Source organism: Macrotis lagotis, chromosome 1, assembly GCF_037893015.1.
Source record: "Macrotis lagotis isolate mMagLag1 chromosome 1, bilby.v1.9.chrom.fasta, whole genome shotgun sequence".
Classification (NCBI taxonomy): Eukaryota; Metazoa; Chordata; class Mammalia; order Peramelemorphia; family Peramelidae; genus Macrotis; species Macrotis lagotis.
The window spans coordinates 437,753,327-438,226,342 of NC_133658.1; the positions used below are offsets into that span (position 1 = coordinate 437,753,327).

The 473,016-nt window shown below is 36.4% G+C and overlaps 2 protein-coding genes, 1 long non-coding RNA gene and 5 pseudogenes across 10 annotated transcripts; 4 read left to right on the plus strand and 4 right to left on the minus strand.

Annotated features, from left to right (window-relative positions):
• Window positions 1-49,220: 49,220 nt before the first annotated feature.
• On the minus strand, window positions 49,221-49,346 carry LOC141510664 (U2 spliceosomal RNA; annotated as a pseudogene).
• Window positions 49,347-100,522: 51,176 nt separating this feature from the next.
• LOC141504390 (folliculin-interacting protein 1-like) lies at window positions 100,523-382,293 on the plus strand (annotated as a pseudogene).
• LOC141504395 (palmitoyltransferase ZDHHC12 pseudogene) lies at window positions 132,377-139,390 on the minus strand (annotated as a pseudogene).
• Window positions 222,258-271,054, plus strand: LOC141506480 (folliculin-interacting protein 1-like). Of its 3 annotated transcripts, none has more exons than XM_074213302.1 (9): window positions 222,258-222,453; window positions 223,646-223,754; window positions 226,319-228,040; window positions 231,075-231,122; window positions 233,246-233,291; window positions 233,608-234,574; window positions 265,763-265,854; window positions 269,131-269,214; window positions 270,245-271,054. In XM_074213302.1, the coding sequence occupies exons 6-9, from the start codon at window positions 234,531-234,533 to the stop codon at window positions 270,298-270,300; spliced, it is 276 nt and encodes a 91-aa protein (XP_074069403.1). In that variant the 5' UTR covers window positions 222,258-222,453; window positions 223,646-223,754; window positions 226,319-228,040; window positions 231,075-231,122; window positions 233,246-233,291; window positions 233,608-234,530; the 3' UTR covers window positions 270,301-271,054. The 3 variants fall into 2 exon arrangements, 2 of the variants coding, with proteins under 2 accessions (XP_074069403.1, XP_074069404.1); XM_074213303.1 differs by lacking the exons at window positions 222,258-222,453; window positions 223,646-223,754; window positions 226,319-228,040; ... (1 more) ...; window positions 233,246-233,291; window positions 233,608-234,574 and adding an exon at window positions 263,268-263,568.
• LOC141506476 (transcription factor MafG pseudogene) lies at window positions 240,311-240,896 on the minus strand (annotated as a pseudogene).
• Window positions 291,897-336,616, plus strand: RAPGEF6 (Rap guanine nucleotide exchange factor 6). 5 transcript variants are annotated; one of them, XM_074213297.1, is made up of 9 exons: window positions 291,897-291,947; window positions 292,504-292,596; window positions 296,544-296,599; window positions 306,500-306,556; window positions 307,532-307,615; window positions 315,840-315,909; window positions 323,326-323,466; window positions 326,730-326,930; window positions 336,392-336,616. In XM_074213297.1, exons 2-9 carry the CDS (start codon window positions 292,537-292,539, stop codon window positions 336,404-336,406), a joined length of 684 nt encoding a protein of 227 aa, XP_074069398.1. In that variant the 5' UTR covers window positions 291,897-291,947; window positions 292,504-292,536; the 3' UTR covers window positions 336,407-336,616. The 5 variants fall into 5 exon arrangements, with proteins under 5 accessions (XP_074069398.1, XP_074069397.1, XP_074069402.1 ...); XM_074213296.1 differs by lacking the exon at window positions 336,392-336,616 and adding an exon at window positions 331,011-331,400; XM_074213301.1 differs by lacking the exon at window positions 326,730-326,930.
• A 48,600-nt stretch (window positions 382,294-430,893) lies between the features above and the next one.
• Window positions 430,894-431,567, minus strand: LOC141504399 (transcription factor MafG pseudogene; annotated as a pseudogene).
• Window positions 431,568-447,362: 15,795 nt separating this feature from the next.
• Window positions 447,363-465,070, plus strand: LOC141506483 (uncharacterized). Of its 2 annotated transcripts, XR_012473905.1 has the most exons (5): window positions 447,363-447,490; window positions 452,118-452,218; window positions 453,792-453,956; window positions 462,893-462,984; window positions 465,040-465,070. It is a non-coding gene; the product is annotated as an uncharacterized LOC141506483 (long non-coding RNA). The 2 variants fall into 2 exon arrangements; XR_012473904.1 differs by lacking the exon at window positions 453,792-453,956.
• Window positions 465,071-473,016: the final 7,946 nt, after the last annotated feature.

Genomic DNA, 473,016 nt, shown 5'->3' on the forward strand with positions numbered 1-473,016 from the left:
AATTATCTCACTAGCCTATTCATCCTGGAAGTTTTTCCAAGTCTTCCAAAAAAAAAACACATGGTTTCCCCTTCCCTCCCTCTCAGCTGAGAATCTTGCCTCATATTTTGCTGGAAATAATTGAGGTCATTCTCTATGAACTCCCCCTCTCTTCTCCTCTTGATCTCACATTACCCAGATGCCTTCTGCTATTATCTTCATGCCTCTCCTACAGGTGATCATGTTCACCCATCTATGTTAATAAGACATCTAATTCCATCCTGTCTTCTTCAATAACTTTCCCAATGAGATTGTCTCTTCTATCATCCCCACTGTCTCACTTATCTTCAGTATCTCTCTTTTTACAGATTATAACTTATGGAGGGTTTAATCATTCAGTACCAAGCCCAATTAGTTTAGGTTTGGTGTTAGAACAAAACCTGACAATCATAAAGCATTCTACAAAAAAGCAATTTATTTAATTTTTACATAGAAAGACTACTCAAGAATACAGCAGCTCTGGTAAGTATGTGATCCTCCTCACACCCACCCCAACACTGTGAGCACAAACACACACACATATACACACACAGACACACACATATACACACAGAGACACACACAGACACAGACACACACACACACACACACACACACCCTCATGGAAACACATGTGGTCAACCAGCCAGAGTATGGTGGTGACTCAGACAGCCTCAGGACAACCACCAAATCTGAGAGACAAAGACAAGATATGGATGGACTTGTTTATTAACTTAGTTGACTACCAGAAACAAGGAAGGAGGGATCTGAGCCTTAGTACCTAGGGGCTAATCAAGTCAATAGAACAGCTTTGTTCTCTTTTAGAAGTGTGGGGGGGACTAAACCCTAGCCTAAATCATTTTGCAAAGGGAGAAAGGAAACCATGTAAGTCATTGTTCCTACAATATAATGCATGGTGATAAGATCCTAAGGACCTTCTAGATGACCACCTACCAGTTAAATGGACAATTCTTCTAGCCTAAGCAGTATTGAGGAGTAAAAGAAAAACAGAGAGGAAAAAATCAACAGCCCTCCTGAAGGAATCACCACAGAGAAAAAAAAAGAAAATGTGGAGAATGAAGAACAAAAATCCTAAGCTTTTCTTCCCTGCTTCAGGAGTGAGTCTCAGATCTCAAGAATGTGGTTCGTGTGGCAGGTAATACAATTGATGACTTGGAGCAGCAGCATAAATATCAGGACCACGGCATTAATGATATGTTGTCTGTCACAGTCAGTTCTTTATCACGCATCCAGGTCAGCTAGGACAGTACCTAAGAGGTCATGAGCCTTTTGCCTGATCTGGGATCAAAGTTAGTACAAAAGCTCTCTCCATTCCTCCACCATTAGAACCTCTCTGTTCCTGGGAACCCTATCAGGCCTCTCACACCAAATCTTTGCCTCTTTAGAGACCTCTGTGCAATGCTACATTCTTTTTCTTTAAGGACTGTCCCTCACTTTTATGAAAAGACTCAAGTTGCTTTAAAGGCTAAAGTATTTCCCTTTTTCCATGTAAATTCACAAACTTCATGCAGAAACATGATCTCCACAGTTATGCAGAAACCTCCCCTATATCATTAGAAACACTTGTTCTAGCAGTTCCATCCCAGGGTATCAACCAAAGCCCTCAGTGAGTATCCAAATCATTATGGGGGGAAAGAGACTTGCCATTTAAAAGGAACCTTCAGCTGTTTTCCTGGTATGTATGGCATGCCCTGAGGAACTAAGGAAGACTCCTTCCTCATTCATAAAATGAGCTGGAGCAGGAAATGGGGATCCATTCCAATATTTCTGCCAAAAAAACCCTAAATAAGATCATGGAGAGTCAGACACAAATGAAAAATGACAACAAAACAAAGGTGGAATAAGAACCTTGAGTCCCAGATGACTCCATGCAAGGAATGGAATAAGGAAGGACCTAAGAGGAGCAAATGAAACTATTTCTAAAAGCAATTGAGCTGCAAAGTTCTCATCTTTTCTGGAAGAGAGTTGATTTACTCAGGACAGATACCCAACTATGATAGTCAAGGACTTTGGGATGAAGTTATTGTTTAAAAAGCCCATTCAAAGTTCAATAATAACATCAAAACCCAACTGATATGATAATGATAATGAAGTGGAAATGCTAATGAAAAGCAATCATGCAGGAGAGTTTGTAAGAAAGAAAACTAGGATCCAGAGAGATTTGAGGGTTCCTTCAGTAAATGGGAGACGACTAATGCAATAAGGGCAAACTTCTTGCCTGAGATTGTGGAAGGAGACAAAAATATGGCAGGGTCAATTTTTCTTAAGCAGACTTGACAGGGTGGGCCAGACCATAGGACACCTGAATCTATCTGACCCTCGAAACTTAATTTCCTTTAGAAATGGAATCCCTTCCATAGCAGTTATATCCTTATGGACAACAGGCAATAAATACACCTAAAGGTGAATGTAGGTGGTACAATAAATAAGAGTGTTTGGCCTAGAGTCAAGATCTGAATTCAAATCTGGCCTCAGATACTTACTTTGAGATCATGGAAAAAGTCTCTTAACATTGGTTATCTCTGTTTCCTTAACTATAATATGAGAATAAGAATAACACCTACTTCACAGAATTGTTGTGAGAATTAAATGAGACAATATATTCAGCATGTTGCTAAATATTCACACATAGAAGGTGCTTAAAAATGTTTATTTTCTTCCTTTATGAGGTTCTGTATGAATAGTTCTTTATCTCAAATATCTAAAGACAAACACTGGTCTTCATCTCTAATTTCTAAGATTTAACTGAGTGTACAAAGTCCTCAGAGAGCTCTCCAGGCCTATGTAATTCTGTTGTAGAAAGAGTATGTGTACTGGCTCTTTTAGCTCATCAGAACCATTGCTCCAGTCATTCACCAGGTTGCTATTTGACCTTCTCCTGTATACTTCCTAGTTCTTTGGTGGTAAAATCTACTCACCTGTGGATTTTCCTCCCCTACAGTGGAGGAAATCACACTCTAGTGTGTAAGAACAGAATAAACCTGGGGCTTTCATACCATCAGTTTGAGTTCTTAAGTCTCTCAATTCAATTTGGGCCCTGACTTAAGCAGGATACTTAAGCAGAGATTGTACTTCCAACTCAAGTCTGTTGGTTGTATTACCTCCATTAGTTGTCACTTGGACTTCATTGTGAGATCTCTGTCTCTAGTTACTGAATATGTTGGGCCTTGGTACTTTCAATGGATAGTTAACTTCAGTAGGATAGCCAATAATGAGGGAATACTGAACCTGGAGTTCTCACTTTCCTCCATTTTGTCACTAACTTGGAAGGAAAACTGAGTCAACATATGGTTGGCAACAGTGGAGCAGAAATGGAATCACCAGCTTTCAGAGATTTGGTGTACAGCACTGTATTTACTTATCTGGATCAGAACACTGACAAACATTAAAATGACTGAAAATGAGAGGAAAATTCAGAGGCTGCTAAAGGAAACCCTTAACAGGGTTTATAAGCAGGATAGTTCATCTATCTTTAAGAAAGAAGCATTTAACTCCATGAAAGGTAAAGTGTAAGCAAAGCTTAGAGAGATGCAGAAAGCTTGGTTCATCAAGAAGGCACATAAAATCCAATTTTATGCTCATAGTAACAATCCAAATGGCTTTAATGATTTTCCTGAAGGCTCCTTCTAGGCCCAAAACCTATGGTGCATCTCAATTAATCAGAGCCACATTGCTTGGTGATAAGGAAACGCTTCTGAAGAAATGGGCAGCACACTTCTATGGTGTTCTCTACAGACCATCATCAATGCTGAAATCACTGAACATTTACCTCAGGTTGAACTCAATTGCTTTCTAGCTAAATTTCCAATTGAAGATGAGTATTTGAATGCCATTAGTTTCCTCTCATGGAGCAAAGAGCCTAATGCTGAATCTGTTCCTGTTGAGATTTCCAAGGCTAAAGTATCTCCAAGGCATTCAAAAGCTGATGGAGATCTTCCAGATTATTTGACAAGTAGATTATTCCCCAGGAATTTAAGGAAGCCTCCATTATCCATCTATGTAAAGGTAAAGGAAATAGATTGCTTTGTAACAATCATGGTAGAGTGAGGGGAGGAGGAAGAGTCCTCTCTCTTAGCCATTGCTGGCAAGATTCTTGTCAGAGTCCTCCTTGATAGGCTCATCCTTCACCTGGAAAGAGGCTATCTACCTGAGTTTGACTTTATAAAGAACCAAGGAACGGTCATTATGGATTTTGCTACCTGAAAACTCCAGGAGAAATTCCAGGAGCAGACCAGATGTCTGAACACAATTTTCCTCAATTTGACCATGGTCTTTGATCATTTCAGTCATGAGGACTTGGGGAAGATCATGACAGAATTTGCTTTCCTGGAGAAATTCATCAGTATTATAAGCCAGTTTCCCAGGAGCATGCCTGCCTGGTTTCTGGATAATGGACAATGCTTGTGTGTGTTTTCCCAACTTTTAGTATGATGTTTTCAACAATGCTGTCAGATGCCTTCAATGAAGATGAAAATGGTTTCATGGTACATTAATTGACATAAAAAGTTTGTTAACAAAGACTAAAGTAGGAGAGTTAGTGCATAGTTTTTTTTGTTTGCAGATGACTGTGCACTTGATTCTCTGCTATTTGTGCTAATTTTGACCTAATAATTGGCATCAAGAAAACACAAGTTCTCTACCAGCCTGCAACGTATCATCCATGTGTGAACCCATCGGTTATAAGCAATGGAGAAATGTTATGTTCTATGAATATTTACTTACCTTGGCATTATACTTTCTAGGGATGTCCACATAGATGATGAGGTTGACATACACATTGCCAGAGCTATCTCAGGGTTTGGCAGGCTGCAAAGGAAAGTTTGGGAGATAAGATGCACCTACCAAACTAAAGGTCTACTTAGCATTTTTGCTGACCTCATTGTTATATACCTTTGTAATCTGGACTGTACCATACCAGGAATTTGCTTTGCTTCCATTTCAATTTTCTTAGGAAGATTCTGAAGATCACCTGAAAATACAAGTTACCAGACACTGGTAATTCAACCAAGATTCAAACTCTACCACAGAGAGCATAATTTTGGTAGGCTGGCCATGATGTTTTTCAAATGTCAAATGTATTTTTGCCTGAGACAATATTATGGAGAAGTCATGCAATGTAGACACTCACATAGTGGTCAGACAAAATGCTATAAAGACACTCTCTGAAGAACTTTGGACTCGATTATGAGACATGGGAGATATTGGTACAGGACTGCCCAGCATGGTGCTCCTGCATTAAAGGTGGCACTGTGCTTTCTGAGTGAAGGGGAGTTGCAGTAGCTCAGAAGTAATATGAAATGTGCAAATTTAGAGCCATCTCTGTTCTTAATGTTCATATCGACAATTTGTGCCTGACATATAGTAGAACCTTCCAAGCTCATATTAGTATGATTAGCCACGGTTGAACATATTATACCTTGATTATAACATAATGATGACATTTTGGTACTTTTCAAGAACAAGGGACAGCAATCAATCAACCCAATCCTCTCTCCTTTTTTTTTTAAACCAGTTCCATTTCTTTTCTCTTATCCTTTTTTCACTTCCTACTTCCTGTAGAGTAAGATAGATTTCTATATCGAATTGAGTATGGACATTATTCCCTCTTTGAATCAATTCTTAGGAGTGCTGCCCCCATCCCACCAATTGTCCATCTTCTTTTCACTGTAAAAGTTTTCTTGTGCCTCTTCTTTGTGAAATAATTTACCACATTCTCTATCTTCCTTCCACTTTTTCTCAGTGCATTCCTCTTTCTCACCCCTTGATTTTATTTCTTTAGGTATCATCCTTTCATATTTAACTTACACTCATGCCCTCTGTCTATGTATAGTCCTTCTAACTGCCTTAGTAATAACAAAATTCTGTGGAATTACAAATATCTCACATAGGAATCACACTTTAACCTTATTGAAGTCATTATGGTTTCTCTTTTTTGTTAACCCCTTTATGGTTCTCTTGAGTTGTGTTTTGAGAAGTCAGACTTTCTATTTAGCTGCAGTCTTTTCATCAGGAAAGTTTGAAAGTTTGCTATTTCATTAAATATTTTTCTTTCACTTAAAATTCTAATTTTGCTGGGTAGGTGATTCTTGATTGTAAGCCTAGCTTCTTTGCTTTCTGGAATATCATATTCTAAGTCCTCAAACTTTTAATATAGAAACTGTTAAATTTTGTGTTATGCTGTATATCACTCCATGATATTTAAATTGTTTCTTTCTGGCAACTTTTCTCCTTAACCTGGGAGTCCTGGAATTTGGGTTTAATATTTCTGGCAGTTCATTTTTGGATCTTTTTCAGGAGGTGATGAGTAATTTCTTTCCATTTCTATTTTACCTTCTAGCTGTAGAATATTAGGAAGTTTCCTTGAAAATTTCTTGAAATATGATTTGTAGATCTTTTTTCTTTGGTCATAGTTTTCAGGAAGTCCAATAATTCTTAAATTATATCTTCTTGATGTCTTTTCTAAGTCATTTGTTTTTTCATTGAGATATTTCACATTTTCATCTTTTTTCATTCTTTTGATTTTATTTTATTGTTTCTTGATGCCTTTTCCATTTGGCCAATTCTATTTTTTAAAGAGTTTTTCCCTTCAGTGGATTTTGTGTTTCTTTCACCTTTTGACTTATTGTTTTTAAGGTGTCATTTTCTTTAATATTTGTTGTACCTTGTTTATCAAGCTGTTGACTCTTTTTCATGATTTTCTTGTATGACTGTCATTTCTTCCCCAATTTTTTCTTTACCTCTCTTATTTGAATTTTTAAATTCTTTTTTGAACTCTTCTGGGAATTCCTTTTTAGTCTGAGACCAATTCACATTTTTCTTTTAAGGTTTTAATGTAACAGTTTAACTTTGTTTTCTTCTTTTGAGTTTGTATTCTGATCTACCCTGTCATGATAGCATATTTACATGATCATGTTCTTTTTTTTTTTGTTATTGTTTGCTAATATTTTCAGTCTATTTCTTGAATTTTACTTTGATGTTAAATTTGGATCTCCTTATAGGGTCAAGGAGCCACTCTCCCAAGCTTCAGGTTTTTGGGTTTTTTTAGGGCTTTTTTTTTGCAAGGCAAATAGGGTCAATTGGCTTGCCTAAGGCTACACAGGTAGGTAATTATTACATGTCTGAAGCCAGATTTGAATTCAGGTACTCCTGACTCTAGGCCAGTGCTGTATCCACTGAAGCCCCAGGCTTCAGGTTCTTTGTGCAGCTGTTTTCAAAACTAATTTTGGGGTCTATAAGTTTTCAGTTCTTCTAAGATGGTATGGTCTAAGGAGACCTGTGTTTACTACTCTTTTGACCTGTGCTATTGTCCCGCAAACACAAGTACTCTTTCTGACCGAGAACTGGGTCTGGAAGTTAGTCCTCTTGCCCTGGTACTACAACTGGATGTTCATATGGTGAATACCTCAGAGTCCTACACCCAGGGCCCTTTAATATCCTTCTGACCACTTGTTCAACCCCCTTCATTTCTCTGGTCTGAGAGCTCCATAAGTCTCTACTGCCAATTCATTTGCCTTCTAGGCTACCTGCTGGCTTCCTGTTCTGTACTGTGCTCCATTCTTGTCCTGGTTGTCAAGACTTTTCTTGATAATCTTGTCTTGGACTGGAACATTGTTTTAAATTTTGCTGCTCCAGAATTTGCTTTAAAGTGTTATTTTTAAGTTGTCTGGAGAGGAAAGCTGAGATAAGTCCATACCTTTTTCTGTCATCTTAGTTTCTACCTTTTGAATGTTCCCTGAGTTCCAACTATGTAGTTTTAGTTAATCAAAGATACTCATAAGCAGCATAAAGTTAGCAGACTGAAATGCGTGATCAGAATGGTGATCAGTTCCCATTACATTTGACATGTCCTTTTGGCTCTGCCAGCTCAAAGTTGGGGGAGGGGGTAAGCAGTTTCCTGTTACAAATGAATAAGTAATTTTTTCCTTTGTTTTAGAGAATCAATTAGTCAACTGAATTGGACCCAAGAAAAGGGCTTTCTCAGCTATACAGTTTCATTCTACAGAATTCTAAGTTTTAGCTCAATGAAAATAGTTTATATAGTCTTTGTATTTGTGAATGTTTTCTTCTAATCAATTCAATATATTAATTACCAACTAAGTGCAAGGCATTGTGTAAAATAAGATTGTCCTTGCTCTCATGCAACTCAGTCTACCTAAAGGTTTATAATATTTACCATGTATGGCTGTGCTGATGTATTAAGGAGGGTTTAGCTATCCCTATTTACCTCTTCAGTCTACTACTGGCTCACTCTCTAGATAGGTTTCCAAGTATGACACTTTTCCTTTACTCTGGGAATTATCTCAAAGGACTTATATACCACTCTCCCCCCAACACACACACTTCTTTCTCACTCCAAGACCCTATCCAGAGATTTTTCCTTCTTCTTTGGAAATGCTTCCCCCCTTAAATTACCTTGATATTTCCAATAATTACACCCAAATAGTAAAGATCTATGCTCAATATGGTTTATAAAAACAAAGTAAATGTGTAAAATAAATAGTTAAACAAACTTTCCCAAGTTCAGAAAGGTTTATGGGTTCCAGGAGAAAACTCAAGGGGAGAAAGGAAATATAGAATTATGATTTAGGAATCTCTTGTCTAGAAGGACTTTCAGTTATACAGCATCTGGTCTTAAACTTCTTATACCCTGTTGGCCCCAGACTCTCACTTCCAGGATCTTGATCTTGTTCATTCTGGCTTCTATTCTCTCAGCTCCTTATGACTTCTCAAAACTTTTTCATGTGCACCTTCCACATATCTAGGCAGTGGCCTTATGCCTCTTTGAATTTCTCTTCCTAGGCTCATTGCACTTATTTTTACTTCCCAGAGCCATGGCCTATAGCTTCCCATCTTATAGCATTGCCTACCTTTTAATTTGCTCAAGCGATTTATCCTAACTTCTAAAATAGATGACCTGGAATGCCAAATTTTTACACTTAAACATCTCATTATCAGGCTCCTTTTCTATAAATAGATCCTTTACTTGTGGCACTCACAGACCAGACTGCATGCCAGGAGAATAGTGACCACCTTTCTCCTTACCCCAAATCACGAAGTGATTTGAATAGGTGGAGGGGACAATAAGAAAGACATTCCAGAGGAGATGGTTTTGAGAGGATGATGATAGAGCCTCTTCCATGCATGTGAAGTTAACCTATACCAAGGCATGGACCTTGAGATGAAATCCTGAGTTTAGGGAAGTAGCAGGCCAGTTTGTCTGAAACACACTGAATAAAGAGCAGCAAAATATGAATCTGAAAAGGAAAGTTGGAGATATTTTATGGAGGGCTTTAAATGATTTACAATTTAATGATTTCCTTCATCAGTCTCCCTTTGAATATATGTACACACACAGACAAACACACACACATAGAAATAAATAGGTTTCCACACAAGAAATGTGTATAGTCTGGAATATGTTGGGTGACTGTTTGCAATTTTCATGGCAAGATTCCAGCTGTATACTGAAAGAACAAATTGAGAGAGGGGTGGATTTAAAAGTTGCCTCTCAACATCTTAGGTCCTTTTCCTTTTATATAAATATTATACAAATTAAAATTAATATTTTGGCCCATTTGAAAAGCTCTAATTATAGTTTTATTTGAAAAATGTTTTGAATTAAAATTTTATTTTTAATTAAAATTTTAATTTTTAGTTATTTTCATCAAATTTCTATTGCTTAGCACAATGTTTGACATATTTTGTTTTGTTTTTCAGTCATGTCTGACCCTTTGTGATGTCATTTGGGCTTTCCTGGCAGATACTAGAGTGATTTGCCATTTCCCTCTCTAGCTCATCTTACAGATGAGGAACTCAGGAAAACAGGATTAAGTGACTTGCCCAGGACCACACAATTAGTAACTATTTGAGGTTATATTTGAATTCATGAAGATGAGTCTTCTTTGTTTCAAGCACTATGCTTTATCCATTGTACCAACTAGATGCCGCTTGGGACATAGTGGGTATATTAATAAATGCTTATTGTTTGATTATGGCGTGATGAAGTGAGATAATATAAAGAACTTTGAAAGCTCTCAAGTTTTAGAAATGATAGCTCAGCTATTATTATTAATTCAATAGTAATGATTTATTGAGCATCTACAAGGTTGAAGGCATTGAATTTGTCTTGAACTTCAAAACCACTAAGATATGGTTATTTGTTTGCAATAAGCTTTCTGTCTTTCTGGTTGGGAAATAACACAGGTAAATCTATCCATTCAATCAGCAATTATTTATTCTCTGTTCACTGTAATAAGTCCTATATTTACAAATACAATGGATGAAATAATTCCTACTCTCAGGAAGCTTATATTCTGTCAAGGAGACAAGTATATACAGAAAAATATAAAGAGAAAAACCCAAAATATTTAAATACAAAATATTTTGGATTAGGGGACACTAATTATTAAGTGAATTAGGCATGTCTTCATGTAGACTGGAATGCCTATATGTGGATTCTATGAGGTAGAGATAAAAAAGAGTATATATTTGATATGTAGAATGATAGCTTGAAGGGATCGTAGAGTCTGGTGATGGGAGAAACTTGGGAAAGTTTGAACATTAGGGAAGGAAATAATAGGGAAGCCTGAAGGTGAGAGAGAGAACAAGAGAGAACAAGAGAGAATGAAAGAAAGAGTGAGAGGTAAAAAATAAAAGAGAATAATATTGAGGTTGCAATCTACTGGAGAAAGGTAGAAATAGGATCAAGGGAATGACCTTGCCAAGGAGAAAGGCTATTTGATAGTCAGTCAGCAACACTGATTATAAAATGTATATTTAGTGCCAGGCACTGGACTAGCATTGGGACTCCAAAGAAAGGCAAAACAACCCCTACTCTTTAGAGTTCACAATATAAAATGGAAGACAATATGCAAAGGACTTTGTACAAACAAGTTTTATACAGGTCAAATTAATAAGTCAACAGAGGGAAGACATTAGAATTAAGGAGGTCAAGACAGAGCCAAGATAGTGGGATAAATGCACTGACTCAACTGACTTCCCCCAAATCCCCCCCCCCAAAATAGGATGGCAAAACAACTTCTGGAGTGGCAAAACCAACCAAAGGACTGGGTGAAACAATATTCCAGCCCAGGACCAAGAAGATCAGACAGACAGGTTTGACTATAGTCAAACCACAGTCTGGTGTGTGTCATGCCCAGACAGCCAATTGAAAGGCCTCATGTCTTTGTGCAAGACAGAACAAGGCCCACCCTGTGCTCTGGTGCAAACAGGAGCATGCCCGCAAGACCCAGCACAAGGTAACAGTGAATCTTGGAGGCAACTAAATTTGAAGTAGTGACTTAGAGAGCTCTCAGCCCATAGACAGTAAGAGGCTGGATATCTGGTCAGAGAGAGATTATTTACTGGATGCTTATGTGCTGGATGCCAGTCGAAGTCCCTGGGTGAGAACGTACAATAGTATACTAGCAAGCCTGGCCTTAGGAAGTAGGGATTTGGTCAGAGTTCCAGGTCAGAAAAGAGTACTTGTGGCACTCACAGAGCAGACTGCAGGCCAGGAGAATAGTGACCACCTTTCTCCTTACCCCAGTTGAAATATGGTGTGAAATCATAGTCAGGATGATACAAAATTTAGCAGTAAAGTATATAAGGGCTTGAAATATGATATTCTGGGGGGCAAAAGAGCTTGGATTACATTCAAGAATCATCCACTCAAAACTGAGTATTATCCATCAGGGGAAAAATGGACATTCAATGAAATAGAGAACTTTCAAGCATTCCTGGTGAAAAGACCACATCTGAATAGAACATCAAACTCCTAAAATATAAGACTTAAGGGAAGCATAAGGACAGCTAGGTGGTACAGTGGATAGAGCACCAGCCCTGGAGTCGAGAGAACCTGAGTTCAAATCAGACCTCAGACACTTAATAATTACCTAGCTGTGTGACCTTGGGCAAGTCACTTAATCCCATTGCTTTGTGAAAATGAAAGAGAGAGAGAGAGAGAGAGAGAGAGAGAGAGAGAGAGAGAGATGAGAGAGAATGAGAGAGAATTAAAACAAGGTAAATAGGAAACAGAAAGCATAATGGATTCAATAAGATTGAACTGTTTCCCTTCCTACATGGGAAAATGATATTTTAAAGTCCTGAAAACATCTCATTATTAGGTCTAGAAGGGTTATGGGTGTGAGTTCAATATGAGGGGCATCTAAAAAAATAGAATTAAGAGTGAGAAAGAAGACACTGGGAGAAGGGGAAAGGAAGAAGGAGAATGGAGTAAATTATGTGATATAAAAGAGGTTCAAAAAAGCTATTACAATGGAAGAGAAGATGGAGAAGACAGGGAGGCAAAGACAAAGGTGAGGGGAGAATAGGATGAAGGAAAATGCATATTAATTATAACTGTGGATGTAAATGAGATAAACTTACCTTTAAAACAGAAGTAGTTAGCAGAATTAATTAGAAAACAGAATCCAAAAATATGTTGTTTACACGAAACACACCTGAAGCAGAGAGACACACAGAGTAAAAGATAGGGGCTGGAGTAGAACCTTTAGGTGACACGAAAATAAAGTTATGATCTCAGACAAAGCAAAAATAAAAACATCTAATTAAAAGATAAAAGCAAAGAAACTTGCTAAAAGTTACCAAAGATAGTGAAGTTATGCCAAACATATATTCACCAAATGATAGAATTTAAGAATATTAAGAAGGAAAGATTGAGTTACAAGAGGAAATCGACAATAAAACTATATTTGTGGGAGTCTTGAACTTTACTTGCACAGATAAACAACATAAAAACTAGATAAACAAGTTAAAAAATAAACAACTATATACATAATATAAACAAGAATGTCATTAAAGAGAAGATAATTTTTTTTTTGCAAGGCAAATGGGGTTAAGTGGCTTGCCCAAGGCCACACAGCTAGGTAATTATTAAGTTTCTGAGACCACATTTGAACCCAGGTACTCCTGACTCCAGGGCCGGTGCTTTATCCACTGCGCCACCTAGCCTCCCCGAGAAGATAATTTTTTTTTAAAAAATAGATAAGATAGCTCTCTGGAGAAAGCTGAATGGGAATTTTTCCCTCAGTGGTGCATGTACGTATACAAAAATTGACCATGTATTAGAGTATAAAAAGCTTACAACCAAAGGTAGAAAAGCAAAAGTATTAAACCCAAGCTTTCCAGAACAGAATGATATAGAAATAACATTTAATAAAGAGTCAAAGAAACATAGATACAAAATTATTTTGAAAATAATCTAATCTAGGGGTGGCTAGGTGGCGCAGTGGATAAAGCACCGGCCCTGGAGTCAGGAGTACCTGGGTTCAAATCTGGTCTCAGACACTTAATAATTACCTAGCTGTGTGGCCTTGGGCAAGCCACTTAACCCCATTTGCCTTGCAAAAAACTAAAAAAAAAATAATCCTAAAGAATGAGTGGAACGAAGACTAAGTCAGAGAAACAATAAATTCACTAAACACAACAAAATGCCAAAATTTATGGATGTACCCATTCAAAATATGGGGGGGGGATTTATATCTCTAAACACTTCTCATCAATAAAATGGAGAAAGAGCATGTAGTTTAAAAAAAAACTAGAAAACGTACAGCTTTAAAATACTTAATTAAACACCAAATTGGAAATCCTGAAAAAAATCAAGAGAGTTTACTAAAATTGAGTGTAAGAAAACCATTGAACTAACAAATACAACTAGAAGCTTCTTTTATGAAAAAAATAAAATAGATAAATTATTGGTTAATTTCTTAGAAAAAGAAATGGAAACAAATTACAAGTATCAAAAATGAAGAGGGTGAATATACCATCAATGAAGAGTAAATTAAATCAATTATTCGGAGCTATTTTTGCCCCCCCAAAATTGCCAATAAATCTAACAATCTAAGTGAAATGGATAAATTGCCCAGATTAATTTAAGAGTAAGTAGAATACTTAAATAATCCTATTTTAGAAAAAGGAATTGAAAAAACCCTTAGGGATACCCTTTACAACCACGATTATTTCATATTGAACTGGATGTAACTAGTTATTAGTGAGGAAAAATTAGAAAGCAAATTAGAGAGGAAAAAGAAATTGAGGGAATTAAAATAGACAATGAGGAAACAAAACTCTCTCTCTTCTCTCTCTCTCTCTCTCTCTCTCTCTCACTCTCTCTCTCTCTGCAGAAGATATGAGGGAACATTTGGAAAATCCCAGAGAATCAACTAAAAAACTAGTTGAAGTAATTAACAACTTCAGGAAGTCCCATGATATAAAATAAACCCACACAAATTAACAGCATTAAAATTCTATATATTACCAACAAAGTGCAGAAGCAAGAAATAGAGAAATTCCATTTAAAATAACTTCAGACAATACAAAATGCTTGGGAATCTCCCTCCCAACACAAATCCAGGAACCATATGAACACAATTACAAAACACTTTGCACAAATAAATTCAGATCTAAACATTAGAAATATATCAGTTGTTCAGGGGTTTTCCATTTTTTTCCCATTTCCATTTGTTTGACCTTCATTTATTTTTTTAGTTTTTGCAAGATAATAGGGTTAAGTGGCTTGCCCAAGGCCACACAACTTAAGTGTCTGAGACCAAATTTGAACTCAGGTAATCCTAACTCCAGGGAACGGTGCTCTATCTACTGCACCACCTAGCTGCCCCTTGTCCTTCATTTTCGAAGAAGACCAGGACATCAGGGAGGTGATAGAATAATAAATACATGAACTGGGTTTCAATAAGGTGAGTCTGTGTGGTAACCACTTTGTCCTCCAGAGTCGTCTGGGTCCAATGGCCAGATATGAATCAGGATGACTGGAGATGATCCTAGATGAGAGGCAGTCAGTGTTAAGTGACGTGCCCAAGGTCACACAACTAGTAAGGGTCAGGTGTCTGAGGATAGATTCGAACTCTTGTCCTCCTGACTCCAAGGCTAGTGCTCCAGCCACTCTACCACCTAGCTGCCCGCATTCAGAGGTAGGCCAAGCCAATATAATAAAAATTATAAGAAACAATATGAAGGAGAAAAAGGTAATTGACAAATCAAAGCTGCACAGAAAAGAGCAGTTTTAATCAAATGATGAGGTTAAAAACCAGACTGCAGAGAGTTAAGAAGAAAGGAAGTGGAGGTACCTAATGTAGACATGGGAAGGTTGTATCAGGGATTAATGGATCAATCAAGGGAGGGTTTTTGAGGATAGGTAAGGCATAATAACAGGTATTGACAGAGATTGACATTAAGCAAGGGTGGGGATGATAAAGATTCAGTTTGCTTGGGAATACAGAATGGAATGGGATCATCTGTGCTGTTAAGGATTTGCCTTGCAAGGAACTGGCAATAATTGTCTAAAGAAGTGATGTTGAAGAATGGCAGAAGCATCTGGGCGATGTAAGAAAAGGAGGAGGGGAGGAAAGGAAGTCCTAGAAAAATTATCTTGTTTTGAATAAAATATGAAGTGAAGGTTTCAGCTAAGAGGATGGGGCAGGGGAACCATGGGAGGTCTGAGAAAGAATGAAAATGTATAGCTAAGTGGAATAATGAGTTAATTTGAAAAGGTATTAAAGGATTGCTTCTCAGAGTTAAGGCTATGTAGCATAAATCTAGTTAGCATGATTCCATAATTTTCTCTATTTCATCCAGTAGCATGTGTGTAGGAACAAAGTCAGCAGATGACATGAGTGGTCCAAGGAGAACACTTGGCAGGGAAAAAACGAGATAGGTTAAGGTGCCGAGGGTCTCAAGAAGATAGTATAGAGTTAAACTAGTTCAACAAGCTGGCAAGATGTGGAAAGGAGTAGAGAGTATCTAGTGCAAAAATAGTAATTTAGGAGAGAATTGAGGGGTCAAACGATTAGAGGTCATTGTGAAGACAAAAAATCAGGGTTGGGGACAGATAAGATAATTTCAGACTTTAAGAGCTGAGAAGTAGTTCATGGCAAAGTAGTTTATGGCAAAATCACGGGATTGTTCAATTTTGCTTGAGGCTGAGTGAAAATGAATAATTTAAGGAACCATGAAGTTAGGGGTTTTTAAAGGAGTATGAATATATATGTGTTCATATGAACTAGAACAAAAACAGGATTTGGAGAGTAGAAAAAGACTATGCCAGGCACTGAAGTAAGATGAGGAAAGAAGGGAGGTATTTCAGAAGTTGGAACAATATCCATTATCAGTCTTCTAGGCTGGTTCTGACTCAGGCCTATTCCCTGAAAGTTTAGGTTTGATGTTGAAATGAAGTAAGACAGAGTAAACAAAAAGAGATTTACCTAGTCATTTGTATAGCTGGAAGATACGCAACAACCTCCAGTTGATTCAGCTGAGTGAAACTCACTTCTGAGTTGCACATTGTGATCCAAGTTCCACACATCAGAAATGGTGTCCTTGTTGCTCCTGATTGCTTTGTACTTAGGTGACCAGGAGGTGATGTCAATAGCCTGAGCCTTTACTCCCCTAAATGAGCCAAGCCTCAAGGATGATCCCATACCTTTTCAGCAAAAACTAGTCTAATTTGCACAAGGAAAGAAGTTAGTAACATACAGAAATTGGGAAAAAGAAAGGGAGTGGGGAGACAGATGACAAGGAATTTGTGAAATGAAGAAAAGGAAAGAAGAGAGAATTCATATTTAATGGTCTCATTTTGTTTTAGGGAAGTAAGAGGCAACATCCTCATCTGCGAGGAGGGAGTAGAAAGTGTTTGAGGCTTGAGGAAAGAAGAGATTTAGAAAAAGTTTGTGGAGAGTGAGATAGAATGTTATAATTTTTCTTTGTTTCAGTAGGAGCCTTGATATATTCTTCATAGTAGTCATTTTATCCATTCATATAATACAATTGAGCCAGTCATTTTCCAAATTCTTAGCATAGTTTGTTTCTAATTTTTGACCATTTCAAATAATGCTGCCATGCATATCTTTATACAAACAAGGTTTTTATTACTGTTAGTAATCTCTTAGGTTATAAACCTAATAGTATAATTCTTTGGTCAAAGGGTATGAACAAGTTTTGTTAAATTTCCTGCAAAATTCTAAATTATTTTCCTAAATGGCTGAAGCAATTCACAAATGCACCAACACTGAATTTAGTTCCACTTTTCCAGGTAGGTGACATAGGAGATAGAATATTAAGCCTAAAGTGAAGAGGACGTGAGTCATCTAATCTCAGACATTTACTAGCTAGGCAAGTCACTTTTACATTTGTTTGCCTTAATCAATAGGAGTAGAAAATGGCAAAGTACTCCAGTATCTTTGCCAAGAAATCCCTATGGACAGTATTGATGTGCTATAGTCCACAAAGTTATGAAGAGTTGGACATCACCGAATAACTGAACAACAATCATAGAAAAAGTACAGTTAGATTCCTAGATCATGCATTTTTGTGAATTTTTAATTTTTATTATTAGGAGATGATATCCTATATTTTCAACTGCTTTTAAAGAGGAAAAGGTTCTTTCCTCAAGCCCATAATGGCAACTGTACCCTTTCACCTGAGGATCTTGGATGTTTTATGCCAAATTTTTCACCAAAAACAATTGAGACTACTCACTAAGAGCTATGTTCTCCCTTTCTTTCCATTTGACATCACTCAGCAGTCATATTTCCTTACTCTTTCCTCCTTTACCCTTGTACAGGTGGCCCTTCTTGTTGCCAAGGCAAATCCCTCAGTATATACCCTTGATCTCATACCCTCCCATCTTTTCCAGCAGATTTACCACACTATCAATTCCCATTCTATCTCTAATCCTCAATCTCTTGATGTTGCCTACATAACAATATGTTCAGGTGTCCCCTCATCCCTTTGAAGGCTTAAATCCTTGAGGAAGCCAACTACAGCTAATGTCTCCACTTTCTATCCTCTTACTTTCTTCTAAAACCTCTTCAGTGTGACTGACATTATTCATAGGAAACTGCTCTCTCCAAAGGTACCAACAATTCCTTGATTATCAAGTCTATTTTCCTCCCTCAATTTTTATCCTTGACTTTCTGCAGCATCTCCTCCTGGTCACTCTGAACTAGATTTTTGTGACAATGCTTTCTACTACCTATATGTCCTATATGTCCTACCTACATGTCCACTTCCAGTTGCTGGATTCTCATCAAAGTCACTAGCTGTGGGTGTCCTTCATGACTCTGTCCAGGGTCATCTTTACTTCTTCCTCTGTAATGTTATTTCATCAGTTCTCAAAGATTCAATAATCTTTATGTAGATGATTCTTTAGATATGTAACAACTTATTATCTTTCCTCCCAAATCTTCTCCCTTCTGAATTAGTCTATTATTGTTAAGGATACAACAATCCTTCCAATCATCCAGGTTTCCCACCTCAGTGACATCCTTTGCTCTTTCACCCACCACAAGTATTCAGTCCCCTGCCAAATTTTGTCATTTATTTCACTTCAACATCCACTTTTATTAACTCCCTTCTTTTCATTCATAAAACCACAAACCAGGTGTACAACCCTGCATCATCTTACACATAGATTTCTGATTCACATCACTACTCTAATCTATCCTTTACTCAGCTGCCAGTGATCTTCTTGAAGAATGTCTATCCCTCTAATGAATTAATTATGATTCCCTTTTACCTCCAGGATAAAATATAAAATATTCTATTTAGTATTTAAAACCCTTCAAATCTGATTCATTCCTACCTTTTATTCCTCCTAATAGAACTAGAACTATTTATGTTATAACAACAATAGTGTAAAAACAAACAACTCTGAGAGACTTAAGAACTCTGAACAATGCTACGATCGACAATGATTCCAGAGTACTATGAAGAAACTTGCTAAGTGGTAGTTGTCCTTCATTCTTTTTTTCCCTTAGTTTTTGCAAGGCAAATGGTGTTAAATGGCTTGCCCAAGGCCACACAGCTAGGTAATTATTGATTGTCTGTGGTCAGATTTGAACTCAGGTACTCCTGACTCCAGGGCTGGTGCTCTATCCACTGGCCACCTATATGCCCCCTTGTCCTTCATTCTTGAAGAGGACCAAAATGATAAAACTATGTTGGATTTAAGGTGCCATGTATCTGACTGATTGATCAGACCCATATGAACTTGGAAGGCTCTACTATAGGGACACAAATAGTCCATATGAACATTTGAAGTAGAGATGTCTCTAAATTTGTAGATCTCATGTTTCTTTTGAGCAACTACAATTCCACTTTGCTAATAGAGCACAGTGCCTCCTTTGATTGTCACACCTTCTATGCCAGTGCCTACCATATCTCGCAATCTATTACACAGTTCTTCAGACAGACATTGAGAATGTCCTTGTATTACTTCCTCTGACCTCCTTATGACTGCTTGTCTTATATGAGTTCTCCATAAAATAATCTTTAAGGCAAACTTACATTTGGAACTTGAAGAGGAACATGGTCAGTCTACCAGAGTTGTGCTCTCTGCAGTAGAGTTTGAATGCTGGGCAGTTCAACTTGAGAAAGGACCTCAGTGTGCAGTACTTTCTCTTGCCAGATGATTTTCTGAATATTTCTAAGGCAATTCAAATAGAAAAACAGGTTACTGGCCTGGTGCTGGTCTGGTATAGTGGTCCAGGTTTCATAGGCATATAACAATGAGGTTAGAACAATGGATCTGTAGATCTCCAGTTTGGTAGGTAGTCTTACTTTCCTTTAGAGCCCTGGAACACTGAACTAGTTTTGGCAATCAGTGAATCAAACTTGTCATCTATATGGAAAGTATACTGCCAAGATAAGTGAACTTATCCATAGCATTCAAAATTTCTCCATTGACTGTAACCACTGGTTCCATATATGGGAGGTGTGGTGCTAGCTGGTGGAGAAACTACATTTTTTTGGTGTCAACTGTCAGGCCAAAACTAGCTGAACAATTGATCCATACTCTGTTGCATCTCAGACTCAGAAGCTGTACTGAGTGCAAAAACATCTGGAAGCATAAACTGTTGCCCTATCTCTCTACTTTAATCTTGGCTGATAACCTTTTCAAATTAAACAATTTATCAGCAGGGTGGTAGTTCACCATACCTTTTTTTCCATCCTTTTTGAAGACATGTGATAAAACTACTGAAAACATCATGCCAAAAAGCATGGGGCAAACATGCAGCCCTGCTTCATTCCATCGGTGACTGGGAAGGTGTGAGAACATTGTCCATCATCGAGAACCTATATAAGCACGCTTACATGAAATTGACTTATGATACTGATAATTTTCTCTGGGCAACCAAATTTTGCCATGATCTTCCACAAGCCCCCACAAATGATATTATCCATGATCTTGGTCAGACTGAAAAACATTGTGTGCAAAACTCTGTTCTGCTCCTGGAATTTCTCCTCAAGTTGTCAAGTAGCAAATATCACATTGACCCATTACTCTGCACTTTCTGAAGTCACACTGGCTCTTGAGTAAATGAATATGTTCCAGATGAAGGTTCACCCTATAAGGAGAATTCTGGCAAGAATCTTTCCAGCAGTATCTAAGAGAGGGACAACTCTACTCTGTGATGGTCATTGGACATTTATTCTATAGAGATAGACAGTGGAGGCATCCTTGACCTCTTGGGGGCTAATTCCATCTTGTCATATAATCTTGGAATTTTCCAGGTTTTTAGTATGAGCACTGAACCCCCTGCCCTGGAAATCTCAACTGCATTAAATTAGCATCAGGCTTTTTTCAATTGCTTTGGTTGGTTGAAGTTCTGATGAGAATTCAATGGAAGTGTTCAGCCATCTCTCTGGGAGCATATCCTTATCACTCATCAATATGCTTCTATCAGTACTGAATAGTTGAAATGTACCATAGAACTTTGGCCAATAAGTAGTCTTCAGGGAGTCATTAAAGTATTTTAGATTGTGACTGTGAGCATAAAACTGAATTTCATCTGCCTTCTTACTGAGCCATCTTACTGATGCATCTTTACTCTTCATACAGTTAAACATCGGTTTCTTAAAGACAGATGAAATATCCTATTGGTAAATCCTTGTTCTTGGTTTTCATTTAGCAGCTTCTGAATTTCCCCATTATTTTGGTAACAAAACCTGGACTTTTGACCCAGATGAGTAAATACAGTGTTGAATGCAGTGCAAATCCCTAAAAGCTGCCCACCCTTTCTCTGCTCTACTATTGCCAAGTGTTGGCTCAACTTTCCTCCCAGTTAGCAACAAAGTATTCATGCTGGGAGAAGCACTCTAATTTGTTGACATTGTCTTCTAACAGTTGTCTTACCTTGGATCATCTGCTTTTGTTGAATGCTAGTGTTTCATTAAAGAGTTTAAGTCTATTATTGGTCCAGCATTCTGTGCCACATATTGCCTTCCTCACTCTCATCCTGTCTGTCGTTTTTCCTTACAATGACATACTCTATAATTGCCAATGTTTGCTGCAATGATGTATCCACAGAGTTTTATTGTGTTTAGGGAAACAGAAGATAGTGTTGGTAATGAGGTCAAGAGACACCCAAGTCTTCCTTTGTAAATGACTGCTGCCATTGACTCTTGCTGCTTCTGATTCCATTCCTCCCAAAGACTCTCTGCCATGTATGGTTTTCTGAGCCTATTCTTGCATTAAAGTCCCCCTGAGTTACAGGCTTGTCCACTTGTGACACATCAATAATGAGGATCTCCAGGTCTTTCTAAAATTTCTCTTTGACCACAATAGGGTTCATTATAGTGGAAGTAAAGACACTTATTATGGTGTCCCGTTGCTTTCCTTCAAGTGACAATCAAATTGCCATGAGTCTGTCATTTACTCCTTTTGAGAGGCAGACAAACTTGTTGACTAGATTACCTTTGATTTCAAAACCTACACCAGCTTTCCAGCACTCCACTCCATAACACTGTGTACACTCCAGAAAAAATGTGTATCCAACTCCAATTTAGATGAACAAGCCTTCAATTTACAGCCTTTTCACTAAGGGCTACTATTTAGATGTGATACCTGCTGAGTTCTTTTATAATAAGAGCTAAATTTCCATATTGTTCATAAGTATGCATATTTCATGATTAATGGAATCATCTTCACAAAAATTTTTGTACATTTTTTTGAGTTTTAACTGCAGGAAGGAATCCCTACCTGTCCCAGAAAGCAGACCAGAATTTGTATTCTAAGTATATCTAATAAGTATATCTTATCTGAGATAGGAAGGGGAACCTTATAAGTATGTCTTATCTGAGATAGGAAGAGGACCTCCAAGGTCATCTAGAGGCAGGCTTGGTACCTATTAGCAAACCTGGATGAGCTCCAACTCACTGACTGGTTATCCTCAAACTGGATTAGCCCATCTGCCTAGATGATTTCACCAAGTTGGGGCTATATGCTACAGCTTCTTGGAGTCACTGATGAGAGTTGGGTGAATCAGGTGGACCCCAAAGGTGAGTCCTGAAAAGAACTCAAAGTCCTTACTCAACACTGCAACACACAAAGTACCTCTCTAACAGAGAAGTCAATAATTCAGAATGCAGATAGATATGTACACATTTTTAAAGAACAGTCAATGTAGGAAGATAAATAGTTTTGCTTGATTTTACTTATTTGTTTTAAGGGCCTTGTTTTTTCTTTTTCAGCTGTGTGTGAGGGAATGAGAAGAAGTGAATGTGAATTTAACTGAAAAAATAAAATTTAATTAAAAAATATTTAATATTCATCATTTCTTACAGGCAACTAGGTGGTTTAGTGGATAGAGAATTAGACTTTGAGTGAGGAAGACCTGAGTTCAAAATATAGTTTGTTGACTTTTTAGTCTAATTCCAAATTTTTTCAAAAATGGTTGGGCTACCAAGGCAATTATATGCCTTGTTTCTCATAAACCTTACAGTATTTTCCTTCAGATTGGTATGAGGTTAAGCCTTAGAGTTGTTTTAATATATATTTCTCTTAATAGTGATTTGGAGAAATCTTTCTTGGTATTGATAGCTGGCATTTCTTCTTCTGAAAATTGCATGTTCATGTCCTAGGTTTAGTTATTAGGGAATAATACATATCTCCTTCAAGATACTTAATATTCTACAAGATTATTGGTTACAGTGTAGGGATAATTTAGATTCTAAGTATATCTCATAAGTATGTCTTATCTGAGATAGTGAAGTATAATATGAATGTTTGTGAAATTCTTGTATAGAAAGGGGTCCCTGACATCCTTCTGGGCCCTGAGAAGTTCCTTAGAAATGTAACTTTGGCTAGGTGCCTTTGGGTCTGAAAATAGTCTGATAGGACCCAAGCTCTTGACCATGGGGGTCACGGATATACCATAAAATTTTCTAAAGATGTACAAAACACCCTTGTTAGCATAATTAACTTGCTGTATCTGTTAAATTCCAGGACTGCCTCCCCCTTCCCCAGATACAGCTGGAACCATAGTAAATTTCACTCCCTCAAACCTGTGGGAAGCCCGTGAATATGTGACTCCCTCTGTCTCAGGAAACAAGTTCAGACATAACACAAAGAACTTGACCCTTTTCCTACTCTGTTTAGCCCCAATCTATACTGAGCCATATGTTTACATATGTTTGTATTAGTATGACAAGACAATATATCTAACTGCTGTCTTTGCTTCTGTATCCTGCTTGCTCTCAGTACTCCCCCCCCTCAAAACACTATAAAAACCCTACTCCCCTGAATGCTCAGTACTGTTTGATTTGTGTACTTTTCATCCCCAGGCAGTTCCTGGGAAATAAAGATCTCCAAACCTATCAAATTCTGGTCTGGGTCTCACAACCTCCAAGGTATTCTTGAGTCAGTCTCACTATCTATTAGCAAACTTGGATGAGCTTCATTTAAAAATAATTCCTTTATTCAAGATCAATGGTTCTCAAATTTGGGGCCTCCCAATTCTTTTAGTCTTAAAAATTAATGAGAACATTCCAAAAATCTTTGGGGATATTAATATTTCCTGCATCAGAATTTAAAACATATTTTATTTCTTTGAAAATTGACCTCATTAACTGAAAGTGTCTTAGGGATCCCAAGGGAACTCTGGATCACACTTAGAGATCAAGATTAAAGCAATTAGTAAAGAAACAACTGGAGGAGGGTTAATTCTCTAACTGAATTTAGAGGTTTAGGTTCTCATCCCCAGCTAAATGGGTGGGAGTAAATCCCCAAAATAATTATGTTTCAAGGCAAAGGGAACATTGCAAAACCTCTGCCCCATATCTTGACCAAAGCTTGAGGAGACTTTACTTTTAATTCTCAGTCACTACTGGTAGGAGCTCTTTCTTTGCTCTCCTTCATTTAGTCTCATTAACCAGCAGGAAATAGAGCATAGCAGGACACCCTCTTTTGCTGGATGCTACTTGCTCCTTCCACCAAGGCTCCTTTTCTTTCAAGTCTCTAGAATTATTTCATGATGAATATAATCTGCTCTTCTTTCAACAGATCATGCATACCTATATCACATGTCCTCCATCAGGTTGCTCCCTTAAACTCTTCACACTCTGGAGCTCGAGCCCTCAGAAACCATGCCCAACCCCTTCACTCTGGGCCTGAGCTCTTTTTTCTTATTCTGTGATAAAAATCTCTTTGATCTAATTAAACTCTTAAAAAAGTTGCAATCCTGAGAATTCTAATTAGGCCTGTTTTTCAAATCTAGAATGTCATGGAAAATATTTGGCCAGATAGGTTCCCATACATGTAATAATTTGTTAAAATATCTGAGATAATTTCTAAATTTTAAAATAATATCCTCACTTTTGCTCTATAATTTTCTCACTTCCTCTTACCTCAAACATTTTCTTCCCTCCCTAGTCAGCATTTTTGTGAGGCGTCTCAGTATATTTCAAACCCCACAGTGGTTTGAACTCAAAAGAATAGGAAACAATGCAATAGGTTTGTGTCCTGAGAGGGTAAAGTTGAGACAGGGTGTGCAATTATACCGGCTGCCCAGTCCTGTTCATCCAGTCTAACCACCCTAGGTGTGAGCACCAAACCCATTCTATCTTTTGGCTCCCTCTTCTTTCCCTATTCTAACCACCCCACTCTAAGCCTTTCCATCCATTATCTAGCTCATTACTTTGAAACCCTGGTCTACTGATCACAAACTTCTCTATTTCCTCTACCTTTTAAACCAACCATCTCTCTCCTTTAAAAGAAACCCAGATCTCATAAAAGAATTCTATAACTTCTATCTCCCTTGGTGGCTTGCTGGGGACTTCAGGATTCCTAATGACAACTTCTACAACACTAATTCCTTAAACTCTTCAAACCCAGCTTATCCCTTAACTTAACCAGAATCTCTAATACTTTACCTCATGTTGAGACCTAATGATGATCTTTGGTCCCTTCTGTGGTTATTGCTTTTATTGTTGTTCAATCATTTCAGACATGTCTGACTCTTTGTGATCCCATTTGGGGTTTTCTTGGCAGAGATACTAGCGTGGTTTGCCATTTCCTTCTCCAGAACTTTTTTAGTTGAAGAAACTGAGGCAAACAGGGTAAAGTGACTTGCCTATGACCATACAGGTACCAGGTATCTGAGGCAGGATTTGAAATCAGGTCTTTCTGACTCAAGGTCGAGCACTCTATACACTGAACCAATTAGCTGCCTCCTTATGCCATCATTATTCTTCCAATTCATTTTCCTTACTCTAGATAAATCATGTCTAACAATGGTCTATCATTTTAATGTTTCACTAGACATTATTGTATGTTTATCCATTCTCATTTCCCCAGCTAATAATCTTCTACCATTCCATTAAAGGAATAAATCTTCGTTCCCCTCATAAACATTTATTCCAAACATTTATTCCAAAACAGGCTAAGTTAGTCTTTCTTTAAAAACTCTTGAAGCTGTCTTTGAGACTTCATTGGTCAAGGTGACTAAGATTTTAAACTGCTTATGTAATTGCCAGATGGCCTAAATACAAAAGTCAGTTCCCTAAGGGGTCAGGGGCTTCTTCCTCCTTCAGACTTCACCACAGTTTTTACTAGCTTACCAGCATGGCTAACACATATTTGGAGAAACTGTACTCAACTGAATCATGGCTGAATGTTATGCTAAATCAAGGCTGAATCATATGAATTTTATCCTTAATAAAATTATTTCTCTGATGGGGGCCTGGCACACATGCACAGAGTACCTCAGATAGTGTTTCTCCATTTGAAGGAAGATGGGATCCTGCTTCTGGGAGAGGCATGATGTGTAGAATGAAAGCATCTTGGAGAGACACTGCAGCATGAGGGAATATTCTGTAATTGGTTCTGATTGGTTAATCTTGTGATGGAGAGGAAACTGCTGTGGCAGTTTGGAAAAGAGACTTGTTTACCTCAGCCTTAATCCCAAAATTCATTGTTTCCTCTTGTTTAGTCACCCGTGAAGGGAGTTCAGACTTCTCCAACCTTGCCTACTATCCAGAAGGCATCTCAGCACCAAGCATACCCTAATTTGTTAGCAGTCATCATGCCTCCATACCCCTAGAACCTTCCAGGAGGGATCTTGAGGACCTGTGAGATAAAAACTCACAGGGAGGGACACTACTTTTGATGCTATGAAGAAACTGAGCTAAGTCTGAGTCTGCTGCTCTCCATCAGCCTTAAGGAATCTAGAATAGGGAATGCTTCTGACGTTTGGAGAAAATTTTATACTTTCTCCTTGCTCTGTCTTTGAAGTAAACATCCCTTTGTAAAAATTATGCAATCTTAAATGGTTAAATGAAACTGGGCTCAGTCATGGGTTCCAACAACAGGTGAAGAGGCAAGATATAGGAGCCATAGTTGGAAGTAGTAGGGAAGAAGCACATAAGGGTTACCCCTGGAATTCTAAAAGGCAGGTACATCCAGGCACCTTGACTCTAGGAGAGAAGGCAGAACCAATACATTATATTGCCTCTTAAGATGTGCTATATTTCATTTCATTTCATTTCCAAATCAGGCTTGGGTCACAATCTCATGCAACAATGCAGCCTCATTCACCTAAGATCTGGCAAAAAATAAAGACAGAAGAAGAACCCCAGTTTATCTGGCTTATCTACGAATGACATAGGCTTTAGCTCACATTTGCTCATGTCTGCATGGCAACTGCAGGAGAGTTCGAGGGAGAGGGAGAGCAAAATTTTCCATACTGTTCTCCTGGGAAGCTTCAGAGTTACGTGACTTTGCCAGAAGGCATTTCCCCAGCATGAGTGGTTCATGACACTATCTCTACTTGAGCCTGAGTATTGCTGCCAGTGTTCACACTCCCCCACCCCCAGTCAGGGATGGAGGGAAAACTCACCTAAAGCATTTCCCCCCTACCAGTGAGAGAGCAACCTTCACTTCCTAACCAAGTTAGGGCTATCTCACTATGCCAGGGCTACATTGCTCCTTACTGGTTTGCAAGCTGGTACTGGTCTTGGTTGGTCCACCACACTGATGAGGTCAGGATAGCAGAGAATATCTGGGACCTCAGTGAAGGCCCACTATCAAACCATTACTAGAAATCTCAGTGAAAAATGGGAATTACACTTTAGCAAAGGCAACATGTAATTATTCTCATTCTTTTAAATCAGTCTCAGGAATTCTATTGAGGTAAATTAATTCTATAAAGGTTTCTGGATTCCTGGGAAGGATTCACTACTCTCCTTTCACAAACCTCCTGCAATATCTTCCATCAGAGACCCAATGAAGTCAGTATGACAGAATTCCCAAATGCCATATAAAAAGTCTTCAACAGTTGCTTCAATATAGCTAAACGTAGCTATATTCAAGTCTTTAAGATAGATCTAGACCTGATCAATATGCTTTTAGATCACAATTAACTCCAAATACAAAAAGTTTGGAAATTCAACAAGTGACAGTTGGCAGCATTTATCATCTTCAGGACTTGGTTCTTAAAGACCTAAAGAATATTCCAATTGGTGTCTACCTTTTATCTCTCATCTTTGGGAGTCAATTATATCTGTCTCTAGTTTATGACAAGCATTTACAGAAGCATAGGTGCCGGGGTTTTATTTACAACGCCGGCTTCTTTATGCTAGTCCGTCCTCTTACTCACCAGTCCAACGCATGATGAGTCTTCGGGGTACCTCCGGCCCCCACTCTTTGATGGGGGAAGAACCAGACAGAGCGCCTGAGGTGGATAATGAGTCTTTATTCTTCTGTGATCACATCCTGCTTCCTCCCAACCTCTCAGCAGACACTTTTATCCCTTCTGTCCTCCCTCCCATGAACTCTTACCCAATGAGGGGCCGAGTTCTGTAACATTCCCTTATAAGGTGATTATGTTTCCCCCGCTAAGCGACCGCCAAGCCTCTTCCCCCCGCCCCCAACATCTCCCCCTTTCTGTTTTACAAGGTTATCACTTGGTGTGACCTTAAGCGGTGCTGAGATTAGCCTTAAGCGGTGTCATTTCTACTGGCCTCTGATAACCGGGGGCGAGGAACCCTGTCTTAGGTCATCTCCTTCAACCCAGGACCTTGCCCGTCCTAGGCGCCCGACACCCTCAGGGCCTGTCTTAGGTGGCTGGGTTAGGAGAGGTTGCCCGTCTTGGGGTTTACCTCGTCTTACCCCTAGGTGTCACATGTCATGCATGGCAGCTAGCCAGACTTGGGGATCCTCCCCCGTCTCCATGGCCATGAAGGCTTTCTGAGTAAGAAGCATATAGCCCCTCTGTCGCCTAGCTAGGCGGCAGAAACAGACAACAAGTAGGGTGATTCCCAGAATCAGCGTCCTTGTTCACCCTCAAGGGGGTACCCTCCCGCCATCTGGCAATCCCTCCATGGTATGGGATCCTCGATGTCTTCCCCTGTGGCTACACATGAGGGGCCCCACCGAGGAATCGTGAAGTCCCGTTGAGTTTGAATTCACCAGGGGTCGCCAACCCAGAAGGCCTCGGAGCTGGGTCCCCTTTTTTGTCCCTGCTGGGCTGACAGTCGTCTGCGGGAAAAGGCCGACGCAGGGGTCAGTCGGGGCAGTGCTATAGTTAAAATCGTTCTGCCCTGTGGAGTTAAAGTTCCAGGACCGATTTTCTTCCCCGATGTCGAAACATAGGGAGTTGTTCAGGTCCCAGCAGAGGGAGTTCTGGGCCGGTGCTTCAGCGGGGTCCATATATGCAGAAGGGAGCCCCATCGATGTATTGGTCACTAGCAGCCGAGGGTAGATCGGGGAGTTCCGTGCTACCGGAAGGGGAGAGGGAATAACTCGGAGTATTCCCCATGTCGGATTTCCTTCAGATGGAGCACCTCCAAGGATCCCTACGACGATCAGAAGGCCTGAAAAAGGAAGAAATTCCTCTCACCCCGTAGGGTTGGGCATTAATCAAGGTCTCTTATCTTGTAAACAGGGAGCCATCTTTCTGGCTCTTCTATCTTATCCTTGGGATGAAATGACAGGTGGCCCTGTCTTCTGTTCTTTACCGTTACAGGGCCATGCCAACCTCCCTCTTCATCTCTCCACATGACTTTAGAGCCTGGTAGGGCCTTGGTGGGAGAGGGCAGGAGCGTTGGTTCTTTCTTAGCATGTCCTTTTGGGGAGAAAAATCTCTGGGCGGCTGTAGTGCCGTCATCCCTGACTTGTAGGAAATTCATGGTAAATAGTACCTGAGACAGGTCTGAATGGGTCAGTGACCTGCCAACTCCCCCTTTCTGTTTAAAGAGCGTAGTTTTGAATGTGCGATTTGCTCTTTCTACCAAAGCTTGGCCAGTGGGATTGTAAGGGATCCTGGTGGAATGGGAAATGGAAAATTCTTTGCAAAAGGAAGCAAAGGCTCTCGAGGTGTAGGCGGGCCCATTATCGGTTTTGATAGCCGAGGGGACGCCTAAGACAGCCATCTGGGCATATAGATGTGAGAGAACATGTTTAACCGCTTCTCCTGGCTGTAGAGAGGCGAAGGTGAAGGAGGAGAAGGTGTCCACCGAGACATGGATGTACTTAAGACCCAGGTGAGTAATGTCCATCTGCCAAAGAGCATTGGGGCCGTCCCCACGTGGGTTAGACCCCTCCGCGGGGAGGGCTTGTCTAAAGGGAGCACAAGAAGTGCAGGAGCGCACAATTTGGCAAGCCTCCTTCCGGGGAATGCTGTATAGGCGCCGGAGCGACCTGGATGACAAGTGATACTTACCATGTGCCAGCTGGGCAGGTGTGGACAGGTTTAACAAGAGAGCCCTATCTGCCTCCGCTTTGCCCTGGAATATGGGGCCGGTGGAAGAAACGTGAGAGCGCACGTGAAGAACAAACAGGGGGTGGTTTCTATCACGGAGGGAGGATTGCAGCTGTATAAGGAGTGGGCTAATGGAAGAAGTCGAGGAAATGAAGGCATCTTCTAAACGAGGGATTAGCATGGCACAATACATACTGTCAGTAATAAGGTTAAAAGGGGTGTCTCTGTAGAGACGGAAAGCCTGAAGTATAGCATATAGTTCATTCTTCTGAGTGGAGTCAAAGGGGGTATCAAAAATCCAGGTGGCGGGTCTAGCAGGGTCATGGACCACAGCACGGCCCAACCTGGTAGCGTCAGTGAAGACATTAGGGCCGGTCACTGGTTCTGGGGACACTAGAGGGCGCGGGCGGGAAAGGTGCAGTTCAGCGAACACTCTAACCACGGGAGGTGGCGTGAGTCTGGTCTGAGAGAGGGTAGTCAGGACAGTGGCCCAAGCGATAGATCTATCAACTAGCGAGTGGGTCACCTCCTCTGGGAGGGTAAAGTTGAGGACAGGCAAGAGGCCAAAGAGACGCTGGCATCGCTCTGAGGCCTGAAGGCAAAATAAGGCCAGGGCCTCCCACCGGTCCTGGATGATTCTCTTAGTGGTCCGGGGGTATAGCCATTCAAGGCATCCATGTCTCTGGAATAAACATCCCCAGCCAAGGGAACTGTCCCCCAGTGTGTGGAAGAGGACAGGCGACTCCGGGTCGTATTGAACCAAGAAGGAAGAGGTTCTGCGGAAAATTTCCAAGAGCGCCTGTCTTGCCTGGGGGGTCCAACTTCTAGGGGATGACAGATGGGAGTCGCCTTTAAGGACATCATATAGAGGTTGCATTAAGGAGGATGGGAGGGGCATAGCGGGACGCAGCCACTGTATGGCGCCAACAAGCCTCTGAAAATCATTAAGAGTAGTGTATCCCTCGACGTTGATCGGAGGAAGTGCCCTACTAATCTTTCCCGGAAAAATCCTATGCCCCAAGTAATCATAGGGGAAATCCATCTGTACCTTTTCCGGGGCTATGTGAAGCCCCTTCTTGCGGAGGACATGGGTGGTGCGTTGCAAGCAAGCCCGAGCCCCCGTCACAGAAGGTGCTGCAATCAAGATATCATCCATGTAATGTATGAGCATGCAATTCGGGAATTCTTTTCTGATAGGATGTAGCAGAGTATCCATGTAAAGCTGGCACAGGGTGGGGCTATTGGCCATTCCCTGCGGTAGGACGGTGAACTGATAACGTTTACTGGGGGCTTGGAAATTGATCGCGGGGAGGGAAAAGGCAAATTTTTCTTTGTCCTCCGGGTGGAGGGGAATGCTATAGAAGCAGTCTTTAACATCAATCACTATAATAGTCCACCCTTGCGGGACTGCAGTGGGCATAGGGAGACCAGGTTGGGGGGTCCCCATGGGTACCATGTTGGCATTTACTGCCCGAAGATCAATCAACATTCTCCAACTCCCCCCTTTCTTTGTTATGACAAAGACGGGGGAGTTATACGGGCTAAGGGACGGTTCCACTTTGTTCTCGCGCAGGAGGGTCATTACTATGTCTGTGAGGGCGATGAGCTTTTCTTTTGTCAGGGGCCACTGCTCAACCCAAATAGGTTTCTTATTAATCCATGTTATTCTGGGGGAAAAGCTCATCTCTAGAGTGGCCCCAATTAATTTCCCCGCAGGCTATCAGGGGTGGCAAGTGTCAGGTTAAGCTGGCTCAAGATGTCTCTACCCCATAATGCATAAGGGAGGTCAGGTAGGCACAGTGGGGTGAAGAGTCCAGATTCTTCCAAAGCTGACCACCGTAAGGCGTGTGCTGCTTTCATGGCAGATCTATTGCCCCCCACCCCCGTCACTGCTTGAGGGCTCTGTAGGAGTGGCCACTCGGGCCTCCACTGTCCCCTATTTATGACAGAGCAATCGGCTCCAGTGTCAATTATCCCTTCGAGCTTCTGATTTTCCACCGTGATGGTTAAGAGTGGTCGCCCAGAGCTGACCGGGTGGACCCAGTTCACATGAGCGGGAGGGGTCCGCAAGGGCAGCGCCTTTCCCACCTCTTGGCCCTGTTTTACCAAGGTGGGAAAGGGGTGGGGGTTTGTGACCCTTACGGATGTGGGACTTCCGGGACCAAAAATGACCTGGGTATGGGTGACTAAGTCCACACATCTCTCAGCCCCTGTGATGAGCGCTGGGAAAGTAGTTAGCTCGATGGGAATCATCGAGGTTTCCCAAGGCCCGATCTCTCTCTGCTGTGTCCCTTCTCTATAGTCAACCCTCACGGGGATAGTCACAGTGATGGGGCCGCTGTCTTCGAGCACGGGGGGGGGGGGGGGGGGGGGGGGGGGGGCCGCGGCCGGGCCCCTCCCTTTCCCTTTTCCCGACTTCCCTTTGGATCGGCAGAACCTGGCTATGTGACCTGGCTTTCCACAGGAATAACAGGTCGGAACTGAAGTGGAGGGGGGCCGCTGCCTGCACTGTGCTTTGAGGTGCCCTGGCTTTCCGCACCCAAAACAGGTGGGTCTCACCTGCATACCGCGAAGGGTGGTCAGGAGGCTATCCTCCCGGTTCTCCATGGCAGTCACTAAGGCTTGAATTGAATCCTCGCTGGGCATGTCCAGCAATTTGTCAACAATTTCTTCTAATGAAGCGTCGGGGGGAAGGCTGCTAATGGCTGCGATCCCTTTGGGGCGAAGTCCCTCTTTAATCAATTGTCTCATAAGTAGATCAGATCCCGGGGTGTCTCCCATTATACGAGTCACTGTCTCTTTAACCTCATTCACAAATGAGAGGGGTGTCTGATCTGCTCTCTGCTTCAGCCCAACCAACTTCTGTGTGGCTCTCCCCCCTTTCATGGCTCCAATCTTATCCCAAGCTGCAACATGTGTTTCTTTAACAGTCTCTAGCTCAAACTGGCCATACCGGGCCTGAACAGCAGGGTCAGTATAGGCTCCAGTTCCACACAGGAGGTCAATGGCTAAATCCAGGGGAGTATAACCCCGGGATTTTGCCAGCTTAGAGGCCTCTCTGCGGGCCTGAGCCTTAAAAGCTAAATATGAGGAGGCATCCAGGCACGCGGCTGCAATTTCTTCAAAGTCAGCAGGGGTCCAAGGGTGCGTAGCGAAGAGGTTTTGCATCAGTCTTTTTACATAAGGGGAGCTTGGGCCGTATTTAGTCACGGCCTCCTTAAGTTCCTTAAGCATCTTAAAAGGGACAGGGCGGTAGTCTCGGGCTCCGGTAAGGGGGTCCGTAAATACCGGGTAGAGGCCCCAGTCATCCCAGTCCACCTCCTCCCCTTTCTCTATTGCTATGGAGGCACTCGCGGCAAGTAGGCCGGATGGGCGGAGCCCTTGAGGGGATCTCTGAAGGGCGGACAAGGAACACGGGGGATTTTTTGCCTCTGTTTCCTGGCTGGGCTGCCAAGTCTGGGGCGCGGCAGCTGTCCATTCAGCGCGGACTTCTCCCTCCTCGTCAGCAGCCTCCCGGTCCCACCTACTCACGCTCCTCTTCCTGCCACCCCTGAGGACTGTTTGCACCCCTCCCTTCCCGCGCTCGGAAACTTCCGGCCCTGAATCTCTAAGTGCGCCACATTCATCGCCCTCCCCCTTTTCATTCTGTCTCGGTAAGGAGGGGCATGCGGCATTTTCTTCTCCCTGGGGGCCCCTTGTTCCCCCATTGTTTCTTCTAAGTTCCTCCCACGGATACAGGGGAGGGGGTGGCCTTCCCTCTTCCTCTGAGCTCTCTGAATCCGATCCCACCAACGAGCTACCCACCTGAGTGCTGATTGGTCGTGCCAAAGTCACCTTCTGGGGATGCAGGGCTGCATCCACTATCTTATACACTGTAAAATCCTCAGGGGTCAGTTTTCCCGGGCAGGTGTCATCATAGGAGGCCATCTGCTGCCCTACCACCTTCCATTTACCTGGTTGGATCCCACTATGTTGCACCCAAGGGCAGATGTTCCAGATATTCTCAACAAAAGCACGGCATGTCTTGATAGGTAATTTACAGCCATGCTTAGCGCAGAGTTTATAAAGCTGCGCTGCAACGACCCCTTTCTCCTCCGGCTGAAAGGCGGGAATACTATTCCGGCCCCCCACGCTGTCTACTAGCCGAGGCTGCAATCCTAACAGGTGGCAGAACTGGAAAATTCCCGTTCGGCAAAAGAGAAGGAGGCAGCAGGGCACAATCAGACAGGCCAGCACGGCAAGGAGCGTGATTAGAGCGGAAGGAGAAAGGGAAGAGAAAGGAAGCATAGTCAACACAGTAGGGATATGTCCTTCAGGCAATATCTGAGAGTAAACGCCCTCTCCTTCCTCCCGGTCGGAAACGACCGAGGCTGTCTGGAGAATCCGACCAGCGGATTCAGACGTTCCCTAGCAAAATCAGGTCCCTGTTCCGGGCGCCACTTGCCGGGCTTTTATTTACAATGCCGGCTTCTTTATGCTAGTCCGTCCTCTTACTCACCAGTCCAATGCATGATGAGTCTTCGGGGTACCTCCGGCCCCCACTCTTTGATGGGGGAAGAACCAGACAGAGCGCCTGAGGTGGATAATGAGTCTTTATTCTTCTGTGATCACATCCTGCTTCCTCCCAACCTCTCAGCAGACACTTTTATCCCTTCTGTCCTCCCTCCCATGAACTCTTACTCAATGAGGGGCCGAGTTCTGTAACATTCCCTTATAAGGTGATTATGTTTCCCCCGCTAAGCGACCGCCAAGCCTCTTCCCCCCGCCCCCAACACATAGGGGCCACAGAGACTACAAGTTTCTGTTAGCAGTGTCTCCTTGGATTTTCTGGTTCATGTTCAGCCATTTATTGCCCAACCTTATTTCCTTCTGCCCCTTTCCTAGTGAGTTCCCAAAGAACTGGATGTGCCTGAATCTATTTCATAATTTCATAAATTAACTATCAATTTGTGTGACTTGGGAAAATTACTTCTCTTCTCAGAGTCTTGGTTGTCTCATCTGCAAAATGAGAGTTGGACATCTTTAAAGTTTAACCCAGTTTGAAGGCCATGATTTTATAATGCCCTGAGGCTCACTTTCCTTCACACTTGTCTTTTTTCCACCTGAGCTACCATTCCAATACAATCTTGATGGCATTAGATTTTGTGGGCTATGTTAGTTCAGATCTAGGTTTGGAATTAAATTAGACTCTTGTTGGCTAACTAACAATTAACAGAAAGAAATTCACTTCTCTGTAGCACTGAAAAACATTCAATAAGAGTAAAGTTGGATACACCTTCTCCACTCCTTTTGTGGTCATGCTGGGGAGCCAGTCAGATGTTTCTAGTCAGAAGTAGGAACTCTTTGTGGGTTGACATATTCTAAGGCCTTGCTTCTATTTTATTGGTGTTTTGGAATTGGGGTCATGATAAAGAGGGATAACTTGGGGGCATTTGGATTGTGCATTACAGGTGAACTTCTTGGATGATCAAGAGATAAACCAGAGTGAAAGCATCTGCCAAGAATGTTTTAATTAACCAAGAATGCAAGTTGGAGGTTCAAACATAATCAGATACCATCATAGTCTGACCATAAATAATCCCTACTAGCGATACAGCAGTGTTATTGGGTTGCTTCAAGGAAACTAAAGTCTCTGGATTTCAGGGGAATATATTTCATGGTCTGAAAGGAAAGTGATACTGATGATTTATCAATTGAGAGACAAATTTGGACTGACTGTGTTGTCATAGCCCAATGTTGCTATGACACATAGTGACCATATGTTGTTGTACTTTGCCTGGAGTTGCTAGAGCTCTAAGATGCCTCACTGATATAGGAGGATAAATCACAGGGATCAAGGACTCCTGTAACATGGATGGAGATCATCACCAGAAGTCCTATTTTCTATCAAGTAAGTCATAGGGTGAAATGGTCCTGGAAAAGGCAAGTGAAGAGGATATCTTTGCACAATATACTCCTCACCATAATAAAAATAATGTACAAATCATGCTATAATGAATATAATTGGCATAATCTTCAAATCAAAGGACAACTATTATTCTTAGACTAACAAGAAGTTAAAGCAGTAGTTTTAAGTCTTAAAACCCTGTTGGGGCAGCTAGATGGTGCAGTAGATAGCATACTGGCCCTGGAGTCAGGAGGACCCGAGTTCAAATTCAGCCTCAAACACTTAATAATTTTCTAGCTGGATGACCTTTGACAAGTCACTTAATCCTATTGCCTTACCAAAAAAAAAGTCTTAGACCCCTGTGCCAATTAAATCTCAAAGATGGCTTCAATTCCTTTTAAAGAAAAACTAGCCTAGCCTATTAGGCTTAGATGTTGTTACCTCTATGACATGTCCTGTATCTGATTTTTTTTTATTCCAGTTCAGAGGGGCTGAACATAGCTGGAGAGAATCACAAAATCAAACTAATTTCACATACTCTATATTTTTAGTACAGAACCTAAGCAAAAAGTCAGCATTCCGTAGTGGTAAGAGAAGCATGAAGTCAGGAATAGCTAAGGTCAAATTCTATCCCTGGAGTCAGGAGTACCTGAGTTCAAATTGGGTCTCAGACACTTAATAATTACCTAGCTGTGTGGCCTTGGGCAAGCCATTGCCTTGCAAAAACCTAAAAAACAAAACAAAGGAAAAAATAAAGTACTTGACACTGTGGGTTATCCATTGCCAAACCCAAGAGAGCAGGAAGGTCATTAGGAATTGACTGAGGTCCTCCCTTTCAAGGAAGAGTGGAGCAGGGTCCTTTTTTGCTACGTCTTGGGCAAGGCTTGGGGGGAGGGGTAGGAATCTGGGATTTGGGGACTGAGTTGCCCAATGTCCCAACCTACCTCATTTAAAAGAGTCACCTCTGGATCACTGCCATTAATAAGTGCCCTTCTGGGGTCTCAGAATTCATTAATGGTAGAGGCCAACATCTGGAGACATGTGATCTGGTATTAGCTTTCTCTTCATCCCAACTATTAAAGACCAAAAAGGACACATAAATCAAGTCTTCTATGGCTATCTGTGGACCAGCCTCCATCTTCCTCAGTTTTCTATGGATATCGGGACTGACTGAGAAATGAAGTGGATATTTAGGTAAATAATCCCTTCAGGAGATTCAGGATTAACATTAGTTTATTTGGTTGTAGCCTCAAGTCTGTTAAGAAATCGGTGTGAAACCTCCTTAATTTTATCAAAGTTGACAGCATTTCGAGTTGTGCCTTGCAGGCCAGTCATCAGGCAAACAATCATGCAATCTCTAGCATCTAAACCTTGGGAATGTTGGTAGTACTATTTAGGGTCTTTCCGTGGGACTATAGGTATCCCCATGGGGCTGTCTGCAGGATTCTGTCTAACACTTACTAGCTAATATAGTCCTGGCAAGTCACTTCATGGCTGTCTGACTCATTTTCCTGAGGTATAAAATGGGAATCATAATAGATTTACCTCCTAGGGTGGCTGTGAGTATCAAATGATATATTATCTGTAAAGTATTTAGCCCTGATAGATGCTTGATAATTGTTTCCTTCCTTCATTCCCTCAGCCCATTCTTCCATTTCCATGTATTCTAATCATTTCCCCCAAATATCTCACTTCAAATATATCTCCTCTTTCACTGAACTTTCTGCAATGCCTGCTCTATAAGTTACCAGAGTCACTTTCATCTTAAACTTTTTTCTTCTTCTTGCTGCCCTTCTGCTTGAGACTCTGATGTCACTTCATAGGACATTCAGTCCCTGACTAGGCTTTCCCATATTAGTTGACTTTCATTCTTACTTTCTCTCTCTACCCTTCCCCCAACACATTGACTTATGGTCAGAGAGTCTGTATATTAGTTCCTTATTGCAACTTCCAGACTCTCCCTCTACCATCTTTGCTCAACAATTTCTATTGTTGTCTAAAATCATTCAAGATTCTGGTAGTTATTTTAGCCCATCCCCAGGACCCTCTCTTTTCTTCCTTCCTTAATGATTTTAGGACCTAGTTCACAATTTTTCTTTCCGATGCAACACTGGTCCTCATACTACTGGAATTCAGAATATATATTGATACCCCCTCCCTCCAGCACCAGCTAAGATGGTGCAGTATATACAGTTTTGAGCTTGGACTCAGGCAGACTCATTTTCATGAGTTCAAATTTGGTGTCAGACACTTACTAGCTATGTGACCCTGAGCAAGTCACTTAACCCAGTTTTCCTCATCTGCAAAATGAATAGGAGAAGGAATGGTAAACTACTCCAGTATTTTTGCCAAGAAAACCCTAAATGGGATCATGAAGCATTAGCTCAAACTACTGAACAACAAAAAAAGCCCTAACTTTCAAATTCCTCAATCTACTGAATTTCCATGACCTATTCCTCCATTTCATCTTAGCTACACATGAAAGTGGTCATATCCTTGATCTTATCTCACATATAAATGTATCTCTTCTACATTCAAGGACTCTGAAATTTCCTTATCTTATCACAATTCTAACTCTTCCTCTGCCTTACAGCCTCAAATCCTGTTTTTCATTTTCACAGTGACCACAAGTTTCTGCCCTTACCTCTACCCAAATATTACTCAATTACACACACACACACACACACACACACACACACACACACACACACACACACACATATATATATATACATATGCAATGTATTTGCTAAATGTTGGAGATAAAAAGAAAAGCGAAAACAGTCCCTATTCTTAAGAGGCTCTCAGTTTAATGGGGGAGACAAGATGGCAAAAACTATGTCCAAACAACTTATATGCAGAAAAAAATTGAAAATAATCAAGAAGGAAGTACAGGTTTGGGGAACAAAGAAAATCTTACAGAGGGTGAGATTTTAATTGAGATGTGAAGGAAGAGTGGATTGTGGATATTTGGTGGAAATGCACAGAGTCAAGACCAATAGCAAGGAAACCAGTGACACTAGAACATAAAGCATACGGAGGAGAATACCATGGATAAGTGATGCAAAAGTAAAAAGATAGGGGTAAGACTGTGCATATCTTTAAAAGTGAAACAGAGGATTTTAATTTGATCCTAGAAGTAAGAGGGAGCCATTGAAGTTTATTGACTCGGGAAGGGGAGAGTAGCATGAGCTTTAGGGAGATCAATTTGCCAGCTGAGTGGAGAATGAACTGTTTTGGAGAGAAATTTGAGGTAGGGAATTGACCAACAAGCTATTATTGCAGTAGTTCAGGTGAGGTGCTGAGGGCCTGACTTGGGCAGTGGTAATGTTAGAGGAGAGAAGGGACCAACAAACAAAAGATGTTACAAGGAAAGAAATGCTAGGAATTGTGAACTATTTGGACATAACTCCCTATGTTCAAATAGTTCCCAAAGTGTTCTAGTTCTGTTCACTTCACATAACACAATGGTATTTCATCACATTCATACACCAAACCTTGTTCACCCATTCCCTAATTAAGGAGTATCAACTCATCTTCTAATTCTTATCTATCACAAAAAGTTGTCATATTTGTTTTTGTATATATAGATCTTTCTCCTCTTTCTTTAATTTCTTTGGGGTGGGGTATGGATCTAGTAGTGGTAGTGTGGTGTCAAAAAGTATGTACAATTTTGTTTTGTTTTTTTGAAGGATGGTTCCAAATTGTTTTCCACAATATTTGAAACAATTCACAACTCTAACCACAGTATATTAAAGTCTGTCTTCCTGCAACTACTTTAGCACTGGGCACTTTTCCTTTTTTTTTTTTTTGTCAACTTGGTTAATCTGATGAAGGTGAGGTAGTACTTTAGACTTGTCTTAGTTTGCATTCCTCTAATAGTGATTTAGAACATTTTTTTCATAGGTGTATTGATCTCTTGAATTTCTTGTGAAAACTACCTATTCATATTGTGATCATTTATCAATTGAAGAATATCTTATTCTTATAAAATTGATTCAGTATTTATATGTGCATATGTATATGTATGTATATATAGACATCATACATGCATAAATATATATATATATATATATGTTTATACCATAGAAAGAAGACCTTTATCAGAGAAATTCATGATTTCTTTAATATACCATATAAGTTCTTTTTTGGTTTATGACTGGCTTTCACAAAGTTTAATAAGTCAGATTTTTTTTCCTGAGTTATCTTATATTGCTTTCTTTTTTCTTTCTTATGACTTTGCTTTCATATTTCTTGTCTCATGGGATCATTAAGATATTTATTCACATATAATTTTTACTTAGTTTGTAACTGTGGTAATAAGCTGTTGTCTTTTTTATCGTACTATTTTTCTTTAACAGTTTTTTTCTAATTATAACTCTTCCTCATCTCAAATGCCCCCAGTCTCCCCATTTCTTTTTTTTAATTTTTATTAAAGATATTATTTGAGTTTTACAGTTTTCCCCCAATCTTGCTTCCCTTCCCCCAACCCCACCCCACAGATACCACTCCATCAGTCTTTACTTTGTTTTCATGTTGTACCTCGATCCAAATTGGGTGTGATGAGAGAGAAATCATATCCTTAAAGAGAACAGAATTCTCAGAGGTAATCAGATCAAATCATAAGACATCTGGGTTTTTTTTTTCCGAATTAAAGGGAATAGTCCTTGTACTTTGTTCAAACTCCACAGCTCCTTATCTGGATACAGATGGTACTCTCCTTTGCAGACAGCCAAAAATTGTTCCCAATTGTTGCGCTGATGGAATGAGCAAGTCCTTCAAGGTTGAACATCACTCCCATGTTGCTGTTAGGGTGTACAGTGTTTTTCTGGTTCTGCTCATCTCACTCAGCAACAGTTCATGCAAATCGCTCCAGGTTTCCCTGAAATCCCATCCCTCCTGGTTTCTAATAGAACAATAGTATTCCATGACATACATATACCACAGTTTGCTAAATCATTCCCCAACTGAAGGACATTTACTGGATTTCCAATTTTTTGCCACCACAAACAGAGCTGCTATAAATATTTTTGTACAAGTAATGTTTTACCCTTTTTCCTCATCTCTTCAGGGTATAGACCCAGTAGTGGTATTGTTGGGTCAAAGGGTATGCACATTTTTGTTGCCCTTTGGGCATAGTTCCAAATAGCTCTCCAGAAGGGTTGGATGAGTTCACAGCTCCACCAACAGTGTAATAGTGTCCCAGATTTCCCACAACCCTTCCAACAATGATCATTATCCTTCCTGGTCTTATTGGCCAATCTGAGAGGTGTGAGGCGGTACCTCAGAGAAGCTTAAATTTGCATTTCTCTAATAATTAATGATTTAGAGCTTTTTTTCAAATGGCTATGGATTGCTTTGATCTCCTCATCTGTAAATTGCCTTTGCATATCCTCTGACCATTTGTCAATTGGGGAATGGCTTTTTGTTTTAAAAATATGACTCAGTTCTTTGTATATTTTAGAAATAAGTCTTTTGTCAGAATCATTAGTTGTAAAGATTGTTTCCCAATTTACTACATTTCTTTTGATCTTGTTTACATTTGTTTTATTTGTGCAAAAGCTTTTTTAATTTAATGTAATCGAAATCATCTAATTGGTTTTTGGTGATGTTCTCCAACACTTCCTTAGTCATAGGTTGCTCCCCTTTCCATAGATCTGACAGGTAGACTAGTCCTTGATCTTCTAATTTGCTTATAGTATTGTTTTTTATGTCTATGTCCTGTAACCATTTGGATCTTATCTCGGTAAAGGGTGTGAGTTGTTGGTCTAATTTAAGTTTCTTCCATACTAACTTCCAATTATCCCAGCAATTTTTATCAAAGAGGGAGTTTTTAATCCCAATGGCTACAGTCTTTGGGTTTATCAAACAACAGGTTACTATAATCATCTCCTGCTTTACACCTAGTCTATACCACTGGTCCACCACTCTGTTTCTTAGCCAATACCAAACAATTTTGATGACTGATGCTTTATAATAAAATTTTAGATCAGGTACAGCTAAACCACCTTCTTTTGCACTTTTTTTTTCATTAAGCTCCTGGCAATTCTTGACTTTTTATTTCTCCATATGAATTTACTTACAATTTTTTCTAACTCATTAAAGTAATATTTTGGAATTTTGGTTGGTAGGGCATTAAACAGGTAGTTTATTTTTGGTAGAATTGTCATTTTTATTATATTAGCTCCACCTATCCATGAGTAGCCTATATTTGCCCTGTTCTTTAAATCTGATTTAATTTGTATGAGAAATGTTTTATAATTGTTTTCAAAAAGATTCTGAGTCTGTCTTGGCAAATAGACTCCCAAATATTTTATATTATCTGAGGTTACTTTGAATGGGATTTCTCTTTCTAGATCTTCCTGCTGTTTCTTGCTGGACATATATAGAAAAGTTGAGGATTTATGAGGGTTTATTTTATAACTTGCAACTTTGCTAAAATTTCTAATTGTTTCCAGTAGTTTTTTGGATGATTTCTTGGGATTCTCTAGGTTGACCATCATGTCATCTGCAAAAGAGAGTTTTGTCATCTGCAAAGAGTGATAGTTTTGTCTCTTCCTTCCCAATTCCAATTCCTTCAATTTATTTTTCTTCTCTACTTGCTGTTGCTAACATTTCTAATACAATATTGAATAGTAGTGGTGATAATGGGCACCCTTGTTTCACCCCTGATCTTATTTGCCTCTAGCCTCTCCCCATTGAATATAATGCTTGTTGATGGTTTCAAATAGATACTGCTAATTATTTTATGGAACAGTCCATTTATTCCTACACTCTCTAGTGTTTTTAATAGGAATGGATGCTGTATTTTGTCAAAACCTTTCCCAGCATCTATTGATATGATCATATGATTTCTAATAGGTTTGTTGTTGTTATAATTGAGTATACTAACAGTTTTCCTAATATTGAACCAACCCTGTATTCCTGGAATAAATCCTACTTAATCATAATGTATTATCCTAGTGATGACTTATTGTAATCGTTTTGCTAAGATTTTATTTAGGATTTTTGTATCTATATTCATCAGGGAAATAGGTCTATAATTTTCTTTCTCTGTTTTAACTCTTCCTGATTTAGGAGTAGCATATTGGTTTCATAGAAAGAGTTAGGCAGAGTTGCATCTTTCCCTATTTTTCCAAAGAGTTTATATAGGATTGGAACCAATTGTTCCTTAAATGTTTGGTAGAATTCACTTGTGAATCCATCAGGCCCTGGAGATTTTTTTTAGGTGCAATAATGGCTTGTTGAATTTCTTTATCTGAGATAGGGTTGTTTAGGTATTTTGTCTCTTCTTCTTTTAACCTGGGCAACTTATATTTTTGTAAATATTCATTCATTTCACTTAGATTATCAAATTTATTGGCATAGAGGTGGGCAAAATAATTTCGAATTATTTCTTTCATTTCCTCTTCATTGGTGGTGAGTTCACCTTTTACATTTATGATACTAGCAATTTGGTTTTCTTCTTTCTTTTTTTAATCAAATTGATGCGAGGTTTATCAATTTTATTGATTTTTTCATATTACCAACTTTTGGTTTTATTTATTAAATCAATAGTTATTTTCTTTCGATTTTATTAATTTCTCCTTCAATTTTTAGAATTTCTAATTTGGTCTTTAATTGGGGTTTTTTGATTTGTTATTTCTCTAGTTATTTTAGTTGCATGTTTAGTTCATTGATTTCCTCTTTCTCGAATTTATTCATGTAAGCATTTAGAGCTATAATATATCCCCTGAGAGTCGCTTTGAATGAATCCCATAGGTTTTGGTATGTTGTTTCATTATTAACATTATCTAGGTTAAAATGGTTAATTCTTTCTATAATTTGTTTTTTGGTCCACTTGTTTTTTAAAGTGAGGTTATTAGGTTTCCAATTTGTTCTGGGTCTATATCTCCTTGGCCCAGTATTACATATGACTTTTATTGCATTGTTATCTGAGAAAGATGTATTCACTATTTCTGCCTTTCTGCAGTTGATCATTAGGTTTTTATGTCCTAGTACATGGTCATTTTTTGTATAAGTTCCATGTACTGCAGGGAAGAGGTATATTCCTTTCGATCCCCATTCAGTTTCCTCTGTAAGTCTACCATATCTATTTTTTCTAACAATCCATTTACGTCCTTAACTTCTTTCTTGTTTATTTTATGATTCGATTTATCTAGATCTGATAGGGGGAGGCTGAGGTCTCCCACTATTAGAGTTTTCCTGTCTATGTCTTCCTGTAGTTCTTTCAGCTTCTCCTTTGAGAATTTGGATGCTGTCCCACTGGGTGCATATATATTCAATATTGAAATGACTTTATTGTCTATAGTACCTTTTAGGAGGATAAAGTTTCCTTCCTTATCTCTTTTAACACTATCTATATTTGCTGCTGCTTTTATCTGAGATAAGAATTGCTACACCTGCTTTTTTTACTTCAGCTGAAGCAAAATATATTTTGCTCCAACCTTTTACCTTTACTCTATATGTATCTCTCTGCTTCAAATGAATTTCTTATAAGCAGCATATTGTGGGATTCTGGTTTTTAATCCACTCTGCTATTTGCTTACGTTTTAAGGGAGAGTTCATCCCATTCACATTCAAGGTTATGATTACTAATTCTTTATTGCCCTCCATGCTATCTTCCCTCTGTTTGTATTTTCCCCCTTCCCCCTTTTATCCTTATTCCACAGTATTGTGTTTCTGAATACCACCCCCTTCAGTGTGTTTGCCCTCCTATATCACACCCTCCCCTTTCTTTCCCCTTTCCCTTTTCCCTTCCCTTCCTTTTGTTATTTCCCCCCTTTTCCCTTTGCCTTTTGTATCCAGAAGTTTCAAATCCAACCTTCTTTAAGAAGTCTTTCCCAATCAGTCTTATTGTCAGTACCTTGTTTCAGATCACCTTCATACATTCTGTGTAGATACATAGTCCCTTACATGTTGTTTCTTCAATAAGAATGTTTACCACTTGAAGGTAGGGACTAACTAACATTTTCCACAGTGCCTGGTACTGTGAAATATGAATTATTTTAAATAAAGTTGCATTGTAATCTCTCTCTACTTAATTTATCATCTTGCTCCTCTGTACCATGATGAACCAGCTCAACTGTTTTTCTGGATAAGCGAGAACGCTTAGAAAATATGCTTTACTCGGAAGTGATATTGGGGTAAAAATTGTCATCATTAAAATATTTTAAAAATTAGTATGCTCTCTTTTCATGGGAGAAGAGAAAATAGTCTAGAAAATAAATGTAAATGTCATATCTGGATCAACGTAAAATATTCCCATCCTGAAAAACTCTAGTTAGCATAAAAGGATTGAAACTGATGAATCTCCTAGGAGAACCGGAAGCTAGTATAGTTTGAGTAGAATCGAGAGGAAAGAAGCAAGATTCAGAGAAGAATCAGAGAATGGTAGCTGAAGAGACAGAATTAGGGAAGATTTGATAGCATTCATTTATGGAACTCCAAAGATCTTCTAAATCTTGGTCTATGAGAGTCCCAGAGGGATATTTATCTTTGGTAATATAAATTTCATGTCTTTTTATTTTTCTCTTTAAACACAGTCAATTAGTTTCCAAATCTTATCAATGTTAGAACAAAGAAGGGTAGAGTTGTTTAGTCTAATGTATGTAGCTGGAAAAAAAATGGCAGTCTTGAGAGAGAAAGGGATTTGCCTCAGAATTTGATAGCTATGAATTACTTTTAGTAAAGTTGGATTGTAATTTCTCTACTTACTTTACCACATTGCTCCTCTATACCATGTAGCTTCCTTAATGTCACTCCTGGTAAATGATAGACCAACTTAATTCCCCCTCCTATCATTCTCACTTTGCTCAGTGTTTCAAACTCTGGTATTACTTATTTGCTTCATGATCATTTTACTATTCACTAGATACTTTTCAAGGCAAAAAAGTTGAAGTGCTCATTTTGACAGGTTGTTTTTTTAATTTTGTTCATTTAAAATTTTTTTTATTTATTGAATGTAATGGAGTTGAGTGACTTGACCAAGGTCACAGAGCCAGGCAAGTATTAAGGGTCTGAGGCAGAATTTGAAATCAGATCCTCTTGGCTCCAGGACCAGTGCTCTATCCACTGCACCACCTAGCTGCTCTCGACAGGTTATTTTTTAAAAGTTTTGTTTAGCCATTATTAACTTTTGGCAAATGTGAGGAAAACTTTTAACTGAGACCAAAACAACTTAAATGATGGTAAAAATGTCAGTTTTTCTAAGCTGCATTTTTATATGATTGATTAGGAAAACTAGCAGCTTCTAGCATTGCAAAGGATTGGGAGAGATAGAATTTGAATTTGACAAAATTCAGCCATTTCTCACAGCTCTTAGAGTACATGTTAATGAACAGTTTAAATGTATCATGAAATTTAAAGCCAAAGATGAAAAAAATTAATAAAATTCCACTGCAGAGGAAATAAGAAAAGCCAAAGGTTTCTAATAATGAAGAACAAGTGTGAGAGTTAACTTCTACTTAATTATATTTGTTGATGAATTAATTCAAGGTAGATAGTTTTCAGATTTCAGATCCCATAAGATACAAATGTCATCATGAAAACAATAGGGTTTATTACATTATGTTATGCAAAGTTCCTAGGTGCTTAACTAATTATGTTGCCAATTGATTAATTCTTTTCTAGGACTATCTGATAAGATTCCTTTCATTACTTAGGTCTTCTTTTCTTTAGGATATTTCAACCTCAGTTGAATTTAATCTTATTTTAGAGAATAGGAAAACGGAATTATTTTTTAATTGAGGTGGATGGAGAAGGTGAACAATTATGAAAACTTTGCAGATTATTGTTTTTTGCACTGTGGTTTAGATGATTTAACTGTCTTTGGAGGAAGATAGTTATTTTACCTAATATGTTATAAACACTTGTGCGAATATATCAGTACTTAATCTTTTTTAAAAATCTTACTAAATATCAATCAGCATTGTATGTCATGTTTATAAGCTCAGTTGTTCCTTACTTTAGCTTCTACTATTACTTGCAAGGATAATTCCAATGCAAGACTAGTCATGTAGACACTAGGGGTAAACCCAAGGAGTTAGGATTATCTTCTAAGGGCCCCATTCTGATATATTCTTTCCTGTATCAATCACCCAGGTATGTCTTTGATCTCATCTAACCTTTAAATATCTTCTCAATAGCATCAAGGGCCCCAATGTCATTTTAACTGGTTAACATCAATTAACTTTTATAAAAGAAATATTTACTGAGAATATAGAACACATAAGGAAGTATGCATTCCCCCAGGAATTCCCTAAGGACAGTAGGCTTAAAGTGCTTGTTGCAAGGTGTTAACCTCACCAATAGACAAAATTGATCTTTTGCTGGATCAGGTCAGGCCAATTGATTTGATCCTTTCCTCCCACTGGGAAGGTCTTGGATTCAAATTCTTATGCTCACTTCACCTTTTGAAACTCAAAAGATCATGACCTACTCTGCTAATCTTTCCTTCATCTAAGGCATTAAAGTATAGGTAAAAACAGGAATCCTGCAACAGCAGGGCCTTGTCCTTATGGCTTCATGTCAACTCAGATTAGGTTATCATGCCACTGACATTCTTCTAAGCCAGATGTTCAGGACAGTTATTGCCCCTTCATTCAAATACATGCACATTATATTGCAAATTCAGATGCTTAGCTTGATATTCTAGACCATCTGACAATCTGATGTCACTCTACCTTTCTAGCCTTATTTCATAGTATTTCTTTTTTTCCCTTTTTTTAAGGTTTTTGCAAGCCAATGGGGTTAAGTGACTTACCCAAGGCCACACAGCTAGGTAATTATTAAGTGTCTGAGGCCAGATTTGAATGCAGGTACTCCTGACTCCAGGGCCAGTGCTCTATCTACTGTGTCACATAGCCACCCCCATATATTTCAGTAATGCTTTTGATATATTGATCTAGCCAAACTTGTCTTCTTTTTATTCTGGAAAGGTTCCAAGTTCTTTCTTGCTTTTTGCATTTTTACTATTCCTTTAATTTCAATCATTCAGTAAATTATCATGAATTAATTAAATGCTAGTCATAATGCTAGGTGCTTGGGATACAAATATAAAGAATGAAATTAAACAACTTGCATTTTAATATAGGACACAATGAATTCATTTAAAAGCACGTTCAGGAAAAAAAGACAATAAATAGAAATATACAAGGTATTTAGATGCAAATTACATAAAATTCAAATACTACCTTCTTGATGCCTGCCCATATTTGTAATGACTTTGAGTTTCTCATGAATAACATTTTGTTTTGAAGCTATTTACAGGACTTATTATCATAGTTCTTTATTATATTATCTCCCTTCTATTCCATAAATTGCAAGATAGTGAAGTACTTTCACTTAGCTAAGGTTTTTGTCTCATAACTGCCCTTCACCTAGTTGGTGCCTAATAAATGCTAAATTGACCAAAGCAACTTAGCTTATCTTTGTTAGTCTATGCGATTTCTTTATTAAAAATATTTTGCTAACCTGAAAGCATTTCATGCCTATTCTTAAATCTTAGGTGGGTAGAGTAATGTTTTAATTCTTTGGAAATAGACTTAATAGTGTTAGGAATTTTCCAAGGAGACATGAACTTTTTAACTTGTGTATTTTTTTATAGTGTAATAATACTTGTTCATTTTTGTGTTTTGATGCTTATAAATGTTTCGCATGTTTCATCTCATCTGGTCTTTACTATAAAAGGTCTTATTTTATTTTAGCAGTGACCTTATGAGGTAGGTGTCAGATAACCTATCACTTCGTTTGATAATTTTTCTAATAAATCATAAAATTGATGTTTAAAATTAAATTCATATCACTTCATTTAAGAATAAGTAGAAGAGATACAAAACTTTGTCAAGGTACAGTGCATGCTGTTCCCCTGGTTTTCTGGTTGATTGACTCGTTGTAGAGAATTTTCCTGGCGTCTTTGAAACTATGTTGACTACTTTATGATATGTTCTCATATTGTGAATTATTGTTATTTTTAATCATAATTCACTCACATGAGACTTTAACATAATTTATTTTTGAGTACTCTATAACAGAATATTTCTATTATATTTTTATTATATTAGTCTCAATTTCTAGATTATTGAAGGAACTCTCCCCTTTTATTCTGTAAAAGGTTTTGTCAAAATGAATGCTTTTTCTTTGAACTTCTGTATGGTTTTCTGAATCAGAACCTTACATGTTTGTTTTCCACATAAATTGCTATTACTTGTATCTGTCATACCATGGGATTTTAATTTTTATATGACTGTATTTAAAAAAATCTAATATCTAAAAATATCATAAAATCTTTTCAGGCTAGCAGAACATTTATTTCTTTAAATTCTTTTCAGACACAAAACTCAGTTTTATTAAACTGATAAGAACAGATACTACACTTGATCTTAGCCAAAAGGCCGAGAAGCGATAAAGCTCAGTTTTATTTAGAGGATTCAGCACTTGAGATTCCTTTTTAAAACATCAGCCTGGGAATTCCAGGTACTATGGATCTAGTATTAAGTAGGAGACTTTGTAACTGCAAACTAGGAGTTTGAGGCTTTAAAATCAACTCATACCTGAGTCATACATCTGCCTTTAATCTTCATCAAAATGGTCTCATTCTACAACAATTCCTATTTCAGAATCTGAACTATATATTCAAAGTACTAAATCTCTTCCAAACTATTTTTAAATAAGTTGCTCAAGTCAAAAGGTCTAGCAAATTGCCATGGTTGGGATATACTTTTGTTCTATTTCCATTCCAAAATCCCTACCAAAAATAAAAATTAGAAAAAGTACTCAAACATTCACACATGCAAATGAGGTGATGGCTTGTTCAGTCACCTCCTGTATTCCCCTATTCAATCTAGACCTCCACAGTCAGGCAGAAAGAAAGTGTGAAGATAATTTTTGGCATCTTAGTGGCGAAAATTTAATTTTAATAAAAATTCATATATACTAACAAAAGGTAATATAGAGTATCCCAAGACTTGAACACTAATGAACATTTATTATAATTGATAAGAACACTCATTATTTTTATTAGAGTTTGAAAAGTTACTTTCTTTTACTTTCTCATGTAACATCATCTTTATTTAGAAGGAAACAAGCAGTTAAAACACCAATGGATAAAATTTATTGAATTGGTATTTTGTTTTAGGTCACTTTTCATTGTAGTCTTCAGCTTGTGACAATTTTGAAAGAAACAAAAACATCCATTAAGTTCAAAAGGAAAGACAGATTAAGCCAATCTTTCAGTATAATTTCAAAATACTTGTAGAAACAGTGTAAAAAAAAGAAGAAAAAAGTAATGTACTGAGAGTTGGAAAATCTAGATTCTATTTGGATTTCTTGCTGTGTGACCTTGGGAAAAATCTTTTCACCACTCTATTTTCATATTATTCTCTATCTCATATAATTATTGTAAACATTTAAAGGAGGTAATGTTTGTAAAGTATCTTGTAAATTTAAAAGCTCTTTATGTTGGTTACTACTCGTTATTCTATTTCCCTTAATTTAATGTCAGCTGCAAAGAAATAGGAAGTACTGAAGCTTAGCTACTTTTCCTATCACTAATGGGGACCGACTTTAAAAAGGTGTTTATCAGATGGCATTCTGCTAATTGTAGTTTCTTTACTACTTTGTTTTTCTCACCATCCCACATTGGTCAAAAGAACTTGTTTTTTGTGTTTTCACAGATTTGGTAGACAGTTTTCAGGAAAAAAAAGGATGCAACTGTTTTGTATTAGAGCCTTCAGAAATAATTGTGGTAAGAATTTTAAAGTATATTGCATATGTTTCAATATACTTAAATAACTTCTCTTTTCCTAGGTGTCCTACCCCTATTTGGTGTCATTTTCAGGAGAAATATATCCTAAGGGTAAATGAATGAATAAATTTAAAAGCACCTACAAATACATTGTGCAAAGTGCTGTGTACCTAGATGTACCAATATTAGATGTCAGTAGAAATATTTAGCAAACCTCTTAAAACATTATACAGATATTCGATGGTAGAATATACTTGTTCCCATTTTATCCATATGATGCTTATACTGATTAAATTATTCCTGTGGTCAGAAGTTTAAATTTGAAGGCATTGAAATAGGAACTATGATTTTTCAATAGGTGGTTTTCTAATTACTGTGAAATATCATGAACATGTGTTAGTTTCAGGTCTCATAGTAAGACATCAGAGACATTATGAAAGAATTAGAACCCTGAAAGAGAAGAATTTGCAGCCTATTTAAAAACAGAACCCTGAACTTAGAAGACATTTGACCTGATTTACACACTTGCTATCATTATTTCTCAGAAGCTAGCTAAGTCTTTATATACTTTAGACAGTGTTATGATGATCAGTCTGAACTTGAATCTTGGAAGTCTATTCCCCTCTTCTACAATTCCCTCTCCTTTCCCATCTTTTTATCCAAAGACAAAATTCAACAAACATTTATTAAGCATCTAAGTAATTTAATTTCTTGAGTAATTGATTTCTTGAGCCCGCATAAAACACCCTTTACTCTGTAAACTTCCCTAAATAGCTTTACTTAAATGTCCATGCCACTCATTTGGGCACATAATCTTATATTTCTTTGTCAGTTGTAGTAGAAAGAATTCTTGTTTTGACGTCAGAAAACATACCTTCGGTCTTCAAATAAGTCACAAAAATTCTGATCCTAAATTTTCTCCTCTCAAAAATGGAAAAAACCCAACAATCGTACTATCTATATAATGACATGTATTAGGGTCAGTATAAGTATCAACTCAGATAATATAAGTCAGTACGTAAATGTAAGATAATATAATTATTGTTTAATAATTACTAAGTGTGTTTTGTATTTTATTACCTTACACAAATTATCTTCTAATTGGTTCGAGGACTGTGAATTGTCTTTTCTGTATCTCCTCCATCACCTAAAGTGCTGCTACACAATTAGTATACCTTCAAATATTACGATATGCAGTGCTCTCCCCAACCTACTTCACAGTCGTATAACAAATAATTTTTAAAAGTTGATGATAAAAATTATTATGGGAAGAAGTCTTATTTTTTTCTTGGCAGAGATCTCAGTGTGTCAGAGAGTATAGTAGATGATGGGAATAATCAAGGAGCTGACATTTTAAATGGAGGAAACAACATATTTGTATATGTATATATGTGTGTGAATATATATATGTATATATATATTTATATAATAAACTATATATAATTCACATACAAGCTAACTTTGGTTGGAAAAGTCTTAATATCTAGGGGGTGGATCAGGAAAGGCCCTATGCAGAAAGTATACTTGAGCTGAGACTTAGTGCATACTAGGAGGTTTAGGTGACAAAATTACAATGACGATGCATTACATTTTGTTCTTTGAACTTACTTTCTGTGCAAGAGCACAAAGATGAAAGGTGAATTATTGTGTGAGAACCAGGAAGTAGACTAGTAAAGCTAGTCTTTAAAGATATGGATGAAATTATACCTTCTTAAGTAAATAAGGAGGCAAAGGGTCAGTTTGTAAAAAAGCTTTATTTCCAAAAAAGAGTATATTTGATCCTACAAGTAATAGGAAAGAAGGTGACCTTAATAGATCTATTCTTTAGGAAGATCCCTTTTGTAACTTGTAGAAGATGAATTGGAGTAGGGAGAGAATTGAGACAAGGAGATTTATCCAGAGATTTTTGCACAAGAACAGATGAGAAGTCATGAGGATTTGTAAGGGATTAACTTTGCAAATGGAGAGAGGAGTTGTGGGGAGGGCATTTCTGAGAGATGCCCTGGAAATGGAAATGACAAGATTTCACTACCAATTATGTAAGACTGATAAGATTAAGTAAAAGTTAATTGTGAGGTTGTGAACTTGATTGACTAGAGGGATATTGGTAAGGATTTGAGATTCATCTCTATAGAGATTATAATTAAACCCCTGAGAGCTGATGAGAAAGAAAAGAGAAGAGGGCTCAGGATAGGACCTTTTGTTATATCTCCAGATAGTGGGGTGATGTGAATCATGAATCAATAAAAGAAATGAAAGAACTTTTAGACAAATAGGAAGAAAACTATGAAAGAGCAATGTGAGAAGAGAGAGGCAGAATAGTCAGCTATATAAAAGTCTGCAAATAGGTAAGGAATGGTGAAGATTGAGAAAAGACCTTGAGAGTGTTTTTATAAAAATGTTATTTATTTAAGTGTTATTTAAGAGGCCAGATTTGAACTCAAGTTCTCCTGACTCAGGGGCCAGTGCTCTATCCACTGCGCCATCTAGCCACCCCAAAAGAGATTGCTTATGACCTTTGAGAAAGTGTTTTCAACTGAATGATAAAGTTGGAGACCAGATTGCAGAAAGTGGGGCTAATGAAGATAGACAAGTTTCCTAAAGAATTGAGTTGGGAAAGGGAGGAGAGGTATAGGATAATAGCTAACTAGTGGGGGTGGTCGGATTAGATGAAAGTTTATTTTAAGGATAGAAGAAATGTACTTGTTTGGAACAAGGGAAGGAACTGGTAGAAAGGAAGAGATTTCAAATGAATATTGGGAATAATGAATGTATCCCATCACTATCATGTATCACATCTTGTTTAACTTTTCCCCAGTTTCAATTTCCAATTGTTTTCACGAAAAGAACTGTTATAAATATTTATATAATATAAATTCTTTTCTTTTTTCTTTGATCTCTTTTGGATACAGATTTATTGGTAGTATACATCTAGTTCAATGGATATGCTCAATTTTTGGTTTTTTGCCTCTTTTTTTTTTGCAAGGCAATAGAGTTAAGTGACTTGCCCAAGATCAAACAGCTAGGTAATTATTAAGTGTCTGAGGCCACATTTGAACTCAGGTTCCCTGGACTCCAGGGTCGGTGCTCTATCCACTGACCCCAGATATGCTCAGTTTTATTAGTCTTTGGGGCAAAATTCCAAATTGTTATCTAGAAGAGTCAGAACAGTTCACAACTCTACCAGCAGGGCAGTAGTATCCTCATTTTTCCATTCTGTCATGTTAACCAATTAGGTAGGTTTGAAGGGGTATCACAGGATTATTTATAATTTTCATTTCTCTAATTAGTAGTGATTTAGACCATTTTAAAAATGTGACTTTTTCTTCTGAGAATTTCTTGTTCATATCTTTTGATTTATTAGTGGCTCTTACTTTTTAAGATTAAACTCAGTTCTCCATGTACTTGAAAACATAAGACCTTTATAAGTGAAACTTAAATATTATTTCAATGTCTGATACCTTTTCTCTTGTTATCTCTTAATTAGTTCTATTTTTGTATTGGTAGAAAGAAAGAGATTGAAAATGAATATTGGGAATAATGAATGTCTAAGATCATGATTCCATTCCATATATTTTTTCTACTTCAGCTGATGTATAATAGATTCTGCTCCAGTCCCTTATTTAAATCTTTGTTTCATTGTATGTTTTATTTTTGGATTTTGGGTTTCTGATTTTTTCTGGTATCTGCTTCCATTTTATGATAAGTTCACCCATCCATACAAACACACACACACACACACACACACACACACACACACACAAAGACAAACACACTTATGACTGCTGTGTATTTCTGTCCAACCTATTTCTTCTGTTTAACATACTCTTGCTTTTTTTTGCTCTGCCTCTCCTCAAAAGTCTGTTTTGCTTCTGACCACTGCCTCCTTTAATCTCCCTTCTCTTTTATTAATTCCTCTATGTTCCTTCCCCTCCCCCAACCTAATCGTCTTCTCTTACTTCATTGATTTCTATACCCAGCTGGGTGTCTGTGTTTCCCTTTCTCTCTCTCTCTCTCTCTCTCTCTCTCTCTCTCTCTCTCTCTCTCTGTATGTGTGTGTGTGATTTTATATATATATATATATATATATATATTTGTTTATATATATTCTGATGAGAATGAAGTTCAAGCCAACCCCATTACTGCTTTTGTTCACTATAAAATCTCTTTCTTACATACCTCTTTTATGTGAGATAATTTTCCTTCTTTCTCCCAGTACATCCCTCTTTCTCACTCCCTATTTTTTTGGTGATCATCTCAACATAATCAACTCACACCCATGACCTCTGTCTATTGTAGACTCCTAACTGCTCAATTCATGATAAAGTCTTCAGAGTTAATATATCTTCCCACGAAAGGGTGTAAACACTTGAACCTTTATGGAATTCCTTATGATTCTCTGGAGACTTATGTTCAGCTCCAATCTTTTCAATTGGAGTGCTTGCAAGTTCTTTCATTAAACATTCACTTTTGCTCCTGAAATGTTATATTGTTTAGCTTGATAGATTTTTCCTGGTTGTAATTCTAGCTACTTTCCTTTGCAGGATAGCATGTTTTTAGCTCTCTGCTTCTTTAATGTGGAAGCTACTAAATCTTCTGTGATCCTGACAGACTCCATGATATATGATTGGCTTTGTTCTAGTGAAATATTTTCTCCTTGACCTGTGATTGCTGGAATTTGGCTATAAACTTTCAAGTTTTCATTTTGGGATCTCTTTGAGCAGATTCATGGATATTTTTGATCTATTTTCCCCTCTGGTCCTAAGTTATTGGTAGTTGTTTTGTAAATTTAAGACAGTGGGGTTCAGAGTGATTTGCCCAAGGTGACACAGCTAGGCAGTTATTATTAAATGTCTCAGGCTAGATTTGAACTGAGTTCAACCAGACTCTGGGGCTGGTGCTGTATCCACTGTGCAACCTGGCTCCCCCTTGGTCAGTTTTTTTTTTTGAAAATATCTTGAAATATGATATCTAAGTTATTTGTTTGATCATGGATGTTAAGTGGCTCAATAATTCTTAAATTATCTCTCGTACATCTGTTTACAAGTTCACATTATTTTTCCATTGAAATATTTCACATTTTCTTCTATTGTTTTTATCTTTTGACTTAATTTTTACTGTTTCTTGAGCTTTCTGGAGTCATTAAACTCCACTCCCCCAATTCTGATTTTCAAGGAATTATTTTCTTCATGGAAACATTTGAACTTCTTTTTTCCATTTGCTTAATCCTTTTTTTAAGTAGTTCTTTTCTTCACTGAATTTTTGTGTCTCTTACTATTTGGATAATTTTGAGTGTTTTGATGTTCATTTTTTTCTTCTTTTACCAAATTGTTAATTTTCTTTTCATAATTTTCATGCATCACTTTCATTTCTTTCCCCAGTTTTTTCTCTTCCACTTTTCTCTTTTAAACCATCTCGGGAATTCTTTTTAGGTTTAGGTCTAATTTATATTATTTTCTCTGAAGCTTTGCTTATAGCTGTTTTCACATTTTCCCTTGCCACTCTAGTAGCTTTTTATTCTCAGTCTTTTTCTTTTACTCATTCTCCAGCCTTTTCTTGACTTTGAACTTTAATATAAAGTTTACTTTGCTCAACTGGGTGAGGGGAGATATTTCCCCAAGCTTTAGACTTTTTTTTGTGTGTGTTGCTATTTTCAGACATAGTTCTGTGGGCTGGGGAGGGGAGATTTGTAAGTTTTCAGTGCTTCCATGGTGTTTTTTAACTGAGGAGAAGTCTGGTTACTTTTTTCCTGTCTCTGCTTGATTTCTCACTAGGGAAAGACCTCGTTTTCCCCATAGTTGCAATCATTAGCAAATCTCTCAGCCATAGAACTCTGACCAGTTTTCTGCTCCCTTGTAACCAATCATAAGCTCTCCGTTCTGTCTGGAACTACACATGAGAGTGGCATTTGGACAGTGATATTGCCCTGCAACTGTGTCCAGTGTCATTTGAGGTTCTATTGTAATGTTTTTTCTGATTTCCTGTCCAGGGTGCCGAGCTCCTGAGAGCCATCACCTGTGTTGCTGCTTTGTATTCTTCAGGCCAGCCTTTCCTCTGAGCTCACTAACCTCCTTAGACTGGAAAAATGTTATCCGGGCTGCTCCAGAATTCAGTCTGCTTCCTGTTGTATGGTTTTTTGGGAAAGAAATGTTGGAAGAGTTGGGCTGGAATGCTTACTCTGCTCTATCATGTTGACTCTGCTGACCTCAGTCGACCATTTAGTCAAATCAGTCAGCACTTAGTATGTTCCAGATATCTCCTTTTAACAATATCTAACATTTATACTTGGGTCTGAAAAGTTTTCAACTATTAAGTTAAATGAAAATTGTATGTTTGCTATTTTTTTTGACTTTCCCAATGTCTATTGCACATATATACCTTTTAATTATTTGGTCATTTAAACTTAAGATCTAAAATAAGCAGTAATAAAATGATCTTAATTTAATTCAAATATATTTTATTCAGTGCATTTTATCATTGAGGGAAGGTCATTCTAATCATTCTTGGATCATTTCAAAAGAGTAGAGGGTAAGTTAGTACCAGAAGCAGGATATAAAACTTGAGCATAAAAGAGGTCTAATATTAGGGGTGTCATGCCACTTGCTTTGTGACTAAGTTTAACACTTTCAGTAGGTTACAGTGAGCATTAATGACATAGAAGCAAGAGTTACTGGGAATGCCCCATTATATCCATAATCAATTTGACTTCATGCTTATTGGTAGATTGTGACTTGAATAAACAAAATTAAGTAAATTTTTGTTAAATATGAAGTGATCTAGATAAGGTGGAGGGAATTCCTACCATTTTATTTTCTAATGATTTACTTTAAACATAAATCTTTGATTATATTGGTTAAATAAAATAGATATCATTAGGTAGTATATTATTATATTCATTAATTGTCTAGAATGTGTACTTTAGTTAGAAAAAAGAGAATAAGGAAGTAAATTTCTCCTTGGAAGAAAACTGTGGTGACTTCCTCATAATGTCACTTAAGGATTGGTTGAACTAGTGAATGTGTAATTGCTTAACTTCTTTTCTTATAGTAACTTGTTGGGGCATAGCAAGTTATACATATGATATCCTTATGAGCTTTATAAGACTCAGTAGAATTTTAATGATATGGGAAAAATTGGAAGTTTAAGCAGGAGCTCAAACATGTATTTCAGATAAAGAATTCCAAAGATGGAGAAGATCTCTACCAAAGAGAAATTTTTGAAAAACAATCTTGAAAAAGGTTAACAAAAATTAACCACAGGGGAGAACATCAGACCATCACTGATAATGTGAATGTTAACAACTATCTTACTGTAAGTATGTTTTTAACCATCATATTATAATGATTTTAATTTTTATTGTATATTGGTATTTTTGTTGATGTCAGGATGATTTAAAGATTATATGCATAAATCTTACTCTAGTAGGGTCTTCCCTATCCCCCAAAAACCCCTCACTTGATTCTTCTTCCTTGCTTACTATTGTTCTATATTTCTTCTGCCTTTTGTAACTAACTTCCTTGAAAATCCCATCTGTAGTCAGTAGTGGTTTGTCATTTCCTTTTCCAACTCATTTTATTGATGAGAAACTGAGACAAATAGACTTAAGATCACATAGGCAATAAGTGTCTGACATCAGATTTGAAAACTCAGAAAGATGTCTTCCTTAATTTGACTTCCCTCACTAGAAACTCTGATATTCTTCTGTTTGATTATCACCTCCTATTATAACCTACCTTACCCTCCTATATCTATTTTCACCTTCATTGAGCCCTCCAATTCCTTTTCCCCTTAATACTATTTTAGATTATTGCCCCTATTTTGACTTTGATGCCATCTTCTGCTCTCAAAATCCTCTCTTTTAGTAGGAACAGAATAGAAATGGAAATGGAGGGAATAATTCAGGGCTGAGGTTTGGCAAGAGCTGATCCATTTAGTAGGGATTGTTTCAATCTTTGTTATTTGTACTCTCAACACAGTTCTTTCCATATTGTAGGTAGTTTATAAATGTTTGTTGATTATGGTGCTGCATGGCTGCAAATTATATAACACCACAGTCTCTATTTAAATTTCAGACATCCTGGTGATGGATGTAAGCATGATGGGTATAATCAAGCTATAGCATATTATAAATGACAAAGTAGAACACAGCATAAATGATATCCACCCCGCCCCATCCTTGGGTTCCCTTTTTCACTCTGAAAAAGCGTGGAAGACAGACAACAGCAAGCTGTTTCCTACTATTTAAGGATGGCACCTAGGGTATGCTTATCATTTACCACATGGTTACTTTTCCTGAACTACTTCATCTCTAGAATTTTATCATTCTGCAAAATGAAATCAATTGGAAAATTCACATATTTTTAGTATCTCACTCCCTTGGGGTCCTTTTCTCCCTTTGGTTGGAAAGGGTGGGGAAGTGAGCAGCTAGGAGCCCTTCCCTGGCTGTTCAGGTTATTCTTCTTATCACTTTCTACCCAACTGCAGAAACATCATTTTGCAAGATGGAATTCAATCAGAAACTCATTCCTCCCCATGTCTTTTTAATGAATGTACTGTATAGCATTTCCCTTGCTCTCCTTTTAATTCATCTTTATGCATTATCTCCCCCATTAAATTGTAAGCTTATTAAGGGCAGGAATTGTCTTCTATCTTCTATTTGGTGCTGAGCCTATAGCATAGGATGTACTTCATTAATTTGTATTGACAGGAAGCATATCAGCAGAAAGAAAGAGTACCAGTAATGCATTGAAAGTGAAGGAAAAAATGAACCATCTTTGTATTTTGTTATCAATAGTAAGTCAATGCCCCTGGAATGATAAGGAGACCTGCTCTAGAGAGTATGAAAATATAGAATATAACAGAATAAGAGGACATGTACTAGGATATAACTTGATATTGTCTTTAATAACTATCGAATCTAACACATACCGGGAAAAGAATCCTATAATATATCAGAAAAGAGATCATCTAGAATTTTTATTTGAAGACCATTAATGCCTACCTTTGACTTTGTTAAAGTCTACCATCTTGGGAATAATTAGGAATACTTAAGTTTCAGTCTGCACTGTTTGTATAAACTTATTGATGGGATCATAAATTGATTGAAGTTGTCTTCTTGATATATATATATATATATATATATATATATATATATATATATATATATATATATATATATATGTATATGTTTGTTCCACAGAACTTTCTGAATTGCTCTTCAAGACTATCTCATTAATTTGTTTAAAAATTAAGAGCCTATGATGTGTAAGGCAATAGGTACCAGGAATATAAAACTGTACCCCTTTAAGGAGGATTCTAATATTCATAGTTTTGAACATTCCACATGTTGGAAGATTTTAGTCTTTCAAAGGAGGATTTACATTTTTTGAAACTTCCAAAAGTAAAGTGAATACCTGTGGATAACTTATCAATGGATGGTTGAATCAAGAGTAAGAAATTATGTTTAATTAGGAGACACTGAAGAGCAGAGGTAGTTATAAAAAGCCTGAACCGTTTTTCTTATGAAATTTATAAATTCTCTCAGAGGGAAAATTTCCAAAAAATAATTTTGCAAAATGGTAGCATCTTTAAAATATGTAGCTTTCTAAGGTATTCCTGTTTGAATCATAACACTTAACCGAGATACATAATACTGGTGTATTGGATTCTCTTTGATTCGTGTTGTATCTTAAACACCGTATGATGATATGAAAGTTATCTGTCTGGAATATAACATTTATCTCATGACACAGGGATTACCTTATTATATACATGTTTTCAAATTGCTGGAAGCCATTCTAGTTCCAGGTTTTTTGCTTCTATACATAATACTGCTATAAATACTTCTGTTTTCCAGTCAGGAATGTTAACATAGAGTGCTAAACAGTCAGTTCATTGAGTCCTAGAGTATAACAATGTTGTAGGTTTCAAATAATTCCAAATAGCATTCCAGAAAAGTAATGTGTGCCTGTTTACTATTTTAATGACAATGTAAATGCTATGGCTTACTTGTTTTGTCACACGTGACCAGTTGGTTATAGTTTTTATCTTTAATTCTCATTTCTGTGATTATTAGAAATTTGAAACTTCTTTCAAATATGTAGTCATAATTTATGTTTCTTTTTTTTAGAAAATCAATTTATTTTTTGTGTGCATTTTATTTGGACTCCCTGCTCCCAGTCATAAGTTTCAATACTTCAAGAATAGTCAAGCAAAACTGCCTTCTCATATAACTGTGATTGATTGTACCTGTTACTTGCCACTTTGTTGTTTGCCAAGTATTTTCAAAGAACACAAGCATTTGTTTTATATCTAGTATTGTAATATAACATAAGCAAAGAAAGACAAAAAGTAAAAACTGATACTGGATGTAACATGTATGCATGCCTATGTAAATGAAAATTACATACAAAAGAAATATATAGTAATCAAAGAGTATTTATTTTATAGGGTATTCTCCTCTCTAAAGGTGAATATCCTGTAAAATAAATAATTTGATCATTTAATGGAAATTGGAGATTATAAAAAAAAGTTGAAAAAGACTTTGTACTGAAGGGGCACAGAGATGGAAGATGTAATGTCATGTATGAGGAATGAAATTTTGACTGGATTGTTTGAAAACTGGGAAGTATTATGGGACCAGATTGTGAAAGGCTTTCAATGCTAGAGTAGTCGTATTTTATCCTTGCAGTAAAAAGGAGTTTATTAGACAGAAGCGTGATATTGATATGATCAGACCTCGACATTAAGAAAAATACTTTGACATTGTATGGAGGATGGATTGAATTGGAGAGAAACTTGAGAAAGGGAAACCAGTTTGGGATCTGTTGCAATAGTTCAGGTGAGGAATAATGAAGACTTATACTAGAATCATGACTCTTTATGAGATGTGAGCTGCAAAATTCTAATCTGCAACAAAAAGCAGCTTAGGAAGAACTTGATGAGTATGCTCAATTTATTAGAGAGAGTGATGGTCCCTAAGAAGTTGGGTCTATGTCCTTCTCAGTAAAGTACCCTTCAGCTCATGGGCTGTGGTTTTTTTTATAGCACTTAGGAGGTCACTAAATAAAGACTGAGGTTCTGTGATTTGTCATTTTCAAAATTGGGAGAACTTTTCCCCAGCTGTTTCTTATCACAAATATTCCCTACTAATGCAAGGGAACTCCCACAAATGACTAAGGGACAGATCCATCACACTATCTGTGGTTTTTCAAGCAGAGTCCTCCCATAGCACGCATATGGCTAGTTAATATAAATCCTTATAACAGTTCTAAAACAGTATAAATCTACCCTATAAATCAATCAGAAGTAGCAGTATCATTAATATACATGGTATTTAATGGTAGGTTAATTGATTAGACCCTATATAGCTCTTGTTCTTCCAACAATGACTAAATTTCTTTTCACTTTATTCAACTTATTTTACTAATACAATCACTGATAGCCATTAAATCACACCAAGTTGAGTAAATACTGAATAAATTAAGTAGAGGTATCAAAATAATTTTGATGGGGAGGGGGAGATGAGATAGATATAAAAGTTATTATGGAAATGGAAAGAAAACTTGAAACTGCCTGGATATGTGAAGTGAGGATCAAGGATAATATCAAGACAAGAAGAATATATTTCTCTTGACAGAAATGTGGAACTTGGAAGAGAGGCATGAATTTTAGTGGGGAAATATTGAATTCTGTTTTGGACATGATGAATTTGATATGCTTATGAAACATCCATTTGGAAATATCTCAGAGGCTGATGTTGATTGCAGAACTGGAACTGGAGAGTGAGAGGTTGAGTATGGCTATGTGGATCTGGAAGTCATTTATATAGAGATAATAATTGAGCCCATAGAAGTTGATGAGGATACTTTAAGCAAAAAGAGTCCTAGGAAAGAGCCATGTATAGATAGGATGAGGACAGTTAGAGTGCATGCCAGGGAAAGATCCAACAAAGGAGAGCTAGAGAGAGAGAGAGAGAGCAGTATAATGACTACCCAAAGAAGAAGAGACTTATGCCAGGACTGGTAGGATTGTCTTTAGTTAGAATTAGAAGAGCATTGGAAAACCATGTTTCCATAAATGCCAAAGCATAGAAGGAGCGTGATTTTCATTTGGATGGTGATGGGAGTCTTGTCATTTTTTAAGGTGTTTTAATATTCTGTACCATGCATGTGCCATAATGTGTTTTAACATTTCTAGCCATTGTATCAGTAAACCAGCATTTCTTAAATATGTACAATATTCCAGGTACAGTTATTGTTTTTGCTAAAACAGGACGTTCCTATGAATATTTTTGTATGGGGCCTTTTCCTTTTTATGCATTTCTTTGGGTTATTAGAAACCTAGTCAGATTTTGAAGAGAAAGCATAGTTAAGTAATTTTTTTGGTGATAGCTCCAAATTGTTTTCTAGAATAGTTGGATCAGTTCACAATTCAGTGCATTAGGGAATTAGTAAAACCTCATTTCTTCTAAAAATTGCCATTTTCCCCTCTTTAGTTACCTTTGCCAACATGATAGATATTAGGTATAGCTTCAGAATTGGTTTAATTCTTAATTTCTCTTAATACCTTGGAGCATTTTTTCTCCCACATGGTTCCTGATAGCTTCCATTTTTTTTTATCAGGGATATGTGCTACATACAAAGTTGGTTGTTTCTCTTCTAAAAGATCATGACGTCAGGGAGGTGATGCCTTGACAGGCAAAAGAATAGGATTTGAGTGACAGGGTACTAAGCTAAGTCACCAGCATCACTTTCTCCTCCAGAGTAATCTGGGTCCAGTGACCAGACATGGATCTGGATGATTAGAGATGGCCCTGGATGCAATGCAGTTAGTTAAGTGACTTGCCTAGTTTCTCACAGTTATTAAATGTCTAATGTCTGAGACTGGATTTGGACTCCTGTCCTCCAGACTCCCAACACCAGTTCTCTATCCCCTGAACCATGTAGGTATCCAAATTGAACAACCAAATAGTTTAATTTTATTCTTTCCATTAATCAGGGGGTTAACATCTAATTGGAATCTTTTTTAAGTCCAGGGTTTGTATGATAAATGAGGGGGTAAATGATAAAATTTATAAGGTTCTTAATTTTTGGTGCAGGAAATAGAGCACTCACTGACCTTGGAATCAGGAGGACAGGAGTTCAAATCTAACCTCAGAAACTTGCCACTTACTAGTTGTGTGACTTTGGGCAAGTCACTTAACCTGGATTGCCTCCCATCCAGGGCCATCTTCAGTGGTGTTCATTCATGTCTGGCCACCGGACCTAGATGGCTCTGGAGGAGAAAGTGAGACTGGTGGCTTAGCACAGTACCTCCCTCACGCAAATCCAACTCATGTGTTTGTTGTGCCATCAGCTCCCTGATGTCATGGTCTTCTTTGAGAATGAATGACAAACGTCAGTAAAATTTCAAGTTTTATGTAATCAAAAATACCCATTTTCTCTTTCTTTTTTTTTTATATTTTTGGGAAGAAGTGGTCTTAAGTGACTTGTCCAAGGTCACAGCTGATAATTCCTCCTAACTTCAGGACTAGTACTCTATCCACTATACCACTCATCTGCCTTTCCCATTTTATGTTTTATGATCATCTCTATCTCTTGTTTTTTCTTTCTTTCTATAGATGAGAATATCTCTTTCTCTGCTCCTCAAATTTTTCTATGATTTAACCTTTTATATTTTGGTCATTTACCCATTTTTATTTAAATTAATTTATTTTTTCAACTACATGCAAAGGTAACTTCCAGAATTTTTTGGTAAGATTTTGAATTCTTCTTCCCTTCCCCCACTTGGATGGGGAGTCCTTTGGATATAGGTTATAATGTAAAACTATGTTAAACATTTCCATGTTAGTTACATTATGAAAGAAGAATCAGGAAAGGGAAAAAAAAACTTCATATATCCATGTAATTTTTCCATTTTTTCTGGAATACCACTGATACACTAAATATTCCTATGTATTTTAATTTGAAACAAAGGTGTCATCCTGACTTCTCACTTTTTTGTCAGCTCCCATATCCAATCTAATGCCAATTGCTTCTGCCATTGCAACATCTCTTTTTTAAATCCCCCCTTTCACACTTGATATTTACTATTATCCTTAGTGGGAGATTTTAGCACTCCATACCTGGTGGTTGGCATCCCTACCTCATGCAGCTCTCTGTTATAGTCCATCTGCCCATTGGGGGAGGGCCAATAAAAAGTGCAGTTAAGTCATGTCACTCCCTCTCCTCTCCTCACTTACTCCCTAATTCAGTAAACTCCACTGGTTCTGCATTACCCTCAGGATCAAACATGACATTTTTTTTTGATAACACAATTCCTCCTTCTATTCTAGTCTTTTTACACCTGACTCCCCTTAACATACTCTATAATCCAGTGATACTACCCTCTTCAAACAAGATACTCTGCCAGCCAGCTTCGCGTATTTTCACTGGCTATCTGGACTAAAGTCACTTCTCATTTCTAGCCTTCCTATGCCTTTCCAGAATCTCTTCAATTTTAGTACTTTTACTCTGAAATTATATCCAATTGTCTTCTCTATATGTGACATATGCACATATGTATATGTATGTATGTATTTATATGTTTGTGTTTTTCTTTTGTAGATTTACTTGTCTGTTCCATTAGACTTTTTGTTTGGCTTAAGGGAATTTCTTTTGCCTTTCTTTTTGTCTCTAATGCCTAGATCATAGTCTTGCTTAATGCTTATTGACTATGATTTGTTTTTTTTATCATATATTATATATTTATTTGGAATTTAATTTGAAACTTAGTATGATAAGTTAGTGTGTAACTAATATCTAGGGGTGCTTACTATTTTCCTAGTAATTTTTGTTAAATAAAGAGTCCTACCTTAGAAGACTATATTGTTACAAATGATTTCTTTTGGATTTTGTATACCAAATCTCTTGTATTATCAACTTTTCCAAGTGAATGTTCTTTCCATGCTGAGTGAAAATAAAAATAAAATTCTCCTTTTACTCAGAAACCTTGTACAACAAGTATTCTACTAATGTCCAGAAATATTTTTTTTGTATCCAGATTGGATAACCAAATAGTTTCATTTTATTTTTTCCCATTAATCAGGAAGATAATATAGAATTGGAATTTTTTTAGTCAAAATTTCTTCTTTCTATCTCCTATGGAGATAAGATCTTTGCTAAAAGAAGAGTTTGACTCCTTTTCTCTGTTAGTTCTATTTACTTCTTGTAAGAAAACTTTTCTGTGTCCCTAGAACTATCTAGAACTGTCTCTGTAATCATAGTAAAACCATATTTTGATCATACTACTTTATTTTCTCATTAAAATTTTTAGTTGCATCCAATATACCTAAAATGAAAATTTATTTCATGGAGGAGTATAGTCATCAAGAAAGCTTAAAAGGGTTTGAACTTGATTTTTTCTTTTCTTTTTCAGCTTCCGGCAGACCTTAACGAGTTGCACCTTATAGAAAACCCTCATGCACAGGTGGCCCATGTCCCTTCTAGTCAGTCTGGATGTAGTATAACCACTGACTCAGAGAGCAGCAGTTTATCATATATCTACTGGGTAATATTTTAAGAATAGTTTTCTTGTGTTTTGTTTCAATAATCGAAAGGATTGCCTTTATCACTTTTATAAACAATAACTGTATTTATTATTGAAAATTGGTATTAACTCATACCACTCAATGTGTTTGTGACCTTAAGTTATTAAGGTATTAATCTAGAGTATTAACACAGTCTAATTCAATAATGTTGCAGAAAATGGAATTTTTAACTGAGACTTGAAGAAAGCCAGGACTAGTACTGAGTCTGCCTTGGCAAATAGACTCCGAGGTATTTTATATTGTCTGAGGTCACTTTGAAGGGGATTTCTCTCTTCTAGTTCTTCCTGCTGTATCTTGCTAGTGATTCATTAAGTATTAACAATGATTAATAATTCATTAGCTAATGAATTATTAGATTAGTATCAATACTTTATTAAATTAAACCTTATTAAAATGCAAAACAGAATAACCCCAAACTGGGAAGCCATGTGCTTTTGCAGATCTTGTAGCTTTTGTAGAAGTATCTCAGTAAACAGTTTTTCTTAATTTGGGCTCAGCAAAAGGTAGACAGAGTTCACCATGAGCAAAGTTGTGGAGGCTGAATATTTGTCTTCCACCTGCAATTTCTCCCTTCTCTAATTTCTGCCCTCTTTCTGTATACTTTTTCTTGTTTTGGTCTCAAGGCACAGGAAAGCAGAGAAGAAGGATCAAATAAAAGGGGTTTTTTACACTTGTTAATTGACTGATAATTTATATATAAAATTCATTTTAGAAATATTGAGACAATATTGGGAAATAGTTTTAATCGAATGTGGCACTGACATTTTACCTTCACCTCAGCTTCACTGGTCACTAAATTCCTCTACAGATGCCTCATTATGGAGTGAGTGGTGACTTTGAGTTCTTGAAGCCTTTGCCAGTTAAGCATAAGCTCTGGAAGATTCTTTCAGTCGTTCATCAAGAATTTAATAACTGTTTCCTGTATGCCAGTTCCTGAGCTAAACACTGAGGATTCAGAGATAAGGAAGAACAGCCCTTGCCTCTAGATCAAAGAAGATAAATACAGAGTAGCTAGATGGTAGATGAAACCAAAAATAGAAGACATCAAGGTTTTGAATATTGTTGACTGGAAGACTGGTTATGATATGACAGTTGAGAAGTTCTGAAGGATAGATTTTGTAAGGAAGAATAATGCCTTCTATTGGAGACATGTTAAAATTTTGATGCCTACAGGATATCTTGTTTGAAATATCTACCAGATAGTTGGTGACACCATATTCAGGAGGAAGACATGGATAAATAAGTCTGGTATGGATATAATTATTGTACCATGGAAATTGAGGATAATGATGAGTTCAGAGAGAAAAGATAAAGGCCACCAAGAAAGAACCTCTGGTACAGAAATAATTATTGTACCATGAAAATAGAGGATAGTGTTTAGAGTTTAGACAGAAGAGACAAGGACCACCAAGAAAGAAGCCTTTGATGTTAGTGGAATTGACATCAGTGAAGATCTATTGGAAGAGTCAATGAGAAGTTCTTAATTTCTAAGGTGATGAATAATGTTAAACAGTATAAAGATGTCAAGAAGGATGCAAATCAAGAAGAGGTCACTGGATTTTTCATTTAGTAACTTTAGAAGGAGCAATTTCTGTTGAATGAAGAAGTTACAAATCAGGTTGAAGAAAGTTTAGAAAAAGATGAGAGATGAGGAAGATGCCTTCACTGATTGCTTTTTTAAGTATTTTAGATTGGAAGAGGAGAAAGAAATATCGATTGATTGCTGGCAGGTGTGAACCTATTGAGTGAGATTTTTACGAATTTGGATTTGGATTTGTTTGTAGGCATTAAAGAAAGAGCTAGTTGATAGGGAGAGATTAAAGATTAGGGACAGGGATGACAGTGAAGATAATCTTCTGAAGAATATGGGCATCAATGGGATCTAGGGGTAGATGTCTTGTCCATACAAAAGGGTCATTTCATGATCAGAGACAGGAGTGAAGAAGAGGACAGTAGAGGACAATGCCAGAGGCATGTGAGTTAATGAGAAGAACAAGAGGGAAATTCAGATAAAAGGGTCATTTTTTTGGAGAATAATGAAGAGATTTTCAGTAAAGGGAGTGGGTAAAGCACTTTTCTGACAACATGAAGAGAAAGAAGATTTTGGAGTAACTACTGTGCTAGATGAATTAGGGAGATAGTAGAATTATCTTGTTGTGGGGAGGACCCAGGTGAGATTAGAGACCCAGTCAGCATGGTTTTGTGTTTCTTTCTAATTCTATTCAGGTTTACATATATAATAGTGAAGAAGCTTAATCATTAATAAGATTTTGTAAAGCATAATGAGCAATAATATAAGTGAACAAGGAATTCAATAATAGAGGATAGTATAGTGTTAAACTGGTTAGACCAAGTGGAGCAAAGTTGAGAAAATGTCTGAGGAGGAGTGTAACTAGAAGTGATTTTGTAGTGATCTGAGGTTACAGAGTAGGTTTAGGAAGAGTGAAAGAATTAAAAAGATATTTTGGATGATTTGTAAAATAGGGAGATATTTTTAGGGTGATTGTGGAATGATATATGCTTGCTCTCTTTGAGAAAAATTTAGCCTTCTTCCTCCCTCTTTCCTAATATGCTTAAACTAATCACTTCTTTCTCTTCCCTCTGCTGAAAGACTCAGGTATAGTTAGTCCCAGACATCCTAGACTTAAAAGACCTTTTGTTATAAAGGTCTAATTTATAAGTACTGTTTCCTTTTCCTTCCCCAGCTCTTGTTTTCCTGAAATAACATAGCTTCTCCTTTCTCTCACAATGAGATTCCTTTAATGCAAATATTTAGGGCCTTTAGAGAATCTGTGAATTCAGAAGTATGGAAAGGGGAAAAACTGAAAAAAAAACCCGGCTTTTAAGAGTATGAAACATTATCTTGAGCTGTATTTATGAGTGGATGTTTCATTGTAGAACTTCTGATAGCTTGAGAGTATTATACCTAGATAGGAGAGGAATGTACATAATAAGAACATTATTTATGAGTCTTTCCTCTCATACCACTTGCTACTTCAAGCTTTGGGAAGTGATTAGTTTTCTTCTTATATATTTTATTTCATATTTAAAGTTTTAATACTATACCCCCAAGCTGCTACCACATCTTATCTGTTCACATGAAATAAATTCCTATGCTTCCTGTATTATTTTCAACTTCTGGTCTTTTCTAACAAAATATAACTGTTCCTTGAATCTATTTTTCTTTGTTAATATGGGTGTTAATTTGATATCATTTGCACAAATGATATAAGGTAGACAATTTGTGACTGTCACTTCTGATCATTTGAGAAGGAAATAGTAATGTGAAGCCATTGCTTAAGTCATTTTCTAGGAAATATTTATCTTTGTATTTTTAGGCAACACCTGAACAACTCATCATGTGTTTAATAGAAGAACATTCAGTTGTGGACCCAACTTACATTGAAGATTTTCTTTTGACATATAGGACTTTTCTTGCAACCCCTTGGAAGTCAGTTATAAACTATTGGAATGGTTCAAATTTGATGGCTTGAGAGACAAGGTTGGTTTTATGATAAGATGTTAGAGTAACTGTTTTTAATGTTTTTATGGGTTTTTTTTTAGGTTTTTGCAAGGTAAATGGGGTTAAGTGGCTTGCCCAAGGCCACACAGCTAGGTAATTATTAAGTGTCTGAGACTGCATTTGAGCCCAGGTACTCCTGACTCCAGGGCCGGTGCTTTATCCAGTACGCCACCTAGCCACCCCTACTATTTTTTAATGTTGAATCGATGTATTGGTATTGTGAAAGTAATGTTCAACAGTTAGTGGTCTAAACATGAAATGTGTTGTCATTTAGTTTTGAGTAGAATAAAAGTGTTATTTAATTTTTTTTTGTTTTAGTTTTTTCAAGGCAATGGGGTTAAATGGCTTCCCCAAGGCCACACAGCTAGGTAATTATTAAGTGTCTGAGGCCAGATTTGAACTCAGGTACCCCTGACTCCAGGGCCAGTGCTCTATCCACTGCACCACCTAGCTGCCCCTGTCATTTAGTTTTGAGTAGAAATAGTATGACTATTATGGAGACTGTCTTTAAAACTTGCAGACTCAATTAGGAACATGCAGAGTTGCATGATGACTGACTATGGTAGTAATTTCAACTTTTTTAAAGAAAGAACAAGCTGTTTTCTGAGGGTCCTAATATGATTTTTTTTTAAATGGCAGAGAAAAGAACACTTACACCAAAGGCTGAGTCAGTCAGTTTCCAAGAGAGAATAAAGGAATTTTTCTAAAATCTCAAAAAAAAGACAAAATTTCCTTCAAATAATTGCCCAAAGAAGACTTAATATTTCTGAAAATGAGTGTTCTATAACCACTTGAAAATTATTTCAGTAAAACCTCAAATGATCTTGGAGCACCATGTTTGAAATTGTCTCTTGAATTTTCTTCTCCAGATGAATACCAAAAATGAGAAATGCTGTGTTTAAGTTGGTTCATGGTCCTGTGTTGAATAATATGGTCGTATTAAACAAATAGTGCTCTTTTTACAAGATAGGGCATGCTTGTGCTTTCAGTGAAAAAAGAAATATCTTAGCAATCTGAGTGGGAAATGACTTATTTTAAGAAAAGAAAAATTTAAGTCATAATTACCTTGGTACACTTATGTTGGATTTTAATAAGTAAATCACTTATCCTTGAAGTAAAATTCTACAATATCACTTTTTATTTACTCAAATCTAGAGATGAGAGACAGTGCAGAATATGCCATTTCACTACAGCAAATTTTGTAAAGTAGTACTTTAACAGATGAGTGTTAATCAGATCCTAAAACTCGCAATTTTGAAATATGCAACTGTATATTTCTTAATTTATCTAATAAATTTTCATCTAATAATTTTCATCTAATAAATTTTCATCTAATAAATTTCATCTAATAAATTTTCATCTAATAAATTTTAACTTAATTTGAAGGAAAGCATAAAGATTTGTTTCTTTGAAGTCTTACCAATATTAATAAGAAACAAGGAGAATATAGTATAATTATTCATTTTACAGTACATAATTATCCCAAACTTACTTTCAGCAACATGGGAAATAAACTTCCTTTTCATTCCAAATACGCAACTGACATTTTTATAGAGTTTTAAAGTTTATAGCTCTTATGTCATTAAAAATAAATGTGATGTATGTTGTGTGATTATTATTATTATATCCATTTTACAGATAAAAAAACTAAAAAGTTTTTAAGTTGGTTCAGCTGCATGATTTCTTATTGATTATGTATAGTTATTATATGTTTGAGATTTGAATCCAGGTCTTTAGACTCTCAAGTCCCACTGTAATATGGTAATCTATGGGGATTTTGGAATGCTTAACAAATAGTCATGAAATTTTAAAAAATGTAATAGTAGTGTCTTTCTTAGTCCTAAACCAGCTCTTCTTACATACCCTTAAAACCCATCATGATCATTTGGTGGTGGTTAACATTAGACATAATTAAACCTGGGCTTATTTTCCTTCAAGTTGGAATTATGCTTAAAAAAAAGATTGTTTTATAAAAGATTTTCAAAATTTTCTCTTTGGGAGTAATAACCTAATTGCTCCATTGCTAGCATGTGTTATAACGGGGATTTAAAATGATTAGTGGCCAAGCTGCTAGAATTGCTTTAGTGAAAATTCATTGTGGAGAGTTCTTTATCATAATTCTATTCCTTGATTTGTTCCTTTTTCTTCAGGTCACATGAGTTGTGCTTTTATGGGTAAATAATCATTTCAGTGATTTTTGAAGGAGATCCTTCTATGACTGGCTTTCTAGAAGAATTTGAAAAAAATACAATAAGACTTGATAATTTTTATTTTCTAATTTCTTATTTTCTTTGGAAAAGGGTGATTGTTCAGTTAGTGTCATTCAGATAATACAGGCACAGAACTGTTGTGCTAAGTTCTGTTATTCATTTAATATTTGTGCAATATATGACAAGTTATTCCCACTTCAACAGTTTCTGTGAATCATACATGTATACCTCTAGGAGCAAAAAAAAAAAAGGTGAGAGAGTACAAAGATTGTGCTGCAGGTTGTTGATATTGATAATTGTTAGGTAAACAGGGAAAGTGGTAGTTTATCAACAAATTAGTTTATGGCAAATAATTGAAATGCCTGTGTGAATTCTCTGTGTGTCTTATTTATGAATCCTTTGCTTTTTTTCCCCTTCCTTCTCTTCTCCTGTGTTAGCAGTAAACAAGCATATGCTCTATGTTTACCTTTATATTAAGTATTAGAAAGAATGAGGGGAAACGTGATCATAGAATTTAGAACCAGAAAGGACCTTAGGTATCATTCAGTGTCACCTTTTCATTTTATATATATGGAACTTGAAGCATCACCCAAGTCATAAATAATAGATGCCTAGAATATAAGGCAGGTTCTCTGAAATATAGTGTTCTTTCCTTTCAATCAAATTTGAAAGACAGGCTTTTAATCTTAAAGAACGTGTTATATGATACAGATGATAAGAAGTATGTAAAGTCATCAGAAAATAAAGTTAAGGGCTAAGTTTTTAGGTCTTTTAGGGAGAGGAGGTTAGAGCAATCAGTAATTTATTCAATGTAAGACCAGAACTTGTCTCTAGCCCCAGAGATAAGGAGGAGGAAGATGTTTTTGTGAGCATCTTCTGTCTGAGGTAGAGGGTATCTACCTCATAGCATACAATAAGTATATATTTTTAATTTTTTTAAATACTATTAGTATAAATATATTGCTCCCTACAGAGTGTGTATCATATTAACTTTAAAAATCATCTCAAAGTGGTTTCTGGCTAATAATTATGTGACTGTAAGAGACTTCTAAATGATTTCCTTTCACAATTTTGTACATATTAATTGGCATTATTTCCATTTATTAATTGAAAATTCAAATTATTTTTATTCTGAACATTAAACACCAAGAAAAGCATTCATTTATTCTTTTTCTTAAGTTTATGTGGATATTTTCTGTTTTTTAAATCACATAATATTCAGGGCCCTCTTTCCTCAGAGGCATTTACATTTGGCAAATAGTATTTTTTGGAAGGGAAAAAAGGAAAAAATCAACACAACTGATTGATACATTGAAAAAAGTTTAGAAAATATAACATATAATACCTTCACAAAGGCATAGGTTGGTAGCGTTCTTTCATATCTCCTCATCTGAGTCCCAATTGATCTTTATAATTGTGTTCCGTTTACTTTTGATTTGTGTATGTTTGTGTCATTGTTCTTTCCAATTACAGTGTCATAGTCGCTGTGTATATTTTTTCTTTGTTTTCTGATTCAGTTTATAAAAATCATTCCTTTGATTCCATACCTTCATCATATGTCACTTCTCACATATGCCATTACTTTCAAGTAATATACTTTCTCTAGCTGTTCCCAATTGATGATTGTGTACTTGTTTCCAATTCTTAACTGTCTTGGTTGTAAATTTTTTGCAGTGTATGAGGACTATTTTCTTATCCATGTCTTTCCTTGGGATAAAAACTCAATGAGGTGCAACTGTACAGACATTTTAATCACTTTATTTGTATAATTCAAATAGTTTTCTTATAAAGAGATGATACCATTTCACATCTGATCCACTACTATAGTAGTGCCTAACTTTCTAACCATTTCAACATTGACTATTGCCATTGTAGTAATTTTTATGGTGTGAGGTGAAGCTTTAGGATTCTTTTCAATTGTAAATCTCTTTTTATTATTAATTTAGAGCATTTTGTTTTTAGGTTTTTGCAAGGCAATGGGGTTATGTGCCTTGCTCAAGGCCACACAGCTAGGTGACTATTAAGTATTTGAGGACAGATTTGAACTCGGTTCCTTCTGACTCAAGGACCTGTGCTCTATTCACCAGGCCACCTCCCTGCCCTGAGTTAGAACATTTTTTCTGTGATTGTGAATACTTTGCTGTTCTTTTGAGAAATATCATATCCTTTGATCATTTATCTATTATAAAAGATCCAGTTATTAGTTATAGGCATTTATTACTTGATCAATATATCTTAGGTATCAGAAATTTGATGCAAATTTGATAGAAATTTGAGAAATTTGAGAAATTTGACCACTTTTCTTTTTTCTCCTAGACACATTGATGTTTTCTGTGCAGAAGCCTTTCAGTTTGAAGTTTCCTCTTCTGCTGCAAACAGTCACTTACTCTAATTTTTTTTCACCATTAATTCTCTTCCTGTCATCCTTCATCTCCTCTTCTTGTTTGATATCCCCCCTTCTGCTCCCCTTCAGCTAGGCCTATTCATTTTTAATTGCTCATTTTTATATTCTTTTCCCAAAGTATTTTTCACATTCTTCATCATCCATTTTCTCCTTCTGTTTACTATAGACCTTCATTCTCTGACTCATGACCTCTATAATCATCCTTGAGATGTCACTCTTTCTTTCTCTTTCTCTCTCTCTCTCTGTCTCTCTTTCTTCCTCCCCCTACTTTATTCCTTCTCCCTGTCTATATTATTCACATTTTCATAGCTTCTAAGGTATTCATTCTAGGCTCTTCCCTGTAAGTACTTTCTGTCATTGCATTGTAGGATTGCCCCATGGATTCCCCCCTTTTTTTTGATTGTACAGCATTTCCAGAACAATGACAATTATTGATTGCAAGTGTCAAAGATGACCCTTTTCCATGATAGGATCCCTCCCCCACAAGGTTCCTGATTATGCAACCTACCCCCACTTGTGATCTATTCCATCTCTTATTGACTTTTTTTTAATATTTGCCTGGAAAACTATGTATCTATGCCCTTCCCCTCCTCAAGGTTGCCATCTCAGGGTAAATAAACTTTTCAAGCCCCAAATACTCACAGGACTGTTTAGTTCTTTTCTCTCTTCACTAAAGATCTTTCTTTACTCATAGGAACACTCACCTGTGGAACCCTCCTCTTATCTCCAAAATAAGACTTCTTGAACCCTTCCACCCTCCCTCTTTGCTAATGTTTGATTTGGTCTTGGAGTATCTCACTCCTGTCCAGCCACCTGTTTCCCTCCCCCACTTTTATGTACCCTCTCATGTTTTAATGTACTCCCCAAAATTAAGAGTTTATCTGTGGGCAGGATGTTGCTAGGTTCTGTCCTTAAATGATCCCTATTCACCTGCTAATTGATATCTTTCCCAGATTTCTTCCTTCATCCCTGTCTCCTTGTGTACATTTAGAAACAAAGTATCTTTTTGACCTCTCTGTTTTCACTCTGCTGCTATTATTTCTCTTGCTCCCTGCATTTAGTCATTCCTTTGCATTTCTTTGGGGTGTTCAAGATGCAAATAATCTCTTCTGTTCTGGTGTTCTTTCTTAAAACATTTCAAACTCTTCTTTATTATCAAATGTCCATCTTTTGTCTCATGGTTAAATTCAGATTTTCAGCATAGGTTACCTAAGCTATATTCTCAGCTCCAGTGCTTTTCATATACATATATTCCTTCCCCTCTTCCTTTTATCTAGTGATGCACAATATTTTTGCATTATTTTAATTCTTTCCTTTGTGTTTAAAAATTTTTCTCCTCATGACTTGCAGAATTTGTTTCTGAATTGAATTGCTAAATATCCACTATGTATCTTGGGGTTTACACCTTGGTTGTCTTTCTTTTTTCCTGGTGGCAATCTATGAATTCTTTCAACTGGAATTTCATTTTCTATGTTCAGAAGTTCTGACCAATTCTATTATTTTATGTATTGTGATATTAAGGGGGTTTTTGGGGCCATGTTCTTATAGGAAATGCAAGATCCTTAGACTGTCTCTATGCATTCTGTCTTTCAAACCTGTATGTTTGGTTTACATGATAAACTAATGTTTTTGTTCTTAGCTTCTCATCCTCTATGTTATCTTTCACTTCTGTGTATCTGCTTTCCCAGTCAGTCTTTTGTTTCTTTTAGGTTATTTTCTTTTGGAAGGCAATGGGGTTAATTGGCTTGCCCAAGATCATGCAAGAAGGTAATCATTCAGTGTTTGAGGCTGGCTTTGAACTCAGGTACTCCTGACTCCAGGGCCGGTGGTCTATCCACTGTGCCCCCAAGCCAACCCCTTTACTTCCTTTTAATCTTAAGTGCGTCAGTGCAGATTCAAGTTTTTCTGTTCTCATATCTTCTTTTGTTCTCATAATTCTCATTTCTCTTAAACCATTTAGGAATAGTATATTGTTATTCCGTGTTTTCCTCACATTTCACAGAGTCCTCTGTCTCAAGTGTTGGATTATTTTCCTTTATTTTGCAATATTTAATTCTAGATGTCTGAGCTTGTTGATTAGATCTGGAGATGATATTTCTTTCTGTTGTTATAGTTTTTCCTAGTGATTTTTCTGTTCATGTTCAAGGTCTCTGGGTTTTCTTCCTTCTGAATTCTTTGATAGTCTCAGTCTTTTTCAATCACTTCTCCACTTATTTTGTATCCACTTGGTACTAGATCTCAAATCATTTTAGCTTCTTTCCCCATTAGGCATATTTTGGTTCACCAGATTCAAATTTTTGTCCTAAATGACTTGAATGATCAGAACTGATTCCCTGAGGAATGTTGTTCTTTTCCGCAGGCTTAGTGCAGTGTTACTCAACTTCCCAGAAGTTCTCACCTATCTAGGTGATCTAACATTCTCCCAGTCTTCCTCATTTCTTTCATTATCAGTTCAGTGCCTGTTTTCCCCAGTAGGAGCAGTTCAGAACTTAACAATGGTAGTGCTTCTGGATTGGGCCTGTGGCAGGCTTTTATGGGCTATTTTTATGGACTATTGCCATACCAATCAATGAGGCCTGAGCAAATTTTCACACTGGAAATTGGATCTGGAATTGGATCTCTTAAAAAAAATAAAGGAGTGGGGGGACCCTGGATGCTGGAGTGATTTTTGGTGTAAGCCTGTGTCATGCTCTTAGGACTGCAAATGTATCTTAATAATGTGGGAGGTAGGAGAAGAGTGGTGAGTGACCATCTATTCCAGTAATTCTATTTTTGGGGAAGGGTTTCCTTTTTTCATATTTTGAGTGTTGTGGATCAAAATGGTATTTGAAGTTGTTCTGTCTTTGGTACATTATTTGTTCTGGGGAGCTTTGGGTATCAGAGTATCTTCACCCCATTGTATTGTTGCTCACATGATTCAGAGGTCCTCACCTCCACTTATTCTTAACCTTAATACACTTTTTCTTTTATAATGTCAGACAGTGAGTCAGCTACCATTTTTAATTCTTTATTGTGTGAAGAATTGCTCTTAATTGGGAGGTTTTTAACTCTGGAAGAATCTTAGTGGGAAGGCCCTAGTTGTCTTCATTGCATTCATCAGTTGTGTTCATTTTCTCAACCTACTTCTTTTTTCCCTTAGAAGATACTATTTGTTATAGGGGAAGATTTTCATAAAAGGGGAGGACTACTGAGGAAAATTATTATTATAAAAATGTAAAAGATATAATACAATTTATTTTAAAAAGATTTCATTGGTAACTTTGAAGAGAGCAGTTACAGTTGAATGATGAGGTTGAGAGCAAGATTGTCCAGATTTAAAAGAGAGTTGAGGGCATAGGAAGTGGAGAGAGACACTGATTATAGACAACCTTCTCAAGGAGTTCAGCCACAAAAGAAAAGAGAGCCTGTAGAATGAGAGGTAGCTGAGATGAATGGATCAAGACTTTCTCAGGCAGCAAAGAAGCAGTCAGTGGGATAGAAAGAAAATGAAGATGAAAGTGTAGGAATATTAAAGTGAGAAGTATTCTAAAGAAGATGGAAAGGGATAGAATAAAGCTACATGTGGAAAGGTTTTCCTTGGCAAGTAGGGGGACCACCTCTTCATCTGAATCAATTATATAGTGTGGTTATTAATGGATAATTATGTCTATAAGTACTTTAATGATAAAAATCTTTTCATATTTTAAGGGAAAAAATAGACAGTTTTCTATTTTTATTTACAGAAAATGAATGGGTACTCTCGTTTATTAAATATTGCCTGTGCTGCAAAAGCTAAATGGAGGCAAATTACTTTCCAGAAGACTTCCCGGGAGTCATGAGCCTCATTGGAGGAAGTGAGGTGTTTGGTATTTTTGTAGAAGGAGTAGAACTAGGCAGCAAAGCTGCTTTATGTGGACTCAAATGAGGAGACCAGGTAAAAAAATTGTAAATAATATTTCCATTTTCAAAAATCTTTTTAACATTTTTCTCTTAAACTTGATAAGCATAAATATTTTATAAAATTTTATCGCAAATATGATGGCAAAGGCACCATGATTAATAAACATAGGAGATCCCTAATATTGTTTGATCACTTCCTTCCTCACCTCTTGCCTTTCTTCATCCTTTATCTTGCCATTTCTTCACTCACCGTGCTCTCTCCCTCCCTTAAATCCTTAATCTTCCTATCCTTAAGGAAGTTCAGTCAGTCAGCAAAATTTTAGTAGTATTTCAAAACGATGATACTTTTGCATTTTAAAAAAGAATGTTCATCCAGCTTCTTTAGTAGTATGGCAGTACACAAACTCAGTTGTTTTCCTGTGATAACAGCATTGCCAGTTACCAAAGTGAGTGTGGCCTTATGAAATAGTAGAAGTCTGGTGGTTTCCATTCACTGATACAGGACTAGGGCTGCTGAAAATGATTTCCATTGCTGCTCCTTTGGAGTAAGCCAACTAAATTAAATATTTCTATTTAGATATAATAGTGTCTCAAAACATTTATGAAATCACTCTTAAGCTTTTCAGACCTCTTTAAGTACATTATCTCATTTGACCCTAATAATGGCAAGTATTTTTGTTTCCCCTTTCACTGATGGGAAAATGGAGACTGAGAAAGGTTAAGTATTCCCCAGGCTCATCAGTTATGAAAGGACTGAGACAGAATTCCAAGTTAGTTTAATATTACTGTTAAATCTGTTAAAATTCTTTCAAATATTGCACTATATTTCTTTGAAGATATATATTTAATAATACATTTAGAAATCTAACTCTTGTATATCATTATATATTATATAATACATATATATATATATATATATATATATATATATATATATAAACTCTTTATTTTCACAGAACCCTTGAAATGAAAGTGATGTTATTATCTTCATTTTATAGATAAGGAAACTAAGGTAGAGAAATTTAGTGATACAGCCAATATATTTCTGGGACTATATTCCAGTTTTCTAGCACTCTGTCCACTGTACCACACCTTGCTGTCTTATATGTTAACTAGAAATTACATTGACAAAATTTATGATGCTTAACTGCAAAAACCGTAGCATTGTTAGTATTTATTAATGTCAAAAGGAGATAGGCAGATATTTGGGTATGTTTGTAGACACCAGAGAAGGAATGATGAATAGATAGGGAAAACTTTTAAAATGACGAGAATGTTAGTAGAGATTTATTTTTCCATGATTTCCAGTCTCCCCCCAGCTCTAATAGTCTGTGAACCTATCAATAAATGTGGTGTGTTCTTGTGTTGGAGGTAACTTCACAAAGTCCAATACTGAATGACAGCTGAAAGGGATCTCAAGGTCGTACGATAAAACTCCCCTTCTCAATGATGAGAAAACACACCTAAAGAAGTGAAGTGCCTTAAACAAGGTCACCCCAGAAAATGTGTGATCAGACTCAGAATCCAAATGGGAAGGAATAGAATTGGACTTAATATACAGTTTCCCTGGGATTTTCAGAAGAGTTCTGGATTTTTTTTTCACTGTATCACACTCATATTAGGAAGTAGTGGAGAAAAGGGCTTAAAGTAAGTACAATAAATACCCAGGATACTTTCTCTCAGTTTTCCCATTGAAGAGCCTAACATAGAATAATTTACCTCTAGGTGCTTAATAAATAATACTATGCTACTGATTACAGAAAAAAGCAAAAAATGTTATTCCTGAATTGTAACATTAAACTGAGAAGGCACTAAAGTGAATTATCATACAGAAGAAATTTTCAAAAACTGGAATCCATAGAGATCTGTGAAGAGATTTCATGAACTTGGACTGAGAAAATTTATAATTCTCTAGATAATTGCTAGAAGAGAGCTCCATTTCACAAAAAAATTAAAAATTGCCAGTAAAAACAATTAAAATATATTTTCTTATTTTTATTTTCAGTGACTTTATGATTTTTTTTATATTATAATATTCACACTATCACTAGGCATGTTTATATACTTACTGTGTTTAGGAAGTCTTGGAAAGTGTATGTTTTGTGATCCTTATATCGTCCTCTTAAAAGAAATTAATTTAAATTGATATCATTTGATTTTCATACAACTAGAATTTCAATATTTCTCTAAGAAATGAGCATTTCTAGAGAAATATGAGAAATAATATTTTAAAAAACAAAAAGAAATGAGGGAAATGTCAGCAAAATTCATCATTACATCAAAAAAGCCTGATAAACATACAATATGCCAAATTGTAGTAAAATTAAATGGGGATCTCATTTCATATCTGTTTGGCATCATGGTTGTTCTTTGTAATTTTATATAATTTCTCTTTGATATTTTTGTGATTTTTCTTTCTATTTAACTAGTTGTAGTAAATGTGTATGTTGTTTTATTGTCTCTGTTTACTTCATTCTTCATATTGAATAGATCTTTCCATGTTCCTCTGTATTCATCATTTCTCTCAACATAGCAATATTCCATTTCATCACAACTTGTTTAGCCATTCCTCAATTAATGGTGTGTTGTTCCTGCTTTGTTTAAAAGAAGACTGATGATATCACAAGGGTGACGACTTGACTTATTTGTGAATTGGATTAGAGTGTCACTCCTCAGAAGCCAGTGGCAGCACAAAGGTCAAGAAGAGTGGTGATGGACCAAGGAGCAGTGGGAGACCTTGGTCTTACTAAAATAAGACCTTTTCTATATCTTTATATGTCTGAAGCCTTGCTCATTTACTGACTTAGGACTGGCTAAGAATTTAGACAAAAGATGGCCTAATTATTCATCACAAAGATATCAATCTGGGAGAGGAAGAATCTTGCCATTTTGACCCCCCCACACCCCCACGGCGCAGAAAACAATTGCTATTTGCACTCATTTAGGAATTTGGAATCTAACCACAAGTCATTGAGGGGTTGGACTAAGCCATTCAGCTAAAGCCAGAATGTTTGGGCTTTAAAGACTTGCCAAGTAGCTCCATTTAAAACACAGTAGCTTTTCTTTAAAGCCTGTTGTTAGACACCTGTATTTCAAAAAATTCAAACCGAAAACTTATCTGGGCACAAAGTAAATTGTTTCAGTTTTCTAAAACAAAGTGAAGGAGGAGGAAAGAAGAGCATTTCCCAACTTCCTTTTGATTTGAAGTCTGGGTCTCCAGAGTACAAATGCTACTACTTTCAGATAACATGGGAAAGACATAAAACTTATCTCCTGAGAACTTGGTCTACTCTCTTCTACGAATATACTAAGCTTAAACTTAGTCCATAATAGTAGTGAGGCATTAGATGTGCAAAATATGTGTAAATAATAAATGTGATAAGATTTAATGCATAACACTTGTTCTGAAAGTCCTTCTCTCTGTACAGACTTCATGCAGAACCCTTGTTCATCCTTCATTGGAAGAGGACCACTGATATCACAAGGGTGATGTCTTGATTTCCAGTGAATTGAATTTGAGTGAGGCAGAGCTGTGTGTAAAATCATCTCTCTTCAGTTAATGGGCATTTGCTTTAGTTTGCATATGGACTTTCTTTTTATCAATGGCTTATAGTTCTGCTTTGTGTATAGTAGATCAAAAAGTCTGTATGTTTTGGTGATTCTATTTGCATTACTCGAAGTCACTTTGCAAAATGAATATACTGATTCACAACCTTGATTAGTTCTTCTCCCCTCCCCTCCCTTGTGTATTCAGTGAACCTTCAAGTTTGCTTTGATTTATATTTATTTTAGTATTATTATTGTTGAAAAATCTTTCACATGGTTGTCATTAAATTGTAATTCTTTTTTTGAGAATTGTTTTTTGACGATTGATTCAGAAATTGTTTAGGGTTTTTGGTCAGAAAAATAACCTCCCTTTTAATTGAGATCTTAAAGTTATTGCTTACATGACAGTAATATTTTAACTAATACTAACTGTATTTCAGCCAGAAGATGAGTATTCATGTACGTAGTATCATGGTCCAATTCACATATTTTTTATCTTGTGAACATATAAAAATAATCCCTTTTCAAATAGCTCTTTGGTTTTGATTTCAAATATTGATTTAGCAGTTCATTCTAATAAACATTTTGAAGAAAGTGTTATAATGGATCAGATCAGTATTGATTGAGAAATAAGTTAAAATCATAAAATGAATTTTCTATATATATTTGCTATGATTAACTTCTCTCTCTCTCTCTCTCTCTCTCTCTCTCTCTCTCTCTCTCATTTCACTCTCTGTCTCTCATTTTCTCAAATCTAAACATACTATCTGAAAAGGAATATGGAAACTGAATCCTTGTGTTCAGATTGTGATGCCCAGGAACTACTTAGAGAAAGTCAAATAACTTTATTGCAACTTAGTACCACTGAGGTAGCAACCCAGCTATGAATGAGGGACATTGAATTATTTCGAAATATTGAAACTACTGAATACATCAATGATCTTTTTAAGTTGAATTCCAAAACAGGAAATTCTCATTTGAAAGAATTTGAGGACATTATAAACCAAGAAACATTTTGTATTGCAACTGAAATTTTGACTGAATTAATCAGTTAAAAAGGATGAAGATTATTAAGCATTTTATTAAAATTGTGCTTCATTGTCAACCATGCAAGAACTTCAATTCCATGTTTGCAGTAATAAGGTAATTTTTTAATATTACATGTAAATGATTAGGTACAACTCTTTATAATATTAATAATGAGGCTATAGTTCTGCTTTCAAGTTCTTATACTAGTTCAAGAGGAAACTGCCAGAGCATGTAGTAAAACTTTGGGATTGTTTAGATTTACATGTCTTATATTGGTGTTTTGGAAAATCTTTCACATAATTTTTATTAGTTTGTAATTTGTTAAGTATTATTTATTGAATATTGATTCTTGTTAAATATTATCCATTTTTTCATGTAATAGTCTTAGTTACTGCTATAACTTCTGAGCCATTTAAATTATTTCCAGAATCCTTTCTCTAGGACTGAATTTCAGACCCATGTTTCCAGTAGCCTGTACCATAGTCTGTCTGCACTTCAAACTCAATACGTCTAAAATTAAATTAATTAAATTTTGTTTTAAATGTGTACCTGTTTGACCTTCCTATTTTTGTAATGTCTTACCATTTATCTAGTCTCCAGGATTCATGGTTTTTACTCTTCCTTGTCCTCCCCATCTCTTATATTCAGTTAGTTACTAAATTTTGTCAGGTCCACCCTTCCCATGACCCTGCTTCCTTTAGGATTTGCCTTAGCAGATCATGAACCATTCATTTTTTAAAAATTTATTTAAGTCAGTGGGCTTAAGTGATTTGCCTAAGGCCACACAGCTAAGCAATTATTAAGTGTCAGAGGGCATATTTGAACTCAAGTCCTCCTGACTCTATCCACTGTTCCACCTAGCTGCCCCCACTAATTTTTTTTATTAGAGCCTACTTCAAATATACCTTGCCTCCTATGAAATTATTCAAATAATTTACTTCATCATTTCTTTAATGTAAAAACTCCCCCTAAAGGTGTATAATGCTATTCTTACACATACCACCGTGTATGATACTTGTCCCACTGTAAATACTAGACAGAGGATTTACTAGATAGAAGGTACTGAAAGTCTTTTTCCTTTAAGACTTAAAGGAATTATCAAACTGGCACTGAGGGTGTCTGTTAGTTGTTATGTCTCTGTCACATGACTAATGTACCTTCTTATATTACACATGATGTGGGTATATTTTCTTCACTTATCAAGCACAAGTATTAACAATAGCCTGCCACCTACTTGTACTGTGTACCTTTCCAGTGCCCTTTGGGTCATCATTTGCATTTTTAACTACTGCTAAAACATATAAGTGATATAGACTTTTATTTCAAGGTAAATATTAGCCTTATGTTAGCCTTTCACAATCCTATCATCATTTTGTTTCCTTCTAAGGAAGGAAAGATGCAATATTATACTATAAAATACTCTATTAAATTCTAATGATAAGTTATAGACAAATAACTGTTAGCTGCTAAATTTTGTCGAAATTTAGAACTGTCTTTTTCAAAAAATGCTAGTTATCATTAAAATGTTTACTTTTAATGATTGTTCATTAATCATTTACAATGGCCTGAACCTAGCACCTGTTGCAAGACTCAGAGGCACTTGGGAAAAACTGCCAAGCAAATATGAGAAACTCCTTCGAGATCTTCAGGATCTTTTTGATCCATCTAGAAACATGGCGAAGTATCGAAATATTCTTAGTAGTCAAAGCATGCAACCTCCAATTATTCCACTCTTTCCTGTTGTGAAAAAGGATATTACATTTCTTCATGAAGGTATTTCAACCATAAAACTAAACTCTTATCAAATAATATTTTGAAAAATTTGACTTCCAGAGTTCTTGAATATAGAGAGACCATCTCTCTCTCTCTCTCTCTCTCTCTCTCTCTCTCTCTCTCTCTCTCTCTCTCTCTCATTTTGTGTCTGTGCAATCTCAAAGTGGACTTAACGTGTTACTTTTTTTAGCTTTAAAAAAACCTATTAAAATACAAATTTGTTATCCCTTCTTATCCAAATTGTATAATAAAGTATGACCCTCAGGGTTTTCTCCCACTTCATTTTTCGTATAAAGTTCTCATTTTCCAAGTAAGGAAGTGGTATTCAGAATTATTTTCCTGACTGACTTCTGCAAAATAGCTCTAAATGATCCCAGGGATCTGATCAGTTGTCTGAAATGGAAGTTTTTCTAGTTTTCCGAAACTATAGTGTTTAGAAACCAACTAAACCTATGCTAAGAATTTATATAATTTACTAGATAGTAATCAGTAAATTGGACTGTCTGAGCTTGTTTAGGAGGAGCCAAGCCATGAGATCCTTGCATTCTCTGTATTCACCAGTTTCATTCTTTTCTACCTACATCTACCCCTTTTACTCCAGTATAGTTGGGTCTATATTTGTTAGTTTTCTTGATGAACTCCTTTTAATGCTGGTATTGATCTCAAATCTCCCATGTTTAATTATTTTCTTTTATTAAAAGATCATTCAAATCCTTGATCACAAATATAATCAGCTGCTAATTAGGACTGAACTGTATCACTTAGGAATGGCCTGATTTACAGCCTTAGCCTACAATATTAGTAGCTTGAAAGAGCTAATGCAGATGTCTAACCTACCACTCAGTATTAACTTAGGCACCAACAGAACTGATCTCTTAATGAGACAGAAAATACATATATCTCATGAAGCCTAGCACATGAAGTGATTATAAAATAAGTAAGCTAACCTCTCAACCCATGCAGGAATAAGTTTTTTACTTTAATCCCATACCTTCTCCTCCAATAAATTTATGGCTAGGAATAGACAAAGGTAATTTTAGAACTTTTTGCCTTTTTAAAGACTATCTGGCACATATTAAATAAGAATGGGATACACCTTCTAAATATTTAACTTTTGCCAAACCTGATAGAGTATATCTAGCTTTGTTTGCCTTCCTAAAACTGCTTTCTTTTTGCAGGATATAATTCCAGATGGCTTAGTAAACTTTGAAAAACTAAGAATGATTGCCAAAGAAATCCATCAAGTTGTCCAAATGACTTCTGCTAACATGGATCCCAGCTGTAATATTCCGACAAAGGTATAACATTGAATATAAGCATGATTTTGAGTGAATCAAGATTGAGACTCAGTTTTGTAAAATTTTTATTTAAAATAAAATTATCTTTAATTTTTAATTCTGAAGAACTGCCATAATTTTTAAAAAATCATCTTTTTTCTGAGGTTCTTAAAATTTGTACCTTGTTTGAAAAACCCAGTGGGCAAAGACTTGGAAAATATTTGTTCTTTTTTATGGTTCTACATTTAAAAATTTCAAAGTCTCATTTTTTACTTTTGTAAAATGTATGCAGTAAATTGTATTATTCAGTATTTGTTGTCACTTCTTTAGAATATTTGATGAAACTAGGGATACTTCATGAATAGCTGATTTCATATTCAGTAGTGAGCATTTTTGATTATATATTTTAACCAAGATTGTATATGCTTTCATTATTAGCATAATAAATAAAAGTTTCATAGAATTTAGAAATACTCATGGACTAATTTACATTGACTCCAAAAATCTTGCAGAAGGTTTTAAAATTATTTTTAAAAATGTTTAATTACATGTAATTTAAAATGTATGCACATGATGGTTAAAGGAGCCACTGAATTTTGTTACTAAGACTTAATACTATTTAGTAGGTCAGTTAGTGTACATTGGGCCTTAATTAAAGCTCAATTTTTTACTAAGACCCTGGACATAATTTCTTTCATTAAAAATTGGAACAAATACCAAAGCCAAAAAATTAAACTTGAGACACTTTTGTTTATCAATTTTTCTTTTTGCTTTATCTTCCTCTGCCCTGTTAAAACATAAATAACACTTTTGTATTCTTTCTTTTTCTTTCTTTTTTCTTTTTTTTTTTTTTTGCTTTTGCAAGGCAATGGGGTTAAATGTCCAGTGTTTTACACAGATAGGTAATTATTTAATATCTGAGGCTGGATTTGAGCTCAAGTTCTCCTGACTCCAGGCCTGGTGCTCTATCCACTGTGCCACCTAGCTGCTCCCCCAATTTTGTATTCTTAAAATTAATATACCTGTCATTCTGGCCTTTCTTCTTCTAAAACTTCTGTGTAGGGGAGATCCAAATTGAGGAGAGTCCTGTAACTTCTTCTTGGACTGTTGTCTAATGGCTTGGCTTTCTCTATGCTTGCCTGCCATAGAGTATTTTCAAGTAGGTGATGTGATTAAGCCCTAGTTGTTATGAAGCCGACTTCTGATTCTAAATAATGTTCCCAGTAGAGAACAGACTTGAGAAATCCAGAAATTACCATGTTCAAAACAGTAAAGATAAGACTTAGTTTAGGGGAGGTGGGGGAGACAATGAATTAAGAAGTCATGGGGAATGAGTGCACTATTAAATATTTAAAAAACAAAATAAGATAATTTGATGCATAATTATTTGTGATCTTTTTGGAATCACTTTATTTGGTAGCTCTACTTCCCCAGGCTATTTTTAAATGTTAACATGTACCATGTCCAGGTGATATCATTTGAGTGGACAAAACTTCATTTGAGCCCCTCTAAGCCCTTTTCTTTCATTTGTAAATTAAAAGCCCCCTAAATTGCAGTTTTAAAAAGCTTAAATACATTGTGTCTGTGGTTAGGTAGATCTGAGTTGAAATGCTGCACTGTAAAACTTAACTAACAATACCACCCTGTGCAAATTATTTAACCTCTGCCTCCATTTCCTCAAATGTAAAATAAGGATATAGTGTCTACTTCACAGAGTTGTTGAAAGGAGCACATGAGATAATATTCTTAAAAAGTACCAGGCTCAGTGCTATGCACATAAAAGACTCAAAATACCCCCAAAGTAACCCCCAAGTTTGAGGAATTTATTGGTTATGCTTTATTCCAAAATACTTTAAAGAGAGGATTTTTACCTTAAAAATGAAATTCTAAAGTCTCAGTCTTTGTAGTTTCTATTCCTGTAGCCCTCTTTTTTGTATCTGTTATAAATTGTGAATGACATACCTTAGGATAAGAAAATGTTGCTATTTAAAATCTGCCATATTTGAATACTTTTTCCTAAGTTTTTCAAAACACAAATCTGCACTTGAATTCTTTGCTAAGTATTGATCCCCAAATTGATATATGTTAAATACTGCATTTCATGTTCTCTATATGTTGTAAATTCCATTCCATCCCTCATTCTGGTGTTCCATTAAATCCATTTCATTATTAGGAAACAGTATTTTTTCCCTGTATAATGGTCTTTTCTGTTTTGTCTGAATCTTTTCTGTTCTGTCTCATCTATGATCTTTCTCCTCTGTTTTTCTATTCAAACATATGCTTGAATGTTTATGGGTCTTGCTTAGAGGAAGAAGAGGTAGAGGAGTTTGGGGTAAGTGTAGAGATGAATGCAAGTAAGATCAAAATTATGCAACCCTTAACATTGCATCCTTCTCATTAGTGCATGCTTATAAAACAGCATGCATTGTATTAACCTTGTAAATCTGCATTTTGTATAAAGACCCTTTACTTAAAGGACTCAAAAGTGGTAATGGAGCTTTCTGTTTTCCTTTTAAGTTTCTATGTCAGTCTCCTTCATCATAGAGAATACCTTTATGCAGGAGGGTCTTAAATGCTATTATTTCTATGATAGATTTAATGAAAGATCATGAACTTAAAAGAATTATATTAAAAGAGATAAAGAGTAATCATAATGAAATCCATTTGAAAGGTGCTTTAAAAAAAATCAGGCAACCAGTTATTTCAAGGGCATTTCAGAAATTCTAATATAGGCTTTTAAATGTTTAATTTTAAATTGAATATTTCTGCAGTCATAATAAATAGGGCAGAATCACTAATTAAACATATAGCTGTGGGTCACACTACTAAAGGTTGGGAGTCTGGCAGTGACATAGCCAAAACTCGAGTTCAGTAAGATTTATTCACTTAAGCCCTTGTGGTCAATTTTCTTGCGTAGTTGGTTTAATATGATTAAATCTCAGTTAACACAGTCAAAATAGTAAAACATTCAAACATTTTTAAAAGGCTTATTTCTATAAGTTCTCTTGTGATCTCTTATGAATAGTTGATTTTTGTGGGCAAAGGATCCTAGTGAAGGATTCCTTTTGTGTATTAGAACATTGGTTGAGGAAGCTACTAATCCAGGCCAGCAACTCACAGGATCACAGAGCTGGGGAATTGAAAGGGACTTCATCTGCCATCTTGACAACCTAAATGTGAAAGATCTCAGAAAAAAATGGCATTCTTTTGTTTCAAGCTCTTATTCGAAGGACCTCCAAAGGAAAGGGAATCTACCACTTCTCAAAATATCCCATTCCTCTTTCCAATAATTTTAATATATAAGAATTTTTTCTGAACATCTAGTCTAAATTTAAATGGCCCCTTTTCAGCTTCTTGAGCCTTTGACCTCTTCTTGGCCAAGCAGTGAAAATCTATTCCCTTGTCCACAGCAGCTCCTCAGATACTTGAGGGCAGTGAATGTCTTAAGTCATCTTCAGGTTATAACATGCCTAGTTCTCTCAACTGATCATCAAATAACCTGGGGGCAATTAGATGAAGCAGTGGACAGTGTACTGGCCTTGGAGTCCATCTTCCCTAATGTCATGGTCTTCTTGGAGAATTAAGGATGAATATCATCATCATCATATAACCTTCATATAACCATCATAAATCCTTCACTATCCTAGTGGTTTTCCTCTGCTCATTCTTTAGGTGATATCCTTAAACTGTTGTTCCTGTAACTGAACACAGTATTCTGGGTAAATCTGATGAAAGTAGAGCACAAGAATACTCATCTTCTTATTCCTATATGTCATGCTAATGTAAATGCAGCCCACAATCACCATGCTGATTCACTGAGTTTGCCATTCATCCAAATCCCTAGATGTTTTTCAGAACCACTGCTTAACTGTACCTACTCCATCTTTTACATAGGAAATTGGCTTTTTTGTATTCAAATTGGCTTTTTTTGTATTTGTATTTGTATTAGCTTTATTCCATTGTTCTCTCCATTGAAGACCTTTTTTGACTCTTCTCTGTTGACCAATGCATTGCTCATCCATTCCAGTTTTGTGTTATCCACAAATTTGGTGAATATTCCATGAATTCCATTCTTGTATCCAATTCACTAATTCAAATGTTTAACAGCAGAGGGCCAAGTATCCCTGAGATGTTTCATTAGAGATAAGTGTTTATTCAGTGTCTTATTGTTTGCCAGGCACTGGGGATTTAAGTACAAAGAAGGAAACTTTCCTAATTGTCACTGAATTATTAATAGCCATTGCTTGTGTTGAACCATCAGCCAGTTCTGAATAAATCTTGCTGTATTCTAAAGGAGTCCATAGTGTTCTGACTTCTCCAGAAGGATAATTAGAGATGTTATCATAAATATTGCTAAAAATGAAGTTAATATTGCCCTCATTTATTGGTTTGATCCTTTCTACAATTTCCTCAGGAATAAAAGTCAAACTCATTGACTTATACAGTCTGTAACTTCTTGCTCTTTTTGAAAATGGAGTCAATTGCTCCTTCTCCATTTTTCTGTATCTCCCATTTTCCATGGTTTTTCAGATATTCACTGGGCAATCATATCTGCTTTTTTTTCCCCAGTACCTGGGCCACTAGCCTCTCTCCCTCCTTATTTTTCCCCTCTTCTTTTTTTGTCTGTCTCTTTCACTATCTTCCTTCCATCCTTCCTTCTTCTTCCATTCCCTCTTCTCCCTCCCTTCTTTTCACTCCTCATTCCCTTCTTCCCTTTCCCCTCCCTCATTTGCTTTCTCCATATTCACCTCTAATACTTCTTGATCCCTTCTTTTATCCTCTGCTTCTTTATCCTTTTCTATCTCTCATTTCCCCTCCCCCTTTTCTTTTCCACCTGTAAGATAAAGTTGTTAGTCCAGATATTCTTTAATTCTCTCTGAACTATAAAAACTACTGATGAGGAAGAACAATAAATAAATGTTGTCACTTTATGAGACCCATATTTGTTTTCTATCTGAATAGACTTACTGTAGAAATAAATACATATATACTTTTATGCAAATCAGTGTATATTCAATTATGCTTATATGAGTATGTCAGTATGCCAAGCTGTATATACCCAAATCTCCATATAGAGATATATTTATGTCTATGGGGAAAGGGAGAAGAATCAGATCCATGGTGGCAAGGATATTTGGGTTAGTTTCAGTCTCTAGGGAATCATTTAGTACTACCATTTTTTCAGGATTGATTAACTTTGTGATGGCCTTTTATAGATGAGTAAGGATAATGAGAGAAGGTGATGTTAAAATAGCAATTGCTAAAAGAATAACATTTAAGATTCTGTGCTATATACCTTATAAGTGGATCTATTTGAAATTCCGTTCTTATTTTTTCTAAGCTGAGGCCATTGCTTAATCTGAAGAAAACTTTGTATCCTGTTTCTAGCATTTGCTTTTAGTTTGATAAGTTTTTCTTTTCTTCCTGTGGTCCTATCCCCAATGCCCCCCCCCCAAACTTGACCAATTATATGTTTTTCTACATCGTATGTTGTCATTTCTGATTTTTCTTTCCAAGATTAGAGTTGATTGTATTCTTTTCCTGTGCCAAGAACATTGTTGTGACAGTTTGTAATGTTTACCCACTGTGTTTGAATGGTCTATATTTTCATTCCATTTCCTTTTTCTTCCATTGAAAGGTTAAATTAAAAGTATATGTGTCGGGGGCGGCTAGGTGGCATAGTGGATAGAGCACCAGCCCTGGAGTCAGGTGTCCCTGGGTTCAAGTCTGTCTCAGACAATTAATAATTGCCTAGCTGTGTGGCCTTGGGCAAGCCACTTAACCCTGTTTGCCTTGCAAAAAACCTAAAAAAATGAAGTATATGTGTCAATATTAGTTATTATCTTTTTGCACATAATACTTTTCTAAAATATGTTCCTAAATATAAGGAGGTAAGAATTTTTGTTTTCATTTTATTCTAGAAGAGGTCTGGAATCTTTGTGTAATGTAATTATTGAAGAGTAAAGAAATCACTAAGAAGTTGGATGACTTTTCCACTGGTGTAAATATGCTAGTTGATGGCTGCTGGACTTTATTTGATGTGGCCACTATTCAGTTGTCTATGCAATTCAAATTCTTTTGAAATGAATGAGTCCTAAAGTTTGCCTTTTCCAATTGGGATTTCAATAGCAAGAACATGATTCATGGAGATGGAAATTTAGTACTCTTGTCAGATGGCTGGAGGAGGTAAGAATTACAAAGAGAGAATTAGAGTGAATAAGTCAGCTGTTGCATTTTTTTGCAACTGTTAACCCCTACCTGGGGAAACTCTACTGTGTACCGTTCTGGAAATTTAAGGAAAGATAGGCAGAGAGAAGGCTGGGACTAGGCTCAAAATGAGGAGAAGGGCAAGAGCATGATAGTTAGTGGGAGTTTTTGGTAGACTAGTATCTCATTGTCTCTGGGAGCCACTGCACTTTATGCTTACCCTTACTCACCATTAATGTTTCCATTATAAAGTGGACTTCAATACCATATGATTAGTTCCCAGTGAATCTGAAGAGAGAGTAAGGCCAAGTTATTGTATTAGCAACTGGAGCCACTAGTTTTATTATCTATCTATCAATCTATCTATCTATCTATCTATCTATCTATCTATTTATTTATTTGGCATGCCAAATCCTTCTCTGTCACTTCTATATATTGACAAGGACCTTTATATTGTGATGAGAAGATTTAGTTACAATGGACTTAGTGGTCATCACTTTACAGATGAGGTCACTGAAACTGAACGCAGGTCATGGACTTAGTCCCTCTCCCAGTTGCTCAGCTAGTATCTGGAGCACGGTTTGAACCCAGGCCTTTCTTGTTCCAACCTAGTCTTCTATTTTCTCTATCATATACATGCCTCTGTTGAGTTACTGGGCAGGAGGGGGATTCAGCCCAACCTCCAGAGGCTTAACTGTGCCTTCTAGATTTAGGCTAGAGTCAAGGGCTGAGAGGAAGGGATTGTCAGCTGAAATGAGCTTTCCTGCTTCCTTTTAGTTCCTGTGTCAAAGATTAAGGGTAGAAACAGTCAAAAATACACATTACCTCATTCATAACTAATTTTTTGAATTCTGCATTTTTATTTAACTTTTTTCCGGATTCAGAACAAAGTCACATCATCCATCCATTTTAAGAAATTTTTTGTGAAATTAATGCTATTCACCTTTAACTCATTAGCATCAATCAACATGTGATAGCATTAATTAAAGAGATTGAATTAGTCTATGCAAGCTTCTTTGTCTGATTTCTCACTCGGAAAGTTCAATGAAAGAAATATTTTTTATCTGGTCTCTTTCTGTAGGTCATTAAGTCAGGGCAGCACGAATTCAAACATGGTGGATGTTCAAGGACGTGCTCACAAAAAACAAACCCACAGAAGCTCCCTACTGAGTGCTAAGGAGCTGTATGAGGATGCACAGATGGTCAGGAAAGTGAAGCAGTATCAGGCCAATCTTAATGTGGAAACTGATGAGAAAAAGTTCCAGAAAATGTCCCTGCGGTGGGAACCTGCCTATAGTACTCTTAAGTAGCATTATCTACTTCATACCTTTCTATAACACCAGAACAAAAGAACTAACCTTTATTCTAACAATTTAAATACTAAGAATGTTATTATTCCATGTAAACTTCACCATTGTGAGGTATTTTTGAAATACTAATATGAAATCTTAAAAATGACCATAGATAAATTATTTTTCTCCAGTAAGTCTTTAATAGATTGGATGTTGGGGTTTTTTTTTTCTTTTATTCCATGAGATAATTTCATGATCTTTTTTGTGAACTGGCAGAAACTGGGAACAAGTCATTATCATTCAGTAATTGTGATTCCTGAAGCTATTGCTTTTCCAACGCCTAATTTTGTCCTAGAGCATTGAGAGGGGGAATAGTAGTTGGGGGGGGGGGTGTAGAATGTATGTGAGAATGAAAGTTTGTGAGGATTTAGATATAAATTTAGAACCAGAAGTGATTGTGGAAGATCACTGAGTTCAGTCTCCTTGTTTTATAGATGGCTGTTAATCAATAAACATTCATTTAGCTCTATAAATATAAATGCAGGTAAAAAGTGAAATGTCCCTTCCTTCCAGAAACTTGCATCTAAGGAGGAAGACAACTTATATAAGAAAACCGAAAAGTGTTGGGAAGTAAAGAGAAGGAAGAGTAAGCACCTAGCATGATGAAGTTCAGAGTAGTGCAAGATGGGTAGAGACCCTCCCGACAGAAGAAAGGGGCTTCCAGGGTAAGAGTGAATAATGCATTTTGAGTTTAGTGACTAAAGCTGTCTTCCAGAAAAAAAACGTAAAACCCCAAAATACATATAGAGTACTTACTAAACATCAAAATAATGAAAAAATGTACCATATAACATTTGAGCAAGCTGAATTACATTTGCCAGCAAAATCCAAAACTTAAAGTGAACAACCTGTGCATGATATGGTTGGGGAATTGACTCCTGGGCTTGAAGTCAGGAAAACCTGCACTTTTTTTGCAACTAACTGCTTGATTTTTCTCAACAATGAAGTCTCAGATGATGGAGATTTGAATAAATATGGGTATGATAATAAAGTATTGTGTTTATCATTATTAAGAAAGAGAACCCTAGCATTTAAACTATGAGTATTTAATTAGGGAATCAAAATTTCCCAAAATTAAGAATAGGAGGGACCACATTGAGTTCAGTGTCAATTCTTTAGGAAATTTCCCTGGCTAGAGGTTTCTAATTCCTGACATTAGTGGTGGTGACCATATCCTTTCTCTAAACACTGGCATTTAGGTGGCACACTGACCTTAGAATCAGGACAGAAGTTGAAAGCTCAGACCTGTGACAGTAGTTGTGTGACTGTGGGCAAATCACTTAACCCTGAATACCAGGCATGCAGGATCATGTTGATCCCTGTCTGGCCACTAGATGGCTCTGGAAGAGAAAGTGAGGCTGCTAACAGTATCTGCTCACTCAAATCCAATTCATGTGCGTGTCATAGCATCAATCTCCCTGATGTCATGATTTTCTAGGGGAACAAAGGACAAGTATCATCATCATCATCTCTAGATTTTTTTTTAGATTTATTTTTTGTAAGGCAAATGGGGTTAAGTGGCTTGCCCAAGGCCATACACCTAGGTAATTTTATTAAGTTTCTGAGGCCAGTTTTGAACCCAGGTACTCCTGACTCCAGGGCCAGTGCTCTATACACTGCGCCACCTAGCTGCCCCTTCAACATCATCTCTAAAAAGTTGAGTTTGCCTCCCAGCAAATACAGGAAAGCATTCCAGGATAAATTATTTGTTTTTTATAAAGGAATCATTGAGGGGAGTATGGTGTTGTGCGTTTTTCTGTTTGTTTGTTCTAGTTTAGTTTAAGGAGGTTTTTTTTTAATTTAATATTTATTCTTATTTTGTACAAATAATGTTTTTTATACATTAATAAAATATTCTTGTGTAAGAGTAAACAAAATACCACCTCCCCCCCAAAAATATAGACTCGCTTGAGCGATAAAGGGGAGAGAAAAAAATTAAAATTAGAATTAAAAAAATGATAGTAATAATTGTAGGTATGGCCAGGTGGCACAGTAGGTGGAGCACCAGCCCTGGAGGCAGGAGCACCCGAGCCCATATCTGGTCCTGTACACCCAACAATCACCCAGCTGTGACATGCAAGCTACCCCAAACCCACTGACCTGCAAAAACAAAAGAAAAAAAGAAAAAAAAAGACCCAAAATAAAATAAAATAAAATAATAATAATAGCAGTGGCGGCTGGGTGGTGGACAGAGCATTGGCCCTTGAGCCAGGAGCACCTGAGTCCAAATCCGGCCTCAAACAACCAATGATCACCCTGCCATGGTGCCCCAGGCAGGCCACCTGGCCCCATTTGCCCTGTGCACCCCCAAAATGATAATAATAAAAATAAAAAATGTGCTTCAGTATGTATTCCAACACCACCAACTCTGTCGCGGGTGTATCACATTTTTTTATGATAAGTCCATCACAAAAGTTACTTCCATGTTTTTCTACTGTTGCCATTGCTGATTGCAACACCCTCCTTTCGTATTTCTCTACTATCATGTACTATATTTTCTCTCTCCTTTTACTCTGACTCTGCTGTAGGGTACCTGAGTGGCACAGCAGACAGACCCATGGCCCTGGGGCCAAGAGGCCCCGAGCCCACATACCAAGCCTTAGACCCAGCATCCACCTGGCTCTATGGTCTTGCACAGGCCATCCAATCCCAGCCCCTTGGAAGAAGTAAAAATGAAAATGTATTATATCTGACCACTCTCCCCCCATGGTCCATCCTCTCCTCCTTTATTCACAGCCCCACCCCTTCCTCCTGTCCCCCCTCTCTCCTTACTCCAGAAGTCTATACCCCATTGAGTATATATACTGTTTCCTCTCCTAGTCACCCCTGATGAAAGCGAAGATTCCCTCATTCCCCCTTGCCTTCCCCACTTCCATATCATTGCAATAGCTCATTGTAATAAAGAAAAATCTTATTACACAAAATTTCTTAGCCTATTCCCCTTCTCCTTTTTCTTTCTCCCATTACATTTCCCTTTTTTCTATTGACTCAATTTTTACACCATATTTTATCTTCAAATTCAGCTTTCTCTTGTGCTTCATCTATAGAATCTCCTACCTGCTCTGTTAACTGAGAAGGTTCATATGAGTATTATTTTTCCCTGGAAGAGGACATTCAAATATTCAGCAGGGAGGGAGGTAAGATTGGGAGAAAAATTGTAAAACTCAGATAACATCTTTAAAAAAAAAGGAAATGCCTTTAGAAATGACAGTTTTTGAGTTATATAACAAATATGGGATTCTGGTCTTCTAGGAAGAGGAATGCCTACCATCTTCTGGGAGATGAAGAGAATTGCAAGTTTGAGCCACAGCCCTTGAAAAAAAGGTCAGCAGAGAAACCTTTCCAGTGAAGATTGTGATAGGATTCACCAACTAGGGACACATATGAGCTGAGGGGTACTAGGCGTTGGGGGGGAAGGGGAATGGCAGGAGGGCATGTGTATCACAGAAGAAGACAAGGAAGTAATGAATGAAGCAGCAACACAAAGAAATGACCTCCAGGTATCATCTATACTGTACTATATTATTAGTATCCAAGCCAAATAGAAACCTGACTGCATGCTGACTTAGTAAACCACAAATTAATATTATCTATATTAAATTATATTTTTTCTAAAAGCAAAAAACAAAACCAAAAGTTGGTTTTATAAAAAAAAACCCAAATTTGATAAACCTCTCATTAATTCGATTTAAAAATGACAGAAGAAAACTAAATTGCTGCTATCATAAATGAAAAAGGTGAACTCACCAATGAGGAGTAAATAAAAGTAATAATTTGAAATTATTTTGCCCAACTCTATGCCAATAAATTTGACAATCTAAGTGAAAGGGATGAATATTTACTCTTTTTTTAAAGTTTTTGAAAGGCAAATGGGGTTAAGTGGCTTGCCCAAGGCCACACAGCTAGGTATTTATTAAGTGTCTGAGACTGGATTTGAACTCAGGTACTCCTGACTCCTGGGCGGGTGCTTTATCCACTGCACCACCTAGCTGCCCCGAATATTTACTTTCATACAGTTTTGAGGCAAACAAAGAATAAGCTAAATTACATGTATGTAATATGATTGATTACAAAGTATGAAGTGTCATAGATGACAGAAAATATAAGATTGGATGGAAATCTGGGCTAGCAGGCTAGCAACAACTCCTCCTTCTGTCTTATTGTTAGGGAAGCTTATTGGTGGTATCTCCCTGCATAGCTAGTGTTAAATAAATAACAGACTTTCTAGAAGCCATCTTGGTAGTTTTTAGCAAGATAACAGATCTCCTTTAATTGTATATGGGCAGTAAGATGTGATACAACATTTCCTTGAATTAAGATGATAATTAGGACACCTAAAGTTTTAACCTTGGAAAGAGAAACTGAACATCCAAATTGAAGTCAATGACAAAAAATAGATGTGACAGGCAATTTAATAATACGTTTGTGGCGATACAGAACAGAATCACTTACAAAACAATCAGAATAAATCTGATTTTCTCACTCTTACTCCACTAATACCATATTATCTTCAGGAATGCCTCCTTCATCCTTTTTTTAAAAAAACATTAAACCAACAAAAGGTTTCTAAAAGAAATCTTTACTTTCTGAGTTAAGGCATGTATTAGTCATTAGTAACATAGATTCATTGAGATTGCATGCTTATATTTGTACTTTGAACATCAGTTTAACATAAGCATTTCAAGATAGTTTGTAGTATGAATTTGAATTAGCTGGGTTATAAAAGCCATTAATTAGAAAAAATAATCTTTTCTATTCTTGAAGTTACTCTCTTCTGCTAATAACCCCCCCCCCAAAGAAACTAATTAGTGCCAAATTTAATAAATTTGTTTGGAAACGTATTTGATTTATTCTAGCAGATGGTAAAGTTGAATTTAAACACTCCTGAGTCTTTAAAAATGAGGTCTATTATTTAATGCATTAAGATAGGAAGTGCTGGGCAGTTCGATGATTCAATGGATAAAGGTTTGAGCTTAAAGTCAGAAACACCCGAGTTCAAATCCAGTCTCAAACACGGAATATTTACCTAGCTTGTGTGACCTTGGACAAGTCACATAACCCCATTTCCTTACCAAAAAAATGTATTAAATACCTGCTATAGGGCAAAATGCTGTGCTAGGTCCTGGGTATCCAAGTACAAAAAGAGAAACGCAGCTCTTCCAAGGGGTTTACATGTGATGTAAGACGGAGGTGCGTATGTAAGAACATAGAGTGTATCTGTGTAAATAAAGCATGGAGTGGTTAAATACAGGGGACTCTAAAAACAGGCAAAGCAGGGGCGCTGGGTGGCCAGGGGACAGCGCACCGGCCCTGGAGGCAGGAGGACCTGAGTTCGAATCTGGCCTCAGACGCTTAATAATGACCTAGCAGTGTGGCCTTGGACAAGCCACTGTGGGGGCGGGAGGAGGGGAGAGCGGGCCGCGGGGAGCGAAGCGCTCGTCGGCGCCCCCTGCAGGCGGCCCAGCGCGCATGCTCAGAGCGGAGCGGAGCTGCCGGCAGAGCCTCGGGGCCTCGTCAGCCTGGTCCCCCGGTGCCAGGCCGTTGCCGCCGCGCTCGCCTTCCCGCCCTGGCATGGCTGCTTCGCCTCCCGGACGCTCTCTTCCCGCTCTCCTCCTCTGCGCACATGGAGAAGGCCAGAAGCCCGGATGCCATTTGGCAAAGAGCTTCCGGGTGAGGAAGACCCGCCCTCCACCCGGGCACGTGGGCCAGAGAGCAGCCCGGGGCGCCTGTGAGTGCTGCGGGGCCGGGCCGGGCATGTTCACGTGTGTGCATGTGTGTGTGTGTGTGTGTGCGTGTGTGTGTGTGTGCGCGTGTGTGTGTGTGTGCACGTGTGTGTGTGGAGATACATATATATATATATATATATATATATATATATATATATAGCTAGAGAGATGGAGATAGATATAGCTGCAGACTGTATAAGTCTTTATACTGATATATCTACAGAGATAGGCTACATGTCTATATACAGATATATCTGGATACATAGATAGGCTATATATATATACACATATATCTAGATAGATATAGATATATGTACGGATATATATAGATAAATAGATATAGATATATAGGCTATATGTCTACAAACAGATATATCTAGATAGATATAGATATAGATAGGCTATATGTCTATATATGGATATATCTAGATAGATAGATAGCCTATATGTCTATATACAAATATATCTAGATATATATAGATATATAGGCTATATATATATATATATATATGTATATAGTATATAGGCTATATGTCTATATGCAGATATATCTAGATAGATAGGCTATATTTCTATATACAGATATATCTAGATAAAAGTAGATATAGATAGACTATATATAGACATATAGCATATATATATATATATACATATATTTGAGTTGCTTCTATTTGGTTGGGGGGGAGTGGGGAGTTGTCTGTTTCTAAAATTTTTTAACTCTTGCATAGCAGACTTAAACTTTAGGAAGACTTCAGACACTTTCTAGTCATGCGATCCCTTGTGACTCACTTAACCTCTGTCGTTTTTCTCATCTGCAAAATGGGAATAATAGAGGTAATAGATATAAAATGCTTTGAAAGCTTTAAAGTGATATTTAGAAGCAATCCATTCGTTTTCACTCAAGAAACATTGCTTAAGCCAAAACCACTGTAAGCAGGTGGTGGAATTTGGCAGACAAGATTAAAGAATTCTTTCCCTCAAGGAAAAATTGTTTTTTTAGGTTTTTGCAAGACAGTGGGGTTGAGTGGCTTGCCCAAGGCCACACAGCTAGGTAATTATTGAGTGTCTGAGGCTGCATTTGATCTACGGTTCTCCTGACTCCACTGTGCCACGTAGCTGCTCTAAGGGAAATTATTTTTTGCTTGGACCTATCAACTCTTCCCAGCATATTTGGCATCTGAGCTGAACCAGAGATGAAGGAAGTGTGCTGGATCTGCAGCCAAAAGTTGTGGATTTAAACCTATCTCTGCCTTGTATCACTTGTGTGATGGTAGGCAAGGTCTCAGGGAGCTCTCTGGGACAGAACTTTCTTATTTGTATAATGAGGATCTTAGACGAGATTGCACCTGGGGACATTTTCACGAGTAAATATGATCATAGATGGGTGGCTAGGTGGTGCAGTGGATTGAACCAGCTCTGTGGTCAGGAGGACTGACTACATATCTGGCCTCAGACACTGGATAACAGCTGTATGACCTTGGACAAGTCACTCAACCCTGACTGCCTCCCATCCTGATTCATATTTGGAGGAGAAAAGTAAGGCTGGTAACTCAGCACAGCATCCCCTCACTCAAATCCATTTCACTTCCTTGTCATGGCATCACCTCCCTAATACAGTCTTCTTTGAGAAAAAATGACAAGCATCAGGGCCTCTTCCAAATCTCAATGTATGATGTCTGTGTTGAGAGTCACAGGAAATCTTCTCTAACCCAAAATTGTAGGCAGCTAGGTAGTACAGTGCATAAGTACTAGACCTGAAGTCAGGTCTGAGAACCAAATCTCAGACACGTTATAGTTATGTGATATTGCCCAAATCATTTAACTGATTTACCTCAGTTTCCTCACTTGTAAAATACAATAAAAATAGAACCTACCTTTCAGGTTTGTTGGAGGATAAAATTAGTCAACAATTGTAAAGTAACTTACAAACTTTAAAACACTGTGTCAATGCTACCACATATCTCACAAACCTATTCTGATGTCTTAAACAACACCAATATAGATTAATTTCATATAGGTAGCTTGGAACCTAAGTTGACCTCTTAACACTTATTAGCTGTGTGATTGTGGCAAGGCATTTAATTTCTTTCTCATTTTTGTCAACTGCAACTAGGGATACTAATTGGGTCTACTACATAGGTTTATTGTGAGGATCAAATAAGATAATATTTGTAATGCCTTGTACATTGTAAGCTTTTAATAAATGCTTATTTTCTTCCATCTTCTTTCTTGAAAGAAATGATATCAGATTAGAATTATATCTTTCTACCTTGGCCATCCCCCTCCCGCCATATTACTAAAGGAAGTAATTTTTAAGTTCAAATCACTTTCTTGACTACCAACTCTTAATGGGCAAATAGTGCTTCAAGATATATTCAAAGGTTTGATTCCTTGTCCCTAAAATCCTAGTCACACAAAGACCATCACAACTAGTGAATATCAAATTAACGTCTTTATCCAAACTGATAGCAAACAAGGTATCATAAAAGATTAAAGATAGAATATAATAAACAATATACCAAGTATATATTGTACACCAAGTGAACTCTCCTTTTTGTAATAACAGAGATTCCTCAGTCTCACCATAGACAACTTTCCTAAAATCTCTAATGCAGCAATCTGTAAATCAGGAATTGTTGAGACTTGTGCTTCTCTGCCTTTGCTTCTTCCCAGTTTTTCTTTCCCTGGGCATCTTTCCTTGAAGAGGAATTGGAGTCAAGCTTTTCATCATTTGAAGCTAGAAACCAAAAGTTATTTTTCCTCTTCTACAAGAATGTAAGTAGAAGGAAGTATGACCAGAGAAAAATCAAAAGTGTACTACAGAATTACAAAGAATAAGCATGGCCCCAAAGAAGAGTTAGAAGATATCTCCCTCCTCTTCTTTGAAGAGATTGTAGGTCCACATGTATGCATTATTGTACAGATTTTCAGAACTTTTTAATGCATTAATTAGTTTTTTTAATTCCTCTTTTGTTTTTTCCCTCCAAAAATATTTTATATGGGGGCGGCTAGGTGGCGCAGTGCATACAGCACCAGCCCTGGAGTCTGGAGTACCTGAGTTCACATTCGGCCTCTGACACTTAATAATTACCTAGCTGTGTGGTCTTGGGCAAGCCACTTAACCCTGTTTACCTTGCAAACAACCTTAAAAACAATATTTTATATGGAGTGGGTAAAGAGGAAGGATACTGGAAAAAAATTTAGTTGATATTAAAACAAAAGATACCATAAATTTTTTTTCAAAGAAAGAAATCTCTCCTGAGCTCTGCCAACTCCATCACTCACATAGACATGGAGTGCTGACTAATAGCTCTCTCCACCAAGGATGAAAGTCTAATTGAAATATACCAAGTATGACCCTGGTTACATATCCATTCTTATATGCCAGAACTGGGGCAGGTGATGAGTGAGAAATGGGGCCAATAGGATAGTTATCTAAGTTGAGTGAAGCCAAGCAAATAGTTAAGGTTAATAAAAAAAAAAAGAAAGTATAGGTAAGTAGGTAAAGAGGAAGAACATTCTAGGTGTATGGTTCAGCTCATCTTAAAGGCACAGAAATAGAAGATAGAAGGTCACATGTGAGGAGAAGAGAGAAGGCCATTTTGTTGGGTCAAAGAGTATAGTAGGAAGAATATTTATCCAGTGAGGCTAGAAAGAAAAATTGGGCCAGGATTTTAAGGATGTCACAGCTAAACAAAATAGTTTATGCTTTATCCAAAAATACTTTCTGTTTCAATATCTCTTGAAAATACTTGCAACATGGGGACACCTAGGTGTTACAATGGATAGCACACCAACCTTGGAATCAGGAGGACCTGATTTCAAATGTGACCTCAGACACTTAATAATTGCCTAGCTGTGTGACCTTTGGAAAATCACTTAACCCACAGCCTTAAAGAAATAAAAAAATACTTGAAACTTGAAAACATTTTAAGGTAATTTCTAAAAGGAATGTTATATTTGATGGGTCTCTTTTTTTTGACTGTTAGCTAATTCTGTATGATTTTTATTTAAAACTCTTCCTATTCCTTCCATTTTCATATAACCAGAGGATAGAGATTGATAGAATGATTTTGCTTTTCAGATTCTTACCAGCTCTCCTTATAGCAGTTCTGACCAAACACCTTGCGTGGGTCCCAACAGTCATGCCTAATGGACAACCTCCTATAAAAATATTTTTAGAAATCATTCCTCTCATAGTGTGCACATGCTGGCAAAGACTCATCCCTATAACCCACCGTGGGCCCAATTAGGTATATCCTCAGAGAATTTTAACATTATGCTATAATTATATGTATATCTTTTTTATTTCACAGCAAAAACATTTGGCTTAACATTTATATACCATAAAATTATGAACTCAAGAAATTTACTTGGTTAAACTTAGTGCTTACGTTCCTGTTGGCATATTATGAAATAAATGAATACTTCTTAATTGATTCTTCCATTGCAGGAGACTTATATGGAGCAATTGTCTCTCCAGTAAGATTAGCAAGGACAGTAGTGGTTGGCAAAATACAAGACATGGTCCAGAGGCTGCTTTATTTTCTTACCTATTTCATAAGATGCTCTGAACTTCAAGAGACCCATCTCTTAGAAAATGGAGAAGGTGAAGCCATAGTCATGCCAGGAATGATTATTACCACAACTTAGAAAAAGGGGAAGTTGAAGACTCTAAATATGTGCTCATCACAACACATAGGAACAAAAGCAGTTTGCTCTTTAGAGATTCAGAACAAACAGGGACTCCCCATTGTGACTGTCAATATTGCAAATGCCCATTTGTTGTACAAAAAATAGAGAACTTTTCAGAAGAGAGAACTGTTGAAGGCACCTCTCAACAGCTGCTGGAAACTTCTTCAGAGGAGTTCAGGAAAAGTTCTCCTTCTGGCTGCCAAGAAAATGCTGTTGACATTAAGCAGTGCAGAGAGAAATTGCAAACTTGCCTTGACACCAAGTAGAGATCATAGTTTGCACATGATGTGCTCCAGTCAACAAACGTCTATTGGCAGACTCAAGACTGGAGCCAACAATAGAAACCTGGAGAAGTGAAGAATCACTGCATTCAGGCAGTCAATCCAGCAAAGGAATGAGATCAACAGGTATGGCTGTGGAAAAGAAACCCTCAGATAAGCTCATGTCTACCTCATTTTCTTGTAATGCTTCACAGACAAAGGTTACCTTCCTAATTGGAGATTTCCATGTCACCTGATTGAGACAGATCATAAGGCATCACATCACACCCACAAAAGAAAAAAGGAAGACTCTTGCTGAACATTATGAAACTAAGCTTATGGTTGAGGACCAAATTGGGAATCCTGGAGTACATGAAATGTTTCCCAGAGGTACCAGTGCACTTCCAAACTGGAATCATTCAGATCTGGAACACATGAGTTGATTTGATGAATATTTTAATGATGACTCAATCGAAACCAGGACTAATGAAGATGTTCCAGTTAAAACAAGCAGAGATGTTTTAGAACTGCAGAGCAATATGTTAGATTTTTCTAAAAGACTGTACCAAGAATAATAAAAAAAAACCCAGTCAATTTTGTACATGTATGGAATCTGCGCCAGGATTCATGTAAAGCTTGCTTTCCCAAGCAGGATCAAAGAGATTCAAAGTCTATTGATATCCGCCCATGGGGACAAAGAGAACTCAGAGGGGAAAATTGCTATAAGAACTGAATGGGACATTCCAAGTAATGAAAGTTCAGATAGTGCCCTTGCTGACAGTGAGAGTGAAGATGCTGGTAATGATTTGACCAGACATGGCAGTAACTATTTTGAAGGAGACAGAAAAGACTTGGCAGAAGAGGATGAAATACCTTTTCCTGAGTAAGTAAGGATATTTTAATGTCAATTAAAAGCACAATGTCTTCTCTGGAAACAATGAGAATATATCTAAAAACTTGTTAGCCACAGGTCATTAATATCCAGAACATAATCTCCTTGCAAGTGTTATGTAGTGTCTCTTAGGAAGCAACTATATATATATATATATATATACATATATAATTGAAAATGATGGTGTTGGAAAACAAGATTTTGTTAAACCGTATAATATGTGTAATACTCCTAATTAGATATGCCTATTTTGGACCTTTCTTTCAGGTCAAAATTAATTGAAGTGACCTCTGTCAAGGCCAGCATTGCCAGTTTTGCAAGGCCGTTGTTAGGTAGCTACTGTTCTTCTTATGTACCTGATTTTGTTTTGGAAGGCATAGGAAATGATGAGAAACTTCATCAGCTTTTGGTTTCCGATCTGTCGCATGCTGTGCAAGTAAATTATAATATTCAAAGAATGACTATCCAAATAGAGCTGATGTTATTTTCCAGTCACATTATCCAATAGAAGAAAAATTACACAAAAGATTCTACTTCAGGTGAGACTTTTATAGAACATGGTTTAGATCTGTGGTAAAATTCTAGCAGAGAAAAACTAGCTGGCTAAGTTAATGGAAGAATGAGATTGAATGGGCTAGATCTTGCCAGTTTCTACCAGAAAACTGAACTTTCAATTACAGAATAAAGAGGATTACTAGTTGTAGTCTACTATGCTATACTGAAAGACTTCTATGGTGTTTTACTCAGGTCAACACTGAGAAGGGTAGTAGAAGTAATGTCTATTGTCTATTTGCAAATAAGGAATTAAGACTTTTTAATGTTAAAGGATTTAAAAAATGGACAAAGAGACAGCAAAAGCCCAATTTTTGCCTCCAAATCCAGAGCTATTTATAGGGCACAGTGAGATCTTTTTAAAACATAAAAAATACAAATCTATACCAGTATGTTTAAATGTAAATTCTGTTTTAATTCTTGAAGTAATTTAATCAGTCATGTCAGTCCCAAATTTATTTGAGGTCTTTCTCTGGGTAGGCACTTTATACAGTGAAAATTCCTTAGACAAGTGATGTTAGACTGGGTTGTGTCTTGATTTAGCAAACCACAAATTACCATTATCCATACTGTGTTATATTTTTGTTTATTTTCTTCAACATTTCTCAGTTACATTTTAATTTTGATCCTTTTCCAGCCCTGGACTGAGAGTTCCATACCTCCAGTCCCATTTTAATTGAACTTTTAGAATATCATCAGAAAAATGTAACTTATCCAAATTTCCTGCAGTGAGAAAGAAACCTCAATTTCTCTAGGTTTAATAGAATGTTAGTCTTTAGCACCATTTTTTGACAATGAAAGTGAATTTGTTTGTTAGAGAGCTCCATCTCCTGGTTTCCTAATACATTTAACATTCAAGTACTATTTTTCAAAGTAGTGCAGCCATCACTGTGTTCAGTAAACTAAATCAGATCTATTTTAATATGGATAAATGCAGTCATGTGTGAGTATATTCTAAAGTTATTAGGAAGTATTTTAAAAAAGATTGCGGGCAGCTCTGGGTGTGAGTAAAGAAATTGATTATCATCCTTTTAAAATTTTCTTGGAATTTTCACTTTATACAGGGATCCCTCCATGGCTCAGAGATTTGAATTAAACTTGATAATTTAGTCTTTCAGTATAAATTTGCTTTTATACATTTAATTTTCCATCTTGGTCTAAATTATTATTAATTAAGGTTCATTTTGTTTCTGCTTAGCAGAAATGTTTTTTATAGAATTTGACTTCAAGTGTTTTTGTTTGAAGTGTTAACCAAGCATTTTATGACCATTGAAATAAAATAATGTTTCACAAACACATCCCACATAAAACTATGATTGATATTTCTTGTTTTGGCTTGTCATGCAGCTTTTTCCTGAAGATGTTCTTCTGTCTGGTGACAATCTCTTATTTCATTGAAATATTTTAGCTACATTTATCCTTCTGATTCTGTTAAAAATGCAGAAATTCTGGTTTAAAATGCTGGAGAAGTTTGCATTAAGATGCATTTTCATTCATGATTTTTCTCTCACACATTGACAAGAATATTTTGTCCTCTATTAAATTGAAATAAAATAAACAAAAATGTAGTGCATTAAAACTCTGTTCTTAAAACAGTTCTGAGTGATCACATACTAAAAATTTGCATCTTTTAGAAAGTATCCAAAATCTCCATTGCTATGTAAAATATCTTTGTTATAAATGAGAAATGACTGAAAAATGTGCCAATACCTGTTATCAGCAGCCTTCCCAAGAGAGCTCTAGAGAAGATAGTAGATATACACTTCCTCTTGGTCTTATAAATACATGGCCCTCTCAGCAGAGTAATTGGAGTATTCAGCCCAAAGTATTTTGGTTACCTTTGTCGGTCATCTTTTATTTTGTAGTGGCATGACAGAGAGCCATTATTATTATCTGTTTAATAGTGAAAATTAAATTTGTAAAATATCCTATGTACTTTGATTCAAGACTGCAACTGTACTTTATCCCATGAAGACTTTTTACGTTACTTACAAGAAACCATTTATTCCAAAGCTTTTTTTTACATAATTATCCTTTAGTGGTAGCTGAATGAATAAAACTGATTTCTTTTTCTTTGGAGTTTCTCTTCCTTTCATTTAACTGTAATTGTTGGTAGCATGACTTATCTTTTCATACATTTTTTTTGTTTTTAGCATCCAGTATTGGATAAACCCATAGCTGAAGCTGTTTGTATTACTGCAGACATGGATGTGTAGACCGTACAAGTAGCCAGTAGCCAGAGAGGAATAACAGATAATAAGCTGGGAAAGGAAGTTTTAGTTTCTAGTCTTGTCTCCAATTTGCTAATTTGCTTCATTACACTCTACAGCTTTACAAGCATAATTTATCTCCAAATTCTGTAAGTATGAATTTCTTCTACTTAGTGTTAATAACTACATTTTTGAACTTGCTGCAGATAAGAATTTGTAAACTTTGTCATGTCTTATTTACTCTTTGCCATACTGCAGTGTGTCATGCACCTGTAAGACCAGCTGCAGGAACTCCTCTTCAAAAGTAAAAGGCTCTCTGAGTATCTGAAGGGACAGATGTGAGCCCATGTCACAGAGCTGGGCCTGGTGCTAGGGTATGTTCATAGAGTTCAACACTGATTTATGTAGATTTGCTTTCTGCTTTCACTTACTCTTTCTTTAGGCTAAGATAAGTCCTTTAAGAGGTTGGGGTATGGGAGGGAAGGTACAGTACTTGTCCAGTGGTCAGAGCCTATTATTTCTTTAGTGGAGGGAACTCCAAGGGAGGACATTTGCTTTGCCAAGTCTAGTCTGAAAATGTTCTACAGCTTAGAGGAACTGAATGGCCAAATGATTTGTCATACAGTATATATATCAGAGGCTGTACTAAAGCTGGTTTTCTAGACTCTCAAGCTTTCTCTCTATCCAGTCTCCCATTCTCACTTTAAGGAGAGGTGCTTAAAGTGGTGATAGGAATAGCAACTTAATCTTGGCTTTCATTGATATAGGAAGTCCCAGATGAGGAAACCCCTAACCATGGAGTAGATCAACACCTTTCATGTAAGATGGGGTCTTAGAAAGTTGCCCAGAGAGCACAGAGATTTTGAGCCACTTATCAGTATATGTCAGAGGCAAGACATGAATCCAGGCTTTCTTGCTTCCCAGGTCAGCTTTATACCATGAAAAGTCCTTTGACTTTTCCTTTTGGGCAGCCATGTCCTACCTTAGTTCCAAGGTCTTTGTGGCGCCTCACGGACACGACCCGTGTATTCACTAATGAGAGTTCAGCCAGGAGAGATGTGTAACAGGTTTTATTAACAGGACACTACATCTCTGCCTTGGCAAGCAGACAGTCCTTTTTTATACATGTAAGACCACTCTATCAGCCTCTTTTAGGTATGCAAAACAGTATAACTCAAGGATCACTCCCAGGCTTCCTCTTTCACAGTAGATATTCTCTTTTCTATCAGATTCAAAGGAGTAAGATAATAGTTAAGTAAAGAAGGACCAGAGCTCCTCCCTGAGTACAGACAGAGCACATTCAGATATTTGCTGTAATCAGAGCATTCTGACCTTGTTCAAACATTTGGTTCTCATGTTATCTGAAAAGGACTTCATGGCTAGCATTCTTAACTTTAACCCTTTACAAAGCAGCCTCTCCATGTGCTCAGTATATGGTTGAATTGAATTGAATTGAATCCTTGTTTGATTAGTAAGTCTTTCCATAACTTATTGCTCAGGACCCTACCACATTCTTTTTTCCATGAAGTTGTCTTTTATCATATTTGAAGATGATGCTTTGGTATCATTTGTCGTCAGCTCTCCTAAAAGTTATTGGCACTTATGTCTTCTTTATACATTCAAACCAAAATGGTTAATAAGGTTAGAGAATCATGAATTATTAAATAAAATCTTAGCTTTAAGAATAACAGTTACGTTCTGAGATCACACAAGAGGCCATTCCTTGCCACAAACACATACTTGTGTCCATGTCTTGCCTGAATTGTGCTAAAGTACTCAGTTCTCACAGAACTCAATCAAGGTCTCCTGGATCTTGCATTCAGTTTCTTAGACTTCATAATAAATAAATTGGAAGTCAGTGATCAATTATCACCAGATTGTTTTCTCTCTCTAATTCTGTGGTCCCTCTGAATTCATTTTTCTTCTTTGTTAATATACTTTCATGGCCTGAGATACTGATATCCCTTGCAGTGTACTATTTGTTTTCCTAATACATCAGGTCTCAGTTTAAAAGTACTGTGAATTATTTAGATAACTTCTGAGTCAGTTTATTGGGCACAATTTCTTCACCATGTGCACAGATCTCCTATATACAATAGACATACAGAATAACATATAATAATAATAATAATAAGGTATTAGTCTTGATTTTAAAGGTAAACGATATCTTTTCTTTGTTCTAGGATTGAATCCAGTGACCTCCCTCTTCTGGTAGCTGTAGCACTCACTCTCCTTATGTTGCCCAGATACTCCTTTGAAATGCCTGAAAACTTAGGTGTTAATTTGGATAAATTAAACAAAAGCAATGGAGGCAGGCACAAAAGGTATAATACTTGTGCTGACTTCATCCTAAGGCATTGTGATTGATTGATCCACTGATGGAGTTGACTAGGACTCCTGGATTACATATACTACATATTTCTTGTGACTTTTTTGACTAAGTTTTTTGTTTTAAAATTGAACATGAGGAGGCAGCTAGTTGGCGCAGTGGATAGAGCACTGGCCCTGGAGTCAGGAGTGCCTGAGTCCAAACCCTGCCTCAGACACTTAATAATTACCTAGCTTTGTGGCCTTGGGCAAACCAATTAACCCCATTGCTTTGCAAAAACCTAAAATAAAAAATTGAACATGAAACAATATAAAAATAGTGAAAAGAGGGAATTTGGAAGAAACTAATCAAGTTCTATATAAAAGTGATCACAATGTACATATTAAAAAGTACAGATATTTAAATGAACTCTGCAATATGCTCACAGCTTAAACAGATACAATATGAGGTTGAAGCAGCTGCCTTGTTATTCATTGCTATTATTCAATACAGAAGTCAAATTTCATTTTTAAGTCTAAACTCTTAAGGTACACCAGTTTCAAGCATCTTATATATATTCTTTAAGAGAATTGCTGACTTTGAACAGTTTCTCAAAATACTTGTATATGACATAGAATTCAGGAAAAATGTGTGAGTCTGTGTATATCATATGCATAAGTGTATATATATAAATATCTCTGGGTTTCCTAAAAGGGCTGGGAAAAGAAAACAGATAAGATTCTAAATGTGACCTTTATTTCTTGTGTTATTAACTGATATTAATTGTAAAGTTGATATCTTGCTTTACAATGATACTTTTGTTTTACACTTTAAAAAAAAAGAGAGGTAAAGCCAGCATTTATCTTTAAGGCTGAAAAATACGAGTTCCCATTATAACATGAGCATATAACTTGATATCTTTTTGTTTTGTTGGTAAGTACAGGGTCTTTCTGCTTCCGTATATCCACAGCTACTGTGAAACTGGTAGGAAAAGAGATCAAATGTACGAAAGCACTGGAAAAAGTAAAGCTGTAACCTATTAAAATGTAAGGTAAAAAAAGATTCTCTCTTTTTAATATCAACACAGTAAGTATGTTAACTTCTGTTATGTTAAAATGGTACTCATCCACAGATCTTAAATGTCATTCTGGATTTCCTAAGATTTCAGTTATTCAGCCTGTGATGTATCTGTATTATACTGTGGATGTGTTATGTATAAGAAAAGCTAATATGGAACCAAACTCTTGTATCTAATGTAAATAGAGTAGGTATGTGGATAAAATTTCCAACATGCTCTACTACCTCAGTTTAATTGAATACTATATTGTAGTCTTTTCTTTCCTTGTCTAATGTGAGCATCATCAAAGTTGTGGATGAGGTTGGTTCTGTTTTTTCTACCCCATTCACAGGAATTGCTTATCTAAATAATCTTGAGCCATCCTGGCTCACTGCTTTACTAAATACATCAGTTGTCTATTCAGTCCATTCATATTTCTCATAGTCTTCTTGCACCCTAGTTTGCAAAATGTGATGTTGTTGTGCTTGATAAAGTGATTTTACTTTACATTTATTTTGCACATTTTGCCTTGAATCTTTTATGTATGGTAGAGATATTAAATTAAACTGAGACAATAATCCATTTTGATGGCATTGGAGTGCTTAATTGATTACTGGGCTAGGTGCTTACCAAGCCATTGGGACTGAAAATCCTCTCCTCACCAACTTGAGAACCCTTGGATGTCATAGTTATAAAATGAAATTGGAGCAACGATTCTTTTTCCTTTTGGCTCCTTTTTCTTTTTAAATCTGTTAACTGAATTCTGTTCTCCACTGCAAGTTGGAAAACTCTGACTGGACTCCAATTGTTTCACTGAAATTCAGAATATGGAAAAGAAATGCAGTTGTGGACATATTTTCCCCTTTTGGTGACAATTTTTATTGTGGCACTAAGAGACACACCATGTAAATAGTGTTTTGGTTTTGAATTCTTAACAAAAATGAATCAATTCATAAACAACGAATTTCAGGAATTTGCCTGGGAAATATAGAAGTTAAGAAATGGATGGCCCACATTTTTTCTACCACTCCTTGAAAAAGGAAGTTTTGCTGGAGAAAAAAGACTTCCAGCTCGTCAGAAAATTTCTTGGTCCACTTAGACATCTAAATGCTTCTATAACTCCTTTTACCTAGTCTATCCTTATATAAGGCTGAAAAACAAGACTTTCTTCTCATTGGAGGATGAGAGATACTTCCCTTTGTACTTTCAACATGAACACTTTGATGACTGTGGGAAAGATTTTTAGACTGTCAGAAATTTTATGTTGTTGTAACAACAAATGAAAAAGGGATTTTTAAAATATAGCATTATTGACTTAATTTTTTTTCTTTTTTGCATATAAATTAACCTTTTTTGATTTTGAATATTCTCTCCTTTATGACAATGTCTTAATTTTAAGGATGAAAATGTTAAGTGCACTAAACATGTACCCAAACAGATTTATTTTTGTTCCAATCAACAAAAACACTGGGATACTCAACACAAAGTAAATAAAACCCATATATTACACATTGCATACTTTTCTCACTTCTGGTAAGTGTTTTATGACAATTTTCTTCTTTATCTAAATTATTTAGATAGTTGTTTGTGTAAAATACTGGATCAAATGTACATACTGGTTCTTTTCTTGTTTTGTATACATTTCTCTGTTGTATACTTGTATTATACTAACCATTCCCAAATTTAGGGGAAATTTGCGCAATAAATACATATGTCAGTTCATTCACTGATATTGTCTCTTTCATGTATGTGCTATGAAGTGACATACAGTGATGTTAAAATTCATTTTCTCTTGATGTTTTTTGCATGATTTTGGGTATTGTGATTTAGAAAGGAAATTGGCTAAGCTAATTTATGAATTCAGGTCTTAAAACAAAACAAAAGTTTTACAATAACAAAGAAAAGATACTCATTGTCTTTAGCTTAGTATTTATGGAATTTCAGGTCCTGTAGACATGTGCCCATTTCATGGACTCTTCAAGTAAAAATTGATGTGATATCACATAAGTTACAGACTCTTCATTGAATCATACATTTCACAATGACAGTGGAAAAATTCTGAGCTGAAGGACAAATGGATGAATTTTCGAGCAAAGTATTTTACATTTCAGTTATTTTTAATTCAAACATAATTTCCTTACTCACATTTTAGAAAGGAAATTATTGCTAGTTTTGAATTTTTTTTATGGAACTCATCACCAGAAACATAATTTAGCAAACAATGAATTAAAGGGACCCCAATTGCAGGTTTAAAACTTAAAAGAGTAATTATAGACACTTAATCAAGGACATTGTGCTGAGTACAAATTAACTCAAAAAGTATTTAAAATAAAATGGGATACTGCTAATCTAAATAAAACAGCTCTTCACACCAATAGAGAAAGGAAAAATGTCGTGGATATTCAGAAATTCACAAGAGAAAATCCAAGAGTGAAGCCAGCAATAAAACTTATAGTCTCAAATATCTATATAAAAATGCACCAAACATTGATAATGAAGTGAAGTAGAAATCCTAATGTAAGAAGAAAAATTTGAGCCACAGAACTTTAAGCCCTGTGGACATGTATCGATTTCATAGGTAGAACGGAATAGAGTAAATTAGAAGCAAGCTCAGGTGGAAAGCATTAGAAGTTATAAGGACCAGGAAAGAACCCTTGTAGACCTAAAGAAAACAAGGAGGCAGGAAGAAAAATGAAGGCTATTCTAGGTTTAGGGGACAGCGAATAAAAAGATAAGAGATGGGAGATATAATGTCATACATGCAGAAAAGCTAGGAGGTATCATTACATCATACAGTAATAAACATAGCAAGGTAAGGAGCAAGTTGTGAAGAATTTTAAAAGCCAAACGGAGGATTTTATACTTGACCCTACATATCATAGGGAGCTATTAGAGTTTATTGAAGGGGAAGGCATCCCTATACCCGGGATGGAAAGGAAACATTATAAAATCTGTGCTTTAGGAAGTTCACTGGCAGATGAGTGAAGGATAAACTGAACTGGATAGAGACTTGAGGAAAAACCAACCAGAAGGTTGTTGCCATAGTCCAGGGGTGAAGTGATGAGGGCCTGTACCAGAGGAATAGCGATGTCAGAGAAGAGAAGGGAATACTTTCAGCCAAGAGATTTTGTGAAGGCAGAATTGAGAGAAATTGGCAAGAGACTAGAAAGATGGGATGAGTGAGGATAAAGAGTCAAAAATGACCATAGGTTGTGAGCATGGGTGATTGGGGGAATGATAATGCCCTTGCTGGTTGTAGGGAGATTGAGAAGGTAGAGTTTAGGAGAAAAGATGAGTAATGTTTCAAAATTTTTATGTTCAAGATGTTCAGTGAGCATGTAAGAGGTTTTGAAATAAATCTGAGAATCATATATGCATAGAGATAAATCTATAGGAGCTTCTTGAGATAACCAAGAGTAATACTCTAGAGAGGAAAAAGAACACTCAACAGAGCCTTTGGACTCTTAAGGCTTAGAGGATATCCATGGTATGACTTTGATTGAAATCCAACAGGAGGATGAGAAGGTACAGTCAGACCAGTAAGAGAAGAACCAAGAGACATTTATGGCATAAAAACCTAAAGAGAGAGTATCAAGGAGATTACTATGACATCAAGAATGACACTTGAGAAGAGGCTATTAAATTTGGAATTAAGAGATTGCTAACTTTGAGAGAATAATTGTAGTTGAATAATGAAATTAGAAGCCAGAGTATAGAATTTTAGAAGAGAGTAAGAGGAAAAATTGGAGGCACTGATACTGTTGAGAGATAGCTTTCTCAATTTTAGCCACAAAAGGGAAGAAACATGACAACAGCTAGGGATGAGGGGAAGCTGTTCAATTGAGTTCACTTTTTTTTTTTTAAGGATGAGGGAGATACAGGTATGTCTATATAGGCAGTCATATAGAGAGGCTGAAAGAAGAAACAAATTATTTTGAAACATGCCACAGATCAGTGGAACAAAAGGAGAAAAATAGAAAAGGAACTGAGGATCACAAGCCTGATTCAGAGATATGTTACAGTATTAGAGATGCCAGTTGTTCAGGCATCTTCTGGAGTTCTGCCAAATCAGAGCAATTAATTCATTTTTTGACTCTCCTACATGCTAATACCACCCTTCGAACTTCTCTAGAAGTAATACAAGAATTGTTATTCAATAGTTGATTCTCAGCAACGTGAAGGACCTTGGTGCTGAAATAAAAAATGAAGGGAATTTTCAATCATTTCCTTCAACCAATATATGTTGAACATATTCTAAAAGTCCTACTCATTTGGGATTAAAAAGTGAGATAATTCCTGCCTTCAAAGAGCTCACATTCCACAATAACGGCACAAGTTCACATTTAGGAAATATAGAATGAAAATAGGCAAGTGTTCACAGTGATGGGGAGGGTGGGGATGGAGAACTAGAGGAAGTAGGCTAACAATTGGGAGAATAAGGAAAGGCCTCTAAAGAAAATGATCTTTAGGGCTAGCAACAATGGAACAAAAATAACTAAGGGAGTTGAAATAATGATTATAGAATCATAGCTAGAAGGAATTTTAAAGGTCATTCAAAACAAGGAGATGTATATGAACTAATTCAAAGTAAAGTAAACAGCCCTAGGGACAGTACATACACTCAGTGAGTAATAAAAGGAATCAAATAAGAGCAGGACATTGGATTAGAAGACCTCTCTGTTGCTGAAATTATACAATTTCGTTCTTTCTTCATTTTCTAGAGATTTCTGTTTCCTAACATAATCCAACAGCAATTGTCCTTTAGAAAAATGTATGACTGCTGTCAGGCTGAGGTTTCCTAAAATCTGGTTACTGCTATAGTCATGGCCATTTGGACACACTGTATCTTTGAGTATTTCTGCCTCCTTTAGTGACTGGCCTCTGGGCCAAACAAAGGATAGAGATCCATTGAAGCTGGGAAGTGTTACGTGTTCATCTACTGAGCCTCATTTTTGTGGTGAGGGAAAGAGTATTAATTTTCATATCATTATTTTAAATTATTAGGTTTAGGAGTTAGACTTTGCAAGTGTCAGATTTCCAAAGAATGTAGTTCCAAAGGAAGTTCCAAGGAAGTCAATGCTATATCATTCTATATTTTCACAACATAAATCTTTTCTAGGAACACTCACCCATCCTTTTGTGGAGGTGAGATGTCTTAACTTCACTAGTAATTACATATACATTCAATGTATTTGTTAGTTATTGTAATTTTCTCCCCTTCCTTTTTCTTGTCCTTAAAAAGTACTTGTTATATGTTCTGACTGTCTTAAGGGGTAAGGAATTATGAAAAGAAAAGACAATAAAAACCTATTTTAAGAAACAGAATGCAGTATTCTGGTGTGGAGTATGCAAGGTCATAGGGAGATGTAGTGAAAGGAAATAGTTACCAGTAGCAACAGTGGAAGGAATGGTAACAATAACTATAACAGCAAACTAGGATCTTGGAATATGAAACTCTAGACAAAATTTTCACTTCTAATGAGGATAATGTATGGATTAATTAAGGTGATAAAGAGATTTTTGTACTTTACACACACACACACACACATATGTATTTATGAATTTCAGGAAATAATTGCCACAAAACAATAACATTAATGTTTTCCCAAGTTCCTTAGCTTCCGCAAATGAATTAAAATTTTAGTCAGAAATCATCATTATTAAAGATTCTGCATAGTGGATTATATTTATCATGATAGAGGGTACCATCTGGTGGTGGGGCAAAGTATTGAAATGACTGGGCTGGAAAGACAGAGGTCATCATTTTAAACATTTTCGACAATCCCTAACATTTTCTATTGATCCAACATTAGCCCACTCAGTTTTTCTTTGAACTATGGTAAGAAAATTTGGATTTTTGTCTTGACTTTGGGCAAACGAAACCACTCTGGTCTCAGTTCCTTACTTTTCTGTAGAGTTGAGGGGAGTGTCCCAGTTGTTCTCTCAAGATACCTTGTATTTCTAAAATTCTTGAAACCCATATGGAGAGTGCTGTTGTCAGGCATAGAGATGGAGACCAAGTACAATCCCTCTCCCAACCCAACAGGGCTACAATTAGACGCAAAAAAAAATGTTTGTGCATATGTGTATGATCTTATACATATGTTATATGTTTATATGTAAAATTATTCTATACGTCTATGTATCCATACTTTCTCTGAATTCAGAGAACGTTCTTATGTCCTTTACAGTCAAAAAATAACTTTTTCATTCAAACTCATTCTTAAAACTATATTGCTGTCATCATATACAATGTTCTTTTGATTCTGCTCATTTTGTTCCATTATTTCATGCAATTATTTTCTAGCCTTCAAATTTCCTTGAGCTGATAGCCTTAGAGCACAATAACATTCCATTACAATCCCATACCTCAACTTGTTCAAGCAACTGATTCCCCAATTGATAGGCATTCCCTGCAATTTCCAGTTCTTTGCTACTGTAAAGATTGCTGCTATAAACATTTGAGAACATAGAGATTCTTTTCCTTTTTTCCTTAATCGGTTTCCTTTGGGAATACACCAAGTAATGATATTGCTGGGTCAAAGTGTGTAGTAGTTTATTGATTCTTCGTGTATAGTTCCATACTGCTCTCCAAAAATGGCTAAATCATTTTCCAGTTGCATCAACAATGAATTACTGTCCCAATTTTTCCACCTCCTCTCCAACATCTGTTTTAGCCAGTCTGGGAAAATGTTTATCTCACCTTGTTTTCATCTGCATTTCTCTAATCAGCAATTATTTAGAGTATTTTTATGGGACCAATAATTGTTTTGATTTCTACATTGGGAAACTGCCTGTGCTTATCCCTTGATCATTGGGAAAAGAATCATATAGATTTGATAAAATTCTTTGTATTTTTGATATGTGAAGTCTTTATATGATAAACCATCGCTTTCCTTCTAATCTTGGCTGTGATTCTTTTATATGTACAATACCTTTTTTAATTTATTGTATTCAAAATTATCTATTATGTCCATTATGTCTATTATATTTATTTATTTATTTATTCATCTATTTATTTATTTATTATCTATTAACTTTGCTTTCTATATGCATTCATAAGTTACTTATCAATGTAGGATAAATAGTATATTTGATATTCTTCTAATTTTCCTATAGAATCTCTAAATTGAAGTCATGTATCCATTTTGACCTTACTTTGGTAAATGGTATAAGATATCGATCCCTGTCCAGTTTCTGCCATGCTGTTTTCCAGTTTTCCCAATAATTTAGCCAAATAAGGACTTCTTATTTTAAATCTTTAAATTGTTCAAGTACAAGATTATTATATTTATTTGTTGCTGTAATGTCTACCCTATTCTTTTGATGTTCCTATTTCTTAGTCAGTATCAGATAGTTTTGATAAGTACTGCTTTATAACAGTTTAAGATCTGATATTGCTTAACTGTCTTCCTTTATTCTTTTTTCATTATTTCCTATGAAATTCCTTCACTTTTTTTTCCAAATGAGTTCTATAAAATAATTTTTTGAGGGTGGCTTGGTGGCGCAGTCCATAGAGCACTGGCTCTGGAGCCAGGAGTACCTGAGTTCAAGTCCAACCTCAGACACTTAATAATTACATAGCTGTGTGGCCTTGGGCAAGCCACTTAACCCCATTTGCCTTGCAAAAAAAAATAAATAATAATAATTTTTGGTAATTTAATTGGAATGGCATTGAATATATAAATGACTTTAGGTGTCTATCCATGAACTATTAATATCTCTCCCATTATTTAAATCTGATTTTCTTTGCATAAAAGGTTTTTATAATTTTGTTTATATAGTACCTGGGTTTGTTTTGACAGGTATACTCTCTAGTACTTTATACTGTTTATAATTATTTTAAATGGGATATTTTTAAGCACCTCTTCTTGCAGAGTTTTATTTGTTATATATGGGAATGCTAATTATTTATGTGGGTTTACTTTATATCTTGCTACTTTGCTAAAATTGTTTCATCTAAGTTTTTGTTTGTCTTTGGGATTTTCCAAGAATATCATCATATTGTCTGCAAAAAAGAGATCTTTTATTGTTTCATTCCCTATTCTGATCCTTTCAATTTCTTCTTTTATTGCTGTTGGTAGAATTTCTGATACAATAGTAAATAATATTTGACAATGGACACCGTTGTTTCACACTCAGTTTTACTGGGAAGGCCTCTATGCCCCATTACAAATAATGCTTTTTGTTTTATCAATTTAAGCAAAATTCATCTATACCAATACTTTTAGTGTTTTTAACAGAAATAAGTGTGGAACTTTATTGAAAGCTTTTTCTATATTTGTTGATATAATCTTAAGATTCTTTTCTTTTTAATCTTTTAGTTAGCATTTATTGGGATTTTTGCATACATATTCATTAATGAAATTAGTCTATTGTTCATTTTTTGTTTTTATCTTCCTGGCTTAGGTTACCAGTGATGGAGTCATTAATTGGGACCCCATCATCATACAAAGGGTTTGGTAGAATCCTTTTACCTGTTATTCCAAATAATTTATTCAATATTGGAATAAGTTGATCTTAAAATGTTTGGTAAAATTCACTTGTAATTGCAACTAGTCCTGATGTTCCTTTCTTAGAAAAGCTCATTTAAGGCCTGTTCAATTCCTTTTTCTAAGTAGATACAGATCTTAAGTCTAAGGACTGGATCTGTGATCCCTTAGTATAGGAAACTCCTTCTGTCAGTGTGGTCAATACTTTCTCTTCTTTGTTGTTTGTTGCTCATCCAAGGTTGATGTCTTGACTTGTTCATGATTTGAGTTTGAGTGTTATGGAGCTACATAAAATCATCAGCCTCATTCTTTCTTCCAGAATTATGGGAGTGCAGTGACAAAAATATAGGTCAACAACTGGTGATGGCCCAGGATTCTGTGTGTGTGTGTGTGTGTTTTTTAATTCTTTCTGGGGTCTCAGTTTGTCTGAGTCAATATCCATTCTGTGATTTAGGACTAGATGAGAATTGAGACTTAAGATTGCTTAGTTTGTCATTGCAGAAGAAGCAGTCTAGGAGGGGAAGACTTTCAGTTTCTAGCCAAAAAAACAAACAAAAAAAACTAGTTGCTATTCTTATTCACTTTAAGTCATTACAATCCAAACAATGAACTAAAGAGGTATGGCCTGGAACCTATCTTTGGCCATTCAAGGAAAGCCAAAGTGATTTCCTTTTAAAAGGCATTATCAAGTAGCTCCATTAAAATCACTTAGAATTTTTCAAAACCTCTTTTTTTCAGAGCAGCTACATTTCATGAAGTTATAAAGGAAAATTGTTTAAAGCAAAGTTAACACTCCCAACATAAAAAAAAAATAATAAAGGGGCAGCTAGATGCATAGTAGATAGAGCACCCACCCTGAAGTTAGATGGACCTGAGTTCAAATCCAGCCTTAGACACTTGATACAAGCTGTGTGACCTTGGGCAAGTCACTTAACCCCATTGCCTCACAGAAAGAAAAAAAAATCACTGGCACAAGGTAGAGGTTAGAAAAGGTGCCCTAAAATTGTCTGCTTGGCCTACAACCAAAACATACGTTTGAAAAAATATATACCAAAATTTTTCTGACAATGATTCCACTCCAAAGAAATGACAAACTTGTAATTTTGTATTTGAAACTCTATGTCCTCCCTTCCAAATCCTGTTACCCCTCCCAAATCCTCCCCACCCAAAATAAAAAAAATTTAATTGAGAAAGGAAAAAAAACCCAAAAACTGCATTAATTGACTTTAACTCCCAGATAGGCACAGGCTATCAGACTTGGCAGAGAGTTCTGGAAAGGACTGACCTCAGAAATAGCAACAACAAAAGCAATGATACCTGAAGATTTGTCTTTTGTGACCTTAGCACCAAAACTATTTTTTGTTTATCTAAATGCAGTAAAATTTTATGGATGCAACCTCACAGCAAACAATGGTATTTAATAGATTATGACATTGTAAGGAGAAGAGACAGGATGTAAGAAGAAGGCGATATATGGAACAGAACACTAAACCAATGATAGACATGCTCTCCAAACTAAACATTTACATTCAACAGAAGCAGAGGCCCAAGGTAAGAATAATACCAGAGGACTGCAAGTCAACAGATTAAAAGGTCTTTCCTAAAATGAACAGTTTGTTTTTATTTTGGAGGGAAAACTGAGCCAACACAGGCAACAATGGAGCAGAAAAACAATAATCAGCTTTCAGAGATTTTGTATATAGTACTGCCTTTACTCATCTGGACCAGATCACTCACAAATATCAGGAATGGTTTGAGAAAAATCGTGGGGAAATTTAGAGGCTGAGAACTCAGCAGGATAATAGTTCATCTCTCTCTCTCTAAGAAGGCAACATTTTATTCCATCCAAAGCAAAGTACAAGAAAAGCAGAATTCTTGGTTCTTTAATATTTGCAAATGAAATTCATTTTTATACTGATAGTAACAATCAAAATTCCTTTTAGTGATTTACTGAAGGCTATTCATTTGCCCAGTTCCTGTGGTGCATCTCAACTAATCAGTACTATTGGAGTCACCTTGAATAGTGACAAGGACATGCTCCTGTAGAGATGAGCTAAAGACTTAACTAAAGTTTTCATCAGACCATCGGCAACCATTGCTGAAACCAATGAATGTTTACCTCAGGTTGAAGTCAGTCCCCCTCTAGCCCAACTAACAGAAGAGGTTTTGAATGTCATTAGGTTCCTCTCATGTAGCGAAGAATCTGATGCTGATTCTTTTGAGATTTCCAAAGACAGAGAATCCAGTGCTCATAGAAAAACTGACTGAAATTTTCCAGATTAGATGACATAAGACCAAAGGATGCTTCCATTGTCTGTCACTATAAAGGAAAAGGAAATAGATTGAGCTTGCTATCATTCTTTTTCTTTTTAGCATGATACTTTCAACAATGTTGTAAGATGCCTTCCTTGGGGGAGGGGGATGACATCAAGGCCAGCTACCTCACTGACAGTCATTTGATTTAAAAGGCAAGGTTAAAGTAGATAAATGGTTGGAGAGAGACTTTTTGCTTACAGATGATTATGCACTCAATGCAGCTTTGAGACACAAGAAAACACCAGCCAACAACACACCATCAGTGGTGTGGAACCATTGGGTACAGCAAAAAAAGAAATTTTAAATGTGCTTAAGTTTCTTTTCTTTGGCAGTTTACCTTCCAGAGTTGTCCATATGATAGATTTACACACATTACCAGAATTATTTCAGTGGTTGGGAAACTGCAAAAGAGGGGATGTAGGGGAGTGAGGATGTATTAAGGTGTCTACCGAAGTGAAGGTCTACAAGAGCCATTGTTCTAATCTCAGTGTTGTATGCCTATACATACTGGACAGTTTACCGGTAACATGCCAGAAATCTGAATTACTTCCATTTGAAGTTTCTTAGGAAGATTCTGAAAGTCACCTGACAAGATAAAGTACCAGATGAAGAGGTCCATTCTCAAGCTAAATTTCCAAGCATTCAAATTTTACCACAGAGAGTATAACTCTGGTGGACTGTCACATTATTCACTGAATGCCAAAAGTTCATTTTGCTAAAAAGATTATTTCATGGAGAACTCAGACAAGGAAAGCACACACAAGGATGTCAGAAGACGTGATACAAGGACACTCAAGTTTGCTCTGAAGAGCTCTGGAATTGATTGAAATGTTGGGGCCACTGACACAGAATTGCCCCACATATTGTGACTCTTACTGAAGAAGACACCATGCTCTATTAGCAAAGCTGAATTGCAATATCTCACAAGAAACATGAGATGTATAAATTTAGACACATCTCTACTCCAAATGTTCACATGGACTATTTGTGCTCAACCTGTGATAGAGCATTCTGGATTCACACTGGTCTGATCACCCACAGTTGAATATAATGTTCTGTGATTTCAACATATTGATGTCATTTTGTTCCTATTTAAACACAAAGGAAAACAATCAAGTAAGCTATCTGCAGAACCTGATTGACCCCAGCTTCTGGTTCTCCAAAAGCTATAAAAAGACCCAAATACATGAAATCTGGGAGGATTTCTAAAGATTTTGTGAGTCACCTTCTGCTGCCTTGAAGACTAGATAAATTTCCATGTGGAAATTAGGGGAGGTGCAAGCTAAGACCCAATGTGTTTTTGTTATATATACTTGCCGTGTCAAGGTAAAATAAGCCTCCTTTTCTTTCATTTCAGACCAACATCAAACATATACTTAGAAAGTCCTGGCATTAGACGTATCTCCAGTTTCCCTAGTCTTAGAGTTTGTTCCGCTCTTAAAGCAGCCTAAGATCCTTATTAATTTTTTTGACTGCCCCATCATACTGCTCACTCATGATGAGGCTGCCATTCACTTAAGCCTCCAGATATTTTTCAGAACAACTATGTAATTATGCCTTTCCTATCTTATACATATGACACTGTTTTTTTGGTTATTTCTTTTTAGGTTTCTGCAAGGCAAAGGGGGTTAAGTGGCTTGCCCAAGGCCACACAGCTAGGTAATTATTAAGTGTCTGAGTCTGGATTTGAACCCAGGTACTCCTGCCTCCAGGGCCAGTGCTATATGCAATACAACACCTAGCTGCCCCTTTGGTTATTTTTTTAACCAAAGTGTAAACTTTGTCTTTATCCATAACAAATTTAATGTTGTTAGATTTAACCCAAAGCTCTGACCAGGGATCAGCGAACTATAGCCCAGGGACCAAATTTATCCCTCCTCCATTTAAAGAAGATCCATTTGAGCCTTAACTTGTCATCCAGTATTAGCCATCCTTCTGTGTCATCTGCAGATTTCATGGGCATATCACTTATGCCTTCAAGACACTGATAAAAATGTTAAACACTACTGGTTTCATGGTAACTCCACTACAGAGCTGCCATGCTGACCCTAAACCATCAAAATTGAGTCTTCCATCTAATCCTCAATCTGATTATTTTTGTCTAATCCAAATGGCTTCATCTTCTCCATGTGAATAATAATAATAATGTTATTGTTTAGTCATTTTTTTCAATTCTGTTTGGGGATTTTCTTGGCAAAGATACTAGATTGGGTTGCTGTTTTCTTCTTCAGCTCATTTTGCAGAGACGAAACAGAAATACAGGGAAGTGACTAGCTCAGGGTCACCCAGCTGGTCACCCATTTGAATTAGGATTTGAATTGAGGAAGAGGAATCTTCCTGACTTCAGTTCCAAGTACTTTATCCATTGCTAAAATCTAAATCAGGGATTTTTAACCTGAAATCTATAGATTCCCCCAAAAGAGGGTTCATGAATTCAAATGGAGACAAAATTACATCTTTATTTCAATATAATTGGTTTTCTCTATAATCTTATGTATTTTATTCAGTTGAAAACATTCTGAAAAAGAGATCTAGGCATCACCAGATTGGCAAAGGAATCTATGAGATAAACAAGGTTTAAAAACCCTAATCTAGGTAAACTATACCCACAGAATTCCCCTAATCTAATAATTAGAAAAATACTATCTAAAATATCATAATGTTGGTGTGACTTAACCTGTTCTTGATTATCACCATTTCCTGTTTTAAATATCTATCAACCATGTCTATAATCCTTTACTCTAGAATATCTTCAGGAATCAAAGTCAGGTTTACTGATCTATAATCTGGAGATTCAGTTCTCTTTCCTCTTTTTTTTAAAAATAAGGATCTTTGAACATTTAGTGCTTCTGTTTCCCATGATCACATGGAAATTATATCATAATATCTTCCATTGGTTAAGGATGTTAGCTTAGTCATATACACCAAGACTTTAAGGATTGAAAAAATATCCTTTTCTCCAGGCCAGGAGACCTGATTCATCAATAGCTGCTAGAACTGCTCTTTATCTTGGGGATCAGTTTTCTGACAGTCATTTCTTTCTCATCAGTCTCATGTAAAAAGAATTCTCCTCCTTGGAACAGCTAGCTCCAGTGTGTCTCCGATAATTGTCTCACAATACAGTGTCTGGTGGCAGGCCTCTGTGGAATGTTTGCCCAGTATTTTGAGTTTATTGCTGACATCTAATGGACACATGTGGAAATGCTACTATTTGGAAAGTAGGGAAGCATAGCTATTGTGTGGTCTGAATGGAAAATAAAAATTACTCCAAAATATAACTGGAAATTTTGAAGTTGTAACTTTATTATTCATATCTTCCTCTGATTATCAATTTGATTTATCAACAATCATTTATTGGGTGTCCATCATGTGCTGACAGACATGAACCTAGTCATAGAGTCAAGAAGACCTGAGTATAAGCCTTGATATGTAATGTCACACATTGTCTGTATTTCATTGGCCAATTCATTTCACTTCTCCATGTTCCTGGCAATACTCTAAGACCGTAAATTGCAAAGAATATGCCAGTTTGCTTTCCTATATGGAGTCTCTTCATCTGAGAGTTTCTTGTTCTAGGTACTACGTAGATACAGAAGTTGTAGGGCTTTATATAACGAAATCAACCTTGAAGCTATACAATGCCCCTTTTTTGAGTTTTGCTAATGGCATATGATGCTGAGTTACATGATAAAGATAGTAACCATCACTCAGGACCTGATTCCTATAAATTCAGATGTCTTTTCCAGAAAATCAAGAGGGCAAGTCCTGGGCTGTGTGTGTCTGAACACAAATCAGTATGGATTCTTCACCTTTTAGCTGGGTTGTTTGCTTTGCTATAGGCACAGACACTAATTATACTTTTAATAGTAAAGGTTTTAGATTCCTTTGAAGAGGATTTATTCATTAGCTAAGACAGTATCACATTAAAATTGCAGTCACAGGACTATTATAATCTTTAATAATAATAACATTAAAACTGCAGAATAGTGGGGTACCTAGGTTGCACAGTCAGCAGAGCACCGGCCCTGGAGTCAGGAGGGACCTGAGTTCAAATGTGACCTCAGACACTTCATAATTACCTAGCTGTGTGAACTTGGGCAAGTCATTTAACCCATTATCTTGCCAAGAAACCCCACAAAAATAAAATTTCCAGAATACTCATTCTTGTAGCAAGTTAAAAGTAGCTATTTTTGTTTTTTTAAGGTGGATTCTTCCCAATCTAAATTGCAAATATTATTTCCCTTATATCATTGACTGACTCTGTAATTAGTTTCTAATCAGTTAACTTCCATTAGCTTTTAAAAGGAAAGATTTCTTGACAGCAATAACCTTCCCTCCTGCAGTCAAGGATACAATCTCCTCTTATTACTCCCTCCATCCCTAGGGACAGCAGTTGCTACAAAGCATTTGTCTCACCAAGGTGACTTTCAATTGTGCCATAGATTCTCCACAAGTGGCTCCCTTGCTGGGAGCATCCTACTCTGGGTGGAGTAGATTGCTCCTCCGGGTCAGACAGCAGGTCCTGGCCACCCAGTGGCTCTGCTGACCTTTCATACTTCACAAGTAATGGCCTAGTCTATTCCATTTCCAATTCCATTCTTCATTGAAGCAACATCAGGGTCACGTGGAGGTATCAAGGTGAGGAGATAAACCTTTAACTCCCTGCCCAGATGATGACAGCACTTCATCTTCCTCATTTAAAGGGCAGCCATAGAAAGACATTCATTTAATGTGTTTTGTATGTACAGTAAGTTCTCCATGAGCAAACAATGAAACAACCTTTTCTTCACCAGAAAGGAATCAGACAAGAAACAGCTGGAGACTGCTCTGAAGTGCAGATCAGGAGTCCTTCCACATGGTCCTCAGGAGTAGCTCCACCCCCAGTCTCCACCTGGAAACCATATTAAGTAGAGCATTCTGCACATATTTTTCTAAAACTGACATTTTCTCAGTCTTTTATTGCTCTGCTCCCAAATCATGTTTTAAACTCCTCTGAAATCTATTACATGACTTTGTAAGTAGAGGTAAAATTTTCAGGTGTAGAGGCAGTTTCTCTTTGCCTTTTAAAGAATTCCAATTTGTTTTTTTAAAGAATTATTCCAGTTGTTTTACATTACTTTTCTAATTTGCTAAACAATTAAATTTTGCCAAATCATTCAGAAAAGCCCACTATGATTAGGTTAAACCAAACTCTATCGACAAATCATGACTATTTTCATCCAATTCTAATTATATACTATCACTAAATATTTCTGCTAAGGAGAGGTCCAAAGAGAGGCAGTTATCATTTGCCTTCAAAATTTTTTCACATCAGCCATTTCTGAAATATAGTTATAATTTAAAATGTTGGTTCACCTTGGAATATTTTCCTAGTCATTCAGCCCTTTAGTCCATCTCACTAAATATTTTTCTTTCCACCTGATCAAAGATGTGTTTAAAAAAGAAACTTCCATTAATTGAAATAATCAAAGAAGGATACTTCTTTTAACTGGATCAATCAGGGTTCATCAGTCCTAATCTAGTCACTACCCTTATGTTCAGGGAGAATAGAGTTCATCCCTAAATTTTTACCTACAATATCTTCAAATGATTAATTTGCTTTATTCAGATATTGAATAGTCAAGTGATAATTGCAGTCAATGATTTAAGCAATGCCAAATCATGATTTTAAGAAAAATGTTGTAGCAAATTTGAAGCTATTCCATCCTTTGTTCCCAGAACTTTATTTTAGTACCTTCAAAACAAAATACAATTAAGTTTGTTTTAACTGCTCATTATGAAACCACAATCATTTAAAGTACATAGTAAAGCATTAGAAGTATTTTCTCTTATGGTTGACACAAATTCTTTTAAAACAACAAATAGCAGTGCTTATTTAGGAACTGATTGAACTAAATATTGTTGCTGCACTTAACCAGCAGGCTCTCAAAGTTCCTGAAAAATTAACAATTGTTCAAGTCAATTAACGATTATGTCTGCTTAAGCATACCACTATTAAAGCTAACAATCTTCAATCCTATAGCAGTAACTAGACAATATTGAATATAATTTGTTGCTGTGTGGAAGAGAAAGAGTCCTATTTCCTCTAAGAACAGGATTTTTACAGTCTCATGACAATATCGGAACTGTTAATGCTGGGCTTCTATGACCCTGTCTTAGGGGTCCTTTGGCTGGATGAGTGGGAGGATGACTCACAAGTGAATTTGGAAAGGGCCTTCACTCCAATGCTGGCCTTGGGAGAACTATTCAATGCTTAGCCTTCAGTTTAGAGAAAGTGTTCAAAAAATTCAGTCACCATCATCTCTGCTGAATTATTTTTTTGCCAAGTAACACCCCATTAGCTTGTAAATCCACTGGTGTTCATATTAAAGTAATTCTTGCTGTTTAGGTGACTTAGTATTGAAATTTTCATTTATTATTGTTATTATTTCAATTATTATTGCCTGCAGACAATGTTTAAAACAAGAAAATATGTAGATGATTCAAGTTAAGCTGTATCTTGAGGCAAGGGACTAGTCAAGATGACCCTTTAAATGTCAGCTTGAAGATTATATTTAAAAAGCATGACTGTCATTTAAATGAAGGAAACTAATATGCTACTATTTTTAAAACTCTATGGCGAGGTGTCAAAAGTGGTTTGCTTGCTATTGTTGGCTATAATTTCAAAGACTCAGAAATGATGCCTTATGTGTGTATGAGCTCCTCCCAGTCGGTTTCATCAAAACAAAACAAAACAAAACAAAACAAAAGCCCTTAATAAATTCTTGAAGCATTTCCTTGAAGTATGGAATGAGAGATAGGATGTCTGTCTTGCAGATGGACAAAAGACCAAGGGCTAAAGAAGTTTTTAAAAAAGTCTCCCCCTTTGTAACTCCCTTACCAGCAGTCTTTCCTGATAGTGTTTTCCTAACCAATGTATCAAGACATTTAGATTTGTTACACAAATATTCTCAGTTGTATTCTTGTTCCCCTTTGACAACAGAGGGGAGTAGAGTGAAGGTGCAGTGGGTGGCTTAGAGTTAAGGAGTTCAAATACAACCTCAAGTACTTGCTTGTTGGATCATTTGGTCTACAAGTCACTTAACCTTGGTCTGCCTCATTTTCCTCAGCTATAAAATGGAGTAGCACTTACTGCCCAGAATTGTTGTGAAGAACAAATGAAATAATGTTTGTAAAGGACTATTTGTGAGTGACTGTCACATAACAAGCATTTTATTAATGCTATCTATTACTGTCATTATTAGCATTTGGAAATAAAAGTTAAATTGTGGAATGGTTAGGAATAGGCATAGGGATGGAAGAATGAGTCCTTTTTTCTTCTCCCTTGCCTGATTTGTCCTAACAAGTTTCAGGCATCACAGACTAAATGATTCTAAATGCCCTCGAAATCAAAACCATAGGATTAAAAAGAGAAGAGTACATATTGACTAGTTCATCAGTCTCATAGGTGAGGAAAATGAAGGGAAGTGACTTTCCTAAGGTTTCCACAGTTAAGTAGTAGAACGAATATCTGAATCCAGGTTTTCCCACTACAAATGATAGCATCAAGTTTAATTTTTTCTTTGTGTGAAACCATAAGGGAAATAAATAAATAAAACCCACTAAAAGATTTTTTTAAGTCATGGAAAATTCTTGGGATGTGTTGAAGTGTGAATAATAAATCATCACAATCTTAGTGATTTTCTTTTATGTGATATATATATATATATATACATATATATATATAGTACAACATTCAATCCATATTTGATGAATGAATAAATGAAAGTCATATGCCCAGAGCCTCCACTGAATTCATTTTGATTCAGTTTCTTGTAATTCAGATAAAAATCTTGGTCTATAAGCCTATGTAAACTTGCTCTTCTTATGAGCTGTCTCTGTTGAGTCCCTTTCTTGGACTCCCTCAATCTTCCCCAGGCAAGTATTGGAGTGTCAGGAGACAAGGAAGACAAGTTTCTCCCTATACACCAAGGTTTCTGTTTATTGAACCAAATACCAGTGCTTAAATACCTCTCCAGTCTCTAATCCACACCCACTCCTGTGGCACTTTGTAAGATAAGGCTCTGATGCTCAAGGACACCAGGTGAATATAATTTACAGTACTCACATACACAAGCAATCCCTACCATGTCTACAAAGTATATCCAGTGCCCTTGTCAGTTGACTAACAGAATAAAGCAGAAAGGCACGCAAAAAAAAATTCAAACAACTTCCCAATAATAACACTGTACATCAATTTATTGCCCCTAACAATGATATTAAATATAACCAATGATGCTTTCTAAATATCTGTCTACAAGGAAAGTTGCAGTATTGGGGTTTTCAATTCTCACATAATCCTACAGTAAAAAGTGATCTTCATATGGTCCAATCTGTGTCAAAATTGGGTTTGGGGGGGTTGTTTGTTTTTGCAAGGCAATGGGGTTAAGTGGGTTGCCCAACATCACACAAATAGATAAGTATTAAGTGTCTGAGGTCACATTCGAACTCAGGTCCTCCTGACTTCAGGGACAGTGCTCTATCCATTGCAACACCGAGCTCCCCTGTGTCACAACAGGAATAATTTCTGTAACATTCCAGATGAGTTGCCATGCAATATGTTTGAACAGCTCTTTCATGTAAAGACTTCATGGCGTAATAGATAGTGCCCCAGATGTGGTCAGGACCTGTTGCAAATCCTGTCTCAAACACTTCCTAGCTGTATGATTTAGTCACTTCTACTCTGGGCCTCAGTTTTCTCATCTGTCAAATGAGAACCTGATAACTTCTATGGTACCTTCTAACTCTAAATCTTTGATTCTTTGAACACTTTCCTTCTTTCCCCATCTTTTTTTAAAATTTTTTTTATTAAAGATATTATTTGAGTTTTACAATTTCCCCCCAGTCTTGCTTCCCTCCCCCCACCTCCACCCCACAGATAGCACTCCGTTAGTCTTTACTTTGTTTCCATCTTGTACCTTGATCCAAATTGGGTCTGATGAGAGAGAAATCATACCCTTAAAGAGAACAGAATTCTCAGAGGTAACCAGATCAGACAATAAGACATATGGATTTTTTTTTTCCGAATTAAAGGGAATAGTCCTTGCACTTTGTTCAAACTCCACAGCTCCTTATCTGGATACAGATGGTACTCTCCTTTGCAGACAGCCAAAAATTGTTCCCAATTGTTGCGCTGATGGAATGAGCAAGTCCTTCAAGGTTGAACATCACTTCCATGTTGCTGTTAGGGTGTACAGTGTTTTTCTGGTTCTGCTCGTCACACTCAGCATCAGTTCTTGCAAATTCCTCCAGGTTTCCCCTGAAATCCCATCCCTCCTGGTTTCTAATAGAACAATAGTGTTCCATGACATACATATACCACAGTTTGCTAATCCATTTCCCAACTGAAGGACATTTACTGGATTTCCAATTCTTTGCCACCACAAACAGGGCTGCTATAAATATCTTTGTACAAGTAATGTTTTTACCATGTTTCCTCATCTCTTCAGGGTATAGACCCAGTAGTGGTATTGCTGGGTCAAATGGTATGCAAATTTTTGTTGCCCTTTGGGCATAGTTCCAAATAGCTCTCCAGAAGGGTTGGGTGAGTTCACAGCTCCACCAACAGTGTAATAGTGTCCCAGATTTCCCACATCCCTTCCAACAATGATCATTATCCTTCCTGGTCATACTGGCCAATCTGAGAGGTGTAAGGTGGTACCTCAGAGAAGCTTTAATTTGCATTTCTCTAATAATTAATGATTTAGAGCATTTTTTCATATGGCTATGGATTGCTTTGATCTCCTCATCTGTAAATTGCCTTTGCATATCCTTTGACCATTTGTCAGTTGGGGAATGGCTTTTTGTTTTAAAAATATGACAGTTCTCTGTATATTTTAGAAATGAGTCCTTTGTCAGAATCATTAGTTGTAAAGATTGGTTCCCAATTTACTACTTTTCTTTTGATCTTGATTACATTGGTTTTTATCTGTGCAAAAACTTTTTAATTAATGTAATCAAAATCATCTAATTGGTTTTTAGTGATCTTCTCCAACTCTTCCTTAGTCATAAACTGTTCCCCTTTCCATAGATCTGACAGGTAGACTAGTCCTTGATCTTCTAATTTGCTTATAGTATTGTTTTTTATCTCTATGTCCTGTAACCTTTTGGATCTTATCTTGGTAAAGGGTGTGAGGTGTTGGTCTAATCTAAGTTTCTTCCATACTAACTTCCAATTATCCCAGCAGTTTTTATCAAAAGGGAGTTTTTATCACAGAGGCTGGAGTCTTTGTGTTTATCAAACAGCAGATTACTATAACCCTCTCCTGTTTTTACACCTAGTCTATTCCACTGGTCCACCACTCTATTTCTTAGCCAATACCAAACAGTTTTGATGACTGATGATTTATAATATAATTTTAGATTGGGTAGTGCTAAGCCACCTTTGTTTGCATTTTTTTCATTAAGCTCCTTGCAATTCTTGACTTTTTTTCTCCATATGAATTTACTTACAATTTTTTCTAACTCATTTAAGTAATTTTTTGGAATTTTGATTGGTAGGGCACTAAACAGATAGTTTAGTTTTGGTAGAATTGTCATTTTTATTATATTAGCTCTCCCTATCCATGAGCAGTTGATATTTGCCCAGTTATTTAAATCTGATTTAATTTGTGTGAGAAGTGTTTTATAATTGTTTTCAAAAAGATTGTGAGTCTGTCTTGGCAAATAGACTCCCAAATATTTTACACTGTTTGAGATTACTTTGAATGGGATTTCTCTTTCTAACTCTTCCTGCTGTTTCTTTTTTTTCTTTTTTTTTTTTGGAGCCAAGACTGGTCAGCAGCCAGGGTTTATTGAACATTTCTGTACAAAGCATACACCCTTGAAGGGTCACATTTGGAAGCAGGATGCACTGGTGTTATTATTTTTTTCCAAACAATCTACCTGCTTTTTGGATTATTAAATCTGTAAACTGCAGAACTCTAGGTAGGTACTGGTTTGAATTGGGAAGGCTGGGGATGCTGAAGGGAAGAGAAGAAAAAATAAGAAATTTCCCCTGAGGCTTCAGTGAGAATTAAAACTCAAAGACTTGGACAGTAAACAGGCTGCAATGTAAACAGACTAGATAAATATGGGGGTGCATATTCTTGAGCCTCAATTCCTTTTGCCTCTCTCCTTAGGCCTTGGGCCAGCTGAGGCCTCCTCTAGACAATCTCTGTGTCCAAAGTCCTATTGTCTGAGTCCCCAGTCCTGACTCAGTAAACCGCTGGGATGAACCTTCTGTCTCTTGGGGAGGGGGCAGCATTATGCAATCTGGTGGTTCCCCAGGCAGGGGTCCAGCAAACTGCCACAGGAATGGAGAATGGGAAACAATGCAAGGTTTAGGCACAGATGGATCAAGGGTAGCAGATGTAACCACCTTTTCCTATACCTTACCGGGACAGAAGTGACAAGATGGTGAAAAATTTAGGTGAAACCTTGATAGTCACATGTAAATGAGCTTGAATGTCAAGCCATCAGAAGTTGCGCCTACTGCCCACTCCTAGAGGCTCTACACAGCCTCACCCTCTTCCTCTTGGGCATAGAGTACGTCGCAGGGCACAGCCCCATACCCACAGAAGAATCGAGCCAGGGTTCGGGCAAGGCCACGATCAAAGGGACTAGCAGGCCGGTGGCGGAGGTAGGTGATTCGGTGTCTCCCATGTGGTCGTATCACCGGCCACCAGGTAGAGATGAGAGGCCAGAAGCAATGTCACCCCAGTTGAGAAGAGGCCCAGCAGCAAGAAGGTGGCAAACAGAGACCGTTGTGCTGGAACCAGCTCTGCCAGGGTTCGTGGAAATGGAGAGCGGACCAAGCCGGGCGCGAGCCCCACAGGAGCCCGGCCAGCTGAACTGCCAAGCAGGCCAAGGAGAGGGGGCGGTTGCGCGGGGCCACACAGTTCCCAGCCCAAGGGCAGTGGGGGTCGGGGCGGCGCCCGCAGCGTGTGCAGGAGCGCCAGTGCTTGGCGCGGAGGGGCTGCTGCAGCAGGCGGCGGCCGCAGCGCCGGGGCCGCAGCGCCTGCGCGGGCCCCATCGCCGCCCGCTGCTCCGGGGAGTCTTTCTGGGGCCGGGCGGGGCCTCCGCGTCGGGCCCCACGGAGGCGGGGTCCATGAGGGACACGGCCAGGTAGAGCAGCGGCGAGCAGGGCACCAGGAGGACGACGAGCAGCGGCCGCAGCAGCTCCCCGCGGGCCTCCGCACGCCTCAGGTCGGGCTCGTGCAGGAGGAGCACCAGCGTGACGCCCCGGTCAGCAGCGTGCGGCCTGTCCGCACCAGCGCGCCGTGGCCTCGGCCGCCCGGCGCCGCCCGGCCCCGCCGCAGGCCCGGAGGAGGCGGCGGCGGCGGTTCCTGCTGTTTCTTGCTAGACGTATATAGAAAAGGTGAGGATTGATGGGGGTTTATTTTATGACCGGCAAATTTTATAAAAGTGCTAATTGTTTCCCGTAGTTTTTTAGTTGATTTCTTGGGATTCTCTAGATCAACCATCATGTCATCTGCGAAGAGTGAGAGTTTTGTCTCTTCCTTCCCAATTCTAATTCCTTCAGTTTCCTTTTCTTCTCTAATTGCTGATGCTAACATTTCTAATAGAATATTGCATAGTAGTGGTGATAATGGGCACCCTTGTTTCACCCCTGATATTATTGGGAATGCCACTAGCCTCTCCCCATTGAATATAATGCTTGTTGACGGTTTCAGATAGATACTGCTAATTATTTTAAGGAACAGTCCAGTTATTCCTACACTCTCTAGTGTTTTTAATAAGAATGGATGCTGTATTTTGTCAAAAGCTTTTTCAGCATCTATTGATATGATCATATGCTTTCTGATAGGTTTGTTGTTGATATAATTGAGTATACTAACAGTTTTCCTAATATTGAACCAACCCTGCATTCCTGGACTAAATCCTACTTGATCATAATGTATTATCCTAGTGATAACTTGTTATAATCATTTTGTGAAGATTTTATCCTTGTATCACCTCTGAACTTATTGGGAATTCCTCTAGCCTCTCCCCATTGAATATAATCCTTGTTGATGGTTTCAGATAGATACTGCTAATTATTTTAAGGAACAGTCCATTTATTCCTACACTCTCGAGTGTTTTTAATAGGAATGATGCTGTATTTTGTCAAAAGTCTTTTCAGCATCTATTGATATGATCATATAATTTCTGATAGGTTTGTTATTGATATAATTGAGTATACTAACAGTTTTCCTACTATTGAACCATCCCTGCCTTCCTGGAATAAATTCTTCTTGATCATAATGTATTATTCTAGTGATGACTTGTTGTAGTCGTTTTGTTAAGATTTTATTTAGGATATTTGCATCTATATTCATCAGGGAAATAGGTCTGTAATTTTCTTTCTCTGTTTGAACATTCCTGCTTTATGTAACAGTGCCATATTGGTTTCATAGAAAGAGTTAGGCAGGGTTCCATCTTTCCCTATTTTCCAAAGACTTTATATAGGATTGGAACAAATTGATCCTTAAATATTTGGTAGAATTCACTTGTGAAACCATCAGGCCCTGGAGATTTTTTTTTTATGGGGTTCAATAATGGCTTGTTGAATTTCTTTTTCTGAGATTGGGTGGTTTAGGTAGTTAATCTCTTCTTCATTTAACCTGGGCAACTTATATTTTTGTAAATATTCATCCATTTCACTTAGATTATCAAATTTATTGGCATAAAGTTGGCAAAATAATTTCAAATTATTACTTTAATTTCCTCCTCATTGGTGGTGAGTTCACCATTTTCATTTATAATACTAGCAATTTGGTTTTCTTCTTTCTTTTTTTTCTTCTTTCTTTTTTTAATCAAATTGAGCAGAGGTTTATCAATTTTATTGTTTTTTTCATAATACCAAATTTTGATTTTATTTATTAATTCAATAATTTTTTTGCTTTTGATTTTATTAATTTCTCCTTTAATTTTTAAAATTTCTAATTTGGTATTTGATTGGATATTTTTGATTCTCTAATTTATTTAGTTGCATGTTTAGTTCATTGATTTCCTCTTTCTCCAATTTCTTCATAGAAGCATTTAGAGCTATAATATATCCCCTGAGAGTTGCTTTGAATGAATCCCATAGGTATTGGTATATTGTTTCATTATTATCATTATCTAGGATAAAATGGTTAATTCTTTCTATAATTTGTTTTTTTGTTTTGGTCCACTCATTTTTTAAACTGAGGTTATTCCATTCCCAATTTGCTCTGGGTCTATATCTCCTTGGCCCAGTATTGCCTATGACTTTTATTGCATTGTGATCTGAGAAAGATGTATTCACTATTTCTGCCTTTCTGAGGTTGATCATTAGGTTTTTATGTCCTAGTACATGGTCAATTTTTGTATAAGTTCCATGTACTGCAGAGAAAAAGGTATATTCCTTTCTGTCCCCATTCAGTTTCCACCATAAGTCTACCATATCTAATTTTTCTAACAATCTATTTACCTCCCTAATTTCTTTCTTGTTTGTTTTATGATTTGATTTATCTAGATCTGATAGTGGGAGGTTTAGGTCTCCTAGTAGTAGAGTTTTGCTGTCTATGTCTTCCTGTAATTCTTTCAGCTTCTCCTCTAAGAATTTGGATGCTGTCCCACTGGGTGCACATATATTCAATATTGAAATGACTTTATTGTATATGCTACCTTTTAGGAGGATAAAGTTTCTTTCCTTATGTCTTTTAATGCTATCTATTTTTGCTGCTGCTTTGTCTGAGGTAAGAACTGTTACCCCTGCTTTTTTTTTTACTTCAGCTGAAGCAAAATATATTTTGCTCCAACCTTTTACCTTTACTCTATATGTAGTTCTCTGCTTCAAATGAGTTTCTTGTAAGCAGCATATTGTAGGATTCTGGTTTTTAATCCACTCTGCTATTTGCTTACGTTTTCACAGAGAGTTCATCCCATTCACATTCAAGATTATGATTACTAATTCTTTATTGCCCTCCATGCTATCTTCTCTATGTTTGTATTTTCCCCCTTCCCCCCTTTTATCCATATTCCCCAGTATTTTGTTTTTGAATACCACCCCCTTCAGTGTGTTTGCCCTCCTATATCACACCCTCCCCTTTCTTTCCCCTTTCCCTTTTTCCCTTTTCCCTTCCGTCCCTTTTGTTACTTTTCCTTATTTTTCCCACTCCCCTTCCCTTTCTCCATCGCCCCTCTCCTTTTCCCCTTTTAATACTTGAAAGGTTAGATGTTTTATAAGTTAACTGAGTATGTATAGGTTGACTTTAAACCAAGTCTGACGAGAAGAAGATTCAGGTGTTTCTCCTCTGCTCCCTTCTTTCCCTCTATTACCATAGGTTTTTTGTACCTCTTGGTGTAACGAGATTTGTCCCATTCCATCCCCTCCCTCCTCCCGTCTCTTTCCTGTCCCCCTTTTTACGCAGGTAGTGTATTTTTTTTGGATCATTCTATCTAGGTCATAGAAAATTCTGAGTGTATGTCCGTTCTAGTTCAGTATATTCTATTGAATAGAGTCAAAATTCCTGAGAGTAATTAGAGTCTTTCTCCCAAATGGGGTTAAAGCCAGTTACATCCCATTAGATAGCAGTCTCATGGATAGGTCATGGATGTCCATCATTTCTGCCTAGGGATATTCTCTCTGTTAGAGTTACATTTCTCAGATTTTATGAGAGTCCCCCCCCCCCCCCGCCGGAATATGGCCTGTTTCAACTTACTGGATTGCATTTTTTTTCCTTTTACCACCCCCCCCCCTTTTTTTAACCTTTTCATGTGTCCCTTGAACCTCCTGTTTGAAGTCCAAATTTGTTTAGCTCTCGTCTTTTCATCAGAAATGGAATTCTTCCATTTCATTAAATGTCCATCCTTTTTGCAGGAAGAGAAGGCTCAGCTTTGCAGGAAAGTAGATTCTTGGCTGCATTCCAAGCTCCCGTGCTCTTTGAAATATCTCGTTCCAGGCCCTTCGATCCCTTAAAAGTTGACTCAGCCAGATCCTGTGTGATCCTTACTGTGGCTCCTTGATATTTAAATTGTTTCTTTCTGGCTGCTTGCAGGATTTTCTGTTTTATTTGATAGTTCTGGAGTTTGGCCACCACATTCCTTGGTGTTTTCATTTTAGGATCTTTTTCTGGTGGGGATCGATGTACTCTTTCAATAACTACTTTGCCCTCTGATTGCATGATGTCAAGGCAGTTTTCCATCACTAGATCCTATAATATTACGTCCAGGCTTTTTTTCTCTTCAATGTTTTCAGGAAGTCCTATAATTTTCAGTTTGCCCCTCCTCGATCTATTGTGGAGGTCAGTGGTTTTGTTGATGAGGTATTTTACATTTGCTTGTATTTTTTCTATTTTTTGATTTTGTTTAACTGACTCTTGCTGTCTCATGGAGTCATTAGCTTCTGTATACTCCATTTATTTGGGGTGGGGGGGAAGGAGTTTTCTTCATTAACATTTTGCAACTCCTTTTCCAATTGGTCAAATCTACTTTGGAAAGAGCTTTCCATTTGACCAATTGAGGTTTTGAGAGAATTAATTTCTTTTTGCATTTGCTCATTTGAGGATCTGAGAAATTTATTCTCCTTTTGTGTTTGTCCAATTGTACTTTCTAAGGTTTTGTTTTCTTTTTCAAGGTATTAATGGTCTCTCCCAAATATTTAAGCTCCTTCCTTATTTCTTCAAGGAAGTCTTTCTGTGCTGGAGACCAGATTGTATTCTCCTCAGAGGTTCCAGGTCTCTCTGATTTGGGGTCTTTCCCTTCCAGGAATTTTTCTATGGATCAACCTTTCAGCTGATCCTTCTTCATTATGCTAAGACCTTGATTTTTGGGGGGGGGGACTGGTCCACCTGGACTTGGGATTGCTAAAGGCTTTACTGAGTACAGTTTCTCTGGCTGGCCAGTAGGAGGTGCTTTCTCAGGATTGTCTGTGACCTTGGTTGAGAGGCCTTCTCCCTTTGCTTGAGGGAAGGACTTGGATCTATTGTATTCTTTTGCCTTCAATCAATGGTGGGCTTTACCCTGGCCTGAGGTCATTCCTCAGCTGGGCTGGTTCTTTTGCTCACACACCTGAGCCTAAGGCAGAAAGTAGTTTGCAATTGTTTGTTTTGGAGGGGGCCTCAGTGCAATGGAGGTGTGGACTCAGAGTTTCTCAGACCCGAGGATCCCAGGGATGGTGTCCACAGCTCTCCTGCACCAGACCTCTCCCCGCAGCCCCTTCCCCAAGCTCCAGGGGGACAGCACCAACACCAGCGCCTCTGCTTCCCCATGGACCCAAGCCCCCATCGCACAACCCTACCACTGAACCAGCGGGTCTGGCTCTCAGGCCCTCAGACTCCCAGTTCCAAATCAGCTGTTAATCTGGCTGATCCCGGACTGATGTTCCTTCGGAGCCCAGAGTGACCTGCCGGTACTCAGCCATGGCTGCTGTGGGAGACAAATCCTGAGGTAGATTTTCCTCTCCTGGCTTTTCTTTCTGGGTGTCCTGGGTAGGGTTTCTTTTAAGAGGTTTGTTTCATGTGATAGATGGGGAAGAGATCAGGAGAACTTTAGAACTTTTTTCACTTTTTATTTTATTGTTTCTTGATGCCTTTTTCATTTGACCAATTCTATTTTTTAAAGAGTTTTTCTCTTCAGTGGATTTTTGTGCTTCTTTTACCATTTGACTTATAATTTTTAAGGTGTTATTTTCTTTAATATTTGTTGTACCTCATTTATCAAGCTGTTGACTCTTTTTCAGGTTTTTCTTTTATGACTGTCATTTCTTCCCCAAATTTTCCTTTACCTCTCTTATTTGAATTTTTAAATCCTTTTTTGAACTTTTCTAGGAATCCCTTTTTAGACTGAGACCAATTCACATTTTTCTTTTAAGCTTTTAATGTAACAGTTTAACTTTGTTTTGTTCTTCTGAGTTTGTATTCTGATCTACCCTATCATGATAGCCTGTTTACATGATCTTGTTCTTTTTTTTTGTTATTGTTTGCTAATATTTTCAGTCTATTTCTTGTATCTAACTTGGTGTTAACATTGGATCTACTTATGGGGTCAAGAGGCCACTGTCCCAAGGTTCAGGTTTTTGTTTTTTTAGGGGTTTTTTTTGCAAGGCAAATAGGGTCAAGTGGCTTGCCCAAGGCCACACAGCTAGGTAATTATCATGCCTCTGAGGCTGGATTTGAACTCAGGTACTCCTGAGTCTAGGCCCGGTGCTCTATCCACTGTGCAACCCAGGTGCCCCAGGATTCAGGGTTTTGTGCAGCTGTTTTCAAAACTAATTTCAGGGTCTACAAGTTTTCAGTTCTTCTAAGATGGTATGGTCTAAGGAGACCTCTGTTTACTACTCTCTTGACGTGTGCTCTTGTCCCACAACCACAAGCACTCTTTCTGACCCAGAACTGTGATCAGGGTCCCTCTACCTCTGCCACTGCAAGCTCTCATGTGTTAATTCTCCTTTTCTGGGAGTTAGTCCTCTTTCCCTGGTACTGTGATCCAAAACTACAACTGGATCTGCATATGGCGAATACCTCAGGGTCCTACACCCAGAGCCCTTTAATCTCCTTCTGACCAGTTGTTCAACCCCTTTCATTTCTCTGGGCTGAGAGCTCCAGAAATCTCTACTGCCAATTCACTTGCCTCCTAGGCTAACTGCTGGCTTGCTGTTCTGTACTGTGCTCCATTCTTGTCCTGGTTGTCAAAACTTTTCTTGATAACCTTGTCTTGGACTGGAACTTTGTTTTATATTTTGCTGCTCCAGAATTTCTTTTAAGGTGTTATTTTTAAGTTGTCTGGAGAGGAAAGGTGACATAAGTCCATATCTTTTCTCTGTCATCTTAGCTTCTACCTTTTGAATGTTCTCTGAGTTCCAACTATGTAGTTTTAGTCAATCAAAAATGTTCATAATCAACACAAAGTTAGCAGACTGAAATCAGTTATAGAATGGTGATCAGTTCCCATTACATTTGCCATGTCCTTTTGGCTCTATGATGGCTCAAAGTTGGGGTAGGGGGGTAAGCAGTTCCCTGTTACAAGTTCATAAGTAATTTTTTCATTTGTTTTAGAGAAGCAATTTAATCATCAACTGAACTGGGCCCAAGAAAAGGACTTTCTCAGCTATACAGTTTCATTCTACAGAATTCTAAGTTTTAGCTCAATGAAAATAGCTTATATATTCTTTGAATCTGTGAATGTTTTCTTCTAATCAATTCACTATAGTAATTACCAACTAAGTGCAAGGCATTGTGTAAAATAAGATTATCCTTGCTCTCATGCAACTCAGTCTTCCTAAAGCTTTATAATATTTACCCTGTATAGCTGTGCTGATGTATTAAGGAGAGTTTAGCTATCCCTATTTACCTCTTCAGTCTGGCTCACTCTCTAGATAGGTTTCCAAGTATGACACTTTTCCTTTACTCTGGGAAGTTATCTCAAAGGACCTATATACCACCCCACCCAAACACACACACTTCTTTCTCAATCCAAGACCCTATCCAGATATTTTCCCTTCTTTGTTGGAAATGCTCTCCCCCCCTTAAATTACCTTGATATTTCCAATAATTACACCCAAATAGTAAAGCTCTATGCTCCATATGGTTTATAAAAACAAAGTAAATGTTTAAAATAAATACAGTTAAACAAACTTTCCCAAGTTCATAAAGGCTTATGGGTTCCAGGAGAAAACTCAAGGGGAGAGAGGAATGATAGAATTATGACTTAGGTATCTCTGGTCTAGGAGGACTTTCAGTTATACAGCATCTGGTCTTAAACTTCTTATACCCTGATGGCCCCAGACTCTCACTTCCAGGATTTTGATCTTGTTCATTCTGGCTTCTATTCTCTCAGCTCTTTATGGCTTGTCAAAACTTTTTCATGCGTACCTTCCACATATCTAGGCAGTGACCTTGTTCTTCTTTGAATTTCTCTTCCTGGGCTCATGGCACTGATTTTTACTTCCCAGAGGCATGGTCTATAAATTCCCATTGTATAGCATTGCCTACCTTTGAATTTGCTCAAAAGATTTAAATTAACTTGAAAAATGGATAACCTGCAATACCAAATTTTTACAGTTAAACATCTCATTATCAGACTCCTTTTCTATAAATAGATCCTTTACTTGTGGCACTCACAGACCAGACTGCAGGCCAGGAAAATAGTGACCACCTTTCTTCTTGCCCCAAATCACAAGGTGATTTCAATAGGGGGAGGGGACAATAAGAAAGACTTTCCAGAGGAGATGGTGAGGATAGAGTCTCTTCCATGCATGGGAGGTTAACCTATGCCAAGGTATGGACCTCGAGATGAAATCCTGAGTTTAGGGAAGTAGCAGGCCATTTTGGTTGAAACACACTAAATAAAAAGAGCAGCAAAACATGAATCTGACAAGGAAAGTTGGAGATATTTTATGGAGGGCTTTAAATGATTTACAATTTAATGATTTCCTTCATCAATCTCCCTTTGAATATATGTGCACACACAGACAAACACACACACACATCGAAATAATTAGGTTCCCACTCAAAAAATGTGTGTAGTCTGGAATGTGTTGGGTGACTGTAATTTTCATGGCAAGATTCCAGCCGTATACTGAAAGAACAAATTGAGAGAGGGGTAGATTTTAAGAGTTGCCTCTCAACATCTTAGGTCCTTTTCCTTTTATATAAATATTATACAAATTAAAATTAATATTTTGGTCCATGTGAAAAGCACTAATTATGGTTTTATTTGAAAAAGGTTTTGAATTAAAATTTTATTTTGAATTGAAATTTTAATTTTTTGTTATTTTCATCAAATTTCTATTGCTTAAAGCAGCACAATGGTTGACATATTTTATTTTGTTTTTCAGTCATGTCTGACCCTTTGAGATGTCATTTGGGCTTTCCTGGCAGACACTAGAGTGATTTGCCATTTCCCTCTCTAGCTCATCTTACAGATGAGGAACTCAGGAAAACAGAATTAAGTGACTTGCCCAGGACCACGAAATTAGTAAGTGTTTGAGGTTATATTTGAATTCATGAAGATGAGTCTTCTTTGTTTCAAGCACTATACTTTATCCATTGTACCAACTAGATGCCACTTGGAACATAGTGGATATATCAATAAATGCTTATTGTTTGATTATAGCTTGATCAAGTGAGATAATATAAAGAACTTTGACAGCTCTCAAGTTTTAGAAATGATAGCTCAGCTATTATTATTAATTCAATAGCAACTGTTTATTGAGCATCTACAAGGTTGAAGGCATTAAATTTGTTTTGAACTTCAAAACCACTAAGATATGGTTATTTTTTTGTAATAAGCTTTCTGTCTTTCTGGTTGGGAAATTACACAGGTAAATCTATCCATTCAATCAGCAAGTATTCTCTATTCACTGTAATAAGTCCTATATTTACAAATACAATGGATGAAATAACACCTACCCTCAGGAAGCTTATATTCTGTCAGGGAGACAAGTATATACAGAAAAATATAAAGAGAAAAACACAAAATATTTAAATACAAAATATTTTGGATTAGGGGACACTAGTTATTAAGTGAATTAGGCATGTCTTCATGTAGACTGGAATGCCTATATGTGGATTCTATGAGGTAGAGATAAAAAAGAGTATATATTTGATATGTAGAATGATAGCTTGAAGGGATGGTAGAGTCTGGTGATGGGAGAGACTTGGGAAAGTTTGAACATTAGGGAAGGAAATAATAGGGAAGCCTGAAGGTGAGAGAGAGAACAAGACTGAACAAGAGAGAATGAAAGAAAGAGTGAGAGAGAAAAAAAATAAGAGAGAGAATAATATTGAGGTTGCAATCTACTGGAGAAAGGTAGAAATAGGAACAAGGGAATGACCTTGCCAAGGAGGAAGGCTATTTGATAGTCAGTCAGCAACATAGATTATAAAATGTATATTTAGTGCCAGGCACTGGACTAGCATTTGTACTCCAAAGAAAGGCAAAACAACCCTACGCTTTAGAGTTCACAATATAAAAGGGAAGACAATATGCAAACGACTTTGTACAAACAAGTTTTATACAGGTCAAATTAATAAGTCAATAGAGGGAAGACATTAGAATTAAGGGGGTCAAGGCAGAGCCAAGATGGTGGTATAAATGCACTGACTTAACTGACTTCCCCCAAATCCCCCCCCCAAAATAGGATGGCAAAAAAAATTTTGGAGTGGCAAAACCAACCAAATGACTGGGTGAAACAATATTCTAGCCCAGGACCAAGAAGATAAGACAGACAGGTTTGACTGTAGTCAAACTACACCCTGGTGTGTGTCATGCCCAGACAGCCAATTGAAAGGCCTGGACATAACTGAATGGGAAATTTTCCCTCAGTAGTGCATGTACCTATACAAAAATTGACCATGTATTGGAGTATAAAAAGCTTACAACCAAAGGTAGAAAAGCAAAAATATTAAATCCAAACTTTCCAGGAAAGAATGTTATAGAAATAACATTTAATAAAGGGTCTTAGAAACATAGATTGAAAATTATTTTTAAAACAATTTAATTCTAAAGAATGAATGGATCAAAGACTAAGTCAGAGAAACAACAAATTCACTAAACTTATAACAAAATGCCAAAATTTACAGATGTATCCAGTGCAACATATGGGGGGGGGAATTTATATCTCTAAACCCTTTTCATCAATAAAATGGAGAAAGAGCATGGAGTTTTAAAAAAAAAACTAGAAAAAGCACAGCTTTAATATAGTCCATTAAATACCAAATTGGAAATCCTGAAAAAAATCAAGAGAGTTTAATAAAATAGAGTATAAGAAAACCATTGAAATAATAAACACAACTAGAAGCTTCTTTTATGAAAAAAACAATAAAATAGATAAATTATTGGTTAATTTTATTCTTTAAAAAAAGAAATAGAAGCAAATTACAAGTATCAAAAATGAAAAAAGGTGAATATACAACCAATGAAGACTAAATTCAATCAATTATTCAGAGCTATTTTGCCCCAAAAAAGTGCCAATAAATCTAACAATCTAAGTGAAATGGATAAATTGCCCAGGTTAATTTAAGAGTAAGTAGAATACTTAAATAATCCTATTTTAGAAAAAGGAATGTAAAAAACCCTCAGGAAATACCCATTACCATCACGAGTATTTCATATGAACTGGACGTAACTAGTTATTAGAAAGGAAAAATTAGAAAGCAAATTAGAGAGGAAAAAGAAATTGAAGGAATTAAAATAGACAATGAGGAAACAAAACTATCTCTCTCTCTCTCTCTCTCTCTCTCTCTCTCTCTCGCTCTCGCTCTCGCTCTCACTCTCGCTCTCGCTTTCTCTGCAGAAGATATGAGGGCACATTTGGAAAATCCCAGAGAATCAACTAAAAAATTAGTTAAAGTAATTAACAATTTCAGCAAGTCCCATGATATAAAATAAACCCAAATAAATCATCAGCATTAAAATTCTATATATTACCAACAAAGTGCAAAAGCAAGAAGTAGAGAAATTCCATTTAAAATAACTTCAGACAATCTCCCTCCCAAGACAAATCCAGGAACCATATGAACACAATTACAAAACACTTTGCACAAATAAATTCAGATCTAAACATTAGAAATATATCAATTGTTCAGGGGTTTTCCACTTTTTTTTCCATTTCCATTTGTTTGTCCTTCATTTTTTTTTTAGTTTTTGCAAGGTAATGAGGTTAAGTGGCTTGCCCAAGGCCACACAACTAAAGTGTCTGAGGCTAAATTTGAACTCAGTTAATCCTGACTCCAGGGCTGGTGCTCTATCCACTGCACCACCTAGCTGCCCCTTGTCCTTCATTTTCGAAGAAGACCAGGACATCAGGGAGGTGATAGCATAACAAATACATGAACTGGGTTTGAGTGAGGTGAGTGTGTGTGGAGTCACCACTTTGTCCTCCAAAGTCATCTGGGTCCAATGGCCAGATATGAATCAGGATGAGTGGAGATGAACCTAGATGAGAGGCGGTCAGGGTTAAGTGACTTGCCCAAGGTCACACAACTAGTAAGGGTCAAGTGTGTGAGGCTAGATTTGGACTCTTGTCCTCCTGACTCCAAGGCGAGTGCTCCAGCCACTCTGCCACCTAGCTCCCCATATTCAGAGATAGGCCAAGACAGTTAATTAAAATGACAAGGAAGAATATCAAGGAGAATAAGGTAATTGACAAATCAAAGCTGCACAGAAGAGAGCAGTTTTAATCAAATGGTGAGGTTATAAACCTGACTAATAACAGCTATTGACAGAGATTGACATTAAGTAAGAGTGGGGATGATAAAGATAAAGATAAAGTTTGCTGGGGAATACAGAATGGAATGGGATCACCTGCGGTGGTATGGATTTGCCTTGCCAAGGAACTGGCAATAATTGTGCTAGGCAGAAGTGATGGAGAAGAATGGCAGAAGCATCTTGGCCATGTGAGAAAAGGAGGAGAGGAGGAAAGGAAGTCGATGGGGCAGGGGAACCATGGGAGGTTTGAGAAAGAATGAAAATGTATAGCTAAGTGGAATAATGAGTTAATTGAAAAGGTATTAAAAGATTGCTTCTCAGAGTTAAGGCTGTGTAGCATAAATCTAGTCAGCATGGTTCCATCATTTTTCTATTTCATCCAGTAGCATGTGTGTAGGAACGAAGGCAGCAGATGGCAGGAGTGTTCCAAGGAGAACATGTGGCAGGGAAAACCGAGACAGATTACGGGGCTGAGGGTCTCAAGAAGATAGTATAGAGTTAAACTAGTTCAACAGGGTGGCAAGATGTGGAAAGGAGTAGAGAGTATCTAGTGCAAAAGTAATAATTTAGGAGAAAATTGAGGGGTCAAAGGATTAGAGGTCATTGTGAAGACAAAAAACAGGGTTGGAGGACAGATAAGATAATTTCAGACTTTAAGAGCTGAGAAGTAGTTCATCTGTGGGTTATGACAAAATCACAGGATTGTTCAATTTTGTCTGAGGTTGAGTGAAAATGAGTAATTTAAGGAACCATGAAGTTAGGGGTTTCAAAGGAGTATGAATATATATGTGTTCATATGAACTAGAACAAAAACAGGATTGGAGAGAAGAAAAAGACTGTATGCCAGGCATTGAAGTAAGGTGAGGAAAGAAAGGAGGTGTTTCAGAAGTTGGAACAATATCCATTATCAGTCTTCTAGGCTGGTTATGACTCAGGCCTATTCCCTGAAAGTTCAGGTTTGACGTTGAAATGAAATAAGACAGAGTAAACAAAGAGAGATTTACCTGGTCATTTGTATACCTGGAAGATATGCAACAACCTCCAGTTGATTCAGCTGAGTGAAACTCACTCCTGAGTTGCACATTTTGATCCAAGTTCCACACATCAGAAATGGTGTCCTTGTTGCTCCTGATTGCTTTGTACTTAGGTGACCAGGAGGTGATATCAACAGCCTGAGCCTTTACTCCCCTGAAGGAGCCAAGTCTCAGGGATGATTCCATACCTTTTCAGGAAAAACTAGTCTCATTTGCACAAGGAAAGAAGTTAGTATTTTGATCCTAACACACAGAAATTGAGAAAAAGAAAGGGAGTGGGGGGTACAGATAGCAAGGAATTTGTGAGATGAAGAAATGGAAAGAAGAAAGAATTCATATTTAATGGTCTCATTTGTTTTTAGGGAAGCAAGATGCAACGTCCTCATCTGTGAGGAGGGAGTGGAAAGTGTTTGAGGCTTGAGGAGGGAAGAAGAGATTTAGAAAAAGTTTGTGGAGAGTGAGATAGAATATTATAATTTTTTTTTTGTTTCAGTAGGAGCCTTGATATATACTTCATAGTAGTCATTTTATCCATTCATATAATACAAATGAGCCAGTCATTTTCCAAATTCTTAGCATAGTTTGTTTCTAATTTTTCACCATTGCAAATAATGCTGCCATGCATATCTTTATACAAATAAGGTTTTTATTGTTGTTAGTAATCTCTTAGGGTATAAACCTAATAGTAATTCTTTGGTCAAAGGGTATGAAGAAGTTTTGTTAAATTTCTTGCAAAATTCTAACTTATTTTCCTAAATGGCTGAAGCAATTCACAAATGCACCAACACTGAATTTAGTTCCACTTTTCCAGGTAGGTGACAAAGGAGATAGAGTATTAAGCCTAAAGTCAAGAGGACATGAGTCATCTAATCTCAGATATTTACTAGACATGCAGTTCACTTTTACATTTGTTTGCCTTAATCAATAGGAGTAGAAAATGGCAAAGTACTCCAGTATCTTTGCCAAGAAATCCCTATGGACAGTATTGATGTGCTATAGTCCACAAAGTTATGAAGTTTTATACTTTCTTCTTGCTCTATCTTTGAAGTAAATATCCCTTGGTAAAAATTATCCATTCTTAAATGGTTAATAAAACTGGGCTCAGTCATGGGTTCCAACAACAGGTGAAGGGGCAAGATATGGGAGCCATAGTTGGAAGTAGTAGAGAAGAAACACATCAGGGTTACCCCTGGAAATCTAAAGGGCAGGTACAGACAGCTACCTTGACTCTAGGTGAGAAAGTCAGAACCAATACACTATATTTCCTTTGAAGATGTGCTACATTTCATTTCATTTCATTTCCAAATCAGGCTTGGGTCACAAACTCATGCAACAATGCAGGCTCATTCACCTAAGATCTGGAAAAATTAAAGACAGAAGAAGAACCCCAGTCCTGGATCTGGCTTATCTATGAATGAAATAGACTTTAGCTCACATTTGCTCATTTCTTCATGGTAACTGCAGGAGAGTTGGAGGGAGAGGGAGAGCCAACTTTTCAGTACTGTTCTCCTGGGAAGCTTGAGAGTTACATGACATTGCCAGAAGCCATTTCCCCAGCATGAGTGGTTCATGACACCATCTCTAATGGAGCCTGAGTATTGGTGCCAGTGTTCACACTTCCCCCCTGAGCCAGGGATGGAGGGAACACTCACCTAAAACATTTCCCCCTACCAGTGAGAGAGCATCCTTCATGTCCTAACCAAGCTCGGGCTATCTCACTATGCCAGGGCTGCTTTACTCCTTACTGGTTTGCAAGCTGGTACTGGTCTGGGTTGGTCCACCACACTGATGTGGTCCGGATAGCAGACAATGTCTGGGAACTCAGTGAGGGCCCACTATCAAACCGTTACTGGAAATCTCAGTGAAAAATGGGAATTACACTTTAGCAAAGGGAGCATAAAATCATTCTCTTCTTTTAAATCAGCCTCAGGAATTCTATTGAGCTAAATTAATTCTATAAAGGTTTCTGGATTCCTGGGAAGGATTCACTACTGTCCTTTCACATACCTCCTGCAATATCTTCCATCAGAGACCCAATGAAGTCAGTATGACAGAATTCCCAAATGCCATATAAGAAGTCTTCAACAGTTGCTTCAATATACCTAATATAGCTATATTCAAGTCTTTAACAAAGATCTAGACCTGCTCAATGATCTTTGAGACCACAATCACCTCCAAATACAAAAAGTTTGGAAATTCAGCAAGTGACAGTTGGCAGCATTTATCATCTTCAGGACTTGGTTCTTAAAGTCCTAAAGAATATTCAAATTGGTGTCTACCTTTTATCTCTCATCTCTGGGAGTCAATTATATCTGTCTCTAGTTTATGACCAGCATTTACAGAAGCATAGGGCCCATAGAGACCACAAGCTTCTGTTAGCAGGGTCTCCTCAGATTTTGTGGTTCATGTTCAGCCACTTATTGCCCAACCTTTTTTCCTGCTGTCACTTTCCTAGTGAGTTCCCAAAGAACTGGATGTGCCCGAATCTATTTCCTAATTTCCTAATTTAACTACCAATTCGTGTGACTTGGGAAAATTACTTCTCTTCTCAGAGTCTTCGTTGTCTCATCTGCAAAAGGAGAGTTGGACATCTTTAAGGTTTAGCCCAATTTGAAGGCCATGATTTTATAATCCCCTGAGGCTCACTTTCCTTCACACTTGTCTTTTCCCCACCTCAGCTATCATTCCAATACAATCTTGATGGCACTAAATTTTTTGGGTCATGTTAGTTCAGATCTAGGTTTGGAATTATATTATATTCTTGTTGGGTACCTAACAATTAGCAGAAAGAAATTCACTTCTCTGTAGCACTGAAAAACATTCAATAAGAGTGAAGTTGGATATAGCTTCTCTGTTTCTGTATTGGTCATACTGCGGAGCCAGTAAGATGTTTCTAGTCAGAAGTAGGGACACTTTGTGGGTTGACATGTTCTAAGGCCTTGTTTCTATTTTATTGGTTTTTGGAATTGGGGTCATGATTAAGAGGGATGACTTGGGGGCATTTGGATTGTGCATTACAGGTGACCTTGGATGGTCAAGAGATACACCAGAGTGAAAGCATCTGCCAAGAATGATTTAATTAATCAAGAATGCAAGGTGGAGGTTCAAACATAATCAGATAACCATCATAGTCTGACCATAAAGAATGCCAACTAGTGATACAGCAGTGTTATTGGGCTGCTTCAAGGAAACGAAAGTCTCTGGATTTCAGGGGAATGTATTTGAAGGTCTGAGAGGAAAGGCAATAATGATGATTAATCAATTGAGAGACAAATTTGGATTGACTGTGTTGTCATAGCCCAATGTTGCTAGGACACATAATGACCATATGTTGTTGTTCTTTGCCTGGAGTTGCTAGAGCTCCAAGATGCTTCACTGATATAGAAGGATAAATACCAGGGACCAAAGACTCCCATAATATGGATGGAGATCATCACCAGAAGTCTTATTTTCTATCAAGTAACTCATAGGGTGAAATGGTTTTGGAAAAGGCAAGTGAAGAGGATGTCTTTGCACAGCATACTCCTCACCATAATAAACATAATGTACAAACCATGCCATCATGAATACAATTGGCATAATCTTCAAATCAAAGCACAACTATTAATCTTAGACTAACAAGAAGTTACAGCAGTAGTTTAAAGTCTTAAACCCCTGTTGCAGCAGCTAGATGTTACATAAGATAGTGTACTGGCCCTGGAGTCAGGAGTACCTGAGTTCAAATTCAGCACTGGACACTTAATAATTTTCTAGCTGGTTGACCTTGGACAAGTCACTTAATCCCATTGCCTTACCAAAAAAAAGTCTTAGACCCCCGTGCCAATGAAATCTCAAAGATGGTTTCAATTCCTTTCAAGCAAAAACTACCCTAACCTATTAGGATTAGATGTTGTTACCTCTGTGACATGTCCTGTATCTGAATTTTTTATTCCAGTTCAGAGAGGATTGAACATAGCTGGAGGGAATCACAAAATTAAACTGATTTCACCTACTCTATATTTTTGATACAGAACCTAAGCAGAAAGTCAGCATTCCATAGTGGTAATATAGAAGCATGAAGTCATTAATGGCTAAGGTCAAATTCTATCTCTGGCACATAAGGGCCATGAGAGCTTTGGCAACTCACTTAACCTCTCAATACACCAGGAAACACCCTCAGAATACAAAATGTAGAGCTGGTGCAAATCTGCTTTGAAAGAACACATTGGAGGCAGCTAGGTGGCACAATGGATAAAGCACTGCCCTGGAGTCAGGAGTACCTGAGTTCAAATAGGGCCTCTGACACTTAATAATTACCTAGCTGTGTGGCCTTGGGCAAGCCACTTAACCCCATTGCAGTGCAAAAAAAACCCCGAAAAAAAGGAAGAAGACATTGAATCACTTGAAGTTCTCTATCAATCAATCAATCAGTATTTATTAAATGTCTACTAAGTGACAGAGGATACAAAATGAGGCAAAAGATAGTCCCTGACCACAAGGTGCTTACAGTCTAATGCAGGAGACAACATACAAACATGTACAAATAAAATGTATTCAGCATAAATATTAAAGAAACAGCTGGAAGCCACTAGAATTAAAAGGGATTAGAACAGGACAGTCCAACCTTTTAAAAGGTTTTTTTGAAACAATAGACAATATATTTTGATTTACAATTTTAGTGAGAGCTCTGAAGTGGCTCACCTTCATTTAATAAAGTACTTAGTAAACCCACAGGAGGCTGCATAAAATTCCATGAACCATATTTTAGAAAAACAGTCCTGCTGTAGAAGGTAGTATTTTAGTTAGGATTTAAAGGAAACCAGGGAAATCAGTAGGGAAGGTTAAGGATATATCTATGCCAATAACATCAGAGATCTGGACCAAAATGAAGACAACTAAAACAAAACCACCCTGAATTGACAGTTCTCACTTCTCTTAGTTCTTCAACTATTTCTTTATTCACTCCTTTTCTAATTCCAAACTAGGAGTGTTCCTTTTTTTTTTTTTTTTTGCTTCCAAGCTAACCTTTACCCCTTGGACTACCTAGCCTCTTTCAATGAGTACATGAGATCATCCCATATAAACTTGCTCCTCAGGAAGGGCCTTGAACAATCTAATCAATTGCCTCCCTTAATGTTCTTCTCTCTCCAGTCTCTGAAGCTCTTCAGGGACTTATTCTGTCATGGTTAGTCCACTTCCATCCCTCTCATACTATCCCATCCCACTGATTTAGAACCCATCCCATCAATAATAAAAAAGAGAATCAGATAGGTAGAACCAGGAAGATGCGTTCAAATTCAACCTCAGACATTTACTGAAAGATCAGAGGATGAACTCCCCAGGAAAAAGGAAGACAGCACAATAATTGGAAATAAATGCAAAGCTGTTTATTGAAGGAAGGAAAAGTGGGCTGGGACCAAGCAAACTCCAGCAGTGTCTAGGTGAAAAGATGTTGCCTTACCTGCCACTTGGAGAGCCACCCAAGGTTCCACTTGTGTGATGGGTTCAAGGGACAAGGTAGATGCTGTGCACTGTCAATTATCCATGGCCAAACCCAAGAGAGCAGGACGGTAGTTAGGCCCTCCCTTTCAAGGAAGAGGGAAGCAGTCTGATTTCCAGGGTCCTTTTTTGCTACATCTTGGGCAAGACTTGGGAGTAGGGGTGGGAATCTGGGATTTGGGCACTGAGTTGCCCAATGTCTCGACCTACCACATTTAAAAGAGACATCCCTGGATCACTGACATTAATAAGTGCCCTTCCGGGGTGTCAGAATCCATTAATGTTAGGGGCCAACTTCTGAAGAGATGTGGTCTGGTCTTAGCTTTCTCTTCATCCCGATTATTAAAGAGCAAAAAGGCCACATTGATCAAGTCTTCTATAGCTGACTGCGGACCAGCCTCCACTTTCCTCAGTTTTCTATGAATATTGGGACTGACTGAGAAATGAAATTGATATTTAGGTAAATAACCCCTTCAGGAAATTCAGCATTAACATTGGTATATTTGTTTGTAGCCTCAAGGCTGTTAAGAAATCGGTGGGGTTTTCATTGGGGCCCTGTGAAACCTCCTTAACTTTATCAAAGTTGACAGCATTTTGAGTTGTAGTTTGCAGGCCAGTCATCAGGCAAGGAATCATGCAATTTCCAGCATCTAAACCTTGGGAATTTTGGTAGTACTATTTAGGGTCTTCTCAAGGGACTTATAGGTATCCCCATGGGGCTGTCTGCAGGATTCTATTTAACACTTACTAGCTAATATAGTCCTTGTCAAGTTACTTCATGGCTGTCTGCCTCATTTTTCTTGGGTGGAAAATGAGGATCATAATAGATTTACCTCCTATGGTGGCTGTGAATATCAAATGATGTATTATCTGTAAAGCATTTAGCCGTGATAGATGCTAGATAATTGTTTGCTTCCTTCATTCCCTCAGCCCATTCCTCCATTTCCATATATTCTAATCATTCTCCCCAAATATCTCACTTCAAATATCTCTTCTCTTTCACTGAACTTTCTGTAATGCCTGCTCTATAAGTTACCAGAGTCACTTTCATCTTAAACTTTTTTCTTCCTCATGTTGCAGTTCTCCTTGAGACTCTGATATCACTTCATAGGACATTCAATCCCTGACCAAGCTTTCCCATATTATCTGACTTTCATTCTTACTTTCACTCTCTCCCCTTCCCCCAATACATTGACTTATGGTCAGAGAGTCTATATATATGTATATATATATATATATATATATATATATATATATATATATATATATATATATATGTTCCTTATTGCAGCTTCCAGACTCTCCTTCCACCACTATCTGTGTTCAACAATTTCCATTTCTTTATGGTTCATTAAAATTTCTGGTAGTTATTTTAGACCATCCCCAGGATGCTCTCCTTCCTTCCTTCCTTAATGATTTTAGGACCTAGTTCACAATTTTTCTCTCCAATGCAACACTGATCCTCATACTACTGAAATTCAAAATATATATTGATACTCCCTCCCTCCAGCACCAGCTAAGATGGTGCAGTATATACACTTTTGAGCTTGGACTCAGGCAGACTCATTTTCATGAGTTCAAATTTGGCGTCAGACACTTACTAGCTATATCACCCTTGGCAAATCAGTTAACCCAGTTTTCCCCATCTGCATAATGAACAGGAGAAGGAATCTTAAACTACTCCAGTATTTTTGCCAAGAAAACCCTAAATGGGATCTTGAAGCATTAGCTCAAACTACTGAACAACAACAGCAAACGAAAAGGCCCTTACTTTTTAATTCCTCAATCTACTGAATTTCCGTGACCTATTCCTCCATTTCATCTTAGTTATACACAAACGTGGTCATATCATTAATCTTATCCCACATACAAATGTATCTCTTCTACATTCAAGGACTCTGAAATTTCCTTATCTTATCACAATTCTAACTCTCCCACTGCCTTACAACCTTAAGAGGCTCTCAGTTTAATGGGGTAGACAAGATGGCAAAAACTATGTACAAACAACATATACAGAAAAAATTGAAAATAATCAAGAGAGAATTACAGGGTTGGGGGACGAAGAAAATCTTAGAGAAGGTGAGATTTTAATTGAGATGTGAAGGAAGAGTGGATTTGGACAGTTGGTGGAAATGCACAGAGTCAAGACCAATAGCAAGGAAACCAGTGACACTAGAAAATAAAGCATATGGAGGAGAATACCATGGATAAATGATATGGGTCAGACTATGCAGATCTTTAAAAGTGAAACAGAGGATTTTAATTTGATCCTAGAAGTAAGAGGGAGCCATTGAAGTGTATTGACTAGGGAAGGGGAGAGTAGCATGAGCTTTAGGGAGATTAATTTCCAAGCTGATTGGAGAATGAACTATAATGGAGAGAAATTTGAGGTGGGGAAACAATCAACAAGCCATTATTGCAGTAGTTCAGGTGAGGTGTTGAGGGCCTGACTTGGGTAGTGGTAATGTTAGAGGAGAGAAGGAACCACCAAACAAAAGATTTTACAAGGAAAGAAATGCTAGGACTTGTGAACTAATTGAACATAACTCCCTATGTTCAAATAGTTTCCAAACTGTTCTGGTTCTGTTCACTTCACATAACACAATGTTATTTCATCACATTCATACACCAAAACTTCTTCATCCATTCCCTAATTAATGAGTATCAACTCATCTTCTAATTCTTTTCTATCACAAAAAATTGCCATAATTGTTTTTGTATATGTAGATCTTTCTCCTCTTTCTTTAATTTCTTTGGGGGCGGGGTATGGATCTAGTAGCGGTATTGTGGATTTCAAAAGGTATGTACAATTTTGTTTATTTTTTTTGGAAGGATGGTTCCAAGTTGTTTTCCACAATATTTGAAACAGTTCACAGCTCTACCCACAGTATATTAACGTCTGTCTTCCCACAGCTACTTTAGCATTTGGCACTTTACTTTTTTGTTTCTCAACTTGGTTAATTTAATGAATGTGAGGTAGTACTTTAGACTTGTCTTAATTTGCATTCCTCTACTTAATAGTGATTTAGAACATTTTTTTCATAGGTGAATTGATCTCTTGAATTTCTTCTGAAAAACTACCTATTCATATTGTGATCTTTATCAATTGAAGAATATCTTATTCTTATAAAATTGATTCAGTATTTATATGTGTATATGTATATGTATTTATATAGATATCATACATGCATAAATATATTTATACTATAGAAATAAGACCTTTATCAGAGAAATTCATGATTTCTTCAATATACCATATAGGTTCTTTTTTGGTTTATGACTGGCTTTCACAAAGTTTAATAAGTCAGATTTTTTTCCTGAGGTATCTTATATTGTGTTCTTTTTTCCTATCTTATGACTTTGCTTTCATATTTCTTGTCTCATGGGATCATTAACATATTTATTTCCATATAATTTTTATTGAGTTTGTAACTTTGGTAATAAGCTGTTGTCTTTTTTCTAGTACTATTTTTCTTTAACAGTTTTTTCCTAGTTACAACTCTTCCTCATCTGAAATGCCCCAAGTCCCCCCATTTCTAAAGAGAAAGTGGCCCTTCTAGTCAAGGCTAATTTTTCTACAGGAACAAGTGATCTCAATCCATACTGTATTACCCAGCAGATTGGCTGCTCTTTCACAACCACTCTTTCACTTCATTTTCTCCCTGTCTATTGGCTGCTTCCCTATTGCCTAAAAACATGCCTGTGTCCCCCATTCTCATAAAATTCTCATTTGATCCATCCCTCATGACTTTTGCCGATATTTCTCTTCCCTTTTTTACGTAAAACTCTTCTTCCTTTTCTCTTAATCTGTACTTTTTAACCATCTAGCTTTCAACTTCATCTTTCAATTGAAAGTGCTCCCTCCAAAGTTACCACTGAACTATCAATTCTAATGAACTTTTCCCAAGACACATCCTTTTTAAACTTTTGATAAAATTAATCATCCTTTTCTCCGATATTCTCTTCTCTCCAGGTTTTTAGGAAACTACCTTCTCTTTCTTTTTTGACTTTGAAGATCCTTTACTGGATCTTCATCCAGGTCACATCCACTAACTGTGGGTGTTTTCAAGACTCTGACTTCAACATTCCTCTTCTCCCTCTATACTATTTCACTTGGTAGTCTAATCAGTTCTTGTGGCTCCAATTATCATCTCCTCTGCAGATGACTCAGATCTGCTTGCCCAGCTAGAACCTCTCTGACCTCAGTTTTGTATTTCCAGCTGTATTTCCAGATATTATATATCTAGGAATGCATGTTCTATAGCTGTCTTAAATCCAATATGTCCAAAACTGGACTCATTATCTTTTCCCCAAAATTCTTCCTCCTCCTAACTTCTCTATCATTCTTAAAGATACCATCCTGTTCCCAGTCATTCAGACTTGCAAACTAGTTGCATCTTCAACTTTTTACTCATCCCAAGCTAATCTGTTGCTATCTCCCATTGATTTTACCTTCATGACATCTCTCATATATATTCCCTTTTCTCTTCTGATATTGCTGCCAATCTGATTCAGGTCCTTTCTTCTCACTTGGACTACTACAATAGCCTCAAATCACTTGTCACTCCCCACTCCAGTCCATGCTCTACTCTTTGATAAAGTGATTTTCTTAAAGCATTAGTGTTGACTAGAGTTTATCTTCCTCTCACTTTTGCCTCTCAATAAACTACAATAGTTCTCCATTGCCTCTGGCATCAAATATAAAATCTTTAGAATTTTCAAGTCTTTTTTTTTAACCCTCTCCCCCTTCCCCTACAGGATTTTTACACCATACACACCTTCCTTCTTACCATGGATTTTACGATACAGTGATTTAGGCCAGTGCCTCTTTGCTGTTCTTTTAATAAGATACTGCACCTCCATACTCAAGAATTTTCACTGATTGTCCCTCATGCCTGGAATGTTTTCTCTTTGCCTTCTGGTTTCCCTGACTTCCTCCAAGTCCGGGTAATAATTCCAATTTCTATTAGAAATCTCTCCTAATCTTCCTTAATTCTAGTACTTTCCTCTATTGATTATTTCCAGTTTAGCCTCTACTTGCCTGTATAGTTGCTTGTGTATTGTCTCTCCATTAGGCTCTTAGTTCTTTGAAAGTAGCTGGCTTTGGCCTTTCTTTGTATCCCCAACACATGGCATAGAGCCTGGCTTCATAGACATTTTTTGATTTATTACTGATATTACAATTTGATTTTAAAATTCTTATTACCTTCTTCTCTGAATTCTAGTAGACCTTGAGTCCAAGCCATGTTTTTCTTTACACTTTGGGAGTAGGTGTTATAAAATCACTCTGTTCTTGGTTTTTTTTTTGGGTGTTCTAGTTCAACAATATTAAACAGAGCTTTTTTGTTTGTTAGCTTACTCATTATTTTATCCTTAATGCCTGAAGTGTGATGTTGGGTAAGAGATAGGTGTTCTGCACACTTCTGTAGGAAAAACCTGAATAGTTTCTGGTCCTGTTTTATATTCTTTGTGGTAATCAAGTGCTTTAAGGATATCACAGGTAGTTGAGGTCAGGGAGATATAAGTTTTCTGTGTGCCCCTAAGTGACATAATCTAGGGTGACATCTGATTGCTGCCCTTCTGATCTGAACTTTGGGAATGGGCAACACAATGAAAGGCTTGCCATTGTTTGGAACCCCAGGGGTCTAGAGCCATAGTGCTAGCTGCCAGCTCCTTTCTCTTTCTGTTCCTTGTCTTGTAGATGACCTCAGGCTCCCTTCCCTTCTAGATTCACTGCTGTTCTTGGTCCAGGTGGAAAGCTGTAGGAGGCTCTGGTACAGTCTCCATATTGGAAGTATTTGAGCAAAACCTTTTGGCTTTGGGAAAGACTTGCATGAACTGATGCTGAGTGAACCAGGAGAACAATGTCCACATTATCGATAACATTTTGAGAATGTCCACTGTGATGGAAACAGCTCTACTCCACAATTAGTAATCAAAGAAAAACCTGAGAAATCTGTTATATAGAAGATGCCATATACATCTAGAGGAAAACCAAGGAAGTCTGAGCAAAACATGCTATGTTCAATTTTTAAAACATCTTTTATGAAACAAGCCATTCTCCAAATGACAAATGGTCAAAGTATATGCAAAGGCAATATACAGCTGAGAAAATCAAAGCAATCCATAGTCATAAGAAAAATTGCTCCAAATCATTACTTATTAGAGAATTGCAAAATCTCTGAAATACCAAGTCACACCTCTCAGATTGGCCAATATGACCAGAAAGGACAATTATCAATGTTGGAAGGGATGTTGGAAATGTGGGACATTAATACATTTTTGGTGGAGATGTGAACTCATCCAACCTTTCTGGAGAGCAATTTGGGATTATGCCCAAAGTGCAACAAATATGTCCATACCCTTTGATCCAGCAATACCACTACTGGGTCTATACTCTGAAGAGATAATGAAAAAGGGTAAAAATATCACTTGTACAAAAATATTCAGAGCAGCCCTGTTTGTGGGGGCAAAGAATCGGAAATCAAGTAAATGTCCTTCAGTTGGGGAATGGCTTAACAAACTGTGGTATATGTATCCCATGGAACACCATTGTTCTATTAGAAAGCAGGAGGGATGGGAATTCAGGGAAGCCTGGAAAGATTTACATGAATTGATAATGAGTGAGATGAACAGAACCAGAAAAACATTGTACACCCTAACAGCAACTTGGGGGTGATGATCAACCCTGATGGACTTGCTCATCCCTTCAGTGCAACAACCAGGAACAATTCTGAGCTATCTGCAATGGAGGATACTATCTGTATCCAGAGAAAGAATTATGAACTTTAAATAAAAAGAGCAAAGACTATTACTGTCAAATTAGAAAAAAGCATCATTTTCTTATATAATTTTACTATCTCAAACTTTATTATTCTTCCTTAAGAATATGATGATTTCTCTATCATCACATTCAACCAAGATCAATGGAACCAATGTAAACACTAACAGAATGCCTTCTGAAGGGGGGATGGGGGAGGGAAGGAAGAATGGGGAAAAAATTATACAATGCAATAAACTCTTTATAAAAAAATAAGACTTTTTTATGTTATTTCTTGCTCTCTCATGGATTTTTCCCCTTTAGTTCTAATTCTTTTTCACAACATGACAAATTTGGAAATATGAACATGAACATGTACAACCTATACCAGGTTTTTCACTGCCATGGGGAAAAAGCTTGGAAGAGATCGAATACTAAAAACTATATATGCATGTAATTATAAAAATAAAATAAAGCTTCGTTGAAAAAAAACCCTGAAACTTTTGACTTTTACTCTCTTCCTGTTCCTGTCAGCCTTAGGCTGTTTCACAATGATGATCTGGTAAAAAAAAGGGTTCTACTGTTATTTCTCCTTAGATTTCTCAAACCTCGCTACTTTCTCAATATTTGTTGAATTAGTGGTAAGAGGAATCTGGTGGAAATGCATCTTTTTCCTTCTACCTTCATTTATGGTCTTCGAAGTCTATAATTTAAGTATTACTCCTGTCAAAGGACAAAAATGAGAATATTTCGGATGTGTATGTTGAAATATCACTAAGTCAAATTAAATTTAAAATTGTCAAATGACAAAAACTGAAAATAGATACTAAATCATGAGTAGATCATCAGTAATTCTTAAAAATGTAAAAAGATCCTGAACTATATTTTGAGAACCAATAGATTAGATTATAGAAATGTACAGTATTATCATAAAAAATGGTTGTATTTGATTGTTACAGTTAAACATGTTATTCTGTAAGACCTCTCATTCAAAGTTAAGTATTACTCCTACCCAAGGAAAAAAATAAGAATATTTAAGATGTTTAAGTTGAATACTAAGTCCAATTAAATTTAAAATTGAAAAATGACAAAACTGAAAATAGATACTAAACACATTTTTAAGTTCATTTACAAATGTCCCCTGACATATAATGTATCCAGGGAGATAAACTTGTTTGTAATACTCAATATTTAAATTTAAATTCTTTAGTTGTCCAATGGGGAAAATGCTGACATTTCCTTCCTTGACTGGTCAGAAACAGTTACTGTGAATTTACTAAGCTCAGGGGACTAGAGATGTCCTGATGCCATGAGAATCTGATGGGTCTCTTTCTATATTTTCCATGTCAACAAATTGGAAAAGTACAAAACTTTGAAAGATGTTGATTAAATTTTCTAGTATAAAGGACTTAACTAGAAAAAAACCCTTTTGGTCGTAAATATTTGTAAAATATTTTCTTATTTTGTTAAGTAGATTATAGGTATTGGCCTTTAGATGTAGAATACATATATATATATATATATATATATATATGTATCTATATGTATATATTAGGGTATGGATAGAATGTTTTTCAGAATCTTTTCCCATTCTTTTGACTTTTTTAAAATTTATTTGTTGTTATTTACATTTTTTTTCATTTCATGGAATCAGTAGTTTACACTTATCCAACTCTAATTTTCTTTTTAAGAAATTTTTTTTTTCCATGAGGTTTTGTACCTCTTTTCCATTTCGTCAATTCTACATTTCTGGGGGGTGTTTTGTTTTGTTTCTGCAGTACCTGGTTTTAAGTGAAGCCACATTTGGACTCTGGTCTTCCTCACTCTGGGGCTAGTACTCTATCCACTATACCACCTAGTTGCTAGTATTTTTTTTAAAGGAATCTCTACCTTTCTAGAGGCTGATGCTCTTTCCTGGAGTCTACCCTCTCCTTCCCCCCTTAGAGTAACTCCTTAGAATTCTAGTTGAATTCAAATCCCAATAGTTCTATAGACTTCTCAGTAAACTACTGATCCCCAGTAGTTGAGGAGGTGCTTCCTTTGAAGCTTATCAGTTCTGTAGGCTCTGCTAAGACTACTGATTCCCAGTAGTCAGTGTTTCTTGAAGCTCAACAGTTCTGTAGACTGCGAAGACTTTGATTCTCAGTAGTGAATGCCTTCTTTGGATATTTGTTAGGAAGCTATTTAATAGGTATTTGACTGAATCCAGTTGTTGGTATTGACTCGAGCAGTTCTCAAAATATTTTTTTTCCTCTGTTTCCCAGGGATTTTTGAGATTATTTTGAAGATCTAGTAATCGAAAACTTTTTTTCATAATTACTAAGACATTTTAATAAAGATCCACATAAAGACTCTTATGTAGCTTATCAGTAATTCTTAAAAATGTAAAAAGACACTGAAGTATATTTTGAGAACCAATAGATTAGATTATAGAAATGTACAGTATTATCATAAAAATGGTTGTATTTGATTGTTACAGTTAAACTTGTTATTCTGTAACACCTCACATTCAAAGTTAAGTATTACTCCTACCCAAGGAAAATCAACAATATTTAAGATGTTTAAGTAGAACACTAAGTCCAATTAAATTGAAAATTGAAAAATGACAAAACTGAAAATAGATACTAAACACATTTTTAAGTTCATTTACAAATGTCCCCTGACATATAATGTATCCAAGGAGATAAAATTGTTCGTAATACTCAATATTTAAATTTAAATTCTTTACTTGTCCAATTGGGAAAGTGCTGACATTTCCTTCCTTGACTTGTCAGAAAAAATTACTGTGAATTTACTAAGCTCAGGGGACTAGAGATGTCCTGAAGCCATGAGAAGCTCATGGGTCTCCTTCTATATTTTCCATGTCAACAAATTGGAAAAGTACAAAATTTGGAGAGATGTTGATTAAATTTTCTAGTATAAAGGACTTAACTTGAAAAAACCCGTTTGGTTGAAAATATTTGTAAAATATTTTCTTTTTTTGTGAAGTAGATTATAGGTATTGTTCTTTAGATGTAGAATGCATATATATATATATATATATATATATATATATATATATATATATATTTTAGGGTATGTGTAGAATGTTTTTGAGAATCTTTTCCCATTCTTTTGATTTTTTTCGAATTTTAGTTTTTGTTATTTAATTTTTTTTTCATTTCTTGGAATCAGTAGTTTACACTTATCTAACTCTAATTTTCTTTTTAAGTAATTTTTTTTTTCATGAGGTTTTTTTACCTCTTTTTCCATTTTGTCAATTGTACATTATTGTGGGGTGTTTTATTTTGTTTCTGCAGTACCGTGGTTTTAAGTAAAGACACATTTGAACTCTGGCCTTCCTCACTCTACGTCTAGTACTCTATGCACTATCCTACCTAGGTGCTAGGATTTTTTTTTAAAGTAATCTCTCCCTTTCTAGAGGCTGATCCTCTTTCCTGGAGTGTACCCTCCCCTTCCCCCTGAGCTTAACTCCTTAGAATTCTAGTTGAATTCAAATCCCAATAGTTCTATACACTTCTCGGCAAACTACTGATCTCCAGTAGTTGAGGAGGTGCTTCCTTCGAATCAAATCAGTTCTGTAGGGCCCCCGCTAAGACTACTGATCCCCAGTAGTCAATGGTAAGTGAAGCTCAACAGTTCTGTAGAGTGTGAAGACTATTGATGGTCAGTAGTGAATGCCTTCTTTGGATATTTGTTTGGAAGCTATTTAATAGGTATTTGATTGAATCCAGTTGTTGGTATTGACTCGAGTAGTTCTCAAAATATTTTTTTCCTCTGTTTCCCAGGGATTTTTGAGATTATTTTGAAGATCTAGTAATCGAAAACTTTTTTTCATAATTACTAAGAGATTTTAAAAAAGATCCACATAAAGAATCTTATGTAGATTATCAGTAATTCTTAAAAATGTAAAAAAATCCTGAACTATATTTTGAGTACCAATAGATTAGATTATAGAAATATACAGTATTATCTGAAAAAATGGTTGTATTTGATTGTTACAGGTAAACATGTTATTCTGTAACACCTCACATTCAAAGTTAAGTATTACTCCTACCCAAGGAAAAAATAACAATATTTAAGATGATTAAGTTGAACACTACGTCCAATTAAATTTAAAATTGAAAAATGACAAAACTGAAAATAGATACTAAATACATTTTTAAGTTCATTTACAAATGTCCCCTGGCATATAATGTATCCAAGGAGATAAAATTGTTAGTAATGCTCAATATTTAAATTTAAATTCTTTATTTGTCCAATTGGGAAAATGCTGACATTTCCTTCCTTGACTGGTCAGAAACAATTACTGTGAATTTACTAAGCTCAGGGGACTAGAGATGTCCTGAAGCCATGAGTAGATCATGGGTCTCCTTCTATATTTTCCATGTCATCAAATTGGAAAAGTACAAAACTTGGAAAGATGTTGATTAAATTTTCTAGTATAAAGGACTTAACTAGAAAAAACCCTTTTGGTTGAAAATATTTGTAAAATATTTTCTTATTTTGTTAAGTAGATTATAGGTATTGGCCTTTAGATGTAGAATGCATATATATATATATATATATATGTATATATTTATCTATATGTATATATTAGGGTATGGGTAGAATGTTTTGAGAATCTTTTCCCATTCTTTTGACTTTTTTTAAATTTATTTTTTGCTATTTAAAATTTTTTTTTCATTTCATGGTATCAGTAATTTACACTTATCCAACTTTAATTTTCTTCTTAAGAAATTTTTTTTTCCATGAGGTTTTGTACTTTTTTTCCATTTCGTCAATTTTACATATTTGGGGGTGTTTTGTTTTGTTTCTGCAGTACCGTGGTTTTAAGTGAAGCCACATTTGAACTCTGCTTTTCCTCACACTAGGGCTAGTACTCTATCCACTATACCACCTAGGTGCTAGTATTTTTTAAAAGGAATATCTTCCTTTCTAGAGGCTGATCCTCTTTCCTGGAGTGTACCCTCTCCTTTCCCCCTTAGCGTAACTCCTTAGAATTCCAGTTGAATTGAAATCCCAATAGTTCTATAGACTTCTCAGCAAACTACTGATCCCCAGTAGTTGAGGAGGTGCTTCCTTCGAAGCTCATCAGTTCTGTAGGCTCTGCTAAGACTACTGATTAGCAGTAGTCAGTGCTTCGTGAAGCTCAACAGTTCTGTAGACTTCGAAGACTATTGATTCTCAGTAGTGAATGCCTTCTTTGGATATTTGTTTGGAAGCTATTTAATAGGTATTTGATTGAATCCAGTTGTTGGTATTGACTCAAGCAGTTCTCATTTTTTTTCCTCTGTTTCCCAGGGATTTTTGAGATTATTTTGAAGATCTAGTAATCGAAAACTTTTTGTCATTATGAGTAAGACATTTTAAAAAAGATCCACATAAAGAATTTTATGTAGATTATCAGTAATTCTTAAAAATGTAAAAAGATCCTGAACTGTATTTTGAGAACCAATAGATTAGATTATAGAAATATACAGCATTATCATAAAAATTGGTTGTATTTGATTGTTACAGGTAAACATGTTATTCTGTAACACCTCACATTCAAAGTTAAGTATTACTCCTACCCAAGGAAAAAATCACAATATTTAAGATGATTAAGTTGAACACTAAGTCCAATTAAATTTAAAATTGAAAAATGACAAAACTGAAAATAGATACTAAACACATTTTTAAGTTCATTTACAAATGTCCCCTGACATATAATGTATCCAAGGAGATAAAGTTGTTCGTAATACTCAATATTTAAATTTAAATTCTTTATTTGTCCAATGGGAAAAATGCTGACATTTCCTTCCTTGACTTGTCAGAAACAATTACTGTGAATTTACTAAGCTCAGGGGACTAGAGATGCCCTGAAGCCATGAGAATCTGATGGGTCTCTTTCTATATTGTCCATGTCAACAAATTGGAAAAGTACAAAACTTGGAAAGATGTTGATTAAATTTTCTAGTATAAAGGACTTAACTCGAAAAAAACCTTTTTTGTTTGTAAATATTTGTAAAATATTTTCTTATTTTTTAAAGTAGTTTATAGGTATTGTTCTCTAGATGTAGGATATATATTAGGGTATTTGGTCGAATGTTTTTGACAGTTTTGTCCCATTCTTCTGACTTTTTAAAATTTTCTGTTATTTTTTCTTTTATTCTATGGAATCCATAGTTTACACTTTACCAATTCTAATTTTTTTTAACAAATTATTTTTTTCCATCGATTTTGTACTTCCTTTTCCATTTCGTCATTTCTACAATTTTTTTGGTTGCTATATTTTGTGTTTGCAAGACCATGGGGTTAAGTTAGGCCCCATTTGAACTCTGGTCCTCCTGACTCTGGGGCTAGTGCTCTATCCACGATGCCACCTAGATATTTTAGGTTTTTTTTTAAAAGGAATATCTTCCTTTCTAGAGGCTGATCCTCTTTCCTGGAATGTACCCTCCCCCTCCCCCCTTACTATTACTCCTTAGAATTCTAGTTGAATTCAAATTCCAATTGTTCTATAGACTTCTCAGTAGACTACTGATCCCCAGTAGTTGAGGAGGTGCTTCCTTTGAAGCTCAGCATTTGTATAGACACTGCTAAGACTATTGATCCCCTGTGCTTAGTGCTTCTTTGAAGTGCAACACTTCTCTAGATTCTGAGAAGACTACTGATTCTCAGTAGTGAATGCTTGCCTTGGATATTTGTTAGGTAGGTATTTAATAATTATTTGCTTGAATCCAGTTGTTGCGATTGAGTTGAGCAGTTCTCAGAATATGGTTTCCTCTGTTTCCCAGGGATTTTTGAGTTCCTTTTGTAGATCTAGTAATCCAAAACTTTTTTCATAATTACTAAGGCATTTTAATACGGATCCATATAAATAAAAACATTTTGTGGATCATAAATAATTTTTAAGAATGTAAAAAATTCTGAACTATATTTTGAGAATCATTAGATTGGATTATGGAAATGTAGAGTAGTATGAACATGGTTGTATTTTATTTTTAGAGATAAAAATTTTATTTTGTAAAGCCTCTCTTTCAAAGTGAAGTATTCCTCATATCAAAGGACATAAATATGAATATTTCAGATGTTTAAGTTGAACATCAACTAAGTCCAATTAAATTTAAAATTGACAAATGACATAACTGATAATAGATACTTAACACATTTTTAAGTTCATTTACAAATGTCCCCCGACATATAATTTATGGATGGAGATAAACTTGATGGTAATACTCAATATTTAAATTTAAATTTTTCTTTGGCCAGTGGGGACAATTTTGACATTTCCTTCCTTGATTGGTCACAAACAATTACTGTGAATTTACTAAGCTCAAAGGACTAAGGATGCCCTGATGCCAGGAGCATCTGAGGGATCTCTTTCTATATTTTCCATGTCAACAAAACTTGGAAAGATGTTGATTCAATTTTCTAGTATAAAGGACTTAACTAGGAAAAACCATTTTGGTCGAAAATATTTGTAATATGTTTTCTTATTTTGTTAAGTAGATTATAGATATTGTCCTTTAGATGTTATATATATATATATATACATATATATATATATATGTATATATATATACATATATATTAGGGTATTGGGTACAATGTTTTTTACAATTTTTTTCCATTCTTTTGACTTTTTTATTTTATTTTTTGTTATTTTAATTTTTTCAATTTCATGGAATCAGTACTTTAAACATCCAATTCTAATTTTTTTTTTAAGAATTTTTTTTTCATGAGGTTTTGTACCTCCTTTTTCATTTGGTCACTTTTCCATTATGTTATGGTTGGTTTTTTTTTTTGTTTTTGTTTTTGAAAGACCATGGGCTTCATTTGAACTCTGGTCCTCCTGACTCTAGGGCTAGTACATAATCCACTATGCCACCTAGCTCCTTTAGGGTTTTTTTTAAAAAAGAAACCTTTTTCAGACTTGTTTCTTAATTTTAAAAATGGGAATTAAGAATCTCCTTTTATTGGATTGATTCTTATTAAGTATTCCTTACAGTATTTTTTATGTACAGTCATTGAATTGAGAATTTAGAAATTAACACTAATGAATTCTGTGTGACTTTTGTTTGAGGTAGTCAAAACAGACTGAGACTGTGTGTACAGAAGGATGTCTTCGTTTGCCACAATACGAGCCGGTTGTAGGTCTGTGGTGGATCAACTCTTAAGGGTAAGCACAAAATTTACCTTAGCTCTTGGCTTTTTGTTTAATTTTTGCTTATTGATTTCTTAGTTCGATATCACAGCTTGCTCTTCAGGATTGACTGCATTGAACTAGTTGATCTTTGAATTTATAGTATGCTGCATTATTCTTTTCTGCTAGTTTACCAGATAATTTTCTTTTCTCTGCTTAATTCCAAGTTGATGTCAGAAACTGAGTTGCTGCTGCCTAAGAGAGCTGCTCTTTTGCACTACAAAAGAAATTAAAAACTTGCTCCCTGTCCCCAAGGAGGGTCATAGAGATACAAAAATTCATTTTACTTTCAAGCTTATAAATTCTTTCATTTGAATTGCCATTTCTGAACTTTAACCTTACAGGCCAGCTAGGTGGTACAGAAGTTATCTCAGACTTAGTAGCTGTCCTATGGGAATCCAGGCAAGTCATAAACCTTTGTCCCAGTTTCTTCATTTGGAAAAGTAATTGGTGAACCACTCCATTATCTTTGTCTTAAAGTATATTCCACGAGGTCACTAAGATATTTATTCTTATTTACAAATCCTAATTTCTAGTTATTACTGTCAAAAAGAATGAATATATCTATCTATCTATCTATCTATCTATCTATCTATCTATCTATCTATCTATATTTTGCTCTTTTTCTTTTAGAGGTTTAGGCTTAGTAGTGAGTTTTTGGGCATTCTTCCATTACAGAACCAAGTGTTTCTGTTTTCAGCAGCTCTTTCATTGTGTTTTGGGAGTATGAGTTAGAACCCCAGACTTATAGTGATTTTTGGACATTTTTCCCCATGGTTTTTAATAGCTTAGATTTCTTCTTTTGAATGCTATTTGACCATTTTAGCTACTGAGGAATATTTCTACAAATATAAATCAGTTATGATTTCCCTTTGGCTTCTTTTCCTGACCTCCACCTGAAACAATTCTGATGGATTATTGGCATTAATTATACCTGAATTCAAACCTCAACATTAAATCAATTATTAATTATTAAATCAATTTGGGGCTTCATCCCAAATGGTAAATGGCACCAAGAACAGATTAGGATTAGATTTTCCTCTCATGGAAAAGCAAAAATATTGCAGTTCAAACATAGAGTTCACAAAATCTTTCTCCCTTCATCCTGATGTAAAGTCTAAATCATTAAACAATTACTAGTTTTAGGTTTGAACATTTTGAAAATAACTTTTAAATAACACTTTCATAGCAAAAAGGAAGTTTGAATTTTTGACTTCATGTTGATTTCTTTAAAAAGATTCTGAGTCTCCTCATACAGACTTTTCCTGAATCTAAAGTTTCCTCACTTGCATAATTTCCCAATGATTTTTAAACTACAAAATACTCAAGAGATGGATGAAGTTTCAAAATTTTAAATTTTATGTAAGGGAAGAACACCAGAAGATTTTCCTTTCAGAGAACTCCAGTTCCTCAATTATAGTAATTATAAAACTTTTAGGAGATGTGCTGATTCTGTGTGTGTGTGTGTGTGTGTGTGTGTGTGTGTGTGTGTGTGTGTGTGTTTGTGTGTGTGTATTTATGTGTCTGTGTGTATCTCTATTGATATTGATAACGATATATAGATATAAAAGTAGGTAACTTTCTGGCCACCCAGAGAAAATAACAGAATTGCAAAATGCCTGATTGCTTAATTAGTGCAGTTTGCACAAATTAATATGAGTAATAAATTAATTCACTCACATCCCTTTTTGGGAAAGTGGGACACAAGGTCAGACAGATGCCTGAGAAGCTAGAGTCTTCTCAGTGTGCTGGGGTGTGGTGGGTGAAGCCATTCTCAAACCAGTGGAATGGTCCAAGAGAGAAGATGTGAGCTGTGAGTCTTAGCTAATTCATACACTCATCGCTCTCAGGATCCCATAATATAAAGCAATGTCTCCCTAATTCCCTAGGTCAGGGAAGGAGAGTACATAATAAAAATGCAGAGGGGCAGTCAAACTGACCAACATGTCACAGACAGTTTGAGAAGGCTTATACTTTCAGTTCAGAAAGGTAGTCCCAAGAGTGTGATTTCAGCAAGATACAGACCATAAGCCAACACATGTGGAGACCTCATGTAAAATATAGGGCAGACTTAGTCTAACAGTATCCCAGAGAGAGGGGAAGTGCTGCCTTGTAGAGAAGAGCTAACATTTAGCTTACTAGCTAGCATTTAGCACTTCCTTCCAAGTAAGCCTTTAAGAAACCAACTTATATGATCACTCATAGGTTTTCAAATCTATCTTCTGTGGCATCCCACAGAGATGCAGATAGGCACTCTCTTGGGGTACATTGACCAAGAGTCCTATGCCAATAATCTCTGGGAAGTGTGAGGAAAAATACACAACAGGTAACTAGGCCGAGGTTGAGCTTACAAAAAATGTAAGTCAGAGGGTCAAGGAGGCCCACCCAGGGATCCCAAAATGTTGCCAAAGAGCCTTAATGAACACCCACAGAGCCAGTCCCTTCACACAAAGACAACAAAATGTGCTTGGAGGATGGGGAGTTTAAGGATCAGGAGGGGAAAAAAAGACATAGATTTTAATTCAAAAGTTCACAACTTACACAAAGCTGACTGGTTAGGTTCTTTAGCAAGGTAAAGAGTTCTTAAGACAACAAATTTAAGGACAGAAGAACTTTAGTCTGGGGAGAACAGCACAATTAAGAAAGTGGGGATAAATGGAAAGGGACCAGCCAGGAGACAGTGATTGGGTTTAGATAAACATGGATCCAGCTGCATGATGAAGGTGGTGGTTCAGTTTGGGGATGATGCTCTCCAAGAGCAGGTTGCCCTAAAAAGGAGGAGGAGAAAGCTGGGATACATAGTAACGAAGTACATAGAGGGACTTCCGGCCACGATGGCGGAGAGAAGACAGGCACAGTTCTAAAGTCTCATTATCTCTTCCCTATCTATCACATGAAACAAACCTCTTAAAAGAAATCTGACCCACAAAACCCAGAAAGAACAGCCAGGAGAAAGAAAATCTACCTCAGGATTTGTCTTCCGCAGCAGCTTTGGCCGAATTCGGGCAGGTGAGTGTGGGCTCATAGGGAGGATCATCCCTGGATCAGCCAGATTAACTGCTGAATTGGAACCAGGAGGCTGGGGGACCAAGAGCCAGATCTGCTGGACCAGCGGTGAGGCTGGATGACAAGGGCTTGGGTCCGCAGAGAAGCAGAGGCGCTGTTGTTGGTGCTGTCCCCCTGTAGCTTGGGGACCAGGCTGGGGGGAGAGTTCTGGTGCAGGAGAGCTGAGGACACCATCCCTGGGCTTCTCTGGTATGAGAAACTCTGAGTCCACCCCTCCATTGCACTGAGGCCTCTTCCCAAACAAAAAAATGCAAACTATTTTTGCTTCAGGCCCAGGTGTGTGAACAGAAGAACCAGGCCAGCTGAGGAATGACCTCAGGCCAGGGTAAAGCCCACCATTGATTGAAGGCAAAAGAATTCAATAGCTCCAACTCCTCCCTTCAAGCAAAGGGAGAAGGCCTCTCAACCAAGGTCACAGACACTCCAGAGAAAGCAACCAGCACCTCCTACTGGCCAGCAAGAGAAACTGCCCTCAGTGAGTAAAGCCTTTAGTGATCCCAAGCCCAGGTGAACCAGGCCCCCCCAACTCAAGTTCTTAGCATAATGAAGAAGGGTCAGCTGAAAGGTGGATCCACAGAAAAATTCCTGGAAGGGAAAAACCCCAACTCAGAGAGACCTGGAACCTCTAAGGAAAATACAATCTGGTCTCCAGCACAGAAAGACTTCCTTGGAGAAATAAGGAAGGAGCTTAAATATTTGGGAGAGACAATTAATACATTGCAACAAGAAAAGAAAACCTTAGAAAGTACAACTGGACAAACACAAAATGAGAATAAATCTCTCTGATCATCAACTGGACAATAACAAAATGAGAATAAATCTCTCAGATCATCAAATGGACCAATACAAAAGGAGAATAATTCTCTCAGATCCTCAAATGAGCAAATGCAAAAAGAAATTAATTCTCTCAAAACCTCAATTTGTTAAATGGAAACCTCTTTCAAAAGTAGAATTGACCAATTGGAAAAGGAGTTGCGAAAGGTTAATGAAGAAACTCCTCCCCCCAAAAAAGAATGGAGTCTACAGAAACTAATGACTCCATGAGACAGCAAGAGCCAGTTAAACAAAATCAAAAAATAGAAAAAATAGAAGTAAATGTAATGTACCTCATCAACAAAACCACTGAGCTCAAGAATAGCTTGAGGAGGGGCAACCTGTAAATTATAGGACTTCCTGAAAAAATTGGAGTGAAAAAAAAAGCCTGGACTTAACATTTCAAGATCTAGTGATGGAAAACTGCCCTGATATCATGGAATCTGAGGGCAAAGTAGTTATTGAAAGAGTAAATTGATCTCCACCAGAAAAAGATCCTAAAATGGAAACACCAAGGAATGTTGTGGCCAAACTCCAGAACTATTAGGTAAAAGAGAAAATCCTGCAAGCATCCAGAAAGAAACAATTGAATTAGCAAGGACCCCTAGTAAGGATCACGCAGGACTTGGTAGCATCAACTTTAAGGGACTGAAGGGCCTGGAATGAGATATTTTGAAGTGCATGGGACCTTGGAATGCAGCCAAGAATCTAGTTTCCTGCAAAGCCGAGCCTTCTCTTCCAGGGAAAAAATGGACATGTAACAAATAGGAAGAATTGCAAAAAAATTCTGATGAAAAGAGCAGAGGAAACCAGAAAATTTGGACATCAAACAGGAGGTTCGAGGGACACATGAAAAGGTAAAAAAAAGGGGGGGGCAGTAAAAGGAAAAAAATGCAATCCAGTACTTTGAAACTGGCTATATCCCAGCATGGGGGCAAAAAAAGATTCTCATAAATCTTGAGAAATGTAACTCTAACAGAGAGAATATACCTAGCCAGAAATGATGGACATTCATGACCTATCCATGAGACTACTATCTAATGGGATGTAACTGGCTTTAACCCCACTTGGGAGAAAGACTCTAATAACTCTCAGGAGTTTTGACTCTATTCGATAGAATATACTGAACTAGAAGGGACAGACACTCAGAATTTTCTATGATTTAGAGGGAATGATCTTAAAAAAACACTACCTCCCTAAAGAAGGGGACAGGAAAGAGATGGGAGGAGGGAGGGGATTGAATGGGGTAAATCTCATTACACTAAGAGGTACAAAAAAACCTATGCTAATAGAGGGGAAGAAGGGAGCAGACGAGTAACACCTGAATCTTCTTCTCATCAGACTTGGCTTAAAGTCAACCTACACATATTCAGTTAACTTATAAAACATCTAACCTTTCAAGTATTAAAATGGGAAAAGGGGGGGGATGGAGAAAGCGAAGGGAAGTGAGGGGAAAAAGGGGGAAATAACAAAAGGAAGGGAAGTGAAAAGGGAAAAAGGGAAAGGGGAAAGAAAGTGGAGGGTGTAATATAGGAGGGCAAACACACTGAAGGGGTGGTATTCAGAAACAAAATACTGGGGAATGTGGATAAAAGGGGGGAAAGGGGGAAAATACAAAAAGAGGGAAGATAGCATGGAAGGCAATAAAGAAATGGTTATCATAACCTTGAATGTGAATGGGATGAACTCTCCCTTAAAACTTAAGCAAATAGCAGAGTACATGAAAAACCAGAATCCTATAATATGCTGCTTACAAGAAACTCATATGAAGCAGAGAGATACATATAGAGTAAAGGTAAAAGGTGGGAACAAAATATATTTTGCTTCAGCTGAAGTAAAAAAAGCAGGGGTAGCAATCCTTATATCAGACAAAGCAGCAGCAAAAATAGATAGCATTAAAAGATATAAGGAAGGAAAAACTATTGAATTAATAAAGTGAAAAGTTGGCATTATGAAATACCCAATAAAATATTGATAAAATATTGATAAACCTCTGGTCAATTTGATCAAAAAAAAGAAAGAAGACAACCAAACTGCTAGTATCATAAATGCAAAAGGTGAACTCACCACCCAGGAGGAGGAAATTAAAGTAATAATTCAAAATTATTTTGCCCAACTCTATGCCAATAAATTTGATAATCTAAGTGAAATGGATGAATATTTAGAAAAATAAAAGTTGCCCACGTTAAATGAAGAAGAGATTAAATACCTAAACAACCCTATTTCAGAAAAAGAAATTCAACAAGCCATTACTGAACTCCCTAAAAAAAATCTCCAGGGCCTGATGGATTCACAGGTGAATTCTACCAAAATTTTAGGAACAATTGGTTTCAATTTTATATAAACTCTTTGAAAAATAGGGAAAGATGGAACTCTGCCTAACTCTTTCTATGAAACCAATATGGTACTGTTATCTATACAAGGAAGAGTTAAAACAGAATGATTAGCAGTATCTATCTGAAACCATCAACAAGCATCCTATTCAATGGAGAGAGGCTAGAGGCATTCCCAATAAGATCAGGGGTGAAACAAGTGTGCCCATTATCACCCCTACTATTCAATATTATATTAGAAATGTTAGCATCAGCAATTAGAGAAGAAAAAGAAAGGAATTACAATTGGGAAGGAAGAGACAAAACTCCCACTCTTTGCAGATGACATGATGGTGTACCTAGAGTATCCCAAAAATCATCTATAAAACTACTGGAAACAATTAACAATTTTAGCAAAGTTGCAGGTTATAAAATAAACCCTCATGAATCCTCAACTTTTCTCTATATGTCTAGCAAGAAACAGCAGGAAGAGCTAGAAAGAGAAATCCCATTCAAAGTAACCTCAGACAATATAAAATATTAGGGGGAGGGAAGCAAGATTGGGGGAAAATTGTAAAACTCAATATCTTTAATAAAAATACATTAAAAAAAAGAAGTACATAGGGGAGTGAGAGGTTATTTTGGGAATTATGCTCCCTCAGGTCAGGCTGATCTTCTGAAGGAAATCAGGAAACTCAACTGAGTGAGCAAGCTTTTAAGACAGGCGTAGCTCAGAGAGCAGAGATGAGGTGATAAGGTTATCTGTGCAATATATTCCTTATAAGTCACCTAACTAACTGGTCCAGTACAGTAGTCCTCAAACATTCTTCCTAGTTCCAACTTTTTCTATTCTGCTCTGTATTTCATATTGTTGCCAGATGCATTTTGTATTGGGAGAAGACTGATGAAGTAGGAAGTGCCTTGAATTTGTAATCAGGAGATCTGAGTTTGAGTTTCAATCCTGTCACTTAATACTTCTAAGTTTTTGAACCTCAGGTTTCTGTAATTGGGGATAGTAGCACTTGAACCTGACCTTTTAATTAATAAAAACATTGAATTATATTGAGTGTGTTAATGCTTTATATTTTTAATTCTCTTAATTGCTAATCCATATATAATATTGTTCTCTTTATTCAGCATATTCTGGTTTTCTTATTATTTTGGATGATGGATAATTTACATGAAAAACCCAAACTCAGAATCTGAGTTGTAGTGCATTTCTGTCAACCTATGTATAGTTCCTTGTCTATTATGGTCTATGAGCTCCTAAATATTTCATATATTTGGTGGTACCGGACACTGTATTGTGTATTGAAGATACAAATAAGGAAGCTTCCCTCAATGTAATTGTTGAAGACAGTACATAAAAGGAACCTGAAAAGGGGAGAGAACACAAGGGGTTGGGTACTCCTTAAGGGGAGCTGCAGATAGATTCAAGAACAGAAGAGAATCACTTCTATTTGGAAAAAGCACCTCCTTTGGTATCTGAGGATTCAAATGTAAGTTTGATGCTTACCACTTTAAACAAGTTGCTTTACTCCTTGCAGCCTCAATTCTTATAACCTTAAAGAGAGGAGCTGGATCAGCTGGCTTTTTGAGGTCTCTTCTGTAAGGTGAGCCAGTGAACTGTGTCTTGAAGTGAGAGAAGGATTTCAACAGACTGAAATATCTGGTGGATTCAGAAAAGCAGTTAAGACACTGTTCATACAAATGATATAAAGTAAGAGAGAGCTAGCACTGAAGTAAGAGAGAACCACGAAGGATTTTAAATATTAAAGAGTTTGGACACAAGTGTTAAGAAAATTAATTTGGATGCTCTGATAAGCATGGGTTTGAGAGAGAGAGAGAAGAAACTGGAATTAAGGAGATTAGTTAGAGAAGTAGTGAAGGCCTGAACCAGGTTTCTTTTAAAGTAAATGATGAGGGGAGAGTATAATAGACATTGTTATTGAGGAAGAAATGACAGGACATGGTAATTGACTGGTAAATGAGAGGGAAAGAGTAACAAGCCAAATATTTCTTCTTTTTTTCTCCATTATCAGATCTTTACCTATTAAAATACTATACAGCTTTCACGGTTCATTGCAGGTGATGCTTCCTTCATTGAAGCCATTGCCATTCCTTGGCCTGAATTGCTTTTCTCCTCAGTGAATTTTTCTTAGTATCACCTTCACATTCTTCATGAAGATTGCTTTAGTTTGGTACTCATCATTACTCTTGGTATTTATGCCCCTCTTAATGAGAAGGCTAGAGGTAGAGCAACAAAACTCATTCTGAGGCTTCCCTTTTTAGGGGGCCCCAAATTATAGCCATTTGCCTTTGGCTATTCTGGTTGTTTTGTATGCCTCCCTTGTTGTATAGTAAAATTCATGAGTTTTGTAACAGCTATTTTTAACTTCAAAAGGAGGAAATAAACATTTTTATCATCCTTATGATAATATTTCAGGTACTGGGCTAATCCTTCTTTTTTCTTGCTGCAGGGCAGTGGGGTTAAGTGACCTGCCCAAGGTCCCACAGCTAGGTAATTATTCAATGTCTGAGGTCAAATTTGAACTCCTGACTCCAGGGCTGGTACTCTGTCCACTGTGTCACCTAGATGCCCCTGGGCTAATGATTTTGTAAAAATATTATTTCATCTTTACAGGAACTCTGGAAGGTCAGGGCTGTTATTCTCCCCAGTTTACAGTTGACCAAACTGAAGTAGACAGGTAAAAATTTGCTCAGGGTCACAACTGGTAAGTATTTGAATCTGTATATGTATTCTTGATTCCAAAGTTAAGCCTCTTCAAATATCTGTTTCACTTAACTGCAGGTTTCACAACAGGTGGACAAAGGAGGGGAATGCTCTTATTGTACTTAGAAAGTATTTATTTGAATGAAAACCTAAAAGCTCTCTTGTTTTCCTTTCTACAGGAATTAAATGGTATTTGCTCTTGTTTTTCTGGAATGGAGGATTTCTCCAGTCTCAGGGAAGAACAGTTAAGGTAAGCCAACAACTACCTCAGAATAAGGAGAAAAATGATTCACTAGTAGGAAAAGAAAATTGTTTTCTCTTAGTGATTTTCATCAGAGACAGCAGGGCTTATCTTAACGCAGATTAAATCTTATTATCTAAAAATTCCATAATAAGTGAAAATATATCCCTATCTTAGTTTATCTTGGTATAGTTATGAAATTCACTACTATGAATAAGTTAGTTTAAAAGATGTTTTTAAAACATGATCTTTAACTTGTAATAGTCATTTGGTATTTTTTTAAAAGTATAATTTACTTAATGATAAATTGTAGACGTAAAGAAGATTAGGGACCTGCTCAGTTATAGTAGAAGCCTCATCTTAGACTGTAACTAATGGAGGTGATGACAATATATTTCTATATTGCTCTATACTTTTAAAGTGATGTGTCTGCCAATTTATTTATCTGGACAAAGGTTTGGGCTGTTGGTCAGGAGAACTATCATTATTCCCATTCCCTTGCTTTTCTGAATCTGAGTAGTTAAGTGTGCCAGTGAATAGAGTTCTGGACCTGGAGTCAGGAAAACCTGAGTTCTGAGGTTCTCTTAATACAATCACAATCACAAGAATGCTAAGATATTTCATCCTGCTTTATTTAAATCCTGGGATGCCTAGATGCTTTGGAAAAGTCTGCCACTTTATTTTGGTACCTCCAGACTGTTCTTTCTAGGCCAATGTGAGCAGGTGACCATCTTATGAACACTGAATTAATGAAGATGCATCATGCTTCACCCAATCCAAGACTGTCTCTTGCTACTAATATGTCATTTTTGGTCTCCAAGAATAAGATCTACCACCCAATGAGATTCTGTATTTTATCATGTTTTGTTTTCATATTTGTATGTCAAACGGGAGAAAAAACAAAAACCTAGAAGAGGGAGGGAATCTCAGTGAATGTGGAAGATCTGAGGTCCACTCCTTTAGATAGGACCACAGACCTTCAGTAAAGTGTCATTAACTTAGAGGTTGCTGCCTTAGTCTCTTTTATTGTAGGATGGACAGTTTTAATCCCTGCAGTCCTACCAATCAGGATTCATAATCTACTACAGACTGCCTGATCTATATCCTCCTACTCCCAAAACTAGGAGGGCATTATTAGACCCCTTTACTCTGGAAAAATTGAGAAAGAATTTAAGGCAGGGATGCTTCATCCTTCCATTTTCAAACTTCTTTGCATACGACATTCTGTTTTTTTAGTGACAATTCGGTTTATTTTGTATAATTACAATAATCTTGTTGTGAAAGTAAACATACCTGCACCCACAAAAGATAAAATTCAAGAATAGTGACAGAGAGAGGAAAAAAATGTGTACTTTATTCAGTGATCAGATTCCAATGGCTCTCTCTCTGGGATGAGTTGCCTTTTTTTTATCATAAGTCCACCAGAGGAGTTGCTTCAATATTTTTCCCATAGTTGCTATTACTAGCTGTATATCCCTCCACTCTTTTCCTTCCCACTCACATTTGTTCTTTTCTCTCTCGCTCGCTCTCTCCTTTCACTCTGTCCCTGTTCAGAAGCATATTGTATCTGAGTGCCCTCTCCCATGATCTTCCCTCTCTTCTATCACCTACTCCTGCCTCCCCTCCCCCATCCCCCTTTCTCTGGGCAAATTAATTTTCTTCCATGGAGCTTCGTTTCTTTATATGTAAATAAAAGTATTAGACTACTGAGTGGAAAAGTCCTCATTCAAACAAGTTTCCTGGTAGTGTATTTCTCATATTGAAATGAAAAACTGACAGTTTCACACAAGGCTTACATAGCCATAGATTAGAAGGAATACTCATCTAGGATACAGGATGTGATCTTCCCTCACAGCTCTGTGCGGAAAACATTCTGGTCAGCCAGACAGGCTGTGATTCTTGCCAAGACTGAAGGGCCTATAATTTAAATAGGTAGGCCTTTTTATGCATTGAGTGAATGGGAAGCCACGTCAATACAACCTGAAGTTATTAGAAGCTATGTTAGCAGCTAGCTGCCAATCAAATCTTAGCTTCTTTGACTTTTAGGAAACCCATATGGGGGAGTAAGGAAAGGAAGATCCTGGTTTATCAGAGACAATGTCATCTTTATAGTCCCTTACAGATCTAAATAAATAATTCTGTGAATTGTCAGAGGCTGAATTTGAACCCAGCACTTCCTCACTCTAAAATCTGAAATGCTAGATTTTATCTTTTATGTATACTATGCTGTGCTATTCTCTAAGCCTCCTCTTGTTGATCAGTAAACATTTATTAAACACTAACAGGCATTGTATTTGGCCCTAGGATATAAAGAAAAATTACAGTAATCTCCTCCACATTGCAACTTTCACTGTAGCAGTATTGCTATATTTTTGGCTTAACAAATTAAATTAGAATTTTTTAGGAGTTTTGCAGACACTGCAGAAAATATGCAAAGGCCAATAGACAAATCACAGCCAAAGACCAAATAATTAACCCAAATTTTACAATAAAGTACTGTAAACCCTCCATAAAATAAAAAAAAAATCGTATTTCTTCTCTGGTACAGAGGGAGGTCCAAAACATTTTACATGAATTTTTCAGTACATGGGAGTGTCATATCCTTAATACAACTTTTTGGAAGGGATAGTTATAATCATTCTTGTCCTCTTGAAACATATTCTTTTGGGGAGACAGTATATATATATATATATACATATATATATGTATATATATATACATTTAAAGAATAAATATGTATAGAAAAATATAAAACAAAAACAAAGTAAATAGAAGGTAATTGAAGCAGGAGGATTATGGTAAGTTTTCTTGGAGAATACAGAATGAAATGAGAATTTTCTGAGACAGTGGTAAGGTGGAAGTCATGTGTTTGCTGTACATGCTGGAACTGGAAGATGGCTAGTTCATAAGTATGCAGTTTGTTGTGTGAACAAGAGTTAAGGCTAGAGTGAATAAGGGAAATAATGTATGAGGAGGCTGGAAAGATAGATTGGGGCCAATAGTGAAAGGCTTTAAGAATCAAAAAGAGAAGTTTGTGTGTTATCCTGGAGAGAAATGAGAGTACAGTGAGCAGGAAAATAGCATGGTCAGAACTAGGCTTAAGGAAAGTGACCTGGGCTATTATATGGAGCATGGATTGGTTTGAAGAGAAATTTAAGACTGGCAAATGAATTAGGAGACTGTTGAAACAGTCCAGCTAAGGGGTTTGATAAGACTGGAGATGAGGGCCTGAACTTAAACTAATGGTGGTGTGAATTAGAGAAAAATTGGATGTTAGGAGATTGTTTTGGAGTTGAAACTACATGATTTGGTATTTGGATGTGGGTAGTGTTAGAGAGTGGTACTATTAGCATTTATCTCATGAAATTGTTTTGAAGAGGGGGGTGTGTAAAGGGCTTTGTACATCTCAATATGTGATATTAATGCCCATGTTATTGCTAATAATATTGATAAAGAAGAAGAGCTTTGTAATACTTTGTACAAAATACTGTAGACCCCACATTCAGGGCAGATTTGAGTTCTAAATTTAAAGATATGAATTGATCTGTACAAGATTTCCATAGCTATTCTATACAAGCAGCTATTGTGTGAGGGAGAATGCAGTGGAGTAAATGCTCAAAAAATAACTTGCGCTTTTTGGAGTTGATTAGAACTTTTTTATTTAGCTCAATGTTAAAATTAGTATGAATTCCCTGACTGTGTATGAGCTTATTGTAAGTTTTCTTAGTCTTAGGGTGCTCTTGATGATTCAGAAAACTCGTCTGAAATGGCACATTATCTGCAAAAGCACTTAATTTATCCTAGAATTTAGAATGAGAGGAAGACCTATGTGGGAATTATGACTGTCCAACTTGATGACTTTAGGCAAACCTTTTAATTTGTCCTAAGCCTCAGTTGTTTTCATTAAAAAAAAATCCATGACATATGGTCCCATATGACTTTTTTCTATGATTTTATGATCCTTTGATTTTATTACATTTTATTATCTTTGCTCTTTGGAATTGAGTATTATGTAAATGGTGACTCAGTATTCTAGATGTGAACCCAGATTGCATCCTGCTTTTGTCTCTTTTATTGTGAATGTATTACTACTGTGCTGGTATACCATCCTCCTTTCTATGTTTCTTGTCTACTTGTAAATGATTGACCTGTTTTTTCTTTTCCTGACTAGCTGATTCTGATTTCCAGAGGTGACCTTCTTTATTTCTCAGTAATCCTGATAATTTATTTTTATAATTTAATTTTAATTTTATTTTCACCCTATTTACATACAAAAACAAATTTCAATATTCACTTCCAAAACTTTGAGTCTTTCTGCCTTCGTCCCACTCCAAATCCCCTCATTGAGAAAGCAAGTTACTTGGTATAGGTTAAAAAAATTGCTAATTGTTTCCAGTAGTTTTTTTGAATGATTTCTTGGGATTCTCTAGATAAACCATCATGTCATCTGCAAAGAGTGAGCGTTTTGTTTCTTCCTTCCCAATTCTAATACCTTCAATTTCTTTTTCTTCTCTAATTGCTTATGCTAACATTTCTAATAGAATATTGCATAGTAGTGGTGATAATGGGCATCCTTGTATCACCTCTGAACTTATTGGGAATTCCTCTAGCCTCTCCCCATTGAATATAATCCTTGTTGATGGTTTCAGATAGATACTGCTAATTATTTTAAGGAACAGTCCATTTATTCCTACACTCTCTAGTGTTTTTAATAGGAATGGATGCTTTATTTTGTCAAAAGCTTTGTCAGCATCTATTGATATGATCATATGATTTCTGATATGTTTGTTGTTGATATAATTGAGTATACTAAAAGTTTTCCTAATATTGAAACAACCCTGCATTCCTGGACTAAATCCTACTTGATCATAATGTATTATCCTAGTGATAACTTGTTATAATCATTTTGTGAAGATTTTATTTAGGATTTTTGCATCTATATTCATCCGGGACATAGGTCTATAATTTTCTTTCTCTGTTGTAACTCTTCCTGGTTTAGCTAGCAGTACTATATTGGTTTCATAGTAAGATTTAGGTAGAGTTCCATCTTTCCCTATTTTTCCTAAGAGTTTATATAGGATTGGAACAAATTGTTCCTTAAATGTTTGGTAGAATTCACTTGTGAAGGCATCAGGCCCTGGAAATTTTTTTTTAGGTAGTTCAATAATGATTTGTTGAATTTCTTTTTCTGAGATAGGGTTGTTTAGGTATTTAATCTCTTCTTCATTTAACCTGGGCAACTTAATTTTCTTGTAAATATTCATCCATTTCACTTAGATTATCAAATTTATTGGCATAGAGTTGGGCAAAATAATTTTGAATTATTACTTTAATTTCCTCCTCATTGGTGGTGAGTTCACCTTTTTCATTTATGACAGTAGCAATTTGGTTTTCTGATTTCCTTTTTTTATCAAATTGACCAGAGGTTTATCAATTTAATTGGTTTTTTCATAATACCAACTTTTGGTTTTATTTATTAATTCAATAGGTTTTTTTTGCTTTTGATTTTATTAATTTGTCCTTTAATGTTTAGAATTTATAATTTGGTATTTAATTGGGGGTTTTTGATTTGTTCTTTCTCTAATTTTTTGAGTTGCATGTTTACTTCATTGATTTCCTTTCTCCAATTTATTCATGTAAGCATTTACAGCTATAATATATCCCCTTAGAGTTACTTTGAATGAATCCCATAGGTTTTGGTATGTTGTTTCATTATTATCATTATCTAGGATAAAATGGTTAATTCTTTCTATAATTTGTTTTTTGGTACACTCACTTTTAAAATGAGGTTATTCAGTTTCAAATTTGTTGTGGGTCTATATCTCCTTGGTCCAATATTGCATATGACTTTTATTGCATTGTGATCTGAGAAAGATGTATTCACAACTTCTGCCTTTCTGCAGTTGACCATTAGGATTTTATGTCCACTATAGTACATGGTCAATTTTTGTATATGTTCCATGTACTGCAGAGAAAAAGGCATATTCCTTTCTATCCCCGTTCAGTTTCCTCCATAAGTCTACCATATCTAATTTTTCTAACAATTTATTTACCTCCTTAACTTCTTTCATGTTTGTTTTATGATTCGATTTATCTAGATCTGAGATTGGGAGGTTGAGGTCTCCCACTAGTAGAGTTTTGCTGTCTATGAATTCCTGTAGTTTTTTCAGCTTCTCCTCTAAGAATTTGGGTGCTGTCCCACTGGGTACATATATATTCAATATTGAAATGACTTTATTGTCCATGGTACCTTTTAGGAGGATAAAGTTTCTTCTTTATCTCTTTTAACGCTATCTATTTTTGCTGCTGCTTTGTCTGAGATAAGGATTGCTACCCTGCTTTTTTTTACTTCAGTGAAGCAAAATTTATTTTGCTCCAACCTTTTACCTTTATTCTATATGTATCTCTCTGCTTCAAATGAGTTTCTTGTAAGCAGTATATTGTAGGATTCTGGTTTTTAATCCACTCTGCTATTTGCTTATGTTTTAAGGGAGATTTCATCCCATTCACATTCAAGGTTATGATTACTAATTCTCTATTGCCCTCCATGCTATCTTCCCTCTGTTTCTATTGTTCCCCCCCCCATCTATATATTCCCCAGTATTGGGCTTCTGAATACCACCCCCTTCAGTGTGTTTGCCCTCCTATATCACACCCTCCCCTTCCTTTCCCCTTTTCCCCTTCTCTTCCTTTTATTTCCCCCTTTTTCCCTCACTTCCCTTCCCTTTTTCCATCCCCTCTCACCTTTTCCCCTTTTAATACTTGAAAGTTTAGATGTTTTATAAGTTAACTGAGTATGTGTAAGTTGACTTTAAGCCAAGTCTGATGAGAAGAAGATTCAGGTGTTTCTTGTCTGCTCCCTTCTTTCCCTCTATTACCGCAGGATTTTTGTACTTCTTAGTGTAATGAGCTTTATTTACCCCATTCAAAGCCCTGACTCCTCCAGTGTCTTTCCTGTCCCACTTTTTAAGGAGTTAGTGTTTCTTAGATCATTCTATCTAAGTCATAGAAAATTCTGAGTGTCTGTCCCTTCCCTTCTAATTCAGTATATTCTATCGAATAGAGTCAAAATTCCTGAAAGTTATTAGCGTCTTTCTCCCAAGTGCGGTTAAAGTCATTTACATCCCATTAGCTTGCAGTCTCATGGATAGGTCATGAATGTCTGGCATTTCTAGCTAGGTGTATTCTCTCTGTTAGTGTTACAATTCTCAAGATTTATGAGAGTCGTTTTTCCCCTCATGCTGGGATATAGCCAGTTTCAACTTACTGGATTGCCTTTTTTTCCTTTTACCACCCGCCCCCCCCTTTTTTTTTTACCTTTTCATGTATCTGTTGAACCTCCTGTTTGATGTCCAAATTTTCTGTTTAGCTTTGTTCTTTTCATCAGAAATTTTTGGAATTCTTCCATTTTGTTAAATGTCCATCTTTTTCCCTGGAAGAGAAGACGAAGCTTTGTAGGCAAGTAGACTCTTGGTTGCATTCCAAGCTCCCTTGCTCTTTGAAATATCTTGTTCCAGGCCCTTCCATCCCTTAGTGTTGATGCAGCCAAGTCCTGCGTGATCCTTACTGTGGCTCCTTGATATTTAAATTGTTTCTTTCTGGGTGCTTGCAGTATTTTCTCTTTTATCTGATAGTTCTGGACTTTGGCCACAACATTCCTTGGTGTTTTCATTTTAGCATCTTTTCCTGGGGGGGATCGATGTACTCTTTCAATAACTACTTTGCCTTCGGATTCCATGATATCAGGGCAGTTTTCCATTAACAGATCCTGTAATATTAAGTCCAGGCTTTTTTTTTTTTCTCTTTAGTGTTTTCAGGAAGTCCTATAATTTTCTGGTTTCCCCTCCTTAGTCTATTCTCAAGGTCAGTTGTTTTGTTGATGAGGTATTTTACATTTGCTTCTATATTTTCTATTTTTTGATTTTGTTTAACTGACTCTTGCTGTCTCATGGAGTCATTAGTTTCTGTAGACTCCATTCTTTTTTGGGGGGGGAGGAGTTTTCTTCATTAACCTTTTGCAACTCCTTTTATAATTGGTCAATTCTACTTTTGAAAGAGCTTTCCATTTGACCAATTGAGGTTTTCGGAGAATTAGTTTTTTTTTTTTTTTTTTTTTTTGCATTTGCTCATGTGAGGATCTGAGAGAATTATTCTCATTTTGCATTGGTTCAATTGATGATCTCAGAGGTTTATTCTCCTTTTGTATTTGTCCAGTTGTGCTTTCTAAGATTTTATTTTCTTATTGCAAGGTATTAATCGTCTCTCCCAAATTTTTAAGCTCCTTTCTTATTTCTTCAAGCAAGTCTTTCTGTACTGGGGACCAGATTGTTTTCTCCTCAGAGGTTGCAGGTCTCTCTGAGTTGAGGTCTTTCCCTTCCAGGAATTTTTCATGCATCCACCTTTCAGCTGACCCTTCTTCATTATGCTAAGACCTTGATTTGGGTTGGGGGCTGGTTCACCTGGGCTTGGAACCACTAAAGGCCTTACTCACTGAGGGCAGTTTCTCTGGCTGGCCAGTAGGAGGTGCTGGTTGCTTTCTCTGGAGTGTCTGTGACCTTGGTTGAGAGGCCTTCTCCCTTTGCTTGAAGGGAGGAGTTGGAGCTATTGAATTCTTTTGCCTTCAATCAATGGTGGGCTTTACCCTGGCCTGAGGTCATTCCTCAACTGGGCTGGTTCTTCTGCTCACAAACCTGGGCCTGAGCAAAAGTAGCTTGCATTTGTTAGTTTGGGAAGAGTCCTCAGTGCAATGGAGGGGTGGACTCAGAGTTTCTCATACCAGAGAAGCCCAGAGATGGTGTCCTCAGCTCTCCTGCACCAGATCTCTCCCATCCAGCCTGGTCCCCAAGCTCCAGGGGGACAGCACCAACACCAGTGCCTCCGCTTCCCCGTGGACCCAAGCCAAGGTCGGCCAGCCCCACAGCTGATCCAGCAGGTCTGGCTCTAGGGCCCTCAGACTCCCGGTTCCAATTCAGCTGTTAATCTGGCTGATCCAGGGCTGAACCTCCCTATGAGCCCAGACTCACCTGCCCAAATTTAGCCCAAACTGCTGCAGGAGACAAATCCTCTGTTAGATGTTCTTTCTTCTGGCTTTTCTTTCTGGGTTTTGTGGGTCCGATTTCTTTTAAGAGGTTTGTTTCATGTGATAGATGGGGAAGAGAACAGGAGACTTTAGAAATGTGTCTGTCTTCTCTCCACCATCTTGGCTGGAAGTCTACATTTATCATTTCAATATAGATGCTTACCATGTTTATATTTCTGTTCACTTCTATATAGCAAATATTGTTTTTCTGCTGAGCTAAATCACATAGCTCCCATTGCCTTTTTCATGTTTAAAACAGAATTCATTTTCTTTTATCTCAAACCTTCTCCCTTCTGAACTTCTGGTCAAGGATACCACCATCCTTCCAGGAACTCAGGATAAATGTCATCCTATCTTTAATGTTATTCATTACTTTTTTATTTTTACGTATACCATATTTCCAGTACAGTGCAAAATTTTGCCATTTCTATCTTCATAGTATCCTCCCATATTTACCCCCATCTCGTTCTTCATAAAGCCTGAACTGTTTCAGACCACCTCTTCCCTGGACTACTACAATAGTCTTCTTGTTGCAGGAGGGGTCTGTCTGACCCTCCAGCCACCGCCCTCTACTTACCTTAACCCAAGGTCTTCAGACGTCTCTGGCTCCCCACCCGGGGTGGGGGAGGGGAGAACAAACCAGGCAGAGCACCCGAGGAGAGGTTCACTTCTTTATTGATGTTACGAAGAATCCCCCCCAGCCTTTCTGTACTATCCCTTTTATCCCCAGACCTAACTCCTCCTAGTAGGTGGTCTTGCTCCTCCTGAGTTCCCCCTGAGGGTGGAGCCAGCCCATACCGAGGCCATCCCAGGATCCGAAGGCAGGTTCTAACCTCTGGGCGTCTCACGTTCCTCTCAGGGGGCCCCAGTCCAGAGCCGCCCCTAATATCTTCTAATGGATTTTCCTATCTCAAGTTTTTTTGCCTTCTTCACTGGGATTTTTTTTTGAAGTATTGGTCTGATCATGTCAAATCTATGATTTCCAGTGGCACTATTATCAATTAAATCAAATATAAAGTATTCTATTATTTAAAACACTTTATAACTTGGTCTCCTTCCTATATTTCCAGTCTTCTTATACCTTACACTTGGTTCTTATTTTCTATCACTTTGCCTTTTGTATCCACAAGTTTCAAATCCCACCTTCTTTAAGAAGTCTTTCCCAATCAGTCTTATTGACAGTACCTTCCTTCAGATCACCTTCATAATTCTTTGTAGATATATAGTCCCTTATAGTCGTTTCTTCAATGAAAATGTTTACCACTTGAAGGTAGGGACTAAGTAACAGTTTCCACAGTGCCTGGTACTGTGAATTATGAATTATTTTTAATAAAGTTGGATTGTAATCTCTCTCTACTTAAATTAGCACCTTGCTCCTCTGTACCATGATGAACCGGCTCAACTGTTTTTCTGGATAAGTGAGAACCCTTAGAAGATATGCTTTACTGGGAAGAGATATTGGGGTAAATAAAGTCATCAGTAAAATATTTTAAAAATTACTATGCTCTCTATTCATGGGAGAAGAGAAAACAGTCTAGAAAAGAAATGTAAATGTCATATCTGGATCAACGTAAAATATTCCCATCCCTAAAAACCTTAGTTAGCATAAAAGGACTGAAATTGATGAATCTCCTAGGAGAACCGGAAGCTAGTATACTTTGACTAGAATTAAGAGGAAAGAAGCAAGATTCAGAAAAGAATCAGAGAATGGTAGCTGAAGAGACAGAATTAGGGAAGATTTGGTAGCATTAATTTATGGAACTCCAAAGATCTTCTAAATCTTGTCTATGAGAGTCCCAGAGGCATATTTATCTTTGGTAACATAAATTTCATGTCTTTTTATTTTTCTCTTTAAACACAGTCAAGTACTTTCCAAATCTTATCAGTGTTAGAACAAGGAAGGTTAGAGTTGTTTAGTCTGATGTTTGTAGCTGGAAAAAAATGGCAGTCTGGAGAGAGAAAGGGATTTGCCTCAGAAGATGATAGCTATGAATTACTTTTAGTAAAGTTGGATTGTAATCTCTCTACTTAATTTACCACATTGCTCCTCTATACCATGTAGCTTCTTTAATGTCACTCCTGGTAAATGATAGACAAACTTAATTCCCACTCCTATCATTCTTACTTTGCGCAGTGTTTCAAACTCTGATATTACTTATTTGCTTCATGATCATTTCACTACTCACTAGATACTTTTCAAAGCAAAAAAGTTGAAGTGTTCATTTTGACAGGTTATTTTTTTATTTTGTTCATTTAAATTTTTTTTATTTATTGAATGCAATAGACTTAATTGACTTGACCAAGGTCACACAGCCAGGCAATTATTAATTGTCTGAGGAGGGATTTGAAATCTGGTCCTCCTGACTCCAGGACCAGTGCTCTATCCATTGCACCACCTAGTTGTTCACGACAGGGTACCCATTACAAGTTTTGCTTAGCCAATTATTGACTTTTGGCAAATGTCAGGAAAACTTTTAACTGAGACCAAAGCAAATTAAATGTTGGTAAAAATGTCAGTTTTTCTAAGCTGCATTTGTATATGATTACTTAGGATAACTAGTAGCTTCTAGCATTGCAAAGGATTGGGAGAGATAGAGTTTGAATTTGATAAAATTCAGCCATTTCTCACAGCTGTTAGAGTACATGTTAATAAACAGTTTAAATGTATCATGAAATTTAAAGCCAAAGATTAACAAATTAATAAAATTCCACTGCAGAGGAAATTAGAAAAGACAAATGTTACTAATAATGAAAAACAAGTGGGAGAGTTAACTTGTACTTGATTATATTTGCTGATGAATTCAAGGTAGATAGTTTTCATATTTCAGATCAAGGTAACATGCAAATGTCGTCATGAAAACAATAGGGTTTGTTACATTATGGTATGCAAAGATCCTAGGTGCTTAACTAATTATCTTGTTGATTAATTCTTTTCTAGGAATATCTGACAAGATTCCTTTCATTACTTAGGTCTTCTTTTCTCTAGGATATTTCAACCTCAGTTGAATTTAATCTTATTTTAGAGAACAGGAAAACGGAATTATTTTTTAGTTGAGGTGGATGGAGAGAAGGTGAACAATTATGAAAACTTTGCAGATTATTGTTTTTTTGCATTGTAGTTTAGATGATTTAATTGTTTTTGGAGGAATATAGTTATTTTGCCTAATATTTTATAAACAAAAATACTTGTGAGAATGTATCAGTACTTAATCTTTTTTTAAATCTTTTTGATTTTTTTTTTGTTGTTGAGGCAATGGGGTTAAGTGACTTGCCCAAGGCCACACAGATTGGTAATTATCAAGTGTCTCAGGCCGGATTTGAACTCATGTCCTCCTGACTCCAGGGCTAGTGCTCTTTCCTCTGCCACCCAACTGCCCCCAGTACTTATTCTTTATCAAATGTAATTTCTGTGAACAGTGTGATTTCTAATTTAGTTACCGGTATGTAACCTGTATCTTCAAAGTTTTAAATAAAGAATTGTGATGTAGCCTATTAGTCAATCCTGTATTTTATAGAGCAAATCTCATATTTTCTTCAAGTTGTGGAAAGACATGGCCATTGTCTTCATGGAGCATCCTATTTATATATATACAAAATATCAATCAACATTGTATGTCATGATTATAAGTTCAGTTGTTTGTTACTTTAACTTGTTCTCTTACTGCAAGGAAAATTCCAATGCAACACTAGTCCTGCAGACACTAGGGGTATACCAAAGGAGTTAGGATCATCTTCTAATGGCCCCATTCTGATATATTCTTTCCTTTATCAATCATCCAGCTATGACTTTGATCTCATTTAACCTTTAAATATCTTCTCAATAGCATCAAGGGCCCCAATGTCACTTTAACTGATTAAAATCAATTAACTTTTATAAAAGAAATATTTACTGAGAATATAGAACACATAAGGAAGCATACATTCCCCAAACAATTCCCTAAGGACAGTAGGCTTGAAGTGCTTTTTCAAGGTGTTAACCTCACCAATAGACGAAATTGATCTTTTGCTGGATCAGGTCAGGCCAATTGATTTGATCCTTTCCTTCCACTGGGAAGGTCTTGCATTCAAATTCTTATGCTCACTTCACCTCTTGAAACTCAAAAGATCATAACCTACTCTGCTAATATTTCCTTCATCTAAGGCATTAAAGTATAGTTAAAAACAGGAATCCTGCAACAGCAGGGTCTTGTCCTTACAGCTTCATGTCAAGTCATATTAGGGTATTAGGGTATTAGGCCACTGACATTCTTCTAACCCAGATGTTTAGGACAGTTATTGCCCCTTCACTCAAATACAGGCATATTATATTGCAAATTCAGATGCTTAGCTTGATATTCTCAACCATCTAACAATCTAATATCACTCTACCTTTCTAGTCTTATTTCATAGTATTTCTTTCCATATATTTCTTCGGTTTTTCCTTTTTTTTTAAGGTTTTTGCAAGCCAATGGGGTTAAGTGACTTGTCCAAGGTCACACAGCTAGGTAATTATTAAGTGTCTAAGGCCAGATTTGAGTGCAGGTACTCCTGTCTCCAGGGCCAGTGCTCTAGCCACTGCACCACCTAGCCTACCCCATATATTTCAATAATACTTTTTGATTTATTGATCTAGCCAAACTTGTCTTCTTTTTATTTTGGAAAAGTTCAAAGTTCTTTCTTGCCCTTTGCATTTTTACTATTCCTTTAATTTCAATCATTCAGCAAATTATCATGAATTAATTAAATGCTAGTCATAATGCTAGGTGCTTGTGATACAAATATAAAGAATGAAATTAAACAACTTTCATTTTAATATAGGACACAATGAATTCATTTAAAAGCATGTTCAGAAAAAAAAGACAATAAAAAGAAATATACAATGTATTTAAATGCAAATTACATACAATTCAAATACTTCCTTCTTGATGCCTGCCTATATTTGTAATGACTTTGAGTTTCTCATAAATAACATTTTGTTTTGAAGCTATTTACAGGACTTATTATCAAAGTTCTTTATTGTCTTATCTCCCTTCTTTTCCATAAATTTCAAGAGTTTATAAAGTACTTTTACTTAGCTAAGGTTTTTGTCTCATAACTGCCCTTCACCCAGCTGGTGCCTAATAAACGCTAAGTTGACCAAAGCAATTTAGCTTATCTTTGGTGGTCTATGGGATTTCTTTATGAAAAAATATTTTGCTAACCTGAAAGGGTTTCATGCCTATTCTTAAATCTTAGGTGGGTTAGACTAATGTTTTAATTCTTTGCATATAGACTTAATAGTGTTAGGAATTTTTCCAAGAAGAAAATAACTTTTTAACTTGTGTATTTTTTAATAGCATAGTAATACTTGTTCATTTTTGTGTTTTGATGTTTATAGAAAGGTTTGCATGTTTTCTCTTATCTGGTCTTTATTGTACAAGATCTTATTTTATTTTAGCAATGACCTTATGAGGTAGGTGTCACATAACCTTTCACTTTGATATTTTTTCAAATAAATCATAAAATTAATGTTTAAAATTAAATTTGTAGTACTTCATTTAAAAATAAGTAGAAGAGATACAAAACTTTGTCAAGGTACAGTGTATGTTGTTCTCCTGGTTTGCTGGTTCAGTGACTGTTTGTAGAGAATTTTCCTGCCTTCTTTGAAACTTTGTTGACCACCTTATGCTATATTTTCATATTGCGAATTATTGTTACTTTTAATCATAATTCAATCACATGAGACTTTAACATTATTGATTTTTGAGTACTCAGGAAAAGAGTATTTCTGTTATATTTTTATTATATTAGCCTCAATTTCTAGGTTATTGAAGGAACTCTCCCTTTTTATTCTGTAAAAGGTTTTGTCAAAATGCATGCTTTTTTTAAACTTCTGGGTGGTTTTCTGAAGCAGAACCTTACATGGTTGTTTTCCACATAAATTGTTATTACTTGTATCTGTCATACCATGCGATTTCTCTCTTTAATTTTATATGACGGTATTTTAAAAAAATCTAATATCTAAAAATATCATAAAACCTTTTCAGCTTAGCAGAACTTTTATTTTTTTTAATTTTTTTCAGACATAAAACTCAGTTTTATTTAGAGGATACAACATTTGAGTTTCTTTTTTTAAAGCATCAGCCTGGGAATTCCAGGTAATATGGATATAGTACTAAGTAGGAGACTTGTAACTGCAAACTAGGAGTTTGAGGCTTTAAAATCAACTCATACCCGAGTCATACTTCTGCCTTTAACCTTCATCAAAATGGTTTCATTCTACAACAATTCCTATTTCAGAATCTGAACTATATATTCAAATTTTAAATCTCTTCCAAACTATTTATTTTTAGGTTTTTGCAAGGCAAATGGGGTTAAGTGTCTTGCCACACACCTAGGTAATTATTGCTTGAGACTGGATTTGATCCCAGGTACTCCTGACTCCAAGGCCAGTGCTTTATCCACTATGACACCTACCCGCCGCACCAAACTATTTTTAAAGGACTTGCTCAAGGCAAAAAGTCTAGCAAATTGTCATGGTTTGGGTATAATTTTGTTCTATTTCCATTCCAAAACCCCTACCAAAAATAAAAATTAGAAAAAGAACTCAAGCATTCACACATACAAATGAGGTGTGATGGCTTGTTCAGTCACCTCCTGTATTCCCCTATTCAATCTAGACCACCACAGTCAGGCAGAAAGAAAGTGTGAAGATAATTTTTGGCATCTTAGTGGCGAAAATTTAATTTTAATAAAAAATCACATATACTATCAAAAGGTAACAATAGAGTATCCCAAGACTTAAACACTTACTATTATTGTTGATAAGAACAATTATTATTTTTATTAGAGTTTGAAAAGTTACTTTCTTTTGCTTTCTCATGTAACACCATCTTTATTTAGAAGGAAACAAGCAGTTTAAAGACCAATGAATAAAATTTATTGAATTGCTATTTTATTTTAGATCACTTTTCATTGTAGTCTTCAGCTTGTGACAATTCTGAAAATAACAAAAACATCCATTCATTTCAAAAGGAAAGACAGATTAAGCCAATATTTCAGTATAATTTCAAAATATTTGGACAAACAGTGTAAAAAAAAGAAGAAAAATTAATGTACTGGAAGTTGGAAAATCTGGATTCTATTTGGATTTCTTGCTGTGTGACCTTGGGAAAAATCATTTCACCACTGTATTTTCAGATTATTCTCTATCACATATAATTATTGTAAACATTGAAAGGAGATAATGTTTGTAAAGTACCTTGTAAATTTAAAAGCTCTTTACGTTGTTTACTACTAATTATTGTATTTCCCTTAATTTAATGTCAGCTACAAAGAAATAGGAAGTACTGAAGCTTAGCTACTTTTCCTATCACTAATGGGGATCAACTTTAAAAAGGTTTTCATCAGATGGTATTCTGATGATTGTAGTTTCTTTACTACTTTGTTTTTCTCACCATCCCACATTGGTTAAAAGAACTTGTTTTTTGTGTTTTCACAGATTTGGTAGAGAGTTTGCAGGAAAAAAAGGTTGCAACTGTTTTGTATTAGAGCCGTCAGAAATAATTATGGTAAGAACTTTAAAGTATATTGCATATGTTTCAATGTACTTAAATAACTTCTCTTCTCCTAGGTGTCCTACCCCTATTTGGTGGACATTTTCAGGAGAAATATATCCTAGGGGTAAAGGAATGAATAAATTAAAAAGTACTTATATACACAGTGTGCAAAGCACTATGTACCTAGATGTACCAATGTTAGATGTCAGTAGAAATATTTAGCAAGCCTCTTCAAACATGATACAGATATTTGATGGTAGAATATACTTGTTTCCATTTTATCCATATGATGCTTATACTGATTAAATTATTCCTGTGGTCAGAAGATTAAATTTGAAGGCATGGAAATAGGGACTATGATTTTTCAATAGGTGGTTCTCTAATTATTGTGAAAAATTATGGACATGTATTAGTTTCAGGTCTCATACCATGACATCAGAGACATTATGAAAGATTTAGAACCCTGAAAGAGAAGAATTTGCAGTCTATTTTAAAACAGAACTCTGAATTTAGAAGACATTTGACCTGACTTACACACTTGCTATAATCATATCTCAGAAGCTAGCTAAGTCTTTATATACTTCAGACAGTGTTATGATGATCAGTCTGAACTTCTTCTACAATTCCCTCTCCTTTCCCGCCTTTTTATTCAAAGACAAAATTCAACAAACATTCATTAAGCATTTAAGTAATTTCATTTCTTGAGTAATTGATTTCTTGATTCCACATAAAACACCCTTTACTCTGTAACTTCCCCCAAATAGTATTACATAAATGTCCATTCCACTCATTGGGGCACATAATCTTATATTTCTTTGTAAGTTGTAGTAGAAAGAATTCTTGTTTTGACATCAGAAAACTATCAGCTTTCTGTCTTCAAATATGTCACAAAAATTCTGATCCTAAATTTTTCCCTCCCAAAAATGGAAAAAACAACAATTGTACTATCTGTATAATGACATGTATAGGGTCAGTATAAGTATCAGGTCAGATAATATAAGTCAGTACATAAATGTAAGATAATATAATTATGGTTTAATAATTATTAAGTGTGTTTTGTGTTTTATAACCTCATACAAATTATCTTCTAAATGGTTCGAGGACTGTGAATTGTTTTTTCTGTATCTCCTCTATCACCTAAAGCTGTGCTAAACAATTAGTATACCTTCAAATATATTGATATGCAGTGTTCTCCCCAACCTACTTCACAGTCATATAACAAATAATTTTCAAAAGTTGATGATAAAAATTATTGTGGGAAGAAGTCTTATTTTTTTTCTTGGCAGAGAGCTCAGGGTGTCACAGAGTATAGTAGATGATGGGAATAATCAAGGAGCTAACATTTTAAATGGAGGAAACAACATATTTGTGTTTGTATATATATATATATATATATATACATATATGAACTATATATAATTCACATACATGCTAACTTTGGTTGGAAAAGTCTTAATATCTAGGGGGTGGATCAGGAAAGGCCCTATGCAGAAGGTGGACTTGAGCTGAGACTTAGTGCATACTAGGGGGTTTGGGTGACAGAATTACGATGGCGGTGCATTACATTTTGTTCTTTGAACTTACTTTCTGTGCAAGAGCACAAAGATGAAAGGGGAATTGTTGTGTGAGAACCAGCAAGTAGACTAGTAAAGCTAGTCTTTAAAGATATGGATGAAATAATACCTTCCTATGTAAATAATAAAGGAAAGGGTCAGTTTGTAAAAAAGCTTTACTTCCAAAAAGAGTATATTTGATCCTACAAGTAATAGTCAGCAAAGAAGGTGACCTTAATAGACCTATTCTTTAGGAAGATCACCTTTGTGACTTGTAGAAGATGAATTGGAATAGGGAGAGAATTGAGACAAGGAGATTTATCCAGAAATTGTTGCACAAGAAGAAGATGAGAAGTCATGAGGATTTGGAAGGGATTTGCTTTGTGAAGGGACAGAGGAGTTGTGGGGAGGGCATTTCTGAGAGATGTTGTGGAAATGGAAATGACAAGATTTCACTACCAATTATGTAAGACTAATAAGATTAAGTAAAAGTTGATTGTGAGGTTGGGAACTTGATTGGCTAGAAGGATATTGGTAAGGACTTCAGATTCATCTCTGTAGAGATTATAATTAAACCTCTCAGAGCTGATGAGAAAGAAAAGAGAAGAGGGCTCAGGACAGGACCTATGGTTATATCTCCAGATAGTGGGGTGATGTGAATCACGAATCAATAAAATAAATGAATTAATTTTTAGACAAAAAGGAAGAAAACTATGAAAGAGCAATTTGAGAAGAGAGAGACAGAATGGTCAGCTATATAACAGTCTGTAACTAGGTCAGGAATGGTGAAGATTGAGAAAAGACCCTGAGAGATTGTTTTTATAAAAATGTTATTTATTTAAGTGTTATTTAAGAGGCCAGATTTGAACTCAAGTTCTCCTGACTCCAGGGCCAGTGCTCTATCCACTGCACCATTTACCCACCCCAAAGAGATTGTTTATAACCTTTGTGAAAGCATTTTCAACTGAATGATAAAGTTGGAGACCAGATTGCAGAAAGTGGGGCTACTGAAGATAAACAAGTTTCCTACAGAATTGGATTGGGTTTTTTTTTTTTTGGTGGAGCCAAGATGGCGACAAGAAGGGATCCAGTCTTAGGCGCTCTCTGATAAAACTGGAAACTAAGGACTCTAACAAAACTTTCAAGAGACAGAACCCACAAAGGGACCCAGTGAGGCAGTTCTCCTACTCAAGGTAATCTGGAAAAGAGCAGAAAGGCTCTGCTCCCTGGACCAGAGGGGTGGCCCGCCAAAGCGAAAGAACTTCAGCCTCCCGGAGGCAGCCCCAGGGAGCTGGGAGCCGAGGCTCACAGCTGCAGGGGAGTCTCCTGAGTTGCAACCCAGAGAGCACCAGACACAAAGTGGGGGAACAGCGGGGGACCTCTGCCAGAGCGAGCACATGGAGCCCAGCCCTCAGGGTACACAGCAAGCAGAGTGGTCTTTCCTCAGCCCAGATCTGGAAACAGAAGCAGTTGCTGCCCATAAGCAGGAGCCCCCAGGGCATGATTCCATTGAGCTGAGGTAGGGGAGTGAAGAGAGAGACATGGCCAAGCTCTGTCCTCTGCCCCTGGAACAGGACTCTGGGGTTCAGAACATTCAGATCCTGATCCCCCAAGATTTTTCTTTATTACAATGAGCTATTGCATTGATATGGAAGGGGGGAAGGCAAGGGGGAATGAGGGAAAACTTCGCTCTCATCAGAGGTGGTTAGGAGAGGAAACAGCATATTTACTCAATGGGGTATAGGCATCTGAAGTAAGGAGGAGAGAGGGGGGACAGGGGGAGGGGGGGAATGTGAGTGATGGAGGAGAGGAGGCAACATGGGGGGAGTGTGGTCAGATATAACACGTTTTCTTTTGTACTTCTTGCAAGGGGCTGGGATTGGAAGGCCTGCCCAGGACCATAGGGCCAGGTGGATTCTGGGCCTAAGGGGTGGTATGGGGGCTCAGGGCTTCTTGGCCCCAGGCCCAGGGATCTGTCTGCTGCACAACTCAGCTACCCTACAGCAGAGTCAGAGTGAAAGGAGAGAGAAAATATAGTACATGGTAGTGGAGAAATAAGAAAGGAGGGAGTTGCAATCAGCAATGGCAACAGTGGAAAAATATGGAAGTAACTTTTGCCATGGACTTATCATAAAGAATGTGATCTACCCGCGACAGAGGTGTTGATGTTGGAACAAAGAGTCAAGCATATTTTTTTATTATTTTTATTTGGGGGCGGGCAAATGGGGCTGGGTGGCCTGCCTGGAGCCACATAGCAGGGAGGTCTTTGGGTGTCTGAGGCCAGATTTGGACCCGGATGCTCCTGGCTCAAGGGCCAGTGCTCTGTCTGCCACGCAGCCACCCCTACTATGATTATTATTTTATTTTATTTGGGGTCTTTTTTTTTCTTCTTTTTGGTTTTAGCAAGGCAGTGGGGATCTGGTGGCTTGCATATCACACCGCTCAATGATTGTTTGGTCTACGGGGCTGGATGTGGGCTTGGGCACTCATGGCCCCAGGGCTGGTGCTTGGTCTATTGTGCCACCTGGACATACCTACAATTATTATTATTATTTTTTTATTTTAATTTTTTTCTCTCCCCCCTTTACTTTATCACCCAAGCCACTCTATATTCATGGGGGGGGAGGTGTATTTTGTTTACTCTTAAACAAGAATATTTTATTAAACTAAAAAAAAACCATTTGTACAAAATGAGAATTAAAAAATAATAAAAAAAGAATTGGGTTGGGAAAGGGAGGAGAGGTATAGGATAATAAGTAACTAATAGCGGTGGTCGGATTAGATGAGAGTTTATTTTAAGGATAGAAGAAATGTACTTGTTTGGGAAAAAGGGAAGGAGCTTTTAGAAAGGAAGAGATTGCAAATGAATCTTGGGAATAATGAATGCATCCCATCACTATCATGTATCACAACTTGTTTAACTTTTCCCCAGTTTCAATTTCCAATTCTTTTCACAAGAAGAACTGCTATAAATATTTATATTAATATAAATTCTTTTCTTTTTCCTTTGATCCCTTTGGGATTCAGATTTAGTGGTAGTATACATTTAGTTCCATGGATATGCTCAGTTTTTGTTTTTTTGCCTCTTTTTTTTGCAAGGCCATGTAGTTAAGTGACTTGCCCAAGATCAAACAGCTAGGTAATTATTAAGTGTCTGAGGCCACATTTGAACTCAGGTTATCTGGACTCCAGGGTCAGTGCTCTATCCACTGACAGCAGATATGCTCAGTTTTATTAATCTTTGGAGAAAAATTCCAAATTTTTATCTAGAAGAGTCAGAACAGTTCACAACTCTACCAGCAGGACAATAGTATCCTCATTTTTCCATTGTGTCATGTTAACCAATTAGATAGGTTTGAAGTGGTACCACAGGATTGTTTTTAATTTTCATTTCTCTAATTAGTAGTGATTTACAACATTTTTAAAATATGGCTATTACTTCTGAGAATTTCTTGTTCATATCTTTTGATTTATCAGTGACTCTTAACTTTTTAAGATTAAACTCAATTCTCCATGAACTAGAAAACATAAGACCTTTATAAGTGAAACATAAATATTATTTCAATGTTTGATATCTTTTCTCTTGTTATCTCTTAATTAGTTCTATTTTTTGTATTGATAGAAAGAAAGAGATTGCAAATGAATATTGGTAATAATGAATGTCTAAGATCACGATTCCAACCCCTGTATTTTTTCCACTTCAACTGATGTATAATAGATTCTGCTCCAGTCCCTTATTTAAATATGTGTTTCATTGTATGGTATATTTTTGGATTTTGGGTTTCTAATTTTTTCTGCTATCTGCTTCCATTTTATGGTGAGTTCACCCATACACACACACACACACACACACACACACACACACACACAATTACACACACATACACACACAAAGACAAACACACTTATGATTGCTGTGTATTTCTGTCCAACCTATTACTTATGTTTAACATACTCTTGCTTTTTTTTTGCTCTGCCTCTCCTCAAAAGTCTGTTTTGCTTCTGACCACTGCCTCCTTTAATCTCCATTCTCTTTTATTAATACCTCTATGTTCCTTCCCCCCCACCTAATCATCTTCTTCTCTTACTTCCTTGATAGGCAAAATAGATTTCTATACCCAGCGGAGTGTGTGGTTCTCTCTCTCTCTCTCTCTCTCTCTCTCTCTCTCTCTCTCTCTGTGTGTATGTGAGTGTGATTTTAGATATGTCTATATCTGTATCTATATATAATCTGATGAAAATGAAGTTCAAGCGAACCCCATTACTGCTTTTGTTCACTATAAAATCTTTCTTATAAACCTCTTTTATGTGAGATAATTTTCCTTCTTTCTCCCAGTACTTCCCTCTTTCTCACTCCCTATTTTTTTGGTGATCATCTCAACATAATCAACTCACACCCATGACCTCTGTCTATTGTAGACTCCTAACTGCTCAATTCATGATAAAGTCTTAAGAGTTAATATATCATCTTCCCACGCAAGGATGTAAACACTTGAACCTTATGGAAATCCTTATGATTCTCTGGAGACTTATGTTCAGCTCCCATATTTTCATCAGGAGAGCTTGCAAGTTCTCTCATTTAAACATTCACTTTTGCTCCTGAAATGTTATATTGTTTTGCTTGAGAGGTTTTACCGGGTTGTAATTCTAGCTACTTTCCTTTGCAGGACAGCATGTTCTTAGCTCGCTGCTTCTTTAATGTGGAAGCTACTAAATCTTCTTTGATTCTGACTGACTACATGATATGTGACTGGCTTTGTTCTAGTGAAATATTTTCTCCTTGACCTGTGATTGCTGGAATTTGGCTATAAAGTTTCAAGTTTTCATTTTGGGATCTCTTTGAGCAGATTCATGGATATTTTTGATCTATTTTCCCCTCTGGTCCTAAGTTCTTGGGCAGTATTTTTTTTGTAAATTTAAGACAATGGGGTTCAGAGTGATTTGCCCAAGGTGACAAACCTAGGCAATTATTATTAAGGGTCTCAGTCTAGATTTGAACTGAGTTGCACCTGATTCTGGGGCTGGTGCTATATCCACTGTGCCACCTGGCTGCCCCTTGGTCAGTTTTTTTTGAAAATTTCTTGAAATATGATATCTAAGTTATTTGTTTGATCATGGCTTTTAAGTGGCCCAATAATTCTTAAATTTTCTCTCCTTCATCAGTTTTCAAGTTCACATTATTTTTCCATTGAGATATTTCACATTTTCTTATACTTTTTTCATCTTTTGACTTAATTTTTATTGTTTCTTTAGCTTTCTGGAGTCATTAATCTCCACTCGCCCAATTCTGATTTTCAAGGAATTATTTTCTTCATTGAAACCTTTGAACTTCTTTTTCCCATTTGCTTAAACCTTTTTTTTATAAGTACTTCTTTTCTTCCATGAATTTTTGTGTCTCTTACTATTTGGATAATTTTGAGTGTTTTGATGTTCATTTTTTTCCTCTTTTTCTAAATTGTTAATTTTCTTTTCATAATTTTCATGCATCACTTTCATTTCTTTCCCCAGTTTTTTCTCTTCCACTTTTCTCTTTTAAACCATCTCAGGAATTCTTTTTAGGTTTAGGTCTAATTTATATTATTTTCTCTGAAGCTTTGCTTATAGCTGTTTTCACATTTTTCCTTGCCACTCTTGTAGCTTTTTGTTCTCAGTTTTTTTTCTTTTGCTCATTCTCCAGCCTTTTTCTTGACTTTGAACTTTAATATAAAGTTTACTTTGCTCAGCTGGGTGAGGGGAAATACTTCCCTAAGCTTTAGACTGTTTTGTGTGTGTGTTGCTATTTTCAGACGTGAGAAGTAGTTCTGTGGGCTGGGGAGGTGAGATCTGTGAGTTTTCAGTGCTTCCAAGATTTGTTTTAACTGGGGACAAGTCTGGTTACTTTTGTCCTGTCTCTGCTTGATTCTTCACTAAGGAAAGGCCTCGTTTTCCCCATAGTTGCAATCATTAGCAAATCTCTCAGCCATAGAACTCTGACCAGTTTTCTGCTCCCTTGTGACCAATCATAAGCTATCCATTCTGTCTGGAACTACACATGAGAGTGGCATTTGGACAGTGGAGTTGATCTCCAACTGTGTCCAGTGTCAGTTGAGGTTCTGCTGTAACCTTTTTTATGATATGCTGTCCAGGGCGCCGAGCTCCTGCTGCTTTGTATTCTTCAGGCGGCCTCTGAGCTTACTAACCTCCTTAGACTGGAAAAATGTTATCCGGGTTGCTCCAGAATTCAGTCTGCTTCCTGTTGTATGGATTTTTGGGAAAGAAATGTTGGAAGAGTTGTACTGGAATGCTTACTCTGCTCTATCAATATGACTTTGCTGACCTCAGTTGACAATTTGGTCAAATCAGTCAGCACTTAGTATGTTCCAGATATCTCCTTTTCACAACATCTAACATTTATACATTGGTCTAAAAAGCTTTCAGCTATTAATTTAAATGAAAATTGTATGTTTGCTGTTCTTTTTTGACTTGCTCAATGTCTATTGCACATATATAACTTTCATTTAATTGGTCATTTTAACTTAAGATCTAAAATAAGCAGTAATGAAATGATCTTAATTTAATTCAAACATATTTTATTCAGCACGTTTTACCATTGAGGGAAGGTCATTCTAATCATTTTTGGATTATTTCAAAAGAGTAGAGGGTAAGGTAGTACCAGGAGTAGGATACAAACCTTGAGCATTAAAGAAGTCTAATATTAGGGCTATCATGCCACTTGCTTTGTGACTAAGTTTAACACTTTCAGTAGGTTACAATGAGCATTAATGACATAGCAGCAAGAGTTACTGGAATGCCTCATTATATGCATAATCAATTTGACTTCATGCTTATTGGCAGATTGTGACTTGAATAAACACAAATTAAGTAAATCTTTGTTAAATATGAAGTGATATAATGTGGAGGGAATTCTGAATATATTTTTTTCATACCATTTTATTTTCTAATGATTTACTTTAAACAGAAGTCTTTGATTTTATTGCTTAAATAAAATAGATATCATTAGCCAGTGTATTATTCTATTCACTAATTGTAATTCTAGAATGTGTACTTTAGTTAGAAAAAGAGGATAAGGAAGTCAGTTTCTCCTTGGAAGAAAACTGTGGTGACTTCCTCTCAGACTTGGTTGAACTAGTGAGTGTGTAATTACTTAACCTCCTTTCTTATGGTATCCTGTTGGGGCACAGCAATTTATACATATCATTTCTTTATGAATGTTATAAGACTCAGGAGAATTTTACTGATATTGGAGAAAACTGGAAGTTTAAGCAGGAGCTCAAACATATATTTCAGATAGAGAAATCCAAAGATGAAGGAGATCTCTCCCAAAGAGAAATTGCTGAAAAAAAATGTCCAAAAAGGTTAAGAAAAACTAACCATGGGGGAGAACGTCAGACCATCACTGATAATGTGAATGTTAACAATGATGTTACTGTAAGTATGTTTTTAACCATCATATTATTATGATTGTAATTTGTATTGTATATTGGTATTTTTGTTGATATCAGGATGATTTAAAGATTATATGCATAAATCTTACTGTATAGGGTCTTCCCTATCCCCCCAAAACCCCTCACTTGATTCTTCTTCCTTGCTCACTATTGTTCTATATTTCTTCTGCTTTTTATAACTAATTTCCTTGAAAATACCATCTGTAGTCAGTAGTGGTTTGACATTTCCTTTTCCAACTCATTTTATTGATGAGGACCTGAGACAAATAGACATAAGTTCACATAGGTAATAAATGTCTGACATCAGATTTGAAAACTCAGAAAGATAAGTCTTCCTTAATTTGACTTCCCTCACTAGAAACTCTGATGTTCTTCTGTTTGATTATCACCTCCTATTATAACCTATCTTTCCCTCCCATATCTATTTTTCACCTTCATTGAACCCTCCAATTCCTTTTCCCCTTAATGCTATTTTAGACCATTGCCCCTATTTTGACTTTTATACCATCTTCTGCTCTCAAAAGCTTCTCTTTTAGTAGGAACAGCATAGAAATGGAAATGTTGGGAATAATTTAGGGCTGAGGTTTGGCAAGAGATGATCCATTTAGTAGGGATTGTTTCAATCTTTGCTATTTGTACTCTCAACACAGTTCTTTCCATATTATAGGTACTTTATAAATGTTTGTGGATTATGGTGCTGCATGGCTGCAAATTATATAATACCACAGTCTCTATTTAAATTTCAGACATCCTGGTGATGGATGTAAGCATGATGGGTACAATCAAGCTATAGCATATTATAAATGACAAAGTAGAACACAGCATAAAAGATATCCACCCCGCCCCATCCTTGCGTTCCCTTTTTCTCTCTGATTGAAAAAGGGTGCAAGATAGACAACAGCACGCTTTTTCCTACTATTTAAGGATGGCACCTAGGGAATTCTTATCATTTACCACATGGCTACTTTTCCTGAACTACTTCTCTCTAGAATTTTATCATTCTGCAAAATGAAATCAATTGGAAAATTCACACATTTTTAGTATCTCATTCCCTTGGGGTCTCTTTTTCCCTTTGTTGGAAAGGGTGGGAAAGTGAACAGCTAGGAGCCCTTCCCTGGCTATTGAGGTTATTCTTCTGATCATTTTCTACCCAACTGCAGAAACATCATTTTGGAAGATGGAATTCAATCAGAAACTCATTCCTCCCCATGTCTTTATAATGTACTGTATAACCTTCCTCTTGCTCTCCTTTTTTTATTCATCTTTATGCATTATCTCCCCCAATAAATTGTAAATTCCTGATGTACTTCATTAATTTGACCAGAAAGACCATATGACCAGAAAGAAAGAGTACCAATAATGTGTTGAAAGTGAAGGAAAAAATGGACAATCTTTGTATTTTGTTATCAATAGGAAATCATTGCTCCTGGAATGATAAGGAGACCCACTCTAGAGAGTATGAAAATATAGAATATGACAGAATAAGAGGAGATGTACTAGGATATAATTTGATATTGTCTTCAATAACTATCGAATCAAAAAATCCTATAATATATCAGAAAAGAGATCATCTAGAATTTTTGTTTGAAGACCATTAATGCCTACCTTTTTTTAGGGTTTTGCAAGGCAAATGGGGTTAAGTGGCTTGCCAAAGGCCACACAGCTAGGTAATTATTAAGTGTCTGAGATGGATTTGAACCCAGGTACTCCTGACTTCAAGGCCGGTGCTTTGTCCACTATGCCACCTAGCCGCCCCCAATGCCTACCTTTGACTTTGTTAAAGTCTACCATCTTGGGAATAATTAGGCATGCTTAAGTTTCAGTCTGCACTGTTTATATAAACTTATTGATGGGATCATAAATTGATTGAAGTGATCTTTTATATATATATATATATATATATATATATATATATATTCCACAGAACTTTCTGAATTGCTTTTCCACACTATTTCATTAATTTGTTTAAACATTAAGAACCAAAAGTAAAAAAAAATTAGGAGCCTATGATGTGTAAGGCAATAGGTACCAGAAATATAAAAATATACCCCCTTTAAGGAGGATTCTAATATTCATAGTTTTGAACATTCCCCATGTTGGAAGATTTTAATTTTTCAAAGGAGGATTTACATTTTTTGAAACTTGCAAGCGTAAAGTGATTACTTGTGGATAACTTATCGATGGATGGTTGAATCAAGAGTAAGAAACTATGTTTAATTAGGAGACACTGAAAAGCAGAGGTAGTTATAAAAAGACTGAAAAAAGACTGAACTGTTTTCTTATGAAATTTATAAATTGTCTCAGAGGGAAAATTTCCAAAAAATAATTTTGCAAAATATGTAGCTTTCTAAGGTATTCCTGTTTGAATCATAACACTTATCTGAGACACAAAATACTGGTGTATTTGTTTCTCTTTGATTAGTTTTGTATCTTAAACACCTTATTATGATATGAAAGTTATCCGTCTGGAATGTAACATTTATCTCATAGCATGGGGATTACCTTATTATTATATACATGTTTTCAAATTGCTGGAAGCCCTTCTAGTTCCAGGTTTTTTGCTTCTATAAATAATACTGCTATAAATACTTCTGTATTCCAGTCAGGAATGTTAACATAGAGTGCTAAACAGTCAGTTCATTGAGTCCTAGAGTATAAACCATCTTGTAGGTTTCATATAATTCCAAATTGTATTCCAGAAAAGTAATGTCTGCCTGTTTACTATTTCAACAACAATGTAATTGCTATGGCTTATTTGTTTTGTCACACTTGTCCAGTTGGTTATATTTTTTATCTTTAACTCTCATTTCTGTAATTAGAAATTTGAAACTGCTTTCAATATGCAGTCATAATTTATGTTTCTTTTTTAGAAAATCAATTTATTTTTTGTGTACCTTTTATTCTGACTCCCTGCTCCTGGTCATAAGTTTCAATACTTTAAGAATAGTCAAGCAAAACTGCCTTCTTATATAACTGTGATTGATTGTACCTGTTACTTGCCACTTTGTTGTTTGCCAAGTATTTCCAAAGAACACAAGCATTTCTTTTATATCTAGTAATGTAATATAACATAAGCAAAGAAAGACAAAAAGTAAAAACTGATACACTATTTTGGATGAAACATGTAAGCATGCCTATGTAAATGAAAATTATGTACAAAAGACATATATAGTAATCAAAGAGTATTTATTTTATAGGGTATTCTCCTCTCTAAAGGAATGGAAATTGGAGATTCTAAAAAAGTTGAAAAAGACTTTCTACTGAAGGGGCACAGAAATGGAAGATGTAATGTCTTATATGAGGAATGACAGTTTGACTGGACTGTTCAAAAACTGGAAAGTATTATTGGACCAGATTGTGAAAGGCTTTCAATGCTAGAGTAGTCATATTTGAACCTTGCAGTGAAAAGGAGTTTATTAGACAGAAGCATGATATGATCAGGCCTGCACATTAAGAAAAATACTTTGACATTGTATGGAGGATGGATTGAAGAGGAGAGAGACTTGAGACAGGGAAACCAGTTTGGGATCTGTTGCAATACTTCAGGCAAGGAATAATGAAGTCTTATGCTAGAATCATGACTCTTATGAGGTGTGAGCTGCAAAATTCTAATCTGCAACAAAAGGCAGCTGAGGAAGAACTCGATGAGTATGATCAATTTATTAGAGAGAGTGATGGTCTCTAAGAAGTTGGGTCTACGTCCTTGTCAGTCAAGTACCCTTCAGCTCATGGGCTGTGGTTTTTTATAGCCCTTAGGAGGTCACTAAATAAAGACTGAGGTTGTGTGATTGGTCATTTTCAAAACTGAGAGAACTTTTTTTCCAGCTTTTTCTCATCACAAATATTCCCTACTAATGCAAGGGAACTCCCACAAATGACTAAGGGACAGATCCATCATGCTATCTGTGGTTTGTTAAGCAGAATCCTCCCATAGGACTCATAGGGCTAGTTAATATAAATCCTTATAAACAGTTCTAAAACAGTATAAATCTATCCTATAAATCAATCAGAAGTAGCAGTATCATTAATATACATGGTATTTAATGGTAGGTTAATTGATTAGACCCTATATAGCTCTTGTTGTTCCAACATTGACTAAATTTCATTTCACTTTATTCAGCTTATTTTACTAATACAATCACTGATAGCCATTAAATCAAATCAAAATAAAGCTGAGTAAATACTGAATAAATTAAGTAGAAGTATCAAAATTATTTTCATGGGGTGGTGGAGATGAGATAGATGTAATTGTTATTATAGAAATGGAAATAAAACTTGAAACTGCCTGGAAACATGAAGTGAGGATCAAGGGTAACATCAAGACTATAAGAATATATTTCTCTTAACAGAAATTTGGAACTTGGAAATGAGGCATGAAATTTAGTGGGGAAATATTGAATGCTGTTTTGGACATGTTGAATTTGATATGCTCAACAAACATCCATTTAGAAATATCTCAGAGGCTGATGTTGATTGCAGAACTGGAACTGGAGAGTGAGAGGTTGAGTATGGCTATGTGGATCTGGAAGTCATTTATATAGAGATAATATATAGAGGATATAGAGATAATTATATAGAGGATACTTTAAGCAAAAAGAGTCCTAGAAAAGAGTCATGTACTATAGATAGGATGAGGACAGTTAGAGTACATGTCTGGGAACAATCCAACAAAGGAGAGCTAGAGAGAGAGCAGAATAATGATTACCTAAAGAAGACAAGACTCATGCCAGGATTGGTAGATTGCCGTTAGTTAGAATTAGAAGAGCATTGGAAAACCATGTTTCCATAAATGCCAAAGCATAGAAGGAACGTGATTTTCATTTGGATGGTGATGTCCTTGAGAGGGGAGTCTTGTCATTTTTTAAGGTGTTTTAATATTCTGTTCCATTCATGTGCCATAATGTGTTTTAACATTTCTAGCCATTGTATCAGTAAACCAGCATTTATTAAATATTTACAATATTCCAGGTACAGTTATTATTTTTGCTAAAACTGGACCTTCCTATGAATATTTTTGTATGGGGCATTTTCCTTTTTTTTTCCATTTCTTTGGGTTATTAGAAGCCACGTCAGATTATGATGAGAAAGCATAGTTAAGTAATTGCTTTGGTGATAGCTCCAAATTGTTTTCTAGAATAGTTGGAGCAGTTCACAATTCAGTGCATTAGGGAATTAGTAAAACCTCATTTCTTCTAAAAATTGCCATTTTCCCCTCTTTAGTTACCTTTGCCAACCTGATAGATGTTAAGTATAGCCTCAGAATTGGCTTAATTCTTAATCTCTCTTAATAGCTTGGAGCATTTTTTCTCCCACATGGTTCCTGATAGCTTGCATTTTTTTTTTTATCCGGGACATGTGCTACATACAAAGTTAGTTTGTTTCTCTTCTAAAAGACCATGACAGCAGGGAGGTGATGACTTGACAAGCAAAAGAATAGGATTTGAGTGACAGGGTACTAAGCTAAGTCACCAGCATCACTTTCTCTTCCAGAGTCATCTGGGTCCAGTGACCAGACATGGATGTGGATGATTAGAGATGGCCTTGGATGCAATACAATGAGTTAAGTGACTTGCCTGGGGTCTCACAGTTATTAAGTGTCTAATGACTGAGACTGGATTTGGACTCCTATCCTCCAGACTCCCAACACCAGTTCTCTATCCCCTGAACCACGTAGGTATCCAAATTGAACAACCAAATAGGTTAATTTTATTCTTTCCATTAATCAGGGGGATAATATCTAATTGGAATCTTTTTTTAAATCCAGGGCTTGTATGATAAATGAGGGGGTAAATGATAAGATTCATAAGGTTCTTAATTTTTGGTGCAGGAAATAGAGCACTCACTGACCTTGGAATCAGGAGGACAGGAGTTCAAATCTAACCTCAGAAACTTGCCACTTATAGTTGTGTGACTTTGGGGAAGTCACTTAACCCTGATTACCTCGCATGCAGGGCCATCTTCAGTGGTCTTCATTCATGTCTGGCCACCGGACCTAGATGGCTCTGGAGGAGAAAGTGAGACTGGTGGCTTAGCACAGTACCTCCCTCACGCAAATCCAATTCATGTGTTTGTCATGGCATCACCTCCCTAATGTCAGGGTGTTCTTTGAGAAGGACAAACATCAGTAAACTTTCAAGTTTTATGTAATCAAAATTACCCATTTTCTCTTTCTTTTTTTTATATTTTTGGGAAATAGTGGTCTTAAGTGACTTGTCCAAGGTCACAGCTGGTAATTCCTCCTAACTTCAGGACTAGTACTCTATCCACTATACCACTCATCTGCCCTTCCCATTTTATTTTTTATGATCATCTCTATCTCTTGTTTTTTTTTTTTCTATCTATAAATGAGAATGTCTCTTTCTCTGCTCCTCAAATTTTTCTATGATTTAACCTTTTATATTTTGGTCATTTATCCAATTTTTTAACAAATTAATTCATTTTTTCAACTACATGCAAAGGTAACTTCCAGCATTTTTTGGTCAGATTTTGAATTCTTCCCTTCCGCCATCTGGACAGGGAGTCCTTTGGATATAGGTTATAAGTAAAACTATGTTAAATATTTCCATATTAATTATAATTATAAAAGAAGAATCAGGAAAGGAGAAAAAAAAACTTCATATATCCATGTAATTTTTCCATTTTCTGGGATACCACTGGGACAATAAATATTCCTGCATACTTAAATTTGAAACAAGGTGTCATCCTGACTTCTCATTTTTTTGTCAGCCCCCATATTCAATCTAATGCCAATTGTTTCTGCCATTGCAACATCTCTTTTTTTAATTACCCTTTTTCTCTCTCTTGATATTTGCTATTATCCTTAGTGGGAGATTTTAGCACTTCATACCTGGTGGTTGGCATCCCTGCCTCATGCAGCAAACTGTTATAGTCCATCTGCCCATTGAGGGGAGGGCCAATAAAAAGTGCAGTTAAGTCATGTCACTCCATCTCCTCTCATCACTTACTCCCTAATTCAGTAAACTCCACTGGTTCTGCATTACCTTCAGGATAAAACTTGAAATTCTTTTTTTTTTTGATAACACAATTCCTCCTTCCTTTCTAGTCTTTTTACACCTGACTCCCCTTATCATACTCTATAATCTAGTAATACTACCCTCTTCAAACAAGATAATCTGCCAGCCAGCTTCGAGCATTTTCACTGGGTATCTGGAAAGGCATAGGAAGGCTAGAAATGAGAAGGAACATTAGTCCAGATAGTACTTTCACTCTGAAATTATATCCAATTGTCATTTCTATATGCGACATACACACATATGTGTATGTATGTATGTATTTATATGTTTGTGTTTTTCATTCGTAGATTTACTTGTCTCTTTAATTAGAATTTTTGCTTGGTTTAAGGGATTTTCTTTTGCCTTTCTTTTTGTCCCTCAGGCCTAGAACATAGTCTTGTTTAATGCTTATTGACTATGATTTGTTTTTTTAAGTAATATATTATATATTTATTTGAAATTTAATTTGAAACATAGTATGATAAGTTAGTGTGTAACTAATTTCTACTTAGGTTCTTACTATTTTCCTAGTAATTTTTGTCAGATAAAAAGTCCTACCTTAGAAGACTATTTTTGGATTTTATATACGTAATCTCTTGTATTATCAATTTTTCCAAGTCAATGTTCTTTCCATGCTGAATGAAAATGAAAATAAAATTCTCCTTTTACTCAGAAGCCTTGTACAACAAGTATTCTACCAATGTCCAGAAATATTTTTTGTATACAGATTGGACAACCGAATAGTTTCATTTTATTTTTTCCCATTAATCAGGAAGATAATATAGAATTTGAATTTTTTTAGTCAAAGTTTCTTCCTTCTGTCTCCTATGGAGATAGGATCTTTGCTAAAAGAAGAGTTAGTTCTATTGGCTTCTTGTAAGAAAACTTTTCTGTGTCCCTAGAACTATCTAGAACTGTCTCTGTAATCATAAAACCATATTTTGATCATACTAATTTATTTTCTCATTAAAATTTTGAGTTGCATCCAATATACCTAAAATGAAAATTTATTTCATGGAGGAGTATAGTCATCAAGAAAGCTTAAAAGGGTTTGAACTTGATTTTTTCTTTTCTTTTTCAGCTTCTGGCAGAACTTAACAAGTTGCACCTTACAGAAAACCTTCATGTACAGGTGGCCCATGTCCCTTCTAGAGTCTGGATGTAGTATAGCCAGTGACTCAGAGAGCAGCAGTTTATCATATATCTACCGGGTAATATTTTAAGAACATTTTTCTTGTGTTTTTTTTTTCAATAATTGAAAGGATTGCCTTTATCACTTTTATAAATAATGAATAACTGTATTTATTATTGAAAATTGGTTTTACCTCATACCACTCAATGATTTTGTGACCTTAATCACTTGATTAAGGTATTAATCTAGAGTATTAACACACTCTAATTCAATAATGTTGCAGAAAGTAGAATTATTAACTGAGACTTGAAGAAAGCCCGGACTAGTACTGGGTTTGCCTTGGTAAATAGACTCACAGGTATTTTATATTGTCTGAGGTCACTTTGAAAGGGATTTCTCTCTTCTAGTTCTTCCTGCTGTATCTTGCTAGTGATTCATTAAGTATTAGCAATTATTAATTATTCATTAGCTAATGAATTTTTAGATTAGTATCAATACTTCATTAAATTAAACCTTACTAAAATGCAAAACAGAATAACCCCAAACTGGGAAGCCATGTGCTTTTGCAGATCTTTGAGCTTTTGTAGAAGTATCTCAGTAAACAGTTTTTAGTAATTTGGGCTCAGCAAAAGGTAGACAGAGTTCACGATGAGCAAAGTTGTGGAGGCTGTAAATTTTTCTTCTACCTACAATTTCTCCCTTCTCTAATTTCTGCCCTCTTTCTGTATCCTTTTTCTTGTTTTGGTCTAAAGTCACAGGAAGGCAGAAAAGAAGGATTAAATAAAAGGTTTTATTACACGTGTTAATTGATAATTTATATATATAATTCACTTTAGAAACATTGAGACAATATTGGGAAATAGTTTTAATTGAATGTGGCACTGACATTTTCCCTTCCCTTCAGCTTCGCTAGTCACTAAATTCCCCTGCAGATGCCTCATTATGGAGGGAATGTTGACTTTGAATTCTTCAAAGCTTTGCCAGTTAGGCATAAGCTTTGGAAGAATCTCTCAGTCATTCATCAAGAATTTAATAAGTGTTTCCTGTATGCCAGTTCCTGAGCTAATTGCTGAGGATTCAGAGACAAGGAAGAACAGCCTTTGCCTCTAGATCATAGAAGATAAATACAGAGTGCTAGATGGTAGATGAAACCAAGAATAGAAGAAATCAAGGTTTTGAATATCGTTGACTGGTAGACTGGTTATGATGGGGTAGTCGAGAAGTTCTAAAGGATAGATTTTGTAAGGAAGAATAATGCCTTCTATTGGAGACATGTTAAAATTTTGATGCCTACAGGATATCTTGTTTGAAATATCTACCAGATAGTTGGTGACACCATATTCAGGAGGAAGACATGGATAAATAAATCTGGTATGGATATAATTATTGTACCATGGAAATTGAGGATAATGATGAGTTCAGAGAGAAAAGATAAAGGCCACCAAGAAAGAACCTCTGCTACAGAAATAATTATTGTACCATGAAAATTGAGGATAATGATTAGAGTTTAGAGAGAAGAGACAAGGACCACCAAGAAAGAAGCCTTTGATGTTAGTGGAATTGACATCAGTGAAGATCTAGTGGAAGAGTCAATGAGAAGTTCTTAATTTCTAAGGTGATGAACAATGTTAAATAGTAGAAAGATGTCAAGAAGGATGCAAATCAAGAAGAGGTCATTGAAGTTTTCATTTAGTAACTTTAGAGGGAGCAATTTATGTTGAACGAACAAGTCACAAACCGTTATGAAGAAAGTATAGAAAAAGATGAGAGATGAGGAAGATGCCTTCACTGAATGCTTTTTTAAGTATTTTAGATTGGAAAAGGAGAAAGAAATATAGATTGATTGATGGCAGGCATGAATCTATTGAATGAGATTTTTACGTATTTAGATTTGGATTTCTTTGTAGCCATCAAGGAAAGAACTAGTTGATAGGAAGAGATTAAAGATTAGGGACAGGGATGACAGTGAGGATAATCTCCTGAAGAATATGGGCATCAATGGGATCTAGGGGTAGATGTCTTGTCCATACAAAAGTGTCATTTTGGGAACTGATTATTTTTCTTCTTGTATATTTTATTTCACATTTAAAGTTTTAATACTATACCCCTAAGCTGTTATCACATCTTATCTGTTGACATGAAATAAAATCCTATGCCTCCTGTATTATTTTCAATTTCTGGGCTTTTCTTATAAAAGGATTGAAGGAGAAGATTACAGTAGAGGACAATGCCAGAGGCATGTGAGTTAAGGAGAAGAACAAGAGGGAAATTCAGATAAAAGGGTCATTTTATTTTGCAGAATAATGAAGACATTTTCGGTAAATGGAGTGGGGAAAGCACTTCTGTGAGAACCTGAAGAGAAAGAAGATTTTGGAGTAACTACTGTGCTAGATGAGTTAGGGTGATAGTAGAATTATCTTGTTGTGTGGAGGACTCAGGTGAGATTAGTAGACCCAATCAGCATGGTTTTGTGTTTCCTTCTAATTCTATACAGGATTACATATATAATAGTAAAGAAGCTTAATCATCAATTAGGATTTTGGAAAGCATAATGAGCAATAAGGGAAGAAGGAATTCAATAACAGGAGATAGTATAATGTTAATCTGGTTTGAGAAAATGTCTGAGGAGGAGCGTAGCTAAAAGTGATTTTGTAGGGATCTGAGGTTACAGAGTAGGGTTAGGAAGAGTGAAAGAATTAAAAAGATATTTTGGAAGATTTGTAAATAGGTAGGGAGATATTTTTAGGGTGATGGTGAAATGATATATGCTTGCTCTTTTGGAGGAAATATTTAGCCTTCTTCCTCCCTCCTTCCTAATATCCTCAAACTACTTGCTTCTTTCTCTTCCCTCTGCTGAAAAACTCAGATATAGGTAGGCCTCGACATCCTAGACTTAAAATACCTTTCTTATAAAGGACTAATTTATAAGTACTGTTTCCTTTTTCTTCCCCAGCTCTTAAGTTTTCCTGAAATAACATAGCTTCTCCCTTCTCTCACAATGAGATTCCTTTAATGCAATTATTTAAGGCCTTTAAAGAATCTGTGAATTCAGAAGTATGGAAAGGGGAGAAACTGTAAAACCCCCTGGCTTTTTAGAGTATGAAACATTATCTTGAGCTGTATTTATGATTGGATGTTTCCTTGTAGATCTTCTAATAGCTCGAGAGTACTATACCTAGATAGGAGAGGAATGTACATTACAAGAACATTATTTATATGAGTCTTTTCTCCCATACCACTTGCTACTTCAAGTTTTGGGAACTGATTATTTTTCTTCTTGTATATTTTATTTCACATTTAAGGTTTTAATACTATACCCCCAAGCTGTTATCACATCTTATCTGTTGACATGAAATAAAATCCTATGCCTCCTGTATTATTTTCAACTTCTGGGCTTTTCTAATAAAATATAACTGTTCCTTGAATCTATTTTCTTTGTTAATAGGCGTGTTAATTTGATATCTTTTGCACAAATGATATAAGGTAGAGAATTTGTGACTGTCACTTCTGATCATTTGAGAAGGAAATAGTAATGCGAAGCTATTCCTTAAGTCATTTTCTAGAAAATATTTATCGTTGTATTTTTAGGCAACACCTGAACAACTCATCATGTGTTTAATAGAAGAACATACAGTGGTGGACCCAACTTACATTGAAGATTTTCTTTTGACATATAGGACTTTTCTTGAAACCCCCTTGGAAGTCAGTTATAAACTATTGGAATGGTTCAAATTTGATGGCTTAAGAGACAAGGTTGGTTTTATGATAAGATGTTAGAGTAACTATTTTTTAATGTTGAATTGATGTATTGGTATTGTGAATGTAATATGCAACAGTTAGTGGTCTAAACGTGAAATGTGTTGTCATTTAGTTTTGAGTAGAATAAGAGTGTTGTCATTTAGTTTTGAGTAGAAATATAATGACTCTTATGGAGACTGTCTTTAAAACTTGCAGGCTAAATTAGCAACATGCAGAGTTGCATGATGACTGAGGATGGTAGTAATCTCAACTTTTTTAAAGAAAGAACAAGCTGTTTTCTGAGGGTCTTAATATGATTTTTTTTAAATGACAGATTGAACTCTGGGAAAAGAACACTTACACTGAAGGCTGAGTCAGTCAGTTTCCAAGAGAGAATAAAGGAATTTTTCTAAAATCTCAAAAAAAGACAAAATTTCCTTTAAATTATTGCCCAAAGGAGACTTAATAATATTTCTGAATATGAGTGTTCTATAATCACTTGAAAATTATTTCAGTAAGACCTCATATGATCTTGGAGCACCATGTTTGAAATTATCTCTTGAATTTTCTTCTCCAGATGAATACCAAAAATTAGAAATGCTGTGTTTAAGTTGGTTCATGGTCCTGTGGTGAATAATATGGTTGTATTAAATGAATAGTTCTCTTTTTACAAGATAGGGTATGCTTGTGCTTTTAGTGAAAAAGAAATATCTTAGCAATCTAAGTGGGAAATAACTTATTTTAAGAAAAGAGAAATTTAGGTCATAATTACCTTGGTATCCTTATGTTGGATTTTAATAAGGAAATCACTTATCCTTGAAAGAAAATTGTACAATATCACTTTTTATTTACTCAAATCTAGAGTTGAGAGACAGTGCAGAATATGCGATTTTGCTACAGCAAATTTTGTAAAGTAGTATTTTAACAGATGAGTATTAATCAGATCATAAAACTAGCAATTTTGAAATGTGCAACTGTATATTTCTTAATCAATTAAAGATAACACACAGAATGAGGAGTGAATCTGACTGAAGTTACCTTTGATATTAGGCATATTATTCAGTTGTAAGTAACCCATAGTTTTCATCTAATAAGTTTTAACTTAATTTGAAGGAAGCTTAAAGATTTGTTTCTTTGATGTCTTACCAATATTAATAAGAAAAAAGGACAATATAATTGTTCATTTTACAGTACATAATTATCCCAAACTTACTTTCAGCAACATGGGAAAAAAATTCCTTTTCATTCCAAACACGCAAGTGATATTTTTATAGAATTTTAAAGTTTATAGCTCTTATGTCATTAAAAATAATTGTGATGTACATTGTGTGATTATTATTATTATTATATCCATTTTGCAGATAAAAAACTAAAAAAGTATTTAAGTTGGTTCAGCTGCATGATTTGTTATTGATTATGTATAGTTATTATAAGTTTGAGAGTTGAATCCAGGTCTTTAGACTCCCAAGTCCCACTGTAATATGGTAATCTATGGGAATTTTGGAATGCTTAACAAATAGTCATGAAATTTTAAAAAATGTAATAGTAGTGTCTTTCTTAGTCCTAAACCAGCTCTTCTTACATACCCTTAAAACCCATCATGATCATTTGGTGGTGGTTAACTTTAGACATAATTAAACCTGGGTTTATTTTCCTTCAAGTTGGAATTATGCTTAAAAAAAGATTGCTTTATAAAAGATTTTCAAAATTTTCTCTTTAGTAGTAATAACCTAATTGCTCCATTGTTAGCATGTGTTATAGTGGGGATTTAAAATGATTAGTGGCCAAGCTGCTAGAATTGCTTTAATGAAAATTCATTGTGAAGAGTTCTTTATCATAATTCTATTCCATGATTTGTTCCTTTTTCTTCAGGTCACACGAGTTGTGCTTTTATGGGTAAATAATCATTTCAGTGATTTTGAAGATCCTTCTATGACTGGATTTCTAGAAGAATTTGAAAAAAATCTAGAAAATACAGTAAGACTTGATAATTTTTATTTTCTAATTTCTTATTTTCTTTGGAAAAGGGTGATAGTTCAGTTAGTGTCATTCAGATAACACAGACACAGAACTGTTGTGGTAAGTTCTGTTAGTCATTTAATATTTGTGCAATATATGACAAGTTATTCCCATTTCAACAGTTTCTTTGAATCATCCATGTATACCTCTAGGAGCAAAAAAAGAGGTGAGAGAGTACAAAGATTGTGCTGCAGGTTGTTGATACTGAGAATTATTAGGTAAACAAGGAAAGTGGTAGCTTATGAAAAAAATAATTTATAGCAAATAATTGAATTGAGTGTGTGAATTCTCTGTGTGTCTTATTTATGATTCCTTTGCTTTCCCCCCCTTCCTTTTCCTTTCTTGTGTTAGAACTAAACAAGCATATGCTCTATGTTTACCCTTATACTAAGTATTAGAAAGAATGAGGGGAAACAGAATCATGGAATTTAGAACCAGAAAGGCCTTTAGGTATCATTCAGTGTCACCTTTTCATTATATAAATATGGAACTTGATGCATCGCCCAAGTCATAAAAAATAGATGACTAGAATATAAGGCCTGTTCTCTGAAATACAGTGTTCTTTCCTTTCCATCAAATTTGAAAGACGGGCTTTTAATCTTAAAGACCTTGTTATATGATACAGATGATTAGTATTAAGTATATAAAGTCATCAGAAAATAAAGTTAAGTGCTAAGTTGTTAGGTCTTTTGGGGAGAGGAGGTTAGAGCAATCAGTAATTAATTTATTCAATGCAAGACCAGAACTTGTCTCTAGCCCAAGACATAAGGAGGAGGAAGGTGCTTTTGTGAGTATCTTCTGTCTAAGGTAAATGGTATCTACCGCATAGCAGACAATTAGTATATATTTTTTTGATTTTGTTAAGACAATTAGTATAAATATATTGCTCCCTAGAAACAGAGTGTGTATCATATTAACTTTAAACATCATCTCAAACTGTTTTCTGACTAATTACTTTTTATTCTCAACATTAAACACCAAGTAAAGCATTCCATTTATTCTTTTTTTTAAGTTTATGTGGATATTTTCGGTTTTTTAAATCACATAATATTCAGGGTCAACTTTCCTCAAAGCTATTTACATTTAGTGAATAGTACTTTTTTGGAGGGGGGAAAAAATGAGCACAACTGATTGATACATTGAAAAAACTTTAGAAAATATAACATGTAATACCTTCACAAAGGCATAGGTTGGGATTGTTCTTTAATATCTCCTCATCTGAGTCCCACTTGATCTTTATAATTGTGTTCCTTTTACTTTTGATTTGTGTGTGTTTGTGTCATTGTTCTTTCCAATTCCAGTGTCATAGTCGCTGTGTATATATTTTTTCTTGGTTCTCTGATTCAGTTTATCAAAATCATTCCTTGATTCTATACATTCATCATACATCACTTCTCACATATGCCATTACTTTCAAGTAATACAGTTTCTCTAGTCATTCCCAATTGTTGACTGTGTACTTGTTTCCAATTCTTAATAGTCTTGGTTGTAAATTTTTTGGAGTGTATGAGGATTACCTTCTTATCCATATCTTTACTTGGGATAAAAACTCAATGAGGTGCAACTGTACAGAAATTTTAATCACTTTATTTGTATTATTCAAATAGTTTTTTATAAAGCGATGATGCCATTTCACATCTGATCCATTACTATATTAGTGCCTAACTTTCTAACACTTTCAACATTGACTCTTGCCATTTTATTAATTTTTATGTTGTGAGGTGAAGTTTTAGGGTTGTTCTCAATTACAAATCTCTTTTTATCATTAATTTAGAACATTTTGCTTTTAAGTTTTTGAAAGTCAATGGGGTTAATTGTTGTGCAAGGCCACACAGCTAGATGATTATTAAGTGTCTGAAGACAGATTTGAACTCGGGTCCTTCTGACTCCAGAGCCGGTACTCTATTCACCATGCCACCTAGCTGCCCTGATTTAGAGCATTTTTATGTGATTGTGAATACTTTGCTGTTCTTTTGAGAACTATCATATCCTTTGATTATTTAGCTATGATAGAATAGCCAGTTATTAGTTATATGTATTTGTTACTTTTTCAATATATCTTAGGTATCAGAGATTTGATGCAAATTTGATACTGAGACATTTGACCTCTTCTCTTTTTCTCCTAGACTCATTGATGTTTTCTGTGCAGAAGCCTTTCCGTTTGAAGTTTCCTCTTCTACTGCAGTCGCTTACTCTAATTTTTTTTCACCATTAATTCTCTTCCCGTCATTCTTCATCTCCTCTTCTTGTTTGATATTCCCCCTTCTTCTCCACTTTTGCTAGGCCTATTCATTTTTTAATTTCTCATTTTTATATTCTTTTCCAAAAGTATTTATCACATTCTTCATCATCCATTTTCTCCTTTTTACTCTAGATCTTCATTCTCTGACTCGTGACCTCTATAATCATCCATCTCTCTCTCTGTATCTCTCTCTCTCTCTCTCTCTCTCTCTCTCTCTCTCTCTGTCCCTCTTTCTTCCTCCCCCTACTTTAAACTTTCTTCTATCTGTCTATATTATTCAAATTTTCAAAGCTTCTAAGGTATTCATTCTAGGGTCTTACCTGTAAGTACTTTCTGTCATTGCATTGTAGGATTGCCCCATGGATCACCCTTTTTCGATTGTACAGCATTTCCAGAACACTGCCAATTATTTATTGCAAGTGTCAAAGATGACCCTTTTCCATGATAGGATCCCTCCCCAACAATGTTCATGATTATGCAACCTACCCCCACTTGTGATCTATTCCATCTCTTATTGACTTTTTTTAATTTACCTGGAAAACTATGTATCTATACACTTCTCCTCCTCAAGGTTGCCATCACAGGATAAATAAACTTTTCAAGCACCAAAAACACCCAGGACTGTTTAGTTCTTATCTCTCTTCACTAAAGATTTTTCTTTACTCATAGGAACATTCAGTTGTGGAACCCTCCTCTTATTTCCAAAATAAGACTTGTTGAACCCTTCCACCCTCCCTCTTTGCTAATGTTTGATTTGGTCTTGGAGTATCTCACTCCTGTCCAGCCACCTGTTTCCCTCCCCCACTCTTATGCACCCTCTCATGTTTTAATGTACTCCCTGAAATTAAGAGTTTATCTATGGGCAGGATGTTGATAGGTTCTGTCCTTATATGATCCCTATTCACCTCCTAATTGATATCCTTCCCAGATTTCTTCCTTCATCCCTGTCTCCTTGTGTACATTTAGAAACAAAGTATCTTCTTGACCTCTCTATTTTCACTCTGTTGCTATTATTTGTCTTGCTCCCTGCATTTAGTCATTCCTTTGCATTTCTTTGTTTGGGGTGTTCAAGATGCAAATAATCTCTTCTGTTCTGGTATTCTTTCTTAAAATACTTCAAACTCTTCTTTATTATCAAATGTCCATCCTTTGTCTCATGGTTAAATTCAGATTTTCAGCAGAGGTTACCTAAGCTACACTCTCAGCTCCAGTGCTTTTCATATACATGTTTTCCTTGCCCTGTTCCTTTTATTCTAGTGATGCAGAATATTTTTGCATTATTTTTATCTTTTCCTTTGTGTTTAAAGATTTTTCTCCTTATGACTTGCAGAATTTGTTTCTGAATTGAATTGCTAAAAATCCATTATGTATCTTGGAGTTTACACTTTGGTTGTCTTTCTTTTTCCTGGTGGCAAGCTATGAATTCTTTCAATTGGAGTTTCATTTTCTATGTTCAGAAGTTCTGACCAATTCTATTATTTTCTGTATTAATGATGTTAAGGCCTTTTTTGGGTCATGTTCTTATAGGAGACCCATGATCCTTAGACTGTCTCTATGTATCCTGTCTGAAATCTGTGTGTTTGGTTTACATTGTAAGGTAATGTTTTTGCTCTTAGCTTCTTATCTTCTAAGTTATCTTTCACTTCTGTGTATCTGCATTCCCAGTCTGTCTTTTTTTACTTAGTTTTTTTGTTTTTGTTTTTGTTTTTGCAAGGCAATGGGGCTAAATGGCTTCCCCAAGGTCACACAGCTAGGTAATTATTAAGTGAGGCCGGATTTGAACTCAGGTACTCCTGACTCCAGGGTCGGTGCTCCATCCACTAGGCCAACTAGCCACCCTTTGTACTCTTTTTTTGTAATATTGAGTTTCTCAGTGCAGATTCAAGTTTTTCTTTTATCATATCTTTTGTGTGGGACATAAATTTTTTTTATCATAATTCTCATTTCTCTTTGAACTTCTCAGGAATAGCATATTGTGATTCCATGTTTTCCTCACATTTCACAGAATCCCGTCTCAAGTGTTGGATTATTTTCCTTTATTTTGCAATATTTAATTATAGATATCTGAGCTTGTTGATTAGATCTGGAGATTATATTTCTTTCTCTTCTTAGAGTTTTTCCTAGTGATTTTTCTGTTCATGTTCAAAGTCTTTGGGTTTTCTTCCTTCTGAATTCTTTGATACTCTCAATCTTTATCAAACACTTCTCCACTTATTTTGTATCTACTGGGTACTGGATCTCAAATCCTTTTAGCTTTTTTCCACATTAGGGATAGTTTGGTTCACCAGATTTAAATTTTTGTCCCAAATGACTTGAATGATCAGAATTGATCCCAGATGAATGGTGTTGTCTTTTCCCCAGGCTTAGTGCAGTGTTACTCAACTTCCAAGAAGTTCTCACCTATCTAGGTTATCTAACATTCTCCCAGTCTTCCTCATTTCTTTCATTATCAGTTCAGTGCCTGTTTTCTCCAGTAGGAGCAGGTCAGAACTTAACAATGGTAGTGCTTCTGGATTGGGCCTGTGGCAGGTTTTAATGGGCTATTTTTACGGACTATTGTCATGCCAATCACTGAGGCCTGTGCAAATTTTCACACTGGAAATTAGGTCTGGAATTGAATCTCTAAAAAAATAAAGGTGTGGGGGGACCCTGGATGCTGGAGTGAGTTTTGGTGTAAGCCTGTGTCATGTTCTTAGGACTGAAAGTTTATCTTAATAATGTGGGAGGTAGGAGAAGAGTGGTGAGTGACCATCCATTCCAGGATTTCTATTTTGGGGAAGAGTTTCCTTTTTTTTCATATTCTGAGTGTTGTGGATCTAAAAGGTGTTTGAGGTTGTTCTGTCCTTGGTACATTATTTGTTCTGGGGAGCTTTTGCTATCAGAGAATCTTCACCCCATTGTATTGTTGCTCACAAGATTCAGAGGTCCTCACCTCCACTTATTCTTAACAACCTTAATACACTTTTTATTTTATAATGACAGACAGTGAGTCAGATACCATTTTTAATCCTTTATTGTGTGAAGAATTGCTCTTAATTGGGAGGTTTTTAACTCTGGAAGAGTCCTAGTGGGAAGGCCCTAGTTGTCTTCATTGCATTCATCAGTTGTGTTCATTTTCTCACCCTTTTCCTTTGTTTTCCCTAATAAGTACTTTTGTTATACGGGAAGATTTTCTTAAAAGGGGAGGACTACTGAGCAAAATTATTATTATAAAAACCTAAAACATGTAATAAAATTTACTTTAAAAAGACTTCATTTGTAACTTTGAAGAGAGCAGTTGCAGTTGAATGATGATCTTGAGAGCAAGATTATCCAGATTTAAGAAGAGAGTTGAGGGCATAGGAAGTGGAGAGAGACACTGATTGTAGACATCCTTCTCAAGGAGTTTAGCCACAACAGAGAAGAGAGCCTATAGGATGAGAGGTAGCTGAGATGAATGGATGAAAAGTTTCCGAGGCAGCAAAGAAGCAGTCAGTAGATAGAAAGAGTAGGAATGTTAAAGTGGGAAGTATTCTAAAGAAGATGGAAAGGGATAGAATATGGCTACATGTGGAGAGGTTTTCCTTGGCAAGTAGGAGGACCACCTCTTCATCTGAATCAATTATAATAGTGTGGTTATTAATAGATAATTTTGTCCATAAATACTTTAATGATAAAATCTTTTCATATTTTAAGGGAAAAATTGACAGTTTTCTATTTTTATTTACAGAAAAATGAAGGGGTACTTTTGTTTATTAAATATTGCCTGTGCTGCAAAGGCTAAATGGAGACAAATTACTTTTCAGAAGACTTCCCAAGAGTCACCACTTTTGTTCAGCCTCATTGGAGGAAGTGAGGGGTTTGGTATTTTTGTGGAAGGAATAGAACTAGGTAGCAAAGCTGCTGAATGTGGACTAAAACGAGGAGACCAGGTAAAAAAATGTAAAAAATATTTCTAGTTACAAAAATCTTTATAACATTTTTCTCTTAAACTTAATAAACATAAATATTTCATGAAATTTCATCGCAAATATGATGACAAAAGCACCATGTCGATTACTCTAAACATAGGAGATTCCTAACATTGTTAGATCACTTCCTTCCTCACCTCTTGCCTTTCCTCATCCTTTATCTTGCTGTTTCTTCACTCACCGTGCCCTCTCCCTCCCTCCCTTAAATCCTTAATCATCTTATCCTTAAAGAAATTCAGTCAGTCAGCAAAATTTTATTAGTATTTCAAAACTATGATACTTTTGTATTTTAAAAAAGAATATTCATCCAGTTTCTTTAGTATCATGGCAGTACACAAACTCAGCGGTTTTCCTGTGTGAACAGCATTGCCAGTAACCAAAGTGAGTGTGGCCTGATGAAATAGTAGAAGTCCACTAGTTTCCATTCACTGATGCAGAACTAGGGCTGATGAAAAAAAAATCCATTGCTGCTCCTTTGGAGTAAGCCAACTAAACTAAATATTTCTGTTTAGAAATAATAGTGACTCAGAACATTTATGAAATCACTCTTAAGCTTTTCAGACCACTATAAGTACATTATCTGATTTGACCCTAATAATGAACTTGTATGGTAGGTATTTTTGTTTCCCCTTTCACTGATGGGTCAATGGAGACTGATAAAGGCTAAGTATTCACCAGGCTCATCAGTTATGAAAGGTCTGAGAAAGAATTCCAAGTTAGTTTAATAATACTCTTAAATCTGTTAAAATTCTTTCAAATTTTGCACTGTTTATTTCTTTATAGATATGTATTTAATTATACATTTATATATCTAACTCTTTTATATCATAATATAGATCATATATATATTATATTATATATATTAACCCTTTTATCCTCACAATGCCCGTGAAATACAAGTGCTGTTATTATCTTCATTTTACACATAAGGAAACTGAGCTAGAGAAATTTAGTGATACAGCCAGTACATTTCTGGGGCTATATTTTAGTTTTCTTATATTCTGTTCACTGGTCCACTTTTCTGTCTTGCATATTAACTAGAAATTACATTCACAAAATCTATGATGCTTAACTGCAAAAACCTTATCATTGTTAGTATTTCTTAATGTAATTTTTTTTTCATTTGGTTACTAATACATTGTTTTTCCTTTAGATAATGGAAGTTAATGGACAAAATTTTGAGAATATTACATTGCAGAAGGCTCTTGAAATATTAGAGAATAATACTCATCTCTCTATTACTTTAAAGACCAACATTTTTGGTGAGTTTTGTTGCATAAGAAACTCCTCTGAAAACTTTTTCTCAATGGAAAGAGGTAAGTGTTTTGTTTAAAGCTACATTTGGGGGTGGGGAGAAGGAGAATTAAGGAACAAAACCTATGACCAAAATGGAACAGTAATATCAGATGGCAGAGAAAAGGCAGGGACTTCTGTTTCCTTTGTCGAGGAGAATGATCCTTAGACTACAGAAAAATAAAGCAAAAATTGTATTAATAGAAAAATTTAAATTTTGAAAGGAATCTTAAGAAAGCACCTAAGATACACCTTCCATGAAGTCAAGTCACCAGGCCTTACATACTCTACTTCTGGTGATCCTGAAAAGTAAGAAACATAGCAGGACAAATATCTTGATTTTCAGGAAAGGGAACAGATTAGAGTTTGCATAAAATTCCAAGATTGTATTTATTTAAGAGATGTGTTTTTGAATATCTGGACAAAAATGTGATGGTTGCTAAAGAAAGCCTATTTACTGATTTTTCTTTTTTTTTTAGAGTTAATAATAGACTGTTAGAGGAATATTGCTGTATTTTCCTAAGAGTTTAGCAAACTATTAGAGGTTTTCATGTTATCTGTATAAAAAAAGATGGAGACCTGAAGGTTAGATAATGAATGGTTATAGATCTAATTGAATGACTTAATCCACAAAGTGGTTTTTAATGGATACTGATAAGTCAATATGGAAGAGTGTTTCTCATGAGGCTCCCCAGGAATCTGTCCTTGCAAGGCCTTCATGGAATTATTTTAGTAAAATCATTATTTTCCTTTTTCCCCCCTTGCAAAATCTTCCTAATTCCAAGTTTACCACATTAAAGAAAAAAGAACTTAAAATGTTGGTTTCACTTTTAGTGGATTTATGTTGAGTATTTTATTCCTGATGACTGAGTCTAACATAAAAGAGGTTATGTAAATTAAATCAACTCACACTTGTGTCTTTGTGTACTATGCTGGTCTTTCTTTTTCACCAGAATGTAAACAAATGTATTTTTTTACACGCACATTTGTGTGTAATTGTATATGATTTAAAATGACTACAATCAGTTTTGGCCATAACCATTCATTTGTAGAAGAATGAACAAAAATAAGCTTTAATATATTTTTAATGTCTTTATTTCATTTCATACTTAAGTACTTGCACTTAAACAATAAAAGAGTGAGAATATAGAATTATATTTTTAGGATTTGGAGCAAAAATGTAAAATATTTAATAGTTAGAGAGTGGTATATATTCAGGTGATATTTTCTGATATGCAAAACCTATAGTACCTATATGTCAGAGTTGGAAAGAACATTGAGTTTATCCATTCAAACATTCTCATCATGCAGATGGGAAAAAAGGATAACTGACTTGCCCAGAGGCATTTTGACATGTTCACACATGATTAAATATTCCACATTACTCATTTCTCAGCTTAGTAATATGGCTTCTGGTCTCATCACTCAATTGAAGCTCCTATATCCAGTTATTCATAGTGCCTTAATTATCATATATGTTGACCTTTTCTCAGTCTCCACTCTTCTTGAATTTTCTGATGCATATGACATTAGTGACCACTCTTTTCTCTCTAGGCTTTTGGGATGATACTTTTTCCCTGATTCACCGACCGTTCATTCTCTTTGGCTGGTTAATTATCCAAATAACTCTCCATAACTGTGAGTGTATCTTAAGGCTCCAGCTTGAACGTTCTCTTTTCTCTACACACTCTTTTGGAGGCCTCATCAACATTTATGGGTTTAATTATCACCTCTTAGAGAATGACTCATACATCCATATATTCAACTCCTGTCTTTCTCACTTCATGAATTGCCTGTTGGACATTTCAAAGTCAATATCTTCGAGAAATCAACTCAACAAACATGTACAAAATAGAACTCATTTTCTTTCCCAAAGAGTTGTCTCTCCTACTGACCTTCATTCAATTTTGTTGCCAACTCTGCCAGTTCTTTTATCCTCTATTTCACAATCTCTGCATTACCCTCAGCAATTACTCCTCCCTCACCCCACATTTCTATCCACGTTCTCGATTTTGCTACTACTATCTCTTTGTCACTACCATCCAACCTCTTTCTACTCAGACAACTCTTTTAAGGAAAGAGCCATCTGCTTTCTACTTTCACTAGATGACTGATGATTACCACTAACACAGGGCCCTTCTGTAGAAAATGTTTGGCTATTTTGGAATCAGGAAGTCTTTAGTTCAAATTCTAACTCAGACACTTTCCAGCTATGTGACCTTTGACCAATCACTTTCTGACTTCACTTTACTTACTATAAATGGCAATAAATATTACCTTCATTAAAAGGGTACCTCTGAAGGTTCAATTCAATAATAAATGGAAAAGGGCTTTGTGTTTCATAAATGTCATTTATGAAGGTGATGATGTAAATGTCATTGATGATTATGATGATGATGATAAAGAGTAAAGAAAAATAGAAAGTTTCAATAGCTGGCTATCATTTCTCACATACTGATTGTATATGTTTTCAGTCATGGGAATAGATTTCTAGTAAGAAAAAATTGCAATTTTCATTTTTTTATTTCCACAGTGTTTAAAGAATTAATTAATAGGACACAGCAAGAGAAAAATGATGTTCCCCACATCCCCAAAATTGCTGAGAAGAAAAGTAATCACCATTCTATTCCTGATGTTGCTGGATATATGGAAGAGATATTTCCACAAGAGAAAGGAAATAACAAAATTAAAGCAAACCCTGTTTAGGGTGAAAGAAACAGGACAGAACATGATTCAGTATCTTTCCCCCTTAGTTATTCAGATAAATAATAATATTCCATAGGAATTTTCATGGTGATAATATTTTGAATTTTTGAAAAATCTACAACATTTTTGTTACCTGTAAATTCTCTTTGAATATTTCCTACTTTTTGTATTCTTTGCATGGGCTTATTTTTAGTCTTTGAATGTTATCACCTGTTAATTTTTATTTTTATCTCTCTTTCTCATTATTTTTTGAATACTCAGTCTTATTAGTCATGTTTCACAGAGCTGATTTTCCATTTCTAAAAGTGTGTACCACACCAAAACTCTGGAAATATATTTACAGAATTTGAAATATACATTGAAGTGAATAAAATATTGGAAGAATTGCCCAATAATATAACCATATAAATTTTATATTTTCCATTTTCTGATGATGTAATATGGCCATCCAATAGATCTTGGTTCTTTTTAGGTATTCCTTCATCTTATGCCATTTTTGTACATGCTGTTTCTTTGACCTTCTTCAAGGATCCAATAGGAAGTTTCTGTCTAATGTGCTGGTCACCTTCATCTAGGTTTTGTTGGGCTTTTTTAAAACATTCTTTTAGTTCAAAACACTAGAGTTTTTCATCCCTTATTCCTTACTGCATATCAACCTACCTCCTTTTTCTATTTCCTCATTAATAGCCTTTATATTACTTCTTAAATGTAGGTCATAGTAGAAACAAGCTCAAACCTACTTCAGTGCATCATGCATCTGTCCTATAGCTTTGATTCATTAGCATCTGTGATATTCCAAAATCAGTGTTGTTATCATTAGGTGAACATTTTTTTGAAAAAAAATTTTTTTGAAAAAAAAATGTGGTTTTTGTGCTGGAAAACAGGTTGAAGTCATTGAAAGCACAACACGGTTTGGGTGTGTCCAAATTCACTCTTCTGTGCCTTTCAAGGGGTCCCATAAACATTTAAAACTCAACATATCTAAGATAGAATGTACTATCTCCCTCCTTAAATCCATTTTCTCCATTTTTTTTTAATTTTGAAGGTACCTTTTAGTTATCCACATCTTCAGTTTTAATGCCATACTTTTTCACCTCGTTCTTGCTTCCCATACATATTGGATCAATGGCCACTGTATTTCTTTTTCTACTTTCACAGCAACTCTTTTGTGTTTTGCCTTCTTTACTCAGTTTAAATCATGTTTTATTTAGAATATTTACAACAGCCTTCTAATTTGTCTCCCTCCCTCAAGCCTGTTCCCATTTAAAACCATCCTGCCCAAAGCTGCTAAAGTGTATATCACCAATTCATTCTTCACAAAGCTTCCAAATTCTGACTGTGTCACTCCTCCCTTCCCCCAAACGCTTTAGAGGCTCCACATTATACTTCGAGTTTCATATCTAGACCTTTCTTTTTTTTCCCATAGTTTTGAGGATTTAGTATGCAGATGTGCTACACTTAGCCACAAGGAAAACAACCAGTGCGGAATGACAAGAGTCCTATAGCGCACAAACATGAGGCAGGGAGGCAGGATCTGCATTAAAAGATGGTATGTCCTTTTTTGTCCAGGGAGGTGTGTCAAATAGAGTCCTTTATCAGATGGTAAAGCTTGTAGAGTCTTTAGTAGTGTGGATGATGATGTCTATCTCCTGAAGGATTCTGCTGTCCCAAGAATGTCAACAACCAGCATTCCATCTCTGCTCCTGTGGCTGATAGCGGCTGGTTACTTGGACCTTTGCCTCATCTTTCTCCTTTTGCGTTTCAGCCTAAACATTCACTTCTTCCTCCACTTGGCTCTCATGGTGCAAAGGAAGTCGACAAAATGGCACTAAGAAGAAGAGCAATATCTAGACTTTTCTTTGCCATATAAAGTCCTTTTCATCTACCCACTACCTTCTCAAACTTTTTGTCTAACATGTACAACTCCCATCCTTGTGTTCCTTTTTGTTTCAGTCCAATGTTTTCCATGCTCATTTCACTTTAGAATTTGTCTTTTTTCAGCACTCATCTCAAATATCATCTTTCGTAGGAGGTCTTTAACTACCCTAGCTGCTAGAACCATCTTGCATATTACTTAGATGATGAGATGTATGTTGTCTACCTTGGAACTCTTTGAGGATAGAAGCAATTTCTGTCCATTACTTTAGCACAGTGCCTAGCATTTTAGTAACAGCTGCATTAATGCTTTCTGGTTTTTAGATTAATTGATGATGTTCAATATGATCAATGACCACTGTCACTAAATTAATTTAGTTCTAACTGAATGTTTTGGTAGACTGATTTCTTTTTAATCCTAATGCTTATCATTGAGACAACCCTGTAAGGTTCTAGGACTTAATGTTATCAACACTATAGCATCCATGGAGAAAGACATATGTGCGACCTCATCCGAGATGAAGCATTTCTTCCACTTGTACCGTGAATAGGACACAGTTTAGTAGATGTGTACTTTTATAATCTGTTTAATATTAATTATAACGAATACACAACTCTTGCATTTTCTGTGACTTTAAATCATATATCTAACTTTTTAAGATCTAAGAATTTGTAGCATGACATTTTTCAAAGTCTACCTAATCCCATTTAATATTTTCATCAAAATACCCATAACTTATATAGAGAGATATTAGATAGTAAGCTTTTCACACAAATCCTTCAATTAATACCCTATTGCTTGTCCTTTTGTTCTTGTTCATTGGTAAAGGGAGTTCCTGGCCTAGAAATTCTTTCTACTGATCAAAGTTGGTAACTCTGTGCTAACCTCAGAATCTTATTTAGAAACCGAAGGAGGGTAAATTATATATATGTACATATATCTATATCTATCTATCTATCTATATCTATATCTATATCTATATCTATATATCTCTATATCTCTATATCTCTATCTCTATCTCTATCTCTATCTCTATCTCTATATCTATATCTATATATATATCTATATCGATATATATATATATATCTATATATATATATATATATATATATATATATATGTATATTGTGAACACAACTGCTCTGTGCCAGAAGTTACACTTCAGCCCAATTCTTTCTAACAGCAAGGACAGTTCTCTATTCACTAGAACATTTTTCATCTTTTCCCTTCTCATTTTTCCACAGCTGTAGCATCTCGGTACATATTATAATTCTCCTCCTCTTTTGATCTCCTTCCCCCTCCCCTCACCCCTTTAAGTATATAAATTCCTTGGGAGAATGGATTGTTACAGTTTTGTATTTTTGGATCCAGGGCCCTGTTGTCTGTGTAACATGTCTCTCAGAGGGTTCCACTGAAAGTACTTAAGAATCATTAGGGCTTGAAATTATATATGAAAGGTTGGAAATAATATCAAGATACCAAGCATTTCTTGAACATGAATGAGTGTTCATGTTATGTAAATGTTACATAAATGATTATCATATATGCTGTTTTTAGAATGTAACCTTCTGTGAATTTCAATGATTATCAATGCTTTCTACTAAATGTAGCACATTCAGTAATTCTTCTAGACCTTTCTTGAGTCCTCAGAATACATCACATACATTACATATATTTCAATTCACATATAAAAGAAAATTTTAAGACTGATTTTTAAAAATTTTCCTCTTCTTTCTCTGTTTCATTTTCTATCACCATCCCCTAAGTTTACTGGATAGTATGTTAAAACCGAAAAATAAGTTGATTGTTCCATCGTAAAAACAGTAAGGGTTACACATTGATTATTGTTAATTTGTTTTCGGCATAAATTGAATTGTTTTAGTTTAGTCCTGACAAAAATATCCCTTAATACTGCTTTTATAATAAGATGGTCATTTTTCTTTTGCTTGTTATCCCCCTTAGTATCACAATTCCTTTAATTATTACTCCTTTAAAATGATTATTGTTCATCTTTAGTCTGGAATATAGAGTAAAAGTTATATTTACTCTTAAAATCTTTGAAATGTGGGTGATATCGATTCTGGATAAATAAGCATTGTATTTCACAATAAAATTATATTTGTTCTACAAATTTAATATTATATGGAATAAGTCGACTTTTAGTTGTCTGCCCCTATAAAGTGTTAGATTATTTTACAAAATCCCAAGTAACAGAAAGGTCAATAAATATATTGACAAATGTGTGGAAGTTCCTTAGCCTCGATCTATAAAGCATAAGTTTCAGTGCAGAGTTTCCCAGAGTTTCCTATTCAGTGTACTTCTTTCCATCTGTACTGCTAGAGGGAAGAGCAGAACTAGAATACTGCCACTGGAATCCACTTTTCTCTGTTAAGAAGGTTGTGGGGATTGCATTGTATGGGAAACTAGGGGTAGTTGTATGGGTTTGAGACATTGCTATTGTTCTCTTTTTTTTGTCCACTTGGGGTAAATATTCTGGACACTGATAACACAAACTGAATTGGATTTGGAAACTTAAAAATGACAATCTACATATACTGTTACCAAACATTTCAGTATCCTTTGTCATTGATAGATTTCAGTATTTTATAAGGGTCAATATGTATCAGGGCTTAAGTTAGTCCAATAAATATCAAAGGTACATAATGGAATATTTTATTCATGTGTCATTCTTTTGTTTTACTTTTAGGAGTATGTGTAGCGGCAGAAGATTCTGCAGGCTCTGCAGATATTACAGGTAAGAAACTCGATGAAGACACTTTAGCAATGGCATCTTGGCATGCTAGTTCTTATGCATCTCAAGTTTTCCCTCATAAATATAGTGCAAAATCTCATGAAATAATATTTTGTTAATGATTGTCTAATATATTTTCCCCTTGAATTGTTTCCAGAAGAGGAATTGACTTTCGCAGTTTTTGTGGGAGTAAAACACAACTTTTAATGTTATTATTAAAATTTTGAACTAAACATTAAATCTTATATTTATTTATATGCAGGCTAAAGGTTATCTAAAAAGTTCTAATTGTGAGCGTTCATTTCTCAATTGATATAAGAGAATAGCGGCCAAAAATCAGGATATTTTGATACATATTTTTTGTCTATGCTTTCATCATTTATATTATCACACTGAACTAGTGAATAAAGAGATTATTCAGGAGAAATAAGCATTGTATTTCACAATAAAATTATATTTGTTCTGCAAAGTTAATATTATATGGAATAAGTCGACTTTCAGTTGTCTGCCCCTATAATGTGTTAGATTATTTTACAAAATCCCAAGTAACAGAAAGGTCAATAAATATATTGACAAATGTGTGGAAGTTTAAAAACTGCTGAATTTGTACTCTTAACTCATTGGTTGACATTCTTTTGCATTACAAAATTTTTAAATAATTTATTCAGAGATTCTTCATTGTTCAAGTTCATAAATAAGAGTTGATGGTTCCTAATATAAGCTGCATTCAATGGATTGTAAATGGCATTATATCCGTATGTGAACACTTCTGTATCTCATTGTGACTCTTGTTTTAATTAACCTCCCTAGATATTTGTGTAGATCAATTGAAATTTAGCCAACCAACTTTGAATCAAGTTGAAAAATGTGTGCAAAGCACCTTTTATGTAAAATGTGGTACAAATTTCTATTGCACTCCTCCACATCTTGTGAAGCCCAATAATGGCCTGCATTCCTCACAACTCCCCCATTTTCATTTAATTAATTACTTGGTCTTAATACTTTACCAGCAATATCTTCCTCAAATTAATTCAAAAATTCTCATCTTCAGAATAAAAACTGACTTTTTTTTGCCTATCATTTATCTCTTCATTAATTGATCCGTACCCCAGGCCACAAATTTTTGATAGAATTTCGTGCTCTTTATTTATTAACTTCATCATATACTGCAGATATAGGTCTAATTGGATTATACCACTTTGTGCCAATAGTAAGAAAACCAGTAACTGCTTCCACCATGAACCATTGAGCCCATTCATCGAAAGAGGTACTAAAGGGCCTTGTCTGGGTTTGAACTGGCACATGTGCCAACTTTCTGATAGACCATTTAATCTTTCTAAACATTTTCATCTTCAAAATCCCTGTTTTCTCCTGTAATCCAAATTCTGGAGAGCAGACATCCAGTCCTCACCCCATGATATTTCCCATGCCACTAGAGGGAGCCTTCACTGCCTTCCCATGGAAATGGACTAAGGAAAAGTAATATAAGACCTCCACTCCATTATCTCCTTAGTATCCTCTGGGGATTAGGGAAAGAGAACGTGTCCTCAAACTTTTCACTCTCAAACAGCTAAATCCTCATTTTCTGTAAAGTTACTTATTGTTTTTGTTTTCCTTCATTCTGAATTTACTGCTCAGGTAAGAAGGGCTTCATTGTCAGTTCCTTAGCCTCGATCTATAAAGCATATGTTACAGTGCAGAGTTTCCCAGAGTTTCCTTTTCATTGTACTTCTATACATCTGTACTGCTAGAGGGAAGAGCAGAACTAGAATATTGCCATTGGAATCCATTTTTTCTCTGTTAAGACTGTTGTGGGTATTGCATTGTATGGGAAAGGAGGGGTAACTGTATAGGTTTGTGACAGTACTATTGTTCTTTGTTTTTTTTTTTTTATCCACTTGGGGTAAAAGTTCTGGACACTGGTTACACAAACTGAATTGGATTTGGAAACTTAATAATGACAATCTACATATACTGTTACCAAACATTTCAGTATCCTTTGTCATTGATACATTTCAGTATTTTATAAGGGTCAATATGTATACTGGCTTAAGTTAGTCAAATAAATGTGAAAGATAAAAACTGGAAAATTTTATTCGTGTGTCATTCTTTTATTTTCCTTTTAGGGGTATGTGCCGCAGCATAAGCATGTGGGCTTGGGACATATTACTGGTAAGAAACTCATTGAAGACACTTTAGCAATAGCATCTTGGCATGCTAGCCCTTCTGCATCTCCTCAAGGTTTCCCTCACAAATGTAGTGCAAAATCTCATCAAATAATATTTTGTTAATGACCCTCTAATATATTTTCCTCTGAATTCTTTCCAGAAGAGGAATTCACATTCGCAGTTTTTGCGGTTGCTAAACACAACTTTTAATGTTATTATTATTTTCAACTAAACATTAAATCTTGCATTGATTTATATGCAGGTTAAAAGATTATTTAAAAAGTTCTAACTGTGAGCGTTCATTTCTTAATTGATATAAGAGGGAGTCGCGGCTCGCAAGGGAGGGATCCAAGGCAGCATGTTCCGGATGGAGAACCTGGGGCCGAAGCTGGACCAGGAGAAGCTCAAGCACAAGATGCGGGAGGACTTGGTCTCTTTGGTCCACAACTTCCTCCTCTAGGTGGCCCTGCTGTGCGTCACACCCTATATTTTCAGAAGTTGGACAGCATATGAAGATCATGGTAGAGGAGAGATATTGGCATGTGGGAGCATGAACTCCAGAATATAATGATTTCTCTTTTTGTTTGCTAATAAACAGGCACAAAAAGACATCAGAAACTTCTGTTACTGAATACACATGAAAACTCCACTTAATAAGAATGAGATTGACCTTGGTGAAAATGCTAACAACTGAAAGAAATGAAGTGTTTTTTCTCTTTGATATTGTTTAAAAAATGTTAAACTTTTTTGGTCTCATATTGTTGTCAGTATCATTCAACCTTTATAAATTTTGGTTCAGTTGTAAATACTTTTATCAAACTATTATGTAGTGAGTACTCATTGTAAGGGAGTTACCTCTGATTATCTCATTATTTTTGTTGAACCTCCTCTTTGAGGAATATGAATTGTGAAAGATTTTTCTTGTGAATACTTTTGTTGAAGTTAATACATTATGGTAATTAGTACAATACTGTTAGTCTTTATTTTTAATAAATGTGCCATTTAAAAAATTGATATAAGAGACTATCGGCACTGGTAACACAAACTGAATTGGATTTGGAAACCTAAAAGTGAAAATCCCCATGTAATGTTACCAAACCTTTCAGTATCCTTTGTCATTGATACATTTCAGTATTTTATAGGAGTCTTTATGTATGCTGGCTTAAGTTAGTCAAATAAATATCAAAGATAAAAACTGCAATATTTTATTCATGTGTCATTCTTTTCTTTTCCTTTTTGGAGTATGTGCAGCAGCACGAGAGTCTGGATCCTTGGGACATGTTACAGGTAAGAAACTCAATGAAGACACTTTAAGAATGGCATCTTGGCATGCTAGCCCTTCTGCATCTCCTCAAGGTTTCCCTCATAAATGTAGGGCAAAATCTCATGAAATAATATTTTGGCAATGATCCTCTAATATATTTTCCCCTCGAATTACTTCTAGAAGAGAAATTGACATTCGCAGTTTTTGCGGATGCTAAACACAACTTTTACTTTTATTATTATTTTGAACTAAACATTAAATCTTACATTGTTTTTATATGTAAGCTAAAAGATTATCTAAGAAGTTCTAATAGTGAGCGTTCATTTCTCAATTGATATAAGAGAATATAGGCCAAATGTCAGGATATTTTGATACATATTTTTTCTGGATGCTTTCATCAGTTACATTATCACAATAAACTAGTGAACAAATAGTCCATTCTGGAGAAATAGGCATTGTATTTCTCAATAAAATTATATTTGTTGCTACAAAGTTAATATTATATGGAATAAGTTGACTTTTAGTTGTCTGCCCCTATAAAGTGTTAGATTATTTTACAAATTCCCAAATAACAGAAAGGTCAATAAATATATTGACAAATGCGTGCCATTTTAAAAACTGCTGAATGTGTACTCTTAAGTCGTTGGTTGACGTTCTTTTCCGTTACAAGATTCCGTTGTAAATTTCTATTGCACTGTTCCACACCCTGTGAAGCCCAATAATGCCCTGCATTCCTCACAACTCCCCCATTTTCTTTAATTTGCTCTTTAAAAGGCTTTTATTGATCATATACAAAATAAAGAAAACCTTATATATCACAAACATACAATATGTACAGTAATAAATACCCGGGGGGGCCCGGCCCCGTGCCGCCCCGCCTAGACATTAATTTAGCAATAAATACTGAGCTGGGCTGTGGAGGGAGGCACCCTGGGTCGACCCCGGCTGTCCCGGCCTCCCCACCCGTACCCAGGAATCAGTCTTGCTCGCTTCCAGTCTGTACAAAACCCCAAAGCACATCCCGGGTGGCCCGCCTCCCGCCTCGGCCGGCTACAGGCGCGGGGAAGGGGCCGCGGCGCCCAGGGAGCAGCCCTTGTCCCGCCGGGCGGAGCGCTCCGGAGGCTGCTCGGCCCCCACTCCCATTTGGCAAAGGCTTGAGAGGGGACGGGAAGGAGGCTCCCACCGTGGGAAAGGCTTCCCCGAGCACTCGGGACCCCTCGCTCCCTCTCCCACCGTTCCCGGCCGCCCCGACTCGGTCTCCCCGGGGCTGGGCTGGCCGCGGCTGCTGCACAGATGGAGGGGGGACTCAGGGACGGGCAAACACGGACGAGCAGGCCCCGGGCGCGGGCGCGCGAGGGAAGGGCAGGTGGAAGGCTTCTCGGGGGCACGAGCCGCCCCCTCCCCACTCGGGCTCTCCTCTGGGCCCCTCTGCGCCGGGTCTCGGCTGTGGCCTCCAGCCCCGGCTCCCAACCCGCTGGAAACTGCCAGGAAGGGAAGGAGAAGCCATAAACCATCATTCGGCGGCTTCTGGGGAGGAAAGTCCTTAATGTGTCAGTTCCCTCCTGCAAACCACAGTCTAAAAGTAACTGCACAAGTCCCGGGGCGGAAGCCGGGCTGGGCCGAGCCCCGGCCCGGCCGCCCCATGGAGCCCCCCGGCCCCCGGGCCGTCTGGGGCCAACACACTACACAGCGCAGCAATGGGGAAACTTAAGCAAACTACTGACAGACATCCCCGACTCGTGAGTGGGGAGAGTAATAAGAGCTAAACTGAAAAGTAAGGGTCATGACCATACATTTGGAGGTAAGGGAATGGGAAAATCCAAGACTCCAGGAAGCACCACACGTCACACCTACAGGTCACATTTCGACACAAATGACAACACATCCCCTGGAATAGCAGCAGCCCGAGGCCCTTGGAGTGTATCTGTTCTGGAGCCTGGGCCCTTCATTCACGAGGGAACCTATTCTTCATCTCACAGATTAATTCAGAGGCTTGCTTTGAATCCCCTAAAGTGGGCTGCGAAGGGTTTAGAGCAGGGTTAGGACTATTAGAGAAATATACATCATGGCATTAACTTTGCAAGTTTGAGTTTGGAAGAATTGGCCCCGGCAGCAGCCCTTGATTCCTTGTCAGGAAAATTCAAAGAAGAAAGAAAAGGAACACAACACTCTCACAGCAAGAAACTTGAACAAATGAAGACCAGGAAAACACAAAACACCCACACATGGACACAATATCTATTCTAGAGAAACCAAGGTAAAGGACAAGTCGCACCCATGAAAACAGGGTGGTGACCCCTCAGGCCTGGTTGGGATGGGAGTAGACAAACTCCCCTCAATCTGCGGAAAAGGTTTCCCCAAATGTGTCAAAACAAAGGAAGCATGGATATCTTGATATGTCACAACTTCAGAAACGGCAGCACTAGGCAGCAGACAAGGATTCTGGTTTGGGCTTGAGCATGCAGAAGAAACCTCTTCTTCCCTCAATGGGGATTAAAAATCCAGTCTAACAGAGCTCAGTTCCTGGTTCTGCACATATCTTTCTCCCTGCCCCATCAGATTCTTCCTCAGTGCCCAAGCTGAGAGGTCCAGAGAATATTCAGGTACAGACCTACAGCTGAGGATAAAACTGGCAATTGCAATAAAACGGGGGGTGGGGTGGGGAGTCAATCCCTGCCCTGACCCGGCATAATGTAGTGGAAGGAATGCTAGACTTAAAATCAGGAAGACTAGGGGTTAAATCCTGCCCCAGGCACTTACTAGCTGTGTGACCTTGGGCAAGTTATCTAACCTCTGTGGGACTCAAGTTTCCTCATTTGCAAAATGAGGGAGGTTGGATCTGATGACCTCTGAGGTCCTATCCACCTCTAAATCTGGGAGTCTATGCCATTTTCTACCCTTGTCCCTCTGAGTTAGGTCTACTCCTTGAGTCATTCTTTGACCCTGTTGACAGCCAATGTGAGCTGTTCAATAGTTTGGAAGAAAGCAGACCATCACAGGTACACTTAGAAGTTACATGGATCAAAGCTGGTGAATTTTTCCCTAACCCAGCTTATAATGTGCAAGTTTCTGAGTAAACTTAGCCAGGAGGGCTAATTCAACCCTTCCTTCCCTGCAAGGTGCCCTACCTCCATCTCAAAGAAGTCTAGCCACCCCTTTATATAGATATAAAATGTCCTCCCAAGAACCACCTTTCACCCTAAATCTAGTTTAAGTGGCCAACAAAGGCTGGAGGTTTTGCTTTGCACTTTATTCTACTGGTTCTTCCTTTACCTCATTCATTGAAGAGGAACCTAAGGATCTAGATTAATACTCAGTACTAAGTACCTAGTACTCAAACAACCCAATGGAATAAGATGCCAGTATTGCCAGAGTTAGAACTAACTGCCCTGAGCAATCCATAGTTACTGCTTAGACACCCTACCCATACTTGGCTATTTTGAGCATATCACTAACAAGAGCTTGCTGAGCCAAGATATTGGGACAGTTACTTCTGTTGGTGAGGCCAAGGTAGGGTATTTGGCTCAATTCCAAGAGGGAGAATTCTCTGAAAAGCTAAATGGCCAATTTCTGGAAGACACATAGATCAAAGAAGGGAAGGGGAAGGATTCAGGTCAAAAAACTGCCAAGATGTTTGAGCACAGTGGCACAGCTTGAGGCTAATGGATGGAAGGAGGAACTAGACAGAGCTTGAAAGATTGTTTGGCATCAGGTGAGACTTCTCACTGGGCCACCTAAAGAAGGCAGAGATCAGGAAAATATATTTTTCACACATCTCCATACCACAGAATTGGAGGAAATATATACAAATACCACTGATGGTATTTCACTATCACTGATCCTGTTCTGGTATAAATATGGGATAACTTCTTGCCCCAGATTCAAGTTCCGACAGATGTCTGGCCAGAGGGTTTCAGCCTAAAGCTTCATGTTTAGCCCCTTTATCTGAAGTCTAGGAATAAAGTAGTGGCCAGATTGGATACCAATTACAATTTTCATCATGTCAGAGAAATAATGAGGAAGACAACCAGGACAGACAGTTAACCTATACCCCAAACTTATACCTATGGCAACTCCTAGGTCCCTGAAAGTCTACTTCCCCCCCCTCCAAATACAGGGAGGCGAATGTGAAAGCTGAAAGAATGACTGTCTATGCAGACAGCCCCTGAAGTTACCTATTCTGCCATGGGCCTTCATAGGACCAAGGCATAAAGGAAAAAAGCCAAGGTGTCTATTCATGAGTGGTGAGAATGGTCCAGCCCTACATCTCATCAACATGATACATCTCATCCAAAGTCAAAGCCAAATACTTTCCAGCCCTAGAGAGTGTTTATTCTGGCCTTTGGTGTTTTTCCACAGGGGACTTAGGATGGATTGGGAAGGGCAGGAGGCAGAAAGAGGGAAGACTGGGTAAGCACAGGTCCTGCATCCTCCATATAAGTGCTGCATTAGAAGCTCTGGACAGCCTGTGCTAGGAATCCAGAAAAAAGCAAAAGCAGAAACAAATCCAAATACAAACATGGGAAGAACAGACACAAGAGTGACATCCACATGTCAAAGGTCACCAGAAGCACCAGCACGCTACTACCGCACAAGACCTCACCAGGCACGGACGACACCACGACCACCGGCAAAGAGACGGAAGCAGAAAGGGCAAAAGAGTAAGTCACTTTTGGTACAATTGCAAAAGAGATATCAAAGAACATTAGGACTCGCCTTCTGGTCGGTTTTGTGGTTAGGCTTTTTTTTTAAAGTAAGTTTTATAAATAATGTCTGATAACTCTGTGTTTATAAAAACTAAAATAAACTTCAACAGCCACAGAGAATTATTCAAAGAAAGGATTTACAACAAAAGATCCCCCCCCCCCCAAGTTCCTCTCTCTTTTTTAAATTAACAAAGTTTCTAGGTTACTTTTTTTTAACCTGTTCCATTTCTATGGTCAAATATGCCTCCTATTCTGTTTTTTAAAAAGACAGTTTTATAAATACTCTGCAGCTTTTTCTTCTTTAGTCTTTAGACTTATATAATTTAATAGCTTCTTCAAAGGAACTTTTCTTTTTTTTAAAAAAAGGATCATTTTACCACCCAAATAGGTTGTGTAAACAGTGACAGAGGACCCATTGTTAGGACACACTGTACACACCCTTCAAGTCCACTCACAACTAGTGATTTTGGTCATGTTCAGTGCAATGTGTCCGGCACAAAAGCCGTGGCTATTGGCTCCCAGCCACCACATGACACTTCGCCCTCCCCCCAGGACCTCCCATCACCTCCCCCACAACCAGGGAAGCACCACTTTCCTCTCCCAGTCTCACTAGGACATTCTGCACCTTCCCCTTCAGAACAAGGCCCCTCTGTCCCCACGATGCTGAGCTATTCAACTTGAGTTTGTGTATAACAAAGCACTGCAGAGGGAACAGTTCCCAAGGTGGGTCCTAGTTCCTGACACTAGGGGTAGTGAGGACAGCATTCTGAGGTCTGGGAGGCAACCTGGGGCTCAAGAAGGGACAGGTCCCATCCTCTCAAAGCGGAACCTCCCCTCCCCAGAGACAAAGGCATCCGAACACACTCTCTCTATGCCGACAGGAGCACAGAGGTACTCCATGTCCACATGGCCTTGATACCCAAAGGAAGGAAGGGGGCCACCCCATGTCACCGCCGCCCCGACCAATCCCAAGGCACAAGACACATGGCGATAATGATGAAATCAAAGGGGTCTCAGCCCGGGGGAGCACACACACACACACACACACACACACACACACACACACACACGTGTCACACCGACCGGGCGTCCGCTTTCGGCTTCACTATTGTGATGACACTGGTGGCAGCCACTTTGCCAGGGACGAGGGGCCCCATGCTGGCAGTGATGGGGCCTCGGCCTAGGGTCACGGGGCTTTGAGCCACGGTCCTCGCAAAGTTCTGCAGTGCCTCGTACTTGGAGCGAGGGCGTCCAGCTCCGGCTTCATGCTGGCATTCTCAGAGGCTAGCTTCTCCACCTCCTGCTGCAGCTCTGCCTTTTGCTTCTCCAGCTCTTCCTTCTGGGTTACCCTCTTCACTGGGCAGCTAGCAGCGTAAGCTCGGTTTTTAAGTGTGCGCCCACGCTGCTTCAGCTGAATGATCTCCTCCTTTGATAGGCCCCGAAGGTGCTGGTTCAGCTCTCCTACAGACATTGCCACCAGCTCCTCATCTGTCAGGCTGGTGCCATTCTCACCTGGCTCCCCCTTCACCTTCAAGGCCTTATTTCCTTTACTGGGGGTCTTCATAACCTGGGAGCCACAACAGTTGCTCTCACACAGGGGGGCCGAGGCCCAGACTGGGCGGGGGGCAGGGGGGGAGGGAGGGAGGGAGGGAGGACGGGCCCGGGCGGGCGGCCGGAGACTCGGGACCCAGGACAGGACAGTGGGCTGGGCGGAGGCCCGGCGGGGCGGGGCGAAACCTCTTGACCTTGATGGTTCCCAATATAAACTGCATTCATTGCATTGTACATGACACTATCTTTGTATGTGATCACTTCTGAATCTCATTGTGACTCTGGTATTATTTAGCTTCACTATATATTTATTTATTATATGTGAAGAGTTTCTGTGAGACTTGACTTGAGGGTCCTTGTCGAAGCATTTTCACTGAACTTTGAAGAGGAACTTCTCTTGGGACATAACATTCAATTCATTTTCTTCTGATTTCCTGAATTCTGGTTTTCTTAATTTATTTCTAAGTATTTACATAAGTTATACTTGCTTGTAACAGCAACAAAATATTTTAGTCACACTTTTTTCTTCATTTGTGCTGAGTTTTGATTATTTTAGTGAAATTGCACAAATAGTGGAGCATCTCTAGTATTTTGATAATAGTAGACTGCTAACTTTATTGATTCTAGTGTTAAGCTTTAATAAAAAATGACAGAACTTTATAGAAGTTAGACAAATTCAATTGAAAAAAATTACTTGATCAAGTGAGAGGTTTTGCATATTTCCTTCTAGTTGTCAAAATCAGATTTGACCATGGCAGGCAGCTGCACCTTTAATGGTCCTCCTCATTCCTTGCCAGTGAGACCAGCACTAATACCAGTGGCCCTCAAAACTGCAGAATAGGTGGGGTTCACTTGCAAAAGATAATCCATCAGATTTCTGGCAGTACACCCAAAAGACCAGACAGAATCCACAAGGCCACTGAGGAAACTAGAAACAAGTCAGATTATAAAAGCACAACCAGCAAGAGAATAACTTGCCCATTTAGAAGATTTAGGGAAAGCTCCCTAAGCAGGGTGAGACTAGCACTTAATAAGAAAGAGACTTCAGATTCCATTCAAGAGACAGAGAGCTCTGGAAAGGAAAAGGCTATTGGAGAATAAAATTTCATCAGGAATGAAAAAGAAAGAGACAACTTGGACATAGCTAGCCACTGCAGCAGGAACACTCAAAACTGCTTGTATCTACAGCTCCAGCTTAAAAGAAGGAAGACATTCTAAGATGGAATTTTAAAATATTTTATTTCATGTTAGCATTGAATTTGTTTTATTATTTATACAAATGTAAATTCTGAATAGTTTACATTCTTTGTTCATTTACAAAATCTCTTCAAAGAAACTAGTTAAAGTGCATTTGTAAATATTTTACTATTAGTCCGTGTTAGTGTGTAGGTTAGACTTTTTGTAGTAATGAAAAACATCAAATAAAATAAAAAGTTTAAAATGCTGTATACATATCCTTGTTATTAATATTGTGAGATAATATTTATTCTGTCATACATTTTATATTTAAACCTACTGACAGCACTGAATTGGAGTAGGATCAGGGGCGGAGAGTCTACATTACTTAATTTTCAGTGTATCGAGTTCCTTTCATATAGAATGTTTCCAGACTTCATCCATATTGTTGGCAAACATTTTCCACTTTGATTTTTTTAATGTCATATTTCCTTGGGACTAATCAGATGATGATTACTTATTTAAAATTAGCTCTTTTTGCAGCCTGTTAGAAAAAGCAGCTACTTTCCAGAAGTAGATGAACCAAGTCCTCACTCTTGTGCCTCTATTTGAGTATATTTGATATATTTATAGTTCAATAGATCAAAATTTCAGGAGATTGAGAAGGATATCAAAAGTAAGATAAGTCTTCAGGAATATACACTGAGAGGGAAAATGATACCATACCTTTCCCCTGGGGTTCTGTAGTCTCAGTCAGACACTAGATTTATCTGTAACTTCGAAGAAAATAATTTTTTTAGGCAAGTCCTAAAAAGGTCATTTAATTCTTTCCTGGCTATTATCTAACATAAGAGAAAGCAGATTAGTTAGCAGATCTGTATTCTAATTTTGGCTATGCCCCTTCGACCCTGGACAAGTTATTTTGGGAGGTTTGTGGTGGTTTTAAATTCCAAAATCTGAACATAATGATTTGTAAGTTCTTCCAGCTCTAATATTGTGGGATTGGAATTACTTTCTTTTGCTTGCCTGATTGCCTGGTGGATCACATTTTCAATAAGAATTTCTTTCCTCTATTCCAATTTTCTCCTCTCTTTAATAGATGCTTCTGCTTCACAGGTTTATTGTGAAAAACAAATATATATTTAATTTCAATGGCAACCCCTGTGGCAATAGATCTGTTGAAGTCATGATTGAACTTCCCTGGCAGAGCCAAGCTTAGAATTTAGGTCTCTCAGTTAGTTGGAAGTCTACTTCATTCAGTACTGTGTTGTGTATGAAACTTCTGAAGTCATCATTGGATGTGTGTATGTGTGTGCGTGCTGTGCCTGTGTAGAGAACTAAATCAATTTCACATGAAAATCTAGGAGTATTAGATACGTTTGGGGAGAAAGGAAGAATGATGCTGCATATCCTTATCCTAAGGGTAGCATTAAATCTCAATGGAAAGGAAAGTGATATTTTAAGAAAGAATTGTTAGGTGAAGGAGGTTCTCCCTTTGGAATATTTTGAGACACTTTTTTATTATATAAATATTTTGTTTTCCAATTACATTCAATGGTAGTTTCTACTGATCCTTTTTTGTTGCAAGATTTTGAGCATCTCCCTCCCTTTCCCTCCCCCTCTCCCCAACAGAAGGCAATCTGATATAGGCTTTACATTTGTATTCTTGATAGGCATAGATTGAAATGTAACTTGTGAGAGAGAAGGTATGAAAAGAAGAAAGAAAATATTAGAGATAGCAAAATTACATATTAATAAGATGAGTTTTATAAATTGAAGGTAAGAAGTTTGGGTCTTCTGCACATTTCCTCTGGATACAGATGGTATTCTCCATCACAAATTATCTAAAATTGTCCCTGATTACTGCACTGATGGAATGAATAAGTCCATCATGGTTGATGTGTCACCCCATGGTGGTGTTAGTCTATATAATAGTCTTAGTTTTTTGCAAGCCAATGGGATTACGTGGCTTGTCCAAGGCCCCACAGCTAGGTTATTAAGTTTCTGAGACTGTATTTGAATTCAGGTATTCCTGACTCCAGGGTTGGTGCACTATTTACTGCACCACCTAGCTGCCCCTGAATTATTTTTCTTAATAAAGGTTGTTTCAGTCATGTTCCACTATACATTTTGCCTCTTGATTATATTAATAGTATTAATTGATTAGTTGCATTTAGCTTTAAGGTTATGACAAGTAATAATAATGATTTATTTTATTATTATCATGCTTTACTCTTAAGGTCTGCAAAGTGAATATATATATATATATATATATATATATATATATATATAAATTTATCTTCACAGCTACTTCAGGAAATTGTTTTTATTCCCATTTTATAGATGACTTTCCTCAGGTCATACAATAATAGTAGTATAATAGCAGCAGCAGCAACTTGAGCAAAATTTGAATTCAGGTCTTTCTATTCCTTTAGCCAGTATGTTATCTACTAATTTACTATACCACTACTATACCAACTATACCACTATATATATATACAAGAGAACAAATGCTAAAAATGTATTTTTCTGGTAATTAGAAAGCAAAAAATTAAAAAAATTAAGGTTGCGTTAGCTATTTTTAATTGCATTATTTTTAAAATGTATTCTTCAGCTATTTGACTGAAAAGAATGAGACCTTTTTTATAATTGCCCCCCAAAATGGAACATTTGAGTTGTCTAATAAAGAGTTCATTTAGAAAATAATTGGAGTACTTGATAAAACATAAGATCTAATGAATTTTTATTTTTCTTTGAAGTTAGCCTTTGTCAGAGTTTGATCCAAGTCAGATATGATTGATAGTGTAACAAGAGTGTGAAAGAAGAGGGAGAAATGTCGTGTTCGACTCTAGTACTGAAAGAAAAACTGAAGACATATTTGTGATTATGAGCATGTTAATTATTTGATTATTAAATGTTGGATAAATGAGTACAGATCATTATTTTCATTATAAACTGAAGTGCTATGATATTTATACTCTGTTTTAAAAATTTAAAATTCTGCATGCCAGAACTTAAAATCAATGGTAAAGCACTTTGGAATATCAAATTAATGTCTATCATAGGTACATTAAAACTTTGATATAATGATAAAAACACTGCGGGATGTTAATTTGGAAAGCGGTAATTAAATCTTCTAAATTAATATCCTATTGCTTCCTTTATATTCCTTTTTTTCTTCCTTTCCTTTTTTTTTCATTTTGGGTGACAGTAAGGATTAAGTGCTTGCCCATGGTCACATAGCTGGTAAATGTTTGAGGCTGGATTTGAACTCAGATCCTCCTGCTAACAGGCTGGTACACTATTGATAAGACTGTGCAACCTAGCTGTCCTTTTCTTTTCTCTTTCAGAATTTTTCTCTTCTATAGTCAGCCAGTAAGTATTTATTAAATGTGTAGACACTGTGTTAAGTTCTAGAGTTATGAAAAAAAACAAAAGAGTATCCCCTGCTCATGAGGAGCTCACAATCTAATGTGAGAAAAACATATATACAAACATGTATGAACAAACTGTATATAAGATAAATAGAAAATAATCAACAGAGAAAAGTCCTTAGAATTAAGAGTGATTTGGGGATAAAGGCATCCTATAGAAGGTGAAATTTTAGCTGGGATTTGAAAGAAGCCATGGAGACCAAAAGTCAGAAATAAGGAGTGGAGAGCATTCCAGGCATCTGGGATAGCCTGAGAAAATGCCTGGAGGTAAGCCATGGATTGGCTTCAGGAACCCAGTGTCACTGGATGAAAGATTACAAGAAAAGGTCTAAAATGTAAGAAAGCTGTAGGTAGAGAAGAATATCTTTATTTTATCTTGTTATTTTTGAAAAGATTATATTGTTATTTCTTGTATTAAGTAACCTATCAGGCGGCTAGGTGGTGCACTGGATAGAGCGCCAAGCTTTGGAGTCAGGAGTACCTGAGTTCAAATCTGGCCTCAGACAATTAATAATTACCTAGCTGTGCAGCCTTGGGCAAGACACTAAACCCCATTGCCTTGCAAAAACCTAAAAACAAACAAAAAAACCCAAACAAACAAAGAAAGAAAACCTATCAAATATGTTTATCATTGGCTGAAGGTTTTCTAAGTATAATTTCCATAGTGCTTTAAGTTTCTAAATCTGTATATCTGTTTGTGTGATGTTTGTGTTTGTGTGTGTATTGTGCATGTATGTGTGTTTGTGTTTGTGTGTGTGTGTGTGTGTGTGTGTGTGTATGTGCGTGTATGTAAAAATCCTGTTAAGGAAGTGTGCTGTCTTTACTCACATTTTACAGATAAGGAAACTGAATTTGAGAAGACATGCCTTGAATCCCATAGGATAATTAAGTATCTAAGGTAGAATTCAAGCCCAGGTCTTTACAACTGCAAGGCTAGCACTCTGTTGTTCTCTACACCACCAGTGTTCTTTACTGAAATATTTCAGATATGAGTAGTTTTCCAGATAAAAATCTTAAGAAATTATACTTTTCCAGATTTGTACATCTGTTCTATGTTTGATTTAGAAGGGATGGTACTTGAATTCTACACTTTGAAGGTCATTCTTCTACCTTAATTTTGGAAAAGTAATGTCCTCAAAAATTAAATGGAAGGCCAATTATTAAATTTTTTTATTACATTACTTCAACTTTTTTGTACTAAAACAAAAAAATAAGACAATTTGACTCCTAAAAGAAGTAGTAATAGTAATCTTAGGAATTTTAAATGTCAATCTTGAATGTGACTCATAATCTTTTAATTGCATCTACCTCCCCTTTCACGTTTGAGTTATACTGATAATAAAATCATCGAGTAACAATATATTAGATTGTTAGTTCAACCTTGTAAAAACAAAAGTCTTATTTAGTTCCTTCTCTTCTCCTAGGCTGAGCATTGTTTTGTAGACATATAAGACACTTAAAAATACTTTCTGAATGAGTAAATGAAATAAGTTGAAAAGATAATTGTACTGAATGATGCAATATGTAAAAGATAACACTTTATTCTGAATCAATGCTACCAAGTAAGTGAACAGAATAAAATTTTGAGATGGCAGAGCCAAGTTCAGACTCTTTATCTCCTTAGCATTAGTAATTTTCCTTTCATACTGCTTTGTGTCTGTTAGAGACAGATTCTGGTTGCATTATAAATGAGAATTCATTAAAAGATCCAGAAATTAATGAAAAAAAAAGCAGTCACAGGCAATGTACAAAAGTATGGAAGATGCTTGTTAGGATACAAAAGAAACACCTTTTGTACTTAGTAAAAATAATGAAATTCTATTAAGGGTGAGATAACAATATTTTTGTATTGAAATATACCTAAGGCTTACTAGATTTATTTAAACCACAGGACAGCTTTTGAATTGTATAGCAGCAGCTCTTATGATTAAGCAGAAAACTTAAAGAAATGCTTTTGATATTTTAGCTGAAGGAAAGCTATTATAAAAATTCATTATGTTGATGAACTTGTGAAAGAATATTTGTATATTTTTTATTTTATTATGTGATAATTTTTACCTAGTTAGTTTACAAATTTACACATCATGAAAATTCAACTAATTTCCATAATTTAGGACAACTGGAGTCCACTTTTAAAAAAACTAAACATGTTAGGCAGGTTTAAAACTTGTAGGTTCTCATTCAGATATCTAGAATGTGAAATATGCCTCAGTAACTTAAGTATGAAAAGTACAATGCTGTTTCCTTTTTCAGAATTTGATAAAAAATGTTTGAGCTATCTGGATATTAGAAATTATTTATCAGTCATAGGTGTGATTGTTCAATAAGAAAATTAAAAAGCTCTTTCCTTTTATATAAGTTTATAGTTTTAAGGTCCTAGATAAAGGGACTCTAAGGAAAGGCTCACAGTATGGAGCCTATCACATGGTTTTCCAATCTAAAAGTTTTCTTCTTCTTGCCTCCATTTTTCTATTTGAATACTGGTCTTCTTGAAAGTTCAACTGTTATTGGAAAATCTATTTATTTTGGGGCAGGAAGTTAATAAACAATTTATATAAGCATTTATTATCTCCCCTCTCCAATTTTTGAAATATTATTTTAAAGTTCTTTCAAGGGAAATACAGGAGAGTTTAGGTGTATGTCCTTGCCTTTACTCTGCCATTTTGGCTCCCTCATACTCCCAGGAATAAGCATTTATTGAGAGGTTATCATGTGCCAAGCACTATCCTTAGGAATACTCTCTCATTTGATCTCACAACAACCCTGTGAGGTACAAGCTATTATTCTTCCAATTATGCAAATAAGAAAACTGAGGTCAACAGTGGTTAATCTGGGATCATGCAGATTTCTGTGAAAGGAAAGGGTAAAAGGAAAGAGAGACAAAGATAAATGTATGTATATATATAATATATATATTTATATTTTATATATAAATATATATATATATATGTATGTATGTATAAGTCCAAGTCTTTCTATATTTTATTAAATCATTAAGTCTACCAGCTCATCACTTCCTATACCATAGTGATATTCCAACCATATAGTTTAAATGATCAAAGGCAATATTAATATGACTGACACGTAGTAGAGTTTCCATTTTTTTCTTTTTTGATTAAATCTATTTTAGTTTTAACTTGGAGATAACGAGCATTATCTCTGATTTTTTTCATAATAAATTCTCCTCTTAACCTTTGTTTTATGGTTCTTTTAGTTTTATGATTTCTGTTTTATTTCTCACTTTAATTATATTTTCTGAAAGAATCATATTGTTGAATTCAAATTTTTATTCTGCTATCTGTTTTCATTTTATGGTTGAATTAATCCCATTCACATGTTAGGCTATAATTATTATTTATTTTCCTACTTCCTATTTTCCTCATCATCCTATTCCTCCTTATTGATCTGCTTTATTCTATCTACTACCTTGTCCCCCTCCTATTCCTTAACCTACCCACCCCAAGAATCTTCCGTTATCCTCTCCTCCTGACCCTTGTCCTCTTCTTTCTGTATTTAGAAGACCTTTATTCCCTTCCAAATGTGCGCGTGTTTTATTTCTTCTATTGTCCCATTCCAGTTAATCCACATACTTTTCTATATTCCCCTCATCATATTCCCTCACTATCATTTCTTCATTAATTTAGAACACTTTTATACCTATATATATATGTATATATATATATATATATATATGTTGTTCTCTCTTTAACCCAGATCTTATTTACATACATATATACATATATATATATATATATAAATTTCTTATATACCTTTTCCAGCATTTCATTTGTACTTACCTTTGGCTAAATCATTTTGCTTTTTTTAGAATCACATCATATTCTACTCTACCCCAATCTTTCTTTAGAACTATGAAATTTCTAATGAAAATCTTAGACATATATTTTACATTTTCATGTTTAAAAAGTAAACAATGTGTCCTTTGCATTTAGTCTTTGCTGTTTATCTTACATTTCGCTTAGATCTTGTTTGTCAAATTTTCTATTAAATTTTGGTCTTTTTGTACCTGAAAGTCTGTTAATTCATTGCATGTTCAATTTTTTTTTTCAGTTAGGATTATACTTAACTTTGCTGATTGATATTTTGGACCACAATCACATTTCTTCTGCCCTTCAATATATATACATATATATATATGTATATATATATATATATATATATATATATATATATATATATATATGTTATTACTTGTAGTGGTCTTTTAGTATAGCTTCTCTTGGCCTTGTATTTTCTAATTGTTGTTCTACCATATTTGAATTTGTTTTTTCTTGTTGCTTGCAATATTTTCTCCTTAACCTCAGAGTGTCAGAATTTGTTTTTCTTATAATTTTTCCTCATGGTTTGGTCTTCTATTCTTCTATTTCTACTTTTCCCTCTTGTTCTAATGCTTCAGGGAAATTTTCTTTAGTTATTTCTTATGTTAATATCAACATTCTTTTCAGCTTTCAGGTATTCTCAGTATTCTTATGCTTTCTATTCTTGATCTGTTCTACAGATCATTTGTTTTCCTTATGAGATGTTTTACATTCCTTTCTATTGTTTTTCATTCTTTACATATTATTGTGTTTCTTTTGGACTCATAATTTTGCTTGCTTCTCCTAGCCTAATTCAAATTTTTAAGGAGTAATTTTCTTTCTTTAGATTCCGGATCTCCTTTTTCAGTTGGTTAACATTCTTGTCATAATCATTTTGTTTTTCTTTGATAGTTCTTATTTTAAAGATTTCCTCAATCTCTCATTTGATTTTTTTTAGTCTTTTTGAGTTCTTCTGTGAATTCCTTTTAGGCAGGTGACCATTTCACATTACTCTTTGGGTTAGGAGAGGCTTTTTTCTTGCTTCAGTATCTTTCTCTGAAGGTCAACTCTGGTCTTTTCTAGTCCCAGAGTTACTGTCAATGATTGGGTTCGTTCTCCTTTTCCTGATTCATTTTATTTTTATTTTTCACACCTTGTTATTATAATTACTACTGGTCTTGCTATGTTTTTAGCCTTGTCCTAGCCCAACCTTTTCACTCTTTTTCTCTCTCCAAACCACAGCTAGAACCCCTCAGCACAGTAAACTGGAAATGATCTTATTCCGGGAGAACTCTATAAACTATAATCTTTAGAAATGTGAATTCTACCCTCTTGCCCGAAAGTGAAACTAAGAACTCTTTTCACCTGCGGCATCCCCACCCAACTGCTTCTGCACTCACTGGGTGCACTGGTTCCTTCTCACTTAGCACCATATCTCAGCAGCATAACTGAGCCTAGTGTCTCTTGTTGTTGGCAGAGGTTCCCTCAATATTATTCACATTGCCCAACTCTCTATATTGTTGAGGAGATGAAATTCCTGTGAATGAGACTGAGATTACCTACCAACTCAGCTGCCCCCAGAGCTCGCTGAGACTGTTTCAATACAGTTAAACTTCTCCAAGGTCAGATATCTATCATGGGATCTTTTTTCATATCTCCTGATGCCCCAGGAGGACCACTGCTCTGTCACAACTGTTGTTCACTTTCACCACATTATGTTCACCCTGAGGTGCCATTTTTTTCTTTTCTGTGGAGGAAATCTAAAGAGCTTGGAATTTTTTCACCTTTTGCTTCATCATCCCAGAATCCTCTCAGACAGACTTTTGAAAAAAAGCAAAATATGGCCAAAGGGTATAAAAGATGCAAAAAGTAATATAACATTCAGTTGAACTAGAAAAAGAACAAATTCCCCAATTAATTATCAGTTCTGAAAATCAAAGTAGAGATTAAAAAACAATTAAGCAAAGTTAAAAAATTGAACTAATAAAATTCAGGAACTGGTTTAATGGAGGAAAAACTAATAAAATAAGCCATTGGTTAATTTGATTTATAAAAAAGGAGATATGAGAACCAAATTGCCATTATCAAAAAATGGAAAGGATGAATTAACCACTGATGAAGAGGAAATAATTATTTAAAGCTATTTTATGCTTGTTTCTCTGTGACATTTGTATTTGCTATTAATATTCTTATCTGAAATCAATATTACTTTTTTCTTTTGCTTCAACTAATGTATGTTGAATTTTATTCCAGTCAATTATTTGGAATTTCTTTGTCTTAAATGTGTTCCTTATAAATTACAAATTGTTGGCTTTTGTTTTCTAGCCTGATTTGTACTTCTATTTCATTGGTAGATTGAAAATATGCAAGTTATAATTAGATTTTTCCTTCTATATGATCCTTTTTGTGCTTCCTTTTTTCCTTTTTATCAGCGCCATATTGCATATTGCATGTTTTGTTTCTAAACACCTCATCTTCCATATTGCAAGTACCATATAGCATGTTTTGTTTCTAAAAGCCTCATCTTCCTACATGCAACTACCCTCCCCCCACACACACTTCCCATAGCAATCATAGGTGAAACTTACTTTTCTTTGTAATTATCTTTTCTTGTTTGTTTTTTGCAAGGCACTGGGGTTAAGTGACTTGCCCAAGGTCACACAGCTAGGTAATTATTAAGTGCCTGATTTCAAATTTGAACTCTGGTCCTCTTGACTCCAGGGCCAGTGCTTTATTCACTGCACCAGCTAATTGTCCCCTTTGTAATAATCTAACATTAATCATATGCATATCAAAGGCATTTCGAATTTTCCTTTTATTGAAAAAAATATTTAGTTATTCTTGGTTACGCTTTTCTAGGCATAACAGATAAGAGTGTGTGTTTTAAGAATCACTTTACTCCAGAAAAACAATTAATAAACCCCCAAACAAGCTGCTTCTTCCCAAAAAGCCAAATAAACTGAGACTTCCATCTTTGATTAACCTTCACTTGTAGCAGTCAAGAGACACATAACTTCATTCCTCTCAACACTCTAGCTAATCTAGTTTAGTATACTCATTTTTCAAGGAATTCTTTTCTTACATTTCTTCTCCTTCAAAGCTATAATATACTCATCACTATTTGTAGGATGATAATATTCTATTATAATATTCTATTCTATTCCACATTGCTTTGTTTATATGTTTGATCAACTTACATGTTAAAAATCTTTCCCAGTTCTGAATGTCTCTGCAGGAATGAACTAAATTTTTTTCTTCTTCATTGCAGAACAATTTTTCCTATTATGAAGTACATTCACTTTTGCCAATTAATCCAGTTCTCCTTGTTTTTCAGCAAATGTTCTACCTGTTTTCATTTCTTGTCATTACTGAGTAGTGTGGTAACATTTGGGTTAGTGTTTGATGCTTTGTAAATTTTCTTCTAGATGATAAAATTTTGAAACTGACTGCATTTTTGAGTGAGCAATACATTGAGGGTTCCTTTATGTTAGCATTCTGTGACTGGTTAATTTTCAATTTTCACTGTGGTGAAACCTTTCCAACAAATTTTCTTAAGTGATTTATTGAAATGTGGTATTCATTTTTTGATATTTTTCTGCACAGCAGTTCTCAGATTAATTGAGATCTTTCATCTCGCTCTATTGTTTTGATATGCAAGCATTTGAGGGCTTTAAGGTTTTCTGTTTTTCAAATTGTATAGTGTTTTTGTTCTGTATTTTTTGTTTGTCCTAGATCAAAATACTCCTTAGAAAATCCATTGCATCCCTTAGATTTTTCATGTCTTTTCAAATTTGTCAGTTATTATTTTCTCGAGTTTTTATTTCAGTGACTTTATTTTCTGATGAGAAGCCTACATTTTTAATATAAAACATTATGATCTTAAACCATTCTTTAAGTTCTTTGGCATATCATTTTTTATCTCTACAGTTTTAGGAGTTTTAATTTTTGTTTACTTTTCACTTCATATAATATCTCCTAATTATATTGAAGGGTTTTTTCCTGGTTCATTTCTTTAGTTTTTCAGTTAGTCTTCTCTGGAATTTCTCCCCCTGTTTTATTTGATGCATTTGTTATTATTTTGAAGGACTAAACCTGGGAGTTAAGCTTAGAAACAATCAATTTCTCCTCCATTTTTGTCCAAAGTCATCTGAAAAATCTTTACTAAAAGAATATACTTAAGATCTCATTTTACAACAAGAATAACAATAAGAACTCAAAATACTGAGATCTTTGAAGAGCATCTTTTAGTCTTAAGGTATACCCTTTCTTGAGGGAAGAGTGAAGGCAACAAAAATATTAGTTTTTTTGAGTATAATACTTGCCAAAAAACAACCACTTTTAAAAATGGAAGCAGAATTCACATTACAGATTGACATAGTAAAGGTGTTCCAATTCTCCGTGAAAGAAGCCCAGGGATTATTTAATAAGGTATGCTAAAACAAGTTGAAATTTCATTTGACACATGTTAAATCATGTCTCCAGGGTCATTTGTTACTGTGATCAGTAGTCAACATAGGCTTATTATAGAGATGAGTTATGCTACTGTTCTGCTTGTTAAATTTCAATGTGAAATATGTGAATTCATAGTTGAATTTTCTGTGGAAGTTAAATGTACCATAACAGCATTCTTATTTTTAAAAAAAATTTATTTAAGGCAATTAAGTTAAGTGACTTTCCCACAAACACTCAGTTATGCAGTGTCTGAGGCCAGATTTGAAAGCAGGTCATCCTGTCTCCAGAACGAGTGCTCCATCCACTGTGCCAACTAGCTGCCCCCATAATAACATTCTGTCATTCATTTCTACTTTCAAAAACAGTGTAACTTTTAAAATTGAAATAACTTAAAATATGTTGTATGTTCACTTCAAATATTGAATCATTAACTTTAATTTTTATCTTTATTTTGTCTCTCATTTTAAAAATAATATTACGATGCATAAAATTATCACTTGCTTGAACAGATGATATAACAGTAAATAACATAAAGACAATATAGACAGCTTAAGGAACAGAAATAGGTTAAAAAGACAAAATTCAGAATATATAGTTTGTGATACTTAGTTTGTAAGTACAATTTACAATAATGTAAGATTGCTTTTTGCTTTGTATGAATGCTTGCAGATAGCATGATGTTGTATTATGTAAAGTTGCTTAGAGAATTACTAAGTATAAAAAGTTGTATTTAGTAAAATCTGTCCTAAGTTGTATTAAGTATAAAAAGCCTTCAGTAGGAAAAATAGATATGGTGCACTATTGAGAAGATCAAAACAGTCCTGAAATTAAAAAATATTTGCTCCTTGTAAAGAAAGCTATGAGAAATCTCGAAAGTTTGCTAAAAGCAGAAATATTTGTGGGTTAAATTTCTGAATATCATAGGCACTTTTTAAAAATTTTACAAACACATTTACCTGCGTATATTAACGTATTTAGAAGAGTATTTGAGCTAAAAAATAATTGAAACAATTCAAATATAGTAAAGCTACAGTTAAGAGTACACAGGACTTAGCAGCATCTACATTAAGGACTCTTAGGGCTTGAAATATGATATCCTAGAAGATAAAAAAAAAAACTTGGATTACAACAGAGAATCAACTATGCAGCAAAAGTGAACATCTTCTTTCAGGGGAAAAGATGGACATTCAATGAAACAGGGGACTTTCAAACTTTCCTGCTGAAACAACTAGAGCTGAACAGAAAGTTTGATCTCCAAGTGCAGGATGTGGGTGAAGCATAAAAGGCGCAAAAGACAAGGAGTAATTATAAAGGACTTAATGATGTTGAACTGTTTTTATTCCTGAATGGGAATAAGATATTGATAACTCATATGAATCAAGCCATTTATTAGAAGTTAGAAGGTATATTTATAGAGAAAGTACAGGTAGGATTATATTGTATTATAATGTATTATAAAAATGGAGTTAATAGGCAAGAAAGGAATGTACTGTGAAAAAGTGGAAAGAGAGTTGGAAAAGGGTCAAGAAAAAACCTTTGTAATGGAGTGGAAGGGGGGGCAAGTGAGGAGAATGAGTGAACCTTCATTCTCATTGGAAGTGACTCAGAGAGGAAATAATATACACAATCAGTTGGGTATAGAAATCTGTCTTAACCCTAGAGGAAAATAGGAAAGGAAATTAAATAGGAGATGAAATAGGAATGAAAAATAGGGAGCAATGGGATGGGGGAGATGAAAGTGGGTGTAGGTGATAGAATAGAGGGATCATCGTTAGGAAAAAGTAGTCAGATACAATACACTTTTGAGGAGTAACAGAATGAAGGGAGAGAGAGAAAGAGAGAGAGAGAGAGAGCTATTAAAATAAATCGGGGTGGGGAGGAATAGGACTTAGGGAAATACAGCTAGTAATAGCAACTGCGGAGAAAAAAGTATTGAGCCAATTTCTTTCACAGACATGATAAGGAATGCTATCCATCACAAAGACAGAACTGATGGTATCTGAATACAGACTGAAGCACACTTTTTTTTCTCTTACTTTATTTTTCTTCAGGCTTCCCTTTTGTGAGACTAGGTATTTTGTTTAACCTTTACAATAAGGCTATTGTAGTAATGTGAAAATTGGTTTAGTTTCTTTATCCTTCATTATTGAAGAAGACCAAAACAACATCACTATGTTTGAGACAAATTACGGTGTGTGACTGTGGCTGATCAGATCAATATAGCTCAAAATGATCTACTACAGGTCAAGTACAAATAGTCCTTGTGAAGACCTGTGGTGGGTACTCTAAGACATATTATATTTCCTTTGAGAAATTGTGAAAAATAAATGTGTATTAAGAGGACAGTAATAGCACTGATCTCACAGGGGTTTTGTGAGGATCAAATGAGATAACATAGAAAGTGCTTTGCAAACCTTAAAGTACTAAATGGTAGTTGTTGGTGCAGTGGTTAGAGCTTTGGTCTTGCAGTCAGGAGGACAGGAGTTCGAATCCTCCCTCAGATACTTGCCAATTACTAGCAGTGTGACCTTAGGTAAGTCACTTAGTCCTGATTGCTTTGCTTCCAGGGCCATCTTCAGGCATCTTGATTCATATCTGGTCACTGAACCCAGATGGTTCTGGAAGAGAAGGTGAGACTTAGCACAGCAAACCTCAAATCCAATTCATATTCTTGTCATATGCTTGATATCGCGGTCTTCTTCGAACCAAAGGACAGATATCATTGTTTTTAATATCTTCTTTGCTTAGACAATAATTATGAGTGGTAATACTGAAAACCATGCCATCTATAATATTATTTTATCATTGTTTTTTATATTATAAATTTATCTATGATTTTTACCAGTTAACAAATATTTACACTGGTTTTGGCTATTTTCTTATATATTTGAGATTTGTATGTTATTTAGAAGAATAAAAAAATTCTAAATTTTTCCTTGACTGCTTACAGAAATTAATTTTGTAAATTGTTTTATGAAAAGTATGGAGTAACTTTATAATTTTTTAAAGAAAAAAAAGAACTTATTTGTATCCCAGGTTTAAAAATAATTGAATTTGTAAATATTTTTAGGTTCCACAGGATAATTTTTATTTTCTGAGAAATATAATTTTAGGCAAAAACATGTATATTTTGTAAGTGTAAGTGGTGAAACTTCTTGCAATTTAGGTTTATTAGCTTCCAATATAATTAATGGAAACACTGTATTTCAGAAACTTTGCAGTGATGCTCAGGTAAAAGTCTTTGGAAAATGCTGCCACCTGAAACCTGGAGGAGACAGTTGTTATTATAGGGATAGTTCTATTAATTCTTCAGATGCAAAACAGCAGTGTCCCAAGAACCAGGTAAAAACACTCTGTTGGGAGACTAGAGGCTGATTGTGTAGTTCCTCTTGAATAACGATGAGACCCCAGAGATTTGATCAGGGATATGATAATGACCTTTGGCCTTGTGTTTCAAAACACAAGGACAGGGAAGTACAGAATGTTCTGTACGTAGGCATCTCTGGAGTGTACTTTTGATTATGGAAGTGAGCTCCCGTCTTACTCTTTGTGGTATAACAATGCTTGCCTTCTTCTGGCATGCAACAGGGCAGTGAAGAGCATTCTTCTAATTGGTGCACGCTTGAATCATGAGCTGCTTGTTGTTTTATGATTGGAAACTGTTGCTATTTCATGTGGCTTTTGCTGATAGCCAAGAGTATGATTGCATGGAGCAGGAGAGCAAAAGGGAGGGAGATCGGACATGTAATCATTGGACATGGAACAATAAAGCTCCCTGTTTGCTTCTCTTCTGGCCTGTGACTCTCTTTGTAGAACACACTGGTCATGTCCGGATGCGCACTGAAGACTTGGGAAAGGTAAGGCTTGGCTGTCCCCAGAGAAAAATCCGGACCACACTCTGCCCTTCCCTCATTTTAGTCTATTGTAATGTTGTCCAGGTGACCAGAATAATTCATTATTGCAGTGTGGTTTCAAAACTCTCCAGATTTTAAATGTGCTATCCTTTTATAATATGCTAGATCCATTCTGACTGTTTATAAATTTATCAATGAGCCTGTTAATATTCTGTATAATAATAGAGCTTTGACTTCAAGCAAAACAAAAGTCATCTAATATAAATATATCCCTTACCTTTCTGCTTAAAGGGACATCAAGTACTGTAATTTAGAAATAGTAAACTATAGGGCAGCAGCTCTGGAGTCAGGAGGACCTGAGCTCAAATCCAGCCTCAGACAAAATACTTACTTAGCTCTGTGACCATGGACAACTCACTTAATCCCATTGCTTAGCAAAAACAAAAAAATACTAAATTAAATAAATATATAAATATATAATAAAAATTTTAATATTGGGTTGGCCTTATATAGGTTTTTCTTGAGTCATAGCATCATAATAGATTCCCTAAAACTTATATGCTCTACCTTGGCAGATATGCACAAAATACATCTAATTCTTCCTTCTTTCCTTAATTAAAATGTTAGTTAAAATATTTTGAATGTGATTAAGAATGTTCAAAGAGGAGTTCCATGAGGTCCCAAAATGTTTTGGCTTTTGATCACCTTTCATTAGCCACATGAAAGTTTAATGAATACTTCTTAATGCTATTATAAGATGGGCATTTCACTGAGAGTTTTTCCCTTCTTAGCTATCTTGTTATACTACTTTTGTCTTTTTGATCTTCTAGTTTGCTCACATAGAACTCGGTTAGACAAAATTTTAAAAGTTGGAGTTAATTTCAAATACTCTGTATTTTAAAATTAAGACATTACCTTTGAACAACTTCTGTAATAGGCTAAATTATTTCCTCTCTTAATTGACTTAGATATCTTTAAAATCTTCTTTTGAAAGCCTGAAAGGGAACTTTAATGTGTGCCTGATAGTAGGATAAGGCTATAGTAATGGGCAGGAAAACCCCTATCTACCCCAAGGTAACTATCAGTGCTGTTGGGAATCTTCCTACAAACTGAATTCCTCTTTTTTATTAGCCATCTAATTACCAAATGTCTAGTGAGATGCCTCACTGGCTATCTTCAACTGTAGTTCTAGCTTCCAGTAGGTATTGAGATGACTACCCATTTTCACAAGCCTGGTGTTCTTTAACTCCTGTTCCTAGTTACCTCACATCACAGCTGCTGTGGCTACCCCTGCAGCTTGATTATCTATCTGGAGATGACCAGCACATCACCACTGGAGCTACAAAATCTGACGACTCTCAAAGTGATTGATCACTATCAAGTATCCAAAAGTCTAACTATTTCAGGACCAACCATGCACTCCCAGAGCTCTAACCTAAAATGTATATAGCTCTAGGCTCTAGCAACTATTGAAACAGCCAACCACTCTACCAGCTTTGACCACTGGGCTTGTTGATTTACGAAGTTTGTTGTTATTAACTGTGACTTCATCTTCTAATGCCGACTTAAGATGCCAGAACTGACTAATGACCCAGTAGACATAGTTCTCACCCAGAGTATGAAAGCTTCAGTTTTACCATTATAACTTAGAGTCCTTACAGAAGCCTATCGCCATGCTGTCCTGTCTCTAACTCACATCAAAGGTACCATTATTAGACATGCCCCTTCTAATTTCTAAATGTAGATAAGTAAATGAAAGAAAAATTGTTCCAGAATTAAACATGATTATGTGTGTATATGTGTATATATATATGTGTGTGTGTGTGTGTGTGTGTGTGCGTGTGTGTGTGTGTGTGTGTGTGTATACAAATATAAGAATATCTAAGCAATAAAATTTCTTTGCAAACCAACTCTTAAGTAAAACCTGTCAGTAACAGGATAGAAACCATACCAAAAATGAGAAACCAGAATACAAACAAGTAGTGAGAGGCTATGAAGTAGAGACTATGAATATGTTGATAGTTTTTTTCCCTGAAATATGTCAGAAAAAGGAAGAATAAATAAATTGTTGGCTTGAAGGGGTGGGAAGATTTATTGAGTTCTATTACTTACACACACACACACACACACACACACACACACACACACACACACACATATATATATACACATACATATATATGTATACATTTAGTGAGAGAGAGAGAGAGAGAGAGATAGAGAGAGAGACAGAAAGACAGACAGTCTACAGGGAAGAAACCAAAATATATCAAAAGAATGAAGATGAGGGAGTGGGGTATGATTAAAAGAGTAAGGTAAAATTGCTTTCTATAACAAAAATGGAATTAAATCTCAAGAAGTCATGGGTTAGTACTTTGAAAACATTTAATTTCATTAACTGCTTTTAATAGCAAAATTCCCAAAGATAGTTTTCCTCTTTAAAGTGGGAGGTTCGGAAAAGAAAGGCAGCTTTGGGAAATGAACAACTCAGAAGGATAGTGGCTAAGAACAGGATACATGATTTAATGAATAGGAATAAAGGACTCTTATGTATGAAATTGCCTATTAAAGAAACAATAAAACTGTTTTCCAGGAGTCTTGTTAATCTGATCAGAAAATCTTTAAATTGAAAAAAGTTATGAAGGAAGAATTAGATTGTAGTGTAGGCACTTCAGTTGTGCAAATATTTGATCTGCAAAAAAAGGTCATAAATTTTAAAGTTAAGTTAATGATCATTTCAGCCTTCAAACTGAAGAAATGGGAACACCCTGTTTTCACAGGGGAAAAAAAAACCTTTGCAAAGGGCTCACTTTTTAATATATTTCAAGGAAATTAGTTCACTATATGATAGAAAATAATGGATAGAGCACCAGCTGTTGAAGTCTGCTATCATATTGAGCAGAGTAAAGAATTCAACTCTCAATGGATCAAGGTTATTATGGAGATAGATAAATTTGAGAAAATTTAGAAAAGATTTAGAAATTTAGAAAATTGAGAAAAGATGTAGATTCCCCCAGTGAACTGAGTTCCAAGAAATAGTAGAGAGGGAGCAGAAATAGGGAAAACAAGGGAAAGCAACGAAGGGGGAATGGGTGAGCCATGAGAGGTTTGTGAAGGGTTTAGCGAAAGATGCCTTCTGCTCAAGTATGGTTTAGGGAAACATATCAGAATTAGTTAAGGGTAGTTTTATCATTACCAACATTCTTTGGGTGCCTCAGTGGGCCAGATGATTCTGGTCCACATATGGGGCATGAAAACAGGGGAAGTTTCCTGGATATAAAGTACATTGTATGGCGAAGATTTCTTCCCAGAAATAAATATATGAGATAAATCTCTGTCAGGCCAAGGATGGTACAGAGAGGCACAAAACAAAAATGCTAAACATTCTTAGGCTGGTGTAACAGGAGCCATGGTATATAGGAAGAGGCTGTCGTCACTGAGCAGAACAAGACATTGACTCAGTGGATCTCTACAAAAGATTATCCTATTCCTCATCACTCTCTTCTCTTCCTGATTGCAGCTCATGTAGACTAAACAAGCTTCTTTCTTGACAAGTTGGGGCGGGCCTGGCAACTGTCCACATATGACAGCCATTTGGCAGGAAGTGAAGAGTTCTCTCCCCTGCTTTTCTTCTCCAACTTCTCCCAAGGAAATAGTGAAAGGGAATCTAGGAAGAAATAGAGAATGACCTAGAATGAAACATACCCTTTAAATATTAACTGAATTCTTCCCACTCAGCACACAGTGAGGTGATTGCTTTGTCATCTCCAAAGTTCCAGAATTCTTTAGCATGGTGGCAAGCCCAATACAATAGGCCAACTTTGTTGTTGTAATTTTGTTCTTCGTTCGCAAAGAAGACCATGACATCAGGGAGGTGATACCATGGCAAGCAAGTGATTTGGATTTGAGTGAGTCTGTACTAAGTCACAAACCTCACTTTCTCCTTCAGAAACATCCCTGTACACTGACCAGATATGAATCAGGGCAACTGGAAATTGCCCTGGATGGAAGGAAAACAGGATTATGTGATGAGGGTCACACAGCTAATAAGTGTCAAAAATATCTGAACTGGATTTGAACTCATGTCCCCCTGAATCTAGGACTGGTGCTGTACCCAGATGAACAATGATCCCTGTTACACAGATGTGACTATTTTAATAGTCACAAAAATACAATTTTTTGCCATATAGGGTTCTCGGTGTTCTTCTGATGCCAATAGGCTTGAAGAGATGATGTTTGGCTCAGGTGCCATGAGTTATAAGTGGTCTACCCTAAAAATTCATCAAATTCAAGTAAGATCACATTGTTTTATTTTTCTTCAGATTAAGATAAATATATGATTAATAAGTGATAGACTGTTTCAGACCCTTTGGAAATGAATGCTCTTTAAATACTAGGTTGTTGCTAATCTTCAGAAACCCCTCTGACTTTCAAATCTTTCTGTAGCTTTATATAAAATCTATTCTTTTTTCAGTGGCATTCTCAGTGTGGCACAAGCTCTGGTCCTACCAATCTGGAAGGACTTCAAGTTAGCACCAACTTTACTGAGTTCAGAGTAGTTCGATAGCAGTAGATTGGCCACTAGATGATAAATTATTTGGCCAAGTGATTCATGTATATAATAAAAACATGAAAGGGCTCTCAGCCTATTGTAATCACTTTTACAGTGGCAGAATGAAGACACAGAGGATACCAAGGGTTGCACAGTTTTTAGGATTTCAATAAACAATACATTCTAGTGTGACTATTTTAAATGTGAATTTTGTTGTACAACATTTTGATTTAGTATTGGAAGAACTGGGCTGGATCATTATTTCACTGTCATCACTCATTGTTCTTGGTTTCCTAATCTCCCCTGCAATTTTATAAATAGCCAACTAAAATATCTCTCTGCCTCCCATCTTTCTGCCTACTATTCTTCATTCAGCTGCTAAAATAATCATTCTTGGGTGGAGGGGGGATATAGAGGGAAGAGGGAAAATGTCGAACTCATAAACTTGCAAATGGCTGAATATATAAAACTACTTTTGCATGTAATTGTAAGAAAAATAAAGTGTAAAAATAAATAAAGAAATGGAAAGGTCCCCCATCTCCCTTCTTCCTCAACCCCCTATGTCCAAAAAAATAATCATTTTTGCTGATAAACCTTCAGTAACTCCCTGTTAAATCCTAGTATAAGAGACAAGCTCCTTGGACTGCATTTTAAGATCAACCATAACCTAATTTCAGCCTGGCTTTCTAGATTTATTTCATCTTACCGCACCCCCTATTAGCTATGCTCCAAACTCTACATTCTTTTTCCAAACAACAAGTTCCTCATTTGTGGAACAGTTCCTTCTCCTATCTTCCGTTACGAATCTTTATTTTCCTTCAAAATTCAGCTCAATTTTCTTCACTGAAATCCTCTCTCCTTCCTATTCCTAAAGCGCTTCCACTGAATTTCTCTTGTGCTCCATTATTTCCTTCTCTATCTTACACTTACTTCTATATATCTTACAATTTCCCTTTAGTAGAAAGCAACATGATGTTTTTCTTTTGTATTCCCAACTCCCATCACAGTGTCTTGCAGATGGCTTATACTTACATATTTTTTTTATTATTGTAATGATAGTTGATATCACATGGGATATTAAAATAAACATTTTAGGGCTAAATTTTCCATTGATGTTTAATACAAAATTTTACATACATGGTTTCACTTGATCCCCATAACCCAGTGAGGAAAAGATTTTGCAAATTTATTCACTTTTATTGGTGGGACCATTAGAGAGTTTAGAGGATTTATCTAGTAAATGTTTGAATACAAAGTTTTGAATTTCGGTATTTCCTGATTTAAGATCTAGGCTTATTTCTGCTATTCTAAGCTTCTCCACAGTGACTTCCAATACTGTAAGGAATTTTCCTATGGAGGATTTTTTTGATGGATATGGACAAACATTTCAGAAAATGAGTGGATTCAGTAGTGATCTGTTCTGGTTGAGGGGAGTGATCTTCCAACATTGATATCATCACCCTTCATCAGAAATGGAGTAAGCATAACCTAATGTCTGAAAATCTTGCAGTTTACTTTTGCTACTTATTTTTCCTTTTTCCTCATAGTTCTCCTCCCCAACTTACACTTAGCAAAGCTTTTACTGCACGTACTGGAAGTGGCATCTATGGAAGTCTTATAATGTGTGTATCTATAGATTCAGTAACAAATCAAAATAAAGAGCTTAAGAAATAAATTGAAATACCTACAGAATCACATTATTCAGGATTGTTCTCTGCCTATATGTACTTTTAAGATAATTAAGACCAGATTTTCTTTGATTGAATCTTGTTGGCGTAAGAGATGTTAATTATAGCTTCCTGTCTTAGTGGAAGGCAAATCTGGAAGTATTTAAGACATTTACTGTTAAGGTAGAGATGTCTATATATATATATATACATATATATGTATATATATATGTGTATATATATATATACATATATATATATACATATATATGTATATATATATACACACATATATATATATATGTATGTATGTATAATTTACCATAACTACACAGTGTTGAGCCATTTAATCCCAATTTAAGAAGACTTATTTTCATGGTTTTGTGTTCCTTAGCCCAAGTTCAAGATAATTACATAACTATATCTTTTCTTTTAGTTGAGAGGGAAAAGACAAAAGAATCCTTTAATATTTATTTCTCTGAACTAAAAAGATTAAAAGTTTTTATTCCTTAAGGATTTTAAAATTGCAAAAAAGTGTTCAGTTCTTTCTGACTGTATTTAGTAATACAAAGTAGAAATGAGTAAGCTAAAGTTGAATGACCTAAGGCCTGACTGGACATTTCTTTTCCAAAAACTCCCTTAAAAAGCCTTAGAAGATGCTCTAAGGAACAGGAAGTTAGTTCAGATAAGAATATTATCCAATATGAAGTATTGTTTGGTAAATATCCCAATGATTAAATCCCTGAAATGATTACCTATAAATTTTGAGTTTTTTCAGATAGGTAGATTAGACAGAGTTTCAAAACTGGGATTTACAAAGCTTTTTGGTCATACAAAAAATTGCTCTAAATCATTACTAAATAGAAAAAAAGCAAATTAAAGCACCTCTGAGGTACGATCTCACACCATCACACAAATATGAACAGAAAGGACAATATTCACAGTTGGAAGGGATATGGAACTCTGGGACATGAATACATTGTTGGTGGAGCTGTGAACTCATTCAGGTTTTCTGAAAAGCAAACTGGAATTATGCCCAGAGGGCAATAAAAGTGTGCATACCCTTTGATCCAGCAATACCACTACTAGGTCTATACCTAGAAGAAATCATGAAAAAGGATAAAAACTTCACTTGTACAAAATATTCATAGCAGCCCTGTTGGTGGTAACAAAGAATTGGAAATCGATTGAATGTCCATCAATTGGGGAATGACTGAACAAATTGTGGTGTATATATATTATGGAACATGATTGTTCTATTAGAAATCAGGATAGATGGGAATTCAGAAACACTTGGAAGCATTTGCATCAACTGATGCTGAACGAGATGAGCCAAACCAGAAGAACATTGTACATCCTAACAGCAACATGGGGGTGATGGTCAACCTTAATGGACTTGTTCATACAATCAATGAAATAATCAGGGACAATTTTGTTTATCTGCGATGGAGAATGCCATCTGTATCCAGAGAAAGAACTATGGAATTTAAAAGAAGACCAAAGTCTATTACCTTCAGGTTTTTTAAGTGTCTCAAGTACTACATAATTTTGCTGTCCCTAATAATTTTATTTTCTCCTCAAGGGTACGTTTTCTATCCCAACACATTCAATTTCGATCAGTGTATAGCATGGAAACAATGTAAAGATTATCTGACTACCTTCTGTGCGGGGGGGGGAAGGGAGGGTGGAGGAAAAAGTGTAAAATTCAAAACTTGAGAAAAATGATAGATACAAACTATTACTGTATATAATTGGAAAACAAAGTATTAATAAAAACTGGGATTTTATAAATATTTATATATATATATATATATTTTACCTATTTTTTACATAATGTCTCAATGTTAGAAAGTGTCGCAGAATTATTTTTATTGTGCTTGTTACTTGTATTATAAGGATGTTGAATCTATTTTCCCCAAGTTGAAGTGTTGTATCTATAATGTAACTTGAAATTGTTCTGAAGAAAAGAAGAGTTAATTGATCAACTTATTTCCCTCTCCTCAGGCTACAAGACAGTCTTGAATTCATTAATCAGGACAATAATGCATTAAAGGCAGATAATAATACAATTATCCGTGGGCTTCTTGGAAACATAGGTAACTATCTTCTTTGTTCATTAACTTGTAGGTTCTTTAAATGTTCATTTTGACAAAAGTAGTTCTAAAATAATTCTGAATTAAAATAATTGAGTTCTAAGAATGCTTCCAAATGTTAAAAATAGAAAAGTCTTTTCAGTCTAACAGCCTTACTATCCTTTCTTACTATGTTGGAAAGGTAAATACATAATTGATCTTTTTTCTTGGGTGTTTAAATTGTATATGCCATGTACTGTTCAAAATGTACCTATAGGTTTATGGGTAAAATATCTTAAAGGTCTTTTAACTAACTCTGTCATGGTTTCTAAAAGATACCTGTCACTTACTTATTTTAGCTAAAAGGGACTCTCTCTCTCTCTCTCTCTCTCTCTCTCTCTCTCTCTCTCTCTGTCTATCTATCTATCTATCTATCTATCTATATATATATGTATATATATTTTGAAAGACACAAAAATAATTGCTCCATCTGCCAAGCTAACAACAAAAATAATAATAACATTTATATAACACTTTAAAGTTGCAAGGTGCTTTATTAATATCTCTTTATCCTCACAAAACCCCTTGGCAGTTGGGTGCAATTATGCTTATTTTATAGGAAAAAACTGAGGCTTAGAAGAAATTAAATCATTTGCCCAGGGGTCACATGTCTTTTCAATGTTTAAGGCTAAAGGATCCTGACTCCAAGTTTCTGTACCTTATCTACTAAATATTTTCATGATAACTGAAATATTTTGGCATACTATAAAAGTGAACGTTTGCATCCAAATGGGATTCTACTGGGTATTTAAAAAATCCATTTTCATGTTCCTGAAAAACATTTCTTAGTAATAACCAATGCACTTAGTTCTTTTGTTAATTCTTTTGTTGTAGTTGCTTAATGTTCACAGTAATAAGAGTTTAATTTCCTTCATGGGACATTTGGTTAAACTTGAAACTTCAATTCTGTTAAAGTTCATTGCAGTTAAAGTCCTTTTTAGAGTGCTGCTGCTTCAAGAAATATAAAACCACGAGTATATGAACAAATGCTTCTCTAATGATTTGAGAATATTTCATTTAAAAAATTAAATTATGCTAAAAGAATAGAATTGTATATTTTATCTAATTTTTCTTAGCATAACAGTGTTTTTCCCCTCAATTCCTGGCTTTTCATCATTTTATTTACTTAATATATATATATATATATCTTTATAAAAATTGGAATTGTGTCTTATAATTTAACTGTTATTTCAAAATGAATGCTTGTACTTCTGAGCTTAAAAATTTTTATTGAGTAAAATTAGTATTAATAATGATAATGATAATTTATATGTACATAGTCCAGTAAGAGTTTCCAAAATGCTTTGTATGTATTATCTCATTTAATCTTCATAATTGTGTGAGATAGGTAATATTAATATTCTATTCTATAGATGTGGAACGTGATTCTTAGAAGAGCTGATGTAATATGTCCAGAATCACACAGTTAGAATCTGAGGGTAGATTTGAAAGAATGTCTTCTGATTTCCAGAGAAGTTGATAACTTTGAAAACTGAAAGATTCATTAACATCTCTATACATTTTACCTTGTACAGAATTCTTATTGAAATAAGAATACTATTTACTCATTTTGCCATTATATTGAACAACAATGTTTTCCCAGTCAAGGAATGTATTCCTTCCTTTATTATAGTTTGCTACTTGTTGAAAGTATGTCATTAAACTACTTTGTTGGAAACAAAAAAAAACATTTCAGAAGAGGAGCAATTTTCTAACCATTGCAATAGTGACCTTGTGTAATAGACAGGGTAGGTGGCCATGAGGAGTTCATCCTGAGAGTCACTGAGACCTGGGAATGCCAATACCAGAGTGCTCTGAACTCAGGAAGGAGCTCTGGCCCTTCTATCTCTTTGTTCTCCTGCCTTTCATCATTTTCTTGTTGAATATTCTCTAGAAGGAGACTTTGTCCTTATCCCTCTGCCTTTCATCCTCATCCTAAGTGTCTCAGGAAGGAGTTTTGGTGCTTATCTCTCTGTCTTTTATCCCTATCTTGCTGAAGATTCCACATATTCCAGGATACACATATTTTGTGGCATGCCCTTGACACTTTCACAGTGCCTGGAGCTGAGGAATGCTGATACAGGGGGACTAGGCTTATACATACCATTACTCAACTATGTGAGTCAGAGATGTAGCATTTACCTGCAATAAACTCCTTGCTTGTCTCTCACTGGCTGGCTGACTTTCATTATTGAACATGCGGGTCATGTCCGGAAGCACCCCAAAGAGCTGTGTAATTTAGGCTGAATCCCCACTGCCCAGAGTGGAACACAACAATCTTGGACTTCTATAACAAAATGTTTATAATGTCCAATTGGAAACAAGGGAAATAGTTTTTCCATTTAGGGAAATCAAATTCTTTAATAAGTTTTAAAAAATCCTATTTACCACATAATGATTTTTAATGGAGAACTTGTGAAGATTCTCCCTTATTTGTTCCAATCTTCCTTGAGTACCCCCCAAATCTGAACTTATTAACTTGCTTCACAGTCATGCTGAAGAAAGTTTTATCAAACCTCAATTCTGACTTTGGAGTCATTTAAACACATTTATATACATATCTAAATTAGGCATAGCGAACTATTTGTCCAGAGATTCAGTAATTTGAAAGATGACTTTTACTCAATTCCTAGAGAAATTCTTTTTACCACAATTCAAAAACTTCCAGCTATCACTCCAACCAAGAAATCTTTACTCTCCTACAATTTTACTGTGATTGTGTTGTCTGTCCCCTTGGACAAATAGGAATCTAACTTCATGAGGTGCATTTGAAACCATGACCTTTTCCAACCCCGTCTCCTTGATCTGCATTTTATTTACATTTGCTTTTTTTCTTTATATTTATAACTTAGTAGTCACAGATGAACCCAATTCAACTTTCTTTTAAAGTTAATGTTTATTAATATTTCCTTTTTCTACTTATTTTATGATATATTCTGTTTTCTTGAGTATCTGTGTGATAGGTTCTTCTTTTTCTAAAGGTAGATTACCTCTACAAATTCTCCACTGACACTATGAAAGTTTTATTATTTAAATAAATCATAACCAACCTGAGGAAATCTGAATTTAACAAGGTACTTATTACAACTTGAACTTCAGTTCTTGTTAATGTAAAATTTGCTTTCCTCCCAATCTGTTGGACTGCTCTCATGCTGCTTTATCTTTCTTCTGGAAAGAGGTGCCACTCCGCTAATTTTCTAACTTCATTCTTTCATATGTATTTTACATTTTGCCATGTAGGTCTTTCACAGCTTCGCAGTCCTAGGTGGGCATTCTCTGAGCAAGGCCCACTCCGCCTAATCAGGAGCTCCTCTTTCTTTGCAGGTTTGCAATGTGTTGTGTGGGTAGACTAGTTGGTGTGACCAGGCTACTAGAATTTTGTAGTTTAGCTTTGGAAATAAGACACCAGTTGAAAGTTGATTATGAATATATAAGAAAAAATACCTTTTGGATAGATTCATTCCCTAATTATGGAATTTGTTTTTTACTATTCCTGGAAATCATATTTTCATTGGAATTGAGTATTTTGGAAATAACATTTTCATGAAATTATAGTTTGGTGATTATTTCCCAAAATTTGAAAGGTGCCAAAACCAATATCAGTTACCTCTTGTTGCTTAATAATAGAAAGAAAACAAATTCCTAAGTACCACCCAAGTTTCCTCTGAAGAGCTCTTTACCAATTCAAAAAAATAAAATAAAATTCACTCTTCATTTTTTTTTATAAAATGTCTATCCACACTTTGATATAAGAAATTTTATTTTGTAATGAAGACTCAGTTGAATAAGTAGCATTAAATCTTAAGATTGCATATGTATGTTTTTATATCACAGAGTGAGTGATAATTGAAAAAGTATAAAATCCAAGCTATGTTCTCCTTGCCCAGTTGTTGCTATTCTTTGTAATTTCCTAAATATATTTTTGTGTGTAGTGTAAGATTACATTTGCCATGCTGAAGTCTAAGTGGGATTTGAATTAATTTAATTGATTTGTTCAAAAAAATAATTAATTTGATCTTTGCTTCTTTCTTTATTAAATAACAGCACTTCATACACACACACACACATATATATTATATATATATATATATATTATATATATATATATATATATATATATGTATGTGTGTGTGTGTGTGTGTGTGTGTGTGTATATAATCAAATAACTACCTGGGCTTGTTCAGCTTAACATCCATTCATGGAGTTGGGGATATGCCATGCTGTCAGAAAATAAAAGACAACTGAATGCGATGAAATGAGCATGATTTAGTTTTGATAATTAAAAGCAGTGCCACCATTCTGAACAAAAGTTGATTTTGTATTTAACACGCTTGCCTTTCTTTACAATTCACAGCAACCCAATGGGCATGGCGGAAAGAGACAGGAATGAAGATCCAGAGAGTGGCATAGCACACTCTGGTAATACATTAGTTAAATAAATGGATGTTTGGTATTGTTTCATTTTGATGTGATCTAGTTTTCAAGCCCAGTTCTTTAGTGTTTAGTATCATTTGAGGAATGAATGGAGGTAGAAATTAATTAATAATATTGAACTCAGTAATTCATATTTGTTAAATAAATTTTCACATTTTTATGACAATACTCAGTAGAGAGTTGAGCCTGATTGAAGTAGGTTCAGCTAAAGCAAAGAGATGAATATTAATAAAAGACAATTTCTAAAGTTTACAGAGCCTGTGTTAAGAGAGGAGAGGTTTGCTAATCACTGCAGTTTTAATTTCCCAAATAGCAACAAATGGTTATTTTATACAGAGATTTCAACTTTTCTCTGCAGTGTAAATTCTTTCATGTGATTTTTAAAAATCATTTTTAATCAAAAAATGGTGTAGTCCAGTTTGTCCACAGTCTAAAACTGTCCTATTTTTTATATGCATTGAGCTAATGAAATTCAGTCACTAAATTCGAATTTCCTGCTGAAGAGTGTCTTTGAAGACAAAGGGTCTTTGTCAAGATAGTTATTTCCCTTTTCTAATCTGGTATTTGGTTTTCCTAGTCCAATAATCAGGGCCTTTAAGACATAGATGAAGACATTCCTCTTAAATTTTGTCCTTTTCTTTTCTATACTTAGATTTTTCTTCTTTTAGGATAAACTTTTCAGTTTTTATAGATTTTGTTTAACATTATTATTCATTTTAATCTGTTTGTATCTATCTACCTCCTATTTTTCCAGGACTGATTTTCTCAAGTTACTTTTTCTTTGTAGCAATGACTTTTAAAATTTGTGCCAATTAGTTTTATAATTACAGTTTTCTTTACAAAAAGTAGATTTGACATTTGAATATCTTATTAAAGAAGTGTTTTGTTAAACATGTAAACTGATTTACAGGTAAACATGTTTAACAAAATACTTCTTTAATACCTATACCATGTAGTTTTAAAATATCTATGTGGAGTGTAAGATGACAGATCTTTACTTTTAATTATCACGGTGATATATTATTAATGCATTTAACATTTTATTGTCTTGCTTGAAGTCCTGAAACTTAAAACCTGTCTTATGATTTTTTTCTCTCAGTATTTTTTTTAAAATCAAATAAGATTTTACATGTTCATGAAGAATTTGAGGTCAAAAGTTGACGATTCAGTAGAGTTCATATTTTGTGTTTGTCTTTTATTCTCCTCTAATCAGTTGAAATTTTTTATACTCATGAACTATTAAATTTTAATTCATGGATTAAAATGATTCTCTCTTTTTTATTGTTCTAACACCATATCTTAGCAGTTTGCTTATTACTCCATTTCCCTCTCCAAACTCCTCACTTACTAGAAGTTGTCCTAGCAGTTACCAATGATGCTGGTGATGCAGTCAGACAACTAGTTTGGAAAATGGGGTCTTTCTTAGGTGGTGAGTGAATTAACAAACTAATTAAAAATGTTTATAGTCAGTGTCTTTTTATCAATCTTATTTAAGTTAATTTAAGATAGATAAATTAATTAAGATAGGAATCACTTTGCCTTTATCTTTTAAACTATATTGTACTCAGGGTATATAGAGACCTAGTTTTACTGACTCTCTTTGAAGAGGTATTTCCATTTTTCTTGTATGTGTTATTTGTAATTTTTATTTGAAACATTTTATTCCATTAATAAACCATAATTTGTTCCAATATCCTCCAATATACATCATGTTTAAAAAGTAATTTATTATGTACTTCATTTCTTAACGGTAAAATCAAATGACCATGTATAAACAACTCATCATACTTAAAAATTAATTTCTATAAATTGTATTTCCAAAACATATTGATGGTGCCTACTGTAGATTCATTCTTTATTCATCTCTGTAGTATATTTGTTCTTCTTTGATTACAATTGTTAATATATGATCTATTTCTCTAGATCTATTTTCTGTGCTTCATAGACATTTTTCTAAATGTCTTAATCTTCATAATTGTAATAACTTCATTCTATTCTTCTCTTAAACTTATATAAAATAATCTATTCAACCATTTACAAATTGTTGGACATTTAATTTGTTTCCAGTAAGTAATTTTATGTTCTATTTCTCAAATGGAGAAATGAATTCCAAGGTCATAGGAAATGATTATTTTGTGAGTAATTTATTATTGCCTACCTTGCCAAAGAAATTTTATTAATTTGGCATTAGCAAAGCATGCATATATAGTTCTTTATAATTATAGTAGTTTCATACTTTTAATTATTTTTACCAATTTTGGTAGGATTAAAATAGAATCTTTAAGTTGTTTTAATTTGTGTTTATCTGATAATTAGTTTGAACTTTTGAAAAGTAATTTCAAGTAATTATTTACTCATTTGTGATTTCCTTTATCATATCTTTGAGCATTTGTTCAGTGGTGAACTGAGTATTTCCTTGGAGTATTTCTATCAGTTCCTTATAACATTTAGCTGTCAAATTTGTGTTCAGCAGTTTTCAACATGTTTTTTCCTAATTATTTTTGTAATGTAGGATTTTCTTCTTATTTTATGTATTCAGATCCTTTGATAAACAATCCAATTCTTATCCTCTATTATTCCTTATTTAATAATTAACTTTCTGTTCTCAGCTTTTGAAAAAAAAATAGATTGTTCCCTCTGCCTCCCATAGCAGGATTCTCATCTAACCTCTGCTTTCTACTCAAAGAGCTACTACTTTAATTCAGGCCCTTCATCTGTTGTTCATAAGTATATGCATATTTCATGATTAATCTTCACAAAAATTTTTGTACATTTTTTTGAGTTTTAACTGCAGGAAGGAATCCCTACCTGTCCCAGTAAGCAGACCAGAACTAGAGATAATTTGGATTCTAAGTATATCTAATAAGCATATCTTATCTGAGATAGGAAGGGGACCCTTATAAGTATGTCTTATCTGAGATAGGAAGAGGACCTCCAAGGGCATCTAGAGTCAGTCTCCGTACCTATTACCAAACTTGGATGAGCTCCAACTCAGTGACTGGTTATCCTCAACCTGGATTAGCCCATCTGCCTAGATGATTTCACCAAGTTGGGGCTATATGCTACAGCTTCTTGGAGTCACAGGTGAGAGTTGGGTGAATGAGGTGGACCTGAAAAGAACTCAAAGTCCTTACTCTACACTCCAACACACAAAGTACCTCTCTAAGAAAGAAGTCAATAATTCAGAATGCAGATTGATATGTACACATTTTTTAAGAACACAGTAAATGTAGAAATATAAATATTTTTGCTTGATTATACTTATTTGTTTTAAGGGCTTTGTTTTTTTCTTTTTTCAGTTGTGGGTGAGGGAATGAGAAAAAGTGAATGTGAATTTAATGGAAAAAATAAAATTTAATTTAAAATATTTAATATCCATCATTTCTTACAGGCAACTAGGTGGTTTAGTGGATAGAGCATTAGACTATGAGTGAGGAACACAAGTTTTCACAATATTGTTCATTGACTTTTTTTTTAGGATTCCTTAATTTTATTTTATACCAATTACATGCAAAAGTAGTTTTCTCCATTTATTTTTTGGTAAGCTTTCCAGTTCCATCGACATATTTCTTCCCCCCTTCATTCCCCCTCTCCCCATTGTAGCCAACAATTTAAGTTGTATATAAACAATTGTGTTTAACATATTTCTATATGCTATGTTGTGAAAGAGGAAACTGAGAATGAAAGAACAAACTTATATATTAAGAAGTGAGCTTTGCTCTGCAATCCTTGGATGTGGATGGCATTGCCACTAGTCGGACTCTCAGGATTGTCCTTGAAACCTGAACCATCATTATTCATCATCTCACCGCATTTCTATTAAGGCATATGATGTTCTCTCGGTTCTGCTCATTTCAGCCAGCATCAGGCATGAAAATCTTTCCAGATCCTCAGGATATTGTGTGCATTGGATTTAATTTTTTTTTAAAAATGATTTATTTTCACATTATTACAGTAGTCTTGAGCAAATAAACATAAAATCCCTTCCCTCCAAAAAGAAACTGCAAAAGAAAGGAAGTTAAAGAAAAAAAGAAGTATCCTTCAGTCTGTGTCCAGATACTGCTGGCTCTGTCTCTGGGATGGGTTGCCTTCTTTATCCTAAGTCCATAAGAGATGTTGCTTCAACATTTTTTTCGCACAGTAGCTATTATTATTTCCGCCAATTCTATTCCTCTCCCCTCCCATTCACTTTATTCTTTCATCCTGCCCCTTCTCAGAAGTGTGTTGTATCAGACCCCCCCTCTCCTGTGATGATATATCACCTACACCCACTTCCCCCATCCTCTTTCTCTCATTTTTCTCTAGGTAAGATAGATTTCTATATTCTATTAAGTGTGTCTGTTATTTCCTCTCTGAGCCATTTCTGATGAGAATGAAGGTTCACTCATTCCCCCTCACCTTCCCCATTCCAGTCCATTGAAAAACCTTTTTTCTTGACTCTTTTATATGAAATATCTTAGCCCCTTCTTCCTCTCCGTTCTCTCTCTTTCAGTACTTTCCTTTATCATCTATTGACTCCATCTTTATACTGTATAATACCATTATATTCAGCTCCTTCCTGTACCTAGTCTCTATAAGCTCCTTCTAAGGCTTTAATGAGGTTCATTTGAGTTATCTGAATTTAATTTCAAAGTACACATCTCTAAGCAAGTTTAGTTGATTGCAATGATATTCTTTATTGTGTTTCTAGTAAATCACTAAAAACAATTTTAAAAGTAGATTTTGATTTTGAAGTCTCAGTGGCTGATACACATCCCTGCTGAACTAGGCAGGGACATAGAACCAGGGAACCAGGGTCCCGAAAAGCAGTGGAAAGATCCCTGGTTTAATGAATAGACTAGAGATCGTCCTAGAACCAGGGCTGATACTCTGAGTTTCTGGGGGCTCCTCTAGGATCCAGGACTGGCCTTTCATCCATGGTGTGGATGAAGAGCTCTGCTATCACTAGCTGTTCTCCAGAATCTCTTCAGGAGAGATTTGCCTAAGGCCACATAGCTAGTTATTGTGTCTGAAGCTGGATTTTAACTTGTGTTCTCCTGACTCCAGGGCTAGTGCTCTATTCACTGTGCCACCTAGCTGTGCTGCCACACCCCCATAACATTTTTGCAAAATCCAACTGACTACTAGCCATCATCTAACTTTTGCTTTTTCGTACCTCCTAAAGCTATGCAACTCGACTTGCCTCCTGGCTTATCTTGGGAGACCCCTCTCTCTCCTCTTAGGAAAAAAAAAAAGACCATTGTGGTAGGGTTTGCTAGAAAGAGTATGCATAGGGAGTCACAAGTTGAGGGCTCAAATTCTCCTTGGCTGTCACTTGACCATGACCTGGGATCAAGTTGTTTCATTCTTTTGCCTTTTATTCCTTCATCTGTAAAGTGGAGATGCTGTAGTGTTAGTGCCTACTCATTTCACAGAACAGGAAAACTTGCCCTCCTCAACCTTCAGGGTCCTGAACAACTCTGTTCAGCTTCAAAGCTGGATCTACGCTGTAGTTGGCTGGTCTCTAGGAACAGTAACTGAAGGTTTTTTGGCACTCACCATCTTGGCAATCTCCGAGACCAAAATTCCCTTCTCAGACTCAACCTTGAGCCCTTCCGCAACTGTATCCTTTCCTCATCAGAACCTAAGCTTCTCCAGGGCAGGGGCTGTTGTGCTTTGGTTTCCCCAAGGCTGGAAAGGGCTGGGCACATAGGGTACATATAAAAATGTCAGCTGTGGACCTTGAGGCGGTTGGGGTCCAAGTGGATGGAGCCCAGCCAGAGTCAGGGAGCCCCGAGTCTAAACTTGGCCTCCGACACTGTTTGATTGGACAAGTCACTGGGCCCCGCGGGCTGGGGAAGGAAATGGCAAACTGCTCCATTCTCTCTGCCAAGAAAGCCCTCTCCGGGTGGCAGAGGCAGCCGTGACTGAACCACCGTCATCGTCGTCGGGGCCTCTCGTAGAAGTGTGATTTGGGGGCCTCGGATGCGGCCTGCTTCACAGTGACTCGGGGCTCCCGCTGCGAGGGGAGCCGCGGTGCCATGTGCCCCGAGGAGCCCAGGGAAGGGTCTGCAGACGCGGGTCCTCGGCCCCGTGCCTTCGGATCAGCCGCCGCCTTCGGGGGCCCGGCCTGGGCCTCGGCCGACTCTGGCGGCGTGTTCTCGGCCGGCCGTCTGCCGTCCCCGCTGTCGGGGCCCTCTCCTCGGACCCCAAGGAGGGGAGACAGCGTCGGGGCGCCGGCCTGGGGTCCGGGGGCCGCATCCCGCCGGGCCACCTGCCAGCGGACCTTGGGCCAGTCACGCGGGCGCCCCGGCGCCCATGGGCTCCCCCTCCCCGGGGCCCGGAGCTAGGCAGAGCGGGGCCCCGAGCCCTCGGGCCAATCGGAGGGGCCTTGGTCGGGCTCCTGGGGCCGGCCAGCCCCGCGCTCACACCAGCCCCAGGCTAGCCCGGCCCAGGAAGCATCATTGACTTCTTACTCTAATTCCAAGTTATTTTTCAAAGTGGTTGGGCTACCAATGCAAAAATATGCCTTGTTTCTCATAAACCTTTCAGTATTTTCCTTCAGATAAGTATGAGATTAAGTTTTAGAGATGGTTTAATTTATATTAATTTATATTTGTCTTATTAGTGATTTGGACAAATTTTTCTTGGTGTTGATAGCTGGCATTTCTTCTAAAAATTGTATGTTCATGTCCTAGGTTTAGTTATTAGGGAATAATAAGTATCTCCTTCAACATATATTCTTCAAGATTATTGGTGACAGTGTAGGGATAATTTGGATTCTAAGTATATCTCATAAGTATGTCTTATCTGAGATAGTGAAGTACAATATCAATTTTTGTGAAATTCCTGTATAGAAAAGTCGCCCTGACATCCTTCTGGGCCCTGAGAAATTCCTTAGAAATATAACTTTACTTAGGCTTCTTTGGGTGTGAAAATAGTCTGATAGGACTCAAGCTCATCACTGATATACCCTAAAATTGTCTAAAGATGTACAAAACACCCTTGTTAGGCTAATTATCTTGCTGTATCTGTTAAATTGCAGGACTGCCTCCCCCTTCCTCAGATGGCCAGAACCATAGTAAATTTCACTCCCTCAAACCTGTGGGAAGCCCGTGAGTATGTGACTCCCCATGTCTCAGGAAGCAGGTTCAGACATAACACAAAGACCTTGACACTTTTCTTACTCTGTCTAGCCCCCTATCTATACTATGTTTACATATGTTTGTATAACTATGAAAGACAATATATCTAACTGCTGTCTTTGCTTCTGTATCCTGCTTGCTCTCAGTACTGCCCCCACCAAAACATTATAAAAACCCTATTCCCCTGAATGCTCAGTATTGTTTGATTTGTGTACTCTTCATTCCCAGACAGTTCCTAGGAAATGAAGATCTCCAAACTTATCAGATTCTGGTCTAGGTCTCGCTCATTGGGTTCAACAATAGGAAGGGGAATCTCGTAAATGTCTTATCTGATATAGGAAGGGAACCTCCAGGGTCATCTAGAGTCAGTCTCAGTATCTATTAGCAATCTTAGATGAGCTTAATTTAAAAATAATTCCTTTATTCAGGATCAATGATTCTCAAATTTAGGGCCTCCCAATTCTTTCAGTCTTAAAAAGTAAAGAGAATATTCCAAAAATCTTTGGGGGATATTAATATTTCTTGCATTAGAACTTGAAACATATTTTATTTCTTTGAAAATTGACCTCATGAACCGAAGGTGTCTTAGGGATCCCAAGGGAACTCTGGATCATACTTGGAGATCAAGATTAAAGCAATTAGTAAAGAAACAACTGGAGGAGGGTTAATTCTCTAACTGAATTTAGAGGTTTAGGGTCTCATCCCCAGCTAAATGGGTGGGAGTAAATCCCCAAAATAATTATGTTTCAAGGCAAGGGGAACATTGCAAAACTTCTGCCCCATATCTTGACCAAAGCTTGAGGAGACTTTACTTTTAATTCTCAGTCACTACTGGTAGGAGCTCTTTCTCTACTCTCCATCATTTAGTCTCATTAACCAGAAGGAAATATAGTATAGCAGGACAACCTCTTTTACTGGATGCTACTTGTTCCTTCCACCAAGGCTCCTGGGCTCCTTTTCAAGTCTCTAGAAATATTTCATGATGAATATAATCTGCTCCTCTTTCAACATATCATGATTTCCAGGGTCCTTTTTTGCTACATCTTGGGCAAGGCTTGGGAGTAGGGGGTGGGAATCTGGGATTTGGGCACTGAGTTGCCCAATGTCCTGACCTACCACATTTAAAAGAGTTACCTCTGGATCACTGACATTAATAAGTGCCCTTCCGGGGTCTCAAAATCCATTAATGGTAGGGGCCAACATCTGGAGAGATGTGGTCCGGTATTAGCTTTCTCTTCATCCTGATTATTAAAGAGCAAAAAGGCCACATTGATCAAGTCTTCTATAGCTGACTGTGGACCAGCTTCCATCTTCCTCAGTTTTCTATGGATATTGGGGCTAACTGAGAAATGGAGTGGATATTTATGTAAATAATTCCTTCAGGAGATTCAGGATTAGTAGTATATTTGGTTGTAGCCTCAAGGCTGTTAAGAAATCGGTGGGGTTTTCATTGGGGCCCTGTGAAACCTCCTTAACTTTATCAAAGTTGACAGCATTTCAAGCTGTGCTTTGCAAGCCAGTCATCAGGCAAGCAATCATGCAATCTGCAGCATCTAAACCTTGGGGATGTTGGTAGTACTATTTGGAGTCTTCCCATGGGGCTGTCTGCAGGATTCTGCCTATTTAACACTTACTAGCTAATATAGTCCTGGGCAAGTTACTTCATGGCTGTCTGCCTCATCTGCCTCAGGTGTAAAATGAGAATCATAATTAGATTTACCTCCTAGGGTGGCTGTTAATATCAAATGATATATTATCTGTAAAGCATTTAAGCCCTGATACATGCTCGGTAGTTGTTTGCTTCCTTCATTTCCTCAGCCCATTCCTCCATTTTCATGTATTCTAATCATTCTTCCCAAATATGTCACTTCAAATATCTCTCCTGCTTCACTGAACTTTCTGCAATGCCTGCTCTATAAGTTACCTGAGTCACTTTCATCTTAAACTTTTTTCTTCCCCATGTTGCAGTTCTGCTTGAGACTCTGATGTCACTTCATAGGACATTCAGTCCCTGACCAAGCTTTCCCATATTAGTTGATTTCATTCTTACTCTCTCTCTCCCCTTCCCCCCAAAATATTGACTTATGGTCAGAGAGTCTATATTAGTTCCTTATTGCAACTTCCAGACTCTCCCTCTACCATCTTTGCTCAACAATTTCTATTTCTTTAAGATGCATTCAAGATTCTGGTAGTTATTTTAGACCATTTCCAGGACACTCTCCTTCCTTCCTTCCTAGTTCAAAATTTTTCTCTCCAATGCAAGAATGGTCTTCATACTCCTGGAATTCAATATATATATTGATCTTCCCTCCAGCACCAGCTAAGATGGTGCAATATATACAGGTCTGAGCCTGGACACTTCACAGCTCTACCAACTGTATATTAAAGTCTGTCTTCCCACAGCTACTTTAGCATGTGTCAATTTCCTTTTTTTTTGTCAACTTGGTTAATTTAATGAACGTGAGGTAGTACTTTAGACTTCTCTTAATTCACATTCCTCTAATTAATAGTGATTTTGAACATTTTTTCATAGGGGTTTTGATCTCTTGAATGTCTTCTTCTTCTATCCAAATTGTGATCATTTATCAGTCGAAGAATATCTTATTCTTATAAAATTGATTCAGTATTTATATATGTATATGTATGTTATATATAGATAGACATCATACATGCATATCTATCTATCTATCTATCTATCTATCTATATATATATATATATATATATATATATATATGTTTATAGAAATAAGACCTTTATCAGTGAAATTCATGATTTCTTCATTATACCATATAGGTTCTTTTTTGGTTTATGACTGACTTTCACAAAGCTTAATAAGTCAGATTTTTTTTTCTTGAGGTATCTTATATTGCCTTCTTTTTTTCTTATGATTGTGCTTACATATTTCTTGTCTCATGGCATCATTAACATATTTATTCCCATATAATTTTTGCTTAGTTTGTAACTTTGGTAATAAGCAATTGTCTTTTTTCTATTACTATATTTCATTAACATTTTTTTTCTGATTACAACTCTTCCTCATCTCAAATGCCCCAAGTCCCCCCATTTCTAAAGAGAAAGTGGCCCTTCTCCTGGTCAAGGCTAATCTTTGTACAGGAAGAAATGATCTCAATCCATATTGTATTCCCCAGCAGATTGCCTGCTCTTTCACAACCATTCTTTCACTTCATTTTCTCCCTGTCTATTGGCTGCTTCCCTATTCCCTAAAAACATGCCTGTCTCCCCTATTCTCATAAAATTCTCATTTGATTCATCCATGCCTCATGACTTTTGCTGATATTTCTCTTCCCTTTTTAGGTAAAATGTTTCTTTCTTTTCTCTTAATCTGTTCTTTTTAACCATCTAGCTTTCAACTTCATCGTTCAATTGAAAGTACTCCCTCCAACGTTACCACTGAACTATCAAATCTAATGATCTTTTCTCAAGACACATGGTTTTTAAACTCGTAACTTTTGATAAAGTTAATCATCCTTTGCTCCGGTATTCTCTTCTCTCCAGGTTTTTAGGAAACCACTTTTTCTTTCTTTTTTGACTTTGAAGATCCTTTACTGGATCTTCATCCAGGTCACATCCACTAACTGTGGGTGTTTTTCAAGACTCTGATCTCAACATCCCCCTTCTCCCTCTGTACTATTTCACTTGGTAGTCTAATCAGTTCTTCTGGCTCCAATTATCATCTCCTCTGCAGATAACTCAGATCTGCTTGCCCAGCTAGAACCTTTCTGACCTTAATTTTGTATTTCCAGCTGCTTATTATATATCTTGGAATGGATGTTCTATAGCTATCTTAAATCAAATATGTCCAAAACAGGACTCATTATCTTTTCCCCAAAATTCTTCCTCTTCTTAACTTCTCTATCATTCTTAAAGTTACCATCCTTTTCCCAGTCATTCAGACTTGCAAACGACATGCCTCCTCAATTTTTTATTCATCCCAAGCTAGTCTGTTGCTATCTTCTATTGATTTTACCTTCATGACTTCTCTCATATATGTCCCCTTATCTCTTCTGATATTGCTGCCAATCTGATTCAGGTCCTTTCTCCTCACTTGGACTACTACAATAGTCTCAAATCACTTGTCACTCCCCACTCCAATCCATGCTCTACTCTTTTGCTAAAGTGATTTTATTAAAGCATTAGTGTTGACTAGATTTTGTCTGCCTCTCACTTTTGCCTCTCAATAAACTACCATAGTTCTCTATTGCCTCTGGCATCAAATATAAAATCCTTGGACATTTCAAGACTTTTTTTTAACCCTCTCCTCCTTCCCCTCCAGGATTCTTACACCTTACACACCTTCCTCCTTACCATGTACTTTAAGATACAGTGATTTATGCCAGTGCCTCTTTGATGTTCTTTTAAGAAGATACTCCACCTCCAGACTCAAGAATTTTCACTGATTGTCCCTCATGGCTGGAATGTTTTCTCTTTGCCTTCTGGTTTCCCTGACTTCCTCCAAGTCCCAGGTAATAATTCCACTTTCTATTAGAAATCTCTCTTAATCTCCCTTAATTCTAGTACTTTCCTCTATTGATTATTTCCAGTTTAGCCTCTACTTGCCTGTACAGTTGCTTGTGCATTGTCTCTCCATTAGGCTCCTAGATCTTTGAAAGTAGCTGGCTTTGGCCTTTCTTTGTATCCCCCAATGCATGGCACAGTGCCTGGCTTCATAAACATTTTTTGACTGATTACTGATAGTATAATTTGATTTTAAAATTCTTATTACCTTCTTCTCTGAATTCTAGTAGACCTTGAGTCCAAGCCATGTTTTTCTTTACACTTTGGGAGTAGGTGTTATAAAATCACTCTGTTCTTGGTTTGTTTTTTGGGTGCCCTAGTTAAACAATATTTAAGAGAGCTTTTTTTGTTTGTTAGCTTACTCATTCTTTCATCCATGAAGCCTGAACTGGGATCTTGGGTAAGGGATAGGTGTTCTGCACACTTCTGTAGGAAATATCTGAATAGTTTCTGGTCCTGTTTTATAATCTTTGTGGTTATCGGGTGCTTTGAGGATCTGACAGGTAGTTGAGGTCAGGGAGATGTAAATTTTCTGTGTGCCCCTAAGTGATATAATCTAGGGTGACATCGGATCACTGCCCTTCTGATCTGAATTTTGGGAATGGGCAACAAAATGATAGGCTTGCCATTTTTGGAACCCCAGGGGTCTAGAGTCATAGTGCTAGCTGCCAGCTCCTTTCTCTTTCTGTTCCTTGTCTTCTAGATGACCTCAGGCTCCCTTCCCTTCTAGATTCACTGCTGTTTTTGGTCCAGGTGCAAAGCTGTAGGAGGCTCTGGTCCAGTCTCCATATTGGAAGTATTTGAGCACAACCTTTTAGCTTGGGGAAAGGTTTGCATGAACTGATGCTGAGTGAACCAGGAGAACAACGGCCACGTTATCAATAACATTGTGAGAATGTCCACTGTGATGGACACAGCTCCTCTCTGCAATTAGCAATCAAAGAAAAGCCTGAGAAATCTGATATACAGAAAATGCCATATACATCTTTAGGAAAACCAAGGAAGTCTGAGCAAAACATGCTATATTCACTTTTTAAAACATCTTTTATGAAACAAGCCATTCCCCAATTGACAAATAGTCAAAGGATATGCAAAGACAATTTACAGCTGAGAAAATCAAAGCAATCCATAGTCATAAGAAAAATTGCTCCAAATCATTACTTATTAGAGAAATACAAATTAAAGCATCACTGAGATGCCACCTCACACCTCTCAGACTGGCCAATATGACCAGAAAGGACTGTGCTCAATGTTGGAAGGGATGTGGGAAATCTGGGACTTTAATACATTGTTGGTGGAGCTGTGAACTCATCCAGGCTTTCTGGAGAGCAATTTGGGATTATGCCCAAAGGGAAATAAAAATGTCCATACCCTTTGATCCAGCAATACCACTACTGGGTCTGTACTCTGAAGAGATAATGAAAAAGGGTAAAAACATCACTTGTACAAAAATATTCAGAGCAGCCCTGTTTGTGGGGGCAGAGAATTGGAAATCAATAAATGACCTTCAATTGGGGAATGGCTTAACAAACTGGTATATGTATCCCATGGAACACTATTGTTGTATTCGAAACCAGGAGGGATGGGAATTCAGGGAAGCCTGGAAAGATTTACATGAATTGATGCTGAGTGAGATGAGCAGAACCAGACAGACAGTGTACACCCTAACAGCAACTTGGGGGTGATGATCAACCCTGATGGACTTGCTCATACCTTAAGTGCAACAACCATGTACAAGTCTGAGCTATCTGCAATGGAGAATATTACTTTTATCCAGAGAAAGAATTATGAACTTTCAATAAAAAGACCAAAGACTATTACTGTCAAATTAGGAAAAAAGGATCATTTTATTATGTAATTTTACTATCTCATATTTTATAATTATTCCTTAAGGATATGATGATTTCTTGATCATAATATTCAACCAAGATCAATGGAACCAATTTAAACACTAACAGAATGCCTTCTGAATGGGGATGGGGGAGGGAAGGAAGAATGGGGAAAATCATAAAACAATAAAATCTTTACAAAAAAACAAAACTGATTTTATATTATTATTTGCTCTCTTGTGGTTTTTTTTTCCCTTTTATTTGTAATTCTTTTTCACAACATGACAAATTTGGAAATATGTATGTCAACTTGTACAACATATATCAGACTGTTCATTGCCATGTAGAAGGAGGAGGGAAGGGAAGGTGGTAGAAAAATATGGGACAAAAAAGCTTGGAAAATAACGAATACTAAAAATTATATTTGCATGAAATTAGAAAAATAAAGCTTTGTTGAAAAAAAACCTGAAGCTTTTGACTTTTACCCTCTCGCTGTTCCTGTCAGCCTCAGGCTGTTTCCCAATGCTGATCTGGTCAAAAAAAGGGTTCTACTGTTAGATATCTCAAACCTTGCTACTTTCTCAATATTTGTTGAACTAGTGGTAAGAGGAATCTGGTTGCAATGCATGTTTTTCCTTCTACCTAATTTTATGGTCTTCCAAGTCTGTTAGTTAAGTATTACTCCTGTCAAAGGACAAAAATGAGAACATTTCAGATGTTTATCTGGAAATATCACCAAGTCCAATTAAATTTAAAATTGACATGACAAAACTGAAAATAGACACTAAACACATTTTTAAGTTCATTTTCAGACGTCCCCTGAAATATAATATATCCAGGCAGATCAACTTGTTTGTAATATTCAATATTTAAACTTCAATTCTTTATTTGGCCAGCGGGGAAAATGCTGACATTACCTTCCTTGACAGGTCAGTAAAAATTACTATGAATTTACTAAGCTCAGGGGACTAGAGATATCCTGGCGCCATGAGAATCTGATGGGTCTCTTTCTATATTTTCCATGTCAACAAATTGGCTAAGTACAACACTTGGAAAGATGTTGATTAAAGCTCCACATACTCTTTGTAGATCATCAGTAATTCTTAAAAATGTGAAAAGATCCTGAACTATATTTTGAGCACCATTAGATTAGATCATGGAAATGTACAGTATTTTCAGGAAAATGGTTGTAATTTTTTGTTATAGGTAAACATGTTATTCTCTAAAACCTCTCTTTCAAAGTTAGGTATTCCTCCTATCAAAGGACAAAAATAAGAATATTTAAGATGTTGAAATTGAAATATCACTAATTTCAATTAAATTTAAAATTGAAAAATGACAAAACTGAAAATAGATACTAAACACATTTTTAAACCCATTTACAAATGTCCCCTGATATATAATATAAGGATGGAGATAAACTTGTTTATAATACGATTTAAATTAAATTTTTTATTTGTCCAACGGGGGAAATGTTGACATTTCCTTCCTTGACTGCTCACAAATTATTACTATGAATTTACGAAGCTCAGGGGACTAGAGATGCCCTGAGATCATGAGAGTCTGATGGGTCTCTTTCAATATTTTCCATGTCAACAAATTGGCTAAGTACAAAACTTGGACCGGGGTTGATTAAAATTTCTGGTATAAAGGACTTAATTAGAAAAAACCATTTTGGTTGAAAATATTTGCAAAATATTTTCTTATATTATTAATAGATTATAGATATTGTCCTTTAGATGTAGGGTACATAGATATTAGGGTATGGATAGAATGTTTTTGACAATCATTTCCCATTCTTTAGACTTTTTAAAAAAATTTATTTTTTGTTATTTAATTTTTTTTAATATCATGTAATCAGTAGTTTACATTCATCCAACTCTAATTTTCTTTTTAAGGAATTATTTTTTTCTACGAGGTTTTGTGCCTCCTTTTCTAATTAGTGAATTCTACATTTTGGGCGGGTGTTTTCTTTTGTGTTCTGCAGTACCATAGAGTTAAGTGAAGCCACATTTGAACTCATATCTTGTGACTCGAGGGCTAGTACTCTAACCACTATGCAACCTCGGTGCTTGGATTTTTGGTTAAAGGAATCTCTCCCTTTCTAGAGGCTGATCCTCTTTCCAAGAATGTACTCCCACCCCCAGCATATCTCCTAAGAATTCTAGTTGAATTCAAATCTCAATAGTTCTATAGACTTCTCAACAGACTACTGATCCCCCCAGTAGTTGAAGAGGTACTTCCTTCCAAGCTCATTAGTTGTCTAGACTGCAAAGCCTACTGATTCTCAGTAGTGAATGCCTGCTTTGGATTTTTGTTAGGAAGGTATTTAATAATTATGTCATTGAATCCAGTTGTTTTTATTGACTCCAGCATTTCGCAAAATATGGATTCTCTGTTTCACCGGGATTTTTGAGATCCTTTTGTAGATCTAGTAATCCAAAACTTGCATCATAATTACTACGATGTTTTACTAAAGCTCCACATCGTCTTTGTAGATCATCAGTGATTCTTAAAATTGTGAAAAGATCCTGAACTATATTTTGAGCACCTTTAGAGTAGATTATGGAAATGTACAGTACTTTCAGGAAAATGGTTGTATTTGATTGTTATCGGTAAAGGTGTAATTCTCTAAAACCTCTCTTTCAAAGTTAGGTATTACTCCTATCAAAGGACAAAAATAAGAATATTTAAAATGTTTAAATTGAAATATCACCAAGTCCAATTAAATTTAAAATTGACAAATGACAAAACTGAAAATAGATACGTAACACATTTTTAAACTCATTCAAAAATGTCCCCTGACATATAATTTATGGATGGAGATAAACCTGTTTATAATAGTATTTAAATTAAATTCTTTATTTGTCCAACAGGGGAAATGTTGACATTTCCTTCCTTGACTTCTCACAAACAATTATTGTGAATTTACTAAGCTCAGGTGACTAGAGATGCCCTGACATCATGAGAGTCTGATGGGTCTCTTTCTGTATTTTCCATTTCAACAAATTGGCTATGTACAAAACTTGGAAAGAGGTGGATTAACTTTTCGAGCATAAAGGACTTAACTAGAAGAAACCATTTTGGTTGAAAATATTTGTAAAATATTTTCTTATTTTATTAAGTAGATTATAGATATTGTCCTTTAGATTTAGGATACATAAATATTAGGGTATAAATAGAATGTTTTTGACAGTCATTTCCCATTCTTTAGACTGTTTTAAAATTTTTATTTTTTGTTATTTAATTTTTTTTAATTTCATGGAATCAGTAGTTTATATTCATCCAACGCTAATTTTCTTTTTAAGAAATTATTTTTTTCCATGAGATTTTGTGCCTCCTTTTCTATTTAGTGAATTCTACATTTTGGGGAGTGGTGTTTTGTTCTGTTTCTGCAGTACCATGGAGTTAAGTGAAGACACATTTGAACTCAGCTCTTGTGACTCTAGGGCTAGTACTATATCCACTATGCCACCTAGGTGCTTGGATTTTTGGTTAAAGGAAACTCTCCCTTTCTCTAGGCTGATCCTCTTTCCAGGAATGTACCCCCACCCCCAGCATAACTCCTAAGAATTCTAGTTGAATTCAAATCACAATATTTCTACAGACTTCTCAACAGACTACTGATCCCCAGTAGTTGAGGAGATGCTTCCTTCGAAGCTCATCAGTTCTCTAGACTGCAAAGCCTACTGATTCTCAGTAGTAAATGCGTGCTTTGGATTTTTGTTAGGAAGGTATTTAATAATTATTTCATTAAATCCAGTTGTTGGTATTGATTCTAGCAGTTTGCAAAATATGGATTCACTGTTTCCCAGGGATTTTTGAGATCCTTTTGTACATCTAGTAACCCGAAACTTTTTTCATAATCACTAAGACATTTTACTAAAGCTCCACAAGCATAGTCTTTGTAGATCATCAGTAATTCTTAAAAATGTGACAAGATCCTGAGCTATATTTTGAGCACCATTAGAGTTGAATATGGAAATGTACAGTATTTTCATGAAAATGGATGTATTTGATTGTTATAGGTAAACATGTTATTCTCTAAAACCTCTCTTTCAAAGTTAGGCATTACTGCTATCAAAGGACAAATATAAGAATATATAAGAATTTTAAATTGAAATATCACCAAGTCCAATTAAATTTAAAATGGACAAATGAAAAAACTGAAAATAGATACTAAACACATTTTTAAAATTATTCACAAATATCCCCTGACATATAATTTATGGACGTTGATAAACTTTTTATAATAGTATTTAAATTAAATGTTTTATTTGTCCAACGGGGGAAATGTTGACATTTCCTTCCTTGACTGATCACAAACAATTACTGTTAATTTACTAAGTTCAGGGGACTAGAGATGCCCTGACATCATGAGAGTCTGATGGGTCTCTTTCTATATTTTCCACGTCAACAAATTGTCTAAGTACAAAACTTGGAAAGAGGTTGATTAAATGTTCTAGTATAAAGGACTTAACTAGAATATACGCGTTTGGTTGAAAATGTTTGTAAAATATTTTCTTATTTTATTAAGTAGTTTATAGATATTGTCCTTTCGATGTAGGATACATAGATATTAGGGAATGGATAGAATGTTTTTGACAATCATTTCCCATGCTCTTGACTTTTTTAAAAATTTTATTTTTTTGTTATTTAAATTTTTTTAATTTAATGGAATCAGTAGTTACACTCATCCAACTCCAATTTTCTTTTTAAGAAATTATTTTTTTTTCCATGAGGTTTTGTGCCTCCTTTTCTATTTTGTGAATTCTACATTTATTTGGGGAAGTGTTTTGTTTTCTTTCTGCAGTACCATGGAGTTAAGTGAAGCCACATTTGAACTCTTATCTTCCTGACTCTAGGGCTAGTACTCCATCTAGTATGCCACCTAGGTGCTTGGATTTTTGGTTAGAGGAATCTCTCCCTTTCTATAGGCTGCTCCTCTTTCCTGGAATGTAGCCTCCCCTCCCCCCCAGCATATCTCCTAAGAATTCTAGTTGAATTCAAATCTCAATAGTTCTATAGACTTCTCAACAGACTACTGATCCCCAGTAGTTGAGGAGGTGCTTCCTTCGAAGCTCATCAGTTGTCTAGACTGCGAAGCCTACTGATTCTCAGTAGTGAATGCCTGCTTTGGATTTTTGTTAGGAAGGTATTTAATAATTATTTCATTGAATCCAGTTGTTTTTATTGACTCCAGCAGTTCGCAAAATATGGATTCTCTGTTTCTCAGGGATTTTTGAGATCCTTTTGTAGATCTAGTAATCCAAAACTTTCTTCATAATTACTAAGACATTTTACTAAAGCTCCACATAGTCTTTGTAGATCATCAGTAATTCTTAAAAATGTGAAAAGATCCTGAACTATATTTTGAGCACCATTAGATTAGATTATGGAAATGTACAGTATTTTCATGAAAATGGTTGTATTTGATTGTTATAGGTAAACATGTTATTCTCTAAAACCTCTCTTTCAAAGTTAGGTATTACTCCTATCAAAGGACAAAAATCAGAATATTTAAGATGTTTAAATTGAAATATCACTAAGTCCAATTAAATTTAAAATTGACAAATGACAAAACTGAAAATAGATACTAAACACATTTTTAAACTCATTTACAAATGTCCCCTGACATATAATTTATGGATGGAGATAAACTTGTTTATAATAGTATTTAAATTAATTTTTTTATTTGTCCAACTGGGGAAATGTTGACATTTCCTACCTTGACTGCTCACAAACAATTACTGTGAATTTCCTAACTTCAGGGGAGTAGAGATGCCTTGACATCATGAGAGTCTGATGGGTCTCTTTCTACATTTTCCATGTCAACAAATTGGCTAAGTACAAAACTTGGAAAGATGTTGATTAAATTTTCTAGTATAAAGGACATAACTAGAAAAAACCCTTTTGGTTGAAAATATTTGTAAAATATTTTCTTATTTTATTAAGTAGATTATAGATATTGTCCTTTAGATGTAGGATACATAGATATTAGGGTATGGATAGAATGTTTTTGACAATCATTTCCCATTCTTTTGACTTTTTTAAAAATTTTATTTTTTTGTTATTTAAATTTTTTTAATTTCATGCAATCAGTAGTTTACACTCATCCAACTCTAATTTTCTTTTTAAGAAATTATTTTTTTCCATGAGGTTTTGTGCCTCCTTTTCTATTTAGTGAATTCTACATTTTTGGGGGGGTGTTTGGTTTTGTTTCTGCAGTACCATGGAGTTAAGTGAAGCCACATTTGAACTCTGATCTTGTGACTCTAGGGCTAGTACTCTATCCACTATGCCACCTAGGTGCTTGGATTTTTGTTTAAAGGAATCTCTCCCTTTCTAGAGGCTGATCCTCTTTCCTGCAATGTTCCCTCCCCAACCCCCCAGCATAACTGCCAGGAATTCTAGTTGAATTCAAATCCCAATAGTTCTATAGACTTCTCAACAGACTACTGATCCCCAGTAGTTGAGGAGGTGCTTCCTTTGAAGCTCATCAGTTCTGTAGACTGCGAAGACTACTGATTCTCAGAAGTGAATGCCTGCTTCGGATTTTTGTTAGGAAGGTATTTAATAATTATTTCATTGAATCCAGTTGTTGGTATTGACTCCAGCAGTTCGCAAAATATGGATTCTCTGTTTCCCAGGGATTTTTGAGATCCTTTTGTAGATCTAGTAATCCAAAACTTTTTTCATAATTACTAAGACATTTTCCTAAAGATCTACATAGTCTTTGTAGATCATCAGTAATTCTTAAAAATGTGAAAAGTTACTGAAGTATATTTTGCGCACCATTAGATTAGATTGTGGAAATATACAGTATTTTAATGAAAATGGTTGTATTTGATTGTTATAGGTAAACATGTTATTCTCTAAAACCTCTCTTTCAATGTTAGGTATTACTCTTATCAAAGGACAAAAATAAGAATATTTAAGATGTTTAAATTGAAATATCACTAAGTCCAATTAAATTTCAAAGTGACTAATGACAAAACTGAAAATAGATACTAAACACATTTTTAAACTCATTTACAAATGTCCCCTGACATTTGACATATTTTTTATTTATCCCAAGGGGAAATGTTAACATTTCCTTCCTTGACTGCTCACAAACAATTACTGTGAATTTACTAAGCTCAGTGCACTAGAGATGCCCTAAAATCATGAGAGTCTGTTGGGTCTCTTTCTATATTTTCCATGTCAACAGATTGGCTAAGTACAAAACTTGGAAAGATGTTGATTAAATTTTCTATTATAAAGGCCTTAACTAGAAAAAACACTTTTGGTTGAAAATATTTGTAAAATATTTTCTTATTTTATTAAGTAGATTATAGATATTGTCCTTTAGATGTAGGATACATAGATATTAGTGTATGGATAGACTGTTTTTGACAATCATTTCCCATTCTTTTGAGTTTTTTAAAAATTTTATTTTTTGTTATTTAATTTTTTTTAATTTCATGGGATCAGTAGTTTACAGTTATCCAACTCTAATTTTCTTTTTAGGAAATTATTTTTTTCCATGACGTTTTGTGCCTCCTTTTCTATTTAGTGAATTGTACATTTTGGGTGGGTGTTTTGTTTTGTTTCTGCAGTACCATGGAGTTAAGTGAAGCCATATTTGAACTCTGATCTTGTGACTCTAGGGCTAGTACTCTATCCACTATGCCACCTAGGTGCTTGGATTTTTGGTTAAAGGAATCTCTCCCTTTCTAGAGGCTGATCCTCTTTCCTGGAATGTACCCTCCCCTCCCCCCCAGCATAACTCCTAAGAATTCTAGTTGAATTCTTGATTTTAGGGGAATAGAGATGCCCCTACATCATGAGAGTCTGATGGGTCTCTTTCTATATTTTCCATGTCAACAAATTGGCAAAGTACAAAACTTGGAAGGATGTTGATTAAAGTTTGTAGTATAAAGGACTTCACCAGGGGAAAAAATAAACTTTTGGTTTATTTTCTTATTTTATTAGGTAGGTTAAAGGTATTGTCCTTAAATGTAGGATGTATATATCTTTAGAGTATTTGGTAGTACATTGTTGACAATCTTTTTTCCATTCTTTTGACTTTTTTTTTTTTTAGATTTTTCAAGGCAACGGGATTAAGAGGTTTGCCCAAGGCCCCATGCCTAGGTAATTATTTAGTGTCTGAGGTTTGATTTGAACTCAGGTACTCCTGACTCCAAGGCCGCTGTTCTATCCACTGTACAACCTAGCCGCCCCCCTCTTTTGACTTTTTTTTTAATTTTATTTTTTTTGTTATTCATTTTTTTTTCATTTCATGGAATTAGTAGTTTACACTTATCCAACTCTAATTTTCTTTTTAAGAAATTATTTTTTTTAACATGAGGTTTTGTACCTCTTTTTCCATTTAGTCATTTCATTTTTAGGGCATGTTTTGTTTTGTTTCTACAGTACCGTGGGGTTAAGTGAAACCACATTTGAACTCTGTTCCTCCGGTCTCTAGGGCTTGTACTCAATCCACTATGCCACCTAGCTCCTTCAGGGTTTATTGATAAAACAAAACTTTTTCAGACTTGTTACTTAATTTTAAAATGGGAATTAAAAATCTCCTTTAATTGGATTGATTCTTATTAAGTATTCCTAACAGTATTTTTATGTACATTCGTTAAATTGAGAATTTAGAAATTAACACTTATGATTTCTGTGTGCCTTTTATTTGAGGTAGTCAAAACAGACTGAGACTGTGTGTACAGAAAGGATGTCTTGGTTTGCCACAATACGAGCCGGTTGTAGGTCTGTGGTGGATCGAGTCTTAAGGGTAAGCACAAAATTTACCTTAGCTCTTAGTTTTTTGTTTAATTTTTGGTCATTGATTTCTTAGTTCGACATCACAGCTTCCTCTTCAGGACTGACTGCATTGAACTAGTTGATCTTTGAATTTATAGTTTGCTGCAATATACTTTTCTGCTAGTTTACCAGATAATTTTCTATTCTCTGCTTAATTCCAAGTTGATGTCAGAAACTGAGTTGCTGCTGCATAAGAAAACCTCTCTTTTGAACTTCAAAAGAAATTAAAAACTTGCTCCCTTCAAATTTATGAAATCTTTCATTTGAATTGCCATTTCTGAATTGTAACCTCACAGGACAGCTAGGTGCTGCAGAAGTTGTCTCAGACTTAGTAGCTGTCCTATGGGACCCGAGGCAAGTCATAAACTTTTGTCCCAGTTTCCTCATTTGGAAAAGGAATTGGTGAACCACCCCATCATCTTTATCTTGAAGTATAGTCCACGAGGTCACTAAGATATTCTTATTCACTAATCCTAATTTCTAGTTTTTTACTATAAAAATGAATGAATATATTTATATATACATTTTCTTTTGCACTTTTTCTTTTATAGGTTTAGGCCTAATACTGAGTTTTTGGACATTCTTCCATTAAAGAACCACTTGTTGCTGTTTACAACAGTTGTTTTTATAGTGTTTTGGGGGTATGAGTTAGAATCCCAGACTTATAGTGATTTTGGACATTTTTTCCATGGTTGTTAATAGCTTAGATTTCTTATTTTTAATGCTATTTGATCATTTTAGAAACTGAGGAATATTTGTACAAATTTAAATAAGTTATGATTTTCCTTTGGCTTCGTTTGCTGACCTCCACCTGAAACAATTCTGATGGATTACTGATGTTAACCATACCTGAATTCAAACCTCAAAATTAAATCAATTTTTAAATATTAAATCATTTTGGGGCTTCATCCCAAATGGTAAATGGGGCCAAGAACAGATTATTAGATTTTCCTTTCCTGGGAAAGCAAAGAAAGTTTTCCAGTTCAAACAGAGTTCACTAAATTTTTCTCCCTTCATCCTGATATAAAGACTAAATCATTAAAACAATTACTAATTTTAGGTTTGAACATTTTGAAAATAACTAACATTTTTTAAAATTAATTTTTACTAAAGATATTTGAGTTTTACAATTTTCCCCCTGTCTTGCTTCCCTCCCCCCAACCACAGAAAGCACTCTGTCAGTCTTTACTTTGTTTCCATGTTGTACCGTGATCCAAATTGGGTGCGATGAGAGATAAATCATATCCTTAAAGAAGAGAAGAGAAGTCTAAGAGGTGACAAGATCGGACAATAAGATATCTATTTTTTTTTTCTAAAGTAAAGGGAATAGTCCTAGAACTTCGTTCAAACTCCACAGCTCCTTATCTGGATACAGATGACATTCTTCTTTGCAGACAGCCAAAAATTGTTCCTGAATTTTGCACTGATGGAATGAGCAAGTCCTGCAAGGTTGAACATCACTCCCATGTTGCTGTTAGGGTGTACAGTGTTTTTCTGGTTTTGCTCATCTCACTCAGCATCAGTCCATGCAAATCACTCCAGGCTTCCCTGAAATCCCATCCCTCCTGGTTTCTAATAGAACAATAGTGTCCCATGACATAAATATATATATACCACAGTTTGCTAAGCCATTCCCCAATTGAAGGACATTTACTTGATTTTCAATTCTTTGACACCACAAACAGGGCTGCTATAAATATTTTTGTACAAGTAATGTTTTTACCCTTTTTCTTCATCTCTTCAGGGTATAGACCCAGTAGTGGTATTGCTGGGTCAAAGGGTATGTACATTTTTGTTGCCCTTTGGGCATAGTTCCAAGTAGCTCTCCAGAAGGGTTGGATGAGTTCACAGCTCCACCAACAGTGTAATCGTGTTCCAGATTTCCCACAACCCTTCCAACAATGATCATTATCCTTCCTGTTCATATTGGCCGATCTGAGAGGTATGAGGTGGTACCTCAGAGAAGCTTTAATTTGCATTTCTCTAATAATTAATTATCCATAGCATTTTTTCATATGGCTATAGATTGCTTTGATCTCCTCATCTGTAAATTGCCCTTGCATATCCTTGGACCATTGGTCAATTGGGGAACAACTTTTTGTATTAAAAATATGTCTCAGTTCTCTGTATATTTTAGAAATGAGTCCCTTCTCAGAATCATTATTTCTAAAGATTGTTTCCCAATTTACAACTTTTCCTTTGATCTTGGTTACATTGGTTTTATCTGTGCAAAAGCTTTTTATTTTAATGTAATCGAAATCATCTAATTGGTTTTTGGCAATGTTCTCCAACTCTTCCTTATGTATAAACTGCTCTCCTTTCCCCTAGATCTGACAGGTAAACTAATCCTTTATCTTCTAATTTTCTTATAATATTGCTTTTTATGTCTAAGTCCTGTAACCCTTTGGATCTTATCTTGGTAAAGGGTGTGAGGTACTTTACTCCTTTGAGCCACAATTCTTATATTCATAAAGTGAGGAGTTGGATTAGGTGGCTTCTTGAGCTCTCTTCTGTAAGGTCAGCCACTGAACTGTGTGATGGAGTGAGAGAAGGATTTCAACAGATTGAAATATCTGGTAGATTCAGAAATGCAGTTAAGACACTGTTCATACAAATGATAGAAAGTAAGAGAGAGCAACTGTTAGGTTGTTCAAATAGGTAGGCAGATTAAGGTGAGATGAACATGAGTAGTAGAGACCTTGTATGATAAGATCAAAAGTTTATAATACGATTAAGAACCACTGACAGATTTTAAATATTAAAGTGTTTGGACCCAAGTGTTAAGAAAATTTCTTTGGAAGCTCTGATAAGCATGGGTTTGAGAGAGAGAGAGAGAGAGAGAGAGAGAGAGACAGAGAGAGAGAGAAAAAACTGGAAATAAGGAGATTAGTTAAAGAAGTAGTGAAGGCCTGAACCAGGTTAGTGTTAAAGTAAATGATGAGGAGAGATTATAATGCACATTGTTATTGAGGTAGAAATGACAGGACGTGGTAATTGACTGGTAAAGGAGAGGGAAAGAGTAACAAGTCAAATATTTCTTTATTTGTCATCTTTATCTGATCTTTACCTATTGAAATACTAAACAGTTTTCAAGGTTCATTGCAGATGATGCTTCCTTCATTGAAGCCATTGCCATCCCTTTGCCTGCATTGCTTTCTCCTCAGTGAATTTTTCTTAGCATCACGTTCATATTCTTCATGAAGATTGCTTTAGTTTGGTCCTTATTACTATTCTTGGTTATTTATGCCCCTCAATGAGAAGGCTAGAGGTTGAGCAAAAAACTCATTTTGTGGCTTCCCTTTTTAGGGGGCCCCAAATCCTAGCCATTTGCCATTGGCTATTCCGGATTTTTCTATGCCTCCCTTGTTGTGTAGTGAAATTCATGAGTTCTGTAACAGCTATTTTACCTTCAAAAGGAGGAAATGAACATTTATAGTATTCTTATGATAATATTTCAGGCACTGGGCTAATCCTTTTTTTTTTCTTGTTGCAGTGCAGTGGGGTTAAGTGACCTGTCCAATGTCCCACAGCTAGGTAATTATTAAATGTCTGAGGTCAATTTGAACTCCTGAATCCAGGGCTGGTGCTCTATCCACTCTGTCACCTAGCTGCCCAAACTGGTATTATTTGATCTTGACAGGAACTCTGGAAGGTCAGGGCTGTTATTGTCCCTAGTTTACAGTTGACAAAACTGAAGTAGACAAGTAAAAATTTGCTCAGGGTCACACAACTGGTAAGTATTTGAAGCTGTATATGAACTCAGGTATTCTTCATTCCAAAGTTAAGCCTCTTCAAAGATCTGTTTCAATTAACTGCAGGTTTCACAACAGGAGGACAAAGGGAAGGGAATGCTCATAATGTACTTAGAAATTTTTTATTTGAATGAAAACCTAAAATCTCTTTTTTTTCTTTCTACAGGAATTAAATGCTTTTTGTTCTTGTTTTTTTGGAATAGAAGATTTATCCAGTCTCAGGTAAGTACATTTAATGTAAGCCAACAACTACCTCAGAATAAGGAGAAAAATGCGTCACTAGTAGGAAAAGAAAACTGTTTTCTTTTAGGGATTTTCATCAGAGACAGCAGGACTCACCTTAATAGAGATTAAATCTTATTATCTCCATAATATGTGAAAATATTTCCCTGTTTTAGTTGATCTTGGTATAGTTATATAATTCACTACTATGAATTATTTAGTGTAAGATATTTTTAAAACATGGTCTTTAACTTGTAATAGTCATTTGGTATTTTTTAAAAGCATAATTGACTTAGTGTTATAGAGTAGGCCTAAAGAATATTAGGGACCTGCTCAATTATAGTAGAAGCCTCATCTTAGACTGTAACTAATGGAGGTGATGACACTATATTTCTATATTGCTCTATACTTTTAAAGTGATGTGTCTGCCAATTTATTTATCTGGACAAAGATTTGGGGTGTTGGTCAGGAGAATCATCATTATTCCCATTCCCTGGCATTTCTGAATCTGAGTAGTTAAGTGGGCCAGTGAATAGAGTTCTGGACCTGGAGTCAGGAAGACCTCAGTTCTGAGGTTCCCTAAATACAATTACAATCACAAGAATGATAAGATAATTCATCCTGTTTTGCTTAAATTCCGATATGCCTAGATGCTTTGGAAAAGTCTGCCAATTTACTTTAATACCTCCAGGCTGTGCTTTCCAGGCCAATGTGAACAGGTGACCATCTTATGAACACTGAATTAATGAAGATGCATCATGCTTCACCCAATCCAAGACTGTCTCTTGCTACTAATATGTCATTTTTTGTCTCCAAGAGTAAGATATACCACCCAGGGAGATTCTGTATTTTATCATGTTTTGTTTTCATATTTGTATATCAAACTGGAGAAAAAACAAGGGCCTAGAAGAGGGAGGGAATCTCAGTGCATGAGGAAGATCTGAGGTCCACTACTTTAGACAGAACCACAGACCTTCAACAAAGTGGTCATTGACATAGATCTTGCTGCCTTAGTCTCTTTTATTGTAGGTTGGACAGTTTTAATCCCTGCAATCCTGCCAATCAGGATTTATAATCTACTACAGAATGCCTGATCTATATCCTCCTACTCCCAAGACTAGGAGGGCATTATTAGACAGACCCCTTTACTCTGGAAAAATTGGGAAAGAATTTAAGGCAGTGATGCTTAATCCTTCCATTTTCAAGCTTCTTTGCATACGACATTCTGCATTTTTAGTGACAATTTTGTTTGTTTTCTATAATTACAATAATCTTGTTGTGAAAGTAAACATGCCTGTCCTCCCAAAAGATAAACTTCAAGAGGGCTGAGAGAGGGAAAAAATAGTGTACTTCATTGTGTGATCAGATTCCAATGGCTCTCTCTCTAGGATGAGTTGCCTTTTTTTTATTAGAAGTCCACCAGAGAAGTTGCTTCAATATTTTTCCTAAAGTTGCTATTACTAGCTGTATATCCCTCCACTCTGTTCCTTCCCCCTTTCACTTATTCTTTTCTCTCTCTCTTTCTCTCTCTCTCTCTCCTTTCACCCTGTCCCTGTTCAGAAGAATATTGTATCTGAGTTCCCTCTCCCATGAACTTCCCTCTCTTCTCTCATCTACTCCCCCCTCCCCATGCCCCATCCCTTCTTCCCCCCTTATCCCATTGCTTTCCTATGATATTTTTCTCTAGGGTAAGATCTATACCTTATTAAGTATGTTCATACAACTTTCTTGAAAACTCATTAATTTATTTTTGATTAGGAGAATGGATGTTAGTTCAGATTTCTTCTTTAAGGACACATGGTAGGGATTGTGTGAAAGACTTTTGCAAAGAAAGGTTGGATTAACTTTGGAAAGAGTTTGTATAGGTGTAAGTGTTGTTTGGGATCAGCAGAGCCTTATTTGTACTAGACTTGTTTATTAAAACTATCGTTTTGATCCAGCACTTCAAACTTTGAAAATCATTTTACATGCAATAATTCATTTTACATCACATAAGTGGTAAGTACTATAGAAGAGGAAACTAAAGGTGGGAGATAAAGTGAATTGTCAAAGGTCATCCAGCCCATTGTAGAAAGAATATTGAATCTGGAGTGGAGGACCTGGGATCAGATCTCATCTTTGTCACTTATTACTTGTGTCACTCTGGACAAATTGATTTTCTTCCATGGATCTTCGGTTCTTTATCTGTAAATAAAAATATTAGACTACTGAGTGGACAAGGCCTCACTCAAACCAGTTTCCTGGTAGTTTATTTCTCATATTGAAATGGAAAACTGACAGTTTGACAAAAGGCTTACTTATCCATAGATTAGAAGGAATACTCATCTAGGATACAGGATGTGATCTTCCCTCACAGCTCTGTGCAGAAAACATTCTGGTCAGCAAGACAGGCTGTGATTCTTGCCAAGACTGAAGGGCCTGTAATTTAAATAGGTAGGCCTTTTTATGCATTGAGTGAATGGGAAGCCACGTTAATATAACCTGAAGTTATTAGAAGCTATGTTAGCAGCTAGCTGCCAATCAAATCTTAGCTTCTTTGACTTTTAGGAAACCCATATGGGGGAATAAGGAAATGAAGATCCTGGTTTATCAGAGATCATGTAATCTTTATAGTCCCTTACAGATTCAAGTAAATAATTCTGAGAATTGTCAGATGATTCAATTTGAACCCAGCTCTTCCCCACTCTAAAATCTGAACTGCTAGATTTATCTTCTATATATATGTATATATATATATATATATATATATATATATATATATATATATATATACTATGTTGTGATATTCTCTAAGCCTCTTCTGTGCAAGTGAGATAAGTTGCTCAGTAAGCATTTATTAAACACTAACAGGCATTGTATTTGGCCATAGGGTATTAAGAAAAATTACAGTTATTTCTTCCACATTGCAACTTCTACTGTAGCAATATTGCTATATTTCTGGCTTAACAAATTAAATGAGAATTTTTAGGAGTTTTGCAGACACTACAAAATATATGCAAAGAGCAACAGACAACTCACCACCAAAGACCAAATAATTAACCCAGATTTTACAATAAAGTGCTCTAAACCCTCCATACAATAAAAAAAAATCATATTTCTTCTCTGGTAAAGAGGGAGCTCAAAAACATTTTACATATTTTACATGAATTTTTCAGTTCATGGGGGTGTCATATCCCTAATACCACTTTTTGGAAGGGATAATTACAATCATTCTTGTCCTCTTGAAACATATACATTTGGGGAGAGAGTATGTTTATATGTATATATATATATATATATATATATATATATATACATTTATGGGATAAATATGTATAGAAAAATATAAAATAAAAACAAGGTAGATAAAAGGTAATTGAAGAAAGAGGAATAGGGTAAGATTTCATGGAGAATACAGAAAGAAACCTAGAGTTCTCTGAGACTGTGGTAAGGTGGAAGTTGTGTGTAAGCTGTACATGTTGGAAGTGGAAAATGGCTAGTTCAAAAGTATGCAGTTTGTTGTGTGAGTAAGAGCCAAGGCTAGCGTGAATCAGGGAAATAATGTATGAAGAGGCTGGAAAGATAGAATGGGGCCAGTAGTGAAAGCCTTTAAGAATCAAAAAGAGAAGTTTGTTTGTGATCCTGGAGAGAAATGAGAGTACAGTGAGCAGGAGAGTAGCATGGTCAGAGCTGGGCTTAAGGAAAGTGACCTGGGCTACTATGTGGAGGATGGATTGGTGACAAGAGAATTTTGAGACTGGCAAATGAATTAGGAGACCGTTGAAACAGTCCAGCTTAGGGGTTTGATAAGACTGGAGATTAGGGCCTGAACTTAAACTAATGGTGGTGTGAATTAGAGAAAAATTGGATGTTAGGGGATTGTTTTGGAGTAGAAACTACATGATTTGGTAATTGGATGTGGGGAGTGATAGAGAGTGGTACTATTAGCACTTATCTCATGAAACTGTTTGAAGAGGGGTGGGTAAAGGGATTCATAAATCTCAATATGTAATGTTAATGCCCATGTTATTGCTAAGAAGAAGAGCTTTGTAACACTTTGTACAAAATACTGTAGAGCCCAGGTTCAGGGCAGATTTGAGTTCTAATTTAAAGATATGAGTTGATCTGTAGAGAATTTCCATAACTATTCTATACAAGCTGCTATTGTCTGGGGTAGAATGCAGTGGAGTAAATGCTCAAAAAATAATTTGCACTTTTTGGAGTTGATTAGAACTTTTTTTATTTAGTTCAATGTTAAAATTAGTATGAATTCCCTGAGTGTGTGTGAGCTCATTGTAGGGGCTCTTAGTCTTAAGGTGCTCTTGATAATTCAGAAAACTGGCCTGAAATTGCACATTATCTGCAAAAGCACTTAGTTTAGCCTAGTATTTGGAATCAGCGGAAGACCTATGTGGGAATTCTGACTGTCCAACTTGATGACTTAGGGCAAACCATTTAATTTTTCTTAAGCCTTAGTTGTTTTCATTAAAAAAAATCTGTGACATATTGTCCCTTAGGACTTGTTATCTATGATTTTATAAGCCTTTGATTTTATTATATTTTATTATATTTGCTCTTTGTAATTGAGTATTAAGTAAATGGTGACTCAGTATTCTAGATGTGAACCCAGATTTTATCCTAATTTTGTCTCTATTATTGTGAATTTGTTACTACTATGCTGCTATACCATCCTTCTTTCTCTTTTTCGTGTCTGCTTGTAAATGATTAAGCTGTTATTTTTCCTGTCTAGCTGAATCTGATTTCCAGAGGGAATTCTTCTTTATTTTTCAGTAATCCTGATATTCTTTTTTTATAATTTAATTTTATTTTTCCCATGGTTTCATACAATAACAAATTTCCATATTCACTACCAAAACCTTGAGTCTCTCTATCTTCCTCCTACTCCATGTCCCCTCATTGAGAAAGGAAGTTACTTGGTATATGTTAAAAATAATGTAGTCATACCTTGGGGGCAGAGCCAAGATGGTGACAAGAAAGGATCATGTCTTAGGAGATCTCTCATAAAAATAATAAGCTAAGGACTCTAACTAACATTTTCGAGAGACAGAACACACAGAGGGACCCAGTGTGGCAGTTCTCCTACTCAAGGTAACCGGGAAAGAAGCAGAAAGGCTCTGCTCCCCTGGGTCAGAGGAGCGGCCCGCCAGAGCGGTGGCCCCCAGAGCAAAATAACTTCAGCCTCCCGGAGGCAGCCCCAGGGCTCTGGGAGCATGGGCTTACAGCAGCGGGGGAGTCTCCTGAAATACACCCTGGGGAGCACCAGGCTCAAAGTGGTGGAACAGAGGGGGACCTCTGCCAGAGGGAGCACATGGAGCCCAGCCCTCAGGGCACACAGAGAGCAGCTTGGTCTTTCTGCAGCCCAGATCTGGAAACAGAAGCAGGGGGAGCTGGTAAGCTGCAGCCCCCAGGGCATGAGCCCATTGAACCTATGGAGGGGAGTGAAGAGAGAGAGAGAGAGACTGCTGAGCTCTGCCCCAGGAATAGGACTCTGGGGCTCAGACCACATTCAGAACCTGATTGTAGTCTAGGCCCCCCATAGAAAAGCAGGGACCCCCCCACATCAACCCCGTGGCAGAGGGGGGCGCTTATGGTCATTCACAGACCAGGAGGGAGGACAGACCCTCACACATTTAGACCCTTGTGGGAGTATCCCAAAAGCTCAGGAAGCACCCCCAAAACAGGCTAAGGCTAGGAAAATGAGCAAGCAGAGAAAAAAGCGGAACACCATTGAGAAATATTTTGCAAATGAGCCCAAGAAAGATCAAAATACTCAGTGTGAAGATGAGGAAGCACAAGATCCTGCATCTAAACACTCCAAGATAAACAGAAATTGGGCTCAGGCTATGACAGAGCTCAAAAAAGACTTTGAAAATCAAATGAGGCATTTAGAAGAAAAACTGAGAAAAGAAATGAGAGAGATGCAGGGAAAACATGAAAATGAAGTCGCCAGCCTAGTCAAGGAAATCCAAAAAAATGCTGAAGAAAATAGCATACTAAAAACCAGTTCAAGTCAAATGGATAAGGTAGTTCAAAAAGATATTGAGGAGAATGCTTTAAAAAGCAAAATTGGCCAGATGGGAAAAGAGATAAGAAAACTCTCTGAGGTGAACAAATCCTTCAGACAAAGAATAGAATTCAGGGAGATTGATGAATTTACCAGAAATCAGGAATCAATACTTCAAAACCAGAAAAATGAAAAATTAGAAGAAAATGTGAAACATCTCATTGAAAAAACAACTGACATGGAAAACAGACTTAGAAAAGATAATTTAAAAATTATTGGAATACCTGAAAGTCATGATCAGGAACAGAGCCTTGACAACATTTTCAAAGAAGTACTACAGGATAATTGCCCTAATATTCTAGAAGCAGTGGGCAAAATAGAAATGGAGAGAATCCACCGATCCCCCCAGAGAAAGAGATCCCAAAAAACCAACCCCAGGAGTATTATAGCCAAGTTCCAGAACTCCCAAGTCAAAGACAAAATATTACAAGCAGCCAGGAGGACACAATTCAAATATCATGGAGCTGCAATCAGGATCACACAGGACTTAGCAGCATCTACATTGGAAGGTCATAGGGCTTGGAATATAATATACCGGAAGCCAAAGACCTTAGAATGCAGCCAAGAATCAGCTACCCAGCAAGGCTCAATGTCCTCTTCCAGGGAAAAAGATGGACTTTCAATGAACCAGGGGAATTTCAAATGTTGCTGTTGAAATGGCCAAAGCTGAACAGAAGGTTTGATCTTCACATACAGGACTCGGGTGAAGCATAGAGATTGGAGTAGAAGGGGAAAATATGAGGGACTTAATGAGGATGAACCGCATGTATTCCTGTATAGAAAATGACACTGATAATACTCATATGAACCTTCTCAGTTAATAGAGCAGGTAGAGGGAGCTTTTATAGTTGAAGCACAGGAGAAAGCTGAATTCGAAGATAAAATATGGTGTAAAAATGGAGTCAATAGGAATAAAAAAGGGAAATGTAATGGGAGAAGGAAAAAGGAGAGGGCGAATAGGCCAAGATATTGCCTATAATAAGATTTTTCCTTATTACAATGAGCTATTGCAATGATATGGAAGGGGGAAAGGCAAGGGGGGAATGAGGGAAAACTTCGCTCTCATCAGAAGTGGTTTGGAGAGGAAACAGCATATATACTCAATGGGGTATAGGAATCTGGTGTAAGAAGGAGAGAGGGGGAACAGGTGGAAGGGGGGGGATGTGAGTGATGGAGGAGAGGATGTACCATGGGGGCGAGTGGTCAGATATAACACACATTCTTTTTTACTTCTTGCAAGGGGCTGGGATTGGATGGCCTGTCCGAGACCATAGGGCCAGGTGGACGCTGGGCCTAAGGAGTGGTATGGGGGCTCAGGGCCTCTTGGTCCCAGGGCCAGGGATCTGTCTGCTGCACAAGTCATCTACTCTACAGCAGAGAGTCATAGTGAAAGGAGAGTGAAAATATAGTAAATGGTAGTGTAGAAATAAGAAAGGATGGACTTGCGATCAGCAATGTCAACAGTGGAAAAATATGGAAGTAACTTTTGTCATGGACTTATCATAAAGAATGTGATGCACCCGCAACAGAGATGTTGATGTTGGAACAAAGACCCAAGCACATTTTTTTATTATTTTTATTTTTTGGGGGGTGCAGGGTAAATGGGGCTGGGTGGCCTCACTGGGGCCACATAGGAGGGTGACCGTTGGGTGTCTGAGGCCAGATTTGGGCCCAGGTGCTACTGTCCCAAGGGCCAATGCTCTGTCTGCCACCCAGCCACCCCTACTATTATTACTATTTTATTTTATTTTGCGTCTTTTTCTTTTTTTTTTTTTTTTTGATTTTTGCAGGGTAGTGGGGTTTGGGTGGCTTGCATGTCATACGGCTGGGTGATTGTGGGGTGTACTGGGCCAGATGTGGGCTCGCGCCACCTGGACATAACTACAATTATTTCTCTTATTTTTTTAATTTTAATTTTATTCTCTCCCCTTTACTTTATTGCTCAAGCAAGTCTGTATAGGGGAGGGGATATTTGGTTTACTCTTAAACGAGAATATTTTATTAATGTAAAAAAAAACATTATTTGTACAAAATGATAATAAACATTAAATAAAAATATGTAGTCATGCAAAAACTTGACAATAGTCATGTTGTAAAAGTACACATAATCCCTCCCCAAGAGAAACCTCAGGAAAAATAAAGTGGACAAAATGTATGCTTCGGTCTCTATTCAGACACTATCAGCTTGTCTTTGGATTGGTTAATATTCATAAATCCTTCAGAATTCTCTTTATACTTTATGTAAAGTACATTTCCCATTGCACCTGCTCATTTAAGTTTTTTATTGAGAGCATCCTGTTTATCATTTCCCAGAACAGCATTTCATCTCAATCCCATACCACAATTTGTTCAGCCATTCTCTAACAGATAAGCATCCCTTCAATCTCCACCTCCCCACCACCAGAAAAGAGCTGCTATAAATATCCCTGTACATATAGATTCTTTTCTTCCCATATTTCATCCCTCCTGGAATCTAGAGACCTAGAGTGGCATTGTTAGGTCAGAGGGTAGTCATGGTTTAGTAGTCCTTTGAGCATAGTTCCAAATTGCACTACAGGATTGTTGAATCATTTCACACCTCCTCCAACAGTGCATCAATGGCTCAATTTCCCAACATTTGTCATTTTCTCCTACTGTTCTCTTAGCCAACCCAGTAGGTATAAGTTTGTTCCTCAGAATTGTGCCAAACTACTTTTCTTTTATCAATAATGAGTTAGGACAGGAGCGGCTAGGTGGCACAGTGGATAAAGCACCGGCCCTGGAGTCAGGAGTACCTGGGTGCAAATCCGGTCTCAGACACTTAATAATTATCTAGCTGTGTGGCCTTGGGCAAGCCACTTAACCCTATTTGGCTTGCAAAAGCCTAAAAATAAATATAATGAGTTAGGACATTTAAAAATAACTATTTAAATGGATTGCTTTCATAACTTCATCTGAAAACTGTTCATATTTCTTGATCATTTATCAATTGGAGAATGACACTTTTTATAAATTTGACTCAGTTCTCTATATGAGAAATGAGGTCTTTATTAGGTAAACTTGCGTAACCCTGATATTCTTTTTTTTTAGGTTTTTGCTAGGCAAACGGGGTTAAGTGGCTTCCCAAGGCCACACAGCTAGGTAATTATTAATTGTCTGTGACTGGATTTGAACCCAGGTACTCTTGACTCCAGGGCTGGTGCTTTTATTCACTATGACACCTAGCTGCCCCTAACCCTGATATTCTTAAAGGCTTCTAATCCTGGCCTTGATATCTTATATTTTAATGTTCTAGATATACAGAGGGTTTTTTACAAACTTTTATGCTGGATAATGGAAATTATTAAATTGTTGCCTTGTGTTAGCTAATGGCCCAATATAGCGAAAGACTATGTGACCTGAAGTAATGCTTTTAAAATGTAAATCCTAACCATATTTTGTGTTTTAGTGATAAACTCTTTAGTAATAAACTGATAAACCTGATTTAATGTCAGAAAGAAAAATTTAGTAAATATTCTTTTAAGAAATATATCTAGGGGAGGCTAGATGGCATAGTGGATAAAGCACCAGCCCTGGAGTCAGGAGTACGTGGGTTCAAATCCGGTCTCAGACACTTAATAATTACCTAGCTGTGTGGGCATGGGCAAGCCACTTAACCCCGTTTGCCTTGGAAAAAAAAAACCCTAAAGAAAAGAAATATATCTAAAAATGCTGCTTTGAGCACATGATGATGTTTATACTGATTGGATTCAATAATGTAACATTGCTTCAGTCTGTGTCAAAGATGCACCTTCAAGCTGTGTAACTTGAATCATAGTTCCTTTCAAAAGATTTACTTGTTACTTTTCTCTCATCAGGCAAGTACCTGCAAGAGCTCGGTATGAAAGATGCAGTGCCAATCAAGTTCTTTTTTCGTAAGTGTTAGTAACTCCGGTAAAAAGGGGGCTTTTATGTTTTGTTATTCAATTTTGCCTTTGATATCAATTATTGTGGAGCAAAAATTCTATAAACAACTAAAATTGATACTGTTTTGGTCTTTTATGAATTATTCAAAATAGCAAAACCTGTTTACCTTTAGGTCTGTATTTTGACAGATGGGTATCAGTTGGACAAAGGAAAACCAGATTAAAAAAAGATGATGCCTAAATGAACAGAATTTTTCAGTCAACTAATTTATTTAACGTTGGTGAACAATTGTAGCATGGTCTTCAATATAATGACATTGGCACACCCAACATTTATAGTATTGCTAAATATATTGATTTTAAATTTATATTTAATGTATTTTGGCTACGAAAACACTTAGACTATCAACAGTCAGAAAGACACATAAGAGGTTTTAGGGAGCTTTTTTTGGATAATATTTTGATAGTATTATGATATGAAATGTTTCCGATTTATTTTGTAAGTAGACCAGGAATATGATTCTTTTGTAACAGAATTTTGTTTCTTTGAAGTTAAACAGCCCTTTGAAATGGAAATGGCTGTGTTCAAAGTACTCTAGCAAGATAAATTAGGGAAGCCTATCAGGTAAATGTAATTTGGAAAATTTTGACATTCATACTACTTAGGTAGCATTTCCTATTTGATCAGAAATTTAAATTTTCTTTTAAATCATTATTTTGAGTGGCAACTCGGTGGTGCAATGGATAGAGAACCCGCCCTGGAGTCAGAAGAGACCTGAGTTCAAATCCTGCTGCAGACACATTATATTTACCTAGTTTTGTGCTCTTGGGCAAGCCACTTAACCCCATTGCCTTGCAAAAACCTAAAAATAAACCATTATACCGAGAGTATTTCTTAATGAAGATCGTTAGTGACTTGCATAAACTCTGAATTCATATTGTACTGAGATGAAATAAATGTGAATAAATGTTTCCCTTTTATAGCTCCGAATCCATTGCCAGCTGTTGGTATCTTCTTCTTTCCGGATCTATATATTTAAATGGAACCATAGTATTTGCTCCTCAAAGGTATGTTTATAAGAATGTTGTTATAGTTGTGACTTCAGGTCATTTAATCTCTGTTTTAATAAGAATGTTTTATTTGTTTTTACGATGTTTATACTTATTTTACAAAAAAGACAATTCTTTAGCATCTGTCATGGAAGATGCTTGACAGGGATCAGAATGTACTGTTTCTGATAGAATTATATTTATATTTTTAAACTACAGTAGGGATTTTTAATCTTGGGATGGTGAACCTTAGTTTTTTTTAAAGATTTTGACAATTATATTTCAGGATAATTTGTTTCTTTTTGTAAGCCTATATATTTTAGTGTACATTTAAAAATATTATTGAGAGAAGGGTTTCCTTCCTGGTTCAGTGACTCCTAAAAAGCTTAAGAAACTGATCTAGAGTAAAATGGCTTGTGATCTGTAATTTGAGACTCCATTTTTGGCCAAATTCAGATATACACCACAGTTTTGAAAAACTAAAAGAAGTGTGCCTGTTTCTCTTCTCTCGATAGAGAGAGGGTAGACCACAAGTATGAAACATTGCATTTATTGTCATACGGCAATTACTCTGGCTTCTTCACATTGTATTATAACTCTCTTGCCCTTCATGACTAAACTTCTTGAAAAAGTCATCTAGCTTTGAGATCTCTGCATGTGAACTTTCTCTCCCTTCTGAATTCTTTTCATTTTAGCTTCTAATCTCAGGATTTGACTGATGTTGTTCTCTCCAAAGTCACTGCCAATTTATTACAAAAATATAATCATCTTTTCTCAATTTTAATCCTTGTTGATCTATTTCTAGTAACTGTCTACAGCATCTGGCACTATTTACTTTGTCCTTATGTATATCTTTCCTCTCAGAAGTTTACATTATATTATTCACTCAAGGGTTTCCTTCTTGTCAGACCTGTCTCCTTTGTTGGTTCTGCATACATACCATGCCCAGTAAACATGAATATCCAGTAAAGGCTTTATCTGTGATAACCTTCTCTTTTTGCTCTATATTATTTCACTTGGTGATCTCATTAGCTCCCACAAATTCATTTATCATTTCATTATAGATTCATATCATGTTTATATATCTATTCACATCTATATAGCAAGTCTAATTTTTCTGCTGAGCTAAATCACATAGTTACAATTGCCTTTTTCATGTTTAAAACAGAAATAATTTTCTTTTCTCTCAAAACTTCTCCCTTCTGAACTTCTGGTCAAGGACACCACCATCCTTCCAGGCACTCAGGATAAATGTCATCCTAACTTTAATGTTATTCTTTACTTTTTATTTTTACTTATACCATATTTCCAGTACAGTGCAAAATTTTGCTATTTCTATCATCATAGTATCTTCCTGTATTTACCCCCATCTCTTTCTTCATAAAGTCTGAATTGAAATTCAGGTCCCCTTTTCCTCTTCCCTGGACTACTGCAATAATCTTCTAATTGATTTTCCTATCTCAAGTTTTTGCCTTCTTCACTGGGCTTATTTTTTGAAGCATTGGTCTGAACATGTCAAATCTATGATTTCCAGTGGCACTGTTATCAATTAAATCAAATATAAAGTCTTCTATTATTTAAAGCACTTTATAACTTGGTCTCCTTCCTATATTTCCAGTCTTCTTATACCTTACTCTTGCTTCTTATTTTCTATCACTTTGCCTTTTGCACACACAATTTCAAATCCCACCTTTTTTTTTTTTTTTTTTTAGATTTTTCAAGTCATTGGGTTAAGTAGCTTTCGCAAAGCCACACGGCTAGGTGATTAATATTAAGTGTTTGATGTCGGATTTGAACCCATGTACTCCTGACTCCAAGGCCGGTGCTTTATCCAATGCGCCACCTAGGCACCCCCAAATCCCACCTTCTTTAAGAAGCCTTTCCCAATCAGTTTTACTGAGAGTACCTTCTTTCAGATCACCTTCGTACATTCTAAGTAGGTACATCGTCTCTTACATGTCATTTCTCCAATGAGCATGTGTACCACTTGAAGGTAGGGACTAACTAACATATTCCACAGTGCCTGGTACTGAGAATTATGAATTATTTTTAATAAAGCTGGATTGTAATCTCTCTCTACTTAATTTTTCACCTTGCTCCTCTGTACCATGATGAACTAGTTCAGCTGTTTTTCTGGATAAGCCAGAATTGTTAGAAGATATGCTTTACTGGGAAGTGATATTGGGGTAAAAATGTCATCAATAAAATGTTTTAAAAATTAGTATGCTCTCCATTCATGGGAGAAGAGAATATAATCTAGAAAATAAATGTAAATGTCATATCTGGATCAATGTAAAATAGTTAGCATAAAAGGACTGAAACTGATGAATCTCCTAGGAGAACCGGAAGCTAGTATACTTTCAATAGAATCAAGAGGAAAGAAGCCAGATTCAGAGGAGAAGAATCAGACAATGGTAGCTGAAGAGACAGAATCAGGGAAAATTTGCTAGCATTAATTTATGGAACTCCAAAGATCTTCTACATCTTGGTCTACAAGAGTCCCAGAGGCGTATTTATCTTTGGTAACATAAATTTCATGTCTCTTTATTTTTCTCTTTAAACACAGTTAAGTAGTTTCCAAATCTTATCAATGTTAGAACAAAGAAGGGCAGAGTTGTTTAGTCTAATGTTTATAGCTGGGGGAAAAAAAATGGCTGTCTTGAGAGAAAAAGGGGTTTGCCTCAGAAGATGATAGCTTTAAATTACTTTTATTAAAGTTGGATTGTAATCTCTCTACTTAATTTACCATATTGCTCCTCTATACCATGTAGCTTCTCTAATGTCACTCCTGGTAAATGATAGACCAACTTAATTCCCCCTTCTATCATTCTAACTTTACTCAGTGTTTCAAACTCTGGTATTACTTATTTGCTTCATGATCATTTTATTACTGACTAGATACTTTTCAAGGCAAAATGTTGAAGTGTTCGTTTTGACAGGTTGTTTTTTTTTTTTTTCCTTTAAAAATTTTTATTATTTATTTAAGGCAAAGGAGTTAAGTGACTTGACCAAGGTCACACAGACAGGCAATTATTAAGTGTCTGAGGCGGAATTTGAAATCAGGACCTCCTGGCTCCAGGACCAGTGCTCTGTCCACTACACCACCTAGCTGCTCATGACAGGGTATTCTTTAAAAGTTTTGTTTAGCCATTATTAACTTTTGGCAAATGTGAGGAAAACTCTGAACTGAGACAAAAACAATTTAAGTGTTGATAAAAACACAAGTTTTTCTAAGCTGCATTTTTATATGATTAATTAGGAAAACTTGCAGCTTCTAGCATCACAAAGGATTGGGAGAGATAGAGTTTGAATTTCATAAAATCCATCCATTTCTCACAGCTCTTAGAGTATATGTTAATAAATGGTTTAAATGTATCATGAAATTTAAAGCCAAAGATTAACAAATTAAAAAAAATTCCATTGCAGAGGAAATGAAAAATCCAAAGTTTTCTAATAATGAAGAACAAGTGTGAGAGTATACTTGTACTTGATTATATTTGCTGATGAATTCACTGTAGATAGTTTTCAGATTTCAGATCACAGTAACATCCAAATGTTGTCATGAAAGCAATAGGGTTTAATATATTGTGTTATGCAAAGTTCCTAGGTGCTTAACTAATTATCTTGTCAATTGATTAATTCTCTTCTAGGAATATCTGACAAGATTCCTTTCATTACTTAGGTCTTCTTTTCTCTAGGATATTTCAACTTCAGTTGAATTTAATCATATTTTAGAGAACAGGAAAGCGGAGTTATTTTTTAGTTGAAGTGGATGGAGAGAAGGTGAACAGATTATTTGCAGATTATTGTTTTTTGCATTGTGGTTTAGATGATTTAACTGTCTTTGGAGGAAGATAGTTATTTTACCTAATATGTTAAACAAAAACACTTGTGAGAATATATCAGTACTTTATCTTTTTTTTTTTAATGTTTTTTATCACTTTTTTGGCAAGGCTATGCGGTTAAAGTGGCTTGCCCAAGGCCATACAACTGGGTAATTATTAAGTGTCTGAGGCTGGATTTGAACTCGGGTCTTCCTGACTCCAGGGCTAGTGCTCTTTCCTCTTTACCACCCAGTTGCCCCAGTACATATTCTTTATCAAATGTAAATTCTGTGAATTGTAGATGAACAGTGTCATTTCTTACGTAGTTGCCAGTATGTAGCCTATATCTTCAACGTTTTAAATAAAGAATTGTGATACAGCCTATTACTAAATCCTGCATTTTATAGATCAGATCTCATATTTTCTTCAAGATGTGGAAAGGCATGGCCCTTGTCTTCATGGACCATCCTATTCATATACATATACATATATATATATATATATATATGTATATGTATATATATATATACACACATAATATCAATCAGCTTTGTATGTCATGTTTATAAGCTCAGATGTTCCTTACTTTAGCTTCTACGCTTACTGGCAAGGAAAATTCCAAAGCAAGACTAGTCATTTAGACACTAGGGGTACACCAAAGGAGCTAGGATGATCTTCTATTCTTTCCTGTATGGATCACCCAGGTTTTTCATTGATCACATCTAAACTTTAAGTATATTCTAAATGGCATCAAGGGCCCCAATGTCATTTAACTGATTAACATCAATTAGTTTTTATAAATGAAATATTTACTGAGAATATAGGACCCGTAAATAAGTATACATTCCCCCAGGAATTCCCTAAGGATAGTAGGTTTAACGTGCTTGTTGCAAGGTGTTAACCTCACAGAAGACAAAATTGTTCTTTTGTTGGGTTAGGTGAAAGAGATTGATTTGATACTTTGCTTCCCACTGGGGTCTGTTTGAATTCAAATTATTATGCTCGCTTCACCTTTTGAAACTCAAAAGATCATAACCTACTCTGCTAATATTTCCTTCATCTAAGGCATTAAAGTATAGGTAAAAACAGGAATCCTGCAACAGTAGGGCCTTGTCCTTACAGCTTCATGTCAACTCATATTAGGGTATTAGGCCACTGACATTCTTCTAAGCCAGATGTTCAGGACAGTTATTGCCCCTTCACTCAAATACAGGCACATTATATTGCAAATTCAGATGCTTAGCTTGATATTCTGGGCCATTTTACAATCTGATATTAATCTCCCTTTCTAGCCTTATTTCATAGTATTTATTTACATATACTTCTTTTGTTTTTTCCCCTCCTTTTTTTTTTTTTTAGGTTTTTGCAAGGCAATGGGATTAAGTGTCTTGCCCAAGGCCACACAGCTAGGTAATTATTAAGTGTTTGAGGCCAGATTTCAATGCATGTACTCCTGACTCCAGGGCTGGTGCTCTATCTACTGTGTCACATAGCGGCCCCCATATATTTCAATAATGCTTTTGCTTTATTGATCTATCCAAACTTGCCTTCTTTCTATTTGGGAAAGATTCCAAGTGTTCTGCCTCTTTTCTTGCCTTTTGCATTTTTACTATTCTTTTAATTTCAATCATTCAGTATATTATCATGAATTAATTAAATGCTAGTCATAATGCTACGTGCTTGGGATACATATATAAGAATGAAATTAAATAACTTGTATTTTAATATAGGATACAATGAATTCATTTAAAAGCATGTTCAGAAAAAAGACAATAAATACAAATATACAAGGTATTTAGATGAAAATTACATAAAATTCAATTACTTCCTTCTTGATGCCTGCCCATATTTGCAATGACTTTGTGTTTCTCACAAATAACATTTTGTTTTGAAGCTATTTACAGTACTTATTATGTCATGTCTATCATAGTTCTTTAATGTCTTATCTCTCTTCTATTCCTCAAATTGTAAGATAGTGAAGTACTTTCACTTAGCTCAGGTTTTTGTTTCATAACTGCCCTTCACCCAGTAGGTGCCTAATAAATGCTAAGTTGACCAAAGCAATTTAGCTTATCTTTGTTAGTCTATGCAATTTCTTTATGAAAAAATATTCTGCTAACTTGAAAGGGTTTCATGCTTATTCTTAAATATTAGGTGGATAGGGTAACGTTGTAATTCTTTGAAAATAGACTTAATAGTGTTAGGAATTTTTCCAAGAAGAAATGAACTTTTAGACTTGTGTATTTTTTAATAGTGTAATAATAATTGTTCATTTTTGTGTTTTACTTGATGTTTATAAAATGCTTTGTATGTTTTATCTCATCTGGTCTTTACTGTACATGATCATATTTTCTTATAGTAATGACCTTATGAGGTAGGTGTCACATAACCTTTCACTTTGATACTTTTTCTAATAAATCATAAAATTTATGTTTAAAATTAAATTCATAGTACATCATTTAAAAATAAGTAGAAGAGATACAAAACTTTGTCAAGGTACAGTGAATGCTGTTCCCCTGGTATTCTGGTTCAGTGATTGGTTGTAGAGAATTTTCCTGGCTTCTTTGAAACTATGTTGAGCACCTTATGCTGTGTTCTCATATTGTGAATTATTGTTATTATTAATCATAATTCAGTCACATGAGACTTTAACATAATTGATTTTTGAGTACTCTGGAATAGAGTATTTCTAGTATATTTTTATTATATTAGTCTCAATTTCTAGATTATTGAAGGAACTCTCCCTTTTTCTCTAAAAGGTTTTGTCAAAATGAATTCTTTTTTTTTTAACTTCTGGATGGTTTTCTGAATCAGAACCTTACATTTTTGTTTTTCACATAAATTGCTATTGCTTGTATCTGTCATTCCATAGAATTTTCCTCTTTACTTTATATATGACAGTATTTTAAAAAAATCTAATAGCTAAAAATATCATAAAATCTTTTCTGGTTAGCAGAAAATTACTTTTTTATTTTTATATTTTTCAGACATAAAACTCAGTTTTCTTTAGAGGATTCAGCACTTGAGTTACTTTTTTAAAATGTCAGCCTGGGAATGCCAGGTACTATGGATCTAGTATTAAGCAGGAGACTTTGTAACTGCAAACTAGGAGTTTGAGGCTTTAAAATCAGTTCATACCTGAGTCATACTTCTGCCTTTAATCTTCATCAAAATGGTCTCATTCTACAACAATTCCTATTTAAGCATCTGACATATATTCAAAGTTCTAAATCTCTTCCAAAGTATTTTTTTTTTAGGTTTGTTTTTTTTTCAAGGCAGAGGGAGTTAAGTGGCTTGCCCAAGGCCACACAGCTAGGTAATTATTAAGTGTCTGAGACCGGATTTGAACCCAGGTACTCCTGACTCCAGGGCCGGTGCTTTATCCACTGGGCCAACTAGCTGCCCCTTAAACTACTTTTAAAGAACTTGGTGAAGTCTAAAGTTCTAGCAAATCGGCATGGTTGGGAAATACTTTTGTTCTATTTCCATTCCAAAATCCCTACCAAAAATAAAAATTAGAAAAGAACTCAAACATTCACACATACAAATGAGGTGATGGCTTGTTCAGTCACCTCCTCTATTCCCCTATTCAATCTAGACCTCCACAGTCAGGCAGAAAGAAAGTGTGAAGATGATTTTTTTGTGTCATAGTGGAGAAAATTTATTTTTAACAAAACAATCACATATACTAACAAAAGGTAAAATAGAGTGCCCCAGGACTTAAACACTTATTATTGTTTATAAGAACACTTATTACTTTTATTAGAGTTTGAAAAGTTACTTTCTTTTGCTTTCTCATGTAACATCATCTTTATTTAGAAGGAAACAAGCAGTTTAAAGGCCAATGACTAAAATTTATTGAATTGCTATTTTATTTTAGATCACTTTTCATTGTAGTCTTCAGCTTGTGACAATTTTAAAAGAAACAAAAACATCCATTCATTTCAAAAGGAAAGACAGATTAAGCCAATGTTTCAGTATAATTTCAAAATATTTGTAAAAACAGTATTAAAAAAGAAGAAAAAGTAATGTATTGGGAGTTGGAAAGTCTGGATTCTATTTAGATTTCTTGCTGTGTGACCTTGGGAAAAATCATTTTCACCACTCTATTTTCAGATTATTCTCTATCTCATATAGTTATTGTAAACATTTAAAGGAGATACTGTTTATAAAGTATCTTGTAAATTTAAAAGGTCTTTATGTTGGTTACCAGTCATTATTCTATTTCCCTTATTTCAATGTCAGCTGCAAAGAAATAGGAAATACTATAGCTTAGCTACTTTTCCTGTCATTAATGGGGATCAACTTTAAAAAGGTGTTCATCAGATGGTATTCTGCTAATTGTAGTTTCTTTACTATTTTGTTTTTCTCACCATCCCACATTGGTTAAAAGAAGTTTTTTTTTTGCACTTTCACAGATTTGGTAGGCAGTTTTCAGGAAAAAGAGGATGCAACCGTATTGTTTTAGAGCCTTCAAAAATAATTCTGGTAAGAACTTTAAAGTATATTCCATATGTTTTAATGTACTTAAATAACTTCTCTTCTCCTAGGTGTCCTACCCCTATTTGGTGTGCATTTTCAGGAGAAATATATCCTAGGGGTAAATGAATGAATAAATTAAAAAGCACTAATAAACACAGTGTGCAAAGCACTGTGTACCTAGATGTACCAACATTAGATTTCAGTAGAAATATTTAGCAAACCTCTTCAAACATGATACAGATATTTGATTGTAGAATATATACTTGTTCCCACTTTATCTGTATGATGCTTAAACTGATTAAATCATTCCCGTGATCAGAAGATTAAATTAGAAGGCATGGAAATAAGGACTATGATTTTTCAATAGCTGGTTCTCTAATTACTGTGAAATATCATGAACATGTATTAGTTTCAGGTCTCATAGCATGGCATCAGAGACATTATGAAAGAATTAGTTCCCTGAAAGAGAAGAATTTGCAGCCTATTTTAAAACAGAACTCTGAACTTAGAAGACATTTGGCCTGATTTACACACTTGCTATAATTATTACTAATAAGGTAGCTAAGTTTTTATATACTTCAGACAGTGTTATGATGATCAGTCTGAATTTGAATCTTGGAAATCTATTCCCTCTTCTACAATTCCCTCTCCTTTCCCATCTTTTCATCCAAAGACAAAATTCAACCAACATGTATTAAGCATCTAAGTATTTTGATTTCTTGATTAATTGATTTCTTGAGCCCACATGAAACACCCTTTACGCTGCACTTCTCTAAATAGTAGTGCTTAAATGTCCATGCCATTCATTTGGGCAAATAATCTTATATTTCTTTGTCAGTTGTAGTAGAAAGAATTCTTGTTTTGTTGTCAGAAAACGTACCAGCTTTCTGTCTTCAAATAAGTAACAAAAATTCTGATCCTAAATTTTCTCCTCTTAAAAATGGAAAAAAAAAAGCAACAGTTGTACCATCTGTATAATGACATGTATTAGGATCCATATAAGTATCAGGTCAGATAATATAAGTCAGTAGATAAATGTAGGATAATATAATTATTGATTAATAATTATTAAGTGTGTTTTGTATTTTATTACCTTATACAAATTATCTTCTAAATGGTTTTTAGGACTGTGAATTGTTTTTTCTGCATCTCCTCTATCACCTAAAGTGGTGCTAAACAATTAGTGTACTTTCAAATATTATGATATGCAGTGCTCTCCCCACCCTACTTCCCAGTCATATAAGAAATAATTTTTAAAAGTTGATGATAAGGGGCGGCTAGGTGACGTAGTGGATAGAGCACTGGCCTGGGAGTCAGGAGTACCTGAGTTCAAATCCAGCCTCAGACACTTAATAATTAACCCCATTGCCTTGCAAAAAAAAAAAAAGTTGATGATGAAAATTATTGTGGGAAGAAGTCTTATTTTTTTCTGGGCAGAGAGCACAGTGTGTCAGAGAGTATAGTAGATGATGGTAATAATCAAGGAGCTAACATTTTTAATGGAGGAAACAACATATGTCTTTGTGTGTGTGTGTATATGTATATAGATACTTATATATAATTTACATAAAAGCCTACTTTGGATGGAAAAGTATTAATATCTAAGGGATGGATCAGGAAATGCCCTATGCAGAAGGTGTACTTGAGCTGAGACTTAGTGCATACTAAGGGGGTTTAGGTGACAGAAGTACGATGGTGGTGCATTACATTTTGTTCTTTGAACTTATTTTCTGTGCAAGAGCACAAAGATGAGAGGGGAACTGTTGTGTGAGAACCAGCAAGTAGACTAGTAAAGCTAGTCTTTAAAAATATGGATGAAATAATACCTTCTTAAGTAAACAAGGAGGCAAAGGGTCAGCTTGTAAAAAAGCTTTACTTCCAAAAAAGAGATTATATTTGATCCTAGAAGTAATAGTCAGGAAAGAAGGTGACTGTAATAGATCTGTTTTTTAGAAAGATCACCTTTATGACTTCTACTTTCTACTCCTACATTCGAACTAGAAGATGAAGTGGAGGAGGGAGAGAAGATTTATCCAGAAGGAGATTTATCCAGAAATTGTTGCACAAGAACAGATTCTAAGACATGTAAGGGATTAGCTTTGTGAATGGAGAGAATTGTGGGGAGGGCATTTCTGAGAGATGTTGTGGAAATGGAAATGACAAGATTTCACTAACAATTTTGTAAGACTAATAAGATTAAGTTAAATTTGATTGTGAGGTTGTGAACTTGATTGACTAGAAGGATATTGGTAAGGATTTCAGATTCATTTCTATAGAGATTATAACTGAACCCCTGAGTGCTGATGAGAAAGAAAAGAGAAGAGGGCTCAGGACAGGACCTTTGGTTATATCTCCAGATAGTGGGGTGATATGAATTATGAATCAATAAAAGAAATGGAAGAATTTTTAGACAAACAGGAAGAAAACTATGAAAGAGCAATGTGATTAAACGCCAGAGTAGAGAGAGAATGGTCAGCTATATAAAAGTCTGCAAATAGGTCAGGAATAATGAAAATTGAGAAAAGACCTTGAGAGATTGTTCTTATAAAAATGTTGTTTATTTAAGTGTTATTTAAGAGGCCAGATTTGAGCTCAAGTTCTTCTGACGCCAGAGCCAGGTGCTCTATCCACTGTGCCACCTAGCCACCCCAAAGAGATTGTATATGACCTTTCAGAAAGCATTTTCAACTGAATGATAAAATTGGAGACCAGATTGCAGAAAGTGGGACTATTGAAGATAGACAAGTTTCCTAAAGAATTGGGTTGGGAAAGGGAGGAGAGGTATAGGATTATAGCTTACTAGTTTGGATGGTCTGATTAGATGAGAGTTTATTTTAAGGATAGAAGAAATGTATTTGTTTGGCAACAAGGGAGGGAGCTGGTAGAAAGCAAGAGATTGCAAATGAATATTGGGAATAATGAATGTATCCCTTCACTATCATGTATCACAGCTTGTTTATCCTTTCCCCAGTTGGTAGACATCTTTTCAATTTCCAATTCTTTTCACAAAAAAGAACTATAAATATTTATATACATATAAATTCTTTTTTTCCCCTTTGATCTCTTTGGGATACAGATTTAGTGGTAACATAATTTTAGTTCAATGGATATGCTCAAGTTTTGGTTTTATGCCTCTTTTTTTTTTTTGCAAGGCAGTTGGCTTAAATGACTTGCCCAAGATCACACAGGTAATTATTAAGTGTCTGATGTCGCATTTGAACTCAATTTCTCCAGACTCCAGGGACGGCACTTTATCCACTGACCCTGGATATGCTCCGTTTTATTAGTCCTTGGGGCAAAATTCCACACTGTTGTCTAGAAGAGTCAGAACAGTTCACAACTCTACCAGCAGTGCAGTAGTGTCCTTGTTTTCCCATTCTGTCATGTTAAGAAATTAGATAGGCTTGAAGTGGTACCACGGGATCCTTTTTAATTTTCATTAATTAGTAGTGATTTAGACCATTTTAAAAATATGACTTCTTTCTTCTGAGAATTTTTTGTTCATATACTTTGATTTATCAGTGGCTCTAACTTTTTAAAATTAAGCTCTGTTCTCCATGTACTTGAAAAAATAAGACATTTATAAGTGAAACTAAAATATTATTTTAACATCTGATAACTTTTCTCTTGCTATCTCTTAATTAGTTCTATTTTTTCTATTACTAGTAAAAAGAGTTTGCAAATGAATACCAGGAATAATGAATATCTTCAGATCATGATTCATGCCTTTATATTTTTTCCACCTTAATTGATGTATAATGGATTCTGCTCCAGTCCCTTATTTAAATCTGTGTGTTTCATTGTATGGTATATTTTTGGATTTGGGGTTTCTAATTTTTTCTGCTATCTGCTTCCATTTTATGGTGAGTTCACCCATTCACACACACACACACACACACATACACACACACACACAAACACACACACACACACACAAACACACTCAGACACACAAACAGAAACTTATGATTGCTGTGTTTCTGTCCAACCTATGTCTTCTGGTTTTTTTTGCCCTGTCTCTCTTCAAATGTCTGTTTTATTTCTGACCACTGCCTCCTTTAATCTCCCTTCTCTTTTATTAATTCCTCTATGTTCCTTCCCTTCCCCCCACCTAATCATCTTGTTCTCTTATTCCTTGATAGGCAAGATAGATTTCTATACCCAGCTCATTGTGTTTCTGCGTGTGTGTGTGTGTGTGTGTGTGTGTGTGTGAATTTATATATATATATATATATATATATATATATATATTTATCTGTATCTATATCTATATCTATATCTATATCTATATCTATATATATATATATTCTAATGAGAATGAAGTTCAAGCCAATCCCATTAGTGCTTTTGTTCACTATAAAATCTCTTTCTTACATAACTATTTTATGTGAGATAATTTTCCTTCTTTCTCCCAGTACATCCCTCTTTTTAACTCCCTAGTTTTTTGGTGATCATCTCAACATAATTAACTCACACCCATGACCTCTGTCTGTTGTAGACTCCTAACTGCTCCATTCATGATTAAGTCTTTAGAGTTAATTTATCATCTTCCCACGCAAGGATGTAAACACTTGAACCTTATGGAAATCCTTATGATTCTCTGGAGACTTATGTTCAGCTCCAATCTTTTCATCAGGAGGACTTGCAAGTTCTCTCATTAAATAATCACGTTTGCTCCTGAAATATTATATTGTTTTGCTTGATAGGTTTTTCCTGGTTGTAATTCTAGCTACTTTCCATTGCAGGATAGCATGTTCTTAGCTCTCCGCTTCTTTAATAGGGAAGCTAGTAAATCTTCTGTGATCCTAACTGACTCCATGATATCTCAATGGCTTTGTTCTGGTGAAATATTTTCTCCTTGACATGTGATTGCTGGAATTTGGCTAAAAAAGTTACAAGTTTTCATTTTGGGATCTTTTTGAGCAGATTCATGGATATTTTTGGTTTCTATTTTCCCCTCTGGACCTAAGTTATTGGGCAGTATTTTTTTTTCTTAAATTTAAGGCAATGGAGTTCAGAGTGATTTGCCCAAGATGACACAGCTAAGCAATTATTATTAAGTGTCTCAGGCTAGATTTGAACTCAATTCCACCTGACTCTGGGGCTTGTGCTGTATCCACTGTGCCACCTGGCTTCCCCTTGGGCAGGTTTTATTTTTTTCAAAATTTCTTGAAATATGATATCTAAGTTCTTTGTTTACTTAATGGTTTTAAGTAGCCCAAGAATTCTTAAATTATTTCTCTTTCATCTGTTTTCAAGTTCACATTGTTTTTCAGTTGAGATATTTCACATTTTCTTCTATTTTATTCATCTTTTGACTTAATTTTGATCATTTCTTGAGCTTTTGGGAGTCAATCTCCACTTGCCCCATTCTGATTTGTAAGGAATTATTTTCTTCATTGAAACATTTGAAACTCTTCTTCCATTTGATTAATCCTTTTGTTAAGTAGTTCATTTCTTCAATGAATTTTTGTGTCTCTTACAATTTGGATAATTTGGGGTGTTTTGGTGTTCTTTTTTTTTACCTCTTTTACCAAATTTCTAATTTTCTTTTCATAATTTTCATGCATCACATTCATTTCTTTCCCCAGTTTTTCCTCTTCCACTTTTATCCTTTAAACCATCTCAGGAATTCTTTTTAGGCTTAGGTCTAATTTATGTTGTTTTCTCTGAAGCTTTTGCTTATAGCTGTTTTCACATTTTTCCTTGCCACTCTAGTAGCAAGTCTTTTTCTTCTGCTCATTCTCCAGCCTTTTTCTTGACTTTGAAGTTTATTATAAAGTTTGCTTTCCTCAACTGGGTGAGGGGAGCTTCTGCCCCAAGACTTCTTTCTTTGTGTGTGTGTGTGTGTGTGTGTGTGTGTGTGTGTGTGTGTGTGTTGCTATTTTCAGACATCAGATTTAGTTCTCTGGGCTGGGGAGGGGGAGATCTATGAGTTTTCAGTGCTTCCAAGATTTTTTTTTTAACTGGGTCAAGTCTGGTTACTTTTGTCCTTTCTCTGCTTGATTCTTCACTAAGGAAAGGCCTCGTTTTCCCCACAGTTGCAATCAATAGCAAATCTCTCAGCCATAGAACTCTGACCAGTTTTCTGCTCCCTTGTGACCAATCAGAAGCTCTCCATTCTGTCTGGAAATACACATGAGAATGGCATTTGGACAGTGGAGTTGCCCTGCAGTTGTGTCCAGTGTTAGTTGAGGTTCTGCTGCAACCTTTTTCTGATTTGCTGTCCATGGCACCGAGCTCCTGAGATCCATCACCTCTGTTGCTGCTTTGTATTCTTCAGGCCCACCCTTCTTCTGAGCTTACTTAACTCCTTAGACTGGAAAAATGTTATCTGAGCTGCTCCAGAATTCAGTCTGCTTCCTATTGTACGGTTTTTTGGGTGAGAAATGTTGGAAGAGTTGAGCTGGAATGTTGGCTCTGCTCTATCATGTTGACTCTGCTGACATCAGCCGACCATTTAGTCAAATCAGTCAGCACTTAGTATGTTCCAGATATTTCCTTTTAACAACATTGAACATTCATCCTTGTGTCTAAAAAGTTTTAAACTATTAAGTTAAATGAAAATTGTATGTTTGTTGTTTTTGTTGACTTGCCCAATGTCCATTGCACATCAATTCCTTTTATTTAATTGGTCATTTAAACTTAAGATCTAAAATAAACAGTAATGACATGATCTTAATTGAATTCAAATATATTATATTCAGTGCATTTTATCATTGAGGGGATGTCATTCTAGTCATTCTTGGATTATTCCAAAACAATAGAGGGTAAGGTAGTACCAGGACTAAGATACAAAACTTGAGCTTAAAACAAGTCTAATATTAGGAGTGTCATGCCACTTGCTTTGTGACTAAATTTAACACTTTCAGTAGGTTACAGTGAGCATTAATGATAGCAGCAAGAGTTACTTGGAATGCCACATTATATCCATAATCAATTTGACTTCATGCTTATTGGTAGATTGTGACTTGAATAAACAAAAATTAAGTAAATCTTTGTTAAATATGAAGTGATATAGATAAGGTGGAAGGAAGTGTGAATATATTTTTATTCATAGCACTTTATTTTCTAGTGATTTATTTAAACATAAGACTTTGATTATATTGGTTAAATAAAATAGATATCATTAGGCAGTGTATTATATTAACTAATTGTAATTCTAAAATGTGCACTTTAGTTAGAAAAACAGAATAGGGAAGTTTCTTCTTGGAAGAAAACTGTGGTGACTTTCTCATAATGTCACTTCAGAATTGGTTGAACTAGTGAGTGTGTAATTACTTAACCTCTTTCTTATGGTAACCTGTTGGGGCACAGCAAGTTATACATATGATATTCTTATGAGCTTTATAAGACTCAGTAGAATTTTAATGATATGGGAAAAAATGGAAGTTTAAGCAGGAGCTCAAACATATATTTCAGATAAAGAATTCCAAAGATGAAGAATATCTCTTCCAAAGAAAAATTTTTGAAAAACAATCTCAAAAAAGGTTAAGAAAAATTAACCACAGGGGAGAACACCAGACCATCACTGATAATGCGAATGTTAACAACTATCTTACTGTAAGTTTGTTTTTAATCATCATATTATTATGATTTTAATTTTTATTGTATATTGGTATTTTTGTTCATGTCAGGATGATTTAAAGATTATTTGCATAAATCTTTGTCTAGTAGGGTCTTCCCTATTCCCCCCAAAACCCCTCACTTGATTCTTCTTCCTGGCTTACTATTGTTCTATATTTCTTCTGCCTTTTGTACCTAACTTCCTTGAAAATACCATCTGTAGTCATTAGTGGTTTCTCATTTCCTTTTCCAACTCATTTTACTGATGAGAACCCGAGACAAATAGACCTAAGATCACATAGTTAATAAGTGTCTGACATCGATTTGAAAACTCAGAAAGATAAGTCTTCCTTAATTTGACTTCCCTCACTAGAAACTCTTATATTCTTCTGTTTGATTATAACCTCCTAGTATAACCTACCTTGGCCTCCTATATCTATTTTCCACCTTCATTGAACCCTCTAATTCCTTTTCCCCTTAACACTGTTTTAGACTATTGCCCCTATTTTGACTTTTATACCATCATCCGCTCTCAAAATCTCTGTCCATCTTTTATCTCATGGTTAAATTCAGATTTTCAGCATAGGTTACGTAAGCTACACTCTCAGCTCCAATGCTTTTCATATACTTATATTCCTTTCCCTCTTCATTTTTTCTAGTTATGCACAATATTTTTTGCATTATTTTCATTCTTTCCCTTGTGTTTAAACATTTTTATACTGATGACTTGCTGAAATTGTTTCTGAATTGAATTGCTAAAAATCCACTATGTATCTTGCAGTTTACACCTTGATTGTCTTTCTTTTTTCATGGAGGCAATCTATGAATTCTTTCACCTGGAGTTTCATTTTCTATGTGTAGAAGTTCTGAGCAATTCTATTATTTTATGTATTGTGATGTTGAGGGGTTTTTTGGGACATGTTCTTATAGGCAACCCAAGATCCTTAGACTGTCTCTATGCATTCTGTCTTTTGGATCTGTATGTTTGGTTTACATGGTAAACTAATGTTTTTATTCTTAGCTTCTCATCATCTAAGTTACCTTTCACTTCTATGTATCTGCATTCCCAGTCGGTCTTTTGTTTCTTTTAGGTTATTTTCTTGTGAAAGGCAATGGAATTAATTGGCTTGCCCAAGGTCAAGCAAGAAGGTAATTATTAACTGTCTGAGACCCGCTTTGAACTCAGGAACTCCTGACTCCAGGGTGGCCTGTGTTCCATCCACTGTGCCACCTAGCCACCCCCCCCCCCCATACTCTCTTTCTAATCTGAAGTGTGTCAGTGCAGATTCAAGTTTTTCTGTTCTCATATCTTCTGTGTAGGACAAACATTTTGTTCTCATAATTTTCATTTCTCTTTAAACTACTCAGGAATAGTATATTGTGATTCCATATTTTTCTCACATTACACGGAGTCCCCTGTCTCAAGTGTTGCATTATTTTCCTTTATTTTGCAGTATTTAATTCTAGCTGTCTGAGCTTGTTGATTAGATCTGGAGATATTTCTTTCTGTTGTTATAGTTTTTCCTAGTGATTTTTCTGTTTATGTTCAAGGTCTTTGGGTTTTCTTCCTTCTGAATTCTTTGGTACTGTCAGTCTTTATCAATCACTTCTCCACTTATTTTATATCCACTGGGTACTGGATCTCAAATCATTTTAGCTTCTTTCCCCATTAGGCATATTTTGATTCACCAGAATTAAATATTTGTCCTAAATGACTTGAATGATCAGAACTGATCCCAGATGATGTTGTTGTCTTTTCCCCAGGCTTAGTGCAGTGCTACTGAACTTCCCAGAAGTTCTCACCTATCATTATCACTTCAGTGCCTGTTTTCCCCAATAGGAGCAGTTCAGAACTTAACAATGTTAGTGCTTCTGGATTAGGCCTGTGGCAGGCTTTTATGGGCTATTTTTATGGACTATTGCCATACCAATCACTGAGGCCTGAGCAAAATTTTACACTAGAAATTGTGTCTGGAATTGGATCTCTAAAAAAAATAAAGGAGTGGGGGGCTCCTGGATGCTGGAGTGATTTTTGGTATAAGCCTGTGTCATTCTCTTAAGACTGCAAATGTATCTTAACAATGTGGGAGGTAGGAGAAGAGTGGTGAGTGACCATCAATTCCAGGAATTCTATTTTTGTGGAAGAGTTTCCTTTTTCATATTCTGAGTGTTGTGGATCAAAAAGGTATTTCAAGTTGTTTTGTCTTTGGTACGTTATTTGTTCTGTAGAGCTTTGGGTATCAGAGAATCTTCACCCCATTGTATTGTTGCTCACATGATTTAGAGTTCCTCACCTCCACTTATTCTTAACCTTAACACACCTTTTATTTTATAATGTCAGACAGTGAATCAGCTACCATTTTTAATCCTTTATTGTGTGAAGAATTGCTCTTAATTGGGAGGTTTTTAACTCTGGAAGAATCTTCGTTGGGAAGGCCCTAGTTGTCTTCATTGCATTCATCAGTTGTGTTCATTTTCTCACCCTTATCCTTTTTTTTTTCCCATTAAAATATACTATTTGTTACAGGGGAAGATTTTCTTAAAAGGGGAGGGCTACTGAGGAAAATTATTATTATAAAAATAAAAGACATAATAAAATTTATTTTAAAAAGAATTCATTTTTAACTTTGAAGAGAGCAGTTACAGTTGAATGATGAGGTTGAGAGCAAGATTGTCTAGATTTAAGAAGAGAGTTGAGGGCATAAGACGTGGAGAGAGACACTGATTGTAGACAACCTTCTCAAGGAGTTTAGCCACAACAGAGAAGAGAGCCTGTAGGATGAGAGGTAGCTGAGATGAATGGATCAAGAGTTTCTGAGGCAGCAAAGAAGCACTCAGTAGATTGAAAGAAAATGAAGATGAAAGAGTAGGAATGTTAATGTAGGAAGTATTCTAAAGAAGATGGAAAGGGATAGAATATTGCTACATGTGGAGAGATTTTCCTTGCCAAGTAGGAGGACCACCTCTTCATATGAATCAATTACATAGTATGGCTATTATTAGGTAATTATGTCTATAAATGCTTTTTGTTTTTTCTTTTTTGTTTTTTTTTTTTTTTTGCAAGGCAAATGGGGTTAAGTGGCTTGCCCAAGGCCACACAGCTAGGCAATTATTAAGTGTCTGAGACCGGATTTGAACCCAGGTACTCCTGACTCCAAGGCCGGTGCTTTATCCACTATGCCACCCCTATAAATGCTTTAATGATAAAATCTTTTCATATTTTAAGGGAAAAATAGACAGTTTTCTATTTTTATTTACAGAAAATGAAGGAGTATCTTCGTTTATTAAATATTGCCTGTGCTGCAAAGGCTAAATGGAGACAAATTACTTTTCAGAAGACTTCCCCGGAGTCACTGCTTTTTTTCAGCCTCATTGGAGGAAGTGAGGGGTTTGGTATTTTTGTGGAAGGAGTAGAACTAGGCAGCAAAGCTGCTGAATGTGGACTCAAACGAGGAGACCAGGTAAAAAAATTGTAAATAATATTTCCAGTTTCAAAACTCTTTAAAACATTTTTCTCTTAAACTTAATAAACATAAATATTTTAATGAAATTTTATCGCAAATATGATGGCAAAAGCACCATGAAGATTACTATCAACATAGGAGATCCCTAATATTGTTTGATCACTTCCTTCCTCACCTCTTGCCTTTCTTCATCCTTTATCTTGCTATTTCTTCATTCACCATGCTCTCTCCCTCCGATAAATCCTTAATCTTCCTATCCTTAACGAAGTTCAGTCAGTCAGCAAAATTTTAGTAGTCTTCACAAATGATGATACTTTTGCATTTTAAAAAAAGAATGTTCATCCATCTTCTTTAGTAGCATGGCAGTACATAAACTCAGTGGTTTTCCTGTGATAACAGCATTGCCAGTTACCAAAGTGAGTGTGGCCTTATGAAATAGGAGAAGTCCGTTGGATTCCATTCACTGATACAGTACTAGGGCTGATGAAAATGATTTCCATTGCTTCTCCTTTGAAGTAAGCCAACTAAATTAAATATTTCTGTTTAGATATAATAGTGACTCAGAACGTTTATGAAATCACTCTTAAGCTTTTCAGACCTCTTTAAGTCCATTATCTCATTTGACCCTAATAATGGCAGGTATATTTGTTTCCTCTTTCACTGATGGGAAAATGGAGACTGAGAAAGGGTAAGTATTCCCCAGGCTCATCAGTTATGAAAGGTCTGAGAGAGAATTCCAAGTTAGTTTAATATTACTCTTAAATCTGTTGAAATTCTTACAAATATTGCACTGTTTATTTCTTTGAAGATATGTATTTAATAATACATTTAGAAATCTAACTTTTATATCATATTATATGTAATATATATATATATATATATATATATATACATATATATATATATATATATATACATATATATATATATAAACTATTTTTATTCTCACAGCACCCTTGAAATGAAAGTGCTGTTATTATTTTCATTTTACAGATAAGGAAACTAAGGTAGAGAAATTTAATGATACAGCCAATATATTTCTGGGGTTTATTCCAGTTTTCTAGCACACTGTCCACTGTATGACCTTGCTGTCTTATATATTAACTAGAAATTACATTAACAAAATTTATGATGCTTAATTGTAAAAACCATAGCATTATTAGTATTTATTAATGTACTTTTTTCATTTGGTCACTAATAAATAAAGGACAAAATTTTGAGAACATTACATTGGGGAAGGCTCTTGAAATATTAGAGAAAAATACTCATCTCTCTCTGACTTTAAAAGCCAACATTTTTGGTGAGTTTTGTTGCATAAGAAACTAGTCTGAAAACTTTTCTCAATGGAAAGAAGTGTTTGTTTTATAGCTACACTTGGGGGTGGGGAGAAGGAGAATGAAGGAACAGAACCTCTGACCAAAATGGAACAGTAATATCAGATGGCAGAGAAAAGGCAGGGACTTCTGCTTTCTTCGTCAAGGACAATGATCCTTAGACTACAGAAAAATAAAGCAAAATTGTATTAAAAGAAAAATGAAAGTTTTGAAGGGAATCTTAAGAAAGTACCTAAGAGACGCCTTCCATGAAGTCAAGTCACCAGGCCTTACATAGTCTACTTCTACTGATCCCTGGGTGATACCGAAAAGTAAAAAAAAAAATAGCAGGACAAATATCTTGATTTTCAGGAAAGTGAGCAGATTAGAGATTGCATAAAATTACTACATTGTATTTATTTAAGAGATGCTTTTTTGAATATCTGGACAGAAACGTGATGGTCGCTAAAGAGAGCCTATTTCCAGGGCCTGATGGATTCACAAGTGAATTCTACCAAACATTTAAGGAACTATTGGTTCCAATCCTATGTAAACTCTTTGGAAAAATAGGGAAAGATGGAACTCTGCCTAACTCTTTCTATGAAACCAATATGGTACTGTTACCTAAACCAGGAAGAGTTAATACAGAGAAAGGAAATTATAGATCTATTTCCCTGATGAATATAGATGCAAAAATGCTAAATAAAATCTTAGCAAAATGATTACAAGTCATCACTAGGATAATACATTATGATCAAGTAGAATTTATTCCAGGAATGCAGGGTTGGTTCAATATTAGGAAAACTGTTACTATATTCAATTATATCAACAACAAACCTATCAGAAATCATATGATCATATCAATAGATGCTGAAAAAGCTTTTGACAAAATACAGCATCCATTCCTATGAAAAACTCTAGAGAGTGTAGGAATAAATGGACTGTTCCTTAAAATAATTACCAATATCTATTTGAAACCATCAACAAGCATTATATTCAATGGGGAGATGCTAGAGGCATTCCCAATAAGATCAGGGGTGAAACAAGGGTGCCCATTAGCAGCACTACTATTCAATATTTATTAGAAATGTTAGCATCAGCAATTGGAGAAGAAAAAGAAATTGAAGGAATTAGAATTGGGAAGGAAGAGACAAAACTCTCACTCTTTACAGATGACATAATGGTCTACCTAGAGAATCCTAAGAAATCATCCAAAAAACTACTGCAAACAATTAACAATTTTATCAAAGTTGCAGTTTATAAAATAAACCCTCATAAATCCTCAACTTTTCTATATATGTCTAGCAAGATTCAGTAGGAAGAGCTAGAAAGAGAAATCCCATTCAAAGTAACCTCAGACAATATAAAGTACTTGGGAGTCTATTTGCCAAGACAGACTCAGAATCTTTTTTGAAAAAAATTATAAAACACTTCTCAAACAAATTAAATCAGATTTAAATAACTGGGCAAGTATCAACTGCTCATGGATAGGAAGACCTAATATAATAAAAATGGCAATTCTACCAAAACTAAACTATCTGTTTAGTGTCCTACCAATCAAAATTCCAAAAAATTACTTTAATGAGTTAGAAAAAAAATGTAAGTAAATTCATATAGAGAAATAAAAAGTGAAGAATTGCCAGGAGCTTAATGAAAAATAGTGCAAAAGAGGGAAGCTTAGCCCTACCTGATCTAAAATTATATTATAAAGCATCAGTCATCAAAACTGTTTGGTATTGGCTAATAAATAGAGTGGTGAACCAGTGGAATAGACTAGGTTTAATAGCAGGAGATAATTATAGTGATCTGTTGTCGATAAACCCAAAGAGTCTGGCCATTGGGATAAAAACTACTGCTTTGATAAAACATTACTGGGAAAATTGGAAGTTAGTATGGAAGAAACTTAGATTAGACCAACACCCTTTACCAAGATAAGATCCAAATGGTTACAGGACATAGGCAAAAAAATAATACTATAAGCAAACTAGAAGATCAAGGCCTAGTCTACCTGTCAGTTCTGTGGAATGGGGAGCAGTTTATGACTAAGGAAGAGTTGGGGAACATCACCAAAAACCAATTAGATGACTTCGATTACATTAAATTTAAACGCCTTTGCACAGATAAAACCAATGTAACCAAGAGCAAAAGAAATGTCGTAAATTGGGAAACAATCTTTACAACTAATGATTCTTAAAAAGGACTCATTTCTAAAATATACAGAGAACTGAGTCATATTTTTAAAAACAAAAAGCCATTCCCCAATTGACAAATGGTCAAAGGATATGCAAAGGCAATTTACAGATGAGATCAAAGCAATCCATAGCCATATGAAAAAGTGCTATAGATAATTAATTATTAGAGAAAAGCAAATTAAAGCTGCTCTGAGGTACCACCTCACACCTCTCAGATTGGACAATATGAAAAGGGAGGATAATGATCATTGTTGGAAGGGTTTTGGGAAATCTGGGACACTATTACACTGTTGGTGGAGCTGTGAACTCATCCAACCCTTTTGTAGAGCTATTTGGAACTATGCCCAAAGGGTGACGAAAATGTGCATGCCCTTTGACCCAGCAATACCACTACCGGGTCTATACCCTGAAGAGATGAAGAAAAAGGGTAAAAACATTACTTGTACAAAAATATTTATAGCAGCCCTGTTTGTGGTGGCAAAGAATTGGAAATCCAGTAAATGCCCTTCAATTGGGGAATGGCTTAGCAAACTGTGGTATATCTATGTCATGGCACACTATTTTTCTTTTAGAAATCAGGAAGGATGGGATTTCAGGGAAGCCTGGAGGGATTTGCATGAACTGATGATGAATGAGATGAGCAGAACCAGAAAAACATTGTACACCCTAACAGCAACATGGGAGTGATGTTCAACCTTGATGGACTTGCTCATTCCATCAGTGCAACAATTGGGAACAATTTTAGGCTGTCTGCAGAGGAGAGTGCCATCTGTATCCAGATAAGGAGCTGTGGAGTTTGAACAAAGTGCAAGGAGTATTCCCTTTAATTTAGGAAAAAATCATATATCTTTTTGTCTGATCTTGTTATGTCTTAGACTTCTCTCTCATCACACCCAATTTGGATCAAGTTACAACATGGAAATAAAGTAAAGACTGACAGAGTGCTTTCCATGGGGGTGGGGTGGGGGGAAGGAAGCAAGATTGGGGGGAAAATAGTAAAACTCAGATAATATCTTTAATAAAAATAAATTTTAAAAAAGAGAGCCTATATACTGATTTTTCTTTTTTTGAGAGTTAATAACAGACTGGTAGTGGAATATTGCTGTATTTTCCTGAGATTTCAGCAAAATATTAGAGGTTTTCATGTTATCTATATAAAAAACATGGAGACTGAAGGTTAGAAAATGAATGGTTATAGAGCTAATTGAATGACTTAATCAAAAAAGTGATTGAAAAATACTGATAAGTCAATATAGAAGAGTGTTTCTCATGAGGCTCCCCAGGAATCTGTCCTTGTGAGGCATTCATGGAATTATTTTAGTAAAATCCTTATTTTCCTTTTTTTTTCTCCACTTACAAAATCTTCCGAATTCCACGTTGAATATTTCATTCCTGATGCCTGAGTCTAACATAAAAGAGGTTATGTAGATTAAATCATGTCACACCTATGACTTTATGTACTATACTTCGCTTTCTGTTGCACCACAATATAAACATTTGTGTGTAATTTTATATACTTTAAAATGACTACAATCAGTTTTGGACATAACCATTCATTCGTAGAAGAATGAACAAAATATGCTTTAATATATTTTTACTATCTTTATTTCATTTCATAGTTAAGTAATTGCACTTAAGCAATAAAAGAGTGAGAATATAGAATTATATTTTCAGGATTTGGAGCAAAAATGTAAAATATTTAATAGAGAATGGTATATATTCAGGTTATATTTTCTGATATGCAAAACCTATAGTACCTATATGTCAGAGTTGGAAAGAACATTGAGTTTATCCAGTCAAACATTCAAATCATGCAGATGGTGGGGGGGGAAAGGATAACTGACTTGCTCAGAGCCATTTTGACATGTTCACACAGGATTAAAAATTCCACATTACTCATTTCTCAGTCCTTAGTGATATGGCTTCTGATCTCATCACTAAATTGAAGTTCCTATCTCCAGTTATTGTTAGTGCCTTAATTATCATATATGTTGATGTTTTCTCAGTCTCCGTTCTTCTTGAGTTTTCTGATACATAGGACATTAGTGACCACTCTTTTATCTCTAGGCTTTTGGGACAATACTTTTTCCCTGATTCTCCCACCTTTCATTCTCTTTGGCTGGCTCATTGTCCAAATAACTGTCAATAACTGTGAGTGTATCTTAAAGCTCCAGCTTGAACTTTCTCTTTTCTCTATACACACTCTTTTGGAGGCCTCATCAATATTTAGGGGTTCAATTATCAACTCTTAGAGAATGACTCAGACATCTCTATATTCAACTCCAGTCTTCCTCACTTCATGAATTGCCTGTTGGACATTTCAAAGTGAATGTCTTCAAGAAATCAACTCAACAAACATGTACAAAATAGAACTCATTTTCTTTCCCAAAGAGTTGTCTTTCTACGGAACTTCATCCAATTCTGTTGCAGACTCTTCCAGTTCTTTTATCCTCTGTTTCATAATCTCTGCATTACCCTCAGCACTTACTTCTCCCTCACCCCACATTTCTATCCACTTTCTCGATCTTGCCATTTCTATCTCTTTGTCACTACCACCCAACCTCTTTCTACTCAGGCAACTACTGCATTAGTTTTGGGCCTTCCTAAACGTCGCACCCACTGTATCATAAGGATCTAACTGGTCTTTTGACTCGAGGGTTTCTCTACTCCAGTTCACCAAAAACTATCAAAAAACGAATCTGACTATATTTTTTCATACTCCTATCTAGTGATCATTCAGTAAATAGTTATTAGGAGCCAGCCATGTGCTAGGCACTATACTAAGCCCTGAAAAAATATAGATTGTCTGTATCTGAAGTATCTCATAGTCTAATGAGGGAGATAGCAGGCAAGCAGCTATGCAATTAAACTATATGCAGGATAAATATGAAATAATCCACAAAGAGAGGGCACTATAATTAGGGGAGAAATAATTTGAAAAGACTTTAATAAAAGGTGAAATTATAACTGCAGAAATAGTGTATGGATGATTAGCTTTAAAGGACAGTAGTGTAGTCGTACAATCTTTACTGTTTGCTTATATTTCAGTTGGAAGAAAGCTATGAAATTCTTTTCGGCATATAATTTAGAGCTTTTCTAATCCAAAACATATATTTAAAAAATTAAAAATTATATCAGGAAAGTAATACATTGTCATGGGGACTTTTCTACCTACGACCGTCTCTGCCCCATTTAATGTTTTGATTTCCAAGCATAATTTCAGCTAATTGACCCATTAGTTTTTAATTTGAAAATATATTTTAAGATTGTGTTTCCCTTGATTTCTGAATATAGCCTTCCCATTTCTTGTAGGAATACAAATAAGGAGGAAAAGAAAGCAGTTAAGCAAAATTAATGAATACATCAGCTAAATCTGATAATATATGAAATTTTCTTCACCTCTTTAATGAAATCATGCCTAGGTACTTATGTATTTGAATATTCTTCCAATGCCTGAAGGTCACCATCTACAGAAGTAGATTGAATCATTTTCATGTGTTAGTTTGCGAAGTAATATAAAGACAAAAAAAAGTTTTCTTACTTCTCAGCCTAAAACCCATCTCTTTGTTCGATTTCTCCCTATTTCTCTCCGTCTCTTTGTCTCTCCTGTATCACTGCCACCCTGTTCAGTTATGTTTAAAACCTAAAGTCATGGTTTGAATTTTCCTTTTCTTTACTACTCCATCCTTCCCCAGCTAATCTCTCAGCAAGTTCTTTGAATTTTATTTCTGTATTTCTTTTAAATTGATTCCTTTCATTCCATTCACATTGCCATCACTACAATATAAGTCAAAAACACATGTTAGAGACAGCTTAGGTGGCACAGTGAATAGAGCACCAGCCTTGGAGTAAGGAGTACCTGGGTTCCAATACAACCTCAGACACTTAATAATTATCTAGCCGTGTGGCTTTGGGTAAGCCACTTAAACCAATTGCCTTGAAAAAAAAATCTAAAAAAAAAAACAAGAAAAAAACACATATTAATCAACAGCTGGGTGTCAGTCACTGATCTAGATGTTGTAGTTAAAATTTAAAGTGAAACAATCCTGGCTTTCAAGGAGCTTTTATTAGTGGGGACTGAGTATGTATCTGCATGTCAGTGTCAATGTCTTACTTGGAAGAAAAATTGCAAAGTTCAGTAGAATGCATTCTGGCAATCGGTAGTTAGCAGCGACAGCACAGAGCATTGGTCTTGGAGTCAGGAGGACAGGATTTTGAGAATGAAGGACAAACATTGTCAGCAGCAGCAGCAGCAGCAGCTACTAGTGTCAAGATATAGACATGGGGAGTAGAGTGCTATGTGGTAAATAGTAAGGAGAAGAATTTGACTGAACAGTAGAGTACCTGAAGAGAAGAAATGTGTTATTGCTTGGGACCAGATTAGGAAGAATATTAAATAGCAATCCTCACCAGTTGTATTGTAATCAGTTCATAATAAATGGCCTTTCTTTAACAAAGCTATTAAAATAATCTTCCTAATATGCAGGCAACATTTTGGTGAAGAACATACAATACAATTCAGAATATTATCCCATGCTTACACTCTTCTATATAGCTGTGAACTTGGAATTTAAGAGGTGTCAGCTTTAAATTCGATGGAAAGTTCCATGATCCGCACCACGTATTACGGAAAATAGCTCTTAAGTGTATCATCTGCTTTGTCTTAGGGGTCCTCTAGAAGCTTACATCATTGCAGAAATGGAGCAGGAGGTAGTGGATTCCTGGGTTTGATACTGACATGTCCTGGGGCTAATTGATACTTGTTTACTGGTGCTTTGGTCCTTGGGATGTCTTTGTTGTTCCTTCTGGGACATTCATATTACATTGCAATAATATCTCAAAATTTCTTTACTCATTTTCCAATTGTGGGGTGTGTAATTTCCAGCTCTTTGACTGTTAACCTGTGATTATTTAGTGCATATAAGAGTTTTCCCCCTACCTTAGATCTCCTTGGACTAACTATATAAAAAAGTAGTAGGATTAACATTTTGAAGGGAATGAAGTTGGTAATTTCTCTGGCATAATTCCTAATTGTTTTCCCCATGATGAAGATGATATGCCTCATTGCAATTCCTCTTGAAATGTGTTAGTACTGACTTTTTACAATGTGTTAAGCATTGAGTTTTCCTATATTTCACAGCCTCAATTTAATATTTTGCATTTATGGCATTTTCTCATATCCTTTGATTACCTGACTAATTGGGAATAACTTTCCTCAGACTTTGAATATCAATTTTGGATTCTTATTCTCTTTTTCCAAAGGATTTTAAATTTTAGGTTACTGAAACTGTAACTTCCTTGTGAATTGATATTTTTTCATTTTATTTCTACTCTCAACACTCAATACAGTGATGAACATAGTAGACATTTAATAAATGCTTCTTGATTCTTTGTGATTTATCATTTTCTCTATTCCATATCTAATTTAGTATTCTTCACCATATATATTTGGGCATAATGTAACAAGAGCATTTATTGCATAACTTTTTATAGTAACTATAGCTCTTTTAATGAAAGAGCCATTTCCTTTCTACTTTTACTAGATGATTGATGATTACCACTAACACAGAGCCCTTCTTTTGAAAATGTTTGGCTGTTTTGGAATCAGGAAGTTTTTAGTTCAAATTCTAACTCAGACACTTTCCAGCTATGTGACCTTTGACCAATCACTTTCTGACTTCACTTTAAAATGGCAATAATAATAGTAATAGTACCTACATTCAAAGGGTTCCTCTGAAGGTTCAATGCAATAATAATATGAAAAGGGCTTTGTGTTTCATAGATGTAAATGTCAGTGATGATTATGATGATGAGGAGGATGATAAAGAGTAAGAAAAATAGAAAGTTTCAAAAGCTGGCTATCGTTTTTACATACTGATTGTATATTTTATCAGTCATGGGAAGATTTTTCTATTAAGAAAAAATTATGATTTTTATTTCTTTATTTCCACAGTGTTTAAAGAATTAATTAGTAGGACACAGCAAGAAAAAAATGATGTTCCTCACATCCCCAAAATTGCTGAGAAGAAAAGTAATCGCTATACTGTCCCTGATATTGCTGGAGATATGGAAGAGATATTTCCACAAGAGAAAGGAAATAAAAAAATTAAAGCAAATCCTGTTTCAGGTGAAAGAAACAAAATAAGGTAAATTTTGGATAGAACATGATTCAGCATCTTGCCCCCCCCGAGTTATTCAGTAAATAATGATATTCCATAGGGAAATTTCATGGTGATAATATTTTGAATTTGTGAAAAATCTACAACAATTTTGTTTCTTGTAACTTCTCTGTGAATATTTATTAATTTTTGTATTCTTTGCATGGGTTTATTTTTAGTCTTTGAATGCTATCACCTGTGCATGTTTATATTTATCTATCTTTCTGATTATTTTTTGACTACTCAGTCTTATTAGTAGAGTTTCACAGAGCTGATTTTCCATTTCTAAAAGTGTGTACTACACCAAAACTCTGTAAATATATAATTACATAACTTTAAATATATATTGAAGTGAATAAAATATTGGAAGAATTGCCCAATAGTATAGCCATATAAATTTTATATTTTCCATTTTCTGATGATGTCATTTGGCCATCCAAAAGATCTTGGATCTTTATCGATATTCCTTCATCTTATGCCATTTTTGTACATGTTGTTCCTCAGAACTTCTTCAAAGATCCAATAGGAAGTTTCTGTCTAATGTGCTGGTCACCTTCATCTCGGTTTTGCTGGGCTTTTTTTAAACATTCTTTTAGTACAAAACACTAGATTTTTTCATCCCGTATTCCTTACTACATGATCAACCTACATCCTTTTCTTCTATTTCCACATTAATAGCCTTTATATTGCTTCTTAAATGTGGGTCATAGTAGAATCAAGATGAAACATACTTCAGTGCATCATGCATCTATCCTACTGCTTTGAATCATTGGCATCTGTGATATTCCAAAATCACCATTATCATTAGGTCAACATTTTTGTGGAAATGGTGTGGTTTTTGTGCAGGAAAACAGGTTTAAGTCATTGAAAGAACCACACTGTTTGGCTGTGTCCAAATTCATTCTTCTGTGCCTTTCAAGGAGTCCCATAACCATTTGAAACTCAACATATCTAACACAGAATGTTCTATCACCCTCCTTAAATCCATTTTCTCCATTTTATTTTTAATTTTAGATGTTACCTTTTAGTTATCCATATTTGCAACTTTAATGTCATATTTTACACCTCATTCTTTCTTCCCATAGATATTGGATCAATGGACACTGTATTTCTTTTTCTACTTTCATAGCATCTCTTTTGTGTTTTGCCTTCTTTACTCAATTTAAATCATGTTTTATTCAATATATTTAAAATAGCCTTCTAATTTGTCTCCCTCCCTCAAGTCTGTTCCCAATTAAAAACATCCTGCCCAAAGCTGCTAAAGTATATCACCAATTCATTCTTCACAAAGCTTCCAAAATCTGTCACTCCTCCCTTTCCCCCCAAAGCTTTAGAAGCTCCCCATTATATTTCCATTTTCATATCTAGACATTTCTTTGCCATATAAAGCCCTTTTCAATCTACCCACTTTTAACTTCCTACCTTCTCAAACTTTTTGTCTACCATGTACAACTCCCATCATTGTGTTTCTTTTTTTTCAGTCCAATGCTCTCCATCCTCATTTCACATTAGAATTTGTCATTTTCAGCACTCATCTCAAATATCATCTTTTGCAGGAGGTCTTTAACTCCCCTAGCTGCTAGGACCATCTTGTATATTACTTAGAGGCTGAGATGCATGTTGTCTACCTCGTAACTCTTTGAGGATAAAAGCAATTTCTGTCCATTACTTTAGCACAGTGCCTTAGCATTTTAGTAACAGCTGCATTAATGCCCTCTGGTTATTATATTAATTGATGATGTTCAGTTTGAGGCCTATCTGTTATTCCTAGCCTTGGTGTCCTGAATCCAGGACCTGACCAAAAAACCACATGACAGAGTCTGGAAAACAAATATCTCTCTTTAATTAATTAATTAAATTAATTGCATACTTTACACCACATTCTTGCTTCATATATATATATATATATATATATATATATATATATATATATATATATATATGTATATCTGACCACTGTCACTTAATTAATTCAGTTCTAACTGAATGTTTTGGTAAACTGATTTCTTTTTAATCCTAATGCATGTCATTGAGACAACCCTGTAAGGATGTAGGACTTAGTGTTATCAGCACTATAGCATCCATCGAAAAAGACATCTGTAGGACCTCATCAGAGATGAAAAATTTCTTCCACTTTTACCCTGAATAGGATACATTTTAGTAGATGTGTGCTTTTATAATATGCTTAATAGTAATTACAGTGAATATACAATACAGTAAAAATCTCATATTTTCTGTGTCTTTGAATCACATATTCAACGTTTTAAGATATAAGAATTTGTAGCATGACATTTTTCAAAGTCTACCTAATCTCATTTAATATTTTCATCAAAAATACACGCAACTTGTATATAGAGATATTAGATAGTAAGCTTCTTCCACAAATCCTTCACTTAATGCCTTATTGCTTGTCCTTTTGTTCTTGTTCATTGGTAAAGGGAGTTCCTGTCATAGAAATTCTTTCTACTGGGGCAGCTAGGTGGCATAGTGGATAAAGCACCCGCTTTGGAGTCAGGAGTACCTGGGTTCAAATCCAGTCTCAGACACTTAGTAATTACCTAGCTGTGTGGCCTTGAGCAAGCCACTTAACCCCGTTTGCCTTGCAAAAAAAAAAAAACCTAAAAAAACCCCCAAAAACCTAGAAATTCTTTCTACTGATCAAAGTTGGTAACTCTGCGCTAATCTCAGAATCTTGTTTGGTAACAGAAGGAGGGTAAATGATATATTTTTTTTGCGTGTGAACACAACTGGTCTGTGCCAGAAGTTAGACTTGAGCCCAATTCTTTCTAACAGCAAAGACAGTTCTTTATTCACTAGATCATTTTTCTTCTCCTCTTCCCTTCTCATTTTACCACAGTTGTAGCATCTGGTTACATAATATAATATTCCTTCTCTTTTTTTCTCCTTGCCCCTCCCCTCACTCCTTTAAATATGTAAATTCCTTGGGAGAATGGATTGTTACAGTTTTGTATTTTTGCATCAAGGGCCTTGTTGTCTGTGTAACATATCTCTCAGAGGGTTCCATTGAAAGTACTTAAGAATCATTAGGGCTTGAAATTGAAAGGTTGCAAATAATATCAAGATAACAAGCATTTCTTGAACATGAGTGTTCAGAGGTAAATGTTATGTCATATATGCTCTTTTTAGCATGTGACCTTTTGTGAATTTCTATGATAATCAATGCTTTCTACTAACATCTAACACATTCAGTAATTCTTCTGGACTTTTCTTGAGTCCTCAAAATACATCAAATACATTATATATATTTCAATTCACATATAATAGAAAACTTTAAGATTGCGATTTTTAAAACTTTTCTTCTTTCTCTGTTACATTTTCCTACACCATTCCCTAAGTTTACTGATAGTATGTTAAAACTGAAAAATCATTTGGTTGTTCCATCTTTGAAACAGTAAGGGCTACAAATTGATAATTGTTAGTTTCTCTTTTTTGGCATAAATTGAATTGTTTCAGTTTACTCTTGACAAAAATATCCCTTAACACTGCTTTTGTAATAACAAGATTGTCATCTTTCTTTTGCTTGCTATCCCCCTTAGTATCACAATTCATTTAAGTATTAATCCTTTGAACTGATTATTGTTCATCTGGAATATAGAGAAAAAATTATATTTACTCTTAAAATCATTGAAATGTGGGTAATAGGTGAAACTTTTTTTTTTTTTGCAGTGATGGCAATGTGAGCCACTCACAAGATGACAGTGTCCTTGGAACAAGGCAGTGTAGGCATAGTCTAGACATAATGCCTATTCTTGAAAGTCTTTTGCCAAGTAGCCCTGATCTCCTGCAGTTTACAGATAACATGTTGGATTTGTCTAATCGAACAGGTAAATGTTTTGCTCATTTTACTGTTTTTGAAAGAAAAATGTAGCTGAATATTGTACTGGAACTGCCAACCTAATGATAGATTTAAGTCTGGTTATCCAATAGTGAATTCTTGGAGAAAATCCCAGAAGACTCTTCAGTGTGTCCAGGATGGTAGCAGAGCTGCTGGCTATGATGTCAGGATTATTTGACTTTGTCTAATTAATCTTGGAAGAGATTGTGTAAATGAAATCCAAGGAGTATTTTATTCAAGGACACAAATTATGCATATGTACAGGAGAGATACATGTTCAATATATAGATATAGATATATATTTAAAATAAATTACCTTTTATCTTTAACATAAATTTCACACATACAAAATAAATATATTTTCCAGAAGTAATGTTAATATTTCTAGTTCTAAAGCTAAAGTTTTTCGAGTTTTCTCTAATAGCCTTTACTACTCAGGGTTCTCTATAATGGTGTCTTCACTTCTTATGCTACAAGTATAATGGATTTACCACAACAATTCGCCAGGTGGCCAACATAGATTCTAGTTCTTTGCTTTTCTTCTTTTCCCTCTTTTAATCTCCCCATCATGAGCAGAATTATTTTTTCCCCTTGTGTCTATTGGACCAACTTTTTAAAGATAACATCATTCTTACAAGTCAAGAAATTAGCTTCTCTGCTTTGGGTACAGGGACAATATTAGCAAACATCTGAATAATTCAGACCCCTGAACTGAAACAAATGGACATAATGGGGGAAAGAAAAAAAAAAAAACTAGATCTTAATCCCTGCTCCTCTTCTTGAAATCCTTTGGCAAATCACTTAAACTCTCTGGGTAACAGTTTCTCAGTTTCACATGCATAAAAATAATGACATTTGGCTGAGATAATATCTAAGTCTGTGACCCTGTGCTAGGCTTACAGTTTTATTTCCCAAACTCTTCATGCTTTCCTTCCTTCTTTCCAGGTAGCCTAGATCATATATTCCTTTTTTTTTAGGTTTTTGCTAGGCAAACGGGGTTAAGTGGCTTGCCCAAGGCCACATAGCTAGGTAATTATTAAGTGTCTGAGACCAGATGTGAACCCAGGTACTCCTGACTCCAAGGCCAGTGCTTTATCCACTACACCACCTAGCCGCCCCTTTAGATCTCATATCATTATAAAAGTTGAAGGTTAGAATGCTTAGCAAGGTTTCCCCCTTCCCCCTAGATTTATTTCTGTTTTCATAGATACTTATTTAATTAAAAACCTTATGTCTTGGTTTACCACTTTTGTAATAATTATTGAGTCCTCCCTAGTTAAAAAAATGTAAAACTTGTAAAAGAAAGATATATCTCTGTTAAAACAAACCGCATACATTTCCTTTTATTGTTAAAAGTGTATTTTACATTAATAATTAATTTGGAAAATAAATAAAAAATAAAAATTTTGGTAAAAGTTTTCTTAATTTGAAACTCTATGAACCATATGTCTAAACACACACATATACAAGTATAAAGAATATCTTGATAAAACTGCTTAGCAGGAAACAAAGAATTGGTATTTAATTCAAATCAAATGAATGAAATGGTATTCAATTTGCTTCCTTTATATAAAGTTTTTTATACATTTGTTTTAGACAAAGCATTTTTTCTTGGTTAAATTCATTATTGTCCATGGATGAATGTGCATGCAATATATTATCCACCAAAGTAAATACTAACAGAATCCCTTCTGTGGGGGGTGGGGGAAGGGAAACAAGAATGGGGGAAAAATTGCACACCTCAAAATCAATAAAATCTTTCTTTAAAAAAAATATATATATTTTCCTAGAATTTTGTTGGAATTTAATAGACAGTCTATTATTCAGGGTCTTTGCATATAATGAACTTGCTCAAACTAAATAATGATTTGTTTTTGCAAATGAACTGTAAGTAAAACCTACTCCTTCAACATGCTTATTGTTCATCTGGGTTAATATTTTTGTCTGCACATATGCATACCTGTGAGTATGTACATATAAGAATTCTATCGCTTTAGCACAATTTTGGTATAATGTACAGAAATTGTTGTAGTCAGTTATATGGTAACTATTCAAAAACATACCTAGGAAATGATCTGTCAGGTAGCCTAGTCCTTGATCTTCTAGTTTGCTTATAGTATTATTTTTTATGTCTGTCCTGTAACCATTTGGATCTTATCTTGCTAAAGGGTGGATGTACTCTTTCAATAACTACTTTGCCCTCCGATTGCATGATGTCAGGGCAGTTTTCCATCACTAGATCCTGTAATATTAAGTCCAGGCTTTTTTTCTCTTCAATGTTTTGAGGAAGTGCTATAATTTTCAGTTTGCCCATTCTCGATCTATTCTGGAGGTCAGTGGTTTTGTTGATGAGGTATTTTACATTTGCTTCTATTTTTTCTATTTTTTGATTTTGTTTAACTGACTCTTGCTGTCTCATGGAGTCATTAGTTTCTGTATACTCTGTTCTTTTTTGGGGGTAGGAGTTTTCTTCATTAACCTTTTGCAACTCCTTTTCCAATTGGTCAATTCTACTTTGGAAAGAGCTTTCCATTTGACCAATTGAGGTTTTAAGAGAATTAATTTCTTTTTGCATTTGTTCATTTGAGGATCTGAGAGATTTATTCTCCTTTTGTGTTTGCCCAATTATACTTTCCAAGGTTTTGTTTTCTTTTTGCAAGGTATTAATGGTCTCTCCCAAATTTTTAAGCTCCTTCCTTATTTCTTCAAGGAAGACTTTCTGTGCTGGAGACCAGATTGTGTTCTCCTCAGAGGTTCCAGTTCTCCTTGAGTTGGGGTCTTTCCCTTCCAGGAATTTTTCCATGGATCCACCTTACAGCTGACCCTTCTTCATTATACTAAGACCTTGATTTGAGGGGGGTCTGGTTCACCTGGACTTGGGATCTCTAAAGGCTTTACTGAGTACAGTTTCTCTGGCTGGCCAGTAGGAGGTGCTGGTTGCTTTCTCTGGAGTGTCTGTGACCTTGGCTGAGAGGCCTTCTCCCTTTGCTTGAGGGAAGGAATTGGAGCTATTGAATTCTTTTGCCTTCAATCAATGGTGGGCTTTACCCTGGCCTGAGGTCATTCCTCAGCTGGGCTGGTTCTTTTGCTCACACACCTGGGCCTGAGGCAGAAGTAGTTTGCAATTGTTTGTTTTGGAGGAGGCCTCAGTGCAATGGCATCGTGGACTCAGAGTTTCTCAGACCTGAGGATCCCAGGGATGGTGTCCACAGCTCTCCTGCACCAGACCTCTCCCCGCAGCCCCTTCCCCAAGCTCCAGGGGGACAGCACCAACACCAGAGCCTCTGCTTCCCCCTCGTACAACCCTACTGCTGATCCAGCAGGTCCAGCTCTCAGGCCCTCAGACTCCCGGTTCCAAATCAGCTGTTAATCTGGCTGATCTCGAGCTGATCTTTCCTCGGAGCCCAGACTCACCTGCCGGTACTCAGCCAAGGCTGCTGCAGGAGACAAAACCTGAGCTAGATTTTCCTCTCCTGGCTTTTCTTTCTGGGTTTCCTGGTTCAGGTTTCTTTTAAGAGGTTTGTTTCATGTGATAGATGGGTAAGAGATCAGGAGACTTTGGAACTGTGCCTGTCTTCTCTCTGCCATCTTGGCTGGAAGTCCTCCTTTTCCATCTTGACCCCTTAGTGAATCATTTCAGCTCTACATTGCCCTCTTCTTTTGTGTCCCTTGCCCCTATCATTTCCATGTTCTTACTTGTTAAACCTTAACCTTGTATCACTTCCGTCATCTTCTGCCCTGTGTGCTTTGGCATGCGCAACTAAATGAAGATGGAGAAATTATGCTGACAAGATACATTACAAATTTAGATTATATAACTTTATCTGAGTCCTTCCTGCTAAGCAAAATTCTGGCTCCTTCCCAATTGTCTCCCTATCCCATTCACCCTGGAAGTTTCCTGAAGCCTTCCAAAAAACACAAGGTTTCTCCTTCCCTCCCTCTCAGCTGAGAATCTTGCCTCATATTTTGCTGAAAATTATTGAGGTCGTTCTCTATGAACTGCCTCTCTCTTCTCCTCTTCATCTCAAATTACCCAGATGCCTTCTTCCATTATCTTCTTGCCTCTCCTAGAGGTGGCCATGTTCTCCCATGTATGTTAATAAGACATCTAATTCCATCCTGTCTTCTTCAATAACTTTCCCAGTGAGATTGTCTCTTCTATCATCCCCACTGTCTCATTAGCTTCAATATCTCTCTTTTTACAGATTATAATTTATGGAGGGTTTAATCATTCAATACCAAGCCAAATTAGTTTAGGTTTGGTGTTAGAACAACATCTGACACTCATAAAGCATTCTACAAAAATAATTTTTTTTAATTTTGACATAGAAAGACTACTCAAGAATACAGTAGCTCTGGTAAGTATGTGATCCTGCTCACACCCACCCCTACACTGTGAGCACAAACACACACGCACAACACACACACACACACACACACACACACACACACACACTTCCTCATGGAAACACATGTGGTCAACCAGCCAGAGTATGGTGGTGAATCAGACAGCCTTAGGACAAGCACCAAATCTGAGAGACAAAGACTAGGTATGGATGGACTTCTTTATCAACGTAGACTGCCAGAAAGCTGTGACAAGGATCTGAGCCTTAGCACTTAGGGCTAATCAAGTCAATGGAACAGCTTTGTGGTCATTTAGAAGGGGCTGGGGGAACTAAACCCTAGCCTAAATCATTTTGCAAAGGGAGAAGGAAAACCATGGAAGTCATTGTTCCTACAATATAACGCATGGTGATAAGATCCTAAGGATCATCAAGATGACTACCTACCATTTAAATGGACAATTCTTCTAGCCTAAGCAATATTGAGGAAAAAAAGAAAAACAGGAAAAAATCAACAGCCCTCCTGAAGGAATCACCATAGAGAAAATAAAAAGAAAATGTGGAGCATGAAGACAAGAAATCGTTCCCCGCTTCAGGAGTGAGTCTCAGATCTCAACTATGTGGTTTGTGTGGCAGGTAATGCAATTGATGACTTGGAGCAGCAGCATAAATATCATGACCATAGCATTGATGATATGATGTCTGTCACAGTCAATTCTTTATCATGCATCCAGGTCAGTGAGGACAGTACCTAGGAGTTTATGAGCCTTTTGCCTGATCTGGGATCTAAGTTAGTACAAAAGTTCTCTCTATTCCTCCACCATTACAACCTTTCTCTTCCTGGAAACCCTATCAGGCCTCTAACACCAAATCTTTGAGTCTTTAGAGACCTCTGGGCAATGCTGCATTCTTTTTCAGTAAGGACTGTCCCTCACTTTTATCAAAAGACTCAAGTTGTTTTAACAGCTAAAGTATCTCCCCTTTTCCATGTAAATTCACAATCTTTATAGTTATGCCAAAACACAATCTCCACAGTTATGCAGAATCCTCCCCTATGTCATTAGAAACACTTGTTCCAGCAATTCCATCCCAGGGTATCAACCAAAGCCCTCAATGAGTATCCAAATCATTGTGGGGGAAAGAGACTTGCCATTTGAAAGGAACCTTCAGCTGTTTTCCTGGTAGGTATGGCATGCCCTGAGGAACCAAGGAAGACTCCCCCCTGGCTCATAAAATCAGTTGGAGAAGGAAATGGAAAACCATTCCAGTATCTCTAACAAAAAAAAAAACCTAAATAAGATCATGGAGAGTCAGACACAACTGAAAAATGACAAAACAAAGAGAGAACAAGCCTTGAGTCCCAGATGACTCCATGCAAGGAATGGAGTAAGGAAGGACCTAAGAGGATCAAATGAAAATATTTCTAAAATCAATTGGGCTGCACAGTTCTCATCTTTTCTGGAAGAGAGTTGATTTACTCAGTAGAGATACCCAGCTATGATAGTCAAGGACTTTGGGATGAAGCTATTGTTTAAAAAGCCCATTTAAAGTTCAATAATAACATCAAAACCCAACTGATATGATAATGATAATGAAGTGGATCTGCTAATGAGAAACAATCATGCAGGAGAGTTTATAAGAAAGAAAACTAGGATCCAGAGAGATTCGAGGGTTCCTTCAGTAAATGGGAGACGACTAATGCAATAAGGACAAACTTCTTGCCTGAGATTGTGAAAGGAGACAAAAATATGGCAGGGTCAATTTTTCTTAAGCAGACTTGACAGGGTGGGCCAGACCATAGAATGCCTTAATCTATCTGATCTTCAAAACGTTTTTTCCTTTAGAAATGGAATCCCTTCCATAGCAGTTCAATCCTTATGTACACCAGGCAATAAATACACCTAGAGGTGAATTTAGGTGATACAATAAATAAGAGTGTTTGGCCTAGAGTCAAGATCTGAATTCAAATTTGGTCTCAGATACTTACTTTGGCATCATGAACAAGTCTCTTAACATTGGTTATCTCTGTTTCCTTAACTATAATATGAGAATAAGAATAACACCTAATTCACAGAATTGTTGTGAGAATTAAATGAGACAATATATTTGGCATGTTGCTAAATATTCACACATAGAAGGTGCTTCAAATGTTTATTTTCTTCCTTTATGAGGTTCTTTATGAGTAGTTCTTTATCTCAAATATCTAAAGACAAACAGTGGCCTTCATCTCTAACTTCTAAGATTTAACTGAGTGTACAAAGTCCTCAGAGAGCTCTCCAAGCCTATGTAATTCTGTTGTAGAAAGAATATGTGCACTGGCTCTCTTAGCTCATCAGAACCATTGCTCCAGTCATTCACCAGGTTGCTATTTGACCTTCTTCTGTATACTTCCTAGTTCTCTGGTGGTACAATCCACTCACCTGTGGATTTTCCTCCCCTACAGTGGAGGAAATCACACTCTATTCTGTAAGAGCAGAATAAGCCTAGGGCTTTTGTACCATCAGTGTGAGTTCTTAAGTCTCTCAATTCAATTCTCATTTTCTTCTTTTAGGGTTCTGACTAAGCAGAATACTTAAGCAGAGACTGCTTCCAACTCAAATCTGTTGGTTGTATTATCTCCATTAGTTATCAGTTGGACTTCATTGTGAGATCTCTGTCTCTAGTTACTGAATATGTTGGGCCTTGGTACTTTCAATGGATAGTTAACTTCATTAGGATAGTCAACAATCTGGGAATGCTGAACCTGGAGTTCTCACTCCCCTCCATTTTGTCAGTAACTTGGAAGGAAAACTGAGCCAACAAATGGTTGGCAACAGTGGAGCACCAGCTTTCAGAGATTTGGTGTACATCACTGTTTTTACTTACCTGGATCAGAACACTGACAAACATTAAAATGGCTGAAAATGATAGGAAAATTCAGAGGCTGCTAAAGGAAAACTGAAAAACTTCACAGGGTTTACAAGCAGGATAGTTCATCTGTCTTTAAGAAGGAAGCATTTAACTCCATGAAACATAAAGTGTAAGCAAAGCTTAGAGAGATACAGAAAGCTTGGTTCATCAAGAAGGCACGTAAAATTCAATTTTATGCTCATAGTAACAATCCAAAGGGCTTTAAGGTTTTCCTGAAGGCTCCTTCTGGGCCCAAAACCTATGGTGCATCTCAATTAATCAGAGTCGCATTGTTTGGTGATAAGGAAATGCTTCTGAAGAAATGGGCAGCACACTTCTATGGTGTTCTCTACAGACCATCATCAATGCTGAACATGTACCTCAGGTTGAACTCAATTGCTTTCTACCTAAATTTCCAATTGAAAATGAGTATTTGAATGCCATTAGTTTCCTCTCATGGAACAAAGAGCCTGATGCTGAATCTATTCCAGTTGAGATTTCCAAGACAGGGGACTATTGCTCATTCAAAAGCTGATGGAGATCTTCCAGATTATTTGACAAGTAGATTATTCCCCAGGAATTTAAGGATGCCTCCATTATCCATCTATATAAAGGCAAAGGAAATAGAATGCTTTGTAACAATCATGGTGGAGTGAGGGGAGGGGGAAGAGTCTTCTTTCTTAGCCATTGCTAGATAGATTCTTGTCAGTGTCCTCCTTGATAGGCTCGTCCTTCATCTGGAAAGAGGCTATCTACCTGAGTTTGACTTCATAAAGACCCAAGGAATGGTCATTATGGAGTTCGCTACCTGAAAACTCCAGGAGAAATTCCAGGAGCAGACCAGTTGTCTGAACACAATTTTCTTCAATTTGACCACGGTGTTTGATCATTTCAGTCATGAGGACTTGGGGAAGATCATAACAGAATTTGCTTTCCTGGAGAAATTCAACAGTATTGTAAGCCAGTTTCACAGGAGCATGTCTCCCTGGTTTATGGATAATGGACAATGCTTGTGTGTGTTTTCCCAACTTTTAGTATGATGTTTTCAACAATGCTCTCAGATGCCTTTAGTGAATATGAAAATGGCTTCATGGTACATTATTTAACTCAAAAAGGTTGTTAACAAAGACTAAAGTAGGAGAGTTGGTGAATAGTTTTATGTTTGCAGATGATTGTGCACTTGATTCTCTGCTATTTGTGCTAATTTTGACCTAACAATTGGCATCAAGAAAACACAAGTTCTCTACCAGCCTGCAACATATCATCCATATGTGACGCCATTGTTTACAAGCAATGGAGAAATTTTAAGTTCTACGAGTGTTCATTTACCTTGGCATTATACTTTCTAGGGATGTCCACATAGATCATGAGGTTGACACACACATTGCCAGAGCTATCTCAGAGTTTGGGAGGCTGCAAAGGAAAGTTTGAGAGATAAGATGTACCTACCAAGCTAAAGGTCTACGTAGGCATTTTTCCTGACCTCATTGTTATATGCCTTTGTAATCTGGACTGTACCATATCAGGAATTTGTTTTGCTTCCATTTGAATTTTCTTAGGAAGATGCTGAAGATCACCTGACAATATAAGTTACCAGACACTGGTAATTCAACGTAAACTTCCAAGCATTCAAACTCTACCACAGAGAGCATAATTTTGGTGGGCTGGCCATGTTGTTTTTCAAATGTCAAATGTATTTTTGCCTGAGACAATTTTATGGAGAAGTCATGCATGGTAGAAACTCACATGGTGGTCAGACAAAATGCTACAAACACACTCTCTGAAGAACTTTGTACTCGATTATGAGACATGGGAGATATCGGGACAGGACTGCTCAGCATGGTGGTCCTGCATTAAAAGTGACACTGTTCTCTGAGTGAAGGGGAATTGCAGTAGCTCAGAAGTAAAATGAAATGTGCAAATTTAGAGCCATCTCTTTTCTTAATGTTCACATGGACAATTTGTGCCTGACATACAGTAGAACCTTCCAATCTCATATTAGTATGATTAGCCATGGCTGAACATATTTTACCTTGATTACAACATAATGATGACCTTTTGGTACTTTTCATGAAAAAGGGAAAGCAATCAATCAACCCAATCCTCTCTCCTTTTTTTAACCAGTTCCATTCCTTTTCTCTTATCTTTTTCCCCTTCCTACTTCCTGTAGAGTAAGATAGATTTTTATATCCAATTGAGTATGGACATTATTCCCTCTTTGACTCAATTCTGAGGAGTGCTGCCCCCACCCTGCCAATTGTCCATCTTCCTTTCACTGTAAAAGTTTTCTTGAGCCTTTTTTTGTGAAATAATTTACCACATTCTCTATCTCCCTTCCCCCTTCTCTCAGTGCATTCCTCTTTCTCACCCCTTGATTTTATTTCTTTAGGTATCATCCTTTCATATTTAACTTACACCCATGCCCTCTGTCTATGTATATTCCTTCTAACTGCCTTAGTAATAACAACATTCTGAGAAATTACAAATATCTCACATAGGAATCACACTTTAACCTTATTGAAGTCATTATGGTTTCTCTTTTTTGTTAACCCATTAATGGTTTTCTTGAGTTTTGCTCTGAGAAGTGTTTTGAGAAGTCAGAGTTTTTATTTAGCTGTAGTCTTTTCATCAGTAAAGTATTAAAAGTTCCCTCTTTCATTAAATACTTTTCTTTCACTTGAAATTCTAATTTTGCTGGGTATGTGATTCTTGCTTGTAAGCCTAGCTCTTTTGCCTTCTGGCATATCATATTCTAAGTCCTCAAACCTTTAATAGAGGAAAGTGTTAAATTTTGTGTTATGCTTTTATCACTCCATGATATTTAAATTGTTTCTTTCCGGCAACTTTTCTCCTTAACTTGGGAGTCCTGGAATTTGGGTTTAATATTCCTGGCAGTTCATTTTTGAATCTTTTTCAGGAGGTGATGAGTAATTTCTTTCCATTTCTATTTTACCTTCTGGTTGTAGAATATCAGGAAGTTTCCCTTAAAATTTCTTGAAATATGATTTGTAGATTCTTTTTTTATCAGAGTTTTCAGGAAGTCCAGTAATTTTTAAATTATATCTTCTTGATCTCTTTTCCAGGTCATTTGTTTTTTGAATGAGATATTTCACATTTTAGTCTGTTTTTTCACTTTTTATTTTATTGTTTCTTGATGCCTTTTTCATTTGACCAATTCTATTTTTTAAAGAGTTTTTCTCTTCAGTGGATTTTTGTGCTTCTTTTACCATTTGACTTATTGTTTTTAAGGTGTTATTTTCTTTCATATTTGTTGTACCTCATTTATCAAGCTGTTGACTCTTTTTCATGATTTTCGTTTATGACTGTCATTTCTTCCCCAATTTTTCCTTTACCTCTCTTATTTGAATTTTTAAATCCTTTTTTGAACTCTTCTAGGAATTCCTTTTTTAGACTGAGGCCAATTCACATTTTTCTTTTAAGCTTTTAATGTAACAGTTTAACTTTATTTTGTTCTTCTGAGTTTGTATTCTGATCTACCCTGTCATGATAGCCTATTTACATGACCTTGTTCTTTTTTTTGTTATTGTTTGCTAATGTTTTCAGTCTATTTCTTGTATCTAACTTGGTGTAAATGTTGGATCCACTTATGGGGTCAAGAGGCCACTGTCCCAAGCTTCAGGTTTTTGTTTTTTTAGGGGTTTTTTTGCGAGGCAAATAAGGTCAACTGGCTTGCCCAAGGCCACACAGCTAGGTAATTATCACACGTCTGAGGCCGGATTTGAACTCAGGTACTCCTGAGTCTAGGCTCTATCCACTGTGCAACCTAGGTGCCCCAGGATTCAGGGTTTTGTGCAGCTGTTTTCAAAACTAATTTCAGGGTCTATAAGTTTTCAGTTCTTCTAAGATGGTATGGTCTAAGGAGACCTCTGTTTACTACTCTCTTGACATGTGCTTTTGTCCCGCAACCACAAGCACTCTTTCTGATGCAGAACTGTGATCAGGGTCCCTCTACCTCTGCCACTGCAAGCTCTCATGTGTTAATTCTCCTTTTCTGGGGCTTAGTCCTCTTGCCCTGGTACTGTGATCCAGAACTACAACTGGATCTGCATATGGCGAATACCTCAGAGTCCTACATCCAGGGCCCTTTAATCTCCTGACCAGTTGTTCAACCCCTTTCATTTCTCTGGGCTGAGAGCTCCAGAAGTTTCTACTGCCAATTCACTTGCCTCCTAGGCTAACTGCTGGCTTGCTGTTCTGTACTGTGCTCCATTCTTGTCCTGGTTGTCAAGACTTTTCTTGATAACCTTGTCTTGGACTGGAACATTGTTTTATATTTTGCTGCTCCAGAATTTGTTTTAAGGTGTTATTTTTAAGTTGTCTGGAGATGAAAGGTGACATAAGTCCATACCTTTTCTCTGTCATCTTAGCTTCTACCTTTTGAATGTTCTCTGAGTTCCAACTATGTAGTTTTAGTCAATCAAAAATGTTCATAATCAACACAAAGTTAGCAGACTGAAATCAGTTATAGAAGGGTGATCAGTTCCCATTACATTTGCCATGTCCTTTTGGTTCTATGATGGCTCAAATTTGGGGTAGGGGGGTAAGCATTTCCCTGTTACAAATTCATAAGTAATTTTTTCATTTGTTTTAGAGAAGCAATTTAATCATCTACTGAATTGGGCCCAAGAAAAGGACTTTCTCAGCTATACAGTTTCATTCTACAGAATTCTAAGTTTTAGCTCAATGAAAATAGCTTATATATTCTTTGAATCTGTGAATGTTTTCTTCTAATCAATTCAGTATAGTAATTACCAACTAAGTAAAAGGCATTGTGTAAAATAAGATTGTCCTTGCTCTCATGCTACTCAGTCTGCCTGAAGCTTTATAATATTTACCCTGTATAGCTGTTCTGATGTATTAAGAAGGGTTTAGCTATCCCTATTTACGTCTTCAGTCTGGCTCACTCTCTAGATAGGTTTCCAAGTATGACACTTTTCCTTTACTCTGGTAAGTTATCTCAAAGGACCTATATACCCCCCCGACACACACACACACACTTCTTTCTCACTCCAAGACCCTATCCAGAAATTTTCCCTTCTTCGTTGGAAATGCTCTGCCCCCGTTAAATTACTTTGATATTTCCAATAATTACACCCAAATGATAAAGATCTATGTTCAATACAGTTTATAAAACCAAAGTAAATGTTTAAAATAAATACAGTTAAACAAACTTTCCCAAGTTCATAAAGGCTTATGGGTTCCAGGAGAAAACTCAAGGTCAGAGAGGAAATATAGAATTATGACTTAGGTATCTCTGGTCTAGGAGGACTTTCAGTTATACAGCATTTGGTCTTAAACTTCTTATACCCTGTTGGCCCCAGACTCTCACTTCCAGGATCTTGAGCTTGTTCATTCTGGCTTCTATTCTCTCAGCTCCTTATTGCTTCTCAAAACTTTTTCATGTGTACCTTCCACATATCTAGGCAGTGACCTTGTTCCTCTTTGAATTTCTCTTCCTAGGCTCATGGCACTGATTTTTACTTCCCAGAGGCATGGTCTATAAATTCCCATCTTATAGCATTGCCTACCTTTGAATTTGCTCAAAAGATTTAAACTAACTTGAAAAATGGATGACCTGCAATGCCAAATTTTTACAGTTAAACATCTCATTATCAGACTCCTTTTCTATAAATAGATCCTTTACTTGTGGCACTCACAGACCAGACTGCAGGCCAGGAAAATAGTGACCACCTTTCTCCTTACCCCAAATCACAAGGTGATTTGAATAGGGGGAGAGGACAATAAGAAAGACTTTCCAGCAGAGATGGTGAGAATAGAGTCTCTTCCATGCATGGGACGTTAACCTATGCCACAGTATGGACCTCGAGATTAAATCCTGAGTTTAGGGAAGTAGCAGGCCAGTTTGGTTGAAACACACTGAATAAAAAGAGCAGCAAAACATGAATCTGACAAGGAAAGTTGGAGATATTTTATGGAGGGCTTTAAATGATTTACAATTTAATGATTTCCTTCATCAGTCTCCCTTTGAATATATGTGCACACACAGACAAACACACACACACATAGAAATAATTAGGTTCCCACACAAGAAATGTGTATAGTCTGGAATGTGTTGGGTGACTGTAATTTTCATGGCAAGATTCCAGCCATATACTGAAAGAACAAATTGAGAGAGGGTTGAATTTTAAGAGTTGCATCTCAACATCTTAGGTCCTTTTCCTTTTATATAAATATTATACAAATTTAAAATTAATATTTTGGTCCATGTGAAAAGCACTAATTGTGGTTTTATTTGAAAAAGGTTTTGAATTAAAATGTTATTTTGAATTGAAATTTTAATTTTTTGTTATTTTCATCAAATTTCTATTGCTTAGCACAATTTTTGACATATTTTGCTTTGTTTTACAGTCATGTCTGACCCTTTGAGATGTCATTTGGGCTTTCCTGGCAGACACTAGAGTAATGTGCCATTTCCCTCTCTAGCTCATCTTACAGATGAGGAACTCAGCAAAACAGGAATAAGAGACTTGTCCAGGACCACGAAATTAGTAAGTGTTTGAAGTTATATTTGAATTCATGAAGATGAGTCTTCTTTGTTTCAAGCACTATGCTTTATCCATTGTACCAACTAGATGCCACTTGGAACATAGTGGATATATCAATAAATGCTTATTGTTTGATTATAGCTTGATCAAGTGAGATAATATAAAGAACTTTGACAGCTCTCAAGTTTTAGAAATGATAGCTCAGCTATTATTATTAATTCAATAGCAACTATTTATTGAACATCTACAAGGTTGAAGGCATTGAATTTGTTTTGAACTTCAAAACCACTAAGATATGGTTATTTGTTTGCAATAAGCTTTATGTCTTTGTGGTTGGGAAATAACACAGGTAAATCTATCCATTCAATCAGCAAGTATTTATTCTCTATTCACTGTAATAAGTCCTATATTTACAAATACAATGGATGAAATAATTCCTACCCTCAGGAAGCTTATATTCTGTCAGGGAGACAAGTATATAAAGAAAAATATAAAGTGAAATACCTAAAATATTTAAATACAAAATATTTTGGATTAGGGGACACTAGTTATTAAGTGAATTAGGCATGTCTTCAATGTAGACTGGAATGCCTATATGTGGATTCTATGAGGTAGAGATAAAGAAGAGTATATATTTGATATGTAAAATGATAGCTTGAAGGGATGGTAGAGTCTGGTGATGGGAGAGACTTGGGAAAGTTTGAACATTTGGGAAGGAAATAATTGGGAAGCCTGAAGGTGAGAGAGAGAACAAGATAGAACAAGAGAGAATGAAAGAAAGAGTGAGAGAAAAAAAATAAGAGGGAGAATAATATTGAGGTTGCAATCTACTGGAGAAAGGTAGAAATAGGATCAAGGGAATGACCTTGCCAAGGAAAAAGGCTATTTGATAGTCAGTCAACAACATTGATTATAAAATGTATATTTAGTGCCAGGCACTGGACTAGCTTTGGGACTCCAAAGAAAGGCAAAACAACCCCTACTCTTTAGATTTCACAACATAAAAAGGAAGACAATATGCAAACGACTTTGTACAAACAAGTTTTATACAGGTCAAATTAATAAGTAAATAGAAGGAAAACATTAGAATTAAGGGAGTCAAGGCAGAGCCAAGATGTTGGTATAAATGCACTGACTCAACTAACTTCCCCCAAATCCCCCCCCCAAAATATGATGGCAAAAAAATTTTGGAGTGGCAAAACCAACCAAATGATTGGGTGAAACAATATTCCAGCCCAGCACCAAGAAGATCAGACAGACAGGTTTGACTATAGTCAAACCACAGCCCGGTGTGTGTCATGCACAGACAGCCAATGGAAAGGCTTGGACAAAACTGAACGGGAAATTTTCCCACAGCAGTGCATGTACCTATAAAAAAATTGGCCATGTATTGGAGTATAAAAAGCTTACAACCAAAGGTAGAAAAGCAAAAATATTAAATCCAAACTTTCCAGAACAGAATGTTATAGAAATAACATTTAATAAAGGGTCATAGAAACATAGATTGAAAATTAATTTGAAAACAATCTAATCCTAAAGAATGAGTGGATCAAAGACTAAGTCAGAGAAACAATAAATTCACTAAATTTATAACAAAATGCCAAAATTTATGGATGTACCCAATGCAACATATGGGGGGGGGATTTATATCACTAAACACTTTTCATCAATAAAATGGAGAAAGAGCATGCAGTTTAAAAAAAACTAGAAAAAGCACAGCATTCATATAGTCAATTAAATAATAAATTGGAAATCCTGAAAAACATCAAGAGAGTTTAATAAAATAGAGTGTAAGAAAACCATTGAACTAATAAACACAACTAGAAGCGTCTTTTATGAAAAAAAAAACAATAAAACAGATAAATTATTGCTTAATTTTATTCTTTAAAAACAGAAATAGAAAGCATCAAAAATGAAAAAGGGTGAATATACCACCAATGAAGACTAAATTCATTCAATTATTCAGAGCTATTTTGCCCCAAAAAAGTGCCAATAAATCTAACAATCTAAGTGAAATGGATAAATTGCCCAGGTTAATTTAAGAGTAAGTGGAATACTTAAATAATCCTATTTTAGAAAAAGGAATGTAAAAAACCCTCAGGGAATACCCATTACCATCACGAGTATTTCATATTGAACTGCACTTACTAGTTATTAGAAAGGAAAAATTAGAAAGCAAATTAGAGAGGAAAAAGAAATTGAAGGAATTAAAATAGACAATGAGGAAACAAAACTATCTCTCTCTCTCTCTCTTTCTCTCGCTCTCGCTCTTGCTCTCTCGCTCTCTCTGCAGATGATATGAGGGCACATTTGGAAAATCCCAGAGAATCAACTAAAAAACTAGTTAAAGTAATTAACAATTTCAGCAAGTCCCACAATATAAAATAAACCCAAATCATCAGCATTAAAATTCTATATATTACCAACAAAGTGCAAAAGCAAAAAGTAGAGAAATTCCATTTAAAATAACTTCAGACAATATAAAATTCTTGGGAATCTCCCTCCCAAGACAAATCCAGGAACCATATGAACACAATTACAAAACACTTTGCACAAATAAATTCAGATCTAAACATTAGAAATATATCAATTGTTCAGGGGTTTTCCATTTTTTTTCCATTTCCATTTGTTTGTCCTTCATTTTTTTTTTTTTTAGTTTTTGCAAGGTAATGGGGTTAAGAGGCTTGCCCAAGGCCACACAACTAAAGTGTCTGAGGCCAAATTTGAACTCAGGTAATCCTGACTCCAGGGCTGGTGCTCTATCCACTGCACCACCTAGCTGCCCCTTGTCCTTCACTTTCGAAGAAGACCAGGACATCATGGTGGTGATAGCATAACAAATACATGAACTGAGTTTGAGTGAGGTGAGTGTGTGTGGAGTCACCACTTTGTCCTCCAAATTCATCTGGGTCCAATGGCCAGATATGAATCAGGATGACTGGAGATGAGCCTAGATGAGAGCCGGTCAAGGTTAAGTGACTTGCCCAAGGTCACACAACTAGTAAGGGTCAAATGTCTGAGGCTAGATTTGAACTCTTGTCCTCCTGACTCCAAGGCTATTGCTCCAGCCACTCTGCCACCTAGCTCCCCATATTCAGAGATAGGCCAAGCCAATTAATTAAAATGACAAGAAACAATATCAAGAAGAATAAGGTAATTGACAAATCAAAGCTGCACAGAAGAGAGCAGTTTTAATCAAATGATGAGGTTAAAAACCAGACTGCAGAGAGTTAAGAAGAAAGGAAGTGGAGGTACCTAACATGGGAAGATGGCTATCAGGGATTAATGGATCAATCAATGGAGGGTCTTTAAGGATAGTTAAGGCATAATAACAGCTATTGACAGAGATTGACATTAAGTAAGAGTGGGGATGATAAAGATAAAGTTTGCTGGGGAATACAGAATGGAATGAGATCACCTGTGCTGGTATGGATTTGCCTTGCCAAGGAACTGGCAATAATTGTGTAAGACAGAAGTGATGGAGAAGAATGACAGAAGCATCTTGGCCATGTGAGAAAAGGAGGAGAGGAGGAAAAGAAGTCGATGGGGCAGGGGAACCATGGGAGGTTTGAGAAAGAATGAAAATGTATAGCTAAGTGGAATAATGAGTTAATTGAAAAGGTATTAAAAAATTCCTTCTCAAAGTTAAGGCTATGTAGCATAAATCTAGTCAGCATGGTTCCATCATTTTTCTATTTCATCCAGTAGCATTTGTGTAGGAACGAAGGCAGCAGATGGCAGGAGTGTTCCAAGGAGAACATGTGGCAGGGAAAACCGAGACAGATTAAGGGGCTGAGGGTCTCAAGAAGATAATATAGAGTTAAACTAGTTCAACAGGGTGGCAAGATGTGGAAAGGAGTAGAGAGTATCTAGTGCAAAAGCAATAATTTAGGAGATAATTGAGGGGTAAAAGGATTAGAGGTCATTGTGAAGACAAAAAAACAGGGTTGGGGGACAGATAAGATAATTTCAGATTTTAAGAGCTGAGAAGTAGTTCATCTGTGGGTTATGGCAAAATCACAGGATTGTTCAATTTTGTGTGAGGATGAGTGAAAATGAGTAATTTAAGGAACCATGAAGTTAGGGGTTTTAAAGGAGTATGAATATATATGTGTTCATATGAACTAGAACAAAAACAGGATTTGGAGAGAAGAAAAAGACTGTATGCCAGGCATTGAAGTAAGGTGAGGAAAGAAAGGAGGTGTTTCAGAAGTTGGAACAATATCCATTATCAGTCTTCTAGGCTGGTTCTGACTCAGGCCTATTCCCTGAAAGTTCAGGTTTGATGTTGAAATGAAATAAGACAGAGTAAACAAAGAGAGATTTACCTGGTCATTTGTATACCTGGAAGATATGCAACAACCTCCAGTTGATTCAGCTGAGTGAAACTCACTCCTGAGTTGCACATTGTGATCCAAGTTCCACACATCAGAAATGGTGTCCTTGTTGCTCCTGATTGCTTTGTACTTAGGTGACCAAGAGGTGATGTCAACAGCCTGAGCCTTTACTCCCCTGAAAGAGCCAAGTCTCAGGGATGATCCCATACCTTTTCAGGAAAAACTAGTCTAATTTGCACAAGGAAAGAAGTTAGTATTTTGATCCTAACACAAATAAATTAGGAAAAAGAAAGGGAATGGGGGGGACAGATGGCAAGGAATTTGTGAGATGAAGAAATGGAAAGTAGAAAGAATTCATATTTAATGGTCTCATTTGTTTTTAGGGAAACAAGATGCAATGTCCTCATCTGTGAGGAGGGAGTGGACAGTGTTTGAGGCGTGAGGAGGGAAGAAGAGATTTAGAAAAAGTTTGTGGAGAGTGAGATAGAATATTATAATTTTTTTTGTTTCAGTAGGAGCCTTGATATATTCTTCATAGTAGTCATTTTATCCATTCATATAATACAAATGAGCCAGTCATTTTCCAAATTCTTAGCATAGTTTGTTTCTAATTTTTGATCATTTGAAATAATGCTGCCATGCATATCTTTATACAAATAAGGTTTTTATTATTGTTAGTAATCTCTTAGGGTACAAACCTAATAGTAATTCTTTGGTCAAAGGGTATGAAGAAGTTTTGTTAAATTTCTTGAAAAATTATGACTTATTTTCCTAAATGGCTGAAGCAATTCACAAATGCACCAACACTGAATTTAGTTCCACTTTTCCAAAGGAGATAGAGTATTAAGCCTAAAGTCAAGAGGACATGAGTCATCTAATCTCAGATATTTACTAGCTAGGCAATTCACTTTTACATTTGTTTGCCTTAATCAATAGGAGTAGAAAATGGCAAAGTACTCCAGTATCTTTGCCAAGAAATCCCTATGGACAATATTGATGTGCTATAGTCCACAAAGTTATGAAGTTTTATACTTTCTTCTTGCTCTATCTTTGAAGTAAATATCCCTTGGTAAAAATTATCCATTCTTAAATGGTTAAGAAAACTGGGCTCAGTCATGGGTTCCAACAACAGGTGAAGGGGCAAGATATGGGAGCCATAGTTGGAAGTAATAGAGAAGAAACACATCAGGGTTACCCCTGGAAATCTAAAGGGCAGGTACAGACAGCTACCTTGACTCTAGGAGAGAAAGCCAGAACCAATACACTATATTTCCTTTGAAGATGTGCTACATTTCATTTCATTTCCAAATCAGGCTTGGGTCACAAACTCATGCAACAATGCAGGCTCATTCACCTAAGATCTGGAAAAATTAAAGACAGAAGAAGAACCCCAGTCCTGGATCTGGCTTATCTATGAATGAAATAGACTTTAGCTCACATTTGCTCATGTCTGCATGGCAACTGCAGGAGAGTTGGAGGGAGAGGGAGAGCCAACTTTTCCATACTGTTCTCCTGGGAAGCTTGAGAGTTACATGACATTGCCAGAAGCCATTTGCCCAGCATGAGTTGTTCATGACACCATCTCTAATTGAGCCTGAGTATTGGTGCCAGTGTTCACACTTCCCCCCTGAGCCAGGGATGGAGGAAACACTCACCTAAAACATTTCCCCCTACCAGTGAGAGAGCATCCTTCATGTCCTAACCAAGCTCGGGCTATCTTACTATGCCAGGGCTGCATTACTCCTTACTGGTTTGCAAGCTGGTACTGGTCCGGCTTGGTCCACCACACTGATGTGGTCTGGATAGCAGACAGTGTTTGGGAACTCAGTGAGGGCCCACTATCAAACCATTACTGGAAATCTCAGTGAGCAATGGGAATTACACTTTAGCAAAGGGAGCATAAAATCATTCTCTTCTTTTAAATCAGCCTCAGGAATTCTATTGAGCTAAATTAATTCTATAAAGGTTTCTGGATTCCTGGGAAGGATTCAATACTGTCCTTTCACATACCTCCTGCAATATCTTCCTTCAGAGACCCAATGAAGTCAGTATGACAGAATTCCCAAATGCCATATAAGAAGTCTTCAACAGTTGCTTCAATATAGCTAAATATAGCTATATTCAAGCCTTTAAGAAAGATCTAGACCTGATCAATGAGCTTTGAGAGCACAATTACCTCCAAGTAGAAAAAGTTTGGAAATTCAACAAGTGACAGTTGGCAGTGTTTATCATCTTCAGGACTTGGTCCTTAAAGACCTAAAGAATATTCAAATTGGTGTCTACCTTTTATCTCTCATCTCTGGGAGTCAATTATATCTGTCTCTAGTTTATGACCAGCATTTACAGAAGCATAGGGGCCATAGAGACCACAAGCTTCTGTTAGCAGGGTCTCCTCGGATTTTCTGGTTCATGTTCAGCCACTTATTGCCCAACCTTATTTCCTGCTGCCACTTTCCTAGTGAGTTCCCAAAGAAGTGGATGTCCCCGAATCTATTTCATAATTTCATAAATTAACTATCAATTCGTATGACTTGGGAAAATTACTTTTCTTCTCAGAGTCTTCGTTGTCTCATCTGCAAAATGAGAGTTGGACATCTTTAAGGTTTAGCCCAGTTTGAAGGCCATGATTTTATAATCCCCTGAGGCTCACTTTCCTTCACATTTGTCTTTTCCCCACCTGAGATATCATTCCGATACAATCTTGATGGTACCAAATTTTTGGGGCCATGTTAGTTCGGATCTTGGTTTGGAATTATATTAGATTCTTGTTGGCTACCTAACAATTAACAGAAAGAAATTCACTTCTCTGTAGCACTGAAAAACATTCAATAAGAGTGAAGTTGGATATAGCTTCTCTGTTTCTGTATTGGTCATACTGGGGAGCCAGTCAGATGTTTCTAGTCAGAAGTAGGGACACTTTGTGGGTTGACATATTCTAAGGCCTTGTTTCTATTTTATTGGTTTTTGGAATTGGGGTCATGATTAAGAGGGATGACTTGGGGGCATTTGGATTGTGCATTACAGGTGAACTTCTTGGATGGTCAATAGATACACCAGAGTCAAAGCATCTGCCAAGAATGTTTTAATTAATCAAGAATGCAAGTTGGAGGTTCAAACATAATCAGATACCATCATAGTCTGACCATAAATAATGCCTACTAGTGATACAGCAGTGTTATTGGGCTGCTTTAAGGAAACTAAGGTCTCTGTATTTCAGGGGAATGTATTTGAAGGTCTGAGAGGAAAGGCAATACTGATGATTAATCAATTGAGAGAAAAATTTGGATTGACTGTGTTGTCATAGCCCAGTGTTGCTAGGACACATAATGACCATATGTTGTTGTACTTTGCCTGGGGTTGCTAGAGCTCCAAGATGCTTCACTGATATAGAAGGATAAATCACAGGGACCAAAGACTCCCTTAATATGGATGGAGATCATCACCAGAAGTCCTATTTTCTATCAAGTAACTCATAGGGTGAAATGGTTCTGGAAAAGGCAAGTGAAGAGGATGTCTTTGCACAGCATACTCCTCACCATAATAAACATAATGTACAAATCATGCCATCATGAATATAATTGCCATAATCTTCAAATCAAAGCACAGCTATTAATCTTAGACCAACAAGAAGTTACAGCTGTAGTTTAAAGTCTCATACCCCTGTTGCAACAGGTAGATGTTACAGCAGATAACGTACTGGCTCTGGAGTCAGTAGGACCTGACCTGAGTTCAAATTCAGGATCGGACACTTAATTTTCTAGCTGGTTGACCTTGCAAAAGTCACTTAATCCCATTGCCTTACCAAAAAAAATCTTAGACCCCTGTGCCAATGAAATCTGAAAGATGGGTTCAATTCCTTTCAAGAAAAAACTGGCCTACCCTATTAGGATTAGATGTTGTTACCTCTGTGACATGTCCTGTATCTGAATTTTTTATTCCAGTTCAGGGAGGGTTGAACATAGCTGGAGAGAATCACAGAATCAAACTGATTTCACCTACTCTATATTTTTGATACAGAAACTAAGCAGAAAGTCAGCATTCCATAGTGGTAATAGAAGCATGAAGTCATTAATGGCTAAGGTCAAATTCTATCTCTGGCACATAAGGGCCATGAGAGTTTGGCAACTCACTTAACCTCTCAATACCCCAAGAAACACCCTCAGAATACAAAATGTAGACCTGGTGCAAATCTGCTTTCAAAGAACACATGGGGGGTGGCTAGGTGGCACAATGGATAAGAGCACTGCCCTGGAGTCAGGAGTACCTGAGTTCAAATAGGGCCTCTGACACTTAATAATTACCTAGCTGTGTGGCCTTGGGTAAGCCACTTAACCCCATTGCAGTGCAAAAAACAAAAAAAAAAAAAAAAAAAAAAGGAAGAAGACATTGAATCACTTGAAGTTCTCAATCAATCGATCAGTATTTATTAAATGTCTACTAAGGACAGAGGATACAAAATAAGGCAAAAGATAGTCCCTGACCACAAGGTGCTTACAATCTAATGCAGGAGACAACATAGAAACATGTACAAACAAACTTTATTCAGCATAAATAGTAAAGAAACAGCTGGAAGGCACTAGAATTAAAAGGGATTAGAACAGGGCAGTCCAACCTTTTAAAAGTTTTTTTTGAAACAATAGACAATATATTTTGATTTACAATTTTAGTGAGAGCTCTGAAGTGCCTCACCTTCATTTACTAAAGTACTTAGTAAACCCACAGGAGGCTGCATAAAATTCCATGAACCACATTTTAGAAAAACAGCCCTGCTGTACAAGGTAGTATTTTAGTTAGGATTTAAAGGAAACCAGGGAAATCAGTAGGCAAGGTTAAGGATATATCTATGTCAATAACATCAGAGATCTGGTCCAAAATGAAAACAACTAAAACAAAACCACCCTGAATTGACAATTCTCACTTCTCTTAGTTCTTCAACTTTTTTCTTTATTCACTCCCTTTCTTATTCCAAACTGGGATTGTTTCTTTTTTTTTTTTTGCTTCCAAGCTAACCTTTACCCCTTGGACTACCTAGCCTCTTTCAATGAGTACATGAGATCATCCCATATAAACTTGCTTCTCAGGAAGGGCCTTGAACAATCTAATCAATTGCCTCCCTTGATGTTCTTCTCTCCAGTCTCTGATGCTCTTCAGGGACTTATTCTGTCATGGTTAGTCCACTTCCATCCCTCTCATACTCTCTCATCCCACTGATTTAGAACCCATCCCATCAATAATAAAAAAGAGAATCAGATAGGTGGAACCAGGAAGATGAGTTCAAATTCAACTTCAGACACTTACTGAAAGATCAGAGGATGAACTCCCCAGGAAAAAGGAAGACAGCACAATAATTGGAAATAAATGCAAAGCTGTTTATTGAAGGAAGGAAAAGTGGGCTGGGACCCAGCAAACTCCAGCAGTGTCTAGAAGAAAAGATGTTGCCTTACCTGCCATTTGGAGAGCTACCCAAGGTTCCACATGTGTGATGGGTTCAAGGGCCAAGGCAGATGCTGAGCACTGTCACTTATCCATGGGCAAACCCAAGAGAGCAGGACGGTAGTTAGGCCCTCCCTTTCAAGGAAGAGGGAAGCAGTCCGCTTTCCAGGGTCCTTTTTTTGCTACATCTTGGGCAAGGCTTGGGGGTAGGGGTGGGAATCTGGGAATTGGGCACTGAGTTGCACAATGTCTCGACCTACCACATTAGAAAGAGTCATCCCTGGATCACTGACATTAATAAGTGCCCTTCCGGATTCTCAGAATCCATTATTGGTAGGGGCCAACATCTGGAGAGATGTGGTCTGGTATTAGCTGTCTCTTCATCCCGATTATTAAAGAGCAAAAGGGCCACATTGATCAAGTCTTCTATAGCTGACTGCGGACCAGCCTCCATCTTCCTCAGTTTTCTATGGATATTGGGATTGACTGAGAAATGAAATTGATATTTAGGTAAATAACCCCTTCAGGAAATTCAGGACTAACATTGGTATATTTGGTTGTAGCCTCAAGTCTGTTAAGAAATCGGTGGGGTTTTCATTGGGGCCCTGTGAAACCCCTTTAACTTTATTAAAGTTCACAGCATTTTGAGTTGTGGTTTGCAGGCCAGTCATTAGGCAAGCAATCATGCAATCTCCAGAATCTAAACCTTGGGAATGTTGGTAGTACTATTTAGGGTTTTCTCGGGGGACTTATAGGTATCCCCATGGGGCTCTCTGCACGATTCTATTGAACACTTACTAGCTAATATAGTCCTTGGCAAGTTACTTCATGGTTGTCTGCCTCATTTTTCTCAGGTGTAAAATGAGGATCATAATAGATTTACCTCCTAGGGTGGCTGTGAATATCAAATGATATATTATCTGTAAAGCATTTAGCCCCGATAGATGCTAGATAATTGTTTGCTTCCTTCATTCCCTCAGCCCATTCCTCCATTTCCATATATTCTAATCATTCTCCCCAAATATCTCACTTCAAATATCTCTTCTCTTTCACTGAACTTTCTGCAATGCCTGCTCTATAAGTTAACCGGAGTCAATTTCATCTTAAACTTTTTTCTTCCTCATGTTGCAGTTCTCCTTGAGACTCTGACATCACTTCATAGGACATTCAGTCCCTGACCAAGCTTTCCCATATTAGTTGACTTTCATTCTTACTTTCTCACTCTCTCCTTCCCCCAACACATTGACTTATGGTCAGAGAGTCTATATATATAAGTTCCTTGTTGCAACTTCCAGACTCTCCTTCCACTATCTGTGCTCAACAATTTCTATTTCTTAAAGGTTCATTAAAGTTTTTGGTAGTTATTTTAGACCATCCCCAGGATGCTCTCCTTCCTTAAAAATTTTAGGACCTAGTTCACAATTTTTCTCTCCAATGCAACACTGGTCCTCATACTACTGGAATTCAAAATATATATTGAGACTCCCTCCCTCCAGCACCAGCTAAGATAGTGCAGTATATACAGTTTTGAGCTTGGACTCAGGCGGACTCATTTTCATGAGTTCAAATTTTGCGTCAGACACTTACTGGCTATATCACCCTTGGCAAATCAGTTAACCCAGTTTTCCTCATCTGCAAAATGAATAGGAGAAGGAATGGTAAACTACTCCAGTATTTTTGCCAAGAAAACCCTAAATGGGATCATGAAGCATTAGCTCAAACTACTGAACAACAACAGCAAAAGAAAAGGCCCTTACTTTTTAATTCCTCAATCTACTGAATTTCCATGACCTATTCCTCCATTTCATCTTAGCTATACACAAAGGTGGTCATATCATTAATCTTATCCCACATATAAATGTATCTCTTCTACATTCAAGGACTCTGAAATTTCCTTATTTTATCACAATTCTAACTCTCCCTCTGCCTTACAACCTTAAATCCTATTTTTCATTTTCACAGTGAACACCAGTTTCTGCCATTACTTCTACCCAACTATTACATATATATATATATATATATATATATATATATATATATATATGTATGTATGTATATACATATATATGTAAATGTATGCAATGTATTTGCTAAATATTGGAGGTACATAGAAAAGTGAAAATAGTCCCTATTCTTAAGAGGCTCTCAGTTTAATGGGGTAGACAAGATGGCAAAAACTATGTACAAACAACTTATATACAGAAAAAATTGAAAATAATCAAGAGAGAATTACAGGGTTGGGGGAACGAAGAAAATCTTAGAGAAGGTGAGATTTTAATTGAGAGGTGAAGGAAGAGTGGATTGAGACAATTGGTGGAAATGCACAGAGTCAAAACAAATAGCAAGGAAACCAGTGACACTAGAAAATAAAGCATATGGAGGAGAATACCATGGATAAATGATATGGGTCAGACTATGCAGATCTTTAAAAGTGAAGCAGAGGATTTTAATTTGATCCTAGAAGTAAAACGGAGCCATTGAAGTTCATTGACTAGGGAAGGGGAGAGTAGCATGAGGTTTAGGGAGATCAATTTGCCAGCTGAGTGGAGAATGAACTGTATTAGAGAGAAATTTGAGGTGGGGAATTGACCAATAAGCCATTATTGCTGTAGTTCAGGTGAGGTGCTGAGGGCCTGACTTGGGTAGTGGTAATGTTAGAGGAGAGAAGGAACCACCAAACAGAAGATGTTACAAGGAAAGAAATGCTAGGAATTGTGAACTAATTGAACATAACTCCCTATGTTCAAATAGCTTCCAAATTGTTCTGGTTCTATTCACTTCACATAACACAATGGTATTTCATCACATTCATACACCAAAACTTGTTCATCCATTCCCTAATTAATGAGTATCAACTCATTTTCTAATTCTTTTCTATCACAAAAAAGTTGCCATAATTGTTTTTGTATATGCAGATCTTTCTCCTCTTTCTTTAATTTCTTTGGGGTGGGGTATGGATCTAGTAGTGGTATTGTGGTGTCAAAGGGTATGTACAATTTTGTTTGGTTTTTTTGGAAGGATGGTTCCAAGTTGTTTTCCACATTATTTGAAACAGTTCACAGCTCTACCTACAGTATATTAAAGTCTGTCTTCCCACAGCTACTCTAGCATTTGGCACTTTACTTTTTTGTTTCTCAACTTGGGAAATTTAATGAATGTGAGGTAATTTTTAGACTTGTCTTAATTTGCATTCCTCTACTTAATAGTGATTTAGAACATTTTTTCATAGGTGTATTGATCTCTTGAATTTCTTCTGAAACCTCCCTATTCATATTGTGATCTTTATCAATTGAAGAATATCTTATTCTTATAAAATGGATTCAGTATTTATATGTGTATATGTATATATATTTATATCAATATCATACATGCATAAATATATACTATAGAAATAAGATCTTTATCAGAGAAATTCATGATTTCTTCAATATACCATATAGGTACTTTTTTGGTTTATGACTGGCTTTCACAAAGTTTAACAAGTCAGATTTTTTTTCCTGAGGTATCTTATATTGTGTTCTTTTTTCCTATCTTATGACTTTTCTTTCATATTTCTTGTCTCATGGGATCATTAACATATTTATTACCATATAATTTTATTGACTTTGTAACCTTGGTAATAAGCTGTTGTCTTTTTTTTTTACAAGTACTATTTTTCTTTAACAATTTTTTTCCCTAATTACAACTCTTACTCATCTCAAATGCCCCAAGTCCCCCAATTTCTACAGAGAAAGTGGCCCTTCTAGTCAAGGCTAATCTTTCTACAGGAACAAATGATCTCGATCCATACTGTATGCCCCAGCAGATTGTCTGCTCTTTCACAACCACTCTTTCACTTCATTTTCTCCTTGTCTATTGGCTGCTTCCCTATTGCCTAAGAATGTGCCTGTGTCCCCTATTCTCATAAAATTCTCATTTGATCCATCCCTCGTGACTTTTGCCGATATTTCTCTTCCCTTTCTTAGGTAAAACTCTTCTTCCTTTTCTCTTAATCTGTACTTTTTAACCATCTAGCTTTCATCTTCATCTTTCATTTGAAAGGACTCCCTCCAAAGTTACCACTGAACTATCAATTCTAATGAACTCTTCCCAAGAAACATACTTTTTAAATTCTAACTTTTGATAAAGTTAATCATCCTTTTCTCTGATATTCTCTTCTCTCCAGGTTTTTAGGAAACCACCTTCTCTTTCTTTTTTGACTTTGAAGATCCTTTACTGGATCTTCATCCAGGTCACATCCACTAACTGTGGGTGTTTTCAAGACTCTGACCTCAACATTCCTCTTCTCCCTCTATACTATTTCACTTGGTAGTCTAATCAGTTCTTGTGGCTCCAATTATCATCTCCTCTGCAGATGACTCAGATCTGCTTGCCCAGCTAGAACCTCTCTGACCTCAGTTTTGTATTTCCAGCTGCTTATTATATATCTTGGAATGGATGTTCTATAGCTATCTGAAATCCAATATGTCCAAAACTGGACTCATTATCTTTTCCCCAAAATTCTTCCTCCTCCTAACTTCTCTATCATTGTTAAAGATACCATCCTGTTCCCAGGCATTCAGACTTGCAAACTAGTTGCATCTTCAACTTTTTACTCATCCCAAGCTAATCTGTTGCTATCTCCCATTGATTTTACCTTCATGACATCTCTCATATATATTCCCTTTTCTCTTCTGATATTGCTGCCAATCTGATTCATGTCCTTTCTTCTCACTTGGACTACTATAATAGCCTCAAATCACTTGTCACTACCCACTCCATTCCATGCTCTACTCTTTGATAGTGATTTTCTTAAAGTATTAGTGTTGACTAGAGTTTATCTTCCTCTCACGTTTGCCTCTCAATAAACTACAATAGTTCTCCATTTCCTCTGACATCAAATATAAAATCTTTATAATTTTCAAGTCTTTTATTAACCCTCTCCCAATTCCCAAACAGGATTCTTACACCGTACACACCTTCCTCCTTACCATGGATTTTACGATACAGTGATTTAGGCCAGTGCCTCTTTGCTGTTCTTTTAATAAGATACTGCACCTCCATACTCAAGAATTTTCACTAAATGTCCCTCATGCCTGGAATGTTTTCTCTTTGCCTTCTGGTTTCCCTGACTTCCTCCAAGTCCCAGGTAATAATTCCAATTACTATTAGAAATCTCTCCTAATCTTCCTTAATTCTAGTACTTTCCTCTATTTATTATATCCAGTTTAGCCTCTACTTGCCTGTATAGTTGCTTGTGCATTGTCTCTCCATTAGGCTCTTAGTTCTTTGAAAGTAGCTGGCTTTGGCCTTTCTTTGTATCCCCAATGTATGGCATAGTGCCTGGCTTCATAAACATTTTTTGATTGATTACTGATATTATAATTTGATTTTAAAATTCTTATTACCTTCTTCTCTGAATTCTAGTAGACCTTGAGTCCAAGCCGTGTTTTTCTTTACACTTTGGGAGTAGGTATTATAAGATCACTCTGTTCTTGGTTTGATTTTTAGGTGCTCTAGTTCAACAATATTTAACAGAGCTTTTTTGTTTGTTAGCTTACTCATTCTTTCATCCTTAATGCCTGAACTGGGATGTTGGGGAAAAGATAGGTGTTCTGTAGGAAAAACCTGAATAGTTTCTGGTCCTGTTTTATATTCTTTGTGGTAATCAAGTGCTTTAAGGATATCACAGGTAGTTGAGGTCAGGGAGATGTAAGTTTTCTGTGTGCCCCTAAGTGACATAATCTAGGGTGACATCTGATTGCTGCCCTTCTGATCTGAACTTTGGGAATGGGCAACACAATGAAAGGCTTGCCATTGTTTGGAACCCCAGGGGTCTAGAGCCAGCTCCTTTCTCTTTCTGTTCCTTGTCTTGTAGATGACCTCAGGCTCCCTTCCCTTCTAGATTCACTGCTGTTCTTGGTCCATGTGCAAAGCTGTAGGAGGCTCTGGTCCAGTCTCCATATTGGAAGTATTTGAGCAAAACCTTTTGGCTTTGGGAAAGACTTGCATGAACTGATACTGAGTGAACCAGGAGAACAATGTCCACATTATCGATAACATTGTGAGAATGTCCACTGTGATGGAAACAGCTCCACTCTGCAATTAGTAATCAAAGAAAAACCTGAGAAATCTGTTATATAGAAGATGCCATATACATCTAGAGGAAAACCAAGGAAGTCTGAGCAAAACATGCTATGTTCAATTTTTAAAACATCTTTTATGAAACAAGCCATTCCCCAAATGACAAATGGTCAAAGTATATGCAAAGGCAATATACAGCTGAGAAAATCAAAGCAGTCCATAGTCATAAGAAAAATTGCTCCAAATCATTACTTCTTAGAGAAATGCAAAATCTCTGAAATACCATGTCACACCTCTCAGATTGGCCAATATGACCAGAAAGAACAATTATCAATGTTGGAAGGGATGTGGGAAATGTGGGACATTAATATATTTTTGGTGGAGATGGGAACTCATCCAGCCTTTCTGGAGAGCAATTTGGGTTTATGCCCAAAGTGCAACAAATATGTCCATACCCTTTGATCCAGCAATGCCACTTCTGGGTCTATACTCTGAAGAGATAATGAAAAAGGGTAAAAATATCACTTGTACAAAAATATTCAGAGCAGCCCTGTTTGTGGGGGCAAAGAATCGGAAATCAAGTAAATGTCCTTCATTTGGGGAATGTCCATACCCTGTATTTTGTCAAAAGCTTTTTCAGCATCTATTGATATGATCATATGATTTCTGATAGGTTTGTTGTTGATATAATTGAGTATACTAAAAGTTTTCCTAATAATGAACCAACCCTGCATTACTGGACTAAATCCTACTTGATCAAATGTATTATCCTAGTGATAACTTGTTGTAATCATTTTGCGAAGATTTTATTTAGGATTTTTGCATCTATATTCATCTGGAACATAGGTCTATAATTTTCTTTCTCTGTTGTAACTCTTCCTGGTTTAGCTAGCAGTACTATATTGGTTTCATAGAAAGTTTTAGGTAGAGTTCCATCTTTCCCTATTTTTCCTAAGAGTTTATATAGGATTGGAAAAAATTGTTCCTTAAATGTTTGGTAGAATTCACTTTTGAATGCATCAGGCCCTGGAAATTTTTTTTTTAGGGAGTTCAATAATGGCTTGTTGAATTTCTTTTTCTGAGATAGGGTTGTTTAAGTATTTAATCTCTTCTTCATTTAATGTGGGCAACTTATATTTTAGTAAATATTCATCCATTTCACTTAGATTATCAAATTTATTGGCATAGAGTTGGGCAAAATAATTTTGAATTATTACTTTAATTTCCTCCTCATTGGTGGTGAGTTCACCTTTTTCATTTATGATATTAGCAATCTGGTTTTCTTATTTCTTTTTTTTTGATCAAATTGACCAGAGGTTTATCAATTTTATTAGTTTTTTCATAATAACAACTTTTGGTTTTATTTATTAATTCAATAGTTTTATTTTTGCTTTTGATTTTATTAATTTGTCCTTTAATGTTTAGAATTTGTAATTTGGTATTTAATTGGGGGTTTTTGATTTGTTCTTTCTCTAATTTTTTGAGTTGCATGTTTACTTCATTGATTTCCTTTCTCCAATTTATTCATGTAAGCATTTAGAGCTATAATATATCCCCTTAGAGTTACATTGAATGAATCCTATAGGTTTTGGTATGTTGTTTCATTATTATCATTATCTAGGATAAAATGGTTAATTCTTTCTATAATTAGTTTTTTGGTACACTCATTTTTAAAATGAGGTTATTCAGTTTCAAATTTGTTCTGGGTCTATATATCCTTGGCCCAATATTGCATATGACTTTTATTGCATTGTGATATGAGAAAGATGTATTCACAACTTCTGGCTTTCTGCAGTTGACCATTAGGCTTTTATGTCCTAGTACATGGTCAATTTTTATATATGTTCCATGTACTGCAGAGAAAAAGGTGTATTCCTTTCTATCCCCATTCAGTTTCCTCCATAAGTCTACCATATCTAATTTTCTAACAATTTATTTACCTCCTTAACTTCTTTCATGTTTGTTTTATGATTCAATTTGTCTAGATCTGAGATTGGGAGGTTGAGGTCTCCCACTAGTAGAGTTTTGCTGTCTATGTTTTCCTGTAGTTCTTTCATCTTCTCCTCTAAGAATTTGGGTGCCGTCCAACTGGGTGCATAAATATTCAATACTGAAATAACTTTATTGTTGTCCATGCTACCTTTTAGGAGGATAAAGTTTCAATAAAGTTTCTTCTTGAATTTTCTGATGCATATGACATTAGTGACCACTCTTTTATCTCTAGGCTTTTGGGATGATACTTTTTCCCTGATTCACCGACCTTTCATTCTCTTTCGCTGGCTAATTATCCAAATAACTCTCCATAACTGTGAGGGTATCTGAAGTCTCCAGCTTGAATGTTCTCTTTTCTCTACACACTCTTTTGGAGGCCTCATCAACATTTATGGGTTTAATTATCACCTCTTAGAGAATGACTCATACATCCATATATTCAACTCCAGTCTCTCTCACTTCATGAATTGCCTGTTGGACATTTCAAAGTGAATATCTTCGAGAAATCAACTCAACAAACATGTACAAAATAGAACTCATTTTCTTTCCCAAAGAGTTGTCTCTCCTACTGACCTTCATTCAGTTTTGTTGCCGACTCTGCCAGTTCTTTTATCCTCTATTTCACAATCTCTGCATTACCCTCAGCAATTACTCCTCCCTCACCCCACATTTCAAACCACATTCTCAATTTTGCTATTTCTATCTCTTTGTCACTACCATCCAACCTCTTTCTACTCAAGACAACTGTTTTAATGAAAGAGCCATCTGCTTTCTAATTTCACTAGATGATTGATGATTACCACGAACACAGGGCCCTTCTGTAAAAAAAATGTTTGGCTATTTTGGAATAAGGAAATCTTTAGTTCAAATTCTAACTGAGACACTTTCCAGCTATGTGACCTTTGACCAATCACTTTCTGACTTCACTTTACTTACTATAAAATGGCAATAATAATAGTACCTTCATTAAAAGGGTACCTCTGAAGGTTCAATTCAATAATAAATGGAAAAGGGCTTTGTGTTTCATAAATGTCATTTATGAAGGTGATGATGTAAATGTCATTGATGATTATGATGATGATGATAAAGAGTAAAGAAAAATAGAAAGTGTCAATAGTTGGCTATCATTTCTCACATACTGATTGTGTATGTTATCAGTCATGGGAATAGATTTCTAGTAAGAAAAAATTGTAATTTTTATTTATTTCCACAGTGTTTAAAGAATTAATTAATAGGGCACAGCAAGAGAAAAATGATGTTCCCCACATCCCCAAAATTGCTGAGATGAAAAGTATTCGCCATTCTATTCCTGATGTTGCTGGAGATATGGAAGAGATATTTCCAAAAGCGAAAGGAAATAAACTGTTACCAAACATTTCAGTATCCTTTGTCGTTGATACATTTCAGCATTTTATAAGGGTCAATATGTATCCTGGCTTAAGTTAGTCCAATAAATATCAAAGATAAATAATGGAATATTTTATTCATGTGTCATTCTTTTGTTTTACTTTTAGGAATATGTTTAGCGGCAGAAGAATCTGCAGGCTCTGCAGATATTACAGGTAAGAAACTCGATGAAGACACTTTAGCAATGGCATCTTGGCATGCTAGCTCTTGTGCAACTCCTCAAGGTTTCCCTCATAAATGTAGGGCAAAATCTCATGAAATAATATTTTGGCAATGATCCTCTAATATATTTTCCCCTCGAATTGCTTCTAGAAGAGAAATTGACATTCGCAGTTTTTGCAGATTCTAAACACAACTTTTACTGTTATTACTATTTTGAACTAAACGTTAAATCTTTCATTGTTTTTATATGTAAGCTAAAAGATGATCTAAGAAGTTCTAATTGTGAGCGTTCATTTCTCAATTGATATAAGAGAATATAGGCCAAATGTCAGGATATTTTGATACATATTTTTTCTGGATGCTTTCATCAGTTACATTATCACAATAAACTAGCGAATAAATAGTCCATTCTGGAGAAATAGGCATTGTATTTCTCAATAAAATTATATTTGTTCTACAAAGTTAATATTATATGGAATAAGTTGACTTTTAGTTGTCTGCCCCTATAAAGTGTTAGATTATTTTACAAATTCCCCAATAACAGAAAGGTCAATAAATATAATGACAACTGTGTGCAATTTTAAAAACTGCTGAATTTGTACTCTTAACTCGTTGGTTGACGTTCTTATCCGTTACAAGATTCCGTTGTAAATTTCTATTGCACTGTTCCACACCCTGTGAAGCCCAATAATGCCCTGCATTCCTCACAACTCCCCCATTTTCTTTATTTTGCTCTTTAAAAGGCTTTTATTGATCATATACAAAATAAAGAAAACCTTATATATCACAAACATACAATATGTACAGTAATAAATACCCGGGGGAGGGCGGCCCCTTGCCGCCTAGCCTAGACATTAATTTAGCAATAAATACTGAGCTGGGCTGTGGAGGGAGGCACCCTGGGTCGACCCCGGCTGTCCCGGCCTCCCCACCTGCACCCAGGAATCAGTCTTGCTCGCTTCCAGTCTGTACAAACCCCCAAAGCACATCCCGGGTGGCCCGCCTCCCGCCTCGGCCGGCTACAGGCCGGGCGCGGGGAAGCGGCCGCGGCGCCCAGGGAGCGGCCCTTGTCCCGCCGGGCGGAGCGCTCCGGAGGCTGCTCGGCCCCCACTCCCATTTGGCAAAGGCTTGAGAGGGGACGGGAAGGAGGCTCCCACCGTGGGAAAGGCTTCCCCGAGCACTCCGGACCCCTCGCTCCCTCTCCCACCGTTCCCGGCCGCCCCGACTCGGTCTCCCCGAGGCTGGGCTGGCCGCGGCTGCTGCATAGATGGAGGGGGGACTCAGGGACGGGCAAACGGACGAGCAGGCCCCGGGCGCGGGCGCGCGAGGGAAGGGCAGGTGGAAGGCTTCTCGGGGGCACGAGCCGCCCCCTCCCACTCGGGCTCTCCTCTGGGCCCCTCTGCGCCGGGTCTCGGCTGTGGCCTCCAGCCCCGGCTCCCAACCCGCTGGAAACTGCCAGGAAGGGAAGGAGAAGCCATAAACCATCATTCGGCGGCTTCTGGGGAGGAAAGTCGTTAATGTGTCAGTTCCCTCCTGCAAACCACAGTCTAAAAGTAACTGCACAAGTCCCGGGGCGGAAGCCGGGCTGGGCCGAGCCCCGGCCTGGCAGCCCCGGGGAGCCCCCCGGCCCCCGGGCCGTCTGGGGCCAACACACTACACAGCGCAGCAATGGGGAAACTTAAGCAAACTACTGACAGACATCCCCGACTCGTGAGTGGGGAGAGTAATAAGAGCTAAACTGAAAAGTAAGGGTCATGACCATACATTTGGAGGTAAGGGAATGGGATAATCTACGACTCCAGCAAGCACCACACGTCACACCTACAGGTCACATTTCTACACAAATGACAACACATCCCCTGGAATAGCAGCAGCCCGAGGCCCTTGGAGTGTCTCTGTTCTGGAGCCAGGGCCCTTCATTCACGAGGGAACCTATTCTTCATCTCACAGATTAATTCAGAGGCTTGCTTTGAATCCCCTAAAGTGGACTGCGAAGGGTTTAGAGCAGGGTTAGGACTATTAGAGAAATATACATCATGGCATTAACTTTGCAAGTTTGAGTTTGGAAGAATTGGCCCCAGCAGCAGCCCTTGATTCCTTGTCAAGAAAATTCAAAGAAGAAAGAAAAGGAACACAACACTCTCACAGCAAGAAACTTGAACAAATGAAGACCAGGAAAACACAAAACACCCACAAATGGACACAATATCTATTCTAGAGAAACCAAGGTAAAGGACAAGTCGCACCCATGAAAACAGGGTGGTGACCCCTCAGGCCTGGTTGGGATGGGAGTAGACAAACTCCCCTCAACCTGGAGAAAAGGTTTCCCCAAATGTGTCAAAACAAAGGAAGCATGGATATCTTGATATGTCACAACTTCAGAAACAGCAGCACTAGGCAGGAGACAAGGATTCTGGTTTGGGCTTGAGCATGCAGAAGAAACCTCTTCTTCCCTCAATGGGGATTAAAAATCCAGGTCTAACAGAGCTCAGTCCTGGTTCTGCACATATCTTTCTCCCTGCCCCATCAGATCCTTCCTCAGTGCTCAAGCTGAGAGGTCCAGAGAATATTCAGGTACAGACCTACAGCTGAGGATAAAACTGGCAATTGCAATAAAAAGGGGGGTGGGTTGGGGAGTCAATCCCTGCCCTGACCCGGCATAATGTAGTGGAAGGAATGCTAGACTTAAAATCAGGAAGACTTGGGGTTAAATCCTGCCCCAGGCACTTACTAGCTGTGTGACCTTGGGCAAGTTATCTAAACTCTGTGGGACTCAGTTTCCTCATTTGCAAAATGAGGGAGGTTGGATCTGATGACCCCTGAGGTCCTATCCACCTCTAAATCTGGGAGTCTATGCGATTTTCTGCCCTTGTCCCTCTGAGTTAGGTCTACTCCTTGAGTCATTCTTTGACCCTGCTGACAGCCAATGTGAGCTGTTCAATAGTGTGGAAGAAAGCAGACCATCACAGGTACACTTAGAAGTTACATGGATCAAAGCTGGTGAATTTTTCCCTAACCCAGCTTATAATGTGCAAGTTTCTGAGTAAACTTAGCCAGGAGGGCTAATGCAACCCTTCCTTCCCTGCAAGGTGCCCTACCTCCATCTCAAAGAAGTCTAGCCACCCCTTTATATAGATATAAAATGTGCTCCCAAGAACCACCTTTCACCCTAAATCTAGTTTAAGTGGCCAATAAAGGCTGGAGGTTTTGCTTTGCACTTTATTCTACTGGTTCTTCCTTTACCTCATTCATTGAAGAGGAACCTGAGGATCTAGCTTAATCCTCAGTACTAAGTACCTAGTACTCAAACAACCCAATGGAAAAAGATGCCAGTATTGCCAGAGTTAGAACTAACTGCCCTGAGCAATCTCTTTCTATTTTTTCCATGTCAATAAATTGGAAAAGTACAAAACTTTGAAAGATGTTGATTAAATTGTCTATTATAAAGGACTTAACTAGAAAAAACCCTTTTGGTTGTAAATATTTGTAAAATATTTTCTTATTTTCTTAAGTAGATTACAGGTATTGGCCTTTAGATGTAGAATGCATATATATACATATATATATATATATATATATATATATATGTATATGTATATATTAGGGTATGGGTAGAATGTTTTTGACAATATTTTCCTATTGTTTTGACTTTTTTTAAATTTTAGTTTTTGTTATTTAATTTTTTTTTTCATTTCATGTAATCAGTAGTTTACACTTATCCAACTCTAATTTTCTTTTTGAGAAATTATTTTTTTTTCCATGAGGTTTTGTACCTCTTTTTCCATTTTGTCAATTCTACATTTTTTGGGGGTGTTTTGTTTTGTTTCTGCAGTACCATGGTTTTAAGTGAAGCCACATTTGAACTCTGCTTCTTCCTCACTCTAGGGCTAGTACTCTATCCACTATGCAACCTAGGTGCTAGGATTTTTTTTTAAAGGAATCTCTCCCTTTCTAGAGGCTGATCCTCTTTCTTGGAGTGTACCCTCCCCTTCATTCCTTAGCATAACTCCATAGAATTCTAGTTGAATTCAAATCCCAAAAGTTCTATAGATTTCTCAGCAGACTACTGATCCCCAGTAGTTGAGGAGGTGCTTCCTTAGAATCTCATCATTTCTGTAGGCTCTGCTAAGACTACTGACCCCAGTAGTCAGTGCTTCGTGAAGCTCAACAGTTCTTTGACCTGCGAAGACTATTGATTCTCAGTAGTGAATGGCTACTTTGGATATTTGTTAGGAAGGTATTTAATAGGTATTTGATTCAATCCAGTTGTTGGTATTGACTCGAGCAGTTCTCAAAATATTTTTTCCTCTGTTTCCCAGGGATTTTTGAGATTATTTTGAAGATCTACTAATCCAAAACTTTTTTCATAATTACTAAGACATTTTAATAAAGATCCCCATAAAGACTCTTATGCAGATCATCAGTAATTCTTAAAAATGTAAAAATATCCTGAACCATATTTTGAGAACCAATAGATTAGATTATAGAAATATATAGCATTATCTTAAAAAATGGTTGTATTTGATTGTTACAGGTAAACATGTTATTCTGTAAGACCTCTCATTCAAAGTTAAGTATTACTCCAATCCAAGGAAAAAATAAGAATATTTAAGATATTTAAGTTGAACATTAAGTCCAATTAAATTTAAAATTGACAAATGACAAAACTGAAAATAGATACTAAACACATTTTTAAGTTGATTTCCAAATGTCCCCTGACATATAATGAATCCAGGGAGATAAACTTGTTTGTAATACTCAATATTTAAATTTAAATTCTTTGTTTGTCCAATGGGGAAAATTCTGACATTTCCTTCCTTAACTTGTCAGAAACAATTACTGTGAATTTACTAAGCTCAGGGGACTAGAGATGTCCTGATGCCATGAAAATCTAATGGGTCTATTTCTATATTTTCCATTTCAACAAGTTGGAAAAGTACAAAATTTGTAAAGATGTTGATTAAATTTTCTAGTATAAAGGACTTAACTAGGAAAAACCCTTTTGGTTGAAAATATTTGTAAAATATTTTCTTATTTTGATAAGTAGATTATAGCTATTGTTCTTGTGATGTAGAATGCATATATACACATACATACACACACACACATACATATATATATATATATATATATATATATATAGTAGGGTATGGTAGAATATTTTTGACACTTTTTTACCATTCTTTAGACTTTTTTAAAATTTTACTTTGTTATTTAAATTTTTTTTTCATTTCATAGAATCAGTTGTTTACACTTATCCAACTCTAATTTTCTTTTTAAGAAATAATTTTTTTTTCCATGAGGTTTTGTACCTCTTTTTCCATTTCGTCAATTCTACATATTTGGGGGGTGCTTTTTTTTTTTGTTTGTTTCTGCAGTACTGTGGTTTTAAGTGAAGCCACATTTGAACTCTGGTCTTCCTCACTCTAGGGCTACTACTCTATCCACTATACCACCTAGGTGCTAGTATTTTTTTTAAAGGAATCTCTTCCTTTCTAGAGGCTGATCCTCTTTCCTGGAGTCTACACTCTCCTTCCCTCCTCAGAGTAACTCCTTCGAATTCTAGTTGAATTCAAATCCCAATAGTTCTATAGACTTCTCAGCAAACTACTTATACCCAGTAGTTGAGGAGCTGCTTCCTTCAAAGCTCATCAGTTCTGTAGGCTCTGCTAAGACTACTGATTCCCAGTAGTCAGTGCTTCGTGAAGCTCAACAGTTCTGTAGACTGGGAAGGCTGTTGATTCTCAGTAGTGAATGCCTGCTTTGGATATTTGTTAGGAAGTTATTTAATTGGTATTTGATTAAATCCAGTTGTTGGTATTGACTCGAGTAGTTCTCAAACTATTTTTTCCTCTGTTTCCCAGGGATTTTTGAGATTATTTTGAAGATCTAGTAATCTAAACCTTTTTTCATAATTACTAAGACATTTTAATAAAGATCCCCATAAAGACGCTTAGGCAGATCATCAGTAAGTCTTAAAAATGTAAAAAGATCCTGAACTATATTTTGAGAACCAATAGAGTAGATTATAGAAATGTACAGGATTATCATAAAATATGGTTGTTTTTGATTGTTACAGGTAAACATGTTATTCTGTAAAACCTCTCATTCAAAGTTAAGTATTACTCCTATCCAAGGAAAAAATAAGAACATGTAAGATGTTTAAGTTGAACACTGAGTCCAATTAAATTTAAAATTGACAAATGACAAAACTGAAAATAGTTACTAAACACATTTTTAAGTTGATTTCCAAATGTCCCCTGACATATAATGTATCCAGGGAGATAAACTTGTCTGTAATACTCAATATTTAAATTTAAATTCTTTATTTGTACAATGGGGAAAATGGTGACATTTCCTTCCTTGACTGGTCAGAAACAATTACTGTGAATTTACTAAGCTCAGGGGACTAGAGATGTCCTGAAGCTATGAGAATCTGATGGGTCTCTTTCTAGGTTGTCCATGTCAACAAATTGGAAAAGTACAAAACTTGGAAAGATGTTGATTAAATTTTCTAGTATAAAGGTCTTAACTAGAAAAAACCTTTTTGTTGTAAATATTTGTAAAATATTTTCTAATTTTTTAAGTAGTTTATAGGTATTCTCCTCTAGATGTAGGATATATATTAGGGTATTTGGTAGAAAGTTTTTGACAGTTTTGTCCGATTCTTCTGACTTTTTTAAAATTTTCTGTTATTTTAATTTTTCTTTTATTTCATGGAATCCATAGTTTACACTTAACCAATTCTAATGTTTTTAAGAGATTATTTTTTTCCATGAGATTTTGTAGTTCCTTTTCCATTTTGTCAATTCTACATTTTTTTTTGGTTGCTATATTTTGTGTTTGCAAAACCATGGGGTTAAGTTATGCCCCATTTGAACTCTGGTCCTCCTGACTCTGGGGCTAGTGCTCTATCCACTAAGCCACCTAGACACTTTAGGGTTTTTTTTTTAAAGGAATCTCTTCCTTTCTAGAGGCTGATCCTCTTTCCTGGAATATACCCTCCACCTCCCCCCTATTACTCCTTAGAATTCTAGTTGAATTCAAATTCCAATTGTTCTATAGACTTCTCAGCAGACTACTGATCCCTAGTAGTTGAGGAGGTGCTTCCTTTAAAGCTCAGCATTTCTATAGACTCTGCTAAGACTATTGATCCCCAGTAATTAGTGCTTCTTTGAAGCTCAACAGTTCTCTAGACTCTGAGAAGACTACTGATTCTCAGTACTGAATGCTTGCTTTGGATATTTGTTAGGTAGGTATTTAATAATTATTTGCTTGAATCCAGTTGTTGCGATTGAGTTGAGCAGTTCTCAGAATATGGTTTCCTCTGTTTCCCAGGGATTTTTGAGTTCCTTTTGTAGATCTAGTAATCCAAAACTTTTTTAATAATTACTAAGACATTTTCATACAGATCATATAAATAAAAACATTTTGTTGATCATCAATAATTTTTAAGAATGTAAAAAGATTCTGAACTATATTTTGAGAATCATTAGATTGGATTATCAAAATGTAGAGTAGTATGAACATGGTTGTATTTTATTGTTAGAGATAAAAATGTTATTTTGTAAAGCCTCTCTTTCAAAGTGAAGTATTCCTCATATCAAAGGACAAAAATATGAATATTTCAGATGTTTAAGTTGAACATCAACTAAGTCCAATTAAATTTAAAATTCACAAATGACATAACTGATAATAGATACTTAACACATTTTTAAGTTAATTTACAAATGTCCCCTGACATATAATTTATGCATGGAGATAAACCTGCTTATAATACTCAATATATAAATTTAAATTTTTCTTTGGCCAATGGGGACAATTTTGACATTTCCTTCCTTGATTGGTCAAAAACAATTACTGTGAATTTACTAAGCTCAAAGGACTAAGGATGCCCTGATGCCAGGAGCATCTGAGGGATCTCTTTCTATATTTTCCATTTCAACAAAACTTGGAAAGATGTTGATTCAATTTTCTAGTATAAAGGACTTAACTAGGAAAAACCATTTTGGTTGAAAATATTTGTAAAATGTTTTCTTATTTTGTTAAGTAGATTATAGATATTGTCCTTTATATGTAGGATCCACATATATACATATATATTAGGTATTGGATACAATGTTTTTTTACAATTTTTTTTGATTCTTTTGATTTTTTTATTTTATTTTTTGTTATTTTAATTTTTTCAATTTCATGGCATCAGTACCTTAAACATCCAATTCTAATTATTTTTAAGAATTTTTTTTTTCATGAGGTTTTGTACCTCCTTTTTCATTTGGTCACTTTTCCATTATGTTATGGTTGGGGTTTTTTTTTTTTTTTTGCAAGACCATGGGCTTAAGTGAGGTGGCATTTGAACTCTGGTCCTCCTGACTCTAGGGCTAGTACTTAATCCACTATGCCACCTAGCTCCTTTAGGTTTTTTTTTAAAAAGAAACCTTTTTCAGACTTCTTTTTTTATTTTAAAAATGGGAATTAAGAATCTCCTTTTACTGGATTGATTCTTATTAAGTATTCCTTACAGTATTTTTTATGTACAGTCATTGAATTGAGAATTTAGAAATTAACAGTAATGAATTCTGTGTGACTTTTATTTGAGGTAGTCAAAACAGACTGAGACTGTGTATACAGACGGATGTCTTGGTTTGCCACAATGCGAGTCAGTTGTAGGTCTGTGGTGGAACGACTCTTAAGAGCAAGCACAAAATTTACCTTAGCTCTTGGCTTTTTGTTTAATTTTTGATTATTGATTTCTTAGTTCAATATCACAGCTTCCTCTTCAGGATTGACTGCATTGAACTAGTTGATCTTTGAATTTATAGTATACTGCATTATTCTTTTCTGCTAGTTTATCAGATTATTTTCTATTTTCTGCTTAATTCAAAGTTGATGTCAGAAACTGAGTTGCTGCCGCCTAAGAGAACTGCTCTTTTGCACTTCAAAAGAAATTAAAAACTTGATCCCTGTCCCCAAGGAGGAACATAGAGATACAAAAATTCATTTTACTTTCAATCTTATAAATTCTTTCATTTGAATTGCCATTTCTGAACTGTAACCTTACAGGACAGCTAGGTGGTACAAAAGTTATCTCAGACTTAGTAGCTGTCCTATGGGAATCCAGGCAAGTCATAAACCTTTGTCCCAGTTTCTTCATTTAGAAAAGTAATTGGTGAACCACTCCATTATCTTTGTCTTGAAGTATATTCCACGAGGTCACTAAGATATTCTTATTTACAAAGCCTAATTTCTAGTTCTTTACTGTCAAAAAGAATGAATATATATATGTATATATATATATATATATATATATATATATAAATATTATTATGTATATATATACATATATATATATATATATATATATATATATATATATATTTCTTTTGCTCTTTTAATTTTAGAGGTTTAGGCCTAGTTTTTGGGCATTCTTCCATTACAGAACCAAGTGTTTCTGTTTTCAGCAGCTCTTTCATTGTGTTTTGGGAGTATGAGTTAGAACCCCAGACTTATAGTGATTTTTGGACATTTTTCCCCATGGTTTTTAATAGCTTAGATTTCTTCTTTTCAATGCTATTTGACCATTTTAGCTACTGAGGAATAATTCTACAAATATAAATCAGTTATGATTTCCCTTTGGCTTCTTTTCCTGACCTGCACCTGAATCAATTCTGATGGATTATTGGCGTTAAATATACCTGAATTCAAACCTCAACATTAAATCAATTTTTAATTATTAAATCAATTTAGGGCTTCATCCCAAATGGTAAATGGCACCAAGAACAGATTAGGATTAGATTTTCCTCTCATGGAAAAGCAAAAAACTTCCAGTTAAAACATAAGAGTTCACAAAATCTTTCTCCCTTCATCCTGATGTAAAGCCTAATCATTAAACAATTACTAATTTTAGGGAAGAACACCAGAAGATTTTCCTTTCAGAGAACTCCAGTTCGTCAATTATAGTAATTATAAAAGCTTTTAGGAGATGTGCTGATTCTCTGTGTGTGTGTGTGTGTGTGTTTGTGTGTGTGTATTTATGTGTCTGTGTGTATCTCTATTGATATCGATAAAGATATATAGATATAAAAGTAGGTAACTTTTCTGGCCACCCAGAGAAAATAGCAGAATTGCAAAATGCCTGATTGCCTAATTAGTGCAGTTTGCACAAATTAAATAGATTAATAAATAAATTCACTCACGTCCCTTTTTGGGAAAGTGGGACACAAGGTCAGACAGATGCCTGAGAATCTAGAGTCTTCTCAATGTGGTGGGGTGTGGTGGGTGAAGCCATTCTCAAATCAGTGGAATGGTCCAAGAGAGAAGATGTGAGCTGTGAGTCTTAGCTAATTCATAACCTCATCGCTCTCAGGACCGCATAATATAAAGCAATGTCTCCCTAATTCCCTAGGTCAGGGAAGGAGAGTACATAATAAAAATGCAGAGGGGCAGTCAAACTGACCAACATGTCACAGACAGTTTGAGAAGGCTTATACTTTCAGTCCAGAAAGGTAGTCCCAAGAGCGTGATTTCAGCAAGATACAGACCATAAGCCAATACATGTGGAGACCTCATGTAAAATATAGGGCATACTTAGTCTGACAGTATCCCAGAGAGAGGGGAAGTGCTACCTTGTAGAGAAGAGCTAACATTTAGCTTACTAGCTAGCATTTAGCACTTCCTTCCAAGTAAGCCTTCAAGAAACCAACTTATATGATCACTCATAGCTTTTCAAATCTATCTTCTGTGGCATCCCACAGAGATGCAGATAGGCATTCTCTTGGGGTACATTGACCAAGAGTCCTATGCCAATAATCTCTGGGAAATGTACTATACTTGAGGAAGGTGAGGAAAAATACACAACAGGTAACTAGGCCGAGGCTGAGCTTACAAAAAATGTAAGTCAGGGGGTCGATGAGTCCCACCCAGGGATGCCAAAATTTTGCCAAATAGCCTTAATGAACACCCACAGAGCCAGGCCCTTCACACAAAGACAACAAAATGTGCTTGGAGGATGGGGAGTTTAAGGATCAGGAGTGAAAAAAAGACATAGATTTTAATTCAAAAGTTCACAAATTACACAAAACTGACTGGTTAGGTTATTTAGCAAGGTAAAGAGTTCTTAAGACAATAATTTTAAACATAGAAGAATTTTAGTCTGGGGAGAAGAGCACAATTAAGAAAGGGGGGATAAATGGCAAGGGACAAGGCAGGAGACAGTGATTGGGCTTAGATAAACATGGATCCAGCTGCATGATGAAGGTGGTGGTTCAGTTTGGGGATGATGCTCTCCAAGAGCAGGTTGCCCTAAAGAAGGAGGAGGAGCAAGCTGAGATTCATATTAACAAAGTACATAGAGGGACTTCCTGCCAAGATGTCGGAGAGAAAACAGTGTCCTGATCTCTTCCCCATCTATCACATGAAACAAACCTCTTAAAAGAAATCCAACCCAGAAAACCCAGAAAGAAAAGCCAGAAGAAAGAAAATCTACCTCAGGACTTGTCTCCCTGAATTCAGCTTTGGCCGAATTCAGCAGGTGAGTCTGGGCTCACAGGGAGGATCAGCCCTGGATCAGCCAGATTAACTGCTGAATTGGAACCAGGAGTCTGAGGGCCCAAGAGCCAGATCTGCTGGACCAGCGGTGGGGCTGGATGACAAGGGCTTGGGTCCGCAGAGAAGCAGAGGTGCTGGTGTTGGTGCTGTCCCCCTGGAGCTTGGGGACCAGGATAGGGGGAGAGTTCTGGTACAGGAGAGCTGAGGACACCATCCCTCGGCTTCTGTGGTCTGAGAAACTCTGAGTGAACCCCTCCATTGCACTGAGGCCACTTCCCAAACAAAAAAATGCAAACTACTTTTGCTTCAGGCCCAGTTGTGTGAGCAGAAGAATCAGGCCAGCTGAGGAATGACCTCAGGCCAGGTTAAAGACCACCATTGATTGAAGGCAAAAGAATTCAATAGCTCCAACTCCTCCCTTCATGCAAAGGGAGAAGGCCTCTCAACCAAGGTCACAGACACTCCGGAGAAAGCAACCACCACCTCTTACTGGCCAGACAGAGAAACTGCCCTCAGTGAGTATAGCCTTTAGGGATCCCAAGCCCAGGTGAACCAGCCCTACCCAACTGAAGGTCTTAGCATAATGAAGAAGGGTCAGCTGAAAGGTGGATCCATAGAAAAATTCCTGGAAGGGAAAAACCCCAACTCAGAGAGACCTGGAACCTCTGAGGAAAATACAATCTGGTCTCCAGCACAGAAAGACTTCCTTGAAGAAATAAGGAAGGAGCTTAGATATTTGGGAGAGACAATTAATACATTGCAACAAGAAAACAAAACCTTAGAAAGTACAACTGGACAAACACAAAATGGGAATAAATCTCTCTGATCATCAAATGGACCAATACAAAATGAGAATAATTCTCTCAGATCCTCAAATGAGCAAATGCAAAAAGAAATTAATTCTCTCAAAACCTCAATTGGTCAAATGAAACCTCTTTCAAAAGTAGAATTGACCAATTGGAAAAGGAGTTGCAAAAGGTTAATGAAGAAACTCCTCCCCCCACAAAAGAATGGAGTGTACAGAAACTAATGACTCCATGAGACAGCAAGAGTCAGTTAAACAAAATCAAAAAATAGAAAAAATAGAAGTAAATGTAAAGTACCTCAGCAACAAAACCACTGATATCAAGAATAGTTCGAGGAGGGGCAACCTGAAAATTATAGGACTTCCTGAAAACATTGGAGAGGAAAAAAAAAAAAACCTGGACTTAATATTTCAGGATCTAGTGATGGAAAACTGCCCTGATATCATGGAATCTGAAGGCAAAGTAGTTATTGAAAGAGTACATTGATCCCCACCAGAAAAAGATCCTAAAATGAAAACACAAAGTAATGTTGTGGCCAAACTCCAGAACTATTAGTTAAAAGAGAAAATCCTGCAAGGGGCCAGAAAGAAACAATTGAATTATCAAGGAACCCCAGTAAGGATCACGCAGGACCTGGCAGCATCAACTTTAAGGGGTTGAAGGGCCTGGAACGAGATATTTTGAAGTGCATGGGAGCTTGGAATGCAGCCAAGAATCTAGTTTCCTACAAAGCTGAGCCTTCTCTTCCAGGGGAAAAAGATTCTCATAAATCTTGAGAAATGTAAGTCTAACAGAGAGAATATACCTAGCCAGAAATGATGGACATACATGACCTATCCATGAGACTACTATCTAATGGGATATAAAAGACTCTATTAACTCTCAGGAGTTTTGACTCTATTCGATAGAATATACTGAACTAGAAGGGACAGACACTCAGAATTTTCTATGACTTAGAGGGAATGATCTTAAAAAAACACTACCTCCCTGAAGGGGGGACAGGAAAGAGATGGGAGGAGTGAGGGGATTGAATGGGGTAAATTTCATAACACTAAGACGTACAAAAGACCTATGGTTTTATGGAAGAAGGGAGCAGACGAGTAACACCTGAATCTTCTTCTCATCAGACGTGGCTTAAAGTCAACCTACACATACTTAATTAACTTATAAAACATCTAACCTTTTAAGTATTAAAAGGGGGGAAAGGGGAGGGGGGATGGAGAAAGTGAAGGGAGGTGAGGGGAAAAAGGGGAAAATAACAAAAGGAAGGGAAGGGAAAAAGGGGAAACAGGAAAGAAAGGGGAGAGTGTAATATAGGAGGGCAAACACACTGATGGGGTGGTATTCAGAAACAAAATACTGGGGAATGTGGATAAAAGGGGGAATGGGGGAAAATACAAACAGAGGGAAGATAGCATGGAAGGCAATAAAGAAATGGTAATCATAACCTTGAATGTGAATGGGATGAACTCTCCCTTAAAACTTAAGCAAATAGCAGAGTGGATGAGAAACCAGAATCCTATAATATGCTGCTTACAAGAAACTCATTTGAAGGAGAGAGATACATATAGAGTAAAGGTAAAAGGTGGGAACAGAATATATTTTGCTTCAGCTGAATTAAAAAAAAGCAGGGATAGCAATCCTTATCTCAGACAAAGCAGCAGCAAAAATAGATAGCATTAAAAGAGATAAGGAAGGAAAAACTATTGAATTAATAAATAAAATGAAAAGTTGGTATTATGAAATAACCAATAAAATTGATAAACCTCTGGTCAATTTGATCAAAAAAAAGAAAGAACACAACCAAACTGCTAGTATCATAAATGCAAAAGGTGAACTCACCACCAATGAGGAGGAAATTAAAGTAATAATTCAAAATTATTTTGCCCAACTCTATGCCAATAAATTTGGTAATCTAAGTGAAATGGATGAATATTTACAAAAATATAAGTTGCCCACGTTAAATGAAGAAGAGATTAAATACCTAAACAACGCTATCTCAGAAAAATAAATTCAATAAGCCATTATTGAACTCCCTAAAAAAAATCTCCAGGGCCTGATGGATTCACAGGTGAATTCTACCAAATATTTAAGGGACAATTGGTTCCAATCCTATATAAACTCTATGAAAAATAGGGAAAGATGGAACTCTGCCTAACTCTTTCTATGAAACCAATATGGTACTGTTATCTAAACCAGGTAGAGTTAAAAGAGAGAATGAAAATTTTAGACTTATTTCCATTATGAATATAGATGCAAAAATTCTAAATAAAATCTTAGCAAAATGATTACAAGTCATCACTAGGATAATACATTATGATCAAGTAGGATTTGTTCCAGGAATGCAAGGTTGGTTCAATATTAGGAAAACTGTTAGTATACTCAATTATATCAACAACAAACGTATCAGAAAGCATATGATCATATCAATCGATGCTGAAAAAGCTTTTGACAAAATACAGCATCCATTCTTATTAAAAACACTAGAGAGTGTAGGAATAACTGGACTGTTCCTTAAAATGATTAGCAGTATCTATCTGAAACCATCAACAAGCATTATATCCAATGGGGAGAGGCTAGAGGCATTCCCAATAAGATCAGAGGTGAAACAAGGATGCCCATTATCACCCCTACTATTCAATATTGTATCAGAAATGTTAGCATCAGCAATTAGAGAAGAAAAAGAAAGGAAATAGAATTGGGAAGGAAGAGACAAAACTCTCACTATTCGAAGATGACATGATGGTCTGCCTAGAGTATCCCAAACATCATCTATAAAACTACTGGAAACAATTAGCAATTTTAGCAAAGTTGCAGGTTATAAAATAAACCCTCATAAATCCTCAACTTTTCTATATATGTCTAGCAAGAAACAGCAGGAAGAGCTAGAAAGAGAAATACCATTCAATGTAACCTCAGACAATATAAAATATTTGGGGGAGGGAAGTAAGATTGGGGGGAAAATTGTAAAACTCAATATCTTTAATTAAAATACATTAAAAAAAGAAGTACATAGGGGAGTGAGAAGTTATTTCTGGAATTATGCTCCCTCAGGTCAGGCTGATCTTCTGAAGGAAATCAAGAAACTCAACTGAGTGAGCAAGCTTTTAAGACAGGCAGGTAGCTCAGACAGCAGAGATGAGGTAATAAGGTTATCTGTGAAATATAGTCCTTATAAGTCACGTAACTGGTCCAGTACAGTAGTCCTCAAACATTCTTCCTAGTTCGAACTTTTTCTATTCTGCTGTGTATTTCATATTGTTGCCAGATGCATTTGGTATTGGGAGAAGACTGATGAAATAGGAAGTGCCTTGAATTTGGAATCAGGAGATTTGAGTTTGAGTTTCAATCCTGTCACTTAATACTTCTAAGTTTTTGAACCTCAGGTTTCTGTAATTGGGGATAGTAGCACTTGAACTTGACCTTTTAATTAATAAAAACATTGACTTATATTCAGTGTGTTAATTCTTTATATTTTTAATTCTCTTAATTGCTAATCCATGTATAATATTGTTCTCTTTAATCAGCATATTCTGGTTTTCTTATTATTTTGGATGATGGATAATTTACACGAAAAATCCTAACCCAGAATCTGAGTTGTAGTGCATTTCTGTCAACCTGTGTATAATTCCTTGTCTATTATGGTCTATGAGCTCCTAAATATTTCATATATTTGGTGGTACCAGACACTATTGTGTATTGAAGATACAAATAAGGAAGCTTCCCTCAATGTAATTGCTGAAGACAGTACATAAAAGGAACCTGGAAAGGGGAGAGAACACAAGGGGTTGGATACTCCTTAAGGGGAGATGCAGAGAGATTCAAGAACAGAAGAGAATCACTTCTATTTGGAAAAAGCACCTCCTTTGGTATCTGAGGATTCAAATGTATATTTGATGCTTAGCACTTTAAACAAGTTGCATTACTCCTTTGAGCCTCACTTCTTATAACCTTAAAGAGAGGAGCTGGATCAGCTGGCATTTTGAGGTCTCTTCTGTAAGGTGAGCCAGTGAACTGTGTGTTGAAGTGAGAGAAGGATTTCAACAGACTGAAATATCTGGTGGATTCAGAAAAGCAGTTAAGACACTGTTCATACAAATGATATAAAGTAAGAGAGAGCTGCTGGTAGGTTGAGCAAATAGGTAGGTAGAATAAGGTGAGATGAACCTGAGTAGTAGAGACCTTGTATGATAAGATCAAAAGTTTATAATACGATTAGGAACCACTGAAGGATTTTAAATAGTAAAGTGTTTGGACCCAAGTGTTAAGAAAATTAATTTGGATGCTCTGATAAGCATGGGTTTGAGAGAGAGAAAGAAGAAACTGGAATTAAGGAGATTAGTTAGAGAAGTAGTGAAGGCCTGAACCAGGTTTCTTTTAAAGTAAATGATGAGGGGAGATTATAATGCACATTGTTATTGAGGAAGAAATGACAGGACATGGTAATTGACTGGTAAATGAGAGGGAAAGACTAACAAGTCAAAGATTTCTTCTTTTTTTCTCCATTATCAGATCTGTACCTATTAAAATACTAAACAGCTTTCAGGGTTCATCGCAGGTGATGCTTCCTTCATTGAAGCCATTGCCATTCCTTCGCCTGAATTGCTTTTCTCCTCAGTGAATTTTTCTTAGTATCACATTCACATTCTTCATGAAGATCGCTTTAGTTTGGTACTCATCATTACTCATGGTATTTATGCCCCTCTTAATGAGAAGGCTAGAGGTGGAGCACAAAACTCATTCTGAGGCTTCCCTTTTTAGGGGGCCCCAAATCATATCCATTTGCCTTTTTCTATTCTGGGTGTTTTGTATGCCTCCCTTGTTGTATAGTAAAATTCATGAGTTTTGTAACAGCTATTTTTAACTTCAAAAGGAGGAAATAAACATTTTTATTATCCTTATGATAATATTTCAGGTACTGGGCTAATCTTTCTTTTTTCTTGTTGCAGGGCAGTGGGGGTTAAGTGACCTGCCCAAGGTCCCACAGTTAGGTAATTATTCAATGTCTGAGTTCAAATTTGAACTCCTGACTCCAGGGCTGGTACTCTGTCCACTGTGTCACCTAGATGCCCCTGGGCTAATCATGTTGTAAAAATGATATTATTTGATCTTTACAGGAACTCTGGAAGGTCAGGGCTGTTATTCTCCCCAGTTTACAGTTGACAAAACTGAAGTAGACAGGTAAAAATTTGCTCAGGGTCACACAACTGGTAAGTATTTGAAGCTGTATATGTATTTTTGATTCCAAAGTTAAGCCTCTTCAAAGAACTGTTTCCCTTAACTGCAGGTTTCACAACAGGTGGACAAAGGAGGGGAATGCTCTTACTGTACTTAGAAAGTGTTTATTTGAATGAAAACCTAAAAGCTCTCTTGTTTTCCTTTCTACAGGAATTATATTCTTTTTGTTCTTGTTTTTCTGGAATGGAGGATTTATCTAGTCTCAGGGAAGAACAGTTAAGGTAAGCCAACAACTACCTCAGAATAAGGAGAAAAATGATTCACTATTAGGCAAAGAAAATTGTTTTCTCTTAGTGATTTTCATCAGAGACAGCAGGGCTTACCTTAATACAGATTAAATCTTATTATCTAAAAATTCCATAATAAGTGAAAATATTTCCCTATCTTAGTTGATCTTGGTATAGTTATGAAATTCACTACTATGAATAATTTAGTTTAAAAGATGTTTTTAAAACAGGATCTTTAACTTGTAATAGTCATTTGGTATATTTTTAAAAGCATAATTTACTTAGTGATAAACTGTAGACCTAAAGAAGATTAGGGACCTGCTCAGTTATAGTAGAAGCCTCATCTTAGACTGTAATGGAGGTGATGACAATATATTTCTATATTGCTCTATACTTTTAAAGTGATGTGTCTGCCAATTTATTCATCTGGACAAAGGTTTGGGGCGTTGGTCAGGAGAACCATCATTATTCCCATTCCCTTGCATTTCTGAATCTGAGTAGTTAAGTGGGCCAGTGAATAGAGTTCTGGACCTGGAGTCAGGAAGACCTGAGTTCTGAGGTTCCCTTAATACAATCACAATCACAAGAATGCTACGATATTTCATCCTGTTTTATTTAAATCCTGGGATGCCTAGATGCTTTGGAAAAGTCTGCCACTTTATTTTGGTACCTCCAGACTGTTCTTTCTAGGCCAATGTGAGCAGGTGACCATCTTATGAACACTGAAATAATGAAGATGCATCATGTTTCACCAAATCCAAGACGGTCTCTTGCTACTAATATGTCATTTTTGGTCTCCAAGAGTATGATCTACCACCCAGTGAGATTCTGTATTTTATCATGTTTTGTTTTCATATTTGTATATCAAACGGGAGAAAAAACAAGAACCTAGAAGCGGGAGGGAATCTCAGTGCATCTGGAAGATCTGAGGTCCACTATTTTAGATAGGACCACAGACCTTCAATAACGTGTCATTGACTTAGAGGTTGCTGCCTTAGTCTCTTTTATTGTAGGATGGACAGTTTTAATCCCTGCAGTCCTACCAATCAGGATTTATAATCTACTACAGACTGCCTGATCTATATCCTCCTACTCCCAAAACTAGGAGGGCATTATTAGACCCCTTTACTCTGGAAAAATTGGGAAAGAATTTAAGGCAGTGATGCTTCATTCTTCCATTTTCAAACTTCTTTGCATACAACATTCTGTTTTTTTTAGTGACAATTCGGTTTATTTTCTATAATTACAATAATCTTGTTGTGAAAGTAAACATACCTGCCCCCACAAAAGATAAACTTCAAGAATAGTGACAGACAGAGGAAAAATTGTATACTTTATTCAGTGATCAGATTCCAATGGCTCTCTCTCTGGGATGAGTTGCCTTTTTTTTTTTTTTATCATAAGTCCACCAGAGGAGTTGCTTCAATATTTATCCCATAGTTGCTATTACTAGCTGTATATCCCTCCACTCTTTTCCTTCCCACTCACATTTATTCTTTTCTCTCTTGCTCTCTCTCTCTCTCCTTTCACTCTGTCCCTGTTCAGAAGCATATTGTATCTGAGTGCCCTCTCCCACGATCTTCCCTCTCTTCTATCACCTTTACTCCTGCCTCCCCTCGCCCATCCCCCTTTCTCTGGGCAAATTAATTTTCTTCCATGGAGCTTCATTTCTTTATATGTAATTAAAAATATTAGACTACTGAGTGGAAAAGTCCTCATTCAAGCCAGTTTTCTGGTAGTGTATTTCTCATACTGAAATGAAAAACTGACAGTTTCACACAAGGCTTACATAGCCACAGATTAGGAGGAATACTGATCTAGGATACAGGATGTGATCTTCCCTCACAGCTTTGTGCAGAAAACATTCTGGTCAGCAAGACAAGGTGTGATTTTTGCCAAGACTGTAGGGCCTATAATTTAAATAGGTAGGCCTTTTTATGCATTGAGTGAATGGGAAGCCACGTCAATAGAAGCTATGTTAGCCGCTAGCTGCCAATCAAATCTTAGCTACTTTTACTTTTAGGAAACCCATATGGGAGGAGTAAGGAAAGGAAGATCCTGGTTTATCAGAGACAATGTCATCTTTATAGTCCCTTACAGATCTAAATAAATAATTCTGTGAATAGTCAGAGGCTGAATTTGAACCCAGCACTTCCTGACTCTAAAATCTGAAATGCTAGAATTTATCTTTTATGTATACCATGCTGTGCTATTCTCTAAGCCTCTTCTGTGCAAGAGAGATAAGTTGATCAGTAAACATTTATTAAACACTAACAGGCATTGTATTTGGCCCTAGGATATAAAGAAAAATTATAGTAATCTCCTCCACATTGCAACTTTCACTGTAGCAATATTGCTATATTTTTGGCTTAACAAATTAAATGAGAATTTTTTAGGACTTTTTCAGACACTGCAGAAAATATGCAAAGGCCAATAGACAAATCACAGCCAAAGACCAAACAATTAAGCAAAATTTTACAATAAAGTACTGTAAACGCTCCATAAAGTAAAAAAAAAATCGAATTTCTTCTCTGGTACAGAGGGAGGTCCAAAACATTTTACATGAATGTTTCAGTACATGGGGGTGTCATATCCTTAATATAACTTTTTGGAAGGCATAGTTATAATCATTCTTGTCCTCTTGGGGGAGACAGCATGTTCAATACATATATATATATATATATATATATATATTATATATATATATATATATATATATATATATATACACATTTAAAGAATAAATATGTAAAGAAAAAGATAAAACAAAAACAAAGTAATTAAATAGAAGGTAATTGAAGAAGGAGGATTATGGCAAGTTTTCGTGGAGAATACAGAATAAAACGAGAATTCTCTGAGATAGTGGTTAGGTGGAAGTCACGTGTATGCTGTACATGCTGGAACTGGAAGATGGCTAGTTCATAAGTATGCAGTTTTTTGTGTGAACAAGAGTTAAGGCTAGAGTGAATAAGGGAAATAATGTATGAGGAGGCTGGAAAGATAGATTGGGGCCAATAGTGAAAGGCTTTAAGAATCAAAAAGAGAAGTTTGTATGTTATCCTGGAGAGAAATGAGAGTACAGTGAGCAGGAAAATAGCACGGTCGAAACTAGGCTTACAGAAAGTGACTTGGGCAATTCTATGGAGCATGGATTGGTAAGAAGAGAAATTTAAAACTGGCAAATGAATTAGGAGACTGTTGAAACAGTCCAGCTAAGAGGTTTGATAAGACTGGAGATGAGGGCCTTTACTTAAACTAATGGTGGTGTGAATTAGAGAAAAATTGGATTTTAGGAGATTGTTTTGGAGTTGAAACTACATGATTTGGTATTTGGATGTGGGGAGTGATAGAGAGTGGTACTATTAGCATTTATCTCATGAAATTGTTTTGAAGAGGGGGTGTGTAAAGGGCTTTGTACATCTCAATATGTGATATTAATGCCCATGTTATTGCTAATAATATTGATAAAGAAGAAGAGCTTTGTAATACTTTGTACAAAATACTGTAGAACCCACATTCAGGGAAGATTTGAGTTCTAAATTTAAAGATATGGATTGATCTGTAGAAGGATTCCATAGCTATTCTATACAAGCAGCTATTGTCTGATGGCGAATGCAGTGGAGTAAATGCTAAAAAAAAAATTGCACTTTTTGGAGTTGATTAGAACTGTTTTTATTTAGCTCAATGTTAAAAACCGCATGAATTGCCTAAATGTGTTTGAGCTTATCGTAAGTTGTCTTAGTCTTAGGGTGCCCTTGATGATTCAGAAAACTTGCCTGAAATTGCACATTATCTGCAAAAGCACTTAATTTATCCTAGAATTTAGAATCAGAGGAAGACCTTATGTGGGAATTCTGACTGTCCAACTTGATGACTTTAGGCAAACCTTTTAATTTTTCCTAAGCCTCAGTCGTTTTCATTAAAAAAAAAATCTGTGACATATGGTCCCTTATGACTTTTTGTCTATGATTTTATGATCATTTGATTTTATTACGTTTTATTATCTTTGCTCTTTGGAATTGAGTATTATATAAATGGTGACTCAGTATTCTAGATGTGAACCCAGATTGCATTCTGCTTTTGTCTCTTTTATTGTGAATGTATTACTACTGTGCTAGTATACCATCCTCCTTTCTATTTTTCTTGTCTGCTTGTAAGTGATTGACCTGTTTTTTCTTTTCCTGACTAGCTGATTCTGATTTCCAGAGGTGACCTTCTTTATTTCTCAGTAATCCTGATATTTGTTTTTTTATAATTTAAATTTAATTTTATTTTCCCCTGGTTACATACAAAAACAAATTTCGATATTCACTTCCAAAACCTTGAGTCTCTCTTCCTTTGTCCCACTCCAAATCCCCTCATTGAGAAAGCAAGTTACTTGGTATAGGTTAAAAAAATTGCTAATTGTTTCCAGTAGTTTTTTGAATGATTTCTTGGGATTCTCTAGATAAACCATCATGTCATCTGGAAAGAGTGAGAGTTTTGTTTCTTCTTTCCAAATTCTAATACCGTCAATTTCTTTTTCTTCTCTAATTGCTGATGCTAATATTTCTAATACCATATTGAATAGTAGTGGTGATAATGGGCATCCTTGTTTCACGCCTGATCTTATTGGGAATTCCTCTAGCCTCTCCCCATTGAATATAATGCTTGTTGATGGTTTCAGATAGATACTGCTAATTATTTTAAGGAACAGTCCATTTATTCCTACACTCTCTAGTGTTTTTAATAGGAATGGATGCTGTATTTTGTCAAAAGCTTTTTCAGCATCTATTGATATGATCATATGATTTCTGATAGGTTTGTTGTTGATATAATTGAGTATACTAAAAGTTTTCCTAATAATGAACCAACCCTGCATTACCGGACTAAATCCTACTTGATCAAATGTATTATCCTAGTGATAACTTGTTGTAATCATTTTGCGAAGATTTTATTTAGGATTTTTGCATCTATATTCATCTGGAACATAGGTCTATAATTTTCTTTCTCTGTTGTAACTCTTCCTGGTTTAGCTAGCAATACTATATTGGTTTCACAGAAAGTTTTAGGTAGAGTTCCATCTTTCCCTATTTTTCCTAAGAGTTTATATAGGATTGGAAAAAATTGTTCCTTAAATGTTTGGTAGAATTCACTTTTGAATGCATCAGGCCCTGGAAATTTTTTTTAGGGAGTTCAATAATGGCTTGTTGAATTTCTATTTCTGAGATAGGGTTGTTTAAGTATTTTATCTCTTCTTCATTTAATGTGGGCAACTTATATTTTAGTAAATATTCATCCATTTCACTTAGATTATCGAATTTATTGGCATAGAGTTGGGCAAAATAATTTTGAATTATTACTTTAATTTCCTCCTCATTGGTGGTGAGTTCACCTTTTTCATTTATGATATTAGCAATCTGGTTTTCTTATTTCTTTTTTTTGATCAAATTGACCAGAGGTTTATCAATTTTATTAGTTTTTTATAATAACAACTTTTGGTTTTATTTATTAATTCAATAGTTTTTTTTTACTTTTGATTTTATTAATTTGTCCTTTAATGTTTAGGATTTGTAATTTGGTATTTAATTGGGGGTTTTTGATTTGTTCTTTCTCTAATTTTTTGAGTTGCATGTTTACTTCATTGATTTCCTTTCTCCAATTTATTCATGTAAGCATTTAGAGCTATAATATATCCCCTTAGAGTTACTTTGAATGAATCCCATAGGTTTTGGTATGTTGTTTCATTATTATCATTATCTAGGATAAAACGGTTAATTCTTTCTATAATTAGTTTTTTGGTACACTCATTTTTAAAATGAGGTTATTCAGTTTCAAATTTGTTCTGGGTCTATATATCCTTGGCCCAATATTGCATATGACTTTTATTGCATTGTGATCTGAGAAAGATGTATTCACAACTTCTGGCTTTCTGCAGTTGACCATTAGGCTTTTATGTCCTAGTACATGGTCAATTTTTGTATATGTTCCATGTACTGCAGAGAAAAAGGTGTATTCCTTTCTATCCCCATTCAGTTTCCTCCATAAGTCTACCATATCTAATTTTTCTAACAATTTATTTACCTCCTTAACTTCTTTCATGTTTGTTTTATGATTCAATTTATCTAGATCTGAGATTGGGAGGTTGAGGTCTCCCACTAGTAGAGTTTTGCTGTCTATGTCTTCCTGTAGTTCTTTCAGCTTCTCCTCTAAGAATTTGGGTGCTGTCCCACTGGGTGCTTATATATTCAATATTGAAATAACTTTATTGTCCATGCTACCTTTTAGGAGGATAAAGTTTCAATAAAGTTTCTTCTTGAATTTTCTGATGCATATGACATTAGTGACCACTCTTTTATCTCTAGGCTTTTGGGATGATACTTTTTCCCTGATTCACCGACCTTTCATTCTCTTTCGCTGGCTAATTATCCAAATAACTCTCCATAACTGTGAGGGTATCTGAAGTCTCCAGCTTGAATGTTCTCTTTTCTCTACACACTCTTTTGGAGGCCTCATCAACATTTATGGGTTTAATTATCACCTCTTAGAGAATGACTCATACATCCATATATTCAACTCCAGTCTCTCTCACTTCATGAATTGCCTGTTGGACATTTCAAAGTGAATCTTTTCAAGAAATCAACTCAACAAACATGTACAAAATAGAACTCATTTTCTTTCCCAGAGTTGTCTCTCCTACTGACCTTCATTCAGTTTTGTTGCCGACTCTGCCAGTTCTTTTATCCTCTATTTCTCAATCTCTGCATTACCCTCAGCAATTACTCCTCCCTCACCCCACATTTCTAACCACATTCTCAATTTTGCTATTTCTGTCTCTTTGTCACTACCATCCAACCTCTTTCTACTCAAGACAACTCTTTTAATGAAAGAGCCATCTGCTTTCTACTTTCACTAGATGATTGATGATTACCACGAACACAGGGCCCTTCTATAGAAACTGTTTGGCTATTTTGGAATCAGGAAATCTTTAGTTCAAATTCTAACTGAGACACTTTCCAGCTATGTGACCTTTGACCAATCACTTTCTGACTTCACTTTACTTACTATAAAATGGCAATAATAATAGTACCTTCATTAAAAGGGTACCTCCGAAGGTTCAATTCAATAATAAATGGAAAAGGGCTTTGTGTTTCATAAATGTCATTTATGAAGGTGATGATGTAAATGTCATTGATGATTATGATGATGATGATAAAGCGTAAAGAAAAATAGAAAGTGTCAATAGCTGGCTATAATTTCTCATATACTGATTGTATATGTTATCAGTCATGGGAATAGATTTCTAGTAAGAAAAAATTGTAATTTTTATTTCTTTATTTCCACAGTGTTTAAAGAATTAATTAATAGGACACAGCAAGAGAAAAATGATGTTCCCCACATCCCCAAAATTGCTGAGATGAAAAGTAATCGCCATTCTATTCCTGATGTTGCTGGAGATATGGAAGAGATATTTCCAAAAGCGAAAGGAAATAAACTGTTACCAAACATTTCAGTATCCTTTGTCGTTGATACATTTCAGTATTTTATAAGGGTCAATATGTATCCTGGCTTAAGTTAGTCCAATAAATATCAAAGATAAATAATGGAATATTTTATTCATGTGTCATTCTTTTGTTTTACTTTTAGGAATATGTGTAGCGGCAGAAGAATCTGCAGGCTCTGCAGATATTACAGGTAAGAAACTCGATGAAGACACTTTAGCAATGGCATCTTGGCATGCTAGCTCTTCTGCAACTCCTCAAGGTTTCCCTCATAAATGTAGGGCAAAATCTCATGAAATAATATTTTGGCAATGATCCTCTAATATATTTTCCCCTCGAATTGCTTCTAGAAGAGAAATTGACATTCGCAGTTTTTGCAGATTCTAAACACAACTTTTACTGTTATTATTACTATTTTGAACTAAACGTTAAATCTTTCATTGTTTTTATATGTAAGCTAAAAGATGATCTAAGAAGTTCTAATTGTGAGCGTTCATTTCTCAATTGATATAAGAGAATATAGGCCAAATGTCAGGATATTTTGATACATATTTTTTCTGGATGCTTTCATCAGTTACATTATCACAATAAACTAGCGAATAAATAGTCCATTCTGGAGAAATAGGCATTGTATTTCTCAATAAAATTATATTTGTTCTACAAAGTTAATATTATATGGAATAAGTTGACTTTTAGTTGTCTGCCCCTATAAAGTGTTAGATTATTTTACAAATTCCCAAATAACAGAAAGGTCAATAAATATAATGACAAATGTGTGCCATTTTAAAAACTGCTGAATTTGTACTCTTAACTCGTTGGTTGACGTTCTTTTCCGTTACAAGATTCCGTTGTAAATTTCTATTGCACTGTTCCACACCCTGTGAAGCCCAATAATGCCCTGCATTCCTCACAACTCCCCCATTTTCTTTAATTTGCTCTTTAAAAGGCTTTTATTGATCATATACAAAATAAAGAAAACCTTATATATCACAAACATACAATATGTACAGTAATAAATACCCGGGGGGTGCCCGGCCCCGTGCCGCCTCGCCTAGACATTAATTTAGCAATAAATACTGAGCTGGGCTGTGGAGGGAGGCACCCTGGGTCGACCCCGGCTGTCCCGGGCTCCCCACCCGCACCCAGGAATCAGTCTTGCTCGCTTCCAGTCTGTACAAAACCCCAAAGCACATCCCGGGTGGCCCGCCTCCCGCCTCGGCCGGCTACAGGCCCGGCGCGGGGAAGCGGCCGCGGCGCCCAGGGTGCGGCCCTTGTCCCGCCGGGCGGAGCGCTCCGGAGGCTGCTCGGCCCCCACTCCCATTTGGCAAAGGCTTGAGAGGGGACGGGAAGGAGGCTCCCACCGTGGGAAAGGCTTCCCCGAGCACTCGGGACCCCTCGCTCCCTCTCCCACCGTTCCCGGCCGCCCCGACTCGGTCTCCCCGGGGCTGGGCTGGCCGCGGCTGCTGCACAGATGGAGGGGGGACTCAGGGACGGGCAAACACGGACGAGCAGGCCCCGGGCGCGGGCGCGCGAGGGAAGGGCAGGTGGAAGGCTTCTCGGGGGCACGAGCCGCCCCCTCCCCACTCGGGCTCTCCTCTGGGCCCCTCTGCGCCGGGTCTCGGCTGTGGCCTCCAGCCCCGGCTCCCAACCCGCTGGAAACTGCCAGGAAGGGAAGGAGAAGCCATAAACCATCATTCGGCGGCTTCTGGGGAGGAAAGTCGTTAATGTGTCAGTTCCCTCCTGCAAACCACAGTCTAAAAGTAACTGCACAAGTCCCGGGGCGGAAGCCGGGCTGGGCCGAGCCCCGGCCTGGCCGCCCCGGGGAGCCCCCCGGCCCCCGGGCCGTCTGGGGCCAACACACTACACAGCGCAGCAATGGGGAAACTTAAGCAAACTACTGACAGACATCCCCGACTCCTGAGTGGGGAGAGTAATAAGCGCTAAACTGAAAAGTAAGGGTCATGACCATACATTTGGAGGTAAGGGAATGGGATAATCTACGACTCCAGCAAGCACCACACGTCACACCTACAGGTCACATTTCTACACAAAGGACAACACATCCTCTGGAACAGTAGCAGCCCGAGGCCCTTGGACTGTATCTGTTCTGGAGCCAGGGCCCTTCATTCACGAGGGAACCTATTCTTCATCTCACAGATTAATTCAGAGGCGTGCTTTGAATCCCCTAAAGTGGACTGCGAAGGGTTTAGAGCAGGGTTAGGACTATTAGAGAAATATACATCATGGCATTAACTTTGCAAGTTTGAGTTTGGAAGAATTGGCCCCGGCAGCAGCCCTTGATTCCTTGTCAGGAAAATTCAAAGAAGAAAGAAAAGGAACACAACACTCTCACAGCAAGAAACTTGAACAAATGAAGACCAGGAAAACACAAAACACCCACACATGGACACAATATCTATTCTAGAGAAACCAAGGTAAAGGACAAGTCGCACCCATGAAAACAGGGTGGTGACCCCTCAGGCCTGGTTGGGATGGGAGTAGACAAACTCCCCTCAATCTGGGGAAAAGGTTTCCCCAAATGTGTCAAAAGAAAGGAAGCATGGATATCTTGATATGTCACAACTTCAGAAACAGCAGCACTAGGCAGCAGACAAGGATTCTGGTTTGGGCTTGAGCATGCAGAAGAAACCTCTTCTTCCCTCAATGGGGATTAAAAATCCAGGTCTAACAGAGCTCAGTTCCTGGTTCTGCACATATCTTTCTCCCTGCCCCATCAGATCCTTCCTCAGTGCCCAAGCTGAGAGGTCCAGAGAATATTCAGGTACAGACCTACAGCTGAGGATAAAACTGGCAATTGCAATAAAAAGGGAGGTGGGGTGGGGAGTCAATCCCTGCCCTGACCCGGCATAATGTAGTGGAAGGAATGCTAGACTTAAAATCAGGAAGACTTGGGGTTAAATCCTGCCCCAGGCACTTACTAGCTGTGTGACCTTGGGCAAGTTATCTAAACTCTGTGGGACTCAGTTTCCTCATTTGCAAAATGAGGGAGGTTGGATCTGATGACCCCTGAGGTCCTATCCACCTCTAAATCTGGGAGTCTATGCGATTTTCTGCCCTTGTCCCTCTGAGTTAGGTCTACTCCTTGAGTCATTCTTTGACCCTGCTGACAGCCAATGTGAGCTGTTCAATAGTGTGGAAGAAAGCAGAACATCACAGGTACACTTAGAAGTTACATGGATCAAAGCTGGTGAATTTTTCCCTAACCCAGTTTATAATGTGCAAGTTTCTGAGAAACTTAGCCAGGAGGGCTAATTCAACCCTTCCTTCCCTGCAAGGTGCCCTACCTCCATCTCAAAGAAGTCTAGCCACCCCTTTATATAGATATAAAATGTGCTCCCAAGAACCACCTTTCACCCTAAATCTAGTTTAAGTGGCCAATAAAGGCTGGAGGTTTTGCTTTGCACTTTATTCTACTGGTTCTTCCTTTACCTCATTCATTGAAGAGGAACCTAAGGATCTAGCTTAATCCTCAGTACTAAGTACCTAGTACTCAAACAACCCAATGGAAAAAGATGCCAGTATTGCCAGAGTTAGAACTAACTGCCCTGAGCAATCTCTTTCTATTTTTTCCATGTCAATAAATTGGAAAAGTACAAAAAAAAAAAGTACAAAACTTTGAAAGATGTTGATTAAATTGTCTATTATAAAGGACCCTTTTGGTTGTAAATATTTGTAAAATATTTTCTTATTTTCTTAAGTAGATTACAGGTATTGGCCTTTAGATGTAGAATGCATATATATATATATATATATATATATATATATATATATATGCATATATATATTAGGGTATGGGTAGAATGTTTTTGACAATATTTTCCCAGTGTTTTGAACTTTTTTTAAATTTTAGTTTTTCTTATTTACATTTTTTTTCATTTCATGGAATCAGTAGTTTGCACTTATCCAACTCTAATTTTCTTTTTAAGCAATTATTTTTTTCCATGAGGTTTTGTACCTCTTTTTCCATTTCGTCAATTCTACATTTTTGGGGGGTGTTTTGTTTTGTTTCTCCAGTACCGTGGTTTTAAGTGAAGCCACGTTTGAACTCTGTTCTTCCTCACTCTAGGGATAGTACGCTATCCTCTATGCCACCTAGATGCTAGGATTTTTTTTTAAAGGAATCTCTCCCTTTCTAGAGGCTTATCCTCTTTCCTGGAGTGTACCCTCCCCTTCCCCCTTAGCATAACTCCTTAGAATTCTAGCTGAATTCAAATCCCAATAGTTCTATAGAGTTCTCAGCAGACTACTGATCCCCCGTAGTTGAGGAGGTGCTTCCTTAGAATCTCATCATTTCTGTAGGCTCTGCTAAGACTACTGACCCCAGGAGTCAGTGCTTCGTGAAGCTCAACAGTTCTTTGACCTGCAAAGACTATTGATTCTCAGTAGTGAATGGCTACTTTGGATATTTGTTAGGAAGGTATTTAATAGGTATTTGATTCAATCCAGTTGTTGGTATTGACTCGAGCAGTTCTCAAAATATTTTTTCCTCTGTTTCCCAGGGATTTTTGAGATTATTTTGAAGATCTACTAATCCAAAACTTTTTTCATAATTACTAAGACATTTTAATAAAGATCCCCATAAAGACTCTTATGCAGATCATCAGTAATTCTTAAAAATGTAAAAATATGCTGAACCATATTTTGAGAACCAATAGATTAGATTATAGAAATATATAGCATTATCTTAAAAAATGGTTGTATTTGATTGTTACAGGTAAACATGTTATTCTGTAAGACCTCTCATTCAAAGTTAAGTATTACTCCAATCCAAGGAAAAAATAAGAATATTTAAGATATTTAAGTTGAACACTAAGACCAATTAAATTTAAAATTGACAAATGACAAAACTGAAAATAGATACTAAACACATTTTTAAGCTGATTTCCAAATGTCCCCTGACATATAATGTATCCAGGGAGATAAACTTGTTTGTAATACTCAATATTTAAATTTAAATTCTTTGTTTGTCCAATGGGGAAAATTCTGACATTTCCTTCCTTAACTTGTCAGAAACAATTACTGTGAATTTACTAAGCTCAGGGGACTAGAGATGTCCTGATGCCATGAAAATCTAATGGGTCTATTTCTATATTTTCCATTTCAACAAGTTGGAAAAGTACAAAATTTGTAAAGATGTTGATTAAATTTTCTAGTATAAAGGACTTAACTAGGAAAAACCCTTTTGGTTGAAAATATTTGTAAAATATTTTCTTATTTTGATAAGTAGATTATAGCTATTGTTCTTGAGATGTAGAATGCATATATACACATACATACACACATATACATATATGTATATATATATTTATATATATATTAGGGTATGGTAGAATATTTTTGGCACTCTTTTACCATTCTTTAGACTTTTTTTTAAATTTTACTTTGTTATTTAAATTTTTTTTCATTTCATAGAATCAGTAGTTTACACTTATCCAACTCTAATTTTCTTTTTAAGAAATTATTTTTTTTCCATGAGGTTTTGTACCTCTTTTTCCATTTCGTCAATTCTACATATTTGGGGGATGTTTTTTTTTTTGTTTGTTTGTTTCTGCAGTACTGTGGTTTTAAGTGAAGCCACATTTGAACTCTGGTCTTCCTCACTCTAGGGCTAGTACTCTATCCACTATACCACCTAGGTGCTAGTATTTTTTTTAAAGGAATCTCTTCCTTTCTAGAGGCTGATCCTCTTTCCTGGAGTCTACCCTCTCCTTCCCCCCTCAGAGTAACTCCTTCGAATTCTAGTTGAATTCAAATCCCAATAGTTCTATAGACTTCTCAGCAAACTACTTATACCCAGTAGTTGAGGATCTGCTTCCTTCAAAGCTCATCAGTTCTGTAGGCTCTGCTAAGACTACTGATTCCCAGTAGTCAGTGCTTCGTGAAGCTCAGCAGTTCTGTAGACTGGGAAGGCTGTTGATTCTCAGTAGTGAATGCCTTCTTTGGATATTTGTTAGGAAGGTATTTAATAGGTATTTGATTCAATCCAGTTGTTGGTATTGACTCGAGTAGTTCTCAAAATATTTTTTCCTCTGTTTCCCAGGGATTTTTGAGATTATTTTGAAGATCTAGTAATCTAAACCCTTTTTCATAATTACTAAGACATTTTAATAAAGATCCCCATAAAGACTCTTAGGCAGATCATCAGTAATTCTTAAAAATGTAAAAAGATCCTGAACTATATTTTGAGAACCAATAGATTAGATTATAGAAATGTACAGTATTATCATAAAATATGGTTGTATTTGATTGTTACAGGTAAACATGTTATTCTGTAAAACCTCTCATTCAAAGTTAAGTATTACTCCTATCCAAGGAAAAAATAAGAACATTTAAGATGTTTAAGTTGAACACTAAGTCCAATTAAATTTAAAATTGACAAATGACAAAACTGAAAATAGTAACTAAACACATTTTTAAGTTCATTTCCAAATGTCCCCTGACATATAATGTATCCAGGGAGATAAACTTGTTTGTAATACTCAATATTTAAATTTAAATTCTTTATTTGTCCAATGGGGAAAATGCTGACATTTCCTTCCTTGACTGGTCAGAAACAATTACTGTGAATTTACTAAGCTCAGGGGACTAGAGATGTCCTGAAGCCATGAGAATCTGATGGGTCTCTTTCTAGGTTGTCCATGTCAACAAATTGGAAAAGTACAAAACTTGGAAAGATGTTGATTAAATTTTCTAGTATAAAGGTCTTAACTAGAAAAAACCTTTTTGGTTGTAAATATTTGTAAAATATTTTCTTATTTTTTTAAGTAGTTTATAGGTATTCTCCTCTAGATGTAGGATATATATTAGGGTATTTGGTAGAAAGTTTTTGACAGTTTTGTCCCATTCTTCTGACTTTTTAAAAATTTTCTGTTATTTTAATTTTTCTTTTATTTCATGGAATCCATAGTTTACACTTAACCAATTCTAATGTTTTTAAGAAATTATTTTTTTCCATGAGATTTTGTACCTCCTTTTCCATTTTGTCAATTCTACATTTTTTTTGGTTGCTATATTTTGTGTTTGCAAGACCATGGGGTTAAGTTATGCCCCATTTGAATTCTGGTCCTCCTGACTCTGGGGCTAGTGCTCTATCCACTATGCCACCTAGATACTTTAGGGTTTTTTTTTAAAGGAATCTCTTCCTTTCTAGAGGCTGATCCTCTTTCCTGGAATATACCCTCCACCTCCTCCCTTACTATTACTCCTTAGAATTCTAGTTGAATTCAAATTCCAATTTTTCTATAGAGTTCTCAGCAGACTACTGATCCCCAGTAGTTGAGGAGGTGCTTTCTTTGAAGGTCAGCATTTCTATAGACTCTGCTAAGACTATTGATCCCCAGTAATTAGTGCTTCTTTGAAGCTCAACAGTTCTGTAGACTCTGAGAAGACTACTGATTCTCAGTAGTGAATGCTTGCTTTGGATATTTGTTAGGTAGGTATTTAATAATTATTTGCTTGAATCCAGTTGTTGCGATTGAGTTGAGCAGTTCTCAGAATATGGTTTCCTCTGTTTCCCAGGGATTTTTGAGTTACTTTTGTAGATCTAGTAATCCAAAACTTTTTTCATAATTACTAAGACATTTTAATACAGATCATATAAATAAAAACATTTTGTTGATCATCAATAATTTTTAAGAATGTAAAAAGATTCTGAACTATATTTTGAGAATCATTAGATTGGATTATCGAAATGTAGAATAGTATGAACATGGTTGTATTTTATTGTTAGAGATAAAAATGTTATTTTGTAAAGCCTCTCTTTCAAAGTGAAGTATTACTCATATCAAAGGACAAAAATATGAATATTTCAGATGTTTAAGTTGAACATCAACTAAGTCCAATTAAATTTAAAATTCACAAATGACATAACTGGTAATAGATACTTAATACATTTTTAAGTTCATGTACAAATGTCCCCTGACACATAATTTATGCATGGAGATAAACTTGCTTGTAATACTCAATATTTAAATTTGAATTTTTCTTTGGCCAATGGGGACTATTTTGACATTTCCTTCCTTGATTGGTCAAAAACAATTACTGTGAATTTACTAAGCTCAAAGGCCTAAAGATGCCCTGATGCCAGGAGCATCTGAGGGATCTCTTTCTATATTTTCCATTTCAACAAAACTTGGAAAGATGTTGATTCAATTTTCTAGTATAAACGACTTAACTAGGAAAAACCATTTTGGTCGAAAATATTTGTAAAATGTTTCATTATTTTGTTAAGTAGATTATAGATATTGTCCTTTAGATGTAGGATCTATATATATACATATATATTAGGGTATTGGGTACAATGTTTTTTACAATTTTTTTCGATTCTTTTGATTTTTTTATTTTATTTTTTGTTATTTTAATTTTTTCAATTTCATGGCATCAGTACCTTAAACATCCAATTCTAATTTTTTTTAAGAATTTTTTTTCATGAGGTTTTGTACCTCCTTTTTCATTTGGTCACTTTTCCATTATGTTATGGTTGGGTTTTTTTTTTTTTTGTTTTTGCAAGACCATGGGGTTAAGTGAGGTGACATTTGAACTCTGGTCCTCCTGACTCTAGGGCTAGTACTTAATCCACTATGCCACCTAGCTCCTTTAGGTTTTTTTTTTTAAAAGAAACCTTTTTCAGACTTCTTTCTTTATTTTAAAAATGGGAATTAAGAATCTCCTTTTACTGGATTGATTCTTATTAAGTATTCCTTACAGTATTTTTTATGTACAGTCATTGAATTGAGAATTTAGAAATTAACAGTAATGAATTCTGTGTGACTTTTATTTGAGGTAGTCAAAACAGACTGAGACTGTGTATACAGACGGATGTCTTGGTTTGCCACAATGCGAGTCAGTTGTAGGTCTGTGGTGGAACGACTCTTAAGAGCAAGCACAAAATTTACCTTAGCTCTTGGCTTTTTGTTTAATTTTTGATTATTGATTTCTTAGTTCGATATCACAGCTTGCTCTTCAGGATTGACTGCATTGAACTAGTTGATCTTTGAATTTATAGTAATGCTGCATTATTCTTTTCCTGCTAGTTTACCAGATAATTTTCTTTTCTCTGCTTAATTCCAAGTTGATGTCAGAAACTGAGTTGCTGCTGCCTAAGAGAGCTGCTCTTTTGCACTTCAAAAGAAATTAAAAACTTGCTCCCTGTCCCCAAGGAGGGTCATAGAGATACAAAAATTCATTTTACTTTCAAGCTTATAAATTCTTTCATTTGAATTGCCATTTCTGAACTGTAACCTTACAGGACAGCTAGGTGGTACAGAAGTTATCTCAGACTTAGTAGCTGTCCTATGGGAATCCAGGCAAGTCATAAACCTTTGTCCCAGTTTCTTCATTTAGAAAAGTAATTGGTGAACCACTCCATTATCTTTGTCTTGAAGTATATTCCACGAGGTCACTAAGATATTCTTATTTACAAATCCTAATTTCTAGTTCTTTACTGTCAAAAAGAATGAAATATATATATATATATATATATATATATATATATATATATATATATATATATATTTCTTTTGCTCTTTTTATTTTAGAGGTTTAGGCCTAGTAGTGAGTTTTTGGGCATTCTTCCATTACAGAACCAAGTGTTTCTGTTTTCAGCAGCTCTTTCATTGTGTTTTGGGAGTATGAGTTAGAACCCCAGACTTATAGTGATTTTTGGACATTTTTTCCCCATGGTTTTTAATAGCTTAGATTTCTTCTTTTGAATGCTATTTGACCATTTTAGCTACTGAGGAATAATTCTACAAATATAAATCAGTTATGATTTCCCTTTGGCTTCTTTTCCTGACCTCCACCTTAATCAATTCTGATGGATTATTGGCGTTAAATATACCTGAATTCAAACCTCAACATTAGATCAATTTTTAATTATTAAATCAATTTAGGGCTTCATCCCAAATGGTAAATGGCACCAAGAACAGATTAGGATTAGATTTTCCTCTCATGGAAAAGCAAAAAACTTCCAGTTCAAACATAGAGTTCACAAAATCTTTCTCCCTTCATCCTGATGTAAAGCCTAAATCATTAAACAATTACTAATTTTAGGTTTGAAGATTCTGAAAATAACTAACTTTTAAATAACACTTTCATAACAAAAAGGAAGTTTGAATTTATGACTTCATGTTGATTTCTTTAAAAAGATTCTGAGTCTCCTCATACAGACTTTTGCTGAATGTAAACTTTCCTCACTTGCATAATTTCCCAATGATTTTTAAACTACAAAATACTCAAGAGATGGATGAAGTTTCAAAATTTTAAATTTTATGTAAGGGAAGAACACCAGAAGATTTTCCTTTCAGAGAACTCCAGTTCCTCAATTATAGTAATAATAAAAGGTTTAGGAGATGTGCTTATTCTGTTTGTCTGTGTGTGTGTGTGTGTGTGTGTGTGTGTGTGTGTGTATTTATGTGTCTGTGTGTATTTATGTGTCTATTGATATCGATAAAGATATATAGATATAAAAGTAGGTAACTTTTCTGGCAACCCAGAGAAAATAGCAGAATTGCAAAATGCCTGATTGTCTAATTAGTGCAGTTTGCACAAATTAAATAGATTAATAAATAAATTCACTCACATCCCTTTTTGGGAAAGTGGGACACAAGGTCAGACAGATGCCTGAGAATCTAGAGTCTTCTCAGTGTGGTGGGGTGTGGTGGGTGAAGCCATTCTCAAATCAGTGGAATGGTCCAAGAGAGAAGATGTGAGCTGTGAGTCTTAGCTAATTCATAACCTCATCGCTCTCAGGACCCCATAATATAAAGCAATGTCTCCCTAATTCCCTAGGTCAGGGAAGGAGAGTACATAATAAAAATGCAGAGGGGCAGTCAAACTGACCAACATGTCACAGACAGTTTGAGAAGGCTTATACTTTCAGTCCAGAAAGGTAGTCCCAAGAGTGTGATTTCAGCAAGATACAGAAAATAAGCCAATACATGTGGAGATCTCATGTAAAATATAGGGCATACTTAGTCTGACAGTATCCCAGAGAGAGGGGAAGTGCTGCCTTGTAGAGAAGAGCTAACATTTAGCTTATTAGCTAGCATTTAGCACTTCTATCCAAGTAAGCCTTTAAGAAACCAACTTATATGATCACTCATAGCTTTTCAAATCTATCTTCTGTGGCATCCCACAGAGATGCAGATAGGCACTCTCTTGGGGTACATTGACCAAGAGTCCTATGCCAATAATCTCTGGGAAATATACTATACTTGAGGAAGGTGAGGAAAAATACACAACAGGTAACTAGGCCGAGGTTGAGCTTACAAAAAATGTAAGTCAGAGGGTCGATGAGTCCCACCCAGGGATCCCAAAATTTTGCCAAATAGCCTTAATGAACACCCACAGAGCCAGGCCCTTCACACAAAGACAACAAAATGTGCTTGGAGGATGGGGAGTTTAAGGATCAGGAGGGAAAAAAAGACATAGATTTTAATTCAAAAGTTCACAAATTACACAAAACTGACGGGTTAGGTTCTTTAGCAAGGTAACGAGTTCTTAAGACAATAAATTTAAGCACAGAAGAATTTTTGTCTGGGGAGAACAGCACAATTAAGAAAGGGGGGATAAATGGCAAGGGACAAGCCAGGAGACAGTGATTGGGCTTAGATAAACATGGATCCAGCTGCATGATGAAGGTGGTGGTTCAGTTTGGGGATGATGCTCTCCAAGAGCAGGTTGCCCTAAAGAATTAGGAGGAGCAAGATGAGATTCATATTAACAAAGTACATAGAGAGACTTCCTGCCAAGACGTCGGAGAAAAAACAGGCACAGTTCTAAAGTGTCCTGATCTCTTCCCCATCTATCACATGAAACAAACCTCTTAAAAGAAATCTGACCCAGAAAACCCAGAAAGAAAAGCCAGAAGAAAGAAAATCTACCTCAGGACTTGTCTCCCGCACCAGCTTTGGCTGAATTCAGCAGGTGAGTCTGGGCTCATAGGTAGGATCAGCCCTGGATCAGCCAGATTAACTGCTGAATTGGAACCAGGAGTCTGAGGGCCCAAGGGCCAGATCTGCTGGACCAGCGGTGGGGCTGGATGACAAGGGCTTGGGTCCGCAGAGAAGCAGAGGTGCTGGTGTTGGTGCTGTCCCCCTGGACCTTGGGGACCAGGGTAGGGGGAGAGTTCTGGTACAGGAGAGCTGAGGACACCATCCCTCGGCTTCTGTGGTCTGAGAAACTCTGAGTGAACCCCTCCATTGCACTGAGGCCTCTTCCCAAACAAAACAATGCAAACTACTTTTGCTTGAGGCCCAGTTGTGTGAGCAGAAGAATCAGGCCAGCTGAGGAATGACCTCAGGCCAGGGTAAAGCCCACCATTGATTGAAGGCAAAAGAATTCAATAGCTCCAACTCCTCCCTTCATGCAAAGGGAGAAGGCCTCTCAACCAAGGTCACAGACACTCCGGAGAAAGCAACCACCACCTCCTACTGGCCAGACAGAGAAACTGCACTCAGTGAGTAAAGCCTTTAGGGATCCCAAGCCCAGGTGAACCAGCCCTACCCAACTCAAGGTCTTAGCATAATGAAGAAGGGTCAGCTGAAAGGTGGATCCATAGAAAAATTCCTGGAAGGGAAAAACCCCAACTCAGAGAGACCTGGAACCTCTGAGGAAAATACAATCTGGTCTCCAGCACAGAAAGACTTCCTTGAAGAAATAAGGAAGGAGCTTAGATATTTGGGAGAGACAATCAATACATTGCAACAAGAAAACAAAACCTTAGAAAGTAGAACTGGACAAACACAAAATGAGAATAAATCTCCCTGATCATCAAATGGACCAATACAAAATGAGAATAATTCTCTCAGATCCTCAAATGAGCAAATGCAAAAAGAAATTAATTCTCTCAAAACCTCAATTGGTCAAATGAAACCTCTTTCAAAAGTAGAATTGACCAATTGGAAAAGGAGTTGCAAAAGGTTAATGAAGAAACTCCTCCCCCCAAAAAAGAATGGAGTCTACAGAAACTAATGACTCCATGAGACAGCAAGAGTCAGTTAAACAAAATCAAAAAATAGAAAAAATAGAAGTAAATGTAAAGTACCTCAGCAACAAAACCACTGATCTCCAGAATAGTTCGAGGAGGGGCGACCTGAAAATTATAGGACTTTCTGAAAACATTGGAGAGGAAAAAAAAAAGCCTGGACGTAATATTTCAGGATCTAGTGATGGAAAACTGCCCTGATATCATGGAATCTGAGGGCAAAGTAGTTATTGAAAGAGTACATTGATCCCCACCAGAAAAAGATCCTAAAATGAAAACACCAAGGAATGTTGTGGCCAAACTCCAGAACTATTAGGTAAAAGAGAAAATCCTGCAAGCGGCCAGAAAGAAACAATTGAATTATCAAGGAGCCCCAGTAAGGATCACGCAGGACCTGGCAGCATCAACTTTAAGGGGTTGAAGGGCCTGGAACGAGATATTTTGAAGTGCATGGGAGGTGGAATACAGCCAAGAATCTAGTTTCCTGCAAAGCTGAGCCTTCTCTTCCAGGGGAAAAAGATGGACATGTAACAAAAAGGAAGAATTGCCAAAAATTGTGATGAAAAGAGCAGAGGAAACCAGAAAATTTGGACATCAAACAGGAGGTTCAAGGGACACATGAAAAGGTAAAGAAGGGGGGGGGGGCAGTAAAAGGAAAAAAATGCAATCCAGTAATTTGAAACTGGCTATATCCCAGCTTGGGGGCAAAAAAAAAAAAAAGATTCTCATAAATCTTGAGAAATGTAACTCTAACAGAGAGAATATACCTAGCCAGAAATGATGGACATTCATGACCTATCCATGAGACTACTATCTAATGGGATATAAAAGACTCTATTAACTCTCAGGAGTTTTGACTCTATTCGATAGAATATACTGAACTAGAAGGGACAGACACTCAGAATTTTCTATGACTTAGAGGGAATGATCTTAAAAAAAAACACTACCTCCCTAAAGAGGGGACAGGAAAGAGATGGGAGGAGTGAGGGGATTGAATGGGGTAAATTTCATTACACTAAGATGTACAAAAAACCTATGGTTTTATGGAAGAAGGGAGCAGACGAGTAACACCTGAATCTTCTTCTCATCAGACTTGGCTTAAAGTCAACCTACACATACTTAATTAACTTATAAAACATCTAACCTTTTAAGTATTAAAAGGGGGAAAAGGGGAGGGGGGATGGAGAAAGTGAAGGGAAGTGAGGGGAAAAAGGGGAAAAGAACAAAAGGAAGGGAAGGGAAAAGGGAAAAAGGGAAACGGGAAAGAAAGGGGAGGGTGTAATATAGGAGGGCAAACACACTGAAAGGGTGGTATTCAGAAACAAAATACTGGGGAATGTGGATCAAAGGGGGAACGGGGGAAAATACAAATAGAGGGAAGATAGTATGGAAGGCAATAAAGAAATGGTAATCATAACCTTGAATGTGAATGGGATAAACTCTCCCTTAAAACTTAAGCAAATAGCAGAGTGGATGAGAAACCAGAATCCTATAATATGCTGCTTACAAGAAACTCATTTGAAGGAGAGAGATACATATAGAGTAAAGGTAAAAGGTGGGAACAGAATATATTTTGCTTCAGCGGAAGTAAAAAAAAGCAGGGGTAGCAATCCTTATCTCAGACAAAGCAGCAGCAAAAATAGGTAGGATTAAAAAGAGATAAGGAAGGAAAAACTATTGAATTAATAAATAAAATGAAAAGTTGGTATTATGAAATAACCAATAAAATTGATAAAATTCTGGTCAATTTGATCAAAAATAAGAAAGAACACAACCAATCTGCTACTAGTATCATAAATGCAAAAGGTGAACTCACCACCAATGAGGAGGAAATTATTAATAATTCAAAATTATTTTGCCCAACTCTATGCCAATAAATTTGGTAATCTAAGTGAAATGGATGAATATTTACAAAAATATAAGTTGCCCACGTTAAATGAAGAAGAGATTAAATACCTAAACAACGCTATCTCAGAAAAATAAATTCAATAAGCCATTATTGAACTCCCTAAAAAAAATCTCCAGGGCCTGATGGATTCACAGGTGAATTCTACCAAATATTTAAGGAACAATTGGTTCCAATCCTATATAAACTCTATGAAAAATAGGGAAAGATGGAACTCTGCCTAACTCTTTCTATGAAACCAATATGGTACTGTTATCTAAACCAGGTAGAGTTAAAACAGAGAATGAAAATTTTAGACCTATTTCCGTTATGAATATAGATGCAAAAATCCTAAATAAAATCTTAGCAAAATGATTACAAGTCATCACTAGGATAATACATTATGATCAAGTAGGATTTGTTCCAGGAATGCAGGGTTGGTTCAATATTAGGAAAACTGTTAGTATACTCAATTATATCAACAACAAACCTATCAGAAAGCATATGATCATATCAATAGATGCTGAAAAAGCTTTTGACAAAATACAGCATCCATTCTTATTAAAAACACTAGAGAGTGTAGGAATAACTGGACTGTTCCTTAAAATGATTAGCAGTATCTATCTGAAACCATCAACAAGCATTATATTCAATGGGGAGAGGCTAGAGGCATTCCCAATAAGATCAGAGGTGAAACAAGGATGCCCATTATCACCCCTACTATTCAATATTGTATTAGAAATGTTAGCATCAGCAATTGGAGAAGAAAAAGAAAGGAATTAGAATTGGGAAGGAAGAGACAAAACTCTCACTATTTGAAGATGACATGATGGTCTGCCTAGAGTATCCCAAAAATCATCTATAAAACTACTGGAAACAATTAGCAATTTTAGCAAAGTTGCAGGTTATAAAATAAACCCTCATAAATCCTCAACTTTTCTATATATGTCTAGCAAGAAACAGCAGGAAGAGCTAGAAAGAGAAATACCATTCAATGTAACCTCAGACAATATAAACTATTTGGGGGAGGGAAGTAAGATTGGGGGGAAAATTGTAAAACTCAATATCTTTAATTAAAATACATTAAAAAAAGAAGTACATAGGGGAGTGAGAGGTTATTTCGGGAATTATGCTCCCTCAGGTCAGGCTGATCTTCTGAAGGAAATCAAGAAACTCAACTGAGTGAGCAAGCTTTTAAGACAGGCAGGTAGCTCAGACAGCAGAGATGAGGTAATAAGGTTATCTGTGCAATATAGTCCTTATAAGTCACATAACTGGTCCAGTACAGTAGTCCTCAAACATTCTTCCTAGTTCGAACTTTTTCTATTCTGCTGTGTATTTCATATTGTTGCCAGATGCATTTGGTATTGGCAGAAGACTGATGAAATAGGAAGTGCCTTGAATTTGGAATCAGGAGATTTGAGTTTGAGTTTCAATCCTGTCACTTAATACTTCTAAGTTTTTGAACCGCAGGTTTCTGTAATTGGGGATAGTAGCACTTGAACTTGACCTTTTAATTAATAAAAACATTGACTTATATTCAGTGTGTTAATTCTTTATATTTTTAATTCTCTTAATTGCTAATCCATGTATAATATTGTTCTCTTTAATCAGCATATTCTGGTTTTCTTATTATTTTGGATGATGGATAATTTACATGAAAAACTCAAACTCAGAATCTGAGTTGTAGTGCATTTCTGTCAACCTATGTATAATTCCTTGTCTATTTTGGTCTATGAGCTCCTAAATATTTCATATATTTGGTGGTACTGGACACTATTGTGTACTGAAGATACAAATAAGGAAGCTTCCCTCAATGTAATTGTTGAAGACAGTACATAAAAGGAACCTGGAAAGGGGAGAGAATACATGGGGTTGGATACTCCTTAAGGGGAGCTACAGATAGATTCAAGAACAGAAGAGAATCACTTCTATTTGGAAAAAGCACCTCCTTTGGTAGCTGAGGATTCAAATGTAAATTTGATGCTTAGCACTTTAAACAAGTTGCATTACTCCTTTGAGCCTCAATTCTTATAACCTTAAAGTGAGTAGCTGGATCAGCTGGCTTTTTGAGGTCTCTTCTGTAAGGTGAGCCAGTGAACTGTGTGTTGAAGTGAGAGAAGGATTTCAACAGACTGAAATATCTGGTGGATTCAGAAAAGCAGTTAAGACACTGTTCATACAAATGATATAAAGTAAGAGAGAGCTACTGGTAGGTTGGGCAAATAGGTAGGTAGAATAAGGTGAGATGAACCTGAGTAGTAGAGACCTTGTATGATAAGATCAAAAGTTTATAATACGATTAGGAACCACTGAAGGATTTTAAATATTAAAGTGTTTGGACCCAAGTGTTAAGAAAATTACTTTGGATGCTCTGATAATCATGGGTTTGAGAGAGAGAGAGAGAAGAAACTGGAATTAAGGAGATTAGTTAGAGAAGTAGTGAAGGCCTGAACCAGGTTTCTTTTAAAGTAAATGATGAGGGGAGATTATAATGCACATTGTTATTGAGGAAGAAATGACAGGACATGGTAATTGACTGGTAAATGAGAGGGAAAGAGTAACAAGTCAAAGATTTCTTCTTTTTTTCTCCATTATCAGATCTTTACCTATTAAAATACTAAACAGCTTTCAGGGTTCATCGCAGGTGATGCTTCCTTCATTGAAGCCATTGCCATTCCTTCGCCTGAATTGCTTTTCTCCTCAGTGAATTTTTCTTAGTATCACATTCACATTCTTCATGAAGATTGCTTTAGTTTGGTACTCATCATTACTCTTGGTATTTATGCCCCTCTTAATGAGAAGGCTAGAGGTGGAGCACAAAACTCATTCTGAGGCTTCCCTTTTTAGGGGGCCCCAAATCATATCCATTTGCCTTTGGCTATTCTGGTTGTTTTGTATGCCTCCCTTGTTGTATAGTAAAATTCATGAGTTTTGTAACAGCTATTTTTAACTTCAAAAGGAGGAAATAAACATTTTTATTATCCTTATGATAATATTTCAGGTACTGGGCTAATCTTTCTTTTTTCTTGTTGCAGGACAGTGGGGTTAAGTGACCTGCCCAAGGTCCCACAGCTAGGTAATTATTAAATGTCTGAGGTCAAATTTGAACTCCTGACTCCAGGGCTGGTACTCTGTCCACTTTGTCACCTAGATGCCCCTGGGCTAATCATGCTGTAAAAATGATATTATTTGATCTTTACAGCAACTCTCGAAGGTCAGGGCTGTTATTCTCCCCAGTTTACAGTTAAAAAAACTGAAGTAGACAGGTAAAAATTTGCTCAGGGTCACACAACTGGTAAGTATTTGAAGCTGTATATGTATTCTTGATTCCAAAGTTAAGCCTCTTCAAAGATCTGTTTCAATTAAATGCAGGTTTCACAACAGGTGGACAAAGGAGGGGAATGCTCTTACTGTACTTAGAAAGTATTTATTTGAATAAAAACCTAAAAGCTCTCTTGTTTTCCTTTCTACAGGAATTATATTCTTTTTGTTCTTGTTTTTCTGGAATGGAGGATTTATCTAGTCTCAGGGAAGAACAGTTAAGGTAAGCCAACAACTACCTCAGAATAAGGAGAAAAATGATTCACTATTAGGCAAAGAAAATTGTTTTCTCTTAGTGATTTTCATCAGAGACAGCAGGGCTTAGCTTAATACAGATTAAATCTTATTATCTAAAAATTCCATAATAAGTGAAAATATTTCCCTATCTTAGTTGATCTTGGTATAGTTATGAAATTCACTACTATGAATAATTTAGTTTAAAAGATGTTTTTAAAACAGGATCTTTAACTTGTAATAGTCATTTGGTATATTTTTAAAAGCATAATTTACTTAGTGATAAACTGTAGACCTAAAGAAGGTTAGGGACCTGCTCAGTTATAGTAGAATCCTCATCTTATACTGTAACGGAGGTGATAACAGTATATTTCTATATTGCTCTATACTTTTAAAGTGAAGTGTCTGCCAATTAATTCATCTGGACAAAGGCTTGGCGTGTTGGTCAGGAGAACCATCATTATTCCCATTTCTTTGCATTTCTGAATCTGAGTAGTTAAGTGGGCCAGTGAATAGAGTTCTGGACCTGGAGTCAGGAAGACCTGAGTTCTGAGGTTCCCTTAATACAATCACAATCACAAGAATGCTACGATATTTCATCCTGTTTTATTTAAATCCTGGGATGCCTAGATGCTTTGGAAAAGTCTGCCACTTTATTTTGGTACCTCCAGACTGTTCTTTCTAGGCCAATGTGAGCAGGTGACCATCTTATGAATGCTGAATTAATGAAGATGCATAATGTTTCACCCAATCCAAGACTGTCTCTTGCTACTAATATGTCATTTTTGGTCTCCAAGAGTATGATCTACCACCCAGTGAGATTCTGTATTTTATCATGTTTTGTTTTCATATTTGTATATCAAACGGGAGAAAAAACAAGAACCTAGGAGCGGGAGGGAATCTCAGTGCATCTGGAAGATTTGAGGTCCACTATTTTAGATAGGACCACAGACCTTCAATAAAGTGTCATTGACTTAGAGGTATCTGCCTTAGTCTCTTTTATTGTAGGATGGACAGTTTTAATCCCTGCAGTCCTACCAATCAGGATTTATAATCTACTACAGACTGCCTGATCTATGTCCTCCTACTCCTAAAACTAGGAGGGCATTATTAGACCCCTTTAGTCTGGAAAAATTGAGAAAGAATTTAATGCAGTGATGCTTCAAGTTTTCCATTTTCAAACTTCTTTGCATAGAACATTCTGGCTTTTTTTTTAGTGACAATTCGGTTTATTTTCTATAATTACAATAATCTTGTTGTGAAAGTAAACATACCTGCCCCCACAAAAGATAAAGTTCAAGAATAGTGACAGAGAGAGGAAAAATTGTATACTTTATTCAGTGATCAGATTCCAATGGCTATCTCTCTGGGATGAGTTGCCTTTTTTTTTTTTTTATCATAAGTCCACCAGAGGAGTTGCTTCAATATTTATCCCATAGTTGCTATTACTAGCTGTATATCCCTCCACTCTATTCCTTCCCACTCACATTTATTCTTTTCTCTCTCGCTCTCTCTCTCTCTCTCCTTTCACTCTGTCCCTGTTCAGAAGCATATTGTATCTGAGTGCCCTCTCCCACGATCTTCCCTCTCTTGTATCACCTTTACTCCTGCCTCCCCTCCCGCATCCCCCTTTCTCTGGGCAAATTAATTTTCTTCCATGTAGCTTCATTTCTTTATATGTAATTAAAATATTAGACTACTGAGTGGACAAGTCCTCATTCAAGCCAGTTTCCTGGTAGTGTATTTCTCATACTGAAATGAAAAACTGACAGTTTCACACAAGGCTTACATAGCCATAGATTAGGAGGAATACTGATCTAGGATACAGGATGTGATCTTCCCTCACAGCTCTGTGGGGAAAACATTCTGGTCAGCATGACAGGCTGTGATTTTTGCCAAGACTGTAGGGCCTATAATTTAAATAGGTAGGCCTTTTTATGCATTGAATGAATGGGAAGCCATGACAATAGAAGCTATGTTAGCAGCTAGCTGCCAATCAAATCTTAGCTACTTTTACTTTTAGGAAACCCATATGGGAGGAGTAAGGAATGGAAGATCCTGGTTTATCAGAGACAATGTAATCTTTATAGTCCCTTACAGATCTAAATAAATAATTCTGTGAATTGTCAGAGGCTGAATTTGAACCCAGCACTTCCTCACTCTAAAATCTGAAATGCTAGATTTTATCTTTTATGTATACCATGCTGTGCTATTCTCTAAGCCTCTTCTGTGCAAGAGAGATAAGTTGATCAGTAAACATTTATTAAACACTAACAGGCATTGTATTTGGCCCTAGGATATAAAGAAAAATTACAGTAATCTCCTCCACATTGCAACTTTCACTGTAGCAATATTGCTATATTTTTGGCTTAACAAATTAAATGAGAATTTTTTAGGAGTTTTTCAGACAGTGCAGAAAATATGCAAAGGCCAATAGACAAATCACAGCCAATGACCAAACAATTAAGCCAAATTTTACAATAAAGAACTGTAAACGCTCCATAAAATAAAAAAAATCGTATTTCTTCTCTGGTACAGAGGGAGGTCCAAAACATTTTACATGAATGTTTCAGTACATGGGGGTGTCATATCCTTAATATAACTTTTTGGAAGGCATAGTTATAATCATTCTTGTCCTCTTGAAACATATTCTTTTTGGGGAGACAGCATGTTCAATACATATATATACATACACATTTAAAGAATAAATATGTATAGAAAAAGATAAAACAAAAACAAAGTAATAGAAGGTAATTGAAGAAGGAGGATTATGGCAAGTTTTCTTGGAGAATACAGAATGAAACGAGAATTCTCTGAGACAGTGGTAAGGTGGAAGTTATGTATATGCTGTACATGCTGGAACTGGAAGATGGCTAGTTCATAAGTATGCAGTTTGTTGTGTGAACAAGAGTTAAGGCTAGAGTGAATAAGGGAAATAATATATGAGGAAGCTGGAAAGATAGATTGGGGCCAATAGTGAAAGGCTTTAAGAATCAAAAAAGAGAAGTTTGTGTGTTATCCTGGAGAGAAATGAGAGTACAGTGAGCAGGAAAATAGCATGGTCGAAACTAGGCTTACAGAAAGTGACTTGGGCTATTATATGGAGCATGGATTGGTAAGAAGAGAAATTTAAAACTGGCAAATGAATTAGGAGACTGTTGAAACAGTCCAGCTAAGGGATTTGATAAGACTGGAGATGAGGGCCTTTACTTAAACTAATGGTGGTGTGAATTAGAGAAAAATTGGATGTTAGGAGATTGTTTTGGAGTTGAAACTACATGATTTGGTATTTGGATGTGGGGAGTGATAGAGTGTGGTACTATTAGCATTTATCTCATGAAATTGTTTTGAAGAGGGGGTGTGTAAAGGGCTTTCTACATCTCAATATGTGATATTAATGCCCATGTTATTGCTAATAATATTGATAAAGAAGAAGAGCTTTGTAATACTTTGTACAAAATACAGTAGACCCCACATTCAGGGAAGATTTGAGTTCTAAATTTAAAGATATGAATTGATCTGTAGAAGAATTCCATAGCTATTCTATACAAGCAGCTATTGTTTGATGGCGAATGCAGTGGAGTAAATGCTCAAAAAATAAATTGCACTTTTTGGAGTTGATTAGAACTTTTTCATTTAGCTCAATGTTAAAATTAGTATGAATTCCCTGAATGTGTATGAGCTTATTGTAAGTTCTCTTAGTCTTAGGGTGCCCTTGATGATTCAGAAAACTTGTCTGAAATTGCACATTATCTGCAAAAGCGCTTAATTTATCCTAGAATTTAGAATCAGAGGAAGACCTTATGTGGGAATTCTGACTGTCCAACTTGATGACTTTAGGCAAACCTTTTAATTTTTCCTAAGCCTCTGTTGTTTTCATTAAAAAACAATCTGTGACATATGGTCCCTTATGACTTTTTGTCTATGATTTTATGATCCTTTGATTTTATTACATTTTATTATCTTTGCTCTTTGGAATTGAGTATTATATAAATGGTGACTCAGTATTCTAGATGTGAACCCAGATTGCATTCTGCTTTTGTCTCTTTTATTGTGAATGTATTACTACTGTGCTAGTATACCATCCTCCTTTCTATTTATCTTGTCTGCTTGTGATTGACCTGTTTTTTCTTTTCCTCACTAGCTGATTCTGATTTCCAGAGGTGACCTTCTTTATTTCTCAGTAATCCTGATATTTGTTTTTTATAATTTAAATTTAATTTAATTTTCCCCCTGGTTACATACAAAAACAAATTTCAATATTCACTTCCAAAACCTTGAGTCTCTCTGCCTTCGTCCCACTCCAAATCCCCTCATTGAGAAAGCAAGTTACTTGGTATAGGTTAAAAAAAATTGCTAATTGTTTCCAGTAGTTTTTTGAATGATTTCTTGGGATTCTCTAGATAAACCATCATGTCATCTGCAAAGAGTGAGAGTTTTGTTTCTTCTTTCCAAATTCTAATACCGTCAATTTCTTTTTCTTCTCTAATTGATGATGCTAACATTTCTAATACAATATTGAATAGTAGTGGTGATAATGGGCATCCTTGTTTCACCCCTGATCTTATTGGGAATGCCTCTAGCCTCTCCCCATTGAATATAATGCTTGTTGATGGTTTCAGATAGATACTGCTAATTATTTTAAGGAACAGTCCATTTATTCCTACACTCTCTAGTGGTGTTTTTAATAGGAATGGATGCTGTATTTTGTCAAAAGCTTTTTCAGCATCTATTGATATGATCATATGATTTCTGATAGGTTTGTTGTTGATATAATTGAGTATACTAAAAGTTTTCCTAATAATGAACCAACCCTGCATTACTGGACTAAATCCTATTTGATCAAATGTATTATCCTAGTGATAACTTGTTGTAATCATTTTGTGAAGATTTTATTTAGGATTTTTGCATCTATATTCATCCGGAACATAGGTCTATAATTTTCTTTCTCTGTTGTAACTCTTCCTGGTTTAGCTAGCAGTACTATATTGGTTTCATAGAAAGTTTTAGGTAGAGTTCCATCTTTCCCTATTCTTCCTAAGAGTTTATATAGGATTGGAAAAAATTGGTCCTTAAATGTTTGGTAGAATTCACTTTTGAATGCATCAGGCCCTGGAAATTTTTTTATAGAGAGTTCAATAATGGCTTGTTGAATTTCTTTTTCTGAGATAGGGTTATTTAGGTATTTAATCTCTTCTTCATTTAATGTGGGCAACTTATATTTTAGTAAATATTCATCCATTTCACGTAGATTATCAAATTTATTGGCATAGAGTTGGGCAAAATAATTTTGAATTTTTACTTTAATTTCCTCCTCATTGGTGGTGAGTTCACCTTTTTCATTTATGATACTAGCAATTTGGTTTTCTTATTTCTTTTTTTTTTTGATCAAATTGACCAGAGCTTTATCAATTTTATTAGTTTTTTCATAATACCAACTTTTGGTTTTATTTATTAATTCAATAGTTTTTTTTTGCTTTTGATTTTATTAATTTGTCCTTTAATGTTTATAATTTGTAATTTGGTATTTAATTGGGGTTTTTTGATTTGTTCTTTCTCTAATTTTTTGAGTTGCATGTTTACTTCATTGATTTCCTTTCTCCAATTTATTCATGTAAGCATTTAGAGTTATCATATATCCCCTTAGAGTTACTTTGAATGAATCCCATAGGTTTTGGTATGTTGTTTCATTATTATCATTATCTAGGATAAAATGGTTAATTCTTTCTATAATTAGTTTTTTTGGTACACTCATTTTTAAAATGAGGTTATTCAGTTTCAGATTTGTTCTGGGTCTATATATCCTTGGCCCAATATTGCATATGACTTTTATTGCATTGTGATCTGAGAAAGATGTATTCACAACTTCTGGCTTTCTGCAGTTGACCATTAGGCTTTTATGTCCTAGTACATGGTCAATTTTTGTATATGTTCCATGTACTGCAGAGAAAAAGGTATATTCCTTTCTATCCCCATTCAGTTTCCTCCATAAGTCTACCATATCTAATTTTTCTTACAATTTATTTACATCCTTAACTTCTTTTATGGTTTTTTTATGATTCAATTTATCTAGATCTGAGATTGGGAGGTTGAGGTTTCCCACTAGTAGAGTTTTGCTGCCTATGTCTTCCTGTAGTTCTTTCAGCTTCTCCTCTAAGAATTTGGGTGCTGTCCCACTGGGTGCATATATATTCAATATTGAAATAACTTTATTGTCCATGCTACCTTTTAGGAGGATAAAGTTTCAATAAAGTTTCTTCTTGAATTTTCTGATGCATATGACATTAGTGACCACTCTTTTATCTCTAGGCTTTTGGGATGATACTTTTTCCGTGATTCACTGACCTTTCATTCTCTTTAGCTGGTTAATTATCCAAATATCTCTCCATAATTGTGAGGGTATCTGAGGTCTCCAGCTTGAATGTGCTCTTTTCTCTACACACTCTTTTGGAGGCCTCATCAACATTTATGGGTTTAATTATCACCTCTTAGAGAATGACTCATACATCCATATATTCAACTCCAGTCTTTCTCACTTCATGAATTGCCTGTTGGACATTTCAAAGTGAATATCTTCGAGAAATCAACTCAACAAACATGTACAATTTAGAACACATTTTCTTTCCCAAAGAGTTGTCTCTCCTACTGACCTTCATTCAATTTTGTTGCCGACTCTGCCAGTTCTTTTATCCTCTATTTCACAATCTCTGCATTACCCTCAGCAATTACTCCTCCCTCACCCCACATTTCTAACCACATTCTCAATTTTGCTATTTCTATCTCTTTGTCACTACCATCCAACCTCTTTCTACTCAGACAACTCTTTTAATGAAAGAGCCATCTGCTTTCTACTTTCACTAGATGATTGATGATTACCACGAACACAGGGCCCTTCTGTAGAAAATGTTTGGCTATTTTGGAATCAGGAAATCTTTAGTTCAAATTCTAACTCAGACACTTTCCAGCTATGTGACCTTTGACCAATCACTTTCTGACTTCACTTTACTTACTATAAAATGGCAATAATAATAGTACCTTCATTAAAAGGGTACCTCCGAAGGTTCAATTCAATAATAAATGGAAAAGGGCTTTGTGTTTCATAAATGTCATTTATGAAGGTGATGATGTAAATGTCATTGATGATTATGATGATGATGATAAAGAGTAAAGAAAAATAGAAAGTGTCAATAGCTGGCTATCATTTCTCACATACTGATTGTATATGTTATCAGTCATGGGAATAGATTTCTAGTAAGAAAAAATTGTAATTTTTATTTCTTTATTTCCACAGTGTTTAAAGAATTAATTAATAGGACACAGCAAGAGAAAAATGATGTTCCCCACATCCCCAAAATTGCTGAGATGAAAATTAATCGCCATTCTATTCCTGATGTTGCTGGAGATATGGAAGAGATATTTCCAAAAGCGAAAGGAAATAAACTGTTACCAAACATTTCAGTATCCTTTGTCATTGATACGTTTCAGTATTTTATAAGGGTCAATATGTATCCTGGCTTAAGTTAGTCCAATAAATATCACAGAAATATAATGGAATATTTTATTCATGTGTCATTCTTTTGTTTTACTTTTAGGAGTTTGTGTAGCGGCAGATGATTCTGCAGGCTCTGCAGATATTACAGGTAAGAAACTTGATGAAGACACTTTAGCAATGGCATCTTGGCATGCTAGCTCTTCTGCGTCTCCTCAATGTTTCCCTCATAAATGTAGGGCAAAATCTCATGAAATAATATTTTGGCAATGATATTTTAATATATTTTCCCCTCGAATTGCTTCTAGAAGAGAAACTGACATTCGCAGTTTTTGCAGATGCTAAACACAACTTTTACTTTTATTATTAATATTTTAAACTAAACGTTAAATCTTACATTTGTTTATATGTAAGCTAAAAGATTATCTAAGAAGTTCTAATTGTGAGCATTCATTTCTCAATTGATATAAGAGAATATAGGCCAAATGTCAGGATATTTTGATACATATTTTTTCTGGATGCTTTCATCAGTTACATTTTCACAATAAACTAGCGAATAAATAGTCCATTCTGGAGAAATAGGCATTGTATTTCTCAATAAAATTATATTTGTTCTACAAAGTTAATATTATAGGGAATAAGTTGACTTTTAGTTGTCTGCCCCTATAAAGTGTTAGATTATTTTACAAATTCCCAAATAACAGAAAGGTCAATAAATATAATGACAACTGTGTGCCATTTTAAAAACTGCTGAATTTGTACTTTTAACTCGTTGGCTGACGTTCTTTTCCGTTACAAGATTCCGTTGTAAATTTCTATTGCACTGTTCCACATCCTGTGAAGCCCAATAATGCCCTGCATTCCTCACAACTCCCCCATTTTCTTTATTTTGCTCTTTAAAAGGCTTTTATTGATCATATACAAAATAAAGAAAACCTTATATATCACAAACATACAATATGTACAGTAATAAATACCCGGGGGGAGGGCGGCCCCGTGCCGCCTCGCCTAGACATTAATTTAGCAATAAATACTGAGCTGGGCTGTGGAAGGAGGCACCCTGGGTCGACCCCGGCTGTCCCGGCCTCCCCACCCGCACCCAGGAATCAGTCTTGCTCGCTTCCAGTCTGTACAAAACCCCAAAGCACATCCCGGGTGGCCCGCCTCCCGCCTCGGCCGGCTACAGGCCAGGCGCGGGGAAGCGGCCGCGGCGCCCAGGGAGCGGCCCTTGTCCCGCCGGGCGGAGCGCTCCGGAGGCTGCTCGGCCCCCACTCCCATTCGGCAAAGGCTTGAGAGGGGACGGGAAGGAGGCTCCCACCGTGGGAAAGGCTTCCCCGAGCACTCGGGACCCCTCGCTCCCTCTCCCACCGTTCCCGGCCGCCCCGACTCGGTCTCCCCGGGGCTGGGCTGGCCGCGGCTGCTGCACAGATGGAGGGGGGACTCAGGGACGGGCAAACACGGACGAGCAGGCCCCGGGCGCGGGCGCGCGAGGGAAGGGCAGGTGGAAGGCTTCTCGGGGGCACGAGCCGCCCCCTCCCCACTCGGGCTCTCCTCTGGGCCCCTCTGCGCCGGGTCTCGGCTGTGGCCTCTAGCCCCGGCTCCCAACCCGCTGGAAACTGCCAGGAAGGGAAGGAGAAGCCATAAACCATCATTCGGCGGCTTCTGGGGAGGAAAGTCGTTAATGTGTCAGTTCCCTCCTGCAAACCACAGTCTAAAAGTAACTGCACAAGTCCCGGGGCGGAAGCCGGGCTGGGCCGAGCCCCGGCCTGGCCGCCCCGGGGAGCCCCCCGGCCCCGGGCCGTCTGGGGCCAACACACTACACAGCGCAGCAATGGGGAAACTTAAGCAAACTACTGACAGACATCCCCGACTCGTGAGTGGGGAGAGTAATAAGAGCTAAACTGAAAAGTAAGGGTCATGACAATACATTTGGAGGTAAGGGAATGGGAAAATCCAAGACTCCAGGAAGCACCACACGTCACACCTACAGGTCACATTTCGACACAAATGACAACACATCCCCTGAAATAGCAGCAGCCCAAGGCCCTTGGAGTGCATCTGTTCTGGAGCCAGGGCCCTTCTTTCACGAGGGAACCTATTCTTCATCTCACAGATTAATTCAGAGGCTTGCTTTGAATCCCCTAAAGTGGACTGCGAAGGGTTTAGAGCAGGGTTAGGACTATTAGAGAAATATACATCATGGCATTAACTTTGCAAGTTTGAGTTTGGAAGAACTGGCCCCAGCAGCAGCCCTTGATTCCTTGTCATGAAAATTCAAAGAAGAAAGAAAAGGAACACAACACTCACAGCAAGAAACTTGAACAAATGAAGACCAGGAAAACACAAAACACCCACACAAGGACACAATATCTATTCTAGAGAAACCAAGGTAAAGGACAAGTCGCACCCATGAAAACAGGGTGGTGACCCCTCAGGCCTGTTTGGGATGGGAGTAGACAAACTCCCCTCAATCTGGGGAAAAGGCTTCCCCAAATGTGTCAAAAGAAAGGAATCATGGGTATCTTGATATGTCACAACTTCAGAAACAGCAGCACTAGGCAGGAGAAAAGGATTCTGGTTTGGGCTTGAGCATGCAGAAGAAACTTCTTCTTCCCTCAATGGGGATTAAAAATCCAGTCTAACAGAGCTCAGTTCCTGGTTCTGCACATATCTTTCTCCCTGCCCCATCAGATCCTTCCTCAGTGCCCAAGCTGAGAGGTCCAGAGAATATTCAGGTACAGACCTACAGCTGAGGATAAAACTGGCAATTGCAATAAAAAGGGGGGTGGGGTGGGGTGGGGAGTCAATCCCTCCCCTGACCCAGCATAATGTAGTGGAAGGAATGCTAGACTTAAAATCAGGAAGACTAGGGGTTAAATCCTGCCCCAGGCACTTACTAGCTGTGTGACCTTGGGCAAGTTATCTAACCTCTGTGGGACTCAGTTTCCTCATTTGCAAAATGAGGGAGGTTGGATCTGATGACCCCTGAGGTCCTATCCACCTCTAAATCTGGGAGTCTATGCCATTTTCTGCCTTTGTCCCTCTGAGTTAGGTCTACTCCTTGAGTCATTCTTTGACCCTGTTGACAGCCAATGTGAGCTGTTCAATAGTGTGGAAGAAAGCAGACCATCACAGGCACACTTAGAAGTTACATGGATCAAAGCTGGTGAATTTTTCCCTAACCCAGCTTATAATTTGCAAGTTTCTGAATAAACTTAGCCAGGAGGGCTAATTCAACCCTTCCTTCCTTGGAAGGTGCCCTACCTCCATCTCAAAGAAGTCTAGCCACCCCTTTATATAGATATAAAATGTTCTCCCAAGACCCACCTTTCACCCTAAATCTAATTTAAGTGGCCAATAAAGGCTGGAGGTTTTGCTTTGCACTTTATTCTACTGGTTCTTCCTTTACCTCATTCATTGAAGAGGAACCTAAGGATCTAGCTTAATACTCAGTACTAAGTACCTAGTACTCAATCAACCCAATGGAAAAAGATGCCAGTATTGCCAGAGTTAGAACTAACTGCCCTGAGCAATCCATAGATACTGCTTAGACACCCTACCCATACTTGGCTATTTTGAGCATATCACTAACAAGAGCTTGCTGAGCCAAGATATTGGGACAGTTACCTCTGTTGGTGAGGCCAAGATAGGGTATTTGGCTCAATTCCAAGAGGGAGAATTCTCTGAAAAGCTAAATGGCCAATTTCTGGAAGACACATAGATCAAAGAAGGGAAGGGGAAGGATTCAGGTCAAAAAACTGCCAAGATGTTTGAGCACAGTGGCACAGCTTGAGGCTAGTGGATGGAAGGAGGAACTAGACAGATTGTTTGGCATCAGGTGAGACTTCTCACCGGGCCACCTAAAGAAGGCAGAGATCAGGAAAATATATTTTTTCACACACCTCCATACCACAGAATTGGAGGAAATATATACAAATACCGATGATGGTATTTCACCATCACTAATCCTGTTCTGGGATAAATATGGGATAACTTCTTGCCTCAGATTCAAGTTCTCACAGATGTCTGGCCAGAGGGTTTCAGCCTAAAGCTTCATGTTTAGCCCCTTTATCTGAAGTCTAGGAATAAAGTAGTGGCTAGATTGGATGCCAATTACAATTTTCATCATGTCAGAGAAATAATGAGGAAGACCGCCAGGACAGACAGTTAACCTATACCCCAAACTTATACCTATGGCAACTCCTAGGTCCCTGAAAGTCTACTTCCCCCCCCCCTCCAAATACAGGGAGGAGAATGTGGAAGCTGAAAGAATGACTGTCTATGCAGACAGCCCCTGAAGTTACCTCTTCTGCCATGGGCCTTCATAGGACCAAGGCATAAAGGAAAAAAGCCAAGGTGTCTATTCATGAGTGATGAGAATGGTTCAGCACTACATCTCATCAAAATGATACATCTCATCCAAAGTCAAAGCCAAATACTTTCCAGCCCTAGAGAGTGTTTATTCTGGCCTTTGGTGTTTTCCCACAGGGGACTTAGGATGGATTGAGAAGGGCAGGAGGCAGAAAGAGGGAAGACTGGGTAGGCACAGATCCTGCATCCTCCATGTAAGTGCTGCATTAGAAGCTCTGGACAGCCTGTGCTAGGAATCCAGAAAAAAGCAAAAGCAGAAACAAATCCAAATACAAACATGGGAAGAACAGACACAAGAGTGACATCCACATGTCAAAGGTCACCAGAAGCACCAGCACGCTACTGCCGCACAAGACCTCACCAGGCACGGACGACACCTCGACCACCGGCAAAGAGACGGCAGCAGAAAGGGCAAAAGAGTAAGTCACTTTTGATACAATTGCAAGAGAGATATCAAAGAACATTAGGACTCGCCTTCTGGTCGGTTTTGTGGTTAGGCTTTTTTTTTTTAAAGTAAGTTTTATAAATAATGTCTGATAACTCTGTGTTTATAAAAACTAAACTAAACTTCAACAGCCACAGAGAATTATTCAAAGAAAGGATTTACTACAAAGGATTCCGCCCCCCTCGACCAAGTTCCTCTCTCTCTTTTTTTAAATTAACAAAGTTTCTAGGATACTTTTTTTTAAGCTGTTCCATTTCTATGGTCAAATATGCCTCCTATTCTGTTTTTTAAAAAGACAGTTTTATAAATATTTTGCAGCTTTTTCTTCTTTAGTCTTTAAACTTATATAATTTAATAGCTTCTTCAAAGGAACTTTTCTCTTTTTTTTTAAAAAAAAGGATCATTTAACCACCCAAATAGGTTGTGTAAACAGTGACACAGGACACATTGTTAAGACACACTGTACACACCCTTCAAATCCACTCACAACTAGTGATTTTGGTCATGTTCAGTGCAATGTGTCCGGCACAAAAGCCGTGGCTATTGGCTCCCAGCCACCACATGACACTTCGCCCTCCCCCTAGGACCTCCCATCACCTCCCCCACAACCAGGGAAGCACCACTTTCCTCTCCCAGTCTCACTAGGACATTCTGCACCTTCCCCTTCAGAACAAGGCCCCTCTGTCCCCACGATGCTGAGCTATTCAACTTGAGTTTGTGTATAACAAAGCACTGCAGAGGGAACAGTTCCCAAGGTGGGTCCTAGTTCCTGACACTAGGGGTAGTGAGGACAGCATTCTGAGGTCTGGGAGGCAACCTGGGGCTCAAGAAGGGACAGGTCCCATCCTCTCAAAGCGGAACCTCCCCTCCCCAGAGACAAAGGCATCCGAGCACACTCTCTCTATGCCGACAGGGGCACAGAGGGACTCCATGCCCACATGGCCTTGGTACCCAGAGGAAGGAAGGGGGCCACCCCATGTCACCGCCGCCCCGACCTATCCCAAGGCACAAGACACATGGCGATAATGATGAAATCAAAGGGGTCTCAGCCCGGCACCCCCGGGGTGGGAGGTTGTGCTTTGCAGGGAAGAGGTGGGAGAAGAGAAGAAGGAAGAGAGGTGGGGACAGGGCTGTTGAAATTGCCTTGTGCCTAACCACCCCACATATACCCGCCGGCACCGGGGGAGCACACACACACACACACACACACACACACACACACACACACACACGTGTCACACCGACCGGGCGTCCGCTTTCGACTTCACTATTGTGATGACACTGGTGGCAGCCACTTTGCCAGGGACGAGGGGCCCCATGCTGGCAGTGATGGGGCCTCGGGCTGGGGTCACGGGGCTTTGAGCCACGGTCCTCGCAAAGTTCTGCAGTGCCTCGTACTTGGAGCGAGGGCGTCCAGCTCCGGCTTCATGCTGGCATTCTCAGAGGCTAGCTTCTCCACCTGCTGCTGCAGCTCTGCCTTTTGCTTCTCCAGCTCTTCCTTCTGGGTTACCCTCTTCACTGGGCAGCTAGCAGCGTAAGCTCGGTTTTTAAGTGTGCGCCCACGCTGCTTCAGCTGAATGATCTCCTCCTTTGATAGGCCCCGAAGGTGCTGGTTCAGCTCTGGTACAGACATTGCCACCAGCTCCTCATCTGTCAGGCTGGTGCCATTCTCACCTGGCTCCCCCTTCACCTTCAAGGCCTTATTTCCTTTACTGGGGGTCTTCATAACCTGGGAGCCACAACAGTTGCTCTCACACAGGGGGGCCGAGGCCCAGACTGGGCGGGGGGCAGGGGGGGAGGGAGGGAGGGAGGACAGGCCCGGGCGGGCGGGCGGAGACTCGGGACCCAGGACAGGACAGTGGGCTGGGCGGAGGCCCGGCGGGGCGGGGCGAAACCTCTTGACTTGATGGTTCCCAATATAAACTGCATTCATTGCATTGTACATGACATTATCTTTGTATGTGATCACTTCTGTATCTCATTGTGACTCTGGTATTATTTAGCTTCACTATATATTTATTTATTATATGTGTAGAGTTTCTGTGAGACTTGACTTGAGGGTCCTTGTCGAAGCATTTTCACTGAACTTTGAAGAGGAACTTCTCTTGGGACATAACATTCAATTCATTTTCTTCTGATTTCCTGAATTCTGGTTTTCTTAATTTATTTCTAAGTATTTACATAAGTTATACTTCCTTGTAACAGCAACAAAATATTTTAGTCACACTTTTTTCTTCATTTGTGCTGAGTTTTGATTATTTTAGTGAAATTGCACAAATAGTGGAGCATCTCTAGTATTTTGATAATAGTAGACTGCTAACTTTATTGATTCTAGTGTTAAGCTTTAATAAAAAAATGACAGAACTTTATAGTAGTTAGACAAATTCAACTGAAAACAATTACTTGATCAAGTGAGAGGTTTTGCATATTTCCTTCTAGTTGTCAAAATCAGATTTGACCATGGCAGGCAGCTGCACCTTTAATGGTCCTCCTCATTCCTTGCCAGTGAGACCAGCACCAATACCAGTGGCCCTCAAAACTGCAGAATAGGTGGGGTTCACTTGCAAAAGATAATCCATCAGATTTCTGGAAGTACACCCAAGAGACCAGACAGAATCCACAAGGCCACTGAGGAAACTAGAAACAAGTCAGATTATAAAAGAACAACCAGCAAGAGAATAACTTGCCCATTTAGAAGATTTAGGGAAAGCTCCCTAAGGAGGGTGAGACTAGCACTTACTAAGAAAGACACTTCAGATTCCATTCTATAGACAGAGAGCTCTGGAAAGGAAAAGGCTATTGGAGAATAAAATTTCATCAGGAATGAAAAAGAAAGAGACAACTTGGACATAGCTAGCCACTGCTGCAGGAACACTCAAAACTGCTTGTATCTACAGCTCCAGTTTAAAAGAAGGAAGACATTCTAAGATGGAATTTTAAAATATTTTATTTCATGTTAGCATTGAATTTGTTTTATTATTTATACGAATGTAAATTCTTAATAGTTTACATTCTTTGTTCATTTAGAAAATCTCTGCAAAGAGACTAGTTAAAATGCATTTGTAAATATTTTACTATTAGTCTGTGTTAGTGTGTAGGTTAGACTTTTTGTAGTAATGAAAAACATCAAATAAAATAAAAAGTTTAAAATGCTATATACATATGCTTTTTATTAATATTGTGAGATAATATTTATTCTGGCATACATTTTATATTTAAACCTACTGACAGCAACTGAATTGGAGTAGGATGGGGGGGCGGAGACTCTACGATACTTAATTTTCAGTGTATCGAGTTCCTTTCATATAGAATGTTTCCAGACTTCATCCATATTGTTGGCAAACATTTTCCACTTCGATTTTTTTAATGTCATATTTCCTTGGGACTAATCAGATGATGATTACTTATTTAAAATTAGCTCTTTTTGCAGCCTGTTAGAAAAAGCAGCTACTTTCCAGAAGTAGATGAACCAAGTCCTCACTCTTGTGCCCTCTATTTGAGTATATTTGATATATTTATAGTTCAATAGATAAAAATTTCAGGAGATTGAGAAGGACATCAAAAGTAAGATAAGTCTTCAGGAATATACACTGAGAGGGAAAATGATACCATACCTTTCCCCTGGGGTTCTGTAGTCTCAGTCAGACACTAGAATTATCTGTAACTTCGAAGAAAATAATTTTTTTAGGCAAGTCCTAAAAAGGTCATTTAATTCTTTCCTGGCTATTATCTAACATAAGAGAAAGCAGATTAGTTAGCAAATCTGTATTCTAATTTTGGCTATGCCCCTTCGACCCTGGACAAGTTATTTTGGGAGGTTTGTGGCGGTTTTAAATTCCAAAATCTGAACATAATGATTTGTAAGTTCTTCCAGCTCTAATATTGTGGGATTGGAATTACTTTCTTTTGCTTGCCTGATTGCCTGGTGGATCACATTTTCAATAAGCATTTCTTTCCTCTATTCCAATTTTCTCCTCTCTTTAAAAGATGCTTCTGCTTCACAGGTTTATTGTGAAAAACAAATGAAAAATATATATATTTAATTTCAATGCCAACCCCTGTGGAAATAGATCTATTGAAGTCATGATTGAACTTCCCTGGCAGAGCCAAGCTTAGAATTTAGGTCTCTCAGTTAGTTGGAAGTCTACTTCATTCAGTACTGTGTTGTGTATGAAAGTTCTGAAGTCATCATTGGATGTGTGTATGTCTGTGCGTGCTGTGCCTGTGTAGAGAACTAAATCAATTTCATATGAAAATCTAGGAGTATTAGATACGTTTGGGGAGAAAGGAAGAATGATGCTGCATATCCTTATCCTAAGGGTAGCATTAAATCTCAATGGAAAGGAAAGTGATATTTTAAGAAAGAATTGTTGGGTGAAGGAGGTTCTCCCTTTGGAATATTTTGAGACACTTTTTTATTATATAAATATTTTGTTTTCCAATTACATTCAATGGTAGTTTCTACTGATCCTTTTTTGTTGCAAGATTTTGAGCATCTCCCTCCCTTTCCCTCCCCCTCTCCCCAACAGAAGGCAATCTGATATAGGCTTTACATTTGTATTCTTGATAGGCATAGATTGAAATGTAACTTGTGAGAGAAAAGGTATGAAAAGAAGAAAGAAAATATTAGAGATAGCAAAATTACATATTAATATGATGAGTTTTATAAATTGAAGTTAAGAAGTTTGTGTCTTCTGCACATTTCCTCTGGATACACATGGTATTCTCCACAAATTATCTAAAATTGTCCCTGATTACTGCACTGATGGAATGAATAAGTCCATCATGGTTGATCTGTCACCCCATGGTGGTGTTAGTGTATATAATAGTCTTAGTTTTTTGCAAGGCAATGGGATTAAGTGGCTTGTCCAAGGCCCCACAGCTAGGTTATTAAGTTTCTGAGACTGTATTTGAATTCAGGTATTCCTGACTCCAGGGTTGGTGCACTATTTACTGCACCACCCAGCCACCCCTGAATTATATTTTTTAATAAAGGTTGTTTCAGTCATGTTCCACTATACATTTTGCCTCTTGATTATATTAATAGTATTAATTGATTAGTTGCATTTAGCTTTAAGGTTATGACAAGTAATAATGATTTATTTTATTATTATCATGCTTTACTCTTAAGGTCTGCAAAGTGAATACATATATATATATATAGATAGATAGATAGATATAAATTTATCTTCACAGCTACTTCAGGAAATTGTTTTTATTCCCATTTTATAGATGACTTTCTTCAGGTCATACAATAATAGTAGTATAATAGCAGCAGCAGCAACTTGAGCAAAATTTAAATTCAGGTCTTTCTATTCCTTTAGCCAGTATGTTATCTACTAATCTACTATACCACTACTATAACAAGTATACCACTATAAATATATATATATATATATATATACAAGAGAAGAAATGCTAAAAATGTATTTTTCGGGTAATTAGAAAGCAAAAAATTAAAAAAATTAAGGTTGCGTTAGCTATTTTTAATTGCATTATTGTTAAAATGTATTCTTCAGCTATTTGACTGAAAAGAATGAGACCTTTTTTATAATTGCCCCCAAAAATGGAACATTTGAGTTGTATAATAAAGAGTTCATTTAGAAAATAATTAGAGTACTTGATAAAACGTAACATCTAATGAATTTTTATTTTTCTTTGAAGTTAGCCTTTGTCAGAGTTTGATCCAAGTCAGATATGATTGATAGCGTAACAAGATTGTGAAAGAAGAGGGAGAAATATCTTGTTCGACTCTAGTACTGAAAAAAAACTGAAGACATATTTGTGTTGATGAGCATGTTAATTATTTGATTATTAAATGTTGGATAAATGAGTACAGATCATTATTTTCATTATAAACTGAAGTACTATGATATTTATACTCTGTTTTAAAAATTTAAAATCCTGCATGCCAGAACTTAAAATCAATGGTAAAGCACTTTTGAACATCAAATTAATGTCTATCATAAGCACATTAAAACTTTGATATAATGATAAAACACTGCAGGATGTTAATTTGGAAAGCGGTAATTAAATCTTCTAAATTAATATCCTATTGCTTCCCTTATATTCCTTTTTTTCTTTCTTTCCTTTTTTTTCATTTTGGGTGACAGTAAGGATTAAGTGCTTGCCCGTGGTCACATAGCTGATAAGTGTTTGAGGCTGGATTTGAACTCAGGTCCTCCTGCTAAAAGGCTGGTACACTATCAATAAGACTGTGCAACCTAGCTGTCCTTTTCTTTTCTCTTTCAGAATTTTTCTCTTCTATAGTCAGCCAGTAAGTATTTATTGTATATATATATATATATATATATATATGTTGTATATAAGATAAATAGAAAATAATCAACAGAGAAAAGTCCTTAGAATTAAGAGTGATTTGGGGATAAAGGCATCCTATAGAAGGTGAAATTTTAGCTGGGATTTGAAAGAAGCCATGGAGACCAAAAGTCAGAAATAAGGAGTGGAGAGCATTCCAGGCATCTGGGATAGCCTGAGAAAATGCCTGGAGGTAAGCCATGGATCAGCTTCAGGAACCCAGTGTCACTGGATCAAAGATTACAAGAAAAGGTCTAAAATGTAAGAAAGCTGTATGTAGAGAAGAATGTTTTATCTTGTTATTTTTGAAAAGATTATATTGTTATTTCTTGTATTAAGAAACCTATCAGGCGGCTAGGTGGTGCACTGGATAGAGCGCCAAGCTTTCGAGTCAGGAGTACCTGAGTTCAAATCTAGCCTCAGACAATTAATAATTACCTAGCTGTGCAGCCTTGGGCAAGACACTAAACCCCATTGCCTTGCAAAAACCTAAAAACAAACAACAAAAAAACAAACAAACAAAAGAAAGAAAACCTATCAAATATGTTTATCATTGGCTGAAGGTTTTCTAAGTATAATTTCCATAGTGCTTTAAGTTTCTAAATCTGTATATTTGTTTGTGTGATGTTTGTGTTTGTGTGTGTATTGTGCATGTATGTGTGTTTATGTTTGTGTGTGTGTGTGTGTGTGTGTGTGTGTGTGTGTGTGTGTAAAAATCCTGTTAAGGAAGTGTGCTGTCTTTACTCACATTTTACAGATAAGGAAACTGAATTTGAGAAGACTTGCCTTGAATCCCATAGGATAATTAAGTATGTAAGGTAGAATTCAAGCCCAGGCCTTTCCAACTGCAAGGCTAGCACTCTGTTGTTCTCTACACCACCAGTGTTCTTTACTGAAATATTTCAGATATGAGTAGTTTTCCAGAAAAAAATCTTAAGAAATTATACTTTTCCAGATTTGTACATCTGTTCTATGTTTGATTTAGAAGGGTTGGTACTTGAATTCTACACTTTGAAGGTCATTCTTCTACCTTAATTTTGAAAAAGTAATGTCCTGAAAAATTAAATAGAAGGCCAATTATTATTTTTTTTATCACATTACTTCAACTTTTTTGTACTAAAACAAAAAAAAAGACAATTTGACTCCTAAAAGAAGTAGTAATAGGAATCTTAGGAATTTTAAATGTCAATCTTGAATGTGACTCATAATCTTTTAATTGCATCTACCTCCCCTTTCACATTTGAGTTATACTGATAATAAAATCATTGAGTAACAATATATTAGATTGTTAGTTCAACCTTGTAAAAACAAGTCTTATTTACTTCCTTCTCTTCTCCTAGGCTGAGCATTGTTTTGTAGACATATAAGACACTTAAAAATACTTTCTGAATGGGTAAATGAAATAAGTTGAAAAGATAATTGTACTGAATGATGCAATATGTAAAAGATAACACTTTATTTATTCTGAATCAATGCTACCAAGTAAGTGAACAGAATAAAATTTTGAGATGGCAGAGCCAAGTTCAGACTCTTTATCTCCTTAACATTAGTAATTTTCCTTTCATACTGCTTTGTGTCTGTTAGAGACAGATTCTGGTTGCATCATAAATGAGAATTCATTAAAAGATCCAGAAATTAATGAAAAAAAAAGCAGTCACAGGCAATGTACAAAAGTATGGAAGATGCTTGTTAGGATACAAAAGAAACACCTTTTGTACTTAGTAAAAATAATGAAATTCTATTAAGGGTGAGATAACAATATTTTTGTATTGAAATATACCTAAGGCTTACTAAATTTATTTAAACCACAGGACAGTTTTTGAATTGTATAGCAGCAGCTCTTATGATTAAGCAGAAAACTTAAAGAAATGCTTTTGATATTTTAGCTGAAGGAAAGCTATTATAAAAATTCATTATGTTGATGAACTTGTGAAAGAATATTTGTATATTTTTTTATTTTATTATGTGATAATTTTTACCTAGTTAGTTTACAAATTTACGCATCATGAAAATTCAACTAATTTCCATAATTTAGGACAACTGGAGTCCACTTTTAAAAAAATAAACATGTTAGGCAGGCTTAAAACTTGTAGGTTCTCATTCAGATATCTAGAATGTGAAATATGCCTCAGTAACTTAAGTATGAAAAGTACAATGCTGTTTCCTTTTTCAGAATTTGATAAAAAATGTTTGAGCTATCTGGATATTAGAAATTATTTATCAGTCATAGGTGTGATTGTTCAATAAGAAAATTAAAAAGCTCTTTCCTTTTATATAAGTTTATAGTTTTAAGGTCCTAGATAAAGGGACTCTAAGGAAAGGCTCACAGTATGGAGCCTATCACATGGTTTTCCAATCTAAAAGTTTTCTTCTTCTTACCTCCATTTTTCTACTTGAATACTGGTCTTCTTGAAAACTCAACTGTTAGTGGAAAATCTATTTGTTTTCTTGGAGGAAGTTAATAAACAAATTATTTATATAAGCATTTATTATCTCCCCTCTCCAATTTTTGAAATATTATTTTAAAGTTCATTCAAGGGAAATACAGGAGAGTTTAGGTGTATGTCTTTGCCTTTACTCTGCCATTTTGGCTCCCTCATACTCCCAGGAATAAGCATTTATTGAGAGGTTATTATGTGCCAAGCACTATCCTTACAAATACTCTCTCATTTGATCTCACAACAACTCTGTGAGGTACAAGCTATTATTCTTCCAATTATGCAAATAAGAAAACTGAGGTCAACAGTGGTTAATCTGGGATCATGCAGATTTCTGTGAAGGGATAGGGTAAAAGGAAAGAGAGACAAAGATACATATATATATATATATATATATATATATATATATATATATATATATGTATGTATGTATAAGTCCAAGTCTTTCTATATTTTATTAAATCATTAAATCCACCAGCTCATCACTTCCTATACCATAGTGATATTCCAGCCATATAGTTTAAATGATCTAAAACAATATTAATATGACTGGCACATAGTAGAGTTTCCATATTTTTCTGTTTTGATTAAATCTATTTTAGCTTTAACTTGGAGATTACGACCATTATCTCTGATTTTTTTCATAATAAATTCTCCTCTTAACCTTTGTTTTATGGTTCTTTTAGTTTTATGATTTCTGTTTTATTTCTGACTTTAATTATATTTTCTGAAAGAATCATATTGTTGAATTCAAATTTTTATTCTGCTTTCTGTTTTCATTTTATGGTTGAATTAATCCCATTCACATGTTAGGCTATAATTATTATTTATTTTCCTACTTCCTATTTTCCTCATCATCCTATTCCTCCTTATTGATCTGCTTTATTCTATCTACTACCTTGTCGCCCTCCTATTCCTTAACCTACCCACCCCAAGAATCTTCCGTTATCCTCTCTTCCTGACCCTTGTCCTCTTCTTTCTGTATTTAGAAGACCTTTATTCCCTTCCAAATGTGCACGTGTTTTACTCCTTCTATTGTCCCATTCCAGTTAATCCACATACTTTTCTATATTCCCCTCATCATATTCCCTCACCATCATTTCTTTATTAATTTAGAACACTTTTATACCCTTCTACATATATATTATATATATATATATATATATACATATATATATAAATGTTGTTCTCTCTTTAACCTAGATCTTATTTACATACATATATATATATATATAAATTTCTTATATACCTTTTCCAGCATTTCATTTCTACTTACCTTTTGCTAAATCATTTTGCTTTTTTAAAATCACGTCATATTATACTCTACCCCAATCTTTCTTTAGAACTATCAAATTACTAATGACAATCTTAGACATATATTTTACATTTTCATGTTTAAAAAGTAAACAATGTGTCCTTTGCATTTAGTCTTTGCTGTTTATCTTACATTTCTCTTAGATCTTGTTTGTCAAATTTTCTATTAAGTTTTGGTCTTTTTGTACCTGAAAGTCTGTTAATTCATTGCATGTTCAATTTTTTTTTCAGTTAGGATTATACTTAACTTTGCTGATTGATATTTTGGACCACAATCACATTTCTTCTGCCCTTCAATATATATACACACATATATATATATATGTATTATTATTATTATTATTATTATTATTACTTGTAGTAATCTTTTAGTATAGCTTCTCTTGGCCTTGTATTTTCTAATTGTTGTTCTACCATATTTGAATTTGGTTTTTTCTTGTTGCTTGTAATATTTTCTCCTTAACCTTGGAGTTTCAGAATTTGTTTTTCTTATAATTTTTCGTCATGGTTTGGTCTTCTATTTCTACTTTTCCCTCTTGTTCTAATACTTCAGGGTAATTTTCTTTAGTTATTTCTTATGTTTATATCAAGGTTCTTTTCAGCTTTCAGGTATTCTGAGTATTCTTATGCTTTCTCTTCTTGATCTGTTCTCCAGATCACTTGTTTTCCTTATGAGATGTTTTACATTCCTTTCTATTGTTTTTCATTCTTTACATATTATTTTGTTTCTTTTGGATTCATAATTTTGCTTACTTCTCCTTGCCTAATTCAAATTTTTAAGGAGTAATTTTCTTCCTTTAGATTCCGGATCTCCTTTTTCATTTGGTTAACATTCTTGTCATAATCGTTTTGTTTTTCTTTGATAGTTCTTATTTTAAAGATTTCCTCAATCTCTTATTTGATGTTTTTTTTAGTCTTTTTGAGTTCTTCTGTGAATTCCTTTGAGGCAGGTGACCATTTCACATTACTCTTTGGGTTAGGAGAGGCTTTTTTCTTGCTTCAGTATCTTTCTCTGAAGGTCAACTCTGGTCTTTTCTAGTCCCAGAGTTACTGTCAATGATTGGGTTCGTTCTCCTTTTCCTGATTCATTTTATTTTTATTTTTCACACCTTGTTATTATAATTACTACTGGTCTTGCTATGTTTTTAGCCTTGTCCTAGCCCAACCTCTTCACTCTTTTTCTCTCTCCAAACCACAGCTAGAACCCCTTAGCACAGTAAACTGGAAATGATCTTATTCCCGGAGAACTCTATTAACTATAATCTTTAGAAATGTGAATTTTACCCTCTTGCCTGAAAGTGAAACTAAGATCTTTGTTCACCTGCCACATCCCCACCCCACTGCTTCTGCACTCACTGGGTGCACTGGTTCCTTCTCACTTAGCACCATATCTCAGCAGCATAACTGAGCCTAGTGTCTCTTGTTGTTGGCAGAGGTTCCCTCAATATTATTCACATTTGCCAACTCTCTATATTGTTGAGGAGATGAAATTCCTGTGAATGAGGCTGAGATTACCTACCAACTCAGCTGCCCCCAGAGCAGCACAGTTAAACTTCTCCAAGGTCAGATATCTATCAGGGGATCTTTTTTCATATCTCCTGATGCCCCAGGAGGACCACTGCTCTGTCACAACTGTTGTTCACTTTCACCACATTATGTTCACCCTGAGGTGCCATTTTTTTTCTTTTCTGTGGAGGAAATCTAAAGCGCTTGGAATTTTTTCACCTTTTGCTTCATCATCCCAGAATCCTCTCAGACAGACTTTTGAAAAAAAAGCAAAATATGGCCAAAGGGGATAAAAGATGCAAAAACTAATACAACATTCAGTTGAACTAGAAAAAGAACAAATTCCCCAATTAATTATCAGTTCTGAAAATCAAAGTAGAGATTAAAAAACAATTAAGCAAAGTTAAAAAATTGAACTAATAAAATTCAGGAACTGGTTTAATGGAGGAAAAACTAATAAAATAAGCCATTGGTTAATTTGATTTATAAAAAAGGAGATATGAGAACCAAATTGCCATTATCAAAAAATGAAAAGGAGGAATTAACCACTGACGAAGAGGAAAGAATTATTTAAAGCTATTTTATGCTTGTTTCTCTGTGACATTTGTATTTGCTATTAATATTCTTACTTGAAATCAATATTACTTTTTTCTTTTGCTTCAACTAATGTATATTGAATTTTATTCCAGTCAATTATTTGGAATCTCTTTGTCTTAAATGTGTTCCTTATAAATTACTAATTGTTGGCTTCTGTTTTCTAGCCTATTTTGTACTTCTATTTCATTGGTAGATTGAAAATATGCACGTTATTTTTAGCTTTTTCCTTCTATTTGATCCTTTTTGTGCTTCCTTTTTTCCTTTTTATCAGCGCCATATTGCATACTGCATGTTTTGTTTCTAAACCCTTTATCTTCCATATCGCAAGTACCATATAGCATGTTTTGTTTTTAAAAGCCTCATCTTCCTGCATGCAACTACCCTCCCCCCACACACACTTCCCATAGCAATCATAGGTGAAACTTACTTTTCTTTGTAATTATCTTTTCTTGTTTGTTTTTTGCAAGGTACTGGGGTTAAGTGACTTGCCCCAGGTCACACAGCTAGGTAATTATTAAGTGCCTGATTCCAAATTTGAACTCTGGTCCTCTTGACTCCAGGGCCAGTGCTTTATTCACTGCACCAGCTAATTGTTCCCTTTGTAATAATCTAACATTAATCATAGCATATCAAAGGCATTTCGAATTTTCCTTTTATTGAAAAAATATTTAGTTATTCCTGGTTATGCTTTTCTAGGCATAACAGATAAGAGTGTGTGTTTTAAGAATAACTTTACTCCAAAAAAAAATTAAAAAAACCCCAAACAAGCTGCTTCTTCCCAAAAAGCCAAATAAACTGAGACTTCCATCTTTGATTAACCTTCACTTGTAGCAGTCAAGAGACACATAACTTCATTCCTCTCAACACTCTAGCTAATCTAGTTTAGTCTACTCATTTTTCAAGGAATTCTTTTCTTACATTTCTTCTTCAAAGCTATAATATACTCATCACTATTTGCAGGATGATAATATTCTATTATAATATTCTATTCTATTCCACATTGCTTTGTTTATATGTTTGATCAACTTACATGTTAAAAATCTTTCCCAGTTCTGAATGTCTCTGCAGAAATGAACTAAATTTTTTTCTTCTTCATTGCAGAACAATTTTTCCTATTATGAAGTACATTCACTTTTGCCAATTAATCCAGTTCTCCTTGCTTTTCAGCAAATGTTCTACCTGTTTTCATTTCTTGTCATTACTGAGTAGTGTGGTAACATTTGGGTTGGTGTTTGATGCTTTGTAAATTACTTTTCTTCTAGATGATAAAATTTTGAAACTGACTGCATTTTTGAGTGAGCAATACATTGAGGGTTCCTTTATGTTAACGTTCTGGGACTGGTTAATTTTCAATTTTCACTGTGGTGAAACCTTTCCAACAAATTTTCTTAAGTGATTTATTGAAATGTGGTATTCATTTTTTGATATTTTTCTGCACAGCAGTTCTCAGATTAATTGAGATCTTTCAGCTCACTCTATTGTTGTGATATGCAAGCATTTTAGGGCTTTGAGGTTTTCTACTTTTTCAGATTGTATAGTGTTTTTTGTTCTGTATTTTTTGTTTGTCCTAGATCAAAATACTCCTTAGAAAATCCATTGCATCCCTCAGATTTTTCATGTCTTTTCAAATTTGTCAGTTATTATTTTCTCGAGTTTTTATTTCAGTGACTTTATTTTCTGATGAGAAGCCTACATTTTTAATATAAAACATTATGATCTTAAACCATTCTTTAAGTTCTTTGGCATATCATTTTTTGTCTCTACAGTTTTAGGAGTTTAAATTTTTGTTTACTTTTCACTTCATATAATATCTCCTAATTATATTGAAGGGTTTTTTCCTGGTTCGTTTCTTTAGTTTTTCAGTTAGTCTTCTCTGGAATTTCTCCCCCTGTTTTATTTGATGCATTTGTTATTATTTTGAAGGACTAAACCTGGGAGTTAAGCTTAGAAACAATCAATTTCTCCTCCATTTTTGTCCAAAGTCATCTGAAAAATCTTTACTAAAAGAATATACTTAAGATCTCATTTTACAACAAGAATAACAATAAGAACTCAAAATACTGAGATCTTTGAAGAGCATCTTTTAGTCTTAAGGTATACCCTTTCTTGAGGGAAGAGTGAAGGCAACAAAAATATCAGTTTTTTTGAGTATAATACTTGCCAAAAAACAACCACTTTTAAAAATGGAAGCAGAATTCACATTACAGATTGACATAGTAAAGGTGTTCCAATTCTCCGTGAAAGAAGCCCAAGGATTATTTAATAAGGTATGCTAAAACAAGTTGAAATTTCATTTGACACATGTTAAATCACGTCTCCAGGGTCATTTGTTACTGTGATCAGTAGTCAACATAGGCTTATTATAGAGATGAGTTATGCTATTGTTCTGCTTGTTAAATTTCAATGTGAAATATGTGAATCCAAAGTGGAACTTTGTGTGGAAGTTAAATGTACCATAACAGCATTCTTATTTTTTTAAAAAAAATTTATTTAAGGCAATTAAGTTAAGTGACTTTCCCACAAACACTCAGTTATGCAGTGTCTGAGGCCAGATTTGAAAGCTGGTCATCCTGTCTCTAGAACGAGTGCTCCATCCGCTGTGCCACCTAGCTGCCCCCATAATAGCATTCTGTCATTCATTTCTACTTTCAAAAACAGTGTAACTTTTAAAATTGAAATAACTTAAAATAAGTTATGTGTTCACTTCAAATATTGAATCATTAACTTTAATTTTTATCTTTATTTTGTTTCTCATTTTAAAAATAATATTACGATGCATAAAATTATCACTTGCTTGAACAGATGATATAATTATAAATAACATAAAGACAATATAGACAGCTTAAGGAACAGAAATAGGTTAAAAATACAAAATTCAGAAAATATAGTTTGTGATACTTATCAGTTTGTAAGTACAATTTACAATAATGTAAGATTGCTTTTTGCTTTGTATGAATGCTTGCAGATAGCATGATGTTGTTGTATTATGTAAAGTTGCTTAGAGAATTACTAAGTATAAAAAGTTGTATTTAGTAAAATCTGTCCTAAGTTGTATTAAGTATAAAAAGCCTTCAGTAGGAAAAATAGATATGGTGCACTATTGAGAAGATCAAAACAGTCCTGAAATTAAAAAATATTTGCTCCTTGTAAAGAAAGCTATGAGAAATCTCGAAAGTTTGCTAAAAGCAGAAATATTTGTGGGTTAAATTTCTGAATATCATAGGCACTTTTTAAAAATTTTACAAACACATTTACCTGCGTATATTAACGTATTTAGAAGAGTATTTGAGCTAAAAAATAATTGAAACAATTCAAATATAGTAAAGCTACAGTTAAGAGTACACAGGACTTAGCAGCATCTACATTAAGGACTCTTAGGGCTTCAAATATGATATCCTAGAAGGTAAAAAAAAAAACAAAACTTGGATTACAACAGAGAATCAACTATGCAGCAAAAGTGAACATCTTCTTTCAGGGGAAAAGATGGACATTCAATGAAACAGGGGACTTTCAAACTTTCCTGCTGAAACAACTAGAGCTGAACAGAAAGTTTGATCTCCAAGTGCAGGATGTGGGTGAAGCATAAAAGGCGCGAAAGACAAGGAATAATTATAAAGGACTTAATGATGTTGAACTGTTTTTATTCCTGAATGGGAATAAGATATTGATAACTCATATGAATCAACCCATTTATTAGATATTAGAAGGGATATTTATAGAGAAAGTACAGGTAGGATTATATTGTATTATAATGTATTATAAAAATGGAGTTAATAGGCAAGAAAGGAATGTACTGAGAAAAAGTGGAGAGTTGGAAAAGGGTCAAGAAAAAACCTTTGTAATGGAGTGGAAGGGGGGCAAGTGAGGAGAATGAGTGAACCTTCATTCTCATTGGAAGTGACTCAGAGAAGAAATAATATATACAATCAGTTGGGTATAGAAATCTGTCTTAACCCTAGAGTAAAATAGGAAAGGAAATTAAATAGGAGATGAAATAGGAATGAAAAATAGGGAGCAATGGGATGGGGGAGATGAGAGTGGGTGTAGGTGATACAATAGGAGGATCATCGTTAGGAAAAAGTAGTCAGATACAATACACTTTTGAGGAGTAACAGAATGAAGGGGAGAGAGAGAGAGAGAGAGAGAGAGAGAGAGAGAGAGAGAGAGAGAGCTATTAAAATAAATCGGGGTGGGGAGGAATAGGACTTAGGGAAATACAGCTAGTAATAGCAACTGAGGAGAAAAAAGTATTGAGCCAATTTCTTTCACAGACATGATAAGGAATGCTATCCATCACAAAGACAGAACTGATGGTATCTGAATACAGACTGAAGCACACTTTTTTTTCTCTTACTTAATTTTTCTTCAGGCTTCCCTTTTGTGAGACTAGGTATTTTGTTTAACCTTTACAATAAGGCTATTGTAGTAATGTGAAAATTGGTTTAGTTTCTTTATCCTTCATTATTGAAGAAGACCAAAACAACATCACTATGTTTGAGACAAATTACGGTGTGTGACTGTGGCTGATCAGATCAATATAGCTCAAAATGATCTACTACAGGTCAAGTACAAATAGTCCTCGTGAAGACCTGGTGTGGGTACTTTAAGACATATTATATTTCCTTTCAGAAATTGTGAAAAATAAATGTGTATTAAGAGGACAGTAATAGCACTGATCTCACAGGGGTTTTGTGAGGATCAAATGAGATAACATAGAAAGTGCTTTGCAAACCTTAAAGTGCTAAATGGTAGCTGTTGGTGCAGTGGTTAGAGCATTGGTCTTGCAGTCAGGAGGACAGGAGTTCGAATCCTGCCTCAGATCCTTGCCAATTACTAGCAGTGTGACCTTAGGCAAGTCACTTAGCCCTGATTGCTTTGCTTCCAGGGCCATCTTCAGGCATCTTGATTCATATCTAGTCACTGAACCCAGATGGTTCTGGAAGAGAAGGTGAGACTTAGCACAGCAAACCTCAAATCCAATTCATATTCTTGTCATATGCTTGATATCGTGGTCTTCTTTGAACCGAAGGACAGATATCATTGTTTTTAATATCTTCTTTGCTTAGACAATAATTATGAGTGGTAATACTGAAAACCATGCCATCTATAATATTATTTTATCATTGTTTTTTATATTATAAATTTATCTATGATTTTTACCAGTTAACAAATATTTACACTGGTTTTGGTTATTTTCTTATATATTTGAGATTTTTATATTATTTAGAAGAATAAAAAAATTCTAAATTTTTTCTTGACTGCTTACAGAAATTAATTTTGTAAATTGTTTTATGAAAAGTATGGAGTAACTTTATAATTTTTTAACGAAAAAAAGAACTTATTTGTATCCCAGGTTTAAAAATAATTGAATTTGTAAATATTTTTAGGTTCCACAGGATAATTTTTATTTTCTGAGAAATATAATTTTAGGCAAAAACATGTATATTTTGTAAGTGTAAGTGGTGAAACTTCTTGCAATTTAGGTTTATTAGCTTCCAATATAATGAATGGAAACACTGTATTTCAGAAACTTTGCACTGATGCTCGGGTAAAAGTCTTTGGAAAATGCTGCCACCTGAAACCTGGAGGAGACAGTTGTTCTTATTTGGATAGTTCTATTAATTCTTCAGATGCAAAACAGCAGTGTCCTAAGAACCAGGTAAAAACACTCTGTTGGGAGACTAGAGGCTGATTGTGTAGTTCCTCTTGAATAAAGATGAGACCCCGGAGATTTGATCAGGGATATGTTAATGACCTTTGGCCTTGTGTTTCAAAACACAAGGACAGGGAAGTACAGAATGTTCTGTACATAGGCATCTCTGGAGTGTACTTTTGATTATGGAAGTGAGCTCCCGTCTTACTCTTTGTGGTATAACAATGCTTGCCTTCTTCTGGCATGCAACAGGGCAGTGACGAGCATTCCTCTAATTGGTGCACGCTTGAATCATGAGCTGCTTGTTGTTTTATGATTGGAAACTGTTGCTATTTCATGTGGCTTTTGCTGATAGCCAAGAGTATAATTGCAGGGAGCAGGAGAGCAAAAGGGAGGGAGATCGGACATGTAATCATTGGACATGGAACAATAAAGCTCCCTGTTTGCTTCTCCTCTGGCCTGTGACTCTCTTTGTAGAACACACTGGTCATGTCCGGATGCGCACTGAAGACTTGGGAAAGGTAAGGCTTGGCTGTCCCCAGAGAAAAATCCGGACCACACTCTGCCCTTCCCTCATTTTAGTCTATTGTAATGTTGTCCAGGTGACCAGAATAATTCATTATTGCAGTGTGGTTTCAAAACTCTCCAGATTTTAAATGTGCTATCCTTATATAATATGCTAGATCCATTATATTTATCATTGAGCCTGTTAATATTCTGTATAATAATAGAGCTTTGACTTCAAGCAAAACAAAAGTCATCTAATATAAATATATCCCTTACCTTTCTGCTTAAAGGGACAGCAAGTACTGTAATTTAGAAATAGTAAACTATAGGGCAGCAGCTCTGGAGTCAGGAGGACCTGAGCTCAAATCCAGCCTCAGACAAAATACTTACTTAGCTCTGTGACCATGGGCAAGTCACTTAATCCCATTGCTTAGCATAAAAACAAAAAAAAATACTAAATTAAATAAATATATAAATATATAATAGAAATTTTAATATTGGGTTGGCCTTATATAGGTTTTTCTTGAGTCATAGCATCATAATAGATTCCCTAAAACTTATATGCTCTACCTTGTCAGATATGCACAAAATACATCTAATTCTTCCTTCTTTCATTAATTAAAATGCTAGTTAAAATATTTTGAATGTGATTAAGAATGTTCAAAGAGGAGTTCCATGAGGTCCCAAAATATTTTTGCTTTTGATCACCTTTCATTAGCCACATGGAAGTTTAATGAATACTTCTTAATGCTATTATAAGATGGGCATTTCACTGAGAGTTTTTCCCTTCTTAGCTATCTTGTTATACTACTTTTGTCTTTTTGATCTTCTAGTTTGCTCACATAGAACTCAGTTAGACAAAATTGTAAAAGTTGGAGTTAATTTCAAATACTCTGTATTTTAAAATTAAGACATTACCTTTGAACAACTTCTGTAATAGGCTAAATTATTTCCTCTCTTAATTGACTTAGATATCTTTAAAATCTTCTTTTGAAAGCCTGAAAGGGAACTTTAATGTGTGCCTGATAGTAGGATAAGGCTATAGTAATGGGCAGGAAAACCCCTATCTACCGCAACGTAACTATCAATACTGTTGGGAATCTTCCTACAAACTGAATTCCTCTTTTTTATTAGCCATCTAATTACCAAATGTCTAGTGAGATGCCTCACTGGCTATCTTCAACTGTAGTTCTAGCTTCCAGTAGGTATTGAGATGACTACCCATTTTCACAAGCCTGGTGCTCTTTAACTCCTGTTCTTAGTTACCTCACATCACAGCTGCTGTGGCTACCCCTGCAGCTTGATTATCTATCTGGAGATGACCAGCACATCACCACTGGAGCTACAAAATCTGACGACTCTCAAAGTGATTGATCACTATCAAGTATCCAAAAGTCTAACTATTTCAGGACCAACCACGCACTCCCAGAGCTCTAACCTAAAATGTATATAACTCTAGGCGCTAGCAACTATTGAAACGGCCAACCACTCAACCAGCTTTGACCACTGGGCTTGTTGAGTTACGAAGTTTGTTGTTATTAACTGTGACTTCATCTTCTAATGCCGACTTAAGATGCCAGAACTGACTAATGACCCAGTAGTCATAGTTCTCACCCAGAGTATGAAAGCTTCAGTTTTACCATTATAACTTAGAGTCCTTACAGAAGCCTATCTCCATGCTGTCCTGTCTCTAACTCACATCAAAGGTACCATTATTAGACATGCCCCTTCTAATTTCTAAATGTAGATAAGTAAATGAAAGAAAAATTGTTCCAGAATTAAACATGATTATGTATATTTGTATATGTGTGTGTGTGTGTGTGTGTGTGTGTATACAAATATAAGAATATCTAAGCAATAAAATTTCTTTGCAAAACCAACTCTTAAGTAAAACCTGTCAGGAACAGGATAGAAACCATACCAAAGATGAGAAACCAGAATACAAACAATTAAGTAGTGAGAGGCTATGAAGTAGAGACTATGAATATGTTGATAGTTTTTTCCCAGAAATATGTCAGAAAAAGGAAGAATAAATAAATTGGTGGCTTGAAGGGGTGGGAAGATTTATTGAGTTCTATTACTTACACACACACACACACACACACACACACATACACACACAAATATATATATATATATATATATATATACATATATGTATACATTTAGAGAGAGAGAGAGAGATACAGACAGAAAGACAGACAGTCTACAGGGAAGAAACCAAAATATATCAAAAGAATGAAGATGAGGGAGTGGGGTATGATTAAAGGAGTAAGGTAAAATTGCTTTCTATAATAAAAATGGAATTAAATCTCAAGAAGTCATGTGTTAGTACTTGGAAAACATTTAATTTCATTAACTGCTTTTAATAGCAAAATTCCCAAAGATAGTTTTCCTCTTGAAAGTGGGAGGTTCAGAATAGAAAGACAGCTTTCGGAAATGAACAACTCAGAAGGATAGTGGCTAAGAACAGGATACATGATTTAATGAATAGGAATAAAGGACTCTTATGTATGAAATTGCCTATTAAAAAACAATAAAACTGTTTTCCAGGAGTCTTGTTAATCTGATCAGAAAATCTTTAAATTGAAAAAAATTATGAAGGAAGAATTAGATTGTAGTGTAGGCACTTCAGTCGTGCAAACATTTGATCTGCAAAAAAAAGGTCATAAATTTTAAAGTTAAGTTAATGATCATTTCAGCCTTCAAACTGAAGAAATGGGAACACCCTGTTTTCACAGGGGGAAAAAAAAACCTTTGCAAAGGGCTCACTTTTTAATATATTTCAAGGAGATTAGTTCACTATATGATAGAAAATAATGGATAGAGCACCAGCTGTTGAAGTCTGCTATCATATTGAGCAGAGTAAAGAATTCAACTCTCAATGGATCAAGGTTATTATGGAGATAGATAAATTTATTTGCACTTGAGAAAAGATGTAGCTTCCCCGAGTGAACTGAGTTCCAAGAAAAAGTAGAGAGGGAGTAGAAATAGGGAAATCAAGGGAAAGCAACAAAGGGGGAATGGGTGAGCCATGAGAGGTTTGTGAAGGGTTTAGAGAAAGATGCCTTCTGCTCAAGTATGGTTTAGGGAAACATATCAGAATTAGTTAAGGTTAGTTTTATCATTACCAACATTCTTTGGGTGCCTCAGTGGGCCAAATGATTCTGGTCCACATATGGGGCATGACAACAGGGGAAGTTTTCTGGATATAAAATACATTGTATGGTGAAGATTTCTGCCCAGAAATAGAATATATGAGATAAATCTCTGTCAGTTCAAGGATGGCACAGAGAGGCACAAAACAAAAATGCTAAACATTCTTAGGCTGGTGTAACAGGAGCCATGGTATATAGGAAGAGGCTGTCATCACTGAGCAGAACAAGACATTGACTCAGTGGATCTCTACAAAAGATTATCCTATTCCTCATCACTCTCTTCTCTTCCTGATTGCAGCTCATGTAGACTAAACAAGCTTCTTTCTTGACAAGTTGGGGCGGGCCTGGAAACTGTCCACATATGACAGCCATTTGGCAGGAAGTGCAGAGTTCTCTCCCCTGCTTTTCTTCTCCAACTTCTCCCAAGGAAATAGTGAAAGGGAATCTAGGAAGAAATAGAGAATGACCTAGAATGAAACATACCCTTTAAATATTAACTGAATTCTTCCCACTCAGCACACAGTAAGGTGATTGCTTTGTCATCTCCAAAGTTCCAGAATTCTTTAGCATGGTGTCAATCCCAATACAATAGGCCAACTTTGTTGTTGTAATTTTGTTCTTCGTTCACAAAGAAGACCATGACATCAGGGAGGTGATACCATGACAAGCAAGTGATTTGGATTTGAGTGAGTCTGTACTAAGTCACAAACCTCACTTTCTCCTTCAGAAACATCCCTGTACACTGAGCAGATATGAATCAGGGCAACTGGAAATTGCCCTGGATGGAAGGCAAACAGGATTATGTGACGAGGCTCACACAGCTAATAAGTGTCAAAAATATCTGAACTGGATTTGAACTCATGTCCCCCTGAATCTAGGACTGGTGCTGTACCCAGATGAACAATGATCCCTGTTACACTGATGTGACTATTTTAATAGTCACAAAAATACACTTTTTTGCCTTATAGGGTTCTCAGTGTTCTTCTGATGCCAATAGGCTTGAAGAGATGATGTTTGGCTCAGGTGCCATGAGTTACAAGTGGTCTACCCTAAAAATTCATCAAATTCAGTAAGATCACATTGTTTTATTTTTCTTCAGATTAAGATAAATATATGATTAATAAGTGATACATTGTTTCAGACCCTTTGGAAATTAATGCTCTTTAAAAACTAGGTGGTTGCTAATCTTCAGAAACCCCTCTGACTTTCAGATCTTTCTGTAGCTTTATATAAAATCTATTCTTTTTCCAGTGGCATTCTCAGTGTGGCACAAGCTCTGGTCCTACCAATCTGGAAGGACTTCAAATTAGCACCAACTTTACTGAGTTCAGAGTAGTTCGATAGCAGTAGATTGGCCACTAGATGATAAATTATTTGGCCAATTGATTCATGTATATAATAAAAACATGAAAGGGCTTTCAGCCTATTGTAATCACTTTTACAGTGGCAGCATGAAGACACAGAGGATACCAAGGGTTGCACAGTTTTTAGAATTTCAATAAACAATATATTCTAGTGTGACTATTTTAAATGTGAATTTTGTTGTACAACATTTTGATTTAGTATTGGAAGAGCTGGGCTGGATCATTATTTCACTGTCATCACTCATTGTTCTTGGTTTACTAATCTCCCCTGCAATTTTATAAATAGCCAACTAATATATCTCTCTGCCTCCCATCTTTCTGCCTACTATTCTTCATTCAGCTGCTAAAATAATCATTCTTGGGTGGAGGGGGGATATAGAGGGAAGAGGGAAAATGTCGAACTCATAAACTTGCAAATGGCTGAATATATAAAACTACTTTTGCATGTAATTGTAAGAAAAATAATGTGTAAAAATAAAGAAATGGAAAGGTCCCCCATCTCCCTTCTTCCTCAAACCCCTATGTCCAAAAAAATAATCATTTTTGCTGATAAACCTTCAGTAACTCCCTGTTAAATCCTAGTATAAGAGACAAGCTCCTTGGACTGCGTTTCAAGATCAACCATAAACTAATGTCAGCCTGGCTTTCTAGATTTATTTTATTTTACTGCCCCCCATTAGTTATGGTCCAAACTCTACATTCTTCTTCCAAACAGCAAGTTCCTCATTTGTGGAACAGTTCCTTCTCCTATCTTCCCTTACGAATCTTTATTTTCCTTCAAAATTCAGCTCAAGTTTCTTCACTGAAATCCTCTCTCCTTTCTATCCCTAAAGCACTTCCACTCAATTTCTCTTGTGCTCCATTATTTCCTTCTCTATCTTACACTTACTTCTATATATCTTACAATTTCCCTTTAGTAGAAAGTAACATGATGTTTTTCTTTTGTATTCCCAACTCCCATCACAGTATCTTGCAGGTGGCTTATACTTAGCTAATTTTTTTTATTATTGTAATGATAGTTGATATCACATGGGATATTAAAATAAACATTTTAAGGCTAAATTTTCCATTGATGTTTAAGGTTAATACAAAATTTTACGTACATGATTTCACTTGATCCCCATAACCCAGTGAGGAAAAGATTTTGCAAATTTATTCACTTTTATTGGTGGGATCATTAGAGAGTTTAGAGGATTTATCTAGTAAATGTTTGAATTCAAAGTTTGGAATTTCGGTATTTCCTGATTCAAGATCTAGGCTTATTTCTGCTATTCTAAGCTTATCCACAGTGACTTCCAATACTGTAAGGAATTTTCCTATGGAGGATTTTTTTGATGGATATGGACAAATATTTCAGAAAATGAGTGGATTCAGTAGTGATCTGTTCTGGTTGAGGGGAGTGATCTTCCAACATTGATATCATCACCCTTCATCAGAAATGGAGTAAGCATAACCTAATGTCTGAAAATCTTGCAGTTTACTTTTGCTACTTATTTTTCCTTTTTCCTCATAGTTCTCCTCTCCAACTTACACTTAGCAAAGCTTTTACTGCACCTACTGGAAGTGGCATCTATGGAAGTCTTAAAATGTGTGTATCTATAGATTCAGTAACAAATCAAAATAAAGAGCTTAAGAAATAAATTGAAATACCTACAGAATCACATTATTCAGGATTGTTCTCTGCCTATATGTACTTTTAAGATAATTAAGACCAGATTTTCTTTGATTGAATCTTGTTGGGATAAGAGATGTTAATTATAGCTTCCTGTCTTAGTGGAAGGCAAATCTGAAAGTATTTAAGACATTTACTGTTAAGGTAGAGATGTGTGTGTGTATATATACATATATATATATGTATATATATATATATGTATGTATGTATGTATGTATAATTTACGATAACTACACATTGTTGAGCCATTTAATCCCAATTTAAGAAGACTTATTTTCATGGTTTTGTGTTCCTTAGCCCAAGTTCAAGATAATTACATAACTATATCTTTTCTTTTAGTTGAGAGGGAAAAGACAAAAGAATCCTTTAATTTCTATTTCTCTGAACTAAAAAGATCAAAAGTTTTTATTCCTTAAGGATTTTAAAATTGGAAAAAAAATGTTCAGTTCTTTCTGACTATATTTAGTAATACAAAGTAGAAATGAGTAAGCTAAAGTTGAATGACCTAAGTCCTGACTGGATGTTTCTTTTCCAAAAACTCCCTTAAAAAGCCTTAGAAGATACTCTAAGGAACAGGAAGTTAGTTCAGATAAGAATATTATCCAATACGAAGTATTGTTTAGTAAATATCCCAATGATTAAATCCCTGAAATGATTACCAATAAATTTTGAGTTTTTTCAGATAGGTAGATTAGACAGAGTTTCAAAACTGGGATTTACAAAGCTTTCTGGTCATACAAAAAATTGCTCTAAATCATTACTAATTAGAAAAAAAGCAAATTAAAGCACCTCTGAGGTACAATCTCGCACCATCACACAAATATGAACAGAAAGGACAATATTCACAGTTGGAAGGGATATGGAACTCTGGGACATGAATACATTGTTGGTGTAGCTGTGAACTCAATCAGGCTTCCTGAAAAGCAAACTGGAATTATGCCCAGAGGGCAATAAAAGTGTGCATACCCTTTGATCCAGAAATACCACTTGCCGGGTTTTTATTTACAACGCCGGCTTCTTAATGCTAGTCCGTCCTCTTACTCACCAGTCCAACGCGTGGTGAGTCTTCGGGGTACCTCCGGCCCCCACTCTTTGATGGGGGAAGAACCAGACAGAGCGCCTGAGGTGGGTCATGAGTCTTTATTCTTCTGTGATCACATTCCCGCTTCTTCCCCCCAACCTCTCAGCAGACCCTTTTATCCCCTCTGTCCTCCCTCCCATGAACTCTTACTCAATGAGGGGCCGAGTTCTGTAACATTCCCTTATAAGGTGATTATGTTTCCCCCTCTAAGCGACCGCCAAGCCTCTTCCCCCCGCCCCCAACATCTCCCCCTTTCTGTTTTACAAGGTTATCACTTGGTGTGACCTTAAGCGGTGCTGAGGTTAGCCTTAAGCGGTGTCATTTCTACTGGCCTCTGATAGCCGGGGGCGAGGAACCCTGTCTTAGGTCATCTCCTTCAACCCAGGACCTTGCCCGTCCTAGGCGCCCGACACCCTCAGGGCCTGTCTTAGGTGGCTGGGTCAGGAGAAGTTGCCCGTCTTGGGGTTTACCTCGTCTTACCCCTAGGTGTCACATGTCATGCATGGCGGCTAGCCAGACTTGGGGATCCGCCGGGGGCGAGGAACCCTGTCTTAGGTCATCTCCTTCAACCCAGGACCTTGCCCGTCTTAGGTGGCTGGGTCAGGAGAAGTTGCCCGTCTTGGGGTTTACCTCGTCTTACCCCTAGGTGTCACATGTCATGCATGGCGGCTAGCCAGACTTGGGGATCCTCCCCCGTCTCCATGGCCATGAAGGCTTTCTGAGTAAGAAGCATATAGCCCCTCTGTCGCCTAGCTAGGCGGCAGAAACAGACAACAAGTAGGGTGATTCCCAGAATCAGCGTCCTTGTTCACCCTCAAGGGGGTATCCTCCCGCCATCTGGCAATCCCTCCATGGTATGGGATCCTCGATGTTTTCCCCTGTGGCCACACATGAGGGGCCCCACCGAGGCAGAAGGGAGCCCCATCGATGTATTGGTCACTAGCAGGCGAGGGTAGATCGGGGAGTTCCATGCTACCGGAAGGGGAGAGGGAATAACTCGGAGTATTCCCCATGTCGGATTTCCTTCAGATGGAGCACCTCCAAGGATCCCTACGATGATCAGAAGGCCTGAAAAAGAAAGAAATTCCTCTCACCCCGTAGGGTTGGGCATTAATCAAGGTCTCTTATCTTGTAAACAGGGAGCCATCTTTCTGGCTCTTCTATCTTATCCTCGGGATGAAATGACAGGTGGCCCTGTCTTCTGTTCTTTACCGTTACAGGGCCATGCCAACCTCCCTCTTCATCTCTCCACATGACTTTAGAGCCTGGTAGGGCCTTGGTGGGAGAGGGCAGGAGCGTTGGTTCTTTCTTAGCATGTCCTTTTGGGGAGAAAAATCTCTGGGCGGCTGTAGTGCCGTCATCCCTGACTTGTAGGAAATTCATGGTAAATAGTACCTGAGACAGGTCTGAATGGGTCAGTGACCTGCCAACTCCCCCTTTCTGTTTAAAGAGCGTAGTTTTGAGTGTGCGATTTGCTCTTTCTACCAAAGCTTGGCCAGTGGGATTGTAAGGGATCCCGGTGGAATGGGAAATGGAAAATTCTTTGCAAAAGGAAGCAAAGGCTCTCGAGATGTAGGCAGGCCCATTATCGGTTTTGATAGCCGAGGGGACGCCTAAGACAGCCATCTGGGCATATAGATGTGAGAGAACGTGTTTAACCGCTTCTCCTGGCTGTAGAGAGGCGAAGGTGAAGGAGGAGAAGGTGTCCACCGAGACATGGATGTACTTACGACCCAGGTGAGTAATGTCCATCTGCCAAAGAGCATTGGGGCCGTCCCCACGTGGGTTAGACCCCTCTGCGGGGAGGGCTTGTCTAAAGGGAGCACAAGAAGTGCAGGAGCGCACAATTTGGCGAGCCTCCTTCCGGGGAATGCTGTATAGGCGCCGGAGCGACCTGGATGACAAGTGATACTTACCATGTGCCAGCTGGGCAGGTGTGGACAGGTTTAACAAGAGAGCCCTATCTGCCTCCGCATTGCCCTGGAATATGGGGCCGGTGGAAGAAACGTGAGAGCGCACGTGAAGAACAAACAGGGGGTGGTTTCTATCACGGAGGGAGGATTGCAGCTGTGTAAGGAGTGGGCTAATGGAAGAAGTCGAGGAAATGAAGGCATCTTCTAAACGAGGGATTAGCATGGCACAATACATACTGTCAGTAATAAGATTAAAAGGGGTGTCTCTGTAGAGACGGAAAGCCTGAAGTATAGCATATAGCTCATTCTTCTGAGTGGAGTCAAAGGGGGTATCAAAAATCCAGGTGGCGGGTCTAGCAGGGTCATGGACCACAGCACGGCCCAACCTGGTAGCGTCAGTGAAGACATTAGGGCCGGTCACTGGTTCTGGGGACACTAGAGGGCGCGGGCGGGAAAGGTGCAGTTCAGTGAACACTCTAACCACGGGAGGTGGCGTGAGTCTGGTCTGAGAGAGGGTAGTCAGGACAGTGGCCCAAGCGATAGATCTATCAACTAGCGAGTGGGTCACCTCCTCTGGGAGGGTAAAGTTGAGGACAGGCAAGAGGCCAAAGAGACGCTGGCATCGCTCTGAGGCCTGAAGGCAAAATAAGGCCAGGGCCTCCCACCGGTCCCGGATGATGCTCTTAGTGGTCCGGGGGTATAGCCATTCAAGGCATCCATGTCTCTGGAATAAACATCCCCAGCCCAGGGAACTGTCCCCCAGTGTGTGGAAGAGGACAGGCGACTCCGGGTCGTATTGAACCAAGAAGGAAGAGGTTCTGCGGAAAATTTCCGAGAGCGCCTGTCTTGCCTGGGGGGTCCAACTTCTAGGGGATGACAGATGGGAGTCGCCTTTAAGGACATCATATAGAGGTTGCATTAAGGAGGATGGGAGGGGCATAGCGGGACGCAGCCACTGTATGGCGCCAACAAGCCTCTGAAAATCATTAAGAGTAGTATATCCCTCGATGTTGATCGGAGGAAGTGCCCTACTAATCTTTCCTGGAAAAATCCTATGCCCCAAGTAATCATAGGGGAAATCCATCTGTACCTTTTCCGGGGCTATGTGAAGCCCCTTCTCGCGGAGGACATGGGTGGTGCGTTGCAAGCAAGCCCGAGCCCCCGTCACAGAAGGTGCTGCAATCAAGATATCATCCATGTAATGTATGAGCATGCAATTCGGGAATTCTTTTCTGATAGGATGTAGCAGAGTATCCATGTAAAGCTGGCACAGGGTGGGGCTATTGGCCATTCCCTGAGGTAGGACGGTGAACTGATAACGTTTACTGGGGGCTTGGAAATTGATCGCGGGGAGGGAAAAGGCAAATTTTTCTTTGTCCTCCGGGTGGAGGGGAATGCTATAGAAGCAGTCTTTAACATCAATCACTATAATAGTCCACCCTTGCGGGACTGCAGTGGGCATAGGGAGACCAGGTTGGAGGGTCCCCATGGGTACCATGTTGGCATTTACTGCCCGAAGATCAATCAACATTCTCCAACTCCCCCCTTTCTTTTTTATGACAAAGACGGGGGAGTTATACGGGCTAAGGGACGGTTCCACTTTGTTCTCGTGCAGGAGGGTCATTACTATGTCTGTGAGGGCGATGAGCTTTTCTTTTGTCAGGGGCCACTGCTCAACCCAAATAGGTTTCTTATTAATCCATGTTATTCTGGGGGAAAAGCTCATCTCTAGAGTGGCCCCAATTAATTTCCCCGCAGGCTATCAGGGGTGGCAAGTGTCAGGTTAAGCTGGCTCAAGATATCTCTACCCCATAATGCATAAGGGAGGTCGGGTAGGCACAGTGGGGTGAAGAGTCCAGATTCTTCCAAAGCTGACCACCGTAGGGCGTGTGCTGCTTTCATGGCAGATCTATTGCCCCCCACCCCCGTCACTGCTTGAGGGCTCTGTAGGAGTGGCCACTCGCGCCTCCACTGTCCCCTATTTATGACAGAGCAATCGGCTCCAGTGTCAATTATCCCTTCGAGCTTCTGATTTTCCACCGTGACGGTTAACAGTGGTCGCCCAGAGCTGACCGGGTGGACCCAGTTCACATGAGCGGGAGGGGTCCGCAAGGGCAGCGCCTTTCCTACCTCTTGGCCCTGTTTTACCAAGGTGGGAAAGGGGTGGGGGTTTGTGACCCTTACGGATGTGGGACTTCCGGGACCAAAAATGACCTGGGTATGGGTGACTAAGTCCACACATCTCTCAGCCCCTGTGATGAGTGCTGGGAAAATATTTAGCTCAATGGGAATCATCGAGGTTTCCCAAGGCCCGATCTCTCTCTGCTGTGTCCCTTCTCTATAGTCAACCCTCACGGGGATAGTCACAGTAATGGGGCCGCTGTCTTCGAGCACGGGGGGGGCCCCGCGGCCGGGCCCCTCCCTTTCCCTTTTCCCGACTTCCCTTTGGATCGGCAGAACCTGGCTATGTGACCTGGCTTTCCACAGGAATAACAGGTCGGAACTGAAGTGGAGGGGGGCCGCTGCCTGCACTGTGCTTTGAGGTGCCCTGGCTTTCCGCACCCAAAACAGGTGGGTCTCACCTGCATACCGTGAAGGGCGGTCAGGAGGCTATCCTCCCGGTTCTCCACGGCAGTCACTAAGGCTTGAATTGAATCCTCGCTGGGCATGTCCAGCAATTTGTCAACAATTTCTTCTAATGAAGCGTCGGGGGGGGAAGGCTGCTAATGGCTGCGATCCCTTTGGGGCGAAGACCCTCTTTAATCAATTGTCTCATAAGTAGATCAGATCCCGGGGTGTCTCCCATTATACGAGTCACTGTCTCTTTAACCTCGTTCACAAATGAGAGGGGTGTCTGATCTGCTCTCTGCTTCAGCCCAACCAACTTCTGTGTGGCTCTCCCCCCTTTCATGGCTCCAATCTTATCCCAAGCTGCAACATGTGTTTCTTTAACAGTCTCTAGCTCAAACTGGCCATACTGGGCCTGAACAGCAGGGTCAGTATAGGCTCCAGTTCCACACAGGAGGTCAATGGCTAAATCCAGGGGAGTATAACCCCGGGATTTTGCCAGCTTAGAGGCCTCTCTGCGGGCCTGAGCCTTAAAAGCTAAATATAAGGAGGCATCCAGGCACGCGGCTGCAATTTCGTCAAAGTCAGCAGGGGTCCAAGGGTGCGTAGCAAAGAGGTTTTGCATCAGTCTTTTTACATAAGGGGAGCTTGGGCTGTATTTAGTCACGGCCTCCTTAAGTTCCTTAAGCATCTTAAAAGGGACAGGGCGGTAGTCTCGGGCTCTGGTAAGGGGGTCCGTAAATACCGGGTAGAGGCCCCAGTCATCCCAGTCCACCTCCTCCCCTTTCTCTATAGCTATGGAGGCACTGGTGGCAAGTAGGCCGGATGGGCGGAGCCCTTGAGGGGATCTCTGAAGGGCGGACAAGGAACACGGGGGATTTTTTGCCTCTGTTTCCTGGCTGGGCCGCCAAGCCTGGGGCTCGGCAGCTGTCCAATCAGCGCGGACTCCTCCCTCCTCGTCAGCAGCCTCCCGGTCCCACCTACTCACGCTCCTCTTCCTGCCACCCCTGAGGGCTGTTTGCACCCCTCCCTTCCCGCGCTCGGAAACTTCCGGCCCTGAATCTCTAAGTGTGCCACATTCATCGCCCTCCCCCTTTTCATTCTGTCTCGGTAAGGAGGGGCATGCGGCATTTTCTTCTCCCTGGGGGCCCCTTGTTCCCCCATTGTTTCTTCTAAGTTCCTCCCACGGATACAGGGGAGGGAGTGGCCTTCCCTCTTCCTCTGAGCCCTCTGAATCCGATCCCGCCAACGAGCTACCCACCTGAGTGCTGATTGTTCGTGCCAAAGTCACCTTCTGGGGATGCAGGGCTGCATCCACTATCTTATACACTGTAAAATCCTTGGGGGTCAGTTTTCCCAGGCAGGTGTCATTATAGGAGGCCATCTGCTGCCCTACCACCTTCCATTTATCTGGTTGGATCCCACTATGTTGCACCCAAGGGCAGATGTTCCAGATATTCTCAACAAAAGCACGGCAGGTCTTGATAGGTAATTTACGGCCATGCTTAGCGCAGAGTTTATAAAGCTGTACTGCAACAGCCTCTTTTTCCTCCGGCTCAAAGGCGGGAATACTATTCCGGCCCCCCATGCTGTCTACTAGCCGAGGCTGCAATCCTAACAGGTGGCAGAACTGCAAAGTTCCCGTTCGGCAAAAGAGAAGGAGGAAGCAGGGCACAATCAGACAGGCCAGCACGGCAAGGAGCGTGATTAGAGCAGAAGGAGAAAGGGGAGAGAAAGAAAGCATAGTCAACACAATAGGGATATGTCCCTCAGGCAATATCTGAGAGTAAACGCCCTCTCCTTCCTCCCGGTCGGAAACGACCGAGGCTGTCTGGAGAATCCGACCAGCGGATTCAGACGTTCCCTAGCAAAATCAGGTCCCAGGTTTCGGCACCACTTGCCGGGTTTTTATTTACAACGCCGGCTTCTTAATGCTAGTCCGTCCTCTTACTCACCAGTCCAACGCGTGGTGAGTCTTCGGGGTACCTCCGGCCCCCACTCTTTGATGGGGGAAGAACCAGACAGAGCGCCTGAGGTGGGTCATGAGTCTTTATTCTTCTGTGATCACATTCCCGCTTCTTCCCCCCAACCTCTCAGCAGACCCTTTTATCCCCTCTGTCCTCCCTCCCATGAACTCTTACTCAATGAGGGGCCGAGTTCTGTAACATTCCCTTATAAGGTGATTATGTTTCCCCCTCTAAGCGACCGCCAAGCCTCTTCCCCCCGCCCCCAACAACCACTAATAGGTCTATACCTAGAAGAAATCATGAAAAAGGATAAAAACTTCACTTGTACAAAATATTCACAGCAGCCCTGTTGGTGGTAACAAAGAATTGGAAATCGATTGAATGTCCATCAATTGGGGAATGACTGAACAAATTGTGGTGTATATATATTACGGAACCTGATTGTTCTATTAGAAATCAGGATAGATGGGAATTCAGAAACACTTGGAAGCATTTGCATGAACTGATGCTGAACGAGATGAGCCAAACCAGAAGAATATTGTACATCCTAACAGCAACATGGGGGTGATGATCAACCTTAATGGACTTGTTCATACAATCAATGCAATAATCAGGGACAATTTTGTTTATCTGCGATGGAGAATGCCATCTGTATCCAGAGAAAGAACTATGGAATTTAAACGAAGACCAAAGTCTATTACCTTCAGGTTTTTTAAGTGTCTCAAGTACTACATAATTTTGCTGTCCCTAATAATTTTATTTTCTCCTCAAGAGTACGTTTTCTATCCCAACACATTCAATTTCGATCAGTGTATAGCATGGAAACAATGTAAAGATTATCTGACTACCTTCTGTGGGGGGGGGGGAGGGAGGGGGGAGGAAAAAGTGTAAAATTCAAAATGTGAGAAAAATGATAGATACAAACTATTACTGTATATAATTTGAAAACAAAATATTAATAAAAACTGGGATTTAATATATATATATATTTTACCTATTTTTACATAATGTCTCAATGTTAGAAAGTGTCGCAGAATTATTTTTATTGTGCTTGTTACTTGTATTATAAGGATGTTGAATCTATTTTCCCCAAGTTGAAGTGTTGTATCTATAATGTAACTTGAAATTGTTCTGAAGAAAAGAAGAGTTAATTGATCAACTTATTTCCCTCTCCTCAGGCTACAAGACAGTCTTGAATTCATTAATCAGGACAATAATGCATTAAAGGCAGATAATAATACAATTATCAGTGGGCTTCTTGGAAACATAGGTAACTATCTTCTTTGTTCATTATCTTGTAGGTTCTTTAAATGTTCATTTTGACAAAAGTAGTTCTAAAATAATTGAGTTCTAAGAATGCTTCCAAATGTTAAAAATAGAAAAGTCTTTTCAGTCTAACAGCCTTACTATCCTTTCTTACTATGTTGGAAAGGTAAATACATAATTGATCTTTTTTCTTGGGTGTTTAAATTGTATATGCCATGTACTGTTCAAAATGTACCTATAGGTTTATGGGTAAAATATCTTAAAGGTCTTTTAACTAACACTGTCATGGTTTCTAAAAGATACCTGTCACTTACTTATTTTAGCTAAAAGGGAATCTCTCTCTCTCTCTCTCTCTCTCTCTCTCTCTCTCTCTCTCTCTCTCTATCTATCTATCTATCTATCTATATATATATATGTATATATATTTTGAAAGACACAAAAATAATTGCTCCATCTGCCAAGCTAACAACAAAAATAATAATAGCATTTATATAACACTTTAAAGTTGCAAGGTGCTTTATTAATATCTCTTTATCCTCACAAAACCCCTAGGTAGTTGAGTGCTATTATGCTTATTTTATGGAAAAAACTGAGGCTTAGAAGAAATTAAATCACTTGCCCAGGGGTTACATGTCTTTTCAATGTTTAAGGCTAAAGGATCCTGACTCCAAGTTTCTGTACCTTATCTACCACATATTTTCATGATAACTGAAATATTTTGGCATACTATAAAAGTGAACGTTTGCATTCAAATGGGATTTTACTGGGTATTTAAAAAATCCATTTTCATGTTCCTGAAAAACATTTCTTAGTAATAACCAATGCACTTAGTTCTTTTGTTAATTCTTTCTTTCTTCTGGAACCAGGTGCCACTCAGCTAATTTTCTAACTTCATTCTTTCATATGTATTTTACATTTTGCCCTGTAGGTCTTTCACAGCTTCGCAGTCCTAGGTGGGCATTCTCTGAGGAAGGCCCACTCCGCCTAATCAGGAGCTCCTCTTTCTTTGCAGGTTTGCAATGTGCTGTGTGGGTAGACTAGTTGGTGTGACCAGGCTACTAGAATTTTGTAGTTTAGCTTTGGAAATAAGACACCAGTTGAAAGTTGATTATGAATATATAAGAAAAAATACCTTTTGTATAGATTCATTCCCTAATTATGGGATTTGTTTTTTACTATTCCTGGAAATCATATTTTCATTGGAATTAAATATTTTGGAAATAACATTTTCATGAAATTATAGTTTGGTGATTATTTCCCAAAATTTGAAAGGTGCCAAAACCAATATCAGTTACCTCTTGTTGCTTAATAATAGAAAGAAAACAAATTCCTAAGTACCACCCAAGTTTCCTCTGAAGAGCTCTTTACCAATTCAAAAAAATAAAATAAATTCACTCTTCATTTTTTATAAAATGTCTATCCACACTTTGATATAAGAAATTTTATTTTGTAATGAAGACTCAGTTGAATAAGTAGCATTAAATCTTAAGAATGCATATGTATGTTTTTATATCACAGAGTGAGTGATAATTGAAAAAGTATAAAATCCAAGCTATGTTCTCCTTGCCCAGTTGTTGCTATTCTTTGTAATTTCCTAAATATATTTTTGTGTGTAGTGTAAGATTACATTTGCCATGCTGAAGTCTAAGTGGGATTTGAATTAATTTAATTGATTTGTTCAAAATTAATTAATTTGATCTTTGCTTCTTTCTTTATTAAATAACAGCACTTCATATATATATATACACATATATATGTATATACATATATATCTGTATATATATATATGTATATGTATATGTATATATATACATATATATATGTATATATATATATATATATATATATATATATATATATATAATCAAATAACTACGTGGGTTGTTCAGCTTAACATCCATTCGTGGAGTTGGGGATATGCCATGCTGTCAGAAAATAAAAGACAACTGAATGCGATGAAATGAGCATGATTTAATTTTGATAATTAAAAAGAGTGCCACCATTCTCAACAAAAGTTGATTTTGTATTTAACACGCTTGCCTTTCTTTACAATTCACAGCAACCCAATGGGCATGGCGGAAAGAGACCGGAATGAAGATCCAAAGAGTAGCATAGCACACTCTCGTAATACATTAGTTAAATAAATGGATGTTTCGTATTGTTTCATTTTGATGTGATCTAGTTTTCAAGCCCAGTTCTTTAGTGTTTAGTATCATTTGAAGAATGAATGTAGGTAGAAATTAATAAACAATATTGAACTCAGTAATTCTTATTTGTTAAATAAATTTTCACATTTTTATGACAATACTCAGTAGAGAGTTGAGCCTGATTGTAGTAGGTTCAGCTAAAGCAAAGAGATGAATATTAATAAAAGCCTGTTTCTAAAGTTTACAGAGCCTGTGTTAAGAGAGGAGAGGTTTGCTAATCACTGCAGTTTTAATTTCCCAAATAGCAACAAATGGTTATTTTATACAGAGATTTCAACTTTTCTCTGCAGTGTAAATTCTTTCATGTGATTTTTTTAAAAATCATTTTTAATCAAAAAATGGTTTAGTCCAGTTTGTCCACAGTCTAAAACTGTCATGTTTTTTATACGCATTGAGCTAATGAAATTCAGTCACTAAATTCAAATTTCCTGCTGAAGAGTGTCTTTGAAGACAAAAGGTCTTTGTCAAGATATTTATTTCCCTTTTCTAATCTGATATTTGTTTTTCCTAGTCCAATAATCAGGGCCTTTAAGACATAGATCAAGACATTCCTCTTAAATTTTGTCCTTTTCTTTTCTATACTTAGGTTTTTCTTCTTTTAGGATAAACTTTTCAGTTTTTATAGATTTTGTTTAACATTATTATTCATTTTAATCTGTTTGTATCTATCTACCTCCTATTTTTCCAGGACTGATTTTCTCAAGTTAATTTTTCTTTGTAGCAATGACTTTTAAAATTTGTGCCAATTAGTTTTATAATTACAGTTTTCTTTAAAAAAAGTAGAGTTGTGACATTTGAATATCTTATTAAAGAAGTGTTTTGTTAAACATGTAAACTGATTTACAGGTAAACATGTTTAACAAAATACTTCTTTAATACCTATACCATGTAGTTTTAAAATATCTATGTGGAGTTTAAGATGACAGATCTTTATTTTTAATTATCACGGTGATATATTATTAATGCATTTAACATTTTATTTTCTTGCTTAAAGTCCTGAAACTTAAAACCTGTCTTATGATTTTTTTCTCTCAGTATTTTTTTGAAAACAAATAAGATTTTACATGTTCATGAAGAATTTGAGGTCAAAAGTTGACGATTCAGTAGAGTTCATATTTTGTGTTTGTCTTTTATTCTCCACTAATCAGTTGAAATTTTTTATACTCATGAACTATTAAATTTTAATTCATGGATTAATATGATTCTCTTTTTTATTGTTCTAACACCATCTCTTAGCAGTTTGCTTATTACTCCATTTCCCTCTCCAACTCCTCACTTACTAGAAGTACTAGCAGTTACCAATGACGCTGGTGATGCAGTCAGACAACTAGTTTGGAAAATGGGGTCTTTCTTAGGTGGTGAGTGAATTAACAAACTAATTAAAAATGTTTATAGTCAGTGTCTTTTTATCAATCTTATTGAAGTTAATTTAAGATAGATAAATTAATTAATTAAGATAGGAATAACTTTGGCTTTATCTTTTAAACTATATTGTACTCAGGGTATATAGAGACCTAGTTTTACTGACTCTCTTTGAAGAGGTATTTCCATTTTTTCTTGTATGTGTTATTTGTAATTTTTATTTGAAACATTTTATTCCATTAATAAACCATAATTTGTTCCACTATCCTCCAATATACATCATGTTTAAAAAGTAATTTATTATGTACATCATTACTTAACGGTAAAACCAAATGATCATGTATAAACAACTCATCATACTTAAAAATTAATTTCTATGAATTGTATTTCCAAAACATATTGATGGTGCCTACTGTAGATTCATTCTTTATTCATCTCTGTAGTATATTTGTTCTTCTTTGATTACAATTGTTAATATATGATCTATTTCTCTAGATCTATTTTCTGTGCTTCATAGACATTTTTCTAAATTTCTTAATCTTCATAATTGTAATAACTTCATTCTAGTCTTCTCTTAAACTTATATAAAATAATGTATTCAACCATTTACAAATTGTTGGACATTTGATTTGTTTCCAGTAAGTAATTTTATGTTCCATTTCTCAAATGGAGAAATGAATTCCAAGGTCATAGGAAATGATTATTTTGTGAGTAATTTATTATTGCCTACCTTCCCAAAGAAATTTTATTAATTTGACATTAGCAAAGTATGCATATATATTTCTTCATAATCATAGTAGTTTCATACTTTTAATTATTTTTACCAATTTTGGTAGGATTAAAATAGAATCTTTAAGTCGTTTTAATTTGTGTTTATCTGATAATTAGTTTGAACTTTTGAAAAGTAGTTTCAAGTAATTATTTACTCATTTGTGATTTCCTTTATCATATCTTTGAGCATTTGTTCAGTGGTGAACTGAGTATTTCCTTGGAGTATTTCTATCAGTTCCTTAGAACATTTAGCTGTCAAATTTTTGTTCAGCAGTTTTGAACATGGTTTTTCCTAATTATTTTTGAAATGTAGGATTTTCTTCTTATTTTATGTATTCAGATCCTTTGATAAACAATCCAATTCTTATCCTCTATTATTCCTTATTTAATAATTAACTTTCTGTTCTCAGCTTTTGAAAAAAAATAGATTGTTCCCTCTGTCCCCATAGCAGGATTCTCATCTAACCTCTGCTTTCTACTCAAAGAGCTACTACTTTAATTCAGGCCCTTCATCTGTTGTTCATAAGTATATGCATATTTCATGATTAATCTTCACAAAAATTTTTGAACATTTTTTTGAGTTTTAACTGCAGGAAGGAATCCCTACCTGTCCCAGTAAGCAGACCAGAACTAGAGATAATTTGGATTCTAAGTATATCTAATAAGCATATCTTATCTGAGATAGGAAGGGGACCCTTATAAGTATGTCTTATCTGAGATAGGAAGAGGACCTCCAAGGGCATCTAGAGTCAGTCTCCGTACCTATTAGCAAACTTGGATGAGCTCCAACTCAGTGACTGGTTATCCTCAACCTGGATTAGCCCATCTGCCTAGATGATTTCACCAAGTTGGGGCTATATGCTACAACTTCTTGGAGTCACAGGTGAGAGTTGGGTGAATGAGGTGGACCTGAAAAAAACTCAAAGTCCTTACTCTACACTCCAACACACAAAGTACCTCTCTAAGAGAGAAGTCAATAATTCAGAATGCAGATTGATATGTACACATTTTTTAAGAACACAGTATATGTAGAAATATAAATAGTTTTGCTTGATTATACTTATTTGTTTTAAGGGCTTTGTTTTTTTTTTCTTTTTCAGTTGTGGGTGAGGGAATGAGAAAAAGTGAATGTGAATTTAATGGAAAAAATAAAATTTAATTTAAAAATATTTAATATCCATCGTTTCTTACAGGCAACTAGGTGGTTTAGTGGATAGAGCATTAGACTATGAGTGAGGAACACATGTTTTCAAAATATTGTTCATTGACTTTGTTTTTTTTTTAGGATTCTTTAATTTTATTTTTTACCAATTACATGCAAAAGTAGTTTTCTCCATTTATTTTTGGTAAGCTTTCCAGTTCCATCCACATATTTCTTCCTTCCCCCCCTTCATTCCTCCCCTCCCCATGTTAGCCAACAATTTAAGTTGTATATAAACAATTGTGTTTAACATATTTCTATATGCTATGTTGTGAAAGAGGAAACTGAGAATGAAAGAACAAACATATATTAAGAAGTGAGCTTTGCTCTGCAATCCTTGGATGTGGATGGCATTGCCACTAGTCAGACTCTCAGGATTGTCCTTGAAACCTGAACCATCATTATTCATCATCTCACCGTATTTCTATTAAGGCATATGATGTTCTCTCGGTTCTGCTCATTTCAGCCAGCATCAGGCATGAAAATCTTTCCAGATCCTCAGGATATTGTGTGCATTGGATTTAATTTTTTTTAAAAAATGATTTATTTTCACATTATTACAGTAATCTTGAGCAAATAAACATAAAATCCCTTCCCTCCAAAAAGAAACTGCAAAAGAAATGAAGTTAAAGAAAAAAAGAAGTATCTTTCAGTCTGTGTCCAGATACTGCTGGCTCTGGCTCAGGGATGGGTTGCCTTCTTTATCCTAAGTCCATAAGAGATGTTGCTTCAACATTTTTTTCCCACAGTAGCTATTATTTCCGCCAATTCTATTCCTCTCCCCTCCCATTCACTTTATTCTTTCATCCTGTCCCTTCTCAGAAGTGTGTTGTATCAGAAGACCCCCCCTCTCCTGTGATGATATATCACCTACACCCCCTTCCCCCATCCTCTTTTTCTCATTTTTCTCTAGGTAAGATAGATTTCTATATTTTATTAAGTGTGTCTGTTATTTCCTCTCTGAGCCATTTCTGATGAGAATGAAGGTTCACTCATTCCCCCTCACCTTCCCCATTCCACTGCATTGAAAAACCTTTTTTCTTGACTCTTTTATATGAAATATCTTAGCCCCTTCTTCCTCTCCATTCCCTCTCTTCCAGTACTTTCCTTTATCATGTATTGACTCCATCTTTATACTGTATAATACCATTATATTCAGCTCCTTCCTGTACCTAGTCTCTATATGCTCCTTCTAAGGCTTTAATGAGGTTCATTTTAGTTATCTGAATTTAATTTCAAAGTAAACATCTCTAAGCAACTTTAGTTGATTGCAATGATATTCTTTATTGTGTTTCTAGAAAATCACTAAAAACAAATTTAAAAGTAGATTTTGATTTTGAAGTCTCAGTGGCTGATACACATCCCTGCTGAACTAGGCAGGGACATAGAACCAGGGAACCAGGGTCCTGAAAAGCAGTGGAAAGATCCCTGGTTTAATGAATAGACTAGAAATCGTCCTAGAACCAGGGCTGATACCCTGAGTTTCCGGGGGCTCCTCTAGGATCCAGGACTGGCCTTTCATCCATGGTGTGGATGAAGAGCTCTGCTATCACTAGCTGTTCTCCAGAATCTCTTCAGGAGAGACTTGCCTAAGGCCACATAGCTAGTTATTGTGTCTGAAGCCAGATTTGAACTTGTGTTCTCCTGACTCCAGGGCTAGTGCTCTATTCACTGTGCCACCTAGCTGTGCTGCCACACCCCCATAACATTTTTGCAAAATCCAACTGACTACTAGCCATTGTCTAACTTTTGCATTTTCATACCTCCTAAAGCTATGCAAATCGACTTGCCTCCTGGCTTATCTTGGGAGACCCCTCTCTCTCCTCTTAGGAAAAAAAAAAGACCACTGTGGTAGGGTTTGCTAGAAAGAGTATGCATAGGGAGTCACAAGTTGAGGGCTCAAATTCTCCTTGGCTGTCACTTGACCATGACCTGGGATCAAGTTGCTTCATTCTTTTGCCTTTTATTCCTTCATCTGTAAAGTGGAGATGCTGTAGTGTTAGTGGCTTCTCATTTCACAGAACAGGAAAACTTGCCCTCCTTAACCTTCAGGGTCCTGAAGAACTCTGTTCAGTTTCTAAGCTGGATCTAAGCTGTAGTTGGCTCGTCTCTAGGAACAGTAACTGAAGGTTTTTTGGCACTCACCATTTTGGCAATCTCCGAGACCAAAATTCCCTTCTCAGACAAAACCTTGAGCCCTTCCGCAACTGTATCCTTTCCTCATCAGAACCTAAGCTTCTCCAGGGCAGGGGCTGTTGTGCTTTTGTTTCCCCAAGGCTGAAAAGGGCTGGGCACATAGGGTACATATAAAAATGTCAGCTGTGGGCCTTGAGGCGGTTGGGGTCCAAGTGGATGGAGCCCAGCCAGAGTCAGGGAGCCCCGAGTTTAAACTTGGCCTCCGACACTGTTTGATTGGACAAGTCAATGGGCCCCGCGGGCTGGGGAAGGAAATGGCAAACTGCTCCATTCTCTCTGCCAAGAAAGCCCTCTCCGGGTGGCAGAGGCAGCCGTGACTGAACCACCGTGGGGCCTCTCGTAGAAGTTTGATTTTGGGGGGCTCGGATGCGGCCTGCTTCACAGTGACTCGGGTCTCCCGCTGCGAGGGGAGCCGCGGTGCCATGTGCCCCGAGGAGCCCAGGGAAGGGTCTGCAGACGCGGGTCCTCGGCCCCGTGCCTTCGGATCAGCCGCCGCCTTCGGGGGCCCGGCCTGGGCCTCGGCCGACTCTGGCGGCGTGTTCTCGGCCGGCCGTCTGCCGTCCCCGCTGTCGGGGCCCTCTCCTCGGACCCCGAGGAGGGGAGACAGCGTCGGGGCGCCGGCCTGGGGTCCGGGGGCCGCATCCCGCCGGGCCACCTGCCAGCGGACCTTGGGCCAGTCACGCGGGCGCCCCGGCGCCCATGGGCTCCCCCTCCCCGGGGCCCGGAGCTGGGCAGAGCGGGGCCCCGAGCCCTCGGGCCAATCGGAGGGGCCTTGGTCGGGCTCCTGGGGCCGGCCAGCCCCGCGCTCACACCAGCCCCAGGCTAGCCCGGCCCAGGAAGCATCATTGACTTCTTACTCTAATTCCAAGTTATTTTTCAAAGTGGTTGGGCTACCAATGCAAAAATATGCCTTGTTTCTCATAAACCTTTCAGTATTTTCCTTCAGATAAGTATGAGATTAAGTCTTAGAGTTGGTTTAATTTATATTAATTTATATTTGTCTTATTAGTGATTTGGACAAATTTTTCTTGGTGTTGATAAGTGTCATTTCTTCTGAAAATTGTATGTTCATGTCCTAGATTTAGTTATTAGGGAATAATAAGTATCTCCTTCAACATACTTATATTCTTCAAGATTATTGGTTACAGTGTAGGGATAATTTGGATTCTAAGTATATCTCATAAGTATGTCTTATCTGAGATAGTGAAGTACAATATCAATGTTTGTGAAATTCCTGTATAGAAAAGTGGCCCTGACATCCTTCTGGGCCCTGAGAAATTCCTTAGAAATATAACTTTACTTAGGCGTCTTTGGGTGTGAAAATAGTCTGATAGGACTCAAGCTCATCACTGATATACCCTAAAATTGGCTAAAGATGTACAAAACACCCTTGTTAGGCTAATTATCTTGCTGTATCTGTTAAATTCCAGGACTGCCTCCCCCTTCCTCAGATACCATAGTAAATTTCACTCCCTCAAACCTGTGGGAAGCCAGTGAGTATGTGACTCCCCATGTCTCCTCTCAGGAAGCAAGTTCAGACATAACACAAAGACCTTGACACTTATCTTACTCTGTCTAGCCCCCTATCTATACTAATGTTTACATATGTTTGTATTACTATGACAAGACAATATATCTAACTGCTGTCTTTGCTTCTGTATCCTGCTTGCTCTCAGTACTGCCCCCCCAAAACATTATAAAAACCCTATTCCCCTGAATGCTCAGTACTGTTTGATTTGTGTACTCTTCATTCCGAGACAGTTCCTAGGAAATGAAGATATCCGAACTTATCAAATTCTGGTCTAGGTCTCGCTCATTGGGTTCAACAATAGGAAGGGGAATCTCGTAAATATGTCTTATCTGATATAGGAAGGGAACCTCCAAGGTCATCTAGAGTCAGTCTCAGTATCTATTAGCAAACTTAGATGAGCTTAATTTAAAAATAATTCCTTTATTCAGGATCAATGATTCTGAAATTTAGGGCCTCCCAATTCTTTCAGTCTTAAAAATTAAAGAGAATATTCCAGAAATCTTTGGGGGATATTAATATTTCCTGCATTAGAACTTGAAACATATTTTATTTCTTTGAAAATTGACCTCATGAACCGAAGGTGTCTTAGGGATCCCAAGGGAACTCTGGATCACACTTGGAGATCAAGATTAAAGCAATTAGTAAAGAAACAACTGGAGGAGGGTTAATTCTCTAACTGAATTTAGAGGTTTAGGGTCTCATCCTTTGCTAAATGGGTGGGAGTACATCCCCAAAATAATTATGTTTCAAGGCAAGGGGAACATTGCA

Bases quoted from the DNA above. Each gene is read 5' to 3' on its own strand.
- RAPGEF6 (XM_074213296.1), top strand. From the start codon at position 292,537: ATGTCTTGGTTTGCCACAATACGAGCCGGTTGTAGGTCTGTGGTGGAT. The intron at 296,600-306,499 runs GTAAGTACATTT...TTCTCTCATCAG, and splicing joins GAAGATTTATCCAGTCTCAG to GCAAGTACCTGCAAGAGCTC. The intron at 315,910-323,325 runs GTAAGAACTTTA...CATATATTTCAG, and splicing joins AGCCTTCAAAAATAATTCTG to ATAAAGAATTCCAAAGATGA.
- LOC141506480 (XM_074213302.1), top strand. From the start codon at position 234,531: ATGTGCAGCAGCACGAGAGTCTGGATCCTTGGGACATGTTACAG. The intron at 265,855-269,130 runs GTAACTATCTTC...TTTGCCATGTAG, and splicing joins TGGGCTTCTTGGAAACATAG to GTCTTTCACAGCTTCGCAGT. The intron at 269,215-270,244 runs GTTTGCAATGTG...TACAATTCACAG, and splicing joins GAGCTCCTCTTTCTTTGCAG to CAACCCAATGGGCATGGCGG.